This window comes from Ips typographus, unplaced genomic scaffold, assembly GCF_016097725.1.
Source record: "Ips typographus isolate SLU unplaced genomic scaffold, UJ_Ityp_2.0 IpsContig73, whole genome shotgun sequence".
Classification (NCBI taxonomy): Eukaryota; Metazoa; Arthropoda; class Insecta; order Coleoptera; family Curculionidae; genus Ips; species Ips typographus.
The window spans coordinates 1-446042 of NW_028098578.1; the positions used below are offsets into that span (position 1 = coordinate 1).

General features: G+C 36.7%; 9 protein-coding genes, 4 long non-coding RNA genes and 4 pseudogenes across 15 annotated transcripts; 10 read left to right on the top strand and 7 right to left on the bottom strand.

Moving 5' to 3' along the window:
• Positions 1-37385: 37385 nt before the first annotated feature.
• On the bottom strand, positions 37386-38294 carry LOC145739855 (uncharacterized). Its single transcript, XM_081995198.1, has one exon. The coding sequence runs from the start codon at positions 38292-38294 to the stop codon at positions 37587-37589; it is 708 nt and encodes a 235-aa protein (XP_081851324.1). The 3' UTR covers positions 37386-37586.
• Positions 38295-71802: 33508 nt separating this feature from the next.
• On the bottom strand, positions 71803-73236 carry LOC145739868 (uncharacterized; annotated as a pseudogene).
• A 3876-nt stretch (positions 73237-77112) lies between these two features.
• LOC145739864 (uncharacterized) lies at positions 77113-97600 on the top strand. Of its 2 annotated transcripts, XM_081995206.1 has the most exons (5): positions 77113-77558; positions 77626-77765; positions 91312-91429; positions 91515-92825; positions 92885-97600. In XM_081995206.1, exons 4-5 carry the CDS (start codon positions 92208-92210, stop codon positions 92927-92929), a joined length of 663 nt encoding a protein of 220 aa, XP_081851332.1. In that variant the 5' UTR covers positions 77113-77558; positions 77626-77765; positions 91312-91429; positions 91515-92207; the 3' UTR covers positions 92930-97600. The 2 variants fall into 2 exon arrangements, with proteins under 2 accessions (XP_081851332.1, XP_081851330.1); XM_081995204.1 differs by having other exon boundaries at positions 91515-97600.
• A 53304-nt stretch (positions 97601-150904) lies between these two features.
• LOC145739869 (uncharacterized) lies at positions 150905-152134 on the top strand. The gene is given in 2 exon segments (XM_081995207.1): positions 150905-151340; positions 151343-152134. Coding segments are annotated over 2 exon segments (654 nt in total). The 5' UTR covers positions 150905-151018; the 3' UTR covers positions 151675-152134.
• Positions 152135-194526: 42392 nt separating this feature from the next.
• Positions 194527-370496, bottom strand: LOC145739872 (uncharacterized). Its single transcript, XR_014181259.1, has 2 exons — positions 370262-370496; positions 194527-194575 (listed from the first exon to the last, which is right to left on the bottom strand). It is a non-coding gene; the product is annotated as an uncharacterized LOC145739872 (long non-coding RNA).
• On the bottom strand, positions 201529-205716 carry LOC145739866 (uncharacterized). The gene is made up of 3 exons (XR_014181257.1): positions 202126-205716; positions 201901-202066; positions 201529-201848 (listed from the first exon to the last, which is right to left on the bottom strand). It is a non-coding gene; the product is annotated as an uncharacterized LOC145739866 (long non-coding RNA).
• On the bottom strand, positions 233013-234850 carry LOC145739865 (uncharacterized). The gene is made up of 3 exons (XR_014181256.1): positions 234417-234850; positions 234229-234350; positions 233013-233225 (listed from the first exon to the last, which is right to left on the bottom strand). It is a non-coding gene; the product is annotated as an uncharacterized LOC145739865 (long non-coding RNA).
• On the bottom strand, positions 244594-250677 carry LOC145739856 (uncharacterized; annotated as a pseudogene).
• Positions 266754-268563, top strand: LOC145739867 (uncharacterized). The gene is made up of 2 exons (XR_014181258.1): positions 266754-268412; positions 268470-268563. It is a non-coding gene; the product is annotated as an uncharacterized LOC145739867 (long non-coding RNA).
• Positions 315769-316764, bottom strand: LOC145739857 (glutaminase kidney isoform, mitochondrial-like; annotated as a pseudogene).
• On the top strand, positions 317847-324161 carry LOC145739863 (T-complex protein 1 subunit zeta-like). The gene is made up of 4 exons (XM_081995203.1): positions 317847-317989; positions 318048-318353; positions 323624-323775; positions 323841-324161. Exons 1-4 carry the CDS (start codon positions 317962-317964, stop codon positions 324054-324056), a joined length of 702 nt encoding a protein of 233 aa, XP_081851329.1. The 5' UTR covers positions 317847-317961; the 3' UTR covers positions 324057-324161.
• Positions 325464-334050, top strand: LOC145739858 (CXXC-type zinc finger protein 1-like). The gene is given in 12 exon segments (XM_081995200.1): positions 325464-325471; positions 325532-325641; positions 325644-325674; positions 325737-325914; positions 325916-325964; positions 326019-326175; positions 329728-329972; positions 330033-330166; positions 331260-331514; positions 331568-333202; positions 333445-333604; positions 333724-334050. Coding segments are annotated over 9 exon segments (1035 nt in total). The 3' UTR covers positions 331383-331514; positions 331568-333202; positions 333445-333604; positions 333724-334050.
• On the top strand, positions 349091-366427 carry LOC145739859 (protein nervous wreck-like; annotated as a pseudogene). The gene is made up of 9 exons (XR_014181255.1): positions 349091-349582; positions 353751-353894; positions 354229-354314; positions 354376-354520; positions 360790-361067; positions 361818-362010; positions 364211-364558; positions 365929-365963; positions 366185-366427. The product of XR_014181255.1 is annotated as a protein nervous wreck-like (transcript).
• On the top strand, positions 366494-423081 carry LOC145739871 (protein nervous wreck-like). Its single transcript, XM_081995209.1, is given in 14 exon segments — positions 366494-366619; positions 399888-400031; positions 400365-400450; positions 400511-400655; positions 405256-405477; positions 405480-405533; positions 406040-406232; positions 408421-408768; positions 409909-409943; positions 410159-410377; positions 415269-415277; positions 419641-419683; positions 421945-422546; positions 422604-423081. Coding segments are annotated over 13 exon segments (1668 nt in total). The 5' UTR covers positions 366494-366616; the 3' UTR covers positions 422112-422546; positions 422604-423081.
• On the top strand, positions 410410-414720 carry LOC145739870 (uncharacterized). Its single transcript, XM_081995208.1, has 2 exons — positions 410410-411055; positions 411161-414720. The coding sequence occupies exon 2, from the start codon at positions 412449-412451 to the stop codon at positions 414525-414527; it is 2079 nt and encodes a 692-aa protein (XP_081851334.1). The 5' UTR covers positions 410410-411055; positions 411161-412448; the 3' UTR covers positions 414528-414720.
• Positions 423076-426736, top strand: LOC145739860 (uncharacterized; the record flags this gene model as incomplete). Its single annotated transcript, XM_081995201.1, has 3 exons — positions 423076-423214; positions 425476-426077; positions 426135-426736. Coding segments are annotated over 2 exons (306 nt in total), but the record flags the coding sequence as incomplete, so codon positions are not given.
• Positions 426607-430267, top strand: LOC145739861 (uncharacterized; the record flags this gene model as incomplete). Its single annotated transcript, XM_081995202.1, has 2 exons — positions 426607-426745; positions 429009-430267. Coding segments are annotated over 2 exons (306 nt in total), but the record flags the coding sequence as incomplete, so codon positions are not given.
• Positions 430268-446042: the final 15775 nt, after the last annotated feature.

Below are 446042 nucleotides of genomic sequence, written 5' to 3' on the forward strand. Positions count from 1 at the left end.
TTCAATTAAACAGACATGTTAGATATTTAGGACATATTTTTCAAAGAAGGAATGCAAATTGATCCTGATAGGGTTAGAGCTATTGATGCTATTGAAGAGCCCACTAATATAAAAAAATTGCAAAGCATTTTTGGCATGTTTAACTATTTAAGTAAGTTATTCCAAACTATTCTGAGGTGACTGCCCCCCTCAGAGAATTGCTAAGAAGAATTCCTTGTTCGTTTGGTTACCAGTTCATTCAATGCTTTAAAGAATTTAAAAAGAATTAGTTAGGAAAGCTCCGGTACTGGCAAGTTTTGACTCAAAAAAGAACATGTACTTCAATGTGACGCTTCTCAGAATGGATTGGGATGTGTTTTTACTGCAGGGAGAGACCGGTTAGTTTTGCGTCGAGAAGTCTCTCTGAAAGTGAACAGCGTTTACCTCAGATTGAAAAGAATGTTAGGAATTTTGTTTGGTACAAAAAAATTTCATTATTATATTTGGTCAGTACAAATTATTACAGATCATAAGCCTTTATTAGCTATTGTAAAGAAACCTTTAAGTGATAGTGCATCCAGTAAACTAAAAAGATGGTACTTTCATTGCTAAGATATAATTTAAATCTAAAATCTACCAGGAAAATTTTGCATATTCTGATCTACTATCAAGATCATATTTGCCAGACTCTGATGAAGAAACTAATTGGTTATGTGAAGATGTACACTCTGTGGCAATTTACCTTAATATGACAGATTTAAAAAAGAATGATTTTAGAAGGCAACTTTGTCAGACCCTATATTAAGTAAATTGAAACATTATCATCAAAATGGTTGCCCAAAAAATAAACAAAAGTTGACCAAGCAGTTAAATTTTATTATAGTTTGAGAAATCAACTTCAGGTTGAGGAGACTTATTATTTTAAATTTTCGATTGATAGTACCACTATCAATGCGAGCTTATGTTTGGGTATTCTACTGTAACGAAGTTACGAATATTTTTCTGTTTGGTTTACTAAGCCGTCCCGTTAGTACCGTTGGATTTGCGGCGATATGCAGATAAGGGATCTATTAATAGAAGCCGTTTAGTAAAGTAAAAAGTGTTAGTACGTTGCCAAAATACGATAAGCCGTATTATTAGGTTTTATATTTCTCAGGATTGGCCAGTCCAATTTTCCCCTTCTTGTTGGAAACCATTGGTAGTATTACAGGGTTTACAACAATGCTGCAGTATGATAGCGCGTAATAGGAAATTAGTGGTTTACGACTTTCCTTGTAATTATAATTCGCGAGTTGACGTAGCTGGCTAGGTTGGCCGAAGCGTACCGTTTTCCTGCAGTACTGCGGTTCTGTACGCGTCACTCGAGTAGGGCCGTGTTTCCCACTACCCGAAAGTGGGGAATCGGACTGTCTATAAAACTGGCGTGCGCCGTCAGTTCGTTCGCTGTTGAGATCGCTAGCTCCCCCGAGCAACATCTCAACCTCCCAGCAGCACCGCCGCAACACAGTAAGTATACCTGTTTAGTGGTTAGCTCTCCTAGTGCACTGTGTACCTGTTATTTGAACACCGAGGCTCGCTAGACCGGGTGTTCGTTCCTTGTTTACTCCAACCCTGTACCGCCGTTTGTTGTAGCGTCGTGGTTTGCTAGACCGGGCGCTGCTGTAACATTCACGTCACCTGTTTTCATTGCAAACGCTACATGGTTCGCTAGACCGGGCGTTTGCACCGTTATTCCCAGCCCGGCCATTTTTCCGGCCCTTTTACTTCAGTAGCATCGTGGCTCGCTAGACCGGGTGCTACGCCATAGTTCCGGCATTGTAGGTTTCTGTACAAACCCTACATGGTTCGCTAGACCGGGTGTTTGTATACTTTTCCCCGATAGGCCAATTTCCGGCCCTAGTTCACTCTGTAGCGTCGAGGTTCGCTAGACCGGGCGCTACACGATAGTTCCGTATCCAACACAAACGCTACATGGTTCGCTAGACCGGCGTTTGTGTCATTTAGTAGTCCGGCCGCACTTCCTGGCCCTGTCTTTTGTTGACTACGCTACATGGTTCGCTAGACCGGCGTAGGAGGCAAGTTTCTATATCCTATTGCCAATAAGAACCCCTACAAGGCTCGTATAGACCGGGTGTTCAGTAATACCCTTTCCCAACCCTTTACCGACCCGTGACACCGTAACTGTATTTGCACTAGGACGGTTAATTGCTTAGTTGTAAACGTAGACCTGCATGTCCCTGTAATTAAGTTTGATTCATCTTGTACCTGTAACATTCATTGCATTGCGTGGCTTTTTAACTTTCTGCATTATACCGTTGACCTGTTTTGCATCGCATCCGACCCGTACCGTAACTAAGTTGCACACTCTCACTCTCGTTCTTGTTTAATTAAGGGAGGGGGATTTAAGATACGCTTGTTTGCATAAGTATTGCTTTAGTTAAGTTTGCTGGCAATTTTGATTGGTACTTTTGGCTTTTATTTGCGTTGTCACGAACTGAACCACTGTTACCACAGATTGTCGGGAACCTTGTCTCCAGCTGTTTAAAAGCTACCAAGGCATGAATTGTGTTTCCTGGTTCACATTTCGAAAACTCTAAATACTTTCTTAAAACCAGGTGGCGCCCGAGGCAATTCTCATTAACTTTTGTTCTAGAACATACTTTAATTCGAACTCCCGAAAAAATAGCGCCACAAAATTGGCGCCCGAGCAGGGACCGTATTTCGGTTTTCTGATTGTGACAGTGGGACAGTACTTTTCTTTCAAAAGTAGTACAATAACTTTGTTTTTTTTTGAGTGTGCAACTTGGTTGGGGAAACCCAACATAACTCGACCGCCTGTATTATAAACGTCATTGCTTGTAACATTTTACACCACCGGCCTGTTACGCACGTTTGCTTTGGTTTGGTTGCTAGTTAGCTTGTTAGTTGCTATTTAGATCCACAAATAGAGTAGCCCCGTTCCTGTAATATCCTATCATGAATACCGAACAGAGAGGATTTACCGTTCGAAACTACCGCCGGTGCCACCGAACCTCTTGACTCCAAAATCGCGATAATATGCCAACTAAAAAATGCTTTGATCGTTGAATTATCCAAGATTGGATTAGACACCAGTGGCACCACAGAGGTGTTAAGAAAACGCCTAATTGCTTATTTAATGGGCGGAGAATCAACCCCGATAGTCAAAACTGCACCATTTTCTTTCCCTGCAGTTTATACCGAACCGACCGCTACCACAGTAACTTTACCCCCGACTACCGTAGTAGTTAAAGTTACCGGGTCACTTACGACGACCGCCCCCATTTTTACAACGCCATCGACTGGGGTACTTCACGCCCCATCCCCAGTTGCAATACCGCCTAACGTTCACTTCGGCATACAACTCTACCGATTTCCGGTTCCCGAGCCCCCCTCTATCTTTGACTTTACCGGTGACTTATCCCTGGATACCGCCCATGACCACAGCCAATGAGGCGTTAACAAAGCCACTTTCCTGTCTGCCGGAACCCACGCCGACCCTGAACCGACAAACTTCCATGTATTTTCGCGCTCAAGACTGGAAAGTCTTTTAATGAACAGGATCCTGTTGCTTTCCTGGAGCAATTAATGGAGATTTGCGCCGCTAATCAAATCCATCCAGACTTATTGGTGCCGCAATTACCTATGGTGTTGCGTGGTAATGCGCTATTGTGGTTCCGAAACAACCGGCACCGTTGGGCGACGTGGCAGCAATTTGAATCTGATTTCCGCACTTTTTATTACCCTCTGGATTACTATGATGATCTTGAGGCACAGATAAGCCGCAGATTGCAAAAACAAGGGGAATCTGTCAGTCTGTACTTCACTGACTTACAAACTATGGTCCGTCGACATGGAAGTATAACACCTGAACAGGAGTTACGTTGGTTGTACCGCAATATGACACCTCAATTAAGGCAGATGCTGCGGCCGACCGACTTCTACGATGTGTTAACTCTGTCACAGAAAGCCCGTGAGACCGAACGGCTCTTAGAGGAAGTAAGGCAGGCAGAGGCATGTAGTTACCGCCCTCAACCTGAGTTTACTAGAGTGAATAGTAATCAGGACCGACCGTAAAATCACAACAAGTACCCGAACACGGGTTACCGTACCAGGCCGCCCCGACTAAATGAAGGGAGTCGACAGACTCGCCCCACCAGTTTCTCAATACAACGCACAACAGGCCACCTCACACCCATCCCGTACCGAAAACCGTCAGGATGCTCCCGTGGGCAATCCTGGAGGAATATGCTGGCGATGTGGAGTCTGGACATTTCCGTACAGAATGTACTCGTCCACCCCGTCTGTTCTGTTCCAGATGTGGAAAACAAGGTGTACAGTCTCGGCATTGTAATTGTGCACGGCCGGAAAACTAGAAGGGCGTTCTGATAATGCGAGGAAAGCACAACCGCCCGACGTAACAGCCTCGACCCCCTTGTTCCGACCGTTACCACGCCTGTCAGCCGTCCTTTGTAAATACCGTTCAGCCATCAAACCCCATTTTACCGACCGTTACCTTAGCTAACGTTACCGTACCGCCTGTTCCTGTATCCTGTCGTACCGTACCGCCTGTTCCTGTCACTTGTCATACCGTACCGCCTGTTCCTGTCACCTGTTATACCGTACCACCTGTTCCTGTCACCTGTTATAGCGTACCACCTGTTCCTGTCACCTGTTATAACCGTACCACCTGTTCCTGTCACCTGTGATACCGTACCCAAGTATACCGCCGACAAATTAACATTACCGTACCGACCGTGTCTGCAACCTGTTGTACCGTACCGACCGTTAGTAGACATAACGTGACGTTACTCCAGTTACTAAAGTACCTAACGTTACTACCAGTTACCCTGTACCGACCGAGACTTGGATAAGGATTCTGACACAAAGACTACGTCCATCCGACCGCAACACCAGACCTTACCGTACCGACCGTCCCAGTACCGTCTGTTGCGGAAATACCAGCAGTTACCGCCCTTAAGGCTTTCTTGTCAACTGACAACCGACCCCACATCTCTGTCAGAATATTTGACACAGACTTTATGGCATTAGTAGACTGGTGCTGCCCGTTCATACGTAGGGGCCGTGGTACGACAGTTGTGTCTTAAGCACGATTGCACACCTCTCCGTCCAGCCGTTGAAAACGCTAAAGTTGCAAACGGCAGTAAGGTAGATATTACCGAGGCTTTCAGGGTCAAATTGACTTTTGAGGGTTACCCGACTATAACGGAGGTGTTGCACTATTTACCAGGGTTAACCGTATTTATCGTACTTGGTATGGACTTACTAGGGAAACATCCATTTCAAGTAAATTTACAGACAAGGGCTGTACAAATAGTAAGCCCCAGACCAGTCAGTATACCGAAAAAGATTAGTCCAGTCAACACCATTGATCCGCCTGAGCCCTTAGCGTTGACTGAAACCGAAAACACCAGGCTGCTACAGTTTTTGAACACCGAACTTCCAAAGTTCGATCGAATTAGCGGTGTAACCCCACTAACCACACACACCATTCATTTGGAACAAACCGAACCAATTAAGCAACGCTATCACCCTCGCAATCCTCGTATGCAGGAGATTATTAATACCGAAGTAAAGCAGATGTTGCAAGACGGTATTATTGAGCCGTCAACTAGTCCGTGGAGTTCCCCTGTAGTAATTGTCCGTAAAAAGGATGGTAAGCACCGTTTCTGTATTGACTTTCAAAAAGTCAATGACGTTACTCGAAAATATGCATACCCGTTACCGTTCATTAATGCAAAATTGGACAAACTCCGCCGTGCCCGTTATATATCCAGTATTGACCTGAAACAGGGTTACTGGCAAGTAGCTCTCGATGAAGCTAGCAAACCAATTACCGCATTCACGGTGCCGGGCATGGGCTTGTTTCAATTCAAAGTCATGCCATTTGGTTTACACTCAGCTCCCGCCACATTTCAACGATTAATGGATAGAGTCATCGGCCCCGATCTGGATCCGTACTGTTTTGCGTATCTGGACGACATTATTGTTCTTGGTGAAACTTTTGAACAACATCTCGACAACCTGTCCGAGGTATTCCGTCGTCTCAGAGCTGCAAATCTTAGACTTAATCCAGAAAAGTGCCAGTTTTGCCGAAAATCCCTACGTTACTTGGGTCACCTGGTTACATCCAATGGTAATTGTACCGACCCAGAAAAAGTGTCAGCTATTCAAAATTTGCCGGCACCAACTACCGTAAGAGGTGTCCGCCGGTTCTTAGGCATTGCCTCCTGGTACCGTCGTTTTGTGAAAGGCTTTTCCCAGATTGCCTCTCCCCTAAACCGACTATTAAAAAAGGGAGTCAAGTGGTCCTGGTCAGAAGACCAACAGCAAGCATTTGAACAGCTAAAGATATGCTTAACCGAAGCCCCTATTTTGGCATGTCCAGATTTTTCCCGACCGTTTGTACTACAAACAGATGCGTCGGATCATGGGCTAGGTGCTGCATTAATACAGCATGATTCCAATGGAGACCACATCATAGCTTATGCAAGCAGAACGCTGACAGCTACCGAGCGGAAGTTTTCGGTGACCGAGAAACAATGCTTAGCAATAGTCTGGGGAGTTGAAAAGATGCGACCGTACCTGGAAGGTTACCGCTTTACCGTAGTGACTGATCACCAGTCGTTACGTTGGCTACACTCCTTAAAAAGCCCGTCCGGACGTCTAGCACGTTGGAGTATTTATCTCCAACAATTTGATTTTGAAATCAAGTACCGTAAGGGAGTTTTGAATAAAGTCGCGGATGCTCTGTCACGAGATCCGGTTCCGACAACGCCTACCGATCCGCCAGACTCCGTAGCAGTAATTGAAGACTTTGTGCCGTGTTCTTGGTATCTGGCCAAGAAGAGAGCCGTTGAGAACAATCCTAGTGAGTTTCCCGATTACTGCATAAAAGACGGCCGCCTGTTCCGACATTTCTGGGATATAAATGAAGGCACCACCGCCGAATCGAACGCGCCTTGGAAACTTTGCGTCCCAAAACCTGCTCGTGAAACCGTTTTACGGCAGAACCATAATGAACCGACCGCCGGACATTTGGGAATAGCAAACACTACCGTCCGTATTGCCCAACGTTATTACTGGCCGGGAATGATACGTGATATTGCTAAATATGTCCGTAATTGTTCCTCCTGTCAACGATATAAGCTTTCACGGCAGGCACCTCCAGGCCAGATGCAACCGTCTCGTAACAATAATCCTTGGGAAACCGTCAGTACCGATTTAGTTGGCCCTTTACCTCGTTCGGCCAAAGGAAACAACTACCTAGTAGTTTTCCAAGACCGTTTCACTAAATGGGTACAGTGTCGAGCGATAAGGAAGGCAACAGCCCGTGCCGTAAGCCAGGCGTTCTACGAGGAGATTGTAACTCATTTTGGTTGTCCAAAGACCGTGCTGTCCGACAATGGCACCCAATTTACCGGCCAACCGTTTAAACAGTTGCTTGAGGAGTTAGGAATAGCTCACCGTTTCACTCCGCCGTATACGCCTCAAGCTAATCCTGTCGAGCGTACTAACAAGACGCTCAAGACCATGATTGCGCAATTCTGCGAGAATGATCATCGCAAGTGGGATGTCTTTCTGCCGGAATTAGTGTTTGCCATAAACACATCACAACATGACTCTACCGGGTTCACGCCCGCGTACCTGAATTTTGGCCGTGAGTTAGAGCCCCCAAAGGCTCTGTATCGTTTTAGGCCGGAAACCGACCGTACTGAACCGTCCGTGGAGCCCCAGTTCTCCGATATTGAGGAGCATAATAGCCGCCTCAAACAGCTTTGTGATATTTTTGAGCTGGTCCGTCTAAATCTGAGTCGGGCGTTCACCACTCAGAGCCGCCACTACAATCTCCGGCGACGCGAGTGGAGATGTCACCTGGGAGATCAAGTTTTCCGCAGGGAAAATCCTCTGTCCTCCGCTGTCCGAGGTTTTGCCTCGAAACTAGCGCCTAAATACTCAGGGCCGTATACCGTTGTCAAAGTTGTTTCTCCCGTGGTCTATGATCTTAAAGATAGTACCGGCAAAGTTCTTCGACATATCCACATAAAGGACCTTAAGTCGGCGTATGTCGAGGAAGTCGATCGTAGGACAAGTCAATCTTAGCCGCAAGAAGACCGTCCTGCCACCGCCCAGGGTGCCGCCTGGGTTCCGAAGGAGCGAGCCGTCGTTGTGACCGTTGTTTCAGTGTAGTGTTGCGTTCTGTGCACCCGTGCCAGGGGCCGAGTGATAGTCGTAAGAAGTTTTCTTTTGTTTCAAGTTTTAATTTTAGAGTCTGGTGCAGAGATAAGGTTTAGTATATATTTTGTAACCGGGGAGGTCAATCATTGAAGTTGCAAAAAAAAGTAAACTAGTTTTCTTTTTTTACCGAAGAGAGAGGGGTGTGTAACGAAGTTACGAATATTTTTCTGTTTGGTTTACTAAGCCGTCCGTTAGTACCGTTGGATTTGCGGCGATATGCAGATAAGGGATCTATTAATAGAAGCCGTTTAGTAAAGTAACCAGTGTTAGTACGTTGCCAAAATACGATAAGCCGTATTATTAGGTTATTATATTTTCTTAGGATTGGCCAGTCCAATTTTTACCATTCTTGTTGGAAACCATTGGTAGTATTACAGGGTTTACAACAATGCTGCAGTATGATAGCGCGTAATAGGAAATTAGTGGTTTACGACTTTCCTTGTAATTATAATTCGCGAGTTGACGTAGCTGGCTAGGTTGGCCGAAGCGTACCGTTTTCCTGCAGTACTGCGGTTCTGTACGCGTCACTCGAGTAGGGCCGTGTTTCCCACTACCCGAAAGTGGGGAATCGGACTGTCTATAAAACTGGCGTGCGCCGTCAGTTCGTTCTCTGTTGAGATCGCTAGCTCCCCCGAGCAACATCTCAACCTCCCAGCAGCACCGCCGCAACACAGTAAGTATACCTGTTTAGTGGTTAGCTCTCCTAGTGCACTGTGTACCTGTTATTTGAACACCGAGGCTCGCTAGACCGGGTGTTCGTTCCTTGTTTACTCCAACCCTGTACCGCCGTTTGTTGTAGCGTCGTGGTTCGCTAGACCGGGCGCTGCTGTAATATTCACGTCACCTGTTTTCATTGCAAACGCTACATGGTTCGCTAGACCGGGCGTTTGCACCGTTATTCCCAGCCCGGCCATTTTCCGGCCCTTTTACTTCAGTAGCATCGTGGCTCGCTAGACCGGGTGCTACGCCATAGTTCCGGCATTGTAGGTTTCTGTACAGGGTGATTGATTGAATTTTGACCACCCCCTTAACTTTCTTAATTTTGATTTTAGCAAAAAACGTTAAAACAAAACCAGTAGATATTTAGGTCTACTTTATTTTTAGATAAACAGTTATTATACAGGGTGTCCCAAATTTGAGTAATAAACCAAACTTATGTTTTTTAAAATACGATGACCAACTTTTTATCCGATATTTAAATTCTACGTCAAATTCTAGGCCTAATTGATGTAAAATGTCTGTATCGATATTCAACTGTTTCCGCAGCAGCGTCGTTGATTGGTTAAATTTTGACCACCCCCTTAATTTCTTTAATTTTGATTTTAGCAAAAAACGTTAAATACAAAACTAGAAGATATTTAGGTCTACTTTACTCTTAGATAAAGAGTTATTATACAGGGTGTCCCAAATTTAAGTAGCAAACCAAACATGTTTTTTTTAAATACAATGACCAACTTTTTAATCTATATTTTAATTCTACGTCAAATTCTAGGCCTAATTGATGTAAAATGTCTGTATCGATATTCAAATGTCTTAGCAGCAGAGTCCTTGATTGATTGAGTTTTAACCACCCCCTTAACTTCCGTATTTTTGATTGATGACTCTGTAGCGTCGAGGTTCGCTAGACCGGGCGCTACACGATAGTTCCGTATCCAACACAAACGCTACATGGTTCGCTAGACCGGGCGTTTGTGTCATTTAGTAGTCCGGCCGCACTTCCTGGCCCTGCCTTTTGTTGACTACGCTACATGGTTCGCTAGACCGGGCGTAGGAGGCAAGTTTCTATATCCTATTGCCAACAAGAACCAGTACAAGGCTCGTATAGACCGGGTGGTTCAGTAATAATACCCTTTCCCAACCCTTTTACCGACCCGTGACACCGTAACTGTATTTGCACTAGGACGGTTAATTGCTTAGTTGTAAACGTAGACCTGCATTGTCCCTGTAATTAAGTTTGATTCATCTTGTACCTGTAACATTCATTGCATTGCGTGGCTTTTTAACTTTCTGCATTATACCGTTGACCTGTTTTGCATCGCATCCGACCCGTACCGTAACTAAGTTGCACACTCTCACTCTCGTTCTTGTTTAATTAAGGGGAGGGGGGATTTAAGATACGCTTGTTTGCATAAGTATTTGCTTTAGTTAAGTTTGCTGGCATTTTAAGTTAATCACAGAGAATATACGTTAGTTGATTGGTACTTTTGGCTTTTATTTGCGTTGTCACGAACTGAACCACTGTTACCACAGATTGTCGGGAACCTTGTCTCCAGCTGTTTAAAAGCTACCAAGGCATACGAATTGTGTTTCCTGGTTCACATTTCGAAAACTCTAAATACTTTCTTAAAACCAGGTGGCGCCCGAGGCAATTCTCATTAACTTTTGTTCTAGAACATACTTTAATTCGAACTCCCGAAAAAATAGCGCCACACTACATGAGACGCATTTTGGTATGACAAAAACAAAACAACGTGCTAGGCAAATACTTTACTGGCCCGGAATGACAACAGATATTGAAAAAATGATATCAAAATGTACCATATCTGAAAAATTTTCTAATCATAAGGCCAAGGAACCTCTATTGTCACGACATTCCTGATATTCCATTTAATAAAGTTGGTTGTGACTTGTTTGAGTGTTTTGGAAAAAAATTTTTGGTTTTACAAGATTATTATTCCAAGTGGTTGGAAATTATTTTGTTAAAAGACAAGACAGCTGGTGAGGTTATTTCAAAATTAAGAAAAATATTTGCTACCCATGGGATACCTAGGTATGTTTGTAGTGACAATGTTCCTTTTAATTCATTTGAATTTAGGAAATTTGCAAAGGAACTTGATTTTGAAATTATAACTAGTTCACCGCACTATGCTCGAAGTAACGGACAGGCAGAACGTGCAGTTCAAACTGCTAAGAAAATGTTAAAAAAATGTAAGGAAACTGGTACTGAGTTGTCAACGTCATTATTAGAGTATCGAAATTTACCTATATCTGGATTAGATCTTTCTCCTGCTCAAATTTTGTTTTCACGCAGGACTAGATCCAAAATACCAGTACATTCTAAACTTTTGAAACCTGAAATTGATCATAATGCTCATACTAAAATTAGCAATAATCAGTGTCAATACAAGTTTTTTCATGATTGTCATAGCAAACCTTTTAGGCATAATTTTGTTGAAGGGGAAATTGCTGTAGCCAGAACAGTTCATGATAAGATTTGGGAACCTGTTAAGGTTGTTTCACATCATGACAGTCCTCGATCGTACAATGTAGTTAACCAGGAGGGAAATCTAGTACGTCGTACTACTAATTTTTTGAAACCTAGTAGTAGCAGTTTTACAGTACGTACACAGGATGATGATTCTGGAGCAGGTTTAAATGAGTGTAACAAGATGTGTTAAGAGACTCGATTGAGAATGACTTCACTAGTAGAAGTGAGATGTTAGAGCTTAAGAATGCTAGTAATAAGAAATGTGAAATTCAGGGTGATTTATTTAACGCGGTACAAAGTGTCAAGAACTTTTCGTCAAACAATCATGAAGTGAACAAAAGTGCATTGTTGGACAATGGTAGTGACGTTATACCGTGTACTCAGACGCGTTCGGGTAGGTTAGTTAAACCTCCTAGTAGGTTTAAGGACTATGATTTGTCAAGAGTTTAGAAGGTAGTTTTTTTTAGAATTTATGATTCATTTGACTATGACTTCCTTTTATAAAATGGGGAGATGTCATAACTACAGTTATGTGTCATTGTTGTCATGTTCATAGACATGTGACAGTTTTATAAAAAATGACTTTTGACAGAATGAGTCAGCGTAAAGTAGTTGTTAAGAAAAATATCATGTAGTTAGTCAGCATTTTATTTAATAAAGTTTAATGTTATTAAAATGTGAATTTATTAATCTAAATATAAATTATAATATACGACGTGATATTACAGGTTTCACTATAGTCAAATCCTTCTTTTGCATAAATCCTTTTGCAACAAGTCGAGCCTTATATTTGAAAACATTTCCTGTTGAATCCTTCTTGATTCTAAAAACCCATTTACAATTTATAATTTTAACGTTTTGTGGTTTATCTACAAGTGTCCAAGTTCGGTTTTTATTTAAATCACTGATTTCTTCTAGTACAGCTTCATTCCAAAGCTTATAGTCAGGTCTCGATTTTGCATCCTCAAGGCTTGTTGGCACTTCTTTTGTTATAAATGAAATTTAATGCCATATGTTCCAGATCATCATCTCTAAGGTAGTCACTTAAATACTTTGGAGTTTTCCTGACTCTCATACCTCTTCTATTTTCTCCTTCAAAATGATTTTCAGATATGTCTTCATCATTTTCGTCTATCATTGAGTCAGTTTTCTGATTTTGCCTCTGTCGAGTATCATTTTCCTCATAGCCATTTTGAATTGTGTTTGGAACATAACTGCAGTCAAATGTTCATTTTTGAAATCTTGAGCAGTCTTTGTCTCATCAAAAACAATATTTCTTGCAATAACCAATTTTTCGTGGGTTGATCAGCAGCCTCTTCTTCAATACACTTTTTAACATCATGGCTATATATAATTTCCATACGGAATTTCCAATGATCAAAGTTTTTGCCATCAAATGGTTGAATACAAAACTTCTCACTACCATTACTACTCCAAGCCATGTTGAACAATCAGGTTCCAGCTAAACTGTGTACTAATTTACAAAGGTTAAACCTCTGATACAATGTGCTTTCCTCCTTAGTAATCTTGAGGGTCTGGGCCCATAACCTGTCGTTGCTTCACGGTTAAGTGAATTACGGCCTCAATACTAATGAGTGAAAAATAGAAAACACTACAGAAGATGTAACTTTATTTTTGTTTAAATAAATCTCAAAGAAAAATAAAGACGTGGTTAAAAACGTGTTAACCCGAACAAGAAGTGAAAAGGCGGCAATACTTACTGTCTAACAACTTAATCTTGACTAGACTTATGATGTTTGACATTTGTCATAAGTCACTTAACAGTAGACATCACTAACTTATACATATACACATAGGTGGTTTTATTGGTATTTTAACACTGTTGAAATGTAGTTTCAGAAATAAAAAATAACCAACCTGGAAGACGCTAGACAGTTTTGAAGAAAAGTACGAATTCTGAGATGCACCCTATATCTGTCAAAGGGTGACAGATATTAACCAACGGTTTTTGCCATAAAGTTTTGTATTAAATTTGAGCTTCAGACACCGACATCAGTTTTTGTCTATCTCTATTAATAAGAGCACTTCCATTTAAATATGTCCAATTTGGCCCACCCTGTACAGTGGTTTTCGTAAAAATAAATGTTGAAAAAAAACTTCCACGGTACACATCCGGCTGGTGTTTGGTTTATTGTCGCAATTAATGTTTTTTTATTTTTAGAGCAATGGCATTCTCATTCATTTTGAAGTTCCTAATTTGTCTGTTTGTTTTATGCGAGACATTATTTCAAACAATAATAATATTACAATGCGTTTATCAACAACACAAAGACTTAAAATTCTGATGATGATTGGCTATGGCGGTAGAGTGCCAATTCAACATGAGGTGTGTGTTTTATTTAATAACCAATATCCAGAAAAGCCAATAAACCAGTTAGTAGTTAGTAAAATGGAAAGAAAGTTTTGAGATACGGGTTCTGTACATAGAAAATAAGTCAAAAAATAGATATCTTGCGCTAAACAAAGATGAAAAACTAAATTTTATTATCTGTGAAAGAAAATCAACATATTAGCATTCGTCAAGTTGCCCGCGACTATGATATCCCTTGTTACCTCATTACAGCAGGGTAGTGCATCCCCACATTATGCAATTCAAGTTAGGCAATATCTTAACGAAGTAGCATTTCACAACAGATGGATTGAAAGGCGTGGATCAATTGAATGGCCTCCAAGATTTCCTGATCTCAATCCCCTGCACTTTTTTTGTGGGGCCATCTCAAAAATGTTGTTTATTAGACTAAACCTGAATCATTGACGACTTCAATGAAATCAGAATTAGAAGAGTGTGTGCTAACATTAGTAGGTAAAGTAAAAGTAAGTAGTAAACCATAAATAGGGTTCAGCATGAATTTATCGATCGTTTGGGATAGTGCCACAATAAGGGTTTCAGTTTGAACATTTACCTAACTAAATAATTATTGTTTTTTGTTTAATAATAAAATAGTGTTTAATATTTTCAATAAAATCTGTTATATTTTTTAACTGTTATTTTCTCGAAAAGGAAAGCTGAATATCGACATAGGATATGCTACATGAAAAATACCCAAAACTTACGTAGAATCCATAAGTGCAATAAAAAATGGGGGTTATCATTTGAAAATGTCAACTCGAAGGCCATATCTCAGTTTTTGGACACACTGTATATTTAATTTTTTTCTCAAAAAATGCTCGTCAATGCACACACTGTATGTGGAAACTAGTGTGTGACAGTAAAACGACTAACTTTTATTTAAATTTCAATTTTTGGTTTCATTATTTGTATAAAAAAATGTTACAACTGTTCTAGGTCACCTTTTGATGGCAACATACAACGAAATTTTATATCGAAGAAACAAAAATCTCAGCTCACTGCCTTGAAAGGAACAGTCAATTGTACAAATACTAGTAGTTTTTGTACGGAATCTGATACTCATCAAAAACGTTCTATCGAGGACTATGAACTAATCTACTTAAAAGTCCATGTTTACCGAGGTAGGTTATAAATAATTGTATATTTTAATATTTCGTATATTAAATCGTTATTGTTTTAAGTTCCAGTATTTGGGCGCGACATCAAAACAGACCAGGTGGTCTGGGAGGATAGGACGGTTGTTCAGCATGAACATGATAACATGAATAGCAAAACTGAATCGAAACAAGAAAATAGTTGTGATAAGAGAAATAGCAGTAGTGGAAGTAATAATCATGGTATTGATAATCATAGCAAACATATAAGAAAAAACGAAGTCGGCGGAATAGCAAAATCAGGTAATAAATTATACCGTTTTTACTCACTAAAAAACCACGCTTTCTTTTTATTTAATACCATATACAGTGCGTTTTTTTTAATTTTTAATTTTTAATCCCACGTTAGACCATGTTATTTTAGAGCTATTGGTGTAAAACTTGACGGGTAGTTGTTTCGTACCCTGAAGCTTAAGTAGGTTTACCAATTCGGTCTAAAAAGTTATTAAAAACTTGCAAAAAATCATCTTTTTTCTAAAAGATTTTATCTTTCCATACTCCCTGCATGTATAGTCGGTGTTGGTGTTTTTGATACTGGCACTATTGGCAGGGTAGGTAGCAGGTAAAATTTGGCGTCGAAAGCAAAACAAGGTGATCATATTGCAGAAGATCATCACTGATATCAAGAAGCTGATAGCTTAGCTGAGAAAGATAGCTTAAGTTTAGTAAAAAAGAAGTATTTTTTTAATTGTATTGTTCAAAGTGAACTTAGTTTGAAGCCAAACAGATGATTGTTTGATCCCAAACAATCATAAAATGTCTTTTTGGCGTTCGAAAGATGTCGGGCCATGATGCAGTCAAAATATGTCACTCTACCTGCTACTTGCTCTGCCAGTATGAAAAACAAGTACCTACCTATACATATAGGGAGTTGGCAAACTTACTTAAGATTCAAGGTATTAAAGACAGACCCGTTAAGTTTTACATCTGTAGTAGCAAAATAACATGGTCTAACATAGCCTTAAAAATTTAACACATAAAATCACATGACGCTGACTTGAACTGACAACTCGTTAACATCCTCGACAACAATTAACTACCGGACCTAGTCCGGCTGTTTATACGGGGGGTCAGTTGTAAGTGTCAGTAATTCAACATTCGATAACTTATCATAAAATAACTTCACATGCATTATGTCATTTTCCTAAAAACGCTTCCTAAGAAGATAGAGTTCTCCAAATTTCAGTTTAAAAATCGTATTTTGGCTGTAACTGTCAGAGTCATTGATCCATTGCAATTTGATCAAATTTGGAACAAGACTTACGAAATAAATTTTTGTGTATGAGATGTAATTGATATTCGTCCAAAATGGTTTTTGGCATCGATATAGGGGGATGGTCTTTATTTTCCCGCTCTAATTTCGACGCTTAATGGATATTATTTAGAATTACCAAAAATGTCTAACTAAGCTAATCGTAAATTTTACTTTAAAATGGTTTCAAAAAAGATTCAAATCTTTTCATCTCCTTTCAGCAAAACTTTGACACCCCTGTAATCTTCGTTATTGTTCATATTTGGCGAAAAAAGCGTCCAAGGAAAAAACCTTATTTTATGAAGCCCTATTCGCAGGTGAAGAGGATGCACCAACTTTAAGAATCACCCTGTATATACCTGTGCAACGTCGACATCAATCTCTACATCCAGGACGACTGCATAGCCATTGAACCTTTCCCGGACTTTATTTAGTGTCTTGTTGAATGTCAAAGTGTTTCCCACTAATTCCAATGTGGATTTCTAGCATTACCTAATAGCTCTCTCTTACTATCCGGGCTTGTCATTTCCATTTAAGTACAGGTGATGAGCATTGATAGAGTAAAGTTTATTATCTCATTTGTTTGGAGAAATAGCAAGAAAAAAGTAAATACAAGTAATTTTAGAGAATATAAGATGCCTTCATTTAAAATTACTTTTGAATGATACAAGGTGGTTCATAAAGACGTGGCATGTAAACTATTAGTTTTTTAAATAGAACCCCCTATTTTTTAAAAACATTTTTAGATACTCCATGGAATTCTAAAAATATTTTGTTAATACTGTCATGTACCTAAACCTAATAGTTTATCTAATACTTAAGTTTTTCAAAAAATTATTACTTTTTTACTAAGACGGAAATTGACTGTATGCATATCATGCAGGTGTTGTCATACTTTGACATGTCAAATAAGTAATTTAAATTTTTTGTAAGTGACGGACAAAATAGAACAATTATGGATTTTCTTAAAATGAATTAAATTGGTATGATTTATACCATTTATTTTTATTTTATTTTTTTTTATTTTATTTTTTTTTTTTTTAGTTTTTTTTTTTTTATTTTTTTTATATTTTTTTTTATTTTTTATATTGAGAGAGGCGGAAAAATTGTCCTTTGGCGTAAGACTTTACAAAGCGAAGTATCCTGATCAACGCCTACTATCTAGATAGTCCTTCCAATGCTTAATATTGTCCACGTTTCATTTATGAGCCCTTTTGGGTTCACCAATTAAACTGACTCACGACGATAAACGTCGCGCCGGGATCTCAGTTTTAAGGATGGAATCAAACACTGAGTTTTCTATTAAACACTTAAATCTATTAATATAGTATACATAAATGGGTCTGCACAATACCGGTCATAAACACACTAAAAGTTGACAATTTAACAATTGTACTTACATAGATTCATAAGCTAACCAACTTTGGAGATGGACTACTTAACTTGATCTTCTTGGCCGAGGAGAGTCGACATCTCGACTTCCTGGTTCAGCTGGTCGCACTACTGTCGATTGGTTCACACTCTTTCCTATACTGCTGAAATCGGCGTGTTTTATACCCGATTGATCGGCTGACGTAGTTTGTTATTGTTCGTCGCCTATTTTTCATATTCCTGCAAAGCAGGTGGTGGTGACTCATCACTGATATGGGTGTACTCGGTGCATGACACACTCGGTGCATCATATTTCGCAATCCTCGAATACTCTTATGTTTTTAAGTTAATCAAGTCCATCTCTTGAAATTAATGTATTTTCCATTCGTGACACATGCCTCCGCCCCAGAAAAACTGGTCCCCAGTTTTAAAACAAAGGACACTATACTCTCCTTAAAAACAACCATCTTGAAAAAATATCTAACTTGTAATAGTATTATACAATTAAACCAAAATTTCAGATTGACGTACATAAAAACCATTAGAACAATCGATAAGCTACGGTACTACTAAGTACATTATGATTAAAGCATAGTACTGCTTATGATTAACATAAATAACTTACTAATAAACCCAGAAAAGGATAATGGAGTAGAACTCTAAAGAAAGAAGTATCTAGGCTTTGAAAACACCAATTATTGAATGTGCGTAAAATACTTTACTCCATTTGCCTTACATCGCTTCTATCTAAATAATTTCTTAAATCTAACATAGTTTAATAGCGCAACACAGAGCACATTATTGTTAAGCCGAGAATAGTTCACTCTTACCACGAAGATGTTCTTGCGCATGTACTGCGCATAACTGAATGCCAATATAATGTTACGTATTCCTTATTACTTGCATCAAATTGATGGATGTGACCTGGATAAAAGTCCAATACGTGTTGGTATTGCGTGTGGACTATGTTGTATACCAACGTCAACATCGTGGAAGAAATTAAATGTCTTCAACGGAGCAGGATCAACGTGTGGTATTATTTCGCTCTGGCTTGTTGACCTCTCATGTCGCGTTTACATAAATAAAAATAGGAACAAAGTTAATATGTGTTCATTAAGGCTTAATATACTTATATCCAAAGTATACTCTGCATGCAGTGTTACGTATTACTTTATAAAGTTAATTGACATGTAAAAATAATCAGAATCCGGTCCTGAAACTAAAAAGTTTGAACTCCGTAAGTATGAGACGCTCTAGTTTTCATGTTATGGAAAGTAAGAACGTATTTGCCCGTTTCAAAAAAAAATACAGAACATCAACCGTTTCTAATTAACTTCAATCCTTTTGGAGAAGTTTGTTTTTATCAAAAATTGGAATGTAATATCTTCAATCAAATGCTTTTCCTTCATTCATTTCTGTAAAAATAAAATATGCCATTAGTATGTAAATGCAAGTAGGTATGAAATGATCAACTTAAATCCTTTCTGGCGTATTAAAAAAAAACTCTAATTATTGCATTACCACAAATTTGCATGTTTGTCTGATTTCACTTTGCCTTACAAAGCTCAATCAAGGCTAAAGTTTGTCATCATTCGGATTATCAGCCGGACGAAGTAGAAATAGCGATGTACGCTTTTGTTTTAGTCCAGGAGCTGATGTAGTTTTGTAACTCTTTACTTCGTGTGGTATAATTCATAATATACCATGTATCTGTCGACTATTTTCCAAATAGTATAAAATCAGAATAGGTAAGAAGTAGTATCTTGTTATTGTATTATCCCTATATTTCCAAAAGGCTCTAACTGAGCAACAAACGGCTGTGCTACCGCTTGCTCTAGATCATCTCTAGTTTGAGGAATTAATGGGCTCCCCTGCTCGCACTTGCGCCTGGTTATCCGGATTTGGGCACAGTGCCGGATGCGGACAACCTGACTTGCGTCGGATTCAAGTGGTCCCATAAGTTGTGGTCCAAACGCACCTCCAGAAGATGCGCCAGCAGAATTCACTTCTGATGTTTCAACCCTTTTTGTGTTTGGGGTACTACTGGTACCCGAAATTGGTGAACGTGCATTGCGGTATATAAGTATGCGTGTATTGGGAATGATTCGGTTGATTCAAAAATCACGTAATAAAATCAATAGCACATAATGTAAACCGTCTTCCTAACTCGAACTATTTAAATTAGTCATTTATTTATGCGCGCAGCGACACATTTCATTTCTCATCGCTCGCGAATTAGTTGCGTTCCTCGCAAAAAGCATAAACAGCTATATGTTCAAGGTGATTATTACACCGACAATATTAGTTTTTCATATGTTTATCTTTATTCGTGGTAGGTACCTACATGGTCTCATTGAGATATTATTCCGAATTGGTTAACCGCGAATTCCATGGTTTTAAGCATGGTGCACTCATTCACCTTTGGGAAAAATTTCTCTGATAACCTAATATGACAAGTGTTCAAGTTTCAAAATCTGCTACTAGTATCTTGACATGTTGACCGTGCAATACAGTCTTACTTGCTAATGTTCAATAAGTATTTAGCCCAGTTTTATTTCGTAAAGTCTTCAATTAATCAATTTACTCATACAATGAAAATCACGATACAAAACTAAGTGTACACTTCTTATCTTTTATAATAACAATGGCCATTTTTCTTAATTATTCTCATATGCTAAAATTTGCATGTCAAAATGAAATTACAATGATATTTATCCATACGCAGTTTTTGTTAACGATCGTACACGATGACTTAAATAACAAAGTGATCACTAGAGTCCGGATTTCTAGAAATTTTGCTTTTTGTAAATAATAAAAGCAACCCAACCTTTGACATCTAATGTGAACGATTTATACAAAAACGCGTCATTTGACAGATTTTGTTGATGCTTTTTTTGCTTTTTTTCTTCGTTTTGTGCTTATTTTAGTTTTTTGTGCTTATTTACTGCTATTTTTGGGGGCTTCTGAACGACAAAAACATGTTGCAAAATGTCTAAGTATCAATTTACAAATTTAAACTGACCAAAAAATTTCCAAATACACCTGAAGAGGTCTAAAAAAATGTAAAAACATTCCAAAACACTATAAAACCTCAAAAATGCCTTGCAAAGCTTACAAAGCAGCCTAGAAGCTTCTAAAAGCTTTTAGAAGAGTCTAAAAGCTTCCGTATGCTTCTAAAGCAGTTAACAGCTTCCAAAAGTTTCTAAAAGCGTTTACAAGGTTTCAAATGTCTTAAAGGCAGTCCAGAACCTTCAAGGCTCTTTAAACTGTCCAAACACCTTCCAAATGCTTCTAAAGTAGTCTAAAAAGGTTTTTAAAACACTACAGAAACTCCAAAATATGTCTAAATAAGCCCTTCAAAATAGTCTAGAAGCTTCCAAAAGCTTGTAGAACACTCTAAAGGCTTCAAAAGCTTTTAGAACACTCTAAAGGCTTCCAAATAATCATTAACTAATCTAGAAGTTCTCAAAAAATTTCAAGGTAGTCTAAAAGCTTCCGTATGCATCTAAAGCAGTTTAAAAGCTTCCAAAACTTCAAATTCACATGTCTTAAAAGAAGTCCAGAACCATCAATGCTCCTAAAGTAATCTAAAAAGATTTCAAAACAACTACAGAAACTCCAAATGCTTCTAAAGCAGTCGGAAGTCTTTCAAAACAGTCTAGAAGCTTTCTTTCAAATCATTTAGAACAGTCTAAAAGATTCGAAACGCTTTTAAACTAGTCTAGAAGCTTCCAGAAGATATTAAAGCAGTTTAGAAGCTTCCAAAAAATTTTGTGAACCGTGTAAGAGATTCCAAATGCCTCTAAAGCATTCCAGAACCTTCAATATGCTGTTTAAACAGTCTTAAAACCTTCCAAATGCTCTAAAGTAGTTCAAAAAACTCTTGAAAGTTTTCAAAACAGTCTAAAATCTTCCGTATGCTTCTAAAGCAATTTGAAATCTTCAAAAAATTTGAACTCAAAAAAATATTGCATCTCTGAAAGAGTTTGCGCTTTTTAAAGCTTTTTTTACAGATTTTTATGCTTTTTTGACGAAAATAATTTTGCTTTTTAAGCGCTTTTTTTTCACGATTTTAGTGCTTTTTAATCCGGACTCTAGTGATCACTATCTGCCTGCGGCATAAGAAAATAATTACGTAATCAATTGGTTAGGTACGTACCTATATATCGCATTTTTTCATGTGCACAAAAAACAAAATATATCCTACTGTAGGATAATTCATTTAAGCAAGTAAAAGTAAATCAATTTTCTTAACTTAATTATGAGCATTTTGACTTTATCAGGCTTGTAACTTGTAACTCTGAATTATTCAGCAATTCAATATTTGTTTCAAAAAGTAGTCGTAGTCAGTCTGCTAGAAATTTGTACAACTTATTGTACATCGTAATGAGACGATTAAGGTAAACGATTAAAGCAACTAATACGCAAATTTCCAGGATAACGTATAACCGGTTGCTGTTAGGAATAGGAATCTCCGTTGCCTGAAAATTTTGACAAGTTTAGCTACTTTATATGGACCTTTTTTATATCCGAGTTTAAAAAGTCTAGTATCGATTTGCTTCAAAGACCCAATTTCAAACTTAATAAACGTATGTATATGGTTTAGCATACACACAATCATTCAGCCTGCTACTAATTTCGCATTCAACGAGTATTTTTGGTTTGTTCCTTAAGAAAAATGCATGCACCGCCCTAACATCGATAACAGCAAACAGTATTGCTGTGTTTCACTAAAACAAATATTTATCAACATGTACAGACCTTTATGTATCAGAAACTTCTCAACTGAGAAGGGAAAAATCAGAAACAACTACTTTGAGAGCCTCCAACATTGAATTATACTGTTTTTCCTGTTGAATTCTTGAGTATTTAAATTACTCCTTTATAAAAGATACCAATATTTTTTCATTGGCAATTCAATAATTATTTTATTTAATTATGAATCCTGAGCTGGACATCTTCGTACAGATGCACCAAAAATAGTTCAACTGCATGTAAGTTGAAACTTATTACTCATAAACTCATTACAATGGGTCGGTTAAAGAAACAAACTCTATGTGCCACTTACATAATAAGGTATTACGCTCAGCTAGCGTTTTTTCACCTTAATTATTTAACATAATAAAATTCAGCTGAAATAAATTAAAAATAAAGTCACATTATCATGATGTGTGGGTTTTATCGTCTCATTCGAGTAGTATGTGTGTTGAATGTGTTAAATATCACTTCAGAAATACTTTATTACAAATGTCATTTTCCATTTGTATTAAAAAAAACTTGAGTCACTTTTAAATCAGTTGTCATTTTTTCATAGTAAAATCAAATTTAATTATTCTTAGCCAATACAATGTTTCGACTTGTTATTCCATGTAGATAAATTATCATGTGCATTTAGAAAAAAAAACATTAAAATTCATCAACCAGCAGTTTTCTTATCGACACCTTCGCGGCGATGCGACGAGACGAGTGCAATAAAGCAAGTCGGTCACACCGGCACGCGGCGTCAAATAGAACTAATTAGTCTGCTTCACTTTATTTTCCACTAATGTAGCGATTTTTGCAAGCAACCAAATAATAAATTAATTACATTAACATTACTATCCCTTGCCAAAAGATAATAATACCTAAAATTTCTTTTATAGCCCACACATTATTTTCCTCAATCTGTATCATATCCCAAAAGAAAAATAAAAATAAAAACTCAACTATTGTTTTTCATCCATCTCAAAACAGACCGGCGCCTCCACCAAATGTCACGTTTAATTTATGACCCCTTCTGGGTTCACCAATTAAACTGACTCACGACGATAAACGTCGCGCCGGGATCTCAGTTTTAAGGATGGAATCAAACACTGAGTTTTCTATTAAACACTTAAATCTATTAAATATAGTATACATAAATGGGTCTGCACAATACGGTCATAAACACACTAAAAGTTGACAATTTAACAATTGTACTTACATAGATTCATAAGCTAAGGACTTAGCATTTTCTGGCGGCTGGCTTGGTTACTTTTGTGTTGGAACAACTTTGGAGAATGGACTACTTAACTTGATCTTCTTGACCGAGGAGAGTCGACATCTCGACTTCCTGGTTCAGCTGGTCGCACTACTGTCGATTGGTTCACACTCTTCCTATACTGCTGAAATCGGCGTGTTTTATACCCGATTGATCGGCTGACGTAGTTTGTTATTGTTCGTCGCCTATTTTTCATATTCCTGCAAAGCAGGTGATGGTGACTCATCCCTGATATGGTGCACTCGGTGCATGACACACTCGGTGCATCGTGGTGCGATCTTGCCTCGTGCGCTTAATATTTCGCAATCCTCGAATACTCTTATGTTTTTAAGTTAATAAGTCCATCTCTTGAATTAATGTATTTTCCATTCGTGACAGTATGTCATACTTAATAAAAGTGTTTGGGAAAAGCTATAAGAAAAAATAATAATACACAGGGTGGTCCATTTAAAAAAATCGAAATTTCTTAAGTTGAATTAGTCAAAATAGATTTTAAAGAATTTAACGCCCTGTAGCATCTAACGCAAGTTCATTTGCATAAATTATTTTTGTCGTCTCTAGAACGTTCGTACCAAATGTGAGTATTCTTACCTTTAGAAACAATGTCGGTACAGTGAATTTTCCGTCATAGTAAAAAGTAATAATTTTTTTAAAAAATTGAAATATTAGATAAACATTAGGGTAGGTATATGACATTATTAACAAAATATTTTTAGAATTTCATGTAGAATCTAAAAATGTTTAAAAAATTTTTTTATTTTTTTAAGGGGGTTCTATTTAAAAAATAATATATATTATATATAATATTTACATGCCACGTCTTTATAAACCACCCTGTATATTCAAAATTAATTTTAAATTATGCATCTTAATATTCTCTAAAACTCTTGTATTTAACTTTTTTTTTGTATTTCTCCAAACAAATGAGATAATGAACTTTACTCTATCGATGACTCACCCTGTACATTTAAAATTTTCTTCATCAAGTATGAGGACCCTCACAAGGTCGAATATCTCTGCAATCTTGGAGGCAGCGCAAATCTCTTCTCACTTCGGTCTTCGACGTAGTTCCTTCCAGCCAATTATTTTTTCTAAGTCAGGGTCTTGTCGTTTTTCAGCGGCCTAGCTTCTCTGTTCCCAGGCGATGTCTTTGTTCAAAGCTGTTCTTCAACAAAGCTTTTTAAACTTTGTCACTTTAAGTCGTTTGCAGTGGTTACAACATCTTGGACAAGATTGTCTTGACACAGCGTTTCCATGCAAATGTCCATTTCTGTGCTCAATGTGGAAGCCATATGGAATTTCTATCTGCTTTTAATAATGTTTTGCTGAAGTAAGCTTTCACTCGTTCTTTACCATTTTGGTTTAGATACTAGACCGCCCACACTAGTGTTACTAGCATTTGTGTTCACCATAAATTCTTCACCAGGTCGTGGGTAAGCCAAAATTGCCGACAAAGAATTTCTTTCAGCTCCTTCCTGATTTCTTGGCTTGCTCTGAGGTCTATTCGAAAGGCTGGTGATTCTCCGGTAATTTATACAGGCTGGACCATAAGTAATGGGATATAGAGCTACAGCTACATTAGGGGGTTTTCCAGCCGTTAAATACGATGCTTTCATTTATTTTGCAGTAGCTGATAGGGAACGTTACCTGCAACTATTTCAGCTTGTTAAAAAACTTAAACTTTTTTCACGCAACTGGAACGGACATACGAATTTAAAATAAACATCCATACGTATTTTTAGTGAATTTGGTGAAACAACTTACACTACAAACTACTGGAAATTAAAGTATTAGCAATAAAAAGGTTTTTTTGGTACAAAAAGTGATCTACAAAGGAAAAATAAAAATGCACTTTGGGAAAAAAAATAGTACTAATTTGAAAGTTGCTGTCTGCTATATCAAAATATCGAATTTGTCAGAAACTGTTAACTTTTACGACTTATAACAAGTATACTTTTTTACGAAGAAAACATATTAGAATCATATTTTAAAGCCGCGTGACCGTTCAAATGGCGTAAAAATAAGTTTGTGTCTTTTTAAGCAGCTAAAATGATGGCAGGTAGCGCGTCCTCTCAGCCACTTCAAAATAAATGAAAGCATCGTATTTAACGGCTGGCAAAACACCCATACACCAAATTTCAGTAATTTATATCAAAAGACATTGATGATATAATAAAAAATCAATAATAATACATATCCTACTTACTTAACTTCTTACGTCCCATGTTACATGATTTTAAGTCAACTCCCTTGATCGATGTAAATATACAGGTTGTCTAGAGACAGTTAAAGTGGGAGAACAACTTGTGCAAACAATCTCAAGTTTTATTCACTGTTACTGGACACCCTGTAAGGTCTTACCAAACATATGGCATGTCCTGAAAAGTACTCGGTAGTTATAGTGCATTAAAGCAAAAGTTTTTTACATCAGAGAAAAGCCAATAAATCAAGCCAAATGGGAAACCAAAACGCATTAAAATCCATTGATTTGTTTCGAAATGGCGGGGTTTTAAAAACGACCCAAAAAATCACTGGCTCGGTTGATGAGGCGTGCATTTTAATAAACCTGATTTGGCACCACAATCATCATCATTTAGAGCTGACTTTTGTCATTCCAAGAGGAAAGGTTATCTATTGTAGTGAAGGTGGGTTATATGTATAATGAAAACAAAATTACAACAAATTTTTGGTTTGATATTGTTACGATGAAACCTCACGTTAATGAGATTCCAACACTTTTCAATTAGATTGCTCAAGGTCGTGGATTAATTGCATGAGTTCGTAATTAGCTATATTAGCTTTTAATGAACACACTTGGATATTTTGCAGGAAATCAAAATTAAAATTTAAGACAAAAAAAACAGGAAAAGTTTTCCCAGTGCCAAAACCGCTTTAAACTGTCTTACCAGTTTAAGATCGGTGTTTGGGTCCTGGAACTTCCAGTATTCTCTTTCCAATAGTCAGGAGTGGCCACTGCTGATTTTCAGGTAGGAAATGGAGCCCAGAAACTGGTGACAGGTTCCCTAGGACAGAAAACAGCAAAGCACTGGGAAAACAGATAAACGACCTCAACGCTTGTTCTGGCAACCCAAAAGGTTTCCAGAGGTACTGACAAGTACTAAAGCCGTTTAAAGTAAATTAATTAAAAAAAAGAAAAGAAAAAACAAAACAAAATACAAGTTGGAATGCTACGGAATTAAATTAAATTAAATTAAAACTAAAACAAATAAATTAGGGACTTGGTGGTTTCAAAACCCTGACCTTTTTCAAGTCTAAAACCCCCTGGTTGTTGTGGTCGGCTCTTTCACCTATAAGGATTGTTGGTGGGTGGTTACAAAGCCCTTATAGAGTGCCTAGCACGGTCTTGGGGTGCTGTAAGTTTTCCCAGTTTCGCCGGGAAGTCCCAATTGGAAATTAGATAGACTCTCGGTTGAGCCGAACACAAAATCTGTGTTGGAAAATATGGCCGATACAAAATAATTCTCAAATAATCCAAAATCAAACCAATTCACCTGTGTTTCGGCCAGATGAATCTAGATTTAGATTATAAAATCACACACACGTCCCACAGAGGTCAAGAATTAAACGTCAGGTCACTTCGATCTTAATTGTTCGGGTGCTGCAGTGGTAAAGGGACCGATATCACAAAGTGGGGTGATTAAATAGGCCACATGGCACCTGACACAAAGAAACACGACCACAAACCGACGCTTCCCCGACAAAAATCGAAAACTAACCATGTGACTACGGTACCTGATAACTTATCAGGTCACGCACCCACATTAACCACAAAATGTGCACAAAGTGCAAATGGAGCTATTAAGCGATCGGAATCGGTCTACTAGTGTAACTAGGCCCATGGACATTAAAAACACAAACCAAACGAGTTACGGACGAAAACTCTATTTCGTACGTAACAATATGACCCAGTGTTATCTCACCTCCAGAATATTTAACCAAGTTTGGTCAATATTAATAGAGGATGTGGCATCACAGAAGTTATTGTTTAATCTAATATATGAAGTTTTATTTTACGCCTTTTTGAAAAGATTTCTTTATCTATAACTCGATGATCATTATCAAACGCGTGTTGGCATATACTAGATTTGTGAAATGTTAAATAATTAATTATTTAACTATTCATAAATATATATATATTATATTTAATAATAATTAACTTAAATAATTTTAGTGTTAATAAAATTGATTGCATTCACAAGAAATTTTATTAACCACGTTTCTTGTAGATTCGTTTTCATTGTTCGGTTTTGTTTTAGTTTAGTGTGATCTTAATGAGTTTTGAGCTGTAAATATTGTTCTGATGTTATATTTTCAAGGCTATTTGTTTGATTTTCTCAGAAATACCTGGAATGAAGGTAAACAAAGGTTTGTAAAAGGTAAAATTTGATTTTGATTTCCAGATTGTTTTGGATGTTCTAAATCTCTAAAACATTTATTAATAAATCTTTCACGGCAGTCATTTTTTTAGAACATTTTTAATAATCAATTTTCAATTCATTCTATATACTTTTGCTTCAAATTTATTTATGACTTTTTTAATTAGAATGTCTAAGAATGAAAGTTCGTTATTTTGTTCAGTTTCTGTTGTAAATTTTATTGTGGTTTTTATTGAGTTTATGTGTTTTAGAAATTGGTTGAGATGATCATTAACACATGGATATATTGAAAAAAACATCATCAATATATCTCCACAAAAATTGTAGGTTTATAATAGAAATTATTTATGTTATTTTCCATTAAGTTTCCATAAAAATATTACTTAATATTGGATACAATGGAGAACCAATTGCCATTCCAGAATTGTGTTCGTCATAATCATCTTTATATTGAAAGTAGGTTGTTTTAGCACAAATTGTTAAAAGTTCTAATATAGTATTTACGCTTAAGCTTGCACGTTTTTCAAGACTTGAATCATTTTGCAATATGGGATCTCACAATTGAAAGAGTTTTGTCAACTGCGTCGTTTGTAAATTCACTTTCAACATCAAAACTTACCAGAATATGATTTGGATTAATGTCAATATGTTTGAGTTTTTCAAGAAAGTGAGAATAGTTTTTTATGAATAATTTAAGAATCTGTGTTACCTACTAAAAGATTTAAAATGTTTAGCAAGAAGGTAATGAGTGAGTAGGCGAATTTATACTACTTACAATTGGCCTGAGTGACATATTGTTTTTATGAATTTTATAGTTTTGTGGCTGTTATGTGGCCTGAAATTCCGCCTCTTCACAAAATTGATTTGAATGGTTTTTTAAAGTAGTGTAAGTTTGCCTTTTCCATTTTTTCTGTCGGGTGTTTATTAAGTTTGGTGTAATTGTTTTTATTAAAAAGTGTCATGATTTTGTTGTGGTATGTAACGGGTCAACAGGGACTAACAGAGGTCATCGGCCATATCTCAAAAACTATGAAAGATACAGCTTTGAAAAAAAAATGTATGAGTTATGTGGCTAAGAGCAAATGCTAGAAATATTTTTTTTTATTCTAGCTCTTCCGCTAGGCGGCGCAACTTACATAGTAATCGCAAAAAAGGAGGAGCAATTTTACACATATTTTGTATAAGAAAGTTTTCTCTGACTTTACGCGTTGTTTGTTGAGGGCGCTGCAAATCTCTTTATTTAAATAACTCGAAAACGGATAATATTTTATTTTAATGAAACAAGCTGAGAACACAGCCGGTTAGAAAGACATTAGTTTGCTCTATTTAATGGTCTATAACAAAATTTATTTTTATTTTATTTTATGTATCTTCACTTCAAGTTACATAATTATTGTAAATACTACATAAAATGAAGTGGCGTCTAGAAAGAAACTTCAAAGTTCAAAAACAAAAAGAAACATTTACGGTTTAACGGAGCGATTCTAGATATAGATCGGTCGGGTACAGTCGCAAAGTTATTTGTAGTGTAATTTGTGGTTCTTTCTACTAGTAGATTTTCAAATTAAATTTTGAATTTGATATGGGCTATGCTAGTGATGGTAATGAATACGGTGACGGAAATATAAATGCGCTCAATATCGAAAAAAAGGGATAAGTGAGAAGTTTTATAAATAAAGATAGTGCAAACCGCGTTATAAATAAACGAACTTATGCTGAGATTAGTAATATTAAAAAACAAACCCTCAGCCCAGAGAACAGTCATCACAATGCTGAAAAACCGAAATGGAGCACGCCAAACGACCAGAAAAAAACATGAAACTATGATTTCAGTAGAAAAGGTTACAGATGCAGTTACAACAATGCAACAAATAAAACAAAACATAGTATCCAAAAATATTACCAGTGGTTTCAAAAATATTAGGTACTTAAACAATTAATGATGGTGCAGTCATAGTTGAAAGTCACAATAAGGAGCAACAGGAAATACTGAAAAACGCATTGAAATATAAGAAAGACATAAAAATAAAAGAAACCCAAAACATAGACCCAATGTTTATGATAACTGGATTGAGAAAGGGTCTAACAGAGAATAAATTGTTTGAGGCCATGGTAAATCTGAACGAAGAATTAGAGCAGAATTTGGAAAATCGGTAACAAAGGAAATTAAAATAATAACGAAACGCACGTGCAGAAATCCAAGTAAATAAAACTGGATTCTTCAAGCACCGCCAGACATATCCAGATGGTCCCTTAAAAAAAGAACAATATTTATTGATTTGGTAGTAGTACATATACAGCAATACTTTTACTCGGCTATATGTTTTAACTGTTCCGGATTTGGACATGTTGGGAAACATTGTAGGGAAAAGACATGTTACCAGAAACGTGGAGAAAAACACCAAACTAAAAACTGTATAAGTGAAACATTAAAGTGTCCAAACTGTTTAAAGCTAAAACTGAAACCTGAAGATAGTCACGATTCAGCAATAGATTATCAATGCCCTGTCTACCAACGAAGAATTACACAATATCAAAGCAACATAAACTAATCCGTTTTTCTATAAACAACAATTCGGGACACAAGGCACACCTAAAAAGTATAATCCACCAAAACGTCCAATCTCTAGGAAATGCTGTGGACCGCATCAATGCTAAGCCATGTTGCTTGAAGGACTTTTGTAGACTTTTAATTGTAGTCAGTTATATCAAGTTGTAATTTCACCAGGGTGAATGTAGGACGCCATTTAATTTCATGTATTTTTTTTTAATTGTTATGTGATTTGAAATATAGAGTATTATTATTATTATTAACACAGACCTGCTCATACAATAAACATAATTACAATTACCTTTTAGAAATTCTTCTATGCTATAAGCCTTTATATTAATTAACACCTTTCTTAACTCTCTTCTAAATGCTTTCTCAGGTTGTACGCTCCTTATTCTGTTTTCCAGTCCAAAGATTGACCTTTAAAGAAATGGCAATTTTACTAATACTTCACCATTTAGTCGGATATTGAATAAAAATCATTCAGCCAGATTATGTTGATAGAACAATGCTGCATATGGTATAACAGCAAATCAAAAGAGAAAATAAAACTACACCACCCGCGCCTACACCTTTAGTTTATTATCAAAATATTGTTGCAAAGCGAACTTTTGATTATTAGTTAGGATTTCTTTAGTTATTTGTTGTTACCCCTGTATGTTATGTTGCTTTGTTTACGTTCTACATTCTTTTGTCTGTGTTCTAGAAAATCCTGGCTCCGTTGCTTATATAGAGAGAGATTTATGTTATAGCTTAATGAGTGTGAGAGAGAAAGTCAATTTCATGAATATTTGGGAACTTTCTAGAAACCATGGAAGCCTATATAAGCAGCTGAACCAGGCCTGGTTAGTTAGTTGTTGAGTTGATAGTTGTAGTGAAGTCGAAGTTGTCAGATTACGAGGTTAAGTGTCAGTGTCAGTTTATTGTTTGTAAACAATATACAGTGTTGTACAAGAAGTGTGTCATTAAGGAGTACGACGGTACAATATTATCCTGTGTCCCCTTTCAAAAGAAAGATAATTGATGATGAGGTCGAGGAAATGCTTAAGCTCGGAGTTATCGAAAAATCACACAGCCCCTGGTCTAGCCCTGTTCTCTTAACAAAGAAGAAAGATGGTTCTTTCAGGTTTTGCATAGACTTCAGGAAACTCAATTTGGTCACCAAAAAAGATGCTTATCCTCTCCCATATATCTCCACCATTTTAGATCGTTTGAGGGATGCTCGATACATTAGTTCAATAGACATAAAGTCAGCTTTCTGGCAGGTTCCTTTAAGCCAAAGATCCAAAGAGTATACAGCTTTTACAGTGCTCGGTAGAGGACTCTACCAATTTTGTCGAATGTCCTTTGGACTCACTAACGCACCCGCCACTTGGCAACGTATCATGGATACCATTTTAGGCCCTGAATTGGAGCCTCACGTCTTTGTCTACTTAGACGATGTTATAATAATCTCAAATAATTTCACAGAACATCTTGAGCTCCTTGCTACTGTTTTCCAACGTTTTTATTTTAAACCTCACAAAGAAAAACGTTAAATGGGATTGGACACCGGAATGTCAAAAATCTTTCAATAAACTTAAAGAGTGTTTAATATCCGCCCCTATTTTGACTGTCCCTGATTTTGAACGTACTTTTCATCTTCAGACAGACGCATCTTCTTACGGACTTGGCGCTGTGTTGACTCAGTTTTTCGATGGTGAGGAAAAAGTCATCTGTTACCTTTCCAGATCTTTGACGAAGCAAGAAATGAAGCTTTCAGTTAGAGAAAAGGAATGTCTAGCTGTAATTTGGAGCGTTGAAAAGCTACGCCATTATTTAGATCATGTTCACTTTAAAGTTTACACTGATCATGCTTCACTCTTGTGGCTTCATCGACTGAAGGACCCTCTGGGAAGACTTGGCCGTTGGCAACTTAGGTTGCAACAGTTCGATTTCGAATTAATACACCGGAAGGGTAAAGAAAACATCGTACCCGATTTTCTGTCCCGAGCAATGCCAGTCCCAGTACAATCCGTAAACTTTAACCATCTTGTTTCGCCTACTACAGATAAATGGTATCTGAGGCTTTCAAAATCTGTTAAGGAAAATCCCATCAAGTATCCCCTTTGGCGAGTGGAAAATGACATCTTATATAAGTTCGTTAAACCTCCAATTACTAATTTTTCTCCGTCTGGCGATGACTGGAAAATTGTCATACCAAAAGATAAGAGCCGCGACATACTGTATCGTCATAACATCCCTGCTGCAGGTCATGAAGGCATCTTTAAAACATATGGGAAAGTTCTTCAGCGTTATTATTGGCCGAAGATGAGAGCGGATGTCACGGCTTATGTCAAGTGTTGCAACGACTGTGCTCAATCAAAAGTAGAGCAGAAAGCTCCTGCAGGTCTCATGGGTACCCGCCCTGAAATAACCCAACCTTTCGAGGCTTTGAGTCTAGATTATATAGGACCTTTACCACGTTCAAAACAGTGTCATTGCTTTATTTTGGTCATTATGAATTATTTTAGTAAAGCAGTTTTTCTTTATCCCTGTCGCTCTGCTAAATCCAAGTCATTAGTCAAGCACGTTGAAGATTTCTTTTTGCTTTTTGAAGCGCCGAATTACTTGATGTGTGATAATCTAGTCCAGATGAAATCTAAGGAATTTCAAAAGCTTTGTGAGAAGTATAAGACCCGTATATTTTACACCGCGAGGTATAATCCTAGAGCTAATCCTGTTGAGCGAAACAACCGCGTGGTTGCAACCATGTTGCGTACTTATGTAAGTCAAGACAACCATAGAACCTGGGACGAACACTTGAGTGAGATTGGGTGTGCTATAAGAACGTGTGCTGGCGAAACAACTAAATTCAGTCCTTATTATATTCTATTTGGTAGGGAGCATAAGTGTTGTTATGATGAAACCTCACGTTAATGAGATTTCAACATTTTTAAAATAGATTGCTCAAGGTCGTGGATTAATCGCATGAGTTCATAATTGGCCATAAATGAACACACTTGGATATACTGCAGGAAATCAAACGAACCGTTATAGTCAAATTTTTACCCTTTGAGAATGACGTCAAGCAGGTGAAAAAACACGCATGTCTGGAATTAGATCACAAATTTTAGCCTACAAATGCTTTGAAAAATGAGTGATTATGAGAGTTTCAGTTGACATCTGGAAACTGTTTCTTTTTGTACTCGAAAAAAAGCAGCATATTTAGAATTAGCATTTGGGCCTTCTCATTGTAGCGCAGCATTTTTATACCATTGATATTCGTTTAAATCAAAGTGACAGTAAATGTCAACGTTTTCAATTTGACAGGACGACAAAATTAACAACGTGCCTTTTTTGCTAAAATTGTTTATTTCACATGTTTGATATGCGAGAAACAAAGATGTAAAAAAATGACGTCATTCTCGAAAGGTAAAAATCCAACTATAGTTGTATATGCACACGTGTATATTACAAATAAAACTAAACTACAATATTTACAATTTTACAAAATTTACAAAATTTACAAAAGTTGCCACAAAAATGTTAAAAACAAAAAGAAAGTTAAATTTGAACAAATGAAGAAAAAACAGGAAAAGTTTTCCCAGTGCCAAACTGTAACTGACTGCCCTTACCAGTTGTCAAAAACGATGTTTGGGTCCTGGAACCTCCAGTATCCTCTTCCCAGTAGTCAGTAGTGGCCACCGCTGATTTACCGGTAGGAAATGGGGTCCAGAGACTGGTGACAGGTACCTAAGGCAGAAAACAGCAGAACACCAGGGAAAACGAACAAACAGCTTCAACACTTGTTCCGGCAACCAAAAAGGTGACCAGAGGTGATGACAAGTGTTGAAGTCGTTTAGAGCAAACTAATATTAACTAAAAAATAAAAATAAAATAAAATTAAATAAAACCAAATCAAGTGAGGAATTGTGGTGGTTCGACTCTGACCTTTTGAAACTCTGTGGCCGGTGGTCAGGTCAAGCAGTCCCGGTCAGGCTGATTCAATCCCCGATTGAAATGTTCTTTGGTCGGGAAAACCCTTAGATCTCTGGTCAGAAAACCCTTGGATCTCCGGTTGGAAAAGTCTCTGAATCTCCGGTTGGGAAACTCTTTGAATCTCCGGTTTGAAAAGTCTTTGAATCTCCGGTTGGAAAGTCTTCGGATCTCCAGTTGGGCCGAACACAATGCTGTGTTGGAAAATTGGGCCGATACAAAATAATTCAAAAGAACTAACAACAAAACCAATTTACCTGTAATTCGGCCAGATGATCACGGATCAAAAATTCAAAGTCACACACGCGCCACACCGCTCAGAAAAAAAAAGTCAGATGTCGGCAGTTTGGGTGCTGTAGTGGTAAAGAGACCGACATCACAAAGTGGGGTGATAAAATAGGCCACATGGCACCTGACACAAAGAAATACGACCACAAACCGACGCTTCCCCGGCAAAAATCTAAACTAATCACGTGACTACGGCACCCGATAACTTATCAGGTCACGCACCCACATTAACAACAAAATGTGCGCAAAGTGCAATTGGAGGATTTAAGCGATCGGAATCGGTCTACTAGTGTAACTAGGCCCACGGACATTAAAAACACAAACCAAACGAGTTACAGACGAAAACTCTATTTCGTACGTAACACACTCCCCTAAGTAACCAAAAAAAATTAAACTTGTTTAATTTTTTTTTTAAGTGGAAAAGCACCTCGAAACTGACCTGAAGAAAAGCAAACCAAAAGACGATAAACCACCAAAATCAAGAAAACAAATGATGGGCGCCAGTATACCATTTGAAGGAGGCATACAACCTTTCAAATGAAAATGAAGCTCATCACAGCTATGAAGTAGCTCTGAAGAGGAAAAAAAACACAAGGTACCAGTTGACTCGCTCCAGTCTCCCACTCAAACAATATTCCCAGGAGAAGTCGTCATGACCCTACAAATCTCTAATCGGTTTATGTCCAGAAAATTAAAACGGGGTTGAACATGAAACCAACGTTGCGTAAACCTCGTTATGTGAGAGGAAACCTCATTCATTGGTCTCGGTAGAGATAAACAGAGACAGTACTCAACGCTCAGGAAAACCACAGAAAGAGAAACCACAACAAATCACCTGGCAGGTGGAAATGAAATAAAGAAATCTAACAGGAAAGAAGACAATCGTCCACCAACAAAAGGAAAGGTTTTTGATAGGAACCCTCTCTAGAAAACCCGAAAAATACACCGAACGGTTAGTGTATTAGTAACCACACAAAAAAAATTAAATCTACTGGGGTGTTCCGAACGAAACCACTGACGCCAAATCCCACTCAGCCAAGCAATTGAGGCTGAGGTCGAACACAGTAGAAAGTCTCCGTACTCCAGGGCCATTAAGGTACTTACAGGGACTCTAAGACTTTTCCCCCATGAACTACCCTCCCAAAAACCTTAGAGGTTAAGTGACCATGGCGGCACCCAATTCCGCTCAGCCCTTTACAACAAAGCAAAGTGGTTACAAAGAAAGTCAAATCCGGTAAAAGTCACAATCAGGTAAATTGTCAAAACTGACAACAAGACAAAATAGAGAATAGAAAAAAAAACGAAATTCCCTACATGTACGCAAGATTAAACATTAACGCATACAAGTTGCGGGGAAAAAACAATTGACACAATCGAGCAAAAGAAAAATCGACTCCCTGACACTCCTAAATCGTCCCAAGAACCCTGACCACATGGTAACACTCGTTCCTGAACAAAAAACTAAGAGGAGTATCCAAAACGGGAAAAATCAATAAAGTCACAATTGAGGAAAAATATACTCCCTGACACTCCCAAATCATTCCAGGAACCCTGACCACACGGTAACACTCATTCCAGAACAAACAAATAAAGGGGAGTATCCAAAGCGGGAAAATCAATCAATTAAAGTCACAATCGAGAAAAATTAAATCCAATAATAAACAAGTCAAATTAAATTAAATTAAACATGATACACGATGTTAAAATGTGTTATTCTGGGTAATACGGTATCCACAGAATCTTTCAATTAAACAATTGAGTATACAGGGTGGACCATAAGTAATGGGACATAGAGCTACAGCATATTCCTGACATCAAAATAATACGATTTATCTAAATTGTTCTATACCGAAAATTAATATTAAGAAAGATACAGGGTGTGAAAGTTGAAATTTTATTTTTGCTTTTTTATCATATGTTTACGGTCGTTTGATATAAATTACTGAAAGTTGGTATAAAGGGGTTTTGGCAGGCGTAAAATACGATGCTTTTATTTGTTTTGTAGTAGCTGATAGAGGGCGCTAGCTGCAACCATCTCCGTTCTTTCAAGAGGCTCTAACTTTTTTTTACGGAACTGAAACGGCCATATGACCTCAAAATATGATTCTAAGATGTTTTGTACGTAAAAAATGTATACTTGTTGTAAGTCTTAAAAATTGACCGTTTTCGAGTTATTTAATGTTTTATTATTGCATGCATTGTCGTATGTTAATACGATATGTGCTGTATGTTACACACATAAGTCTCTGTATGTAAATTTAACCGTCTAAAAAATGTTTGTAGTAAATACACAACAAAATGATAAATTAGATATTAAGTAGTTATACACTCATTTGCGTTGAAACAACCTAAACTACAAACTGCTAGGAATTAAAAAAACTAGAAATTAAACAGGTTTTTTGTGGCCAACAAATGTTCTATATGGCCACCATTGACACTAATACATTTTGAAATGCGTTTCATGAATGACTGCCTAATCTTCTAATTGAGAATTCATTTCCATCACTGGTCGCGGTCATTGATGGTCTCATTATAAACAATTGTTTTCAAATAACCCCAAACACAAAAATCTAATGGATTAAGATCCGGGCTTCGGGCAGGTTATCGAATCGGTCCGCTTCGTCCTATCCATCGGTGTGGAAAAATAGTATTTAGATAGTTTCTTACTTGTACGGAAAAATGTGCTAGAGCTCCATCTTGCATGAAATACATATTCTGTCGCAAATTCAACGGTACATGTTCTAAAATACCACCGAGTTCATTTGAAGAAAATTTAGGTAAGAGTTTCCATTAGGATTTGATGGTAATTCATATGGACCTACGACATAATCTCTAATTATTCCACACCAAACATTTATTTTGAACTCGTGTTGGAAGTGCCGTTCGGTTCTTAAATGTGGATTTTCCAGATCCCAAGCATGCATGTTCCGAAAATTAAATACACCGCGTCGAGTAAAAGTGGCTTCATCGGTGAAAAAAATGTTATTTAAAAATAGCGGATTTCTGTTTTGTTGGGTCCGGAAAAAGTGTGAAAACTCTTGTCTGCGGGGAAGATCGGCTGGTATCAAATTTTGCACAGGTGTAAAATAATATGGATGCAGACCTTCTTTACGAAATATTCGAAGTATTGATGATTTACTGACACCGCATTCTGCCTTCAATCGTCTTGTACTTAGTCTGGGATTTTCTGCTACTCTAACCAAAATTTCTTCCTCTTGGTTTGAAGTTAAAACTTTTGGACGTCCCAAAGTATCTCGCTTAAGTCGAAACGATTCAGTTTCACCCAAGCGGTCATAAATACGCTTAAATATCTTGTGATTGGGTTGCCTTCTATGGGGATATATCTCAAAATACTTGCGATAAGCCGTTCGTCCATTAAAGTTTGTTTGCGCGTAGACACATAGCATATCTCTCATGTCTTCATTAGATAATAGCGTATGTCTTGGCATTCACAAGAATAGTATATTACATACTCAGGTGGAAAGTGTTTGATTTCTGTCGAGAAATTAGGTACTTTAACTTTATCTCGAGACAGAAATTAAACTTTCTACCATGGTTTGAATACTATTTTATTTTCAACCATTTACCAAAATCTCATCAAACTTTTAATAAATCATTCAGTTGAAATAATTATTGCTAATAGTCTCTAACAATAAGGTAGTATAGGTACGAGTAGTTATGACTTCAACCACAATAAACGACTGTTGATTTGTTTACAATCTTGACAACGTCATTATTGTGCTATTCCGTCTTTAATATTTTAAAGACGGAATAGCACAATAATGACGACGACACTTTAAAAAAATAATGACAATTTTTTTAAAGTGTTTTTAACATGGAGATTTCTGAAGACGCAGATGTTACTCATCATCACCTGAGCTGCAAGCTGTTGCAGCTCAGGTGAAGATGAGTAACATCTGCGTCTTCAGAAATCTCCATGTTAAAAGCACTTAACTATAAAAAGTAAGCCCAGATATGACAAAACGCATATTGACATTCACCCGGGTGGGAAGTGACATTTACCCGGGTGGAAAGTAAAAGCAGGTAATTTTCATCTTTCCATCTGGTTTACACATAAGAAATAACGATATTACATACCTGGTTGAAAATGAAACTTATTTCAGCACATGAATTTGACAGATAAACATAACTTTAAAATAAAGTTAGTTATTATAAACGCCCTTTTTGTTTTTGTATCAAAGCCTACTTAGAATTTAAAAAAAAATTGTAATCAAAAGCTGCTGTATGCATGTAAATGCATGCAATAATAAAAAATTAAATAACTCGAAAACGGTCGACTTTTAAGACTTACAACAAGTATACCTTTTTTACGTAGAAAACATCTTAGAATCATATTTTGAAGTCATATGGCCGTTTCAGTTCCGTAAAAAAAAGTTAGAGCCTCTTGAAGGGACGGAGATGGTTGCAGCTAGCGCCCCCTATCAGCTACTACAAAACAAATGAAAGCATCGTATTTTACGCCTGCCAAAAGCCCTTTATACCAACTTTCAGTAATTTATATCAAAAGACTGTGAAGATATAACAAAAAAACTAAAATAAAATTTCAACTTTCCCACCCTGTATCTTTCTTAATATTAACTTTCGCTATAGGACAATTCAGCTAAATCGTATTATTTTGATGTCAGGAATATGATGTAGCCTTATGTCCCATTACTTATGGTCCACCCTGTATAAGTACCCGCCACTGTCCCTTAATAATGACACTTATTGAAAAAGATGTTAGGTAACAAATGTCATTATCACCAAAACAAGAAAACAAAAACTTGTTCATTATGGATTCAATCAATTAGAAAACATACGACCGACTCAATTCGTGTACACCTATTAAACCAACGGAATTGCATACAAAGTTAGAGTCAATCCTAACAAAAACTAAATCTCAATAATCAGGAGTCAAACGAATGAGCATCAAAATGCTCAGACTCGTCACTTAAAGTCACATCCGGTTTAATCTCCCAAATTATGTCCATCCCTGTCAACCAAACGGTATACTAAATTAGAGAGGACTTTAGAAATAGTACACGGAATGTACCTAGGTGCCAACTTGGCAGTAAAACCGTCTACCGCTTTAGATAAAACATAATTTTTCTTCCAGACCTGATCTCCAACATGATACTTAACATCTCTCTTTCGAAAATCATAACGTTGTTTACTTTGAATGTAAGATTTATGAAGTCGTTTCCGAACTAATTCATAGATGTTAGGTAATTCCTGAACTGTATTGGGGTTATGCACTTTATCAGAAATTTCCACTTTATTGTCAGCATTATCACTAATTAAACCATAAAATGAACCATCAACAGGTATATTCCTGCCAAAGTTTAAAAATGCAGGAGAGAAACCAGTAATTTCATGTTTAGCCAGTCTAATAGCCTGGGCAACTTGGAAAATAGATTTATCCCAATCTCTGTGATTTTTATGAATGTAGGATCTTATTTCAGTGATTATCACTTGGTTGACTCTTTCAGTGTGGTTTACTTGTGCATGATATTTAGCGTTATACCAAATTTTCTGGACATTATACTTAGTCATGAGATTTTTAAAATCCTTGCTAGTAAACTGACTACCATTGTCACAAGAGAAAATTTGGCAAACCCCAAACAAAAGGAAAACTTGATTTTCAATGAACTTAACTATGGCCTTAGAAGTCGCCTTCGCTATAGGGTGCACAAGTACAAATTTAGTGAACCAATCCACCACAACAAGAACGTACTGGTTTCCCGATTTTGATCTTGGATAAGGACCAATAAGATCAGCTGACAATAACTGGAAAGGAAAATTAACATTTCGGTATTGACCCATAAGACCTGCCTGGGGTAAATGACTAGATTTACTAGCAGCACAAATAGTGCATTTTCTAACATAACGGTAAACAGAATCTCGCATATTTGCCCAATAATACAGTTCAGCAACCCTAGACAACGTTTTAGAGATGCCTAAATGACCGGCTGTTTCATGATCGTGAAACTTTTCAAGAATTTCCCGTCTATGAGCCGTAGGCACAACAATTTTCCAATTGGACACATTGCCATCCAAGTTGTACTTAGAAAATACATGTTTATAAAGACAATTATTTTTCATCTTAAAAGTCGGAAATTTATCAGGTGATTCTTGAACTTTCACTAACATGTCACGATACCATTTATCCAAAATTAGATTGGTCAAATTTAAAACTGCAACATCTTCCAAACTTCTCGAAAGAGCATCAGCTACAGTATTGGCAACACCCTTTCTATGCACAATATTAAATGAATACTGAGATAACTTAACAATCCATCTAGCTATACGAGCAGAAGGATTTTTCAAGTTATTCAACCAAACTAAAGAGGAATGATCAGTATGGACCGTAAAATGTGTCCCTTCCAAATAATATCGGAATTTTTCAATGCCAAACAAAACAGCTAACAATTCCTTTTCAGTGGTTGTATATTTACATTGACATTTGTTCAAAGTTCTACTCGCATAGGCAATAGGGTGTTCCAAACCGTCCTTCTCTTGATACAACATACAGCCAACTCCTGTGTCAGAAGCATCACACATCAAACTAAAAGGCTTGGTATAATCAGGACTGGCAAGAACAGGAGCAGTAGTAAGTGCCTCTTTAATTTTAGCAAAAGCAATGTTTGCTTCAGGGGTCCAAACAATAGGTTGACCTTTTTTACGCCCTTTCAAAAGATCGGTAATTGGACTACATAGGGACGAAAAATCCTTAAGAAACCTACGATAATAACCTATCAAACCGACAAGTCTACGAATTTGCGTAGTATTTTTAGGAACAGGGTAATCCAAAATAGCAGAAACTTTATCAGGGTTGGTCCTAAGCCATCACGATCAACAATATAACCTAAAAATTTGAGAGACGACCTACAAAATTGACTTTTGTCCAAATTAATAGTCAAACCAGCATCCTTAAGACGCATAAATAGTTTTTCAAAATCTCACAGTGTGTGTCAAAGTCAGGTGTGACAATAATAATGTCATCAAGATAATAAAATACATAAGGCTCTAAAGCCGGTCCTATAACCATGTCTATTAATCTACACATACTTGGGCACTATCATTCAATCCAAAAGGTAAAACTTTATAATGGAAAAGCCCTCTACCAGGGGCGGCTACCAAAAGCGGTTTTCTCTTTTGAAGTGTCATCAAGTGGAATTTGATGAAAAGCTTGCTTTAAATCAATTGAAGACAGGAACTTCGCATCTCGAACCTTGGTGACAATAGAATCAATAAGAGGCATTGGATATGCACTAGGAATACTAACAGAGTTAAGCTTCCGGGCATCCAAGCACACTCTAAATGAGCCATCACTTTTTTTGACAAGCCACATAGGCGAACACCAAGCTGAATTAGAAGGTTCTATTATACCAAGCTCCAGCATTTCATCCACCTGCTCGTTAAGACACTTTTGCATTGCATGTGATAATGGGTATTGTCTCTGTTTAACAGGCTTTTCATTACCGGTGTTAATGGTATGTTTAATTAAATGGATTAAACCCAATTTATTTTTTGGTGCAATAGTTTTATACATATCCTTGATCTTATTAAGTTCTTCAGTCTGTGTCAAAGTTAACTCTTCAGCAGACTGAATCTTATTTATAACAGACACTGAATTAAAGATTGATTGATATGACAGGTTTCTAAAATTTAATTGAATATTAAATGCTTTAAGAAAATCAATGCCCAAAATCAACTCATGTTTTAAAGAAGGAATAACAAAAATTTTCAAAAGTCTGGTAACATTACCTAAAGTTATAGGAGCCCAAAAATAACCTGACACACTCTGTAAGTTTTCGTCAGCAGTAGTGACGTGAAATGACGAATCTTCGGTCAAACATAAGTCTACGTCTTTAAGTATCTGCAGACTAGAACTACCACTATCGATCAAAGCCAAAAACGAACAATCAGAAATTCTAACATTTAAATATGGACGGTCATCAAACGATTTTTTAGCACAAACAGGGTTAACGGAAATTTCCGTGGACAAAGACAACGCACCGTCTTCAGTAACTTGACTATCACCAACAATAGGAACTTTTTCAGACATAAAAAATTTCACTTGGTCCAACCATTTATGCCAATCCAAAAGATCAGTCACTACTGACTGTCTTTTTTGTTCTCTTTCTTTTGAGAATTTTTGTCGACCTGACAGAAGGATTGTTGGTCTTCCTGCCAGGTCTTGTGACGTTTTTTGAAAATTAGGACAGTTGGACTTCGTAAAATTTTCTTTACCACAACTGTAGCAATACAAACTCCTTTCGGCAGTACATTCAGTGTTTATATGACCGCGTTTCCTACAATTCCAACAAACCACACTGGAGGAAACAAGACTAATATTTCCAGAAAAGCCTGGCCTACTAAGATCAGGTTCCATTAAATTACCTCTATGTGTAGTTGGTCGGTACTGATTTGAAACATAGATACTGTTCTCTATTCGTTTACACAAAGAAGTCAAGTCACTAACAGCGGTTATGTCATGCAATGCCAAAGTCCTAACATAATCCGGCATTAAATTTTCTCTGATAATGTCTACAACTTCTTTTTCAGAAGGAGCCTCAGTTAATCGATTGAAAAGACCCTCCATAGAACTAATAAATAACTAACTAGTTCTTTAGGGTTTTGTTTCCTAGCTTTGATTTCTTCTAATAAGTTTCTATCATAGTGGTCACGCAAAAAAGTCTCTTTTAATTTACGCCCCTTTTTATGATGATTATACCACCAAGTCCAAGCTTGCGAATCAAAAAGGTCTCCAGCAGAAGCAAAAACCTCATCTGTTGAACAGCCACGAGACATTCTAAAGGTTTCTACCATTTCAAGAATAGCCATTAATGAACCCTCGCCAGTAAACTTTTGCAGTAATATCTCAACATATAAATCATTCTTCCTTTGAGTTTCCTCATCAGAAGTATGATTCATACGATTAAGTCTGCCTGAGACATGCCAGAGCCGAGTTGAAATGTTCTTGTATGAAGGATCACTAGATGTACCGGTAAAACCTACTATTTTAACCTTAATTGATGCAATAGATAACACCAGCTCCTTTTCATCAAAATCAAATTCAAATGGGTTCGACACTTGACAAATACTACGATTGGCATTTTCTTGAGCCAACAGTCCCCTCAAAATTTTACGTCTCTGATCAACAGTACCCAATGGCTTCATAGATCTGATAGAAATTTCATAATCCAGCTCATGGGCTTGCAAGGCATTAATTTGGAGAGCCATTATTAAAATTTCCAGTTTAACCCCAAAAAACTAAATAAACACAAGTGATATATAAATTTTACAGCTAAAGTGCAACAAAAAACAACTGACTTGTCCAACAATCAAAAACTTGATCACTACCTGTGATCCAAGTTACTCAAAACTGATTAAATAAATCAGTCAATCAATAATTAAACACTTAATCAAATTAAGGAAAATTAAAATTGTCCAAATCAGTACAAATAAAATCTCTACCAAAAGAGAAAATTAATTCGCACTTTTAACTGCAAAACCGAACCACAATGTTATAGGTAAAACTAAAAAAACTTAAGATAACGGGCAAACCTGAAACTTCGGTCTAAAAATAGATTGGCACGGTCACAAGCAAAGCAAAAGGGCAAAAGGTAAAAATTCAACGATAGTACGATAAACCAGCAATTCCAAACTTGACACTCTTTAATTCAAGAATAAATATCTTAAATTATCAACACGTCTGGCACCGTGAAAAAAATTAAGTAAATATTGTAGCCATGCAAAAATACACACGCACAAACAAGGCAGTCCGATTACCCACAATCCAAACGTGCTCAATCCACTAAAAATAAAAAAAGGCCCTTCACTTTGGTCGCCAATTTGTTATGATGAAACCTCACGTTAATGAGATTTCAACATTTTTAAAATAGATTGCTCAAGGTCGTGGATTAATCGCATGAGTTCATAATTGGCCATAAATGAACACACTTGGATATACTGCAGGAAATCAAACGAACCGTTAGTTGTATATGCACACGTGTATATCACAAATAAAACTAAACTACAATATTTACAATTTTACAAAATTTACAAAATTTACAAAAGTTGCCACAAAAATGTTAAAAACAAAAAGAAAGTTAAATTTGAACACATGAAGAAAAAACAGGAAAAGTTTTCCCAGTGCCAAACTGTAACTGACTGCCCTTACCAGTTGTCAAAGACGATGTTTGGGTCCTGGAACCTCCAGTATCCTCTTCCCAGTAGTCAGTAATGGCCACCGCTGATTTCCCGGTAGGAAATGGGGTCCAGAGACTGGTGACAGGTACCTAAGGCAGAAAACAGCAGAACACCAGGGAAAACGAACAAACAGCTTCAACACTTGTTCCGGCAACCAAAAAGGTGACCAGAGGTGATGACAAGTGTTGAAGTCGTTTAGAGCAAACTAATATTAACTAAAAAATAAAAATAAAATAAAATTAAATAAAAACAAATCAAGTGAGGAATTGTACTGGTTCGACTCTGACCTTTTGAAACTCTGTGGCCGGTGGTCGGCTTTTCCAACACGTGGGTTGGTCTGGGAAACTCTGGACAAAGCAGTCCCGGTCAGGCTGATTCAATCCCCGATTGAAATGTTCTTTGGTCGGGAAAACCCTTAGATCTCTGGTCAGAAAACCCTTGGATCTCTGGTTGGAAAAGTCTTTGAATCTCCGGTTGGAAAAGTCTCGGAATCTCCGGTTGGAAAAGTCTTTGAATCTCCGGTTGGAAAAGTCTTTGAATCTCCGGTTGGAAAGTCTTCGGATCTCCAGTTGGGCCGAACACAATGCTGTGTTGGAAAATTGGGCCGATACAAAATAATTCAAAAGAACTAACAACAAAACCAATTTACCTGTAATTCGGCCAGATGATCACGGATCAAAAATTCAAAGTCACACACGCGCCACACCGCTCAGAAAAAAAAAGTCAGATGTCGGCAGTTCGGGTGCTGTAGTGGTAAAGAGACCGATATCACAAAGTGGGGTGATTAAATAGGCCACATGGCACCTGACACAAAGAAACACGACCACAAACCGACGCTTCCCCGACAAAAATCGAAACTAATCACGTGACTACGGCACCCGATAACTTATCAGGTCACGCACCCACATTAACAACAAATGTGCACAAAGTGCAATTGAAGGATTTAAGCGATCGGAATCGGTCTACTAGTGTAACTAGGCCCACGGACATTAAAAACACAAACCAAACGAGTTACAGACGAAAACTCTATTTCGTACGTAACAGTGTATGGGGGGTAAGGGGGCGAAGGTATAGTAATACCAGCCCAAATGTCAACCTCACCTGCCCGTGTGATAACTAACGTTATCCGGTGTCCCCTGCTGGATAACTGACGAGGCTCTGACGACCGAACGATCGCCGGAATAAGCGATCCCCCTTCAAACTGTCAACGGCAACAGGCAGATGAACAAATGAAGGAAAGGGCACTCTTTTGTCCTGAGGCTGAGAAATCGACCTCAAAGGCGGAGGAATTAAAATAATCAACGGCATTAGGATACCAAAGGCAACGGGAAACCATGGTATTAAAGATCAACTGATATCCCTAGTACAATCAACATGGCTAAATTCAAGGCAAAATATTCCGGAGTTTCTAGTCCCCCATTCGGATCTCCGGGGGGGACAGTTTTAAATGTAGCTAAGAGAAAGGAAAGAGAAATAAGGATCGGTACATGGAACATCAGATCCATTTTTGAAGCGGGAAAAATTTACAATGTGATTCAAGAGATGCAACGACTCAATGTCAATATAATGGGACTCAGTGAAACGAGATGGCCCAATTCAGGGGAAATGAAAATTAACCAGTCAAAGATTTACTACTCAGGTAACGACGACGTACATCACCGAAACGAGTAGCGATTGTGGTGGACGGCAGCTTCTGCCAAAGTATAACTGGCTTTATCCCCATCTCAGATAGAGTAATGATGATAAGAGCAACAACGACCCAAAGAATACTTAACATCATACAGGTATACGCCTCCACTTCCGATAAGAGTGAAGAAGAATTAGAACGATATTACAACGAAATCCAACAAGCTCTGAATATTACAAAGAGCAGGGATATTACGATAATAATGGGTGACTTTAACGCGAAAGTCGGAAAGGGGAAAGTAGAAGACATTATTGGTGACTTTGGGTTGGGCAAAAGAAACAAAAGGGGGGACAGATTGGTACAGTTATGTCAAGAACAAGACATGGTGATAACAAACACATATTTTAAACTGCCGAATAGGAGGCTTTATACCTGAAAATCACCCGCCGATAACGCCAACAACAGAGTTAGGAATCAAATTGATTATATCTTGATTAATAAACGTTATCGGAATTCCATAAAATCGGCTAAAAGATATCCTGGAGCAGACGCAGCAACTGACCATAATCCAGTAATAGTCAAGATCAGAATACGATTAAAAAAGCCAAAACCCCAGCAAAACAAAAATCAGCTACGAAACTTTAAAAACCCAATAATGAGAGATCAGTTGACCACGAATATTAACACTGAACTAAGTAAGGTCAAAGCTGAACCGAATGAATATCCAAACATAATATGGGATACTATCAAAACCACGATAACGACTTCAACAAAAGAGCTACTGCAAACAGAGAATACTAACCACAAACAAAAACCATCTCGCGAAAATTTTAAGACTAATGGAGGAAAGACGATCCTACAAAAACACAGACAACAACGCATATAACTATACACATAAAGAGATAAGGAAAAGAATACGTGAAGCCAAAGAGAAATGGTACGGAGACAAAATGTACAGAAATAGAAGATTTAATAACAAAACACGACAATCTTAATCTGCATAAAAAATTAAGGAACTAGCTGGTATAAAAAGATCAAACCAAAGTAATATTTGCTAGACAGAGACAGAGACGGCAAATTAATCCCAGACACTGAAGGCAAACTAGCGAGATGGAAAGAGTATATCCAGGAATTATTCGACGATGACAGGCAACAAGAAATGGTGGAAGAAGACATAGAAAGAGAGTTAGGTCCAACAATAACACAGGAAGAGGTAATGCACGCAATTAAAATGGCAAAATCTAATAATCTCCAGGACCCGACAAAATTCCAGCAGAAATAATCAAATTAATAACAGAAGATCAAATAGGCATATTTGTGGAGCTATATAACACAATATACAATACAGGAATAATTCCCCGTGAATGGCTTAGATCAACCTTCATTACATTGCCAAAAAAGATTAAAGCAAAAGAGTGCAGCGACCACCGAACCATCAGTCTAATGATAATACATCAGAGAGTTTTAGGAAATTAGAACAAGATCTTAGCGAAACCCAATTTGGCTTTAGAAATGCAATAGGAACAAGAGAAGCCTTGTTTGCCTTTAATGTGTTGACTCAAAGATGCATGGACGTCAATCAACCGATGTATGCCTGTTTTTCTGGACTACAACAAAGCATTTGATAAAGTCCGCCATAACCTCCTTATTCAATTGCTTAAAACTAAAAACATAGACATGAAAGATATTAGAATAATAAATAATTTATACTATAACCAGACGGCTAATATCAGTGTAGATAAGGAACTCTCAGAGGAAATAATAATACGACGCGGTGTAAGACAGGGGTGCGTACTGTCGCCGCTGTTGTTCAATCTTTATTCGGAGGAAATCATTCAGAGAGCACTGGAAGAAACAACAACGGGAATAAAGGTTAATGGAATACCCATTAACAATATCCGGTATGCAGACGACACCATACTTATTGCCGAAACAATAGGAGGGTTACAGAGCTTGGTTGATCAAGTAGTGAAGAGCAGTGAGGAAGGAGAACTTACCTTAAATATCAAAAAGACAAATTCATGATCATTACAAAGTCAGCTCAACAACAGGAAAACTATGGATCAACGGAGAACCAATAGAGAAAGTTAGTAAATACAAATACTTAGGAACAACGGTTAATGAAGATATGAGTACACCGAAGAAATTAAAGCAAGAATTGGACAGGCCAGAACCATATTCAACAAAATGAGGAATGTGTTATGCAGTAGAGATCTTATCTACACCTTAGAGTCAGAATATTGAGATGCTATGTTTTCTCGGTGTTGCTGTACGGGATGGAATCCTGGACGTTAAGAAAGAGATAAGCGACCGACTGGAAGCATTCGAGATGTGGTCATATAGAAGGATCTTGAGAATAAGTTGGGTGGACACGGTAACAAACGAGGAGGTACTGGGAAGAATGAGAAAAGAAAAGGAAATATTAACACAATTAAAATAAGGAAGCTGCAATATCTGGGCCATGTGATGAGGGGAGATAAATATGTATTTTGCAGAACATTATGCAGGGAAAGATACAGGGAAAAGAAGCAGAGGAAGAAGACGTATCTCTTGGTTGAATAACCTGAGAGGATGGTATAACTGTAGTTCCACTGAGTTGTTTAGAGCTGCAGCATCGAAAGTGAGGATAGCCATGATGATTGCCAACCTTCTGAGAGGAGATGGAACTTAAATAAGAAGAAGATAAGTTGTATGGGAATGATTACAGTGCAAATTACCAATATTCCAATGTCAACATTGGGACTTACATTAAAGGTCGTCAGAAAGGTTTTTTTGATCTTAATAAAGAAGTCAAACAACGTATTGAAGCAAGTAGGATCCAGAATGCTAATAGATACAATTTGCGACGAAGACCTGTCTCATTTGTTCCGGGAGACAAAGTATGGAGAAAGAATAAAGTTCTCTCCAATGCAGCTAATTACTATGCCGCCAAATTAGCGCCAGAATATGTAGGTCCCTTCGTTATAAAACGTAAAACTGGTTCCTGGTCATACGAACTCCAGACGATTTTGGTAATCATAAAGGTGTCTGGCATGTGCAAGACCTAAAGCCATTTTGATCCATCGATTATGACTGCGCTGGACGAACCCCCAAGCAGTAATAATGCACTTTGGCTTTGATTCGACGTATAATTCATGTTTTTTTTGTTGGTCTACCTATCTACTTCTTTTATTTGCGCATTACTTTTAGTAATCATTACGATATACTTAATCAGGTAGGAACAGGTTTGTCTGATACGGTAAGGGTATTGTATTGTTAATTATGATGACGGCAGAGCGCGCCGAAGTACTGAATTTTTGATTAGTTGATAAACTACTTGTTGATTATGTTCAGGTTTTGTACAATATTTCGGTCAAGTGACATGAACGTTATATCTGTCAGATCATTCTGCTTGAAACTTACCTTTATCTTTTAGATTGACGAACAGCAATAATTTTCAAATCTTAGTTATTACGCGTAAATTTCTCTTGACTACTTACTTTTTTTTTTGGCGGTAATGACGACTTATATCCCAACATAATTTCGCTTGAGCCGCATCACATATCGAGGGTGGGTTCTAGTTCGGGAAAGCGCAGTTTGCTTTGGCACTTTTCCGAAGGTTCTGAGATGACACTTTTTTCCTCCAGGGCAAGTTGCATAACAATACATACATAATATATTTCAAAATTGGACAGGTATGTCGGTATCTTTTCACTACCGCATAGTTCATTAGAGAGATTTGCGCGTAGGCTTCGTTGTTCGCGTAATGGTTACGTTTCTTTTATTAGTATCGATTCCTAGTCTTGCCATCTGTAGATTTGGTTCGGTTTTCATTTTCGGTTTTATTTTTTTTTCCTGGATTGTTGATTTGGCTTGGCGCTTATCGCATATTAGACTTTATCGCGTTGGAGACTTATCGTGTCATTACTGGTTGAGTGCCTGTGGCATTTTGTGACTCAATTTGTTGAGGATTTAGCCATGTACTCTTTCAGAAACTACTATGTTTTGGTATGAATATTGGATTTTGGATTGAGTTTGGTTCTTATAGTAGTTTCAGTCTCTTTTGGAGGATTTGTTACCAGTCGTTGTTTCTTGCTTGCTATTTTGCTACCGACCGTGTCTGTTGTTTAAATTAATATTGTTATAACTTGAATAATTTTGTTTTACGACATCTGGATTAGACTTAGGAGTGCACCGTCAGTGACTCAATGAGATATTACTGATTTGTAAGAAGTAATAAGCTTAGTTGACCACTTTCTACTGAATGTCTGAGCAAATTTTTGATTTATTGACCTGTCGTATGTTGTGATGCCAACGTGTTGATTTTGATCGGATATCTTTTATTGAGTTAGAGCTGGTGAAGTATCGGGTCGAGTGTTCACAGTTCTGTTTGTCTCTATAGTGAGGATTTTACTGTACGCTCGTATTTAGAAAACTGTTGCCGTTTGGTTTGGTTCTTCTTTGGTGCTTTTGGCGCATCAGTTTTCAGTCGCTTTGGTGGATTTCTGACCTTGAAAACTTACACTATTGTCTTGGAGCTCATTTTCCTCCTTTCCTTACTTTGGTATCACATATCCTAAACAACGTGTTAGTTACTTGCGGTTCTATTTGGCTTCGGTCAATTCCTACGATGGTCAGGTGAAGTTTGCCTGATCTTTGACAGCAAGTCGTTATACGATACCATTAGAACTTCCAGTGCTTTCCTTTTACGATTCAAATTTATTCCTTTATACTCATGCCTAGTTCTTAATCACGTTCATCTGGTGTACCCAAATGCGACGTTCTTTTGCTGGTTGCGGGAGGAGCAGTTAAATCAGCAAACAATCTTTTTTCTGGCGTTTCATTTTCAGTTTTGATTTTTATTTTGTAGCTTTCTCTTTTCGTTTCAGTACTCCCTGATGGTGTTTTCGGCACTTTTACATTTGCAATACCGCTGTGAGTTTCGAGAGAGTAAATAAAATATTCTTCTGGTTTTTAGGCATTTTTAGGGCCATAGAGCCTTAGGTATTTTTACCTGCCCACACAGGGGTGTGACGACGCAGATGACATTTTAGGGCCATAGAGCCATTGGATATTTGTTTGAACAAACCTCAGATTGGTACCCACCAGTTTAGTTGCGTTTTATGAGATAGAGACTTATCGAGCAACAGGTAACCGTTTGCGGTTAATTTAATTTAAACTGTAATAATTTTTGTTTCTATCCATAGTGTGGGCAAACACATTTCATTTTTTGCATTTTCAGTTTCTAACGGTATTTTTAGTAAAATGTTTAAATTTTCTTAAATTCATACCTGTTTTAAGCGATTTCTAAAGTCTCAAGGTGCTGCTGGCATTTTTGGCAACCATTTGCCGGTTTGCCAGTCTTCAGTGTTCGATTAATGCACTATTTTACACCGCACCGAGACATTCTTAATAATTCACCCGGAGCCCTATAAAAGGATTTGTGTATTTCGAATAATTTACCGTTTTATTTTGATTTGTTTTGTGGGGTTTAATTTCGTAACGTTTGACGGCGATCCAGCTGTTTAGTGACTTATCGTTCGTCATTTGTATGTCATCTTGAACCGTGACAGCTTTATATTGTCACAAGTAGATTTTTCGTAGTTCGGTCGCGAAAGTTAAGGAACTCTACCTTTGACACTTACCCTCGTCCAAATGTTTGTTAATTAATTATCATGTAAGTACAAACCTTATAATTTGAATTAAACCAACTTATGTCTGACAATGCTTTTTATAATTCAGTTTCATTTAATCTTTCTTTCATTAGTTTCTCGTATGAATAAACGTTGTTGTTTTTGTTATCCAATCTTTGAGTTTAACTGACTACGACCCCCAGCCGACACGTCCCCGCGTTACGACTAAAAATTAGATCGTGACAACTTGGTGGAGGCGCCGGGTACATGCCGGGTAATTCTAATGTAGGTCTTCATTACCTACATTTCATAATTAGCATGTATAACTTGAATTAAAATGTATAATTTGAAGAAAAAAGTTTGAACTATGAAAAAATATACAGAGTTAGTAAATTGCATCAAACAAGCTAAGACAGGTTAGACGACATTAATAACACGTTTGTCAAAAAAAAAAAAAATGATTTTTTTGTTAAAAGGGCTAGTGACTCAAATAAGATCTTTGAAATAAGAAGCATCAAACTTTAAAAGTTCTAGTTAAAAGTAAAAATTAAAACCAAAAATGCGTTCAATTTTTTTTTTATTTGTTTGTTAAGAAAACTAGCGAATATGAAACAAAAGAAATAATCGAACTGGTATAAACACCTGATAACGTAGCTTAGTTTTGTATAATAAAAGTGACACATAGGGTTTGTTCTTACAAGCGACCTGTTAAAACGAAATAAAGGTTTCTTATTATGTTGCGGTGATGTAAACATGCACAACAATGATTTGTGTTCTTATAGCGACTTCAGCTATTACGTTGTGTACTTATGAGTGTTGAGTGCACATTACCCCTAAAATGGGATGAAAATACCCCTAGATTGGGATGAATTTACCCCGTGCAACGGGATGATGTAGAATTATTTTGATAATGTCGCAGCGTGTTTAAATAATACAGAAATGTCTGTATTGGTAGAAGTACATTTATTTTAATGGCACATAGCAATTCTGTTTGCTGTATGTGTAAATAAGGGCCGTAAAAGAATTTTATAAGAACAAACCCAATGTTAAAGTTGAAAACAAGAAAAAGAAAGACTAATACAAACATGTTTACAAAAAGCTCGTTTCTTGTCTCTTTAATCGGATGAAAATTGAAAAACAACTACATTTGTCTAAACTTTCATGTATCGAAGATTCTTAATACTGACAGCAATCGGTTATGCGTTACTTTGGAAGTTTCTTGTTGGTTGTATTTATTATTCACTTTAAATCGATTATTTCTTGTATTTTACGTTTCCTCAAAGCACATTACACTCACATTTCAATGAATGAATAGATTTGATCAACTTTTAGTATAACTAAATTATTTTTATCTTAAATAAACTGTCAGACTAAGTTCGGCTCGGACGAGGGTACGTCGAGGGGTACGAGTAACGCGAGGCTAAACGATCAGCCACCAAGGTAAAATAAGGTAATAGTAGCGTCAAATTTAGTAGCTGCCGCAAGAGCAGACAAAAAAGGGGGAAGCATCCTCTGAATATCTACATGACGTATTCTTTTATACTACTTGTGCGTGCCTCCTTCTTTCGTAATTATTATAGCACATAAACTTATAAAATACGTAGTAAACCGCAGGAAAAGCAGACGCCGTGGAAATTCGAAATCGCCTATAAAAGAAAAAGAAAGAATTGAAATGACTAAGATGGGCGAAAATAAAAGCTCTACAGAATCAAAAATTTTACCCTCGAAATAAAAGAAAATAAAGAATTACGCTCACTGTCCCAAGGCGAAACAGTATTAGCCCAAATAGAGTGTACTAAAGTACGCAAGTGATTTTCCTTAGTAAGGGAAAAAGGAAAAAATGATACATGTATCAACAATTAATTCTTTTCTTATGCTACAAGCGGATGACAATCACTTTGTTATTTAAGTCATCGCGGTATGATCATATAAACTGCTGATGAATAAATATCACCGTTATTTCATTTCTAACTTGCACAATCCAGCATACGAGAATAGTTAATAAAAGCGCGCGCGAAGATTAATAATTATATAATGGTATATATATATATAAATAAGGGGCAAATGAAAGAAAAGTATATTGGGAAAAAAATACACTACGAGCATATGCGGTAATTAAGTACCGTAGATAAAATATGGGGCGTTAAATTCCACGGGTTTACAATTTCAAAAAGTATAGTTGCTAAATGCAATAATAAACGGTTGAAAAATGTAACTTGAAGACTTTATAAAAGTCAAACGGGGCACGTAAGAAAAAGATTACAAAGTTTCAATATTAGGACGTTAACTGTTTTCACATGAAATGATATGAGCAAGCAGAGCTTGATCAGCATATTGCAGTTTTCGAAGAATTACAGTAAGGCTTTACAATGTATCAAAATAAAACCAGTGGTAGGCAAATGGACAATTTATAATATAGAAAAACAAAGGGATTTATTTTTTTAACTAAGGCTATTATCAATATGCCTATATATTTTACGAGGGATTTTATGATTATAACGGGAATGTTAGACATTAAGATTAAAATAGCACGTTTTTTATTGCGTTTAACACTGACGGGAGTTACTACGCGAAGAAGCCAGAAGGAAACCACTACAAAATGAAGAGCGATCAAGGCTTCGGATCAGACTCGGTAAAACTAACACGCCACTGGAAATGGAAACGGAATTCAGCAAAAAGCAACGGGCACAAGAGACTGGAAACGCTGACGATGAAAAACCAACCACGGGACGGCAGACCGCGACCACAGTTGAGTCGGTTTGTGATCGTGGCCGCGGTAGGAATAGACACACTAAGCCGTGGTGACCTGCCGCGGGGGATGATCCCATATCGCTCCAGTCAAGTTATGTTGTCATCAATACGATAAGTTTTGTTGTTGTACCCGGTCATCACAATAGAACCAATAAGGCGTTACTGGAATTTCTGACGCTAACTCCCTTGATAGGGCTGTCCACCACAACATTGGGTTGACACGAATTTCCATCTCGGACCAGAGGCTCTTGAAATTCTAACAATTTATGTATCATGGGCAGGAGAAACGCAGTCCCGAAGATTCGGAAGTTGAGACTGGTTGAGGTACGTTCTCACCGACCTTTACCCCAAGGTGTCCATTGGTGGTATACATAAAATAGAAAAGGGCCTACACTTTGATCTTGGCGAAAAGGTCCAGAACAAGGAGCTACACTTTGATCTTGGCGAAAGGGTCCAGAACAAGGAGCTACACTTTGATCTTGGCGGAAAAGGTCCAGAACAAGGAGCTTTTCGTTCCAGAAAGGATACGGCTTCAGAGGCACTCAGGCATGATAAATACATAATAAATAATATAATGAAATAATATGCAAATAATAATATAATATAATATAAAATATAATTCCTGAGGTGTATCCATGCGGTCACCTCAGCACCATATAACTAGCAAATGGATACCCGCGGTGTACCCTTGTGGTCACCCGATATTCAGTACCGTTCCGGCTCGTCACTAATTAGATCACGGACCACACACCATGGCAATCGTGAAAATACAGTTCTGGGAATTGTTCCACTTGCACGTCCAGAGCAGTAAACAGATATGTAGTTCCAGACTCCAGACACCGTCCAAATTGTCTTCAGAAGCCGTGTTTAGTGCAGTGAAGTGCCGCGAAAAGAAGATAGAATCCCCGAACAGACAATAGTGCGCGGAATATTAGTGAATCGCGAGTGAAAAGTCTCCCCCCTCAGTGTTAAAGCATAGAGACATTAAGTTTTTTTTTTTACAAACTCTAGAGGTAAGAAAATAACAAAAACATTTATTTTTATTCCGATTGTTATATGTTTTCTTTTATAATTTTCTTTTTGGATATGAAACGGGATATTTTTAATTTTAATTCTGTGAAAAACTAGGGGCTATACTTTGTTGATTAGTTTTTACAGGTAACTATGATAAATTTTGTTTGTGTTGTAATAAGGGGGAAAATCCATTAAGGATATTTTTATATTACCTCTTTGTTCTATATTAAGATTTGAAGAAAGAAACTAGAATTTGTGGTGTCAAATTTCTGTTATATTGCCACCATGATTAAAAGTTTAAAAGTATAGTTAATTTATGTTATTTTGTTTAGAAGATTTGCATAGTCAACTTTCTTAGTATTGCGAAAAGCTAGGGACTACCTTTTGTCGGCCGGGGGAATGTGTCACAAGTAGATTTTCGTTAATTACTTAGTCAGCAAATAATCGGCCACTGACCGAAACAAGTCGTCGACCACTTGGGTTGCAAATAAGCAATCGAACCTTTTAGAACGGAAGCTAGCTAAGGTGTTGCAATCGCCAGTCAGCAATAAGTCATCAATTGTTCGGACAATGATCCAAGTGCTTAGACAAGCAATTAAGAAATTGAACTGACTAAGGGATTGCAATACCTTACAATAAATAGCCGAGAAATGGGAAAGAAAAGTTAGTTAGAAATTATCCGCGAAACTAAACGGTTCGGTCGCGAAAGTTAAGGGAACTCTACCTTGACACTTACCCTCGTCCAAAATGGTTGTGAATTAATTATCATGTAAGTACAACCTTATAATTTGAATTAAACCAACTTATGTCTGACAATGCTTTTTATAAATTCAGTTTTCATTTAATCTTTCTTTATTAGTTTCTCTATGAATAAACGTTGTTGTTTTGTTATCCAATCTTTGAGTTTAACTTGACTACGACCCCAGCCTACACGTCCCCGCGTTACGACTAAAAATTAGATCGTGACAATATTGTAGAGTTTTCCGATGTTGCCGGCTTTCATTTTTGAGTTTAACGAAAACACGTGTCCACGTGGAGTGTTCTGATTGGTTGGCCGTGACTGCCAGTTTTTTACTATTGTTGGAAGGGTTTCTCTTCATCGGTTTCTTTTTAATTTCTTTCCTGTTGGACCTTCAGAGAAACTTACACGTATCACGTGGGCTTTAAGAGGAATCGCCATTTTGTAGTACCGATTACGGGATTTTAGAGAGACCTGAGGCAGTCTTGTAGTACCTTTGATTCGATCTGTTTGGTGGCATTGTCGCTCAAGTAAGTTTGATTTTGGCCATTTTCCAATTTAGCCTCCGCTAAAACACGTGTCTTCTTCATTTCAATAGCAGTTAGCGGAGTCTTCAATCTGTGACTACACACAGTTTGGTAGCTGGTGACCGAGTATTCGAGAGAATCAACTAAGACCCTTTTGCTCAATCACAAAAGGTAAATTTCGTGCTTTATTTGATTAATTTTGGTAGTAAATTGGTTATAAAACCATCTAGTTGCTTACTGATTGATTTGATTTCTAATTATTGAATATTGTGCTCAATCTTTTGCGTTTTTAATTAATTTGTTTGTAGTAAATTCGATGATAAGTATTACTAATGAAATATAATCAGTCTTAATATTAAGTGATTGTAACGAACACATTGTATTTTGTACTGTATATTCTAAGGGCCCTTCCGCCGGTGTATCTCCTGCAGGCTCATCTTTACACTGGGCTACGGCACCACGAATAGCCTTATTCGTTTTGCTAGCTTACCAGGGTTGTCCGACTACATCTCTTGGACACTGGCTATAGCGCTTAGATCGATAGCGGATAGCAGTACACTTGCTCTGTACAGAAAGTAAGATTAGTTTAAGAATCGGATCAAGCACTGAAGTGTGATGCTTGTTTGACGAAGCGACTAGAAACCCATAATATAAAAAACCATCTGAGGGTAATTGAATTAATTGATATTACTTGGCAGGTTTCGATTTGTTTTTTTTGTAATCCTATTTGTTGTCCTGATTACTGGTTTATTGAACTCCAAATACCAACTTTGGCATTTTCTGATTTATTGGTTAAAATCAGTGGCGTAGAGAACCACCCCAACGCTCTTAACCAACTGAGCATATTAGTCGAGCTTAATTTGCCGCAAACTTTACGTTCAATAAGCCAGGACATCAGTGTTTAACTTTCACTTAGCTTTAAACTCCAGCAATTTTCTTTACGAAAGAAATTCCGTGGCACGTTCTGTTGTGGTGGATTGGTTCACTAAATTTGTACTTGTGCACCCTATGGCGAAGGCGACTTCTAAGGCCATAGTTAAGTTCATTGAAAATCAAGTTTTCCTTTTGTTTGGGGTTTGCCAAATTTTCTCTTGTGACAATGGTAGTCAGTTTACTAGCAAGGAGTTTAAAAAATCTCATGACTAAGTATAATGTCCAGAAAATTTGGTATAACGCTAAATATCATGCACAAGTAAACCACACTGAAAGAGTCAACCAAGTGATAATCACTGCAATAAGATCCTACATTCATGAAAACCACAGAGATTGAGATAAATCTATTTTCCAAGTTGCCCAGGCTATTAGACTGGCTAAACATGAAATTACTGGTTTCTCTCCTGCATTTTTAAAACTTTGGCAGGAATATACCTGTTGATGATTCATTTTATGGTTTAATCAGTGATAATGCTGACAATAAAGTGGAAATTTCTGATAAAGTGCATACCCCAATACAGTTCAGGAATTACCTAACATCTATGAAGAAGTTCGGAAACAACGTTATGATTTTCGAAAGAGAGATGTTAATCATGTTGGAGATCAGGTCTGGAAAAAAAAAAATGTTTTATCTAAAGCAGTAGACGGTTTTGCTGCCAAGTTGGCACCTAGGTACATTCCTTGTACTATTTCTAAAGTCCTCTCTAATTTAGTATACCGTTTGGTTGACAGAGATGGAAATAATTTGGGAGATTGGCATGTATCTGACATTAAACCGGATGTGACTTTGAGTGACGAGTCTGAGCATTCTGATGCTCATTCGTCTGACCCCTGATTATTTAGATTTAGTTTTTGTTAGGATTGACTCTAACTTGTATGCAATTCCGTTGGTTTAATAGGTGTACACGAATTGAGTCGGTCGTATGTTTTTCTAATTGATATTTTGTTCGGTGTATTTTTCGGGTTTTCTAGAGAGGGTTCCTATCAAAAACCTTTCCTTTTGTTGGTGGACGATTGTCTTCTCTTTCCTGTTAGTTTTCTTTATTTCATCTCCACCTGCCAGGTGATTTGTGTCGGTTTCTCTTTCTGTGGTTTTCCTGAGCGTTGAGTCCTGTCTCTGTTTATCTCTACCGAGACCAATGAATGAGGTTTCCTCTCACATAACGAGGTTTACGCAACGTTGGTTTCATGTTCAACGCCGTTTTAATTTTCTGGACATAAACCGGTTAGAGATTTGTGGGGTCATGACGACTTCTCCTGGGAATATTGTTTGAGTGGGAGACTGGAGCGAGTCAACTGGTACCTTGTGTTTTTTTTTTCCTCTTCAGAGCTGTGATGAGCTTAATTTTTGCTTGAAAGGTTGTATGCCTCCTTCAAATGGTATACTGGCGCCCATCATTTGTTTTCTTGATTTTGGTGGTTTATCGTCTTTTGGTTTGCTTTTCTTCAGGTCAGTTTCTCAAAGACGATGTTCAAGTCGTGGAACCTCCAGTATCCTCTTCCCAGTAGTCAGTAGTGGCCACCGCTGATTTCCAGGCAGGGAATGGGGTCCAGAGACTGGTGACAGGTACCTAAGGCAGAAAACAGCAGAACACCAGGGAAAACGAACAAACAGCTTCAACACTCGTTCCGGCAACCAAAAAGGTGACCAGAGGCAATAACAAGTGTTGAAGTTGTTTAAAGCAAACTAACATAAACTAAAAAAAAAACAAAAAACTAAGTCAAGTGAGGAATTGTCTTGGTGGTTCAACTCTGACCTTCTGAAACTCTGTGGCCGCTGGTCGGCTTTTCTAACACGTGGGTTGGTCCGGAAAACTCTGGACGGAGTAGGCCCGGTTAGGTTTATTCAATCACCGAGAGGAAAGTTCTTTGGTCGGGAAAACCCTTAGATCTCTGGTCAGAAAACCCTCAGATCCCTGGTCGGAAAGCCCTCAGATTTTCGGTCAGAAAGCCCTTAGATCTCTGGTCGGAAAAACCCTTGAATCTCCGGTCGGAAAGTCTTTGAATCCCCGGTTAGAAAGTCTTTGGATCTCCGGTTGGAAAGTCTTTGGATCTCAGGTTGGAAAGTCTTTGGATCTCCGGTTGGAAAGTCTTTGAATCTCCGGTTGGAAAGCCCTTGAATCTCCGGTCGGAAAGTCTTTGAATCCCCGGTTAGAAAGTCTTTGGATCTCCGGTTGGAAAGTCTTTGGATCTCAGGTTGGAAAGTCTTTGGATCTCCGGTTGGAAAGTCTTTGGAATCTCCGGTTGGAAACCCTTGAATTTTCCGGTCGGAAAGTCTTTGAATCCACGGTTGGAAAGTCTTTGGATCTCCGGTTGGGCCGAACACAATACTGTGTTGAAAAAACTGGGCCGACACAAAATAATTCAAAAGAACCAACAATAAAACCAATTTACCTGTAATTCGGCCAGATGATCACGGATTAAAAAAAAACCTAAGTCACACACGTGCCACAACCGCTCAGAACCCAGGTCAGATGTCGGCAGTTCGGGTGCTGTAGTGGTAAAGAGACCGATATCACAAAGTGGGGTGATTAACTAGGCCACATGGCACCTGACACAAAGAAACACGACCCCAAACCGACGCTTCTTCGACAAAAATCCGACAACTAATCACGTGACTACGGCACCTGATAACTCATCAGGTCACGCACCCACATTAACCACAAAATTGTGCACAAAGTGCAAATGGAGCTATTAAACGATCGGAATCGGTCTACTAGTGTAACTAGGCCCACGGACATTAAAAACACAAACCAAACGACGGACGAAAACTCTATTTCGTACGTACACACTCCCTAAGTAACCAAAAAAGAGAGACTTTCAATCACTACATTTCACCTACCTTTGCTAATTGGAACTCCACTATTATCCAAACAAACATTAGGTTAGTAAGACAAAGTTGTTTTTTGAAAAGCTTGTATGGTGAAAGGTTCATCCACTCACACTCAATCTGTGGAACAAAACACTGTTTATGTGGTAAGACCACTTTTCTTTGCCACCTATTGTACCTAAGCTTTTCACTTGAGAAAATGCATACTACCTTACCTACTGTACCTTGAACTGTGAATAAATAATTAATACAAATGTTCAGTGTACAAAGTTTTATTTGGAACAATTGAGTGTGTGGAAAAAAGAACACAATTATAATGTTAATACCTAAACCTAGAATAGAACAGCTCATGTAGGTAGATAGCTCAATTCAAAAGTTGGTTTTTTGACTCTAAGAACCCCATACAAAAACTTTTGTCACCTGACTGATAATTTGATTGTGTAAGCCCACATTCTGTTCCTAGAAGGGGTTTCTCAGAGGTTTTATAGCCAGTTTAAGATTATTCACATTTCACAGTCCCATCAAATTTTGAGATTTAAGTCAGATATCAACACTGAATCATTTTAAGTTTTAGTTGCAACACTGATGAAGACCCTCTTTGATAATAGTCAATGAAGTTAAGCACATTGAAGCTACTTCACATCACTTTTGAAGGAAGTATTTGGCCCCTTTGTTGTTGTCCCTGTACAGTAGGAAACTTATCTTCAAAGATCTGGCTTCATTGTCTACTGTTTTCATCACTTGAAATCGTTTGGTAGTGTTATGAAGAGGATTGAGATAGGTGATTCGGTCATCCTCATTAAATATTTGCAAGCAAAACCAGTGTTTTCTTAAAGAATTTTGCTACAAAGTAAATGAGTTGAGTAGAGACATTGAATGAGGTTATAAACGCAACTACCAGATTCTCTTTTTGGACTGTGGCTACTGATAAGGTATTTTTATCACGATTTATTTGTATTTCTTCGCATTATGTGGGTAGTAACTCAAAATTATTACTAAATAAACTTGTTTTGATTACAGAATGACTGACAGCGATTTGTTATGATTTTGACAGTTGGTAGCACGGCCGGATATAACTTTCCTTAACGACCGCTTGGCGCGAGATTTAAAATGTCCGAATTTAGAGCCATTTTTCGTCTTAATGGTCAAATCTACGTTATTGAAAAAATTACGAGTTAATAGTCGAAATGTGCTCTACAACTTTTATCTAAAGCGTTGTTCCATTAAATGAACCGTACAGCGCCAAAAAAAAATCAAAACCGTTTTCCCATTTTAATCTCCTATGTCCAGGGTGCTCTTGGACACCTGGTATATAAATTGCGTAGACAGTCATTATTCCTAATCTCTAAAATTCACCTTACAACTTTCTAAATAACTTTTTTTTCCTAACAACTCTCACTGCTCGTTTTTGGCTACAAAACCACTTTGTCAAGGCATGCCTTCCCCAGAGAAAATTATCCCATATTTTAGTACTGACTAAAATTTGCCAGGTATGCGACTCTAAGGGTTTTCTCCTCCATGTACCTGCCAATGACCCGCAGACCATAACAGATTGAATTTAATTTTTTATCTTGTATCATTTATGTTCCAAGCACAGTCCAATATTCATTGATATATACTCCTAGAAATTGTGACATTATCAGATACTGTTATGTTTGTGTTATCCATTTCGATTATTTCTGGTTGACTGTCGTGGATTGTTTTGTGCTGAAGACCATAGCATTGGTTTTTTTCGTTGTTTACAACAACCCTGTTTTTATAAAACCATTCTGTGACAAGATGAGTGCAATTTTCAGACATCTAGGAAGACACCAAGCTAAAAAAATTGTTAATTATATACATATGACAAAACGTATTTTAATGCTGGAGCGGCTAGTTTTACAATATTGTTGGAGGTTCATTATACCGCTGCTATGCTTATTTTTAAATTGCTCGCAATTTACTATTTCCTACGGCTTGACAGGTTTTAGAAACATAGATCGTAACTACTCACTATCTCTACTAACACTATCTCGTAAATTATTACGATGATTGCGGACAACTGATAATAAAATCTGTTATAAACTCGACTTCTTGCCTGTTATATCATGGCAAATTGCCCACATATATTTTGTTTTATTGTCCGAGTTTGTCAAGCGGTTTTCGTAGGTTTTTCTTATGGAGGATATTAATGCCTTGTCATAGATTATTTTTTCTTCATTGTATCTTTGCTTAAAGTCTGGGTGAAACTTGGAGAGCATCAGTAGTTTATCTAGTTTGCGTTTACATTCTAGTACTACAGGGTCGGTGGGAGGTTTTTTTGCGTGATTTTTCCTTTGCCAGTTTTCGAGGAAAATTCTGATTATACTGGCCCAAAACAGTGTTCATAAAAGCATTCCATTGTTCGTTAACGTTACTTTTTTCTACCTCATACACTTCTAACCAGTCTTGTTCATTTAAGCTGCTCAAAAAATTGCACTTATTCTCATCCGTAAAAAATCGCTTTTATAAAGGAATGTCTTTTACACTTACGGTAATCTCAAACTCATTTTTTTGCGCAGCATGGTCAGACACAAAGTTCTCAAATACACTAGACTGTAAAACTTCTACTTTGAAAATATATTAACAATACAACTAGCACTATTACTTGATATTCGGGTATTATCAAAAATGGTTTGATGTACTTTAAATGAGTTCAATATAGATAGTAACTCTGTTTTTGATGTATTGTCGTTTAATAGTTCTATATTAATATCACCTGCAATAAATATTAATTTATTTTTCTGAAAAATGTTTGTTAACAACAACTGTATTATCGCTATCTATCGCCGGAGGGTGGTGTGTTACCAAAGTTGCAGGCAGAACGGTTTTTTCCAACGAAATATCTCAATTAAAACATAACAAACCAATCACTAGCAAAACCATATTTTCATTAAACCCTTTTCTTGACACTGATGGTCTTATACGAGTTAGCGGACGGTTGTCAAATGCTCAAATTCAGTACAATCAAAAGCACCCAATACTATTATCATCGAAAAATCACCTTGTCACATGATTACTAAAGAAAAACATGTACGTTCGGGACATGCAGGTGCTCAAACTGTACTGTCCAATATTCGTTTAGAGTATTGGCCCTTAGATGCTCTTAGGGAAATTAAACGCATCATACGAGACTGTGGAACGTGTTTTAGACACTCAGTGCAACCATGTCAGCAACTTATGTCCGATTTACCAAAAAGTAGCATTTGTCCGGCTCGTTCCTTTCAATCTGTAGGAGTTAATTAGGCCGGCCCTTTCTTTATTAAATATTCACGTTTAAAGCGAGCACCTATCCAGAAGTGTTACGCAGGAATTTTTATATGCATGACTACCAAGGCCATTCATATTGAAGTAGTGTCAGACTTAACTTCTCAAGCCTTTTTTTCCACACTTAAAAGATTTATTTCGCGTAGAGGAAACCCAACCTCATTATTTAGTGACAATGGTTCCAACTTTCTAGGGTTTTCTATAAATTAAAGGAACTATATGATTTCTTCCAAAATTAATCCAACTTTAACTCTCTTAACCATTACTTATCTTCATTGAAAATACAATGGAAGCCAATTCCCCCTCGTAGCCCCCACTGGGAAGGATTGTGGGAATCCGCAGTCAAGAGCACGAAGTATCATCTCATATGCATTGTTGGAAATTCAAATTTCACATTCGAAAAGTTGAGTAGAGTTTTTTGTCAAATTGAGGCTATCTTAAACTCAAGGCCCATAAGCGCTCAAGTGATCCTACTGTTATAGAATGTCTAACTCCAAGACATTTCTTAATTGGAACTTCGCTTTCCGCCTTCCCAGAAAGAGACAAATGTGATAACCAGCTTTCTTTTTGGCAACGATGCAGCAAAATGCAACCACAATTCTGGAATCGTTGGTCAAAAGACTATTTGAATAGACTTCAAAATACTTAGACCCTTCGTCTGGGAACTACCAGCTGCTTCCTTATGTTTTTTCCATCGGCACTCTCCCAAGCTCTTTTTAGCAAGCCGCCTTCAACCACAAGCGAGTCCCACTGAGCCCAAAGTGCTTTGAACGTCAGGCCTGTGCTAGAGATTTCTTGCCATGTTGGTCTTGGCTCGCTTTGTTCCTTTCTCAACAACAATGGGTCTATGTCGCTGTCTTCTAGTTGATCCTTCCTAATCTCATCGGGACCTCATTCATCATCGGTCTTCAGCTGAACCATTCTGATGGACACAACTCTTTCACGTTGTTCCGCTTTCTGGCAATGTTTGCATTCTTCGGCGCAAGGTCTTCTTGATAGAGCATCTGCGTTATTATGCAGCTTTCCGGGTCGATGCTTGATGTTGAAATTATACTGCTGAAGTTTTTCAAGCCATCTTGCTACTTGCTCTTCCGGTTGTTTCATTCCGAGGAGCCACTTAAGTGCCGCATGGTCAGTCCTTATCAAAAATTCCTGTCCGTACAAGTACTTGTGAAAGTGATCGACTGATTTTACTATTGCCAGTAGCTCTTTTCTCGTTACACAGTAGTTTCGTTCTGCTTTGGTAAGTTTCCTACTGAAGTATTCTATGACATGTTCTTTTCCGTTTTGGATTTGAGACAATACAGCTCCAATACCAGAATTACTGGCATCTGTGTCTAAAATGAACTTTCCTTTTGGTTGTGGATAACTGAGGATGGGACTGGAGTAAAGTGATGCCTTTAACCTTCTGAACGCCTGATCACATTGGGTATTCCAACAGTAGGGTGTTTTGTCCTCAGTAAGTTGATGTAGCGGAGCTGCGATGTTGGCAAATCCTTCCACAAACCGTGTGTAGTAAATGGCAAGTCCTAGAAAGCTTCTGAGTTCGTGTTTATCCTTTGGTACTGACCATTCTCTAATTGCTTGGATCTTCTTGTCGTCCGTCTGAATTCCGTCGACCGACACCACATGCCCAAGAAATTCGACTTGCTTTTGGAAGAACCAACCCTTTTTGGCGTTCAATCAAAGATGGGCACCACCTATTCTAGCAAATACTTCTTGCAAGTTGTTCAGATGTTCTTCAAAAGTTTTTCCATTGCCGAAGGGCATTACATTGAATTGGTACAGCCCATTTCCAGCAGAAAAAGCAGTCTTCTCCTTATCTTGCTCCTCAATGCCAACTTGCCGGTACCCACTCTTCAAATCTAGTAGAAAACCAACAGGATCCTGCCAAAGTCGTCAGTGTGTCGTCGATACGGGGAAGTGCTGTCCTTTTTTAGCACGTCATTCAGTTTTCAGTAATCTACACAAAATCTCCTGGATCCATATTTCTTAGTGACCAGAACAACAGGTGATGACCAAGGGCTGCAGGATTCTTCTATAACTCCGTCGTCAAGCATCCTGTCCACTAATTCCTGCACTTCCTGTTGTTTGGCTATTGGTAGTCTCCTAGGTGGTTGTCGAATCGGTTGTGCATTGCCGGTGTTAATTCGGTGTTTTACAATAACGGTAGTAGTTTTTCCCATATTGTTCGGTGTTCCAAATATGCTAGCATGGTCCAAAATCAGTTTCCGAGCCTTCTTCAGTTGTGGTGTTGACAGATGTTTCCAGGTCTTTTCAAGTTCGTTTAAGAGCTTGTTTTCCCCCAACTGCTCCTCCTGTTCTGGTAACTCATCGCAATTGGTTACTTTGACTACAGGCTCGAATACCGCAATAATTTCGCCTTTGTTGATTTTGACGTCGTCTGGAAAGATGTTTGCAACTCTTATTGGGACTTCCATTTACAAGTGATTTCCCAATGAGGCATCTTCCTGGTCGGTCCCGGTATCGTACAAGTCCAACACAGCTCCCAGAATTCTGCTCCAATTGTCCAATGATTATTTGAATTAAACATTAATGGGTGACTCATAGCGGTGATTGGCTGACAGGATGAACTCTTCACCTCCAAACCTTAGGATATTTTGCTCGGGATCAAAAGAAAATCCATGTTGACGAATCAGGTCCATTCCCAGAATAAATTCGTCTTCAATATCTGCAACTAACACGGTGTGGTAAAACGTAATCCTTTCAAGGCAAATCTTGACATTTATTTCTCCTAAAACGTTAGCCGATTCTCCAGTCACAGTGCGCAGGAGAATACTTCTTCGTAAAGGCTTAATTTGACTTTTATCCACAAGGTTTGACCGGATCAAAGATACTGCCGCACCGGTGTCCAAAGTAAAACATCAAACATTCGCCCCGTAATGTTGACTAGTGGGAGTTTTCCTGATCCCTTCTGGATGGTTGTACGTCCCTCGTTGGAGAGCAGGACGGTATCCTTACTCGACAATCTCGTTTAATGTGTCCCGTGCGTCCGCATCGATAACACTCCACTCACGTGATCGGGCGTGATCGTTCTAACTGTGTGGAAAGACCATTTCCTAATGCTGCCATTTGTTGCACTAATTGGCCGAACATTGATTTCATTTCATTCATTGGTGTAGCAGCATGATCGGCTGGCGGTACTCTCTCCTCTTGAATACGGCACTAATTCTTGGCTTTAATGCACGCATTGCACGCAGCTTCAACTTCCAGCGCTCGAACCAGTAATTCGCTGCTGTTGCTTTCTTTGAACATCTTCAGCATTTTCTTTACCTCCGGATCTCGAATCCCTTCTACAAAATACTGTGCCACAAATTCTTCTTGGATTTATTCTCAGAAGTATCGAGCATAGTAGGCCCAAACCGTAACATTATGCTATCATTTTCTTTTCTATGATATTAGTACCTTGCTTACCAAGTTGTTTGTTTTTAGCATTAGGTTACAATTTTACATTTTCTTTTTAAGGCTTCATACTGGAGGGGAGTATGTTGCAAAACTTCTTGCAACACAGAAAAATAATTCTGAAACAAATAATTACGCTTTGTCTCTTTGTCTTTAAAAAACCAGACGGTTCGGTCTATTTTTAACTGACTACACCGCGAGGATTATGGTCGCCTCTGATATAATGCCGGCTATTGCCATTTTTTCTGCGTTTATTACTCGCACAGTCTTTTGTCGGCTAATTGTTATCTGTATGGAAGAAAGAACAAGAGTGAGACAGAGATATATTTAAAATAAGGCTACCTTCTTTGTTAGTTGTATTGATTCGCGATTTAACCTCTGAACGCAACGCACAGCGCAATCATTACTTGTATATTACGTTAATAAGCTCTAGTAATGATTAATAAAATTAATCATTCTCCGAAAAATTGCAATCATTATTTGAACCAGACCCTATTTCTCCAGAGTACAGTCACGTACTCGCCCCGTCTTAATGTACTATTGATACAGTACGAGAGAGAGATTTTTAACCTATCGTACTATTATTATTAGGATAATGCACGTCAAAATGCAAGTAAGTTGTTGTTTGTAATTTCCAAAAGCGGGCATCTAATTTATCGGTTTTCATGCTTTTTTTGTACATATATTTCAAAATTTCAAGTACGTAGGTACTGTATTCCATGAGGAGTTGAGAATTCAGTAAAATAATAATATAATATACCAGGTGTCCAAGAGCACCCTGGACATAGGAGATTAACATGGGAAAACGGTTTTGTTTTTTTTGCGCCTGTACGGTTGATTTGATTGAAAAATCGTAATAATAAAAGTTGTAGTACCTATCACGGACTAGTTTTTCTGTATTTTTTTCGGATTTCTAACTTGAGCCCTTTCGTCGTAAAACACCAACAAAAATGGAAAATTTTAACTTTTTACCTGCACTGTATACAGTGCGTTTTTTTTAACGCGCAACATAGGATTTCACGTGTTAAATTTTTAAGCCCATGTTAGACCATGTTATTTTGGAACTACAAGTATAAAACTTGACGGGTGTGTTTCGTACCCTGAAGCTTAAGTAAGTTTACCAATTCGGCCTAAAAAGTGTTAAAAAGCTTGCAAAAAATCATCTTTTTTCGAAAAGGTTTTAATCGTTTCATACCCCTGTATGCATTGTTCTTTGTTGTTTTTGATACTGGCACGGCAGGTAGCAGGTAAAATTTGGCGTAGAAAGTAAAACAGGGTGATCATTAACTTTATATCAAGTTAAGAACAAAAGAAGTATTTTATAAGTGAATTGTTCAAAGTGACCTCCGTTTGAAGCCAAACAGTATTCCAAACAATCATAAAATGCCCTTTTGACGTTCAAAGATGTCGGGTCGTGATGCAGTCAAAATATGTCACTTTACCTGCTACCTGTCCTGCCAGTATAAAACAACAAGGACCAACAATGTATACAGGGAGTATGGAACGATAAAATCTTTTCGAAAAAAAGTGATTTTTTTTCCAGTTTTTAATCACTTTTTAGACCAAATTGGTAGACTTACTTAAGCTTCAGGGTACTAAAGACACACCCGTCAAGTTATAGACTTGCAGTTCCAAATAAAATGGTCTAACATGGGCTTAAAAATTTAACACGTAAAATCCTATGTTGCGCGTTAAAAGAAACGCACTGTATATAAGTTAAAAGTATTTTATTTTAACTTATTTTAGTTTTATAGCAATCAAATTAACATTTTTGTAAAAATGGTGCATGCGATTTGAACTCTCTAGCAGTTTTATTCATGCAATAAATTTACGTTGCTCTGACTAACGACTTTAATGAGAAAGGGTTTCAATAAGCGTATAGGTACCAAAATGTACTAAAAAAGGAGGAGGATACTAAAAAAAGTCCGCAAGTTTCAGATTTAACTTATAAACTGGCAATGAGGCAAGTAAAATCAGGTCGCCGCTAGCGTCATCTTGGCGGCTTGGAAGCTGTTGGGTGAGCAACGGCTTCCTTTTTAGGGGTACTTTTTAATACGTTTGACCGGACTTCTGTAGCTTGTCTATATTTTCTATGCCTGAACTATTCAATCAATAAAACCAACTATCAGAAATAGAAACAGAAACACCCGTAAGTACAATAACTCACGTGATTATTAACTCTTGATGTATAGCGGAAAATATCGCATAGAGGCGACATCTAGTGGCGCGATTTCCAAGTGTTTATATTTTCTATTCGACCGGACTTCTGTAGCTAGTCTATATTTTCTGTGGTATTCCCCTACCTCCCACCACAAACATGAGGCCGCCTACAACAGATGAGAGGCAAACGCACGTTGTCTGCGTCTAGCCCCGGACCATCCATAGATCGCCGTTATCGCCGCGCGTACGATCCTACCACGTTGTCTTTTTCTTCATAGCAACCTTGGTGAGGTTTCTAAGGAGAACGAAATGAAAGATTTGACGGGATGTCCGCAGGACTACGTCGTTTGAGGACCCCAACGTCTGAATTGCAAGACTTTGATCTCAAGGTCATAGGACGAGACGTCTGAGACCCAGGATCAATAGAATACATTTTTCGTTTATTAATAATTAATTTAACAAAATAAATTTAATTTTAAAAATTAAGCAAAAAGAAACAACAACAAAAATATAGTAAATTTATCAATTTATTTTCAATTAATAATTAATTTGACAAAATAAAAAGCACGGAAAAAATATCTTTAGTAAATGGGATGCCACACAATTTTATTTTCGCACTTAACTGTCAAAAGTGAAAAACTCGATACGCTCGTAGACCTATTTGGTCTTTTCGTGAATAAAAAATGGTTTAAGTCCCTTCCTGTATAAATAACTATTACATCATAATACTAGGTGTCCAAGAGCACCCTGGACATAGGAGATTAACATGGGAAAATGGTTTTGATTTTTTTGCGCCTGTACGGTTCATTTAATGGAAAAACGTTTTAGATAAAAGTTGTAGACCACATTTTCGGCTATCAACTTGTAATTTTTTCAATACCGTAGATTTGACCATTAAGACGAAAAACGGATCTAAAATTCAGAAATTTTAAATCTCGCGCCAAGCGGTCGTTAAGGAAAGTTTATAACCGGTCGTGCTACCATCCTTTCAAAATCATAACAAATCGTTGTCAGTCATTCTGTAATCAAAACATTCAAAACAAGTTTATTTAGTGATAATTTTGAGTTACTACCCGCATACTGCGAAGAAAATACAAATAAATCGTGATAAAAACACTTTATCAGGAGCCACAGTCCAAAAATCTGGTAAGTTGCGTTCATAACCTCATTCAATGTCTCTACTAAACTTATTTACTTTGTAGCAAAAGTCTTAAAGAAAACACTGGTTGTGCTTGCAAATATTAAATGAGGATGACCGAATCACCTATCTCAATCCTCTTCATAACACTACCAAACGATTTCAAGTGATAAAAACAATGGACTAGGAAGGCCTGCAGATGTTTGAAGATAAGTTGCTTTACTATACAAGGACCACAAAAGAGTGCAATTTAGTGACCTATGTGACTGATAGTTTTATTGTATCCTTCTGTTTTGTAGTGTTATCAACACACCATAGTGTTTAAGTGGTTTTACATTGTATGATGTTAATAAAAAGGCATTTTTTATAACTTATTATCAATGTTTTTTCTCTAGTTCTACAGGGTAAGGTAAGTACTGATATTTAATTAGCTACATTAGTTAACTTGAACATAATTCACCTACAAGGATACCTGTAAAATGTCTACTAACCAAAAACAGTTTATTTGCAAGTAATGTGTAACTCGAGTTCACATTTGATTAGTAAAAGTATGTCCTGTGAAATGGTGTATTGAATTAGAATCAAATTGTTTCTCTTTAGAGACTTTCAATCACTACATTTTGTTACGGGTTTTTTTTTGGCAAAAGGTTTGTTTTCTTGATTTTGGGGGGGGGGTACTTACATTTTGCTATTCTACTGCAATTTACAGTAGGCCGGCTGTCACAAATTACCTTTTTTTAACTAATTCACACACTATCTGAGCAAGTAAGCAAAATGTTTCACTTCTTCTAAAGTAATCTAACATTAAAGATAGAAATAACATAAAACTTTAATTTCAATAAATAAATACATGTAAACTTCTCTGGTTTGACATTGACATGATGGTTCAGCGACGGTTGACTGTATTGATTGATGTATTGATTTTGTGGTTTTGTATTCTGTCATATTTAGAGTTCAAATTAACGACCAATGGTAAAATAGTTTTATCACAGGTGTCTATTTTGACCAATTGCAGCTTAACTTAAGAATGGTCTAGAATCTAGTTTCGGTAAACTGCCATTTTCTTTTTTTGGGTTTTGATTCCACATGGTGGACATTAACCATTAACGCTTGAGCGGATTTTTCAAATCAAAGTAGGTTCATCAGTCTTTAAAAATATTATAGAATTAAGTTTCTGAAATACCTTCTTGGGGATTTAAAGAAAAGACTTTGGTAAATTCCTATTTTGTATTACCAGGAAAAGCCCATCAACAACTCGGGCTTTTCTTTTTCCTTTCCCACTTTTACCTCCGGTGCTCCACAAGCAAGCTGAGAGAGCTCAAAGAGAGAGCTCAAGCTCTTGTACAATTGAAAAAATCTTACTTTTAGCTTCATGAAAAAATAGTGGGTTCAACGATTTTAGGGCTGGTGCTACACCGGCCAAAAAAGCATCAACAGGGTTTTGTACTTCCCTCTCCATTAGCGGTCTGTTAACTTGTTTTTCAGCTTCTTTCTCTGCCAAAATGTAAGCCATGAGTTGGCTTGATGCAGATTCTTTTGGTAGCTGACGCTGAAGTTTCCGTTTCAGTGGTTGTTTCATACATGTGTTCTTCTTATGTAAAGTGACAGAAGACTCAGGATGGTTCTGTGTTTCACTATTCTGAGTTTCAATGCTTGGCCGTTCATCAGCGTTGTCTTGCTGCGTAGAATATTCTTCTACAACAATAGACTGTTCCTCTTGGGCATCTATATTACATTCTTCTTCATGTTCATTATTTCTTTGCGCGAAAGGAACATTGGACATTGTCTCTCGTTCCGCCATGTAGGGCAGTAAAAATGTTAAAATATCTTCATACTTATATTTATGTTGACAACAGCAGCTTGTCCTGAAACAGTTTTCCTTTTCTGCAGCGTCTTCCTTAGTTGGTCACGAACGGATGTCCACTTTTTTTGCATTCCTCTATTCCACCTGTAACAAAAAAAATACTTACTTTATTTCAATAGCTTGCAAATACTGCAAATATTTTACAAATTATTGAGTACTTCTGAACCTCTGAAGCTCAATTTTTTTTTTCAGATTCCTTGCTACAGGAGATTCTTTGAAACTATATGCTTCAGCTACAGAATGGGAAATTCCACAGTTGGAGCCATCATCCATCTCACCTCTAGAGCAGCAATTGATGTTTTGTTAGACGAGATGATGCCTGTGCCGAATGAGGAAAAATGGAGTGCAATAGCTGAGGAATTTTGGACACAATGGCAGTTTCCAAACTGCATTGGAGCTTTAGATGGAAAGCATGTAACAATACAGGCTCCAAACAACTCAGGAAGCCTCTATTGGAATTACAAAAAAACATACTCAATTATCCTTCTTGCTCTGGTTGATCGGTGTTACAACTTTATTGCAATAGACGTGGAGGTGTACGGAAAAAACTCCGATGGAGGCATTCTAGTAAATTCAAATCTTGGAAAGTCATTGGACAATAATACGCTTAACGTACCAAAGAGTAAAACTTTACCCGGAAGTAATATTGAACTTCCAATGGTAATTGTAGGCGATGAAGCTTTCCCTCTCAAAACATATCTCATAAAACCATACCCTGGCAGGGGCCTAACAGATGACAAGTTATATTCAATTATTGTTTGAGTAGGGCCAGAAGGATATCCGAAAACGCATTCGGTATCTTACAACAGAAATTTCGAATATTTAGAAGAATTCTTCAGGGAGATCCTAAAAACCTTACAAATATTGTGTCGGCTGCATGTGTGATCTATAACTTTATTCGAAAAATGGAAGGCTATAGTGTGCCCGAACAGAGAATGGACCAACAGGAAACTGCTGCAGGATCAAACCTTCGAAACCTACCTCGAATTCGTGGAAGATCGTGGAGAGCTTTTAGCTTTTATTCTTAAGTTTTGTCACCTTAATACAAGCAATCAATAAGAAGAGCCATTTCAGACATTTGACACATTGCTTATTTTTGTTGTCAATTAACTGTTGTTCAAAATTCGAAAATTTGAAATAATGCTTTTTTGTATTGTTTATGAATGTCGGTTTAGTTTGTACCTAATTTTCTTTTTTGAAACAAATAGTCGAAGTCTAGATGATGGTTACGGTTATTAGTATGACGTTTGTTTTGTGTTTCTGAAATCCTAACCTAATTCCTATTTCTAATTTTAATTTTAAGTTTATTGTGAATGATGTTATTTGTCTACTTCTTGCAGTGCACTTACCATTAACAGTACAAATGCACTGCATGTTTGTGAATGTTACTTAATTCCCCAGCAGATGCTCCATGTAATCAAACATTTTAGAGATTCATTTCAAAAATGCATTGATCGATATGGAAGATACCTTAATAATATTATTTTTAAATGAGTACTGTTTCTTAAATACTTTTTTCTACAAACGGATTAAAATTCATTTTTTAACACGCTACTGAACTATTAAAAATAGCATTTGAAAGCACTGTTAAAAAAATCAAATAATTATATGCTATTTCGTACTATTGTCGGGACTTCTTTGGTAGTAGGCTCAACGTGGCTTCTCCTGCAGTCTCATCAATCTGTTCCATGGCACTTTCTTCATTCATTTATGCGACGAAGTTGATATTAAGACGTATTAAAAACTATATTCACAAAATATTTTTATATTGGTAAACAAATTTTTGATGGCAAAATGATCTTTTTGGAATTATTAACAAATGGAACTGGTTTGACTGTTTGCAGAAAAAGAACTTTTCAACTATAAAAAATCATTGACATTTTTAATGCGTTTGTAGAAAATAGTGTATTTTGTTACTAGGCGTAGATAGAGGCGGTTATTGTGCTAAGCTCAGAATTTTCCGGCCGAAGCAAAGATGAGGTCGACGACTGAGCGAAAGGTACGGCCACCTCGACGGCCACCGTCACTTATTTGTGCCGTGACGGTAGTCGTGCCGCAATACCAGGCGCGCGTAAATTTAATGATATTTCTATTCCTTTTTGTTGCTGACTGATAAGCTATGTACCACTGTTGAGCTGACTGACCATTAAAACTGTTATCTATATGCAATATACAAAATGCGTACTAATTTTCAGCTTTAGTAAATTCGTTGCATTACATCGGAAGATTCGACATCTTTGAGAGAGCAACGTAATCGCATGTTTTCACTTTGGCTTGACTAACCGATGTACGTTTGTCTACCTATCCATTAAAATAATCTATACAAAAACCAACCATAATAAACTCAAACAGTTTTTAAGCGCTGGCTCTCCGTCTATATTATTTTGCCAATCAAAAACTATGCACTTTGAAAACAGATAATCTTTTGGTGCCATTCAAATTCGACCTTCACCATTGGAATCTCGGAAACTATAAGAGATACGAGAAAGTTTAAAAAAGCAGAAAATTAGATTTTTGTTTCTAACGTTATTTGAAAAGTTACTCCAAACGTCAGCTATACGATGACATCAAATTTCTTTTTTCTTATTGGCGACATACGTATATTAGATTTGTAAACGTCAAAATATAGCGTTTAATTCTGATTTTAGAGATGTATGGCCAGTTGTAGTTTACTTCATAAATAGTCAAATACTAAGTTAATATTGTAACATAAGAATTACACTATGTTCCGTACCAACTTTTACCTCGGTCTCCCCAGTACTGGGTTATTGTAAATAAGATCGGCGAATTGAAGTCATATGATATTGGTATAAATACAGCATCAAATCGCTGATTTCTGGGTTAGTCTGGGTACGCCTCATATGCAACAAAAGTGGAGCATTAGGTGACCAAGTGCCCCACCCGGGAATCAACCTAGTAGGACGTGTTGCAAAAATAGCCGTAACGGCTTACTTCCCTTTACTAGTGACAAAGCGACTTAGTCGGCCCGGTGAATGCCTTCGGACCTTAGTCTAGGGTTCTATTCACCCCCCATAAGCGTTCGCCCTCTGCAAGTTATTAGAATAATAAAGCGAATTACCTGTGGATACCTGAGTACTTTTCTTTCTGAGCTACCCCTTAACGTGACAATATGTTACATAAAATGTGATCAAATTGAGGGTGAATCCGTAAAATGTCATTGAAACACAGTCACTCAAATTAGATAAAAATATAAGTTCAATTCATTGCCATTTGTAACTCACAATGTACTTTTTTTTTTTTCCAAAATCTGTATATTTTTTGAAATAAATCAGGGTTGTCGGACATTTACACATAGTGTATATTCATAAGTGTAAAAAATGTGACGTGTTTTGTACTTATCAGTTTTTAGTTATCGATATGTACCAAAAAACTCATTAAATGCATTACTCAGTGACAATAAATTTAATGCAATCAATTCAATGAATCCGGTATTGTTTTGCTATTGTTGGCAGTAGTATCAGCTGGTTAAGAATGTAGTGACTTTTTTATTAGTATTTCAGTTAATAATCGCTACTGTGATACGGCCAGTGGCGGCTCGTAGTAAATTTGAAAGGCAGTGCACAAAACGAGGGAACTTAGCGTCGCAGGGCGAAAAATTTTTTGAGACCACGCCCAAAATTCCTACAATTTTAAAATATGTAATTGTTTTTCAATATTGCACACTAACGTTAGGAAATACTGGAGACATTTTAAAAGTCGCGAAGAGAAAAATAACACGTGACTGATAGAAAACCCCGAGTGCACGATTCATTGTGCACAGGGCCAGCTTAAAAACTCGACTGAGGGGACACAGAGGGGGCGGACGGCGGAAGTTCGACCAATCAGATTTACTCTACCCATGAGCTGTGCACCTTGATTTTACTACGACACACGGTGCACGTGGCGGCGGGTGATCCGTAATTCGTCCAGATTTCGCTTATCTTATTATAAAAGTTTATTTATTTCCAAGATTAATACTTGGTATTAATAGAAAATTATTACAATCATTATAAGATTTATAATGAAAACATGCATTTTTGGACTCAAAATTTGGGAGTGCACGTGCACGTGTGCACTTATTGAGGAGCCGCCACTGGATACGCCAGCATTCAAGTCTGATCTGCAGTTAACACTACTTCGTCAGTGCTTTCATATAGTGTGTTGTACAGTACATATACAACGTTAGGTACCAGTCAGTTAGTACTTGCTAGCAGTTTATTAAAACAGTTCGATTTAATTTTTTTTTGTTTCGGAGGGATTCACTGATAATTATAATAATAACTGAATAATATCCAAATTCTTTTAATATTTTTTAAACTATTCCGGTTGCAGTATTGTCAAAGGCAAGATTAGTGAGTAGTAAAAACCATATACAACTCTATAAACATAGATTAGTATCAGTGTATAATTATAAAACCTATTAATTTTTTAACGTAAAATAGTGCGGATGTGAACAATATTCTTAAATGTAGTGCACAGCTATAACAAAAAATTGTTTTGACTATAACTGGCAAACATATATTGGTTATGCTGCAAACCAAACAGCTCACCTGACGTTTCCAATGATTCTGATCGTAGGGAAGCGGATGATACAGGTAAGTTATGTTATTGTTGTACCCAGAATATTATGACCACTCTAAATTCTAAAATTGTATTATCTAGCTGAACCCATTGGTTATAGACATATACAAATGGTGCTGTTTTTCTTACTGATGATGTTCTCCTATTGTATGAGCTCTGTTCTTTCGGTTGCTATAGTGGCTATGAATGACAATAGTACTACAGTCACTCCTGATATACCTGTAAGTAATTATATTAAATATTATATTATTTTAATTTAAAAATTATATATTATATTAATAGTGTTCTCTTGTTAGTTTATTTCTAACGCGGTTGTTAAGATTAACAATAAATCATAGAGGCGATTTGTAAGTAGTCAGAAGAGCTTAGTGACTACCAATTCACAGAGTATCAATTTATAATACTTTTTCGTTTAAAGATGTTCTTATTTCGTGATATTTTTGCTTAGAGTCAACCGATGTCAATCGTTCGTACACCTTGCGATTCAAGCTCGCAGATGTTTCGCTTTAAATGAATAACTCAATATTTTTGATACAGTGTGTATAATAAGATATTCAGATTCATTTTGCAAACAAATGGCTCGGTATTGTTATGGTATTGCTCAGCAACAGTATGTGCCCGCACTGCCATGGCATATTTATCCACGTACAGTTTACTAGGACCACTCTGTATAAAATAAACCAATCATAACAATACTGCCGATTGGATAAAAGTGACGAAAAAATACAGTGTGCTGCAAAAGTTGGAACAAAGTTTCACAAAAAGAAGTCCGACTTTTAGCTTTCTTTCAATGGAAAGCTATTCCTTTTATTTTAGTTTTGATTTCAACAAAATTTTAAGCATAATTATTCCATTATTATTTATGAAAACATACAGGGTGGCCGTTTTACGAGCTCAATCATGGGGAGCTGGGTTATTTGGAATGATACAAAGTCGGATTATTGAAAAAACGGTTTTTAATTTTTCTGTCTTACCTAGAGTCATTGAAAATTACTGACACATTGTCACAGCCACTTTATTTCCACATGGCGGAGTCGAATTTAAGAATCCAACATCTCGATTTACCGAAAGCCTCATATAAGCTTGGCTTTTCATGTGCGCGCCATCTTGGATTTTTGAATTTTTAAATCAGATTTTTTTTTGGTTAGGATGATGTAACATGACAGGTTAAGATTCGATGATAACTGTTAAGATTCGGATTGGCAGTTTTGAGGAAATACGAAAAAGTAGTTTATTTAACGAGCGTGCGCGAAATGATAACAATATTTCCGCACTATTTTTTGTTCTCAAATATAATAATTTTGTACTTCCCGACGTAAAATGTATGTTTACGCCCTGGGCTTAAAATAAAAAAAAGATGCCTTAGATCACACCATTAACAAAATCTTGTTATGACTGTTCATACAATATTCTTGACCTTTTTGACAACAACAGAAGACATATTTTACTGGCTGTTTCCTCGAGCTCAGCTAAATTTGCCATCTTTCGGTCGGAATAGGTTCTTCTTATACAGTGAGGGCGCGCAGGTTGGAACAAATGTTAAAATTAAGGGTTTGGTTTTTTGGAAAATACGCCCTTACACGTCGATATTTATTTTGTCTGCGGTTTTTTTTATGGTAAATGCATGTATACAGGGCGGCCCAAAAATAAGTTACTACCATCAACTTCATTTTGAATTGTGCGTCAAATTCAAAGTAGAAAAAAAAACTAAAAAAATAATTTAATTTTTTTCTTAACAAAAAAATATTTTTATTTTTTTTTATTCAAATTAACTTATTTTTAGGCCGCTAATTGTATTTGCATTTACCATGAAAACCGCAAACATAATAAAAATCGACGTGTACGAGCCTATTTCCAAAAAACAAAACACCTTAATTTTAAATGAATTTGTTCCAACCTACACGTTCTCACTGTATATACATGCGGTTTTTTATCGTAAATGCATGTATACAATTAGCGGACCAAAAATAAGTTAATTTGCATACACATTTTATTTTTTTTATTAAGAAAAAAATTAAATAATTTTTTAATTTAATTTTTTTCCTTCTTAGAATTTGATGCACAATTAAAAATAGGTAATTCCATTTGAAAAAATGAAGTTGATGGTAGTAACTTAGTTTTGAGCCGCCATGTATACATGCATTTACCATAAAAAAACCGCAGACAAAAATAAATATCGACGTGTATGAGCGTATTTCCAAAAAAACCAAACCCTTAATTTTAAATGAATTTGTTTCGACCTGCGCGTGCTCACTGTATAAGATACTTGAAGACTGACAATCAATAATTTTGAAAAGCCAATGCTTTTTTTATTATTGCCTTGGCAACATTAAATTGATCTGGCTGCTAATGACTTTCTTCACTTTTTTTAAACATGACACAAGCAAATAAAGCGATACCCCTTAAGTGATACTTACACCTTAAAAGTTAAAAATATAATTATTTAGTTATTTCCGTCCGCCCATTTTCTACTCGCGTGTGCAAAGTATCTGTTTTGCGCACGATCTCGCACACTATCGAATTTTGTATTATGAATCGAAACACCGGTCGTAAAACTTGTAAACAGTGACGTTAAAATTAAATATGACACAAAAATTGTGCGTGTGACAAGCGTGTGTCAAAAAAGATTTATATTTATTTGCCAAATAAAATAAGTTTGGGGTTTCTCGTTGAAAAAATATTGTTCCTAACTCTTGTGCACACTCGGGCATCAGTCGCAACATGTCGGGCATCAGTCGAGTGCGGGAAAGGCACTTTACGCACGTGATAAGAACATCATTTTTTTCTACGAGCGTTTCCAATAATTGGAAGTAACAATAATTGAAAATAAATGACAAATTAAAAGGAATTTTAATAATAGTGAAGTTAACAATATTGTTCTTTTATACATATTCATATGTCTGTAAATAAAATATAACAACACTAAAAAATATTAAATATCTTGATTTCAACCTACAAACTTGATTACCATAAATGGGTTATTGATGTAATGAATTACCTCTAATCTACTTGTTACTAATATTAATAATAAATGAACCATTATATGGAATAATATTTTAGAATATGATACGTAAATTAACGTAATTTATTTTCTACTCCTACAGGCATATTGGTTAATAATTCCTTAACAGTTTAGAGAACGGTTTTTTACCCTAGTGCGGGAATAGTATATTGTACAACAAGGGTGAATAAGATGTCCCTATCGCACGAGGTCGAAAATTTGAGCACGACCCCGAAGTCGGAGTGCTCAAAGGAACGAGGGAGCTATGAACAATTCGCCCGAGAAAATTTCACACAAATAAACACTCAATGTTTGGAACGTTTCCGTGTTTACATTATCACTTTTGACGCAGAAAAAGTTTGACCGGTGTCCCGGATTGTTACCGGTGACAGCTGATTAACTTCGGTCTTTTAGGTTGAGGTGTGAATGGATTTGATTCATTGTAAATTGTAAGTTTGTATTATTTGCTTTATCATATAATAAAGTAGATGTTTTTATTCTTTAATTGAATACTAACTGAATTTGAACGGTTTTTCATTGTTTCAAAACATAAGCTAAAATGCAATGTTTTAATGCCAACTGTCAATCAGAAGAATTATTTGGTTTACGTTCAAGATTAGCTGTAATTGTCTATTTCATATCGCACGCTAAAGATTGTCTGTGATTGGTCTATTCATATCGCACGCTGAAAATTGTCTGTGTTGGGTCTATTTCATATCGCACAGTTGCGGAAAGTCTAGGATTCTGTACTGGTTCAACCGTTGGCAATTGCCTACTTATCCGTTCTCTAAACTGTTAAGGAATGAACTAATATCCCTGTAGGAGTAGAAAAAAATATTATTCTTTTAGCACTAGTGCTTTTATCTACTTCTAGCATGATAATGAATCTTTACATTTTGAGTTACATAAAGAGCGATTTTATCACACTGGTGCGATAATAGTTGATTTTATCGCACTAGTGCAGTAAAGCACCCAAAGAGTACAATAAACATTCATTATCGCACTAGTGGCTGTAAAATCTCTCATTACGTAACTCAAAAAGTTAGAGTTAAAAAATGACTAATTTCTTTGTAGATCGTACACACCGGCAAAATTAGAGGAACGGTCAAATTGAGACTTAGTTTAACATCAATTTCCTCTTCAATATTTCGCTCGATTTTAAACATATTTTTAATGAATTGTAGCTTGATTCTTCATGAATACATTGTAATGATGTTCTAAATACTATTACTAAAGGTAACCGTCCAGACCTTGAAGATGTAGGACTATTTTCAGTTGAAGGTCTAGCATTATTAAAACTGCAAAGAATTTTCTACAAAATCAGGTTGATTGTCTGGAACACGGTTCATATCAAAATCTAGTGCATCATCAGAACTTACAGTGTTATGTGAAGAAGCTTGGTATAATTGCACGTGATTACGTTCAACTTCATTTCCATTTGCTAATGTTACCCTATAACTTCTAGGTCTTGAGATGGTCCAATTACTTTTGCAGGAGTCATGTTATGTACAAGATCCTTAACATATACATTTCTCTCCTTCTCGAAATCAAGAGGTTTACCTTTATTTTTTAAATCATTAAAATGTTTATAGTTTTCGTTTGACGTTTCTCCAACTGAGATTTAACAAGGTCACGGACGGATAAACAGGTCATGGTTGCTGATACGGTTGCTCGACCACCGCTTATACAGTGCAAGTAAAAAGTTTAAATTTTTTAAATTTTTAGAATTTTTGTTCCTGTTTTACGACAAAAGGGCTCAAGTTAGAGATCTGAAAAAATACAGAAAACTAGTCCGTGATAGGTACTACAACTTTCATTAATAAGATTTTTCAATCAAATCAACCGTACAGGCGCAAAAAAAAATCAAAACCGTTTTCACGGTTTTGATTTTTGTGGAGACTCAATTTGGACAAAAGATTGCAACTGTACGGATGAAAACATGAGTATTCGCGAGGAATCGAGGAAGTTAGTCGAGGTATCTCCGATAGAAAACTGCCCGAAAATTCAAACCGAATGCGATACTGAAAGATTATAAGGTGCCAAAGTTTGACGGGAAATCTTCGTGGGATTTATACAAAAGACAGTTTGAAGTTGCTCCTATGGCTAATGGGTGGACTGAACATCAAAAAGCCATTAAGTTGGTACTGGCGCTGCTAGGTAAAGCTCTCGAAATACTTTAGAACATCTCGGAGAGTAAACAAGGAGACTGCTACTCCCTTACAAATGCGCTGGAGCTAAGGTATGGGACCAAACACTTGACGCCGGTATACCAAAGCCAACTGAAAAGTAGATTGCAAGTGGAGATGTAGCTGTTATGGAGTTAATTGTAAAAAAGTTAGATGAACTTTCTCATCGTCTTAACCAGAACAACAGAACAAATCACCGGTACTCTTCTGCTAAAAGAAACATTACTTGTCATAATTGTGGACGTAAAGGACATTACCGCTGGAATTTGCAGACAGCAGTCTCGTTTACCAACCCCGCAGAACTGGCGTAACCAGAGTCAGGAAATAAAGAAACCGGAAGGACAATTACCACGATATATAGAGGATCGTCAAGCTTTTGATAGTGACTTAAGGCACCGGAAAGGACAAATTCATGATGGGCTACAAAAAGAATAAAAAGCAGCGTTTCTAAGGAAGATATAATAAAAGGACAGCGCTCAGACCCTGATTTGAAAGTAATCAGAAGATGGTTGGAGAAGGATTTGAAACCTGATTGGCAACAGATTTCCAGATATGGACCAACAGTGACGGGTTACTGGTTGCAATGGAATTCGCTTCGACTGCGAGATCACTTAATTACTCGCAAATGGGAAAGTCCAGACGGAAAACGCATTGTTTACCAACAGTGCCCAATTCCTGCAAAGAGAGTGTGTTGCGAGAACTACATGACAGACGCGGAAGAGGACACTTTGGAGTAAACCAGACTTTGGCTAGAACAAGAGATCGATTTTACTGGATTAACTTCAGAAAGGACGTTGTTTTAGCGTGGAATCGTGGATTGGTCTTGATTAATAATACGAGGGAGTGGACTGTATTTTTGTTAAAAGTTTTAATTGAAAGTAAAAAAATAACAAACAATCAAATATATGCGTGAAAGAACAAGATGATATTAACGTGGATTGTACGAATTCGCGAGCCGTAGTGGTGCTATCGCACTCGCACTGATCACTTCACCCCACCACAGTTTGTCTGGCCGAGGCGCGCGGCGTTGCTACATTGGAAAATCACGCAACTCACAACATACCGCCTCCCGTTGAAAAGTTGTGCTTTTCAAAACAAGCACAGTTTCAGTTGTCTATAGGTATAGGACAAATTCTTGCTAAAGACCTTTTCACTATATTGCCGTTACGCAAACGAACTGACACCACCCGAACAATGTGATGGTTTCCTTCATGAAGCTGGAGGACTCGAGCGAGGGGCCAACGCAGAGGAGGGTTGTTTTCATCCTTCAATAAAACAAGTTTGTCCACATCAATGGCGCCTTCTTCTTTCGGGTTCGTCTTCCACTTTGTTCGTACTTGTAACCTGGTTAAATAGTCTCTTGACCAGCGTGACCAAAACTGCTGCAAACGCTCGTATCGGTTTTGTCGAGTAAGGGCAATATCTTTCATATCACGTTGAGGTTGGCTCGCCAATCAGTACCCGATAAGGAAATGAGCGGGTGTCAAAGGGGTATAGTTATTTGTATCGTTGGAAATAGGCGATATTGGACGTGAATTCAAACAACATTCTATTTCAATTAAAAGGGTGTTCATTTCTTCATAAGTTAGTGATGCGTTTCCTAATACACGCTTTAAATGGAATTTTGTTGACTTTTCCGCAGCCTGCGTGCGGGAATGAAACGCCAACTGATTTGCTCATTTGCCAAAAAGGTTGTTATTGAGTCTAAATGGGACTTATCATTAATCAGGTTGTAGAGTTCAATAAAATAGTTGTTTGCACCGACAAAATTCGTCCAGTTGTCTGAATGAATCTCAACCGGTCTACCTCGTCTTGCACAAAATCATTTTAGAGCGTTTAAAAATCCGGAAGTTGTAAGATCTCTATCCAGTTCTATATGTACTGCCTTAGTGGCTAAACATATAAAATGGCACATATAAGTTTTAACAAGTTTGGAATTACGCAGAGTCCTTTCTTTTACGTGGATTGGGCCAGCATAATCACGACCGCAATAAGAGAATGGTCTGGATGGTGTCACTCTTGAGACAGGAAGAGAACCCAGTAAGAATTTAGCGGGTTTTGGATTTGCCTTATAGCACCGTACGCAGGAATTGATTATACGTTTAACTGACCTTTTACCATTTATTATCCAAAACTTTAAACATATAATCGACAACAAATTTTGAACTCCTAAATGCAAGTATTGCATATGTTCACTAATAATTAGATCTGTAAGTTTATGTTTGTAAGGAAGTATGATTGGGTATTTTTGATCGTAGTCTAAGTTAGAGTTTCTCAATCTTCCACCTACCCTAAGTAATCCATGACTATCTAAGAAGGGATTGAAACTCGATTCGATTTTTGAAACGACAAATATAAGCTACCACCCGACGCAGTTTATGAAATGAGGAAAACCTTTCAAATATCTTAAAATCTTGAGAACCTGACGTCGCAGCATTTGTAATAGTAACACAGGTTTTTAAATCGGGTAATTTATTAGTTAAAATCTCTTCTGTCACATCACAATACATTTTTTCACTTTTTAAAAACTCTGGACCGTAAAACCAAATGTTACAATTTAAAAGATCTTTTGGGTTCAAACCTCTCGAAATGACGTCTGCTGGATTAGCTTGGCTGACAACATGCTTCCAATCGTCTGGATTAGAATTTTCAATAATTTTGCCAACGCGATTAGCCACAAACGTCTTCAGATTACAAGGTTCAATGCGAATCCATGACAATACAATGGTCGAGTCTGTGTAGTATGTTATTTGAGAAACATGGATATCTAAAATTTTTCTTATAGCTGTCATTAACTCATCTAAAAGATGTGCTGCCAATAGTTCCAACTGAGGCAAGGTTAATTTTTTGACAAGTGCCACCCTTGACTTCGCTGTCAGTCGAACGTCTTTATTTCCTGAACTATCTACTGAGCAAACGTAAATGCATGCTCCGTATGCTCTCTCGGAACTATCACAAAATCCATGTAGCTCAACCGAGACGCAATCCGAAATAAGAACCTGACGATTAATTTGAATTTTGTTTAAAATTTCTATTTGTGATGAATAGTCTAACCAAATTTGTTTTAAATCAGTTGGAATATCCTGATCCCAACCTAGGTCTAATTTCCATAGAGCCTGAATAAGTAGTTTAGCTTGTATTATAGCTGGTCCTACTAGTCCCAAAGGATCAAAAATTTGTGAAATTGTGGACAAAATAGTGCGTTTTGTAATTTTAGAAAGATTGACGTTAACGTTTATACAGTACTTTAGAACATCCGTTTCCGGATCCCAAGCAATACCTAGAGTTTTGAGTTGTTTGTCTTTATGAGATTAATTTATTTTCAATTATTGACACAATTATTTTCTTTTAGAAGGACTTCTAAAAATGTCTTGCTATTTGACGACCATTTTCTTAAATGAAAATTGGCTTGTCCTAAGATTTTTGTAAGATCACGATAAATTTGCACGGCTTCAGTTTCAGAATTGACACTTAATAAGAGATCGTCTATGTAAAATGCCTGACGGATCACTTTTGCAGCTTGAGGATATTGCAGTTCATTTTCATTTGCAATTTCAACTAAGCACCGAGTTGCTTGGAATGGGGCGCTGGTTGTGCCATAAGTAACCGTGTTTAGAGAAAAAACCTTAACTGATTCTTCTGAATTCCACCTCCACAAAATTTTTTGAAATGAATATTCATCTTCATTAATTTTTATACACCTGTACATCATTTTCACATCTGCGCTTAGTACTACCTTGTGAAGTCGTAGTCTTAACAAAATAGAGTACAAGTCTTCTTGTACTGTTGGCCCTGCCATAAGCATATCGTTCAAAGAGACGCCTGACACCGTTTTACAACTTGCGTCAAACACCACTCTGCACTTAGTGGTAACTGAGTCCCTTAAAACTGCTGTATGAGGCAAAAAATAAGAAGAACTTGGAATAGAATGGTCATTTTCTAGAGTATTCAAAAAAGTCATATGACCTAATCCTTCATTTTGAGAACTGTTCCTATCGTAATGCAGTGTTGTATTATGCTTTGATGGCATTTTCTACAACCACTTGACCTTCAATTTTGCTTTAAATGCCCTAAACGTAAGCAGTTACTACACAATTTATATTTTTTTATCTCATTGTACTTTTCAGGAACTGATAAACTGTTAAATTTGGGGCAACGATAAATGGTTTTCTTTACAAATTAAACATTGATAATGTGGGTTTTCTTCACTATTTTCTGGAGATTTACTTGTTACTACAAAGGTATGTTTTTGCTGGAAAGTACTATGATTTTTATTATCAGGTTTTACTCGATTGTAACCTGAAAATTTGTGAAAATCCTGGTTTACTGCTTCCAATGCAAAGCACTTTTTGGTCAAAAATTCAATTAAACTTTCTAAACTTGGAAGTTCGTTACTAGATTGTTTAATTTCCCACTCTCTATTAGTCCGATCATCTAATTTACTTAAAATTATGGGAACTGACAAGGCATCCCAATGTTGAACTGGAAGATTTAACTTTTCTAATGCACATTTGTGCTGATGTACTGTATCAATAAGATTTCTTATGTGCACTGATGATTCTTTGTTAACATTAGGTAAATTAAACAAAATATTTTTGACATGATGGTTAATCACAGCCTTTTTGTTTTCATATCTTTTTTGTAATAACTCCAAAGCTATGGGGTAGTTATTTGCAGTTAAATCCAGTGAATCAATGAGCTTTAAAGCATCACCTTTACAACATAACTTCAAGTATAATAATTTATCTGTATCGCCTAAATCAAAACGACTATCAACTAGTGAATAAAACATGTCTCTAAAACTAAAGTGTGTTTCATAGTTACCAAGAAAGGTAGGAAGACCTAGGTCTGGTAATTTTCCAACAGGCCCATGGTTATTTTCATTACTTTTAACCATGGAAACAGCATGACTGCTTTTAATGTTAAGTTTGTTAATCAGGCTTTTTGCTGTTGATATAAGATGATAAAATGATGACTCAGTTTCAAGTCTATATCTTTTTTCTTGACTATCTAAAAACTCAAGTCGAGTTTGCACTGTCAAATTCACGAAAATCATCTTCAATGCCTTTTAGTCTAATTTCTATTTCAAAAACTTGACTGAGTTATTATGCAAAAATTGTTCAAAACGAGATAAACGATCTACTAGGACGCTTCTAACATGCAAATTTTCTTCAAATTCTTCATCAATAGTGTGTTTATTCAAGTCTACCTCCTGTGACAAACTTGAGAGAGAGAAGATGAAACCGGGAGGAGCAAAGAATTAAGTCAAAGATGGCAACGACACTGGGAAGGACCATGCCGAATTGTAAAGAAAATAAACCACCTAGTCTACCGAATTCAAATGTTACCACGATCTAAACCGAAAGTAGTTCATGTGCAGAGATTAAGTCCATACAGAGGAAGGAATCTGCCATCTTGGAATCTTCAGAATGCCGCTATCCGAGACGAAGAGCTTTTAAAGAGGGGGGCAGTATATAAGGAGGCATCATAGCCAGATTAAGATTTCCTGAAATTTAGGGAAAAACGTGGGGTCACTATATAGAATTTCCCAAAATTTAGGGAAAAAGTGCACAACTTGGCAACACCGCATTCCTGGGGTGTCCCAGACTTACCCCCCAATATGAAGTCTCAACCCTCTAGGCCTTAAAATAAGGGAGTTACCCATTTAACCCCATGTAAAATGAAAATCTACAAAACAGCTACTTTTAGACAAGTCCCGCTATCTTTAAACTTGGATCAGCGCATCGGATAGAATATTCGCGATACAATAAACGTTTACTGGACGTATAGCGGGAACATTCTCTGCATACAGGAACATTCGAGAATCGATCACCCACACTTTTTGTATATAAACCGACCGAGCCGACGGAGGGGCAGTTGTGAAATAATAGTAGCGCGATAAAGCAAAGAACGAAGTAGTAAAGTGGTAAAGGTGACTTTAGTGGTTTAACAAGTGATCTCTAGTGTTGTAAATTGTGGTTCAATTCTTAAATAAAGTTTGTTGAGTTTATTAAAAGTCTCACTTGAAAAAAAGAACCCAGTAAAGTGTAACAATATACTAGTACATTATCAGTGTGGCAAATTAATGAACTCTTGTAATCAGCACAACTCGGTCTACGACCTCGTCGTGACAATACTTCCCACAAGTGAGTATAAAATTGCTCATACCACACTAGTAATGTAAATAACTATTTTCTACTCCTACAGGGATATTGGTTCATTCCTTAACAGTTTTGAGAACGGATAAGTAGGCAATTATTGCCAACGCTTGAACGAATACGGAATTCGTTCAATATGAAATAGCGTGCAATATGAAATAGACCAATCACAATCTTCAGCGTGCGATATGAAATAGACCAATTACAGCTAATCTTGAACGTAAATAAAATAATTCTTCTGATTGTCATCCTCACAGACAGGTGGCATTAAAACATTGCATTTTGGCTTGTTTTGAGGCAATGAATATGCGCCCGATCAAATTTCAGTAAGTGTTCAATTAAAGAATAATAATCTAATTTATTATATGATAAAGCAAATGATATAAACTTACAATTTACAATAAATCAAGTCCATTCAACGTCTCAACTTAAAAGACGAAGTTAATCAGCTGTAACCCGGTGACAATCCGGAACCCCGGTCAAACTTTGGCTGCGTCAAAAGTGATAATGTAAACACGGGAACGTTTCAAACATTGAGAGTGTTTATTTGTGTGAAAATTGGTAAGTAATTCCAATTAGTCGTAGAAAAAATAGCCTGGAAAACTCGGGCGAATTGTCCATATCGTCCGATTGAATTTTCTTCATCAATCTTAATCACCCTTGTTGTACAATGATACTATTTTCTACGAATGACCGCAATGAAGCTACTTTGCGCACACTTTTACATACAGTGTGGAACAGCCAAATGGAATAAATGAGAGCGTGTTGGGAAAAACGCTTGGACACGTCGATTTGTATTTTTAGATGCGCATTTAAAAAAAACACACCCTCTACATATTTTTTTTTTAAATGCACATCTAAAAATACAAATCGACGTGTCCAAGCGTTTTTCCCAACACGCTCTCATTTATTCGTTATCGAATTTATTCCATTTGGCTGTTCCACACTGTATACATAGTAGCATTTTCTCGTACACTTTTTCACGTTCCTGGCCGATTACGGGTTTGTCAGTGAAGGAATAACTGACATAAAACTCTTGGGGGGTTGGAAATCGACTACGGTAGCTAAAGGATACATCGATAAATCCACAACTTATAAAAAAGCATTAAGTAACAAGATTTTAAGCTTCAGCCCTAATAAAAGTGAAGCAGTTCCAAGTACTTTCAAAGATGAATCTATATCTCTTTTGCAATGCGACAATGCTGACAAACCAGGAAATGACATCTACGAGATTTTCACCTTCAGTTGCTCAATCGGAGATAAATTTAAAAAATGCGACCAACTGCACATTTAATATTAATGTTGTTAATAACAATAAATAGTTAGAAGTTGTTTTTGATGTCAATAAAAATTATAAATTACAAAAAAAATTATAGTTATTTCATTCGTATAAAACATATTGTTCCTAACAAGTGCGCAAAGTAGTTTTCCCGTACTTAAAGCTTATCCGAACTCCGCATGGTGGTTACCCGTCACACTGTCTAAAGACTTTGTCACTTTCTCGACAAATTGAAAAACATATCTTTAGTAACAACTTAGCTTTTAGCTGCTGCTTTTTTTCATAAAACATAACATTGGTCGTAGAAAAAATTAGATGCGCAACTCTGGAATAAACTGCATTTTGCACCCTTGAACTTTGAAAAAAAAATACTCACGGGAACAAAAGTTGCACTTTCCTCGCTAGATGCGCAAATAATTACTACGACCCTTATACAAAATAAAACTTTCCTTCCTCATTTTTCTTTCCTTTCTAGATAGTGAAAGTAATTTTCCACTGTACGAAGTAAAAGCCTCAAATTGTTTGCGGGAGCATATGCTGCACGGCCCTCCGTTGTTGCGAAAAATAACTGTTGTTTGCGAAGAGGGCCTTGTAAATTACATACATGCCTTTATTTTGATAATCAAATTAATTACACTCCGACTGGATGTAACTTAACGTCACACACTTTTACTAATTGTGTGATATTATTATTAAAATGCCATTTTTGAGTGAAGAAAAACAGGATATGCCAGAAGTTTATTACGCTTAGCATAAAAATGCACACATTACTTCAGAAACATATTTACAACAGTATACGAATGACAACAACCCCTGTTCAAAATTACTTACTACTACTTCAAAATGCGCAAAATTTAACTGACTTTGAATCTCTTCAAATAACCTAGATCAGCGTGGTTGAGCTTGTAAAACGAGCACCTCGCATGCCTATTTGAACGTTTACTTTAAAATATGCTGCATTCTATGTATAGTAAACCCAATTGGAAAATTATATTTTCACACATCACATATTTGTCAAAAAATATTTTTTGTCATAGAAAATGTTTATAATATTTTGACAATTTTTTAATTTCTTCTATACACTACAAGTTAATAATACACACGCAGTAACACCCAGTATAATTAAAATAAGTTTTTTTGTAGGTGTATCGATGGGAAGATCAAAGTATAGTTTTATCATCATTCTTCTGGGGATACGTCATATTCCAAATTCCTTCAGCTCTATTGGGGAAAAAGTTTGGAGTTAAATGGCCGTTAGTTGGTATGTGTTAATAATAATAGTCTGAACTGTAAAAACTGAAGACTGACAAGTGCCAGTACATAAATAGTAAATATTAAATAAAAAGTTGTAGCTTGTAGCCGCCATCCTGTCGTGATGATCCGTTGGTTCCCGGGTTCATATAAATATAGCCAGGAATATTTATAGGACCCACCCAGCGCCAGCAGCCCGGCCATGTGCGTCAACTGCAACGGCCCGCATCCAGCCAGCTACCGAGGGTGCCCTAAGTACGCTGCAGCGACCAAAAAACCAGCCCTGCCAAAGTACCCGTGGGAAATGATCTCAGTGACGTTTTAGGACCTTACCCCGAAGCAGCCCTAACAAAGAATAAATACATCGTCGTGGTGGAAGATGTATTTACAAAATGGGTGGAAGCATTTACAGCACATAAATACAGAGCCAAAAACGTTGTAGAAATTCTACAAAAAGAGATTTTTGCGCGCTACGGCGTTCCAAAGTTTTTGGTTTCAGACAATGATGCAGTGTTCATCAACAACCAGATGGAGAAAATGTGTCAAAGCCAAGGAATTCGTCAGTTATTCTCGGCCATCTACCACCAATGAGCCAATCCCGTGGAAAGAAGGTGCCAAGAATTCCAGAAAGTAATGAGGACTCTGCTGATTGACAAGGACGTCACTCAGTGGGAAAGGCAAATTCCCACACTCCTACAACTGCTGAGGAACAGGAAAAACCGAGCCACATCTGGTGATTGTCCACCAGACTCACTGGTACTGGGGTACGAACTTCCCATTCCTAGTGAATGGAAAAGCCAATGGGCAAAATTCCGAAGACCCCGCCAATCGGCGAATCAAAAGAGAATGAGGAATCGATGTACCTACTTACGGCAACTGCAGTTCCAGGAAAGGACGTTCCCGAACCGCAATGTTCCCCCTCCAGTCAGATTTACCGTTGGCCAAAGGGTAAATGTCCGAAACATAGAACGCGGGGCGTTCGTAAACCCATGGACCGGCCCAGGAATGGACGTGCAAATAACGTATACGTGGATGATATCAGGCCGGCACCAGATGGAAATCACCCAGACCCAGACCCCAACGAGGAAATTCCGGGGTCCGACACGGAAACCAGCGAGGACGAGGGCGCCGAGCAGCCCACGGACCTAAGAAGAACGCTGGATTCCAACGAGGAGCTGCAGTCCGCCGAGGAAACCGAAATAACCGCGGAAGGGGTGCAGATTCCCCGAGAAGAAGAGCTCCAGGTGAATGCAGCACTCAGAACAGTCAACAAAGCCGAAGAAAAGTGGCAACGGCAATGGCCAAGCACACTAAAGGAAACTTGCCTAGAAGCCGGCAAGCTTGTTGACCTGATGGTGAAGGAGCTGCACCCACAAGTACATGTATTGGACCGATATGAAGAATTGGTAACTAAAATCATACTGCACCTGGACAACTTTGATCTAAAGAACAGGCAACCCTAAAGGCAGCCAGAAAACAGACCATCGCCCGCCTAGAAAAGGCCCAGTGAGGTCTGGAAATCCGCATCAGCCCACACTAGAAGCCCAACGTGCAGCCCCCCGGAAAGAGACGACCCACCGTGATACACACATCGTCCATACTTGAAGAAAGCCAGCCCCACCGTGAAAAAATTCACCGTGAATCGTGTGTAAATAACCCGTTTGACTTTTTCAGGTAGTTTTCTGGATTCGATGGTGAAGGCGCCATAACACAGAAAGTCCCGGATTTGGTTTTTCAGGTTCCCCACGAGTATCCTTTCTCTTATTACAAGGTAACGATACACTGAACAGAAAAACACTCCATTTCCAGGGAAAAACCAGTATCCTTTGCCATTTTCACCGTGATTACAGGTTGTACGAGAGGTATCCTTTTTGACAAAGTCATCAGTCTCTTTCGGACCCTACTTTAAATTTCAGGAACCGTGATACCCAACCCCTTGTTCAGGGTCATTTAAGGTACCAAAAATGTTCAGTTAGCAGTTCATTTTCCTTTTAGGAAACTTTCGCCGAACCTCCGTTCTTGGTGGAGCGGTGTCGTGAAGTTACCTTCACGATGGCAAAAATGCAAAGAAACTGCAAACAGAGACCGAGGCGCCTTAAATAGAAAACGCGAGTTTGTAAACCAGCTCCGCCCCTTCAGATTGCCAGATTCTGGATGCTGATTAGTTCCCGGGCTCATATAATAACAGCCAAGAATATTTATAGGACCCACCCAGCGGCAGCAGCAGCAGTTGTTCGGTACGGGTCGCGAGTGTAACATCGAGAAAAACCGAAAAGTGGAAAAAAGTGGAAAAAGGAGCGGAAATTCAACTTCTTCAAGCCAGGGACTTCGAGATTTGTGGATTTCATCGACATCGTGGGACGTTTTTTTGTCCATCTTAATCGTCGTGGGACGATTCGTCTATTTCAGGACAACGTGGGAACTTTTTCCACCCAAAGTAAAACACTAGAAAGTGAAGTAAAGTGCGTGTTGAGTCCTTGTTTCGAGTTCCACCGTCGGGAACGACAGCGAGTCTCCGTCAAGACAACAAAGACACTTGAAAGTGCAGCCGCCCAACAGTGTCAAAATTGTATTAAAAATTTTTAGAGATTTTTAGGGACAATTATGTAGAATTCTAGAGCCTTTTAGTTAAGGAAAATTTCTAGGGAAATTTTAGGGAATTTCTAGGAAAATTCTAGGGAAAATTTTTAGGGAAATTTTATGGAACTTCTAGGGAAATTTTATGTAAAATTTCTAGGAAATTTTCTAGGGATTTTTAGATAGGGATTTTTGGTTAGGGAATTTTGATTGTATTTTCAGGGCATTCGTTTTTACGTCGTCAGTGCAAATACCAAGTGAACCGGGAAGTGAAACAGACCTGTCTGTAAGTGCTAAAGTTTTGCTTTTTTATTCATAAATTAAAGCAGGAAAGTCGGTGGACGGCTCCAGGGTTCTTAAGTAAAGATAACTTCATTTTAATTAAAGTTAAATTGGGGAAGTAAGATAGGGACTTTTCATTAGTAACGTTACGGCACCCGCTAGAGTCGTAAAAGGGTGTAAAATGACGAGTTGTTGAATCGAAAACAGCACTTTGACTGTGACTAGGATTCACACTGAGTTTTCTCTTTTTTACTTTTTTTTGTAATAATTCTCTGAAAAATGATAAACCCCTCAGACGAATTAGACCAGTCGGTTGATTTATTGATTAGTTGGGACGATTTACCCGCCCAAATTGATTGGGACATTTCAATTTCTGGACATCGGAACTCAATGTCCTTTGAACGCTACAGGGGCAATGTAGCGCCCGCTGCGGCCCGCCGCGATCGGAAAGCGGTTCCAGAAGGAGTCGGGAATCGTCCGGAGACTCCGACCGGACAAGATTTTTGGTTTCAGACAATGGTGCAGTGTTCATCAGCAACAAGATGGAGAAAATGTGTAAAAGCCCAGGAATTTGTCAGTTATTCTCGGCCATCTACCACCAACGAGCCAATCCCGTGGAAAGAAGGTGCCAAGAATTCCAGAAAGTAATGAGGACCCTGCTGATTGACAAGGACGTCACTCAGTGGGAAAGGCAAATTCCCACACTCCTACAAGTGCTGAGGAACAGGAAAAACCGAGCCACAGGACAATCACCAGCCTCACTGGTACTGGGGTACGAACTTCCCATTCCTAGTGAATGGAAAACCCAATTGGCAAAATTCCGAAGACCCTACCAATCGGCGAATCAAAAGAGAAGGAAGAATCGACGTGCCTACTTACGGCAACTGCAGTTCCAGGAAAGGACGTCCCCGAACCGAAATGTTCCTCCTCCAGTCAGATTTACCGTAGGCCAAAGGGTAAATGTCCGAAACAGAGAACGCGGGGCGTTCGTAAACCCATGGACCGGCCCAGGAATAATATCCAAGAAGATTTCAGACACCGTATATGAAGTAGAGTAAAATGGAGGTGCAAATAACGTATTCGTGGATGATATCAGGCCGGCACTAGATGGAAATCACCGAGAACCCGACTCCAACGAGGAAATTCCGGGGTCCGACACGGAAACCAAAATGGACGTGGGCGCTGAGCAGCCCACAACGAGAAACTGCAGTCCGCCGAGGAAACCGAAGTAACCGCGGAACAGGTGCAGATTCCCCGAGAAGAAGAGCTCCAGGTGAATTCAGCACTCAGAACAGTCAACTAAGCCGAAGAAAAGTGGCAACGGCAACGGCCAAGCACACTAAAGGAAACTTGCCTAGAAGCCGACCAGCTTGTTGACCTGATGGTGAAGGAGCTGCATCCAGAAGTACATGTATTGGACCGATATGAAGAATTGGTAACCAAAATCATACTGCATCTGGACAACTTCGATCTAAAGAACCCAACCCTAAAGGCGGCCAGGAAACAGACCATCGCCCGCTTAGAAAAGGCCCAGCGAGTTCTGGAAAGCCGCATCAGCACACACTAGAAGCCCACCGAAAAAAGACGACCGACCGTGTTGTACACACCCTGTACAAACCACCGTGATACACACGTCGTACATACTTGAAGAAAGTCAGCCCCACCGTGAAAAAATTCACCGTGAACCGTGTGTAAATAACCCTTTTGACTTTTTCAGGTAGTTTTCTGGATTCGATGGTGAAGGCGCCATAACACAGAAAGTCCCGGATTTAGTTTTTCAGGTTCCCCACGAGTATCCTTTCTCTTATTACAAGGTAACAATACACTGGACAGAAAAACACTCCATTTCCAGGGAAAAACCAGTATCCTTTGCCATTTTCACCGTGATTACAGGTTGTAGTAGGTTTGTAGGAATCCTTCTTGACAAAATCATCAGTCTCTTTTCAGGCCCAACTTTAAATTTCAGGAACCGTGATACTCAACCCCTTGTTAAGTACTCGGTTCAGGCTCATTTAAGGGACAAAAAATGTTCAGGTAGCAGTTCATTTTTCTTTTAGGAAGCTTTCGCCTAACCTCCGTTCTTGGTGGGGGGGTGTCGTGGAGTTAGCTTCACGATGGCAAAAATGAAAAGAAACTGCAAACAGAGACCGAGCCGCCGTAAATAGAAAACGCGAGTCTGTAAACAAGCTCCGCTCCTTCAGATTGCCAGATTCTGGATGCTGATTGGTTTCCGGGCTCATATAAATATACCCAAGAATATCTATAGGACCCACCCAGCGGCAGCAGCAGCAGTTGTTCGGTACGCGTCGCGAGTGAAACATCGAGAAAAACCGAAAAGTGGAAAAAGGAGCGGAAATTCAACTTCTTCAAGTCAGGGACTTTGAGATTTGTGGATTTCATCGACATCGTGGGACGTTTTTTTGTCGATCTTAATCGTCGTGGGACGATTCGTCGATTTCAGTACAACGTTGGAACTTTTTCCACCCAAAGTAAAACACTAGAAAGTGAAGTGAAGTGCGTGTTGAGTCGTTGTTTCGAGTTCCACCGTCGGGAACGACAGCGATTCTCCGTCAAGACAACAAAGACACTTGAAAGTGCAGCCGCTCAACAGTGTCAAAATTGTATTAGAAATTTTTAGAGATTTTCAGAGACAATTATGTAGAATCCTAGAGCCTTTTAGTTCGGGAAAATTTCTAGGGAAATTTTAGGGAATTTCTAGGAAAATTCTAAGGAAAATTTTTAGTGAAATTTTAGGGAATTTCTAGGGAAATTTAAGGTAAAATTTCTAGGGATTTTTAGATAGGAAATTTTGATTGTATTTTTAGGGCATTCGATTTTACGTCGTCAGTGCAAATACCAAGTGAACCGGGAAGTGAAAAAGACCTGTCCAAAATTTTGTGCCGCGTAAGTCGCGCCGGTAAGTGTCGGGAGTTATCGGGACGTGGTGGACAATACGCGCCTCTTTTTTTCCCTACAGCTTTTCCGATCAGTATCCTAATTCCACATTACCTAAACGGGAAAATCGTCTCTTGTTTTAGAAAGTTTTTAGTCAGTAAAATAAAGTTAATTAATTACGGGCCACACTTGGACCCAAATTGTACGGATGAAAATTGGTCCTGTTCGTCCTCTCGTTTTTAATTAAACTTAAGGTTTGTTGGTTTCTCCAAAAACTAACTGGCATCCCAAAGTCGAGTTTTTTTTATAAAGTAACTGCTAAAGTTTTGCTTTTTTGTTCAAAAATTAAAGCAGGGAAGTCGGTAGACGGCTCCAGGGTTCTTAAGTAAAGATAAGTTCATTTTAATTAACGTTCAATTGGGGTAGTAAGATAGGGACTTTTCATTAGTAACATTACGGCACCGCTGGAGTCGTAAAAGGGTTAACAATGATGAGTTGTTGAATCCAAAACAGCACTTTGACTGTGAGTAGGATTCACACTGAGTTTTCCCTTTTTTACTTTTTTTTGTAATAATTCTCTGAAAAATGATAAACCCCTTAGACGAATTAGACCAGTCGGTTGATTTATTGATTAGTTGAGACGATTTACCGGCCCAAATTGATTGGGACATTTCAATTCCCGGACATCGGAACTCAATGTCCTTTGAACGCTACAGAGGCAATGTAGCGCCCGCTGCGGCCCGCCGCGATCGTAAATCGGTTCCACAAGAAGTCTGGAATCGTCCTGAGACTCGGACAAAGGTGCAGTGTTCATCAGCAACAAGATGGAGAAAATGTGTCAAAGCCAAGGAATTTGTCAGTTATTCTCGGCCATCTCCGACCAACGAGCCAATCCCGTGGAAAGAAGGTGCCAAGAATTCCAGAAAGTAATGAGGACCCTGCTGATTGAAAAGGACGTCACTCAGTGGGAAAGGCAAATTCCCACACTCCTACAAGTGCTGAGGAACAGGAAAAACCGAGCCACAGGTCAATCACCAGCCTCACTGGTACTGGGGTACGAACTTCCCATTCCTAGTGAATGGAAAACCCAATTGGCAAAATTCCGAAGACCCCACCAATCGGCGAATCAAAAGAGAAGGAAGAATCGACGTGCCTACCTACGGCAACTGCAGTTCCAGGAAAGGACGTTCCCGAACCGCAATGTTCCCCCTCCAGTCAGATTTACTGTAGGCCAAAGGGTAAATGTCCGAAACAGAAAACGCGGGGCGTTCGTAAACCCATGGACCGGCCAAGGAATAATATCCAAGAAGATTTCAGACACCGTATATGAAGTAGAGTAAAATGGAGGTGCAAATAACGTATTCGTGGATGATATCAGGCCGTCACCAGATGGAAATCACCCAGAACCCGACCAGCGTGGACGAGGGCGCCGAGCAGCCCACAAGGAGGAACTGCAGTCCGCCGAGGAAACCGAAGTAACCGCGGAACAGGTGCAGATTCCCCGAAAAGAAGAGCTCCAGGTGAATTCAGCACTCAGAACAGTCAACAAAGCCGAAGAAAAGTGGCAACGGCAACGGCCAAGCACACTAAAGAAAACTTGCCTAGAAGCCAGCAAGCTTGTTGACCTGATGGTGAAGGAGCTGCATCCACAAGTACATGCATTGGACCGATATGAAGAATTGGTAACCAAAATCATACTGCACCTGGACAACTTCGATCTAAAGAACAGCCCAACCCTAAACGCAGCCAGAAAACAGACCATCGCCCGCATAGAAAAGGTCCAGCGAGGTCTGGAAAGCCGCATTAGCCCACACTAGAAGCCCAAGTTCTAGTGTGAAGCCCAACGTGCAGCCCCCCGGAAAGAGACGACCTACCGTGTTGTACACACCCTGTACAAACCACCGTGATACACACATCATACATACTTGAAGAAAGCCAGCCCCACCGTGAACCGTGTGTAAATAACCCTTTTGACTTTTTCAGGTAGTCTTCTGGATTCGATTGGCAAGGCGCCATAATACAAGAAGTCCCGGATTGGGTTTTTCAGGTTCCCCACGAGTATCCTTTCTCTTATTACAAGGTAACGATACACTGAACAGAAAAACACTCCATTTTCAGGGAAAAACCAGTATCCTTTGCCATTTTCGCCGTGATTACAGGTTGTACGAGAGGTATCCTTTTTGACAAAGTCATCAGTCTCTTTTCGGGCCCTACTTTAAATTTCAGGAACCGTGATACCCAAACCCTTGTTAAGTACTCGGTTCAGGCTCATTTAAGGGACAAAAAATGTTCAGGTAGCAGTTCATTTTTCTTTAAGAAAACTTTCGCTGAACCTCCGTTCTTGGTGGGGGGGGGGTTTCGTAAAGTTACCTTCACGATGGCAAAAATGCAAAGAAACGCGAGTCTGTAAACAAGCTCCGCCCCTTCAGATTCGCCAGATTCTGGATGCTGATTGGTTCCCGGCCTCATATAAATATACCCAAGAATATTTATAGGACCCACCCAGCGGCAGCAGCAGCAGTTGTTCGGTACGCGTCGCGAGTGAAACATCGAGAAAAACCGAAAAGTGGAAAAAAGTGGAAAAAAGAGCGGAAGTTCAACTTCTTCAAGTCAGGGACTTCGAGATTTGTGGATTTCATCGACATCATGGGACGTTTTTTTGTCGATCTTAATCGTCGTGGGACGATTCGTGGACTTCAGGACAACGTGGGAACTTTTTCCACCCAAAGTAAAACACTAGAAAGTGAAGTGAAGTGCGTGTTGAGTCCTTGTTTCGAGTTCCACCGTCGGGAACGACAGCGATTCTCCGTCAAGTCAACAAAGACACTTGAAAGTGCAGCCGCTCAACAGTGTCATAATTGTATTAGAAATTTTTAGAGATTTTCAGGGACAATTATGTAGAATCCTAGAAACTTTTAGTTAAGGAAAATTTCTAGGGAAATTTTAGGGAATTTCTAGGAAAATTTTAGGGAAATTTTAGGGAATTTCTATGGAAATTTTAGGTAAAATTTCTAGGGAATTTTCTAGGGATTTTTAGATAGGGAATTTTGATTGTATTTTCAGGGCATTCGTTTTTACTTCGTCAGTGCAAATACCAAGTGAACCGGGAAGTGAAAAAGACCTGTCCAAAATTTTGTGCCGCGTAAGTCGCGCCTGTAAGTGTCGGGAGTTATCGGGACGTGGTGGACAATACGCGCCTCTTTTTTCCCCTACAGCTTTTCCGTTCAGTATCCTAATTCCACATTACCTAAACGGGAAAATCGTCTCTTGTTTTAGAAAGTTTTTAGTCAGTAAAATAAAGTTAATTAATTACGGGCCACACTTGGACCCAAATTGTACGGATGAAAATTGGTCCTGTTCGTCCTCTCGTTTTTAATTAAACTTAAGGTTTGTTGGTTTCTCCAAAAACTAACTGGCATCCCAAAGTCGAGTTTTTTTTATAAAGTAACTGCTAAAGTTTTGCTTTTTTGTTCAAAAATTAAAGCAGGGAAGTCGGTAGACGGCTCCAGGGTTCTTAAGTAAAGATAAGTTCATTTTAATTAACGTTCAATTGGGGTAGTAAGATAGGGACTTTTCATTAGTAACATTACGGCACCGCTGGAGTCGTAAAAGGGTTAACAATGATGAGTTGTTGAATCCAAAACAGCACTTTGACTGTGAGTAGGATTCACACTGAGTTTTCCCTTTTTTACTTTTTTTTGTAATAATTCTCTGAAAAATGATAAACCCCTTAGACGAATTAGACCAGTCGGTTGATTTATTGATTAGTTGAGACGATTTACCGGCCCAAATTGATTGGGACATTTCAATTCCCGGACATCGGAACTCAATGTCCTTTGAACGCTACAGAGGCAATGTAGCGCCCGCTGCGGCCCGCCGCGATCGTAAATCGGTTCCACAAGAAGTCTGGAATCGTCCTGAGACTCGGACAAAGGTGCAGTGTTCATCAGCAACAAGATGGAGAAAATGTGTCAAAGCCAAGGAATTTGTCAGTTATTCTCGGCCATCTCCGACCAACGAGCCAATCCCGTGGAAAGAAGGTGCCAAGAATTCCAGAAAGTAATGAGGACCCTGCTGATTGAAAAGGACGTCACTCAGTGGGAAAGGCAAATTCCCACACTCCTACAAGTGCTGAGGAACAGGAAAAACCGAGCCACAGGTCAATCACCAGCCTCACTGGTACTGGGGTACGAACTTCCCATTCCTAGTGAATGGAAAACCCAATTGGCAAAATTCCGAAGACCCCACCAATCGGCGAATCAAAAGAGAAGGAAGAATCGACGTGCCTACCTACGGCAACTGCAGTTCCAGGAAAGGACGTTCCCGAACCGCAATGTTCCCCCTCCAGTCAGATTTACTGTAGGCCAAAGGGTAAATGTCCGAAACAGAAAACGCGGGGCGTTCGTAAACCCATGGACCGGCCAAGGAATAATATCCAAGAAGATTTCAGACACCGTATATGAAGTAGAGTAAAATGGAGGTGCAAATAACGTATTCGTGGATGATATCAGGCCGTCACCAGATGGAAATCACCCAGAACCCGACCAGCGTGGACGAGGGCGCCGAGCAGCCCACAAGGAGGAACTGCAGTCCGCCGAGGAAACCGAAGTAACCGCGGAACAGGTGCAGATTCCCCGAAAAGAAGAGCTCCAGGTGAATTCAGCACTCAGAACAGTCAACAAAGCCGAAGAAAAGTGGCAACGGCAACGGCCAAGCACACTAAAGAAAACTTGCCTAGAAGCCAGCAAGCTTGTTGACCTGATGGTGAAGGAGCTGCATCCACAAGTACATGCATTAGACCGATATGAAGAATTGGTAACCAAAATCATACTGCACCTGGACAACTTCGATCTAAAGAACAGCCCAACCCTAAACGCAGCCAGAAAACAGACCATCGCCCGCATAGAAAAGGTCCAGCGAGGTCTGGAAAGCCGCATTAGCCCACACTAGAAGCCCAAGTTCTAGTGTGAAGCCCAACGTGCAGCCCCCCGGAAAGAGACGACCTACCGTGTTGTACACACCCTGTACAAACCACCGTGATACACACATCATACATACTTGAAGAAAGCCAGCCCCACCGTGAACCGTGTGTAAATAACCCTTTTGACTTTTTCAGGTAGTCTTCTGGATTCGATTGGCAAGGCGCCATAATACAAGAAGTCCCGGATTGGGTTTTTCAGGTTCCCCACGAGTATCCTTTCTCTTATTACAAGGTAACGATACACTGAACAGAAAAACACTCCATTTTCAGGGAAAAACCAGTATCCTTTGCCATTTTCGCCGTGATTACAGGTTGTACGAGAGGTATCCTTTTTGACAAAGTCATCAGTCTCTTTTCGGGCCCTACTTTAAATTTCAGGAACCGTGATACCCAAACCCTTGTTAAGTACTCGGTTCAGGCTCATTTAAGGGACAAAAAATGTTCAGGTAGCAGTTCATTTTTCTTTAAGAAAACTTTCGCTGAACCTCCGTTCTTGGTGGGGGGGGGGTTTCGTAAAGTTACCTTCACGATGGCAAAAATGCAAAGAAACGCGAGTCTGTAAACAAGCTCCGCCCCTTCAGATTCGCCAGATTCTGGATGCTGATTGGTTCCCGGCCTCATATAAATATACCCAAGAATATTTATAGGACCCACCCAGCGGCAGCAGCAGCAGTTGTTCGGTACGCGTCGCGAGTGAAACATCGAGAAAAACCGAAAAGTGGAAAAAAGTGGAAAAAAGAGCGGAAGTTCAACTTCTTCAAGTCAGGGACTTCGAGATTTGTGGATTTCATCGACATCATGGGACGTTTTTTTGTCGATCTTAATCGTCGTGGGACGATTCGTGGACTTCAGGACAACGTGGGAACTTTTTCCACCCAAAGTAAAACACTAGAAAGTGAAGTGAAGTGCGTGTTGAGTCCTTGTTTCGAGTTCCACCGTCGGGAACGACAGCGATTCTCCGTCAAGTCAACAAAGACACTTGAAAGTGCAGCCGCTCAACAGTGTCATAATTGTATTAGAAATTTTTAGAGATTTTCAGGGACAATTATGTAGAATCCTAGAAACTTTTAGTTAAGGAAAATTTCTAGGGAAATTTTAGGGAATTTCTAGGAAAATTTTAGGGAAATTTTAGGGAATTTCTATGGAAATTTTAGGTAAAATTTCTAGGGAATTTTCTAGGGATTTTTAGATAGGGAATTTTGATTGTATTTTCAGGGCATTCGTTTTTACTTCGTCAGTGCAAATACCAAGTGAACCGGGAAGTGAAAAAGACCTGTCCAAAATTTTGTGCCGCGTAAGTCGCGCCTGTAAGTGTCGGGAGTTATCGGGACGTGGTGGACAATACGCGCCTCTTTTTTCCCCTACAGCTTTTCCGTTCAGTATCCTAATTCCACATTACCTAAACGGGAAAATCGTCTCTTGTTTTAGAAAGTTTTTAGTCAGTAAAATAAAGAATTAATTACGGGCCACACTTGGACCCAAATTGTACGGATGAAAATTGGTCCTGTTCGTCCTCTCGTTTTTAATTAAACTTAAGGTTTGTTGGTTTCTCCAAAAACTAACTGGCATCCCAAAGTCGAGTTTTTTTTATAAAGTAACTGCTAAAGTTTTGCTTTTTTGTTCAAAAATTAAAGCAGGGAAGTCGGTAGACGGCTCCAGGGTTCTTAAGTAAAGATAAGTTCATTTTAATTAACGTTCAATTGGGGTAGTAAGATAGGGACTTTTCATTAGTAACATTACGGCACCGCTGGAGTCGTAAAAGGGTTAACAATGATGAGTTGTTGAATCCAAAACAGCACTTTGACTGTGAGTAGGATTCACACTGAGTTTTCCCTTTTTTACTTTTTTTTGTAATAATTCTCTGAAAAATGATAAACCCCTCAGACGAATTAGACCAGTCGGTTGATTTATTGATTAGTTGGGACGATTTACCCGCCCAAATTGATTGGGACATTTCAATTCCCGGACATCGGAACTCAATGTCCTTTGAACGCTACAGGGGCAATGTAGCGCCCGCTGCTGCCCGCCGCGTTCGGAAAGGGGTTCCAGAAGGAGTCGGGAATCGTCCGGAGACTCCGACAATGGTGCAGTGTTCATCAGCAACAAGATGGAGAAAATGTGTCAAAGCCAAGGAATTTGTCAGTTATTCTCGGCCATCTCCGACCAACGAGCCAATCCCGTGGAAAGAAGGTGCCAAGAATTCCAGAAAGTAATGAGGACCCTGCTGATTGAAAAGGACGTCACTCAGTGGGAAAGGCAAATTCCCACACTCCTACAAGTGCTGAGGTACAGGAAAAACCGAGCCACAGGACAATCACCAGCCTCACTGGTACTGGGGTACGAACTTCCCATTCCTAGTGAATGGAAAACCCAATTGGCAAAATTCCGAAGACCCCACCAATCGGCGAATCAAAAGAGAAGGAAGAATCGACGTGCCTACTTACGGCAACTGCAGTCCCAGGAAAGGACGTTCCCGAACCGCAATGTTCCCCCTCCAGTCAGATTTACTGTAGGCCAAAGGGTAAATGTCCGAAACAGAAAACGCGGGGCGTTCGTAAACCCATGGACCGGCCAAGGAATAATATCCAAGAAGATTTCAGACACCGTATATGAAGTAGAGTGAAATGGAGGTGCAAATAACGTATTCGTGGATGATATCAGGCCGTCACCAGATGGAAATCACCCAGAACCAGACCAGTGTGGACGAGTGCGCCGAGCAGCCCACAAGGAGGAACTGCACTCCGCCGAGGAAACCGAAGTAACCGCGGAACAGGTGCAGATTCCCCGAAAAGAAGAGCTCCAGGTGAATTCAGCACTCAGAACAGTCAACAAAGCCGAAGAAAAGTGGCAACGGCAACGGCCAAGCACACTAAAGGAAACTTGCCTAGAAGCCAGCAAGCTTGTTGACCTGATGGTGAAGGAGCTGCATCCACAAGTACATATATTGGACCGATATGAAGAATTGGTAACCAAAATCATACTGCACCTGGACAACTTCGATCTAAAGGACCCAACCCTAAAGGCGGCCAGAAAACAGACCATCGCCCGCTTAGAAAAGGCCCAGCGAGGTCTGGAAAGCCGCATCAGCCTACACTAGAAGCCCAACGTGCAGCCCCCCGGAAAGAGACGACCGACCGTGTTGTACACACCCTGTACAAACCACCGTGATCCATACATCGTACATACTCGAAGAAAGCCAGCCCCACCGTGAAAAAATTCACCGTGAATCGTGTGTAAATAACCCGTTTGACTTTTTCAGGTAGTTTTCTGGATTCGATGGTGAAGGCGCCATAACACAGAAAGTCCCGGATTTGGTTTTTCAGGTTCCCCACGAGTATCCTTTCTCTTATTACAAGGTAACGATACACTGAACAGAAAAACACTCCATTTCCAGGGAAAAACCAGTATCCTTTGCCATTTTCACCGTGATTACAGATTGTATGAGAGGTATCCTTTTTGACAAAGTCATCAGTCTCTATTCGGGCCCTACTTTAAATTTTAGGAACCGTGATACCCAACCCCTTGTTAAGCACTCGGTTCAGGCTCATTTAAGGGACAAAAAATGTTCAGTTAGCAGTTCATTTTTCTTTTAGAAAACTTTCGCCGAACCTCCGTTCTTGGTGGGGGGGTGTCATCGTGAAGTTACCTTCACGATGGCAAAAATGCAAAAAAAAACTGCAAACAGAGACCGAGACGCCTTAAATAGAAAACGCGAGTCTGTAAACAAGCTCCGCCCCTTCAGATTGCCAGATTCTGGTTGCTGATTGGTTCCCGGGCTCATATAAATATAACCAAGAATATTTATAGGACCCACCCAGCGGCAGCAGCAGCAGTTGTTCGGTACGCTTCGCAAGTGAAACATCGAGAAAAACCGAAAAATGGAAAAAGGAGCGGAAATTCAACTTCTTCAAGTCAGGGACTTGTGGATTTCATCAACATCGTGGGACGTTTTTTTGTCGATCTTAATTGTCGTGGGACGATTTATCGATTTCAGGACAACGTGGGAACTTTTTCCTCCCAAAGTAAAACACTAGGAAGTAAAGTGAAGTGAAGTGCGTGTTAAGTCGTTGTTTCGAGTTCCACCGTCGGGAACGACAGCGATTCTTTGTCAAGAAAACAAAGACAGGTAAGACACTTGAAAGTGCAACCGCCCAACAGTGTCAAAATTGTATCAGAAATTTTTAGGGATTTTCAAGGACAAATATGTAGAATCCTAGGGACTTTAATTTAGGGAAAATTTCTAGCGAAATTTAAGGAAATTTCTAGGGAAATTCTAGCGAAAGTTTCTAGGGAAAATTTCTAGGGTAATTTTAGGGAATTTCTAGGGAAATTTTAGGAAAAAATTTTAGGGAACATTTTTAGGGAATTTTCTAGGAATTTTTAGATAGGGATTTTTTGGTTAGGGAATTTTGATTGTATTTTCAGGGCGTTCGTTTTTACGTCGTCAGTGCAAATACTAAGTGTACCGGGAAGTGAAAAAGGCCTCTCCGAACTTCTGTGTCGCGTAAGTCGCGCCGGGCAGTGTCAGGAGTGATCGGGTCGTGGTGGACAATACGTGCCCCTTTTTTCCCCTACAGCCTTTCCGTTCATTATCCTAATTCCACGTTACCTAACCGGGGAAATCGTCTCTTGTTTTAGAAAGTGTTTAGTTAGTAAAATAAAGTTAATTAATTACGGGCCACCCTTGGACCCAAATTGTACGGATGAAAATTGGTCCAGTTCGTCCTCTCGTTTTAACTCAAACTTAAGGTTTGTTGGTTTGACCAAAAACCAACTGGCATCCCGAAGTCGAGTTTTTTTGATAAAGTAACTGCTAAAGTTTTGCTTTTTTGTTCAAAAATTAAAGCAGGGAAGTCGGTAGACGGCTCCAGTGTTCTTAAGTAAAGATAACTTTATTTTAATTAAAGTTAAATTGGGGAAGTAAGATAGGGACTTTTCATTCGTAACATTACAGCACCCGCTGGAGTCGTAAAAGGGTTAACAATGATGAGTTGTTGAATCGAAAGCAGCACTTTGACTGTGAGTAGGATTCACACTGAGTTTTCCCTTTTTTATTTTTCTTTGTAATAATTCTCTGAAAAATGATAAACCCCTCAGACGAATTAGACCAGTCGGTTGATTTATTGATTAGTTGGGACGATTTACCCGCCCAAATTGATTGGGACATTTCAATTCCCGGACATCCGAACCCATTGTCCTTTGAACGCTAAAGGGGCAATGTAGCGCCCGCTGCGACCTGCCGCGATCGGAAAGCGGTTCCCGAAGGAGTCGGAAATCGTCCGGAGACTCCGACCGGACCCGGAATTGCGCCGGGAAGAAGCGAGGTTCGCGACAATCCCTTTATTTTAAACCGGAACCCAAAACAAAAAGAAAAAAACATAATAAAATCATGTGGAAGCTATCATTTTTGTGAATATTTTCCTCATGTGTTAAATGTCCCATAGAAGCAGTGCATTTTCACCAGAATGACAGCGATAATTGCATTCTAGTTTTGTATGCTTCTTAATTTTCTTATCTCTCTTTTCTGCTATTATTTTCGCTAGTTTGCCAGAACTTTAAATAGGAATATTTTCCTCATATGTAAAATCTCCCATATAAGGAGGGGTGTTATCGAAAATTACAGCGTCAATTGAACTCATGTACAAAAAATGCCATAAATACGTCATCAAAACACGGTTTGCTATCGTCTAATAAGGAAGGAAGAGTGTTTGCAAGTGGATAAATTTTGCTGTTGATTTCATCGTTTCCACGGATTTTCACTACACTTCTATTGTTGCAATGTCTCACCTTGAGATTTTTGCTGGCACTGTCAATTTTGATTTTTGTTCGTATTGTTCTGGTTATGGCTCGCTTCGGATAGAATTCTACTGCAGAAAGAACCAGAAAAAATTATTTCTACCAGTACAAGGAAGTCGCAGTCCAATTGTATTATTGATTATATTCATGGAATTGTCTTATCAAATACCATTCGAGCTCAGATTTTGAACAGGATAATTTTTCCGCTTGTCTTCTCATACTTTCTTTATGGTACAAAACTCGACCTGTTTGGCAAAATGGATTTAGTTACAACAGGTCTCAACAAGCATAAAAATTATCCGGCTAAATCTGAGCTTTTATTATTGCCCCCGATAATATTTATCGGTGCTGTTGCAAAAAATGCAAAAAGATTTAATTTTTATATTAGCCATAAAAAATTTTGGATTTTAAGTAAATTTAATTATTAGGTACTGATACTAAAATTAAGTTATTTTGTTTTATAAACTCCTTCGGTCATAAGCATTGATTCTATTCTTAGTACTAATATTAATACTATTACTAAAATTAAATTGTGTTTTATAAACTAGGCTTTACTGTTCTATTTATTTTACACCTGTGTAAAACATGTCAAAGTTATCTTTGAAAAAATCAATGAAAGAGAACCACTGGAAATCAATGAGGTCGACAAAGATATGAAAAAAAACTTTATTAGTGACATGTGTCAGTTTGACGGAAGACAACATGTGACGTCAGGCAACTGTTGGCCACATCAGTTGTTGGCACAAAACCACCTTTTGGCACGGTGCTAGATTTAAAAAGTGGGTACTGGCAAGTACCACTTCCCAATGAGCACAGTTCGTACTTTGTACGTACGTCTAAAGTACTTTTTACATCGATACGTCCGGGACGAAAAGTGTACGTACCATGCACATAAATATTTGTACGTTGTGTGTACGTACATTTTTGATCGGAATTTAGAGTTAAATGTTTCATCCCATTAAGAAGTATAGTTGACATTTTAGCAGATTCTCTACCTAGTTTAAAACGTTCGAGACATGCGTTTCTAGCAAAATGAAAATACTTTTGGTAAATTCTCGTTTATTATGAAAGATTGAAAGCATTTGCTACGTTACGTTCCCGTTTAATTGCCTTTTTTTCTGTGTTTTCTGGCGTTTCAAGATAGCAAATACGCCATCTGATGATCAATTTTGGAAATAGGTTCGGGCAACCTAGCCACCATTACTTCGTTTGTTTACATTTGATTTTAATTGCAAATTCAGTACTAGTTTCAAAATTTGCTGGTGTTTTTCGCCGTTAAATGTAGCTGCTGTACTGTATGTTATGAAGAAATGAGAAGTGACTTTGAGTTTTAGTTACTGTTGTGTCCCTCAGTGTCGTTCTTGGCCTAAAAAAGATTCAGAACGGAAACTTAGTTTTCATCATATTTCCAAGCCACATTCAGGTAAAATGTTCCTCCGAACCAAATTATGAACGGTTTTAGTGGTTCGATGAAAAGCCTGGAATATCAGATAAAAAAATTGAATAAAATTGTTAAGTCAAAATAAACAGATCAACATAAACCAGAAATGTTAGGTTAGGAACGGGTTGCCCATTTTAGTTTTAAATACGCTACGATCTTAACTTGAAACGCCATTATATTTGTGACATATGACATGTGAATTGACATGTACAATGACATTTCACAGAAGGGAACCGAAAAAGTGTGACTAGTGGGAGTGAATCCGTAGGTAAAACGCGGGAAGAAGTGGCAATAATAAAATCACAAATAGGATAGGAAAACGGCTTTATTGTGAGCAGGTGCTTCTATAAGTGATGTAAGTAAAGTGTTCTGGTTGCCCGGTTGCCCTAAAAACTAATCTGAACCTTCAAAGAAATAGTTGCAAAGGTAAGTTATCATGTCCAAAGTTTTGCTTATTTTTTTCATAGTTTTGCTTTTATAGAGTTGTTTCATCGAAGTTTGTACTCGAAAATTATGTCTCAACGGGCCAGTCTAAAACGACATTACAAAAGTGCGTCAAGAGAATATCATAAATTTAAAACACAGATAACCGAACCCAACTCAACAACCCCTCAATATGACCTCCTCAAACCCTCATCATCTGAAACATATTCAAGTATTCCCTCGTCCCCGTGTAACAGTATCGAAACTACACGAAAAAGTGATAATTCTGCTGACAAAGACTCTTGTGAACATGAAGTAAATTCATTATCAAATTATTGCTTTGAGGATCAATATGAATCATCATCAATTAATATTTCTTTAAGAGAACCAAATGATGCTAAATTTCAAAAGTGTAGTTCTGTAAATATTCAAGCCGAGTTGGCTGACTGGAGTTTGAGGCATAATATAACTCACAGAGCTATAAATGATCTTTTAAGCATTTTGTCTCATACGCATCCAGAGTTACCTCGTGATGCCAGAACTTTATTAGGTACTCCTAGAGTTACTGAAATAAAAGCAGTAGATCCTGGAAGTTATGTTCATTTTGGCTTAAAAAATTGTTTGAAAATGTTATTTCTAAGTTCTAATATAAAGGTCAGCAATACTGTAGAAATATTTATTAATATAGATGGGCTGCCTCTCGCAAAAAGCTCAAGCAGCCAGTTATACCCCATTTTATGTAGCTTGGCTGATAATACACTATCATTTGTAGATATTATAGGGGTATATCATGGGCATGAAAAGCCAAAAAATTGCAATAAATTTTTAGCTGATTTTGTTAATGATGCAATTGAGGTACTTAACAATGGTTTTGAGTATGAAGGAAAGATTTACCATATTAAAATTAGAGGTTTGGTCTGTGATGTGCCTGCAAAGGCTTACATAACATACACAAAAGGACATTCAGGTTATATGTCCTGCAGTAAGTGTCATACTGAAGGCACTTATCTCAAAAGTAGAGTGTGTTTTCCTCAAATAAAAAATCTTTCTTTGCGTACTGATCCAGGGTTTAGAAGAAAAGTGCAATTAGAACACCATACAGGAACGTCTTGTCTGGAAAATATTCCTGGCTTAAACATGGTTGATTCTTTTGTTATAGACCCAATGCATTTAATATATTTAGGTGTATTAAAAAAATTGTGTGTGTCTTTGTGGCTAAATGGCAGGCCTCAATGCAAATTGCCATATGCAAAAGTTTTGGAACTCTCAGACATCTTAACTCAGCAGGGCCCAAACATTCCTTCAGAATTTAATCGAAAGCCAAGAAGTTTTCTTGAAAGTCCTAGGTACAAGGCATCAGAATTTCGCACTCTTCTCCTTTATACAGGGCCAGTCGTCCTAAAAAATATCTTAACAATAGATAAATATGAAAACTTCCTGACTTTACATGTAGCCATAACTTTGCTATCAAGTGAAAATTTTGTAAGGGATGAAAACAACTTGAACTATGCTGAAAAATTGTTAGTCTATTTTGTGGAGACATTCATTAGTATTTATGGACAGCACAACTCATCACATAATATTCATAATTTGCTCCATTTAACAAATGATGTACGAAAACTAGGGCCATTGGAATCATTTAGTGCATTTCGATTTGAAAATTACATGCAAACTTTGAAATCAATGGTCAGGACACATAAGAGACCTTTACAACAAATAATAAACCGAAAAGCAGAACTAAATTCAGTTATAACGAAAAGAAATGTAGAACCAACAGATGAAGTCACAAAGAAAGTTATTCCTTTATGTGTTAAAACACACTGTTCTGGACCAATGACACCAAATAAGCCCTTAAATTCAGTAGAATCCCAATTCAAAAAGATACAGTTTCATAATTATATTCTGACTGATAAAGAACCTAATAATTGTTGCTATTTAAAAAACAGGGAAATAGTTATCCTTAGAAACTTTGCTTTACTAAAAACAGGAGATATTATAATCATAGGACAAAAATTTCTAATAAAAACAAATTTTTATGAGTCTCCATGTGTATCTTCTAATTTAAATATTTACTTTGCACAAGATGAGTTGGGTCCGCTTGAATCTTTCAGTATCAAAGATGTGATGACAAAGGCAATTAAGTTATCTTATAGAAGTGGATATGTCATATTTCCATTACTCCATGCAAGCTAATAAATAATTAACTAAGTAATACCTCTTGCCTTAAATCAAGTTCATCAGTTAGTATTAGATACTTTATAATTATATATTTATTATTATATTAGATAATTTAAATTAAATTATCAGGATATGCATTTATAGTTATTGCTTGCCATCAGACAAACTACAAAATTTTCTTTCATTTATAGCTACCTGCATTTAGTTTTAAATAGTATATTTAATTGTATACAGTTTTATTTAATTTGTTTATATACATGCAAAATAACGTAGGATTTAAATAACATAATATGATTTTTATATTTTGTGGCGGGTTTTTCTAGCGTGGGTTCTAGAAACTCTGGGAATCCTGTTAAGTTTAGGGTTTCTCGGCGATGGGACAGTACACAGAGAAGACACACACTCAGACAAACGTCAACAATTTATAATAGTTTTGCTTTTACTGTATAACATCAGAAGTTTAATAAAAGAAACGAGAACACATGTTAATTCTATCGTGACATGAATTAGAATATATAAATAATGAGAATCTCTCTCAAGCGCGGGACGGAAACTACTCACTATCGTCTGCCTGACACCCTTCCCACACGTCACTTGTCACTTGTCATAAAAGTTAGGAATGTTCCGTTACAATTTCTCCCCCTTTCCCACACGTACCGTCTCGGAAGTGTGGAGAACAGAAGGTGGTGGTAGGCGTCAACAGCAATGGCATCTTGGCTTCACGATTGCTCGTCGAGTTGACATACGCGATCTGTCAACTTGGCTCTCTTGTGGTAGGTCATTATTAGGGGAGTCATCATCGGGTAGGTCGTCATTATGGGGCTCAACTCCGAGGTCAGGCATGGAAGAATCAGAATCGGGTTCACTTTCCAGATCCTTGTGATTACAGCACTTGGTGGTACCTGGTCGTCCTCGTTTTCTGATTGGCCGTACCGGAGCTGGATCTTCAGAGGAATCGCTCTTGAATGGAGTCAGCGCCGATGCATGATATTTGCCAACCGGTTGTTGAAGGTTATGCGGACTGGCGACTTCAAAAGTAGTTGGTGTCACCACTTTGGTTATGACATAAGGGCCGTCTCTTTTCGGAGTAAACTTGGAGGTACAGGCTTTCTTGGTGTTACTGAGAGTGTGGCTGTGTACTAAAACCTTGTCTCCAGTAGTGTATTGAGGAGCAGGTCTAAGCTTACGATCGGCGTACTTCTTATTTCGATCCTGTTCCTGTTCGTGGGTATCTCGGGCATCTCGGAGGGTGACTGCAATGGATCGGAGATACGGTGTTATTTGGTTTACAAAATTGTCATTTTCCACAATAGCGCGTAAGTCTCGACTGACATCATCTGGGGTCCTCAACTCGCGTCCAAACGTCAGGTAAGCTGCGCTGTAACCGGTTGCTTGAGATTTTACAGTGTTCATTGCAAAGCGTATAGCAGGTAGTTTGTCCTTCCAGTCAGTATGGTCGTTGTGGACTAAGATGGAAAGCTGTACTTTCAGGTCGCGATTTTTCCGTTCCACAGGATTGGATGCAGGATGATATGCGGGAATCAGCGATTGTTTAAAACCAAGGCAGTGTGACACTTGTTGCATTACTGCACTCACAAACTGTACGCCGTTGTCACTGACGACACGACGGGGTACTCCATATCTGAGTATTACTTCACCAATCAAACACCGGGCACACTGTTCTGCACTGGCGATTTTCAAGGGGAATAGTTCAACCCAACGAGTAGCGTTGTCTTCGACTATGAATATCCATCTGAACCCGTCTTGAGTATCTGGCAAGGGTCCAAAGAGATCAATTGACACGATTTCAAAACGTTGTGCCTGAACAGGGGTCTGCAACTGACCAGCGGGCTTCAAATTCGAGGCTTTGTACCGCTGACAATCGATGCACTTGGCGACATGGTCCGCAATGGTTCGGCGCATACCAGGCCAAAAATAACGAGCAGCAATCCGTTGGTAGGTTTGCTCAATGCCGTAGTGCCACTGAGAGGTGAATCGTGATATTCTTCCAGAATTCTAGGAATTTGACCTTTTGGGACTACTAACTGAGCTTGTTCTTCGTCAAGTTCGGGAACAAATCGGTAGAGAACTCCATTGTCCATGATGTAACCTCTTTCTGTCCATCGTTTAAATTCTGTGGCGTCCACATCGGGGTTTTCAAAACTAGAGATGATCTTTGCAACGTCAGGATCCTTTAGTTGCTCGAGACGTAGCTCGTCAACCTTAAGTTTCGGTAAATCCACGGCTACCAGGTTGATTTCATGGTTGGGCGTCGGTGGCCTCGACAACATGTCGGCGACTACATTCGTTTTCCCAGGAGTATAATCGATAACGATGTCATAGGGCTGGAGCGCCAATGCCCATCTGGCAAGTCGTCCAGTTGGAGATTTCAGAGTCATCAACCATTTAAGCGGTTGGTGGTCACTTTTTACAGTTACGGTGGCCCCTTCAAGATAACCACGGAATTTGTCGGTAACTGCCCACACAACAGCTAGGGCTTCCCTTTCTGTGGTGGTGTAATTCCTTTCAGCGCCAGTCAACAGACGACTGGCGTATTCTACGGGTTTCTCGTCAACCCCCTCCCCCTGCAACAAACATGCTCCAATTTCATAAGAAGAAGCATCGGTTTTTACAACGTAGGGAAGGGTTGAGTGGGCCTGTCTAAGGATCGGTTCAGAGGTGAGTAAAGTTTTCATTTTCTCAAAAGCCTTTTCCTGTGCAGGTCCCCAGTGCCATGTAGCCTTTTTCTTGGTAAGGGCGGTCAATGGTTGTGCTACTGATGCAAAATTATCTATGAATCGTCTGTACCATGAACAGCTTTGAATAAATGAAAGCAACTCCTTTAAGTTTCTTGGAGGTGGCCGTTCGGCTATAGCATCAATTTTGCTCGGACTGGGCATGATTCCATCTGGGGTAATCACATGTCCAAGATAGTCAACTTTGGGGCAGCAGAAATTGCATTTATCACGGTTGAGTCGGAGTTTGAAGAAACGGAGTCTGTCAAATACTCGTTGAAGGTGTTCAATATGAGCTTCGAATGAGTCGGAAAGAACGATAATATCATCGAGATAGGCCAGTATGGGGATATCTTGAAGTCCAGCACGAAAACGGTCGATTAGCCTCTGGAAAGTGGAAGGCGCGTTCCGCAGTCCAAACGGCATCCTAGTGTACCGGAATGTACCAAAAGGGCAGATGAATCCCGTCTTGTCTCGATCCCATGGCCTTACTGAGACTTGATGATATCCAGCTTTGAGATCTAAGGTAGTCATATAGCGGGCTCGTCGCGCGGCATGAAGAGTGTCGTCAATGCGTGGAAGAGGGTAGCGATCCGGGCATGTTTTGGCATTAAGTTTGCGATAATCTACAGTCAGCCGTACACTAACATCCTTCTTGGGTACTAGTACCACTGGCGAAGCATATGGTGACTCGCACTCCTCGATGATCCCTTGGGACAGAAGATTATCCAATTCTTTGCGTAACTGTTCTCGTCGAATTTCAGAAAGTCTGTAAGGTGGCACTGCTACGGGCAAATCATCAGTTAACTCAATGATGTGTTCAGCAAAGGGAGTAGCTTCAGTGCTTGGGCTAAATAAATCTTCATGTTGCTGCAGTAACTTATTTAAGCAACTTCTTTCGCTTACAGTCACGTTTAAGGCTTCTTCACTTGGTAGTGGCTCTGGTTTACTAATTTGCATAACTTCATGTGATACAATAGGAGGCAACGTTACAAATGCAAAATGTTCTTGTGGATTATCTCCAAAATACCAGCAGTCACGAGGTAAATCCAGAATAATATTTGCTTGTTTAATGTAATCAACCCCTAAGAGAGTTCTACTACTGTCATGGGCAGGTATCCAGTTTAGGGAGAGCTTAGAGTTACGGCCCTTTAGGTTGATTTGGGCCTCAAAACAGTAGGCTTCGACCGTAGAAGTCTTACCATCAGCCAAAGTCATCTGGATCTGCTTACTTACAAATGGTACTTTTTCATCCATCAGTATTGCACCAAGCTTAGCACCAGCAATACTGCACTGTGCTCCAGAATCTAGGTATGTTATGCCATGGTGACCTTCAATGTTCACATAAGTCAAAGTACAAGCTGAAGATGGAGCTGAGCTTAGCGTAGCGCCAAAAAATTCAGCTAGCATGGTTGGATTGTCAATGGTGGATGATGTGGGTCGCTTACTGCACTTGGGACAGTTACTCTTAATAAAACCTGGTGTTTTACATCCATAGCAAGACACTGTTCGAGGGAATGTGTTACTGGTGGATGTGTACTTCTCTTGATCTTGGTTAGCAGTAGTCTTAACAGCTGTAGGTGCTTGATTGTGTGAAATAACTCGAGCACGCTTCCTACAAACATCAATAGTATGGCAAAAACTCTTACAATAGTTGCATGTTAACTTAGGTCTTTGCTCACCCTTAGTATTGGAACAGTTGGTTGTTGGTTTTGCAGAATGGTCCAAATAGGTTTGTTCTCCTATACGTGCGGCTTCAATAAGTTCTTTGAAGGTTTGAACACTTTCTCGAGGTACCTTGTCTCTTATTTTGAAGTTGAGAAGTCCATAAACCATGTCGAGTTGTATGTGTTCACTAACTGCAGAGTCATTGCGTAAATGGGACAGTAAAGAACGACACCTACTAATAAAAACGTCGGTTTTCACATCACCCTGTTCTTGGGAGAATAATTCTCGATATATCTGGTGTGGTAGTTTGGCAAAACCAAAGGCATGTCGCAGTGATATGATGGCTTCATCAAAACTACATATGGAGGACTTAATGCCCTGCCACCAAGTAGCAGCGTTGTCCACAAGGAGCATTGACAAACCTTTCAATGCATGGGCATCATAAATGTGCAAGCAATCTTTGTATACTGTAATTGAATCAATTAAAGCCTCAACATCCTCATCGGGTTTGCCGCTAAAGCGTGATTTACAACCACAGAAATTGGAGGATGGATTGACTGGAGCTTCCTGCTCTTGAGTAACAGTGGTCCGCAGACTAGATAACAATTGTTGTAACATTTCTGGAGACATTACTATCTGCTGTACTGGCGTTTGTTGTTCCATGTTTGTTTCTTGTGTCGATCCTATTATTTTTCCAGACCGAAGTTGCATAAATGTGAAAGAAACAAATGGAAATTCCAAAAACAATACAAAAAAATCCCAATGTAAAATGTAAACAATAATAAAACACGAAAAATTTTATTTATTTTTCTGTATGTCAGGTGGGGAAAAGATGAGGATTGACAGACAACAGCTGTCGTTCGATTAATTATTGACGTATGGTGCTGTTCTGTGTTCCGTAGTCCGTGCTGGTCCGTGTTGCTTAGCGGAACTATCGACTGTCAGATGGTGCGGTGAACGGCTGAACTACTCGGAGCTGGAAGAACCGTTGACTTACCGACGAAATTGACTGACGTTTAACAGCTGACCTACTCTCAGGATGGCTGGCAACACTGTATTAGCAATTGACACTGATGACAAGTAAATGACGAATGAAACCACAAAACCAAAACGTGGAAACATAAAGTGTGGTTATGTGATGAAGCACCTTTTCAGGGTCTCGTTTGGAAAATCACTTACTGTCTTTTAGTCTCAGGTTGAAACACTTACTAAACTGGTACAGGACTTGATCCAGGGCCAACGTTGGGCGACAGATTGTGGCGGGTTTTTCTAGCGTGGGTTCTAGAAACTCTGGGAATCCTGTTAAGTTTAGGGTTTTTCGGCGATGGGACAGTACACAGAGAAGACACACACTCAGACAAACGTCAACAATTTATAATAGTTTTGCTTTTACTGTATAACATCAGAAGTTTAATAAAAGAAACGAGAACACATGTTAATTCTATCGTGACATGAATTAGAATATATAAGTAATGAGAATCTCTCTCCAGCGCGGGACGGAAACTACTCACTATCGTCTGCCTGACACCCTTCCCACACGTCACTTGTCACTTGTCATAAAAGTTAGGAATGTTCCGTTACAACCTGTATTTTCTTATGTTTTTGTTTGTCTCAATAGCAATTTTTGAATTGCTAAAATGGAGAAAACTTGGACCATTGTTAAATTTAATGGAACAAGCAATGAAAGAGACTCAGTCGCAGCTGTGCCAACTATTTGGATTGATGGAGAATTTGCTTTTTGGCCAAACCTTCCTGCCGATAAATTAAGAGTGGCTGTAAGGAACCAAAAAATCGATAAGTCCTGGCCAAAATATAGAGTTTTTCGTAATGCGACATATGGTAAGTTGCAATTAAAACCTTTAAATCCTGGTATTTATTAGATAGTTCTTGTTTACAGATTCTTATGAAACTGCTATCATGAAAGAACGGAAAGCTGAAGAGACTAGCGATTTGAGTACAACAGATTTTGAAAATGATCATGTTTTCCAAAAGAATAAAAGAAAGGTAAAGAGGAAAATGCCTTTTCATTCAGATTATGATGATTATGAGACTGACAATGAAGATAATAGAAGTGACATCCATACTCAAACTAAAAAAATGTTAGGCAGTGAAGCTCAGAAGCCATCCCCAATTAAAATTAATAACTGCTATTTAAACAGTATGTTTCATGTTGCTAACAATAGTGTTTTTGTATTTTTTAGCTTGTATTGGTGAATACTCTGGCAGTCATCAAAGAGAAAGTCAAAATAGTGACCAGAATTTGACTGAAAAAGACTGTCAAAATGTGGTGTCCTTAAAACAAAATGGTAAGTTTGCGGATTTCATTAAGGTTGTTTTTTTAAAAGCTAATATCTTTTTGTAGCGCAAATAGATCACAGTAAAGCAGTTCCCACTACCGATGACGCAAGAATTGTTAAAGGTAAATTTAGGTTTGCTGCATTCCAGAGAATTAGTTACCTAATATTTACCCTCAAATTTACTATTAGTTTTACTGTTTAACCACAACATTTTTTGTTTGTTTTTAGACTCAGTATTAACTGAAGTTCTAAAACAAATGTATTTTATTAAAAGTATTGCCGTTAATCTGTCAAAGCATGTTAATGACTTGAAAAATACAATGGAAAGGGAAAACACCACGCATATAATGGACCAAAGAGAGCCTCATCTACTGTCAAATTTCAAAACTCCTCTAGAAACTACAGAAGAGTTTCTAAAAGTAGAAGAATTCTTAAAAGAAGACAATAATGACCTTAAGTTGGTAAGTAAAATTATATTAATTGGTAATCTAGATATCGTTATTAATTAAATTCTCAAACTGATTTGAAAACGTTAGAGATAATAATTGTTAGTTTTAATAGTTATCAAATATGTTTTTCTGCAAAAGTGGAAGACATAATCAATTAATTTTATTTTAATTGACTATAAATTAACTTTACAATATAGTTATTTGGGAAGAAGAACAAAGGAAAAGTTTTCCGATAAGAAAATTGCTGAAGTTGTAATAGGTAAGCCATTTTATTATCTCTGTGCTATTTTCATTTCATTATCTTAATAAAGCCATAAAATACAAAAAAAATTAAATAAATAAAGCAGCAATAAATGCATGTGTAAGTATGGGACCTCGAAGACAGTAAGAGATACAGAGTTGGTCACGGGAGCAAAGTTTCGCAAATTATCATCATCAGTACTATTCTGCTTTAAAATTTGAAATATTCCTATTACTTTCAAAAACGTCCGAATGAATACGACATTTTTTAGCTTTCCTTCAATTTAAATAACTTTGAATAATTTACTGTTTTTGAGATCCCCATACTTTTTTTGATACGAATTTGTAGCACTTTGTAATGTTAATCACTACTAAATTAAACTAGTATTTTCAGATATACAGGTGTTGCATAAAAGCTGGACAAAGCGTTCGTCACTTTTTAAAAATGGAACACTTTTTATATTTATTAATGTTTAGCTTCTCCCTTTAATTAAAAGCAAATTTTGGGAAAAATGCTGCTTAAAAATTGAAATTTTAGAGTTTTAAAATGCGCAACATTTTTTTAATTATTGAAGTTATAGGAAAATAGTTTGGACTTATTTTCAATCTTAAGTTTTTATAACCAAATTAAAGATGTCAATTCTGTTAAAAAAATTGTACTCTGGCTAAATGTGTCGTTCGTTTGACAAAATTTACTTACTATAAATAATGGGAGAATCTTAAAATAAAAAAATATACAATGTGTTCAATTTAAAAAATGTAAAAAACGCTTTGACCCGCATTTATGCAACCCTCTATAGCCGAAGTACTTTAAAAGACCTGATAATCATAAGGAAGTTCCAAATAAGGCTTTTTAAAAAAAATAAAAAATAACTGCAATTATGGGACTTTTGTGACACCATTGCGTCACCCTGTATATTTATAACTTACTTTACTGACTAAATACACATTGAAAATGGTGAGGTTTTGTTTTTTGTTTATCAATCCCAATCCTCTGACCGGTTTCGCCGTATTACGGCTCATCAGAGAGGCTATAGGGCTTGATAACCAAAGAACAAAACCTTCGTTCCAGTATAGTCAACTGGATGCCAGAAATGATAGTTGTGTGCAACATCTGGTGACATCTGTACTCAACTCTATGAGTTAGAAAGTACAGATGGCGTTCCAAAATCTAGGAACAGCACCATTAATGCCGCATCATTCGGTAAACACCGATCTGATTGGTTGAAAATGGTGAGGTTTTGTTTTTTGTTTATCAATCCCAATCCTCTGACCGGTTTCGCCGTATTACGGCTCATCAGAGAGGCTATAGGGCTTGATAACCAAAGAACAAAACCTTCGTTCCAGTATAGTCAACTGGATGCCAGAAATGATAGTTGTGTGCAACATCTGGTGACATCTGTACTCAACTCTATGAGTTAGAAAGTACAGATGGCGTTCCAAAATCTAGGAACAGCACCATTAATGCCGCATCATTCGGTAAACACCGATCTGATTGGTTGAAAATGGTGAGGTTTTGTTTTTTGTTTATCAATCCCAATCCTCTGACCGGTTTCGCCGTATTACGGCTCATCAGAGAGGCTATAGGGCTTGATAACCAAAGAACAAAACCTTCGTTCCAGTATAGTCAACTGGATGCCAGAAATGATAGTTGTGTGCAACATCTGGTGACATCTGTACTCAACTCTATGAGTTAGAAAGTACAGATGGCGTTCCAAAATCTAGGAACAGCACCATTAATGCCGCATCATTCGGTAAACACCGATCTGATTGGTTGAAAATGGTGAGGTTTTGTTTTTTGTTTATCAATCCCAATCCTCTGACCGGTTTCGCCGTATTACGGCTCATCAGAGAGGCTATAGGGCTTGATAACCAAAGAACAAAACCTTCGTTCCAGTATAGTCAACTGGATGCCAGAAATGATAGTTGTGTGCAACATCTGGTGACATCTGTACTCAACTCTATGAGTTAGAAAGTACAGATGGCGTTCCAAAATCTAGGAACAGCACCATTAATGCCGCATCATTCGGTAAACACCGATCTGATTGGTTGAAAATGGTGAGGTTTTGTTTTTTGTTTATCAATCCCAATCCTCTGACCGGTTTCGCCGTATTACGGCTCATCAGAGAGGCTATAGGGCTTGATAACCAAAGAACAAAACCTTCGTTCCAGTATAGTCAACTGGATGCCAGAAATGATAGTAAAAAAAATAAAAAAATAAATGTAAAAAAATAAAAAAATAAATAATATAAATGTTTACCGAATGATGCGGCATTAATGGTGCTGTTCCTAGATTTTGGAACGCCATCTGTACTTTCTAACTCATAGAGTTGAGTACAGTTGAGTACAGTTGCACACAACTATTAAATACACATTATTAGAATAAATTCTAGTGCAATAAAGTGCAGCAATTTGTACTGTGTGTGTGTGTAGCATTCTAATCTCAGAGTAATATACTCTGTGTATAATATAGCACTTTGTCATAAATATTTGGTTTTAGAGTCGGCAATCAGAGCAAAGAAGTGCACAGAGAAGAAAGATGCTGAAGCAGAACTTGCGCGATGGCTAAGAAGGGCTCCTGAAAAGAATAGAAAAAATAATTGATTTAAAGTGTTTCATATTTGTATTTGTTGTTGTTTGTATGTCTTTTGTTTGTATTAATATTGGTATTTAAGTTCATTTAAGTTGCGACATGCACCTAATTAAAGTCGTTTGCAATATTTTAACATTTGGAGTTTTTTATTCAGCTTTTTTTTAATATACACGTACTTTTTACTGTACGTGGATACGTACACCGTACATCTCTACTGTACGTTTAATGGACGTCCATTTTTGTAGACAAGGAACTTAAAAAGTACGTACATAATACGTACAGCGGTGGGAGATGGACGTACTTTGGTCGTACGCTACATCCACTATGTACGTACTAAAAACGTAATTGGAATGTACTTGTGCTCATTGGGTTGCACCAGAAGACGCGGAGAAAACCGCTTTCACCACCCCCGATGGCACCGCCTATCAATTAAGGTATTATCTCCGTTGATGGTCCAGTACATTGTCACTGATTATTTAAATTTACTCTAAATAACAAAACATTAATTACTAACCTATACATAAAAGGTGTCCAAGAGCACTCTGGACATAGGAGATTAACATGGGAAAACAATTTTGATTTTTTGCGCCTGTACGGTTCATTTAATGGAAAACCGCTTTAGATAAAAGTTGTAGAGCACATTTTCGGCTATCAACTCGTAATTTTTTCAATACCGTAGACTTAACCATTAAGCCGAAAAACGGATCAAAATTCGGAAATTTTAAATCTCGCGCCAAGCGGTCGTTAAGGAAAGTTTGTATCCGGCCGTGCTACCAACCTTTCAAAATCATAATAAATCGCTGTCAGTCATTCTGTAATCAAAACATTCAAAACAAGTTTATTTAGTAATAATTTTGAGTTACTACCCACATAATGCAAAGAAAATAAAAAGAAATCCTGATAAAAATAATTTGTCAGTAGCCACAGCCCAAAAATCTGGTAAGTTGCGTTTATAACCTCATTCAATGTCTCTACTCAACTGATTTACTTTGTAGCAAATATCTTTAAGAAAACAGTGGTTTTGCTTGCAAATATTTAATGAGGACGACCGAATCACCTATCTCAAGCCTGCATAACACTACCAAACGATTTAAAGTGATAAAAACAATGGACTAGGAAGGCCTGCAGATGTTTGAAGATAAGTTGCTTTACTATACAGGGACCACAAAAGAGGGCAAATACTTGATGTTGATGATGTTAATAAAAAGGCATTTTTTATAAATGATTATCAATGTTTTTTCCCTAGTTCTACAGGGTAAGGTAAGTACTGATATTTAATTAGCTTTATTAGTTAATTTGAACATCATTCACCTACAAGGATATTTGTAAAATGTCTACTAACCAAAAATAGTTTATTTGCAAGTAATGTGTAACTCGAGTTCACATTTGATTAGTAAAGGTATGTCCTTTGAAATGGTGAATTGAATTCGAAGCAAGTTGTTTCCCTTTAGAGACTTTCAATCACTACATTTCACCTACTTTTGCTAATTTGGAACTCCACTATTATCCAAACAAACATTAGGTTAGTAAGACAATGTTGTTTTTAGCATATCTTGTATGGTGAAAGGTTCACCCACTCACACTCAATCTGTGAAACAATCACTGTTTATGTGGTAAGATCAGTTTTATTTGCCACCTATTGTACCTAAGCTTTTCACTTGTAGAAAATGTATACTACCTTACCTAGCCTACCTTGAACTGTGAATAAATAATTAATACAACCGTTCAGTGTACAAAGTTTTATTTGGAACAATTTAGTGTGTGGAAAAAAGAACACAATTATAATGTTAATACCTAAACCTAGAATAGAACAGCTCATGTAGATAGCTCAATTGAAAAGTTGTTTTTCTGATAATACCTACCCATATACAAAAAACCTGACTGATAATTTGACTGTGTAAGTCCATATTCTGTTCCTAGAAGGGGTTTCTCAGAGGTTTTATAGCCAATTTAAGATTATTCACATTTCACAGTCACATCAAATTTTGAGATTTAAGTCAGATATCAACACTGAATCATTTTAAGTTGTAGTTGCAACACTGGTGAAGACCCTGGCTGATGATAGTCCATGAAGTTAAGCACATTGAAGTTAAATCACACCGCTTTTGAAGGAAGTATTTGGCCCCTTTGTTTGGTAGTGTTATGCAGAGGCTTGATAGGTGATTCGGTCGTCCTCATTAAATATTTGCAAGCAAAACCCGTGTTTTATTAAAGAATTTTGCAACAAAGTAAATAAGTTGAGTAGAGACATTGAACGAGGTTATAAACGCAACCGTACCAGCAACAATGACCTGTTTACCCGTTGCTCGACAACCGCCTATACAGTGCAGGCCAAAAGTTTAAATTTTCTCATTTTTGTTCGTGTTTTACGACGAAAGGGCTCAAGTTAGACATCTGAAAAAAATACAGAAAACTAGTCCGTGATAGGTACCACAACTTTCATTAGTACGATTTTTCAATCAAATCAACGGTAAAGGCGCAAAAAAAAAACCTATTCCCATGTTAATCTCCTATGTCCGGGGTGCTTTTGGACACCTGGTATATTTGTGGAGATCGACTCTGAGTTTTGCTTTCACTTATTAATAAATGTTTCAGGATAGTCATTTTTTTATAACATTTTTAATGATCAATTTTTCTTTACTAAATTGTTTATTATTGCAAATAATTTTGGCTCTATCAAATACTTTTTTACCATTATTGGATGATTGGATTTGTAGTATCTTTTTGTGTGGGTTGGTTTTCTGTATACTTTTGTTTGAAATTTGTTTATGTCTTTTTTGATTAGAATGTCTAAGAATGGACGTTCGTTATTTTGTTCAGTTTCTGTTGTAAATTTGATTGTGGATTCTATTGAGTTTATGTGTGTTAGAAATTGGTTGAGATGATCATTACCGAATGGATATATTGAGAAAACATCATCAATATATCTCCACCAAATTGTTGGTTTATAAATAAAATTATAATATTATTTTCTTCGAAATATTCCATAAAAATATTACTTAATATTGTAGACAATGGAGAACCCATTGCCATTCCAGAATTTTGTTGGTAATAATCATATCCATATTGAAAGATTGTTGTTTTAACACAAATTGTTAAAAGTTCTAAAATAGTGTTTACGCTTAAGCTTGTACGTTCCCCAAGACTTGAATCATTTTGCAGTTTTGATCTAACAATTGAAAGTACGAAGGTGTAGAAGGGCCACTAAAAAAAATATATACAGTGTGACCCATTTAGATTGGAAACACCCCTATAAAATTTTAGGTTATTAACCGACTTCAATGATTTTTTTTTTGAAATAATTAGGAATGAAATGTCTATTACGGGAGAAAATTTTAAATATTTATTTCAGTTTTCAGGTCATATTACGATACTTTTTCTTGATAGAAAATGGAGAATTTTTATTAGCGATTTTTTTATTGAAAAAACTACTACGCCACTGGATCTATAGTGCTTTCAAATAGCTGTGACCAAAATTTTTATTTTTTTTTGTTTTTTTTTTGATTTTTTTTTTTTGATTTTTTTTTTTTGATTTTTTTTTTTTTGATTTTTTTTTTTTGTTTTTTTTTTTAGAAACTAATCAATTAATAATTAATAATAAACAAGTAAATAGTAACACCATTCCTATGGCAACAGTTGATGCACGGTGTTCTTTTGTGACCGTTAGCTTAGAGGATTTTTGAATTTTAATTTGTCATAACTTTGTTATTAATGAATGGATTTTCATGAAATTTTAGTCACAGCTATTTGAAAGCACTATAGATCCAGTGGCGTAGTAATTTTTTCAATAAAAAAATCGCTAATAAAAATTCTCCATTTTCTATCAAGAAAAAGTATCGTAATATGACCTGAAAACTGAAATAAATATTTAAAATTTTCTCCCGTAATAGACATTTCATTCCTAATTATTTCAAAAAAAAAATCATTGAAATCGGTTAATAACCTAAAATTTTATAGGGGTGTTTCCATTCTAAATGGGTCACACTGTATACAAAAACTGTTTCTGTTTGGTGCAATTTTAACGTACATTTGCATGTCGGAGATGCAATTGAATGTCGGAGGTGCAATTGCATGGCGGGCGTGCATTTGCATGTCGCAGTTGCTCTTTGTTGATTTTCTTTGGCAACTGTGCCTCAACTCTAGTCGTTGAACACGACCCGAGTTAAGATGTTGAGTTGCATTCGAAACTAATTTGGACAGGGTCGTATTTTTGCCAGCCGATATGCAATGTATATTCAACAGTTTTAATAAATGACAAAAAAGAAAAACTGGATTACATCATGGTCTAAATAACTAAAGTTGCAATATAAATAAAAAAGACATAAAAACATAGGCAATATCGATATGTTACAACTTATACAGTATACTACGCTCAGAACAATAAATTGATGCACTGCGGCCCTGTCCGATTTTACTTTTTACTGCGTCACGTAAAACACAGACCGGGGCACAAGCAAGTCAGATTTGACCTTGATTTGACCAATAAAATTCGCTGTTTTCTTCTAGTTGTGTCGATTACTATTCACGTGATTTTCAATTTTCATGTCTCTTTACTCTGTTTTATTCAAGTTTTCTCGGTGACTTGACTCACTTGACTTGGTGTGTCGTTTGTTTTTTGTCTAACAGGAAACTAGACATATAGTGCCATACGTACATGACAATGGCATAGAAATTAGTTCAATTTGGTAATTTAGAGACTTAGTGCTAGGTAACATGCTTGTTTTGGTGAGTTAATTTCCATTTCTAATTGAGTGCAGCACTATAGCCTGATTCATAATACCAAAAAATCAAACTTCTGGATTCTGGCTTGCTACCTTCACACTACTATAGTCAAAATTTTACCCATCTAAAATGACGTCAAGCAGGTGAAACGGCACGTCTGTCTCTACTTAAACAACCACATTTAACCTGCCAATGCGACAGTAAAATCCGTTTTTAATTAGACATAATGACAAAATTAACAACATGCCTTCTTTGCTAAAATTTTTTATTTTATACGTTGGATATGCGAGAAACTAAGTGGTAAAAAATGACGTTATTCTCAAAAAGTAAAATTCCAACAAATATAAATCAAGGCGTTTTATAAATTGAATTTCACCGACAATTCCACTCATGTACAAAAAATGCCATATATACGTCATCAAAACACGGTTTGCTATCGGCTAATACGGAAGGAAGAGAGTTTGCTAGTGGATAAAAAAATCGGATAAATTTTGCTGTTGATTTACGTAGTAGTAACGTAGTAGAGGTAGGAAGAGAAACAAGATCGTAGCTCAAGTATGTCTCCTTTATTTTGCACTAAGTTACTATTCGGCTAACTCTTACCCCAAGATTAGGAGGGCCGCTAGCACCGCCGCTGGCGGGACGCATATCGAACACTGTCCAAGAGGGGGTTGTGTATAGGTGTAGGTGCGTAAGCCCTCCTGAAGTGTCGCCAAGCGAAACCCGCTCGATACGAGTAGGGAGCCCCTATAACCGACACGCCCAAAGGACTTACTTAAGGTACTGATAGTGTCAAGAGTTCGGACGGTCACCTCGTGGTATGCGTAAGAACCCTTGTCTTTTCAGCCTGGGCTTCCAAGAAGGTAGCGAGCCGTCCGGACACTAGAAAGTTGGGACTGTTGCTCGAAGACCGACCTAGAGACCAGTGATCTTAGATGGTTTGAGACGCTGATTAAATACCCACATCATGACCCCAATTTGCCGGTCTTGCTGATTAAGACGGTGCACTGGGGGAGACCGGGGCCAGACTAGGTGACGGAACATAGTGTAATTTATGTTATTTGTGACAATATTATTGATTATATTCATGGAATTGTCTTATCAAATACCATTTGAGCTCAGATTTTGAACAGGATAATTTTTCCGCTTGTCTTCTCATACTTTCTTTATGGTACAAAACTTGACCTGTTGTAACCAAACAGCCACACTGGGCTCGTGCAGTTACACCAAAAAGAAAGTGTTCTAAGACAAGCACAAAAATTATCCGGCTAAATCTGAGCTCTTATGGTATTACCCCCGATAATTGACCTATGTATTTTATTATTATCAAGGCACTTAAAAGCTTTAATTTTTTCTACCATTCTACCTACTAATATTACTATATTTTCTATCTACTCACTGAGTTTTTAGGCAAAGTTTTATTTATCAACTTTATTATTATTTGAACAGTGATGAAAAAAGGTAGTAACAAAAATTATTTCGGAGTGAACTGGTAGTCCATGTTCTCGCAGTGGAGGTGTATGTATGAATGTAGGGGATTAAACACAGCCTTCTTCCTTCTACGTTCAAAAATTATTACGTATGTCGGATTTTATCTAAAACGTTGTTAACCGGACTCAAGTCTAGTTTCGTTTTTATTTATTATTGAAGATATTTTAAATTGTTATTTAAAAACTAAACAATACTTTCTCAATGCAGGCATTGCAACTTTTTAAGCTCTTCTTTGTTTTGTTAGAAACCATCAAGTTTTGGCTTTTATAGGTATGGAAAAGTACCTACATAATGTATTAACCTAGTGTAGTGGTAAGTTTAACCACTTCAATCTATCTAACTATATTCCTTCTCACATTTTCAACAGTGTTTCTTATCTGTTAATTACTGTTTTTACTTTATAACCGTTCTTCTATTCTTTTTTCTTTCACCCCTACCAATTATGTGGGTTTCTATTTAAATTACCACATATTTTATTTGTTCTTTCAGAAATAAAACTCTTAGTTTTTTAGTGAGATTTTTACTTCTTCTTTCATAGTCAAAAATGTAATATTCTTTTTTTTAAAACAACCCTTTTTTTTGTTTTTTTGGAAACTATGAGGGCCACTAAAAAAACTAAAACTTTTACTACTTATACAATATGAGGTGAAACAAAAAAAGGTAGAAGAATGATTATAAAGTAAAAATAGTAATTAACAGACAAGCAACACGGTTGAAAATGTGAGAAGTAATATAGCTATTTAGACTGATTTTGGTGAAACTTACCACTACACCTAGATAGTGTTTTTAATAGTGAATTCAACAAAGTATAAGGCAATATATGATTTGTCTCATTTCATGCTTCAAAAAAAAAGTAAGTTTTATTAATTTGTGCTCATTTTTCTTACTAGAGGATGACAAAAATTGCACTTGTCAGTTTTAGCACGTGTACGTAAAAGTTTCTTGGTAAACCTTAGCACCATACCTAATTTTGGTTATGCAATGGTTTTCGAGATATTGGCATTTGATAAATGACATTTTTAGGTTTTAGACTATCATAGCTCCTAACCGGAATGAGATAGAGCAAAACGGCTTGCATGTTCCCAGTGGCGGCTCGTAGTAAATTTGAAAGGTAGTGCACAAAAGAAGGGCCAATTAGCGCCGCAGGCGAAAAATTTTTTGAGACCACGCCCAAAATTCCTACAATTTTAAAATATGTAATTGTTTTCAAATATTGCACACTAACGTTAGGAAATACTGGAGGCATTTTAAAAAGTCGCGAAGAAAAATAACACGTGACTGATAAGAAAAACCCCGAGTGCACGATCTAATTGTGCACACGGGCCAGCTTAAAACATCGACTGACTCTAGACAGTCGCGGGGTACAGAGGGGGCGGACGGCGGAAGTTCGACCAATCAGATTTACTATACCCATGAGCTGTGCACTTGATTTTACCACGGCACACGGTGCACGGTGGCGGCGGTCATCCGTAATTCGTCCAGATTTCGTTTATTTATTAATAAAAGCTTATTTATTTCCAAGATTAATACTTGGTATTAATAGAAAATTATTTCAATCATTATAAGATTTATAATAAAAACATGCATTTTTGGACCCAAAATTTGGGAGTGCACGTGCACATGTGCACTTATTGAGGAGCCGCCACTGCATGTTCCTATCTCAACTTTTTGAGATCTATTGCGTTATCATATTGGAAAATTCGACAAGTGTCAATTTTTAACTGTTTTAAAATTTTTGACAACTATTAAAATTAAAAATGTTTTCAAATGATAGATCTCAAAAAGTTAAGATAAGAACATACAAGCCGTTTGTTCTATTTAAGTTTGGTTAGGAGCTATGACAATCCAAATTCTAAAAATGTCATTTTTCAAAAGTATATTTAATATTTCGAAAACCGTTGCCGAGAGATATAGGTTATGATACATGAAAATATTTGAAATAAAAATGAGTATCCAAAAATACAATAATATACAGAGGGTTTCATTTAAAATAAGCAAGTTGGTACCTACTTTGAGTATAAACAGAGGTATCATGGAAAATAGTTTAGTTGGATTGGGCATGTTGACTTTACTATGTTATCAAATTTTCAAAATGTTCCTATAAGTAACTAGTTTTTCTTGGATCTTTCGATGTCTTTGTCTTTCGTCGTGAGACACTCTGTATATCGACAACGGCAAGGTCCAGCGATTGGAAAAAAAATTCTTACAACTAGAGGCCGCATTCGTTTTTACGCTCCATGGAGCGAGCAGAGCTTTTTTGACGACATAATGACGTAATTTGACAATTGGCCAAATTATGGTTTTGCGAAATTACGTCATCGTGACGTCAAAAACGCTCTGCTCGCTCCATGGAGCTTGAAAACGAATGCGGCTAGAGTTTGTCCAGGAAATGGCTGGGAATTAGTTTGAAGTTCGTAACTCTGTCGTTAGGGGGCGTAACTGCTACCTGGAGACCGTAATCAAATTTTGCGAGATACAATATCTCGGAAAATCGACTGATGAGGTATAAATCTAAAAACGCCATCTGATAACTTGGGTAAGATCGCATATTTTTCTTGTATGACATTTTTTGTAAATGTCCGTAGCATTTTCCCGCACACTATGTAGGAAAACATTTTTCCCGCACACTTAGAAAGATGAACTTGTTTCTACCTTGCAAACAGTTGAATTTAGATATAGACATACATGAAATTTGTTTAAAATTTTGCAAAGAATCCAAAAATGTAATAATTTGCAAGAGTTTGCCTATAAATTACACAACTTTTTTGAACCACACTACACTTCCGTATAGTTTATAAGGCAACAAATAAACCACCTGTCAACTTTGTCTTGTTACAATATTTTTGTGAAAATGTGGTTTGTTCTCTTAGCAACCAAAATACATTGCCATACAACGCTTTCATGTATGTCAATTTAAAGCTCATCAATGATATTTTTACTCGTATTTTCACCTAAAAATGTTATGTTATAGTTAGTTCACAAAATATTGTTCCTAATACGGGCGCAAAGTAGTTTGTCTAACTGATTAGGAAAACTACTATATTTAACAATTTTAACTGCTATTAAGTAACATTTTTATTTCTGAAAATATTTTAGATGGAGAATGAATTAGAGGAATTCCTGTTTCAATGTGGAATTGATAAAGAAGCAATCGACATAATGAAAGAACAAAAAGTGAGTGCTACTTCCAATGCAATGTTATTCAAAAAGTTAATTGTTATTGATATTTTGTTTCTTGGCATTCTAGATTGACCTTTCAACAATTCGTGCAATGAATAATGCAGAATTGGAAAGATTTGTGCCACGATTAGGAGACGTGTACAAAATAAAATTATTTGCCTCCAACTACAAGGAGAATAAAAAGCTATTAACATCGGAAGGTATCAGCAATAAATCTTGTGCACCCATAGATTCTACAGGTGCGCGGCCAAAATCATATAAACCAAGAAGAAAAATAAACATTTCTTGGAAATGTGATAATAAGATCGTGCGTGGATGGCAGGGTGGAATTACACGGCAAGTTGACGCTTTGAAATCCCTTAAAAAGACGCATATCTTGGAAAAAGCTCTTGCATTTTATTTCCCAAATGGAAAATCCTTTAAAAAAGGATATTTGGCTGACTATAACGTAGGGTTGCTAGATTTTGCTAGAAACCGTTGAGATGAAGACTTGACAATTGAAGAAATGTTTGAAAGTACAGGCTTAACCCGGATGAGTTTTTGTTTACACACAACTTTAAAAGTAGCCGAAGATACCAAAATGGAGAGGTTTACCAGAAGAAAGACAACAGCAGTGAATCTTTTTTCTTCAAGTTCTGAAGATGAAGGACCAAATAATGTCGACGGCACAAACAGAAATAAGAAAGTAACTAAAGCAGAGTACTGTTTTATCATCTTTAACTAGTGAAGCCAATCTAACTGACAATGTCAATTATTTGAATTCCACAGAATTGTCACGTAGTGTACCACTACACGAGAAGGAATTTGATATTGGAGAGTTTTTAACTATGCATTCAGATCCTGATGATAGGCCCAGCCATGTTGATGAACTGTCTTCTACATCTACAGACATGCATATATTACCAATGTCGTCTACTGAAGATTATTTACTTGGAGAATTTATTGATTCCCCATGTAATAATCCACCAATTGAGCAAGAGCAACCCTCTGATTTAAAAGGGGAACTATCCATTATTCGACAACAAATGAAGGTTAACGAACCAATTTTAGTTAACGCCTGCAGGGAGAATCCTATATGGTCGTTATCTAATGCCATTAATCGTAGCAGTTTTTCGGCAATCAAAAAAATTGACGTGCAGTTTGTGGATGTAGACGAGGTATCTGAAGGAGCGGTCGACGAAGGTGGACCATTGCGTGATCTGTTTCGCCTAAGTTTAAAACAACTGCAGGAAAGTGAAATTTTTCTATGTAAATGGCAATAGCATAATTAATACAACACAAGTTACCAGACATATGTTCCAGGAAAAGAAGATTCAAACATTTTTGCCATGTCAATTATTCATGGCGGACCACAACCCAATTTTCTGTCAAAGACTGCATTTAAGTACCTGACAAACGATTTTGTACTTCCACACTAGAAGAAGATTTAGAAAACACTCCATTTCAAGAGATAGCCAGAAAAATTACAGCCGCCACTACTTTAGAGTCCTTTAAACAAATATTAACAAATCATGATGAACTACTGGATTTGGGTGTTTCATCTGCTTCATTTGAGACTGTACAAGAGAATAAGGCTATACACTTTCTCTACGACTGTCTAAAATGGCTTTAACGCCGCGAAAAATAATGCTAACAATCTACTTACCAACTTTTAAAACAGGTCGTATAAATTATTACCTGAATGATCTTCATAAAACAAAATTGAATCAAAGCTTTATCCAAGTAGCTTCCATTGAATAAACCTTCATCTCGAATTGCCTCAAAAAGACTGATATTTTTACTTAGCTATAGAATTTAGCTGAGCTATAGATGATATTTTTACTGAGCTACAGTGCACTCGGGTATTTGTGACATAGGGCTAAATGTGACACCCCCTTAAAATTTAAACTTCCCGCGTTCAAAATGACGTCCAACGCAAGTATGTTAGTCGTCCGTTAGCGGCCAGTCGTTCACCAAATTTCTGGGCGCCAGCACGTACCACCGTTAATCAGGTAAGCGATTGAAATTTTGTTACAAAAAAGCACATTGTTATCGATGTTTTTTAAATATCAGTTTTTACTAGTTGTAATTTATAAGCTTCCGGTTCAATACCTGTTTACTAATGCATATTGGTAGAGATATTTATGCAAGTTTTTGTAACCTCTTGGTTTATTTACTTTTTGCAAATCTTATGGGTGTCACATTTCCACTCCAATTTCGGAAAAGGAGTGTAATAGTGATTTGGAACGCTGGGTATTTGTGACACCTAGTACATGGTGTTAAATTTTGTTTCAGTTTAAAATGCCAAGAAATTACTCAGAACACAACCTTAATAGAGCAGTAGAAGACATTCGGAATGGGAACCTCTCCACTAAAAGGGCCTCTCGGTTGTACGGTATACCCCGCAGCACTTTGATTTCTCGTACAAAAGGGTGGAAAAATCGGCCTTGCGCTAGTCAAAGTAAACCCGGCAGGAGATTGGATCTTTCTCTAATAATAGAATCAGAACTTGCAGCAAACATCAAGACATTAAGCCGTTGGGGCTTTGGTATGAGCCGGAAAGAAATTTTGAATTTAGTTGGAACCTATGTTACCGAAAATCATATTGAAACAAGATTTAAAAATAACATTCCTGGGAAGGATTGGTTTACCGCCTTCTGTAAGAGGCATAACTTATCGTGCAAAAAACCCATAAAAAGACAAAGCATTAGAACAGAGCAAACCAAACCAGAAGTGATTTATGTTTTTTTTGATTTGTATGAAAAAACTGTAGATGATTTGGGTCTCCGTGATAAACCATCCCAAATATTTAATCTGGATGAGACGTCCCTCTGTCATGACCCCAGTAATACTAAAGTAGTTGCCGAAAAGAACAAAGCTGTCTTTAGGCATACTCAAGGTACAGGACGAACATCCACATCAATACTGTTTGTTGTGTCTGCAAATGGGGACAAACTGCCCCCCTTCATTCTATACAAGGCGAAGCATTTATGGGATATATGGATGCCAGAAAATGCATTTCCTAATACAGGATATGCGGCAACAGCAAGCGGGTGGATGACAGCCGATTCTTTTTATTCTTGGTTCAAGAATAGCTTTTTGAATAATTGCCCAAATGAAAGACCTTTGCTTCTAATTTTTACTATTACTATTTTAATAAAACGGGCCTTTCAAATCACTGGACTCTACGACGATGGAACAAACCATAAAATAAATAGAGCTGCCATTAAAGAGGATATATTTAATGCTCAAGAATTAGCAGCGTACAAGGGCAGCAAGCAAATCCAGCCAAATCCTGAAAACGAGGAAGAAAAAAATTTGGAAAAAGACCACATACCTGCCGTTGAAATTTCACCAACTACGCTCGATGATGTAGATCTTCCATCCACTTCGGGACTTAATGTGCCAACAGCAGTAGAGAAAGATAGCGAACCCCCCAAACATGAAAGAACATCATTTGAGACTCTACTTTTACAGAAAATATCATGCTCAAAGAAAACCCCGAACAAAAGAAAGAAAATCGGAAATTCAAATTTTGGAGACGTTTTAACCAGAGAAGATTACCTCGAAAACTTGAATAAAACAAAACAGAAATGTGACAAGAAAGCCAAGAAAAATGTGAAGCGTCAAGACGATTCCAGTAGCAGTTCTTCAGATATCTCCATTCACTCTGAGGGCGATGAGTACCAAGAAGTGGAGACCCTTCAAGACTTAGTTGAGCTAGAATCAACAAGTGCAATGATCGACGAACCAGAAGACATTTTTCATATGACACCAGGTGCATGGGTACTAGCAACATATGCCACTAAAAAAGTTGTCAAGCGCTATGTTGGTCAAATACTCAAGATCAACCAAGACGATTCCCTTGAAATAAAATTTGCCAGACGAAAGAAAGATTATTTCATTTGGCCGGAAGTAGAAGATATTGATACCAAAACAGCGGACCAAATATACCAAGTCCTTCCTACACCTACCACTGGTCGAAGAGGAGAAATAAGGTTTCCAATACAATTTAGTGGCCTCAATGTTCAATAAGATGTTTTACAATATGTTTTGCGTTAATTTCCTACGTTTAATAATGAATGGATGTTATTTGGTTTGTTTTTTGTGGAAATATATATTTTTTCAGTATATGTTTGCGACGTAGTCTAATTGTGACATTCTTTAGAAATGTTTCTAAACCCATCCTAAAACATAATGTGGCTAATTGTGACTGAAATATAGTCACAACTAGCTTCAATTTAAGTAAAGGAGATGGTCTGCGGAGGTGTCACAATTAAACCATTAGGATGTCACAATTAAACTTTTGGACGTTAAATGTGACACTCCAAATGATTTTTAAAAAACACATGTTACATTAATTTTTTAATGAACAGAACTGAAATTTTCAGTTAGGGGGTAGCGCAGATCCCCTATTAATGGGATAATCCAATACAACAGCAAAAACACAACAAAACGTATGCTCAAATGCGTATTAAACGGGACTTGACGAAACCGGTGTCACAAATACCCGAGTGCACTGTATAGCTGATTTTTACTATCAGTACTGAGCATTTTGCTTCCTTAATATTGACCACCAGGATTCTATGCGTTGGTTGGCAGTACTTCGTCCCTTTATGTGTGAAGGCCTACTACTTGCGCTTCCAAAAGTTTGTCGAAAAACAGTTTGCAAAGTCTCTAATATTACATTTTCAGTGCCGCAATTACTTCGTAAGGTAAGTGGACATCCTTTTAAGTCACTAACAGCTTCCAGGTAATAGTGCATCATAGTATGTATCATATGATACATACAGTGCGTTTTTTTTAACGCGCAACATAGGATTTTACGTGTTAAATTTTTAAGCCCATGTTAGACCATTTTATTTTGGAACTGCAAGTCTATAACTTGACGGGTGTGTCTTTAGTACTCTGAAGCTTAAGTAAGTCTACCAATTTGGTCTAAAAAGTGATTAAAAACTGGAAAAAATCATTTTTTTTCGAAAAGATTTTATCGTTCCATACTCCCTGTATGCATTGTTGTTCCTCGTTGTTTTTATACTGGCAGGGCAGGTAGCAGGTAAAGTGACATACTTTGACTGCATCACGACCCGACATCTTTTGAACGTCAAAAGGGCATTTTATGATTGTTTGGAATACTGTTTGGCTTCAAACGGAGGTCACTTTGATCAATTCACTTATAAAAATACTTCTTTTGTTCTTAACTTTCTTGATATAAAGTTAATGATCACCCTGTTTTACTTTCTACGCCAAATTTTACCTGCTACCTGCCGTGCCAGTATAAAAAACAACAAAGAACAAGAATGCATACAGGGAGTATGAAACGATAAAAGCTTTTCGAAAAAAGATGATTTTTTGCAAGCTTTTTAACACTTTTTAGGCCGAATTGGTAAACTTACTTAAACTTCAGAGTACGAAACAGCCACCCGTCAAGTTTTATACTTGTAGTTCCAAAATAACATGGTCTAACATGGGCTTAAAAATTTAACACGTGAAATCCTATGTTGCGCGTTAAAAAAAAACGCACTGTATAGCATATATGTATATGTATCATAGTACAGTTTAAGTGCATCCATCTGTAGCCATGGAATTGGGCAGAAGTAGTGATTGGAGAAATAATAAATTCATACATGTTTTCGAAACGACTGAATTTCCTTCTTACGATACCAAGTCGGCGAAGGCGCCTTTTTAAAGTTCTTATACTCATAAATAAGTTGTGTTTGCTTCTAAGAAATGACAATATTTCTTTGTGTTGAAGTCCTATATCGAAATATTGTTTTATTAAGGTATCAACGGCATCCATATCTCCTAAAAATATTGCACTTTATGTAAATATAGATATAAATATTTTTTTGTATATGAAACACTTACCAATCACCGATATCAAATATCATATAATATACCAGGTGTCCAAGAGCACCCTGGACATAGGAGATTAACATGGGAAAACGATTTTGATTGCGCCTGTACGGTTTATTTAATGGAAAAACGCTTTAGATAAAAGTTGTAGAGCACATTTTCGGCTATCAACTCGTAATTTTTTCAATACCGTAGATTTGACCATTAAGATGAAAAACGGATCTAAAATTCGGAAATTTTAAATCTCGTGCCAAGCGGTAGTTAAGGAAAGTTTATATCCGGTCGTGCTACCAACGTTTCAAAATCATAACAAATCGCTGTCAGTCATTCTGTTATCAAAACATTCAAAACAAGTTTGTTTAGTAATAATTTTGAGTTACTACCCACTTAATGCGAAGAAAATACAAATAAATCGTGATAAAAACACTTTATCAGTAGCCACAGTCCAAAAATCTGGTAAGTTGCGTTTATAACCTCATTCAATGTCTCTACTCAACTTAGTTACTTTGTAGCAAAATTCTTTAAGAAATCACTGGTTTTGCTTGCAAATATTTAATGAGGTTGCAGTTTATCTGCAGACATGGTAACATACTTAACAACGCTAGAGGAGGAGCTTACTGCTAAAACCATCAATAAAATTAGGGAAAGTAAACCCGCCTACTCTTAATAATCCTTTAAATGACTGTCTTCACTTTACTATACCCTACCTTGACGACAAGATCCATATCTTCCTTGTATACATCCATCCTTATTCAGACATCGAACAAAACATACTGACTAAAGCTTGCCTGTACAAGTACGCTATAATCGTTGGAGACTTAAACTTAAACAGAAACAAGAAAATACAACTAAACAGATTTTTAGACAACTCAGACTTTATTAAAAAACAAACCCCGCCGACTTTTCTGATGCCAGAAAACCAAGACTCTCAAAAAGAGAACTATACAGACTATACACGCACACACAAGACAATGATTTAAAAAGAAAACTTAACGAACTCAACAGAAACGTCAAGACTTTAATAGACCAATACAAACAAGACAAATGGCTGCAAGCATGCCAAGAAATCGAACATGACAACGGAAAAACATACTGGCAGAAAATTAAAAAACTATCACGGTACAAGAAAACAAATGCGCTAGGGACAATAAACGAAAATGGTACCGAACAATACTCAGACCAAGACAAAGCTAACGCATTTGCCAGACATTTTCAGAAAGCTTTTCAAACTTCTACTAACCCTAACTTTGATGACCAAAACTGGACCTTAATAAACGACTGGTACAACAATTACTTTGACAACCAAACTGACAACACATTTCCGTTCATCTCTAACGATGAATACGATAAAGCACTGACTAACTTAAGGAACACCGCACCAGGCAAGGACAAAATTAAAAGCAAATTGCTAAAAAACTTGACCCCCGAAACTCACAAACTTATACTAGACTCACTTAACAACTGCATTCGACACAACATAATACCGGATGCATGGAAAACGGGCATAATAATACCCATTCCAAAAAATGGACTCGACAACACACAGACTCAAAATTACAGACCTATTACATTACTTCCAGTACTAAGCAAATTACTCGAACTCATCATAAAAAACAGACTTCAAGAACAGATTGGACAGCACATTCCATCATACCAGTTTGGCTTTAAACCAAAACACTCGACTATACATCCACTTTTTATCTTAACCAACAACATACAAACAACGCACCTCAACAGCAACAAAACAGCTTGTTTGTTCATGGACATTAACAAAGCCTTTGACAGTGTCTGGCACAAAGGACTACTTTACAAACTACATAAACTTGATACACCAAAATACTTACTTTACACAATCAGAAATTTACTAGAAAATAGACAACTGCACGTTCGAATAGACAACACACTTTCCTTTCCTTTCAGTCCTGAACAAGGACTACCCCAAGGATCACCCCTCTCACCTTTACTTACATATACAATCACAACAAGCAGGACAAAAACCAATTTGACAAAACAGCATACATATTACAATACGCAGACGACACTGCACTTATAATACACGACAAAACTACGTCAAAAGCAGCGTCATAACTACAATCATTTACTGACGATACTATGACGTGGTTCTACAGATGGAGACTGACCCCCAACGCAACTAAAAACCAACTTTTACTACCAAACCATAGGATCAAAGACGACTCCCCAAACATAACCGCGGACGGCCACATAACTGAACCCAAACATGACGTAAAATACTTAGGCGTAATACTGGACCAAAAACTAAAATTTACAAAACACTTAAAAAATGCAAGAACTGAAACTATTAAACGGACAAAACACTTTAGATCACGGACATACAAAAACAAAGGTATTAGCACGAAAACCGCCACACAAATATACAAATCCATCTGTAGACCAGTTCTAGACTACGGACACTTACTTAGAGCAAACGCTACTGACAAAACTAAAAGATATACTCAGACTACGGAACAGATTGCTCTAAGACTAATAACCAAAATAAGACACCCAGAAAACCCACTACACAACCCATCCAACCTACTTCTCTACGAACGTACAAACATGACCAAAATAACAGACAGACTTATACAACTACAAAACAAATGGAAAAATAATCCAAACAACTGGACAATAATAAACCCACTGTGCATAACAAGACAAACCAGACAATCCCGTTACCTCTTTCCCACTGCCACCCTACTAGAGCACTTTAACTAAGACTACTTTTTTTTTTTTTTTTTTTTTGTAAATAAATTGTAAATAATTAGAATAAGTTAACATGTATGCTAAAATTATAAAAAAAAAATCCCGCTGTAAACATAGGCAGAAAGACCAAGTGGTCGATAGCCTTTTTTCTGTTGAAAATAAAGATTATTTATACAGGGTGGCGCAATAGTGTGACAAAGTCCCATATTGTTGTTGGTTTTGATTTTTCTAAAAAAATCATTATGTAAAAGTTGATCAGAATCATTTGGTCTACCACATAAAAATACTTTCGACTATACACGGTGTTGCGTAAGTGAGGATCAAAAATGTTTTTTGTTTTTTTTTAATAAAACACCCTGTATATTTTTGCATATTTCGATTCCTTGTAAAATTCTCCATCCGAATCAGTTTTCATCTTTGCACAAAATGGCGGCGTTGCCAACTTGTTTAACAAAACAATAAAATTAGGGGCAAAACATTAATCTTTGTTATCGGCAATAATTGTCTAATGACTCGTAATAAAGTAATGAAAATTGGCCTAAAGGAAGTCAAAACTGTAAGTAAAAGCTCAAATAGGCATAGAAAACATTGCGCCATACAAGGTGTTTTGTACAGAGCGTCCAAATTAGGAAATTTGAAAATCGGTTAATTCGATTTTTTTAAATGGAACACCCTATATTTAAGGGTTGCATATTATTCTCCTGTCAATTCTCTTTAAGTTTCATTAAGATGTCTCTATACCTATCTTTGCTTGTTTTGGCGCTATTTTAATTTTTCTGAATTATCGTCTAAAAACGCATAAGAATAAATAAATTAATGCAATTATTTTCGAAGTAGGCCATGGTGGTCGTAGCGATATTGCTTCCATTTTCTAGTTTGCCATGAAACTCACTGACATAATGAATGTCAAACTTATTATCGATTTCGCTGTCAATTTTATTGTTGATAGGTACCTACTTAATTGTTTGCAATTAATAAATAACTAAGTTTTATTTATGAAAATTAAATATGAATTTTTCAAAATCAGAGATGGTTGACATGATTTTCGTGTTGGGTGCTAGTGACAAAAATGCATTATTGGCTAAAAGATTGTATCAGGAGCGATATCCCGATAGAAGGCAACCAGAAAAAAGAGCATTTGAAAAACTTATGGAACGTTTTGAGAGGACTGGAAGTGTGTCATACACTAAAATTAAGAGACAGAAACGATCAAGAACCGATGAAAATGAAATAAATGTTCTCTTAACAGTGATTGAAAACCCGCATATTGGTCAAAGGCAGCTATCGCAGCAGGTTGATGTTGATCGAAGAAGCGTACAGCGCATTTTGAAAGATAGTAAAATGCATCCTTATCACATACAACTACAACAAGAGTTACATGTTGACGACTACCAGAGTAGGCTGGAGTTTTGTGTGTGGGCTCAAAACAAAATTCGAGTATTAAGAAATTTTTTAGGAAAGAAATTTTTTATTCTTATTTTTTTTTAAGCTACTTTTCACCGAAATGGCAGTGTTAATAGGCATAACTTTCACTATTATGCCACAGAAAATCCACATTTTGTTAGATATAGTACTCAAAACCGATGGTCTTTAAATGTTTGGGGTGGAGTTATCGGCGATAATGTAATCGGTCCTTACTTTTTTGAGCAAAGAGTAACCGGAGAAGTGTATCTGGATTTTTTGCAGAATTACCTGCCTGGACTGTTTGCTGAAAGAGCAATTGAGATTCCACAGGAAATGTGGTTTCTCCATGACGGAGCACCAGTACATCATACGAGGCCGATCATCAATTTCTTAAATAATACATACCGCGATCGTTGGATTGGAAGAGGAGGTCCTATCGCTTGGCCACCTAGGTCGCCAGATTTGACAAAAATGGACTTTTCTGTATGGGGATTTGTTAAAGATCAAGTATACAGAATATCACCGACAACAAGAGAAGATATGAAGATACGAATACAAAATTGTTTTCGCAGTATAACTGTTGAAATGTGTCGTAATTTAAATCATTCTTTTGAGAAACGTCTTGAACTTTGCATTCGTGAAAATGGCAGACACTTTGAACATTTAATTAAGTAAAATTCAACACAGTATTTTATTAAATTAAAAATTTTCAATAGACCTAGCATAATTTATTTTGCAATATTGCACACAAGCCAAATCTAAAAGAAATGAGTAATGACTCTTTACTTTTTAAATTGACCAAAATTAAATTCTCAACACTTTAGGATAACTAAATGCATAGTGTCATATTCAAAAATTTTAAATACAATTTAATTTACCATATTTTTCAAAGATCAATAATTTAAATTAATTATTTGCAAATAATTTGTCATAATGAATAAATACGTAAGTATGTTAGCTCGTCTTTATGCCACATTTTGTAACGTGATAAATCATCAATATTTAAATTTGTCACCAGATGTTGCACACAACTATCATTTAAATTTATGTTTACGCGTTTTTTGGGCAATAATTTAGTAAAATTAAAAAAGCGCTCTAACAAGTGAAGATAGGTATAGAGACATTTTAATGAAAATTAAAGAGAATTGACAGGAGAATAATATGCAACCCTTAAATACAGGGTGTTCCATTTAAAAAAATCGAATTAACCGATTTTCAAATTTCCTAATTTGGACGCTCTGTACAAAACACCTTGTATGGCACAATGTTTTCTATGCCTATTTGAGCTTTTACTTACAGTTTTGACTTCCTTTAGGCCAATTTTCATTACTTTATTACGAGTCATTAGACAATTATTGCCGATAATAAAGATTAATGTTTTGCCCCTAATTTTATTGTTTTGTTAAACAAGTTGGCAACGCCGCCATTTTATGCAATGATGAAAACTGATTCGGATGTAGAATTTTACAAAGAATCCAAACATGCAAAAATATACAGGGTGTTTTATTAAAAAAAACAAAAAAACATTTTTGATCCTCATTTACGCAACACCCTGTATAGTCGAAAGTATTTTTATGTTGTAGACCAAATAATTCTGATCAACTTTTACATAAAGGCTTTTTTAGAAAAATCAAAACCAACAACAATATGACACTCTGTCACACTATTGCGCCACCCTGTATATATATTTAATGAGGACGCCGGAATCACCTATATCAAGCCTCTTCATAACACTACCAAACGATTTAAAGTGATGAAAACAGTGGACAATGAAGCCAGATCTTTGAAGATAAGTTTCCTACTGTACAGGGACAACAACAAAGGGGCCAAATACTTCCTTCAAAAGTGGTGTGATTTAGTTTCATTGTGCTTAACTTCATGGACTATCATCAGCGAGGGTCTTCACCAGTGTTGCAACTAAAACTTAAAATGATTCAGTGTTGATATCTGACTTAAATCTCAAAATTTGATGTGCCTGTGAAATGTGAATAATCTTAAACTGGCTATAAAACCTCTGAGAAACCCCTTCTAGGAACAGAATATGGACTTACACAGTAAAATTATCAGTCAGGTGACAAAAGTTTTTGTATATGGGTAGGTATTGTCGAAAAACCAACTTTTCAATTGAGCTATCTACATGAGCTGTTCTATTCTAGGTTTAGGTATTAACATTATAATTGTGTCTATTTTTCCACACACTCTATGGTTCCAAATAAAACTTTGTGCACTGAACGTTTGTATTAATTATTTATTCACAGGTCAAGGTACGGTAGGTAAGGTAGTATACATTTTCTTGAAGTGAAAAGCTTAAGTACAATAGGTGGCAAAGAAAACTGGTCTTACCACATAAACAGTGATTGTTCCACAGATTGAGTGTGAGTGGGTGAACTTATCACCATACAAGCTATGCTAAAAACAACTTTGTCTTACTAACCTAATGTTTGTTTGGGATAGTAGTGGAATTTCAAATTAGCAAAGGTAGGTGAAATGTAGTGATTGAAAGTCTCTAAAAAGAAACAATTTGCTTCTAATTCAATACACCATTTTACAGGACATACCTTCAGTGGCGGCTCCTCAATAAGTGCACATGTGCACGTGCACTCCCAAATTTTGAGTCCAAAAATGCATGTTTTTATTATAAATCTTATAATGATTGAAATAATTTTCTATTAATACCAAGTATTAATCTTGGAAATAAATAAGCTTTTATTCATAAATAAACGAAATCTGGACGAATTAAGGATCACCGCCGCCACCGTGCACCGTGTGCGGTGATAAAATCAAGTGCACAGCTCATGGGTATAGTAAATCTGATTGGTCGAACTTCCGCCGTCCGCCCCCTCTGTACCCCGCGACTGTCTAGAGTCAGTCGATGTTTTAAGCTGGCCCGTGTGCACAATTAGATCGTGCACTCGGGGTTTTTCTTATCAGTCACGTGTTAATTTTTCTTCGCCACTTTTTAAAATGCCTCGAGTATTTCCTAACGTTAGTGTGCAATATTTGAAAACAATTACATATTTTAAAATTGTAGGAATTTTGGGCGTGGTCTCAAAAAATTTTTCGTCTACGGCGCTAATTGGCCCTTGTTTTCTGCACTACCTATCAACTTTACTACGAGCCGCCACTGCATACCTTTACTAATCAAATGTGAACTCGAGTTACACATTACTTGCAAATAAACTATTTTTGGTTAGTAGACATTTTACAAGTATCCTTGTAGGTGAATGATGTTCAACTTAACTAATAGATCTAATTGAATATCAGTACTTACCTTACCCTGTAGAACTAGGGAAAAAACATTGACAATTAGTTATAAAAAATGCCTTTTCATTAACATCATACAATGTAAAACCACTTAAAAACTATAGTGTGTTGATGACAATACAAAACAGAAGGATACAATAAAACTATCAGTCACATAGATTACTAAATTTCACCACTTTTGAGGGAAGTATTTACCCTTTTTTGTGGTCCCTGTATAGTAAAGCAACTTATCTTCAAACATCTGCAGGCCTTCTTAGTCCATTGTTTTTACCACCTTAAATAGTTTGGTAGTGTTATGAAGGGGCTTGAGATAGGTGATTCGGTCATCCTCATTAAATATTTGCAAGCAAAACCACTATTTTCTTAAAGAATTGTGCTACAAAGTAAATAAGTTTAGTAGAGACATTGAATGAGGTTAAACGCAACTTACCAGATTTTTGGATTGTGGCTACTGATAAAGTGTTTTTATCACGATTTATTTGTATTTTCTTCGCATTATGTGGGTAGTAACTCAAAATTATTACTAAATAAACTTGTTTTGAATGTTTTGATTCCAGAATGACTGATAGCGATTTGTTATGATTTTGAAAGGTTGGTAGCACGACCGGATATAAACTTTCCTTAACGACCGTTTGGCGCGAAATTTAAAATTTCCGAATTTTAGATCCGTTTTTCGTCTTAATGGTCAAATCTACGGTATTGAAAAAATTACAAGTTAATAGCTGAAAATGTGCCCTACAAATTTGTATTAAAGTGTTTTTCCATTAACTGAACTGAACTGTACAGGGTGCTGCATTTTCGATGGTTTTACGGGGTACAGAGAAAACGGTAATAGGTAGAAAAAAAGTAGCATACGTGTTCCGATCTCATTTTCCGAGCTGAGATGACTGGCGAAGAGTGCGCTGCGCAAACTACTTTTGTTTCAAAGATACGAGGGGTTTTTGAAAAATGGTAATTTTTCAACCTCGTCTGTATTTCATTTGCTATAAAAGTTATTAAAAAAATAAAAACGGTATCTGGTACAACTTTTCACGTAGAATCCAATGACGTAGCTGTTTTTTTTCTATTACGTTTAGTTTTTGACATATGGCAGTAAGTTACATTTTTTTAAATGGAACACCCTATATATTTGTACGTCATTTAATACTGTTCATTTTTACCTTTTCAACAGTGTATTACAACATATAAGTTTGTAAAGGTTAATCCTCTTATTTAAAAAAAAGTCGTTTGCTAAGTTAAAAAAATGCCAATATCTAAAATACGAAACAAAAACAATCGGAAATCATATAAACTAACACATCAGAAAAATCAATATTTTTAATAAATCCTATAATTAAAAAAATCTAAATTACAAACAGTTCTACCGTCGCTTTAATAAGAAAAGTGGACATTTTAATTTTCTACTATTTTTAAGGTAGAAGTTAAAAAAAAACTGTTTATAAACGACATTTAACATGTTAATATTGTTACGGTTTGGGCCTACTATGCTCGATACTCGATGAAACCGATGCGCCGCAATATCTGGCCGGGCGCGTATTAAAGTAGGCCACAGTTAGGAAGCGCCACACCTGGAAGATTCGAAGCAAATCGCGAAGCGTTTCGCGGTCATTCTAGAACGTGGTTTGTGAATATAAAAGAAGCGGCGTCGACGAGAGAGAGAGTAGAGTGTAGAGTAGTAGTGAATTCGGGAACGCGGTAAAGTTTAAATAGCGGAGTAATTGTGGAATTGTAGTAGTGTTTTTAGTAGTTGAGTTAATTATTGTACGGAGTGTTTTGAAGTGTAAATAAATTTATTAATTGTTGAGTTAAATTGACTTTGTGTGAACCCACGGGAAAATCGTAACAATTGGTGTCAGAAGTGCGATCAGACTTTAGTGCGACGTGAATTTGAACTAAACTTCGGGTTAAAGACTTGTGTTCAGAACCGGACTAGAGATTTTCGGAACAGTGGTGTGTTAAATTTATTTTATGCCAATAACAAGACGTCAAAGTGCAAACATGGAGGCCCAACTTGCAGCTATTATGGCAATGCTTGAAAAACAAGAAGAGATTCGACAGCAAGACAAAGAAGAACAAGAAAAGATTCGACAACAAGCAGAAAAGATTCGACAACAAGACAAGGAAGAACAAGAAAGGATTCGACAACAAGACAAGGAAGAACAAGAAAGGATTCGAAAACAAAACAAGGAAGAACAAGAAAGGATTCGGAAACAAAACAAGGAAGAACAAGAAAGGATTCGACAACAAGAAGAAAGAATTCGACAACAAGACAAGGAAGAACAAGAAAGAATTCGACAACAAGAGAAGGAAGAACAAGAAAGGATTCGACAACAAGAAAAGGAAGAACAAGAAAGAATTCGACAACAAGACAAAGAAGAAAAAGAAAGAATGAGACAACAAGATATAGAAATGCGTCAAGAAGATAGAGAGCGGCAAGAAAAGCGTAACGAAGAAATATTGAACGTTCTAGCGGGGACCAAAACAGAAATCCAAGAGTATGTAACCCATAGTCTTAAAAAGATGGAGTGTGATGTTGAGGAAAAATTAAAGGATGTTCGGGAAGACATTAATGATGTTCGGGACGACATTAGTAAAATTCAGATTGATGTTCGGGAGGACATTAATAAAATTCAGAATGATGTTGAGATAAAGCTACGCGACTTAGAGCAGAAAATTGACAGCAGAGGACCCAGCTCTACAGTGATCACCGGAAACAAGATCAAGCCTCCCACATACGACGGTCAAACTTCATGGGCAATGTACCAACTCCAATTTGAGGCCGCTGCAAATGCAAATGGATGGAGTAACAAGGAAATGGCTGTAGCACTAGTAGTGGCATTACGAGGACCTGCATTGGAGCTGTTACAGACGGTGCCTATCGCCCAACGAAGCAACTATGAAGCATTAGTAGCTGCATTAGAACGTCGTTATGGGGATCAACATAAGAAAGGACTGTATCGAACGCAATTAATGGCAAGACAGCAGAAAACTGGTGAAAATCTAGAAGAGTTTGAAACCGAAATTCGTCGCCTTGTGCATCTGGCTTACCCAGCCGTCCCGGATGAAATCCAAGAAGAACTTGTGGAACAGTATTTTGTAGATGGGATTCGAGATCCAGAGGTAAAGAAATGGCTGAAGATGTTCAAAGGGAGCAACAACAGCGAATTACTGATTCGAGCGCTGGAAATTGAAGCTGCGTGCAATTATTTAAAGCCAGAGCCTATTCAAGAGGAAAGAGTACCGCCAGCCGATCATGTTGCTACATTAATAGATGAAATTAAAGCAATGGTAGGCCAATTAGTGCAACAAATGGCAGCATCAGGAAATAGTCAGTCCACACAATTAGAACGATCACGCCCGATCACGAGAGTGGAGTGTTATCGATGCGGACGTACGGGACACATTAGAAGGAATTGCAGTCAACGGTCTTGTTCTTCAAACCCACAGTGTCGACGAAATCAGGACATCAGAACAAATCACCGGAACTCCTCTGCTAAAAGAAACATTACATGTTATATTTGTGGACGTAAAGGACATTACCAATGGAATTGCAGACAGCAGTCTCGTTTACCGACACCGCAGAACTGGCGTAACCAGGAGCAGGAAATGAAGAATCCGGAAAGACATTTACCGCGATATGTAGAGGATCGTCAAGTTTTGGATAGTGACTTAAGGTACCGGAAAGGACAAATTCATAATGGTTGGAGGATTGGTCAAATCGCGATGGTGACAGATAAGGAGGCTACAAAAAGAATGAAGAGCAGCGTTTCTAAGGAGGACATAATAAAAGGACAGCGCTCAGACTCTGATTTGAAAGTAATCAGAAGATGGTTGGAGAAGGATTTGAAACCGGATTGGCAACAGATTTCCAGATATCGACCAACAGTAAGGGGTTACTGGCTGCAGTGGAATTCGCTTCGACTGCGAGATGACTTAATTACTCGCAAATGGGAAAGTCCAGACGGAAAACGCTTTGTTTACCAAACAATAGTGCCCAATTCCTGCAAAGAGAATGTGCTGCGAGAACTACATGACTGTCGCGGAGGAGGACACTTTGGAGTAAACCAGACTTTGGCTAGAATAAGAGATCGATTTTACTGGATTAACTTCAGAAAGGACGTTGAGGAATGGTGTAAACGGTGTGACCAGTGTTCGTTACAGAAGGGATCCATCACAATTCGGGAACTTGAGAGAGAGAAGATGAAACCAAACAACAACCGTATGAAGATGACACTGGACCACAGACCAACTGGTGGCAATTATAAGGAAGGTGATGCTGTGTGGATGTTTCAACCCAGGAGGAGCAAAGGATTAAGTCAAAGATGGCAACGACACTGGGAGGGACCTTACCATGTGGTAAAAAGGTTAAATGACGTCGCGTACAGAGTCCAACGCAGCCCCAAAGGCAAGATGAAAATTGTCCATCTGGACAGACTCAAGAAATACCAGGGACTAGATGAAGCGGATCGGGACGATCAGCTTTAAGAGGGGGGCAGTGTTACGGTTTGGGCCTACTATGCTCGATACTCGATGAAACCGATGCGCCGCAATATCTGGCCGGGCGCGTATTAAAGTAGGCCACAGTTAGGAAGCGCCACACCTGGAAGATTCGAAGCAAATCGCGAAGCGTTTCGCGGTCATTCTAGAACGTGGTTTGTGAATATAAAAGAAGCGGCGTCGACGAGAGAGAGAGTAGAGTGTAGAGTAGTAGTGAATTCGGGAACGCGGTAAAGTTTAAATAGCGGAGTAATTGTGGAATTGTAGTAGTGTTTTTAGTAGTTGAGTTAATTATTGTACGGAGTGTTTTGAAGTGTAAATAAATTTATTAATTGTTGAGTTAAACTGACTTTGTGTGAACCCACGGGAAAATCGTAACAATATGAACATAGCCAAATTTTGTTTCGACTGTGGGTATTTTTATACATATTATTTAGCCCGTTTTTGTTAAAGAATCGCCTTTTCTCTAATTACCAAGATTAACATTTACAAACTTATATGTTTTAATACACCGTTGAAAGAGTAAAAATCAACAGAATTAAATGACTTAAAAATATACAGGGTGGACCATAAGTAATGGGACATAGAGTTACAGCATATTCCTGACATCAAAATAATACGATTTAGCGGAATTGTCCTATACCGAAAGTTAATATTAAGAAAGATACAGGGTGTGAAAGTTGAAATTTTATTTTAGTTTTTTTCTCATATCTTCATGGTCTTTTGATATAAATTACTGAAAGTTGGTATAAAGGGGTTTTGGCAGGCGTAAAATACGATGCTTTCATTTGTTTTGTAGTAGCTGATAGGGGGCGCTAGCGGTAACCATCTCCGTCCCTTCAAGAGGCTCAAACTTTTTTTTACGGAACTGAAACGGCCATATGACTTCAAAATATGATTCTAAGATGTTTTCTACGTAAAAAAGGTATACTTGTTGTAAGTCTTAAAAGTCGACCGTTTTCGAGTAATTTAATCTTTTATTATTGCATGCATTTACATGTACAGGGTGCTGCATTTTTGATGGTTTTACGGAGTACAGAGAAAACGGTAATAGATAGAAAAAAAGTAGCATACGTGTTCTGATCTCTTTTTCTGAGCTGAGATGACTGGCGAACAGTGGGCTGCGCAAACTTCTTTTGTTTCAAAGATACGGGGGGCTTTTGAAAATTGGTAATTTTGGAACCTCCTTTGTATTTCATTTGCTATTAAAGTTATCAAAAAAGGAAAAACGGTTTCCGGTAGAAGTCTTGACGTAGAATCCAATGGCGTAGTCAGTTTTTTTCTATTACTTTTAGTTTCTGACATATGACACTAAGTTATATTTTTTTAAATGGAACACCCTATATATTTTTTGTTCATTTAATTCTGTTGATTTTTACTTTTTCAACGGTGTATTAAAACATATAAGTTTGTAAACGTTAATCTTGGTAATTAGAAAAAAAGTGTTTCCTTAACAAAAAAGTGCTTAATAATATGTATAAAAATACCCATAGTCGAAACAAAATTTGGCTATGTTCATATTAACATGTTACATGTCATTTATAAACAGTTTTTTCAACTTCTATCTTAAAAATAGTAGAAAATAGAAATGGCCACTTTTCTTATTAAAGCGACGGTAGAACTGCTTGTAACTTAGATTTTTATAAGATTTATTGAAAATATTTAATTTTCTGATGTGTTAGATTATATGATTTCCGATTTTGTTTGGTATTTTAGATATTAGCATTTTTTTAGCTTAGCAAAGGTCCTTTTTTTCGAAAATGATCGAAAATGCAGCACCCTGTACAGCAGATTTTGATTTCTATTTTTTTTTAAATTCTAAGTAGGCTTTGATACAAAAACAAAAAGGGCGTTCATAACAACTAGCTTTATTTTAAAGTTATGTTTATCTGTCAAATTCATGTGCTGAAATAAGTTTTCTTGTGAAAATATGCCAAGACATACGCTGTTTTCTAATGAAGAAATGAGAGATATGCTATGTGTCTACGCGCAAACAAACTTTAATGGACGAACGGCTGGTCGCAAGTATTTTGAGATATATCCCCATAGAAGGCAACCCTATCACAAGATATTTAAGCGTATTTATGATCGCTTGGGTGACTCTGGATCGTTTCGACCTAAGCGAGATAGTTTGGGACGTCCAAAAGTTATAACTGCAGACCAAGAGGAAGAAATTTTGGTTAGTGTAGCAGAAAATCCCAGACTAAGTTCAAGACGATTGAAGGCAGAATGCGGTGTGAGTCAATCATCAATATAATAGGTCTGCATCCATATCATTTTACGCCTGTGCAAAATTTGTTACCAGCCGATCTTCCCCGCAGACTAGAGTTTTCACACTCTTTCCGGACCCAGCAAAACAGAAATCCGCTATTTTTAAATAACATTTTTTTCACCGATGAAGCCACTTTTACTCGACGCGGTGTATTTAACTTTCGGAACATGCATGCTTGGGATATGGAAAATCCACATTTAATAACCGAACGGCACTTCCAACACGAGTTCAAAATAAATGTTTGGTGTGGAATAATTGGAGGTTATGTCGTGGGTCCATATTACCATAAAATCTTAATGGAAACTCTTACCTAAATTTTCTTCAAAATGAACTCGGTGGTCTTTTAGAACATGTACCGTTGAATTTGCGACAGAATATGTATTTCATGCAAGATGGAGCTCCAGCACGTTTTTCCGTACAAGTAAGAAACTATCTAAATACTATTTTTCCACACCGATGGATAGGACGAAGCGGACCGATTCCATGGCCTGCTCGAAGCCCGGATCTTAATCCATTAGATTTTTGTGTTTGGGGTTATTTGAAAACAATTGTTTATAATGAGACCATCAATAACCGCGACCAGTTATGGGAAAGAATTCTTAATGCTGCTGACCAAGTTAGAAATGAAGAAATCCTTTTCAAGATTAGGCAGTCATTCATGAAACGCATTTCAAAATGTATTAGTGTCAATGGTGGCCATATAGAACATTTGTTGGCCAAAAAAAACCTGTTTCATTTCTAGTTTTTTTAATTTCTAGCAGTTTGTAGTTTAGGTTGTTTCAACGCAAATGATTGTACACCCACTTAATATCTAATTTATCATTCTGTTGTGTGATTTATTAAAAGTTTTACTAATTAATTTTTTTGGATTTTGTATTTACTACAAACATTTTTTAAACGGTCAAATTTACATACAGAAACTGTTATGTGTGTAACTTAAGGGTATACAGCACATATCGTATTAACATACGACAATGATAAAACATTAAATAACTCGAAAACAGTCAACTTTTAAGACTTACAACAAGTATACCTTTTTTACATAGAAAACATCTTAGAATCATATTTTGAGAGCATATGGTCGTTTCAGTTCCGTAAAAAAAAGTTAGAGTCTCTTGAAGGAACGGATATGGTTGCAGCTAACGCCCCCTCTCAGCTACTACAAAACAAATGAAAGCATCGTATTTAACGCCTGCCAAAACCCCTTTATACCAACTTTCAGTAATTTATATCAAACGACCGTGAAGATATGATAAAAAAACAAAAATAAAATTTCAACTTTCACACCCTGTATCTTTCTTAATATTAATTTTCGGTATAGAACAATTTCGCTAAATCGTATTATTTTGATGTCAGGAATATGCTGTAGTTCTATGTCCCATTACTTATGGTCCACCCTGTATAGGGTGTTCCATTTAAAAAAATATAACTTACTGTCATATGTCAGAAACTAAACGTAATAGAAAAAAACTGACTACGCCATTGGATTCTACGTCAAAACTTCTACCGGAAACCGTTTTTCCTTTTTTGATAATTTTAATAGCAAATGAAATACAGAGGAGGTTCCAAAATGACCATTTTTCAAAACCCCCCCGTATCTTTGAAACAAAAGAAGTTTTCGCAGCGCTCTCTTCGCCAGTCATCTCAGCTCGGAAAATGAGATCGGAACACGTATGCTACTTTTTTTCTATCTATTACCGTTTTCTCTGTACCCCGTAAAACCATCGAAAATGCAGCACCCTGTACAGGCACAAAAAAATCAAAACCGTTTTTCCTTATTAATCTTCTATGCCCAGAACTTGAAGCGGTGGGTTGGCTCGATGCTACCCTCTTACTATCCCAGGCTGAAAAGAGAAGGGTTCTCTCGCAACTTGAAGTGACTGTTAGAACACTTATCCCTATCAGTTTGACTACTTGGTTTTTTGGTCACACCGTACAAGAACACTGTGCTTGAAGCTGCCTGTCACCCTTTACGGTGTAGCTGAAGGGCTAGACTAGACACCCCTTTCCGTGTATCTCATTAATACGTCGCCGAATAGGGCATTAGTGGCCCTTCTAATCTGAGGGTAAGAATAATCCTAATTTATTTCAAAAAAAAATTAATCAACCCAATTAGGACATAGGTAAAAAGTGGATGGAATAACATAGAAGAAAGAAGAGAGGCAAAGCGAAAAATCGGAAAACAAAGACGACACAACAATGCCCATCCCCACCAGACCAAGCACACCCCGAAAAAATCGAGTTTATTTGCTTCATCGAAAAAAAGAGAGAGTTTCTTATAATACTTTTCATTTATTTGATGTTAAGTTGATGATGGTATCTAAAAAACGAAACGTCTGAGCTAAAAACTAAAACTATTTTCTTGAAGAGCATAAAAAAGTGCCTCCAGAAGGTGCCATTGATTTTCCAAAATAATCATAGGTTATATCCCGAGACGTTCAGATTTTATGGGGTAAACTATGCATAGGCGCTTTTTTGAAAAATTTTGCTTGGAAAATGATTGAGACTAAATAATTCGATGATAAAATTTTTAAAAAAGAACTATTTAGTCGAAACCGTTTGCCTAAAAGAAAAAATTTGCAAAAAAAGTACCAATGGACATTTTACGTGAACGCCGAGAGGTATATGTCAAGATTATTTCCTGAAAATCCACATCTTAGTTTATTAACAAGAAAACACCTTAGTTAGAACACAACACAATTAATGAAAATATTGAACTCACCCCAGCAGATGACCGATTTTCGTTCAGCCATGTATATTTTGGTTTACATTTACAGATTGACAATCATACGTCGAAATATTTTAATGTATGTACCTAATTAATGGAACACACCTAAATACTTAATGAACATTATTAAAAACTTACTGGAAAGCAGGCAACTAGAAATACGTATAGGCAACACCCTTTCCTTTCCTTTTATTCCTGAACAAGGACTACCACAAGGATCGCCTTTATCACCCTTCCTCTACAATATCTACTGCCATGACATATACAACCACTATTTACTTGACAAAAACTACATAAGCAAACATGACTACATTCTACAATATGCTGACGATACTGCACTCATAGTTCATGCCAAAACTACGGCAAAAGCTGTAGAGGAGCTTCAGACATCAACAGACAACACGACAGCATGGTTCTACAAATGGAGATTAACACCAAACCCCACGAAGGACCAACTACTCTTACCAAACCACAAAATAACAGACAACTCTCCCACAATAACAACACGAACGGACACAAATGACAAAAATAACAGAACGATTAACGAAACTAGAGACAAAATGGAAAGGCAACCCCCACAACTGGACAATAATCAACCTCTCCCTCACAAGACCAACTAGACAATCTCGCTATGCCTTTTCCCAATATACTCTGTTGGAGCATTTTAGCTAAAAACCGAACTAATAGTTAATTTTAACCTTTTTTTTGTAAAATATTTTCTTTTAACATGTAAATATTTATGTAAATACATTAAGCTTAATTTCTGCTCCATTGGCAGAAAGACCATTGTAGGTCGATAGCCGTTTTATTCGGAAATAAAGATTGTTTATATATAGGTATATATTTAATGGAAACTATGTTATAGTGATTTATTAATTGTTAATATTGAAGAAAATGATTTAAATTTTATATGTGTTTAAATCCCGTTTCGTTTAATGTCAAATGTTATTCAAAAAACGTATTCAAAAAAAATAGATGGTGTTTAATCACTGTTAAATTTTAGCAGCTAGGGATTTAATCAGTATAAAACGGCTCTCATTGGTCGAACTAGGAAAGTTTATTGAATTTTATTGGCTGCTAGTACAATGAGGGAAATAATCAATAATAAAGTGGTAAAAAAATTAAATAGAAATTTGACTTTTTCGGTTTTGGTCGGATATCTCCGCAAGTAATGCAAATTGTTTGATCTTTTTTACCAAATTATTTAGCAATAAAATGCGCAACTTTGCCTCCATTTAACTAAAGCTCTATCAACTATAGTTTCTGAAACGCTAATGCGTCAAATTTGTAACACCCTGTTTAGGCTGTTCCATAAGAAAAAAGTGAGTTACGTCAAAAACTTCGAAATTAAAGACTTTAGAGAAAAGCGACTAGACCAATGGAATCTTCACTGAAAAAAAAACCCTCTAAATGGCCGCTTTTAGTTTGTTATTAACTTAAATGACACCTGGGGTATCGCAAAGAATCGAATATGGTCAATTTTCAAAAATCGTCTGTATATCCAAAACAAATGACGACAGCCTAATTGTGATTGTACTTGAAAAATAAACTCGAAAATTCAGCTTGCAACGCCTATCTTACTTTTTTATATTACCGTTTGCTCCCTACCCCGTAAAACCAACAAAAAGTGGCCACCCTGTACAATATCTATCGCGTAGAAAGGCAATGAAGTATAAAATAAAATTAACAGATATCTTAATTGCTCGAAGGAAATAGGAATCATTGATTATAAAAGCTTTAATCAAATAGTAGTAGATAAACTATTATACCGGGTGTAACATTTAACTTGAGACATCTCAATATCTCGAAAAATAAGCACTTTTCGAAAAAATGTTTAGTATCAAAGTTGTATTATTCCGCGGGAGAAATACATTGATGACAAAATTTGTATTCCTCTGCCCCTCCATGTAGGGGGGAAGGGGGGTAACTTTCATTTTTTAAATGACACCCCCAATTTTTTATTGCAGATTCAGATTTTGCGGTTAAAAACACGTGGAATTTGTTTAAAACATTTTTTACAAAAAAAAAATTTTTTATTTATTTTTTTTCTTTTTTTTTTGTTATTTATTACACCTATGTATCCCTAGCAACGACGGTTTTTTAAGCAGATTTTACCAAACATTCCGGAAAGCCATGAGCGAAAAAAAACAAATTTAATTAAAAAATGTAAATTAAATTTTGTCGTTTATAGCGCCATCTATCGTTAATACAAAAAATGTTTTAAACAAATTCCACGTGTTTTTAGCCGCAGAATCTGAATCTGCAATAAAAATTGGGGGTGCCATTTAAAAAATCAAAGTTACCCCCCTTCCCCCCCACATGGAGGGGCAGAGGAACACAAATTTTGTCATCAATGTATTTCCCCCGCGGAATAATACAACTTTGATACTAAACATTTTTTCGAAAAGTGCTTATTTTTCGAGATATTGAGATGTCTCAAGTATTATACTTGCGCTTAAATCTTGAACTTACGAGTAGGTGGTCGAATATGACATCTTCAATATTCACTTAACAATTTTATGTGGCGTTGCATTGAATAGTTATGACAAAAATCGCTAGATATTATTTTTTTTTATTTGAGACGCTTCAATTGAATGCATGCATTTACGTTATTGTTTATTGTTTCACCGAAAAAGCAGTGACTGTGACATTCTCACTTAAAAATTGCTGCAAAAGTCGTGAATTGGTTTAAGCACTCAGGTAAGTGGTTCTGAATGAATAATAATATTAATAAACGTGCCCAAGCGGCATGTGCATTGTTTCAGCGGCAATTTACCGTTCAAGAAAACCTTAAGCAACAAAAACAAGCTCAGTTTTCTTCATAAATAACTTCTTCACGAAGGCGTGTCCTGTTGTAACATTCACCACATAGATAAAGGTGCATTTCAGTAATTACGTTCGAAAAATGTGAGAATTCTGTAGTTTAAGCGTGGTATCGCCCCAAAGTGTTTTAAAATTAGGCTAGACAAGATCTACCTTGTTCAGTATCGTGGGCCTTAGTTTTTAAGTCTCAAACGCCTTTTGTTCGTTATCTCTACCACGATTGTGGGTAATTGACACATACAGAACGTCAAGCTCAAACTCCTGCTCGATATCACAAAAACCAAATTGTGAAGAAAACCAAACTGAAAAAAGGGGTTCAGGTACTACATGGGTACCAGCCACATGACATGACGGTGGTTCCGAGAGCAAGATGATCCGTAGGCCGCGAAGGTAAAGTTGTTCTCCGCGATCGCCCGTCCGACGATTGTGTTAACACTTTGGTACGTCTTGGTTGGTACTAGAACAGAATCGAGTCTGATCGATAATACACCATACACGTGCGTGCTCGGTACTACTTCGTAAATGAGATTTTTGCGGTACGACCTCTAAATTTTATAGTGGACTCTTTTCGCGTGCTAAAAGCGACGAAGGGATAACGGTGGTTCTTATAGTGCTTAATTGGATTTCAACCCTTTCGATACCACTTGTTTGGTTAAGTTTTTGATTTTTTAAATTGTTATCTATTTACGGATTAAATCATCTGCTGCTATACACAATGTTCCAAAATTATATCAACAATTTTTTCAAAAACATTGAGTATTAAAATTTAACGAAACATTTTTCGAATTATTAGTAGGAAAAAACGCTTCTGTGTTTTTATCAAAACTGAACAACCAGAATATTGATTAGCTGTATCACGATTAATGTTTTTGTCTAGAAAATCAAGATTTAGTACATTTTTTCGGGTATTGTGTAACTTAGTGCTGTACCTTCTTAAATAACAGTAAACTTAACTTAAATCTGTTTGAGATACAGGGTGTCAAAGTTTAAAAGATAATTTTTTTAATAATTATCTAATTTTTTTGAATATTTTTTTTTTTTGGAAATATTTCCGAAACCGGTTGTCACATTGAGAGCAACTTTTGCAGAAATGACCACCTAAAAAACTCAGTTTTTTAGTGATTGGAATTTTCAAAAAAAGTCTTAATTAGTTGACTTTCTTTCTAGCTCATGGCCACCCTATCGAGATCAAAGATGAAAATTGGTACAGATTAGTTTTAAACCATTCTTAATAAGAATACGTTGGTAATTTAATCTTAAAATTGGCCTAATAGTAATTCATGGAATTTGTCTTGAAAAGTTTATGTTGACAGACGTCAAAGGCGCATTTTGAATACACAACTAATAAAAAAGACATAATTAAAAATCGGTTTAAAATACATTTACATTTCTGATAAATTCTTAATCCGGACACACTGTAAACTATGAACTATGATTCTCTCATCACACTATACCAGTAACTGGTAACGCAAATAATATTCAAGGCTAATCATCGATCAAGTTGATAATAATGAATAGAACAACTAGTATAATTTGGATGCGACATCTAAACCGCAACAAAAACAAATTTTTCCAATAAAAAAACTAAACAAATGAGTTGCTAGATTGTGAGTAAGTTCAACTAATTGCATAGGGTTGCAGCAGTGCATAATTTTGATTCAAATTGGTAGTACCACAGTCTATTTGTGGTTTTTCGGTAATTGCGGGCTTGGAGAAAAAACTGACCTCGTTCAAAAGTTTAGTTTCGGGTCAGCGATTTGGTGTAATTTAAATTCGCTCGAGCTAATGTTTATTCAAAGTTTTAGTTTTTTTTCCGCCTGTTTAATATCCCTATGTCACAACAAAAATTTTAACAGGGAGCTTTCTTGGATAAAAGCTATTGTCTTGAGAAACAATTTCCCAGTTTCTGTGGTTAACAAAATTTATTTCAACCATTTCAACAAATTTATTAACAGATGCTTAATTAAGGCAGAGATTAAGGAAAACACAAAATATTTTTTTATCCCCTTTATTGGCAATCTGTCTTTTCAAATTAAAAACTTATTTAGGCAACATAATATCAACATTTGTTTTAAAGTAGAATATTCAGCAAAAAACTGTTTTTGTTTTTTCCAAACTCTAATGATCCAACTCCTACCCTTCAAAAATCCGGAGTCTACCAACTTTCCTGTTGCAGCCCTCATTGTGATGCTGTCTACGTGGGTCAGACAGGTATAAGGTTTCAGATACGCCTTAATGAACATACCAAGGAATTTGAGAAGCACTCTAACAACCCGAATTTGAGCACAGTTTACATAAAATCCCTTTTCGCTAGACACCTGCTTTTCAATCATCACACCTTTAACATAGAAGAAGGGTTTAAAGTTCTACACATTTGTGATAAGGGTAACCATCTCGATTTGCTTGAATCACTGGAGATATCAAAGGCCTCAGCGGTTTCTGATGTCGTCTGCCTCAATGATCAAGTGAGACACTCCTCCACTCCTTTTTTCAACTCCCTGCTCTTTTAATAGAGTTCCTCTCCCCCCCCGGTCCTTTTTTGAGCTGTGGTTTTTGAGCCGTGGCACTGCCGACTTGCTGTTCCTTATGACATAACACATTTGTTTTCCTTTTTCTTTTATAATTTTATTGTAAAATTACCAAAAATGATTCAAACATTAACTTTGATTGTCGAGACGACTGTCTAACAGCTGTTATAAGACCTTGACCTTGATCAAGTTTTAAGTTCGTTTACCTTGCATTCGCCAATGAACAGGTTGTTGGTGTTGTTACTGGGTTTTTTTGGCACTACCAGCTAGGGGTTTTTTGCCAGCTCGTTACGAGAGAGGCTCAGATAGTCGGGCTAGAATTCTTGATCCCCAGATAGCTACAAAAAGTTCTAAAAAATCGCTTAAAGGCACGATCCGAGCAAAAGATATAGTCATTCCTCGTGGAAACTATAACCGTCACTGTCACATCCACGTGGTCTTCTCCTAGGTTTTCACCCCTTCCGCCTCTTGGAAGTGCACCGCACAAGACAATTCCCCGTAGACTTTTAGGAATCGACGTTTCCACTTAGATGTTCCACCATCTCCACTCGACCAGCTGCGGAATTCGGTCGTCAACTTCAAATTTCCCTGAACACCGTTTCAAGAAACGTGGTTTCTTAGTGGGAAAAAATGGCACTCACAAAACTGACGTGCGGTACGTTCCAAGTTGAAAACCGAACTGCAATGAACAGGTGACCTGGGTTAAGACTAACATTTTCTGTCTGCTGTCGATCGGGGTTGACTTTTTGACATTCTGTCGTCGCCTATGTCAGTTTCATTTAAGTGGGTTGTCGGGGGTAACCTCGTTTTCTGTCGTTCTTTCTCATCGTGACCGCCTAGCAGTGAACAAGTGACCAACTTAACACGTAGAAAGTTTTAAGAAACATTTCACAGTCCCATTATAAGATGCCGAACTTCTCCTACACTTAGTGTTGCCCCTCAGGGGCAAAAAAACAATTATAAACACTTAACCCCAGGTCTGCTGTCCCCTTTTACAGAATGACAGCCTAATTTTATAGTTTGGTACTAGGTAAGCTTCCTTTTAAATATTTTTTATCTTTTGTATAATTTTTAACATTTAACATGTTCTTCTAGCTCCTGATGATGAGCTGCTTCTGCGCTAGAAACAGGTTGGGTATTCTTTAGAAAGGTTTAAAACCTAATAAATTTGTTGTGGAGACGACTGAGTGTTACTGTTCCCCCTGTATTTGTACAGCTCCACTGAGTGAGAATGGACTACTACTTCAATCTATCGATATATTGGTTTGAGTAATATTATTGCGTAAATGAGTATTGAGGCCTGAATAAAATGATTTTGGCAGATGACAAAAACAACATTGACATATAAATATTATGTCATCAGTCATTACAGTCAACTTGTAATGAATCACACTTGACACTTTACAGATAACTGATTCCACTTCTAATGATCTTAAGTTCTTAGAACTAGTACAAAGGAGTGAGGAAAAACCAAGGGACAAATGCAACACTTGTCACTTAGTATTAATAATAACAATAATGAAAACTTTAGGCTGTACTAGCCTACATTCCTGTTTGGAAAAGTTTAATTGTGGTTTGGTGTGATATACCTAGTAGTATGTTCCAGTTTTAGCTACAGTGATTGTTGCTATCCGTGTTACTACATATGTACAGGGTGATTGATTCAATTTTGACCACCCCCTTAACTTTCTTAATTTTGATTTTAGCAAAAAACGTTAAATACAAAACCAGTAGATATTTAGGTCTACTTTATTTTTAGATAAACAGTTATTATACAGGGTGTCCCAAATTTGAGTAATAAACCAAACTTATGTTTTTTTAAATACGATGACCAACTTTTTAGCCGATATTTGAATTCTACGTCAAATTCTTGGCCTACTTGATGTAAAATGTCTGTATCGATATTCAACTGTTTCCGCAGCAGCGTTCTTGATTGGTTGAATTTTGACCACCCCCTTAACTTCTTTAATTTTCATTTTAGCAAAAAACGTTAAATACAAAACTTGAAGATATTTAGGTCTTATTTATTCTTAGATAAACAGTTATTATAAAGGGTGTCCCAAATTTTAGTAACGAACCAAACTTATGTTTTTTTAAACACAATGACCAACTTTTTATCCGATATTTGCATTCTACGTCAAATTTTACGAATTGATGTAAAATGTCTGTATCGATATTCAACTGTTTCCGCAGCATCTGTTACTTTAACAATGTTTCCTCGACTATGTGATTAAGGTTTAATTTAGTTTTCTTGAAATACGAAATGTCTGCAGTGTTGTCATAGTTAACAAAATTAAATAAAGGATCAAGATACCCTTATAAGTGGTATTACAAATACAATAATGATTGATATGGCAAATGAGTCAACAACCATAACCTACAATTACTGAAAATGTCTGAATGAACGGCTAAGTCGATTTAGCGAAAAAAACCTCCAGCAACGGTCGATTTTCATCCCTTAAAAAATGTTTAAACAAAATACTTGGTTTATTTTTCTTACCATTTCCCATTTGATTAACCCTCACTCCCTTAAAGTACCCGGCCTTTCTGAGTTTTTGACAGTATATTATTCCTATATCTACCCTTGTCGATTTAGTAAAAAAAACCCCCAGCAACGGTCGATGTTCAACCCTTAAAAACAATTTAAATTGTAAAATGTTTCTACTTTTTCCACCACTACGCATTTAATTAACCCTCACTCCCTTAAAGTACCCGGCCTTTCTGAGTTTTTGACAGGATAATATTCCTATATCTACCCTTAGTCGATTTAGTGCAAAAAATCCCCAGCAACGGTCGATGTTCAACCCTTAAAAACAATTTAAATTGTTAAATGTTTCTACTTTTTCCACCACCTCGCATTTAATTAACCCTCACTCCCTTAAAGTACCCGGCCTTTCTGAGTTTTTGACAGGATAATATTCCTATATCTACCCTTAGTCGATTTAGTAAAAAAAAACCCCCAGCAACGGTCCATTTTCAACCCTAAAAAATGTTTAAACAAAATACTTGGTTTATTTTTCTTACCATTTCCCATTCGATTAACCCTCACTCCCTTAAAGTACCCGGCCTTTCTGAGTTTTTGACAGGATATTATTCCTATATCTACCCTTAGTCGATTTAGTGAAAAAAAACCCCAGCAACGGTCGATGTTCAGCTCTTAAAAAAAAAACAAGTTTATTAACTTATCTTTGACTTAATCCTAGAATGATGCACAATAATTACTTAATATCGAAAAGTAGTAGTCCATATGCACGCAGTGGAGTAGTGAGTGTAAGTGAAAGCAAAACTCAGAGTCGATCTCCACAAATATATATTAATAATAAGTTGTTATCTGCCTAACATGTTTCGGGTGTATTCAGACACCCATTTTCAGAGGCTGAAAGTTGTACAGTGTGTTAATTAAATACTTACAAAACTAAGGACATGGAAGCCTACCTTAACTAGATCACTAGTCTGCTGGCTGTCATTCTACAAGGGGGGACAGCTGAACCCAGATGTACTAAGGTGTATTTTTAATTCTACACGGGGGAAAAAAACCTTGATCAAAAAACCCAGTTCTGGTTCTGAGGTGACAGGTTGCTTGGTTTTTATTCTTGAAGGGGGAAAAAACTTAATCAAAACCCAAGGAAGTTGGTTGGTTGGTGGAAATGGTTGATGTAAAAACTGCATGTTTATCTGTAATAAAAGAACATGAGTAGAAGTGGGATGTCCTGAAAGGGTATATACCAGGTGTCCAAGAGCACCCTGGACATAGGAGATTAACATGGGAAAACGATTTTGATTTTTTTGCGCCTGTACGGTTGATTTGATTGAAAAATCGTATTAATGAAAGTTGTAGTACCTATCACGGACTAGTTTTCTGTATTTTTTTCGGATCTCTAACTTGAGCCTTTTAAAGAAAAAGAAAATTTAAAATTTTGGCCTGCACTGTATAGGCGGTTGTCGGGCAACGGGTAAACAGGTCATTGTTGCGGGTACGGTTGCTCGGCAACCGCTTATACAGATTAAAATAGGGGAGACTTTCCCTTTTTTTGTCACTGTGGTAGTGTGACCGTGCGGGGCTTCATGGCTGGGTGCAGCCGGACATGGAGTGGGCAAAATGGTTCCCAACCCACGCCAAGGGCAGGTTGCAGGAAACGGAAGTCTAGGGGGCAGCATCATATTGCCAAACCCGAAAAAAAACAAAAAACCAAATCCCCCAGAAAAGCGGAAAAGGTCAAAAAACCCAAAGCCGGACATGACAGACAGATGACAGGTGACAATACATGTGTAGTCGGTCTACTACATCAAAACAATACAGTTAAAATCAGAATAAAACGTTCGAGGGCTAAAAATCCAATAGGGCGCCCATAAGAAAAAATTAAGTTGATGATGGCTGACAAAAAATCAAACGCCGTGTGGGAAATTTGAATTCATCATCGAATAGCTGGGAAAAAGTGGCAATAAAAAGATGCTTTTAGTTTTGGAATATCGCTTGAAACAAGATTAAAATAAATAAAAACAAAAATCAATTTTTCAGTTTTTTTCGGATATCTTCTGAAGTACTCGGAAAATCGAAATTTTTAAAACGGCGTTTGGTTGAGTTTACCTTGCGCAACTTTGTCCAAATTTAAACTTTCTCGTATCTCTTATCGTTTCTGAGATCCCAATGGTAAGGGTCAAATTTGAATTACCCTGTATATGCACGGGACAAAGTGTCTGCTATTATTAGTTCTTTACCCGGTTTGTATTTGTTATATTAATGTCGTATTTATGTCGTGTTGTGTCGTATTAATGTCATATTTCTGTAATTAAACAATATTTTTTCTCAGCAGTTGTTGTAATATGGTTGTCTTAACTGAAAAATTATTAACAAATTTACTGACATCAGTTAACAAACCCAACAAACGCTGTACATCATGTTTATTTATAGGATGAGGCATATTCATTATGGCGGTTATTTTTGTCACGTCTGGCCTAATTCCCTCAGAACAAATGATATGTCCTAAGTACTTAACCTACGTTTTGCTAAATTTAAATTTTTGAAGATTTAATTTAACATTCTCTTCTCTCTTCTTTCTTCTTCTTTCTAGCCTGTCTCTGTCCACTGCTGGATATAGGCCTCTTCCATCATTTTCCATCGGTTCCTGTCTTGGGCCGCCAGGATCCAGTTTCTTCCAGCAATCTTCTGGATGTCGTCACGCCACCTTGCTTGCGGTCTTCCGATGTTTCTCTTTGACTCTCGCGGCCTCCATTCCATGAGTATTTTGGTCCATTTATTGTTGTCTCTAGCCACATGACCTGCCCAGCGCCATTTTAACCTTGTCGCCCGTACTACAACATCATCGACTTTTGTTCTCTGCCGAATGTCTTTATTTCGCACCCGATCTCTGAGGCTAATACCAAGCATTGTTCTTTCCATGGCGCGTTGACAGACCCTTAACTTGTTAGCATTTGCGTGTGTCATAGTGACTGTCTCTAACCCGTAGGTCGCTACTGGCAGAATACATGTGTTGTAGATCTTACGTTTTAGACTAATCGGGACATCGTGATTTTTAAGAATATAGGCCATCCTAGAGAAAGCTGCCCAGGCAAGACCTGTTCGAAGATTTATTTCAGCAGTTTGATTTTCCTTGCCGAGCTTAATGATATGGCCGAGATAGTTATATTCGTTCACCACTTCGATAGGCTGATTTTCAATAATTACGTCGATATTGTCTGCTCATTATTTTGGTCTTTCGGATATTTATTGTCAGTCCTACTGTTTTGGATGTTTGTTGTAGTTCTTTTATCATTGTGGATAATTCTTCAGAATCTTTACTGATGAGCACGATGTCGTCGGCAAATCTCAGATGGTGCAAGTGTTATCCATCGATTGAGATAGCAGGTAGCTTTCTGAATAAGTTCTCTAGGGCCAATGTAAACAGCTTAGGAGAGATCGTGTCCCCCTGTCTGACTCCCCTATTTATTGGAATTTTATCAGTGGTCAATTCATCGTCAATCTTTACCCGCATTGCAGCATTTCCATACACATGACCTATTATTTCAGTGTATCTAGAGTCGATTCTCGCATCATGCATAGCGCCCAAAACAGCCCATGTCTCATAGAGTCAAACGCCTTGTGGTGTTGGTCAGGAAACCTACAGGTAAGCTACGTATATGTTTAGATCATAGGGACTTAAACCAAGCTATAAAAAGAGAATATTGTAAAATACCGTCTTTAGATCAAATTACTTCAAAGCTACAAAATGATAAATTATTTACACACATTTACTCTTCTCTCTAGCTAGCTGTAAAACTTTTTTGAGTCTTTGAAGTCAGTTCTTCCTTAGTACTGCCCCATATGAAAATATCATCAATGTAGACATTCACCCCTTCCAAGTCAAAAATTGATTTGAATCTTGTTTGAAATACCTCTGGTGCTGATTGAATGCCATAAGGAAGCCTTAAGAATTTATATCGTCCAAATGGAATACCAAATGTACACAAACTAGAACTAACGTCATCAAGAGGAATTTGATCAAATCCCTGTGTAGCATCTAGTGTAGTAAATAATTTTTCATTTTGTAGCTTTGAAGTAATTTGATCTAAAGATGGTATTTTACAATATTATCTTTTTATAGCTTGGTTTAAGTCCCTATGATCTAAACATATATGTAGCTTACCTGTAGGTTTCCTGACCAACACCAATGCGTTCACCCAATCAGAGGGTCTTTGTACTTTTTGAATTATCCCAGACTTCTCAAGATCATCAAGACTCTCTTTTAAAGGTTGTAGGAGAGGTAAAGCCACTTTTCTAGTTGCATGAACTACTGGCTTAGCATTTTCATTGAACTTGATAATGGTATGGGCTTCAAGGCAACCAATGCTATTAAAAACATCTTTATATTGTTGAATTATCTCTGTATACTCGTTGTTATTTGGCCCTATAGTATTTATTCTCGATATTAAGTTTAAATTAATTGGGACTCTCACTGGACTCTAGACCTAAGAGTGGTTCCGTATCCGAATTTACAACATAGAAATTTAATTTTTTCTTTGTTTATTGGGTCTTCTGTCTCACACAAAAAAGGTTTGTTGGGAAAATGAAATTTCGCACTATTTTCAACTAAGTTGAAAATAACATTAACCCAGTCGTTCCAACACAAGAACACAGACTTAGGCTCGGTCTTGATACCTAAAAACGCTAACGTTTCAGTGGAAAATCTACCACCGTCTTCAGAGAATCTAAAAAAGAACACAAAGGCAGAACACAGAAAACAACAACTTAATAAACATTAAGAATGATAATGTTCAATTTGGAACTCCGAGAATGGTTTTGTCAATGAAAATTGACATAAATTTTAACTTTTGTCATTCCAATAGGAAAGGTTATCAACTTAGTTGAAAATATCATTAACCTAGTTTAGAGGAGAAGATAACACTTGAACATATCAAACAAAACTGAAATTTCTTGTAATTTTGTTTTCATTATAAAATCCACCTTTCACTACAACAATAGATAACCTTTCCTATTGGAATGACAAAAGTTAAAATTTATGTCAATTTTCATTGACAAACCATTCTCGGAGTTCCAAATTGAACATTATCATTCTTAATGTTTATTAAGTTGTTGTTTCTGTGTTCTGCCTTTGTGTTCTTTTTTAGATTCTCTGAAGACGGTGGTAGATTTTCCACTGAAACGTTAGCGTTTTTAGGTATCAAGACCGAGCCTAAGTCTGTGTTCTTGTGTTGGAACGACTGGGTTAATGTTATTTTCAACTTAGTTGAAAATAGTGCAAAATTTCATTTTCCCAACAAACCTTTTTTGTGTGAGACAGAAGACCCAATAAACAAAGAAAAATTAAATTTCTATGTTGTAAATTCGGATACGGAACCACTCTTAGGTCTAGAGTCCAGTGAGAGTCCCAATTAATTTAAACTTAATATCGAGAAAAAATACTATAGGGCCAAATAACACGAGTATACAGAGATAATTCAACAATATAAAGATGTTTTTAATAGCATTGGTTGCCTTGAAGCACCATACCATTATCAAGTTCAATGAAAATGCTAAGCCAGTAGTTCATGCAACTAGAAAAGTGGCTTTACCTCTCCTACAACCTTTAAAAGAGAGTCTGGATGATCTTGAGAAGTCTGGGATAATTCAAAAAGTACAAAGACCCTCTGATTGGGTGAACGCATTGGTGTTGGTCAGGAAACCTACAGGTAAGCTACGTATATGTTTAGATCATAGGGACTTAAACCAAGCTATAAAAGAGAATATTGTAAAATACCGTCTTTAGATCAAATTACTTCAAAGCTACAAAATGATAAATTATTTACACACATTTACTCTTCTCTCTAGCTAGCTGTAAAACTTTTTTGAGTCTTTGAAGTCAGTTCTTCCTTAGTACTGCCCCATATGAAAATATCATCAATGTAGACATTCACCCCTTCCAAGTCAAAAATTGATTTGAATCTTGTTTGAAATACCTCTGGTGCTGATTGAATGCCATAAGGAAGCCTTAAGAATTTATATCGTCCAAATGGAATACCAAATGTACACAAACTAGAACTAACGTCATCAAGAGGAATTTGATCAAATCCCTGTGTAGCATCTAGTGTAGTAATAATTTTTCATTTTGTAGCTTTGAAGTAATTTGATCTAAAGATGGTATTTTACAATATTCTCTTTTTATAGCTTGGTTTAAGTCCCTATGATCTAAACATATACGTAGCTTACCTGTAGGTTTCCTGACCAACACCAATGCGTTCACCCAATCAGAGGGTCTTTGTACTTTTTGAATTATCCCAGACTTCTCAAGATCATCCAGACTCTCTTTTAAAGGTTGTAGGAGAGGTAAAGCCACTTTTCTAGTTGCATGAACTACTGGCTTAGCATTTTCATTGAACTTGATAATGGTATGGTGCTTCAAGGCAACCAATGCTATTAAAAACATCTTTATATTGTTGAATTATCTCTGTATACTCGTTGTTATTTGGCCCTATAGTATTTTTTCTCGATATTAAGTTTAAATTAATTGGGACTCTCACTGGACTCTAGACCTAAGAGTGGTTCCGTATCCGAATTTACAACATAGAAATTTAATTTTTTCTTTGTTTATTGGGGCTTCTGTCTCACACAAAAAAGGTTTGTTGGGAAAATGAAATTTCGCACTATTTTCAACTAAGTTGAAAATAACATTAACCCAGTCGTTCCAACACAAGAACACAGACTTAGGCTCGGTCTTGATACCTAAAAACACTAACGTTTCAGTGGAAAATCTACCACCGTCTTCAGAGAATCTAAAAAAGAACACAAAGGCAGAACACAGAAAACAACAACTTAATAAACATTAAGAATGATAATGTTCAATTTGGAACTCCGAGAATGGTTTTGTCAATGAAAATTGACATAAATTTTAACTTTTGTCATTCCAATAGGAAAGGTTATCTATTGTTGTAGTGAAAGGTGAATTTTATAATGAAAACAAAATTACAAGAAATTTCAGTTTTGTTTGATATGTTCAAGTGTTATCTTCTCCTCTAAACTAGGTTAATGATATTTTCAACTAAGTTGATAACCTTTCCTATTGGAATGACAAATGTTAAAATTTATGTCAATTTTCATTGACAAAACCATTCTCGGAGTTCCAATTGAACATTATCATTCTTAATGTTTATTAAGTTGTTGTTTTCTGTGTTCTGCCTTTGTGTTCTTTTTTAGATTCTCTGAAGACGGTGGTAGATTTTCCACTGAAACGTTAGCGTTTTTAGGTATCAAGACCGAGCCTAAGTCTGTGTACTTGTGTTGGAACGACTGGGTTAATGTTATTTTCAACTTAGTTGAAAATAGTGCGAAATTTCATTTTCCCAACAAACCTTTTTTGTGTGAGACAGAAGACCCAATAAATAAACAAAGAAAAAATTAAATTTCTATGTTGTAAATTCGGATACGGAACCACTCTTAGGTCTAGAGTCCAGTGAGAGTCCCAATTAATTTAAACTTAATATCGAGAATAAATACTATAGGGCCAAATAACAACGAGTATACAGAGATAATTCAACAATATAAAGATGTTTTTAATAGCATTGGTTGCCTTGAAGCACCATACCATTATCAAGTTCAATGAAAATGCTAAGCCAGTAGTTCATGCAACTAGAAAAGTGGCTTTACCTCTCCTACAACCTTTAAAAGAGAGTCTTGATGATCTTGAGAAGTCTGGGATAATTCAAAAAGTACAAAGACCCTCTGATTGGGTGAACGCATTGGTGTTGGTCAGGAAACCTACAGGTAAGCTACATATATGTTTAGATCATAGGGACTTAAACCAAGCTATAAAAAGATAATATTGTAAAATACCATCTTTAGATCAAATTACTTCAAAGCTACAAAATGAAAAATTATTTACTACACTAGATGCTACACAGGGATTTGATCAAATTCCTCTTGATGACGTTAGTTCTAGTTTGTGTACATTTGGTATTCCATTTGGACGATATAAATTCTTAAGGCTTCCTTATGGCATTCAATCAGCACCAGAGGTATTTCAAACAAGATTCAAATCAATTTTTGACTTGGAAGGGGTGAATGTCTACATTGATGATATTTTCATATGGGGCAGTACTAAGGAAGAACTGACTTCAAAGACTCAAAAAAGTTTTACAGCTAGCTAGAGAGAAGAGTAAATGTGTGTAAATAATTTATCATTTGTAGCTTTGAAGTAATTTGATCTAAAGACGGTATTTTACAATATTCTCTTTTATAGCTTGGTTTAAGTCCCTATGATCTAAACATATACGTAGCTTACCTGTAGGTTTCCTGACCAACACCACAAGGCGTTTTGACTCTATTGAGACATGGGCTGTTTTGGGCGCTATGCATGATGCGAGGATCGACTCTAGATACACTGAAATAATAGGTCATGTGTATGGAAATGCTGCAATGCGGGTAAAGATTGACGATGAATTGACCACTGATAAAATTCCAATAAATAGGGGAGTCAGACAGGGGGACACGATCTCTCCTAAGCTGTTTACATTGGCCCTAGAGAACTTATTCAGAAAGCTACCTGCTATCTCAATCGATGGATAACACTTGCACCATCTGAGATTTGCCGACGACATCGTGCTCATCAGTAAAGATTCTGAAGAATTATCCACAATGATAAAAGAACTACAACAAACATCCAAAACAGTAGGACTGACAATGAATATCCGAAAGACCAAAATAATGAGCACAGACAATATCGACGTAATTATTGAAAATCAGCCTATCGAAGTGGTGAACGAATATAACTATCTCGGCCATATCATTAAGCTCGGCAAGGAAAATCAAACTGCTGAATAAATCTTCGAACAGGTCTTGCCTGGGCAGCTTTCTCTAGGATGGCCTATATTCTTAAAAATCACGATGTCCCGATTAGTCTAAAACGTAAGATCTACAACACATGTATTCTGCCAGTAGCGACCTACGGGTTAGAGACAGTCACTATGACACACGCAAATGCTAACAAGTTAAGGGTCTGTCAACGCGCCATGGAAAGAACAATGCTTGGTATTAGCCTCAGAGATCGGGTGCGAAATAAAGACATTCGGCAGAGAACAAAAGTCGATGATGTTGTAGTACGGGCGACAAGGTTAAAATGGCGCTGGGCAGGTCATGTGGCTAGAGACAACAATAAATGGACCAAAATACTCATGGAATGGAGGCCGCGAGAGTCAAAGAGAAACATCGGAAGACCGCAAGCAAGGTGGCGTGACGACATCCAGAAGATTGCTGGAAGAAACTGGATCCTGGCGGCCCAAGACAGGAACCGATGGAAAATGATGGAAGAGGCCTATATCCAGCAGTGGACAGAGACAGGCTAGAAAGAAGAAGAAAGAAGAGAGAAGAGAATGTTAAATTAAATCTTCAAAAATTTAAATTTAGCAAAACAGAGGTTAAGTACTTAGGACATATCATTTGTTCTGAGGGAATTAGGCCAGACGTGACAAAATAACCGCCATAATGAATATGCCTCATCCTATAAATAAACATGATGTACAGCGTTTGTTGGGTTTGTTAACTGATGTCAGTAAATTTGTAATAATTTTTCAGTTAAGACAACCATATTACAACAACTGCTGAGAAAAAATATTGTTTAATTACAGAAATATGACATTAATACGACACAACACGACATAAATACGACATTAATATAACAAAATACAAACCGGGTAAAGAAACTAATAATAGCAGACACTTTGTCCCGTGCATATACAGGGTAATTCAAATTTGACCCTTACCATTGGGATCTCAGAAACGATAAGAGATACGAGAAAGTTTAAATTTGGACAAAGTTGCGCAAGGTAAACTCAACCAAACGCCGTTTTAAAAATGTCGATTTTCCGAGTACTTCAGAAGATATCCGAACTCCGAGAATGGTTTTGTCAATGAAAATTGACATAAATTTTTTAAATTAAACTTTTGTCATTCCAATAGGAAAGGTTATCTATTGTTGTAGTGAAAGGTGGATTTTATAATGAAAACAAATTACAAGAAATTTCAGTTTTGTTTGATATGTTCAAGTGTTATCTTCTCCTCTAAACTAGGTTAATGATATTTTCAACTTAGTTGAAAATAGTGCGAAATTTCATTCAAGACCCAATAAACAAAGAAAAAATGAGTAACTCGTCTCAACAAACATATAGAACATATCTCCAATATAGAAGTTTACAGATGTTAATTCATAAGGTTGTTCATCCCATTACATTTAACTTGTCCCCAGTATATGAATTTAATACAGTACTTGTTGACTTATTCATGCCATCTGCCAACTCTGCTAATTTAAATAATTTGTATGGCAAAATGTTAACCATTGCCCCACTATCAATTTTGAAGTTAATTTCTTTGTTGTTTACAAACAAACTGGTTCTCCACTGTGTGGTGACTTCACCTATCTCTTGACATATCTCTTGTATTTGTTTTAAATTAATGCTAATTATATACAAGAATCAACTTCATTATTTAAACTTTCTACATTATTTCTCTGAATTTTATTAATATTTTCTTGCTTAAACTTATCCGCATTTCTCTTTTTATAACACACAGTTGCAAAATTATTTTGAAGTTTACAAAAGTTGCAGGTCTTCTCAAAAGCAGGACACTTATCAACAGGATGTTCAGACTTACCACACTTACTGCAGTTTGTTATTGTTTTTTTCCTTGTATTTTACATTTGATCTCTCACCTGTCCTGTCCATCCTATATGCATTTTGCTGCTTTGCTGTATTTATTGCATCCACTCGCTGCTCTTCACTTGACCACTCATCTCTGGACTGACCCATACCTATAGCATGACTTCTTGCTTTGGCTGATTCCAGCACCTGACAGAGTTTAATGGCCTTGTCGGAAGTCATGTTTGTTCCTGAAGTAACCTCTCACGAATGGTTTCATTCCTTATACCACATGTTAGCACTGTGACTACTAAACTGTGTCCTGTAGTGTTTCTAATTTACATCTGCCGTAACATTCATTTGTAAATTTGTATACATCTCTATTAAATTGACGATAGTGACGTAGGAATGGGTATTTGAATGAAGAAGAAGAGAAGAATTCAATGAATTAGGTTAGGTTAGAAAGTGAGGTGCATGAATAGACATGGTTCGAGCGTTCGAGACTTTTTTGTTTCTTTTCTGTTCATCCCAAAATTTTATGGCCATCTTAAGTTTTACAATTTCAGAAGTGGCATCGAGTGCTTTGTTTAGAGTTTAGAACGTACAGATCAGTGTATTTTATGAAATTTATGATTATGGATCCGAAAAACCCGAACATGCAGAGTGACCATGTAACTGAGGTTAATGCCGAGGTTTTTGAACAGTTTTGTGAGGCTGTGACGACTCCCAGGGCTCCGCCATTACAACAGACAGACACCCAACAATTTATGTAAACAATAAACGCATTATTGACCCAAAATGCCGTTCTTATTCAACAATTGACAAACAGAAACCAGCAAGGTGAGTCTAACCTGCCTAACTATCATACTTTGCCAGATTTGACAAAAAGCATCCACGTATTTGATGGTGAGCTGAGATATAACAAACCAAATCCTGCTCAAGAATGGTTAGACACTTTGAAAAATATGTCATTACTTCACAAGTGGCCCGAAGCTTACTCATTAGAGACTGCCTGTACACATTTAATTGGAGCTGCACAACAATGTTGAGACCAGGAAAACTGATATACAAGATTGGGAAGACTTTCAATACCATTTTAGAAAAACGTTTATTAGATAAGACAGTGTTACACAATTATGGAAGCAGATGACAGCAAGGACACAGAGTGCAGGTGAGAATGTCAGTTTATATTTCCATGAGAAAGTTAAATTATGTCAAAAATTAAATTTGACATTCAATGAAACAAAAGAATAACAAATTATAATTGGTTTGGTTTCACGTGAACTTGCTTCAATGTTAATGGCACGTCACCATACTGACATAGATCACCTATTCGAAGACGTTGTTTCCTATGAGAGAATAAGTTCAGAAAGAAGAGACAGATTTAAACCTTCAAGAACCCAGACAGTACAGATGACCAACAGATGTACTGTAGTATGTGTAGGACAAAGATCAGGACCTCAAGCTCGACCGAGAATACACAACAAACTGGATTCTCTCGACCAGCTTCAAACACTACTTTTGAAAGGAGGTGTTACAACTGTCATGACAGTGGTCATCTTGCCAATGTTTGGCCAAAACCCAAACGTGAGCCTAGTACCTGTTTTACATGTGGTAAAAATGGAGATAAGGCCCCCAGAGTGTCCAGAAAAGGCTGATGTGAAGAGAGAGGACCCTAACCGAGTTGCCCATTGTTCGAGTTTTAAAGAGTCACTGATTCCTGCAAGAACCACTGAAGTGGAAATCATTTTAGATAAGTTACCTTTATGTTTAAATAGTATTTTAGATTTAGGTTCACCAGTGTCTTTTATAAAAGAAGAATTTGTGGATGTTAGTTTGATGGATCCAATAGAGGATGAATCTTTTGTTGGTATGAATCAGAGTCAAATTAAGCTGCTTGGCTCCATCAAACGCAACATAAAGGTAAGTTCTATTACTTTAGAAGTTAAATTCTATGTTATTCGAAACAATACCATGCAGTATCCATGTTTATTAGGTCGAAATGTTTTATGTCATGAAAAGATAGGATTTACAGTAGATCAGGGAGTAGTATCTATTGGACCTTCTGATGTTTTGTTGACAGATGATTTTGTTAATCAAATAATGTGTATCGATGAGACTGATAACATAAATAATACTTTAGGTGATTTGGACATTGATACCTCCATTGTACCGAATGACAGATTACAACTGGAAGCTGACCTGAGAGACCGATATTTGACCCCTAAAGCACCTGATAGACCAGAAACCAACATACAAATGACAATTACACTTGAGACAAATCATAGCCCTTTTTATTATGCTCCCCGACGACTCTCATATGCTGACAAATGTGCAACATGTGAGATAATTAATGATTTGCTTCAGCGTGGAATTATTCGGAAAAGTTCCTCAGAGTATAGTTCCCCAATAGTATTGGTACAAGGTAAGTCAGGAAGAACGCGTATGTGAGTGGATTACCGAGCTTTGAATAAAATAACAAAACGGGATAACTTTCCGATTCCTAATATTGATGATCAAATTGAAACTTTAAGAGACAAGAAGTACTTTACTAAATTGGATTTAAAGGATGCATTCCATCATGTATCTATTAATGAAGAGTCGGTGTTTACTAGTTTTGTGACACCGTTTGGGCAATACGAATACATAAAAATGCCTTTCGGGCTAAAAAAATTGTCCTGCTATGTTTATGAGATGTATTAACACTGCTTTTCAACACTTATTGGAACAAAAGAAAATCGCAATTTACATAGACGATATTATTGTTGCCACAGTATCTATTGAAGAAAACTTAGCCATTTTACGTGAAGTGTATGACGTGTTAGTTAGGAATAAACTTACCTTACGATTAGACAAGTGCTCGTTTCTGAAGCGTGAAATTATTTATTTAGGTTATGTTATTTCAGACAATTATGTTACACCAAACTAACAAAATGTTGACGCAATATCCTCTTTTCCTGTACCTACTAATTTAAAATGTGTTAATTTTTAGGATTATCGTCATATTTCAGGAGATTCGTTCCAAACTTTTCTGCTGTAGCTAAGCCTCTGTACGATTTGTTGAACGGGTCTAATTCTAATAATTATGATAAAAAAATTCTTAAATTTGAAATACAATTAACCACATTTGAAGTGCTTAAAAAAATGTTAAGTAATTCTCCTTTGCTAATGATTTACTCCCCTAAGTTAGAAACCGAACTGCATTGTGATGCCAGTGCAGCCGGCTTTGGTTCAGTATTACTTCAAAAACAGTGTGATAACCTTTTCCATCCGGTATTTTATTCAGTAAAAGAACCAGCAGTGCAACATCAAGTCTCACAGTTTTGAACTAGAGATGTTGGCAATAGTTTATTCTGTAAAACGAAGAGTTAGTTTATTCTGATCATTTTCTAACCGAAATTAAAGTTTTTGTTCAATCATGTAACTAGAGAACACTAGAGGATTCTCTGGTTCGTGATAAAATAGTGAGTGGGATACGTGACCTGTCTTAAGGCAGTCAAACATATCGTTAAAAGCAGCAGAAGAGTATTCTAGGGCTGCAAAAATAAGTGCTATTCAAGTTAAGGAGCTTAGGAACGTACGTAAAGTGGATGCTGTACAAGTTGGGGCCCAAGGAAACAAGAGGTTAAACCATAAAAGAAAGGGAAATTAGTGGTTTGGGGTCCAAATCGTCAAGACGCTTTAGCCAAACTAAACACAAAGCTACTCGAATATAACGTGATTTATGACTTTCTACGGTAAAACAAGCATAAAGGTGCATTTTTGGAAGACGCAGATGGGGAGTTGCTTCGGAAACGTAATTTGGCATCAAACCCCTTCTAAGGCACTCGCTGTTGAACCAAATGTCCAAGCGGATAAGCTCGGCTAACAGTTTGTAAAGTGAAGTAGCAGTCCATTTTCTCAAAGTGGAGCTGAAAGCAAATTTACAAGGGAAAGTAACACAAAGCCTTCTCCACAAAACTTTTATTAACTCCCGTAAGGTAAATAAAGAGGGGGCTCAACTACTTTCGGGTACAGAAATACCCATTTTCATGAGCTGAAATGTTGAAATTGTAACAAGAATGCTTATAAATATCGTGGAACGTACCTTATAGTTTGGTACAACTGAGCGCCGGCTGTCTTTTTACATGGAGAAGACCGCAAAACACAATGGACGGTGGAATTGTTGGAAATCCAAAAACAACGGTCAAAATGCAAAATCGTTATTTTCGACGGCGAGGGATAGTGTGGATAGTGAGTGTTAATATGTAAACAGAGGATCAAACCAAAACAGTAAGATTAAATCCAACCCGGTAGTAGTCCTAAAGGCTAACTAATTAAATGTGTATTCAGAGGACAAAAGGTCGAAGACCTGGGGGGCAAGATCATGCGTGAGAAAGCATTGCGGGCTGTGGTGTCAGTCAGTAAATCTAGTGGATGTAGAAAATGTCGAGGGCGCCACAATTCACTACTTCATTTTATGAAAAATGCAAAAGTGGTCCATGTAGTTAGTGAACAGGAAGCAGGGGCGGCTCCTCAATAAGTGCAAATGTGCACTCCCAAATTTTGAGTCCAAAAATGCATGTTTTCATTATAAATTTCATAATGATTGAAATAATTTTCTATTAATACCAAGTATTAATCTTGGAAATAAATAAGCTTTTATTAATAAATAAACGAAATCTGGACGAATTACGGATTACCGCCGCCATCGTGCACCGTGTGTCGTGGTAAAATCAAGTGCACAGCTCATGGGTATAGTAAATCTGATTGGTCGAACTTCCGCCGTCCGCCCCCTCTGTACCCCGCGACTGTCTAGTCAGTCGAAGTGTTAAGCTGGCCCGTGTGCACAATTAGATCGTGCACTCGGGGTTTTTCTTATCAGTCACGTGTTATTTTTCTTCACGACTTTTTTAAAATGCCTCCAGTATTTCCTAACGTTAGTGTGCAATATTTGAAAACAATTACATATTTTAAAATTGTAGGAATTTTGGGCGTGGTCTCAAAAATTTTTCGTCTGCGGCGCTCATTGGCCCTAGTTTTGTACACTACCTTTCAAATTTACTACGAGCCGCCACTGACAGGAAGTAGAAGATAGCAATAGTGTGTGGTGTCAGCATCTTGTAGTTCTAGTGTTAATTTTCATATTCAGCAGCATATACAGTGCATTTTTTTTAACGCGCAACATAGGATTTCACGTGTTAAATTTTTAAGCCCATGTTAGACCATGTTATTTTGGAACTACAAGTATAAAACTTGACGGGTGGCTATTTCGTACCCTGAAGCTTAAGTAAGTTTACCAATTCGGCCTGGGGTTTTTTCCAGTTTTCAATCACTTTTTAGACCAAATTGGTAGACTTACTTAAGCTTCAGGGTACTAAGACACACCCGTCAAGTTATAGACTTGCAGTTCCAAAATAAAATGGTTTAACATGGGCTTAAAAATTTAACACGTAAATCCTATGTTGCGCGTTAAAAAAAACGCACTGTAGAGATACTACTTACTACAGAAATTATTTTAATAAAAAAATGGAATTGGCCAGTTTGTAGAGTGTAGAGCATTGATGGATAGTGGTTCTCAAATGAATTTCATATCTCAACATATAGTTCAGAAACTTAAATTGAAAGCAGAGAAAGTTAATATCCTAGTTGCAGGAGTTAGTCAAATGTTAACATATATTTATATAATCTAAGGTCAGTACTCACATAAAATCTTGTCATAAAACTCCCGTTGAGCGTAAATTGACAGCTAGTGCATGTGTTTCTCAATTGTACTACACTATAATACGTAACACTCCCCCTCAAATCCATGTAACACAAAATTTAACCTAAAAATAGTTAAAAACATATTTTGTTTACATCTGATTTGCAACAGAGTACAAAATCAGACAAATGTACTTCATGAAATAATATTTTATATCGATATGTTTACCTTGCTTTGAGTTCTCAAAAGTATTGATCATTGATATGACACTTAAATTATCAAACTTTAAGACAGGAATCTTACAGTCTACAAATTCTGATAAAACCCCTTGTGTACTAATCAGTTCTTGACATGCACTACAAGCAACTACGTACTCTACCTCCATGGTAGACAATGCCACATAATTATGCATCTTGGAAAACCATTAAATCGGATTTCCAGCCTGAAATGCTATAAATCCACTCACAATTTTAAGGGTTTGTTTATCTTTCCCCCAGTCGGCATCTGACATAGCCTCGAGCTCATGTGGTCCTTTTCAAAACTTAATTCCATGTGTCAAGGTAGCATTAAGATACTTCAACACTCGTTTTGCTGCTGTCCATCAGCTAGTAGGTTTGTTCAGGCATCTGCTTAAATAGAACCCAGAATAGGATATGGTTGGTCTGCTTACAAATGTACATCAAACTGCATACTAATCTTCTATAAGGTACATTTTGAAGTATATCTTCATCAGTATAGTCGAAATTTGCCTACATCGGTGTTGACACAGTACGAGTTTCCGTCATATTGAACTCTTCCAATAGTCGTTTAATCATCTGGGTTTGACTGACCTTGAGACTGTTGCCTTTTACTGTAATCTCCATTTCTAAAAATATCTTCACTTCTCTAGTTATTTTAATGTTAAACTTTGTACAAATATTCTAGTATATTCTCCAATTGCGGCTCTGTCCGTGTTATTAACGTATCATCAAATAAACCTCAAAACAAATCTTCCTTAGAATACAAAGAATAGTCATATTTTGATCGTTAAAAACTGCACACAGGTGCATAACTATCTGAAACATCTCCAGCCTGATTGGTGAACGCCCCGTGGTCCTGAACGGCCTGCAGCCTACTTGGAAGCTCAAAAACTAACTTCTAACTTCTTTGATATCTCAGAAACTATAGTTAATAGAACTTTAGTTACCTGAAAAGATTTAATAAAAAGCTCTTTTTATTAAATAAAAAACAATTTTCTTGAAGAGCATAAAACTGAGTACAGAAGGTGCAATTGATTTTCCAAAATAATCAAGTATAAAGTGGTAAAAAGAAATATATAGATAGACTTTTTCGGTTTTTGTCGGATATCTCAAGATGTAATATTTATGTAACCAGTTACGAAAAGTTCGATTTTGTGTAACGAATGAATGTTGGTATAGCGAGTGTGACAACAACATGCTATGATGGATGTCGCCCATATGTTTCTACGGAAATGCATAAAAACAGGGAGCGATGAAATGAACTTTTCATAACTAGTTACATAAAGTGATACTTTTCGTAACTAGTTACATAAATATTACATCTTGTTACGAAAGTAACTAGTTACGAAAAGTAAAACGTTTTGTCACTCTAATCAGTTTTGAAAAGTGTCACTTTATATGCCAACATTAGAAAAAAGCTTTTTATCAAATTGTTTGACAATAAAATGCGCAACTTAACAACATTAGTGCTTTAAAGCAGCGTTTTAAAGCACTGTCTAAAGAAAACAAATAATTATATGCCATCTCGTACTTATATGCTTTGAGAGAGAGTTTTGTAATAAACGAAAGAATGTCGAAGGGTCAAAGCACAACAATTATTACTGTTAGCGTACTGATTCAGAAACCAATTCTTTTGCGTTTGAGCCAGCTTGATATTAATATATTGATACACTAAAACTAAATTTGACTAAATGAGGTAAGTTCTATGCGTTACAATTATGGTAGAAATAAATAAAATATTTATTTTCAACCAGGTATGTAATAACACTTTAAGAAACGTTTCAGCTTACAGATTAAAGAAGGAATAGCACAATAATGACGTCAAGATTGTAAACAAATCACCAGTCGTTTATTATGGTTGAAGTCATAACTACTCGTGCACGTATACTACCTTATTGTTAGAGACTATTAGCAATCAATATTTCAACTGAACGATTTATGAAAAGTTTGATGAGATTTTGATAAATGGTTGAAAATAAAATAATGTTACGATTTTTCCGTGGGGTTACACAAAGTCAATTTAACTCAACAATTAATAAATTTATTTACACTTCAAAACACTCCGTACAATAATTAATTCAGCTACTAAAAACACTACTATAATTCCACAATTATTCCACTATTTAAACTTTATCGCGTTCCCAAATTCACTACTCTTGCCGTCTGAAACTGCTTCTTATTGTCACGAATAACATAAGTTGCACCATGTTCCGTTACCTAGTCTGGCCCCGGTCTCCCCCACTCACACACACACACACACCCCCACGCACCCCCTCGTAGAGAGTGTTCCATGTGCGTCCCGCCTGTAGCGGTACTGGCGGCCCTCTTAATCTGGGGGTAAGATTTAGTTAGGCATTATCTTCGGTATAAAAATAAAGGAGACACACTTGAGCTACGTTTGTTGTTTCTCTTCCTACGCTACCCCTAAAACGTGACATGGTGGAGGCGCCTTGTTGAATCCCGGGGCTACTGATCTCCATATCTGTGGCCAAACCAAGCCGTACGCCCTAACAGGAATGAGAAAAGCGTACAACTTGAGATCAGCAAATCCTAGCAGCCCCTTTCAACCAAGGTACAGAAGTTCAAGCGTAGGAGACCCTTGGTTGCAAGAAACAGATTACCTAACCCTTACGTTTGTAAATACAAGAAGGGAAGACATTGAGCAGCCACAAGAACCAGAAAACGATCTGGAAAATACGGTGATAGAGACAAGAGCACAAGTACACCCTGAAAAAGGAGATAAAGCATTAGAAGGCAAGAAGGGGTCAAGAGAAATGGCGGACATTACCATTTCGGCCGTTGAGGCAGGGGAAAAAACACCCGCATTACCTCAATTCATCAGCCCGCCAACGTTCAACCCTGGTAGTGATTCGGCCCCCCAATTTATAGGCACATACGAACGGACAGCGGTGGCCAATAGCTGGAACGAGGCCCTAAAAATCCTATACTTCCACTCGTACCTGCAGGGCGCTGCAAACATTTGGTATAAAAAGTATAAAGCAGCAAACCCTGACAGCAACTGGCAACACATTTGTCAAGCATTCAAGACTGAGTTTAGCGACGGTATTAACAGTCGCCATTTGCTTGCAGAGTTAAGGCAAAGGAAGCAAAGGGACCTGGAACAGACAAAGAATTATTTCTATGATCTAAGGGTCCTATACGAAGAATACAAAGAAAACGTGGATCTCGACGAATTCGTAGATATTTTCCAGAGTGGGCTAAAAGATATACCAAGAGCTAAATACTACTGGCTCACAAATTTTCCTAATAACCCACCTAGGAACTTGGACGAAGTCAAAAAACTTTGCATCACAATAGATAACGCTCCTGAAAAGTTTTCGACACCGCTCACTTTTAGACCGCAGCATCAAATAGAAGAACAGGCCGCTGGACCAGTAGCACAAAGACAGTCACCTTTTGGCAGTCCCCGCCCTTACAGAACCCCGCCACCGCTCAGGAGAGACTATGGCACAAACCATGCCAGTAATCCAGAAAGACAGTACCAATCCACGAGGACATATGACAACAGGCTCAGGTGCTACAACTGCGGTAAAATAGGCCACTTTGCTGCTATGTGTAGAAGTAGACAGCAGCACCCAAACTCCAGGGGGTGGCAAAACTAAGCCCCGTCACCCTCTCCACTCGGGGCACAACGTGCTATAAGATACTATACATAAATGCTGTTGTGAACGATTATTACGTACCGGCGATTATTGACACAGGTGCGGAACTAAATGTGATAAGCCATCTCCTGGTCAACAAAAAACATAGGATCAGAGACCCACCCACGTTGCTTGTGACAGCTGGCGGTCAGAAAGTAAGAAGTCTAGGCGACACATTGGCATCACTGGAGCTCAGAGGCAATTACAAGAAAAAATTAGAAATTAAAGCAACGATATTGGAGAATACACCACAACCCCTTATTTTGGGCATGGAGTTCTTAAGGGAAATGCAGGCAGCAATTTGCTAAATATCCAACATACTCACCCTAAATCAAGATTTGGTGATACCGCTCGGTGCAAAGCAAGATTCTGCATCCAAAAAACCATGCAAAACACGAAGCTGGAGAGAAGTGATCCAAGAAATACCTGGGTCCATCTTCAGTCTTCCGAGCAGCACTGCATGGGCCGTTGCAGTCTCTTCGGCTCCCAGTAGAGATAGAGGAGTGGGAAAAGCCATCAGGGACCATTTGGCAGATTACAACACAGAAAAGCTACCCATAGGGAGCGTGGTCAGTTTGTTTAAGAAAAACAGACATACCCTACAGATGATAGTAAAGAAGAGGGTAGCGAATATGTCCCTACTCATACGCTCCAACATTGCTGTAGGAAATTGAAAGATTGGGCAATACGAAATAAAATAAGTAAGGTGGCTATACCTAGATTGACATCCGCAAACGGAAACAGCGAGTCAGATTGGGAGAAGCTTAAAGACTTGCTGTATGAGACTTTCAAGGAAACGAGTGTGACGGTGCTGGTTTCAAAAAATAGAGAACCCCGACCAAGAAAGACCAAGACACAAGAAACCAGCTCCTGGAACACCCTGCCGAACTACATAGAAAACGATGACCGCTTGATAATTAAGTTGAAGGCAAAGGAAGATTACACTCTGAAGCCAGGAGAGAAAAAACCCATCAAAACTGAACCAAAAATACCCCTATCTACAGAGATGTTATTAGTACAAAACGAGGGATGGCTAGTACGCAACAACCTACTATGCAACCTAGAAAGAGCCGAAAACTCTATATCATTGACCCTCAAGAACATAGGGTCAACTAGAAGGGTTATTTACAAAGACACAACGGTGGCACGGCTAGAAGAGCCCAGTGGTTTGAGCACCACAGGACTCTTTACAACACAGAGAATAGACGAAGAAGTAGTGACATTAGAAGACCACAAACTGGACCACATTACGGATAAGCAGTTCAAAAAAGAACTAGAGAGTCTACTGGTTGAATATGGGGACGTGTTTTGCAAGTCACCAAAATATATGGGCAAAACACAACTGATAGAGCACAAAATAGAAGTAACAGAAGATAAACCAGTGAAATGCCGCCCTTATAGAGTCTCACAATCCGAGCGAGAAATCATTGACACACAAATAAAAGAAATGCTCAATTGCGGAGTAATAAGACCATGCCACTCGCCGTGGGCAAGCCCCGTTGTACTGGTGAAAAAGAAAGATGGCACCACGAGGTTCTGCGTGGATTACAAAAGAACTATAAACCCAGTCACCAAAAAATCATGTTACCCGATACCACAAATCGATGACATTCTCACATACATGGGAAATGCCAAGTACTTTACAACTTTGGACATGTTCTCGGGTTACTGGCAGATTCCTATAGAAGAGTCGTCCAAACAATACACGGCTTTCACGGCACAGGGACATGGATCATACGAATTCAACGTGTTAAGCTTTGGTCTAAGCAATGCACCAGCAACCTTCCAACAACTTGCAGATAAGATATTTAGAGACTTAAAGTGGAAGGACATACTAATATATCTAGATGATATTATTATTTATTCAGAAAACTTAGAGGAACACTTAGGAAAATTACAGAAAGTATTCCAGAAAATGAGAGAAGCCAATCTGACCTTAAAACCGAGTAAATGCGAATATTTGCAGGAAAAGATAAGGATTTTGGGCTATATAGTAAGCAAAGAAGGAATAAGCCCAGAGGAAGAAAAACTTGCAGGGATTAAGCAATTCCCCACACCAAAGAAAACAAAGGACCTACAAAGCTTTTTAGGATTATGCAATTTTTATAGGAAATTTATAAAGGACTACGCGGTATTGGCACGGCCCTTACATGAGGCCACAAAAAAGAACAAATTCTGCTGGGGTGAAGATCAGGTGAAAGCATTTGAGCTGCTGAAAGAAAAACTTACGTCATCCCCAGTATTAAAACATTATAATCCTAATGTGGGATGTACAATGCACACGGACGCCTGTATAGACGGGATAGGGGCAATTCTGCTCCAAGAAGGCAGTGACGGTCAAGACCACCCGATAGCCTATATAAGCCGGGCCTTGTCAAAAGAACGAGAAGAACTATTCGATCAGCGAGCTGGAGCTATTAGCAGCAGTCTGGGGGATGACCTACCTAAGGCATCTAATCTATGGACACCCTGTAAAAATCGTAACAGATCATCACGCATTATGTTGGATTCACAATGTGAAAGATCACTCAAGAAGATTAGCACGTTGGGCTCTCAAGTTGGCAGAATTTGACTACACGGTAGTCTACAAAAAGGGCAGTAAGCACCAAGATGCGGACTGTCTATCACGGAACCCGGTGGCAGGGTGGAGCGAAGCCGAATTAGATGAATTAGATGATATACCCACTTTTACGATATCAACGTTAGACATAGGAGAATTGCAGAATAAAGATAAGGACATACTAGAATTAAAATCAGCAATAAGCAACCCCGAATCAACAAACGTCGACGCACTGACACGACGGAAAATAAAGAATTTTAGGCTGAGGGAGGACGTTCTGTATAGAGCAACACAAACGAAGGAAGGACTGGAACACGCACTCGTGATACCCCGGTCACTTAGGGAGGAAATTTTGTGGGAAGCTCACAACGCTCCTACCAGCGGACACATGGGGGTAACAAAAACTCTAAGTAGACTTACTCCCAAATACTATTGGGATTCTATGACTAAGGCCGTCTGAAACTGCTTCTTATATATTCGCAAACCACGTTCTAGAATGACCGCAAAACGCTTCGCGATTTGCCTCGAACATAAAAAACATAAAGATTCTTCCAGGTGTGGCGCTTCCTAACTGTAACTGCAATATCTGCCTACTTTAACACGCGCCCGGCCAGATATTGCGGCGCTTCGATTTCATCCCGAATCGAGTGCTCGTTCGGAAGTATCGAGCATAGTAGGCCCAAACCGTAACAATAGTATACAAACCATGGTAGAAAGTTTAATTTCTGTCGAGAGATTATGTAGTACTTTATCTCGAGATAAAGTTTACCTCACACTTTCCACCTGAGTATGTAATATACTATTGCCTTTCTGCTCACTCAGATCTTCAATTTCGACCACTGTGCGTCATATGACAAATTTGAATCCATCATCGAATAGCTGGGAAAAAGTGGCTTTGGAATATCTTTTCAAATAAGGTTAGAAATAAATAAAAACAAAAAATTAATTTTTCAGTTTTTTTCGGATATCTTCGGAAGTACTCAGAAAATCGAAATTTTTAAAACGGCATTGGGTTGAGCTTTACATTGCGCAACTTTGCCCCAATTTAAACTTTCTCGTATCTCTTATAGTTTCTGAGATCCCAATGGTGTGGGTCGAATGTGAATTACCCTGTATATAAACAAGGTCCGTAAGCTACTTCACTGGCATCTGGAAAGCCATGCAGCTCAATACTAACAGGACTCTAACAGGATAATTTCGCAATTATAACAACATTAGCTAAAAGCCCGAGGGGATCATAAATCTTTGCTATTGCTATTAAATTGTTCTTTTTGACCAAAAATTACCAGAGATGGGCTTGATAGAACTACTTTAAAATGTCTAGCTTAGGATCCCATATAAGACCTAATGTTTTGCTCTGACTACTTTCCCCTAATTGAATAAAGTTATCTGTATTTTCGATATTAGAGCTGGACAACTCCTCCAAATTGTTACAAGCAAACTTGCTCAATTCAAAACCTGCGGATTGCATAAGTTATGAAATACTCGATTTAATATACTTAACTTCTTCCACAGAATTTCCGCCAGTACACAAATCATTAATATAAAAATCTCTGGCTATGTTTGTACTTATTTCAGGATCTGTCAGTGCATAAACAATGGATAATTGCTTAAGACAGCGAGTCGACAAAAATGCAGCTGGCGCTGTGCAATAAGTCACAATATTTAATTGATATGTATGGATTTCTGATGTAGGATCATGCCTCCAAAGTATAAGTTGGAATTTTCTTTGCTGATCATTGATCCAAACTATTTTATAAAGTTTTAGCCGAACCATCAAAAACTACACGCAATTTTGTGGTCAAACTATTCTCCTTTATTATACAATGATGAGGAAAATAAAAATGGGGTGTGGAATGATCAATTATGGTCAATTTTGACATATGTCCAACGGATTCATACTCATGAAGAAAGTCACTGTACTGGATTTTTGAATAATCGTTTTTACAACTTTAAAAAACGATTCTTTGCATGAAGATAAGAATCGCCAAGCAAAGATGGTGAATGTTTGAATGCCTGGTAGTGGTTGTGGAAAACAATTCTTCACAAGTGTTAGGAGAAGGAGTACTTTCTACTTTCACCTCTTAATTTTCCCAAAATTTGAGTAAATTATTGTCAAGATCATGATCTGTCATAGAAAAATTGCCAGAAATATGCTTATTTTTGGTAGAATGAAAATAATCATTTTCATTTCTCTTACCAGTTATTAGCCAACCAAATTGCGTCTTTTGACGCACTGGTAGATTTTTTCCCAATATTATTTGTCCAATATTTAATAAGTCATAAAAGTGTTCTACGCCAATTAAAATGTCTATTGGTCCTGACTCATTATAAGCAGGATCTGCTAATATTATGTTTGTAGGAATTTTCAATTGAGAAACATTGATGAAAGTGCTAGAGATCTGAGGTGTCAGTTTGGGCAAAACTAAACACTTCATATGTAATTTAAATGAATTGTGCCTGGACTAAGCAACAACTGAAGTTTGTTTGACTCAAGTGGTTACTGTATGTCCAATTCCAGTTATAGATAAATTTGTAGGTTCAGCTATTAAATTAAGCCTTTTGAACAAATTGTCTGCACAAAACAAGATGTCATTGCCAACATTTGATGGAAGATATGACCAGTGGCTCTTTTTCAGGGACACTTTTGAAACTCATTCACAAAAAGAGTTCAATACCTATTGCAAACAAATTTCATTATTTACGATCATCACTATAAAAGGCTGATTTATTGATATCTTTAGAGTCTTCACCAAGTAATTACCAGGTAGCTTGGGACTTATTAGTAAAACGTTATGAAAATAAATTACTTTTAATAAAAAATCATATTAAATCTATTATTCTATATCTATCTAAAAAGAAAATGTTTTCTGTCTTCGTTCTCTTGTTGATGATACTGTTACAAAGGCCTCATAGCCAGATTAAAATTTCCTAAAATTTAGGGAAAAACGAGGGGTCACAAATTCGCTACATTACACTCAATACTTATTTTCACGAATATTTTGAACATCTCTTACATTGAAATTAATGTTTTTTTGTTTTTTTTTACATTATTTGTGAAATAAAATAATTTTCTTTTTTTAATATTAATTTTAGTAATACATCTGAAAACACTTAAATATTTCCGAAACAGTTGAAGATAGGTATGGGACATTGTACATGAATTATGTCTAGAATTTTCTGAAGAATCCAAAAAAATTATAATATAAAGGGGGTTGTATTTAAAATAAGAAAGTTGGTATCGGCCACTGTCACATGACACACCCTATATAATTTTTATTTTTTTAATAAATGCGCAACTAAAAATACAAATCGACGTGTCCAAGCGTTTTTCCCAACACGCTCTCATTTATTCGTTATCGAATTTATTCCATTTGGCTGTTCCACACTGTATTCGTATTATATCCTTTATTGTCTTCTAAGTTAGATCCTACAACAAGGCGTGAGTGGGAAAGTGAGTTTTCCAAACATTCAGAGATAAATTTCGATGTTTTTCTAAATTTTATATCAGAAAAGAGTAAAATTTTATAAAATATTGTCACGAAGGAAATAAATGAAATTTATTTCACTTGAACGGAAACATTAAAAAATGTGGAATTTATATTACTTGAGTCGAAACATTAAAATTGTGGAATGCGGTGCAACTGCACTTATGATGCAATAGCTAAACTATGCACCGGAGTGCGACCAGACGCTGGGTTGCGAAATATTTCCAAGTACCGAGGGTCGAAAGGGCGTCACGATTTGTCGGTTAGTGGAGACCAGATCTGGGAGTTTTTTGATTGGTGGAACCAGTGTTTGGAATGCTATAAGAAGGAAGTTATACCCTAGAGAGGGGTTCATTCCAGTCAGTCTAGTTTTGCCGTGCACCACGTCAGAAACCGAACCGCAATGTCTCTTAAACGTGTTTGTAACTCTCAAGTAAAGTTATTCGTGAACGTCTCTCTCCAAGATCCTGTCTTCATTAGAGGTGTAAGTATGATTATTGTATGAAAATGGTGAGGTTTTGTTTTTTGTTTATCCTTTATTTTGCCGTATTACGGCTCATCAGAGAGGCTATAGGGCGTGATAACCAAAGAACAAAACCTTCATTCCAGTATAGTCAACTGTGTAACGAAGTTACGATAAAAATTCCACGCGCAGCCACGGTAAAGTAAACGAAACAACAACGCGCCGTCGCGACTCGCGAGCTGGTAAACAGGGAATGCGCCGCGCGCTGTATTGTCAGTTCTTCCCGGACCATCGCACCACATCTGCGAAGCCGAAAAGAACTGGAAACCGACTACCGACCGACGCTTCAGCCAGCAGAACGGTAAATTTGATTGTTCCTGGGGGCAAGCTTTGAAGGTATTTCAGAGTCGTTTCCTTCGGACCGCCAGTACAGGATGTCATAACACTGCTGGTTAACTTCGAGGGCCACGACTCCAAAAACCACTCGGTGATTTGAGTTGTTTCCTCTGGACTGCCAGTATAGGATGTTATAACACTGCTGGTTAACTTCGGAGGCTAAAATCTCGCTATTGCCTAGGTATTTCCTAACCGTTTCCTTCGGACCGCCGGTACTGGATGTTATAACGCTGCCGGTTAACTTCGAAGGCCACGGCTCCGAAATTCTGTAACCAAACCTGAATTCACCCAGGTCTTTCCGAACTGATTTCTTCGGACTATCAGCTCCGGCCGTTTTAATCCCCAACTGGTCAACTCCGTGGGTCGACCTTTTGAAAGCTGATACCGATTCTTTGACCCCGTCTGTACCCCCAGAGCACAGTTTTCGTACCGTAACCGTCTGTTTACCCTGGCTGGGAAAAAAAAAACCGTTTTGAAACCGTCTTAGTTCTCCGAACCGTTCCCCGTTCTGAACACTAGGTTGTGTTGTCCGTTTCAAAGTTACCGTATTAATTTAGTTGGGATCTCCAGGTCCGACTGTACCGTTTATTGATATGAACACGAGGCTGTGTTGTTCTCCGTTTGTTTTGTTGTGATAGAGTTTTTTAAGTAAGTTAGGATATGAATGATTGTTAACTGTTATTTTTCCTGGTTAACACGACTTGTTTAGTTTTGCTGACAACCCTGTGTTTCCTTATTTTTGTCCCACTCCCTTCATCCATTTACAGATAAACGTGAACTCTGTCTTCGACTGTGTAAAAGCTCCCCAGGTATACGAAGCGAGTTCCTTAGTTACGCTTCTCCAAATAAAACTAAGGTGGCGCCCGAGTTTCGAAGCACCTACCCCTAGGTGTGGCAAAAACCGTATAAGGACCGGTACGAAAAGGCGTTACAACTGGATGCCAGAAATGATTTTTTATAGTTAATTGACTATAAAAAATATAAAATTTTAATCATTTTTTTTTTGTTTTTTGGCTTCATAATGCTAATTTACGTCAGTGTAAAGAAAATAGTTAGCTTGATCAATAGGCAAATTCGTCAGGAAATAGCTAGAAATAATCAAATTGTTTAAGATAATCTTTTACATTTTGTCCAAAAACTTGAAAAGTCAAAATAATGAAAAATACTGCCATACATTTCGTATTAATTTTCCATGAGTGAACCAAGTGACAAATCACGAGTACGAACTAGCAGTAGAGCTTAAAGTGTATCGGAAAAAGAAAAATTTATTTTACAACCAGCACTAGCCGAAGGAAAAAACCCCGAAAAAGTCTTTGTCTTGTCTTGAAAGATGTTCAAAGTTTTCTAGGATTCTGTAATTACTACCGGAAGTTTATAGAAAATTTTTCGAAAATTGCAGGAAGACACAGAAAATAAGTTACACCCTATCGCTTACGCAAGCAGAAGTCTTAGCAAAGCGGAGAAAAATTATTCTATAACTGAATTAGAAGGATTAGCCGTTATATGGGCACTTTCATACTTAAGACACTTTATTTATGGTAAACCTGTAAGAATCGTAACTGATCATCATGCTTTATGTTGGCTAAAAAACATTGAAAGATACCACAGGTCGATATGCCAGATGGTCATTAAAACTGTCAGAGTTTGATTACACGGTGTGTCATAAATCAGGGATTGCGCACAAAAACGCTGACTGTGTAAGTAGATATCCGTTACTGCAACCAGATACGGATAAACACGACGTTGGGGAAATACCAACGTTTGTTTTGGATACTCGTAATATTGAGGAGTTACAAAAGAAAGATGAAAAAATTTCTCAAATAATAATGGCAATCAAAAAACCAGAAAATCCTACTATTGGTTTACGTAAGCAGGCAAAAAACTTCAGAATTGAATCCGGAATTTTATACCGAGTAAATCCGAATGATTTAGGTCGAGATAAGCTGTTAGTAATACCACAATAGTTAGTGGGAGAAATTTTGTATTCTCACCATTCGGAACCGCTGAGTGGACATTTGGAAATAGCAAAAACTCTATCTATCAAAAATTAAGCAACGGTATTATTGGCAAGGGTTTGCAAAAGGATGTTGAAAATTTTGTTAAGGGATGTCCAGATTGTCAAGCTAGAAAAGGTCAGCAGAATCAAAAACCGATAGGATTGTTACACCCCATTCCTGTAGGAACACCATTTGAAAAAGTAGGAATACCAAGTGGAAAAGAAGGACCCATAGCAAAATTTATTTTGGAAAAAATAATTACGAGGCATGGAGCACCTAAGGAATGAGTAAGTGACAGAGGAAAAGTGTTTCAATCAGAATTGGTGGAACAAAACTAATGAACAAAATGGGGACTACAAGTCAATTTACAACGGCGTATTAACCTGCAACAAATGGTCTTACGGAGCGATTTAATAAGACGTTAGCAAATATGTTGGCAATGTACACCAACCCAAATTAGTCAAATTGGGACCAATACTTACCGCATGTAACTTTTGCCTATAATTCAGCGAAACAAGATAGCACGCAATTCTCACCCTTTATGCTAGTATATGGGTGAGAACCTGTTTTACCAACTGAGGCAAACATTATGTTGCATGCTGAACCTCTTGATAGCAATCAAATTAGGAAAACTAGTCTGGCAATACTTAATTTTGCAGCTGAAAATATAAGAAAACGACAGAATATAGACAAACTACGATACGATTGTAAACATCGACATGGGGAGTTTAATGAGGGTGACCAAGTGAAAGTTTTCACCCCGGTAAGGAAAGTTGGGAAAAGTGAAAAATTGCTACCAAAGCTTTTATTTTCAGATAATAATAAAAAACAAAGTGAGAAACTTAATAATGGTGATAAATTCGGTGACCAGTACCATTTATAGTTACTTGGTCGCCAGACCACCAAGTTGGAACCTTGTTGGCAGTTGTCTCCTCAATGTTTTTTTGCGTTGTCGAGGTAGCGACCCTGCCCGGGAGCCGATCTTTCCGGACCGGGGGCGTCGATGGCCTCGTTGGCATAGGTGACCCCCACGGGGAGGTATTCGATGAGGGTGGTGGATGTGTAGTTACGCCCTGGTTGCGCTGAGTGGACGGCGAAGCGGACTTAGCACCAATGTCTCTGTTATTGTCGGACCAAAAGTCGAGCGAGCCCTTCACCAGGGCGGCGCATTGTTAGGAGTCTTCGGAAGTGCTTGAGACGACAAGCCCTTCCTGACCCAGTTTGGTTGTCGTTTAGGGGGCAAGCTTGTGGATCTTTAGTTTTGAAATAAAGTATGACAACAAATTGTCATACTTTATAATGTGAATGACAAAGCCAACAAATTTACTTACGGTTCATGATGTAAACATGAGAGGAAAAGAACACGAGCCACTACTCTCAACTGGAGTTAAAGAAAATATGACTGCATAGGCAAAAGTAAAGGACCGTTTCGTCCATAAGATAACGAAACTGCATTGAATGCAGTGCTGCATAAGTGAAATGAATAAACGATAATAATGAACCGTCTATCCCTAACTGACATGAAGATTGTAACACTTTATATACAAAGTATTAATTTTGTTGAAATAAAAATATTACGTTTGTTGGGTACAACCTTCACATACCGAGTTGTACCTAAATTTGAAGTTACTGAGCTCAGGATTTTATATTCTCTTATCCGCGTCTGAATTTGAGGTACCAAATTTTAAAAAATTCACGAACGGATATTAGTCTATTTTTCCGCAGTTACACCAAAAGTGTGTGAAATGATTATTTAAGCGCGCGTGTTACAAGTTATTTAACTACAATGGAAAAAAAGATATAATCAAAATGGCATACTTTAAAAAATAACGAGGGACGTTAAATATATCGGGAAATGCCATATGAGTGCCGAACAAGTTAACACTTGAATAAATATACAGGGTGTCCCACGACGAAAGACCTCGATTGATATTGGAAAAAGTATAAATAGGAGAGTTTTGAAAATTTGGTAGGATACTGATGTGGGCATGCCCAATCCAACTAAAATATTTTCAAGATGGTTGCACTTCCGCTTATACCGGAAGTCGATCACAACTTTCTTATTTTAAATAGAACACCCTATATATTATTACATATTTGGATTCCTCACAAAATTCTGACCAACTTTTGTATAGAATGCCCTATGCCTATCTCTAGCCGTTTTCGAAATATTTGATGTTTTTCCAAAAAAGTGACAGTTGCAACGCTCAACATATTTTTGTACTATGTTAAAACCGTATTTCATTTTGCAATGAAACTTTGGGTTATTGTAAATAAAGGATCGTTTTATTAAACTGATGGTGCGTGACTCATTTGTATAACGTACGTAATGACAGATTCCAATATGGCGCCGAGTGTGGTGGACATGTTAAACCTGCCTCCCAACTTACCTTGTCGTAGATGTAAAACTACGCCTGTGAGTGGCTTAAAGTGTGTGTTGTGTGGTTCGGTACTTCATCCGAGTTGTGTAAAGTTTTTGAAAAACGTGGAAATGATTGTGGAAGGCAAGTTTGTTAGGTGCTGTGCTGAGGTTACTGTAGACCTTGATAAGACCTTGGACCCTACTGTTGTGAGTGTGGGCGAAGAATCGAATGATTCATCCTTGCACATGGAGATAAATTACTTGAAGCAAATCTGACATGAAAAGGATAAGTTAAATAGTGAAAAAGATCTGGTTATCGCTACCCAAGCTGAGTTAATAAAGTCTTTGAAAGAGCAAATTATTTACATGAAAACAATAAACTTGACGTGCCCGCCATCTGGCGAGACGATGCAAACCCGCCAAGCACCAGGTTCAAATTTGACTAAAGATTCTGACACCGTATCGCAGATCTCTGCCAATGAACTACATCTTTCAATAAATTCGCAAGTGATCGATAGAACTGTGTCGCTGCCTAGTGACAAAAATAGCAAGTCATCAACAAAGTCCTACCTGGACGCAGCCAAAACTACAGGACCGGTACTGAGGCAGGGCGTCTCCAGTGAGGCTGATACTATAAATACAAAGCTTACCAAAAAAAATCCAACTACGAGGACAACCCAGAACTCGTCTTCAAGTGAAAATAGAGCCCCAAAGGCGAAGCAATTGATTGGTTTGGCGCAGAACATTGCCTTATTGTCGGCTCCTAGACTGTCTTTTTTACATGTTTATAAACTTCACCCGGAAACCACCGAACACCAGTTGACTGAATATTTGAAGGCAATGTTCGCTGAAGTTGAGTGCGAGAAACTAAATTCAAAGTTTCCCCAATATTATGCGTCGTTTAAGGTGTCAATACAACAGGACAATCTGACAAGGGCAATGGATCCGGCTATATGGCCCGCAGGAACCCATGTAAACAAATTTTATCATGGTAAAAAACTTCCTGCCCCGATGGCTAAGAAGGGTGACTGACTGAATGGCTTACAGGCTGGCGTTGAGGTGGGTGGTGCCTCTAATTTGGAGTCTTCTTTAAGCACATCATCACTATCATTGATGCATCTGAATATACAGTGTTTATCAAATAAGTTAAGTAGACTTAACCTTTTTCTAGAAAAATTTGTATATAGTTTTATATGCTTATCGGAGCATTGGCTTGATGGCTCCTCTCTGGAACATGCAAACCTCTATGGCTACACTTTGGCTTCTTATTATTGTCGGCCTCCGGGAATGCACGGGGGAGTGTGTATTTTTTTGAAGTCTGAAATTGAGTTTGAAGTTTTGGATCTCTCTGCTTTCTGTATTGAGCGGACTGCAGAATTTTGTGCAATTCGAATTAGAACCATGAATTTTGTCTTAATATGTGTGTACCGATCATGTTTGGAGGATTTCAGTATATTTCTAGTAATGTTGGAGGGGCTTCTCGAGCACTTGCAACGATTCAATGCTAATCTAGTTATAGTGGGGGATTTTAACGTGGATTTTCAGAGTAGCTCCGCTAATTTAACCTCTTTGACTTGTGTCTTGGATTCTTTTGGTGTACATGTTACCATTACAGAATCTACAAGAACGACAAGAAACTCATCGAAATGTTTGGATAATGTTTTAACTACTATTTCGGTAACAGAATATAGTGTTGGGGTCATAGAGCCGTGTCTTTCTGATCATAAGGCTCAGACATTTTTATGGAATAAAGGTTTGTTACCACCTACAAAACCTACGCTATGTAGGAAGTTTAACCAGAAAAATATGTGTAGTTTTAGTGAATCTATTTCTGCCATTAACTGGCGATCGTTTTACTGTTCGTGTGATGTTGAATATATGGCTTCTCTTCTTTGTAATACATACGGAGATCTGGTACAAAAACATTTTCCCTTAAGAGAGGTTAGTAATAATCGTAAAGCCCCCGTAAACTGGTTTTCCGATTCCCTTCGAAGCAAACGCGATCTATTGTCAACAATAAAGATGTTTTGTGATAAAAAAAATGACCCATATTGTACAGATATTTACAAACAGCTGAAACGTGAATATGATAAAGAAATCTCAATGGCGAGGCGAACGACCTTTAATAACTTTATTGGCCAGTCTAACAATAAAAATAAAGCTTCTTGGAAGTTGATTAACTTTGAGCTTAATAGAAATGTATTGGGTAGTAATTTGAATGCGATGGATTGTGAGAGTATAAACTTACACTTTGCCACTATGACTGACGTTCTGTTAGATAATCTTTCTGGGCAGGACGCGGTGGGGCGCATAGCTGATACGCGGGCGTCGGTTGGTGAATGTTCTTTCTACTTTCCTTACATAACGGGTGAAATGGTATCCCAAGCCATTGCAAAGTTGAAAGACTCTTCGTGTTTAGATATTTATAATCTCAATAGCGCAATAGCCAAAAATACTGAATGTTTCTTGATACCTCTCTTATCACATCTATACAACACTTCTCTGGCCACCTCTGTTTATCCCATGATGTTTAAGTGTGCCAAGGTAATTCCTATATTTAAAAAGGGTTCAAAGTCTGACTTAAATAATTACCGTCCGATTTCAATTATTCCCATATTTGGCAAAATATTTGAAATTATATTGAAAAACTTGATTCTTGATTATCTGCTTGGGATGTCGTTCTTTTGTGAGGAGCAGTTTGGGTTTCTACCTGGGAGGTCAACTGTGCAAGCGTTGCGCGCTGTAATATCTGGCGTTGTTGAGGGACTTGAGAGGGGTGAGCATGTGCGGTTGTCTCTTTATGACGTCTCAAAAGCATTTGATTGGGTTGACCACGTCCTACTGTTGAAGAAACTGACAATGATAGGTTTTAGTCCTGCTTGTCTTAGGTTTTTTGAATCTTATCTGCTGGACCGGTCTCAGTGCGTTGAGGCAAATGGGAGACTGTCCTCTGTCTTGCCGTTGAAGCGAGGTGTTCCCCAAGGATCAGTTTTGGGTCCTCTTCTTTTCATAATCTACATCAATGATTTTTCAGAGTATGTAAGGCCAGCCAGCTGCTATCTGTTCGCTGACGACACGACCGTTATGTCTGGCGGAGCTACGCTCTCGGAGCTGTTGTCCCGTTCTGGGGAGGTGCAAGCAAGAGTTGAGTCTTGGTTTTCTAATAATAAATTAATCTTGAATCACAGTAAAACTCAAGAGTTGATTGTGTCTACTTCGGACGTCGTGATTAAGGGTAGTAGCGTTACATTGTTGGGAATCACTATTGATGATCGTTTGAGTTGGAATGTGCATATTGAATGCCTTTCCAAGAAGCTTTCTACCGTCATATTTATGTTGCGACGTCTGAGGGACACATTGGAGCTAAATGTTTTAAGAAGTGTATATTTCGCGTTGTTTCACTCTAAAATGCAGTATGGGATAACTCTTTGGGGTGGCTCTCCCCATTTTCTCCCTCCAAAAAAGAGCGATCCGAACTATGTTGAGGCTTGGACCTAGAGAATCTTGTAGACAACATTTTAAAGATTTAAAAATCTTATCATTTCCATCTGAATATATGTTTTGCTGTATAATTGAAATTCATAAGAATAAGTCACGTTATACTATGCACTCTCAAGTGCATTCCTTTAATACCAGAAATGCTGGTTTGTTGCGTTTACCTCGCCGGCGACTTCAAGTTTCCGCTAAAAATTCCCCTAACTTGAAATTTTACAATAAGCTTCCTGATCGCTTTAAAGCCTTGGAGGGTTGTGCTTTTGAGAGGGCGGTCAAGCAGGTTTTTATTGACGCTTCGTTTTATTCGGAACAGGAATATTTTTCTGTATGTAATTTTGTATTGGTATATGTGTGATGTATAAGTTTTATGAGTGCTAATGTTATATTTTAGGCTATTGTAATTGTTGACTTGCTGCACATACATTTCATGTATAATGTTGTCAAATAAATAAATCTAAATCTAAATCTAAATCTATACAGGGTCGTCAAAAAAAAATCATAAAGTTGACACTAAAAAAAATGAAAAATCTCAAGTTTTTTAAATAGAAACCCACATTTTTTATGACGGAATCATTTTGATCATTAAAAATTACTATAAGTTTCAATTTACTTGCCTATACCTAAATCCAACCCATTTCGTTTTATTTGAGAATAAACATTTTTTTATTAGGCTGCATGGTTGGGATTAGCTGGTACTCTAGTTAGCCATGCTTTTGACACACGGTGATATTGGAGAACTGCAAAGCATGTTATGTTGAGCGTTGCAACTGTCACTTTTTTGGAAAAACATCAAATATTTCGAAAACGGCTAGAGATATGAATAGGGCATTGTACACAAAAGTTGGTTAGAAATTGCAATTTCTACATTTGTATTATTAAGGATTGGTTTTGTTTTAATAGCTTTTATCTTCACAGATCCCGTATTCTTAAAATTTTCAATTATTTGCTTGACAGCTTTTCGTGATGGCTTTGGTTTTTCTGGATAACGAACGGCAAATACCTCACATGTTCTACTCACAACTTTATCACATTCTCCGTAAATAATAAACAGATTTAAGTAATCTTGGTTTGAATAACGTAACCGCGACGGCATATTTGCAGTCGTCAAAACACTCAAAACTAGTGTTATTAACATGCCCTGCAGGTCTCCAATATCACCGTGTGTCAAAAGCATGGCCAACTAGAGTACCAGCTAATTCCAACCATGCAGCCGAGCATGCAGCCTAATAAAAAAATGTTTATTCTAAAATAAAACGAAATAGGTTGGATTTAGGGAAAGGCAAGTAAATTGAAACTTATAGTAATTTTTAATGCTCAAAATGATTCCGTCATAAAAAATGGGGGTTTCCATTTAAAAAAATTGAGATTTTTCATTTTTTTAGTGGCAAGTTTATGATTTTTTTTTGACGACCTTGTATACAAATGAGTCGTTACGCACCCTCAGTTTAATAAAACGATCCTTTATTTACAATAACCCAAAGTTTCATTGCAAAATGAAATACGGTTTTAACATAGTACAAAAATATGTTGAGCGTTGCAACTGTCACTTTTTTGGAAAAACATCAAATATTTCGAAAACGGCTAGAGATAGGCATAGGGCATTCTATACAAAAGTTGGTCAGAATTTTGTGAGGAATCCAAATATGTAATAATATATAGGGTGTTCTATTTAAAATAAGAAAGTTGTAATCGACTTCCGGTATAAGCGGAAGTGCAACCATCTTGAAAATATTTTAGTTGGATTGGGCATGCCCACATCAGTATCCTACCAAATTTTCAAAACTCTCCTATTTATACTTTTTCCAATATCAATCGAGGTCTTTCGTCGTGGGACACCCTGTATATGTCAGGGGTATGTGATATTGGGGGATAAACAGATTAAAATAACTAGTTTTCGTTTTATTTTAGTGTTGGATATTTTTGAATACCAGCATAATGTATTCGGTCAAAATAAAGTGCATCAAATGAATAAGATGTGACCGCATGCGTCCTGTAAAAGTGCTGACATGAAATTAAAAGTATATAAATAATTTCATCGCGGGGATTTGCATTTTAATTAGCGAGGTACGGTATTTCCTTGGAAAATTGACGATTGGAAGTTTATAAGAAGTGGAGTGGATAGTGATGTTTTTATATGATGCCCGATGTGTTTCGGACACAAATGTCAAATTACATTTGTATGACATGGCCTTATACCATTTATGGGAATTACGCCAGGAAATACAACGACCAAGAATAGTGCAATATTTGGGAGTCACAAAGGCGTTACTAGGACTTTGGACCAAATTGAAAAAGTTGGTATTGATTTTTGCGGCCCATTTCTTTTAAGAGATCAGTTACCGATGATAAAGAAGACCGTCATTTGAAGTTCCAGAGATTACAAAAAATTGTGCAACATTTTCGGCAGAGATGGTCGAAAGAGTACATTTCTAAAATGCAAGTACGATCAAAATGATACAACAGTTTTGCTGGCTAAAACTTGAGCGAGCAAATTTCAATAAGATTACTTTTGACCCAAAGAGAAAAGAAAACTTACCCCTGCCGCAAATGAAAGCACTACAACTTCGCATAAGCGATAATAACTCTTGAAACTCACAAAATCCTCAACGAGTGAGTAACAAAGAAAGAGAATCAAGTTGGCTTAATTCTGCAGCTAAAATCACTGGTCAAGATAGCGTCAAAAACGCCTCCCTACGCTTAAATATCCAACCGAGTACAACCGGAAACTTAGGTGGGAGTTCGCGAAGCCCAACGAATATTATAGAACATCTTTTTTTCCATGAGACACCAGAATATCGGAAATTGAATAAAACGAATTCAAAACAAATTCAACTGACAGCCAGACTGGAGCTGAAAGACAGAACTCTGACAAAGACAGTCCACTGACAGCAACAAAATGAAAACAACCAGTTGACTAAAGAAAATAATAAAAAAGTCGCCATCTATGAACTGACTTAAAAAAAGAAAACTAATGAAAATTTAGAATGAAATGGCCTAACCTCGAACTTCAATAGTGAACAAATAGAATAAATTGAACCGTAACACGTGAACAGACCATAGTTAAAATTCATAAACACAAACATAAATATTTAGTGTTTTCTTGTTTTTTTTTTAAATGCTGTCATGTGTCATGGGGCATTGTGTGCTTTCTAGTTTTGCGCGGATTCAAAACAAAAAAAGCTCATATATTTTTGCAGCTGAGAAATTAGCTTTAATTAAAGCCGACGCACACTGGTAGTTTTTTTAATTTCATTGGCATAAAAGAGGAGTTATATATATTTGGCTAAGTCATTCAAATGTCAAACAATGTTTTCAAAGAACAAGTTGGCTATGATACAATGTCACATTCTTTTATTATTGTTTGACAGTGATTCGTCAAACTCAAATACATTATTTTTTTCTAGTAAGTTTTTTTGGATGCGTTACGAAGGTTTTGTTGTTATAACTTAGTATAAGACAAGTTTCATTTTTGTTTTAAAATGGATCCTAATTGAAGGGGTAAGTAGTAAGTTTTTCACATAAAAATGTTTGATCAAAAGTTTACATTTAAATATTAATATACTCAAAATGGAAATGCGTTTTTACGTCACTATTAGGAGACAAAATTTTGAATGTTTTTTTTTATGTTCCGCCCAATATCCCACGGGTTTGTTTAGTGTTTTGTTGAAGAAACTTACTTAATAAACTAATGCTAAAAAGAAACCTTGCTCATATTTGCACATAAGTCTAAAATACGGGGTTAATTTTTTACTGACGTTTCAAAAGTTCAAAATGCTATACTTAGCTATATTTTGTTCTGCTTACAGATGTGGACGAAAACTTTTTTATTATTAGTTACCAGGACCTTTTTGACATGGTTCAGAGTTTTTCCGATAAAAGCATTAATAGTAGATTCACTACTTTAGAAAATAAAATTTTAGAACTGACGAAAAATAAGCAACTCAGCAAGAACGAAAAAAGAAATTTATCAAGATTTAAATCAGATTTTTTAAAAAAATGGATGGTTTCGTGTAGATCTAAAGACAGATTCATACAAACACATGCAAAATGGTTGAGTTTGCAAATGAAATTTTTCAAAAGAAGCAATCAAGTCAAACGAAAATCAAGCAATAAAGGTCGACCTAAAGTATCTTTTGAAGATAGCAGTGATCGTTCCAAAAGAATGAAAACTAGTAATTTGCGAAATACATCTAGTGCAGTAGAACTCGCCTATGCAACGCAAATGAATTTTCGTGCCGAAGGAAACAATCAAGCTGCAAATACTCAAAGACATTACCAATACACCATCAAAAGCTCACGAGTATTGCAACGCCTTAAAAAATAAAACAACAACTTATACTGAATTGAGTGCTGATGAGGCACTTTCTCTTCTAATAGAAGCAAAGTTAAGCAAGAGTCAATACAATTTAATCAGGCGTCAAGTCAAAGAAAAAAACTGTCATATTTATCCTTCCTTTGATGAAATCAATAAAGCAAAGAAGCGATGTTACCCTAACTCAATAATTGTCTCTTCGGATACTGTAGCCGAAGTTCCAATGCAGTCAATGCTGAATCATACTTGCAAAAAATTGCTTCAGTTACAAGAAGAAGGTATTGATAGTTTAAACTCCTGCTCAAACGTAAATTTAGTTTTAATATGTAAATGGGGCCTAGACGGTTCTTCAGGTCAATCGGAGTACAAACAAAAATTTGGCAAAACCGGTAGTTCTGACTCTAGTATAGTGTAACATAGAGATTACATTAGGTGCCGTTACCTTAAGTTGCCCCGGTCTCCCCCAGTACAATGTTTGTGTCAGCAAGATTGGCGAATTGGGGTCATGATGTGAGTATAAATACTGTACCAAAAGCACGTACAGATCACTGATCTCTGGGTTAGTCTGGGTACGCCTATTGTGCAACGCAACGTGGAGTAGTAGGTGACCAAGTGCCACACCCTAGATCAGCCCTAGCAAAGGAAATAGTGTGGGCGAGCAGCATAAGTTGCCGCACCTACTTACCTCCCTTTGTTAGGTTCTTCACGTCTTCACGGTTCTTCACGTTCTACCGGCTCGGTGAATGCCCTCGGACCTAAGTCTAGGGTTCATTCATCCCCGTTAAAGCGTCGCCCCCCGTGTTTCTCCTGCCTAGATCAGACCGCATCATGCTCCCCGCCATCTTGGTAATCTGGGGGTAAGATTCCTGACTAGCTACTAAGGCACTATAATTTAATAAAAGTGGGTTACCTGTGGAAACCTGTGTGTTCTTTTCCCTTAACTACCACTTAACGTGACATGGTGGAAGCGCCTCGTTTCATCCCCGTCTGCTAATCCCCACATTAGTAGACACGCCCTCGCAGACGCATTTAGCGGCGCAGGTAAAAGGGAATGAATAAAGGGTACAATTTGAGATCCGCAAAGATCGACAGCCCATTTGCACCAAGGCACAGAAATTCAAGTGTTGGGAACATACAGAACCAAGATACGGAGGGATCACCGAGATATATCACCCTGACCTTGGTACGACAAAAAGACGCAACGGAAGCAAGGAAAAGTGACGAAGACAGAGAAAACGTAACGATACGTAATCAAACACATCCCCAGGGGATAAACAGGGAATTGGAAGCACTCACCGACGCAATGGCGAACACTACGATCTCCACGGTGGAAACGGGGGAAAAAACGCCCGCTTTGCCACAATTCATCAGCCCCCCAACATACAATCCCTGCGAAGATTCAGCACAATCTTTCATAGCAACGTACGACCGAATGGCAGTGGCCCACAATTGGAATGATGCCGTGAAGATTCTGTACATTCAATCCTTCCTGCAGGGGGCTGCAAATTTATGGTACACAGAATATAAAGAAGGCCACCTGGACAGTAACTGGCCTCTCATATGTCAGGCATTTAAAAAGGAATTTGACGACGATAACAGCAGCCTGCGTCTGCTGGCAAAAGTTCGAGAAAGAACACAGGACCCGTTAGAACCTACAAGAAACTATTTCTACGATCTAAGGGTCCGCTACGAGGAATACAAGCGGAATATCGATTTTGGGGAATTCCAGGAGATCTTTCAAAACGGTTTAACAACCGAAGCCAAAGCTAGGTACTACTGGCTCACACACTTCCCCAACCAGCCACCTAGATCACTGGAAGAAATCAAATTATTATGCATCACAATGGACAACGCCCCCACAGAATCACCCCCACGGCCCTCAACACCCACGTTCCAGCCACAACGGCGGGCATACGATAACTCAAACTTTGGGGAACCGGCGCGGTACAAAACCCGCCGCCCCTCCACGGGCTACAGAGACGCACCCACATTCCGACGTTACTCCGGCACAAGGGCACGAGATAATAGTGTAATAGTGCTACCGGTGTGGTAAAATTGGGCACTTCGCCGCAGTCTGCAGAGGCAGGCCGCAGCACCCAAACGACAATGGGTGGCAAAATTGAGTCCCGTCACCCTCTCCACTTGGGGGTCCACGTGCAGTAAGGTATTGACAATCAACGTTATTTTAAATGGATTCTTCATACCAGCAATAATAGATCCAGGGGCGGAGCTGAACATAGTAAGCGATCGCCTAATAGGGAACAAGCAAAGAAGCACAAGACACTCCATCCTTCTGCTCACGGCAGGGGGCCAGAAAACCCCCTGCCTGGGGGAAACGAAAGAAGGGTTACCTGTGGAAACCTGTGTATTCTCCCTCAACTACTCCTTAACGTGACAATAGTATTGACATCATTAGTACCCATAAGGCTTATATCGTACAGAAACCAATAAAAATAATCAAATAATTTGGCAAAATGTAAGAACATCATCGCCTCGTTTTTGTCGTCCTTTAAAATTACAGTTCATTCACGAAACAGCAGAGCTAATTAAACTAGAAAAAGAGTTTGTAGACCGTCAAATTAATAATATCGTTCCATTTACTTGTACCACTAATAACTCAAATGTAACTGTTAATTTTGAACTACATTTTATAATGATTGACGGTAAAGTTTGCAATTCTTTAACTTCAAACAAATCTACTCAAAGATGTTATATTTGTGGAGCCTGTTCTAAAGACTTTAATAATATCGACAATATTGTTCTACGACCAGCAAATACTGATAACTTTAAGTATGGCCTGTCTACTTTACATGCTTGGATACGATATTTTGAATGTCTCTTACATTTAGCTTATAAAATGGATATTAAAAAATGGCAAGCTAGAAGTGATATTGATAAACAAATTGTATTGGATACCAAAAAGCGTATTTAAGGGCAATTGCGCAACCAGATAGGGCTTATTGTTGATAAGCCTAAGCCCGGTTTTGGTAGCTCCAATGATGGTAACACAGCTCGTAGGTTCTTTGAAAATGTAGAAGTAGTATCAAATATAACCAAAATTGACAAACAATTAATTACAAAATTTCATGTAATATTGCAAACTTTATCGTCTGGATTTGACATCAATACAGATAGATTTAAGGAATATGTTCTTGGGACGATTTAGGAGTGTCAGGGAGTCAATTTTTCTTTTGCTCGATTGTGTCAATTGTTTTTCCCCGCAACTTGTATGCGTTAATGTTTAATCTTGCGTACATGTAGGGAATTTCGTTTTTTTTTCTATTCTCTATTTTGTCTTGTTGTCAGTTTTGACAATTTACCTGATTTTGACTTTTACCGGATTTGACTTACTTTGTAACCACTTTGCTTTGTTGTAAAGGGCTGAGCGGAATTGGGTGCCGCCATGGTCACTTAACCTCTCTAAGGTTTTTGGGAGGGTGGTTCATGGGGGGAAAGTCTTAAGGTCCCTGTAAGTACCTTAATGGCCCTGGAGTACGGGGACTTTCTACTGCGTTCGACCTCAGCCCCAATTGCTTGGTTGAGTGGGATTTGGCGTCAGTGGTTTCGTTCGGAACACCCCAGTAGATTTAATTTTTTTTGTGTGGTTACTAATACACTAACCGTTCGGTGTATTTTTCGGGTTTTCTAGAGAGGGTTCCTATCAAAAACCTTTCCTTTTGTTGGTGGACGATTGTCTTCTCTTTCCTGTTAGTTTTCTTTATTTCATTTCCACCTGCCAGGTGATTTGTTTTGGTTTCTCTTTCTGTGGTTTTCCTGAGCGTTGAGTCCTGTCTCTGTTTATCTCTACCGAGACCAATGAATGAGGTTTCCTCTCACATAACGAGGTTTAACCCCGTTTTAATTTTCTGGACATAAACCGGTTAGAGATTTATAGGGTCATGACGACTTCTCCAGGGAATATTGTTTGAGTGGGAGACTGGAGCGAGTCAACTGGTACCTTGTGTTTTTTTTTCTCCTCTTCAGAGCTACTTCATAGCTGTGATGAGCTTCATTTTCGTTTGAAAGGTTGTATGCCTCCTTCAAATGGTATACTGGCGCCCATCATTTGTTTTCTTGATTTTGGTGGTTTATCGTCTTTTGGTTTGCTTTTCTTCAGGTCAGTTTCGAGGTGCTTTTTCACTTGAAAAAAAAAATTGAACAAGTTTAATTTTTTTTTTGGTTACTTAGGGGAGTGTGTTACGTACGAAATAGAGTTTTCGTCCGTTAACTCGTTTGATTTGTGTTTTTAATGTCCATGGGCCTAGTTACACTAGTAGACCGATTCCGATCGCTTAAATCCTCCAATTGCACTTTGTGCATATTTTGTTGTAAATGTGGGTGCGTGACCTGATAAGTTATCAGGTGCCGTAGCCACGTGATTGGTTTCGATTTTTGTCGGGGAAGCGTCGGTTTGTGGTCGTGTTTCTTTGTGTCAGGTGCCATGTGCCTATTTAATCACCCCACTTTGTGATATCGGTCTCTTTACCACTACAGCACTCGAACTGCCGACATCTGATCTTTTTTCTGAGCGGTGTGGCGCGTGTGAATTTTTAATCCGTGATCATCTGGCCGAATTACAGGTAAATTGGTTTTATTGTTAGTTCTTTTGAATTATTTTGTATCGGCCCAATTTTCCAACACAGCATTGTGTTCGGCCCAACCGGATATTCAGAGATTTTTCCAACCGGATATTCAGAGATTTTTCCAACCGGGGATTCAGAAACTTTTCCAACCGGAATTTCAAGGACTTTCCGACCAAAGATCCAAGGGTTTTCCCGACCAAATAACATTTCAATCGGGGATTGAATCAGCCTGACTGGGACTGCTTTGTCCAGAGTTTTCCGGACCAACCCACGTGTTGGAAAAGCCGACCACCGGCCACAGAGTCTCAAAGGGTCAGAATCGAACCACCACAATTCCTCACTTGATTCAGTTTAGTTTGATTTAATTTTTATTTTTTAGTTAATATTAGTTTGCTCTAAACAGCTTCAACACTTGTCATCACCTCTGGTCACCTTTTTGGTTGCCGGAACAAGTGTTGAAGCTGTTTGTTCGTTTTCCCTGGTGTTATGCTGTTTTCTGCCTTAGGTACCTGTCACCAGGCTCTGGACCCCATTTCCTACCTGGAAATCAGCGGTGGCCACTACTGACGACTGGGAAGAGGATACTGGAGGTTCCAGGACCCAAACATCGTCTTTGACAGCTGGTAAGGGCAATTAGAGACAGTGTGGCACTGGGAAAACTTTTCTTGTTTTTTTTCCATTTGTTTTAAGTTTAACTTCAATTTTGTTTTCTTTTATTTTAATTTAAATTCCTTTAATAATTTGGTTCTTGGCAACTTTTGTAAATTTTGTAAAGATTCTGTAAGTTGTAAATATTGTAGTTTTGTTTTTTAACTTGTAATATACACGTGTACATATACAACAAATGGTTCGTTTGATTTCCTGCAGTATGTCCAAGTGTGTTCATCTATAGCTAGTTATGAACTCATGCAATTAATCCACGACCTTGAGCTATCTAATTAAAGAATGTTGAAATCTCATTAACGTGAGGTTTCATCATAACAATGCAAGCAGAACGCTGACAGCTACCGAGCGGAAGTTTTCGGTGACCGAGAAAGAATGCTTAGCAATAGTCTGGGGAGTTGAAAAGATGCGACCATACCTGGAAGGTTGCCGTTTTACCGTAGTGACTGATCACCAGTCGTTACGTTGGCTACACTCCTTAAAAAGCCCGTCCGGACATCTAGCACGCTGGAGTATTTATCTCCAACAATTTGATTTTGAAATCAGGTACCGTAAGGGAGTTTTGAATAAAGTCGCGGATGCTCTGTCACGAGATCCGGTTCCGACGACGTCTACCGACCCGCCAGACTCCGTAGTAGTAATCGAGGATTTTGTGCCGTGTTCTTGGTATCTGGCCAAGAAGAGAGCTGTTGAGAACAATCCTAGTGAGTTTCCCGATTACTGCATAAAAGACGGCCGCCTGTTCTGACATTTCTGGGATATAAATGAAGGCATCACCGCCGAACCGAACGCGCCTTGGAAACTTTGCGTCCCAAAACCTGCTCGTGAAACCGTTTTACGGCAGAACCATAATGAACCGACCGCCGGACATTTGGGAATAGCAAAAACTACCGTCCGTATTGCCCAACGTTATTACTGGCCGGGAATGATGCGTGATATTGCTAAATATGTCCGTAATTGTTCCTCCTGTCAAAGATATAAGCTTTAACAGCAGGCACCTCCAGGCACATCACAACACGACTCTACCGGGTTCACGCCCGCGTACCTGAATTTTGGCCGTGAGTTAGAGCCTCCAAAGGCTCTGTATCGTTTTGCTAGTCGGAACCGTCCGTGGAGCCCCAGTTCTCCGATATTGAGGGACATAATAGCCGCCTCAAACAGCTTTGTGATATTTATGAGCTGGTCCGTCTAAATCTGAGTCGGGCGTTCACCACTCAGAGCCGCCACTACAATCTCCGGCGACGCGAATGGAGATAGATGTCACCTGGGAGATCAAGTTTTCCGCAGGGAAAATCCTCTGTCCTCCGCTGTCCGAGGTTTTGTCTCGAAACTAGCGCCTAAATACTCAGGGCCGTATACCGTTGTCAAAGTTGTTTCTCCCGTGGTCTATGATCTTAAAGATCGTACCGGCAAAGTTCTTCGACATATCCACATAAAGGACCTTAAGTCAGCTTATGTCAACAACAAGTGAACAAGTCAATCATAGCCGCAAGAAGACCGTCCTGCCACCGCCCAGGGTACCTCCGATTACGTGCCGTTTCGTGTCCCGAGGGGTCCAATGCCACCTGGGTTCCGAGGGAGCGAGCCGACGTTGTGCCCGTTGTTGCAGTGTAGTGTTGCGTCGTGTGCGCCCGTGACGTGAAGTTGTGTTTCTTTTTGTTTGGTATTACTTGTTGCTAAGACTTAAGTTTTAATTTTAGAGTCTGGTACAGAGATAAGGTTTAGTATATTATTTGGTAACCGGGGAGGTCAATCATTGAAGTTGTAAAAAAAAGTAAACTAGTTTTCTTTTTTTATATATATATAATATTTTTCTGTTTTGTTTACTAAGCCGTCCGTTAGTACCGTTGGTTTTGCGGCGATATGCAGATAAGGGATCTATTAATAGAAGCCGTATAGTAAAGTAACCAGTGCTAGTACGTTGCCAAAATACGATAAGCCGTATTGTTAAGTTATTATATTTTCTCAGGATTGGCCAGTCCGATTTTTACCATTCTTGTTGGAAACCATTGGTAGTATTACAGGGTTTACAACAACGCTGCAGTATGATAGCGCGTAATAGGAAATTAGTGGTTTACGACTTTCCTTGTAATTATAATTCGCGAGTTGACGTAGCTGGCTAGGTTGGCCGAAGCGTACCGTTTTCCTGCAGTACTGCGGTTCGGTACGCGTCACTCGAGTAGGGCCGCGTTTCCCACTACCTGAAAGTGGGGAAATCCGGCTGTCTATAAAACTGGCGTGCGCCGCCAGTTCGTTCTCTGTTGAGATCACTAGCTCTCCCCGAGCAACATCTCAACCACCCAGCAGCACCGCCGCCTCCCAGTAAGTATACCTGTTTAGTGGCTAGCCCTCCTAGTGCACTGTGTACCTGTTATTTGAACACCGAGGCTCGCTAGACCGGGTGTTCGTTCCCTGTTTACTCCAACCCTGTACCGCCGTTTGTTGTAGCGTCGTGGTTCGCTAGACCGGGCGCTGCTTTAACGTTCACGTCACCAGTTTTCATTGCAAACGCTACATGGTTCGCTAGACCGGGCGTTTGCACCGTTAGTCCCAAGCCGGCCATTTTTCCGGCCCTTTTACTTCAGTAGCATCGTGGCTCGCTAGACCGGGTGCTACGCCATAGATAGTAGGTTTCTATACAAACACTACATGGTTCGCTAGACCGGGTGTTTGTATACTTTTCCCCGATAGGCCAATTTCCGGCCCTAGTTCACTCTGTAGCGTCGAGGTTCGCTAGACCGGGCGCTACACGATAGTTCCGTATTCAACACAAACGCTACATGGTTCGCTAGACCGGGCGTTTGTGTCATTTAGTAGTCCGGCCGCACTTCCTGGCCCTGTCTTTTGTTGACTACGCTACATGGTTCGCTAGACCGGGCGTAGGGGGCAAGTTTCTAGATCCTGTTGCCAACAAGAACCACTACAAGGCTCGTATAGACCGGGTGGTTCAGCAATACCCTTTTTCCACTCTTTTACCGACCCGTGACACCGTAACTTTATTTGCACTAGGACGGTTAATTGCTTAGTTGTAAACGTAGACCTGCATTGTCCCTGTAATTAACTTTGATTCATCTTGTACCTGTAACAGTCATTGCATTGCGTGGTTTTTTTTTAACTTTCTGCATTATACCGTTGACCTGTTTTGCATCGCATCCGACCCGTACCGTAACTAAGTTGCACACGCTCACTCTCGTTCTTGTTTAATTAAGGGGAGGGGGGATTTAAGATACGCTTATTCGCCTAATTATTTGGTTTAGTTAAGTTTGCTGGCATTTTAAGTTAAGCAATTAGAATATACTTTAGTTGATTGGTACTTTTGGCTTTTATTAGCGTTGTCACCAACTGAACCACTGTTACCACAGATTGTCGGGAACCTTGTCTCCAGCTGTTTAAAAGCTACCAAGGCATACGAATTGTGTTTCCTGGTTCACATTTCGAAAACTCTAAATACTTTCTTAAAACCAGGTGGCGCCCGATCCAATTCTCATTAACTTTTGTTCTAGAACACACTTTAATTCGAACTCTCGAATAAATAGCGTCACACTGCTGCTCCAACTTCTAAAGCTGTAACTGACTCAACCAACATTATGGCTGACGTTATGAGAGAAAAAATGGTCAGGTTTTGCCATTATGTTCAATTATCACGCTAATCTATTTTTTTTTTCATAATGACCGTGTTGCAGGTAATGAAACTAGGCATTGACACTATCTGACATAAAGCAACTCTAGTAAAGGCAGTATCTGCCATTTAATTGCTAATATTAAAACACTTTCAACTAAAAATGGATTGTATGCAAGAATTTCGTAAAAAAATTTAAAGCTTAAGAAAAGTCACGTCTGACATTCATGATTCCATTCAACGCTTAAAAATAGTCACGTAACCTTTGTAACTGAATTCAATAATTGAAAACAATCACGAGACCTTTTTAGGCTCCCTGTTGATGGTAAAACTGGTGACCTTCAAGGTGCTATCTTGACATTGACAGCTAATTTTTTCAATTAAATGTGACTTACGATTTTCTTCATCATTACGATTCACGTTTAGAGATTGTTATGTAAATAATACATTAATGCAAGACCATGAGACTTTCAAGCTGAAGAGTTCTCTCTGGGAGCTTCAGTAGAACAGTTTAAGAAGTGCACGTGAGTTTTATTACTCGTTTTCAGTCAGATAGCTTCAAAAACCGCTTGCGGCTTGAACAATAAATATTTAAAAGAGGTGAATAAACACGTAACCTTTGTGAATTAATTATCATGTAAGTACAAGATAATTTTAATTAAACCAACTTATGTCTGACAATGCTTTTTATAAATTCAGTATTCATTTAATCTTTCTCTATGAATAAACGTTGTTGTTTTTGTTATCCAATCTTTGAGTTTAACTTGACTACGACCCCAGCCTACAGGTCCCCGCGTTACGTTATTATCGTGATAACAAGAGCCTTACGAAGACACACCATCCTTGACCAATGTAAGGACCATAAAATCCCACCCTCTATCATTAACCCATCGGTTCTGGGAAACGATTTGAAAAAACTAAAATTAGAGATTGAAAAATCCGAGCAAGACATTGCAATCCCTCTTAAACAGATCTCCACGTATTATGAACTCCCAATTTCAGAATGCTCATTTTTCCAAAACAGAATTCTAGTATTAGTCAAAATACCAGTGATACAGAAAAATCAACATTGGGACCTTTTCGAATTAGTAACCTCACCCTTTGCGTGGTTTAACCAAACTTGCACAATACCACATCAAACATTATTTTTGGTAATAAACAACGAACCCACCCAAGATAAACAAAGTCTACGTCAAATTTCGGGCTCCGGATTACACCAATGTAAACCTTATCACGATAAATTATGTTTCATCCCACGATTCTCATCAGATAATACCCAAGGTCCTGAATGTGCAAGAAAACTGTACGAGGGATGTACGGTACAAGAGTTAAGTCATTTCTGTCCAATGAACTGCCACACGTCAAGTTCACTAATAATTTCCGAAATAGCAGAAGAAACATACATTGTTACCCACCCCGACACTGCAACGATTATCAAATGCGGCGAAACCAGTTCAACAATACCAAAAAATTACGGCCACCAGGGCTCAATTAAGATAAAACTGCCCTGTAATTGCAAACTGATAGCGCAAGGCAAAACTATCATTCCTCAGCGTTTTCCCTGTCCCGACGTCGTAACTCTCAAACCAAAGGCTATCTACATCATCCCAGCGACATGGTCCAACCTACAGTCTTTCATAGTTAACCCTAAAATAACAAATAATGTACCCACTTATAAAAACATAGAAGAATGTTTAAATACGAATTGGCCCCTGCAAATACCGCACTTGAATCTGACTAGCAACGAGAATCTAGTCAGGACAGTAATCGACCAAATTGACGAAATAAGCCAAGAGAATACTTATAGTGACAGATACGGTCTGCACAGTGACACAATATTCCTGGTGTGGAATATCATATTGTCAATTCTTGTAGTATATTTGATACAAAGTCAAAATAGAGTAATAGTAGCGTCAAATTTAGTAGCTGCCGCAAGAGCAGACAAAAAAGGGGAAGCATCCTCTGAATATCTACATGATGTATTCTTTTATACTACTTGTGCGTGCCTCCTTCTTTTCGTAATTATCATAGCACATAAACTCATAAAATACGTAGTAAACTGCAGGAAAAGCAGACGCCGTGGAAATCCGAAATCGCCTATAAAAGAAAAAGAAAGAATTGAAATGACTAAGATGGGCGAAAATAAAAGCTCTAAAGAATCAAAAATTTTTACGCTCGAATTAAAAGAAAATAAAGAATTACGCTCACTGTCCCAAGGCGAAACAGTATTAGCCCAAATAGAGTGTACTAAAATACGCAAGTGATTTTCCTTAGTAAGGGAAAAAGGAAAAAATGATACATGTATCGACAATTAATTCTTCTCCTATGCTGCAAGCGGATGACAATCACTTTGTTATTTAAGTCATCGCGGTACAAACGTTCACAAAAAACTGCTGATGAATAAATATCATCGTTATTTCATTTCTAACTTGCACAATCCAGCATACGAGAATAATTAATAAAAAACGCGCGCGAGAATTAATAATTACATAATGGTATGTAAAAAACAAAATACATATAAAAAAAAGGGGCAAATGAAAGAAAAATATATTGGGGCGAAAAAAGTAGGTACACTACGAGCATATGCGGTAATTAAGTACCGTAGTCAAAATATGGGGCGTTAAATTCCACGGGTTTACAATTTCAAAAATTATGTGAGTTTCTAAATGTAATAAATAAACGGTTGAAAAATGTAACTTGAAGACTTTATAAAAGTCAAACGGGGCACGTAAGAAAAAGATTACAAAGTTTCAATATGAGGACGTTAACGGTTTTCACATGATATAATATGGGCAAGCAGCGCTTGATAAGCATATTACAAGTTTTCGAAGAATCGCAGTAAGCCTTTACAATGTATTAAAACAAAACCAGTGACAGGCAAATGGACAATTTATAATATAGGTTTATATTATATTTAAGAAAAACAAAGGGATTTATTTTTTTTTTTTTTTTAGTGCATAACTTAACTAAGGCTATTATCAATATGCCTATATATTTTACGAGGGAGTTTATGATTATAACGGGAATGTTAGACATTAAGATTAAAATAGCAGTAGGTAGTAATACGTTTTTTATTGCGTTTAACACTGACGGGAGTTACTACGCGAAGAAGCCAAAAGGAAGCCACTACAAAATGAAGAGCGAACAAGGCTTTGGATCAGACTCGGTAAAAACTAATACACGCCACTGGAAATGGAAACGGAAATCAGCAAAAGCTAAAAGCAACAGGCACAGGAGACTGGAAACGCTGACGATGAAAAACCAACCAGGGAACGTCAGACCGCGACCACAGTCGAGTCGGTTTGTGACCGTGGTCGCGGTAGGAGTAACTACATTGAGCCGTAGTGACCCGCCACGGGGATGGTCTCAAATCGGCCCTAAACAACGCGGACCTATATAAATTATCGGATTAATAAGCGAGTTATAGGCAAACTTCTTTAAATTTGTATTGCTAACTCCCTGATAGGGCTGTCCACCACAACATTGGGTTGACAAGTTGTCCATCTCGGACCGGAGGCTCTTGAGATTCAACGCAGTCCCGAAGATTCGGAAGTTGAAACTGGTGGAGGTACGTTCTCACCAGTGACCTTTACCCCAATGTGTCCATTGGTGGTATCCATAAAATAGAAATATATGCTACACTTTGATCTTAGCCAAAGGGCCTACACTTTGATCTTAGCCAAAGGGCCTACACTTTGATCTTAGCCAACGGGCCTACACTTTGATCTTAGCCAAAGGGCCTACACTTTGATCTTAGCCAAAAGGCCTACAGTTTGATCTTAGCCAAAAGACCGAGAAGCAGAGCAGAAAGGCAGAAAATATGTTGCTCTAGTGATATTTTTGTCCTCGGCCAGTACCATCCTACCATCATCGGTTCCAGGCAACCGTGAAAATACAGTTCTGGGAATTGTTCCACCTGCACGTCCAGAGCAGTAAACAGATATGTAGTTCCAGGCTCCAGACACCGTCCCAATTGTCTTCAGAAGCCGTGTTAAGTGCAGTGAAGTGCCGCGAAGAGAAGATAGAATCCCCGAACAAACAATAGTGCGCGGAATATTAGTGAATCGCGAGTGAAAAGTCTCCCGCCTCAGTGTTAAAGCATAGAACCATTAAGTTTTTTTTTACAAACTCTAGAGGTAAGAAAATAACAAAAACATTTATTTTTATTCCAATTGTTATATGTTTTCTTTTATAATTTTTCTTTTGGGGTATGAATCGGGATATTTTTAATTTTAATTCTGTGAAAAACTAGGGGCTATACTTTGTTGATTAGTGTTTACATGTAACTATGATAAATTTTGTTTGTGTCGTAATAAGGGGGAAAATCCATTAAGGATATTTTTATGTTACCTCTTTGTTCTATATTAAGATTTGAAGAAAGAGATTAGAATTTGTCGTGTCAAATTTCTATTATATTGCCACCATGATTAAAAATTTAAAAGTATAATTAATTTAATGTTATTTTGTTTAGAAGACTTGCATAGTAAACTTTCTGTCAATATAGTTAATATTGTGAAAAGCTAGGGACTACCTTTTGTCGGCCGGGGGAATGTGTCACAAGTAGATTTTCGTTAATTACTTACTCAGCAAATAATCGGCCACTGACCGAAACAAGTCGTCGACCACTTGAGTTGCAAAATAAGCAATCGAACCTTTTTAGAACGGAAGCTAGCTAAGGTGTTGCAATCGCCAGTCAGCAATAAGTCATCAATTGTTCGGACAATGATCCAAGTGCTTAGACAATCAGTTAAGAAATTGAACTGACTAAGGGATCGCAATACCTTACAATAAATAGCCGAGAAATTTGGAAGGAAGAGGGAGTCAGAAATTATCCGCGAAAACTAAACGGTTCGGCCGCGAAAGTTAAGGGAACTCTACCCTGACACTTACCCTCGTCCAAAATGGTTTGTGAATTAATTATCATGTAAGTACAAGATAATTTGAATTAAACCAACTTATGTCTGACAATGCTTTTTATAAATTCAGTATTCATTTAATCTTTCTCTATGAATAAACGTTGTTGTTTTTGTTATCCAATCTTTGAGTTTAACTTGACTACGACCCCAGCCTACACGTCCCCGCGTTACGACTAAAAATTTCCCCCTCCCCCAGATCGTGACAATATATTTATTAGACCATCAAACTGAAGTAACAGTCATAACGCCCTACATGTTTCGAGCATATAGATGCTCATCTTCAGAGAATATAAAGAATCTAAATCAACTAAAGAGGTTACAACATAAGTGGGAAATGTACATTAAAGTTGAGAAACTATCGCCAACTCTCTTTCTCAACAGGGGGAGACAGTGCGACCCAGGTTAAAAATTAAATAACTTAAACATTTAAAAAAAAAAAATTTGGAGTAAAATTTTTTTTTGTATATTAAAAAATATATTTACCTATTTTGGAGAAGGTAGAAAAACAACACTAAACTATAGTTGTTGTGCAACATCTGGTGACATCCGTACTCAACTCTATGAGTTAGAAAGTATAGATGGCGTTTCCAAATCTAGGAACAGTCTAGGCATCATTCGGTAAACACCAGCGACACAGGTCAGAGGATTGGAATTGATAAACAAAAAACAAAACCTCACCATTTTTAACTATACTATTCTTAAATTAATTATAAGGGCTAGACTATACCAGGTGTCCAAGAGCACCCTGGACATAGGAGATTAACATGGAAAAACGGTTTTGATTTTTTTGCGCCTGTACGGTTCATTTAATGGAAAAACGCTTTAGATAAAAGTTGTAGAGCACATTTTCGGCTATCTACTTGTAATTTTTTCAATACCGTAGATTTGACCATTAAGACGAAAAACGGATCTAAAATTCGGAAATTTTAAATCTCCCGCCAAGCGGTCGTTAAGGAAAGTTTATATCCGGTCGTGCTACCAACCTTTCAAAATCAAAACAAATCGTTGTCAGTCATTCTGTAATCAAAACATTCAAAACAAGTTTATTTAGTAATAATTTTGAGTTACTACCCACATACTGCGAAGAAAATACAAATAAATCGTGATAAAAACACTTTATCAGTAGCCACAGCCCAAAATCTGGTAAGTTGCATTCATAACCTCATTCAATGTCTCTACTAAACTTATTTACTTTGTAGCAAAATTCTTAAAGAAAACACTGGTTTTGCTTGCATATATTTAATGAGGATGACCGAATCACCTATCTCAAGCCTCTTCATAACACTACCAAACGATTTAAAGTGATGAAAACAGTGGACAATGAAAATCTTTGAGGATAAGTTTCCTACTGTACAGGGACAACAACAAAGGGGCCAAATACTTCCTTCGAAAGTGGTGTGATTTAGTTTCAATGTGCTTAACTTCATGGACTATCATCAGCGAGGGTCTTCACCAGTGTTGCAACTAAAACTTAAAATGATTCAGTGTTGATATCTGACTTAAATCTCAAAATTTGATGTGCCTGTGAAATGTGAATAATCTTAAACTGGCTATAAAACCTCTGAGAAACCCCTTCTAAGAAGAGAATATGGACTTACACAGTCAAATTATCAGTCAGGTGACAAAACTTTTTGTATATGGGTAGGTATTGTCGAAAAACCAACTTTTCAATTGAGCTATCTACATGAGCTGTTCTATTCTAGGTTTAGGTATTAACATTATAATTGTGTTCTTTTTTCCACACACTCAATTGTTTCAAATAGAACTTTGTACACTAAACGTTTGTATTAATTATTTATTCACAGTTCAAGGTACAGTATACATTTTCTTCAAGTAAAAAGCTTAGGTACAATAGGTGGCAAAGAAAACTGGTCTTACCACATAAACAGTGATTGTTCCACAAATTGAGTGTGAGTGGGTGAACCTGTCACCATACAAGCTATGCTAAAAACAAGTTTGTCTTACTAACCTAATGTTTGTTTGGATAATAGTGGAGTTCCAGATTAGCAAAGGTAGGTGAAATGTAGTGATTGAAAGTCTCTAAAGAGAAACAATTTGCTTCTAATTCAATACACCATGTCACAGGACATACCTTTACTAATCAAATGTGAACTCGAGTTACACATTACTTGCAAATAAACTATGTTTGGTTAGTAGACATTTTACAAGTATCCTTGTAGGTGAATGATGTTCAAGTTAACTAATGGCGCTAATTAAATATCAGTACTTACCTTACCCTGTAGAGATGGGAAAAAACATTGACAATCAGTTATAAAAAATGCCTTTTTATTAACATCATACAATGTAAAACCACTTAAACACTATGGTGTGTTGATAACACTACAACACAGAAGGATACAGTAAAACTATCAGTCACATAGGTGACTAAATTGCACCACTTTTGAGGGAAGTATTTACCCTCTTTTGTGGTCCCTGTATAGTAAAGCAACTTATCTTCAAACATCTGCAGGCCTTCCTAGTCCATTGTTTTTATCACTTTAAATCGTTTGGTAGTGTTATGAAGAGGCTTGAGATAGGTGATTCGGTCATCCTCATTAAATATTTGCAAGCAAAACCAGTGTTTTCTTAAAGAATTTTGCTACAAAGTAAATAAGTTTAGTAGAGACATTGAATGAGGTTATGAACGCAACTTACCAGATTTTTGGACTGTGGCTCCTGATAAAGTGTTTTTATCCTGATTTATTTGTATTTTCTTCGCAGTATGTGGGTAGTAACTCAAAATTATTACTAAATAAACTTGTTTTGAATGTTTTGATTACCGAATGACTGACAACGATTTGTTATGATTTTGAAAGGTTGGTAGCACGACCGGATATAAACATTCCTTAACGAGAGGGGGAGATTTAAAATTTCCGAATTTTAGATCCGTTTTTCGTCTTAAAATCTACGGTATTGAAAAAATTACAAGTAGATAGCCGAAAATGTGCTCTACAACTTTTATCTAAAGCGTTTTTCCATTAAATGAACCGTACAGGCGCAAAAAAATCAAAACCATTTTCCCATGTTAATCTCCTATGTCCAGGGTGCTCTTGGACACTTGGTATATAGAACCTATGTAGGGAGCTGGTAGGGAAAATAAATAAATCTAATGATGTTACTGGAGGTGACTACGCATTATCAAACCAAATGAATAGACACTTTCTAACTGTAGTACCAATTTATTAAGCAAACAAAAACTATTGCCATTTCAGTGTAACATAAATGAAAACAATCAATCAATGTTTCTCAAGCCTGTAACAAAAGATGAATTGTTAGAAATCGCCGGTAAACTAAAAAATATATACACTTCGGGAGATGACAATATCCCAATATGTATTGTTAAATCAAGTATAATACAACTTCTGGATATATTGAGGGATCTTATTAACAACTCACTGTGTGCTGGCATCTTCCCTGACGAGCTGAAAATTGCCAACATAAAGCCTTTATTCAAAAATAAGGGACAAACAGAAGACCCTAACAACTACAGGCCGATATTTATACTTCCCAGTTTCTCCAAAATATTCGAAAAAGTAATGAGTACTAGGATTCTAAATTTCTTGAATTGCAATAGCTTGTTGGCAAACAATCAGCATGGATATTTGACTGGCAGATCTACAAACACGGCTATCTTTCAATTTATCAAAACTGTTATGGACCACTTAGAGCACGGGGGTATTTTTCTGGATCTGAGCAAGGCATACGATTGTGTTAATCACGAGAATCTGCTAGTCAAGTTATCAAAATATGGGATAAGGGGAAAAGCAAGTGAATGGATCAAATCATATTTGTCAAATATGGTAGGCCGCAAAGAGTGGTAATAAATTCGGCAAAATCCGAAATAGGTATAAGCAATACGGGGGTTGCTCAGGGAAGCATTTTGGGTCCAGTTCTTTTTGTTATTTATATTAATGACATGTACAATATGGGAGAAGAATTTATGTTAACGAGCTATGCAGATGACACCAACATTCAACTATCTGGCTCAGACCTGCCTGGCCTTGTGGTCAAGGCTCAGTATGCCTTACACCAAACCTCTAATTGTCTCAAACAGAATCAGCTAATACTGAACACCGAAAAAACAAAGTTAGCAATTTTTAAATCAAAAAATAAACGTCTAACTGTTAATGATTCAATACATGTAAATAATGAAACTTACAGACTAAGCAGTAACGTGCAGTTTCTTGGAATTACACTTGATGAGTTTTTGTCATGGGAGAGACATATTGAGCACTTGACCGTAAGGTTAGCCAGAATAGGTTACGGAATAAAGACAATCTCGCAATATGTAAGCTTGGACTGTGCAAAAATTATATATCATGCAAACTTCGAATCTGTATTACGATACGGAATAATTTTTTGGGGAAGTGATTACAAAAAAGGTTATTCGAATAATACGGAAAATGAGTCCAATAACTAGCTGTAGAGGTGTTTTTAAAGAACTAAATGTGTTAACAACAATTGGTGTGTATATTTTTGAATGTTTAATGTTTGTATATAAGCATAAAGATAAGTTCAACATGACCCAAGTACGTCAATATAATACCAGATCTAATAGTGTGCCTCTACCAACTCACCGCCTGAAAAAAACTGAAAACGGTCCATATTATTCTTGTGTTAAGTTATATAATAGTTTGCCAATGTCACTTAAGAATCAAACCAACATAATATTTTTTAAGAAAGTATATATTATTGTACACAGGAATATTATAACAAACTACAAGGTAGAAATTTGATCTAAGTAAGTAATGAGTAACCCTTTCTTTTGGTTTATGTTGGCATTGCGGATATTACAGTAAGATAGGTAAAAGCAGCATCCACCTATTGATTTATTGACGCTATTTCATTTTATGTACTATAAATATGTAATTTGAAATAAAGAAACATTATTATTATTATTATTATTATAGATTGTATCTGGATCAGGGTGACCCCAGAAAAGTAACCGCGGCCCTTGAACTGAAAATACCATTCCACACAGGCAGTAGGAACAAAATGAACAATGAAGATGAGGAATTCAAAATCGTTAAACCTACCATAATAAGCTGTAAACAGCGACGAGAAGGAAACCGTTGATATTCGATTTCAAAAGCTATAGGTGGCGCTGATAATAAGACCGTTAACAACGCGAACGCATGTGACTTACAAAATTGAAATTGACAGATGAACAAGTCGTTGTCACCCGTCAACAACGCCACCGTAGCGCGATAAGAAAGGGAAAAAACCAAAAGCAAAAGTAAAGAAACAACTTATCTTAATTAATTAAAATTAATCTTAAAAGTTTTAAGCAAGATTTAAATAAAGTCAAAATAATATCAATTATATAATTAGGAAGCTTACTTAATACATGCGAGACATAGGGGAGTTTGGAGGTAGAAAAATCACAAAGAGAGGCTAAAGTTAGGCGCGAGCAAAATGGAAAAAAGAAAGAAAGGAGCAAATGTGGTGGCAGGGTTAGAAATACAGGGATACGAAAAAGGCAGGGGCCGAGTGATTAAGCTGCTTATTTAAGCAGATGTGTTGACTGCTTTAGTCGTCTTATTTATTTCTAAAACTTCCACAAGTTTAAAAAGATTGCCCTTTTCACATAGATGTAGTGCGTTGAACCCTTGTTCAATGTTAAAAGAGTGAAAAGTGGAGATGTCGAGCAAAATTGGATTTAATGGAAGTTTTATGTAAGTTCGAATTTTGTTGGTTTTTAATTGCCTCTCTATTGTGTTCCTGGGCCCTGGTGAAAAACTTTCTTCTAGTTTGACCTATGTAAACGGCCGTACACTATGAGATACAACAAGACAACTGTTATACCCCAGATCTCTGAAATAAGGGGGTGGGATCGTTCAAATTGTATAGGAAACGCCTGGAATTTTGTTGGACTTTAAAACAGATATTAATGTGGTGTCATTTGAAAATGTTTTTTAATTGTAATGAAACAGTGCCATAAAACGGTATAGGGAAAAAGTTAGTTTCTTTATTTTGGTCAGGTAAAATTAAATTTGTGTTAATGTATTTGACAAAGTGATTGTAATAAATTTTATTTATTAAAAAAGTTCGGTGTTAATGTGATGTTGAAACATTGGGATGCTGAATAGGCAATGGAAAAATGAGTTTAAAGATAAAATTTTCTGGTTAAAGGGATGATTGGAGTTGTGGGGTATTAAAAAATCTGTGCTGGTTGGTTTGTTGCAGATTGAAAATTCTATGTGATCAACTGATCTGTAAAAGAGAATGTCAAGAAAAGGTAAAGTATTTGATAGCTCAATGATAAACTTGATCGAACCAAGCAAATTGTGGATGTAGTTAAAAAAAACTTGGAGTTCAACAGTAGTACCATTGAAAATACATATTATGTCATCCAAATATCTTTTGTAGAAAATTACCTTGTTAAAGGACTGGTAGGAACTTAGTGTTCGTTCAAGAATTGCCATAAAAATGTATGCTAATATAGGTGAAGGTCGCTTGTTTACTGTTGCTTTTGTTTCGCTATCTTATCCCGCTACGGTGACGTTGATGACGGATGGCAACATGACTTGTTCATCTGTCAATTTCAATTTTATAAGTCATTTGCGTTCTCGTTGTTAACGGTTTTATTATCAGCGCCACCTATAGCCTTTGAATTGGAATCTCAACGGTGTCCTACTTTTCGCTGTTTGAACGTTTTTTTAAATTCTTCATTTTCATAGTCCATTTTGTCTATACTGCCTGTGTGGAGTGGTTGTTTTTCAGTTCAAGGGCTATGGTTACTTTTCTGGGGGTCGCCCGGACCCAGGGCCAATATAGCTCTTATAATTAATTTAAGTATAGTAGTTTAGTGTTTGGTTTTTCTTTTATCTCCAAAATGGGTAACTATATTTTTTTATACAAGTTTAGTGTCTAGTTTTTCTTTTTTCTCCAAAATAGGTAACTATATTTTTTATACCAGGTGTCCAAGAGCACCATGGACATAGGAGATTAACATGGGAAAACGGTTTTGTTTTTTTTGCGCCTGTACGGTTCATTTAATTGAAAAACGCTTTAGATAAAAGTTGTAGAGCACATTTTCGGTTATCAACTTGTAATTTTTTCAATACCGTAGATTTGACCATTAAGACACAAAACAGCTTTAAAATTCGGAAACTTTAAATCTCGCGCCAAGCGGTCGTTAAGGAAAATTCATATCCGGCCGTGCTACCAACCTTTCAAAATCATAACAAATCGCCGTCTGTCATTTTCTAATCAAAACATTCAAAACAAGTTTATTTAGTAACAATTTTGAGTTAATACCCACATTTTGCAAAGAAAATACAAATAAATCGTGGTAAAGATAGTTTATCAGTAGCCACAGCCCAAAAATCTGGTAAGTTGCAATTATAACCTCATTCAATGTCTCTACCCAACTTATTTATTTTGTAGCTAAGTTCTTTAAGAAAACACTGGATTTGCTTGCAAATATTTAATGAGGACGACCGAATAACCTATTTCAAGCATTTTCAGCACTTTAAACCATTAAAGTGATAAAAACAGTGGACAACGAAGGCCTGCAGATGTTTAAAGATAAGTTGCTTTACTATACAGGGACCACAAAAGAGGGCAAATACTCCCTCAAAGGTAATGCGATTTAGTGACCTATGTGACTGCTAGTTTTGTTGTATCCTTCTGTTTTGTAGTGTTGTCAACACACCATAGTGTTTAAGTAGTTTTATATTGCATCATGTTAATAAAAAAGTATTTTTTATAACTGATTATCAATGTTTTTTTCCTAGTTCTACAGGGTAAGGTAAGTACTGATAATTAATTAGATTTATTAATTAACTTGAACATCATTCACCTACAAGGATACTTGTAAAATGTTTACTAACCAAAAATAGTTTATTTGCAAGTAATGTGTAACTCGAGTTCACATTTGATTGGTACAGGTAGGTATGTCCTGTGAAATGGTGTATTGAATTAGAAGCAAGTTGTTTCGGTTTAGAATTTGGAACTCCACTATTATCCAAACAAACATTAGGTTAGTAAGACAAAGTTGTTTTTAGCATAGCTTGTATGGTGAAAAGTTCACCCACTCTCACTCAATATGTGGAACAATCACTGTTTATGTGGTAAGACCAGTTTTCTTTGCCACCTATTGTACCTAAGCTTTTCACTTGAAGAAAATGTATATTGTACCTTGAACTGGGAATAAATAATGAATACAAACATTTAGTGTACAAAGTTATATTTGGAAGAATTGAGTGTGTGGAAAAAAGAACACAGTTAATTATAATGTTGTTAATAAACCTATAATAGAACAGCTCATGTAGATAGCTCAATAGAAAAGTTGGTTCTTCGAATGGACCTACCCATATACAAAAACTTTTGCCACCTGACTGATAATTTGACTGTATAAGTCAATATTCTGTTCCTAGAAGGGCTTTCTCAGAAGTTTTATAGCCAGTTTAAGATTCTTCACATTTCACAGACAGATCAAATTTTGAGATTTAAGTCAGATACCAACACTGAATCATTTTAGGTTTTAGTTGCAACACTGATGAAGACCCTCACTGATGATAGTCCATGAGGTTAAGCACATTGAAGCTAAATCACATCACTTTTGAAGGAAGTATTTGGCCCCTTTGTTGTTGTCCCTGTACAGTAGGAAACTTATCTTCAAAGATCTTCATTGTCCACTGTTTTCATCACTTTAAATCGTTTGAAGTGTTATGAAAAGGCTTGAGATAGGTGATTCGGTCGTCCTCATTAAATATCTGCAAGCAAAACCAGTGTTTTCTTAAAGAACTTTGCTACAAAGTAAATAAGTTGAGTAGAGACATGGAATGAGGTTATAAATGCAACTTACACAGATTTTTGGGCTATGGCTACTAATAAAGTGTTTTTATCACGATTTATTTTTTTTCTTTGCATTATGTGGGTAGTAACTCAAAATTATTACTAAATAAACTTATTTTGATTACAGAATAACTGACGGCAATTTGGAGAGTGTGGAGAAGTGATAGGATCCTTCGGACTGGGAGAGAGAAACGAACGCGGAGATCGACTATGTAGTTTTGCTACAGAAGAACAGATGGTAATCACTAATACATTCTTTAAATTACCGTTACGTCGACTGTACACTTGGAAATCACCACAAGACTCTTCGGATCACCTGGTGAGAAATCAGATCGATTATATCCTGATTAACAAAAGATTTAGGAACTCAGTGACCTCAGTAAAAACGTATCCCGGTGCCGACATTAAGTCAGACCATAACCCACTTGTTGCCACATTAAAGCTAAAACTAAAGAGGATAAAACGGAAAAAAGTTAAGAAGTATGACCTTCGACAGCTGAAAAACGAGGACACAAAGAACAACGTAAAACAATATATAAAAAGTAGAATTACTTATACGGAAATGGAGCCCAATATAGAAAGCAACATCAAGAAGCTGGAAGAAACCAGTCAAGATATAGTCGATAAATTTCTGCAACCAAAAAAGGTAAAGAAAAAATCATGGATGACCGACAGCATATTAGATATGATGGAAAGTAGAAGGAAAGCTAAATATAGGGATACCACCAAATATAAGCAAATCGATAAAGAGATAAAAAGACAATCAAGGACATCCAATAATGGACAGAGAACAACTGAAGTCCCATTGGAAACATTACGTAGAGAATACTTTTAAGGATGACAGAAACAGGGTTTCACTCAATACTGAATGCAGAACAGGGCCCCCCATCATGTACGAAGAAGTAAAGACGGCTATTAAATGCACAAAGGATGGTAAAGCAGCGGGTCCCGACAACTTTTACTCGGAATTCCTGAAACTAATAGACGAGGAACAAATAAAATGGCTAACAACAATATTTAATAACATCTACAATTCAGGAAAAATTCCTCGAAACTGGTTAAAGTCAACCTTTATCGCTCTGCCTAAAAAATCAAACGCTAGAAAGTGCGATGATTATTGAATTATTAGTTTAATGAGTCACCTTCTTAAAACTTTCCTAAAAATAATCCATAAGAGAGTCTACAAGAAATGTGAGGAACACATAACTCGGACACAGTTTGGCTTTCGAGACGCATTGGGCACACGCGAGGCACTATTCGCGGTTCAGGTTCTGTTTCAGCGCTGCAGGGACGTCAACTGTGACATATACGTCTGCTTCATCGACTATCAGAAAGGCTTTGACAAAGTAAAACATGACAAATTGATGTCGATCTTAGAGTTAGTCGGACTAGATGACAAAGACCTCAGAATAATCGAAAACATATATTTTAATCAATCAGCAGCTGTCAAAATCGAAGACCAATTGACCGAGGAAATAAAGATAGAGAGGGGAGTACGACAGGGATGTGTACTATCCCGTTTACTTTTTAACGTCTACTCCGAATACGTTATGAATCTGTCTTTGGACGACGTGGATGAGGGAATCCTCATAAACGGCGAGCGGCTGAATAATATCAGGTACGCAGACGATACTATCGTTTTCGCGGATAGCTTAGAGGGTCTGCAGTCGCTAATTACACGTATCGCAAACTTCAGCAAAGAGTATGGCCTTGACTTTAACATCAAAAATACAAAATATATGGTTATCAGCATGAATAACATACCACCTGGACAACTACTAGTTAATCAACAACCAGTAATTCGCGTCTCAAACTACGTTTACCTTGGAACGAATGTTAATGACAGATGGGATCACTCAGTTGAAATCAGACAGAGAATAGAAAAGGCCAGATCAGCATTCACTAAAACCACGTCTTACCACCACAGGACTTTTCAAAGCAGCAGTCAACAAGATCAGAATAGCCATGCTAGTAGCCAACATTCGAAGCGAAAGAAGCACCTTAAGAAGAAGAATTTGTTAGGATTTTGAAAGGTTGGTAGCACGGCCGGATATAAATTTTCCTTAACGACCGCTTGGCGCGACATTTAAAATTTCCGAATTTTAAAGCTGTTTTGCGTCTTATTGGTCAAATCTACAGTATTGAAAAAATTACAAGTTGATAGCCGAAAATGTGCTCTACAACTTTTATCTAAAGCGTTTTTCCAATAAATGAACGGTACAGGCGCAAAAAAAATCAAAACCGTTTTCCCATGTTAATCTCCTATGTCCAGGGTGCTCTTGGACACCTGGTATTCCATAAAGTTAATAGGATACCATCGTTATGCAAATTAAATGTAATTGTTCTGTAAAGATGTATTTTTATTTAGGATATAATAAGTTTATTTTCATCAAAATTAAACGAAATGTTTGTTAATTAATTTCTACATCTAATAATGAATTCAATTATCATTCCTCGCTAAATTATCTGATTTAATTTTTATTTGCGAGTGGACAAAGCATTATATAAAAATTCCTATCTCGAAAAGCGCTGTTAGCCTACTGCGTTGGGTATTTTAAAAGCATTTCTCTGTGGTAACTGGATGAAAGGTCAAGTGAGTTTTTATTGTAGACGATGGAAGATAAAAGGCACGATGTCGCATAAAATGTATTCCCAATTTATACTTGTGTCCTTGCGGTACTCGATAAAGAATTCAAATCTATGATTTATTTAGCTCGCCCACATCTTGGGTGGTTTTTAAGTTACTCAACAGTTGCGGCTTATACAGTAATTTAGTTGAAAAAAAAACACAATTACCATTAGACTGAAACTTATCATTTAAACTGGAACTGTAATTGCATATTATCTCTGATTCTTTGCTGATGTTTAACTGAAAGATAATGTAAGCAGACCACCACAGAAAAATTTACATAAATACATACTCTTATCGTTTTATAAACCTTAAAATGATAAATAGGTAAACTAGAGATATGACGTTTTTTCCGAGCAAATTAAACCTAGTAATTGGTAAAAATACCTGGAAACGTGATGGCACGATTCTCTCGTGAATCAACGAGGAAGGGGTTATTCGAAGCAAAATTTATTAGTTACATGGTTCCATTGTGCATTCTCCTATATTACATTAATACATCAGCATCCAGGCCATAAGATTTACCTGACATTCGTACAGTACAGACTTATGATTATTAGACTTTGGTTTACATTTTCCAACTTTGCAGATACACCATAGATAAACCATCAGAACAGTATGGCACTAAACTTTGCAATCTCATCGAACCAATTCCACAGAGTGCCCCACAAGGAACAACGCATATTAATTATTACTTCCATCTTAGGGTACTGTTAATAATAAATCAGTAACACCTAGATAGCTATATAGCCACAGGGCTAAACTCAAACACTCGAACGCTATAAAGACATCCATAAACGATTTTTTCTGCTCAAAGACAGTTCCTCCATAAATCAGACTTAGAAACGTTTATAAATAAAACCCAACTTAAGCCTGGTCGAATTATTAATATCCATCATTGCACGGCTTAATTGGATTATTTTCCTTCCAAAGGCATGCTAACATTATGATGTCGATAACTTAGGTAATGATGGAATAAACCATTGAATATGATTTGAGAATGGAACATCTTAATAGCACTTAGCAGAAAAAGTCTCTTTACCGAGTTGAGGGCAACTCACGCTTATTTATACATACACCAACATATTTTTTACCATAACATCATTATATTACTTTGGATTTTGCAATTGATCGAATTTGATTTCACGTAAGAGTGTAGTGAAATCATTGTTAATAACGTTATTTGACTTAGAATAAAGTTTTAATGCTATTAAGGAAGTCTTCAAGAGGTTCCTTAAAATTCAGATGATAAAATTTATATAAAACAAAATAGTAATGTAATCTCTCTGAGTACTCATTTTGACTGAAGATGAAATTTCAATTTAGACATTTTTTAGATACTCTAAAAACTGAAAATCTCCATATCTACGCATATGACTTATCTGAGAAAATAAAAATTGATTATAACGGCTAAGGTGATCATTTTTAACAACCAATATTATCATTCTCAATCAGTACAAGGTTAAAAACATCTTAACGGCATTTGAGTTTTGTTTCAGATCACTGTTAACACACCTACTTGACAAAAAACCGTATACAAAATCAAAATCAGGAGTTTTAGGCATGGTGGTTTTAGTAATATTTCGCTTTAGGTTGGCAAAAACACTTGATGATGACAAACTAATGCAGAAGTGGAAGTAATTTATCAACACACAATCGGGTTTTTTTCCAGTAAGGTGTGATACGCAATTTCCTTTAGTAACGCCACTGAACTGCATCTTACAAATTGTTAACTGGAAAAGGCTGCAAAATGAACTTTATTATCCGTCGACCATCTCGATACAAACGAGCATTTGCGGTGTCCGTCATGGCAACAAAATCAGATTCAAAGTTTCCTCTTCTTGCTCCTTTCGGCGAGTCCGTCATATACTTTTCATTCTATTTTCCATTTCTTTTCAGCTTTATCACTTTTGCTGCCATACAAAAGATTGCTATGCTGACTTGTGAATTCCACAACGAACATTAATCCTTGCTCGTCTATTGTTCAGGTTTTCATTGATTAAATTAGATTTAGAGATAACATTCTCATTTTGTAACTACAGAATCTATTAATATTTTTATTTAATGTTGTTAGGTGATACCACAACTGTCTTCTGTAAAAGCAAATTTGACTTTGATTCAATTTTATGGTTGGAGTTTTACTTGATTTGAGTAAACATTGTACCATGGAATGACTGTCTAAGTTTTTTCTATTTTTTATTCTAACATTGTAAAAAATAGGTTTCAATTTGGCTGTATGCTGCATTTCTAGTTATGGAGCCTTTTAGAGAAATAAGGGCCAAACTTCAAAAAACTGGGAGACTTATATCTTAGAACAGGTACTACATGATTTCCAAACCACAAATTCATCTTAACTTTGTAATTATTCTGTAAATATTCAAGATAATTTGTTTGTTGAGCAAACTAGATTGAAACTCACTATCGAGTTTACTATTTTGTAAAAAAACTAAATTGTATTTTTTTTTTCAAAATGAAGTTTATGAACATATGGACATAAAATAGTTTTCTTCTCAGTTTTCGTAATATTACTTTTAGTTATAAATAAAGTTTGAAGTCAAGATTGGGGGTGGGAAGCTGGGTTTTTTTTTCTTCTGTAGTATAAGGTAAGAAACTCTTTTATATACTTTTATTAATTTAATTATCTTAACGAGTTAATTATTTTACAGTTTATTCGCCTCGTTTTAATGTTTAAATAATATCAATCAATGGGGGGTCTTGCTGTCTATCCATGTATAGAAAGACAGCATTACTTTAATTTTATTAAGTAACATTTAAGCTCGCATTTAAGGTACCTATGTCCTTCGCCATTGTTCACTTTGTGAGTTCACCTTTGTAGAATGTTAATTTTCTAGCTCCTGATGATGGACATGTCTATGTCCGAAACCAGTCGAGCCCTTTAATTAGTAGGTTATAATAAATTTATAGTGGCGAAGACTGTGTGCCATTCCGCACCCTGTATAAATAAAGTTGCTAAATATTCAAGAATATTCATTATATGATAAATAGTAAATACCATGAGCAGTCTCACAAAATGTCAAAAACAGGTTTTAATCTATTTTTAAAAAACCAAACCTTATAAAATTTTGATAAAACATAAAGATTTGTTGTAAAAATATCTCGGATAATATTGACACAATTGTGAAGATACAAATTGAGTTATTATAGCTTTACTGTAACCAAAAATATTTTAAATAAATAAAATTCTATCTAATATGGCATCCCCAAAACAAAAACCTTAAAACTGATGATGGTTGTCAAAAACAGGGACTTTTTATGTCATTTATGATAATGCCATGTTGCAAAGGAAAAAAAGTGGCACCAAAAAGACGGGAAGAAAGACCCAAAAGCTTGGGATAAAATAACATCAATCAGAGCATTAATCAACAATTGATTAGGAAGGCAGAGTGAATTCCATGATGTCATTCAACAGGGTCACATGCTCATTGGTTAGAAAAAGTTAATGATGTCTCATGAAGAAGTGTCAGGTAATAATGGAGAATTGTTTAAGTGTAATTTTTTCAAGAGACTCTTTATTAAAACATAATTGAATCTGAAATTTGATATTGTCACATTGTAAAGGAGGAAAAGTGGCAATGGTAATCTTACCAAAAAAATAAGTAAAAATTAAAACCTAATTTCCAATATTTTGGTTTTTTTTTGGGATATCTCCGAAAGTACTAAAAATTTTCTAATATTTAACATTTTATTCGACTTTAAATTGCTCAATTTTGCCCCAATTTAAACTTTCTTGTACCTATTTCTTGAAATAACCAAAATCCCCATGATGAGTCTCAAAGAATGGGCACCCTGTAAACACAAAAAAATAAAATCAGTTTACAAACTAACAGCAATTTCTCATATACTGAGTATTCCAAATGTTTTAGAAAGGTCTTAATAAAGCAGCTATAAGTTTCTGACAAAAGACCTTGTGTTTGCCAGAAGCTATATAGCTGCAGTAAAAAATTTTTTATATAGGTACTATGTAAGGTTAAGAATCCCAAAAAAAATATCTCCTGATAGTCATTGAAAATTTTTATAAAGTAGGGCTTTGAACACACCACATTTGGTTTTAATATAATTGTTACTAATATAACATTACCTTTTCTTAATACTTGGTGATTTTTCTTTTAAACCAAGGTTTAAACTTTATCAAAGAACAACCAGTTTTATTTTTGGCCAAGTCCCTGATAAAATCAAATTAGAATGTGGATTACACTCAGATTAGAAATTCGAAATGAAAATACATAGTATTAACAGAGTAGTCAACATTTCCTGTTAATAATTTATGATGGTATAAGTTGCATTGTAAATTGAATAAAAAATGGTTGATTTAAAAGAAAGAAAACAAGTAACATTACTCTGAGCATTACTCATGATGATCAGTTAGGATGACAAATGACATTCACATCTCAAGCACAATATACCAGGTGTCCAAGAGCACCCTGGACATAGGAGATTAACATGGGAAAACGGTTTTGATTTTTTTGCGCCTGTAGGATTGATTTGATTGAAAAATCGTAATAATGAAAGTTGTAGTACCTATCACCGACTAGTTTTCTGTATTTTGTTCGGATCTCTAACTTGAGCCCTTTCGTCGTAAAACAGGAACAAAAATGAGAAAATTTAAACTCTTAGCCTGCACTGTATAGGCGGTTGTCAGGCAACGGGTAAACAGGTCATTGTTGCTGGTACGGTTGCTCGACCACCGCTTATACAGTGCAGGTAAAAAGTTAAAATTTTCGCATTTTTGTTTGTGTTTTATGACGAAAGAGCTCAAGTTACAGATCTGAAAAAAAAACAGAAAACTAGTCCGTGATAGGTACTACTACTTTCATTGATATGATTTTTCAATCAAATCAACCCTACAGGCGCAAAAAAATTAAAACCCTTTTCCCATGTTAATCTCCTATGTCCAGGGTGCTCTTGGACACCTGGTATATTCAATAATACATTTCCTGATTAAAAATTTACTGCATTGTTGCAAAAATAGAATTTTCCATTATTTTCAACTATCATAAAAATAACATTAACCTAGTCTAGTGGTCCTGTGTTGGGATGACTAGGTTAATGCAACTGGTAATGTTATTTTCAACTTAGTTGAAAAGGCTAAAATCTCACCAGCAAAAAGAAATAACTAAAGTATGCAATTTTTAATTTCAGTTTAGTAGAGGTTAGGCGAGGGGTTAGGGCAGTGATTTTGCTTGACTACTATATTCCTATTAACTTATCACCTTTTTGCAACATTCAACCAGATCCCAATCTAAACAAAAAACAAAATCTTTCCATTCACCTAGATATTGCAGTTTTACTATATATTAAAAAGTGCACATTGTGTTCTTTTTTAACATACCTAATAATAAAAGTATAAAATGATTATACAAAATTTATTTACCTTGATCTGAGGCTTCTTAAGGAACTATGGCCACTCATTTTGTTTATCCAGAAGTCCACAGGTACATATGTAGTAACAGGTATAGCAACAATCACTGGAGCTAAAACTGGAACACACTATTAGGTATATCGCACCAAACCACAATTAAACTTTTCCAAACAGGAATGTGGGCTAGTACAGTAAAGTTTTGATGTGACTAGTGTTATTATAGTTTACATATTTAAGTAAATAAGCTTTGACAATAGACAGGAAACAGGTGTTCTAGTATAAGCAAAACTTTTTTAGCCATTTTTTTGTGCGAGTGTGAGTTTAGACTGCCTTTGTCCTTGTCTTGTCCCACTGCATTGGTGTGAAGGCAGCAAGCATATCTAAATTGTGGGTCGAAAACGAGTCGGTCATCTTGGGATCGCGGTCGGGGGGTCGGGAGAATCTGTCTCCTTGTCGTGAAAACATAGTTTTCCGATGCGTGATCGTAAGATTCCTCGACCTTAATATAGATGCCGGGGTTGCGCTTCAGGGAAAAATCAATAATTTTATTGCGATCTGTTTGCCACATGTTGGATATGTTGGGGATAGCCGCGGGAGGCCGTTACTTGTACGGAAATGTAATTTTGTTATTGCTACGTGCTGGAATGTTGTGCAAAAAACGAAATACTGGAATTTTTCGTCCGAGATAGAGATTGAAAAAGGATTTTTAAAGATTCTCTTCTCTTCGGGACGTCGTGGAATAAAGACACGTGAAAAAATTATTTTGCTTAAAACCGAATTTTACTCGCGGAAAAGTCGTTTTTTCTGTTCGAAAAAGTAACCGTGGCCGTCATCTCGTGTGCGTGGAATCGCAGATTGCACGTCCTTTTGGTAGGCTTTCAGAATCAGCAACTTGATTTGCATTTTCCTAATTAAAAAGGGAGTATAGAAGGTTCTGGAAGGTTGCTGAAGGTCGAATAGCGGTTCGTAGCGCGTGATACATTTTTTTTCGTTTGCCCACCCCCGGGGGTGTACTCGGATCGGTCGTGTGCGTGTGCCACCAAAAAGAAACCCTCTGAGCATCCTCTGAGTGACGTAATCGTCTGATTGGGGGGCTGAGGGAGCAAAGGAGCGAAGGAAAAAATATTAAAGACGGTAACGATTTCAGGTTTTAGGAGAAAGAGGCAAGGAAGAGAAGGGGAAAAATAGAGCATCAGCTGCCCGATTGGGTTTTGCAGCCATTGAGGTCCCTTTTTATTAGTGTTAATTGTTTAGAGGTTTCTGCAACCCTCGTTTAACAAAAGTAGGGGTAATTGTTGCCTTTCCAGCTCTGATTGGATCCGGTAGACGTCCTGTAATCCAGGGGTCGTCCAGTATAGCGCTGCAGCCACCAATTAAGGGGTTTTAGTCACTAAAGTGGGCTAAATCACTAACCAAACCTAGAATATTAAGTTTACAGTATTAGTAATAGTATTGTTTACATTTTGGGGGTTGCAGTCTTTTCATTTAGCTATGGGTGCAGTGTTTTGCTATTAAGTGTAGCATAGTATACAAAGACACCCCAAAAAAGTGTTGCTTAACTGCCTAAGCAACTAACCTCTCTCTAATTGAGAGGCCACTTTCAGGTGTTGTTGCGTTTAGAGTTTATTTATTCGTAGTTGGTTGTTTTTCCATTTTTTAAATACGTGTAGCCTAAGTCGGCGCCGACATTATTTTAATTAAGTGTTATTTGCTTAATTGCATATTTAATTAAGTGTTATTCGCTTGATTGCATATTTAATTAAGTGTTATTTGCTTGATTGCATATTGAATTAAGTGTTGTTTGCTTGATTGCATATTTAATTAAGTGTTGTTTGCTTGATTGCATATTGAATTAAGTGTTATTTGCTTGATGGCATATTGAATTAAGTGTTATTCGCTTGATTGCATATTTAATTAGGTGTTGGTTGTTTGATTGCATATTAATGGAAGTTTAAAGGGGAATATACCAATATCCCGACAGATTGTTCAGTCGGTTGTATAATATAATTCTTTCTTTAATTGTGCGTGGTTAAAGTGCCTTGTTATTTACATATTTTAAATTTAAATGCTATTTTCTTGTGCTTGAATTTGCACTAGTGTGTTGTGGATAAATTGGTGAACGGCTGCTTGCACTTATCTCATCATTATATCATACGATCCCCACTTGATTTAATTAATTCGAGTCTGGCCCCGTGTTGTCATTTTAGATAACAAAGTTTATCTTTTCTTTGCAGGATTTAATTTTTGTCTTTTCGGAATTGATTAACTCTAATTAATTTTCTTATTAATTAATTTTCCATTATTAATGGGCCCCTAATGTAACCTTAGTAAAGCCGGGTAGTGAAACGTTGGAGTGTGTTCGATTTGAGTCACTTAATTTGTGTACAAATAGAGACTATAATTTTTTTTTTCATAACGCACCTGCTCTGGTGACACAATATGTGTTCCGTCATTTTGGGATCGCTATACTCTGCTTCCTGCTGGTTTATTCCTTTTCTTTTCTACGCGTGGAGGTAGCATCACGTTAACTGCTCCTGGCATCCCTTAAAAATATTACTTTACCACAAAAGAGAAAAGAAAGGAAAGGGAATATAAAAAACAGCACTTACCTTCAATAGGCGCGATAATCCCCTGCAACTATGCATAGGGAAAGTCAAAAAAGTTCGTCGCGTCGTGTGCCTCACAACTATAATACGCGTTCAAATCCCACAGAGGCACCCCTTACAGAGGACAACAATCGGCCACCGCCGTACGCTGAAGCGGGGGAGCTCGCCCCCCAAACGGTGAGCGGGGAGCGAGGGGGCGACGATTCGGGTTGTTCGCGGGCCGCGACGGTTTTACCCTTGTCCTACGGGTCGTCTACTCCTCGTTCCAGTCGTTCCATTGTCCACGTTCTTGAAGAGGCGCGAAAACCGTTTACGTTTCCGCGTACTCGCCGCGAGGAATCGGACGCGAACGGGCGACACGTGGATTCGTTGCGCAGAACGTCTCGGTCGCGGGCTGGATGGCATTCCGCGCCATCTTGCGAACCGAGGGATGAACGACGCCGCCCGACGCCGTTTGAACGACATCCTCACTTTCTTTCTGTCAACTCTCTTGACGTCCGGGGTCTGTCTGCTGTCGTCTGCCGACAAGATCAGCGGTGTTGCCAATGTGACCAGCTGATCTGAGGTGGATGGCAATTCGCCACATTCATACACATTTACACAACAAAAAACTTATGGCGTGGTGCATATCTTAAAAATCTAGACATTCAGACTATTTTTATACAGTTTTGGACTTATCAGGCCTGAAAGCACGTTTGTACACTGTCCATAATCTTGAAAATGTCATTTCAAGCTTCTTCACTATTAAATTGATTTCCTCACTCATTGGTGCAAAAAATTGGATAATTTTTAAGAAATTCTGACTGTTTTTAGTGCTTTAAGACTGAAAAATCGAGTTTAAGACTATTTAAAATACTAAAAGTAAAGTTTCAGACTTTCAAACAAAAAAACTGGCTCAAAATGCTACGATATTAGCAATAAAAACACTAATTTTAGGAAATGAATTAGTCCAAAAATTGAATTTGGACTGTTTCCACTGTGAAATTTAATTCTAGACTTGTTTTAATCCAGAAAATTGAGAAAAAAAGTCAACTTTTATACTATTTTTAGTAGTAAAAATTGATTTCCGGACTGTTTTTAGTACAGTGCACTCGGGTATTTGTGACATAGGGCTAAATGTGACACCCCCTTAAAATTTAAACTTCCCGCGTTCAAAATGACGTCCAACGCAAGTATGTTAGTCGTCCGTTAGCGGCCAGTCGTTCACCAAATTTCTGGGCGCCAGCACGTACCACCGTTAATCAGGTAAGCGATTGAAATTTTGTTACAAAAAAGCACATTGTTATCGATGTTTTTTAAATATCAGTTTTTACTAGTTGTAATTTATAAGCTTCCGGTTCAATACCTGTTTACTAATGCATTTTGGTAGAGATATTTATGCAAGTTTTTGTAACCTCTTGGTTTATTTACTTTTTGAAAATCTTATGGGTGTCACATTTCCACTCCAATTTCGGAAAAGGAGTGTAATTGTGATTTGGAACGCTGGGTATTTGTGACACCTAGTACATGGTGTTAAATTTTGTTTCAGTTTAAAATGCCAAGAAATTACTCAGAACACAACCTTAATAGAGCAGTAGAAGACATTCGGAATGGGAACCTCTCCACTAAAAGGGCCTCTCAGTTGTACGGTATACCCCGCAGCACTTTGATTTCTCGTACAAAAGGGTGGAAAAATCGGCCTTGCGCTAGTCAAAGTAAACCCGGCAGGAGATTGGATCTTCCTCTAATAATAGAATCAGAACTTGCAGCAAACATCAAGACATTAAGCCGTTGGGGCTTTGGTATGAGCCGGAAGGAAATTTTGAATTTAGTTGGAACCTATGTTACCGAAAATCATATTGAAACAAGATTTAAAAATAACATTCCTGGGACGGATTGGTTTACCGCCTTCTGTAAGAGGCATAACTTATCGTGCAAAAAACCCATAAATAGACAAAGCATTAGAACAGAGCAAACCAAACCAGAAGTGATTTATGGTTTTTTTGATTTGTATGAAAAAACTGTAGATGATTTGGGTCTCCGTGATAAACCATCCCAAATATTTAATCTGGATGAGACGTCCCTCTGTCATGACCCCAGTAATACTAAAGTAGTTGCCGAAAAGAACAAAGCTGTCTTTAGGCATACTCAAGGTACAGGACGAACAAACACATCAATACTGTTTGTTGTGTCTGCAAATGGGGACAAACTGCCCCCCTTCATTCTATACAAGGCGAAGCATTTATGGGATATATGGATGCCAGAAAATGCATTTCCTAATACAGGATATGCGGCAACAGCAAGCGGGTGGATGACAGCCGATTCTTTTTATTCTTGGTTCAAGAATAGCTTTTTGAATAATTGCCCAAATGAAAGACCTTTGCTTCTAATTTTTGATGGACATGTGTCTCATATTTCAGATAAGTTAATTAGGCTAGCTTTACAAGAAAATGTATCGCTGTTAAAGTTACCTGCACATACGACTCATATTTTGCAGCCCTTGGAGGCCCTGCCATTTGGAATTTTCAAGAAAACATGGGATGAGAAGCTTACAATATGGCAAAGAGAAAATTACGGAACGTCCTTAAGCAAAGCAAAATTTGCTGTTACGATTGGAGAAATATGGGCTAATTTTGCGACAGCTTTAATAAAACGGGCCTTTCAAATCACTGGACTCTACGACGATAGAACAAACCATAAAATAAATAGAGCTGCCATTAAAGAGGATATATTTAATGCTCAAGAATTAGCAGCGTACAAGGGTAGCAAGCAAATCCAGCCAAATCCTGAAAACAAGGAAGAAAAAAATTTGGAAAAAGACCACATACCTGCCGTTGAAATTTCACCAACTACGCTCGATGATGTAGATCTTCCATCCACTTCGGGACTTAATGTGCCAACAACAGTAGAGAAAGATAGCGAACCCCCCAAACATGAAAGAACATCATTTGAGACTCTACTTTTACAGAAAATATCATGCTCAAAGAAAACCCCGAACAAAAGAAAGAAAATCGGAAATTCAAATTTTGGAGACGTTTCAACCAGAGAAGATTACCTCGAAAACTTGAATAAAACAAAACAGAAATGTGACAAGAAAGCCAAGAAAAATGTGAAGCGTCAAGACGATTCCAGTAGCAGTTCTTCAGATATCTCCATTCACTCTGAGGGCGATGAGTACCAAGAAGTGGAGACCCTTCAAGACTTAGTTGAGCTAGAATCAACAAGTGCAATGATCGACGAACCAGAAGACATTTTTCATATGACACCAGGTGCATGGGTACTAGCAACATATGCCACTAAAAAAGTTGTCAAGCGCTATGTTGGTCAAATACTCAAGATCAACCAAGACGATTCCCTTGAAATAAAATTTGCCAGACGAAAGAAAGATTATTTCATTTGGCCGGAAGTAGAAGATATTGATACCAAAACAGCGGACCAAATATACCAAGTCCTTCCTACACCTACCACTGGTCGAAGAGGAGAAATAAGGTTTCCAATACAATTTAGTGGCCTCAATGTTCAATAAGATGTTTTACAATATGTTTTGCGTTAATTTCCTACGTTTAATAATGAATGGATGTTATTTGGTTTGTTTTTTGTGGAAATATATATTTTTTCAGTATATGTTTGCGACGTAGTCTAATTGTGACATTCTTTAGAAATGTTTCTAAACCCATCCTAAAACATAATGTGGCTAATTGTGACTGAAATATAGTCACAACTAGCTTCAATTTAAGTAAAGGAGATGGTCTGCGGAGGTGTCACAATTAAACCATTAGGATGTCACAATTAAACTTTTGGACGTTAAATGTGACACTCCAAATGATTTTTAAAAAACACATGTTACATTAATTTTTTAATGAACAGAACTGAAATTTTCAGTTAGGGGGTAGCGCAGATCCCCTATTAATGGGATAATGGGATAATCCAATACAACAGCAAAAACACAACAAAACGTATGCTCAAATGCGTATTAAACGGGACTTGACGAAACCGGTGTCACAAATACCCGAGTGCACTGTACTTGAAATTCAGTTTTAAACACTTATTGCAGATGGACAATGGATTGCAGTCTGGAAAAACAAATTATAAGATTATTCTTAGAAGTAAATATCAAGTTTTTAGACTATTCAGTATAAATTTGGAAGTCTTGAATGTTCAGTTTTACACTACCTATAATGTAAAAAATAAACGCCAGTAAAAATGAGTCCAAAAATCCTGTTTTTTGACTATTTTTTTCAGTGTCAAAAATTGACTTGTTAACCTCTCAGATAAAGGGATTTGAATCTTTTTGAACCATTTTAAAGTAAAATTTACGATAGCTTAGGTAGACATTTTTGTAATTTCTAAATAATATCCAGTAAGCGTAGAAATTAGAGCGGGAAAATAAAGACCATCCCCCTATATCGATGCCAAAAAACCATTTTGACGAATGTCAATTACATCTCATAACAAAAATTTATTTCATAAGTACTTGTTCCAAATTTGATCAAAATTGCCAATGGATCGAATGATCTGACAGTTAAGCAAAATACGATTTTTAAACTGAAATTTGGAGAACTCTTTCTTCCTTAGGAAGCGTTCTTTAGGAAAATGACATAATGCATGTGAAGTTATTTTATGATAAGTTATCGAATGTTGAATTACTGACACTTACAACTGGACCTCCCTGTATAAACAGCCGGGCTAGGCCCGGTAGTAAATTGTTGTCGAGATTGTTCACGAGTTGTCAGTTCAAGTCAGCGTCAGTTTGTTTGTGCACAAACAAAATACGGTGCGTTATTTTTAACGCGCAACATAGGATTTTACGTGTTCAATTTTTAATTTTAAGCCTCTGTTAGACCATGTTATTTTGCTACTACAGATGTAAAACTTGACGGATCTGTCTTTAATACCTTGAATCTTAAGTAAGTTTGCCTACTCCCTATATGCATAATAGGTACTTGTTTTTTAATACTGGCAGAGCAAGTAGCAGGTAGAGTGACATATTTTGACTGCATCATGGCCCGACATCTTTTGAACGCTAAAAAGACATTTTACGATTGTTTGGGATCAAACAATCATCTGTTTGGCTTCAAACGAAGTTCACTTTGAACAATACAATTAAAAAAATACTTTTTTTTTACTAAACTTAAGCTATCTTTCTCAGCTAAGCTATCAGCTTCTTGATATCAGTGATGATCTTCTGCAGTTTGACCACCTTGTTTTAGTCACAAACATGGTCTAACGTGGGCTTAAAAATTTTAAAAAAAAACGCACTGTCTATGGTATTAAATAAAAAGAAAGCGTGGTGTTTTAGTGAGTAAAAATGGTACAATTTATTACCTGATTTTGCTACTCTGCCGACTTCGGCTTTTCTTTATATGTTTGCTATGGTTATCAATACCATGATTATTACTTCCACTACTGCTATTCTCTCGACTCCAGCTTTTAATCGTCTGTGTTCCACCGCTTAGGATAATTCTCACAACTATTTTCTTGTTTCGATTCAGTTTTGCTATTCATGTTATCATGTTCATGCTGAACAACCGTCCTATCGTCCCAGACTCCCAGAGAATAATATTAAAATATACAATTATTTATAACCTACCTCGGTAAACATGGACTTTTAAGTAGATTTGTTCATAGTCCTCGATAGAACGTTTTTGATGAGTATCAGATTCCGTACAAAAACTATTAGTATTTGTACAATTGACTGTTCCTTTCAAGGCAGTGAGCTGAGATTTTTGTATCTTCGATAAAAAATTTCGTTGTATGTTGCCATCAAAATGTGACCTAGAACAGTTGTAACAATTTTTTAATACAAATATTGAAACCAAAATTTGAAATTTAAATAAAAGTTATTCGGTCACACATTAGTTTCCACATACAGTGTGTGCATTGACGAGCATTTTTTGAGAAAAAAATTAAATATACAGGGTGTCCAAAAACTGAGATATGACCTTCGATATGACGTTTTCAAATAATAACCCCCATTTTTTTAAAACGATTTAGATAAAAGTAAAAGAGCACATTTAAGTTGCATTTATATCCTTATTCAATTTCTCTACTCAACTTAATTACTTTGTAGCAAAAATTCTTTAAGAAAACACTGGTTTTGCTTGCAAATGTGGATGACCGAATCAGCTATCTCGGGCCTCTTCATATCACTTTAAACGATTGAAAGTGATAAAAACAATGGACTACGAAGGTCTGCAGATGTTTGAAGAAGTTGCTTTACTATACAGGGACCACACAAGAGGGCAAATACTGATAATCAAAGTCACATTTGACTGGTAGGTATGTCCTGTGAAATGGTGTATAAAATTAGAAGCAAGTTGTTTCTCTTTAGAGACATTCAATCACTACATTTCACCTACCTTTGCTAATTTGGAACTCTATTACACTATTATCCAAGCCCACATTAGGTTAGTAAGACAAAGTTGTTTTTAGCATAGCTTGTATGGTGAAAGGTTCACCCACTCACACTCAATCTGTGGAACAATCACTGTTTATGTGGTAAGACCAGTTTTCTTTGCCACCTTTTGTACTTAAGCTTTTCACTTGAAGAAAATGTATACTGTACCTTGAACTGTGAATAAATAATTAATACAAACATTCAGTGTACAAAGTTTTATTTGGAACAATTGAGTGTGAAGATTCTTCACATTTCAGTCATATCAAATTTTGAGATTTAAGTAAGATATCAACACTGAATCATTTTAAGTTTTAGTTGCAACACTGATGAAGACCCTCGCTGATGATAGTCCGTGAAGTTAAGCACATTGAAGCTAAATCACATCACTTTTGAAGAAAGTATTTGGCCGATTTGTTGTTGTCCCTGTACAGTAGGAAACTTATCTTCAAAGATCTGGCTTCATTGTCCACTGTTTTCATCACTTTAAATCGTTTGGTAGTGTTATGAAGAGGCTTGAGATAGCTGATTCGGTCATCCTCATTAAATATTTGCAAGCAAAACCAGTGTTTTCTTAAAGAGTTTTGCTACAAAGTAAATAAGTTGAGTAGACCCATGGAATGAGGTTATAAATGCAACTTACCAGATTTTTGGGCTGTGGCTACTGATAAAGTATTTTTATCACGATTTATTTTTATTTTCTTTGCATTATGTGGTTAGTAACTCAAAATTATTACTAAATAAACTTGTTTTGATTACAGAATGACTGACGGCGATTTATTATGATTTTGAATGGTTGGTAGCACGGCCGGATATAAACTTTCCTTAACGACCGCTTGGCGCGAGATTTAAAACTTCCGAAATTTAGATCCGTTTTGCGTCTTAATGGTCAAATCTACGGTATTGAAAAAATTACCAGTTGATAGCCGAAAATGTGCTCTAAAAGTTTTATCTAAAGCGTTTTTCCATTAAATGAACCATACAGGCGCAAAAAAATCAAAACCGTTTTTCCATGTTAATCTCCTATGTCCAGGGTGCTCTTGGACACCTGGTATATGTTAAATGAAACTTTGATAAGTTTTTATCTATTAAAAAAAGTTTACATCACGCTGTATATTTATGTGGAGTTTAAAATTCTTGGGTGGACTCTCAAGGCAACGTCAAGTCTGGAGCCGTGACAAAACAAAAGACAAACATATTTTCACAGTTTTGTCTTCGCAGTATTCTACACGTCTGTCAGACGGTTGCTATCAAGACCTTAAAAATAACGGATCCAACGCGAGAAATGCTGTTTACGATCAATGGCAGGCAACAAGTGAAATTACTTCTGTCTACTTGGAGTCCTCTTGGTAAAAAAGTATTTCTTCAAACATTAACCTATTGCTACGTTTCAAAGCTATTTTCGGTTTATAAGCTGTCTTTGGAAAAGGAGGCTATTAACGTCAGTCATCAGGTGCGAAAACCTAGACCGATAGTTTCATCGGCGCATCGCGCTAAGCCGACGGAACAATCAACAACTGACCAAGCATGTTCCTCGTCATCTACGACCGATGAAGATAAGATTAAATTAATTGAAGATGAACTAGTGATTATCGGTCTGACAAGGATGTTTGTCGGATCGTTACGAATAGGACAACAAGTATATGCTTTGACGAAGGACTATTTGCCAGAAGAATCAAAATTAGCAGAAAATCCTGATGCTTTTGTTGCAACTAATAGAAGTGTCAGTACATTTACAATAAAAAAAACTATATATTTTGGTTGGAAAGGACATGATTGAGACGGATTGTGTGCCTGCTGGAAAAATTTGTGGTATTGACGGCGTACACACTGGCATAAATCGAACCGCGACATTATCTACTCAATTAAATATAGTGCCGCTGGTTGAGCATCAGGTTCTGCTCCCCGTTGTGCGCTATGCAATTGAACCAGTTGATCCAAAACATCTACCAATATTACGCCATGGCTTAAAACTGTTAAGCCAGAGGGACTCCGGCGTACAAACGGATGAATTAGTTCTTCTTACCGCTGGAGATGGTCACTTAGAAAAGTGTATCGAAGATCTAAAAATGAAATTTGCCAAAGTTAAATTCAATGTGTCACCACCTATGGTCGCATTAAGAGAAACTGTTCTTAATACATTTTTTGAGTCGAGGAAAGATAAACGTGGTAAAAGTGGTTTCATTACTTTCACCACTGACAGAAATAATCAGTAAAAACCACGAATTGTTTACTACCATTGAAGAATATGAACAATATGGCTTTATTGATTTAATGAAACGTTATTGTTTACTTAACATGGTAACTAGAGCACCACCACCGAAACCAAAAGTGTTTAAAAGCCAACGGACAAATAAAGCTATAGAACAGCTAAAATCTCAACTTGAGATGGCTTGTGAGGAAGTGGGAACCGGATGGGCAACCCTTTACGATAAAATCTGGAGCGTGGGTAAAATGCCGGATTGCCCCAACTTGCTTATCAACAATACAAAAAATTATTCCCAAAACATATTTCTGGAACTGAACATGACGCACCGAAATTGCTTATTGTATCAGCAGTTTCAAAATGCTTTCCAAACTTTCCTAAAGGCTGGACCCATATGTAACGAACCCGTGACAAACTGCGCTGTGATAGTCGACAATTTAAAATTGGTTGGAAATCTATGTTTGGAGGAGTTTAGCCCCCAGTTGATTGCTGCTGAAGGAAGAGCTGCTTACAATACTTTTAACGATGCTTTCCTGGCTACAGAAGTGCGACTAATGGAACCCATTTTCACCACCAGTATCCGGGTAGTTCCAGCTATTTTGAGTAAGTTTTTGCGTTTCTTTTTTTTGAATTTGGGTTGTTGGGTGGTACAGAAATACTTTTAATATTCTTCTAATAGTTTATTGATTTCTGCGTGCATAATATATACAAGTACTTCCTGGTATCCAAGTAAATTCTCTAGGTATTATTAGGTATTACTTTAGCTTTTGTATTTTGTTTATATGAATGAAAAAAAATCCCTAAATTTTAGCCATATTTAAAACTGTCGTGGGTGAACATAAATTTAGATTGGACTTATTTTACCTGTTGTGTATATTTGCCGAAAACGAATTTTAGATATGGCCCAAAACAGTTTAACTTTTATCTTACAACTTCTATTTATCTTACTATACTCAACTTTATCTACTTAGACTGCATTTTAGGCTAACTTATTTATCTACCGATCAAGGTACAGCACAGTGAAGTTTCCAGCACTCTTTGCTTTGCAAGTTGAAAGTTATCAACAAGCAGAGGTATCAACATATCAGGTCATAAGATCGCTTTAGCATTGCTGAAGTTGAATACAGGGTAATGTTTTTAAAGTGTTTTTTTAATAATGAAGTCTTAGAAGCTGTGGTTAGATTATAAACCATCTTAATGACTTACGGTGTATTCGTACCAAAGTATGCTACAATTTTGAGATTTATTTTGATTGAGGAAAATACATGAACGACGTTAAGTCTAAGAATGATTTTAGCATACTTGCTAGATTTTTTGTTTTCAATTAGCTCAACTAAATTGCATCTCTTTGTAGCATATTAGGAGTTTTAAATTTCTTCTTAAATTTCTAATTAAAACAATATCGTGGCACTTTCTAACACATGCACCCTGTATGCTCGTATACTAACTACTACTACTAATTGCGCTTTGAAAACTGGACGAAAACTATCAAACGAACTTAATAAATAGCTTTCGTGATTAAATAGATATAAATATTCAATCAGATTTAGATAGATTGTAATCACATATAAACTAATTGCTGTAGCATATACTGAATTCGATTAATCCCATAATGCTGATTCTGCAAGTTCTCGGGATTTTTGTCATGGGAATGGGGGAGGACTCCGTGTAGTTCTCAAAGATCTGCCTCTATGTTTAATGTCTACGCACATAATTCCGTATACGCGTATGCCAGGCACGCTAGCATAAGTTGGTTTGTCGTGGGACCCTCTGCAAAAAATGTTTTTTGAACCATCTACTATAGTAGCATTTTTAAACTATGCAACTTGACCAACTTTTCTATTCAATCCTCCCATGAACTGATATGAGACACCAAATCTTAAAATGTTTTTTGTTTTGCTCATACAAGTTGGGACACCCAGTATAGTTTCTCCTGGTTTCTAGTTTCTATACTAACAACGTTCTGCTGTCTGGACATCTGCAGATAAAGAAGTAATGCGATTTTCCAGTCCTAATGTTTTTAAGGGCCAGAAGGGACCAATCCCTTGGTGCTCTACATATCCTATTTGCGCTGGTTAGTTCACAAGTTTTTACCAGCGTTATAGCCTTCTAAAAAGTAAATATTTATTACATAATGAATCTATAAAAAATTAAAGAATCTGGGGGTGTCCGGAAATGTATTCAACAATTTCTGCCATAATTTAAGAAATGTAAGACTGTTATGATGAAACCTCACGTTAATGAGATTTCAACATTTTTAAATTAGATTGCTCAAGGTCGTGGATTAATTGCATGAGTTCATAATTGGCTATAAATGAACACACTTGGATATACTGCAGGAAATCAAACGAACCATTTGTTGTATATGCACACGTGTATATTACAAATAAAAAAAAAACAAAACTACAATATTTACAATTTACAAAATTTACAAAAAGTTGCCAATAACCAAAATATTGAAGGAATTTAAATTAAAATAAGAGAAAACAAAATGAAAGTTGAATTTAAAACAAATGAAAAAAAAAAGAAAGTTAAATATGAAATTAAAAAAAAAAACAGAAAAAGTTTTCCCAGTGCCAAACCGTAACTGACTGCCCTTACCAGTTGTCAAAGACGATGTTTGGGTCCTGGAACCTCCAGTATCCTCTTCCCAGTAGTCAGTAGTGGCCACCGCTGATTTCCAGGTAGGAAATGGGGTCCAGAGACTGGTGACAGGTACCTAAGGCAGAAAACAGCAGAACACCAGGGAAAACAAACAAACAGCTTCAACACTTGTTCCGGCAACCAAAAAAGTGACCAGAGGTGATGACAAGTGTTGAAGTTGTTTAGAGCAAACTAATATAAACTAAAAAATAAAAATAAAATTAAATTAAATAAAACTAAATCAAGTGAGGAATTGTGGTGGTCCAACTCTGACCTTCTGAAACTCTGTGGCCGCTGGTCGGCTTTTCCAACACGTGGGTTGGTCCGGAAAACTCTGGACAAAGCAGTCCCGGTCAGGCTGATTCAATCCCCGATTGAAATGTTCTTTGGTCGGGAAAACTCTTAGATCCCTGGTCAGAAAACCCTTAGATTTCCGGTCGGAAAGTCTTTGGATCTCCGGTTAGAAAAGTCTTTGAATCTCCGGTTGGGCCGAACACAATGCTGTGTTGGAAAATTGGACCGATACAAAATAATTGAAAAGAACCAACAATAAAACCAATTTACCTGTAATTCGGCCAGATGATCACGGATTAAAAATTTAAAATCACACACGCGCCTCACCGCTCAGAAAAAAGGTCAGATGTCGGCAGTTCGGGTGCTGTAGTGGTAAAGAGACCGATATCACAAATGGGGTGATTAAATAGGCCACATGGCACCTGACACAAAGAAACACGACCACAAACCGACGCTTCCCCGACTAAAATCGAAACCAATCACGTGACTACGGCACCTGATAACCTATCAGGTCACGCACCCACATTTACAACAAAATGTGCACAAAGTGCAATTGGAGGATTTAAGCGATCGGAATCGGTCTACTTGTGTAACTAGGCCCACGGACATTAAAAACACAAACCAAACGAGTTACGGACGAAAACTCTATTTCGTACGTAACAAGACACAGTCATTACCATTATTTTGTTGTTTCTGGCCTTATGTTGCACCTTGTACAAAAATGGTTTTTTCAAGTTCAGTAAATTTAGTGATTGGTTTCTTTTTTCCACTTTTTCCAAAAAACGCTTGGTTGTATATATGTTTGTTTCTGCATAAACCCTCAAGGTAAATGGAGTACGTTCTTAAATGAGTAATTGGAATTCATAATACATTATTTCAGAATTCAAGCCCGAGGCTATCTTGCAATTGTTATTTATGCAGATGACACAATTTTAATCAAATTTATAGAATTTGAATTTTTTATATTATAGTTTCTTCAATAATTGCCTATGTATAGACTTTAGTTGGATACTATTCTTATATCACTTTCATGAACAGTAAAAGTCCCGATTAGCATAATGAATTCAAGATCTCGTTTCAAGTTTCAATAGGTATTCAATATTCTGTCTCCTAACCAGCACATGTCCGGAAGGTTACGCAATACTCCAATAAAGTTAAGTGCATTTCACTGCTGAAGCATCTTTAATGATTTCCGCGAAGTGATCTAGAAATCACTTCTTGTGCCATTCTTAATTTTACACCTACATAAGAAATTAAATGCGAAAAAGTGAAACCATTGTACTTTTAGGGAGTATTCTAAAGATGATTTTTTAGTACAACACGTAGGTTAACTTATCTAACTATACAAATTGATGATGAGGCTAAAGAAGAGTGCAAGAAGCGTGAGACAGAAGTGAACCCGGCTCTGATTGAGCTTTACAATTAACATAGAAACCATTATCGTTTATATCATCGTTTGCTATTTTTTATGGCAGTACTTTTATTCGACAGGCACCAGATAATTGCATACCTTTACATCCTGCCAAGTAATGTTGGATAGGATTCTTATCGGGAAATGCGTATAGGTTGTTTAGTGGAGTTGTAAAAGTACTTTACGGCCTGCTTACCCTCGATTTTTTATTAATTCTTAGCTCGGTGGTATGAAGGTCGTCTGAGTTCAAAGATGCTAACCATGGATCCCGGTATCTCGATAGACAAGCGCATATATTTTTCAGTTTTTTCCATGATGTGTAACACATATGCGTATCAAAAGATTACCAAGTTGATTACCATGTCAAATCATTTGGCTTGTTAATCCAGCTTAAACACAAACTGGTGAATGTTATCAAAATGGTACTTATCAGCATCATTTTGGTGCATATGTTATCACAAACAACTTTCTTTTTCTTATTAAGTTTACCTGTTGAATTGCGCACTCTGGCAACAGGTAAATGTGTTGGTTGTGTGTATTATAGTGGTACTTGGTGGGTATTACTAAAGCAGCACCAGTTCCAGCAGGCAGGGGCAGCAAATTCTGAAACAAAAAAAAAACGTTATCACTTCTTGATAGGACATTTTAAAAATATACCAGGTTAGCAGTATACTGCATTAAACGTATTTATTGCAGGTGCCGAGAGAAATACATTGCCATTATATGTATTCAAATTTATGGAACATTTTCTTCTATTGACGGGTGTTATTTATTGGTTTAAGATAGCACAGTAAATGGAAACACAATTTAAGGCTTAACCGTTTCGTGTCTGCACGTGTCAGTAAAAGATTTATTTAAGTTCTTGACGGTCTGCAAGTTGCTAGAACATTGCTTATTACAAGTTAATCATAGTGATAGTTGTTTAGCATAGTTCCTGTTAGGAATTTAAATTTGAATTAAAGCTCAAAAGCTTATTATGAACGAGGGTTCCTTATTGATAAGTATAGGGATGGTATTGAAAGTCTGTTTTTAATAAAGATGCTTCTATATGTTTAAAGCACTTAACTTGAAAAAAAATTTCAAATTTCAACGTTGGCGTTCTCCCTAATGTTACTGCCGTGTAATTTCCATAATGCAGAAATTCGTTCTAAGGCGTATACATCTTTATTGCTCTATTACCCGGTGATGTAATTACGACATTTGTTGCTTCCATTTTCCTAACGCACTCAAGAGATTTTCAGTTCCTACTCTGGTTTTTCTTCATTCCGTTAAACACTTTCAGGTATATAATTGTGTTCCGCTAATGACCTCGCGGCGCCACTGTGTGTAGCCATCTTTGATGCGCCTATCGTTTGTCGAGTCGCGAAAATCGTCACGTAGGCAGTGAGTATGTGAGTTGCATGTTGTTGCGCAATAGTAAAAAAAAACAATGTTCACCGGGTTTAATCTCCGAAATTGTAAATAAATAAACTAATTATTTGGTCCTTCGATCCAAATGAATTATTGTCTTGGATATGGAATCCACCACTAACAATAATAAATAAATAAAACCAATGCTGTGAAGAAGTTGTTTCCAACCGCTGCAAGATTTCTTGCTCCAGTTAAAACGAGTCGTCGCACAAAATCACGTGCAGCGTACAGCAGTCGTTTAGGTCTAATTTCGCCTGCGTTTGGACTGGCCGCTGTTCAAGCAAAAGGAAGCGCGGAAAACACCTGGAGAACGGTTTCAAGAACTAGTAGTAATATTGGTTTCGTTTGGCGATTTTTTGCGGAATGGTAAGAGGCTTTTGGTGGGGGTAAGTTTCAATTTGAAAGTTTTTTAAAGTGGTCTTTATTAATAAATAAATGTATGTTGTGTTTTATTACTTTATAGTTGAAATTAAGTGTGTAACTTAGTAAATAATTAAAAAAGTTAACAATGGCTACCAAAAAAGAAAATATTAAGCGACTCAAAAGTGATCGTACTCAGTTGGTATCGCAGTTAGAAATATTTAATGTGTGGTATTAATTCATGTGATCAGTTAACTAATAAAATAATGGGTGCGGCAAAATATACCAACCTATAGAATATTGCTATAGTTATGTTATTTTCTTGACAGCTGTCAAAAGTGAAGTTTTATATCAAAGTAGAAAAATAGATAATTTTGTTATGGAGCGGTATTCGGCTCAACAACGCGCAGAAATTGTCAAATTGTATTTTCAAAACTTTTCTTCAATAATTTTAACTCAACGCGCTTTTAGGAGAGCGCATTCCGGCAATCGCCGAGCTCTACACGGACAAACAATTAGACATTTATCAAACGCATTTTTGGAAAGTGGCACAGTAAGGGATGTAAAGCATACTGGAAGACCTCGTTCTGGTCGTTCAAATGAGAATATTGAGCTTGTTCGGACTGGTGTTCGCGCAGAACCCAAAACTTCCACAAGGAGACGTGCGGCGCAATTAGGGTTATCCGAGCGGACTTTAGGAATAATTTTTCACTCAGACTTGCATATGTATCCATACAAAATTCAAACAGTATTCAGACTACAGCCAATTGATATTCAAAGACGTTTGCAATACGCACAAATCGTGATGAACATGGCGGAAGCAGAACCCAATTTTTGGCAAAATTTGATAATGAGCGACGAGGCAAATTTTTGTCTTTCTGGTCGTGTTAACAGACAAAATGATCGGTTTTGGTGAATAGAAATCCCGCGCCTTATTCAAGAGAACGTGCAGTTTGATCGAAGGGTTGTTGTTTGGTGCGCAATATGTTCAGATCGAATCATTGGACCTTTCTTTTTTGAAGATGCCAGGGGCGATGCAGTTACTGTTAATGGAGAACGATATCGAACAATGATACGTGAATTTCGGCAACCACAGTTGGAAGAACATGGCTTACAAAACTTCTGGTTTCAGCAGGTTGGCGCTACATGTCATACAGCTCGTGAAACGGTTGCTCATCTTAGAGACGTTTTTCCTACCAAGGTGATATCAAAAAATGGAGATATTGAGTGGCCGCCTCATTCCCCAGATTTTTTCCCATAAAAAAGTAAGAAAAGTAAAGTCTACATTAATCGCCCACAGACGATAGAAGCATTAAAGGCAAACATTCGCGAAGAAATTACTCAAATTCCACCTTGAATTATTGCGCAAAGTAGCGCAATAATTCAGTATTAAGAGTTTTGATAAAATAAACTTAAATTTTTTTCCCTGAAGAAATGTACTTTGAAACTATTTGCAAATTTAAAGAATATTTACAAAGCAATAATAATTTTGCTAATTTAAACATGAATGAAGGTCAAACTTCAATGGTTTCTAATGCTGTTAAATTACCTCCCCTTGATTTACCATGTTTTGAGGGAAGTTATGATAATTGGACTAGTTTTTTTGATACCTTTATTGCCTTAATACATTCTAACAACACCTTGTCCAATGTTCAGAAGTTTTATTATTTTCAATCTAGTTTAAAAGGAGAAGATGTCAAATTTTAGAAAGTCGCAGTGCTAGTAAGTCGCATTCTGTTAATGAAAAGTCTAATTTTCAAGTAAAGGGTCCAAATAAAATTTCTAATAAAGGTTTTTCTAGATCCTTTCTAAGTTATAATGACAAATGTTTAATTTGTAATAAAGACCGTCATTGGTTTTCAAAATGTTCTAAATTTATGTCTCTCAATGCAAGCGAAAGGTTTAATGAAATAAAGAAGTTTTATTTGTGCTCAAATTGTTTCAAGCCTAATCACATGAGTAGTCAATGTACTTTATCTAATTGTAATAAATGTGGAAAACCACATAATATGTTGTTATACATAGATTTTTTGAGGCCCGAAGAAGCTTCAAAAAATCCAAAAATTAATAGTAATGAAAATGTCCAAGTCTCTACACTCGTTTCAACAGTAGACACTCTTAATTAAAGTAGTGTCAGCCTAAATCATGAAAATGAAAGTGAGTTTTATGAAAATTTATCAGTTAGTACTCATAGTGCCAATAATATTAGAAGTGTTAAGGATAGTGAAGTGTTATTATCAATAGCCAAAGTGTTAGTTTATGATAAAAGTGGAAATACCCATGAAGTGAGAGCATTATTAGATTGTGGATCACAATCCAACTGTATTACTAGTGACCTTGCAAAACTTTTAAATTTAGACCAAAAGGAAGTAAATTTGTCAATTGTAGGCCTAAATAGTTCTATATCGAAGTCCACCAAATTAGTTGAAATTAAATTGCAATCTAAATTTTGTAATTTTCAAGATTCATTGAGCTGTTTTATTTTAAATAAGATTGCTGGTAATTTACCTATGTATCCTGTAAATAAAGATCTTAAAATTCCTTCAAATATTAATTTACCAGATAATACTTTTAATATGCCTGGCCCAATTGATATTTTGTTGGGTGCTGATATAATTTTTAATCTTTTATCAATTGGTCAAATCAAGACAGCAGAAGGAATTCCAATTATGCAGAAAACTAAATTAGGTTGGACAATTTCTGGAAGTGTGCCTTTTTCAACTAATATGAGTGTCGAAAATAAAGGTTGTGTACAAAGTGTGTGTTAGGAAAAATTTTGGTTCATGGATGAAGTACCTCAGACTAAAATACTGAAGAAAGAAGAACAAGAATGTGAGGAGTTTTTTGTTAATACCACTAAGCATGCTTCTAATGGACAATTTATAGTAGAACTCCCTTTTAATGAAAATATTGAAAATTTGGGAGAGGCAAAGGAAATTGCTATTAAAAGATTTTTAAAGTTGGAAAAGAAGTTAACGTCTAATAAAGTCATAAGAGAACAGTAGGTACAAAGAGTTTCTAGAGGAGTATGAAAGGTTGGGACACATGACGTTAATACCAAAAAGTGAAATAGAATGTGAAAGACAAAATTAGAATTATTATTTACCGCACCATCCTGTTTTCAAAGATAGTAGTACGACAAAATTGAGAGTAGTCTTTGACGCTAGTGCGAAGACTAGCACTGGAGTCAGCTTAAATGACACTTTAAAGTGTGGGCCAGTGATCCAGGATGAATTGTTTTCAATTCTAATAAAATTCCGACAACATTATTGTGTCTTAGGTGCGGACATCGAAACGATGTATCGTCAAGTTTTGATAAAGGAAAATCAAAGGGATCTTTAGAGGATTGTTTGGAGGTCTAGCCCAAATGAAGAGTTAAATCATTACCGACTTAATACGGTGACATATGGAACGGCTCCAGCCTCGTTCTTAGCGATAAGAAGTTTACATATGGCCGCCGATGAAGAGCAGTTTAATTTTCCGAATGCTAGTAAAGAAATCAAACAGAATTTCTATGTAGACAATTTATTGACAGGAACTGAAACAGTGGAAATGCAATAAAAATTAAGAAAGAGATTTCAGAAATATTGGAAAAAAAAGGTTTTATATTAAGAAATGTGTGTCGAATAAACCGGAAGTTTTTAAAAATAAACAAGAAAGGGAGAACATGCATTATTTTGTAGAAGAAACTGTAAAAAAGACCTTAGGAGTGTTTTGGAATGTAAAGGAAGATACTTTGCAGTATGTTGTGAATATTAAACAAGATGACCATAAATAGTCATGGCGCCGCCGGGTAAGGACGTAGTCCTGGTCCGTTCGAAAAGTGTGAGCGAAATACAATGCAAGCAGTGTGGTAAAACGGTGGTTAACGCGATAAAGTGCTATAAGTGTTTGGAGGTATTCCATCCAGCATGTATGGTACAAGCGGCATCGTTAAAAAAGACCGTTTGCAAACACTCAGCCGATGAATCCGATAAGACTAGAATCTCTATTGGCAACGAGTTGTCTTACTTACTAAAGATCGTAAAGGAATTAGAGGAAAAAAATACACTCTTAGAAGAAAACTGTAAACTATGGAAAGAAAAAGCAACATGCTTAGAGGAACAAATAAAGAAATCCAATCAACCAAGTTTAGTAAAGAAAAGGACTGATTTATCAGTATCACCACAAAAAAACTCCCAGATTCAAGGCTGCAATAATGATAAGGATTGTAGTTCAGTTAAAACGGAAAATCAAACGTTGCCAAATACTATTGTTGCTAGTAGCGCTTATCCCCGACTGAAGCAAACAATTGCCCAGGATAATCTCCCAAGCAAAAATGTTAACAGTGCCAACGTCGCTAGGACTATCTCAAAACCAATCGAGATCCAAAGCGTGAAAAATATGGCGTTTCATTTCGAAAGTGAACGGAGATGTAGCAGAGGGTACGATAAAAGACTATATCGCAAAGCGAACAAATTCAAAACCTGATTGTATCTCAGTCAAACTGTGCGTTCCAAAGGAGGGCAAATCCAAGAAAAAATGCTTTATGATAGGGGTGTCACCGGACCTTAAGGATGCAATTTACGACGTGCAATTTTGGCCTACTGGAGTGGCTTTCGAAAGATTCAACTTTTCAAGAGGAAAAAATTTTTTAGATTAATCTCATCAAACGCCCAACCCGATGATAAGGCAGGTAAATTAAAATCGAAGAAATTAATTAAATCAGTAAAAATATTACATTTACACGCGCAAAGTATTAATAATAAAATGCTAGAATTAGAAGTTCTTACATCTGTAGAAAATCCCAACCTGTTATGTATTTCCGAGCACTGGCTTAAAAACCAAGATATTGAAAAAGTTTATTTAAATGGATACAATCTCGAAAGTTAGTTACTCTTCTCGGTCTGAGCACCAAGGCGGCGGTACTGCGATTTTTGCTCGAAATTTTAACACAATCTCCACTCGCACTCAACTTGGAACAATTGAAAAATCTTTTGAATTTTGTACTTGTAAATTTATTTTATGTAATCAAGAATGTATGTTGATATGTGTGTATAGGCCCTCCAGTGGTGATGTGGATGTCTTTCTTTCTAAGCTTGACGAACTACTGCATAGGTCATGTGTCAGTGATGGCGGACATGTGATAGTGTGCGGCGATTTCAATGTGGACTTTGCTGTCAATTCAGAAATGGTTAACGCCTTATATACCTTATGTTATCTTACGGCTTAACACCCCATATTTCAGAACCAACTCGAGTGAGTGCTACCTCATCCACCCAGATAGATAATATTTTCAGACTATTGATGAACTTGCCAAATAAGTTTTCGGCCGGATTTGATGAAATTCCTGTAAAGATTCTTAAGTACGTAGCGTAGTTCATTTCCCAACCATTATCTGATATAATTAATGAGTCTTTTTGTGAGGGCCATTTTCCGGATTGCTTGAAGAATGCTAAAGTAGTTCCAATATAAAAAAAAGGTAATCCCTCAAACATAAAAAAATACAGACCGGTGTCTCTTCTGCCCTCTCTTTCCAAAGTCTTCGAACGAGCAATTTATAATAGGCAATATAAATATTTTGATACTTTTAGTATTCTTTCAAAACACCAATATGGATTCCTACCTCGTAGATCAATAGAGTTGGCCATATATAATACAGTTACTTATATAATGGAAACCTTGACAAAAATATTAAAATTGCTGGAATATATTTTGATCTGTCAAAGGCATTTGACAGTATCAACCATGCCCTTTTAATAGAAAAACTGGCAAACTACGGTATACGAGGCATCTGTTCTAATTTGCTCGAATCTTATTTGCAGAACAGAAGACAAGCGGTCTGCGTGACACAAAATAGTGAATCGTACATATCACGGCCGAGAGATATTTCTCAAGGAATACCGCAGGGATCCATTTTGGTTTATGTCAACGAGCTTGCGGAGCGGTTGAATGGGAATATGGTCTGCCAATATGCCGACGATACGTCCGTTGTCTTGGCAGATCTCTCTGAGAATGCCTTGTCTGCGGCGTGTTCGTTGGCCATATAAGATATGGAAAACTGGTGCTCAGACAATTGCTTAATCTTGCAAAATCTTGTATCCAGTCATTGATCACCTACACTGTCTTGTTCTGGGGTGCTTCTAGTAGCAGCGCATCAGTGTTTGTTGCACAAAATCGCATTATTCGTGTGATTTTTAACCTTAAACCCAGGACAAGCTGCAGGTCTTACTTTGCTAGGCTTGATGTACTTACCGCCCCATCTTTATACTTTTTCTCCGTGGTAGTGTTTATAAGAAAGAACCCTCATTTGTTTCCTAAGAACCGTGATCATTACGCCCTAGGAATGTCAATTGAGACAAGAGGTGCAAGTGAACCCCGCATCCCTCAACACAGGTCAACCTTTTTTGAGAGAAGTCCATCATACAGGGCTATAAAAGCTTACCAAATTACCCGCTGTTCGTGACGCGGGTAGCGTCGCCGTATTTAGAGAGAAAGTCATCCACTTTTTAAAACAAAAGCAGTTTTATTGTTTTAATTTTACTAGTTAACATTGTATTAATTATTTTATTTATCTATTTTCATATTGTCACGACTAGCGTGACGTGTTGAATTTAATTCAACTTATTTTGCCTGGGATCTCGTTTCAGCGTGAAAATAAAACACAGTTAACTCTACCATCAAGTTCTATTGAATACGTACTTAAACCTAACAACTCCTAACTTACTAACTAGTAAAATAACAGGTTTCCTAACCCAACGAAAACGTTACTAACTCCCAATAAAATCATAATAAACCAGGCGTAAATTAATACACAACATAGAAGTACGATAAACATACTTACATCTCTATAGAAGACAGAATCTTGGAGAGAGGCTTGTCACTTGGAGCGCGGTTCGCGATTAACTTTACTTGAGCGTTACGGACATGTCTAATTGACATTTGCGGTTCGATCACCAACGTGGTGCACAGCAAAACTGGACTGACTGGACAGAACTGGACTGAACTGACTGAACTGAACTGAACCTTCTTTAGGGTACAACTTCCTTTTTATAGCATTCCAGACACTGGTTCCACCAATCAAAACTCCCAGACCTGGCCTCGTCTAGCCGACAACTCGTGACGACCTTCGACCATCGGTACTTGGAAAACATTCCACATTATTTCGCAAATTCAGCAAATGCATCTTAATTGCAGTTGCACTCCGACCGCATTCCACAATTTTAATGTTTCCGCTCAAGTAATATAAACATTCCATATTTTTAATGTTTCCTTTCAAGTGAAATAACTTTGATTTATTATCCTTCGTGACAATATCATAAGTGTATTTTACTTTTATTACTGCCGGTGTCTTCTATTATTGTATACTGGTTGGTATATCTACTGCATGTTTTGTAACGTTATACATGTATTTAACCATAGTTTATATCTTCCTTTTCTATTTCTTTTTAAAAATGTTGTTTATTAGACTAAACCTGAATCATTGACGACTTAAAAATCAGAATTAGAAGAGTGTGTGCTAACATTAATAATTATTTAATTGGTCAAGAAACCATAAATAGGGTTCAGCATGAATTTATCGATCGTTTGGGATAGTGCCACAATAAGGGTTTCAGTTTGAACATTTACCTAACTAAATAATTATTGTTTTTTGTTTAATAATAAAAAAGTGTTTAATATTTTCAATAAAATCTGTTATATTTTTTAACTGTTATTTTCTCGAAAACGAAAGCTGAATATCGACATAGGATATGCTACATGAAAAATACCCAAAACTTACGTAGAATCCATAAGTGCAATAAAAAATGGGCGTTATCATTTAAAAATGTCAACTCGAAGGCCATATCTCAGTTTTTGGACACCCTGTATATTTAATTTTTTTCTCAAAAAATGCTCGTCAATGCACACACTGTATGTTGAAACTAATGTGTTACAGCAAACGACTAACTTTTATTTAAATTTCAAATTGTGGTTTCAATATTTGTATTAAAAAATTGTTACAACTGTTCTAGGTCACATTTTGATGGCAACATACAACGAAATTTTATATCGAAGATACAAAAATCTCAGCTTACTGCCTTGAAAGGAACAGTCAATTGTACAAATACTAATAGTTTTTGTACGGAATCTGATACTCATCAAAAACGTTCTATCGAGGACTATGAACAAATCGACTTAAAAGTCCATGTTTACCGAGGTAGGTTATAAATAATTGTATATTTTAATATTATTGTTCATAAAATCGTTATTGTTTTAAGTTCCAGTATTTGGACGCATCAAAACAGACCAGGTGGTCTGGGAGGATAGGACGGTTGTTCAGCATGAACATGATAACATGAATAGCAAAACTGAATCGAAACAAGAAAATAGTTGTGATAGAATTATCATAAGCGGTGGAACACAGACGATTAAAATCTGGAGTCGAGAGAATAGCAGTATTGGAAGTAATAATCATGGTATTGATAATCATAGCAAACATATAAAGAAAAACCGAAGTCGGCGGAGAAGCAAAATCAGGTAATAAATTGTACCATTTTTACTCACTAAAACACCACGCTTTCTTTTTATTTAATACCATATACAGTGCGTTTTTTTTAATTTTTAAGCCCACGTTAGACCATGTTTGTGACCAAAACAAGGTGGTCAAATTGCAGAAGATCATCACTGACATCAAGAAGCTGATAGCTTAGCTGAGAAATATAGCTTAAGTTTAGTAAAAAAAAAAGTATTTTTTTAATTGTATTGTTCAAAGTGAACTTCGTTTGAAGTCAAACAGATGATTGTTTGATCCCAAACAATCGTAAAATGTCTTGTTAGCGTTCAAAAGATGTCGGTTTAAAAACCGTATTTTGCTTAACTGTCAGATCATTCGATCCATTGGCAATTTTGATCAAATTTGGAATAAGTACTTATGAAATAAATTTTTGTTATGAGATGTAATTGACATTCCTCAAAATGGTTTTTTGGCATCGATATAGGGGGATGGTCTTTATTTTCCCGCTCTAATTTCTACGCTTACTGGATATTATTTAGAAATTACAAAAATGTCTACCTAAGCTATCGTAAATTTCACTTTAAAATGGTTCAAAAAGATTCAAATCCCTTCATCTGAGAAGTTGACAAGTCAATGTTTGACACTAAAAAAATAGTCAAAAAACAGAATTTTTGGACTCATATTTACTGGCGTTTATTTTTTACATTATAGGTAGTGTAAAACTGAACATTCAAGACTTCCAAATTTGTACTGAATAGTCTAAAAACTTGTTATTTACTACTAAGAATAATCTTATAATTTGTTTTTCCAGACTGCAATCCATTGTCAAGTGTTTAAAACTGAATTTCAAGTACTAAAAAAATTCCGGAAATCAAGACGAAAATTGTGGCGCAAAAAACTAATTTTTACTACTAAAAATTAGTATAAAAGTTGACTTTTTTTTCTCAATTTTCTGGATTAAAACAAGTCTAGAATTAAATTTCACAGTGGAAACAGTCCAAATTCAATTTTTGGACTAATTCATTTCCTAAAATTAGTTTTTATTGCTAATATCGTAGCATTTTGAGTCAGTTTTTTTGTCTGAAAGTCTGAAACTTTACTTTTAGTATTTTAAATAGTCTTAAACTCGATTTTTCAGTCTTAAAGCACTAAAAACCGTCAGAATTTCTTAAAGATTATCCAATTTTTTGCACCAATGAGTGAGGAAATCGATTTAATAGTGAAAAAGCTTGAAATGACATTTTCAAGATTAGGGGCAGTGTACAAACGGGCTTTCAGGCCTGATAAGTCCAAAACTGTATAAAAATAGTCTGATGTCTAGATTTTTAAGAAATGCACCACGCCATAAGTTTTTTGTTGTGTAAATGTGTATGAATGTGGCGAATTGCCATCCACCTCAGATCAGCTGATCACATTGGCAACACTGCTGATCTCGTCGGCAGACGACAGCAGACAGACCCCGGACGTCAAGAGAGTTGACAGAAAGAAAGTGAGGAGACACATTCTCCCGACCCCCCGACCGCGATCCCAAGATGACCGACTCGTTTTCGACCCACAATTTAGATATGCTTGCTGCCTTCACACCAATGCAGTGGGACAAGACAAGGACAAAGGGAGTCTAAACTCACACTTACACCCCCACACAGAAAAATGGCTAAAAAAGTTTTGCTTAATCCAGAACACCTGTTTCCTGTCTATTGTCAAAGCTGAAAGCTTCTGTACTTAAATATGTAAACTAATAAACTATAATAACACTAGTCACATCAAAACTTTACTGTACTAGCCCACTTTCCAGTTTGGAAAAGTTTAATTGTGGTTTGGTGGGACATACCTAATAGTGTGTTCCAGTTTTAGCTCCAGTGATTGTTGCTATCCCTGTTCTTCTTTCTGTTCTGTTCTGTTCTGGATAAACAAAATGAGTGGCCATAGTTCCTTAAGAAGCCTCAGATCAAGGTAAATAAATTTTGTATAATCATTTTATACTTTTATTATTAGGTATGTTAAAAAAGAACACAATGTAAACTTTTTAATATATAGGAAAACTGCAATATCTAGGTGAATGGAAAGATTTTGTTTTTTGTTTAGATTGGGATCTGGTTGAATGTTGCAAAAAGGTGATAAGTTAATAGGAAATATAGTATTTAATGATTATTTGGCGGAGTTAGGGACAAATAAGTTCTACCAGTTCTTGGCCAACGTTTCGATATATTAAACATATATCTTCATCAGGGCTAAAAGGTATAAAATGTTATATAAGATGGTGAAACATGTACGGACCAAACGCTTACCTCGAACTGTCTTAAAATATGCACATAATTCATATGAGATGTTACAAACGTGTACGTGCACCAATACATAAACATGTAATAAAAAGGTTAAAACAACACATAACAAACTAATTACAAACACAATTGGGGAATTGTCAAGAAACGTGCGGTCGGGCCCACAGCTAGACTGCAACAGAACGCATAGGATGATGGCCCACTGACCATTGACCCACAAAAAGTTGTTTTTTTTTTGTGTCCGTTAAATATAAACATTTAGCATATTCAGGTGTATGAATGAGTGTAAGCGAGAATTATTAATGTTTATTTCCACAAAGAGTTAGATCGGTCTGTTCATAAAAATGTCAATTAAGTTCGAATAAATGACGTTTAAATTTTGGGTATCAGTTCTAAAATTTACGGCTTTGTCCCTCCACTTGTTTATCCACAGCATTTCGGAAATCACCCGTTTTTTGTAATTCACTGCACTATCCAGTATCCTCGGCTGCGAAAAATCAAATGTGTGGCCGTTGTTTTGGTAATGACACGCAAGAGCCGTTGTACCTTCTCCTCCATTGTGCGTCAACCTAGTACAATCATATTGATGTTGTTTTAGTCTTAGGTTTAATTTATTTTTTGTTTGCCCAATGTAGTTATTGTTACAATCTTTACAAGGAATTAGGTAAACTACGCCAGATCTCTCCAACAGCGGAATTTTATCCTTTATCTTTGAGAACAGATCCCCTACTGTTTTTTTGGGATAAGTGACTAATCTTATCTGGTCATTATTCAAGATTCTCGTTAGTTGGTTGCTTAAACCTGAGATTAAAGGTATTTTATAATAATGTAGATCAGGTTCTGAATTTGGTGTTGTCTGATGTTGATTGTTACGTTGGGCACGAGAGTCCGATTGACTTAAGATTTTGTTAACTACGATGGAGGGATATTCATTAAGATTAGCAATATGTCTGATTTTATCAAAGTTAGTCTTCCAGAACTTCTCGTGGCTCAACTTTGTGACTCTATTCTTCAAGGACTTCAATATGGCAATTTTCTGTGATAGGGGATGCGTAGACTTGAAATTAATAACTCTTCCAGAGTGAGTTGGTTTCTGGTACCAGTCAGTAAGAAGGGTATTGTCATTATTTCTAATGACTAATACATCCAAAAATGGAATACATTGGTGCTCCTCCACTTCACAAGTAAATTGTAAGTGTGGCTCAAAAGAATTAAAAATATTCAAGACCATATCACAAGTGTTGGAAGGCACGCAAGTTATGATGTCATCTACGTAAATATAGAGGAAAGGAACCACAAAAGATAACTTGGGCAATGTGTGGGACAACAGCTCATGCATACACATATTAGCGAGGAAGGGAGACAGTGGATTACCCATGGCACATCCAAAAACTTGGGAATAAAACACATTGTTGTATGAGAAATAATTAAAGTCAAAAATAAGAGAAATGATGTGAAAGAATTGGTCTTTGGGGATGTTAGTGTGAGGTACTATTAAGTGCCAATGTTTTTGTAATGTATTTAAAGCCAATTCCTTTGAGATATTGGTGAACAGTGACTTCACATCTAATGATATGAGAACGTATCCATCGGGGACAGCGTTGATTTGTTTTATTTCCTCTACCAGTGCAAATGAGTTAGTGATTGAATACTTGAACAAGTGGTCAATATTTGAAAGGATGTTGTTTAAATATTTGGACAATTTATATAATGGTGACTGTACGCACGACACTACCGGCCTAAGGGGAGTGTCGTTTTTATGAATCTTAGGTAAACCGTAAATTCTAGGTGGTAATGAATTTGAAGAGTGTCACCGGAGGAGAAGGAAAATATTAATCTTCACCAACTTAACACTCCACTTAATTGAATCACTTCCAATTCAATGTAGAATTAAAAATAACAGATTTGTAGGAACTATGTAGTGAATGATTGAGATCGAAAAACGTGAGCCAGAACCGTCCATCTTGTGTTGAAATCTTCATGAGTAAAAGTGTCTCGTCATCGCCCTGAAGTCAGGTTTTTGCGTCCTGTTCTTCTTTTTGCTTCTTGCCGGCTGACACTGCTGACAGTGTCGCCACAGTACCCCCCGTCCAGCGACAAAGTCGCGAAACGAACTGTTTTCCTTGTCTTAGCTGGCAACGTTGCGGGAGATTTTTGAACTTCTTCAAGGCGCGCATACGAATGTTCCGACTGGATCTGGAAATCATCTGGCAGATAGGCGGGCTTTAGGCGGTCTATTGTGGTGTTGTCACTACGATTGCCAAGGTCAATCTTGAAGAACTTGTCACTTGAGATAACACGATGGTGTCCAGAGTAAGGCGCTGTCAAAGGTGGTTTTACTGCATTATTTCGCACAAGAACATGGGAACAGCTTTGAAGGTCCTTGGAGATAAACGTTTTAATCTTGCTATGATCAGATGCTGGTCTAGGTTGAAGTTCTAACATTGTTGCTCTGAGTTTGCTGACCAACTCATTTTCGTTGGCTGGTTCAGTGGATGAATTTAGAAACTCTCCTGGTAGTTTAAGAGTGGTTCCATAAACGAAGCGACGACAGTCAGTAAGCAGCTGGTTTAATTCTGCATCGTCAGTCTGATCTGCAGCTTCTTCTTCTTCATGTACCATCTCCGCGACGGAGGTTGGTAATCATCACAGCTATTCGGACTTTTGAAGCGGCCGCTCTAAAAAGATCGATCGATGTGCAGCCGTACCACTCTCTCAGATTGCGCAGCCACGACTTTTTCCTTCTTCCTATGCTTCTTTTCCCAAGGATTTTTCCCTGCATTATCAGTTGAAGTCTGGCGTATTTTGTCCCACGTGTGATATGTCCAAGATATTGTAGCTTTCTGGTTTTAATAGTTTCTATGATTTCCATTTCTTTGTTTATCTGCAGCTATTGCTTGGTAATTAATCTGAATATCTTCAATACTCGAGATTTCAGGTCTGGAAAGGTAGTCTGCTACTATGTTGTCTGAACCTTGAACATGGCGAATGTCAGTGGTAAATTGTGCAATGAAATCTAAATATCGAAACTGTCTAGGAGTGCACTTGTCACTTTTTTGATAGAAAGCAAAAGTGATTGGTTTGTGGTCGGTAAAAACAGTAAATCTGCGGCCTTCTAACATGAATCGAAAGTGTTTGATAGCAGCATAAATGACAAACAGTTCTCTGTCATAAGCACTATACTTAGCTTGAGCAGTATTTAACTTCTGAGAGAAAAAAGCCAATGGTTGAAGTTGATTGTTGTTCTTTTGTTGTAAGGAGGCTCCTACAGCAAAATCCGACGCATCTGTAGACAGAATGAGTTGAGCAGAAGGTAAGGGATGTGACAAAAAGGTGGCTTCAGCGAGGATGTCCTTACACTTCTCAAATACCTTCACTGCAACATCAGTCCAAGTTATTGGTTGCTGTTTTTTCTGCTTACCTTTAAGTAAGTCGTGTAATGGTGCTTGAAGCTCAGCTGCCTTGGGAATGAATGAACGGTAGAAATTTAACATCCCAAGAAACCGTCGAAGTTGCTGAGTGTTGTTGGGCTTGGTAAAATTCCGTATAGCAGAAAACTTCTCGTCTGTTGGTTTGATGCCCTCTACCGAAACTTCATGACCTAAGAAAAGAACTTTATTTTGGCCAAAAACACATTTTGACGAATTTATTAAAATTCCATATTGGCATAAACGTTCGAATACCGTACGTAAATGTTCTAAATGTTGATCGGCTGACTCAGAGGCAACAAGGATGTCGTCAATGTAGACAAAATAGAAATCCAAGTCGCGGAAAATTTCATCCATAAACCTCTGAAATGTTTGAGCAGCGTTTCTGAGCCCGAAGGACATGTACACAAATTCGTACAGACCAAACGGTGTTGTCACTGCAGTCTTTTGTATATCATCAGCAGCAATCGGTATTTGATTGTAAGCGCGAACCAAATCCAGGGTGGAAAATAGTTTCTTGTTGGCCAATCCATGAGTAAAGTCCTTGATGTTGGGGATCGGATAAGAATCGTGAACGGTACGAACATTAAGAGCTCGATAGTCTCCACACGGTCTCCAAGAAGTGTCCTTTTTGGGAACAAGATGCAAAGGTGAGGACCAGCTACTTTTTGATGGGCGGATGATTCCTTGTTCCAGCATGGATTGAAACTCCTCTTTGGCGATGACAAGTCTGTCAGGTGCCAAACGTCTAGGGCGAGCTGATACAGGTGGGCCAGGGGTAGTTATAATGGTATGAACAGTGTTGTGTTTGACTTTGGAGTGTTGGTTGCGTGGCTGGGTAAGTGATGGAAAATTTTTGAGAAGTTTGTGGTACTCTGTAAGGACAATCATAGTTTGAATAAAAGGACCGTAAGAATTGGCATTATTTCCAATGGTTGATAGGCCAGTTGTCCTGTCAAAGATTGCGAGCTTTCTGCTATCTACAATAATGTAATAAAAAGATAAAAAGTCGATTCCCAAAATTGGATGTGAAACATCGGCCACAAGAAATGTCCAACGAAAACTTCTGCGAAGTCCAAAGTCCAAGGTGAAAGTACGCTGTCCGTAGGTCGAAATTTCTGAGTTGTTGGCTGCCAAAAGCTGGTAATTGGAGCGAGGACGCCTTTCTTTAAGCAAAGTGTATGGAAAAATGGAAACCTCGGCGCCGGTGTCCACTAAAAAACGAATTTTTGAGGAATTGTCAGTCACAAATAAACGGCGCGGGTTTGAGGAGGGTAGAAAACTCGCCGCTACTGGTTCTCCCCCCTTGAGTTTTCCGAGAGAGTGAAAGAACATGGGCTATTACATTTTTTTGCTTTATCACCGTATCTGGAATGATAATAGCAAAGAGTACTTTGGTTCGAGGCCCTGTTGGTTGTCGTTCTCTCTGATGTCCTTGAACTGGAGCGTGGTCGTCTATGACAACAACTGTTGGTCTCCAATCTGTCCAGACGCTTAACAATTTCAGCCAATTGTTTGTGTATATCAGAATCTACACTAGAAACTGTACAAGCTAAAGATAGTGTACATACCTCATGAACTTTGTCAGCTAATTTGGCTAAGTTGTCTAGTGACATACCTTCCTGAGTGGTAAGAATTGTCTGAATCTGCTGAGGAAGTCTTCCAGTCCATAATGTTCTGAGAAAGTCCTCTGGAAGGGAAGTTGGTGCTAAACTCTGCAGCTTCCTGAGGTACTCGGATGGCTTTCGATCACCCATTTCTTCCTGTTGAAGAAGCTGGTGGATTTTTTGGTGTTGAGAAGCAGATAGTCTCTGTATGAGTTCCTGCTTAATAGTTCCATATTGATTGGTAGTAGGAGGTTGTGCTATTAAATCACGCACGAGTTAGACTTGGTTAAAGTCTAGGTTAGCCACAACAATATTATATTTGGTGTTGTCATTCACAATACCACTAATAGCAAACTGACTGTCTAACTGAGCAAACCATAGTGCCGGTTCGTTTGGCCAAAAAGGTGGTACTTTTAAGGATACTCTGTCTACCATGTGGGTAGGAGCTGGTGCTGCAACTGAAGGTGATGGAGATGATGAAGTACCTTGTTGTTCCGTAGCCATTGTGATGCGGGACTTGTGAGTATTCGAATGGTTCAGCGTTCCAGAACGTCCAAAAAGTAAGTCTGACTCTGGCTTGTAGATTCTTTTGTGTCGGGGTCACCAATGAAGAGTGTCACCGGAGGAGAAGGAAAATAATAATCTTCACCAACTTAACACTCCACTTTATTGAATCACTTCCAATTCAATGTAGAATTAAAAATAACAGATTTGTAGGAACTATGTAGTGAATGATTGAGATCGAAAAACGTGAGCCAGAACCGTCCATCTTGTGTTGAAATCTTCATGAGTAAAAGTGTCTCGTCATCGCCCTGAAGTCAGGTTTTTGCGTCCTGTTCTTCTTTTTGCTTCTTGCCGGCTGACACTGCTGACAGTGTCGCCACAAATTTTTTGTTATTAGATAATCGTGGGTTTTTTTGTCTAAACAGTTGTCATTATACATTTTTTTAATTAGAGAATTAATTTTATTTTCGTAAGACGTAGTGGGGTTCTTCGTAAGTAATTTATAAGTCTCAGGGTCATTTAATAATTCTGCCATTTTGTTCACATACAAATCCCTGTACATCAAAACTGTGACATTGCCCTTGTCGGCCCTTGTGACTATGAGATTATCATTTTCTTTCAAGAACTTTTTGGACAGGTGGAAAGCCCTAGTATAACAATCACTGTGTTGCGCAGATTTGAGTTTATAAGCATGGTTACTAATGGCATTTGTACAACGAGTCCGGTGGCGACCGACAGAACAAAAAACTTAACAAATATCGAACCTCCTTCTGAGGTCTCTAGACTTTTAGCATTAGGTCCTAAATTTGCACTAAACCACACTAAGGCTGATTTTCCAATAGTTTACATTATTAAGGACATAGAATTTGTTATTGATCTGACCCCTGATATTGACAACAAAAATAACTTAAGGGCTCGTTGTACAAATGCCATTATTAACCATGCTTATAAACTCAAATCTGCGCAACACAGTGATTGTTATACTAGGGCTTTCCACCTGTCCAAAAAGTTCTTGAAAGAAAATGATAATCTCATAGTCACAAGGGCCGACAAGGGCAATGTCACAGTTTTGATGTACAGGGATTTGTATGTGAACAAAATGGCAGAATTATTAAATGACCCTGAGGCTTATAAATTACTTACGAAGAACCCCACTACGTCTTACGAAAATAAAATTAATCCTCTAATTTAAAAAAATGTATAATGACAACTGTTTAGACAAAAAAACCCACGATTATCTAATAACAAAAAATTCATTACCACCTAGAATTCATAAAAACGACACTCCCCTTAGACCGGTAGTGTCGTGCGTACAGTCACCATTATATACAACATCCTTTCAAATATTAACCACTTGTTCAAGTATTCAATCACTAACTCATTTGCACTGGTAGAGGAAATAAAACAAATCAACGCTGTCCCCGATGGATACGTTCTCATATCATTAGATGTGAAGTCACTGTTCACCAATATCTCAAAGGAATTGGCTTTAAATACATTACAAAAACATTGGCACTTAATAGTACCTCACACTAACATCCCCAAAGACCAATTCTTTCACATCATTTCTCTTATTTTTGACTTTAATTATTTCTCATACAACAATGTGTTTTATTCCCAAGTTTTTGGATGTGCCATGGGTAATCCACTGTCTCCCTTCCTCGCTAATATGTGTATGCATGAGCTGTTGTCCCACACATTGCCCAAGTTATCTTTTGTGGTTCCTTTCCTCTATATTTACGTAGATGACATCATAACTTGCGTGCCTTCCAACACTTGTGATATGGTCTTGAATATTTTTAATTCTTTTGAGCCACACTTACAATTTACTTGTGAAGTGGAGGAGCACCAATGTATTCCATTTTTGGATGTATTAGTCATTAGAAATAATGACAATACCCTTCTTACTGACTGGTACCAGAAACCAACTCACTCTGGAAGAGTTATTAATTTCAAGTCTACGCATCCCCTATCACAGAAAATTGCCATATTGAAGTCCTTGAAGAATAGAGTCACAAAGTTGAGCCACGAGAAGTTCTGGAAGACTAACTTTGATAAAATCAGACATATTGCTAATCTTAATGAATATCCCTCCATCGTAGTTAACAAAATCTTAAGTCAATCGGACTCTCGTGCCCAACGTAACAATCAACATCAGACAACACCAAATTCAGAACCTGATCTACATTATTATAAAATACCTTTAATCTCAGGTTTAAGCAACCAACTAACGAGAATCTTGAATAATGACCAGATAAGATTAGTCACTTATCCCAAAAAAACAGTAGGGGATCTGTTCTCAAAGATAAAGGATAAAATTCCGCTGTTGGAGAGATCTGGCGTAGTTTACCTAATTCCTTGTAAAGATTGTAACAATAACTACATTGGGCAAACAAAAAATAAATTAAACCTAAGACTAAAACAACATCAATATGATTGTACTAGGTTGACGCACAATGGAGGAGAAGGTACAACGGCTCTTGCGTGTCATTACCAAAACAACGGCCACACATTTGATTTTTCGCAGCCGAGGATACTGGATAGTGCAGTGAATTACAAAAAACGGGTGATTTCCGAAATGCTGTGGATAAACAAGTGGAGGGACAAAGCCGTAAATTTTAGAACTGATACCCAAAATTTAAACGTCATTTATTCGAACTTAATTGACATTTTTATGAACAGACCGATCTAACTCTTTGTGGAAATAAACATTAATAATTCTCGCTTACACTCATTCATACACCTGAATATGCTAAATGTTTATATTTAACGGACACAAAAAAAAAACAACTTTTTGTGGGTCAATGGTCAGTGGGCCATCATCCTATGCGTTCTGTTGCAGTCTAGCTGTGGGCCCGACCGCACGTTTCTTGACAATTCCCCAATTGTGTTTGTAATTAGTTTGTTATGTGTTGTTTTAACCTTTTTATTACATGTTTATGTATTGGTGCACGTACACGTTTGTAACATCTCATATGAATTATGTGCATATTTTAAGACAGTTCGAGGTAAGCGTTTGGTCCGTACATGTTTCACCATCTTATATAACATTTTATACCTTTTAGCCCTGATGAAGATATATGTTTAATATATCGAAACGTTGGCCAAGAACTGGTAGAACTTATTTGTCCCTAACTCCGCCAAATAATCATTAAATATTCACATATTTGGGACGCCACTACTACGATCTAGGAAATATAGTAGTCAATCAAAATCGCTGCCCTAACCCCTCGCCTAACCTCTACTAAACTGAAATTAAAAATTGCTTACTTTAGTTATTTCTTTTTGCTGGTGAGATGTTAGCCTTTTCAACTGTTGAAAATAACATTAATCCTTGCATTAACCTAGTCATCCCAACACAGGACCACTAGACTAGGTTAATGTTATTTTTATGTTAGTTGAAAATAATGGGAAATTCTATTTTTGCAACAATGGAGTAAATTTTTAATCAGGAAATGTACTATTGAATATACCAGGTGTCCAAGAGCACCCTGAACATAGGAGATTAACATGGAAAAACGGTTTTAATTTTTTTGCACCTGTAGGGTTGATTTAATGAAAAAACGATTTAGATATACCTTTATTAAATGTCACTAATGCTATTTGTATTATTACTTCTACATAATCAACAACACAAACAACATAAACTTAAAAAAAAATTTCCATAAAGAGGATATTATTAAAAATTAGGATTATATAACTGACAATAACTACAGCATTACAAGAAGCAAAAAACACCATAACCTGAAAAATAGTGATTGGTGCAATGAATGAATCTGGAATTTTAGTCTAGGTACCATGGCAAACTGGATTGTTAAATATTCTCTTGAATATTCTTATTCATACATCAAAAACTTTGAATACAAAAAAATTTTTGAATTATCACAACAACTTTAACAGACTTTATAAACGGTTCTACTTGAAATAGAAGAAATGGCATTGATGCCAAAATTGTATTTCTTTTTAAAAAAGTGAATTCAAACGCCATAAAAAATAAATCACATTTAAAAAATGGCTACAGCATGGTTGTAAGGGTGAAACATAATTTCAATAGTTAAAACACAAATGTTAAACACAAATGCAGTCTTAAAAACATTTTAACTATTTTGACTAAACTTCCAATTCATTAGCATTACACTTATGTGAGTGTAATATAAAAAGAACAAAAATATAGATACTTTTCTAGACTATGAGAACAGAGCATCCCAAACTTTGAGAGCCTTGATACCAAACAGTTACTATATTTGCAATTTCTCCACCTTCTCCTTCTAAATATATGGTCAGAGTAGTCAGAGAAAAATTTTTCAAAATACTGATACAGTAGGTAATAGGTATGGAAAATCAGTGTTTGCGAAGATATTATCAATGCAGCTGGCACAACAACTAAATACTTATTCAAGTACTTCAAACAAATTGTGCTATTTTAAAATGTAATGTGTTGTCCACACATGCAACACTTTCAACAAAACAGTAATGATATAACTTATTTGACAAGAAATGTCACTGTCCTTGTATCCTCAAATATTCTTATGTTTTTAAGTCAGTAAGTCCATCTTTTGAATTAATGTATTTTCCATTTGTGACAATATTGTAAGAAAAACGACTTTCATCTTATTGTATAATATTTATACATATTACTTTTGATAGCATATTTTAGCATTTAAATTAAACAAAAATATATTTTATTATTAATTTTATTAATACTTGTTTTTTGTGATTTTTAACATTACTTAGTATATCAAAATTTTGGAATACTCTGTATATGAGAAATTGCTGTTAGTTTGTTAGCTGATTTATACTTTTTTTGTGCATACAGGGTGCCCATTTTTTGACCCTCACCATGGGTGGTCCGTCCACTTTGTGTGTTCGTCCAAGTTGTTGTTTTTAGCTGTATCATTCAATCCAATCATAGTTTCATAATGTTGTGAACAAAACTAATTAACAATCCTTTTTATCGCAATATTTATCAGTAATATTTTGTCAATTTACCGTTTTTCGACCGTCTCACTTTGTTTGCTCGATCGTGCCTCGGATCGACAATAAAAAATACCTTTAAGGAATGTCACCTTTCCGAAGGTTCTGACCGGATCTATCGTGGTCGGTTCGCGTCTTCGATCACACCATTATTCCCTTGGTTTACCGCATATTCGTTATAACGCACCATCGCCGTGAGTGACTGATATTAATCCACATCACCACGTAATCATCAGCATCAGGGAGGCCTCCACGAATTGGACCAGATTTAACCAAAGGTAAGAGTTTTCTTAAAGGTCGCGCGATACGATACGTCCACTAATCTCTCTCACGAGCCGAGAAAAACAAAGTTAACTAACTAATAAGCCAAAGCACAACATTTTTTGATCCGTCGAGCCGGATTTAGGGCTTAAATTATATTAAATTAACATCAATTCTTTAAAAAATATGCTCATTATTTAGTTCGACCTTGCCTTTTCCGATTTGGTTTTGGTTTAATTCTAAAAAGGCTTCAATTGTAGATGCATTTTGTAGTTTATCATATTTTCATTTCATTTCGCAAACACAAATAATTTCAATAAAATACATATTTTTGGTTTGCACTGACCTTTGATTCACGCACGATTTGGACGCACGCATTCTTAGCATTCCTTTTGTGCCGATACATAGAACGGTACACGTTTGGAGATTGATCTATTTTGTACCTTTTTTTTGTGTATCTATTGTTGTACCCTAATTTTAACATTTATTTGAGTGTGCATTGACGCCTGGTTTAAAATAGTAACAAATACTGGTGGTTTTATACCATTAACTGGATTGTAGTGAATTGTTAATTTGCCATATTCTTTGATTCCTATTTTGGATTAACGTTTTTTGCTTAGCTTTGTCACTTGGTATTTAATTGATTTCCTTGGCAATGGCTGACAAACTTAAAAAATATCAGGCTCTACGGCAAACAGAGTACTTAAAATTACGCGACGTGTATGATGGAGCTCAGCGAGCTTCTGAGGGTACGGAGGTTGACATTAACGTTTTTCGTTGCATGTACCACTCAGTAGAGAACATTCACAAAGCCTTTTATGACATGCATAACAACGTCATAACGTTGATTTCATCGGCAGATGAATCGGCTTTTAACATTGAAGACAAGGTTCGGAAGGAGTTCGATTTTATGTATTATAAAATCAAAGCAGTTCATTTCGGGTTGCCTTCAATGGTATCTGCAGCTGCCTCTACATCTGGCGCTTCACCCAGTAATATTACCTCCAATAATTTACCCAAAATTGGTCTGCCCACTTTTTCGGGTGATATTACCGTTTTTCAATCTTACATTGATTTATATGACGCGCTAATTCATAACAATTCTAACTTATCCGATTGCGAAAAGTTTACATATTTGTTATCAACTTTGCGGTGAACCGCTCTTACCATTGTGCAGCATCTTCCGGTTACGTCTTCCAATTACACCATCGCTTATGAAACATTATGTAAGCGTTTTAAGAATGTTCGATTAATTGCAACAACGTTATGGAAGAGGCTCGAGAGTGCGCCACGGGTTAAGAGTGATAATCCTGCGGAATTACGAAGTTTATTCGACACTTTTGCTGAGAATCTTGCCGCATTAACCAATTTGGGCCTTCCAACTCAACATTGGGAATTTATTTTGGTTCAAATGATTCTTAGTCGCTTCGATATTTCTATTGTCACTCGTTTTGAACTTTCATATGACAATTCCACCACTCTGCCATCTTACAAAGTACTTTGCGAGTTTTTGGCAAAAAATTGTACGGCTTTAGACAATGTGAACCTTCCGCGACTTCAAAGTTTACCCAATCGTAAACCACCGCAGCCCATCTCTCGAGCTGCACCCACGTCTCTTCACGTTGAAGCTAATCCTAATATTCGCAATTGTTCTTTTTGTAAGAAACCCGATCATGCAATCTATAAGTGCAGGCAGTTTTTGACTTTATCACCTTATGACAGGTATCAGTCGGTTAAGACCTCGAAAATGTGCATCAACTGTTTGAGTCGTCAGCATATTCTTTCGTCTTGTCAGTCTTCCACGTCTTGTCACCGTTGCAATCAGCGCCATCACACACTTTTACATTTTCCGACATCATCTGTACTGGGCCGGGAATCCACTGCACTTGATTTGCCATCTTCTCAGCCCCCTAGTTTGCAGGCCGGTCTTACCTCTGCAAGCTTTAGCGTGCTTCTCTCAACTGCTCGCATTCAAATCCGTGATCGTCGTGGATTATTCCAACCAGTGCGGTGCCTTCTGGATTCTGGAAGCATGATTTCATTCATTACGTTAAAATGTGCTCGTCGTTTAGGTTTGAATGCTGAATCTTCTCCAGTTCAATTGTCTGGATTAGGCCCTATGACAGCCTCTTGTAATCAGGGAGTCACTTTTACTTTTAGACCATTTGCACAACCAGAGCCTCAACTCACCATTGATGCACTGGTGTTAGATACAATTTGTAACGATCAACCGACATCTGTTTTACAAAAATCGGAATGGCCGCATTTGAGTAATCTGCGACTTGCTTATGAGCAATTTGGAACTCCCGGTTCGATCGATGTCTTGTTAGGAGCAGATGTCGTTGGTCAACTGTTGTTGGATGGTCAGGTGAAAGGTCAGGCCGGTCATCCGGTTGCTATTAACACAGTGCTTGGCTACATTTTAATGGGTCGCATTAGTAATCAGGCACCGCATCAAATAACTTCGCTCCATTGTAATTTTGATTCCTCGGCAACACTTGATAACCAAATCAGCCGGTTTTGGGAGGTCGAAGAGGTTCCAAGCGTGTCACACCTCTCTCCTGATGACCTTGCATGTAAAAAACATTTTCTTGATACCTACAAGCGAGAGACAACTGGCAGATTTGTAGTCGAACTTCCGTTCCTCGATGCGATGCCAACCTTTCCAGGAATTCGCAATCTTGCTCTACTCCGATTTTACAGTTTAGAACGCCGACTCAGTAAAAACCCGCCTATCTATCAACAATATCGTGACTTTATCAACGAATACCTGGATTTGGATCACATGGAGCTAGTTACCGAAGTTGGAACGAGTGATTGTTTTTATTTGCCACACCATTGTGTGATCAAGCCCGAGAGTTTAACTACTAAACTGCGTGTTGTTTTCAACGGAGCTGCACATGTACCCGGACAACCTTCTCTTAATGATTGTTTGCTTCGAGGACCAAAGCTGCAGCTTGACTTAATTTCGATTTTGCTCAACTTTCGCACTCATTTATTTGTTTTTTCCGCAGACATACAGAAAATGTATCGTCAAATTATTATCGCACCCAAGCATCAAGATTATCAACGCATCTTGTGGCGGTCTTCTCCACATGAACAAGTTCGTGAGTTTCGCATTAAACGTTTGGTTTACGGACTTAACTGTTCTCCGTTTTTAGCACTCCGCACCATTCTTCAATTAACTCAAGAAGAGGAATCAAGCTTTCCTCTTGCTGCTGACACTTTACGCACGTCAACTTACGTTGACGACCTAGTCACAGGCTGTTCATCCTTGGAAGCCGCGTTGCAGCTCCAAAAGGATTTAATCAGCCTTCTTCAACGAGGTGGATTCGAACTTAGAAAGTGGGCAAGCAACAATCCAGCTCTCCTCAATCGCCTTCCTTCTTCACATACCGCACTTGACCCCGCCGTTTGCTTTGGCTCACAATCGGTTTCCGAATCGTCGTTAAAGATTCTTGGTCTTCGATGGAACGCATCTTCCGATATTTTTTTCTTTTCCATCAACATACCCGCACTCAATCTTTGCACCAAACGCACCTTGCTCTCTCACCTCGCTCAAATTTTCGATCCTCTTGGAATTTTGACACCAGTTACATTTCTTCTTAAGCATTTGATTCAGCGCATATGGTCTTTAAAACTTTCGTGGGATGACGCCGTCCCGAATGACATTCTTCGTCTCTGGACACGATTTGTCGACGAGGTACCCTTGTTGAATTCACTTAATCTACCCCGTTTACTCTGTCCTGCTGGCTCTATTCGGTTTGAGCTTCATGCATTTGGTGATGCAAGCGAAAAGGGTTATTGCAGTGTTCTATATTTACGCTGTTTTTCTGAAGTCTCAAAACCTACTGTCCATTTTGTCTCCGCCAAATCGAAAGTCGCCCCATTAAAAACAATCTCACTGGCGCGTCTTGAATTATGCGCAGCAGCGTTAACAGCTAAACTTGTCTCCGTTGCATTTAGCGTCTTCCAGCGCACAATCTCCATTTCTCAAGTTTTCTGTTATTCTGACTCTAAAGTCACTCTTCACTGGATTCATTCGTCCCCGCACCGGTGGCACACGTTTGTGGCCAACCGTGTGTCTTACATTCATGATAGATTCTTCTTCTTGGTTTTATGTGCCTTCTGGTAATAATCCCGCTGATTTCGGGTCGCGAGGCCTGTTGCCGGACGAATTGTTACAATGCAGAGCTTGGTGGTTTCCATCTGTACTTTTTCTGGATGTCTTTCCCTCTCCATTTTCTCCACTTTCAGGTGAATGTTCGGAAACGCTCGATGAGCAAAAAAAAGTGACCCTACACAGCACTCTCTCTTCTAATTTTCTGGACTCGTTACTCGAAAGGAATTCTTCTTTATCCAGGTGTATACGCATCCTTGTTTATGTTAAACGGTTTGTTAATGCCGTTCGTAAGCTATCACCAGACAAGTCCAATGATTTTATCTCAACTCAAGAACACCATCATTGCATGCTCATTTTTGCCAAACGAGTTCAAGAAACCGCGTTTGTTTCCGACGTGACCAGGTACCACCGCGTTTACGTAAATTGAACCCTTTTATTGACAAGTCCGGTTTGTTACGCGTTGGAGGTCGTTTACGGTACGCACCTATTTCTTATAATCGAAAATTTCCCATTTTGCTGCCGTCTCATCATCACTTTACGAGGTTGCTAATTAAGTCATTGCATCTACGCTATCTTCACGCAGGAATTCAAACTGTACATTTTTTAGTGCTGCAACAGTTTTGGATACTGTCGGCTAAACGAATCATTCGACGAGTTCTATCACAGTGCGTTCGTTGTTGGAAAACGCAACCCATTGCGACTTTACCCACTATGAGTCCTTTACCTTCGTCGCGCGTTTCCCAAGTGAAACCATTTCTTTATGTGGGAATCGATTTTGCCGGTCCATTTCACATTACGATGTCCAAAGGTCGTGGTACTCGTACCACCAAAGCTTATCTCTGCCTCTTCGTGTGTTTGACAATTAAAGCCATTCACCTTGAACTGGTCTCAGATCTGTCAGCATCCGCGTTTATAGCCGCTTTCCAACGCTTTGTCAGTCGCCGTGGACGCTGTACTGATGTGTACAGCGATTGCGGGACTAATTTTGTCAAGGCGAACCAAATGCTCATGGACTTTGCCTCTTCTGCGGCCAAACGCGAGACTATTAATTGGCATTTTAATCCTCCTTCTTCACCTCACTTTGGAGGTTTGTGGGAGTCCAATATTAAATCTGTCAAAACTCACTTAATTCGCGTAGTAGGCAAATGCGTCCTTACATATGAAGAACTTTATACTTTCTTGACCCGCACTGAAGCTATTGTCAATTCACGGCCACTGACGGCAATTAGTTCTGATCCTAATGATCTCGAAGCTTTAACTCCAGGTCATTTCTTGACTTTGGAATCGCTTAACGCACCGCCGGAACCCGATATTACGCTGGTTCCCTCCAATCGCCTGTCTCGTTGGCAGTTGCTCACCCAAATGCAACAGCATTTGTGGTCCCGTTGGTCTCGCGAATACTTGCACACGCTGCACCAACGTACTAAGTGGAACTTAGTTGTCATCAAGCAGGACAACGTCCCTCCCTTAGAGTGGCCCTTAGCTCGCATCATACACGTACACCCGGGTAAGGATGGAGTTGTCCGTGTGGTAACGTTACGCACTGCTAATGGTGTTTTTAAACGACCGGCTGTTAAGGTTTGTCCGTTGCCGTTAGAGTCCTAGTTTCTCCACTTTGAGGGGGCGGAAATGGTCCGTCCACTTTGTGTGTTCGTCCAAGTTGTTGTTTTTAGCTGTATCATTCAATCCAATCATAGTTTCATAATGTTGTCAGTGCTAATTAACAATCCTTTTTATCGCAATATTTATCAGTAATATTTTGTCAATTTACCGTTTTTCGAACGTCTCACTTTGTTTGCTCGATCGTGCCTCGGATCGACAATAAAAAATACCTTTAAGGAATGTCACCTTTCCGAAGGTTCTGACCGGATCTATCGTGGTCGGTTCGCGTCTTCGATCACACCATTATTCGCTTGGTTTTTCCTGATTTATTTCATAAGGTATCTAAAAATAAATGAAATTTAACAGTGCGACGTTTCTTCCTTTACATGGCATTATCATAAATGACAAAAGTCCCTGTTTTTGACATCTATCATCAGTTTTAGGTTTTTGTTATGGAGACGCCATATTAGATAGAATTGTATTTATTGAAAATATTTTTTGTTAAAGTTAAGCTAAAATAACATAATTTGTATCTTCACAATTGTATCAATATTTTCACAACAATCTTTATATTTTAATCAATATTTTATAAGGTTTTTAAAAAATAGATTAACACTTGTTTTTGACATTTTGTTTGACTGCTCATAGTATTTATTTTGGTATTTACTACTTATCATATAATGCATATACTTGAATATTTAGTAACTTTATTTATAACTAAAAATAATATCAAGAAAATTGAGATATAAACTATTTTATGTTTATGTTGTTTTATTACTATAACTGCACTATGGTTTAAAGTAATAGACAGTCTCGATGTTATTAATTAATGTTGTTAGGTGATACCACAACTGTCTTCTGTAAAAGCAAATTTGACTTTGATTCAATTTTATGGTTGGAGTTTTACTTGCTTTGAGTAAACATTGTGCAATGGAATGACTGTCTAAGTTTTTTCTATTTTTTATTCTAACATTGTAAAAAATAGGTTTCAATTTGGCTGTATGCTGCATTTCTAGTTATGGAGCCTTTTAGAGAAATAAGGGCCAAACTTCAAAAAACTGGGAGACTTATATCTTAGAACAGGTACTACATGATTTCCAAACCACAAATTCATCTTAACTTTGTAATGTATTCTGTAAATATTCAAGATAATTTGTTTGTTGAGCAAACTAGATTGAAACTCACTATCGAGTTTACTATTTTGTAAAAAAACTAAATTGTATTTTTTTTTTAAAATGAAGTTTATGAACATATGGACATAAAATAGTTTTCTTCTCAGTTTTCGTAATATTACTTTTAGTTATAAATAAAGTTTGAAGTCAAGATTGGGGGTGAGAAGCTGGGTTTTTTTTTCTTCTGCAGTATAAGGTAAGAAACTCTTTTATATAATTTTATTAATTTAATTATCCTAACGAGTTAATTATTTTACAGTTTATTCGCCCCGTTTTAATGTTTAAATAATATCAATCAATGGGGGGTCTTGCTGTCTATCCCTGTATAGAAAGACAGCATTACTTTAATTTTATTAAGTAACATTTAAGCTCGCATTTAAGGTACCTATGTCCTTCGCCATTGTTCACTTTGTGAGTTCACCTTTGTAGAATGTTAATTTTCTAGCTCCTGATGATGGACATGTCTATGTTCGAAACCAGTCGAGCCCTTTAATTAGTAGGTTATAATAAATTTATCGTGGCGAAGACTGTGTGTCATTCCGCACCCTGTATAAATAAAGTTGCTAAATATTCAAGAATATGCATTATATGAAAAATAGTAAATACCATGAGCAGTCTCACAAAATGTCAAAAAACCTTATAAAATTTTGATTAAAACATAAAGATTTGTTGTAAAAATATCTCGGATAATATTGACACAATTGTGAATATACAAATTGAGTTATTATAGCTTAACTGTAACCAAAAATATTTTAAATAAATAAAATTCTATCTAATATGGCACCCCCAAAACAAAAACCTTAAAACTGATGATGGTTGTCAAAAACAGGGTCTTTTTATGTCAAAAAAGTGGCACCAAAAAGACGGGAATAAGAAAGACCCAAAAGCTTGGGATAAAATAACATCAATCAGAGCATTAATCAACAATTGATTAGGAAGGCAGAGTGAATTCCATGATGTCATTCAACAGGGTCACATGCTCATTGGTTAGAAAAAGTCAATGATGTCTCATGAAGAAGTTTCAAGTAATAATGGAGAATTGTTTAAATGTAATTTTTCCAAGAAACTCTTTATTAAAACATAATTGAATCTGAAATTTGATATTGTCACATTGTAGAGGAGGAAAAGTGGCAATGGTAATCTTATCAAAGAAATAAGTAAAAGTTAAAACCTAATTTCCAATATTTTGTTTTTTTTTTTGGGATATCTCCGAAAGTACTAAAAATTTTCTCATATTTAACATTTTATTCGACTTTAAATTGCTCAATTTTGCCCCAATTTAAACTTCCTTGTACCTATTTCTTTAAATAACCAAAATCCCCATGATGAGTCTCAAAGAATGGGCACCCTGTAAACACAAAAAAATAAAATCAGTTTACAAACTAACAGCAAATTTCTCATATACTGAGTATTCCAAATGTTTTAAAAGGTCTTAATAAACAAAGGGTCTTGACAAAAGACCTTGTGTTTGCCAGAAGCTATATAGCTGCAGTAAAATTTTTTTATATATGTACTATGTAAGGTTAAGAATCCCCAAAAAAAATATCTCCTGATAGTCATTGAAAATTTTTATAAAGTAGGGCTTTGAACACACCACATTTGGTTTTAATATAATTGTTACTAATATAACATTACCTTTTCTTAATACTTCAGGTAATTTTTTTTTTAAACCAAGGTTTAAACTTTATCAAAGAACAACCAGTTTTATTTTTGGCCAAATGCCTCATAAAATCAAATTAGAATGTGGATTACACTCAGATTAGAAATTTGAAATGAAAATACATAGTATTAATAGAGTAGTCAACATTTCCTGTTAATAATTTATGATGATATAAGTTGCATTGTAAATTGAATAAAAAATGGTTGCACGAAAGGAAGGAAATGACAAACAGTCTTCTCCACAATACTTTATTATGACCTTAGATGGTAAGGTCTGCTCAACAAGTTTCGGTAACATAAATGACCATCTTCAGGAGCTACAAGAATAACCTACTTTATTTGGTGTACCGGAAGTTAAAAGTTAAAAAACGAGAAAACATACCTCAAATCAGTCGATCAATGTGACTACTGTCTTTTTACAAGGGGAGAGACAGAGAGACCCATGTTATACCGAATTAGTGAATTTAACATAGTTCAATAGGCGAACAAAGCTGTAAAATTTAACACATGTAACATGAATTAAAAAGATTATGGGAAATTTAAATAGTTACCTCATTATGGAGAAAAAACTATCTCTAGCACATTAAACTAAAAACAAAAAACTTAAACTAGACCCATTTTAAGGGCTGGGTGAGACCCTATGGGGAAAAAAGAGTTTAAAACTTATACACCATCCGCAGAAGAGGCGATCAAACAGGAAACAAAATGGAGGTGCAAAAATTTAAAAAAAAAATTCACATTGATAAGCCGTTAATTTGAAGGCAGAGGGGGAAACGTTAAGAGGGGGTTTCAATAAAATCAATAACTTCGCTGACAACAGGTAGATAGTTCTGCAACCCACAAAGCAATTGAAGATTAACAATAGAAAGGTTAAAAACCGCAACCATTCATACCGCAGCTAGTGAAGTTGAAAGTAAAAAATGCACCAAACCAGCAAACAGGTGGACAACGTATTATGCCAAATGGGGGTGGCTAATAGGGGTTCAAACAAGGTGGTAAAACTCGAAGAAGTGCCGACACCGACACACGCCACGGTGAGGGAGGGGATGGTGGAAGAGGATGTGTTAGGGTTGCGTAAAAGGGTATGGAATGCATTAAAAGGTTAGGGACCTAAAAAAGAAGGTTGATGTATGGTTAAGCTGATCATTCAGGCAGGTGCACCCACCATCCCCAGAAGCCTTGTTAATCTCAAGCACCTCAAGATGGTTAAGGAGGCTGCCCTTACCACACACATGCAGAATCTTGAAACCCTGTTCGGTGTTGAAGGTATGATCATTCTGACGAAGATGTCGAGAGAAATTAGATTTCATATAAGTGGTATTTAGGTTGGGGTTGTTGGTGAACTTCAAGTACTCCCGAGTGTGTTCATGAATGCGAGTGGATAACTTCCTGCCCGTCTGACCAACAGAGAGCATTACATCCTGGGGTACAACAGGACAGTTGGTAAACGCCTGATTTATGGAGTTGGGGAGTAGGATCTTTGGAGTGGAAAAGGAATTGTCTGGAGGTGTTGGAGACTTTGAAGCAAATATTTATGTTATTTAACCTGAAAATGTTTTTAATCTGAAGTGACAGTGGACCCAAAAAGGGGATGGAAAAGAATTTTGGGTTTTCAGGTTTTTCTGAATGTATTAAATTCTTATTAACAAATTTTTTAAAATGGTTAAAATAAATTTTATTTACTAATGTGTTTGGAAAATTATTATTGGTTGCTACTGTTCTGATCCAAGAAAGTTCTAAGTTAAAGTTTGTTTCAGACATTGGTATGTTAAATAGACGGTTAAAGAAACAGTTTAATGACGCAACCTTTTGATTAATTGGATGATTGGATTGGAAGGGGATTATGCAGTGCTTGTGGGTTTGTGATAGATGGAAAACTCAATGTGGTTACAAGACCTGTAAAGCAAAATATCAAGGAAAGGTAGTTTATGGGATGACTCTAGTTCCATGGTGAATGAGATTGAATGGTGTAAATCATTAAGAAACATGAATAATTGTTGAAGGTCATCAAGAGACCCATCAAAAATACAAAAAATGTCATCCACATATCTTTTGAAAAAGAGTATTTTATTGAAGGAGGGGTAGGATTCTAGGGAATGTTCAATGTTGGTCATAAAAATCTCTGCTAGCAGAGGGGAAAGGCATGAACCCATAGCCAGGCCCCCGGACTGTGAATAGAAGGTGTTGTTGAACTGGAAAAAGTTTTGTTCCAGTACCAGAGCCACCAGGGTTTATAAGTCTTCTACCTGGAAAGGGTCCAGACCTTCTGAAGCGGACAACAAATCCTGGACCAAGTTTAAACAGTCAGGTGGTGGGATGCTGGGAAAGAGGTTGGAAACATCGAAGGAGACCACGATTGCTGTGTCTGGGATGATTAAGTCTTTGAGTTGGGAGCAAAGTTCAAATAATTTTTTTATTGAGTATTTACTTTTAAATCCGGTGGTTTTAAGGATAATATCATTTAAGCAGGCAGAAAGATGGTGGAAGGGAGAACCGCAAAAGGAAACCACTGGTCTGATGGGGATATTGGGTTTGTGGATTTTGGGAAGGCCATAGAGTTTGGGAACGGAAGGGCTGATAGGTATGATTTTGTATTTATTAAATCCCAATGGTGTTAAAGTAGTCTGGACTCTATTAATAATTGACTTAAATGTCACCAGGAATTTGTCCAGAGGGGAGGAGTTTAAAATTTCAAAGGAGTCCGAACTCAGAAAATTCAGGACCTTGTCCATATACTGAGTTCTGTCAAGAACCACTACGCAATTGCCTTTGTCAGCTTTTGTTACTATCAAATCGTTGTCTTTGACTTTTTTCTTTAGTGAGGACAAGTTCCTGTTTTCCATCTTGCTTCCGGCAGGAACCACTGAAGAGAGACCTCCTGCGTGAAACCTGCTAAGATGGACGGCGCAAGCAGATCGAACTGCACCTTGTGAAGCTTCAGGGAGACGGACTATGTGGGAGGTTATTGGAGGCTAAATGTGGGGTAGAGGACGGTGTAAGGGTTACATTGGGGGTTATGTTGAAAGTGGCTTGATTGACGTAGTTAAGAGTCGGCACTGGTAAGGGGTTCAGTCTTGATAGTTTACGTTGTAAAACCTCAAATTTGTTATTCCCCATGTCACACACAAATTGCAATAAAAGAATGGTGCAGTGAATCAAATTCAACAGGGTGCAGAACACTGGTTAGTTCGAAATATAAACACTTAAGTTTAAGGTCAGTATTACTAAGTCTAAAGTATAACCTCTTGACCTCATCCTTGATCCAGACCCGTGTGGCCAGCTGGATCGCCCTCTTTGATGATAGATTAGACTTGGAGTTGCAGCGTAAGGAGACATAATTCGGTTTCAGATTCCTCCTCAGGCATTCGCCATTGAACCAGATGTCCAGTTGAGTAAGCTTCCTCGCCAGTAGATTCTTCTTGAATTCACGGACTAAAATTGCTCGACCAGCAGTTTTCAGAAAGAAGTAGTAGTCCATATTCTACTATTTATTCATTTAAGTGACCGAAACTTGTTGAGCAGACCTTACCATCTAAGGTCATAATAAAGTATTGTGGAGAAGACTGTTTGTCATTTCCTTCCTTTCGTACTCTTGCGACTCCACTGAAAGAATATGGACTACTACTTCTTTCCAAAAAATGGTTGATTTAAAAGAAAGAAAACAAGTAACATTACTCTGAGCATTACTCATGATGATCAGTTAGGATGACAAATGACATTCACATCTCAAGCACAATATACCATTTGTCCAAGAGCACCCTGGACATAGGAGATTAACATGGGAAAACGGTTTTGATTTTTTTGCGCCTGTAGGATTGATTTGATTGAAAAATCGAAACTATAAATTTATTATAACCTACTAATTAAAGGGGGCGCGCTCGACTGGTTTCGGACGTAGACATGTCCATCATCAGGAGCTAGAAAATTAACATTCTACAAAGGTGAACTCACAAAGTGAACAATGGCGAAGGACATAGGTTCCTTAAATGCGAGCTTAAATGTTACTTAATAAAATTAAAGTAATGCTGTCTTTCTATACAGGGATAGACAGCAAGACCCCCCATTGATTGATATTATTTAAACATTAAAACGGGGCGAATAAACTGTAAAATAATTAACACGTTCGGATAATTAAATTAAGAAAAGTATATAAAAGAGTTTTTTTACCTTATATTGCAGAAGAAAAAAAAAGCTCCCCACCCCCAATCTTGACTTCAAACTTTATTTATAACTAAAAATAATATTACGAAAACTGAGAAGAAAACTATTTTATGTCCATAAACTGATAAACTTCATTTTGGAAAAAAAATACAATTTAGTTGTGATTTACAAAATAGTAAACTCGATAGTGAGTTTCAATCTAGTTTGCTCAACAAACAAATTATCTTGAATATATGTTCTATATGTTTGTTGAGACGAGTTACTCATTTTTTTCTTTGTTTATTGGGTCTTCTGTCTCACACAAAAAAGGTTTGTTGGGAAAATAGAATTTCGCACTATTTTCAACTAAGTTGAAAATAACATTAACCTAGTCGTCCCAACACAAGACCACTGACTTAGACTCGGTCTTGTTACCTAAAAACGCTGGCGTTTCGGTGGAAAATCTACCACCGTCTTCAGAGAATCTAAAAAAGAAAGAACACAACGGCAGAACACAGAAAACAACAACTTAATAAATATTAAACCTGATAATGTTCAATTTGGAACTCTGAGAAGGGTTTTGTCAATAAAAATTGACATAAATTTTGACTTTTGTCATTCCAATAGGAAAGGTTATCTATTGTTGTAGTGAAAGGTGGGTTTTATAATGAAAACAAAATTACAAGAAATTTCAGTTTCGTTTGATATGACTAAGTGTTATCTCCTCGTCTAGAATATTTAACCAAGTTTGGTCAATATTAATAGAGGATGTAGCAACACAGGAGTCATGGTTTAATCTAATATATGCACTTTCTTTTATTTTACGTCTTTTTGAAAAAGTTTCTTTGTCTATGATACTACATTCATTCCATTTGACTCTATGATCATTATCAAACGCGTGTTGGCATATACAGTGCGTTTTTTTTAACGCGCAACATAGGATTTTACGTGTTAAATTTTTAAGCCCATGTTAGACCATGTTATTTTGGAACTGCAGGTCTAAAACTTGACGGGTGTGTCTTTAGTACCCTGAAGCTTAAGTAAGTTTACCAATTTGGTCTAAAAAGTGATTAAAAACTGGCAAAAAATCTTTTTTTTTCGAAAAGATTTTATCGTTTTATACTCCCTGTATGCATTGTTCTTTTTTGTTTTTGATATCGACAAGGCAGGTAGCAGGTAGAGTGACATATTTTGACTGCATCATGGCCCGACATCTTTTGAACGTCAAAAGGGCATTTTATGATTGTTTGGAATACTGTTTGGCTTCAAACTGAGGTCACTTTGAACAATTCACTTATAAAAATACCCCTTTTGTTCTTAACTTTCTTGATATAAAGTTAATGATCACCCTGTTTTACTTTCTACGCCAAATTTTACCTGCTACCTGCCGTGCCAGTATCAAAAACAACAAGCACCTATCATACATACAGGGAGTATGGAAAGATAAAATCTTTTCGAAAAAAGATGATTTTTTGCAAGTTTATAATCACTTTTTAGGCCCAATTGGTAAACTTGCTTAAGCTTCAGGGTACGAAACAGCCACCCGTCAAGTTTTATACTTGTAGTTCTAAAATAACATGGTCTGACATGTGCTTAAAAATTTAACACGTAAAATCCTATGTTGCGCGTTAAAAAAAACGCACTGTATTAGATTTGTGAAAGTCTCCAGTTCTTAAATAATTTTGGTGTTCTTTAATACGTTTTTTTAAAGGTCTGGAGGTTTCACCAATATAAAATTGATTGCATTCGCAAGGAATTTTATATATCACGTTTCTTGTAGATTCATTTTCATTGTGAGGTTTTGTTTTAGTTAAGTGTGATCTTAATGTGTTTTGAGTTCTAAATATTGTTCTGATGTTATATTTTTTAGCTATTCGTTTGATTTTGTCAGAAATACCTGGAATGTAAGGAATAAAAAGGTTAGTAAAAGGTAAAATTTGATTTTGATTTCCAGATTGTTTTGGATGTTCTAAATCCCTAAAACATTTATTAATAAATGTTTCAGGATAGTCATTTTCTTTTAGAACATTTTTAATGAATAATTTTTCAAAATAATTTTGGCTCTATCAAATAAACTTTTTACAATACCTTTTTTTACCATTATTGGATGATTGGATTTGTAGTTTAAATATCTATTTGTGTGGGTTGGTTTTCTGTATACTTTTGTTTCAAATTTGTTTATGTCTTTTTTGATTAGAATGTCTAAGAATGGAAGTTCGTTATTTTGTTCAGTTTTTGTTGTAAATTTGATTGTGGGTTCTATTGAGTTTATGTGAGTTAGAAATTGTTGGAGATGATCATTACCGAATGGATATATTGTGAAAACATCATCAATATATATCCACCAGATTGTTGGTTTATAATTAAAATTATTAATGTTATTTTCTTCGAAATGTTCCATAAAAATATTACTTAATATTGGAGACAATGGAGAACCCATTGCTATTACAGAATTTTGTTGGTAATAATCATCTCCATATTGGAAGAATGTTGTTTTAACACAAATTGTTAAAAGTTCTAAAATAGTGTTTACGCTTAAGCTTGTACGTTCCCCAAGACCTGAATCATTTTGCAATTTAGATCTAACAATTGAAAGAGTTTTGTCAACTGGGACGTTTGTGAATAAACTTACAACATCAAAACTTACCAGAATATAATTTGGATTAATGTCGATATGTTTGAGTTTTTCAAGAAAGTGAGGAGAGTTTTTTATGTAAGAATCTGTGTTACCTACTAAAGGATTTAAAATGTTTAGCAAGAAGCGAGCTAGTGAGTGAGTAGGCGAATTTATACTACTCACAATTGGCCTTAATGGCATGTTATTTTTATGAATTTTAGGAACACCATAAAAATGTGGTGTTTTGCTATTATGTGGCGTAAGATTACGCCTCTCAAGATCAGAAAATTGATCTCGATGTTTTTTTAAAGTAGTGTAAATTTGCCTTTCAATTTTTTCTGTTGGGTTTTTATTTAGTTTTGTGTAATTGTTTTCATTTAAAAGAGTCATGACTTTGTTGTGGTATGTAATAGAGTCCATTATGACTGTAGCGTTACCTTTGTCGGCTGGAAGTATTTTTATGTTGTTGTCTTTTTTGAGAGAGTATAATGCTTGTTGTTCAGGTTTGGATAGGTTTTGTTTGATTTTGTGTTGTTTTTCTAAGATAAGTTTTGATCTTATTTTAAATTCTTGTTGATGTTCTTCTGGCAAATTTTGAGTTGTCTCTTCAATTGCAGAAATAATATCAAGTTTGGGAATGTGTTGTGGTGTAATGGCAAAGTTTAAACCTTTTGAAAGAACAAGTTTTTCGCTATCAGATAAATTTTTGCTAGAAACATTTATTACAGTTCTTTGTTGAAGATTATTGACCTGATTGTGACTATTTACAAGTTGAATATGTATTTTTTCTTCCATTAAATTATTAAATTTATTGATATGAATTTGTTTTTGCTTATTACAATTTATATGATAGCTATTCAGAATACATTGCCACATATGATTAAAATCATTAAATGAGACTTTTGACTGAAGGTCATTCTTAATAAAGTTAATATCATTTTTCAAAACAAATATATGATGTCTGTGGAATTGTATTCTGTCTCTTATTAAAGATTTGCTCGTTCTTTCTAGAATACGTATTATTCTGTTATTGTAATAAGGTGCTCTGAGTCTTAGACCTTTTGGAATGATATAATTGTTTCTGCATTTACATAAAAATGTTAAACCGTTCTCAGAATGTGTAAGTTGTATAAATTTGTGTTCTAAATTTCGAAATATAGAACAAATATGAGGCCCATACCTTTGTTGGAGATATGTTCTATATGTTTGTTGAGACGAGTTACTCATTTTTTTCTTTGTTTATTGGGTTTTCTGTCTCACACAAAAAAGGTTTGTTGGGAAAATAGAATTTCGCACTATTTTCAACTAAGTTGAAAATAACATTAACCTAGTCGTCCCAACACAAGACCACTGACTTAGGCTCGGTCTTGTTACCTAAAAACGCTGACGTTTCGGTGTAAAATCTACCACCGTCTTCAGAGAATCTAAAAAAGAAAGAACACAAAGGCAGAACACAGAAAACAACACCTTAATAAATATTAAACCTGATAATGTTCAATTTGGAACTCTGAGAAGGGTTTTGTCAATAAAAATTGACATAAATTTTGACTTTTGTCATTGTTGTAGTGAAAGGTGGGTTTTATAATGAAAACAAAATTACAAGAAATTTCAGTTTCGTTTGATATGACCAAGTGTTATCTCCTCCTCTAGAATATTTAACCAAGTTTGGTCAATATTAATAGAGGATGTAGCAACACAGGAGTCATGGTTTAATCTAATATATGCACTTTCTTTTATTTTACGTCTTTTTGAAAAAGTTTCTTTGTCTATGATACTACATTCATTCCATTTGACTCTATGATCATTATCAAACGCGTGTTGGCATATATTAGATTTGTGAAAGTCTCCAGTTCTTAAATAATTTTGGTGTTCTTTAATACGTTTTTTTAAAGGTCTGGAGGTTTCACCAATATAAAATTGATTGCATTCGCAAGGAATTTTATTTATCACGTTTCTTGTAGATTCATTTTCATTGTGAGGTTTTGTTTTAGTTAAGGGTGATCTTAATGTGTTTTGAGTTCTAAATATTGTTCTGATGTTATATTTTTTAGCTATTCGTTTGATTTTGTCAGAAATACCTGGAATGTAAGGAATAAAAAGGTTAGTAAAAGGTAAAATTTGATTTTGATTTCCAGATTGTTTTGGATCTTCTAAATCCCTAAAACATTTATTAATAAATGTTTCAGGATAGTCATTTTCTTTTAGAACATTTTTAATGAATAATTTTTCTTTATTAAATTGTTCATTATTGCAAATAATTTTGGCTCTATCAAATAAACTTTTTACAATACCTTTTTTTACCATTATTGGATGATTGGATTTGTAGTTTAAATATCTATTTGTGTGGGTTGGTTTTCTGTATACTTTTGTTTCAAATTTGTTTATGTCTTTTTTGATTAGAATGTCTAAGAATGGAAGTTCGTTATAAAATGATATGATATTGTTAGTTCGTTCGTTCAAATTATCTTGAATATTTACAGAATACATTACAAAGTTAAGATGAATTTGTGGTTTGGAAATCATGTAGTACCTGTTCTAAGATATAAGTCTCCCAGTTTTTTGAAGTTTGGCCCTTATTTCTTTAAAAGGCTCCATAAACTTAGACAGTCATTCCATGGCACAATGTTTACTCAAATCAAGTAAAACTCCAACCATAAAATTGAATCAAAGTCAACTTTGCTTTTGCAGAAGACAGTTGTGGTATCACCTAACAACATTAATTAATAACATCGAGACTGTCTATTATTTTAAACCATAGTGCAGTTATAGTAATAAAACAACATAAACATAAAATAGTTTATATCTCAATTTTCTTGATATTATTTTTAGTTATAAATAAAGTTACTAAATATTCAAGTATATGCATTATATGATAAATAGTAAATACCAAAATAAATACAATAAGCAGTCAAACAAAATGTCAAAAACACGTGTTAACCTATTTTTCAAAAAACTTATAAAATATTGATTAAAATATAAAGATTGTTGTGAAAATATTGATACAATTGTAAAGATACAACATCAAATAAATCAGGAAAAACCCAAAAAAGTGCGATAAAGTAACATCTATCAACAATTGATTAGAAAGTCAGAGTGAATGGTTTGTGTCACATGCTCATTGGTTTGGAAAAATCAGTGATGTCACATGAAGAAGGGTCAAGTGACTAAATAGAGATCTGAAATTTGATATTGTTAGATTGTAGAGAAGGAAAAGTGGCAATGGTAAAAGGTCTTTTGTGTGCAGTTATCTTATCAAATAAATAAGTAAAAACTAAAAACTAATTTCAAATATTTCGTTTTTTTTTTGGATATCTCCGAAAGTACTAACATTTTTTTAATATTTAAAGGGGCATTTTATTCGACTTTAAATTGCTCAATTTTGCCCCAATTTACACTTTCTTGTATATTTTCCAATAATTGATATCCCCATGGTGAGGGTCAAAAAATTGGCACCCTGTATGCACAAAAAAGTATAAATCAGCTAACAAACTAACAGCAATTTTTCATATACAGAGTATTCCAAATGTTCTAGAAATGTCTCAATAAAGCAGCTATAAGCTTCTGACAAAAGCAATGGCAAAAAACTTTGTTTTTGTCAGAAGGGGCAATGATAAAATTTTGATATACTAAGTAATGTTAAAAATCACAAAAAACAAGTATTAATAAAATTAATAATAAAATAAATATATGTATATAAAAATAATAATAAAATATATTTTTGTTTAATTTAAATGCTAAAATATGCTATCAAAATTAATATGTATAAATATTATACAATAAGATGTGAGTCGTTTTTCTAATGATATGACAGTGACATTTCTTGTCAAATAAGTTATATCATTACTGTTTTGTTGAAAGTGTTGCATGTGTGGACAACACATTACATTTTAAAATAGCACAATTTGTTTGAAGTACTTGAATAAGTATTTAGTTATTGTGCCAGCTGTATTGATAATATCTTCGCAAACACTGATTTTCCATACTTATTACCTACTGTATCAGTATTTTGAAAAATTTATCTCTGACTACTCTGACCATATATTTAGAAGGAGAAGGTGGAGAAATTGCAAATATATTAACTGTTTGGTATCAAGACTCTCAAAGTTTTGGATGCTCTGTTCTCATAGTTTAGAAAAGTATCTATATTTTTGTTCTTTTTATATTACACTCACATAAGTGTAATGCTAATGAATTGGAAGTTTAGTCAAAATCGTTAAAATGTTTTTAAGACTGCATTTGTGTTTTAACTATTGAAATTATATTTCACCCTTACAACAATGCTGTAGCCATTTTTTAAATGTGATTTATTTTTTATGGCGTTTGAATTCACTTTTTTAAAAAGAAATACAATTTTGCCATCAATGCCATTTCTTCTATTTCAAGTAGAACCGTTTATAAAGTCTGTTAAAGTTGTTGTGATAATTCAAACATTTTTTTGTATTCAAAGTTTTTGATGTATGAATAAGAATATTCGAGAGAATATTTAACAATCCAGTTTGCCATGGTACCTAGACTAAAATTCCAGATTCATTCATTGCACTAATCACTATTTTTCAGGTTATGGGGTTTTTTGCTTCTTGTAATGCTGTAGTTATTGTCAGTGATATAATCCTAATTTTTAATAATATCCTCTTTATGGATAATTTTTTTTAAGCTTATGTTGTTTGTGTTGTTGATTATGTAGAAGTAATAATACAAATAGCATTAGTGACATTTTACAAAGTTTAATTAAACGGAAAGCTTTATACACATGTACATTCTTTATTATAGCCACATTTTATTCTAACTTATCAATACATATCTTAACCTCTAACCAAAGACAATAGAGCCGTGCTCTGTTGGTCGATATGACTAAACACGATTTTAGCCTACGTCAACACCCCCCCCCACGCTGGTATCTTTTAAACAATATCGAAGAACTTTCAATTGGTGTTTTGATAAACCTTTTGTTAATATATCAGCTAACTAAAGCGCAGTTTCAACATACACTAAATTGATAATTTTATTTTCCACACACTCAGGAACCAAATTCAATTTTAAATCTTAATGCTGCACCCTACGGTTATTCGTATTCTGAATTAAAGCTATACAACCTTGGTTGTTTTCATAAAATTTAAAGTACCTATCAAAGCTAACATTGAAATCTAAAAATAACTTTTTCATCCACAAACCTTCTTGAACTGATGAACATAAAGCTACAAGTTCTGCCTCAGTTGTGGGCAATGATGCGCATGATTCTTTTTTATTTGTCCAACTTACCACATTACCACATATTTTAATCAGGTGTCACCTAACGATTTTTTTTTATCATGCGTGTCACCACCCCAATCTGCGTCTACAAAACAACAAAAATCAACCTTATCAGATCTATAATATTCTAAACCTAAATTCACAGCAGCTTTTAGGTATTGTAACACTCGTTGTAAATGCACCCATACTTCTACATTAACTTTGTCCTGATAGCGACTAAAAAAATTGACAGCGAAACAAATGTCTGGTCGACTCCCTAACATTAAATACATCAAACCGCCTACCAAACCTTGACAGGTTTTTTGGTCAAATTCTGGGGATTAGTACAAAATTTTTAGTTTAGGATCTAAACATATCAGAAGTTTTACCATTTGTTATATAACATTTTTCCAAAATACTTTTTTTGTGTAGTTAGTCTGGCCAATTCTTAATATACCTTCATCTCTAATGTAAGAAATTTCAAGACCCAAGAAATATTTCAGTTATCTCTTATCTTTAATTTTGAATTTAGTCATGAATTTCTGTTTCTTACATTTTATTTTATTTAAATTTGAACCGCAGAAAATAATATCACCAACATATATTAATAAATACAAAACTCATATATTTTGATTTAAAATGTACAAACAAAAGTCATTCTCCGATCTAAAACCTGTGTCCAACAAACATTTATTTTTTTTTCCAAAAACTTCTTGGATCTCTATTTATTTTGTTCAAAGTACAAAACTTAAAATATATATATAGAAATTGTTTCTAAGACCCTATTTAGGAAAGCAGTTTTGACATATAATTGTTGAAAATGATAACCAAACTGATTTCCAATATTCAACAATGATCTAATAATTGTGTTCATTTTTGTAACAGGAGAATATATTTCTGGGTAATGCTTATTTTTTTCCTGTTCAAAGCCCCTTACTAATAACATAGCTTTAAATCTGTCCTGTTTATTTTCTTTTAAGCAAATACCCACTTTGTATCTAAAACTTTTACACCACTTGGCTTTTTCACTTTTTCCCATGTATAATTCTCTATTGAACTTATTTCTCCCTTTATAGCATTTATCCATTTTTATTTATGTAACCTATACTCTATACCTACTTCATCAAATGTTTTCAGCACATTTTCAAGATAACTACATGCATCAAATGCCATATACATATAGTTCAAAATCCTCAAACTTTGAGGGTAATTTCTTCTTTGAGGTAATTTCTTATACTTCTTTATACTTCTACGGCTATCATGTAAGCATGAAACTCCATTTTTAACTTAGAAAACTAGTCCGTGATAGGTAATACAATTTTCATTATTACGATTTTTCAATCAAATCAACCGTACAGACGCAAAAAAAACAAAACGGTTTTCCCATGTTAATCTCCTATGTCCAGGGTGCCCTTGGACACCTGGTATATTGATTAATATACAACGTTAATAAAAGCCTCCTTTTCCAAAGACAGCTTACCAACCGAAAATAGCTTTGAAACGTAGCAATAGGTTGGACAGTATATATCAAATCGTTTAAGGTAGGGCATAAAGCTCTCTACACATGAATTCAAGTAGGTAAATTTATCTCTTTCGGTGAGGGAATTACATTTAATGTTTGAAGAAATACTTTTTTAGCAAGAGGACTCCAAGTAGACAGAAGTAATTTCACTTGTTGCCTGCCATTGGTCGTAAACAGCATTTCTCGCGTTGGACTCGTTATTTTGAGTGTCTTCAAGATTTTAGGTAGATCGGTTTTATCCATCTTGATAGCAACCGTCTGATAGACTTGTAGAATACTGCGAAGACAAAACTGTGAAAATAGGTTTGTCGTTTGTTTTGTCACGGCTCCAGACTTGACGTTGACTTGAGAGTCCACCCAAAAATCAAAATTCCACATTTTCTTGACTTAAGGGTCTCTACTGTCTCATTTTTCACTTTATCTATTATTATGCGGCAAATGTCTTTGGTTGTAAAACCCCATCCATCACATGCACTGGCAAAAGTAACATTGCCTCTGTCTGGACTGAACAGCAAGAGACCCTGAAGATTTAAACAATTATAGGACAATTAGTCTTTTGCCGAGCTTCTCAAAAATTTTTGAAAGTGCAGTGAACTCTAGACTCACAGATGTTTTTAAAATGTATTAATTATTGAATAATCAACAACATGGTTTTCAAAAAGGCAAATCGACACAAGCTGCTTTATTCGATCTGATGCGGGCTATTTTAAACCAGCTAGAAGATAAAAAGTTGGTAATTGGAATGTTGTTGGACTTATCAAAGGCTTATAATTGTTTGGATCGACATTTACTTCTTTCTAAGTTGGAAAGATACGGGGTAATGGAAAATGCAAAAAATTGGATTGCGTCATACCTGGATGATCGAAGGCAGGTGGTGCAGGTCACAAAAAATAGGGAAAAGTACTTATCGACAACCTTAACAAGTAGAGTAGGAATTGCACAGGGAAGCATTCTTGGACCGGTTCTGTTCATCATTTTTATAAACGACATTAGCTCACTGACTAGTCCGCCCCATAGACAAATAATAAATTATGCTGATGACACCACCCTAATTGCTGGGGACAAAAAAATTGAAAATGTCATAAAAAATGCACAAGATTTCTTTGGTTTGGTAAACAATTGGTTTGCCATGAACAAATTACTCTTGAACACAGAAAACTCTTGAACACAAGAAAAATTAAATATTATTTTTTAGAACTAAACAAACAGCAATAAATAAACCAGAACATATGAAGTTGATCAACATAAAAATAGAATTTTCTGAAAATGCTCAATTATTAGGAATATGGCTAAATGAACATCTGGACTGGGCAGAACAAATTAGATTAACAGTAAATAAACTGAATTCTGCTAGTTACTGTATTTTCGAATCAGTTTTGCGATATGGTATTATTATGTGGGGCTGTAGTAATAGGATGCAAAATGTGTTTGTAGTCCAAAAGAGAACCATAAGATTAATTAAAAAGATGGGCTATTTGCAGAGCTGTAGGACAGTGTTTAGATCTTTGAGAGTTTTGACGGTATTTGGGATATACCAGGTGTCCAAGAGCACCATGGATATAGGAGATTAATATGGGAAAACGGTTTTGATTTTTTTGCGTCTGTACGGCTCATTTACTGGAAAAACGCGTTAGATAAAAGTTGTAGAGCACATTTTCGGCTATCAACTTGTAATTAAACTAAATTAATTTTTCAATACCGTAGGTTTAACCATTAAGTCGAAAAACGGATCTAAAATTCGGAAATTTTAAATCTCGCGCCAAGCGGTCGTTAAGGAAAGTTTATATCCGGCCGGGCTACCAACCTTTCAAAATCATAACAAATCGCTGTTAGTCATTCTGTAATCAAAACATTCAAAACAAGTTTATTTAGTAATGATTTTGAGTTACTACCCACATAAGGCAAAGAAAATAAAAATAAATCGTGATAAAAATACTTTATTAGTAGCCACAGCCCAAAAATCTGGTAAGTTGCATTTATAACCTCATTCAATGTCTCTATTCAACTTAATTACTTTGTAGCAAATCTCTTTAAGAAAACACTGGTTTTGCTTCCAAATATTTAATAAGGATGACCGAATCACCTACCTCAAGCCTCTACATAACACTACCAAACGATTTAAAATGATGAAAACAGTGGACAATGAAGCCAGATCTTTGAAGCTACTGTACAGGGACAACAACAAAGGGGCCAAATACTCCCTTCAAAAGTGGTGTGATTTAGCTTCAATGTGCTTAACTTCATGGACTATCATCAGCGAGGGTTTTCATCAGTGTTGCAACTAAAACTTAAAATGATTCAGTGTTGATATCTGACTTAAATCTCAAAATTTGATGTGACTGTGAAATGTAAATAATCTTAAACTGGCTATAAAACCTCTGAGAAACCCCTTCTAGGAACAGAATATGGACTTACACAGTGAAATTATCAGTCAGGTGACAAAAGTTTTTGTATATGGGTAGGTATTGTCAAAAAACCAACTTTTCAATTGAGCTATCTACATGAGCTGTTCTATTCTAGGTTTAGGTATTAACATTATAATTGTGTTCTTTTTTCCACACACTCAATTGTTCCAAATAAAACTTTGTACACTGAATGTTTGTATTAATTATTTATTCACAGTTCAAGGTACGGTAGGTAAGGTAGTATACATTTTCTTCAAGTGAAAAGCTTAGGTACAAAGAAAACTAGTCTTACCACATTACAGATTGAGTGTGAGTGGGTGAACCTTTAATCATACAAGCTATGCTAAAAACAACTTTTTTCTTACTAACCTAATGTTTGTTTGGATAATAGTGGAGTTTCAAATTAGCAAAGGTAGGTGAAATGTAGTGATTGAAAGTCTCTAAAGAGAAACAACTTGCTTCTAATTCAATACACCATTTCACAGGACATACCTTTACTAATCAAATGTGAACTCGAATTACACATCGAGTTACAAGAGGCTTTTGATTCGGTCATCCTCATTAAATATTTGCAAGCAAAACCAGTGTTTTCTTAAAGAATTTTGCTACAAAGTAAATAAGTTGAGTAGAGACATTGAATGAGGTTATAAACGCAACTTACCAGATTTTTGGGCTGTGGCTACTGATAAAGTATTTTTATCACGATTTGTTTTTATTTTCTTTGCATTATGTAGGTAGTAACTCAAAATTATTACTAAATAAACTTGTTTTGAATGTTTTGATTACAGAATGACTGACAGCGACTTGCTATGATTTTGAAAGGTTGGTAGCACGACCGGATATAAACTTTCCTTAACGATCGCTTGGCGCGAGATTTAAAATTTCCGAATTTTAGATCCGTTTTTTGTCTTAATGGTCAAATCTACGGTATTTAAAAATTACAAGCCGAAAATGAGCTCTACAACTATTATATAAACAGTTTTTCCATTAAATAGTACGGGTACAGGCGCAAAAAAATCAAAACCATTTTCCCACGTTAATCTCCTATGTCCAGGGTGCTCTTAGACACCTGGTATATATACGAATGTATTATGTTCTTCTTTAAAAATAGAACAAATTTGTTTCAGTTCCCTTATAACCAGGATTGTAGAACTAGAAACTTAAATGCAAATTACCCAAAACATCATCTAACGTTAACCGAAAAATGCCCTTATTACAGATGCGTAAAATTGTATAACGTACTACCTGAACGTATTAAAATGATAACATGCGACAAAGTATTCAAAAAGGCGATTAAAAATTACCTAATAGAACTAGAGCCTTATAACTTAAAGGAATATTGTCAAAACCTGTAACCAAAATTGTAAATAACTTAAATAAAATAAGTCCACGGATTGTTTAATTATTATGAAACATATGACGCTATTTCATTTATGTAAAACTCATATTTGAAATAAAGAGTATTATTATTATTATTATTATTATTATTAAACGTTAGTTGATTGGTACTTTTGGCTTTTATTAGCGTTGTCCCCACCTGAACCACTGTTACCACAAATTGACGGAAACTTTGTCTCCAGCTGTTTAAAAGCTATCAAGGCATACGAATTGTGTTGAATTGTGTGTGCGCCCGAGGCAATTCTCAATAACTTTGGTTCTAAAACACACTTTAATTAGAACTCTCGAATAAATAGCGTCACAAAAATGGCGCTCGAGCGATTATTAATTTATTTCATCCTACTTCACTCTGCTAATTGTTTTTGGTGTAGCATATATTTGATGTTTGCTATAATGACCCTCTATTTGTTGTAAGTGGGTTGATGATGGAAAATGTTTCTTCTAATCACGCCAATTTTTATTAGCAGTGACATCCTTTACTGGCTTTTATTGGATTATTAATCTTGCAATTACTAGATAAATCTATAGTGAACTACCAAAAAGAAGTTATTAGTTTGTAATAGTTTATTTATTATCAATACTCGACAAATCAATTTTACTACCGAAGAGCATAATTAACTTTCCTTTATTTTTCAATACTGAAGCACATTATCAGAATACTGTTAAGGTTGAGGAAGTAATAAAAGCGAATGCAAAAATTCCGGAAACTAGTAAGCTGTCATTAAAGCTGTGGAATTAACTGCAACTTAATTCTATTAAAATAACTATATGACTTAATATTCCCAGTACAAGTACATATATATTTTTTATATATACAAGTACTGATTATGCAAGAGCTTATAGTGGAAGACGTTAACTGTTAAAGGATAGACTAGATAGACCAGACGGGGAATGAAAAAAAAAAATTGTAACTAATGGAGCTGGCGCAGCTTCGTGTCGATAATACTCTCGATGTGGTTATACGTACATAATAAGATTGTACGTAATTTGAAGCAAAACAGATTGTGCAGCAACATGTTGGCAAAATGAATCAATAAGGCCCTGTTAAATAACAGTTAAAACTGTTTTGTACACTTAAACTTGGAACAAGTCATTAAAAATAAACTTTTAGCAACAAGCCTTGTTTGTTTGCGGGGTTCTTCCTGCACACACAAAACACCAACAAAGCCAAACGAGTTGAAGTTAAGAGTACTCGTGACAGAGAATGCATTTCCTTAGTAACTATTCGAAACTGAAATTATGTAAATCATTTCTAATATATACACTTCAAATATGTTCCAATGCGCTGTGTTTGCTCAGACAATTTACAAGTTTAACCTACTGGCATGAATTATTTTTAATATAAATTCTTCATTTTTAACTAGCCTTATTGGCAATGATCAGAAAATTAATAACAAGTGATTTAACAAAAAAACGCAAGAGTGTTGTCGGTACGTGTTCTGGTTTAAATTCCATTATAAACGTTACTAATAACTCCAATACCGTTGCTACTGCGACTTTTAAATTAGCGGGCAATATTTTATATGTTTATACGGTATTTACCGGTTTGACACCGAAAGCATTTAAAAGGCATTAAATTAATCGCTTATAACACTCATTCAGTAACCACAGCGAACCGTATCTTTAACGAAAATTATAGTTTTTTTGATTGATCGAAAAAATCCACTTCCTCTGTGTTTTACCAAAAATCCGTTAAACTATTTTGCCTGTTACATTTTTGTGAGCAATTAATTAATGTGATAGAGTAAGTTTTTATTGGTACTTTTTGTCATGTCAGTTGGCCATTGTCTAAAATACCATAAATGTGTCTAAAATACAAACAACTGTGTAAAGTAAAATTAGTTCATTTTCATAAAGTCAACACAGCAAGCTAACATTACAAACTATAGATTTAATAATGGAACATAATATGCTTATCTTAACAGGACAAACAGAAACCAAATTGAATCTCCTACAATTTGAGGGTTATTTAATTTTTAGTAACAGTACCACAGGTACAGGTATCTAAGTGATTTTGAGGTTAGGTGTAGATGATTAAGTATACCTAAAATTAAACAAAATTTGTATGACGTCACTTCTTTCTAAAGATTGCATGATGGGCTGGATGGCAAAAGTGTTGCATTTTTCTCACTACTTAAACGAAGTGTGTTTTTGGGACTAAATTTAAAATATTCTGATATAAATATGATCATTATTTATGCTACATTGTCACTCTGTAACATTTTTTTACCAAATTATCAATCTGAACCGAGAACTCTGTACGCTTATCCATTAAGAAACTGTGTCGGATATGGTGGACCACAAATATGTTGGCAAACTTTTGAAATTTGTGACGTCATCTTAATTTACGTTGATTTTTGGTATAGAATAAAGCTTGAAACTTTGCTCCACTTTCCTTTTCTAAATTTTAACTTTTACTTCAACAAGGGAGAGATAAGGAGAATAATAACATAATAACATTTTGATAATGAAAAACCATTTCAATGAAATTTTTTTTATATAGTAATGAGGTTTTTAATGCCTAAAAAGCCAAATCAACTTGTTGATCATCTAGGTCATGCATCTAGGTAAAACCATCACTAGTCACTCAATTGATTCCATATTGATTGATCATTACCTATATACCTTCATAACAAGTTTAATAATAGTAAAACCGAATTATAAATCTTATGCAGTATACAGTGCGTTTTTTTTAACGCGCAACATAGGATTTCACGTGTTAAATTTTTAAGCCCGTGTTAGACCATGTTATTTTGGAACTACAAGTATAAAACTTGACGGGTGGCTGTTTCGTACCCTGAAGCTTAGGTAAGTTTACCAATTCGGCCTAAAAAGTGTTAAAAAGCTTGCAAAAAATCATCTTTTTTCGAAAAGGTTTTATCGTTTTATACTCCCTGTATGCATTGTTGTTCTTTGTTGTTTTTGATACTGGCACGGCAGGTAGCAGGTAAAATTTGGCGTAGAATGTAAAACAGGGTGATCATTAACTTCATATCAAGAAAGTTAAGAACAAAAGAAGTATTTTTATAAGTGAATTGTTCAAAGTGACCTCCGTTTGAAGCCAGTTGCTCCGTTGTATTCCAAACAATCATAAAATGCCCTTTTGACGTTCAAAAGATGTCGGGTCGTGATGCAGTCAAAATATGTCACTTTACCTGCTACCTGCCCTGCCAGTATAAAAACAACAAGGAACAACAATGCATACAGGGAGTATGGAACGATAAAATCTTTTCGAAAAAAAATGTTTTTTTTTCAGTTTTTATTCACTTTTTAGACCAAATTGGTAGACTTACTTAAGCTTCAGGGTACTAAAGACACACCCGTCAAGTTATAGACTTGCAGTTCCAAAATAAAATGGTCTAACATGGGCTTAAAAATTTAACACGTAAAATCCTATGTTGCGCGTTAAAAAAAACGCACTGTATAGTCAGGCAGCACTTTAATTCAATCTCTGTGGTGTAAAAGCATTGCCTAATTTGGACACATCTTAACGTTGTAGTTGCTCTTTGAGCAAGCCATTTCAGTACATTTACATACAGCATTCTTAATAAGTAGTTTGAACAAGAAGTCTCCTGACTCCTTATGTTAATATTTGCCCGAGAAGTTTAGTTCTACTCCATTTAATCGCTAAAAGTTAACTTCCTCAAATATTTTTCATTTGAATACAAAAATTATCATCGAGTTTTATGCATGTAGCTTTCGTTTGTCAGCCTTGTTTCTTAAGTAAATATTTGCATGAGAAGTAGTTTGAATCAGTTTAGTAGTAAGTGAACCGTTTTGAATAATTGCGTAGCGTAATCGATAATAATTATTAAACTGAACGTTTTGAAGACTTAATGAACCGAAAAAAATAACATTAGTACAACCCACGATACAATCCGTGGGATAGTGATCCATCCGTTTGATTTAAATGTTTATCCAACAAATAGCATCGCGAGTTATTGATTGGCTGCAGATTCCATCTCAGGTCGTGTTATTCAGTTCAGATTGTGGTTTAGGACTTTTCACATCTATTTGCGGTATGGGTAAATAGAATACCGTAATTAAATCAGATTTACCAAGAAAGTCTTTAATATACATATTGTCAACTTGGGCATGGGAAAATGTGGGTGTTCTTGGCTTAACAAATTTAATGGTCTTCTTCTGGTGTGTTACTGGCTTAATTAATTTAATGCAGTTCCTACGTTACCCTAAGGAAGAACAACACTCGGAGTAAATTATTCTGATGTAAATAATTTCCACATCAATTAATTACTACGGTTGTCGTTGTTACAACATCAAACCGCCAAAAGATGTCAGTACTTTTTGTTTTGAATTTTTGATAAAGAAACTGCTAAAGGAATATGAAGCATTTTAATTTGTTAATCACACAATTCTGACTTCAATTAAATGAATAGAAGTCTTAAACTTAATTCTTTCAGAAATAAAATTAACTCACACCAACAAAACATTAATTAAGGGGTTTGAGACATCACAGTCACCATGACAATGTATTTTCTCCCGAATTATGAATTATTATTCGCTTTTGGGTACCTACGGTACTGTACCGAGGTAAGAATTGCAGCACCATTTGATACTTATTCTTTGGCTTTTGTTAAAAACAAGTTGTTTTGTTCTACACCACTCTAGGCATGTGCTGTCATGATACGTGGATTTCTTCCAGCTACCACAAAATTACTATGTTTGCCTCAAATTGTAAATTGCCTATCAGTGTATAAGCTCAGGTTTTTATGGTTTCTTCCAACAATAATAATCGACTCCAACACTTAATATTGACGAAGTTTTTCTCTCCTGTTCTCGATCAGTTTGCTTTGATTACTTGACAATAAGTTGTTATTTGTTTATTGTAACGACCATTGTTTCACAAAGCAAAAGATTTTCTCAGTGATATTGTTAGTGAAATGCTTACTCATTGCTATACTTGTTCAAATAGTGGACGTATAATTTATTAACACTGTTACGTTTCTCATGAATATACCGTTAATTTGGCGCCAGATGAAAACTGTATCCAATACAGCGTGCATTGTTTTATCCGGCAGTTGTCTATCAAAACAAATCATCACCATTAGCAGACACATTTTTCGACACCAATTAATAGGGTGCGTTTACCAACTGTGAATTCCTTTAAATACACCAATAATACGAAAGGAAGGAAATGACAAACAGTCTTCTCCACAATACTTTATTATGACCTTAGATGGTAAGGTCTGCTCAACAAGTTTCGGTCACATAAATGACCATCTTCAGGAGCTCAAATCAGTCGACCAATGTGACTACTGTCTTTTTAAAAGGGGAGAGACAGAGAGACCCATGTTATGACGAAATAGTGAAATTAACAAAGTTAAATAGGTGAACAAAGCTCATTATGGAGAAAAAATAACTATAGCACATTAAATCAAAAAATTAATTAAAATTAAACATAAACTTAAACTAGACCCATTTAGGGCTGGGTGAGACCCTAGGGGGGAAAAAAGAGCTTAACACTTGTGCACCATCCACAGAAGAGGCGATGAAACAGGAACAGGTTGTTTCATATAGTCTTGTGGAGAAGACTGTTTGTCATTTCCTTCCTTTCGTACTCCTGCGACTCCACTGAAAGAATATGGACTACTACTTCTTTCTACACCAATAATGTTTCAATTAAACCACATCTGCCACGAATTTCACTCGTCACTATTTGACATCAATCCGTGTAATTTTCATCTTATATTTCAAAATAACTTGCAGCTAACAATAATCTGCAATTTTAACACACTTGTTATGTTGGTAAAGGAAGCCTTCAGGAGGAACAATGATTTTCATGACTGTCATGATTTGAACTTGAGAAGAGTGACATTAATTTTACATTCAAAATACATTTTTGGACGATTAGGTTTTGGACAATTTATATAATCTAAAATAGTATTTTTCACCTCTTTCCTAGTTATATTGTCAACTAGTTCACTAATTTTTAAAATAGGGTCATTATCATTAGGACTGTTCACATCAACCAGCATTCAACTTTAAATTTCATTTGAAATGTCATTTGATTTTTCTTTTTCTCTAATTTGTAATTCCTGGCCAAATAAAATTTCAAAATTTTCTGACTGAATAAAGTCACGCTCCAACAAAGACAAATAATTCATAGTATTATTAGGTACTACATGAAAAGTAAATGGTATTTGCTCATTCTCAACTCTAATACTGGTATCAAAAAGACCTAAAATTTCAAGCCTGGACCCATTAATGCCCTGAAATAAATTGCCATCTACGCCTCCTAAAACTGAACCATATGGTAAAACATTCATCTTAATGAAAGATATGGGAGTATACAAACAAGCATTAATAGAAACATACAAATTTTCTGTGTTACCTGTACTAACTGCTAACTTAATTGGTACCATAAAAGCTGGCTTAATTCCTTCTTCTTCGCAAAATTGTAGTGGCATCATTGGAAACATTTCTCCCATTTGGTCCTCTGGACTCCTGCGCGGACTTAACAGGACAGTGGTTCATCTGATGCTCCACTGAACCACATGATTAACATGATCCTCTTTGACGTCGAGGCTTTGTGAAGTCTGATATATAATGCACAAATAAATTACAGTTATAACAACGTACTGGAGGAGACACATGTTGATGTTGTTCCCTGTGGTGCACTGCTCAAGATGACTTTTTCTCAACTGTATGTGAACTTGATTTTTGTCCTGCAACCTTTAATTTTCTGGACTCAGCAACTCTTTCATAATCAGTTATGTCATGTTAAAAGCGATCTTCATCAAAATGTGTTTTGGACAATAAAAAGTTACTCAAATCCTTGGATAAAAGCCCAATAATGACCTGCTTATTCACTTCCTTAAAAGACAATCCCAGCTCCATACACATTGAAACTTTTTCATAAAAATAAAAGGACAATGACTCCTTGGAATGTTGGACTCTTTCACACATTTTTTTTTCACAAATCGGTTTTAATGGTTTCAAAAATAAATGATTTATGAAAAGCCTCCTTGAAAGAATGCCAATCAGTAATGCCTCTGGATGCAAACCAGTGCTTGGCTGCTCCATCTAAGTGAGTTCGTGCTGTTTGAAAGGTTATTACATCTGGCCACTGATGTAATGTAGCAGTAGTCTGTATTTGCCTCAACCAAATTGATGCACTTCTAGGTCCCTGTTCACCATTATAAAGGTCAATAGATTTAGATAAATCTGGCATAACATTAAAAGAGGGAATTGTATTCTCATTTTTAGGGATTTGTGTAGGTCCCTGATGATGATTTATTCTTAACATTTCCAGCATTTGAGCATTTTGTTGCTCTAAACTATTTAAGGACTTAATACGATCTGACTGACCTTCATGACCTTCAGTCTCTCGCTGACAACTCCTAGCAGTTCTTACGACTTTTTCTGTTTCTGAGGAACTGCCATGCTCTTGTGTAATAATTTTGAGTTACTACCCACATAATGCGAAGAAAATACAAATAAATCGTGATAAAAATACTTTTTTATGCGTTTATAACCTCATTCAATGTCTCTACTCAACTTATTTACTTTGTAGCAAAATTCTTTAAGAAAACACTGCTTTTGCTTGTAAATATTTAATGAGGATGACCGAATCAACTATTTCGAGCCTCTTCATAACTACCAAACGATTTAAAGTAATGAAAATAGTGGACAATAAAGCCACTCCTTTGAAGATAAGTTTTCTACTGTACAGGGACAACAACAAAGGGGCCAAATACTTCCTTCAAAAGTGGTATAATTTAGCTTCAATGTGCTTAACTTCATGGACTATCATCAACGAGGGTCTTTATCAGTGTTGCAACTAAAACTTAAAATGATTCAGTGTTGATATCTGACTTAAATCTCAAAATTTGATGTGACTGTGAAATGTGAATAATCTTAAACTGGCTATAAAACCTCTGAGAAATCCCTTCTGGGAACAGAATATGGACTTACACAGTCAAATTATCAGTCAGGTGACAAAAGTTTTTGTATATGGGTAGGTATTGTCAAAAAAAACAACTTTTCAATTGAGCTATCTACATGAGCTGTTCTATTTTAGGTTTAAGTATTAACATTATAATTATGTTCTTTTTTCCACACACTCAATTGTTCCAAATAAAACTTTGTACACTGAACATTTGTATTAATTATTTATTCACAGTTCAAGGTACATGTTGCAAAAGCAACCAACAAAACCTTCAGTTAATTTATTATTTGGCAAATTGGCCTAACGCAAACCAAACGATTTCCAGTCGATAAGATGGGCCCGGAGAGTAGCGAGGAGAGGGGCAGCCGCGTCGTACCGGTAACAGACTGGCGCGAACCGTTTTCGTGATTCTAGAACAGGGTTGCCATTCGTAGCGACTTGTCGCTAAAATAGCGACTTTTTAATTGTCTGAAATCGTAGCGGCGATTTACGAAAAAGTGGTGATATGTAGCGACTTTTTGATTTAAGTAAAATAATCATAAAATATCAATAATATTGCTGATAAAATGTCATCGTAACGTAATATAATAAAAGGTTGGTCGAACGTATATGAGCAGCAGTGATGCTTCCTCCCATTTCTTACATTTCTATTATGAACAAACTGACGTTGACGTACACGTACGACGTACGGTGACTTGTGTCTCTGTCAAGTGTCAATTGTCCGCTAAACGTCAACATATTTTAACAAGAACTTAACCATACTTCATACCAATGAATAAAAAAAATATAGCAGGAAGGAGCAATAGCAAACAAAGGGGGTGACAGAAACAAGGGGGAGAGGGGGAGTAATATGGCGGCCGTCAACTTTCGGTTGGCACTATAAAACACTATTATTATTGTCCACTGTACAACTTAATTTAAATTTGCAAAACTCAACTGTTAAAGAACCACAAACAAACAAAACAAATTAACACTAAATACAAACAACAAATTTTTGCGGGTTTGAAACTCCAAACTGACAATGACTTTGCGTCAATTCAACTGCGCAGTAGGCGAATGCGCAATCAACTTCCGTCCCCCTCGCTTAATGCACAAACGGGTTATAATTTGTATTATTGTTACCTCCTGATACTTGTTCTTTTTCCTCATTGCTTCATACTTTCCCGCGTTCCCCGGGTTCCCCCAACTAAATCCAAATGTAAATAAGAATAAGTAAATGCAAATACGCAGGCGTGATTCTGTGATTGTCTTCAACTTCGGTCATTTTTGAATTTGGATATCAAAAAATTGTGCGATGAGCGATATCTCAAAGTATTTCTTGCCATCAACATCGAAGACTTGTGAAGCAGGTAGGAGACCTAATATTTTCTATTATGAACAGGTTATGAAAAAAATATTTGTTTTTGACAGCAGCAATTTGACAATTGACGTAGCGACAAAGTAGCGACTTTTCACAACATGTAATAGCGACATCACTTCAAACTGTTCTGGCAACCCTGTTCTAGAACATTCAGTCTCGAGTAGCACGTCAGCAAGAACGCAAGAATTACCGCCGCTCCAGGTCAATAAAACTACGTAGCTTTTTTCAGTTTCTTTTTAATAAAGGCCGCACCAGGCATAATTACCGATAATTACCGATCCAGGCAAATGTGTTAAAAATCTGACTAAGATCTGTGCATTTCTTTAGTACAGATTGGTCTTAAAGTTACCTGTATACCTAATAAAATTTATACCTGTAAACGCGACAGTAAAAAAGGTGTAAAGTGACCTAGGAAAACTGATCTACAAAGTGAAGTGCCAGCTGTATCTGCAACCTGTAACAGTAAGTTGTTTACAGAACGAATAAGTGATTGTGTGCGTCAGCGTCATTCAAAACAAATAACAAGTGTTTAACACTGATTTTCGTTGTAACCGAAGCCATTATTTTAACGTTGTTTTTAATGGTAACAAGTGTGTAGCTACCATTTAGAAAAATTGAAATAGGTTACACGACGTAACCAAAAGAAAGTGTTTTTCTTTTTACCTGTTTATATATAGTTTTAAAGCTGATTTGAAAACTAACGTAAATAAAATCGACTGTCTTTGTTACTGTAACAGTCAACCAAAAAATAGACAAACCTTGTCAAAATTTGTCAACAGTATGAATGTTGTTGTATGAATGGTTAGTATTTAAGTTTACTTCAATAAAAATTGAGTGTTTACATTCAGCAGAGTGTCATTTCGCCACAAGAAGCAGCCAGCCCCTTTATTTCAGTTCGCTATCGATTTTGTACGTGACTGTACACAAATATAAATAAAAATAACAAAGTAACGCACTTGTAGTTGTACGAACTAGTAGTCGGCAATATACAAAATGGTCCTTCGAGCCGGATAGGCAAAAGGTGCTTCTTGTGAGGAAAAATTCTGTTCTATTACATTTTTTGTGTTCGTTTTCGACTATTTGTGTTTTATCGCGCATTTATATATCTGCAATTAAAAAATGGATTTATTGAAAAAACAATTAACTACTCTTAAACGTCAAGTAACGAAAATTGATAATTGGTTTCAAACCAATAAAAATAATGATGATTCTTATGCCTTTCAATTGAAACGAGAACTTTTACAAGGGTATTATGAAAAATTTACTGTACTGTTAGAAAATTTAGACACAATTGAAGAAGATGTTTCGAGTGATTCTTTTCAAAAGGATTGCGATGAGTTAGAAAATAAGTACTGCAATGTTTTAATAGGTTTAAGACGTCGAATCGACGAACTAAAAATAGTTGTTGTGCCCACTCATGTAAAAGACCAATCTGAGCCCACAAACCCAACAGTTTTTAACACAAAATTGCCAGAAATATCAATTAACACTTTTACAGGGGAAATCAGCGACTGGAACTCATTTTATGAACTGTATGAAAATTTGATTTTAAAAAATAATAGTTTATCCGATGTTCAAAAATTTATCTATCTTAAGTCTTACCTTCAAGGCGAACCTCTTAACTTAATTAGCTCTCTGCAACTTACTGCTGGTAATTTTCAAATTGCTTTAAATACTCTAAAGGATAGGTATGAAAATCAATTTCGAATTGTTAATGCACATATCAAAAAATTACTAGATGTATCTGTTCTAAACAAAACCTCACCTTCTGAGATTAGGCAATTTATCATACAATCCAAACAAAGTATTCAATCCTTAACAAATTTAGGCGTTCCGAAAGAGGAATGGGCAGATCTTATTCTTATCCATATTTACATCCAAAAATTAGACTACAATACTAACAAGTCATTCGAAAGTGAAAGAGATCCGAAAAAAAGGCCAGTGCTTGAGGATTTTTTTGGGTTCTTAGATAGACGTTGTTCTGTAATGGAGACTGTTTCTGAGAACTTCCCTCCTACTAATAGTAATAATAACAGAAGTACACCCTCTCCTCGTCCCTCGTCAAAAGGCACAACTTATCATACAAATCTTCAGACTTCATCAAATTCAAAAAATAATTCAATTATTTGCTCTTACTGTTCTGTTAATAATCACCGAATTTCTCAGTGCAATAAATTTAAAATAATTTCTCCCCAGCAGAGATTTGACTTCGTAAAGCAAAAACGATTGTGTCGAAATTGTCTTTCATGTAACCATGGCTTCGATTCTTGCATGTCTTTAAAAACATGTTTATTATGTAATAAAAGACATCACACGCTTTTACATAATCCTAATTTTCAGTCGGGATTACAACGATCAAACAATTTTCAAGGACAAAATCGGCCTTCAATATCTCAAAATGTAAATACGTTTATTCCTTCTACACCAACTGCTCCTCCACTCTCCAATGAGAATCAAATACATCAGGAAACATCTTCCAATTCTATTACAACTTGTTCTTCTGTTATGAGACATTCTTCAGAGACACTTTTAGCTACGGCTTTGGTAAATCTTTATTCAAGCTCTGGTGAAAAACATACTGCAAGAGCACTACTGGACAGTGGAAGTCAAACTTCTTTTATTAGTGAACAATTACTTCAAAAATTGAATTGTCGATGGTACAAAAGAAATTTCCAAATAAATACCATAGCTCAGCAGGTGACTCATTCTCATAAAATGACGGACTTAAATTTCTATTCCATATTTGAAGAAAAAAGAAAGTTCTCTGTATCTTGCATAGTCCTAGAACATATTACGAGCAATCTTCCCAGGTTCAAACTAGATGTAAGTTTGCTAAAATTGCCTGATAACATCCAGCTAGCTGACCCTCATTTTTATGAATCTCAACCAGTAAATATGCTCCTCGGAATGGACATATATAGCGAGTTGATGTGTGGCGGTTTTAAAAGGTTAGGTGTAAACCTACCTGTTCTTGTTGAAACTCATCTCGGTTGGACGATTTCAGGAAACATGCCTTCTCAACTCAATTCGTTTCATTTGCTTTCTAAACCAAATCCAAATGAGTGTCAGTCACCCTTTTCGTTTCTTGTAAGAACACCTGAGGAAAGGGCTGATAAACTTATTGAGAGATTTTGGACTGTCGAAGATATCACTTCTTCTGAACCAGTTGCATCTCAAGATGAAATGTTGGCGGAAAAAATATTCCAAGACACGACATTGCGACTATGTGACGGTAAATTTCAAGTAAGTCTACCTTTAAAAGGTCCGGAAGAGCGTACCAAGTTAGGAGAATCCTTTGCCCGAGCATCTAAAAGATTTTACACGCTGGAAAATAAGCTAAAAAAGAACCCTAGACTTTATGACGAATACAAAAAATTCATAGACGAGTATATCGAACTGGGACATGCTAAAGAAATAACACTACAGATTAAAGATCAAAACGGAAACCTGAAATATTATTTACCTCACCACTGTGTGATACGAGAGGACGCTAAAACTACCAAACTCCGTGTGGTATTTGATGCCTCCTTGAAAACTGACACCAACTTTTCCCTAAACGACATTATGTTTAAAGGCCCGACAGTTCAACCAGAACTATTTGACATATTATGCCGTTTCAGAACATTCCAATTTGTGTTTTCTGCTGACATCGAGAAGATGTTCAGACAAATTGTAGTCAATCCGGAACATAGAACACTACAAAATATTTTGTGGCGTGACAGCCCTGTAGAATCACTGAAATGCCTGGAGTTGCAGACCGTCACTTATGGTACCAACAGTGCACCATACCTAAGTACGCGTTGTTTAATTGAGTTGGCAAATACGGAAGAAACAACATACCCACTCGCTTCTATAGCCTTGAAAAATCAATGCTATGTTGATGATATCTTGCATGGATGCGAGTCAGAAGCTGACTTGTTGAAAGCACACCAACAGTTGACAGACCTGTTAAAATCAGCAGGCATGAGCCTACATAAATGGTGTTCCAACTCGACAGGCTTTTTAAATTCTATTTCCTCAGATAATCACAGCTCCAAATACGTTATAAGAGAAGCAAACCACACTAACAAAGTATTAGGCCTCATTTGGAATCCAAGCGATGATGACCTGATGATTACATTCCCTAAAAGTAAAGAAACATTAAGGCAACAAACCAAAAGACAAGTTCTTTCCACAATAGCACAAATTTTTGACCCAATGGGCTTAATAAGTCCTTTTGTGGTAATCGCAAAAATTATCATGCAAAGAATCTGGCTTTATAAGTTGGATTGGGACGATCAACTTCCAGAAAGTCTTTTGTTAGAATGGAACGACTTTTCAAACTCACTAAAAGACCTTACAAAATTGATAATTCCTAGAAATTTGTTTTCTTGCTCCAAAGACAGCGTGATAAGTATAGAACTACATGCATTCTCCGATGCAAGCATGAAATGCTACGGCTCTTGTATCTACTTGCGCGTGTGTTACAATAATAATATAGTATCCTGTTGCCTGATAGCTGCCAAAAATAGAATAGCACCGCTAAAACAAATGTCGTTGCGTCGACTAGAATTACAAGGAGCTCTCTTGATGGCTAATCTGACCTCCAAGGTTCGTTCAATATTCAGTAATTCTTTTTCTATAAACGCCATTCATTTGTGGACCGACTCTGAGATTGTACTGGCATGGATTAAGGCGCAACCTTCTCGTTGGACAGTTTTTGTGGCCAATCGTGTCAGCGAAATACAATCAAAAACAGCTGACTGCCAGTGGCACCACATAAGATCAAAGGACAATCCCGCTGACATCTTATCTAGAGGGAGCAAGCCATCTGATTTAATTGAATCAGATCTGTGGTGGCATGGACCCGCTTTTTTACGCAAGGATATTGCTGCTACCATTGAAGAACAACATACCGTCATAGAAAACCCCCCGGAAGAGACAAAAACGGTTCTACATTTGCGATGCAAAGAAAATTATTTTTGTGACACTGTTTTCAGTAAATACTCTTCTTTCAATAAAGTACAGAGAATAATGGCATATTGTTTGAGATTCATTGCAAATCTAAAAAATCAAAGAACACTCGAGAAAAAAATTGGCTCACTGTCCTTAAAGGAACTTCAGCTTTCCGAAAAAATAATAGTCAAAATAATCCAACAAAGGCACTTTGTTCGAGAAATACAAGAACTGTCCAATCTTAAATCAATTACCAATAAATCTTTAAAAGTTTTAAAGCCGTTTCTGGATGAGTATGGTATGATACGGGTAGGGGGACGCCTACTACATGCAGACATCGCTTATGAGCATAAACATCCTCTCTTGGTACCATCTAAAACCTATATCGTGAGACTTCTTATAAAAAAAGAGCATTTAAGGTTGTTGCACGCAGGTGCACAGAATGTTCTAGCAAACCTCAGGTTAAAATACTGGCCAATCGACGGTTTACGTGAGGTAAAAGGAGTGTTAAGACAATGCATGACCTGTTTTAGGGTTAACCCAAGACCTGCTACACAGCTGATGGCTGATTTACCAAAGGAAAGGTTAACCGTTGCTAGGGCGTTTACCAACGTTGGAATCGACTTTGGAGGACCCTTTAAACTCAAGCCGTCAAACACTCGTTCCAGGGTTATTCTAAAGGGATACCTCGCAGTGTTCGTCTGTATGACGACAAAGGCAGTCCATTTGGAAGCGGTTTCTAGTCTAACAACCGAAGACTTTCTTCAAGCCTTGAAACGGTTTGTAAGTCGTAGAGGTCTTCCAGAAGTCATATTCACAGATAATGGGACAAACTTTCAAGGTGCCAACAACAAATTAAAAGAGCTATTTAAATTTTTGAAAGACGACAAAAATCAACAATACATCCAAAGCTACTTAAATAACCTACAAATAAATTGGAAATTCATACCGGCGAGAAGTCCGCATTGGGGAGGCATATGGGAAGCGGCTATAAAAAGCACAAAATACCACACTGTTCGGGTGATCGGTGAAACCTTACTTACCTACGAGCAATTTAGTACAGTTCTGGCTGAAATAGAAGCGATTTTAAATTCAAGGCCGCTTTGCCCTCTGACCAGTGACCCCACAGATTTGTCCTGCCTGACTCCTGGACATTTCTTGATAGGTGCGCCGCTAACAGCGCTGCCTGAAAAGGACTTATCCGGAATTCCAGAGAATCGTTTGAATCGGTGGGCAAGATGTATCCAGATACGACAGAACTTTTGGAAGAGATGGACTGTTGAATACATTAGCAATTTACAAAAACGATCCAAATGGTTGGACAAAGAAACCAATATTGAGGTTGGTGATCTGGTACTAGTGATGGATGAGTTGCAACCACCTCTTGTTTAGCCAATCGCACGTGTCACCGAGGTGTTTCCTGGATCAGATGGGAAGGTTAGATCAGTAAGGGTGCAGACAAAAAAGGGAATATTCACCCGTTCCATTGCCAAACTGTGTCCCCTCCCTGAACAGACTCAATAACAGTTGTGTGTTTGTTTCTTAAACTAGTCTTATTTTGTACTTCTTCTCACTTTTCTCCGTTTATTTAATTTATTTTTTTATTTTTTTTTTTTTTGAAGTATGATTACTTCAAGGGGGGAGTATGTTGCAAAAGCAACCAACAAAACCTTCAGTTAATTTATTATTTGGCAAATTGGCCTAACGCAAACCAAACGATTTCCAGTCGATAAGATGGGCCCGGAGAGTAGCGAGGAGAGGGGCAGCCGCGTCGTACCGGTAACAGACTGGCGCGAACCGTTTTCGTGATTCTAGAACATTCAGTCTCGAGTAGCACGTCAGCAAGAACGCAAGAATTACCGCCGCTCCAGGTCAATAAAACTACGTAGCTTTTTTCAGTTTCTTTTTAATAAAGGCCGCACCAGGCATAATTACCGATAATTACCGATCCAGGCAAATGTGTTAAAAATCTGACTAAGATCTGTGCATTTCTTTAGTACAGATTGGTCTTAAAGTTACCTGTATACCTAATAAAATTTATACCTGTAAACGCGACAGTAAAAAAGGTGTAAAGTGACCTAGGAAAACTGATCTACAAAGTGAAGTGCCAGCTGTATCTGCAACCTGTAACAGTAAGTTGTTTACAGAACGAATAAGTGATTGTGTGCGTCAGCGTCATTCAAAACAAATAACAAGTGTTTAACACTGATTTTCGTTGTAACCGAAGCCATTATTTTAACGTTGTTTTTAATGGTAACAAGTGTGTAGCTACCATTTAGAAAAATTGAAATAGGTTACACGACGTAACCAAAAGAAAGTGTTTTTCTTTTTACCTGTTTATATATAGTTTTAAAGCTGATTTGAAAACTAACGTAAATAAAATCGACTGTCTTTGTTACTGTAACAGTCAACCAAAAAATAGACAAACCTTGTCAAAATTTGTCAACAGTATGAATGTTGTTGTATGAATGGTTAGTATTTAAGTTTACTTCAATAAAAATTGAGTGTTTACATTCAGCAGAGTGTCATTTCGCCACAAGAAGCAGCCAGCCCCTTTATTTCAGTTCGCAATCGATTTTGTACGTGACTGTACACAAATATAAATAAAAATAACAAAATAACGCACTTGTAGTTGTACGAACTAGTAGTCGGCAATATACAGTACAGTATACATTTTCTTCGTTAAAAGCTTAGGTACAATAGGTGGCAAAGAAAAGTGTTCTTACCACATAAACACTGATTGTTCCACAGATTGAGTGTGAGTGGGTGAACCTTTCACCATACAAGCTATGCTAAAAACAACTTTGTCTTACTAACCTAATGTTTGTTTAGATAATAGTGGAGTTCCAAATTAGCAAAGGTAGGTGAAATGTAGTGATTGAAAGTCTCTAAAGAGAAACAACTTGCTTCTAATTCAATACACCATTTCACAGGACATACCTTTACTAATCAAATGTGAACTCGAGTTATACATTACTTGCAAATAAACTATTTTTGGTTAGTAGACATTTTACAAGTATCCTTGTAGGTGAATGATGTTCAAGTTAACTAATGGAGCTAATTAAATATCAGTACTTACCTTACCCTGTAGAGCTAGGAAAAAAACATTGATAATCAGTTATAAAAAATACATACAGTCAGTCATACAATATGAAACCACTTAAACACTATGGTGTGTTGATAACACTACAAAACAGAAGGATACAATAAAACTATCAGTCACATAGGTCACTATATTGCATCACTTTTGAGGGAAGTATGTACCCTCTTTTGTGGTCCTGTATAGTAAAGCAACTTGTCTTCAAATATCTGCAGGGGTTCCTGGTCCATTGTTTTTATCACCTTAAAATCGTTTGGTAGTGTTATGAAGAGGCTTGAGATAGGTGATTCGGTCGTCCTCATTAAATATTTGCAAGCAAAACTAGTGTTTTCTTAAAGAATTTCGCTACAAAGGAAACAAGTTGAGTAGAGACATTGAATGAGTGTTTAATATTAATATTAAAGCCAGAAAATTGGAATATCTCGGTCATATTATGCGTGGAGAGAGATACGGTATACTACGACTGATAATGGAGGGAAAGATCGCAGGAAAGAGATCGATAGGCAGAAGACGTATGTCCTGGCTAAGAAACCTCAGAGAATGGTTTGGATGCACATCCCTCCAACTCTTCAGAGCCGCGGCATCCAAAGTAAAAATAGCTGTAATGATAGCCAACCTCCATAAAGAGATGGCACCATAAGAAGAAGAAGATTGTTGAGACTGTGTCGTCTTAGCGATGCCAGTTCTATCATCTCTGAAGATGTCTTATGTTTGGTTGTTGGTTGAGATCTGGCAGTAGTTAGTGCCCGACGGCATTTACCGCTGCTGATGTCAGTGCACCTGTGAACATAGAATGTTTAGTTATGGATTTCCAGTGATGTTGTCGTAGCTCGGTTTCAATGTCTTCCTCCATTTCTTTTAGCTTTCGAAAATCATCTGAGGGATGAATAATGTTTTCTTCGTATTGGCTTTGAGGTGGTTGCTTTATTGACGTGGTCAAGTTTACCGCCACCTGCTTGATAAAACCTATTTAAGTTATAAACACAACTTACCAGATTTTTGGGTGGTGGCTACTGATAAAGTATTTTTATCACTATTTATTTTTATTTTCTTTGCATTATGTGGGTAGTAACTCAAAATTATTACTAAATAAACTTGTTTTGAATATTTGGATTAGAAAATGACGGACGACGATTTGTTATGATTTTGAAAGGTTGGTAGCACGGCCGGATATAAACTTTCCTTAACGACCGCTTGGCGCGAGATTTAAAATTTCCGAATTTTAGATCCGTTTTTCGTCTTAATGGTCAAATCTACGGTATTGAAAAAATTACGAGTTGAAAGCCGAAAATGTGCTCTACAACTTTTATCTAAAGCGTTTTTGCATTAAATGAACTGTACAGGCGCAAAAAAATCAAAACCGTTTTCCCATGTTGATCTCCTATGTCCAGGGTGTTCTTGGACACCTGGTATAAGACACACAATTAAATTTGTGACGTAATTTTAATTATAAATTGATTAAGAGTTTACCTTCTAAGGCCTGATAAATCTCAAGCGGCAGCCGCGGAGAAAAGCAAATTGACTACATTCAGACGTTTACTCCCAAACTTGTGTTTTCTGGAATCTACTTTATTAGAGGCGTGTCTTAGATTGTCGTATCGATGAAAGTTGATCTTTTTATTATTTCCTGAAGTTAAAAGCTGTTAGTAATGTTGGAGAAGTTTGTAAAATGAAAGTGGATTGATTTGCCTGCAGTCTGTTTCAATTAATATTAAAAGTACAAATGTCGTAACCCCTCCGGATATAGTGCCCTATTTAGGTCTTCTCAGTTATTAAGCATTACTAATTCTATTCTAAGAGAAAAACAAACCAAATCACCTTTCTAAAAATGTTTAGTACCTCATAAAATTGAACTCCTCTGCAACTGTTCCCAGACCAAAGACAAATTCCAATAACATTTGGAATGACAACTAACAGGGCTCCACTGACTCCAGATTTAGTTGGGACTTCAACATTTATCAAATGTTAACAAAACCATAGCAAGCATGTAACTTAAAAGCAAGTTGACCAGAATAATCATACATGTCACAACTATGCGTTAAAGGCAGCTCGTCTCTAACACTTTCTGGTTTCCACAAGATAATTCCTCGTAGAGTTATAGGAATCGACGTTTCCACTCAGAGGTCCCACCATCTCCACTCGACCGGCTGCGGAATTCGGTCGTCAACTTCAAATTTCCCTGAACACCGTTTCAAGGAACATGGTTTCTTAGTGACAAAAAATGGCACTCACGAAACTGAAAACCGAACTGGTTTAAAAACTTTCTCTTCTGAAAGTGGACAAATACCTCCATTTGCTAAGGTGGAATATCACTGAAAACTGTGATAGAAGAAGAATAGAAGAAGAGAAATTGATTAAAATATTTCAAATAGCTCTGACCTGAAAATAGAAGTCCAGGCACTCCTTCAATTTGCAGTTTTCTGGAAAACATTTGTGTTCCCTCATGTAAAATCCTAAAGCGTAATTTCGATCTCCACACTGGCGTTCTCAGATGAAAACATTTTCAGGGATTTAATAACGCAATCCCAAGTCTTCATTTTCTGATAAACGCTATTGGAAAAACAAATTATTCATAATAAACAGTTTAAGAAAAACGTAGAATTAAAAATTAATAAACAGGCTCTAAATAATAAAACTATACGGTACTACGGTAATAAGCGATTTTCTTTTGTTGCTGAATATTAATTTACTAGTACACTTACTTCATAGAAATTCATAGTAAAATCAAATTTCTATGAAAAACTCATTTCATGCGCCATTAAAGTTTTCCAAAGTGAACTCGGTTCCTGTTCAACATACCTGTGAACCACATCCGACCCTAACAAATCCAATGCTATACCGTACGTTAACGGTTTACTACATGATTAAATTGTAAATGGGATGACCACATTCCCTACAGAAAATCTTTGACCATCTATGGTGCATATGCTCACTCCCCAGTAATTGGAGCTCATTGTGTGTCGTTCACGTTGTAAGCACTTGTTGCACTTTTTGTTTTATTGTAAACGCGGTGTATCATTTTATTATGCAAATGTTGGAAATATTATAAGGATACTTTTGATATCTCCAGGACAATCATTTTTATTTATTAGAATATTTTAGGTGATAATGTGGTTCTAGAAAAATGTTTCAGAAGGTAAAAAGCTTAACAAAAACTTCATTTGTTAAGGCTTTCATTATTACTTACAACAAGTAAGTATACTGTTAGTGCTGATAGAAATCACAAAAACGGCGACATTAAACACAAATTACTATTTGTGGCGGGTTTTTCTAGCGTGGGTTCTAGAAACTCTGGGAATCCTGTTAAGTTTAGGGTTTCTCGGCGATGGGACAGTACACAGAGAAGACACACACTCAGACAAACGTCAACAATTTATAATAGTTTTGCTTTTACTGTATAACATCAGAAGTTTAATAAAAGAAACGAGAACACATGTTAATTCTATCGTGACATGAATTAGAATATATAAGTAATGAGAATCTCTCTCAAGCGCGGGACGGAAACTACTCACTATCGTCTGCCTGACACCCTTCCCACACGTCACTTGTCACTTGTCATAAAAGTTAGGAATGTTCCGTTACATATTAAGTTTTTTCCTGTTAATTTTTGAAAATGTATAGTTTACAAGGTATACCAAATACATAAGGCGCGTTATTAACATTGGTTTTCAAATACACATTTAGATGTGTTTGAAAGTGTTTCCCTAGTTTTCATTACATTTCATGGTGCCATAAAAAAAACTCAAATAGTAAAAGATTCGTAAAAAGGCTAAAATTGTGATATACCAAAATTTTGTTAATTAGACCAGGTGCGATTTTCCCCATTGTCTTTGGTTTATTGACGAAAACTTGATTTGATTCATATGATTATAAACACGTAGCCTTCGTGACGCACGGGTAAACTCACTCCGCGAGAACAGTATAGATATTTCAATTGTTTTGAACCACCCTATACTAAATATTTGATATGTTTATTCAACTTTTTGATCTTTCTCTTCTGAAGCTCTAGATTGGCAATTTTTAACTTGTAGGTATTGGCCGAACGCGAATTTATCGATCAAAGAGTAAAGAAAGTCATAGAACTGAAACGTCAAGTGTGTGCCGGTACAGACAAAACCTTCGTCCTAATCAACCAGAAGGGAATCGACCTTATGAGTTTGGATCAGCTGGCTAAGGAAGGTATTTTTTAAACATCCGGTCACATTCTGTTTAACTTACTGAAATTGCAAAAAAAAAGGAATTATTGCCCTGAGACGGGCTAAACGCCGTAACATGGAACGTCTAGCTGTGGCTTGTGGTGGCATAGCCATGAACACCTTCGACGATCTGACCCCGCCTGCTCTTGATGGTTATGCCGGCGAAGTTTACGAACACGTACTTGGCGAAAACAAGTACACTTTTGTGGAAAAGTGCAAAAATCCTCAGTCTGTCACCATTCTAATGAAAGGTCGCAACAAACATTCGTTGCAGCAAATCAAGGATGCTATCAGGGATGGATTGAGGGCCATCAATAACGCTATTGAGGACAAGGCGGTTATTCCTGGTAAGTTTTTATTTAAAACATGAAATTAAGTGGAGTAGTGAGTGTAAATATTTTACTTTACCAGAAGAAATTGACCGGTAATCTACAAATTCGGTATTTTTTGGCAGTTCAAATTTTGACACGCTTCTCTCCCTGATTATACCAAATGTTGTAGTGTTTTTTCGGGTTATTGGATAGGAAATTTAATGAGGATTCCAAAAATGTACTTAAAACAATCATTTTCCCTCTACAAGTGGGTTTTACAGACGATTATGTCCCTGACTGTCTTTTCAAACTGTGTTTCTGTCAGTTCAAACTTTGACACCGCTCTTCTCCCTGATTTTGTGGTGTTTTTTCGGGTTATTGGGTAGGAAATTTAATGAGGATTCCAAAAATGTACTTAAAACAGTCATTTTCTCACTCCAAGCGACTTTAATAAGCAATTTTATCTCTGACTGTCAAATAGTGCTCAAAAGTTGCAAAAATCAGGCTTTAGAAAAGTTTTCCTGCAGTATTCGATACAAAGCGTGTTTCTAAAGTTCATGACAGTGGTCATGTGACTGCCAAGCTAAATTACCTTCCAAAAACCACGTGATATCTGTCACTAATGTCAAAATGCTCCTAGAATTACAGTTTAACAGTTTTCGAAGCAAGACGTGTTTCTGAGATTTATGACAGTTATTTTGACAATTCTCGATTTGTAAATGTAAATTACAAATTGTTTGGAGACTTCGATTTTCAACTTGAAACGTATCGCACGTCTGTTTCGTGGGCGCCATTTTTTGTCGCTAAGAAACCACGTTTCTTGAAACGGTGTTCAGAGAAATTTGACGACCGAGTTCCGCAGCCGGTCGAGTGGAAATGTGGGTCCTCTAAGTGGAAACGTCGAGTCCTAAAGGTCTACGGGGAATTGTCTTGTGCGGTGCACTTCCAAGAGGCGGAAAGGGTGAAAACCTAGGTCAAGATCACGTGGATGTGACAGTGACGGTTATAGTCTCCACGAGGAATGACTATATCTTTCACTCGGATCGTGCCCTTAAGGCGATTTTTAGTCTTATTTATGCAAGCGGGAGAGATGAGAGTTTCTCAGACGCACGCAAGTGCCTCTTCCGCGGATCTTTAGTAATCGTGTATCGCGTAATCGCGTTATTTAATCTGGCTGAACGTCTCACTGACGAGTGGCCATCGTAACCACATCACACACACACAAATTGTTTTTTACATCATTAATGACAGCCATGACAGAAAAATTATATCTTTCAAGCAACCAAATTGGAATTTTTTTGGTAAAATTTTCTGTCACTGAATTTTACATTTCCAATTTTACTTTACCTTACCGGTAAATAACCAGTCACGGTAGAAGTCGATCGACACAACATTTTTTCGTTTTAAAGCTTAGTTCTCATAAATGCGTTTTGCGTTTGACGTCACTTATTTCCTATTGGTTAACAGTAAATTTTCAGCTGACAGATCTGGCAAAACTTTTTTCCCTGTTCACATTCAGCTAATTCCGAGGCTTATTCAGCATGTTTTGCAGAATTGTATTCTTCATTCTTGTCGCCTTGGAAACAAGGATGAATGAAAATATCTTATATTATATATTCTCAAAGTTTTATGGCAATTGCCACATAAAAACTAAAAATGAATTTGAGATATTAACCTATATTTTATATGAATATAAACATAGGGAACCTACCTCATTTCTGCTGTGACTGCCGTGTTTATTCATTTTTTTTTCAGTTTTGCCATTCAGATGTAACTTTTGCCCTCTGCGTCGTCCAAAATGTCAAAACACTAGAAACATACGCAAGAAGTTGAAAATTTTCAGCTTCTTGCAGGCTGTCATTTTCAAATTTTGCTTCTACCAATAGGAAATAAGTGACGTCAGACGCAAAACGCGGTTATGAGAACTTAGCTTAATTTTGTGGAGGATAATTGATATACTAGGGGTTGTTGGGGGTTGTGCTGTAGAGGTAGTACCTTTCATCAAGGACGGTCGTGCTCAATGGTATAACTGGTGAGTAGTCGGCGATGACTGGTCCTCACAGGGCACCCAATTCTCACTTATGGCTCCACGTGCCACAACCCGGGCAACTGCATCGACCTGCAGGCTAAACTAAGTGAGGATAGCCAGATATGGTGAAAATTCGCAGCGTCTGACCCAGAATGGGCGACTGCAAACAGCGTCTGTTCCCAAGGTGGGCGGCTGACTCAGACACTCACCAACACGCCCGGCCAGCGTGGTGTTTTAAGGCTAAAATTCCGTAAATGAAAGAGACAAAAAGGATACGGCCCTCAGTCCCCGGCGGGTCGCTGGTTCCCAGCCAAGGTGGCGGCTGGATCAAACAGAGATCAGAGGGTGCTAAGAATCACCGGGTAGGACCAGGCCACCAAGGACGAAGAAAACTATATATTGCTACGTATAATACAAGAACGCTTTTGCAAGACCGGAAAATCCTTGAATTAGAGGAAGAACTTAGTGAAATACACTGGGATATAGTGGGTCTTAGCGAAATTCGCCGAAGAGGAGAACAACAGCTCAGGCTAAAATCAGGAAACGCGTTTTACTTTAGAGGAAACGAGGACAGATCAGAGGGAGGAGTTGGTTTTATAATACATAAGAGACATACTGAGAATATTGAACACCTTGAGAGTGTGAGCCCTAGAGTTTGCTTCCTAGTACTGAAGTTAAACCAAAGATACAGCATTAAGATTATTCAAGTCTATGCACCTACATCCACCTATTCCGATGAAGATTTAGAGACCTTCTATGAGGACATTGCCATGGCATTGTCCAAGGTCCCAACACATTTTACAGTGGTAGCTGGAGATTTTAATGCTAAACTCGGAAGAAAGCAGGATGAGAGTGAATTCTCCCTTGGTCAGTATGGGATAGGAGTAAGAAACGATAGAGGAAACTTTCTGCTGCAGTTTCTCTTAGAACACCGCCTAAATGCTATGAATACCTTCTTTAAGAAACCGGAACAACGAAAATGGACCTGGGCTAGCCCTGATGGAAACACGAGAAACGAAATAGATTTCATCATTACAGATAAGAAGCAAATCCTACAAGATGTAACAGTACTCAACCGTGTATCAGTGGGAAGCGACCATAGAATGGTGAGAGCAACAATAACGTTGAACTTAAGAAAAGAGAGAAGAAAGCTCCAAAACACAAAAAATAAGAAATGGAATACAGTTGCAAATAAAGAAGAGTATCAAAGAACCATAGCTGAGAAATTGGAAAATATAGACACAAAGAATGTAGAGGACTTGAATGACACAATACTGAAATCTTTAAGAGAAGCTCAGCAAATACACTGCACCCAAAGAAGTGATAAAGAAGAAAGACTATCGGTGAACACCCGCCACCTTATGAAACAAAGGCGAGAAATGATACACAAACAATCAATCAACAGAGACCAGTTGAGAATATTGAATAGGAATATATCGAGAGCCGCACGGAAAGATATCAGAGATTACAACACAAGATGGGTAACGAGGGTCATAGAGGAAAACAAGAGCATGAAAGTACTCAGAAATAAACTCGCTTTGGGGAGGACAGAAATCATTAAACTGGAAAACGCAGATGGACAAATGGTCACAAATAAACAAGAGATTCTAGAAACTGTGAAAGATTTCTATGCAAATTTATATTGCAATGATGAACAGCTGAGATGCACGGAGGACATCCCTCGAGTTCTAAACCAGGGATCGGAGGAAATACCTGACATAACAGAGGAGGAAGTCCTAAAATCAATGTCGGAAATGAAAAACAATAAGGCCCCAGGTGATGACGACATCGTGATTGAGGCAGTTAGGGAGGGTGGAGAACAACTGTTAAAGGCCATAACAAAATTATTCAATAAATGTCTTATGGAAACCACAACACCTACAAACTGGAACAATGCAATCATAATCATCATGCATAAGAAGGGCAACATTGCCGACCTGAAGAACTATAAACCAATTAGCCTGCTTTCTCATCTCTATAAATTGTTTACCAAAATTCTAACTAATCGTCTAACATCGAAATTGGACTTCTACCAGCCGACAGAACAGGCAGGTTTCCGATCCGGATACGGAACAAATGACCATCTGCAAGTTATTAAGACATTGATCGAGAAGTCCGTTGAGTACAACAAGCCACTCGTGTTAATATTTGTGGACTACGAAAAGGCGTTTGATTCCATCAAGCACAGCGAGATGTTTAAAGCACTTGCCGACTGCCGAGTAGACGACAGATACTCTGCTATACTGCAACATATATACGAAAATGCAACAGCGAGCGTAAGACTCCATGAAGAGACAGATAGATTCAGAGTGCAGCGCGGTGTACGACAGGGCGACACAATCTCCCCTAAACTGTTTACCACTTTGCTGGAGTATATGTTCAAGAGTGTCGAGTTGGAGAATATGGGTATAAATATTAACGGCGAAAATTTCAGTCACCTTCGGTTCGCTGACGATATTGTACTGATCTCAGATAGCTTGGATAAGGCAGAGAAACTCCTTATGAGACTAACATCTGCTTCACATAAAGTTGGGCTTAAAATCAATCCATCGAAAACAATGTTCATGACAAATCTAGTCCCAAACCGAAACTACTTAGTAGAAGGAAAAGAAATTTCCCAAGTTACATCCTACAGATATCTGGGCCATGATATTACGATTGGCAGAGACAATCAAACCTGCGAAATCAAAAGAAGGATAGGACTAACGTGGGCCGCCTATGGGAAGCTGAAGCACATTTTTAAGTCCGACACCCCCATATGCCTTAAGCGGAAGGTGTTTGATCAGTGTGTTCTGCCGGTTCTGACTTATGGTTCGGAGACCTTAACTCTAACACGAAAATCAGTAAATAAAGTAAGAGTGGCCCAGCGAGCCATGGAACGTTCCATGTTGGGAGCCACGCTGAGAGACAGGATTCCGAATGATCGGATACGTCGGAGAACAGGGGTTACCGATGCAATCCAGCGAATAACATATCTAAAGTGGAACTGGGCTGGACATGTCGCAAGAATGACCAACGAAAGATGGACCAAAAAGATCATAGAGTGGAGACCTAGGCAGGATGCGTTCAGGAACAGAGGTCGTCCACCGACCCGGTGGACGGATGACATAAGAAGAGTAGCACCAAATTGGATCCAGGATGCCCAGGATCGAATATTGGATCGTTAACGGAGGCCTATGTTCAGCAGTGGACGAGACAGGCTGTTTGATGATGATGATGATGAATTGATATACTTTGTGTTTTTTGCTTACACTAAGCTTTAATTTGATGCGTTTAGGCGCCGGCGCTTTTGAGATAACCGCCAACAAGGAACTACTAAAATGGAAGGACACTGTTAAGGGTAAATCTCGTTTAGGAGTGATCGCGTACGTTGAAGCTTTGCTGGTCATTCCCAAAACTTTGGCAATTAATTCCGGATTCGATGTTCAAGTATGATTATACGTTCACACGTGCAAAAAATAACACGGTAATTTATTGGTGTCATTTTATTGAAGGAAACTATCGTGAAGCTTCAGGAAGAAAGCCAGATTAGCCCTGAACCGATCGGTTTGGATTTGACTTCTGGAGAAGCGGTCATTCCCAAAGACGCGGGCATTTTCGATAATTATTTGGTTAAAAAGCAAATTGTCCATTCCTGTTCGGTGATTGCGAGCAATTTGCTTTTGGTGGATGAAATTATGAGGGCTGGAATGAGCAGCCTCAAGGGCTAATTTTCATTTTTTTTTAAATATTAATTCACAAGCGAATTACATTTTGGCTTTTTTAACTACTTATTAATTAACTTTGTAATGAAATATAATGTTGCAGTACTAAAAGCGGTTTTTATTTGTACCCAGGTTATTTTATAATATTTGACAAGTTATAAGAAATTAAAAGTTTATTTGAAAGTGACTTTTGGGGCACATTATTTTTTTATTCCATTTTTGCCTTCCTATCAATTGTCTACTCCTGTAATTTCAGTCAGTAAATGCATTTTCCACCAGTCAGTTCAGTGAAGGTTATGTTGCTGAGAACTACTATTAACTTTATCCAGGATTGTTCCCTTTACCAGAAAATTTTGTGTGTGCAATGCACCTTTTTAAGAAAAATGCTCAACATTCTGTAGCCCAGGATTGCCATACTAAACCTCTTCTCAGGACTGTCAAAATTCCTTAATTCGCGAATTAAAAATTATTATTTTCATGAATTAAAAATTGTAGGTATGGCATTGGACTTTAAAATACGTTTTCCGTCTACGCGGGGTTTCTCCCACATTTCTGGAGCAAAATGAGCCTAAAAAAAACATAAATTTACCACTTTATTCAACAAAAAGTAACCATTATCCAAACCTCACATAAGCATGAAAAATCTGTGGGTTGCCAATTGTGCCTTTTCATTTTAATGGCCCATTCTTCTCTCCTTTTTAGATCCCTTGGAAAGGACTTCATTAAAAATACTTTTTTTCTAGAATTGGTACAGCCGACTGCAGCACATCCAGGCATTTCAAAAGTGACTTGAATTTTACTTAATCAAATTAATTGACTATGAGCATTTTCCACTAGTGTCTTATTCTACACTATCACAAGCATTTAGGCACTATTTATCACTTGTAAGGCTTATAATTATTTGTTGCTAAACTAAAACATACCATAATACCCACAGACAGTTGACCTTTGAACTTATAAAGCTTTTTTTTTCTATTCAACTTATCTTATTAAATATTAAATATAAGTCAAAGTAGAAACTTAACAAACATTCTTTATAACTCACCAGTCTCAAACCAACACAAAACACAACATTTATATTTTAATAAAAAGTTAGGTTAATGTAAAGGTTAAAGCTGCCGTGAAGTCATTTCACAATTTGTCACGTGACACCAGTTCGTTTTTTAAATATGTTGATCAGATGACACATTGTCAAATTACGGACTTGAATAAGTCAGACTATTGACAGTTTTAGGTTGACACTTGAGAAACGTCATTTATGATGTCCTGTTTACTTTTCTTTTATTTACTTGCTAATAATAAAACAACTTAAATTTATAAATATTTATACTAAAATATATCACAAATTCTATGGATTTTCTATCAAACATAAAAACAAAATAAACTACACTTTAGCCATGTCAAGAAAAGGAGATGTTTCAGTATGTGTTTTGTACAATTAAGACCTAGAATCACGCTTTACAAGAACTTTTTTTGCAAAGAGAAGATATCGCCAAACAGTTTGTATTGTCGGAAAGACAATCTAAAATCGATACTTTATTGAGACAGGATGGACAAGCTTACTGCATTTGCAGGTCCTCAGACTCGTCCAGGTTATGATAGCCTGTGATGCTTGTGAAGAATGGTATAAAAACACTAATAAACTTTTTAGCTGTGTGACTTGAAATTTTTGATTTGGTGTTCCAGGTATCATGGGGACTGCATAAAGATTTCTGAAAAGGATGCCAAACTCATAAAACAATACTTTTGTGTGAGATGCCAGGAAGAAGATTCAACCTTGAAGACTAAATGGAAAACAAAACGGGAACATGAAGAGAGTTCTTCTCAACCCAGTGAAGAAAAGAAGGCTAAAAAGCAAAGTCAGATATGAAGATGACCCTGATGTTCCACATTATCGGGAAGAAAAGTCTAAAAGTAACTAACATCAAACAATTTGAACTTATGTGTAACTAGATTTATATTTAGAAGGCAAGACAGATAAAAGAGCAAAAAAATGTGGGGAATGCATGGGTTGCTACCGAACTGAAGATTGTGGACGCTGTGATGTTTGTACCAGAAAGGCCAAACACGGTAAATCAAAGGAGAGATGCAAGCAGCGCATTTGTATTAACGCTCTAAGTGGCACGTGAGTACTGTTAGGTTCAGGTGTAAATTATTGACATAAAAATTTGTTTGTTGCAACTGACAAGGTTGTCAAAGTGTTAAAAATGAGAATAGTGAACATTAAAAAGAAATCATTCAAATCACACCCTCAGAGACCTGTAGTTTTAAGATCCAAGTAAAGTATTTAAATTGCTGGTCAAATCCACCTTAAAAGTGTGCTTAGAGATGTAAAATTCTCAGAAATTTATCAACAACAAAGCAACAATTCAGAACCACACTGTAAGTAGAATTTACAGCTCCATTAAACCAAATTTGACAGTTCTGGCGTTAAATAATACTTTGATATTTTTCTTACATCACGTGACAGATTGCATAACTGTCAAAACCCTGACCTGAAACCAGAAAATTAGAAATAGTTGTTAATTTTAAGAATTACACTGTAAGTTATGTTTAAAGCTCCATGGAGGCAAATTTGACAGATGAGATGTTAGGGAAAACCCTAATACTTTGCTTGCGTCACGTGACAACTGTCATAACTGTCAAAACTCACTCACCAGTGACCTGAAAGTATAAAATGCCAAATGGATGTGTTTCTTTGAGGAATTGCACTGTAAGTTGTGTTTACACATCCATGTCGCGAAATGTGACAGTTCTGGCGTTAAATAATACTTTGATATTTTTCTTACATCACGTAACAGCTGTCATAACTGTCAAAACCCTGACCTGAAACTAGAAAATTAGAAATAGTTGCTAGTTTGAAGAATTACACTGTTAGTTGTGTTTAAAACTCCATGAAGACAAATTTGAGAGATGGGACGTTAAGGAGCACTCTAATACTTTGCTTGCGTCACATGACAGCTGTCATAGCTGACAAAACTCACTCACCAGTGACTTGAAAGTATGAAACCCCAAATAGATGTGTTTCTTTGAGGAATTGCACTGTAAATTGTGTTACACCTCCATGGAGCCAAATTTGACAGTTCTGACTTTAAAAAGCACTTTTATACTTTTTTTATATCACGTGGCAGCTGTCACAACTGTCAAAACCCCGACCTAAAACTAGAAAATTAGAAATAGTTGCTAATTTGAAGAGTTACAGTGTAAGTTGTGTTTAAAGCTCCACGGAGACAAGTTTGACAGATGCGATGTTAGGAAAACCCTAATACTTTGCTTGCGTCACGTGACAACTGTCATAACTGTCAAAACTCACTCACCAGTGACCTGAAAGTATAAAATGCCAAATAGATGTGTTTGTTGAGGTATTGCACTGTAAGTTCTGTTTATAGCTCTATTGAGACTTCTGACGTTAAGTGACTTCCACAACTGTCAAATTTTGCTTCATAGAACTATAAATTCAATATACCGTGTGATTTATCTAAGCGGTACTATTTTGGTAATTTGGCGTCACAGCTGCGTGACTTTTGGCAGCTGTCAGATGACGTAAAAAAACATATCAAAAGTGTCTGTTATTGCCAACGTGCAATACCATTGATCAAAGAAATACAACTAATCTGCGTATTCCAGTTGTATGTTAGCACTGAAATTTTTTTCACCGTTGACAGCTATCAGGTGACATAAGTGTCACTTAGCCTCACAAATGTCAAATTTGGGGCTTTATTGAAATAAAAATACAAGGTACCACTGTTTTGCATGTGATAGTTTCTTCTCACTGATGAATGAGTTTTAATAGTTATAACAAGTGTCAAGTGACTATAAGCCATGCTATGAAGTGTCATAACTGTCAAAATTAAGGTCTTAAATTGTCATTTAACGTCACCTGCCATATTTAACTCCACAAAGTTACAAATGACAGTTTGCGACGTGATTCATCAAAGGCGCGACTATTTGACATTTTACAGTATCACTGCACTGTTTAATGTGTTTTGACAGCTGTCAGGTTACTATAAGCCTGTCATTAAACATCATAGCTAGTTCAGTTTGTCAAAGTTGCCCACATTTGTCCAACCACACGAATTAAAAGCTTCTCGGGCTTTTCGACGTTGCCAAAATGACATGAACATCTTTTTCACGTGGAAAAGCTTGAAAATTACATTCAAATCAACGCTACCAAAGCCAAAACTCATTTTGACAATATCGAATAGCTCAAGAAGCTCTTAATTCGTGTGGTTGGAAAAACGTGGACCACTTTGACGAACTGAACTAGCTATGACATTTTGTGAAAGGCTTATGGTCACCTGACAGCTATCATTAAACAGTGTGGTGAAACTGTAAAATGTCAAGTAGTCAAATTCATAGCTCTGTAGAGTTGAATTTAGCAGTTGTGACATTAAATGACAGTTTAAGTCATTAAATCTGACAGTTATTACACTTAAACACACTTCACAGCGTACTTTATAGCCAGGTGACACTTGTTGTAACTATTAAAACTCATTTGGCAGTGAGATAAAACTATCCAATTTGCCCTATAAAATTGAACATTTGTGAGATTAAGTGACACCTTGATAAGTTTCTTACGTCACTTGACAGCTGTCAACTGTCAAAACTCATTCAGCGATAACATTTATACAGCAGGAATACGCGAATTTGCAGATAAATCGCATTTCAAGTGTTATTTATAGCGCCATAGAGTTAAGTCTAACAGTTGTGACATTAACAATCACTTGACACTTGTTTTTCACGTTCTCTGACAGCTGTCAAAAATCACTCAACTGTGACGCGAAATTATGTTGTTTATAATTTTACGGAGCGAAATTTGACAGTTGTCACGTAAGTATCAATTCTTTTTCTCAAATTTAGCTCCATGGAGCTGTAAACACAACTTACAGTGCAATTCCTCAAAGAAACACAGTTTTTTTAGCATTTTATACTTTCAGGTCACTTGTGAGTTTTGACAGTTATGACAGCTGTCACGTGACGTAAAAAAAATTACAAAAATGATCCTTAACATCAGAACTGTCAAATTTGACTGACTACTGCCAGTGTGGTTCCTTCAAGAAACACATCTCCTTGGCATTTTACAATTTCCAAATCGTCCAAATTCCATTACTTGTTGCTTTAGATGTGCATTTATTAGCCTTTTCTTCATCATTCACACTTAAATTTTTAAAATTGCTTTGTCATTTTATCCAAAAATAAAGTTCTAAAAATTTTCCATCTCTATTTGTACTAAGAATAACAATTGACAAAAATGTTAGTAAATATTTTAAGTAGAACATCATGTCACTCTCAAAAACACTATTATATTTAAAATATTTAAAATAGAAAAGTGGTTAGGTAATTCCACAGAAATAAAAAAGTGAAGCAGAAAGGAAAGTATGATATGTATTATAGACCACCTTCCTAATTGAATGTAATACAAAATAGGAAGGTGGTCTATTGGGTAATTCCACAGAAAAAAAAGTAAAAAAGTAATTTTGAAAAACCGAGAAAAAAAAATTATTTGGTTAATGAAGATCGACAAACAACAACTGACTCGCGTTATGCATTTCTTCTATATTATATTTAAGTTTGAAGTAATCACTTAAAAAGCGTCCGTGCGTTTCTTAAAAACCATTATTTTTGGTTTTTAAATTTAACTTTCAGCTTAATAAAGTTAGCTAATACAATCTTGCAGTGCTAGAAGAAAGCGGAAAGACTCAGGATCCGACCACGAACAAACTTACAATGAACAGCTGAAAACCGATTACGCCAGACAATGTTACGGGCCTAAGTGTGTTAGAAGCGCCCGTTACGGCTCCAAGTATTGTTCCGATCAGTGCGGAATGAACCTGGCTAAAACGAGGGTGCTGCAAGTGTTGCCTCAAAGACTCCAGGAATGGTCTTTAAGCCCTACAACCGCCGAAGAGATCAACATTAAAGGTTTCTAGCGGATACACCAAAAGTAAACTGACTTTTCGTAATTGTAAACGTGATTCGCAGCTCTGGACCAAGTCAGAAAGCAGCAGCTTGAAGTTAGGCACATTTTACAGGAACTGGACAAACGACATCGGGAAATTGATTATTTGGTGGACAGAGCTAAGAATGCTGTTATTGATCCCCACTGGGAGAATGATGTAAGTTTTTAATTATTTTCCTGAAAAACGGTGTTATAAGAGTTAATAACAGGATAATACAGTTTTTTCTAATTTAAAGTAAGTCCAATGAAATTATAATAGTTTTCTGCTAGATTTTTTTGAAAACCTTTAAATAACCCGTCAATTTTGATATCTTTTCCAGTTAAAAGTACACCATTATACAGAGGCGATTAATAAACTAAATACTATGTCAGATTATTGTTACAGTTACTATACTGTCAATTGTCAATCCAAAATGGAGCAAAATTATGGAAAACCCTTGAAAAGTTAACACGTTCTATAGAAAATTTATTAAAATCATAATTTCATTGATCTACTGTTAGTATTGTGCTTCCAATTGTAGAACCGTCTCTAAGAGTTCGAATTGCCTCTAAAACAGTCCAGAATTTTCAATATGTTCTTGAAATTGTCCAAAAACCTTCCAAAAGCTCCTGAAGTTGTCTAAAGAGATTTCAAAAGCTTTCAAATGCTCTTTAACTAGTTTAGAAGCTTTCAAAAGTGCAAGTATGCTTCTAGAGTAGTTTAAGACCTTTCAAAAATTTGTAGAACCGTCTAAGAATACTCAAATGGCTCTAACGAAATACAGAACCTGAAATGGCTCTAAGAATTCTTCCAAATGCTCTTCAACTAATCTAGAAGCTTTCAAAATAATTTAAAATAATCTAAAAGCTTCCGTATGCTTCTAGAGTAGTTTAGAAGCTTCAGAAAATGTCTAGAACCGTCTAAGAGTTAGATTTGCCTCTAAAACAGTCCAGAACTTTCAATATAATAATAATAATAATAATAATAATAATAAACTTTATTTGCCAACAATATGATATACAAATCACAAAGCAACGTCAAATGGTGTCTGTAACACCTTTACAAATAATCTTAAGATCTAAACTATGGTTAAATACATGTATAACGTTACAAAACATGCAGTAGATATACCAACCAGTATACAATAAAAAAAGACACCGGCAGTAATAAAAGTAAAATACACTTATGATATGAAAATAGATAAATAAAATAATTAATAAAATGTTAACTAGTAAAATTAAAACAATAAAACTGCTTTTGTTTTAAAAAGTGGATGACTTTCTCTCTAAACACGTCGACGCTACCCGCGTCACGAACAGCGGGCGGCAGCATTTGGTATGCTTTTATAGCCCTGTATGATGGACTTCTCTCAAAAAAGGTTGACCTGTGTTGAGGGATGCGGGGTTCACTTGCACCTCTAGTCTCAATTGACATTCCTAGGGCGTAATGATCACGGTTCTTAGGAAACAAATGAGGGTTCTTTCTCATAAACACTACCAGGGAGAAAAAGTACAAAGATGGGGCGGTAAGTACATCAAGCCTAGCAAAGTAAGGCCTGCAGCTTGTCCTGGGTTTAAGGTTAAAAATCACACGAATAATGCGTTTTTGTGCAACAAACACTGACGCGCTGCTACTAGAAGCACCCCAGAACAAGACAGTGTAGGTGATCAATGACGGGATACAAGAAAGATAGTATGTCCGGATTGATTGGATAGTGAGAACATCTCGAAGTCTGCGTAAAAGAGCACAACCGCTGCACAATCTAGATACGAGTATCTGACAGTTGACCTCCCAACCAAGCTGTGAGTCCATCGTGGCTCCCAGAAACTTTATGCTCTCACTCACTGGGGTGGCCTTGCCATGAGAGGGGACATAAAGTGAATAATTTGGTTTACTTTTACTAAAGTTAATCAAACTAGAAAGAAGTAGTAGTCCATATTCTTTCAGTGGAGTCGCAAGAGTACGAAAGGAAGGAAATGACAAACAGTCTTCTCCACAATACTTTATTATGACCTTAGATGGTAAGGTCTGCTCAACAAGTTTCGGTCACATAAATGACCATCTTCAGGAGCTACAAGAATAACCTACTTTACTTGGTGTACCAGAAGTTAAATGTTAAAAAACGAGAAAACGTACCTCAAATCAGTCGACAATCGTTTTTTAACATTTAACTTCTGGTACACCAAGTAAAGTAGGTTATTCTTGTAGCTCCTGAAGATGGTCATTTATGTGACCGAAACTTGTTGAGCAGACCTTACCATCTAAGGTCATAATAAAGTATTGTGGAGAAGACTGTTTGTCATTTTCTTCCTTTCGTTAATCAAACTAGTTTTTTGTAGGTTTAGTTTTAAGCAATTGTCTGAGCGCCAGTTCTCCATATCTTGGATGGCCAACGAACACGCCGCAGACAAGGCACTCTCAGAGAGATCTGCCAAGACAACGGACGTATCGTCGGCATATTGGCAGAGAGAATATGTTCTTGAAACTGTCCAAAAACCTTCCAAAAGCTCCCGAAGTCGTCTAAAGAGATTTCAAAAGCTTCCAAATGCTCTTTAACTAGTTTAGAAGCTTTAAAAAGTTCAAGTATGCTTCTAGAGTAGTTTAGAAGCTTCCAAAAATTTCTAGAACCGTCTAAGAGTTCCCAAATGGCTCTAAAGAACTCCAGAACCTTCAATAGACTTTTGAAAACTGTCCAAAAACCTTCCAAATACTCCTGAAGTCGTCTAAACAGATTTCAAAAGCTTCCAAATGCTCTTCAACGAGTCTAGAAGCTTTCAAAAGAGTTTAAAACATTCCAAAAGCTTCTGTATGCTTCTAGAGTAGTTTAGAAGCTTCAAAAATTTCTAGAACCGTCTAAGGAGTTCCTTGGTTATGTCCCTTTTCGTAAATTGGTAGGTTGTGTTGTATGTATTTTTTATTTTCCTAGAGAAAATGGGCAAGCAATCCCTAGAATATTTAGTCAAACAAAGAAGAATATTAAAAGACCATGAAAACCAACTAATGGAAATTAATAACAAACTTGATAAAAACTATGACTTATTGAAACAAATTTTCAATAAATTATCTGATGGTGCTGAAACAAACGAATCTTATCCATCAAATAATAATTTGGCACATTTGGAAGCATTGGAATTAAAATTGCCGATCAGTTCGAATGACATTTTGAATGAAGTAGAAGAGCTGCTTCAGGAGAAGGATGTTTTTAACTGTTTGGTAAAATGTAGTTTTATTATCAATTTGCTTTCTCTGTTTCTTCTTCTAATGCTGACCAAAATTGGAAAACAAAACATGTGCAATGTTGTCTTTATATGTATTGTGTATGTGCATGGGAGTATTTTAAATGCATGCTTCTTAAATGTATCTTTTGTATTTGAAATGTATCAAAACACAGCTTTTTCGAAAATGTAGGTTACATGCATATTAATAAAATATACGATTTTTATTACACATTTCAGAAACAGCGTCTAAAAATGTTGGGAGCGCGGAATTATAAGGAGCTAATTAAACGTGGAATGGAAAAATTATGTACGGATGAGTTTATGTCTATGTACAGTTACGTGGGCCACAAGAAGAAACAACTTCTAAAGGGATTAAAAATTGCTCAAGCATTAATTGGTAAGTTGTCAAAAGTTCATACATACTTCCAGCTTTTTTTAAAAGTACTCAATAGTACGTATCTAATGATCAATTAAAATTAAGGACTCTAATATATATCATATTTTTTTATATTTCAGAAGCAGTACAGGGGGTCACCATAAAAGACATAGAAATTCAAATATCCATATTTCTGTCAAAGGCTCCTGAGAGGGTATTAAAAAGAAATGTTCGGGCTTCTTCCGATTAGGGCCAGGCTTATCAAATAAATTTGATATGGTGTTTTAAAAATTTTGTCTGTTATTTAGTTGTCATCCCAAATTAGCATTATATACACTACAAATCTTTCTTACAAGAAGGGGAAAACCAATAGGAAAACACACATATCAGCATTCTCCGCATATATCAAATATCTTAAATATATAAAAATTAATTCAATATATGTCGAGAAGGCAGTGTTTTTCTCCCTCTTGTATTCATACAGTGTGACCCATTTAGAATGGAAACACCCCTATAAAATTTTAGGTTAAAAAAAAAAAATTTCTTACTGCAAGTGGGTTTTACAGGCGATTTTATATTGGACTGTCCTTTCAAACTGTGTTTCTGTTAGTTCAAGCTTTGGCACCGCCTTTCTCTCTGACTGTACCAAATCATGTAGTCTTTTTCTAGGTTCTAGATGGGAAATTTAATGAGAATTCCAAAAATGTGCTTAAAACAGTCATTTTCTCACTGCAAGTGGGTTTTACAGGCGATTTTATCTTGGACTGTCCTTTCAAACTGTGTTTCTGTCAGTTCAAGCTTTGGCACAGCCTTTCTCTCTGACTGTACCAAATCATGTAGTCTTTTTCTAGGTTCTAGATAGAAAATTTAATGAGGAATCCAAAAATGTACTTAAAACAGTCATTTTCTCACTGCAAGTGGGTTGTACAGGCGATTTTATCTTGGACTATCCTTTCAAACTGTGTTTCTGTCAGTTCAAGCTTTGGCACAGCCTTTCTCTCTGACTGTACCAAATCATGTAGTCTTTTTCTAGGTTCTAGATAGCAAATTTAATGAGGATTCCAAAAATGTGCTTAAAACAGTCAGTTTCTTACTCAAAGTAGTGTTACGATTTTCCCGTGGGTTCACACAAAGTCAATTTAACTCAACAATTAATAAATTTATTTACACTTCAAAACACTCTGTACAATAATTAACACAGCTACTAAAAACACTACTACAATTCCACAATTACTCCGCTATTTAAACTTTACCGCGTTCCCATTATTTGTTGAAATTTTGAATATGTTCCCATATTCACTACTACTACGGTTGACACCGCGTCTTTTATATTCGCAAACCACGTTCTAGAATGACCGCGAAACGCTTCGCGGGTTGCCTTGACCATTCAAGAATTTTCCAGGTAGCGCTTCCTAACTGTGGCCTACTTTAATACGCGCCCGGCCAGATATTGCGGCGCATCGGTTTCATCCCGAAGCGAGCGCTCGTTAAGAAGTATCGAGCATAGTAGGCCCAGACCGTAACACTGCCCCCCTCTTAAAGCTGATCGTCCCGATCCGCTTCATCTAATCCCTGGTATTTCTTGAGTCTGTCCAGATGGACAATTTTCATCTTGCCTTTGGGGCTGCGTTGGACTCTGTACACGACGTCGTTTAACCTTTTTACCACATTGTAAGGTCCCTCCCAAACAGGTGTTAATTTCGGTGATTTGCCTTTCTTCCTCTGAGGGTTAAACAACCAAACTTTATCATCCTTCTGGAACCCTCCCGAATTGGCCCTCAGATCATAACGAGCTTTCATCTTGTCGCTAGTTAGATTCAAACTTTCCCTGACCAGATCATGGATGTTCAGTAATCTGTCTTGCAACTCGTCAACGTAGTTCTCAATGTTCGTGCTTTGTGCCTGTTGAAGATCCGAACACCACATCACATGGAAGTCGCAGTTCTCGACCAAACAGAACTTTAGATGGTGACTGTCCCGTTGATTTGTGGACTGCTGCTCTATAAGCCATCAAGAAGAGCGGAATATGCTGGTCCCAATCTTTCTGATGCTGATCAACAACCTTTGAGAGATGTTGCTTTATGGTCTTATTAAATCTCTCGACCATGCCATCCGACTGAGGATGAAGCGGCGTTGTTCGGGTCTTCCTAATGCCTAGCAGGTCACAGAGCCTCTGAAAGAGCTTGGACTCAAAGTTTCGTCCCTGATCAGAGTGTAACTCCAACGGCACACCAAATCTACTGAAGACATTTTCGACGAGAATATCAGCGACTGTGCTGGCTTCTTGATTTGGAATCGCAAACACCTCAGGCCATTTGCTAAAGTAATTCATGGCAACAAGAATGTACTTGTTGGTCTTGGTAGCATGGTCCAAAATCAGTCTCCGAGCCTTCTTTAGTTGTGGTGTTGACAGATGTTTCCAGGTTTTTTCAAGTTCATTTAAGAGCTTGTTTCCCCCCAACTGCTCCTCCTGTTCTGGTAACCCATCGCAATTCGTTACTTTGACTACAGGCTCAAATACCGCAATAATTTCGCCTTTGTTGATTTTGACGTCGTCTGGAAAAATGTTTGCAACTCTTATTGGGACTTCACTTCCTCCATTTACAAGTGATTTCCCAATGAGGCATCTTCTTGGTCGGTCCGGGTTTCGTACAAGTCCAACACAGCTCCCAGAATTCTGCTCCAAATGTCCAATGATTATTTGCTCGGAATTGCCGCTTATTTTAACTGTCTGAGATGCCAAAACATTAATGGGTGAGTCACAGCGGTGACTGGTTGACAGGATGAACTCTTCACTTCCAAACCTCAGGATATTTTGCTCGGGATTAAAAGAAAATCAATATTTGCTACTAACACGGTGTGGTAAACCGTAATCCTTCCAAGGCAAATCTTGACTGTTATTTCTCCTAAAACTTTAGCCGATTCTCCAGTCACAGTGCGTAGGAAAATACTTCTTCGTAAAGGCTTAACTTGACTTTTATCCACAAGGTTTGACCGGATCAAAGATACTGCCGCACCGGTATCCAAAGTAAAAGTAACGTTCATCGCATCCACCTTTCCATCTACGTTCAGGCTTCCCATTGATCTACCCAGGCTTCTGATGGAGATAATTCTGGGGGCTTTGTCTTCGCTAGTCAACATTCGCCCCGTAATGTTGACTAGTGGGAGTTTTCCTGGTCCCTTCTGGATGGTTGTACGTCCCTCGTTGGAGAGCGGGACGGTATCCTTACTCGACAATCTCGTTTCATGTGTCCCGTACGTCTGCATCGATAACACTCCACTCTCGTGATCGGGCGTGATCGTTCTAACTGTGTGGAAAGACCATTTCCTAATGCTGCCACTTGTTGCACTATTTGGCCGACCATTGATTCAATTTTATCTATTGATGTAGCAACATGATCGGCTGGCGGTTCTCTCTCCTCTTGAATAGTCACGGCCCTGATTTTTGGCTTTAAGTCGTTGCACGCAGCTTCAACTTCTAGCGCTCGAATCAGTAATTTGCTGCTGTTGCTCCCTTGTAACATCTTCAGCATTTTCTTTACCTCCGGATCTCGAATCCCATCTACAAAATACTGTGCCACACGTTCTTCTTGGATTTCATCCGGGACGGCTGGGTAAGCCAGATGCACAAGGCGACGAATTTCGGCCTCAAACTCTTGTACATTTTCACCAGTTTTCTGCAGTCTTGCCTTTAATTGTGTTTGGTACACTCCTTTTCTATGCTGATCCCCATAACGTCGTTCTAATGCAGCTACTAATGCGTCATAGTTGCTTTGTTGGGCGATAGGCAGAGTCTGTAACAGCTCCAATGCAGGTCCTCGTAATGCCACCACCAGTGCTACAGCCATTTCCTCGTTACTCCATCGATTTGCATTTGCAGCGGCCTCAAATTGCAGTTGGTACGTTGCCCATGAAGTTTGATGTGGGAGGCTTGATCTTGTTTCCGGTGATCACTGTAGAGCTGGGTCCTCTGCTGTCAATTTTCTGCTCTAAGTCGCGTAGCTTTATCTCAACATCATTCTGAATTTTATTAATGTCCTCCCGAACATCAATCTGAATTTTACTAATGTCGTCCCGAACATCATTAATGTCTTCCCGAACATCCTTTAATTTTTCCTCAACATCACACTCCATCTTTTTAAGACTATGGGTTACATACTCTTGGATTTCTGTTTTGGTCCCCGCTAGAACGTTCAATATTTCTTCGTTACGCTTTTCTTGCCGCTCTCTATCTTCTTGACGGATTTCTATATCTTGTTGTCTCATTCTTTCTTTTTCTTCTTTGTCTTGTTGTCGAATTCTTTCTTGTTCTTCCTTTTCTTGTTGTCGAATCCTTTCTTGTTCTTCCTTCTCTTGTTGTCGAATCCTTTCTTGTTCTTCCTTCTCTTGTTGTCGAATCCTTTCTTGTTCTTCCTTGTCTTGTTGTCGAATTCTTTCTTCTTGTTGTCGAATCCTTTCTTGTTCTTCCTTCTCTTGTTGTCGAATCCTTTCTTGTTCTTCCTTCTCTTGTTGTCGAATCCTTTCTTGTTCTTCCTTCTCTTGTTGTCGAATCCTTTCTTGTTCTTCTTTCTCTTGTTGTCGAATCCTTTCTTGTTCTTCTTTGTCTTGTTGTCGAATCTTTTCTGTTTGTTGTCGAATCCTTTCTTGTTCTTCTTTGTCTTGCTGTCGAATCTCTTCTTGTTTTCCAAGCATTGCCATAATAGCTGCAAGTTGGGCCTCCATGTTTGCCCTTTGACGTCTTGTTATTGGCATAAAATAAATTTAACACACCACTGTTCCGAAAATCTCTAGTCCGGTTCTGAACACAAGTCTTTAACCCGAAGTTTAGTTCAAATTCACGTCGCACTAAAGTCTGATCGCACTTCTGACACCAATTGTTACGATTTTCCCGTGGGTTCACACAAAGTCAATTTAACTCAACAATTAATAAATTTATTTACACTTCAAAACACTCCGTACAATAATTAACACAGCTACTAAAAACACTACTACAATTCCACAATTACTCCGCTATTTAAACTTTACCGCGTTCCCAAATTCACTACTACTACGGTTGACACCGCGTCTTTTATATTCGCAAACCACGTTCTAGAATCACCGCGAAACGCTTCGCGGGTTGCCTTGACCATTCAAGAATTTTCCAGGTAGCGCTTCCTAACTGTGGCCTACTTTAATACGCGCCCGGCCAGATATTGCGGCGCATCGGTTTCATCCCGAAGCGAGCGCTCGTTAAGAAGTATCGAGCATAGTAGGCCCAGACCGTAACAGTAGGTTTAACAGGCGATTTTGTCTCGGACTGTCAGTTCAAACTTTGCCACCGCTTTTCTCCCTGACTGTACTAAATCTTGTAGTGGGTTTTTATATTATTGGATAGAAAATGTAATGAAGATTCCATGACTTTAATGAAATTAATGACAGGAAAATTATATCTTTCAAGCAAATTTCAATTAGACTGATAAATTTACTGGTCAAATTAGAATTTACTGGTAAAAATGGTAAATTTTTCTGTCACACTGATTTTACTTTTCCAATTTTACTTTACCTTACCGGTAAATAATCAATAAAAAAGATTAATATAATGGTGTCTTACAACATTTAACGAGGCAATTCTACAGGAAGATTTTAACACTTTGACACTTTTTCCAAAACTCCATAATAACAGATCTACAAGGTGTTAAAAATAATTAAGTAAAACTTGTAAAGTAATTTAACGTGCGTTATTATTAATCACACCTTGCAGAGCAACGTTAACATAGATTACCATGTTTAGTATACCATTTTTAAGTAGTTTTGAGTTGTCGAAGTTGTAAATCAACTTTTAAACAATAATACGACATTATCATACATAGGTGATGAATAAGTGTATACATTTTTAAAATAATCAACAATAAAGTAACTTTTTTTTTCAATCAAAACTTTAAAACATCCCGTAGATTCGTTATTATTGACTTTTCAAAAAAGTGTTATAGGACTTGTCACCTAAGCCTGGAAAGTTAGCCCGTTAAATGTTGTCGCATTTTTTCCGGACACCCTGTACAGGGTGGTCTAATTTACTTGTTTTTATATGGAAACTGCCAACTTGGTATCGTTTCTTGTAATTGTCAAATTGTGAATTTTCGACATTTTGAACAAGTTTTTGTAACTTTGTCAGTATGAGAGTTTGGTGAAAGTAGCTTTTACATTATTAAGTTAATATTACTGGGTCCACTTGAAAGACAATTAGAATAAACATAAAAGCAATTTTTTAACGAAAAATAACAAAATAACGCAATTCGAAGTTTCAAGTGTTGGTAAAAGATGTCACTATTAATACGTTTGAACACTTATTTATTATAATTCATTTCTGACTTTTATATTTTATTTAATCTTGATAAGCAAAAATATCACAGAAAACCTTCCTTTCACCACAAAAACTATTTCAAGAAATGTTAACAATTCAAAGATTACACTTTACAGTTACACGGTGAGAATTTTGACAGTTGAGTTGTTATTTTAACAGAATATGCTTAGAACTGTATCAAGTCAACTGTTCAATACGTCAAAAAAGTTAAATGTATCACAAAAACCTTCCTTTTACGACAAAAAATATTTCAAGAGCTGTTAACAATGCAAAAACAACAATTTATAGTTTCACGTTGACATTTTTTACAGTTGGGAAATTATTTTGACAGAATTGTCTCTAGTCAATCACAAAAATACTTCATTTTACTCCTTTTAGCACAAAACCTATTTGAAGAGTGACTAATGTGTTTTGATGATTTTTTTTCAAGAAAATAAAGAAAATTTATTTATTTAATTTATAGAAAAGGTACATTTTTGTAGGGATGTCAAGTGTTTACTATTATAGTTAGTTTTAGTAGGATTGTATGTAGTTATTAAGAAAATTAACAGTATTTCTTGATGAACTTCAAAGGAGGTGAAAAAGGTGGTACGTGGAGGTAGACGGTGGGAAAAAAGGTTTTTTTTTGTTTTTTGGTTGTTGATTGTCAAGAGAGACTTTTAATGAGAACTAGAAAGTCAGTTTTATAAAAAATTCGAGCAAAAATCAGACTATTGAAGATCAGGGGATCTTAGAAAGTTTTTTCCTTCCGGAACGGAAGTTACTGGGTGTAATACCGAGTGCTACCAGCAATTGTACCGTCTAGTCCACGTTATGACATGGAGCAGATTGTGATAGAGGACCTATTCCAGAAGTGGTTAAATCGATAACCGAGGAGGCCTCCCGGTTGTTACCGAGATACAGCCTTTGCAGTTAAAAATCCACCTCAACGGAAAAGAAGAAGATTGCTCAACTGACGGTTTATTTTGGACAATTTGGACTCTTTGACGAAGAGTATTAGTTGTAAGTAGTTTGTAATTTTTTGTATTAAAGGCATTTGTAGTTTCAATGATATATATAGAAGCAGGATTTTTAGGTAGAAAGTAAGTTAGATAGGTTTAGTTATTTACCTTAAAAATAACTTGGCATCCCTATTATAGAATTTTTATTCAAGCTTATTTATTTAAATTTTCTTTATTTAGTAGATTATTAGAATGAATGATCAGGGTGAATCTGATGCCAGTTATGATATTATCATGCAACTAGGAGGTGAGGGAGATTTGAGTAAATCTCATCTTCAGGATGATAATAATCTTGACACTAACAATGCAAAAAACTACACTACCCCACAGTTCCCCAGTAAGGATTTTGACATTTGAGCTGTTATTTTGACAGAGTTGGCTTAAAACTACCTCTAGTTACACATAACTGTCAAAATAAAATTTTATTACTCAAGACATATTTACCGAAAAAAAAGTTTTTATAAAAATTACTACACACAATTTATCCCAAACCATACTTGTTATAGGTCATTTTAAAGGGAAAAAAATTATCTATTATCCTCTAACTTCAATTTCAAGAGCCATTCAAAAAATTTTGAAACTAAACAAGTTTTCTCCTTTCAAAATACAAAATGAGTGTGGTTCGAGAACAGTGAAATGACGACTAGGACCAAGAAATTCAATTTTACAAAAAATCTATCTAATTGATGTTAATTGAGTTTATTGCAAAATGAAATTGACCCACTCATAGAGATGACCCAAGTTAATTTTCTCCATGAAAAATTGATGGAAAACGGTAAATTATTGAGAAATGTTTTGAGTATCTATTCTTCATTGAAAAGTTACATTAATTGACAGGATGTTTAAAATGTCAAAATTTGACATGTACAAGAAAACAAAAGACGATAGCGAACTTCTGTTTGCGGCCATTGGCGTTTTAAGTTAAGATCGCAGCGCCAGTTGAACTAAAATCGGGCAACAGTTGGAATGTCCGAAACTGTTTTCAAAACTGATCACCAGAGGGAGTATCTCTTGCGCCAATAGAACCTTGAAAAATAAATCGGGCAGCGCCTTTTTGATTTTTAAATTTCTTAACGGTTCTGGCAGTTTCCATATAAAAGCAATTAGACCACCCTGTACAAATAATATAATTTATTAAGGTGGATTTGGAGTGCGCCAGTGGCTCAAGTTGGACGAATTATTGGACAAAGAAAGACAAATTAGAACGAGCATGGCTAATCGGGCGGGTGTGTTGGCATTAATGTTGCATAGTACCTACAATCACGAGCTGATGGAACGGATTACCAAAGCGCAAGACCAACAGGCGCTGCAAAGGGAAATGGAGAAAGCTAGACAGAGATCGAAATCTAAATATTCTTAAGTGCAAATCACTTGTAATAGAGTCACTATGTGACTTATTGATTTGCTAAACTGTAATAAAACTGTGTTTTTTTTAATTACAAAATTACTTGCTGTCTAGAAAGGTAAGTGGTTCTTTTCTTGTTGGACTTTTTTGCCCTGGGCCCTAATTCTTGAACGCAGGGAGTAGAATTACCGATAGAAGTGTTGATAGAATGTGACAGAACTGGTTGACAAAAGCAGATTTCTGTCAAATTATGTGTTCCGTTCTCTTGATAACATCCCTTCCCTCGATTCAACTTCAAATTTCCTGAGTAATTTAAGGAAAACCGATTTTCTTGAAACTTGTTGAAAATTTTTCAAAATCAAAAACCATGATGGAACCAAAAACTTTATAGGATGCGGTTAGACACATTCTAAACAACGGTCTTTGGCAAAAAAAAACAACAAAGTTGTAAAAAATTACAACAAAAACACCAAACTGGCAACAATGCCACAACTCTAAAATCGAGGTTACGTTTGTATCATATCTGGGTTCGTTAGATGTTATGAGTGTTCTTTCCTCATAAAAAGTTGGTCTTGAAAAAAAACAGAGAATATTGTTACGGTTTGGGCGTACTATGCTTGATACTTCTGAACGAGCACTCGATTCGGGATGGAATCGAAGCGCCGCAATATCTGGCCGGGCGCGTGTTAAAGTAGGCCACAGTTAGGAAGCGACACCTGGAAGCATCTTTGATAGTCGTGGCAAATCGCAAAGCGTTAGAATAATGTCGAGATAAAGCTACGAGACAATTGACAGCAGAAGAGTCAACTCTACAGTGATCACCGGAAACGGGCTCAACAAGATCAAGCCTCCCACATACGACGGTCAAACTTCATGGGCAACGTACCAACTCCAATTTGAGGCCGCTGCAAATGCAAATGGATGGAGTAACAAGGAAATGGCTGTAGCACTAATAGTGGAATTACGAGGACCTGCATTGGAGCTGTTACAGACTCTGCCTATCGCCCAACAAGACAACTATGAAGCATTAGTAGCTGCATTAGAACGACGTTATGGGGATCAGCATAGGAAAGGAGTGTATCAAACGCAATTAAGGGCAAGACAGCAGAAAACTGGTGAAAATCTACAAGAGTTTGAGGCCGAAATTCGTCGCCTTGTGCATCTGGCTTACCCAGCCTTCCCGGATGAAATCCAAGAAGAACTTGTGGCACAGTATTTTGTAGATGGGATTCGAGATCCGGAGGTAAAGAAATGGCTGAAGGTGTTCAAAGGGAGCAACAGCAGCGAATTACTGGTTCGAGCGCTAGAAGTTGAAGCTGCGTGCAATGACTTAAAGCCAGAGACTATTCAAGAGGAGAGAGTACCGCCAGCCGATCATGTTGCTACATTAATAGATGGAATTAAATCAATGTTCGACCAATTAGTACAACAAATGGCAGCATTAGGAAATGGTCAGTTCACACAGTTAGAGCGATCACGTCCGATCACTAGAGTGGAATGTTATCGATGTGGACCCAAAGGACACTATAGAAGGAATTGCAGACAGCGGTCTTGTTCTCCAAACCAACAGTGCCGACGAAACCAGGACATCAGAACAAATCACCGGAACTCCTCTGCTAACAGAAACATTACGTGTTATAATTGTGGACGTAAAGGACATTACCGCTGGAATTGCAGACAGCAGTCTCGTTTACCGACCCCGCAGAACTGGCGTAACCAGGAGCAGGAAATGAAGAATCCGGAAAGACATTTACCGCGATATGTAGAGGATCGTCAAGCTTTTGATAGTGACTTAAGGTACCGGAAAGGACAAATTCATAATGGTTGGAGGATTGGTCAAATCGCGAAGGTGACAGATAAGGAGGCTACAAAAAGAATGAAGAGAAGCGTTTCTAAGGAAGACATAATAAGAGAACAGCGCTCAGACTCTGATTTGAAAGTAATCAGAAGATGGTTGAAGAAGGATTTGAAACCGGATTGGCAACAGATTTCCAGATATGGACCAACAGTAAGGGGTTACTGGTTGCAGTGGAATTCGCTTCGACTGCGAGATCACTTAATTACTCGCAAATGGGAAAGTCCAGACGGAAAACGCTTTGTTTACCAAACAATAGTGCCCAATTCCTGCAAAGAGAATGTGCTGCGAGAATTACATGATAGTCGCGGAGGAGAACACTTTGGAGTAAACCAGACTTTGACTAGAATAAGAGATCGATTTTACTGGATTAACTTCAGAAAGGACGTTGAGGAATGGTGTAAACGGTGTGACCAGTGTTCGTTACAGAAGGGATCCAGCACAATTCAGGAACTTGAGAGAGAGAAGATGAAACCAAACAACGACCGTATGTAGATGACACTGGACCACAGACCTGCTGGTGGCAATTATAAGGAAGGTGATGCTATGTGGATGTTTCAACCCAGGAGGAGCAAAGGATTAAGTCAAAGATGGCAACGACACTGGGAGGGACCTTACAATGTCGTAAAAAGCTTAAACGACGTCGCGTACAGAGTCCAACGCAGCCCCAAAGGCAAGATGAAAATTGTCCATCTGGACAGACTCAAGAAATACCAGGGATTAGATGAAGCGGATAGGGACGATCAGCTTTAAGAGGGGGGCAGTGTTACGGTTTGGGCCTACTATGCTCGATACTTTCTGAACTCGATTCGGGATGGAATAGAAGCGCCGCAATATCTGGCCGGGCGCGTGTTAAAGTAGGCCACAGTTAGGAAGCGACACCTGGAAGCATCTTTGATATTCGAGGTTTTGCGGTCATTCTAGAACGTGGTTTGCGAATATTAAAGAAGCGGTGTCGACGGTGGAGTAGTGAATTTGGGAACGCGGTAAAGTTTAAATCGTGGAATAATTGTGGAATTGTAGTAGTGTTTTTAGTAGTTAGATATTTGGTGATATATAGTGAGTTAATTATTGTACGGAGTGTTTTGAAGTGTAAATAAATTTATTAATTGTTAAGTTAAACTGACTTTCTGAAAACCCACGGGAAAATTGTAACAATATTTTGACGTTTAAATGAAATTTCTAGTTGTCATAGTAACCACGTTAGCACGTGTCAAATAAGAACACCTGTAATTTTTTAAGAAACAAAATAAAGATGTCCGACAGTTTTGAAACGAACCTTCTAACTGTCACAGTAACCAACTTAGGAGCTGTCAAATTATGACATTTTTAAAAAGCTTGTTCAGTTGCACTGCTCTATTTCCGATCAAATATCTCGGTTATTTGTTACCTCTGAAAGAAAATTGTGTTTAATGAAAAGAAAGTCAAAATTATGGGATACCCTTTGACGTTTGAACGAACCTTCTAAATGTCATAGGAACCAAGTCAGGAGTTGTCAAATTGTTACACTTTCAATATTTTTGCAAAAAAAGATAAAACTTGTATAAAACCAAAAATTTGTTTGGTTAAGAAGCTAATCAGAGGTAATATAAAAATCAAAAATGGAATTTCTTCTAATGTACGAACTGCACTTTCTACCCATCTTTCATGGAAATTGGGCCTAATGCTAAGCTCACAAAAGTGAAAACCACAACATAGCTCGTATAGTTTGTGATTGGTCGAAAAAATCACACCCTGGTGCTGTAATTTTCACAAATAACCACTTTTGGCAACCTTCCCAACTAGCAAACTTGTTTTAAAATTGGAAGTTTTGGTGACAAAAATATTTTATTACCATTATGTAAAAGTTTTCCTGTGATTTATATATTTTATAAAAGGTTCACCTGGAACTAAATTGTGTTGGCTTAAAATCTACATTATAAAATTATTACCATCACATTTCCATGACAAATATTATGGTTATCTAATAAAACTATTATTATAAAATCGCAAAAGAACTTATAGCTACTTTACTTGCACCACTATAAAACATTTCAGCTAACTTTCTCGAAATTGTTGCAATAATATTTTATAAAGGACATTGTGTGATTGTCTAACTTTGCTATACAATTATTTTATAATTTATCTCGACGTTTTTATAGAATTATTTTATTTGGCCGTCGTTTAGTATAGTTTCATAACTGTTTCATTGTTGTTTTATAAGCGTGTTGTGTTGTTAACCTGACATTGCTTTAAAATTATTTTATACGTATTTTATTTGCCGCTTTAATTAAAATATTCTATTAAGATGTTCACTATAACAATTTTTCTGAAGGTTATTGTACACTAAAATGTGGTTATGTTAAATAAATTATTTAGTATTTGTGTAAATAATTTATAGCTGAACACAATTTATCTTAGTAAGTACGTGGTAAAAAATATAATATATAAAATTAAAATGATATACTTTATTATGAATTAAAGCTGAAAATGAAACATCAAAAATCAAACTGGAAAAAAATTAAAAAAAGTGGAGCGTTTCGCAGAAAAGTAAAACTGCGTTATGAAAGTATTATGCATAATAAAAGCTTTTATTTTGCAAGGAAGAATAGCACTCAAGGGATTGCAGTAGCTGATAATAGTGATAATGAAGCACTTCCATCTTGCAGTGCCCAAATATTTGAAAAAAATAATAATTATATGGTATGTTTACACATTTATTCAGACAAATTTAGAGGTTAGGTTTATCGTTTGGCGGGTTTTTTTAGTTGCCTATGCGTAACATTTTAAAACCAAATTACGACACTTTTGTCGTGTAGAGCTACCTGAACTCCGTTATAAAATAAATCTCCCTCCATTTATTTTTATTAAGATTGCTTTAACACATTCTCAAGACTTCGTACTCCTAGGTTATGTTGTATTATTATTACTGTTTTTTCTATAAAACAGAGTAATAGGCCGAACAGGGCCGTATCCAGTGTTCTCGTATCGCCATCTCAAAACTTTCAAATGTGAAAAAAAGCAAACAAAAATAAGGACGATATGAAATTGATGGCAGGCAAATATTTTGAATATGCCGTTTGCTTTTTATTTTTACTATTACAATTACAGCTGCTTTATGCAATGGGAAAATGCTTTTTATTATACTTCTTTGAAAACCCTCTATATTTTCATCTCTATTAGGACAACGCGTTTTTCTGTGCGCCCGCACGGATTTTTTTTTGCGCTGAATTAAAATGCTGAGTAAAATGGCTTTAAAATAGAAACGTACAGCACAATATATTAAATTTAAGACAATTTATAAGCCGACAAATATTTAGCACAAACCTGCATTATCATTTAATATGTAAATGCTGGTAAAGTATTTTCTGAATTTTTATAGACATTGCCTGACAGTGATAACTTACCACAATTAAATCACCTTTGAACTACTTTAAACCAGTCATAGAAATGATCAATTAGATGTCAGTCATTCCCAACAATTATATTAAAATATACTCAGGAGATAATTCCGATATTCCAGAATACATCTTAAAACAAGTGGCACAGTCAAACGCAAATTTACTGCCAGAGAAATCTAGGGCAAAATATGAACAAGAATATCATTTTTAAGTCTTTTTTTCTTAAGTCTGGTTTTTATGCCTTCGTTTTTAAAGAAGTATAATGAAAAATATCCTTCATAATTAGTCCAAAAATAGGTTTTCCGTGCTTTACGTGACTTCCGGTGGTCGGCTTCGCCTCACATCTGAATTGGTCATACGTGAACGGAAAAACCCTTATTTTTGTACTCCTAATGAAATATACTATTTTGTAATTGAAAATGTACTTTACCGCACGATTGTTCATGGCGAATTTTCTTTTTTATTTGCAAAGTCAATTCGTTAAGATTCGCAATTTCCATCGCCAATGACATTGAAAAAGCAAGATATTGCAATTGAAAAAAAGCGAGTGCCAGACCTGCGTTATGGGTTCCGCTTTTCTGTTCTGTGACATCTTTGTTTTATTATCATTTTATAAATGTTGCTTGTTTACTAATTTGTCACAGAAAAGCTACGTTGTGTGCATAACTGTTTTATAAAATGGAGCCATTTTGTTTTAATAGTTTAAGGGGTTATAAATAAAAAATATTAAATAAAACTAATAAACACACATGGTTTCTACTGTTTTTGAAGATGAAACGATAAGTTATAAAGAAAGTGTTGATAAAATTATTATCACTTATTTTTTGTTGAAAAATAAATTTAAAAACCTAACCTCTAATTTTACAATATTGCTAAGAAAATTATTAAACTAACATTGTCGTGAGGCCCGATAAAAATCTGTCACAAACATAATATATCATTCACAGAAAAATTTCGTTCGCACTGTAAAAGAGGGTAAGCACTACGCGAAAACACTCACATCATGAGTTGAGAGTTTATCAGTATGGCGTCTGTTTGTAAAACGGACCTGGTCCCCATCTTGGCTTCCATGTTCGTGATTCCTTTTAGTAGATAAACAGAAAGCGTTTATAATGCACAAATCATTTTGCAGCTATCTTAATACATTTTAAAAACAAAACCGTTTCATTAAAGTAAATTCACTACACACATCGGTTTTATAACGACTGTCAAATAAACTTGTATAAAACTGTTAAAAAGCAATTACATTATTGTTTTAGAGTTTCTGCTGTATAGCAGTGGCTGTGGAAACTATAAAAACTGTTCTATAGAAGTCGCAGTTAAGATTTTATAGTGGTATTAATAATGTTTATATATGTATTATATAAGCTATTTGGAGTTAATTTTGCAGCTTTTATTCAATCACAATGTTTTATAAGGTGGTGCCAATTTTGCGTTTATAAGTATCGAGTAGTTGTTTTTAAAATGTTCATAAGCTTATGCTGTTTTATAAGAAAACGTTACCGCAATTCTAATAAAACAAAAAATTGCTAGTTGGATTCAATCATGCAAAAAGTCAAAACTGAGCGTCAAAATTTATAGTTTATTTAAAATAGACAGTGCAAAAGACGAATGATTGAATACTACAAAACCAGAACGTTATCGCAACATTTCGAAAGTTTCCGATATACCAGAAAGGTAACAACTTAATGTAACTCTTGCAGCAGCCCTTCGAAACCGACTCTCAATTTTCCTTACTTTCCCTTTCTGGAGTGGGATGAATCCCCCCCTTGAGTCCCTCCACCAAGTCTGTTACCAAATTGGCGCGTTCGCGTATGGGGCGCAAAAATATCGATATTTGTTGCGCCGACGCTCCGTGCCGCCCCACACTGCCGCCTCCACATCCAAACCCCCCCTGGAATCGATACACCATCATCATCGAGAGTTTTCTGGTGGATTTTGCCTTCACGGTGAAGGATCGTTCGCGTTTAAACCTCTTCAGCCACTGCAGTTCAACTGGTTTTGCATGAGCCCCAATTTACTCCTGGGTGCCTTTTTCGCTGTTGCACCACGCTATCATGCAGCCGCCTCCGAGGAAGGTGGGCAGAACGTGTAGTTTTTTGCTTTCTTACTTAATTTAACCTTTTCGTTTCGCAATTTTTATAGTGTTTTGTTAATTTAGTGCACACACTTTTTTTGGGGGTGTTAATCTTAAATGCAAAAGGTCACAGGGTATAGGACATTTTGAGCACTAATTCCGTCAATATTTAACCCAGTTTATCCGGTCTGAGAGTGGAATTTTAAGATTTTTAATAGCTACTTTGTCAGATTGCGTGGTTTATTGGAGGGATTAGATTGGATAAGGCAGTGGCTAGTTAAGATATCAATCATCATCAGTTATTGGATGCTGAAAAGCTGTTCTGTTATCTCAACGTAGTAAAAATTTAGAAACCACCAAAGACAAAACACTCCGTTTTACACACTTTATTCACTTTTGTGCCAAAAACATAACATGGATAAACCGGTAAGTCCACTTAATTTCTATCATTTGCATGCATATTTTTTGACAGGTTTGTATCAGCACATTTCAGAGCAAATTCCAATCAAAGATTAGAATAACGGTCAAATATAGGTAGAATATATTATGTTTTTGAGTATTTATTGATATTATCAGACTATATTTGATCAATATGCTGAAAATTTGAGTTCAGCTACGCACAACGTAATTTGAACGCGTTTTCAAAACTTTTCCCGTAAAAAACAAATTATTTGCCAATAATTATTATTGAACTAATAACTAAATTTACACTAGTAGAAGATAACTGAGATAAGAGTAAGTAATCGTGTGTTTATACTATGTAATGGACTAATAGACAGTGTTATTTCTCAAATTTTTTGGGCAAAAAAACGAAATTTTGAACCACTCTGTTATTGATTTGAGTGGGATTTTAAAAAGTTACTCTCTACTTTCATATCGTGGTGGTCTTCCGAGAACTGCATTTGGAAAAAGTATAAAGAAGAATCACATCTAAAAATTTGGCAATTTACTATTAAAACTGTAAGTGGTTTTCAAGACTGTCTTTCTGGAAATTCAAATTTTAACACCATTTTTCGCTCTGACTGTACTAAATTTTGTAGTGTTTTTTCAGGTTATGGGATAGGAAATTTAATGAAGATTCCAAATATGTGCTTGAAACTGTCATTTCCTTACTCCAAGTGGGTTTTACCAGCGATTTTGTCCCTGACTGTCCTTTAAATCTGTCTTTCTGGCAGTTCAAACTTTAGCACCATTTTTCTCCCTGACTGTACGAAATCTTGTACTGTTTTTCTAGGTTCTTGGATAGGAAATTTAATGATAATGCCAAAAATTTACTTGAAACTGTCATTTTCTTACTCCAAGTGGGTTTTACCAGCGATTTTGTCCCTGACTGTCCTTTAAATCTGTCTTTCTGGCAGTTCGAACTTTAGCACCATTTTTCTCCCTGACTGTACCAAATTTTGCATTATTTTTTCAGGTTACGGGATAGGAATTTAATGATAATTCCAAAAATGTGCTTGAAACTGTCTTTTTCTTACTCCAAGAGGGTTTTACCAGTGATTTTGTCTTTGACTATCCTTTCAACCTGTCTTTCTGGCAAATTAAACTTTAACACCATTTTTCTTTCTGAATGTATCAAATTTTTAAAATTTTTTCATGTTATGGGATAGAAAGTTTAATGATGATTCCAAAAATGTGATTAAAACTGTAATTTTCTTACTCCAAGATGGTTTTACCAGTGATTTTGTCTTTGACTATTCTTTAAAATTGTCTTTCTGGCAGTTCAAACTTTAGCACCATTTTTCTCCCTGACTGTACCAAATTTTGCATTGTTTTTTCAGGTTATGGGATAGGAAATTTAATGATAATTCCAAAAATGTGCTTGAAATTGTCATTTTCTTACTCCAAGTGGGTTGGTTTTACCAGCGATTATGTCCCTGACTGCCTTTGAAATTTGAAACTGTCTTTCTGGCAGGTCAAACTTTAACACCATTTTTTTCCCCTGACTGTACCAAATTTTGCATTGTTTTTTCAGGTTATGGGATAGGAAATTTAATGATAATTCCAAAAATGTGCTTGAAACTGTCATTTTCTTACTCCAAGAGGGTTTTACCAGTGATTTTGTCTTTGACTATCCTTTAAACCTGTCTCTAGCAAATTCAAACTTTAACACCATTTTTCTCCCTGACTGTACTAAATTTTGAAAATTTTTTCAGGTTATGGGGTAGAAAATTTAGTTATGATTTCAAAAATGTGGTTAAAACTGTCATTTTCTTACTCCAAGAGGGTTTTACCAGTGATTTTGTCTTTGACTATCCTTTCAACCTGTCTTTCTGGCAATTCAAACTTTAGCACCATTTTTCTCCCTGACTGTACCAAATCTTGCATTGTTTTTTCAGGTTATGGGATAGGAAATTTAATGATAATTCCAAAAATGTGCTTGAAACTGTCATTTTCGTACTCCAAGTGGGTTTTACCAGCGATTTTGTCCCTGACTGTCCTTTAAAACTGTCTTTCTGGCAGGTCAATCTTTAACACCATTTGTTCCCCTGACTGTACCAAATTTTGCATTGTTTTTTCAGGTTATGGGATAGGAAATTTAATGATAATTCCAAAAATATGCTTGAAATTGTCATTTTCTTACTCTAAGAGGGTTTTACCAGTAATTTTGTCTTTGACTATCCTTTCAACCTGTCTTTCTGGCAATTCAAACGTTAACACCATTTTTCTCCCTGACTGTCCCAAATTTTGAATTTTTTTTCAGATTATGGTATAGAAAATTTAATGATAATTCCAAAAATGTGCTTAAAACTGTCATTTTCTCACTCCAAGTGGATTTTACCAGCGATTTTGTCCCTGACTGTCCTTTAAAACTGTCTTTCTGGCAGTTCAAACTTTAACACCTATTTTCTCCCTGACTGTACCAAATTTTGCATTGTTTTCTGTCATTTTCTCCCTCCAAGTGGGTTTTAGCAGCAATTTTGTCCTTGACTGTCCTTTCAAACTGTCTTTCTGGCAGTTCAAACTTTAGCACCATTTTTCTCCCTGACTGTACGAAATCTTGTACTGTTTTTCCAGGTTCTTGGATAGGAAATTTAATGAGGATTCCAAATATGTGCTTGAAACTGTCATTTTCTTACTCCAAGTAGGTTTTACCAGCGATTTTGTCCCTGACTGTCCTTTCAACCTGTCTTTCTGGCAAAATCAAACTTTAACACCATTTTTCTTTCTGAATGTATCCTATTTTTAAAATTTTTTCATGTTATGGGATAGAAAATTTAATGATGATTCCAAAAATGTGGTTAAAACTGTAATTTTCTTACTCCAAGATGGTTTTACCAGTGATTTTGTCTTTGACTATTCTTTAAAATTGTCTTTCTGGCAGTTCAAACTTTAACACCTATTTTCTCCCTGACTGTACCAAATTTTGCATTGTTTTCTGTCATTTTCTCCCTCCAAGTGGGTTTTAGCAGCAATTTTGTCCTTGACTGTCCTTTCAAACTGTCTTTATGGCAGTTCAAACATTAACACAGTTTCTTCCGTGACTGTATCAAATTTTGCATTGTTTTCTGTCATTTTCTCCCTTCAAATGGGTTTTAGCAGCAATTTTGTCCTTGACTGTCCTTTCAAACTGTCTTTATGGCAGTTCAAACATTAACACAGTTTTTTCCGTGACTGTACCAAATTTTGAATTGTTTTCTGTCATTTTCTCCCCCCAAATGGGTTTTAGCAACAATTTTGTCCCTGTCTGACCTTTCAAACTGTGTTTCTGACAATTCAAACTTTGAAACTGCTATTAGAAAAATCTCCCTGAAACTGTAATTTTTTCACTCCAAGTGGGTTTTACCAGCAATTTTGTCTCTGACTGTCCTTTCAAACTACCTTTCTAGCTGCTCTGGTTGGTTCATAAACGTAAAGATTAGCAGCTGAATATGAATTTAAATAGATAATAATCTGAGTCAATTAGAAATAAGCAAAAATTCTTTTGGTTTTTGACTAATATCTGCGAGATATCTGTATTCACAAACAAACAAAAAATAGTTAATGCACACAGAATAATTGAACTATTTCTATAGTGTCAATAGTTAACTGTTACTAGATTTTCAGTTGTGGAGACAGATAACATATTTGAATAAATTGTTTTTTACAAAACGTAATCTACCAATCAAATGATAAAAGTGAAATTTGTCGTACTTTCCGAAATGAAACTATCGAAATGACATTTTTAGGGCAACTATGCAAAGTTTCTGAAAAATCTGCACTCGGAACAGATCAACAAGTTGCTGATGAAAAACCAGCACGAATGTGACCTTCTGGAAGATATTAGGTCGTTTACCCTCAAACGATCCGCCATAGAAAAATCCTATTCAGAGGTGAGTTATAGTATATTACATACTCAGGTGGAAAGTGTTTGATTTCTGTCGAGAAATTAGGTAGTTCGCCGAGACGAAGTCGAGGTAAACTTTATTTCGAGACAGAAATTAAACTTTCCACCGTGGTTTGTATACTATTTTATTTTCTACCACTTATCAGAATCTTATCAAACTTTTAATAAATCATTCAGTTGAAATATTGATTGCTAATAGTCTCTAACAATAAGGTAGTATAATTCGACTAAGAGCAAGTAATTTTAATTTTTCCACCTGGTTTACACATAAGAAATAACGTTATATTTCTTTTACGAAAAAAAAAAATTTTTTCTGTTAGGCCCTACTCAAAATATCCTCAGCGTATCTGAACAAGAAAATCCCTAATATTCCAGACCTAAAACTCAAAGGAGGCGAAGAGAAATGGTAAAAAACATGATCGTCCTTTGTTTCTTGACTGTTTTTTTTTTTTGTTTTTTTATTTTAGGAACATGTGGAGCGTATAGCGGACTGTTTTGGAAGAGAACGAAAAACTGGCCAGAGCCAGACTGGCCGCCGTCGAAGTGTTTCAGCAACAAATCGCGGACGATGCCAAAATTTTACGAGCTCACAAATTGCAAATGGCCAAAAAGGTACGAGAATACTGCTGATTGTCCGAGGGGTAGACCGCCGATAATGTTTTGTACACCAAAATGCCTTTAAAATACCTCACAATGCTTCTATTATTGCTCAAAATGCATTAAAACTGCTAAAATCCCTCAAACTGCATTGAAGTACATCAAAATGCTTTTAAATTATTTAAACTGCCTTAAGATACCTTCAAAGGTTTATAGGCCTCCCTGGAATTGATGATAAATCTTGATGAAATACACCCTTGAAATTAATTTTTTTTATGGTCACGTGACAGTTTTTAGGTTGGATTAAGTAGTCTGCTTATACAATTTGTATATGACTTTTGACTATTGTCAAAATGTCGATAAGGATTAATGATTCAATAAAAATGACAAATTTTAAAGACCCAAACGCTTAATTTTTTTTTTAAATCACGTGACATTTTTTTGGGTTATGTTAGATGACAACGTACAGGTTTACCAAATTTTTGACATGCATTTTAGCACGTGTCAAATAAAGACACTTAACATTTAAAGAAACAGTTGAAAAATTGATAATTTAAATTTAGACAGTAGTAAAATTGGTAAGAACTAGGTCACGTGACTTGACAATTCAATTTTTGTGCTTGCAACACTGTAAAAGCCAGTTGACATTGTCAAAAACAGTAGCATAAACTTCAAAACGCAGTTTAAACTTAAAAAAATTGTAAATTAAAGTTAGACAGTTGTAAAAAGCTGAATTGCAAGAGAGACACATCACGTGACTTTGATTATGCCATTTTAGAGCTTGCAACACTGTCAAACTGATACCTGTCAAAAACAGTCGCGTGACTTTAAAATGTAATTTAAATGTTGGTCATTTGGTAAATTAAATCCAGACAGTTGTAAAAGCTGAAATTGTAAAATACACGTTACGTGACGTTAATAATACAATTTTCAGCTTGCAACACTGTAAAAGCCAGTTGAGATTGTCAAAAACAGTCACGTGAACTTGTTGTAACGTCAAGAAACACTTCAATATCTTGTTTGCGTCACGTGACACTATAACTGTTGAAACTCACTCAACAGTGACTTAAAACTATAAAATTACAAAGAGATGTTTCTTTAAGGAGTTTCAATGTAAGTTGTGTTTAAAGTTCGATGGAGTCAAATTTGACAGTTTTTTTTTGACAAATTTGACAGCAAGGGAATAATTTAATACTTTGCTTGCATCACTTGACAGGTGTCATAACTCCCAAAACTCACTCACCAGTGGCTTGAGAGTATAAAATGCCAAATTGATGAGTTTCTATGAGGAAGGCTTCAGGGAGCTAAATTTGAGATGTAACGTCAAGGAATACTTCAATACCTTGCTTGCGTCACGTGACATCTGTCATAACTGTTGAAAGACACTTGACAGTTGTCAGTTGTTGTTGTTGTTGTTGTTGTTAACGGGTTCTAGTCTATTTGAAATCATTTTCTTAAGTTAAGGACAATTGTAGAGCCATCTCACAAACTTAGGAGGTTTTCGACAGTATTTAGAGACTTCTAGTCATTTTAAAACGATTTTTTTAAGGTTTAGGACACTTCTAAAGAGTTCTAGTCTATTTTAAATGATTTTCTAAAGTTTAGAACACTTGTGGAGCCATCTCATTACTTTTGGGAAGTTTTTGATAGTATTTAGAGGCTTCTGGCCATTATACACAATCTTTCTAAAGTGTAGGACAATTGTAGAGCCATCTCACAATCCTAGGAGGTTTTCGACAGTATTTAGAGACCTGTTCATTATACACGATTTTTCTAAGGTTTAGGACACTTCTAAAGGGTTCTAGTCTATTTTAAATGATTTCCTAAAGTTTAGAACACTTGTGGAACGACCTCATTACTTTTGGGAAGTTTTTGGTAGGATTTAGAGGCTTCTGGTCATTATACACGAGTTTTCTAAAGTTTAGGACACTTGTAGAGCCGTCTCACAATTTTAGGAGGTTTTCGATAGTATTTAGAGACTTCTGGCATTTTAAAACGATTTTTCTAAGGTTTAGGACACTTCTAAAGGGCTCTAGTCTATTTTAAATGAGTTTCTAAAGTTTCGAACACTTGTGGAGCCATCTCACAACTTTTGGGAAGTTTTTGATAGTATTTAGAGGCTTCTGGCCATTAAACACGAGTTTTCTAAAGTTTAGGACACTTGTAGAGCCATCTCACAATTTTAGGAGGTTGTCGATAGTATTTAGAGACTTCTGGCCATTTTAAAACGATTTTTCTAAGGTTTAGGATACGTCTAAAGGGTTCTAGTCTATTTTAAATGATTTTCTAAAGTTTAGAACACTTGTGGAGCCATCTCACAACTTTTGGGAAGTTTTTGATAGTATTTAGAGGCTTTTGGCCATTATACACGAGTTTTCTAAAGTTTAGGACAATTGTAGAGCCATCTCACAATTTTAGAAGGTTTTCGATAGTATTTAGAGACTTCTGGTCATTTTAAAACGATTTTTCTAAGGTTTAGGACACTTCTAAAGGGTTCTTGTCTATTTTAAATGATTTTCTAAAGTTTAGAACACTTGTGGAGCCATCTCATTACTTTTGGGAAGTTTTTGGTAGGATTTAGAGGCTTCTGGCCATTATACACAAGATTTCTAAAGTGTAGGACAATTGTAGAGCCATATCACAATTTTAGAAGGTTTTCGATAGTATTTAGAGACTTCTGGTAATTTTAAAACGATTTTTCTAAGGTTTAGGACACTTCTAAAGGGTTCTTGTCTATTTTAAATGATTTTCTAAAGTTTAGAACACTTGTGGAGCCATCTCACAACTTTTTGGAAGTTTTTGATAGTATTTAGAGGCTTCTGGCCATTATACACGAGTTTTCTAAAGTTTAGGACAATTGTAGAGCCATCTCACAATTTTAGAAGGTTTTCGATAGTATTTAGAGACTTCTGGTCATTTTAAAACGATTTTTCTAAGGTTTAGTATACGTCTAAAGGGTTCTAGTCTATTTTAAATGATTTTCTAAAGTTTAGGACACTTGTGGAGCCATCTCACAACTTTTGGGAAGTTTTTGATAGTATTTAGAGACTTCTGGGCATTTTAAAATGATTTTTCTAAGGTTTAGGATACGTCTAAAGGGTTCTAGTCTATTTTAAATGATTTTCTAAAGTTTAGAACACTTGTGGAGCCATCTCACAACTTTTGGGAAGTTTTTGATAGTATTTAGAGGCTTCTGGCCATTATACACGAGTTTTCTAAAGTTTAGAACAATTGTAGAGCCATCTCACAATCTTAGGAGGTTTTCGACAGTATTTGGAGACTTCTGGCCATTTCAAAACGAGTTTTCTAAGGTTTAGGACACTTTTAAAGGGTTCTAGTCTATTTTAAATGATTTTCTAAAGTTTAGAACACTTGTGGAGCCATCTCACAACTTTTGGGAAGTTTTTGATAGTATTTAGAGGCTTCTGGCCGTTATACACAAGCTTTCTAAAGTGTAGGCACTTGTAGAGCCATCTCAATTTTAGAAGGTTTTCGATAGTATTTAGAGACTTCTGGTAATTTTAAAACGATTTTTCTAAGGTTTAGGACACTTCTAAAGGGTTCTTGTCTATTTTAAATGATTTTCTAAAGTTTAGAACACTTGTGGAGCCATCTCACAACTTTTTGGAAGTTTTTGATAGTATTTAGAGGCTTCTGGCCATTATACACGAGTTTTCTAAAGTTTAGGACAATTGTAGAGCCATCTCACAATTTTAGAAGGTTTTCGATAGTATTTAGAGACTTCTGGTCATTTTAAAACGATTTTTCTAAGGTTTAGTATACGTCTAAAGGGTTCTAGTCTATTTTAAATGATTTTCTAAAGTTTAGGACACTTGTGGAGCCATCTCACAACTTTTGGGAAGTTTTTGATAGTATTTAGAGACTTCTGGCCATTATACACGAGTTTTCTAAAGTTTAGGACAATTGTAGAGCCATCTCACAATCTTAGGAGGTTTTAGACAGTATTTGGAGACTTCTGGCCATTTCAAAACGAGTTTTCTAAGGTTTAGGACACTTTTAAAGGGTTCTAGTCTATTTTAAATGATTTTCTAAAGTTTAGAACACTTGTGGAGCCATCTCACAACTTTTGGGAAGTTTTTGATAGTATTTAGAGGCTTCTGGCCGTTATACACAAGCTTTCTAAAGTGTAGGCACTTGTAGAGCCATCTCAATTTTAGAAGGTTGTCGATAGTATTTAGAGACTTCTGGTCATTTTAAAACGATTTTTCTAAGGTTTACGACACTTCTAAAGGGTTCTAGTCTATTTTAAATGATTTCCTAAAGTTTAGAACACTTGTGGAGCCATCTCATTACTTTTGGGAAGTTTTTGGTAGGATTTAGAGGCTTCTGGCCATTATACAAAAGCTTTCTAAAGTGTAGGACAATTGTAGAGCCATATCACAATCCTAGGAGGTTTTCGACAGTATTTAGAGACTTCTGGTAATTTTAAAACGATTTTTCTAAGGTTTAGGACACTCTTAAAGAGTTCTCGTCTATTTTAAATGATTTTTTAAAGTTTAGAACACTTATGGAGCTATCTCACAACTTTTGGGAAGTTTTTGATAGTATTCTGGCCATTATACACGATTTTTTTAAAGTTTAGGACAATTGTAGACCCATCTCACAATCTTAGGAGGTTTTCGACAGTACTTAGAGACTTCTGGCCATTTTAAAACGATTTTTCTAAGGTTTAGGACAGTTCTAACGGGTTCTAGTCTATTTGAAATGATTTTCTAAAGTTTAGAACACTTGTGGAGCCATCTCACAACTTTTGGGAAGTTTTTGATAGTATTTAGATGCTTCTGACCATTATACACGAGTTTTCTAAAGTTTGGGACACTTGTAGAGCCATCTCACAATCCTAGGAGGTTTTCGACGGTATTTAGAGACTTCTAGTCATTTTAAAACGATTTTTTTAAGGTTTAGGACACTTCTAAAGGGTTCTAGTCTATTTTAAATGATTTTCTAAAGTTTAGAACACTTGTGGAGCCATCTCATTACTTTTGGGAAGTTTTTGGTAGGATTTAGAGGCTTCTGGTCATTATACACGAGTTTTCCAAAGTTTAGGACACTTGTAGAGCCATTTCACAATGTTAGGAGGTTTTTGATAGTATGTAGAGGCTTCTGGTCATTTTAAAACGATTTTTCTAAGGTTTAGGACACTTCTAAAGGGTTCTAGTCTATTTTAAATGATTTTCTAAAGTTTAGAACACTTGTGGAGCCATCTCACAACTTTTAGGAAGTTTTTGATAGTATTTAGAGGCTTCTGGCCATTATACACGAGTATTCTAAAGTTTAGGACAATTGTAGAGCCATCTCACAATCTTAGGAGGTTTTCGACAGTATTTGGAGTCTTCTGGCCATTTCAAAACGAGTTTTCTAAGGTTTAGGACACTTTTAAAGGGTTCTAGTCTATTTTAAATGATTTTCTAAAGTTTAGAACGCTTGTGGAGCCATCTCACAACTTTTGGGAAGTTTTTGATAGTATTTAGACGCTTCTGGCCGTTATACACAAGCTTTCTAAAGTGTAGGCACTTGTAGAGCCATCTCAAAATTTTAGGAGATTTTCGATAGTATTCGGAGACTTCTGGCCATTTTAAAACGATTTTTCTAAGGTTTAGGACACTTCTAAAGTTTTTGTTTAAAGAATTTGTCTTCGGATTTTTTGCAAATCATTTGTTCTGCAAATTTGATTATTTTTCGATATAAAAATCGGGGTCAAAGTCACGCTCAATACTCGGTCACCCCTTACATCTGCGAATCAGTAAAGCGACTTAATTTTTGATTGATTTACTTCGAAAATCCACAACATTTTTAAATACGGAGACTTTAGTCTTGTCTTGAATTGGTAAAGTAAAGATTAACATCAGCAATTTTTAACGATTTTACCGCTAATGATGTTAGAATGAGCTTTTTACAAATCCTTCTTTATGTAGTTGTTAACTTAAAAAAAAAGAAAATATATTCAAAACATTACAAGAATGATTCTTTATTACGATGCATGCAAGACAACAGAGAATTCATAATGATGATAATATTTGGGAATTCGCTTAGTAGGAATTCTAGGGGACACGTTTTTGCGTGACGTAATTTTTACTTAGATAGCGATGACTTTTAGTCCCTTTTTGCTATCGGCACTTTTCTAAACGATCTATGTATACGGTAATGTGCACAAAAGTTTGAATCAATAATAAATTTGGTGCAACATCCCTATTGTCAACCAAAGTTCCAGATGAAGAGGACATGTAAATTCATAAGTTGTATCCTGATTCTTTTTGATTTAGGCGCAAAACCATGACAAACTAACTATAGTAGAAAACGAGCAACTGGAAGTAGTTGGGGAGGGAGATGGTGACGGTTGGCTACGAGCACGAAATTATCGCGGTGAAGAAGGTTACGTTCCTCACAACTATCTGGACATAGAAAGGGAACAGTCAGCGTCCACTCCGGGTCTGCAAGCCCAAATTTCCTTCTCCTCCGTCGACTATACTGTGGATAATGAGGACCCTTTTTGGGGATGGATAACCATCCCCAAACTGAAACAACACAGTCTCCAGAACAGGTGAGTTTATTCATTCAGCTTGACAGCATCTATGTCAAAATTTACAGTTGAGAAAAGACAACGTTGGTCGAATGTATGAACAAAGAAGTACTTTCGATTCTTTGTATGACAGTGAGACAGGTATATCTCTAGATGGAGTCGTTACTATTCTAAGCAATCATTACAATACTGTCACGTTTTGATTGTAAAGCTGTTAACATGGTACACCCTTTTCCTCATTCTCTCCCGCGACACTCACTACCTCTTCTGTCTTTCCCAGGCTTTTCTTCGTTTTGCCCCCGTCGATGTCACCTCCGCTCCCCTCAGTTTGTGAACCTTCTTCCCCTTCCCATCGATCCCTCTCCATACTCCACACCCTCTCACTTTTTCTTACCCCATTCTTCACTTCACTCCCGTACATCGCCGCCGGCCACACACTCCATTATCATGCTAAGATTTTCCTTGTCTACTCCCTTATTACGGCGAAGCCCCGTCAGCTTGTTTGCCGTCTCGCTCACTCACTCTCTTTCTATGCTCCACTCCACAACCAAACGTTTCCTATTCAATCACTCCCAACAAGTCAATCCTCGCAATGGATTCTCTCTTCTCCCACCATTCTCTCTCTGCCTCTTCTGCCCCCCAGCTCCGCGAACATCACTTTGGTCTTGGCCTTGTTGTACCTCATTCTCCTTCCCACTCCCAGGCATTTTTTCTCTATCTCTTTAACAGCCCTTGTTACGTAAACAACTATGTAACTTTTGTTACTGTCAGGTTTCGGTAATATCCATGCCGATCCAGAAAACGACGAGCGGTAGTGACGCCCCAGTAACGTATTGTATAGCCCTCTACGATTACGACGGGGAAGGTGGTGAGGAATTGACGTTTGAAGAAGGACAAATCATTAAAGTGCTCAGTAAATGTGCTCATAGCATTGACGATGGTTGGTGGCAAGGTGAACTTGAGGGTGAGTCAGTTATTGTTATATACATGGTGATTATTTAGCTCAAACTTAGATGAAAGGTGAGGTCATTTTAAGATAAACATGTGGCCGATTTGAGTTATTTAAAGAACTAGAGGACCAAGCTCAAAATTCTGCAAGAATATATGCTTCACAAGGATGAACTGAAGAATTTTCAGTAGAACTAAATTCTCCGGATGATTTCTTATATTAGCAGCAGCCATACAGGGTGTCTCACGACGAAAGACATCGATTGATATTGGAAAAAGTATAAATAGGAGAGTTTTGAAAATTAGGCTGAATACTGATGTGGGCATGCCTAATCTAACTAAAATATTTTCAATGTGGTTGCACTTCCGTTTATACCGGAAGTCGATCACAACTTTCTTATTTTAAATAGAACACCCTATATATTATTACATATTTGGATTTCTCACAAAATTCTGACCAACTTTTATCTCTAGCCGTTTTCGAAATATTTGATGTTTTTCCAAAAAAGTGACAGTTGCAACGCTCAACATATTTTTGTACTTTGTCAAAACCGTATTTCATTTTGCAATGAAACTTTGGGTTATTGTAAATAAAGGATCGTTTTATTAAACTGAGGGTGCGTAATGACTCATTTGTATACAGGGTCGTCAAAAAAAAAATGAAAAATCTCAAGTTTTTTAAATAGAACCCACATTTTTTATGACGGAACCATTTGGAGCATTACAAATTACTATACGTTTCAATTTACTTGCCTATACCTAAATCCAACCCATTTCGTTTTATTTGAGAATAAAGATTTTTTTATTAGGCTGCATGGTTGGGATTAGCTGGTACTCTAGTTGGTCATGCTTTTGACACACGGTGATATTGGAGACCTGCAGAGCATGTTAATAACACTACTGACTTGAGTGTTTTGACAACTGCCAATATGCCGTCGCGGTTACGTTATTCCAACCAAGATTACTTAAATCTGTTTATTATTTACGGAGAATGTGATAAAGTTGTGAGAACATGTGAGGTATTTGCCGCTCGTTATAAAGAAAAACTAAAGCCATCACCAAAAGCTCTCAAGCAAATAATTGAAAATTTTAAGAATACGGAACAAAACCAATCCCTAACAATACAAATGTAGAAATTGCATTTTTGGGCTATTTTTTTGCAAATCCACCTTAGTCAATAAGACAAGTTTCCGTAGAATCAGGCATATCCAAAAGTTCAATTCAGAGGATCCTGAAGAAACATAAATTTCACCATTTTTCATTTAAATTAGTGCAACACTTAAAAGAGGTTGACTTTCCAAAGAGAGTGGTTTTTATTGAGTTTTTGCTGACTAGTCACTATGGAGAAGAATTGTTTTTGAATAATATTATTGAGATCGACGAGGCCAAATTCACTAAAAATGGAATGTTCAATAGACATAATTCACACTACTGGTGTGACATAAATCCACACGTAATTAGAGAGAGAAATTTTCAAGAAATCTGGAGTTTTTATAATAAAAAATGTTTATTCTCAAATAAAACGAACTGGGTTGGATTTAGGTATAGGCAAGTAAATTGAAACGTATAGTAATTTTTAATGCTCAAAATGATTCCGTCATAAAAAATGTGGGTTTCTATTTAAAAAACTTGAAATTTTTCATTTTTTTTAGTGGCAGGTTTATGATTTTTTTTTGACGACCCTGTATACAAATGAGTCGTTACGCACCCTCAGTTTAATAAAACGATCCTTTATTTACAATAACCCAAAGTTTCATTGCAAAATGAAGTACGGTTTTGACAGAGTACAAAAATATGTTGAGCGTTGCAACTGTCACTTTTTTGGAAAAACATCAAATATTTTAAAAACGGCTAGAGATAGGCATAGGGCATTGTACACAAAAGTTGGTCAGAATTTTGTGAGGAATCCAAATATGTAACTATTTATACTTTTTCCAATATCAATCGATGTTTTTCGTCGTGGGACACCCTGTATTAGCATACTCTTCAGTGCTATACGAGTACATTTTAAGACTTTTGTAGCAGAGAACAAAGCTGACAGAAAATTGCATTAGTTACTATAATGACAACAGTTAAAAACGCTGATATCTGTAACGTAAACGAATATTATAAAATTGGTATCTTATGCAGAAAACCAAAAAGTCTTCTAGTTCTTTGAATTTTTCTTTAAATGACTTATAATGCTAATTTACATGTTTATCATTTACTATATTTAGGTAGAATAGGAAACTTTCCATCCCTGGTAGTGGAAGAATGCGACGAGAACGGTGAACCGTTAACGAACCAATGGGACGAGACGCCGCCCCAATCGGCGCCGCCCCTTTTTACCCCCCCGGACATTCCGAATTTTCTGAAGAAGCCGGCTGATGATGACACTCTCGATTCCCCCCAAACGATCGATCCCCAACCCCCTCAGCAGCCGGCTCCAGTTTTGCACATGAACGGGACGGAACCGACCACCAAACCGGACGTCAGTCAATCGAATCAATTCTCGATCAAATTGACGCGAGACCAGCGCCAGCAATATGGCAGTCAGTTTCAAGGTGGACAACCCACAATTCCGAGTAAGCTTTTGGTTTTATTTTTATTCCCACCAAGGAACAGTATTATGATGGTGTATGTAATGTAAAAAGGATAAAAGTGGAGGAAAGTAGCAATTATACCATCCGCAAAGACTGACCATAAAGTGACAATTCGTTTTGACAATAAATATAACAACTGGTCTTAGGCAAAGTGTCAAAACACGTCACATTCACTGCCACATGACGTAAGAAAAGTATGAAAACGTCAGAATTGTCAAATTTGGCTCCCTAAAGCGGTAAAAACAACTTACAGTGCAATTTCCCAAAGAAACACATCTATTTGGCATTTTATACTTTCAAGTCACTGGTGAGAGAGTTTTGACAGTTATGACAGCTGTCACGTGGCCCAAGCAAAGTATTAAAGTGTTTGTTAACGTGAGAACTGTCAAATTTGGCTCCCTGAAGCTGTAAAAACAACTTACAGTGCTATTCCTCAAAGAAACACATCTATTTGGCATTTTATACTTTCCAGTCACTGGTGAGTAAGTTTTAACAGTTATGACAGCTGTCACGTGACTCAAGCAAAGTATTAAACTGTTCCTTAACATCCTACTAACTATCAAATTTGGCTCATGGATCTTTAAACACAACTTCCAGTGTAATTCCTCAAATTAGCAACTATTTCTACTTTCTATAGTTTCAGGTCATTGGTAAACGGATTTCGACAGTTATGACAGCTGTCACGTGACGTAAGAAAAGTATGAAAGTGTTCCTTAACGTCAGAATTGTCAAATTTGGCTCCCTGAAGCTGTAAAAAGAACTTACAGTGCAATTTCCGAAAGAAACACATCTATTTGGCATTTTTATACTTCAGGTCACCGGTGAGTGAGTTTTAACAGTTATGACAGCTGTCACGTGGCCCAAGCAGAGTATTAAAGTGTTTCTTAATGTGAGAACTGTCAAATTTGGCTCCTTGAAGCTGTAAAACAACTTACAGTGCAATTCCTCAAAGAAACACATCTATTTGGCATTTTATACTTTCAAGTCACTGGTGAGTGACTTTTAACAGTTTTGACAGCTGTTACGTGACCCAAGCAAAGTATTAAACTGTTCCTTAACTGTCCTACTAACTATCAAATTTGGCTCATGGAGCTTTAAACACAATTTCCAGTGTCATTCCTCAAATTAGTAACTATTTCTACTTTCTATAGAAATTCTAAATTTGTCTGTCAGATAACTGAGTTATAAAGTGTATAGAAATTTTGTCGCCAAATTACTGATACACTATCATAATGCTGTTTTAACTTCAGGACAGTGTCTATAACTTGAAATTTGACAATGTAGTCCCATCAGGAAGCGCTTGTAACTCTCCCAATCCTAATATATCCTATTTTTGTCCTGCATACGCACAGCGATCGGAATTCCCAGTCTTGAAATAAGCGACGAGGTATGTTGAATTATTTCTAAAGTAGATCATTTGATTGCGCATAATAAAACAACAGAAATTACCGTCATTAGTGGCAAATCTTTTAATACACAAAAAGGAAACTGTAAAAGACACCAAAAGTGCTACTGCTATAACTTAATTTCAACTACTTGGTTTGTCTTTTATTGTTTCTAAGATCCTGCACACATAGTTTTTCACATTTTCCTGACTCTTCCACGTAGGATGGAAAAGAAATTATCGAACCTAGAGAAACGGACGGAGACTCGTTGGGCGTGGCCCAAATCGTAATCACAGCTGCCACGCCTATGATGGAGGAGCCGGAGCAACCGTTTCCGCCCCCTGACGAGCAAGAACAGGAAATAACGGTGAACTACCAGAACGACGTCATCGAAGAGGAAGACGGAGATGATTTGGAGGATGAGGAAGACGATAGGGTCGTAATGTCCCAATACACTCCAGGCTAGTTGGATCGGTCTGGGTTAATATAAATAATTGAAATTGTGATTTACAGCTGAAAGAACCGATAAACAAAAAATCTGACGAGACTCCAATAGAAACAGTGTCGAGTAGGGATTTGGAGGTTGAAGTTGAAGAAGTGGAGGATACTCCACAGGATTCAGGTCAGCTGGCTATTAGTAGCAGTACTGGGAGTGATGGTAAGTTAAAACCTTTTTTATTTACAAAATTTCTTATTGTAAAAGGCTTGTTGCCAAATTTCAATTGCTACAAATCCCCATAAAAATGCTTGTCATTATTAAGAAATATTTTTGATTTTTAACCAAAAATATGGAAAAATACCAATTTTACCTGGGTAGCCAGAATAAAGAATTTTTTTCAAAAAATAGGGATATTTTTTTCTTTGGTTATATTTTTTCGGAGTATTACCAGGGGAATAACTGGGGAATAATTTGAAATCGAACACTTACTAATCGAAACCAGCCCTTTTGGGACAGTTTATGACACATTATACCTGAAAAATCTGTGAAATCTAAAGTTTTGTATTTAAGTAATGTACGGTAAAATAAAATTGAAACAGGAAATTTACCTATTTTACTAGTAAATTTATGAGTTTTAAAGTTATGAGTTTGACAGAACTATGAATCCACCTTAATTCTTGCAAATTCTATGAAAATTTTAATAGTTTTGACATTAGTGACAGATATCAGGTGGTTTTTGGAGGATAATAAGATAATACCTAAGGATAGCTAGGCAGTCACGTAACCACTGTCAAAATAACTGTCATAAATCTAAAAAACACGGTTTGTATCGAATACTGCAAGAAAGCTTTTCTAAATCCTGATTTTTGCAACATTTGAGCACAATTTGACAGTATGAGACAAAATTGCTTGTAAAACACACTTGGAGAGAAAATGGCTGTTTTATGCCTGTTTCCCCGATACTTCCAAGTCGATTTAAAGTACAACTTAAGCTAAGTTGAGGTTTGAATGTGACAGATTAGGTGCAAAATAATGCAGTCTAAACTAAACTTAACTGAGCTGTCCTTAAACTCAACTTGGCCAATGATTGGGAAAACGGACATTAAGCATATTTTTGAAATTCTCATTAAATTTTCTATCCAATAACATGAAAAAACACTACAAGATTTGGTACAGCCACGGAGAAAAGCGGTATCAAAGCTGGAACTGACAGAAACACAGTTTGAAAGGACAGTTAGAGACAAAGTTGCCTGTAAAACTCACTTGGAGTAAAAAAATTATTGTTTTAAGCACATTTTTGGAATCCTCATTAAATTTACTATCCAGTAACCTGAAAAAACATTATGAAATTTGGTACAGTCAGGGAGAAAAGCGGTTTTAAAATTTGAACTGCCAGAAACACAGTATTTGTAATTTCCCATCACTATATTTAAATTTGGCGTGTACTACAGTGTTCTAAACCGGTTTTTATCAGCTATTAGTGTTCTTTCTTCATAAAAACTTGGTCTTGAAAATAAAACAGAGTATATTTTGACATTTAAATGAAATTTCTAGTTATCATAGTCAAAGAAAGAAAATAAAGATGTCCAGTTTGAAGGAAAGAGAGAAGGATAAAATTAATGAAGATAAGGAAAGTGCAATGAGAGTTTTGAAACGAACTTTCTAACTCTCACAGTAACTAACTTAGGAGCTGTCAAATTATGACATTTTTAAAAAGCTTGTTCACTTGCACTGCTCTATTTCCGATCAAATATCTCGGTTATTTGTAACCTCTGGAAGAAAATTGAGTTTAGTGAAAAGAAAGTCAAAATTATGGGATACACTTTGACGTTTGAACGAACGTCCTAAATGTCATAGGAACCAAGTCAGGAGCTGTCAAATTGTTACACCTTCAATATTTCTAGTACAGTTAACTTTCGTATTTCATGTTAAATGTCACGGTAATTTCTAATTTTTTAAATGAAATTGTGCTGAGATGAAAGAATGCTTATATATTACCGAGTATATTTTGACGTTTAAATGAAATTTATAGTTGTCATAGTAACCACGTTAGCACGTGTCAAATAAGGACACCTGTAATTTTTGAAAAAAACAAAATAAAGATGTCCAGTTTGAAGGAAATAGAGAAAGAGAAAATTAATGAAGATAGGGAAAGTGCAATGATGAGTTTTGAAACGAACTGTCAGAAGAAGCTTGTTCACTTGCACTGCTCTATTTCCGATCAAATATCTCGGTTATTTGTAACTTTTGAAAGAAAATTGTGTCTAGTTAAAATAAGGTCAAAATTACAGGCTACATTTTGACGTTTGAATGAATCTTTTAGCTAACATAGTAACCAAGTTAGCACGTGTCAAATAAGGACACCTCTGTCATCTTTAACGATAGAAAAATGTCAGTTTGAATGAAATGGGAAGGTATAAAGACATTGACGAAATGTAAATCCAAAAATAACAAATTGTAATCCAAAAAAAAATATTTTTTTTGGGGATTTTTTATTTAGACAAGGATCTGGCAACACTCAGTTTTACTGGTTTTACGCAAGAGAACTGCTGAGAAAATTCTGTTTTATTTAGTTTTTTTTTTTGAACAGTGCATGCATTAAAACATAATATCTTAATGAAAGCAAAATTGAGTGATATGTTTTCCATGTTTGTGTTGGGGATATAGGAGAAACAACAGGACCTAGTACAGCAGAAAACTCGGTGAGCCAAGCACCGTTACCAGCTGATACGGACGCGCCCAAACAGGTGGTAGGAGGTAGAGCCAGTATTCCTGAAAAGTTAGAACCCCACCAATTGGCCAGGTTGCAGGATTTGAAGGAGTCGAACGCTTAAGCGCCCTTATTAGGTCAGTTTTTAACATTTTAAACTTTAACCATTTTTGATCCTTTCAACCATTTGGTCGGTTTTTTTACTCTGATAATAGTTTTTCCCTCACTTGGGTTTAGTGTGGTAGCAGCTTTGGAGATGTCCGTACAGCTAACATCGGTGAGAATCTAAGTGTAAACAAAAAACACAAAGTCGTTTTAAATACAAAATGCTCGAATTTATGTTTTTTGTTGGCATTTACATTGGCAATTCAATGGTGGGAACATGGACTACTACTTTTTATTTTTTACATCTATGACAATGGTTCTGGCGATTTCATTATCGTGTTTGGTTTTTTAATTGCATGGCTTTTGATTCTCTCTCTAGGTTCTTGGCTACGTTATTTGTTCAGACATCGGTTGGATCATTTTTTATGGCGATCCTGGTGGCCTCTAAAAGAGAGTAAGACTAATAACCCCTCTTGGTCACCTTGAGGAATTTAGTTAAACTCTTATACAGGTTGTCCAGTAAGCACATGATCAAAAGGGTACTGTGGCATTCTTTAGATCGAAAGGTGGCGATTTGACGTAATTGTCATTAGAAAAAAGTGTTTTTTTTTGAAAAAAAATCTATTTTCGGAAATATTTGGAGAATGATTTTAATGAAACTTGCTGTGGACTTGTCTCTAAGTAAGGCTCATGGTTCGATGAAACAACCACGTCCATTTGCCTTCTAAGTTCTTCAGTGACTGGGTTCAAGAATTACTAGAACTTTTTATTTCGTCGCTAAAATTATTTTTTTATTATTTAATCTGATGTATTGGTTCTTTTTCAAGGTTTTACTACTCTTGGTAAAATCTTCTAGCATTCATTAATAGTTCTTCCGCAAAAACTGTTTTTTGTGTCCCCCTGCTATTTACCATTTTACACATTTTTATTGCAAATAATAATAATAACAGTTTTTATTTCGAATTGTGATTAGGATAGAGTACAATCTACATTATCAACTAATACAAAGGAAATAGCGTCATGGTAAACTATGAACTATGTAGTACTTAAAGATACTTATACAGTGTGACCCATTTAGAATGGAAACACCCCTATAAAATTTTAGGTTATTAACTGATTTCAATGATTTTTTTTTTGAAATAATTAGGAATTAAATGTCTATTACGGGAGAAAATTTTAAATATTTATTTCAGTTTTCAGGTCATATTACGATACTTTTTCTTGATAGAAAATGGAGAATAAACAACTTTCTAACTCTCACAGTAACTAACTTAGGAGCTGTCAAATTATGACATTTTTAAAAAGCTTGTTCAGTTGCACTGCTCTATTTCCGATCAAATATCTCGGTTATTTGTTACCTCAGAAAGAAAATTGTGTTTAATGAAAAGAAAGTCAAAATTATGGGATACCCTTTGACGTTTGAACGAACCTTCTAAATGTCATAGGAACCAAGTCAGGAGTTGTCAAATTGTTACACTTTCAATATTTTTGCAAAAAAAGATAAAACTTGTATAAAACCAAAAATTTGTTTGGTTAAGAAGCTAATCAGAGGTAATATAAAAATCAAAAATGGAATTTCTTCTAATGTACGAACTGCACTTTCTACCCATCTTTCATGGAAATTGGGCCTAATGCTAAGCTCACAAAAGTGAAAACCACAACATAGCTCGTATAGTTTGTGATTGGTCGAAAAAATCACACCCTGGTGCTGTAATTTTCACAAATAACCACTTTTGGCAACCTTCAATCATGCAAAAAGTCAAAACTGAGCGTCAAAATTTATAGTTTATTTAAAATAGACAGTGCAAAAGACGAATGATTGAATACTACAAAACCAGAACGTTATCGCAACATTTCGAAAGTTCCCGATATACCAGAAAGGTAACAACTTAATGTAACTCTTGCAGCAGCCCTTCGTAACCGACTCTCAATTTTCCTTACTTTCCCTTTCTGGAGTGGGATGAATCCCCCCCCTTTGAGTCCCTCCACCAAGTCTGTTACCAAATTGGCGCGTTCGCGTATGGGGCGCAAAAATATCGATATTTGTTGCGCCGACGCTCCGTGCCGCCCCACACTGCCGCCTCCACATCCAAACCCCCCCTGGAATCGATACACCATCATCATCGAGAGTTTTCTGGTGGATTTTGCCTTCACGGTGAAGGATCGTTCGCGTTTAAACCTCTTCAGCCACTGCAGTTCAACTGGTTTTGCATGAGCCCCAATTTACTCCTGGGTGCCTTTTTCGCTGTTGCACCACGCTATCATGCAGCCACCTCCGAGGAAGGTGGGCAGAACGTGTAGTTTTTTGCTTTCTTACTTAATTTAACCTTTTCGTTTCGCAATTTTTATAGTGTTTTGTTAATTTAGTGCACACACTTTTTTTGGGGGTGTTAATCTTAAATGCAAAAGGTCACAGGGTATAGGACATTTTGAACACTAATTCAGTTCGGATAACAGTTTATCCGGTCTGAGAGTGGAATTTTAAGATTTTTAATAGCTACTTTGTCAGATTGCGTGGTTTATTGGAGGGATTAGATTAGATAAGGCAGTGGCTAGTAAAGATATCAATCATCATCAGTTATTGGATGCTGAAAAGCTGTTCTGTTATCTCAACGTAGTAAAAATTTAGAAACCACCAAAGACAAAACACTCCGTTTTACACACTTTATTCACTTTTGTGTCGAAAACATAACATGGATAAACCGGTAAGTCCACTTAATTTGTATCATTTGCATGCATATTTTTTGACAGGTTTGTATCAGCACATTTCAGAGCAAATTCCAATCAAAGATTAGAATAACGGTCAAATATAGGTTAGAATATATTATGTTTTTGAGTATTTATTGATATTATCAGACTATATTTGATCAATATGCTGAAAATTTGAGTTCAGCTACGCACAACGTAATTTGAACGCGTTTTCAAAACTTTTCCCGTAAAAAACAAATTATTTGCCAATAAATATTGTACCGTCGTACTCCTTAATGACACACTTCTTGAACAACTCTGTATATTGTTTACAAACAATAAACTGACACTGACACTTAACCTCGCTATCTGACAACTTCAACTTCACTACAACCATCAATTCAACAACTCACTAACCAGGCCTGGTTCAGCTGCTTATATAGGCTTCCATGGTTTCTAGAAAATTCCCAAATATTCATGAAATTGACTTTCTCTCTCACACTCATTAAGCTATAACATAAATCTCTCTCTATATAAGCAACGGAGCCAGGATTTTCTAGAACACAGACAAAAGAATGTAGAACGTAAACAAAGCAACGTAACATACAGGGGTAACAACAAATAACTAAAGAAATCCTAACCAATAATCAAAAGTTCGCTTTGCAACACTGCCCCCCTCCTAGAGTTGATCGTCCCGATCATCAACTTCACCAGCTTTGGGTGGTCGGTAAGGTGCAAGTCGATCCAGGTGAACTATTTTCATTTTCGCCCGATGTCCTCGCTGTATTCTGTAGACGACGTCGTTCAGACGCTTTATAACGTCGTAGGGTCCCTCCCATGACCTCTGTAGCTTCGGCGACTTTCCTTTCTTTCGAGCAGGATTGTATAACCAGACCTGATCACCGGCTTGGAATCCGCTGCTGTTGGCCCTTTTGTCATATCTTGTCTTTAGTCGGTCGCTTGCAAATTTCAACTTCTGCCGGACTTCCTCATGGATCACGTGCAAGCGTTGCGCCAATTTTTCTGAATAGCTATCACAAGAGGCTGGGGGTTCTTCCGGTCGTCCAAAAAGAAGATCCATTGGCAAACGAAGCTCCCTTCCAAAGACAACACTAGCTGGTGTTTGGCCAGTGGAATCATGTACTGCCGATCGATAAGCCATCAGGAACAACGGAATGTGCTGATCCCAATCTGTCTGATTGTTATCGACGACTGTCCTTAGGAAGTTGTCTAGTGTCCGGTTGAAACGTTCCACCATTCCGTCTGACTGTGGGTGTAATGGAGTAGTTCTGGTTTTCTTAATTCCCAATCGATCACACACTTCCGTGAATACTGCCGATTCGAAATTACGCCCTTGATCCGAATGCAGCTCCCTCGGTACTCCAAATCTGCAGAAGAAGTTGTCAACCAGAACTTCTGCTACAGAAGCGGCTTCCTGGTTTGGTATTGCGTACACTTCTGGCCATTTACTGAAGTAGTCCATTGCGACCAAGACATAGCGATTTCCGGAATTAGTTTTGGGAAAAGGTCCAGCTATATCAACGGCAATCCTCTCAAACGGAGCTCCAACATTATACTGCTTCATACATCCTCGGCTCCGAGTTTTGGGACCCTTGCTACTGAAACAGTCTGCGCAACGCCGACACCAATCTTCTACATCTGAGCGGCTTTGTAGCCAATAGAACCTTTCCCTAACTTTTCTTAACGTTTTGTTGATGCCAAAGTGCCCTCCACCAATTCCATTATGGGCTTCTTTCAGTACGTCACTAACTCGGTTTCTTGGCAGAACTACCTGTAGTCGTTCTTCTTTCCCATCCGGACTTTCCCATTTTCTTTTTAGTAAATCTCCATCAATAATAAGGGACTCCCATAATGCCCAATATCCCTTTAATGTTGGAGACTTAGCGGAAATCTCCTCCCAATTTGGTCTTTCTCCACGCTCTTTCCAGTTAATTATCTGTCCTAAATCGGGGTCTTCTCGTTGATCGGCAGCCAAGTTTTCCCGATCCCATGCGATGTCATTTTTCAGAGCGATCCTTCGACAAGGCTTTCCAAATTCAGCTATCTCCAGGCGTTTACAGTGATTGCAACCTTCCACACAAGGTCTTCGTGACACTGCGTCCACGTTTCCGTGCAAACGTCCCTTTCTGTGTTCAATCTGGAAGTCATATTCTTGAAGTCTTTGCAACCATCGAGCTATTTGTCCTTCTGGATTTTTGAATTGAAATAGCCATTTCAGAGAGGCATGGTCCGTCCTTAGTCTGAATCGTTGTCCGTACAGGTATTTGTGAAACTGCTCGACTGTTTTCACTACGGCTAACAGCTCCTTCCTGGTTACGCAATAATTTCTCTCTGGCTTTGATAGTGATTTGCTGAAATAGGCGATCACTCGTTCTTCACCATCTTGGATTTGAGATAAAACTCCGCCTAAACCAATATTACTAGCATCTGCGTCCACAATAAACTCTTCCCCAGGTAGTGGAAAAGCCAAAACTGGTGGAGAACAAAGGGTTACTTTCAGTTCTTCCATGGCTTCCTGACATGTTGTAGTCCATTCGAAGGGCTGGTTATTCTCCGTCAATTTGTGTAGGGGTCTGGCTATATCAGCAAATCCACGAACAAACCTTCTGTAATAGGAACACAATCCCAGAAAACTTCTCAATTCGTGCTTGTCTTTCGGAACAGGCCAATTCTTTACAGCTTCAGTTTTCTTCGGGTCGGTTTTTACTCCTTTTGACGATATAACGTGTCCCAAGTATTCGACTTCTTCTTGGAAAAAGCTGCATTTCTTCGGATTTAATTTCAGGTTTGCCCCTCTGAACTTCTTGAAGATTTCTTCAAAGTTTTGCAGGTGTTCTTCAAATGTTTTGCCCATAATAATGATGTCGTCTAAATAAACAAGACAGGTTTTCCAAGTCAATCCTCGTAGAATAGTTTCCATTAATCTTTCGAAGGTTGCCGGAGCATTGCAAAGTCCAAAAGGCATGACGTTAAAATGCCACAAGCCATTTCCAGTTGAGAAGGCAGTTTTCTCTTTGTCCCGTTGATCCATCTCCACTTGCCAGTATCCGCTTTTTAGATCCAAGGTGGAAAACCACTTTGCGTTAGCCAGAGTGTCTATGGTGTCATCTATTCTGGGCAAGGGATAACTGTCTTTCTTAGTAACTTCATTTAGTCTTCTATAGTCCACGCAGAATCTTGTCGACCCATCTTTCTTAGTAACAAGTACCGCAGGAGAACTCCAAGGGCTGGTGGATGGCTCAATGACGCCGCGATCCGCCATGTCCTGTATAAGATTTTCCACTTCTGCCTGCTTAGCCAATGGGAGCCGTCTGGGTCTTTGTTTAATGGGCAAATAATCCCCTGTTTCAATTTTATGCCTCACTAAATGAGTTCTTCCCAAATCCGTTTCATTTAAGGCGAACACGTCCTTGTAGTCGTGAAGCAAACGGCCAAAAGTCTGTTTTTCTTGATCAGTCAAAATTGAGCTCGTCTTTTTCATTAAGTGCACCAAACACTCAGGAAGGTCACTGTCGGGGTTTGGTTTTGTTTCGTGCGACTCCTTAGTCACCATAAGTACTGGTTCGGATTTGGCTATTATATCGCCTTTTTTTAATCTTTGACCACATTCTTTCAAATTGGCGACTTTTACGTATGCTTGGCCGTTTTTTCTGCTGGACTAGGGTGCGGGCTACAAGAACTCCCTTCTTCACAGCATCATCTTCCTCTTCATAACTCGGTTCTATCAGCTGAAGTTTGCTCAATTCCGTTTTTCTGTCCAAATTAACTTTTACGATGGTCTCTGATCTTGCAGGTAAGTTGACATCTTCCTGCAACGTGACTTTCCTCACACGCATATCTTGTTCGGGTGTCATCATAACAATCTCGTCTTGTCCAGTCTTGATCAGTCTATTCTCCAAATCCAGCTGGAACTTGTGTTGCTCCATAAGATCTAAGCCCATTAAGACGTCATCAGTTATGTTGGCCACAAAAACGGTATAGTTGAAGACATGTCGCCCAAGCTTCACTTCAGCTTCATGGATTCCCAGAACAGGCATTGACTCACCAGCGGCAGTTTCCAATATAAACTTTGTACCAGTGTCGCTAATCCTGCAGTGTTTCACTATGTCCGGCCTTACGATAGTATGGCAAGAACCGGTATCAACAACCATTTGGCAATCCCGGCCGCAAATCTTACCGGTCACTATTAAGCTGGTGTTTTCGTGCTGAAGACGGGCTACTTTAATTATGGTTGGTGGGGCTTGACAGTGTTGCATAGCCAGCTTTTGCCCCGGAAAACTGGCTACTCTTCGTTGTCCTGGTTCTGCATTCTTCTAGGTTTGCGGCACTGCGATTGAATGTGCCCCTTTTCTCCACAGTTCCAGCATTCCAATGACCGAGTAAACGTGGTGGTTTGAGCGTTTCGGTTGTTCTGACTTCTTCTATTTAACGCTCCCATTAGTTCTTTTCGAAATGCCTCCAGCTGACGACTCAAGTCTGACTGAGTTGTGTGATCTGAATTGGAATATCGGTTTCTCGGTTCCGGTGTAAGGCTTCTGACTTGACGCACTCAAGTATGTCCTCGTGATACTTGCTTGACCACCTCAAACTCCAAAGCGTAGGCAAGAGCATCATGCAATGTTTGGCATCTCGCTAATCGTATTGCTTGCTCTGTGTCACAATCTTTAAGACCTCGTACAAAAGCCCGTACTGCCATTCGCTCTCTAATGTCGTGAGAGGCCGTTGGATAGGCCAGACAAACTAATCGAGCAATGTCGGCTTCATACTGTTGAAGTGTTTCCGTGCTTCTTTGGGTCCTACTAGACAACTGAGCTTCGTATACTTGTTCTAGGTGCTTATTTCCAAATCTCATCTCTAAATGTTGGATTAAGTCGTCGTAGTTTTTGTACTGGCTCTCGTCCAAAGTCTGCAAAACCTCCAGTGCTTCTTCTCGAAGTGACAAAACCAAGGCAGTGGCTTTGTCACTTGATGTCCAATTGTTGGCCTCTGCGGCAGCCTCAAACTGTTTTTTGTAAACCTGCCATGAGGTCTTACCGTCGAAAACTGGTGGCTTAATATCTGAGCAGACTCTAGAACTGGCGACTACGGTTGGCTTTGAAGACTTTTCCTGTAGTTTGTCAAACTCCTCTCGCAAGGTCTGAACGGTCTTCTCCATAACGCTTATCCTCTCATTTACCTTTTCTTCCAAAATTTCCATCCTGTTGTCCATTTCTCCTTTTATTTCATTTATTACTCGGTCTAATTTTTCATCTTGTTGTTGAAACTGATCTTTAATTTGGTCTTGGCTCGCTTTCATTTCTTCGAACTTTTGGTCCTGACTTGCTTTTAACACCTCGAACTGCTCTTGACTTATTTGGCTTGCTTTTAACTCCTCGAACTGCTCTTGACTTATTTGGCTTGCTTTCATTTCTTCGAACTTTTGGTCTTGGCTTGCTTTCATTGCTTGAATCATCTCCATAAGTTGTTTCATTCCTTCATCCATTTTGGCGCTTTGTTGTCGTGTACTCACAGGCATTCAACACACCTTCTGCTTTTGTCGGTTTATTCTGTCTTCCTCTGGATCTCTTCTTCGATTCTCCTATCCCACTTCTGACACCAAATGTACCGTCGTACTCCTTAATGACACACTTCTTGAACAACACTGTATATTGTTTACAAACAATAAACTGACACTGACACTTAACCTCGCTATCTGACAATTTCAACTTCACTACAACCATCAATTCAACAACTCACTAACCAGGCCTGGTTCAGCTGCTTATATAGGCTTCCATGGTTTCTAGAAAATTCCCAAATATTCATGAAATTGACTTTCTCTCTCACACTCATTAAGCTATAACATAAATCTCTCTCTATATAAGCAACGGAGCCAGGATTTTCTAGAACACAGACAAAAGAATGTAGAACGTAAACAAAGCAACGTAACATACAGGGGTAACAACAAATAACTAAAGAAATCCTAACCAATAATCAAAAGTTCGCTTTGCAACAATATTATTGAACTAATAACTAAATTTACACTAGTAGAAGATAACTGAGATAAGAGTAAGTAATCGTGTGTTTATACTATGTAATGGACTAATAGACAGTGTTATTTCTTAAATTTTTTGGGCGAAAAAACGAAATTTTGAACCACTCTGTTATTGATTTGAGTGGGATTTTAAAAAGTTACTCTCTACTTTCATATCGTGGTGTAAAAAGTATAAAGAAGAATCACATCTAAAAATTTGGCAATTTACTATTAAAACTGTAAGTGGTTTTCAAGACTGTCTTTCTGGAAATTCAAATTTTAACACCATTTTTCGCTCTGACTGTACTAAATTTTGTAGTGTTTTTTCAGGTTATGGGATAGGAAATTTAATGAAGATTCCAAATATGTGCTTGAAACTGTCATTTCCTTACTCCAAGTGGGTTTTACCAGCGATTTTGTCCCTGACTTTCCTTTAAATCTGTCTTTCTGGCAGTTCAAACTTTAGCACCATTTTTCTCCCTGACTGTACGAAATCTTGTACTGTTTTTCCGGGTTCTTGGATAGGAAATTTAATGATAATGCCAAAAATGTGCTTGAAACTGTCATTTTCTTACTTCAAGTGGGTTTTACCAGCGATTTTGTCCCTGACTGTCCTTTAAAACTGTCTTTCTGGCAGTTCAAACTTTAGCACCATTTTTCTCCCTGACTGTACGAAATCTTGTACTGTTTTTCCAGGTTCTTGGATAGGAAATTTAATGAAGATTCCAAAAATGTGCTTGAAACTGTCATTTTCTTACTCCAAGTAGGTTTTACCAGCGATTATGTCACTGACCGTCCTTTAAATCTGTCTTTCTGGCAGTTCAAACTTTAGCACCATTTTTCTCCCTGACTGTACGAAATCTTGTACTGTTTTTCTAGGTTCTTGGATAGGAAATTTAATGATAATGCCAAAAATTTGCTTGAAACTGTCATTTTCTTACTCCAAGTGGGTTTTACCAGCGATTTTGTCCCTGACTGTCCTTTAAATCTGTCTTTCAGGCAGTTCCAACTTTAGCACCATTTTTCTCCCTGACTGTACCAAATTTTGCATTATTTTTTCAGGTTACGGGATAGGAAATTTAATGATAATTCCAAAAATGTGCTTGAAACTGTCATTTTCTTACTCCAAGAGGGTCTTACCAGTGATTTTGTCTTTGACTATCCTTTCAACCTGTCGTTCTGGCAAATCAAACTTTAACACAATTTTTCTTTCTGAATGTATCAAATTTTTAAAATTTTTTCATGTTATGGGATAGAAAATTTAATGATGATTCCAAAAATGTGATTAAAACTGTAATTTTCTTACTCCAAGATGGTTTTACCAGTGATTTTGTCTTTGACTATTCTTTAAAATTGTCTTTCTGGCAGTTCAAACTTTAGCACCATTTTTCTCCCTGACTGTACCACATTTTGCATTGTTTTTTCAGGTTATGGGATAGGAAATTTAATGATAATTCCAAAAATGTGCTTGAAATTGTCATTTTCTTACTCCAAGTGGGTTGGTTTTACCAGCGATTATGTCCCTGACTGCCTTTGAAATTTGAAACTGTCTTTCTGGCAGGTCAAACGTTAACACCATTTTTTTCCCCTGACTGTACCAAATTTTGCATTGTTTTTTCAGGTTATGGGATAGGAAATTTAATGATAATTCCAAAAATGTGCTTGAAACTGTCATTTTCTTACTCCAAGAGGGTTTTACCAGTGATTTTGTCTTTGACTATCCTATAAACCTGTCTCTGGCAATTCAAACTTTAACACCATTTTTCTCCCTGACTGTACTAAATTTTGAAAATTTTTTCAGGTTATGGGGTAGAAAATTTAGATATGATTTCAAAAATGTGGTTAAAACTGTCATTTTCTTACTCCAAGAGGGTTTTACCAATGATTTTGTCTTTGACTATCCTTTCAACCTGTCTTTCTGGCAATTCAAACTTTAGCACCATTTTTCTCCCTGACTGTACCAAATCTTGCATTGTTTTTTCAGGTTATGGGATAGGAAATTTAATGATAATTCCAAAAATGTGCTTGAAACTGTCATTTTCTTACTCCAAGTGGGTTTTACCAGCGATTTTGTCCCTGACTGTCCTTTAAAACTGTCTTTCTGGCACGTCAATCTTTAACACCATTTTTTCCCCTGACTGTACCAAATTTTGCATTGTTTTTTCAGGTTATGGGATAGGAAATTTAATGATAATTCCAAAAATATGCTTGAAATTGTCATTTTCTTACTCGAAGAGGGTTTTACCAGTAATTTTGTCTTTGACTATCCTTTCAACCTGTCTTTCTGGCAATTCAAACGTTAACACCATTTTTCTCCCTGACTGTCCCAAATTTTGAAATTTTTTTCAGGTTTTGGGGTAGAAAATTTAGATATGATTTCAAAAATGTGGTTAAAACTGTCATTTTCTTACTCCAAGAGGGTTTTACCAATGATTTTGTCTTTGACTATCCTTTCAACCTGTCTTTCTGGCAATTCCAAATTAGCACCATTTTTCTCCCTGACTGTACCAAATCTTGCATTGTTTTTTCAGGTTATGGGATAGGAAATTTAATGATAATTCCAAAAATGTGCTTGAAACTGTCATTTTCTTACACCAAGTGGGTTTTACCAGCGATTTTGTCCCTGACTGTCCTTTAAAACTGTCGTTCTGGCACGTCAATCTTTAACACCATTTTTTCCCCTGACTGTACCAAATTTTGCATTGTTTTTTCAGGTTATGGGATAGGAAATTTAATGATAATTCCAAAAATATGCTTGAAATTCTCATTTTCTTACTCGAAGAGGGTTTTACCAGTGATTTTGTCTTTGACTATCCTTTCAACCTGTCTTTCTGGCAATTCAAACGTTAACACCATTTTTCTCCCTGACTGTCCCAAATTTTGAAATTTTTTTCAGGTTTTGGGGTAGAAAATTTAGATATGATTTCAAAAATGTGGTTAAAACTGTCATTTTCTTACTCCAAGAGGGTTTTACCAATGATTTTGTCTTTGACTATCCTTTCAACCTGTCTTTCTGGCAATTCAAAATTAGCACCATTTTTCTCCCCGACTGTACCAAATCTTGCATTGTTGTTTCAGGTTATGGGATAGGAAATTTAATGATAATTCCAAAAATGTGCTTGAAACTGTCATTTTCTTACACCAAGTGGGTTTTACCAGCGATTTTGTCCCTGACTGTCCTTTAAAACTGTCGTTCTGGCACGTCAATCTTTAACACCATTTTTTCCCCTGACTGTACCAAATTTTGCATTGTTTTTTCAGGTTATGGGATAGGAAATTTAATGATAATTCCAAAAATATGCTTGAAATTGTAATTTTCTTACTCGAAGAGGGTTTTACCAGTAATTTTGTCTTTGACTATCCTTTCAACCTGTCTTTCTGGCAATTCAAACGTTAACACCATTTTTCTCCCTGACTGTCCCAAATTTTGAAATTTTTTTCAGATTATGGGATAGAAAATTTAATGATAATTCCAAAAATGTGCTTAAAACTCTTTAACTTAAACTTAAACTTTTCTCACTCGAAGTGGATTTTACCAGCGATTTTGTCCCTGACTGTCCTTTAAAACTGTCTTTCTGGCAGTTCAAACTTTAACACCTATTTTCTCCCTGACTGTACAGGGTGATTGATTAAATTTTGACCACCCCCTTAACTTTCTTAATTTTGATTTTAGCAAAAAACGTTAAATACAAAACTAGAAGATATTTAGGTCTACTTTATTCTTAGATAAACAGTTATTATACAGGGTTTCCCAAATTTTAGTAACGAACCAAACTTATGTTTTTTTAAACACAATGACCAACTTTTTATCCGATATTTGCATTCTACGTCAAATTTTTGGGAATTGATGTAAAATGTCTGTATCGATATTCAACTGTTTCCGCAGCATCTGATACTTTAACAATGTTTCCTCGACTATGTGATTAAAGTTTAATTTAGTTACTCAAATTTGGGGCAGCCTGTATAATGACTGTTTATATAAGAGTAAAAGTAGACCCAAATATCTATAACTGTTGCTACAACTAGTTTTTTTACTAAAATCAAAAATACGGAAGTTAAGGGGGTGGTTAAAATTCAATCAATCAAGGAATCTGCTGCGAATACATTTGAATATCGATACAGACATTTTACATCAATTCCTAGAATTTGACGTAGAATTCAAATATCGGATAAAAAGTTGGTCATCGTATTTAAAAAAACATAAGTTTGGTTTATTACTCAAATTTGGGACACTCTGTATAATAACTGTTTATCTAAAAATAAAGTAGACCTAAATATCTACTGGTTTTGTATTTAACGTTTTTTGCTAAAATCAAAATTAAGAAAGTTAAGGGGGTGGTCAAAATTCAATCAATCACCCTGTACCAAATTTTGCATTGTTTTCTGTCATCCTCTCCCTTCAAATGGGTTTTAGCAGCAATTTTGTCCTTGACTGTCCTTTCAAACTGTCTTTCTGGCAGTTCAAACTTTAACACAGTTTTTTTCCGTGACTTTTCCAAATTTTGAATTGTTTTCTGTCATTTTCTCCCCCCAAATGGGTTTTAGCACCATTTTTCTCCCTGACTGTACAAAATCTTGTACTGTTTTTCCAGGTTCTTGGAGAGGACATTTAATGATAATGCCAAAAATGTGCTTGAAACTGTCATTTTCTTACTCCAAGTGGGTTTTACCAGCGATTTTGTCCCTGACTGCCCTTAGAACTGCCTTTCTGGCAGTTCAAACTTTAGCACCATTTTTCTCCCTGACTGTACAAAATCTTGTACTGTTTTTCCAGGTTTTTGGATAGGAAATTTAATGAGGATTCCAAAAATGTGCTTGAAACTGTCATTTTCTTACTCCAAGTAGGTGTTTTACCAGCGATTTTGTCCCTGACTGTCCTTTAAATCTGTCTTTCTGGCAGTTCGAACTTTAGCACCATTTTTCTCCCTGACTGTACCAAATTTTGCATTATTTTTTCAGGTTACGGGATAGGAAATTTAATGATAATTCCAAAAATGTGCTTGAAACTGTCATTTTCTTACCCCAAGAGGGTTTTACCAGTGATTTTGTCTTTGACTATCCTTTCAACCTGTCTTTCTGGCAAATCAAACTTTAACACCATTTTTCTTTCTAAATGTATCAAATTTTTAAAATTTTTTTATGTTATGGGATAGAAAATTTAATGATGATTCCAAAAATGTGGTTAAAACTGTAATTTTCTTACTCCAAGATGGTTTTACCAGTGATTTTGTCTTTGACTATTCTTTAAAATTGTCTTTCTGGCAGTTCAAACTTTAGCACCATTTTTCTCCCTGACTGTACCAAATTTTGCATTGTTTTTTCAGGTTATGGGATAGGAAATTTAATGATAATTCCAAAAATGTGCTTGAAATTGTCATTTTCTTACTCCAAGTGGGTTGGTTTTACCAGCGATTATGTCCCTGACTGTCTTTGAAATTTGAAACTGTCTTTCTGGCAGGTCAAACTTTATCACCATTTTTTTCTCCTGACTGTACCAAATTTTGCATTGTTTTTTCAGGTTATGGGATAGGAAATTTAATGATAATTCCAAAAATGTGCTTGAAACTGTCATTTTCTTACTCCAAGAGGGTTTTACCAGTGATTTTGTCTTTGACTATCCTTTAAACCTGTCTCTGGCAATTCAAACTTTAACACCATTTTTCTCCCTGACTGTACTAAATTTTGAAAATTTTTTCAGGTTATGGGGTAGAAAATTTAGTTATGATTTCAAAAATGTGGTTAAAACTGTCATTTTCTTACTCCAAGTGGGTTTTACCAGCGATTTTGTCCCTGACTGCCCTTAGACCTGTCTTTCTGGCAGTTCAAACTTTAGCACCATTTTTCTCCCTGACTGTACGAAATCTTGTACTGTTTTTCCAGGTTCTTGGATAGGAAATTTAATGAGGATTCCAAAAATGTGCTTGAAACTGTCATTTTCTTACTCCAAGTAGGTTTTACCAGCGATTTTGTCCCTGACTGTCCTTTAAATCTGTCTTTCTGGCAGTTCGAACTTTAGCACCATTTTTCTCCCTGACTGTACCAAATTTTGCATTATTTCTTCAGGTTACGGGATAGGAAATTTAATGATAATTCCAAAAATGTGCCTGAAACTGTCATTTTCTTACTCCAAGAGGGTTTTACCAGTGATTTTGTCTTTGACTATCCTTTCAACCTGTCTTTCTGGCAAATCAAACTTTAACACCATTTTTCTTTCTGAATGTATCAAATTTTTAAAATTTTTTTATGTTATGGGATAGAAAATTTAATGATGATTCCAAAAATGTGGTTAAAACTGTAATTTTCTTACTCCAAGATGGTTTTACCAGTGATTTTGTCTTTGACTATTCTTTAAACTTGTCTTTCTGGCAGTTCAAACTTTAGCACCATTTTTCTCCCTGACTGTACCAAATTTTGCATTGTTTTTTCAGGTTATGGGATAGGAAATTTAATGATAATTCCAAAAATGTGCTTGAAATTGTCATTTTCTTACTCCAAGTGGGTTGGTTTTACCAGCGATTATGTCCCTGACTGCCTTTGAAATTTGAAACTGTCTTTCTGGCAGGTCAAACTTTACACCATTTTTTTCTCCCTGACTGTACCAAATTTTGCATTGTTTTTTCAGGTTATGGGATAGGAAATTTAATGATAATTCCAAAAATGTGCTTGAAACTGTCATTTTCTTACTCCAAGAGGGTTTTACCAGTGATTTTGTCTTTGACTATCCTTTAAACCTGTCTCTGGCAATTCAAACTTTAACACCATTTTTCTCCCTGACTGTACTAAATTTTGAAAATTTTTTCAGGTTATGGGGTAGAAAATTTAGTTATGATTTCAAAAATGTGGTTAAAACTGTCATTTTCTTACTCCAAGTGGGTTTTACCAGCGATTTTGTCCCTGACTGCCCTTAGAACTGTCTTTCTGGCAGTTCAAACTTTAGCACCATTTTTCTCCCTGACTGTACGAAATCTTGTACTGTTTTTCCAGGTTCTTGGATAGGAAATTTAATGAGGATTCCAAAAATGTGCTTGAAACTGTCATTTTCTTACTCCAAGTAGGTTTTACCAGCGATTTTGTCCCTGACTGTCCTTTAAATCTGTCTTTCTGGCAGTTCGAACTTTAGCACCATTTTTCTCCCTGACTGTACCAAATTTTGCATTATTTCTTCAGGTTACGGGATAGGAAATTTAATGATAATTCCAAAAATGTGCCTGAAACTGTCATTTTCTTACTCCAAGAGGGTTTTACCAGTGATTTTGTCTTTGACTATCCTTTCAACCTGTCTTTCTGGCAAATCAAACTTTAACACCATTTTTCTTTCTGAATGTATCAAATTTTTAAAATTTTTTGATGTTATGGGATAGAAAATTTAATGATGATTCCAAAAATGTGGTTAAAACTGTAATTTTCTTACTCCAAGATGGTTTTACCAGTGATTTTGTCTTTGACTATTCTTTAAAATTGTCTTTCTGGCAGTTCAAAATTTAGCACCATTTTTCTCCCTGACTGTACCAAATTTTGCATTGTTTTTTCAGGTTATGGGATAGGAAATTTAATGATAATTCCAAAAATGTGCTTGAAATTGTCATTTTCTTACTCCAAGTGGGTTGGTTTTACCAGCGATTATGTCCCTGACTGCCTTTGAAATTTGAAACTGTCTTTCTGGCAGGTCAAACTTTAACACCATTTTTTTCCCCTGACTGTACCAAATTTTGCATTGTTTTTTCAGGTTATGGGATAGGAAATTTAATGATAATTCCAAAAATGTGCTTGAAACTGTCATTTTCTTACTCCAAGAGGGTTTTACCAGTGATTTTGTCTTTGACTATCCTTTAAACCTGTCTCTGGCAATTCAAACTTTAACACCATTTTTCTCCCTGACTGTACTAAATTTTGAAAATTTTTTCAGGTTATGGGGTAGAAAATTTAGTTATGATTTCAAAAATGTGGTTAAAACTGTCATTTTCTTACTCCAAGTGGGTTTTACCAGCGATTTTGTCCCTGACTGCCCTTAGAACTGTCTTTCTGGCAGTTCAAACTTTAGCACCATTTTTCTCCCTGACTGTACGAAATCTTGTACTGTTTTTCCAGGTTCTTGGATAGGAAATTTAATGAGGATTCCAAAAATGTGCTTGAAACTGTCATTTTCTTACTCCAAGTAGGTTTTACCAGCGATTTTGTCCCTGACTGTCCTTTAAATCTGTCTTTCTGGCAGTTCGAACTTTAGCACCATTTTTCTCCCTGACTGTACCAAATTTTGCATTATTTCTTCAGGTTACGGGATAGGAAATTTAATGATAATTCCAAAAATGTGCCTGAAACTGTCATTTTCTTACTCCAAGAGGGTTTTACCAGTGATTTTGTCTTTGACTATCCTTTCAACCTGTCTTTCTGGCAAATCAAACTTTAACACCATTTTTCTTTCTGAATGTATCAAATTTTTAAAATTTTTTCATGTTATGGGATAGAAAATTTAATGATGATTCCAAAAATGTGGTTAAAACTGTAATTTTCTTACTCCAAGATGGTTTTACCAGTGATTTTGTCTTTGACTATTCTTTAAAATTGTCTTTCTGGCAGTTCAAAATTTAGCACCATTTTTCTCCCTGACTGTACCAAATTTTGCATTGTTTTTTCAGGTTATGGGATAGGAAATTTAATGATAATTCGAAAAATGTGCTTGAAATTGTCATTTTCTTACTCCAAGTGGGTTGGTTTTACCAGCGATTATGTCCCTGACTGCCTTTGAAATTTGAAACTGTCTTTCTGGCAGGTCAAACTTTAACACCATTTTTTCCTCTGACTGTACCAAATTTTGCATTGTTTTTTTCAGGTTATGGGATAGGAAAATTAATGATAATTCCAAAAATGTGCTTGAAACTGTCATTTTCTTACTCCAAGAGGGTTTTACCAGTGATTTTGTCTTTGACTATCCTTTAAACCTGTCTCTGGCAATTCAAACTTTAACATCATTTTTCTCCCCAACTGTACTAAATTTTGAAAATGTTTTCAGGTTATGGGGTAGAAAATTTAGTTATGATTTCAAAAATGTGGTTAAAACTGTCATTTTCTTACTCCAAGTGGGTTTTACCAGCGATTTTGTCCCTGACTGCCCTTAGAACTGTCTTTCTGGCAGTTCAAACTTTAGCACCATTTTTCTCCCTGACTGTACGAAATCTTGTACTGTTTTTCCAGGTTCTTGGATAGGAAATTTAATGAGGATTCCAAAATGTGCTTGAAACTGTCATTTTCTTACTCCAAGAGGGTTTTACCAGTGATTTTGTCTTTAACTATCCTTTAAACCTGTCTCTGGCAATTCAAACTTTAACACCATTTTTCTCCCTGACTGTACTAAATTTTGAAAATTTTTTCAGGTTATGTGGTAGAAAATTTAGTTATGATTTCAAAAATGTTGTTAAAACTGTCATTTTCTTACTCCAAGAGGGTTTTACCAGTGATTTTGTCTTTGACTATCCTTTCAACCTGTCTTTCTGGCAATTCAAACTTTAGCACCATTTTTCTCCCTGACTGTACCAAATCTTGCATTGTTTTTTTCAGGTTATGGGATAGGAAATTTAATGATAATTCCAAAAATGTGCTTGAAACTGTCATTTTCTTACTCCAAGTGGGTTTTACCAGCGATTTTGTCCCTGACTGTCCTTTAAAACTGTCTTTCTGGCAGGTCAATCTTTAACACCATTTTTTCCCCTGACTGTACCAAATTTTGCATTGTTTTTTCAGGTTATGGGATAGGAAATTTAATGATAATTCCAAAAATATGCTTGAAATTGTCATTTTCTTACTCGAAGAGGGTTTTACCAGTAATTTTGTCTTTGACTATCCTTTCAACCTGTCTTTCTGGCAATTCAAACGTTAACACCTTTTTTCTCCCTGACTGTCCCAAATTTTGAAATTTTTTTCAGATTATGGGATAAAAAATTTAATGATAATTCCAAAAATGTTCTTAAAACTCTTTAACTTAAACTTAAACTTTTCTCACTCCAAATGGATTTTACCAGCGATTTTGTCCCTGACTGTCCTTTAAAACTGTCTTTCTGGCAGTTCAAACTTTAACACCTATTTTCTCCCTGACTGTACCAAATTTTGCATTGTTTTCTGTCATTTTCTCCCTCCAAGTGGGTTTTAGCAGCAATTTTGTCCTTGACTGTCCTTTCAAATTGTCTTTATGGCAGTTCAAACATTAACACAGTTTCTTCCGTGACTGTATCAAATTTTGCATTGTTTTCTGTCATCTTCTCCCTTCAAATGGGTTTTAGCAGCAATTTTGTCCTTGACTGTCCTTTCAAACTGTCTTTCTGGCAGTTCGAACTTTAGCACCATTTTTCTCCCTGACTGTACCAAATTTTGCATTATTTTTTCAGGTTACGGGATAGGAAATTTAATGATAATTCCAAAAATGTGCTTGAACCTGTCATTTTCTTACTCCAAGAGGGTTTTACCAGTGATTTTGTCTTTGACTATCCTTTCAAACTGTCTTTCTGGCAAATCAAATTTTAACACCATTTTTCTTTCTGAATGTATCAAATTTTTAAAATTTTTTCATGTTATGGAATAGAAAATTTAATGATGATTCCAAAAATGTGGTTAAAACTGTAATTTTCTTACTCCAAGATGGTTTTACCAGTGATTTTGTCTTTGACTATTCTTTAAAATTGTCTTTCTGGCAGTTCAAACTTTAGCACCATTTTTCCCCCTGACTGTACTAAATTTTGCATTGTTTTTTCAGGTTATGGGATAGGAAATTTAATGATAATTCCAAAAATGTGCTTGAAATTGTCATTTTCTTACTCCAAGTGGGTTGGTTTTACCAGCGATTATGTCCCTGACTGCCTTTGAAATTTGAAACTGTCTTTCTGGCAGGTCAAACTTTAACACCATTTTTTTCCCCTCACTGTACCAAATTTTGCATTGTTTTTTTCAGGTTAGGGGATAGGAAATTTAATGATAATTCCAAAAATGTGCTTGAAACTGTCATTTTCTTACTCCAAGAGGGTTTTACCAGTGATTTTGTCTTTGACTATCCTTTAAACCTGTCTCTGGCAATTCAAACTTTAACACCATTTTTCTCCCTGACTGTACGAAATCTTGTACTGTTTTTCCAGGTTCTTGGATAGGAAATTTAATGATAATGCCAAAAATGTGCTTGAAACTGTCATTTTCTTACTCCAAGTGGGTTTTACCAGCGATTTTGTCCCTGACTGCCCTTAGAACTGTCTTTCTGGCAGTTCAAACTTTAGCACCATTTTTCTCCCTGACTGTACGAAATCTTGTACTGTTTTTCCAGGTTCTTGGATAGGAAATTTAATGAGGATTCCAAAAATGTGCTTGAAACTGTCATTTTCTTACTCCAAGTAGGTTTTACCAGCGATTTTGTCCCTGACTGTCCTTTAAATCTGTCTTTCTGGCAGTTCGAACTTTAGCACCATTTTTCTCCCTGACTGTACCAAATTTTGCATTATTTCTTCAGGTTACGGGATAGGAAATTTAATGATAATTCCAAAAATGTGCTTGAAACTGTCATTTTCTTACTCCAAGAGGGTTTTACCAGTGATTTTGTCTTTTACTATCCTTTCAACCTGTCTTTCTGGCAATTCAAACTTTAGCACCATTTTTCTCCCTGACTGTACCAAATCTTGCATTGTTTTTTCAGGTTATGGGATAGGAAATTTAATGATAATTCCAAAAATGTGCTTGAAATTGTCATTTTCTTACTCCAAGTGGGTTGGTTTTACCAGCGATTATGTCCCTGACTGCCTTTGAAATTTGAAACTGTCTTTCTGGCAGGTCAAACTTTAACACCATTTTTTTGCCCTCACTGTACCAAATTTTGCATTGTTTTTTCAGGTTAGGGGATAGGAAATTTAATGATAATTCCAAAAATGTGCTTGAAACTGTCATTTTCTTACTCCAAGAGGGTTTTACCAGTGATTTTGTCTATGACTATCCTTTCAACCTGTCTTTCTGGCAATTCAAACTTTAGCACCATTTTTCTCCCTGACTGTACCAAATTTTGCATTGTTTTTTCAGGGTATGGGATAGGAAATTTAATGATAATTCCAAAAATGTGCTTGAAACTGTCATTTTCTTACTCCAAGTGGGTTTTACCAGCGATTTTGTCCCTGACTGTCCTTTAAAACTGTCTTTCTGGCAGGTCAATTTTTAACACCATTTTTTCCCCTGACTGTACCAAATTTTGCATTGTTTTTTCAGGTTAGGGGATAGGAAATTTAATGATAATTCCAAAAATATGCTTGAAATTGTCATTTTCTTACTCGAAGAGGGTTTTACCAGTAATTTTGTCTTTGACTATCCTTTCAACCTGTCTTTCTGGCAATTCAAACGTTAACACCATTTTTCTCCCTGACTACCAAATTTTGAAATTTTTTTCAGGTTATGGGATAGAAAATTTAATGATAATTCCAAAAATGTGCTTGAAACTGTCATTTTCTTACTCCAAGTAGGTTTTACTAGCGATTTTGTCCCTGACTGTCCTTTAAATCTGTCTTTCTGGCAGTTCAAACTTTAGCACCATTTTTCTTCCTGACTGTACGAAATCTTGTACTGTTTTTCCAGGTTCTTGGATAGGAAATTTAATGATAATGCCAAAAATTTGCTTGAAACTGTCATTTTCTTACTCCAAGTGGGTTTTACCAGCGATTTTGTCCCTGACTGTCCTTTAAATCTGTCTTTCTGGCAGTTCGAACTTTAGCACCATTTTTCTCCCTGACTGTACCAAATTTTGTATTATTTTTTCAGGTTACGGGATAGGAAATTTAATGATAATTGCAAAAATGTGCTTGAAACTGTCATTTTCTTACTCCAAGAGGGTTTTACCAGTGATTTTGTCTTTGACTATCCTTTCAACCTGTCTTTCTGGCAAATCAAACTTTAACACCATTTTTCGTTCTGAATGTATCAAATTTTTAAAATTTTTTCATGTTATGGGATAGAAAATTTAATGATGATTCCAAAAATGTGGTTAAAACTGTAATTTTCTTACTCCAAGATGGTTTTACCAGTGATTTTGTCTTTGACTATTCTTTAAAATTGTCTTTCTGGCAGTTCAAACTTTAGCACCATTTTTCTCCCTGACTGTACGAAATCTTGTACTGTTTTTCCAGGTTCTTGGATAGGAAATTTAATGAGGATTCCAAAAATGTGCTTGAAACTGTCATTTACTTACTCCAAGTGGGTTTTACCAGCGATTTTGTCCCTGACTGTCCTTTAAATCTGTCTTTCTGGCAGTTCGAACTTTAGCACCATTTTTCTCCCTGACTGTACCAAATTTTGCATTGTTTTTTCAGGGTATGGGATAGGAAATTTAATGATAATTCCAAAAATGTGCTTGAAACTGTCATTTTCTTACTCCAAGTGGGTTTTACCAGCGATTTTGTCCCTGACTGTCCTTTAAAACTGTCTTTCTGGCAGGTCAATTTTTAACACCATTTTTTCCCCTGACTGTACCAAATTTTGCATTGTTTTTTCAGGTTAGGGGATAGGAAATTTAATGATAATTCCAAAAATGTGCTTGAAACTGTCATTTTCTTACTCCAAGAGGGTTTTACCAGTGATTTTGTCTTTGACTATCCTTTAAACCTGTCTCTGGCAATTCAAACTTTAACACCATTTTTCTCCCTGACTGTACGAAATCTTGTACTGTTTTTCCAGGTTCTTGGATAGGAAATTTAATGATAATGCCAAAAATGTGCTTGAAACTGTCATTTTCTTACTCCAAGTGGGTTTTACCAGCGATTTTGTCCCTGACTGCCCTTAGAACTGTCTTTCTGGCAGTTCAAACTTTAGCACCATTTTTCTCCCTGACTGTACGAAATCTTGTACTGTTTTTCCAGGTTCTTGGATAGGAAATTTAATGAGGATTCCAAAAATGTGCTTGAAACTGTCATTTTCTTACTCCAAGTAGGTTTTACCAGCGATTTTGTCCCTGACTGTCCTTTAAATCTGTCTTTCTGGCAGTTCGAACTTTAGCACCATTTTTCTCCCTGACTGTACCAAATTTTGCATTATTTCTTCAGGTTACGGGATAGGAAATTTAATGATAATTCCAAAAATGTGCTTGAAACTGTCATTTTCTTACTCCAAGAGGGTTTTACCAGTGATTTTGTCTTTTACTATCCTTTCAACCTGTCTTTCTGGCAATTCAAACTTTAGCACCATTTTTCTCCCTGACTGTACCAAATCTTGCATTGTTTTTTCAGGTTATGGGATAGGAAATTTAATGATAATTCCAAAAATGTGCTTGAAATTGTCATTTTCTTACTCCAAGTGGGTTGGTTTTACCAGCGATTATGTCCCTGACTGCCTTTGAAATTTGAAACTGTCTTTCTGGCAGGTCAAACTTTAACACCATTTTTTTGCCCTCACTGTACCAAATTTTGCATTGTTTTTTCAGGTTAGGGGATAGGAAATTTAATGATAATTCCAAAAATGTGCTTGAAACTGTCATTTTCTTACTCCAAGAGGGTTTTACCAGTGATTTTGTCTATGACTATCCTTTCAACCTGTCTTTCTGGCAATTCAAACTTTAGCACCATTTTTCTCCCTGACTGTACCAAATTTTGCATTGTTTTTTCAGGGTATGGGATAGGAAATTTAATGATAATTCCAAAAATGTGCTTGAAACTGTCATTTTCTTACTCCAAGTGGGTTTTACCAGCGATTTTGTCCCTGACTGTCCTTTAAAACTGTCTTTCTGGCAGGTCAATTTTTAACACCATTTTTTCCCCTGACTGTACCAAATTTTGCATTGTTTTTTCAGGTTAGGGGATAGGAAATTTAATGATAATTCCAAAAATATGCTTGAAATTGTCATTTTCTTACTCGAAGAGGGTTTTACCAGTAATTTTGTCTTTGACTATCCTTTCAACCTGTCTTTCTGGCAATTCAAACGTTAACACCATTTTTCTCCCTGACTACCAAATTTTGAAATTTTTTTCAGATTATGGGATAGAAAATTTAATGATAATTCCAAAAATGTGCTTGAAACTGTCATTTTCTTACTCCAAGTAGGTTTTACCAGCGATTTTGTCCTTGACTGTCGAACTTTAGCACCATTTTTCTCCCTGACTGTACCAAATTTTGCATTATTTCTTCAGGTTACGGGATAGGAAATTTAATGATAATTCCAAAAATGTGCTTGAAACTGTCATTTTCTTACTCCAAGAGGGTTTTACCAGTGATTTTGTCTTTGACTATCCTTTAAACCTGTCTCTGGCAATTCAAACTTTAACACCATTTTTCTCCCTGACTGTACTAAATTTTGAAAATTTTTTCAGGTTATGGGGTAGAAAATTTAGTTATGATTTCAAAAATGTTGTTAAAACTGTCATTTTCTTACTCCAAGAGGGTTTTACCAGTGATTTTGTCTTTGACTATCCTTTCAACCTGTCTTTCTGGCAATTCAAACTTTAGCACCATTTTTCTCCCTGACTGTACCAAATCTTGCATTGTTTTTTCAGGTTATGGGATAGGAAATTTAATGATAATTCCAAAAATGTGCTTGAAATTGTCATTTTCTTACTCCAAGTGGGTTGGTTTTACCAGCGATTATGTCCCTGACTGCCTTTGAAATTTGAAACTGTCTTTCTGGCAGGTCAAACTTTAACACCATTTTTTTCCCCTCACTGTACCAAATTTTGCATTATTTTTTCAGGTTAGGGGATAGGAAATTTAATGATAATTCCAAAAATGTGCTTGAAACTGTCATTTTCTTACTCCAAGAGGGTTTTACCAGTGATTTTGTCTTTGACTATCCTTTCAACCTGTCTTTCTGGCAATTCAAACTTTAGCACCATTTTTCTCCCTGACTGTACCAAATTTTGCATTGTTTTTTCAGGGTATGGGATAGGAAATTTAATGATAATTCCAAAAATGTGCTTGAAACTGTCATTTTCTTACTCCAAGTGGGTTTTACCAGCGATTTTGTCCCTGACTGTCCTTTAAAACTGTCTTTCTGGCAGGTCAATTTTTAACACCATTTTTTCCCCTGACTGTACCAAATTTTGCATTGTTTTTTCAGGTTAGGGGATAGGAAATTTAATGATAATTCCAAAAATATGCTTCAAATTGTCATTTTCTTACTCGAAGAGGGTTTTACCAGTAATTTTGTCTTTGACTATCCTTTCAACCTGTCTTTCTGGCAATTCAAACGTTAACACCATTTTTCTCCCTGACTACCAAATTTTGAAATTTTTTTCAGATTATGGGATAGAAAATTTAATGATAATTCCAAAAATGTGCTTGAAACTGTCATTTTCTTACTCCAAGTAGGTTTTACCAGCGATTTTGTCCCTGACTGTCCTTTAAATCTGTCTTTCTGGCAGTTCAAACTTTAGCACCATTTTTCTTCCTGACTGTACGAAATCTTGTACTGTTTTTCCAGGTTCTTGGATAGGAAATTTAATGATAATGCCAAAAATTTGCTTGAAACTGTCATTTTCTTACTCCAAGTGGGTTTTACCAGCGATTTTGTCCCTGACTGTCCTTTAAATCTGTCTTTCTGGCAGTTCGAACTTTAGCACCATTTTTCTCCCTGACTGTACCAAATTTTGTATTATTTTTTCAGGTTACGGGATAGGAAATTTAATGATAATTGCAAAAATGTGCTTGAAACTGTCATTTTCTTACTCCAAGAGGGTTTTACCAGTGATTTTGTCTTTGACTATCCTTTCAACCTGTCTTTCTGGCAAATCAAACTTTAATACCATTTTTCGTTCTGAATGTATCAAATTTTTAAAATTTTTTCATGTTATGGGATAGAAAATTTAATGATGATTCCAAAAATGTGGTTAAAACTGTAATTTTCTTACTCAAAGATGGTTTTACCAGTGATTTTGTCTTTGACTATTCTTTAAAATTGTCTTTCTGGCAGTTCAAACTTTAGCACCATTTTTCTCCCTGACTGTACGCAATCTTGTACTGTTTTTCCAGGTTCTTGGATAGGAAATTTAATGAGGATTCCAAAAATGTGCTTGAAACTGTCATTTTCTTACTCCAAGTAGGTTTTACCAGCGATTTTGTCCCTGACTGTCCTTTAAATCTGTCTTTCTGGCAGTTCGAACTTTAGCACCATTTTTCTCCCTGACTGTACCAAATTTTGCATTATTTCTTCAGGTTACGGGATAGGAAATTTAATGATAATTCCAAAAATGTGCCTGAAACTGTCATTTTCTTACTCCAAGAGGGTTTTACCAGTGATTTTGTCTTTGACTATCCTTTCAACCTGTCTTTCTGGCAAATCAAACTTTAACACCATTTTTCTTTCTGAATGTATCAAATTTTTAAAATTTTTTCATGTTATGGGATAGAAAATTTAATGATGATTCCAAAAATGTGGTTAAAACTGTAATTTTCTTACTCCAAGAGGGTTTTACCAATGATTTTGTCTTTGACTATCCTTTCAACCTGTCTTTCTGGCAATTCAAACTTTAGCACCATTTTTCTCCCTGACTGTACCAAATTTTGCATTGTTTTTTCAGGTTATGGGATAGGAAATTTAATGATAATTCCAAAAATGTGCTTGAAATTGTCATTTTCTTACTCCAAGTGGGTTGGTTTTACCAGCGATTATGTCCCTGACTGCCTTTGAAATTTGAAACTGTCTTTCTGGCAGGTCAAACTTTAACACCATTTTTTTCCCCTCACTGTACCAAATTTTGCATTGTTTTTTCAGGTTAGGGGATAGGAAATTTAATGATAATTCCAAAAATGTGCTTGAAACTGTCATTTTCTTACTCCAAGAGGGTTTTACCAGTGATTTTGTCTTTGACTATCCTTTCAACCTGTCTTTCTGGCAATTCAAACTTTAGCACCATTTTTCTCCCTGACTGTACCAAATTTTGCATTGTTTTTTCAGGGTATGGGATAGGTAATTTAATGATAATTCCAAAAATGTGCTTGAAACTGTCATTTTCTTACTCCAAGTGGGTTTTACCAGCGATTTTGTCCCTGACTGTCCTTTACAACTGTCTTTCTGGCAGGTCAATTTTTAACACCATTTTTTCCCCTGACTGTACCAAATTTTGCATTGTTTTTTCAGGTTAGGGGATAGGAAATTTAATGATAATTCCAAAAATATGCTTGAAATTGTCATTTTCTTACTCGAAGAGGGTTTTACCAGTAATTTTGTCTTTGACTATCCTTTCAACCTGTCTTTCTGGCAATTCAAACGTTAACACCATTTTTCTCCCTGACTACCAAATTTTGAAATTTTTTTCAGATTATGGGATAGAAAATTTAATGATAATTCCAAAAATGTGCTTGAAACTGTCATTTTCTTACTCCAAGTAGGTTTTACCAGCGATTTTGTCCCTGACTGTCCTTTAAATCTGTCTTTCTGGCAGTTCAAATTTTAGCACCATTTTTCTTCCTGACTGTACGAAATCTTGTACTGTTTTTCCAGGTTCTTGGATAGGAAATTTAATGATAATGCCAAAAATTTGCTTGAAACTGTCATTTTCTTACTCCAAGTGGGTTTTACCAGCGATTTTGTCCCTGACTGTCCTTTAAATCTGTCTTTCTGGCAGTTCGAACTTTAGCACCATTTTTCTCCCTGACTGTACCAAATTTTGCACTATTTTTTCAGGTTACGGGATAGGAAATTTAATGATAATTCCAAAAATGTGCTTGAAACTGTCATTTTCTTACTCCAAGAGGGTTTTACCAGTGATTTTGTCTTTGACTTTCCTTTCAACCTGTCTTTCTGGCAAATCAAACTTTAACACCATTTTTCGTTCTGAATGTATCAAATTTTTAAAATTTTTTCATGTTATGGGATAGAAAATTTAATGATGATTCCAAAAATGTGGTTAAAACTGTAATTTTCTTACTCCAAGATGGTTTTACCAGTGATTTTGTCTTTGACTATTCTTTAAAATTGTCTTTCTGGCAGTTCAAACTTTAGCACCATTTTTCTCCCTGACTGTACGAAATCTTGTACTGTTTTTCCAGGTTCTTGGATAGGAAATTTAATGAGGATTCCAAAAATGTGCTTGAAACTGTCATTTTCTTACTCCAAGTAGGTTTTACCAGCGATTTTGTCCCTGACTGTCCTTTAAATCTGTCTTTCTGGCAGTTCGAACTTTAGCACCATTTTTCTCCCTGACTGTACCAAATTTTGCATTATTTCTTCAGGTTACGGGATAGGAAATTTAATGATAATTCCAAAAATGTGCCTGAAACTGTCATTTTCTTACTCCAAGAGGGTTTTACCAGTGATTTTGTCTTTGACTATCCTTTCAACCTGTCTTTCTGGCAAATCAAACTTTAACACCATTTTTCTTTCTGAATGTATCAAACTTTTAAAATTTTTTCATGTTATGGGATAGAAAATTTAATGATGATTCCAAAAATGTGGTTAAAACTGTAATTTTCTTACTCCAAGAGGGTTTTACCAATGATTTTGTCTTTGACTATCCTTTAAATCTGTCTTTCTGGCAGGTCAAACTTTAACACCATTTTTTTTCCCTGACTGTACCAAATTTTGCATTGTTTTTTCAGGTTATGGGATAGGAAATTTAATGATAATTCCAAAAATGTGCTTGAAACTGTCATTTTCTTACTCCAAGAGGGTTTTACCAGTGATTTTGTCTTTGACTATCCTTTAAACCTGTCTCTGGCAATTCAAACTTTAACACCATTTTTCTCCCTGACTGTACTAAATTTTGAAATTTTTTTCAGGTTATGGGGTAGAAAATTTAGTTATGATTTCAAAAATGTTGTTAAAACTGTAATTTTCTTACTCCAAGAAGGTTTTACCAGTGATTTTGTCTTTGACTATCCTTTCAACCTGTCTTTCTGGCAATTCAAACTTTAGCACCATTTTTCTCCCTGACTGTACCAAATCTTGCATTGTTTTTTCAGGTTATGGGATAGGAAATTTAATGATAATTCCAAAAATGTGCTTGAAATTGTCATTTTCTTACTCCAAGTGGGTTGGTTTTACCAGCGATTATGTCCCTGACTGCCTTTGAAATTTGAAACTGTCTTTCTGGCAGGTCAAACTTTAACACCATTTTTTTCCCCTCACTGTACCAAATTTTGCATTGTTTTTTCAGGTTAGGGGATAGGAAATTTAATGATAATTCCAAAAATGTGCTTGAAACTGTCATTTTCTTACTCCAAGAGGGTTTTACCAGTGATTTTGTCTTTGACTATCCTTTCAACCTGTCTTTCTAGCAAATCAAACTTTAGCACCATTTTTCTCCCTGACTGTACCAAATTTTGCATTGTTTTTTCAGGGTATGGGATAGGAAATTTAATGATAATTCCAAAAATGTGCCTGAAACTGTCATTTTCTTACTCCAAGTGGGTTTTACCAGCGATTTTGTCCCTGACTGTCCTTTAAAACTGTCTTTCTGGCAGGTCAATTTTTAACACCATTTTTTCCCCTGACTGTACCAAATTTTGCATTGTTTTTTCAGGTTAGGGGATAGGAAATTTAATGATAATTCCAAAAATATGCTTGAAATTGTCATTTTCTTACTCGAAGAGGGTTTTACCAGTAATTTTGTCTTTGACTATCCTTTCAACCTGTCTTTCTGGCAATTCAAACGTTAACACCATTTTTCTCCCTGACTACCAAATTTTGAAATTTTTTTCAGATTATGGGATAGAAAATTTAATGATAATTCCAAAAATGTGCTTGAAACTGTCATTTTCTTACTCCAAGTAGGTTTTACCAGCGATTTTGTCCCTGACTGTCCTTTAAATCTGTCTTTCTGGCAGTTCAAACTTTAGCACCATTTTTCTTCCTGACTGTACGAAATCTTGTACTGTTTTTCCAGGTTCTTGGATAGGAAATTTAATGATAATTCCAAAAATGTGCTTGAAACTGTCATTTTCTTACTCCAAGAGGGTTTTACCAGTGATTTTGTCTTTGACTATCCTTTAAACCTGTCTCTGGCAATTCAAACTTTAACACCATTTTTCTCCCTGACTGTACTAAATTTTGAAAATTTTTTCAGGTTATGGGGTAGAAAATTTAATTATGATTTCAAAAATGTGGTTAAAACTGTCATTTTCTTACTCCAAGAGGGTTTTACCAGTGATTTTGTCTTTGACTATCCTTTAAAACTGTCTTTCTGGCAGGTCAATCTTTAACACCATTTTTTCCCCTGACTGTACCAAATTTTGCATTGTTTTTTCAGGTTATGGGATAGGAAATTTAATGATAATTCCAAAAATATGCTTGAAATTGTCATTTTCTTACTCGAAGAGGGTTTTACCAGTAATTTTGTCTTTGACTATCCTTTCAACCTGTCTTTCTGGCAATTCAAACGTTAACTCCATTTTTCTCCCTGACTACCAAATTTTGAATTTTTTTTCAGATTATGGGATAGAAAATTTAATGATAATTCCAAAAATGTGCTTAAAACTGTCATTTTCTCACTCCAAGTGGATTTTACCAGCGCTTTTGTCCCTGACTGTCCTTTAAAATTGTCTTTCTGGCAGTTCAAACTTTAACACCTATTTTCTCCCTGACTGTACCAAATTTTGCATTGTTTTCTGTCATTTTTTCACTCCAAGTGGGTTTTAGCAGCAATTTTGTCTCTGACTGTCCTTTCAAACTACCTTTCTAGCTGCTCTGGTTGGTTCATAAACGTAAAGATTAGCAGCTGAATATGAATTTAAATAGATAATAATCTGAGTCAATTAGAAATAAGTAAAAATTCTTTTGGTTTTTGACTAATATCTGCGAGATATATGTATTCACAAACAAACAAAAAATAGTTAATCCACACAGAATTATTGAACTATTTCTATAGTGTCAATAGTTAACTGTTACTAGATTTTCAGTTGTGGAGACAGATAACATATTTGAATAAATTGTTTTTTACAAAACGTAATCTACCAATCAAATGATAAAACTGAAATTTGCCGTACTTTCCGAAATGAAACTATCGAAATGACATTTTTAGGGCAACTATGCAAAGTTTCTGAAAAATCTGCACTCGGAACAGATCAACAAGTTGCTGATGAAAAACCAGCACGAATGTGACCTTCTGGAAGATATTAGGTCGTTTACACTCAAACGATCCGCCATAGAAAAATCCTATTCAGAGGTGAGTTATAGTATATTACATACTCAGGTGGAAAGTTTGATTTCTGTCGAGAAATTAGGTAGTTCGCCGAGACGAAGTCGAGGTAAACTTTATTTCGAGACAGAAATTAAACTTTCCACCGTGGTTTGTATACTATTTTATTTTCTACCACTTATCAGAATCGTATCAAACTTTTAATAAATCATTCAGTTGAAATATTGATTGCTAATAGTCTCTAACAATAAGGTAGTATAATTTGAGTAAGAGCAAGTAATTTTAATTTTTCCACCTGGTTTACACATAAGAAATAACGTTATATTTCTTTTACGAAAAATATATTTTTTTTTCTGTTAGGCCCTACTTAAAATGTCCTCAGCGTATCTGAACAAGAAAATCCCTAATATTCCAGACCTAAAACTCGAAGGAGGCGAAGAGAAATGGTAAAAAACATGATCGTCCTTTGTTTCTTGACTGTTTTTTTTTTTGTTTTTTTATTTTAGGAACATGTGTAGCGTATGGCGGACTGTTTTGGAAGAGAACGAAAAACTGGCCAGAGCCAGACTGGCCGCCGTCGAAGTGTTTCAGCAACAAATCGCGGACGATGCCAAAATTTTACGAGCTCACAAAATGCAAATGGCCAAAAAGGTACGAAAATACTGCTGATTGTCCGAGGGGTAGACCGCCGATAATGTTTTGTACACCAAAATGCCTTTAAAATACCTCACAATGCTTCTATTATTGCTCAAAATGCATTAAAACTGCTAAAATCCCTCAAACTGCATTAAAGTACATCAAAATGCTTTTAAATTATTTAAACTGCCTTAAGATACCTTCAAAGGTTTATAGGCCTCCCTGGAATTGATGATAAATCTTGATGAAATACACCCTTGAAATTAATTTTTTTTATGGTCACGTGACAGTTTTTAGGTTGGATTAAGTAGTCTGCTTATACAATTTGTACATGACTTTTGACTATTGTCAAAATGTCGATAAGGATTAATGATTCAATAAAAATGACAAATTTTAAAGACCCAAACGCTTAATTTTTTTTTAAAATCACGTGACAGTTTTTTGGGTTATGTTAGTTGACAACGTACAGGTTTACCAAATTTTTGACAAGCATTTTAGCACGTGTCAAATAAAGACACTTATCATTTAAAGAAACAGTTGAAAAATTGATAATTTAAATTTAGACAGTAGTAAAATTGGTAAGAACTAGGTCACGTGACTTGACAATTCAATTTTTGTGCTTGCAACACTGTAAAAGCCAGTTGACATTGTCAAAAACAGTAGCATAAACTTCAAAACGCAGTTTAAACTTAAAAAAATTGTAAATTAAAGTTAGACAGTTGTAAAAAGCTGAATTGCAAGAGACACATCACGTGACTTTAATTATGCCATTTTAGAGCTTGCAACACTGTCAAAGTCAACTGATACCTGTCAAAAACAGTCGCGTGACTTTAAAATGTAATTTAAATGTTGGTCATTTGGTAAATTAAATCCAGACAGTTGTAAAAGCTGAAATTGTAAAATACACGTTACGTGACGTTAATAATACAATTTTCAGCTTGCAACACTGTAAAAGCCAGTTGAGATTGTCAAAAACAGTCACGTGAACTTGTTGTAACGTCAAGAAACACTTCAATATCTTGTTTAAGTGACGTGACGCTATAACTATTGAAACTCACTCAACAGTGACTTAAAACTATAAAATTACAAAGAGATGTTTCTTTAAGGAGTTGCAATGTAAGTTGTGTTTAAAGCTCGATGGAGTCAAATTTGACAGTTTTTTTTTTGACAAATTTGACAGCAAGGGTATATTTTAATACTTTTCTTGCATCACTTGACAGGTGTCATAACTCCCAAAACTCACTCACCAGTGGCTTGAGAGTATAAAATGCCAAATTGATGAGTTTCTATAAGGAAGGCTTCAGGGAGCTAAATTTGAGATGTAACGTCAAGGAATACTTCAATACCTTGCTTGCGTCACGTGTCATCTGTCATAATTGTTGAAAGACACTTGACAGTTGTCAGTTGTTGTTGTTGTTGTTAACGGGTTCTAGTCTATTTTAAATGATTTTCTAAAGTTTAGAACACTTGTGGAGCCATCTCACAACTTTTGGGAAGTTTTTGATAGTATTTAGAGGCTTCTGGACATTAAACACGAGTTTTCTTAAGTTAAGGACAATTGTAGAGCCATCTCACAAACTTAGGAGGTTTTCGACAGTATTTGGAGACTTCTGATCATTTTAAAACGATTTTTCTAAGGTTTAGGATACGTCTAAAGGGTTCTAGTCTATTTTAAATGATTTTCTAAAGTTTAGAACACTTGTGGAGCCATCTCACAACTTTTGGGAAGTTTTTGATAGTATTTAGAGGCTTCTGGCCATTATACACGAGTTTTCTAAAGTTTGGGACACTTGTAGAGCCATCTCACAATCCTAGGTGGTTTTCGACAGTATTCAGAGACTTCTAGTCATTTTAAAACGATTTTTTTAAGGTTTAGGACACTTCTAAAGGGTTCTAGTCTATTTTAAATGATTTTCTAAAGTTTAGAACACTTGTGGAGCCATCTCATTACTTTTGGGAAGTTTTTGATAGTATTTAGAGGCTTCTGGCCATTATACACAATCTTTCTAAAGTGTAGGACAATTGTAGAGCCATCTCACAATCCTAGGAGGTTTTCGACAGTATTTAGAGATTTCTGTTCATTATACACGATTTTTCTAAGGTTTAGGACACTTCTAAAGGGTTCTAGTCTATTTTAAATAATTTCCTAAAGTTTAGAACACTTGTGGAGCCATCTCATTACTTTTGGGAAGTTTTTGGTAGGATTTAGAGGCTTCTGGCCATTATACACGAGTTTTCTAAAGTTTAGGACAATTGTAGAGCCATCTCACAATTTTAGAAGGTTTTCGATAGTATTTAGAGACTTCTGGTAATTTTAAAACGATTTTTCTAAGGTTTAGGACACTTCTAAAGGGTTCTAGTCTATTTTAAATGATTTTCTAAAGTTTAGAACACTTGTGGAGCCGTCTCACAACTTTTTGGAAGTTTTTGATAGTATTTAGAGGCTTCTGGCCATTATACACGAGTTTTCTAAAGTTTAGGACAATTGTAGAGCCATCTCACAATTTTAGAAGGTTTTCGATAGTATTTAGAGACTTCTGGTCATTTTAAAACGATTTTTCTAAGGTTTAGGATACGTCTAAAGGGTTCTAGTCTATTTTAAATGATTTTCTAAAGTTTAGAACACTTGTGGAGCCATCTCACAACTTTTGGGAAGTTTTTGATAGTATTTAGAGGCTTCTGGCCATTATACACGAGTTTTCTAAAGTTTAGGACAATTGTAGAGCCATCTCACAATTTTAGAAGGTTTTCGATAGTATTTAGAGACTTCTGGTCATTTTAAAACGATTTTTCTAAGGTTTACGACACTTCTAAAGGGTTCTAGTCTATTTTAAATGATTTCCTAAAGTTTAGAACACTTGTGGAGCCATCTCATTACTATTGGGAAGTTTTTGGTAGGATTTAGAGGCTTCTGGCCATTATACAAAAGCTTTCTAAAGTGTAGGACAATTGTAGAGCCATATCACAATCCTAGGAGGTTTTCGACAGTATTTAGAGACTTCTGGTAATTTTAAAACGATTTTTCTAAGGTTTAGGACACTTTTAAAGAGTTCTCGTCTATTTTAAATGATTTTCTAAAGTTTAGAACACTTGTGGAGCTATCTCACAACTTTTGGGAAGTTTTTGATAGTATTCTGGCCATTATACACGATTTTTTTAAAGTTTAGGACAATTGTAGACCCATCTCACAATCTTAGGAGGTTTTCGACAGTATTTAGAGACTTCTGGGCATTTTAAAACGATTTTTCTAAGGTTTAGGACAGTTCTAACGGGTTCTAGTCTATTTGAAATGATTTTCTAAAGTTTAGAACACTTGTGGAGCCATCTCATTACTTTTGGGAAGTTTTTGGTAGGATTTAGAGGCTTCTGGTCATTATACACGAGTTTTCCAAAGTTTAGGACACTTGTAGAGCCATTTCACAATGTTAGGAGGTTTTTGATAGTATGTAGAGACTTCTGGTCATTTTAAAACGATTTTTCTAAGGTTTAGGACACTTCTAAAAGGTTCTAGTCTATTTTAAATGATTTTCTAAAGTTTAGAACACTTGTGGAGCCATCTCACAACTTTTAGGAAGTTTTTGATAATATTTAGAGGCTTCTGGCCATTATACACGAGTTTTCTAAAGTTTAGGACAATTGTAGAGCCATCTCACAATCTTAGGAGGTTTTCGACAGTATTTGGAGACTTCTGGCCATTTCAAAACGAGTTTTCTAAGGTTTAGGACACTTTTAAAGGGTTCTAGTCTATTTTAAATGATTTTCTAAAGTTTAGAACACTTGTGCAGCCATCTCACAACTTTTGGGAAGTTTTTGATAGTATTTAGAGGCTTCTGGCCGTTATACACAAGCTTTCTAAAGTGTAGGCACTTGTAGAGCCATCTCAAAATTTTAGGAGATTTTCGATAGTATTCGGAGACTTCTGGCCATTTTAAAACGATTTTTCTAAGGTTTAGGACACTTCTAAAGTTTTTGTTTAAAGAATTTGTCTTCGGATTTTTTGCAAATCATTTGTTCTGCAAATTTGATTATTTTTCGATATAAAAATCGGGGTCAAAGTCACGCTCAATACTCGGTCACCCCTAACATCTGGGAATCAGTAAAGCGACTTAATTTTTGATTGATTTACTTCGAAAATCCACAACATTTTTAAATACGGAGACTTTAGTCTTGTCTTGAATTGGTAAAGTAAAGATTAACATCAGCAATTTTTAACGATTTTACGGCTAATGATATTAGAATGAGCTTTTTACAAATCCTTCTTTATGTAGTTGTTAACTTAAAAAAAAAGAAAATATATTCAAAACATTACAAGAATGATTCTTCATTACGATGCATGCAAGACAACAGAGAATTCATAATGATGATAATAATTGGGAATTCGTTAGTAGGAATTCTAGGGGACACGTTTTTGCGTGACGTAATTTTTACTTAGATAGCGATGACTTTTAGTCCCTTTTTGCTATCGGCACTTTTCTAAACGATCTATGTATACGGTAATGTGCACAAAAGTTTGAATCAATAATAAATTTGGTGCAACATCCCTATTGTTAACCAAAGTTCGAGATGAAGAGGACATGTAAATTCATAAGTTGTATTCTGAATCTTTTTGATTTAGGTGCAAAACCCTGACAAACTAACTATAGTAGAAAACGAGCAACTGGAAGTAGTTGGGGAGGGAGATGGTGACGGTTGGCTACGAGCACGAAATTATCGCGGTGAAGAAGGTTACGTTCCTCACAACTATCTGGACATAGAAAGGGAACAGTCAGCGTCCACTCCGGGTCTGCAAGCCCAAATTTCCTTCTCCTCCGTCGACTATACCGTGGATAATGAGGACCCTTTTTGGGGATGGATAACCATCCCCAAACTGAAACAACACAGTCTCCAGAACAGGTGAGTTTATTCATTCAGCTTGACAGCATCTATGTCAAAATTTACAGTTGAGAAAAGACAACGTTGGTCGAATGTATGAACAAAGAAGTACTTTCGATTCTTTGTATGACAGTGAGACAGGTATATCTCTAGATGGAGTCGTTACTATTATAAGCAATCATTACAATACTGTCACGTTTTGATTGTAAAGCTGTTAACATGGTACACCCTTTTCCTCATTCTCTCCCGCGACACTCACTACCTCTTCTGTCTTTCCCAGGCTTTTCTTCGTTTTCTATTCAAGCAAACGTTTCCTATTCAATCACTCCCAACAAGTCAATCCTCGCAATGGATTCTCTCTTCTCCCACCATTCTCTCTCTGCCTCTTCTGCCCCCCAGCTCCGCGAACATCACTTTGGTCTTGGCCTTGTTGTACCTCATTCTCCTTCCCACTCCCAGGCATTTTTTCTCTATCTCTTTAACAGCCCTTGTTACGTAAACAACTATGTAACTTTTGTTACTGTCAGGTTTCGGTAATATCCATGCCGATCCAGAAAACGACGAGCGGTAGTGACGCCCCAGTAACGTATTGTATAGCCCTCTACGATTACGACGGGGAAGGTGGTGAGGAATTGACGTTTGAAGAAGGACAAATCATTAAAGTGCTCAGTAAATGTGCTCATAGCATTGACGATGGTTGGTGGCAAGGTGAACTTGAGGGTGAGTCAGTTATTGTTATATACATGGTGATTATTTAGCTCAAACTTAGATGAAAGGTGAGGTCATTTTAAGATAAACATGTGGCCGATTTGAGTTATTTAAAGAACTAGAGGACCAAGCTCAAAATTCTGCAAGAATATATGCTTCACAAGGATGAACTGAAGAATTTTCAGTAGAACTAAATTCTCCGGATGATTTCTTATATTAGCAGCAGCCATACAGGGTGTCCCACGACGAAAGACATCGATTGATATTGGAAAAAGTATAAATAGGAGAGTTTTGAAAATTAGGCTGGATACTGATGTGGGCATGCCTAATCTAACTAAAATATTTTCAATGTGGTTGCACTTCCGTTTATACCGGAAGTCGATCACAACTTTCTTATTTTAAATAGAACACCCTATATATTATTACATATTTGGATTCCTCACAAAATTCTGACCAACTTTTATCTCAAGCCGTTTTCGAAATATTTGATGTTTTTCCAAAAAAGTGACAGTTGCAACGCTCAACATATTTTTGTACTTTGTCAAAACCGTATTTCATTTTGCAATGAAACTTTGGGTTATTGTAAATAAAGGATCGTTTTATTAAACTGAGGGTGCGTAATGACTCATTTGTATACAGGGTCGTCAAAAAAAAAATCATAAGCTTGCCACTAAAAAAAATGAAAAATCTCAAGTTTTTTAAATAGAAACCCACATTTTTTATGACGGAATCATTTTGAGCATTACAAATTACTATACGTTTCAATTTACTTGCCTATACCTAAATCCAACTCATTTCGTTTTATTTGAGAATAAAGATTTTTTTATTAGGCTGCATGGTTGGGATTAGCTGGTACTCTAGTTGGTCAAGCTTTTGACACACGGTGATATTGGAGTCCTGCAGAACATGTTAATAACACTAGTGACTTGAGTGTTTTGACAACTGCCAATATGCCGTCGCGGTTACGTTATTCCAACCAAGATTACTTAAATCTGTTTATTATTTACGGAGAATGTGATAAAGTTGTGAGAACATGTGAGGTATTTGCCGCTCGTTATAAAGAAAAACTAAAGCCATCACCAAAAGCTCTCAAGCAAATAATTGAAAATTTTAAGAATACGGGACAAAACCAATCCCTAACAATACAAATGTAGAAATTGCATTTTTGGGCTATTTTTTTGCAAATCCACCTTAGTCCGTAGAATCAGGCATATCCAAAAGTTCAATTCAGAGGGTCCTGAAGAAACATAAATTTCACCATTTTTCATTTAAATTAGTGCAACACTTAAAAGAGGTTGACTTTCCAAAGAGAGTGGTTTTTATTGAGTTTTTGCTGACTAGTCACTATGGAGAAGAATTGTTTTTGAATAATATTATTCAGATCGACGAGGCCAAATTCACTAAAAATGGAATGTTCAATAGACATAATTCACACTACTGGTGTGACATAAATCCACACGTAATTAGAGAGAGAAATTTTCAAGAAATCTGGAGTTTTTATAATAAAAAATGTTTATTCTCAAATAAAACGAACTGGGTTGGATTTAGGTATAGGCAAGTAAATTGAAACGTATAGTAATTTTTAATGCTCAAAATGATTCCGTCATAAAAAATGTGGGTTTCTATTTAAAAAACTTGAAATTTTTCATTTTTTTTTGACGACCCTGTATACAAATGAGTCGTTACGCACCCTCAGTTTAATAAAACGATCCTCTATTTACAATAACCCAAAGTTTCATTGCAAAATGAAGTACGGTTTTGACAGAGTACAAAAATATGTTGAGCGTTGCAACTGTCACTTTTTTGGAAAAACATCAAATATTTTAAAAACGGCTAGAGATAGGCATAGGGCATTGTACACAAAAGTTGGTCAGAATTTTGTGAGGAATCCAAATATGTAACTATTTATACTTTTTCCAATATCAATCGATGTCTTTCGTCGTGGGACACCCTGTATTAGCATACTCTTCAGTGCTATACGAGTACATTTTAAGACTTTTGTAGCAGAGAACAAAGCTGACAGAAAATTGACATTAGTTACTATAATGGCAACAGTTAAAAACGCTGATATCTGTAACGTAAACGAATATTATAAAATTGGTATCTTATGCAGAAAACCAAAAAAGTCTTCTAGTTCTTTGAATTTTTCTTTAAATGACTTATAATGCTAATTTACAAGTTTATCATTTACTATATTTAGGTAGAATAGGAAACTTTCCATCCCTGGTAGTGGAAGAATGCGACGAGTACGGTGAACCGTTAACGAACCAATGGGACGAGGCGCCGCCCCAATCGGCGCCGCCCGTTTTTACCCCCCCGGACATTCCGAATTTTCTGAAGGAGCCGGCTGATGATGACGCGCTCGATTCCCCCCAAACGATCGATCCCCAACCCCCTCAGCAGCCGGCTCCAGTTTTGCACATGAACGGGACGGAACCGACAACCAAACCGGACGTCAGTCAATCGAATCAATTCTCGATCAAATTGACGCGAGACCAGCGCCAGCAATATGGCAGTCAGTTTCAAGGTGGACAACCCACAATTCCGAGTAAGCTTTTGGTTTTATTTTTATTCCCACCAAGGAACAGTATTATGATGGTGTATGTAATGTAAAAAGGATAAAAGTGGAGGAAAGTAGCAATTATACCATCCGCAAAGACTGACCATAAAGTGACAATTCGTTTTGACAATAAATATAACAACTGGTCTTAGGCAAAGTGTCAAAACACGTCACATTCACTGCCACATGACGTAAGAAAAGTATGAAAACGTCAGAATTGTCAAATTTGGCTCCTTGAAGCTGTAAAACAACTTACAGTGCAATTCCTCAAAGAAACACATCTATTTGGCATTTTATACTTTCAAGTCACTGGTGAGTGACTTTTAACAGTTTTGACAGCTGTCACGTGACCCAAGCAAAGTATTAAACTGTTCCTTAACGTCCTACTAACTATCAAATTTGGCTCATGGAGCTTTAAACACAATTTCCAGTGTCATTCCTCAAATTAGTAACTATTTCTACTTTCTATAGTTTCAGGTCATTGGTAAACGGATTTCGACAGTTATGACAGCTGTCACGTGACGTAAGAAAAGTATGAAAGTGTTCTTTAACGTCAGAACTGGCAAATTTGGCCTCGAGACTACTTAGAGTGCGGTTCTTTCAAAAAACACTTGGCATTTTATAATTTTCTCCAAAAATGAATATCAGAAAATGTTTCATTGTTTTTGTCATTTTGACAGATTATACACCGTGCCGGGTTCATCACTTTATCTCTCCTCTATAGGAAGCCTCTTTAATTTTGCAGAAAATTGAATTTTTCACTCTCCTTTTTCGTTTAACAGATGAAAGGCTTATACAGGATGTTACAGTATTCTTGAGAAACTGAGTTCTAAATTCAAAAATGTCTATGCTAATCTTCAAGGCTCTGGAGCCTCTTTATGGTAGAATTAAGTTTTAAATAGCCTACAACTTTCCCCTTTGATGATTTTTTCAAAATTTTGTCTGTCAGATAACTGAATTATAAAGTGTATAGAAATTTTGTCGCCAAATTACTGATACACTATCATAATGCTGTTTTAACTTCAGGATAGTGTCTATAACTTGAAATTTGACAATGTAGTCCCATCAGGAAGCGCTTGTAACTCTCCCAATCCTAATATATCCTATTTTTGTCCTGCATACGCACAGCGATCGGAATTCCCAGTCTTGAAATAAGCGACGAGGTATGTTGAATTATTTCTAAAGTAGATCATTTGATTGCGCATAATAAAACAACAGAAATTACCGTCATTAGTGGCAAATCTTTTAATACACAAAAAGGAAACTGTAAAAGACACCAAAAGTGCTATAACTTAATTTCAACTACTTGGTTTGTCTTTTATTGTTTCTAAGATCCTGCACACATAGTTTTTCACATTTTCCTGACTCTTCCACGTAGGATGGAAAAGAAATTATCGAACCTAGAGAAACGGACGGAGACTCGTTGGGCGTGGCCCAAATCGTAATCACAGCTGCCACGCCTATGATGGAGGAGCCGGAGCAACCGTTTCCGCCCCCTGACGAGCAACAACAGGAAATATCGGTGGTGAACCACCAGAACGACGTCATCGAAGAGGAAGACGAAGATGATTTGGAGGATGAGGAAGACGATAGGGTCGTAATGTCCCAATACACTCCAGGCTAGTTGGATCGGTCTGGGTTAATGTAAATAATTGAAATTGTGATTTACAGCTGAAAGAACCGTGTTACAAAATTTATTCGCAGGACTTTCTCATAAGCATTTTCCTGGTTGATGGTCAGTTGATTGGGTTGATAATTGCCACAAGTTGTTGTTTAGCGATATTAATTGGACTATTATGGGAAAAATGTATATTGCTTAGTCTAACTTCCAATGCTTTAAATTTTGATGCCTTACCTTGTCATTAAAATAGAATTTTCTTGTTTTCCACTTAATCTTTGCTATTCACTTGACTAAAATTAACTAAAGTTATTTTAAATCGGAACTAAACATAAACAAATTGTCTCCACATTTACATTGGCAATTTAAATGACAGTGCGATGCTTTCTTCTTTAATATGACCCTAACCTACTTGAACCTCTTTTCCGGTTAACGAAAGTTAACCTTGGTTTTTCATGATTTTTGGTTCACACCACATGGTAGTCAACGATCTCAAATCGCTTTAAAGCGGATTTAAATACCACTTCAACCCTTTGTGACTCAAATTTATAGTGGAGAGACGGATTCTCTTACCCAATTATTGTGGGGATTGATTGAGTACAGGACAAATTGAAGTGACCTCTAAGAGAGGTTCGAGAAGGCCACATTCCATCCAAGGTATGATTTTAGAGAGCATCCTCATGTATTTTACCCTTTTCTAATTAACGAATTATTGCTAACTTACCCCGAAAAAGAGACTGAGACGCCAATCTTCTTTTGTAGGCCTTTTTATCGACAGAATATTCCTTATACCTAAGTCTCAACTGCACATACTGCTTGGATGACAAGGTCCTAGGCCAACCCATTACCCAGCTAACGTATTTGAGGCCAGTAGCCTGGGCTGCTGCGTTACTTCGTGCTGCCAGCTAACTATCCTGGACTCATACGCCTTTTCTGAGAGCGTCCCAGCTGATCGAGCGGTCTCAGGAGAACTCAGGTGGGTTCTTTCCATTTATTTGGCCTCAACTTAGAGTTCTGGAAGCCGATTGGCACCAGGCACTGCAGACAAGCCTGCATTTTGTTTTTAATCCCCTTTGACGGTTGCCACGTTAAAGTAATTCTCCTTAATTGGACTTTTAACTGTAGAAAATCAGAAGTGTTATCAATAATAGGTGGTGAAATTAGGTAGATGTTCAATAACTAGCCTGATTAGTTGGGCCTATTTCCTTGTAAACCGAAGGCAAATACGTATCTGCTGAAGGCCCCTGAATGGGTATCACCCCCATTTTTGGTTACATAAGTATATTCTGACTTTGGTATCACTTTTGGACTTCATCTACCCTAAGTTATTCAAACTATTCACCATCCATAAAGACATACATATGTAGGAAAGAATTAATCACTGATACTGTTAAAATAAAGTAAATAAATAAGGAGACTCAGGAGAGTTAGGTTAAGGTAATCTCTTTCTTCTTTCGAGTTGTCTTCTTTTCTTAAATCGTTGGTCAAGTTTCGGTGGTACTGGATTGGTTAATAAAGTCTTGCGAATATTTGGGATATTATTTCATTGCGCCTTTCCCGCTTTTGATTGAACGATTGTCGGATCCTACCGCGGCTATAAAAGTGGGTGGCGCCTATACTTTGTTTGTTATTCAAACTTTGTCATTACTCACGACCACTCTACCTGAGTTTGGCCGGAGCATACGCCGAAGGGTCTGACGTCTGCGCTACCAAATTCCCGTTAAGCAAAACAGCTTTCCATTACCGAACATTCATTTACAGTAACAATTTTAAAGGAAAGTTCATAATTCAACAATCTGGAACTTGTGACAAATTTGGCGCCCAACTAAGTGGTTTTCTTTAAATTCATTGTTAGCTTTGTGAACGCAGGATATTGGTGGTTTTTTTTGTTTTTTTTTTATTTATTTTTTTTCTACTTTCTCGTGGATTTTTCTTTTGCGGAGGGGGCTGCTTGTTGTGTTTCTATAGATCAATTTCACTTAAAATCGGAGTGTAAAGCTGCTATAGCGTTTCTGATAGTATATAGCGTGTTTATAGTACGGTCAGAAGTATGGAAAACTTCAAGATGGACGTGAATCGTTTGAGTGGTGAGGAGGTTAGATATGAACTGGAGATTAGAGGCATGCCTTTGACGGGTACTCTTGCACAGAAGCGTGCTATATTGCGTGATGTCTTAAGGTTGGAGCGGGTACAGGAGATGATTCCTCCGGCAACAACACACTATGACGCTGAGAGCGAACTATGTCTTTGTAGAGCTAAGTTGTTTGCTGTGGAACGTGATTTGCGTAATGTGACTGCCGTCAATAGAGCTAGTGAGGTAAAGCGTCTGGATACTTTGTTATCTCACCTACATCTACGAATTTTGAGAATACATGTGGTTTCTGACGTAGAGCGGGCAATGTTGCAGGGAATAAAGCTGCACGAGGCAAATCTACGAGAACAATTAGATGCAGAAAATGAAGTCGCACATGGAAATGACAAGAAAATTGAAGATCAACAAACACCAACTGCTAACGACTTGATAATTTTGGGAGACTGTATTGAAGACATTAGTGATCAAACGTGCCGCAATAACCAGCCGGTCCACGATTTCCGAGCACCAGTGGGTGGTGTTCTTTCTAGTACTGCTGAGGGAGGTGCGCGACGACTCGTGGCAGCACCGATGATCACTGTGGAAGAATTTTCCAATGTTCCCATAGATATACCGCCGCGTGCACCTACTTCACCGGAGGAGTATGTTAGAGAAATGTCTGGTGGTAATTCACCACTGTCCACACAGTTTGGTTCTAGACGGTATCAGCCTCTTTTTGCGGATGATCCTTTGTGTGAGCAGCATAGGGTTGGAGACCCAGAAGGCGAAGCAGAAAGTCGAGAGAATCTTAGACGCCTTGATGTACATGAAAAAAATTCTCCATCGGACCCTCAACGGTCTACTACACAACCAACCTTATCTAGAACTGAAAGGTTGCAGACACATTCATATGAACTTAATGAGCCACCCATTGTTCATCAAGCTCAAAGGTCGTCGCTGTATCGACCAGATAGGGAAAACCAGTTCATTGAGGCTCAGGAAAGAGAACCTATGAACTTTGGTCCGGATGGTTCACGTTTTCCACCTCGACAAAGTCAAGTGCGTTTTGATAGACCTGTTCGACCGACAGCGCAGGGAAATTCCACACTACGGGCGGAAGATTCGAATCAGACTGTGACTCTCGATAGCCTGGCCCGACTTCTTGAAGGTTTGAAGTATTCACCGATATCTCATCCACCTCGTGAGTCAACATTTGTCGACTTTAGACCATTTTCTAACCATTGGGACGTGAAATACAATGGTCAGTCCAGTGTGGGAGATTTTTTGGAGCGTGTTGAGGAATTGAGAGTTTCTAGGGGGCTTTCAAAGGCCAGTCTACTACGTGCTGCTCCGGAGCTTTTTACTGGCGATGCATTACTGTGGTATCGCACTCAACGCTTTGTCAGTTGGGATGATTTGACTTATCAGTTACGCGACGCTTTCCAACCTTATGATTATGAAGATTCTTTATGGGATGAGATCCGGCGAAGGACCCAAGGGAGTCAGGAAAGGGTCTTCAGCTATATTGTAGCGATAGAGAATCTGTTTAGAAAGTTGCGTGAAATACCATCCGCAGAGACGAAACTGCATATTGTACGTCGGAACTTGTTACGCTATCTACAGAGTCGTCTAGCTGTTCACAATATTTCGTCAATGGCAGAACTTCTTCGTCTTGGACGGGCCATTGAGGAAACGGAGGTGCGCATTCAGAGATTTGCGCCACCGCCGACCAATCGTCGCCAACTCTTGGAACCCGAACTTGCTTATCAGAAACCACAACATCATTCTACGGCTCCGATCGTTTCTGGCTATCGCAGTGGCGTTGATAGTCATGAGTCGCTGCCTACATTTCAATTGAACGATAATTTGGAAGCCGCTTCCTTGGAAACTAGCGACCAAATTGCCGGTGGTAAGTGTTGGAACTGTGGCCAGGCGGGTCATCGATTTCGTCAGTGCAAGGAACAGAAACGCCTATTTTGTTATCGCTGCGGAGAAAAGCAGGTCACCATAAAGTCATGCACCAAGTGTCAAAAAAACGACAGACCGACAAGGACGTAGGCCGTGTTTCTTGTCAATCATTCTCTAAATCGGTCAATTCACATACCGTCGCTATTTTAGATTACGTGATTGCGCACGCGAAGGATGACCAACGACCTTTCCTCGGAGTAGAGATTTTCGGACGAACCCTATTAGGATTATTGGATAGTGGGGCATCTCGCACTATTCTCGGATCTCCGGGATAAGCTATGTTAAACGCTCTTTGTTCCCTTCAACCCAGCCGAAGAGTTGACTGCATGGTTGCCAATGGACAAACCTGTGAAGTTTTGGGAACTGTCCAGTTGCCTATAAGGTTGAAGGAGAGAGTGATTTTGTTGGATGTTTTGGTGGTACCTGATTTGCCTCATGTCTTGATTCTGGGTGTAGATTTTTGGACTAAGATGCGCATAATTCCAGACTTGTATAGTGGAGAATGGACTTTTTCGAGTCAGACTCATACTAGTGATGTTAAACTTGCCGCAATCCAATCGACCAGTTCTATGTCACAACATCAACAGGAAACTTTGGAATCGTTTATTCAGGACACGTTTGCTTCTCAAAAGAGCAAGTTAGGTTGCACTGATTTAGTGGAATTGGTTATCAAAACCGATTCTCAGCCCATAAAGCAACGTCATTATCCTTTGTCCCGAGTGTTACAGGCGGAAGTTAATTTGGAGTTGGAACAGATGTTGGCCGACGACATTGTTGAACCCTCAAACTCTCCCTGGTCGTCGCCTATAGTGATGATCAGGAAGAAGACAGGGGGATGGCGTTTTTGTGTCGATTATCGCCAGTTAAATAAAGTGACTGTTCCGGATGCGTACCCGATTCCGTTCGTGTCTGCCACCTTAGACAAGCTGCGGGATGCGCGTTATTTGAGTACGTTAGATATAAAGTCCGCTTATTGGCAGATTCCGGTGGCCAAGGATTCCCGACCTTTGACTGCTTTTACCGTGCCGTCTCGTGGTTTATTCCAATTCAAGAGGATGCCTTTCGGCCTCACCAATGCACCTGCTGTCTGGCAACGTCTGATAGACAGGGTGGTGGGCGTTGATTTGGAGGAACACGTGTTTGTTTATTTGGACGACGTGATAATTTGCACTGCAACTTTTGATGAGCACATATCAGTATTGCGGGAGATCATCTCTCGTATTACCAGGGCCGGTTTGACCCTCAATAAGGACAAATGTAATTTCTGTAAGTCGGAGTTAAAATATTTGGGTTACGTAGTGAATTCCTCTGGTTTACTTGTCGACCCAGAGAAAATCGAGGCCATCTTACGTATACCTTCTCCGAAAAGTGTTTCTGATGTTCGACGGGTGATCGGTCTTGCGTCGTGGTATCGACGATTCGTTCCGAATTTTTCATCGTTGGTGTCTCCTCTCACCCGACTAACCTGCAAAAATGCCAAGTTCAATTGGGATTCTGCGTGTGAGGACGCGTTTGTTGCCATTAAGGAGTGTTTGGTGCGGTCGCCTGTATTGTCTTGTCCCGATTTTGACAAACCTTTTATTGTTCAATGCGATGCTTCAGATTTTGGTTTGGGAGCCGTTCTATCGCAAATTCAGGATGGGATTGAACACGTGATTTGCTACTTAAGTCGCAGTTTGAACAAAAATGAGCGTAAATACTCGACCACCGAAAAAGAGTGTCTGGCGGTATTGTTTGCCATAGAAAAGTTAAGACCCTACATTGAAGGAACTCACTTTACGGTTATCACCGACCACTACTGCCTTAAGTGGTTAAATAACATAAAAGATCCGGTGGGACGAATTGCGCGGTGGGCAATTCGGTTACAGCAATATGATTTCGAGATTGTTCATAGAAAAGGTAAAGATAATGTTGTCCCGGACGCTCTCTCGCGGTCCGTTCCCATAGTTGACGCGGTCACAGACGTGTTGCCGGCCGAATTCACCACCGAGGACTGCAGTAAGGATCGGTGGTACGTAAATATGTTAGACCGAGTCAAGGCCGATCCTATGAAATACCCTCTGTGGCGAATTGAACATGGCTTACTATACCGACGGGTGCATATCAAATATGACGAGTTGCTAGAGGAACAAGATAGATGGCTCCTAGTAGTCCCAAAACAACGACGGGAGGCCATAATGAAAAGTCATCACGATCCGCCGATCTGTGGCCATTTGGGAGTTTTCAAAACGACGGCTAGGATTCTACAAAAGTACTATTGGCCGGGTGCCAAATGCGATGTAGCTCGTTTTATTGCGCGATGTTTAGTATGTTTAAAAACCAAGCCCCTTCAGAAGGCTCCTGCTGGTCAAATGTTGAGTCAACAACCAACCGCAACACGACCCTTAAAATGAAGTTATTAGTAGAAATTATTAGTTTGGATCTGGTGGGACCCCTGCCGCGATCGAATTCGGGTTATTGTTATGTGCTCTCTGTCCTTGACTGTTTTAGTAAATATGTACTATTTTTCCCTTTAAGAACAGCCACGACCAAAGCTATTCTCAAGTGGTTGGAAGATTATGTTCTTCTAATATATGGGATTCCAAGAAAGATAATTGTGGACAACGGTAAACAGTTTTCTAGTCATCAGTTTCGGGACTTTATGCGACTTTACCATATAAATGTTCAGTATACATCGAACTATCACCCACAGGCAAATCCTGTTGAGCGAGTGCATCGCGTTCTGAAATCTATTATTTCCAGCTATATTGAGGATGATCATCGGATATGGGGGAAACTTTTGGCAAAAGCTGGATGTGCGATTCGTTCTGCTAAGCATGAGGTCACCGATTTTACCCCGAACTTTATTGTCTTCGGACGGGAACCTAGGTTCACGCAGCCTACTTCAGGCTTGTGTATCCAAGATGTGGGTCCCACGACGTTCGACCCGGAGGTTCGAGCTCGAGAGCTGAGTCACGTCTTCCGTGAAGTCCACCAACGTCTGAAGAAAGCCTACGAAAAAACGAAGGTTCGGTATAACTTGCGAAGACGTGATGACCGATTCACCCTGAATCAAGCCGTCTGGCATAAAAATTACGCTTTATCCAACGCAGCGCAACATTTTACGGCCAAATTTGCACCCAAGTATATCGGCCCTTTCATCGTTTCGAAAATCTTGTCGCCCTGGTCATATCAACTGTCAGACTCAAGTGGTCGTATTCGCGGCGTCTGGCACGCGAAAGATTTAAAGGCACATCCTCCAGATGATTCCGACCGATCTGACTGAAAGCTTTATTGTTGCTTTACTTCGGCTATTTGATTCTGGTTCAATTTTAAGTTATGTCGGTTTTCCCTTGGAAACCCTTATTTAGGAAGGGGTGGTGTTGTTACAAAATTTATTCGCAGGACTTTCTCATAAGCATTTTCCTGGTTGATGGTCAGTTGATTGGGTTGATAATTGCCACAAGTTGTTGTTTAGCGATATTAATTGGACTATTATGGGAAAAATGTATATTGCTTAGTCTAACTTCCAATGCTTTAAATTTTGATGCCTTACCTTGTCATTAAAATAGAATTTTCTTGTTTTCCACTTAATCTTTGCTATTCACTTGACTAAAATTAACTAAAGTTATTTTAAATCGGAACTAAACATAAACAAATTGTCTCCACATTTACATTGGCAATTTAAATGACAGTGCGATGCTTTCTTCTTTAATATGACCCTAACCTACTTGAACCTCTTTTCCGGTTAACGAAAGTTAACCTTGGTTTTTCATGATTTTTGGTTCAGACCACATGGTAGTCAACGATCTCAAATCGCTTTAAAGCGGATTTAAATACCACTTCAACCCTTTGTGACTCAAATTTATAGTCGAGAGACGGATTCTCTTACCCAATTATTGTGGGGATTGATTGAGTACAGGACAAATTGAAGTGACCTCTAAGAGAGGTTCGAGAAGGCCACATTCCATCCAAGGTATGATTTTAGAGAGCATCCTCATGTATTTTACCCTTTTCCAATTAACGAATTATTGCTAACTTACCCCGAAAAAGAGACTGAGACGCCAATCTTCTTTTGTAGGCCTTTTTATCGACAGAATATTCCTTATACCTAAGTCTCAACTGCACATACTGCTTGGATGACAAGGTCCTAGGCCAACCCATTACCCAGCTAACGTATTTGAGGCCAGTAGCCTGGGCTGCTGCGTTACTTCGTGCTGCCAGCTAACTATCCTGGACTCATACGCCTTTTCTGAGAGCGTCCCAGCTGATCGAGCGGTCTCAGGAGCACTCAGGTGGGTTCTTTCCATTTATTTGGCCTCAACTTAGAGTTCTGGAAACCGATTGGCACCAGGCACTGCAGACAAGCCTGCATTTTGTTTTTAATCCCCTTTGACGGTTGCCACGTTAAAGTAATTCTCCTTAATTGGACTTTTAACTGTAGAAAATCAGAAGTGTTATCAATAATAGGTGGTGAAATTAGGTAGATGTTCAATAACTAGCCTGATTAGTTGGGCCTATTTCCTTGTAAACCGAAGGCAAATACGTATCTGCTGAAGGCCCCTGAATGGGTATCACCCCCATTTTTGGTTACATAAGTATATTCTGACTTTGGTATCACTTTTGGACTTCATCTACCCTAAGTTATTCAAACTATTCACCATCCATAAAGACATACATATGTAGGAAAGAATTAATCACTGATACTGTTAAAATAAAGTAAATAAATAAGGAGACTCAGGAGAGTTAGGTTAAGGTAATCTCTTTCTTCTTTCGAGTTGTCTTCTTTTCTTAAATCGTTGGTCAAGTTTCGGTGGTACTGGATTGGTTAATAAAGTCTTGCGAATATTTGGGATATTATTTCATTGCGCCTTTCCCGCTTTTGATTGAACGATTGTCGGATCCTACCGCGGCTATAAAAGTGGGTGGCGCCTATACTTTGTTTGTTATTCAAACTTTGTCATTACTCACGACCACTCTACCTGAGTTTGGCCGGAGCATACGCCGAAGGGTCTGACGTCTGCGCTACCAAATTCCCGTTAAGCAAAACAGCTTTCCATTACCGAACATTCATTTACAGTAACAATTTTAAAGGAAAGTTCATAATTCAACAATCTGGAACTTGTGACAACCGATAAACAAAAAACCTGACGAGACTCCAATAGAAACAGTGTCGAGTAGGGATTTGGAGGTTGAAGTTGAAGAAGTGGAGGATACTCCACAGAATTCAGGTCAGCTGGCTATTAGTAGCAGTACTGGGAGTGATGGTAAGTTAAAACCTTTTTTATTTACAAAATTTCTTATTGTAAAAGGCTTGTTGCCAAATTTCAATTGCTACAAATCCCCATAAAAATTCTTGTCATTATTAAGAAATATTTTGATTTTTAACCAAAAATATGGAAAAGTACCAATTTTACCAGGGTAGCCAGAATAAAGAATTTTCTTCAAAAAATAGGGATATGTTTTTCTTTGGTTATATTTTTTCGGAGTATTACCAGGGGAATAACTGGGGAATAATTTGAAATCGAACACTTACTAATCGAAACCAGCCCTTTTGGGACAGTTTATGACACATTATACCTGAAAAATCTGTGAAATCTAAAGTTTTGTATTTAAGTAATGTACGGTAAAATAAAATTGAAACAGGAAATTTACCTATTTTACTAGTAAATTTATGAGTTTTAAAGTTATGAGTTTGACAGAACTATGAATCCACCTTAATTCTTGCAAATTCTATGAAAATTTTAATAGTTTTGACATTAGTGACAGATATCAGGTGGTTTTTGGAAGATAATAAGATATACCTAAGGATAGCTAGGCAGTCACGTAACCACTGTCAAAATAACTGTCATAAATCTAAAAAACACGGTTTGTATCGAATACTGCAAGAAAGCTTTTCTAAATCCTGATTTTTGCAACATTTGAGCACAATTTGACAGTATGAGACAAAATTGCTTGTAAAACACACTTGGAGTGAGAAAATGGCTGTTTTATGCCTGTTTCCTCGATACTTCCAAGTCGATTTAAAGTACAACTTAAGCTAAGTTGAGGTTTGAATGTGACAGATTAGGTGCAAAATAATGCAGTCTAAACTAAACTTAACTGAGCTGTCCTTAAACTCAACTTGGCCAATGATTGGGGAAAACGGACATTAAGCATATTTTTGAAATTCTCGTTAAATTTTCTGTCCAATAACATGAAAAAACACTACAAGATTTGGTACAGCCACGGAGAAAAGCGGTATCAAAGCTGGAACTGACAGAAACACAGTTTGAAAGGACAGACAGTTAGAGACAAAGTTGCCTGTAAAACTCACTTGGAGTAAGAAAATTATTGTTTTAAGCACATTTTTGGAATCCTCATTAAATTTACTATCCAGTAACCTGAAAAAACATTATGAAATTTGGTACAGTCAGGGAGAAAAGCGGTTTTAAAATTTGAACTGCCAGAAACACAGTATTTGTAATTTCCCATCACTATATTTAAATTTGGCGTGTACTACAGTGTTCTAAACCGGTTTTTTTCAGCTATTAGTGTTCTTTCTTCATAAAATCTTGATCTTGAAAATAAAACAGAGTATATTTTGACATTTAAATGAAATTTCTAGTTATCATAGTCAAAGAAAGAAAATAAAGATGTCCAGTTTGAAGGAAAGAGAGAAGGATAAAATTAATGAAGATAAGGAAAGTGCAATGAGAGTTTTGAAACGAACTTTCTAACTCTCACAGTAACTAACTTAGGAGCTGTCAAATTGTTACACCTTCAATATTTCTAGTACAGTTAACTTTCGTATTTCATGTTAAATGTCACGGTAATTTGTAATTTTTAAATGAAATTGTGCTGAGATGAAAGAATGCTAACATTACCGAGTATATTTTGACGTTTAAATGAAATTTATAGTTGTCATAGTAACCACGTTAGCACGTGTCAAATAAGGACACCTGTAATTTTTGAAAAAACAAAATAAAGATGTCCAGTTTGAAGGAAATAGAGAAAGAGAAAATTAATGAAGATAGGGAAAGTGCAATGATGAGTTTTGAAACGAACTGTCAAAAGAAGCTTGTTCACTTGCACTGCTCTATTTCCGATCAAATGTTTCGGTTATTTGTAACTTTTGAAAGAAAATTGTGTCTAGTTAAAATAAGGTCAAAATTACAGGCTATATTTTGACGTTTGAATGAATCTTTTAGCTAACATAGTAACCAAGTTAGCACGTGTCAAATAAGGACACCTCTGTCATCTTTAACGATAGAAAAATGTCAGTTTGAATGAAATAGGGAGGTATAAAGACATTGACGAAATGTAAATCCAAAAATAACAAATTGTAATCCAAAAAAAATATTTTTTTTGGGGATTTTTTATTTAGACAAGGATCTGGCAACACTCAGTTTTACTGGTTTTACGCAAGAGAACTGCTGAGAAAATTCTGTTCTATTTAGTTTTTTTTTGAACAGTGCATGCATTAAAACATAATATCTTAATGAAAGCAAAATTGAGTGATATTTCCATGTTTGTGTTGGGGATATAGGAGAAACAACAGGACCTAGTACAGCAGAAAACTCGGTGAGCCAAGCACCGTTACCAGCTGATACGGACGCGCCCAAACAGGTGGTAGGAGGTAGAGCCAGTATTCCTGACAAGTTAGAACCCCACCAATTGGCCAGGTTGCAGGATTTGAAGGAGTCGAACGCTTAAGCGCCCTTATTAGGTCAGTTTTTAACATTTTAAACTTTAACCATTTTTGATCCTTTCAACCATTTGGTCGGTTTTTTTACTCCGATAATAGTTTTTCCCTCACTTGGGTTTAGTGTGGTAGCAGCTTTGGAGATGTCCGTACAGCTAACATCGGTGACAATCTAAGTGTAAACAAAAAACACAAAGTCGTTTTAAATACAAAATGCTCGACTTTATGTTTTTTGTTGGCATTTACATTGGCAATGGCATGGTGGGAACATGGACTACTACTTTTTACTTTTTACATCTATGACAATGGTTCTGGCGATTTCATTATCGTGTTTGGTTTTTTACTTGCATGGCTTTTGATCCTCTCTCTAGGTTCTTGGCTACGTTATTTGTTCAGACATCGGTTGGAGCATTTTTTATGGCGATCCTGGTGGCCTCTAAAAGAGAGTAAGTCTAATAACCCCTCTTGGTCACCTTGAGGAATTTAGTTAAACTCTTATACAGGTTGTCCAGTAAGCACATGATCAAAAGGGTACTGTGGCATTCTTTAGATCGAAAGGTGGCGATTTGACGTAATTGTCATTAGAAAAAAGCGTTTTTTTTTGAAAAAAAATCTATTTTCGGAAATATTTGGAGAATGATTTTAATGAAACTTCCTGTAGACTTTCTGGATTGGTTAATAAAGTCTTGCGAATATTTGGGATATTATTTCATTGCGCCTTTCCCGCTTTTGATTGAACGATTGTCGGATCCTACCGCGGCTATAAAAGTGGGTGGCGCCTATACTTTGTTTGTTATTCAAACTTTGTCATTACTCACGACCACTCTACCTGAGTTTGGCCGGAGCATACGCCGAAGGGTCTGACGTCTGCGCTACCAAATTCCCGTTAAGCAAAACAGCTTTCCATTACCGAACATTCATTTACAGTAACAATTTTAAAGGAAAGTTCATAATTCAACAATCTGGAACTTGTGACAACCGATAAACAAAAAACCTGACGAGACTCCAATAGAAACAGTGTCGAGTAGGGATTTGGAGGTTGAAGTTGAAGAAGTGGAGGATACTCCACAGAATTCAGGTCAGCTGGCTATTAGTAGCAGTACTGGGAGTGATGGTAAGTTAAAACCTTTTTTATTTACAAAATTTCTTATTGTAAAAGGCTTGTTGCCAAATTTCAATTGCTACAAATCCCCATAAAAATTCTTGTCATTATTAAGAAATATTTTTGATTTTTAACCAAAAATATGGAAAAGTACCAATTTTACCAGGGTAGCCAGAATAAAGAATTTTCTTCAAAAAATAGGGATATGTTTTTCTTTGGTTATATTTTTTCGGAGTATTACCAGGGGAATAACTGGGGAATAATTTGAAATCGAACACTTACTAAACGAAACCAGCCCTTTTGGGACAGTTTATGACACATTATACCTGAAAAATCTGTGAAATCTAAAGTTTTGTATTTAAGTAATGTACGGTAAAATAAAATTGAAACAGGAAATTTACCTATTTTACTAGTAAATTTATGAGTTTTAAAGTTATGAGTTTGACAGAACTATGAATCCACCTTAATTCTTGCAAATTCTATGAAAATTTTAGTAGTTTTGACATTAGTGACAGATATCAGGTGGTTTTTGGAGGATAATAAGATAATACCTAAGGATAGCTAGGCAGTCACGTAACCACTGTCAAAATAACTGTCATAAATCTAAAAAACACGGTTTGTATCGAATACTGCAAGAAAGCTTTTCTAAATCCTGATTTTTGCAACATTTGAGCACAATTTGACAGTATGAGACAAAATTGCTTGTAAAACACACTTGGAGTGAGAAAATGGCTGTTTTATGCCTGTTTCCTCGATACTTCCAAGTCGATTTAAAGTACAACTTAAGCTAAGTTGAGGTTTGAATGTGACAGATTAGGTGCAAAATAATGCAGTCTAAACTAAACTTAACTGAGCTGTCCTTAAACTCAACTTGGCCAATGATTGGGAAAACGGACATTAAGCATATTTTTGAAATTCTCGTTAAATTTTCTGTCCAATAACATGAAAAAACACTACAAGATTTGGTACAGCCACGGAGAAAAGCGGTATCAAAGCTGGAACTGACAGAAACACAGTTTGAAAGGACAGACAGTTAGAGACAAAGTTGCCTGTAAAACTCACTTGGAGTAAGAAAATTATTGTTTTAAGCACATTTTTGGAATCCTCATTAAATTTACTATCCAGTAACCTGAAAAAACATTATGAAATTTGGTACAGTCAGGGAGAAAAGCGGTTTTAAAATTTGAACTGCCAGAAACACAGTATTTGTAATTTCCCATCACTATATTTAAATTTGGCGTGTACTACAGTGTTCTAAACCGGTTTTTTTCAGCTATTAGTGTTCTTTCTTCATAAAATCTTGGTCTTGAAAATAAAACAGAGTATATTTTGACATTTAAATGAAATTTCTAGTTATCATAGTCAAAGAAAGAAAATAAAGATGTCCAGTTTGAAGGAAAGAGAGAAGGATAAAATTAATGAAGATAAGGAAAGTGCAATGAGAGTTTTGAAACGAACTTTCTAACTCTCACAGTAACTAACTTAGGAGCTGTCAAATTGTTACACCTTCAATATTTCTAGTACAGTTAACTTTCGTATTTCATGTTAAATGTCACGGTAATTTGTAATTTTTAAATGAAATTGTGCTGAGATGAAAGAATGCTAACATTACCGAGTATATTTTGACGTTTAAATGAAATTTATAGTTGTCATAGTAACCACGTTAGCACGTGTCAAATAAGGACACCTGTAATTTTTGAAAAAACAAAATAAAGATGTCCAGTTTGAAGGAAATAGAGAAAGAGAAAATTAATGAAGATAGGGAAAGTGCAATGATGAGTTTTGAAACGAACTGTCAAAAGAAGCTTGTTCACTTGCACTGCTCTATTTCCGATCAAATGTTTCGGTTATTTGTAACTTTTGAAAGAAAATTGTGTCTAGTTAAAATAAGGTCAAAATTACAGGCTATATTTTGACGTTTGAATGAATCTTTTAGCTAACATAGTAACCAAGTTAGCACGTGTCAAATAAGGACACCTCTGTCATCTTTAACGATAGAAAAATGTCAGTTTGAATGAAATAGGGAGGTATAAAGACATTGACGAAATGTAAATCCAAAAATAACAAATTGTAATCCAAAAAAAATATTTTTTTTGGGGATTTTTTATTTAGACAAGGATCTGGCAACACTCAGTTTTACTGGTTTTACGCAAGAGAACTGCTGAGAAAATTCTGTTCTATTTAGTTTTTTTTTGAACAGTGCATGCATTAAAACATAATATCTTAATGAAAGCAAATTGAGTGATATTTCCATGTTTGTGTTGGGGATATAGGAGAAACAACAGGACCTAGTACAGCAGAAAACTCGGTGAGCCAAGCACCGTTACCAGCTGATACGGACGCGCCCAAACAGGTGGTAGGAGGTAGAGCCAGTATTCCTGACAAGTTAGAACCCCACCAATTGGCCAGGTTGCAGGATTTGAAGGAGTCGAACGCTTAAGCGCCCTTATTAGGTCAGTTTTTAACATTTTAAACTTTAACCATTTTTGATCCTTTCAACCATTTGGTCGGTTTTTTTACTCCGATAATAGTTTTTCCCTCACTTGGGTTTAGTGTGGTAGCAGCTTTGGAGATGTCCGTACAGCTAACATCGGTGACAATCTAAGTGTAAACAAAAAACACAAAGTCGTTTTAAATACAAAATGCTCGACTTTATGTTTTTTGTTGGCATTTACATTGGCAATGGCATGGTGGGAACATGGACTACTACTTTTTACTTTTTACATCTATGACAATGGTTCTGGCGATTTCATTATCGTGTTTGGTTTTTTACTTGCATGGCTTTTGATCCTCTCTCTAGGTTCTTGGCTACGTTATTTGTTCAGACATCGGTTGGAGCATTTTTTATGGCGATCCTGGTGGCCTCTAAAAGAGAGTAAGTCTAATAACCCCTCTTGGTCACCTTGAGGAATTTAGTTAAACTCTTATACAGGTTGTCCAGTAAGCACATGATCAAAAGGGTACTGTGGCATTCTTTAGATCGAAAGGTGGCGATTTGACGTAATTGTCATTAGAAAAAAGCGTTTTTTTTTGAAAAAAAATCTATTTTCGGAAATATTTGGAGAATGATTTTAATGAAACTTCCTGTAGACTTTCTGGATTGGTTAATAAAGTCTTGCGAATATTTGGGATATTATTTCATTGCGCCTTTCCCGCTTTTGATTGAACGATTGTCGGATCCTACCGCGGCTATAAAAGTGGGTGGCGCCTATACTTTGTTTGTTATTCAAACTTTGTCATTACTCACGACCACTCTACCTGAGTTTGGCCGGAGCATACGCCGAAGGGTCTGACGTCTGCGCTACCAAATTCCCGTTAAGCAAAACAGCTTTCCATTACCGAACATTCATTTACAGTAACAATTTTAAAGGAAAGTTCATAATTCAACAATCTGGAACTTGTGACAACCGATAAACAAAAAACCTGACGAGACTCCAATAGAAACAGTGTCGAGTAGGGATTTGGAGGTTGAAGTTGAAGAAGTGGAGGATACTCCACAGAATTCAGGTCAGCTGGCTATTAGTAGCAGTACTGGGAGTGATGGTAAGTTAAAACCTTTTTTATTTACAAAATTTCTTATTGTAAAAGGCTTGTTGCCAAATTTCAATTGCTACAAATCCCCATAAAAATTCTTGTCATTATTAAGAAATATTTTTGATTTTTAACCAAAAATATGGAAAAGTACCAATTTTACCAGGGTAGCCAGAATAAAGAATTTTCTTCAAAAAATAGGGATATGTTTTTCTTTGGTTATATTTTTTCGGAGTATTACCAGGGGAATAACTGGGGAATAATTTGAAATCGAACACTTACTAATCGAAACCAGCCCTTTTGGGACAGTTTATGACACATTATACCTGAAAAATCTGTGAAATCTAAAGTTTTGTATTTAAGTAATGTACGGTAAAATAAAATTGAAACAGGAAATTTACCTATTTTACTAGTAAATTTATGAGTTTTAAAGTTATGAGTTTGACAGAACTATGAATCCACCTTAATTCTTGCAAATTCTATGAAAATTTTAATAGTTTTGACATTAGTGACAGATATCAGGTGGTTTTTGGAAGATAATAAGATAATACCTAAGGATAGCTAGGCAGTCACGTAACCACTGTCAAAATAACTGTCATAAATCTAAAAAACACGGTTTGTATCGAATACTGCAAGAAAGCTTTTCTAAATCCTGATTTTTGCAACATTTGAGCACAATTTGACAGTATGAGACAAAATTGCTTGTAAAACACACTTGGAGTGAGAAAATGGCTGTTTTATGCCTGTTTCCTCGATACTTCCAAGTCGATTTAAAGTACAACTTAAGCTAAGTTGAGGTTTGAATGTGACAGATTAGGTGCAAAATAATGCAGTCTAAACTAAACTTAACTGAGCTGTCCTTAAACTCAACTTGGCCAATGATTGGGAAAACGGACATTAAGCATATTTTTGAAATTCTCGTTAAATTTTCTGTCCAATAACATGAAAAAACACTACAAGATTTGGTACAGCCACGGAGAAAAGCGGTATCAAAGCTGGAACTGACAGAAACACAGTTTGAAAGGACAGACAGTTAGAGACAAAGTTGCCTGTAAAACTCACTTGGAGTAAGAAAATTATTGTTTTAAGCACATTTTTGGAATCCTCATTAAATTTACTATCCAGTAACCTGAAAAAACATTATGAAATTTGGTACAGTCAGGGAGAAAAGCGGTTTTAAAATTTGAACTGCCAGAAACACAGTATTTGTAATTTCCCATCACTATATTTAAATTTGGCGTGTACTACAGTGTTCTAAACCGGTTTTTTTTCAGCTATTAGTGTTCTTTCTTCATAAAATCTTGGTCTTGAAAATAAAACAGAGTATATTTTGACATTTAAATGAAATTTCTAGTTATCATAGTCAAAGAAAGAAAATAAAGATGTCCAGTTTGAAGGAAAGAGAGAAGGATAAAATTAATGAAGATAAGGAAAGTGCAATGAGAGTTTTGAAACGAACTTTCTAACTCTCACAGTAACTAACTTAGGAGCTGTCAAATTGTTACACCTTCAATATTTCTAGTACAGTTAACTTTCGTATTTCATGTTAAATGTCACGGTAATTTGTAATTTTTAAATGAAATTGTGCTGAGATGAAAGAATGCTAACATTACCGAGTATATTTTGACGTTTAAATGAAATTTATAGTTGTCATAGTAACCACGTTAGCACGTGTCAAATAAGGACACCTGTAATTTTTGAAAAAACAAAATAAAGATGTCCAGTTTGAAGGAAATAGAGAAAGAGAAAATTAATGAAGATAGGGAAAGTGCAATGATGAGTTTTGAAACGAACTGTCAAAAGAAGCTTGTTCACTTGCACTGCTCTATTTCCGATCAAATGTTTCGGTTATTTGTAACTTTTGAAAGAAAATTGTGTCTAGTTAAAATAAGGTCAAAATTACAGGCTATATTTTGACGTTTGAATGAATCTTTTAGCTAACATAGTAACCAAGTTAGCACGTGTCAAATAAGGACACCTCTGTCATCTTTAACGATAGAAAAATGTCAGTTTGAATGAAATAGGGAGGTATAAAGACATTGACGAAATGTAAATCCAAAAATAACAAATTGTAATCCAAAAAAAATATTTTTTTTGGGGATTTTTTATTTAGACAAGGATCTGGCAACACTCAGTTTTACTGGTTTTACGCAAGAGAACTGCTGAGAAAATTCTGTTCTATTTAGTTTTTTTTTGAACAGTGCATGCATTAAAACATAATATCTTAATGAAAGCAAAATTGAGTGATATTTCCATGTTTGTGTTGGGGATATAGGAGAAACAACAGGACCTAGTACAGCAGAAAACTCGGTGAGCCAAGCACCGTTACCAGCTGATACGGACGCGCCCAAACAGGTGGTAGGAGGTAGAGCCAGTATTCCTGACAAGTTAGAACCCCACCAATTGGCCAGGTTGCAGGATTTGAAGGAGTCGAACGCTTAAGCGCCCTTATTAGGTCAGTTTTTAACATTTTAAACTTTAACCATTTTTGATCCTTTCAACCATTTGGTCGGTTTTTTTACTCCGATAATAGTTTTTCCCTCACTTGGGTTTAGTGTGGTAGCAGCTTTGGAGATGTCCGTACAGCTAACATCGGTGACAATCTAAGTGTAAACAAAAAACACAAAGTCGTTTTAAATACAAAATGCTCGACTTTATGTTTTTTGTTGGCATTTACATTGGCAATGGCATGGTGGGAACATGGACTACTACTTTTTACTTTTTACATCTATGACAATGGTTCTGGCGATTTCATTATCGTGTTTGGTTTTTTACTTGCATGGCTTTTGATCCTCTCTCTAGGTTCTTGGCTACGTTATTTGTTCAGACATCGGTTGGAGCATTTTTTATGGCGATCCTGGTGGCCTCTAAAAGAGAGTAAGTCTAATAACCCCTCTTGGTCACCTTGAGGAATTTAGTTAAACTCTTATACAGGTTGTCCAGTAAGCACATGATCAAAAGGGTACTGTGGCATTCTTTAGATCGAAAGGTGGCGATTTGACGTAATTGTCATTAGAAAAAAGCGTTTTTTTTTTGAAAAAAAATCTATTTTCGGAAATATTTGGAGAATGATTTTAATGAAACTTCCTGTAGACTTTCTGGATTGGTTAATAAAGTCTTGCGAATATTTGGGATATTATTTCATTGCGCCTTTCCCGCTTTTGATTGAACGATTGTCGGATCCTACCGCGGCTATAAAAGTGGGTGGCGCCTATACTTTGTTTGTTATTCAAACTTTGTCATTACTCACGACCACTCTACCTGAGTTTGGCCGGAGCATACGCCGAAGGGTCTGACGTCTGCGCTACCAAATTCCCGTTAAGCAAAACAGCTTTCCATTACCGAACATTCATTTACAGTAACAATTTTAAAGGAAAGTTCATAATTCAACAATCTGGAACTTGTGACAACCGATAAACAAAAAACCTGACGAGACTCCAATAGAAACAGTGTCGAGTAGGGATTTGGAGGTTGAAGTTGAAGAAGTGGAGGATACTCCACAGAATTCAGGTCAGCTGGCTATTAGTAGCAGTACTGGGAGTGATGGTAAGTTAAAACCTTTTTTATTTACAAAATTTCTTATTGTAAAAGGCTTGTTGCCAAATTTCAATTGCTACAAATCCCCATAAAAATTCTTGTCATTATTAAGAAATATTTTTGATTTTTAACCAAAAATATGGAAAAGTACCAATTTTACCAGGGTAGCCAGAATAAAGAATTTTCTTCAAAAAATAGGGATATGTTTTTCTTTGGTTATATTTTTTCGGAGTATTACCAGGGGAATAACTGGGGAATAATTTGAAATCGAACACTTACTAATCGAAACCAGCCCTTTTGGGACAGTTTATGACACATTATACCTGAAAAATCTGTGAAATCTAAAGTTTTGTATTTAAGTAATGTACGGTAAAATAAAATTGAAACAGGAAATTTACCTATTTTACTAGTAAATTTATGAGTTTTAAAGTTATGAGTTTGACAGAACTATGAATCCACCTTAATTCTTGCAAATTCTATGAAAATTTTAATAGTTTTGACATTAGTGACAGATATCAGGTGGTTTTTGGAGGATAATAAGATAATACCTAAGGATAGCTAGGCAGTCACGTAACCACTGTCAAAATAACTGTCATAAATCTAAAAAACACGGTTTGTATCGAATACTGCAAGAAAGCTTTTCTAAATCCTGATTTTTGCAACATTTGAGCACAATTTGACAGTATGAGACAAAATTGCTTGTAAAACACACTTGGAGTGAGAAAATGGCTGTTTTATGCCTGTTTCCTCGATACTTCCAAGTCGATTTAAAGTACAACTTAAGCTAAGTTGAGGTTTGAATGTGACAGATTAGGTGCAAAATAATGCAGTCTAAACTAAACTTAACTGAGCTGTCCTTAAACTCAACTTGGCCAATGATTGGGAAAACGGACATTAAGCATATTTTTGAAATTCTCGTTAAATTTTCTGTCCAATAACATGAAAAAACACTACAAGATTTGGTACAGCCACGGAGAAAAGCGGTATCAAAGCTGGAACTGACAGAAACACAGTTTGAAAGGACAGACAGTTAGAGACAAAGTTGCCTGTAAAACTCACTTGGAGTAAGAAAATTATTGTTTTAAGCACATTTTTGGAATCCTCATTAAATTTACTATCCAGTAACCTGAAAAAACATTATGAAATTTGGTACAGTCAGGGAGAAAAGCGGTTTTAAAATTTGAACTGCCAGAAACACAGTATTTGTAATTTCCCATCACTATATTTAAATTTGGCGTGTACTACAGTGTTCTAAACCGGTTTTTTTTCAGCTATTAGTGTTCTTTCTTCATAAAATCTTGGTCTTGAAAATAAAACAGAGTATATTTTGACATTTAAATGAAATTTCTAGTTATCATAGTCAAAGAAAGAAAATAAAGATGTCCAGTTTGAAGGAAAGAGAGAAGGATAAAATTAATGAAGATAAGGAAAGTGCAATGAGAGTTTTGAAACGAACTTTCTAACTCTCACAGTAACTAACTTAGGAGCTGTCAAATTGTTACACCTTCAATATTTCTAGTACAGTTAACTTTCGTATTTCATGTTAAATGTCACGGTAATTTGTAATTTTTAAATGAAATTGTGCTGAGATGAAAGAATGCTAACATTACCGAGTATATTTTGACGTTTAAATGAAATTTATAGTTGTCATAGTAACCACGTTAGCACGTGTCAAATAAGGACACCTGTAATTTTTGAAAAAACAAAATAAAGATGTCCAGTTTGAAGGAAATAGAGAAAGAGAAAATTAATGAAGATAGGGAAAGTGCAATGATGAGTTTTGAAACGAACTGTCAAAAGAAGCTTGTTCACTTGCACTGCTCTATTTCCGATCAAATGTTTCGGTTATTTGTAACTTTTGAAAGAAAATTGTGTCTAGTTAAAATAAGGTCAAAATTACAGGCTATATTTTGACGTTTGAATGAATCTTTTAGCTAACATAGTAACCAAGTTAGCACGTGTCAAATAAGGACACCTCTGTCATCTTTAACGATAGAAAAATGTCAGTTTGAATGAAATAGGGAGGTATAAAGACATTGACGAAATGTAAATCCAAAAATAACAAATTGTAATCCAAAAAAAATATTTTTTTTGGGGATTTTTTATTTAGACAAGGATCTGGCAACACTCAGTTTTACTGGTTTTACGCAAGAGAACTGCTGAGAAAATTCTGTTCTATTTAGTTTTTTTTTGAACAGTGCATGCATTAAAACATAATATCTTAATGAAAGCAAAATTGAGTGATATTTCCATGTTTGTGTTGGGGATATAGGAGAAACAACAGGACCTAGTACAGCAGAAAACTCGGTGAGCCAAGCACCGTTACCAGCTGATACGGACGCGCCCAAACAGGTGGTAGGAGGTAGAGCCAGTATTCCTGACAAGTTAGAACCCCACCAATTGGCCAGGTTGCAGGATTTGAAGGAGTCGAACGCTTAAGCGCCCTTATTAGGTCAGTTTTTAACATTTTAAACTTTAACCATTTTTGATCCTTTCAACCATTTGGTCGGTTTTTTTACTCCGATAATAGTTTTTCCCTCACTTGGGTTTAGTGTGGTAGCAGCTTTGGAGATGTCCGTACAGCTAACATCGGTGACAATCTAAGTGTAAACAAAAAACACAAAGTCGTTTTAAATACAAAATGCTCGACTTTATGTTTTTTGTTGGCATTTACATTGGCAATGGCATGGTGGGAACATGGACTACTACTTTTTACTTTTTACATCTATGACAATGGTTCTGGCGATTTCATTATCGTGTTTGGTTTTTTACTTGCATGGCTTTTGATCCTCTCTCTAGGTTCTTGGCTACGTTATTTGTTCAGACATCGGTTGGAGCATTTTTTATGGCGATCCTGGTGGCCTCTAAAAGAGAGTAAGTCTAATAACCCCTCTTGGTCACCTTGAGGAATTTAGTTAAACTCTTATACAGGTTGTCCAGTAAGCACATGATCAAAAGGGTACTGTGGCATTCTTTAGATCGAAAGGTGGCGATTTGACGTAATTGTCATTAGAAAAAAGCGTTTTTTTTTGAAAAAAAATCTATTTTCGGAAATATTTGGAGAATGATTTTAATGAAACTTCCTGTAGACTTGTCTCTAAGTAAGGCTCATGGTTCGATGAAACAACCACGTCCATTTGCCTTCTAAGTTCTTCAGTGACTGGGTTCAAGAATTACTAGAACTTTTTATTTCGTTGTTAAAATTATTTTTTTATTATTTAATCTGATGTATTGGTTCTTTTTCAAGGTTTTACTACTCTTGGTAAAATCTTCTAGCATTCATTAATAGTTCTTCCGCAAAAACTGTTTTTTGTGTCCCTCTGCTATTTACCATTTTACACATTTTTATTGCAAATAATAATAATAATAATAATAATAACAGTTTTTATTCCGAATTGTGATTAGGATAGAGTACAATCTACATTATCAACTAATACAAAGGAAATAGCGTCATGGTAAACTATGAACTATGTAGTACTTAAAGATACTTATACAGTGTGACCCATTTAGAATGGAAACACCCCTATAAAATTTTAGGTTATTAACTGATTTCAATGATTTTTTTTTTTGAAATAATTCGGAATTAAATGTCTATTACGGGAGAAAATTTTAAATATTTATTTCAGTTTTCAGGTCATATTACGATACTTTTTCTTGATAGAAAATGGAAAATTTTTATTTGCGATTTTTTTATTGAAAAAATTACTACGCCACTGGATCTATAGTGCTTTCAAATAGCTGTGACCAAAATTTCATGAAAATCTATTCATTAATACCAAAGTTATGACAAATTAAAATTCAAAAATCCTCTAAGCTAACGGTCACAAAAGAACACCCTGCATCAACTGTTGCCATAGAAATGGTGTTACTATTTACTTGTTTATTATTAATTATTAATTGATTAATTTCTAAAAAAAAAAAAAAAAAAAAATCAATAAATAAATAAACTTTATACAAATAAATTTTTCAATAAAAAAATCGCTAATAAAAATTCTCCATTTTCTATCAAGAAAAAGTATCGTAATATGACCTGAAAACTGAAATAAATATTTAAAATTTTCTCCCGTAATAGACATTTCATTCCTAATTATTTCAAAAAAAAAATCATTGAAATCGGTTAATAACCTAAAATTTTATAGGGGTGTTTCCATTCTAAATGGGTCACACTGTATATTTATTTTATTATTAATTTTATTAATACTTGTTTTTTGTGATTTTTAACATTACTTAGTATATCAAAATTTTATCATTGCCCCTTCTGACAAAAACAAAGTTTTTTGTCATTGCTTTTGTCAGAAGCTTAAAGCTGCTTTATTGAGACATTTCTAGAACATTTGGAATACTCTGTATATGAGAAATTGCTGTTAGTTTGTTAGCTGATTTGTACTTTTTTTGTGCATACAGGGTGAGCATTTTTTGACCCTCACCATGGGGATATCAATTATTGGAAAATATACAAGAAAGTGTAAATTGGGGCAAAATTGAGCAATTTAAAGTCGAATAAAATACCCCGTTAAATATTAAAAAAATGTTAGTACTTTCGGAGATATCCAAAAAAAAAACGAAATATTGGAAATTAGTTTTTAGTTTTTACTTATTTATTTTATAACTGCACACAAAAGACCTTTTACCATTGCCACTTTTCCTTCTCTACAATCTAACACTATCAAATTTCAGATCCAATTATGTTTTAATAAAGGGTCTCTTAAAAAAACCACATCTCAACAATTCTCTATTTAGTCACTTGACCCTTCTTCATGTGACATCATTGATTTTTTCAAACCAATGAGCATGTGACACAAACCATTCACTCTGACTTTCTAATCAATTGTTGATAGATGTTACTTTATCGCACTTTTTTGGGTTTTTCCTGATTTATTTGATAAGGTATCCAAAAATAAATGAAATTTAACAGTGCGACGTTTCTTCCTTTACATGGCATTATCATAAATGACAAAAGTCCCTGTTTTTGACATCTATCATCAGTTTTTAGGTTTTTGTTATGGAGACGCCATATTAGATAGAATTGTATTTATGGAAAATATTTTTTGTTAAAGTTAAGCTAAAATAACATAATTTGTATCTTCACAATTGTATGAATATTTTCACAACAATCTTTATATTTTAATCAATATTTTATAAGGTTTTTAAAAAATAGATTAACACTTGTTTTTGACATTTTGTTTGACTGCTCATAGTATTTATTTTGGTATTTACTATTTATCATATAATGCATATACTTGAATATTTAGTAACTTTATTTATAACTAAAAATAATATCAAGAAAATTGAGATATAAACTATTTTATGTTTATGTTGTTTTATTACTATAACTGCACTATGGTTTAAAATAATAGACAGTCTCGATGTTATTAATTAATGTTGTTAGGTGATACCACAACTGTCTTCTGTAAAAGCAAATTTGACTTTGATTCAATTTTATGGTTGGAGTTTTACTTGATTTGAGTAAACATTGTGCCATGGAATGACTGTCTAAGTTTTTTCTATTTTTTATTCTAACATTGTAAAAAATAGGTTTCAATTTGGCTGTATGCTGCATTTCTAGTTATGGAGCCTTTTAGAGAAATAAGGGCCAAACTTCAAAAAACTGGGAGACTTATATCTTAGAACAGGTACTGCATGATTTCCAAACTACAAATTCATCTTAACTTTGTAATGTATTCTCTAAATATTCAAGATAATTTGTTTGTTGAGCAAACTAAATTGAAACTCACTATCGAGTTTACTATTTTGTAAAAAAACTAAATTGTATTTTTTTTTTCAAAATGAAGTTTTTGAACATATGGACATAAAATAGTTTTCTTCTCAGTTTTCGTAATATTACTTTTAGTTACAAATAAAGTTTGAAGTCAAGATTGGGGGTGGGAAGCTGGGTTTTTTTTTCTTCTGCAGTATAAGGTAAGAAACTCTTTTATATACTTTTATTAATTTAATTATCCTAACGAGTTAATTATTTTACAGTTTATTCGCCCCGTTTTAATGTTTAAATAATATCAATCAATGGGGGGTCTTGCTGTCTATCCCTGTATAGAAAGCATTACTTTAATTTTATTAAGTAACATTTAAGCTCGCATTTAAGGTACCTATGTCCTTCGCCATTGTTCACTTTGTGAGTTCACCTTTGTAGAATGTTAATTTTCTAGCTCCTGATGATGGACATGTCTATGTCCGAAACCAGTCGAGCCCTTTAATTAGTAGGTTATAATAAATTTATAGTGGCGAAGACTGTGTGCCATTCCGCACCCTGTATAAACAAAGTTGCTAAATATTCAAGAATATGCATTATATGATAAATAGTAAATATCATGAGCAGTCTCACAAAATGTCCAAAACAGGTGTTAATCTATTTTTAAAAAACCAAACCTTATAAAATTTTGATTAAAACATAAAGATTTGTTGTAAAAATATCTCGGATAATATTGACACAATTGTGAAGATACAAATTGAGTTATTATAGCTTAACTGTAACCAAAAATAATTTAAATAAATAAAATTCTATCTAATATGGCATCCCCAAAACAAAAACCTTAAAACTGATAATGGTTGTCAAAAACAGGGACTTTTTATGTCAAAAAAGTGGCACCAAAAAGACGGGAATAAGAAAGAGCCAAAAGCTTGGGATAAAATAACATCAATCAGAGCATTAATCAACAATTGATTAGGAAGGCAGAGTGAATTCCATGATGTCATTCAACAGGGTCACATGCTCATTGGTTAGAAAAAGTCAATGATGTCTCATGAAGAAGTGTCAAGTAATAATGGAGAATTGTTTAAATGTAATTTTTTCAAGAGACTCTTTATTAAAACATAATTGAATTTGAAAATTGATATTGTCACATTGTAGAGGAGGAAAAGTGGCAATGGTAATCTTACCAAAGAAATAAGTAAAAGTTAAAACCTAATTTCCAATATTTTGGTTTTTTTTTTTGGGATATCTCCGAAAGTACTAAAAATTTTCTAATATTTAACATTTTATTCGACTTTAAATTGCTCAATTTTGCCCCAATTTAAGCTTTCTTGTACCTATTTCTTTAAATAACCAAAATCCCCATAATGAGTCTCAAAGAATGGGCACCCTGTAAAAACAAAAAAACTGAGTATTCCAAATGTTTTAGAAAGGTCTTAATAAAGCAGCTATAAGTTTTTGACAAAAGACCTTGTGTTTGCCAGAAGCTATATAGCTGCAGTAAAAAAATTTTTATATACCAGGTGTCCAAGAGCACCCTGGACATAGGAGATTAACATGGGAAAACGGTTTTGATTTTTTTGCGGCTGTACGGTTGATTTGATTGAAAAATCGTATTAATGAAAGTTGTAGTACCTATCACGGACTAGTTTTCTGCATTTTTTTCGGATCTCTAACTTGAGCCCTTTCGTCGTAAAACACGAACAAAAATGAGAAAATTTAAACTTTTGGCCTGCACTGTATAGGCGGTTGTCGGGCAACGGGTAAACATTTCATTGTTGCTGGTACGGTTGCTCGACAACCGCTTATACAGTGCAGGTAAAAAGTTAAAATTTTCGCATTTTTGTTCGTGTTTTACGACAAAAGGGCTCAAGTTAGAGATCTGAAAAAAATACAGAAAATTAGTCCGTGATAGGTACTACAACTTTTATTAATACGATTTTTCAATCAAATTAACCGTACAGGCGCAAAAAAATCAAAACCGTTTTCCCATGTTAATCTCCTATGTCCAGGGTGCTCTTGGACACCTGGTATGTACTATGTAAGGTTAAGAATCCCAAAAAAAAAATATCTCCTGATATGTTTATAATTGAAAATGTTTATAAAGTAGGGCTTTGAACACACCACATTTGGTTTTAATATAATTGTTACTAATATAACATTACCTTTTCTTAATACTTCAGGTGATTTTTCTTTTAAACCAAGGTTTAAACTTTATCAAAGAACAACCAGTTTTATTTTTGGCCAAATGCCTCATAAAATCAAATTAGAATGTGGATTACACTCAGATTAGAAATTCGAAATGAAAATGCATAGTATTAATAGAGTAGTCAACCTTTCCTGTTAATAATTTATGATGATATAAGTTGCATTGTAAATTTAATAAAAAATGGTTGCACGAAAGGAAGGAAATGACAAACAGTCTTTTCCACAATACTTTATTATGACCTTAGATGGTAAGGTCTGCTCAACAAGTTTCGGTCACATAAATGACCATCTTCAGGAGCTACAAGAATAACCTACTTTACTTGGTGTACCGGAAGTTAAAAGTTAAAAAACGAGATGTTAAAAAACGAGAAAACATACCTCAAATCAGTCGATCAATGTGACTACTGTCTTTTTACAAGGGGAGAGACAGAGAGACCCATGTTATACCGAATTAGTGAATTTAACATAGTTCAATAGGCGAACAAAGCTGTAAAATTTAACACATGTAACATGAATTAAAAAGATTATGGGAAATTTAAATAGTTACCTCATTATGGAGAAGAAACTAACTCTAGCACATTAAATTAAAAACAAAAAACTTAAACTAGACCCATTTTAAGGGCTGGGTGAGACCCTATGGGGAAAAAAGAGTTTAAAACTTATACACCATCCGCAGAAGAGGCGATCAAACAGGAAACAAAATGGAGGTGCAAAAATTTTTAAAAAAAATTCACATTGATAAGCCGTTAATTTGAAGGCAAACGGGGGAAACTGACAACAGGCAGATAGTTCTGCAACCCACAAAGCAATTGAAGATTAACAATAGAAAGGTTAAAAACCGCAACCATTCATACCGCAGGTAGTGAAGTTGAAAGTAAACAATGCACCAAACCAGCAAACAGGTGGACAACGTATTAAGCCAGATGGGGGTGGCTAATAGGGGTTCAATGAAGGTGGTAAAACTCGAAGAAGTGCCGACACCGACACACGCCACGGTGAGGGAGGGGATGGTGGAAGAGGATGTGTTAGGGTTGCGTAAAAGGGTATGGGATGCATTAAAAGGTTAGGGACCTAAAAAAGGAGGTTGATGTATGGTTAAGCTGATCATTCAGGCAGGTGCACCCACCATCCCCAGAAGCCTTGTTAGTTTCAAGCACCTCAAGATGGTTAAGGAGGCTGCCCTTACCACACACATGCAGAATCTTGAAACCCTGTTCGGTGTTGAAGGTATGATCATTCTGACGAAGATGTGGAGAGAAAATAGATTTCATATAAGTGGTATTTAGGTTGGGGTTGTTGGTGAACTTCAAGTACTCCCGAGTGTGTTCATGAATGCGAGTGGACGTGCGCGTGGAGTGGACGTGCGCGTGGAGAGCGCGTGTGACAGTGGACCCAAAAAGGGGTTGGAAAAGAATTTTGGGTATTCAGGTTTTTCTGAATGTATTAAATTCTTATTAACAAATTTTTTAAAATGGTTAAAATAAATTTTATTTACTAATGTGTTTGGAAAATTATTATTGGTTGCTACTGTTCTGATCCAAGAAAGTTCTAAGTTAAAGTTTGTTTCAGACATTGGTATGTTAAATAGACGGTTAAAGAAACAGTTTAATGACGCAACCTTTTGATTAATTGGATGATTGGATTGGAAGGGGATTATGCAGTGCTTGTGGGTTTGTGATAGATGGAAAACTCAATGTGGTTACAAGACCTGTAAAGCAAAATATCAAGGAAAGGTAGTTTATGGGATGACTCTAGTTCCATAGTGAATGAGATTGAATGGTGTAAATCATTAAGAAACATGAATAATTGTTGAAGGTCATCAAGAGACCCATCAAAAATACAAAAAATGTCATCCACATATCTTTTGAAAAAGAGTATTTTATTGAAGGAGTGGTAGGATTCTAGGGAATGTTCAATGTTGGTCATAAAAATCTCTGCTAGCAGAGGGGAAAGGCATGAACCCATATCCAGGCCCCCGGACTGTGAATAGAAGGTGTTGTTGAACTGGAAAAAGTTTTGTTCCAGTACCAGAGCCACCAGGGTTTATAAGTCTTCTACCTGGAAAGGGTCCAGACCTTCTGAAGCGGACAACAAATCCTGGACCAAGTTTAAACAGTCAGGTGGTGGGATGCTGGGAAAGAGGTTGGAAAGATCGAAGGAGACCATGATTGCTGTGTCTGGGATGATTAAGTCTTTGAGTTGGGAGCAAAGTTCAAATAATTTTTTTATTGAGTATTTACTTTTAAATCCGGTGGTTTTAAGGATAATATCATTTAAGCAGGCAGAAAGATGGTGGAAGGGAGAACCGCAAAAGGAAACCACTGGTCTGATGGGGATATTGGGTTTGTGGATTTTGGGAAGGCCATAGAGTTTGGGAACGGAAGGGCTGATAGGTATGATTTTGTATTTATTAAATCCCAATGGTGTTAAAGTAGTCTGGACTCTATTAATAATTCACTTAAATGTCACCAGGAATTTGTCCAGAGGGGAGGAGTTTAAAATTTCAAAGGAGTCCGAACTCAGAAAATCCAGGACCTTGTCCATATACTGAGTTCTGTCAAGAACCACTACGCAATTGCCTTTGTCAGCTTTTGTTACTATCAAATCGTTGTCTTTGACTTTTTTCTTTAGTGAGGACAAGTTCCTGTTTTCCATCTTGCTTCCGGCAGGAACCACTGAAGAGAGACCGCCTGCGTGAAACCTGCTAAGATGGACGGCGCAAGCAGATCGAACTGCACCTTGTGAAGCTTCAGGGAGACGGACTATGTGGGAGGTTATTGGAGGCTAAATGTGGGGTAGAAGACGGTGTAAGGGTTACATTGGGGGTTATGTTGGAAGTGGCTTGATTGACGTAGTTAAGAGTCGGCACTGGTAAGGGGTTCAGTCTCGATAGTTTACGTTGTAAAACCTCAAATTTGTTATTCCACATGTCACACACAAATTGCAATAAAAGAATGGTGCAGTGAATCAAATTCAACAGGGTGCAGAACACTGGTTAGTTCGAAATATAAACACTTAAGTTTAAGGTCAGTATTACTAAGTCTAAAGTATAACCTCTTGACCTCATCCTTGATCCAGACCCGTGTGGCCAGCTGGATCGCCCTCTTTGATGATGTAGACTTGGAGTTGCAGCGTAAGGAGACATAATTCGGTTTCAGATTCCTCCTCAGGCATTCGCCATTGAACCAGATGTCCAGTTGAGTAAGCTTCCTCGCCAGTAGATTCTTCTTGAATTCACGGACTAAAATTGCTCGACCAGCAGTTTTCAGAAAGAAGTAGTAGTCCATATTCTACTATTTATTCATTTATGTGACCGAAACTTGTTGAGCAGACCTTACCATCTAAGGTCATAATAAAGTATTGTGGAGAAGACTGTTTGTCATTTCCTTCCTTTCGTACTCTTGCGACTCCACTGAAAGAATATGGACTACTACTTCTTTCCAAAAAATGGTTGATTTAAAAGAAAGAAAACAAGTAACATTACTCTGAGCATTACTCATGATGATCAGTTAGGATGACAAATGACATTCACATCTCAAGCACAATATACCATGTGTCCAAGAGCACCCTGGACATAGGAGATTAACATGGGAAAACGGTTTTGTAACGGGCCACCGTTATACTCTGTTGTTTCAGAGAAGCAGACACTGGTTGTAGACTTTAATTAATACTTTATTATAACAAAAAGAAAATTAAAAGACAAAGCCAAAACATAAGTCCGGGAAAAATCTTAACCTCTTAACTTAAACTACATAACCTCTAAAACTCTTCTTCCTCTCTCGGGCGCTTAGACAGGTCTCGTGCTTCATATAACACGGTTGTGTTACACTCCCCCTCTACTTTCCCGTTACGCCCTCGAAGGGAAAGTAGGATTTACTCGACGTAGTCGTCATACCTTCTGGGTCGTCCACGCTGCCTAACGGGCCGCAGCGGCTTAGGAGTATCGTCATCCTCTCTCTGGGTAAATTCCTCTACATCGGAGACATGGTACTTTCCAATGCTCTGGTTGGATCGTTCAGGATCGATTAATTCAACTGTAACGGGAGTAACATACCTCAGGATCTTATATGGTCCGTCTCGTTTGGGGCAAAACTTGCTGGTGAAACCCTTAGATGCATCACTTATCGCATGAGTCTTCAGCAAGACATAGTCTCCTTCTTCATAGTTTGGGTGAGGACGCCTGGTTTTATCAGCAATCTCCTTTTGGCGATCCTGCTCTTTCTCAACTCGGGATCTGGCATCTTCAAGAAACTGTCCCATTTTCTTTAGGTAAGGTGATATGACTGGAACGAAGTTTTCTTGTTGGGCAATGGTTCGAATATCATGGGCGACTTCATCAGAAGTCCGCAGCTCTCTGCCAAACGTCAAGAAAGCTGGGGTGCAGCCAGTGTTACCACTAAGGGCTGTGTTAAGAGAAAATTGGATGGCTGGTAAAAACTGGTCCCATGTAGTATGTTCTTCTTTTACCAAGATAGCTAAACGGGCTTTCATATCTCGATTCTTTCGCTCTACTGGATTCGAGGCCGGGTGGTAGTAAGAAGTTAATCTTTGATCTATGTTCAGTACAGTACACACATGTTGTACAACCGCACTGACAAATTGCACACCATTGTCACTTGTAAGAGCACGTGGAACTCCATATCGGAAAAATACTTCTTCTATTAGTGTGGTTGAAGTGGCAATCGCAGTGGCGTCGGGTAGAGCAAACAATTCCACCCATCTGGAAGCTGCATCTTCCACTATTAAGATCCAGCGGTTGCCTTTACTACTTGGCGGTAAAGGTCCAAAATAATCTACTGATAACACTTCGAAACGAGCTGATTGGACGGGCGTCTGCAGTAAACCTGCAGGTTTCAAATTTGAAGGTTTAAATCTTTGGCAGTCAACGCAACTCTTCACATATTCTAAAACTGTCTTCCGCATTCCTGGCCAATAGTATCTTAAGCGTATGCGTCCCAAGGTTCGGTCTACACCATCGTGGCATGCTGTTTCTGAATGGTGGTATTCTGCTAACACTTGTTTTCTTTTATGAGCAGGTACCACCAGTTGTGCTTCCTCAGTATCGTTTTCTGCTGAATAGCGGTAAAGTACACCTTTCTCCATCAGGTAACCTCGTTCTGCCCATCTGTTACTGTCGTCGCTTAAACTTTCGAACTCTTGGATGATTTTTACAAGTTCTGGGTCTTCCATTTGTTCAGTTCTCGGATAATGGCGGTCTGGATAAGGTGTCGGCTACAACATTATTCTTTCCGGGAGTGTACTCAATCTTCAAATTATATGATTGCAGTTCTAAAGCCCACCTTGCAAGTCGTCCAGTTGGCGTCTTGATAGATAGGAACCACTTCAGAGGCTGATGGTCGCTTCTTAGAACCACTTCTGTTCCTTCTATGTAACCTCTAAATCTTTTGACAGCCCACACTACTGCCAAGTAGAGGCGGAGTAGTAGTTCGGTGGTACTGTAGTTCCTCTCTGAAGCACTCAATAAACGGCTTGCATATTCCACTGGTCTTTCTTCGGTGCGCTCACCCTGGAGTAACACCGCTCCGATCGCATAGGCACTAGCATCCGTCCTGATAACAAATGGAATATTTTCATCTGCTTGTCGTAATATTGGAGCTGTTATTAGAGCGTTTCTCAGAAGGATAAACGCTTTCTCCTGAATTTCTGTCCACTTCCAAGGAGCATTTTTCCGGGTTAAGTCTGTCAGAGGCTTTGCAATGGCAGCAAAGTTGGGTACAAACTTGCGATACCATGAACAAGTTTGGATAAAAGTTCGCAATTCCTTGATGTTCTTAGGGCTTGTCAAATTTGCAATGGCTGATACCTTCTCTGGATTCGTGCATATCCCTTCAGGGGTAAGAACATGCCCTAAGTATTTAATCCTTTCAACCACAAAATGGCACTTTTTCCGGTTTGCTCGTAGCTTGAAGTGTTTCAATCGGTCAAAGACAATTTTAAGGTCTTTTAGATGACTCTCAAAACTGTCGGATAAAATTAACAGATCATCCAGGTAAGCAAGTATAGTAACGTTAAGTTTTAAACTTGTCAATTAGTCGTTGGAAAACCGCCGGCGCATTTTTCAATCCAAATGGCATCCGTTTGAATATAAAAAGGCCAAAATGTGTGAAAAACGCCGTTTTATCTCTATCTTCCTCAGCAACCGCAATCTGCCAATATCCAGCTTGCAAATCGAGGGTGGACATAAACTTGGTTTGAGTACTTCCATGCAGCAAATCATCAATTCTTCGCATTGGATATTTGTCACTAATAGTTACACGGTTCAGCTGTTGATAATCTATGCATATTCTGGTACTTCCATCTGGTTTGTTCACCATGACTACAGGTGCAGCCCAAGGACTTTCGCATTCCTCAACGATGTCATTCTCAAGCATCTTGTCAATTTCTTGTTTCAGAATTTCTCGTTTAGTTCGGTTCAGTTGATACGGTCGGGGTGAAATTGGTTCCGTGCCAGGTAGTATTCTGATATGTAATTCAGCAAATCTAGTGGCTTCACCTTGTGGGTCAAAACTTCAGAATTCTCATGCAACAAAGCACTTAATCTTCCACGTTCTTCCAAATTAAGAAGTGTCGCCTCATTTTCTTGTAATAATATCGTTGAGATATTTGAACTTGTTTGTAAAGCTGCAGTCACTGCCACCTGTGGGAAATGATGACTGTTGTCGGGTTCACCTGCAAAATGCCAAGTCTGGTTGTAAACATCCAACACAACTTTAGAACAACACAAAAAAGCAGCACCAAGTAATGTGTACTGTGCATTTGGAAGAGCTAAAAATGTTGTCAGCACTTTACGGCTCTCAATTTCCACTTCAATTGTGAAGGAAGGCACTTCTTGAGTGGTAGCAGTACCATCTGCAAGTGATATTGTCAAAACGTCATATTTGATGGTAACATTTTGCTTAACAAGGTCAAACAATCGTTTTCCAGCAACAGATCGAGTAGCTCCTGTATCGGCATATGCTATTCCTTTCTCATCCATCACTTTGATAGGTAAAACTGGCCTAGATGACTGTATATGCAAAAGTTCATCTGGAAAATCGATGCCAAATAATGTCTCTGGTTTCCTTGATGGTGGGTGCACATCTGGACTTCTTCTATGAGTAGGATTGTCTTTGTTGCATTTAGGACACTTTGACCTAATAAAACCTGCAGTATAACATGTTGGTATTACCTTATTATTGCTGGACTCTACGATTTGATCAGTTTTCCTTGACTCCTGAGTCTGACCCCTCAATTCATGTTCTTTAGTCCTGCATTGGTCAACATAATGTCCCAGACGATGACAGTTAGTACATTTTGGCCCGATCCGAGGTTTGCTAGGTTGTGTTTTGTCCACAGTATGATCCCGATTGGACCTAGAATCCTCTTCAAATGTGGTTTCTATATGACGGCTCCTAACAAGTAAATCCATAAATGAATCAAGCTCACTACGTGGAATATGCTCTCTTATACGGCGGTCTAATAAGCCGTACACCATATCGAGGCATACATACTCTGGAAGAGTGTAAGGTAATTTTGACAAAATAGCCCTGGCATTACAGACAAACAATTCAGTTTTTAAACCATTTTGTGGTTGTGAAAATAACTGCAAAAACAATTTATAAGGGGGATCTGTTCGTCCAAAAACTTGTCTCATAAGGGTCACAGTATCATCTCAGGTTGAAACAGAATGTTTTATGCCTTGATACCAGGTTGCAGCTAAATCAGTTAGCAACATTGGTAAACCCTTTAAAGCGTCTGTGTCTGATACATTTGCACAGGATTTATAGGTCTGCACTGCATCAATAAATGCTTCAACCGATGATGTTTCTGCTCCATCAAAACGGCTAGTACATTTCA

Coding starts and splice junctions, on each gene's coding strand:
- LOC145739855 (XM_081995198.1), bottom strand. CDS start 38,294: ATGCCAAGACATACGCTATTATCTAATGAAGACATGAGAGATATGCTA.
- LOC145739864 (XM_081995204.1), top strand. CDS start 92,208: ATGGAAAAGCCAATGGGCAAAATTCCGAAGACCCCGCCAATCGGCGAA.
- LOC145739863 (XM_081995203.1), top strand. CDS start 317,962: ATGAGTTTGGATCAGCTGGCTAAGGAAG. Junction 317,990..318,047: donor GGATCAGCTGGCTAAGGAAG/GTATTTTTTAAA, acceptor GCAAAAAAAAAG/GAATTATTGCCCTGAGACGG. Junction 323,776..323,840: donor ATTCCGGATTCGATGTTCAA/GTATGATTATAC, acceptor ATTTTATTGAAG/GAAACTATCGTGAAGCTTCA.
- LOC145739870 (XM_081995208.1), top strand. CDS start 412,449: ATGGAAAACTTCAAGATGGACGTGAATCGTTTGAGTGGTGAGGAGGTT.